This window comes from Lobosporangium transversale (assembly GCF_002105155.1).
Source record: "Lobosporangium transversale strain NRRL 3116 chromosome Unknown BCR41scaffold_2, whole genome shotgun sequence".
NCBI lineage: Eukaryota > Fungi > Mortierellomycota > Mortierellomycetes > Mortierellales > Mortierellaceae > Lobosporangium > Lobosporangium transversale.
The window spans coordinates 774,931-1,306,532 of record NW_019028980.1 but is presented as its reverse complement, the minus strand read 5'-3'; the positions used below and the strand labels follow the sequence as shown (position 1 = coordinate 1,306,532).

The following is a 531,602-nucleotide window of genomic DNA, read 5'->3' as shown; positions in this document are numbered from 1 at the left end:
CATAGCCCAACCTTGAAATAAAGGAACAGATTTATCAATTGTCGCTCCTTTCTTTAACTTGCTTCACTTCATTTTTGCACTCTCCTCTTCCTTTTCTTCCTTTATCCTCTTTTCACTTTTTTCTTATTTCCCCCCAGTTTTGCTCCCATCAATTTTGCTCTTTTATTTATTCCAAGCCTTCATTCATTGCCTTTCCTTTCCTTTCCTTTCCTTTCCTTTCCTTTTTTTTTTCTTTTTTTCTTTTCCTCCCTCAACTTCATCTCTAGACAATTTTGAACCATCCTGCTACTGAATTATCATCCTTTGGCATTTTTATCAACCTTTCCCTATTTTCTGTCCTCCGTCCATTTACACCCTTGTTTTTGAAATCACAATGGGAAGCGACAGAACATCACCACGATGCCTATCACCTCGAACTAAACCGTATGAAAGGAAAGAAGAAAGAAAAGGGGAAGCGAAGGAAGAGTCTTCAAGCACCAATGACCCTAAAATCCCCGAACCAACCAGCCTACAGATTTATTGTATTGTTGATGGAGAAGCAACTTCTTTTTCTGTAAAGATTCTTTCCAATTGTTCAGTCGATGAACTCAAGCAAATCATCTATTCGCCTGCTAGGTTTGGTGATATCCCACCAGAGAAGCTAACTCTCTACAGGGTCTCCATCCCTGACAAAGGCAAGATCGTCGTTGAGTCAGAAATCGAGTCAAAAGAGGCTCTTACAGTCGCGTCAAGGAAGCTTGGGGACATATTTATTTCCGAACTTCCAGAGGAAACTATCCATGTTTTTGTCAAGCCACCACAGCGAGGTATATCTTTGGCTCTTGATGGACTGATTGTTGATATTTCCAGTTGATGAAGCTTGGTTTATATCTTAAACGGCCATGTGCATGATATCACCATTTGGTTTGTGTCTTGATAACTCAACGTTCTTTCTCATTATTCGCTTTTGATACTTAGCTCAGAAAAGAAAACAAGATGAAGATTCTGGTGAGTGCTTTTGGCCGAGAAGCTGGTTATTGATCAATTTTAGAGTGATGTGCAGTGCAATAAATCAAAAATATTGACTTTGATCACTCTATCTCCTTTATCAGAGTCACCCTCTAAAAAAGCTCGTCCAAGTATAAGTAGCAGAGGTGCTCTTAGGGATGCGATTACAGAAGCGGGGCTTGTAACGAAAGGGATAGTGAATGGTAGCCCTGTCCTCTCGCCTCTCAACTCGAAAGAGAGGGTCAAGGTGCTTTCGTACATGGGGGAGGAGTTATCAGGAGATAGTATTTACTACAGCATTGTTAGCGTGGCTTGCGAGCTCCGAAATTCTGGTGGTATCAAGGGTTCCAAAATATTGACTGCCCCTGAGGGTCGTGTCTTCCCTATTGCTAAAACAAGGCATCTTTATATCAGAGAAGAATATGAAAAGCTTTATGACCATATTACATCCAGGTTAAGTACCCCTCATGAAACTGGTTTGAACCGACTCTTTGTCACTGGAACACCTGGAATTGGGAAGTCAGCCTTTTTGGTCTATTTTGCCATCCGCCTCCTTGCCGAACACGATGAGGAAAATCCACCGATTATTATTTTCCAAGATAAGCAGCATGACAGATGTTATGTTTATGGAGGAACAACTTGCCAACGTAAAGGGAATACAACGATGTTCGAAGATTTCCTTGCTCGACCTGAAACGTGGTACTTAGTTGATAGTAGTGAGAACCCTCTACCAGATCAAGCCAGGACGATATTTGCGGCATCACCAAAAACTCTCAATGAGCAGTACGGTGAATTCGCCAAGGAAACTGCACGCTTTAGCTACTATCACATGTCACTCTGGAGTTTGGACGAGCTTAAAGAATGTAGAGCCAATGTAGAGTATTATCATCTAGTGGATGAAGAATTTTTGGAGGAGCTTTTTTACAAGTTGGGGGGAGTACCAAGACAGGTCCTACAGGCCCCAGCCTTTTCACTATCCATGGATCAAGAAAATATTAAGGAAGCTAGAAAAAGTGCGTTTTCCCGCGTCAAGGCGGCCATTGACACACTCGAGAAGCCAGCAGATCTTGTAAGCCTCTTTGCACAAGGAAAAGATGCGAGTGCATTTAGTGGTCGTTTACTCCATAGAGTCCCCACTTCTGACCATCTCGACTTCTACCTGGTGTGGGCATCTCGTTGGGTCGAATCACAGATTATGGACAAAATAAAAGATAACACTTGGGTCGATGTATTGGCGAAACTTGTCAAAGGCGGAGAGGATATAGCTAAAGGCCCGGTGTTTGAAATCTATGCTCATCACTTATTTCGACGTGGTGATATTAGATTTCCCTTTAGGGATCTCCAGTCAGGCGAAACAGGATTTCTTGATTTTCCAGCAAATCCAGAAGTGGTGTTTTTCCGGACTCCAGAGGAATTATCAGGGCTCACTCAAGCAGCTGACAAGTTGTTTGTACCAGCACATTCTAAATTTCCGTGCATTGATTTTGCATTGGGACCCAACAAGCTATTTCAAGTCACAGTAGCAGGGAAGCATTCAATCAAGCAAGCACCATTCAAGGAGATAATTGATTGTATTACTGGACCCTGCTTGAAGGGACACCGATCAAAGTCGAAGGGAGACCAATCAATGTCGAAGGGAAGTGACGATACCATTTTCCTCTATTTTGCGGTGCCAGGAAACGTATATGACGATTTTAAAGTTCAGAAGTTTCGTACCCTCGAAGGTTGGATTGCCGAGAAAACACCTGAATGCGTAAAAGATGTGAGACAGCGTGTTATAAAAATCGACACCGAAGCTGCATATTCAGGAGGATCAGCCGGTACGAATCTGAAGAATTAAATCGAATACCAATCAAGTGGATGAAATTTTGTCTTTTTTAAAAAAAGCATTATACCCGTTCCTTGAGAATTTTTTTACAATGGCTCATTCTTTATGAATGAAGCCATCATCATCCACTTACCTTTTAGACGAATAGATAGAGCGGTTTAATCCGTCCTGCCTTCTACTGGGGCATTTAGAACTTTATAAAGCTGTGTCATTATGCGATCTTGTGTGCAGGATTTTGTGATACTATTATCAAAGAGTTTTGTAAAAACGGATAGAGATGAAGAATCCTGTGGAGAACCCAGTGAGAGTCTGATGATGAGACCCAAAACCATATTATTATCACCAGGACAGCTGGCATAGGAAATTATCCTTTCTCATATGCTTTGTCATCTGGATGCTTGCCACTTGCGGAAGGCCTATCAATTATCATCATCCAGGGCGCCAGAACGTTTAACCAGGAGCTAGGATGACAGCTCCGCTCTAAAGACATAAATGTCGTTTTAGCCCCATGGTGCGTGCACGGGATGGCAACCTGTGATCAATGAGATCATATTTGTTGTATGTTCGGCCAATTCAGTGTCAGTATGTGAAGACGGTGCGTCTGAATCTCTAGGCGTCCAGGGACATGGAATAAAAAAACATCAAGAATGTGGCCAAGGCTGCCACGCGCTTGACCGGTAAAATGTGATACAATATTAGATTGTGTCGTCAATATATTCATAGTTCTCGGTATATTAATGCTACATGCTGTTGAGGGCATCAATCTCGCCAGAATCATCCCTCTCACATCAATTACCTTGGGAGCCATGCTAGACGGATGGGAGATTAGGAGGAAAAGGTCCTTGATGTCTGGGATATCCACGCTTGTTTATAATCTCACCAAATGTTCTGTGTCTTGCGTTCATAGGCGGTTAATCGCAGTTTGGTTTTCGTATACCCCTTGAAGAACGTAAGCAAAAGTGCCTTTATGTTTTATATTTGATGCTCATCAATTTACCCTTTTTACTTGTCCGAAGGTAGAATGACGCCTAGCCAATGGATGCTATTGCAAGTGTGTCCACAGGTCCTTGGAGAAGTTCATTGAGGAAACTCGGTTCCATCCAGGACAGATTTATTCCTAGCGCTCTTCACAAAAGTAGCAGAATTACTTGGTGGAGTTGGCTTTAATTGCCTTGACAAGCTCCTGCAAGATTGGTTCGACAATCTAATCAGGGTCCTTTCGGAGCGGCATCAAGGCAACTCTATGTTTTTGGTTATTTTGAACGAGACGCAGGATATGGGGAGGGGAGGCTAAATACCAGTTTATTAATAACGACAACACTAAGCGACCAATATTATCAGCATTCTTTCATGGATTGGAGGGTTTATCAGAGAATTTACTACAAATCTGCATAGTTCCTTGCGGGATAGGCTTTTGTATTTATGATCCTGCTTGGATTAAGAGAACTGGCAAAGCTTCAAGGAATATCGAGAAGTTCTCGATGACTCGAGGTTCAAGAGTGCAGTATCGTTTCCTAGATGGGATAATCAAGCAAAAGTCCGGACATACTTCAAGACACTTGTACGATATTTGGAGAAACAAGGTTCCTCAAGCTCTGCATCAAAGCTGAGAGGCCATTTTAATGATCAAGCAATCGGGATGCTATATACTTGGTCCTGTGGTCGTCTCCGTCCAATGATCACTATAATAGAAAACCTCATTGGACGTGCCGACGCAGGCCTTTGGAAGCAAGAAATCAAGGGCCTGGTGTGGTCGCTCACTGATCCAGGATATAAAGAATCTGGTAACCTATGCCATGAGTAATCTAGGATTCTGAAGCGTATTAACAAAGGGGATGCAGGAATTAAAACCAGTGTCGACATCAGGGAAACCTTCGGTCGAGCCGTAAAGAATAGGTTACTATATAGTAAAGACTTGATATTGGAGTACAATGAGCCTGTTCCGGTCGAGGCTTCGTTTGCTCGAACTGTCGTTAATCAAAGGAAGAAGGAATTTACGATTGTCGTTGAGCCAATGGCATTTAACATATTTGAAGTGGATGACCCTGGATTGGTTAAATTGGTTAACAGTGTGTTACTAGATGCCCACTACGTCTGGCACAAAGGGCACACATTTTGAGTATTTCAGTCCCGCTTTGTTTAATTTCAATCTTCCAGAATTATAACAATGAACGAATTCTTGGATACTCACTGTAACAAAGACTCAATACATGAATCCAAGTTAATCTCGCTTTTTTTTTTTTTGTTTCCAAAAGAGAACCTGTCTGGACCAGATATCGTCTTTGTATTAGAATCGGAGGGTAAATATTATCCTGTTTCCGTACAGTCAAAAATCGGCGATAAGGTCAAGAATTAAGGATGCCCATAATACAACTTGCCATAATTGCATCAAAGAACACCTCTCATCACCGTCTTCTCTCGGCTTTTGCTCGAATGACATATCCTTGTTGCTGTTGTTTAGGCCTTACTTATCACGTTGGCTTATCATATTGCCTTATCACGAACAGGGTGGTTATTCAGTAGCTAAAGTCAAAGAAGCCCCTGTCATCAAAGACAAACGAATAGAAACGACGTATTCAATATTAGCTTGTTGAACAGCGGATCAAATAAAGGAAAAAGTGAGTCGACTCAAGCGGAGGACGACAAGCCCAGTAGGCCAAGCAGGGATAAGGGACCAAGGAAAAAGTAGCGATCGTTTCTTTTACTTCTTTTTACTCGCCATTGTTTATGACAATGGCACAGACACAATTTTATAATGTGGCACTAATAGATAAACTAAAATATCACTATTTAGAGAACCTGAGCAAGGAGAAGTGAGCACACCAAGCGAATTGCCGCAGCTGCATCATCGGAATTTTCTCAAGCAAGTGGCAAGTTGTTTCTATTGTCTATTCCTATCTTTCCACCCATAAGTTTTGTGTTGGGACCCGACAAGCCATTCCAGGTCACATCAGAGGAGCATCCGATCAAGCAAGCATCATCCAAGGAGATGATTGATAATATTTACTGGATCATGCTTGAAGAGAAACCGATCAAACCTCGGAGAAAAGTGACAATGTCACATTCCTCCGTTCCATGGTCCCAGGCGACATACACGTCAAGCTTAAAGCTTAGGAGCTCGTTATCAACAACGATCAGAGTGTTAAGGCAACACCTAGATATTTAAAACATGCGGGACAGTGTGTCATAAAAACTCATATCAATATCGCATATGCAGGAGGACCGCCGAGGCTCAAGCATGAAGAAAAGAGTCGAATGTCAATCAAGTGAAAGGAATTTTGTCTTGTAATGAAAATACCATATCTATTGAGTATCCTTTTACAATCGTTCATCCTTTATGAACGGAGCCATCACTATCCACTTGCCCTTTTGACAAACGGGATGGCACTTTTTAATCGGTCCTACACACACACCCAAATCACTAGCCTCATTTTTACCAATCATCTCTTGTTTCCATCATCTGCGTTGCCATCTATTATTCTAACATTTTATTACTCTAACATTTGAATCTACTCCACAGTTCTCGTTTCCATCTCTCTGACCTTATTAAGCACACTATCTTAATTAAAGGTAATTAGTTGATTAATTAGAGCATGATGACTCTTTTTACGCGAAATATACCATTCTTTTTTCTCATTCCTCGTTCGTTCTCAATCAAATCAATATCCTAGTCTGGACTTTGAAAAAAAAAAAAAAAAAAAAAAAAAGAGCCATTTTCTGCGGCGAGAATGGCAGAAAAAAAAGAGCCTTTCCTGCGGCGTGTTTTCGACTTTGAAACTTTTTCAAATTTAAAAAAGAGACCTCCAGCCAAAATGTCAAGTTTGGGTCCCAGCCTGAGAGAGAAGTGTCTGCAAGAGCAAGCCAGATTTGCCTTTCGGTACGTGCATGTGCACATGAACTTCGTCCTCAGGCTGGTGACGAGCCAAAGATATTTGGCCACTTTGATAAATATACCCCAAAATGGTTACACCAACAAGACACAGAGAAATGACAGCCACTGCCAAAGACACAGAGCACTCCCTGTCCTAACATTGATTCAGATTCGCTCCAAGGCCTTGAATACACTTCCGAAGAAGGATAACGAAGGCTATCTTTTCTTCTATAATGGATGGCTATCACCATGATGCTGAAAAAAAAAAAAGAAAAAAAAAAAAAAAGAGATAAAAGTTCCTTGCGCAATAAGGCCAAAGCAAGATCTGGTCCCATCTTCTGAACAAAAGCGAAAGAGTTTGGTCTTCTTTTAACTTATTATTATTATTATTATTATTCTGTAATGTGTTTGTGTGTGTTTTTTTAAACCAAAAGGAACAACTAATGTCAATTAACAAGCTATTAAATGGAGAAAACTTTTTTTTTTATTTTTATTTTTTTTAAATTCTAATATAAAACATGAGAGGAACATTGATTTTTTTTTTTTTTTATTTTTTTTGTAGATCCCCATCTTCCTTGTCTTTAAACATGCCCACTGCCTCCAATCAGGGACCAACTGGCGTTCACACTGTTATAACGAACCTCCTGATCAGGGTGCGACATCAGCTCCATAATCTTTTGCTTGACTCCAATCTCTTGTAAAAACCTGAATAATCGCCACACAAACAATCATAAAATCCCTTGGTTAGTTGCACCTCTAATAGCCAAAAAAAAAAAAAAAAAAAAATTCAAGTTGTGCATTTGTTTATAAGTTACTTTTTACTAGCAGGATCCCGTTTAACGTATTGTCCAATGTCATTGGCAGCAACAGCAAGTACGACTGTATCCGTTGCTGTACTGAGCAATCGCGCAAGCACCCTGCAAGGGAGTTAAAAGGAAGAAAAAAAAAAAAAAAAAAAAAAAAAAAAGGAAAAAAAATCCGTTTCATTAGCATGATACATTTTAAGGATTAAAGAAAGAATAAATAAGTATATAAATAAACAACATTAAAAAGCTGCCTGCTGAATAAAAGAAACGTAGTAAAAGGCTAACCTCAAGAGGGCATAGTTATCGTTCTTTAGTTCACGCCAGTTCTTTGTCCAGAAAAGATCTGATTGATGTGGTGGTGACCAAGTCAATCTTCCCGACAACAACTCTGCTTGATAAACCTCAAATGTACTTTTGAGCATGTCCCGGAAAAAAAAAAAAGAATATTCAGTTTGTTAATTATGTATAGAAATGAACCCAAACTACAATTAACAGTTAACAAGATCCTTTTTTTTTTTTTTTTTTTTTTTTTTTGCTACTTACGTCAATGTCTGGAAATTCTCTTCCAATTCCGCCTTGAGATAGTTGACATCCTCTAGGATTTCACCATCGGTCCACTTTCGAGTCGATAGATTCTCTGTAAAAGTCAGCAACTTGACAGCAGCCATGGCAGCCAAATTTGCCTCTGGTGCTTTTTCAACCAAGTTCTATGTTTGTGTACAAATACAAATATAGATTGGACAAGAATTAATACCTGTAATTGCAAAGTCGTTATTCATACTTCTCCTTAATAAAGTGTTCTCTAGAAAAAGTATGGACTTACACGCAAGGTGGAGATGATAACACGAATTACTTTCTCCTTGATGGCTGATTTTGCAATCTCTACAAGTGTTGGGATAATATCGTATTTCCTATAGGTAAATAAATAAAGAGAAAAAAAAAAAAAAAAAAAAAAAAAAAAAAAAAAGGTTTTCATATCAGTCAACGCAATATTCATATATACATGTATATATATTAGTTGACTCGGGCTTTTTCTTTTCATTTTGTGAATCATTACTGATTGAGCTCCTCTGCGATTTGGGTATCAAAGGATAAGATCCAGAAGCAATAAATGACTTGGTATTGCATTTGAGGCGTTGGAGAGTCCCTCTTTATGATCCGGACCAATGCATCCATGGCCTGAGGTGTGTTCCAATAAATGAGTCTCAAACTTCTCTGGCGAAGGGCAGACTCCAATACCTGGACAGCCAGATCGACTACTGAATGATTGTTACTCTGTAGCTGAGCTGTTGTCCATCGGAACAATTCCTGTGCAGCATCTTCGTTCGGTTTAGGACTCGCACACAGAAGCATCGTCAAGATCTTGCTGGCCTTTAAAGGTACAAATTCATCATCACTTCGTAGGCATCTTTTATATATGTGTGTATGAATATACAGGTAAGGGTATTGATATGATCACGCAATGAAAAAAAAAAAAAAAAAAAAAAGAAGGGTCAGATGTTATCACAGGTTCTGCACTCTTTTACATACATATATACATAACATATTAACCTTACTTTAAGAGAGGGGCATAAGGAAGAGTGGGGTCACCCTTTGCAAGTCCTAGGAAATAAGATGCTCGTTCTTCATGATCTATTTATTTTTAAAAATAAAGAAGAAAGAAGGAAATCAACATGAGAATATTGAGATTTTTTAATATCTCAATTGCAAGTAGGCAAGTAGAAAGAAAAAATCTTATTTTTTACCCATAAGTAGATCATCAACCAATATGAGAATCGATTGAATCGTATCGACACGGACAAGTTTTTGTAAGAGACTGATGAACAACTCAGCATATACTTTTCCCTCCTTTAATAAATAAAAGAAAAGAAAAGAAAAAACCCCAGTCAAAAGAAATTGTCGGTTTTGCTTCAAATGGATTTGACTCTGCTAACTGCTATTCTCAAAGGCGTACCTGGTCAACCACCCGAGACAGGTCCTCGCCTGTCTTCTTGTCTACAGCTTTAATGTATTCCAATTCCTTTTGTGTAATAAGTGTAGCTCTTTGGTAACCCTAAGAAGATAAGGAATAAATTAGTGATTGGGCAAATGCCTCTACTGGTGCTGTTGTTGTTGCTTTGGTTATTGAGGTTCTACATGGTGCAGTCTGCTCTGGAGCAGTAAGACTAAAGTCGAAGTGAATGAAGTGAATAGTTTTTTTTTTTTTTTTTTTTGCTTTGCATGTAAGAGTAATGTACCTCCCACGGGATAGGACGTGCTCTCAAACCAGCGGTCAACTCGTCCAGGTACGCGTTTGAGACGAGTGCGAGTGGCACTTCTGGTACGTTACTGTTGCCGTTGTTATTGTTGTGAATGACCATACTTTTGTAGGTTTGTAAGGTTTAGTTTTATGGCAAGTGAATGAGTATGAGGTTATATGGAAAGTAAAATGACGAGAACAGCAAAAAAAAAAAAAAGTAAAAATGCAGATAAAGTGGAAAGAGGGGGGAAAGCAGCAGGTGCGCGTGAACAATTCTGTCGCGCCTACTACGAATAAATGGATAAATTGCTTCCAAAAGAACGTCACAACCACCTTATGGACAGAGCCCTCCTATCGAAAAGACCTTTCACATCTTCACCAAATCGTATAGTATGTATAGTATGGTACTAACATGTATTGATGTATTGTAAATATTTCAAAAGTTGCCAAAGCTATTCCGTAAATTGTTCTAATGGTTGCCAAATGCCCCTCCTCCCCTCTCCTCCTCTCTCTCTTCTTCCTATAATCCTCCTCCTGCTCATTGATGGAGCTATGCCTTGTCTGTTGCTGCCTTCTTGGCCTGAGCTTGAGCCTGAGTGATCTTATCCTGCTTAGCCAAGCCCTCCAAACGGAAAGCACGTCCTGGATTGTCTCTCAAGTAGAAAAGTTTTGCTCTCCTGAAAACCTTCTCCTCGCTTCATGATGCGGACAGATTTGATCAGGGGTGAATATAGCATGTATTTCATCTCGACGCCAACTTTGAGGACCACGTTCCTGGACTGTGAATTACTGTGGAGACCACGGCGGTCCATTGCGATCAAGACTCCGATGAAGGTGCTGGTCTTGTCAGAGGACATTGAGTTGAGTGTCTCTACAAGAACCACATCTCCAGGACGGAGACAATCCGGATGGGATTTGTTGAAGAGATTAGAACGACCGTCTGCTCCCATCCGTTTGATCTCTTCCTTTGAAATCAATTCCATTAATCCCTGTCCACGAGTGTTGGGTTTGAATTGCTTTGGTATTGATACAGAAGCTGGAGCAGTGTATACGGGCTTGATAGCAGCTATTTTATATAGATATATGAAGTATATAAAATGTATGTGTATATATAGGCAGGACAAGAAGGGAAGAAGGGTTGTTAATAGTTAATCATTGTTCCTGATCAATCATGTTTTTTTTTTTTTTTTTTTTTTTACTAATATTGCTTCGGAAGAAGTTTAAAAAAAAAAAAAAAAAAAGTAAATGCTGATCAAGATCTATAAGTGAAGCAATGTGGCAATGTGTCAAAGAAGGGATTACCATTGGCGGCTGTGGATGCATATCTGGCAGTGATACCGGATAGACGAGTACCAAGTGACCTTGTGAATGAGAACATGCTGGTTGAAAAAGAGATTAATGAATTAATTAAGAGTTACGGAAAGGCTGCCTTTGCTTTGTCAACTGGATATTTTACTTTGACTTTATTAAAGAAAAAGCAACAATGTGGCTTGTGAACCTGTGACCTGGAACAGGATGTAAACGCGTAGTAACTGAGTCGTTGAGTTTCTTTTTTGTTCATTCCACTTTAAATCTTGTCCGTTCCTGAAATTCCACAACACTTTCTCTCCACTCTCTCCAACGCATACTCTTTCTTTCTTTTACTTTTCCTCTTTACTTTCCCACACTCCCTCACTTTGCCCTCTCTTTTTTTATTCTTGTTATTTTGTTATTTTGTTATTTTGTTTTTATAATATCTGTCTCAATGAACGCATCTCCACAGCTGATCTCTCGAGGTTGGTATATGAACAACCTGGGAGCACATTCATCACATTCATCACATTCATCACATTCATCACATTCATCACATTCATCACATTCATCACATTCATCACATTCATATCACATTCATATCACATTCATATCACATTCATATCACATCATGTTTAGCAATGCTAATGTCTTTTTCTTCTTCTTCTCTTTTTAGGGTCAACAGGTCTTGTCACAAAGTCATTGCATGGCCAAAAGTGCCTGTCCATTTCAAATGCTGTCCTTGCTCGTTCAAAATACACGACTGCTACTACAAATAGTTACAAAAGTAGGAGTGACAGCAGCGTTCATCCTTCTTTAGGATGCACAGGACAGGAAGATTCAACCATGATCCATCTCAGGAACCAATCTCATTCACAGCGTCAAAATTCATCCCTCTTCTCCTGCTTATCCTTATCCTCGTCCTCATCCGCGTCCTTGTCCTCTATGGGAAACAGTCCATTTCTCTCTACTCAAAAACATCAGTATACCCAGCTGTTCAGGAAGCCCAATGGTCTGTTATCGCCACCGCAGTTATCATCATCATTAATCTTTCGTCGCTCAATCATTACGAACCATCACTTTAATACGAACAAGATTGTTTCCAAACTTGAATCAAATGGATTCCAACGTGGACAAGCTGAGGGTATCATGCGGGTCATCAAAGCATTCATTGGACAACAGTATGTCTAAATATTATTATTTTCTATAAAAAAAAAAAAAAAAAAAAAAAAAAATCGAAATATTGTAATTATTATCTGCGTAATATTAATACTTGTTGATTGACTATGCAGTACAAACAAGGTCAGGAAAAACATGTTGACGAGGAGTGATCTGGAGAATGAGACGTACTTGTTCAAGGCAGCGTTGACAGAACTCCGGACAGAGCTCCAGATTTTGCGAAAGAACGATGCAGCGGCCTTGGCAATCCGGAGTGAAATCATTTCTCGAGAGATCGATTCCTTGAATCAAAAGTTGAGGGAGGACATTGCGAATGTGAAGAACGATATTGCGATCGATATGAACTCTCGGAAGAGTGATGTGCGTGAAGAACAGAAGCAACTCGAGATTCGGATCCAGTCAATGAGTAATCATTATATGGCCCAATTGGGGGATATGAGGACTCGAATGGAGGCAGCCAAATGGGAAGCGACCCGTAAAGGCATGGGTAAGTACAACAAGTGGGGAAAAAAAAAAAAAAAAAAAAAAAAAAAAAATTGTTGATAAAAGAGGACAGTTTTGTGGCAAAGAAAATGAAAGAAAAAAAGAAAGAAAGAGAGACACTAATGATATCTTTTATGTGTATATATATGAATAGTGACTATTTTCATATCAGCTTCGTTTGTGCTGTTGATGAGCAGGATGTTTATGAAGGATGAAAAGGTGCCGGATGATTATATTGATCCGTATGTGAACCACTCGAATGCTCAGAACAGCACGGATGGCATGGTCCCTGATTCGTTTGTAGTTTCTCACAGGACATGAGACATGGACATTTGTTAAAGATAATTCATGGAGATAGACAGACAAGTGCACAAGAAAAGGAGCAAACCAAAATAAATGCGAACGGACCACTTGAAAAGACAGACTTGCATGAATTATAAAAGTGCTCTTGTGACATTTTCAATGGGACATGTGGGGATATACATATAAAATATCAAGACACATCAGCCATTGTTCAATTGGGAATAAAAAAAGGAGGGGGGTCAAAGGGTCAAAGGGAAAAGGAAAGGGATTGTGCCTTCTCTTTCTCTTTCTCTCTTTTTTTTTTTTTCCCATCGCATGAGCAAGTGAGACTCGGGTTTAATTATTATTATTATTATTATTATTATTATTATTATTATTATTATTATTATTATTATTATTATTATTATTATTATTATTATTATTATTATTATTATTATTTCTCTCATTTACTTTTCACACGCCTATCATAACAAAGTATCTCTTTTTTCTTCTTTTCTTCATTTCTTTTGCTACTCTTCACCTCTTCCTTTCCTTTCCTTTCCTTTCCTTTCCTTTCCTTCCTATACCACACATACACTACGTTCTTTTTATCCTAGGTTTTTTCTTTTTCTTTTTTCTTTTCTTCTTGCTATTCCTATTCACTATGCTCCGACATGCATTCAAACAACGCGTTCCAACCATTGGAATGGCACGACCTCTTCTGGTCCAGCGCCAGGTATATATCTCCTCAACTTGATTATTTTATTTTGCTGTTGTTGTTATTGTTATTGCTATTTCCCTTTTACTAAACACTCCTTTGCTCCAACAGCTACCGACCCTAGCAGCCAAGGCATTTGTAGCCAGTCAAGTCCGGTTCCTAAACTTGCACGAGTATCAATCGAAACAGTTGATGGCTAAACATAATGTGAACGTCCAACGGTTTGCAGTCGTCGAAACACCTGAACAAGCACATAATGCAGCACTAAGTCTTAGTAAGCAAAGGGGAAAAAAATAAAAAAAAAAAAAGAAGAGAGAGAGATGTCATTATTTCAAAATGTGTGTGGGGAAGCAAACTAAAAACTAATTTTTTCCGGACACAAGCATTTTTTATTAACTAAATATTTCTTTCTTTCTTTCTCTCTTCTCTATCCCTCGTATACCCACACCACACAGAGGCAAATGAACTGGTGATCAAGGCTCAGATCCATGCAGGTGGACGAGGCAAGGGTGAGTTTTCTAGTGGACTCAAAGGTGGTGTACATCTGACAAAAGAGTAAGTTGAAAAATATATATATCAAGTGTGTATATCCAAAGACCTATTGCATCTGTATCGTTATATCCAATATCCAATATCCAATATCCAATATCTATATCTATGCCCACACTTATTCAATGGTTTTTATTTCTTCTTTAAATAAATAAATAAATAAAAAAAATAAAAAAAAAAGCCCTGCAAAAGTCCCAGACTTGGTCACGGAAATGTTGGGCTACAAGCTCAAGACAAAGCAAACAGGCGAGGACGGTGTTCTTGTCAGCAAGGTAAGAACAAAAAATAGATAAATAAAAAAGATAATAATGTTAATCTGTTTTTAATGTGTTATAAAAAATAAAAATAAAAATAAAAATTGCTTATCACCAACTACGTTTTCTTTTCTGTTTCTTGATTTTATGCATACATGTCTAGGTCATGGTCGCAGAAGCATTGGACATTGATAAAGAAACCTATTTTGCAATCTTGATGGACCGTGAGAGTGGTGGTCCTGTCTTGGTCGGAAGCCCTGATGGAGGCGTAGAGATTGAACAAGTTGCTGAAACTCATCCTGATCGCATCTTTAAGGCAAGGGCTTGAGCAAATTATTATTATATTATTATTTTTTTTTTTGTTCCACCTCTTATTCAATCATAAAGACTGTCGCTCAACAAGTTTTTATTTTATTTTTTTTTCTTTCTTCATATTCATCTAGACTCCGGTTGATATCGAGACAGGTCCCACAGAACAGCAGACGCTCGATATGGCAATGAAACTCGGATTTAAAGGAAAGACCGTGGCAGAGGCTTCTGATCAAATGCAGAGACTATATGAGCTCTTCTTGGAGGTAGACGCCACCCAGATCGAGATCAATCCCTTTGGTTTAACTCCTGATAATCGAGGTATTATATTATATCCATTGATATCACTATACAAAATAGTATGACAAGATTAAGTTACAGCATTCTTTTGGGAACTAACCAGACTTCTTTCTCTCTCTCTTTCACTTTATAACATTCCTTTCCCAAAGTGGTATGCTTCGATGCCAAGATTGCATTTGATGACAATGCAGCGTTCAAGCATCCAGAACTTCAGATGATGCGTGATACGACAGAAGAAAACCCACGAGAGGTAGAGGCACAAGACTGTGGACTCAATTACGTGGGTATGGATGGCAACATTGGCTGTCTGGGTAAGTGTCTGCCTCTTTTTTAGTTTCCTTTACAACTATATTCATTGCTCTTGATATTTTTTTTTGCTTGTATGTTTATAGACATTATTTATTTATTTATTTATTTATTATTATTATTATTATTATTATTATTTTTTTTAAAAAAAAAAAAAAAAAAAAAAAAAAAAGTAAACGGCGCTGGACTGGCATTAGCAACAATGGATATTATAAAACTACATGGAGCCAAGCCAGCCAATTTCTTGGATGTTGGAGGGGGTGTGACAACAAAACAGGTCAGTCAAGCATTCAAGATCCTGACAGAGGATCAGAATGTCAAGACCATCTTGGTCAATATCTTTGGAGGCATTGCTAGTTGTCTGACCATTGCAGAAGGCATGGTCACCGCTCTGAAAGAGGCCAGTCCAAAGATCAATATCCCTATCGTGGTCAGGCTACAGGGCAACCAAGTGGAAGAAGGCAAAGAGTGCTTGCGCCGATCTGGCTTGAATATCACATTGAAGGATGATCTGGACGAAGCAGCTATTGCGAGTGTCCATCTCGCAGGAGGAGAATCTCATTGAAAAAAAAATCTTCCTCAAGGACCACGCTTTGGGCATTTGTAAATACTCTTTATTGATCTAATCATTTCGGTTAGTTTACCCTTTGCTTTGTTTCCTAATGGCTTTTTTTTTTTCAAAAGATTTGGTCAATAGAATAAAGCAACTCTGCTTTAAAAGAAAGCAAATATGTTTTTATTTTATAGGAGAAATATAAAGATGATAAAAGCCAGAAAGCAAGTCTTTTGACTAGCTGCACTGATGGTGTTATATCTCTATTTTATTTGTTATATTTATTTCTCTCGGCATCTTCGATCCTAAATGGTGTAGAAGCGAAAGAAATGGCATGTTCTGGATTCATTCACTGCAGCTTCCTTCCAAGTCTTTCCTTTTTTTTTGGGTATCAGGAGTGACGAGGACATTTGCCCTTTCGGCCATGCCTTTGCTTAGAACCTGTATGACACATGTATCCTTCCATAACTGTGAATAATAACCAGTTGTACATGAACGTAGGTCGAGCTATGTAAAAGCGTCGTTCCTCTCACTTTAAAACACCTTTTATTTGCAGAGTCCATGCTGGAGTTCAGAGAAGCTTACAAAATGTCTGTGTCATTGAAGGCTTGATATTGAGGAGATAGTAACTTGGCAAGCAGGCCATTTGACCACCTTATTGTAGAAATGAAATATATAACTAACTAGCTAAGGAGGTGTGGGAGCACAGAGTGCCTTTACTTTATTAGGTTGGCATGCATGCTCCCTTCCTCACAATACTGATCAGTTACTATCAGATTTGTCGTATGAACCACTTAGAATGAAATGTGCATCTCCACACTCGTCGCATTCACTACATTTGCTACAAATGAATTGATATCCCTTGCTTCCTTCACTTTTAGCGAGCAATGGCCTTGCTCTGGTCATGTCTCTCTTTGATGACGTATCCAACACATTACTTTCCACTTCACTGATCCTAGGTAGCGTAGATATCGCTGTATTGGCCTCATAGCTTGCTTCGCTGGAAGTCGGGCGCTGCACTGGGTCGCCAACAGCGTCATGTTGTTCCAAAAGCTTTCTGTTTGCTTCACTCAAGCCAGATACATCTTGAATGTTTACTTTATGGGCGTTAAAAGGCTGTTGCTCCGAGCTCCACTTCAGTCGGACATGGCATTGGCCATACTCATCCTTAACAATCTGCCACATCCGGGTAGAGCCATTACTATATGCTGTTACTAGAAAGTGACCTTCTCCAGTAACATTCCATGCAAGATTTGTAATACATTTGTATATATTCGGGACAGCCAAGCACTGGCCTGACTCTGCATCCCATAGCTTTACATCGTTTATGTCATGTGAGGCGAGGTACTGGCCATCGCTAGAATAAGAAAGGTCCATTATATACTCGGTATGTCCTTCAAGTATATGTAACACCGTCCCTGATTCTGTATCCACCACGCTAATTGATCCCCTATAAGCCCCAACAGCCACCAGCTGACTAGATGGTGAAAATGCAATGGGTAGTGGTCTACAATCGAAATTCGTTTCGGAACAGAGCTCGCCTGTTTCTGCATTCAGTAGCTGGAGGATATTGTCGTTCTGAATCAGTGCTATCTTCTGGCCGTCAGGCGAGTAAACCATTGAATCACTGCCGCTAAACTCATAAAGATAGTCCCCTGAATGCGCTACCCAGACTTTGACTATATCACCTTGACCGCGACAAGTAATCTGGCGACCACAAGGTGAGAATAATATATCCCACAAATCGCCCCCATACTGCAAAGTACACACGAGCTTTTCAGCTTGTGTGTCCCATACATCTACTTGTCCACTTTTATAGCCAAAAGCAATTTGGTGGCCAACAGGTGAAATATCAAAGGTTTTGATCTCATCGCTTTTGGTTTGTGATTCCAAGATAAGGGCAGGCTGGCCTGTTCCAGTATCCAGAAGGTGAACACGATGATCACTGTAGTCATAAAATGCAAGCAGCTGACCATCAGATGAATACTTGACGTCAGTTGGCTTGTATTGTAAGACGTAAACACATTGTCCTGTTCGACTGTCCCATACACGCACTATATCGTCAGTGCGACTGAATGCGGCCATGTACTTCCCATCCGGTGAAAGCCTTGGTGTGCCGATATCAGATGTATGACCATAGGACACATGCCTAGATTGGCCTGATTGTGTGTCCCACAGTCGTATCGTTCCATCTTCGCTGAATGATGCAAGCTGATGGCTGTTTGGTGAATATGCCACATCATATATCATGTCAGGGTGATAATAAACTGCGTTTAGTTGTCCTGATCGAGTATCCCAAATCCGTACTATACAGTCCCAATAACCAATAGCTATCTGTTCTCCATTTGGTGAATATTTCAAGCATTTGATCTGACCGTCATGGTCTTCAAAAGTATGGATGACTTCTCTTGTTTGCATATTCCACTGATATACTGCGTACTGGGAAAACGTAGCGGCATATTTCCCATCAGGTGAATACTGAATACCCTCAACGGAACCTTCTTTATGCTCCCAAGTCCACTTCTTCTGACCAGACCTAGCATCCCATACATCTAGTAACCTACTGCCACCACAGCAAGTGATGATTTCCTGACTGTTAGGTGAATATACAATTTGCAAGAGTTGATATTCCCACCCTTGGAGTATCAGAATGAGCTCTCCTGACACCGCATCCCATAGCCGCACTATCTTGTCTTCGCCTCCAGTTGCAATCTGCTTCCCATCCGGTGAATACACCACATTCCCCACCATACCAGTGTGGCCCTCTAATGTGTATTGGATCACGCCTGACTTGGTATCCCACACATATACTGGTCCATCCTTGCTTCCTGAGACGAGATGATTTCCATCAGGTGAGTATACTACACATTCGACGGTGCCTGCATGGCCTTCCAACTTATGGACTTCTACCCCTGATACTGTATCAAACACATAAACCACACTACTGTCACTTCTGTACCATATGGCAATGCGTCCACTGTCTGGAGAGTATGTAAAATTAATGAAGCCGCCAATAATGATCTCTGAAGTCATGCGCTTCTCCCATGTCAGAGTATCATATATGCTGACATGGCTCTCCTTGGTGTCACGATTATACACAACCGCAGCTAGTGTCTTGCCATCAGGCGAGTATGATCCTTTCATTGCAATCCCCTCTTCTTGAAGGAATGCCCACTCTCCAAACTGTACACCTGACATCTCTGCTCCACTCAGGTCTGCCTTCTGAAGCCAACAGCCGCGAAGATTGACTTTCCTCAAGTCTGCTCCTTGTAGTTGAGCACTATCAAATATACCATGGCTAAGATCAGCTCCTGGGATCTGGATGCCTCGTAAGTCTGCTTCGCTGAACGACTCTCTTGCTCGGACCAGTATCGTCATTGCATTTGCTGCTGCTATCCGCCATCTCTTGTCGCTCTTCGATAGCTCAACATACTCATACAACTGCTGCTTGAACTTTGGTTCAATCTCAACACGCTCTTTCAGGAACTCAAGGATCGATGGCTCATTCACAAAGCTTCTCCACACCAAAGGCGATGTCTCATCTGCTATGGCTGAATCTAGCTCACCTCCATCCGCTTTACTCCCTTCCACTTCAAAGCTGAATACAGAGCTGACACTCTGTCGGCGACATTTCAGTGCTGTTGCTGCTACTGTATCACCTGCAGCCGTATTCATCTCTTTCCGTGGTTCGAACATCGCTCGTACCACACAGTACTCCAGAATAGACCGATGCACAAACCGATACTGATCGCCTGTACGGCTCAGAGGTGATGCTTCTCGAAGGAGGTACTTCTTGCTTCCTCGGCTAAAGTACTCTCTTTTCCATGCTTCTTTGCGCTTGCATGGATACTCCACCACTGGGTTGCCATCTTGATGCTCGTAGATTGCTACTGCCAGTTCTGTCAGGTACCTAATCCCATTCTTTGCGAACCCTTCCTCACACAGTATCTGGAGCATCTCTCTATCTGTGCTATCTGTTGTCGATATCTCGCTTAGTCGCTTCTTGCCTCGTTCGATCCACGACTCAATGAACTGATCATACAGTGTGATGCGCTTGACCTGTGTTGTGGAGATGCCTTGATGTGGGTCTATCATTCGTGGCAGCACTTGTAGTGCCATCGATAGTATGAATGGGTTCTTTACAAGCTCTTGTAGACTAGGGACCATCTTGAGTGCACACTGATAGTCCTCCACACTCCACAATATGTCTATGCTTGCGACATACTGTTTGATGTACTCATCGATCTGATCCTCAGAGAATGGCACAATCGCAGCTTCTTGGAACAATCCAGCATCTGCTTGATGGTTGCGGTCCATAGGCTGGAAGCGACTTCGATAGTCTACTCCAAGATACTCACTGCGACAGCTGATCACCATCTGACACATCCATTCACCAGCATGGTTGAGGTTGTTGGTAACATACAGGTTCTTGGTCTGCATGGTCTCATCATATCCATCACACACCAAGATCAATGACCGACTCCTCTTCAGTTCCTTGATCTGCTCACTCGTGAAGCCATACATCCGCAGTTGCTTTGCAACCATATCCTTTGTTGGGTCATCGATGGCTGGCAGGTTAATGAACAGTGGGATGCGGCCATGGTTCTTTTGATACGCTTCCCACAGAGTGGACTCTAGATTACAGTTAAATGTCGACTTGCCTGCTCCTGAATCACCTTGGATAAGCAGCACTTTCTGCTTGCTCTTCAAGAACTCGTTCACTTTGTCCATCAATAGGAATGATTCGTCATCACTAGCTTGAGGATTCGCTTTGGCATATTGGTCAACGTAGAAGAACCTGTCGCCTCTTGTCTCCATCCGCTGTTGCTTGAGTAAACGTATGCTCTTCTCCACATCAGGCTTATTCTGTGCACGATCGAGCAGTGATGGAGATGCAGGTGAAGGCAAGGTGGCAGTGAAAAGATACTGTGTTGTTGACTCATTGATATCTCTATCCGCAGCAAGGTCATGGAGGAGTGTCTCTGCAGCTACAGAGGAATACATGTGGAACATAATGTACTATGCTTATTAGTATCGCTGCTTCTTGTTACCGAACCAACGACCTAATATTGAGGTAGCATGACTACTCACCTTGCAGGCCATCCTTCGTCGACAAGGCCAGTCTCTTGAGGATAAATATAATCCATTGCTTGATCTCAGGATGGTGACCCCAATCATTGTCATTCTTGTATATCTCTCCAAGGAGAGCGACTGCATCTTCTCGAATTTCAAGGGTTGACTCTGTGTTGGCTGCAAGCTGTCCTAAGCGCTGACATAGACCCCATTGGAACTCTAGCCTTTGTCGACAAGGTGACTTATACACAAGGGTCTTGACCTTGGTGATCTCGCCTGAATGAAGAAATACATCAACTCCACGGAGTGCAGGGTACCATGCACTCTTGTGACTAAAGCTGAACCCCTCTTCTATAGACTGTTTGAATGTAACCCCACTCTCATACAGTGAAACTGCGTTGTTGTACATACTCAAACTCTTGTCAATAGCTCTTGTCACAGATGGAAGCTGCTTTTGAATGTTGGTTAGCTCGTCCATAAAGGCATTTAGATCCAGGTCTTTGATTGCACTCACTACTCCAAACACTCCTCGAGCCACTGCTGATGTACGCCGAAGCATAGCTTGCATTGGTGTCTCATCATTTGGGATATATAGCAAAGCTTGAGAAGCATAGGCTGCATGGTATACCAGGTGAGGATCAGAGCTCTCTTGTAGTTCTTTCAAGTAGGCTGCTAGTGGTTCATGGAGTTGTTCTCGCTTCAGACCCTTGACTTGGTTGTCGACCATGGCATCCAGCACATGTGAGACTGTCACACACAGTTGATAGATGTGACTGCCACACTGTGAATGCGTGCTTTGTAAGCGAGAACTGAGGATATTGAGGATGTTGACCAGATCATCAGAATCGAGGTATCCAGGAGAAGTATGCTGCATCAGCTGAGCCAGTCCTTCGAGCAAATGAGTATCCAGCATGATATTCTGACTGATTCTGTTGATCAAGGCCATGAGCACTGCCCTGTATTGATCATAGTCAAGGACTGGAGCCAGCATCACAACCTCAGCAACAGCAGGCCCATTCTTGACACTCTCCTGGATGAAGATTGCAATGACATCTGAAGCCAGGTTGTAAAGTCGGAGTTGCTCATCTTGATCATTCGATGTGACTAAGAACCACTGTTGCTCCTGGACTGTGAGAGCAGTCAGTGATTGATGTGCAGTATGAAGCAGACTAAGGCAGTAGACGAGTTGATGGGTACCATCCAGATGAGCACCTAGATCAGGCAGACTGTACTTGTGCACCACTGGAGGTATATCATGGTCAAATATGTCTTTTGAGGAAGTTGGAGGATTGTGGGTTGTAGAGGCCTCTGGTGCCTTGATAGTATCGTCCACTCCATTGGTATAGGTGCCGGTATCCTGTTGAGAACTTTTGTTGTCGCTGTTATTGTCCCTGTTGTTACACTGGTTATTATTGCTGTTACTATTGCTGCTGTTGTTGTTGTTGTCACCATATTCATTATTGCTATCACTGTAGCCATCTTTGCTTGTGTTGGTGGCTTGATGAAGTGTGCCTGAACTATCTGAAGTTGGATTGACCTGTCGTACATGACCCCATTCGGCTGCGTACTTGTGGCCTCTTTTCGAATGATCTGGATGACCAAGATTGTCGAATAGCTCACCGATATCATTCAGAGCAGCACTGATTGCCTTACACAATGTTTTATCTGTTGAGGCTGAGAGAAGAGACTTTCGATCAGACCGGTGTATTCGAGAAAGAACACTCTCAGCATCCAAGCAGATCTCTAAAGTGAGTACAGGGTCGTTTGTCTTGTGTGCATGTTCCAAGTAGATGGTAGCAAGGTCCAAGGCTTTTTGAGGCGGGAGTTGTCCTCGTTTGGGCATGCTTTGCATCCATCCCATTTTTCTTTGTTTTTTTCTTTCACAGCCTGTAATTGATAAAGGCAATAGCGGTTCGTTAGATTGGTGATGTTTCATCAGCAAAGCGACCAACAAGTTAATGACGGCGGAGGAAGCCTTACAGTGGAGAACTTGAGAACGTGAATGTGTATAAGATAGTCTATAATACGACAGAGAAGTCGAGCAATATAAAAGGGAGATGGAAGAATGGATGATGTGCTGAAAGAATAGTGGAAGGAAAAGAAAAAAAAATGGGAGTGGTTCGACTCTTCAATGATGGGGAACAAGGCGGCGAAGGCAGTCAAAAAAAAAAAAGATGGGGGCGCAATATTTTCTTTGTGTAAACCATCAAGATTTTTTTTTTTTTTTTTTACTTTGCATATTCCTTTTTTTTTATCTCCCTCCTCCTTGGTGGCCAAAGCAGCTACACTTTTCCAGCTGTCTATTTACATGTGGCAGAGAGAAGGAGAAGAGGGGAACAAAGTCAGCTTTCATCTTGCCATAATTATGACTGACCCGTACTTTCTCAAGGTTCCTGAACCGTGTGCCAACTATTGCTCTGCTGGATGAGAAGGAGAATCAGATGTCAAGACTGGTGCCACAAATCTGAAGGAGCAACAAAAAGTGATTCATTCTCTAATCTCCTTTGATGCCATTGCATTGGCTTTTACTACTTTTATATATATATATACTTTTAATAAAGTGAATGGGTTGTGGTGGACTAATGTTTTCTAATGTCTTTATTTTGCAAAGACATCAGACAGGACAATCACACATTTCCCTTTTGAGGGAAAATGCACTTCAATTTTGGAGGGAAAAAAAGGCTCTTCGGGTATATGTGTGGAGTAAAATTTGTTGGAACTTTCTGTTCAGCTTCATTCGTTCATTCGCTCGTTCATTCATTTAATCCATTCATTTGTATTCATCCAACTTTGCTTTACCTCTCTTTTGTTTCCTTTTTCTCAAACAACACAATACCCTTTATCGATTGTAAAAAAAAGTCTTCACCCAATGGCACACCTTCAACAGCACACAGCAAGACCCCCTACGATACAAGATATCGACCAAAAGTATTCACAACTCCCACCACAATACCGTCAAGCAGTTTTCGAGAAACAGCAACGAGAGTATCAAATGCGGGTGTTGGAGCAACAACAACATCTACCACCGCTACCCCAACCCCAATCACAGCCACGACAACAACTTCAGCAACAACGAAGGGCCAGATATCCCTCGGCCTCTGTAGATTCCTCGCCTACCAATCATCATAACAACAGTCATCATAACTATAGTAATATTAGTAGTAATAATAGCAATACCAGCAGTGCCGGCAGTGGTAACAAAGGAGGAGATGGAGCAAGAGGGTCCAAATTGATGAGTGACATTAGCGGAGTTTGGAGTTCAACACGTCGACGCATAGCCTCTGCGCCGCTGATGTCTTATAACAGCAGCAGTAACAGCAACAGTAGCGGCTATAATCAAAGTCAAAGTCAAAGTCATAGTCATAGCCAGAGCTATATCAGCGGTGATCGGTTTGATCGAGATAATGATTCGTTGAGAAGCAATGCCTCCTTAGGCATAACTGGACCTAGCCGTGCACACTGGAAGGTAAGAAAATAATAGCGTCTCCTCTATTCGAAACTTTTCTTTTTTTATTTTTTTACTCAAAGAGATACGCAGTTTATTTATTTTATTTCTTTTCTTTTTTTCCTCTCTTGTAGCCCGATAGTAGCACGAATGTTTGCACTTGGCCAGGATGCCGAGTTGAATTCGGACTCTTTGACCGACGACACCACTGTAGAAAGTATGGAATTTACTTTTTTTCGATTTTTTTTTTTTTTTTCTTTGTCATACAAATGAACAAATGATGCCAACATGACAAATTAGTCCGTGGGAAAGAAAGACATTTAAATGTTTCTCTTTATTTATTTTTAATTCTTAATTCTTAATTCTTATTTCTTATTTCTAATTTCTAATTTTTATTTTTATTTTTATTTTCTAATTTAATGTAACAGATGTGGAGACATCTTTTGCAGCACACATTGTTCAAAAGAAGTTCCGCTCGATCAAGCATTGGATTTCAACCCGATAGAAGGAAGGAAGAGTCGAGCATGTGTCGGATGTTTTGAACAGTTTGAACGTTGGCAAGGAAAAACCCCGACCAGCAGCAATAGCGACTATATCTTCAATAATAGCTACGGCAATTCCAACAATAACAGCAACAGCAACAACAACAACAGTAGTTCTAGTTACAACAGTGTATACCATAGCGCAAATAGTGGAGGCAATAGTAGTGCCAATTCTACAGATCCCTTTTCTGCGCCAAAGATCTCGTTATCACCCATTATTTCAGCAGCGACTCAAAGGCCGAATATAGGACGTATCCCAGATGGATTCTTGGGTGGACAATCCACACGGGAAGCCATTGGACGAGATGGTAAAAACACATACAATCCATGTTTATATTTTTCATCTTGTATACGCACTTGACTAATATTTAAGCCGTCGCGTCATTTTGAAAGCACAGCACTTTTTTTTTTTTTTTTTTTAACACTTTTTTTGTTTTCCATTCTCCTTTCTTCTTCTTTTTTTTTAAAAAAAAAAATCACTAGATATTGTCAGGAGGAAAAGCCCTTCATCAAGGACAATCCCCATCAAAAGACGACCATCGACAGGTAAACAAAAATGCTCCGGGTGACATATTGTTATTTCTTACTACTATTATTATTCTCATAGCTATTTATAGTCTCCAAAAAGAACAGAAGCCGAGTGTCTAAAAACTTGTTTTTACTTTATGTTAGATCCGACAGTGATGCCAATGCCAAGTGTCCCACACGACTGGTCCTGGAGCACTTTCTAATTGGATCTGCTCATTATAAAATATCCAGATTACAAATAAATTGTTTTCAAGAAATAAAAAGAGTTAAAAAAAACAAAAAACAAAAAAGCATTTGATGAAGGGGGCTGCATGTTGTTTATTTATACATTTGCTGCATGTGCTTGACATGGACATGGTTGAGATGAGGGGTGGATGAAATGACGATTTGTTTGTAAAAAAAAAAAATTTGCTGTACATGTACACGACACACAGCACAACAAAGTCATGCAAAAGACGTCATGTCATCATCACAAGAAGCTTAAAAATATAAAATGGTGTAAATTCCCCACATTCTTAGCTTAGTTTTGACCAATTCTTACTACTTTCTTTCCCAATCCTCTTTCCATTCAGCTATTTCCAACCATTGAAACAACTATAACCATGTGTATGTTCTCATCTGGGCAAGCAAATGAAGGACTTTAGGAAAAACAGGAGGGAATCGAAAACGAAAACTAATTTCTATTTTCTTTTTTCTTTTATTTTATTATTCATTCTTTCCATTCATCATCGACAGCTGAGAATATCGATCCCGCTACTGCACATGCTGAACATGTCAAGGCTGCAGAAGGACTCGACAAGTTCTTGAAAGAACGTCCCGCGCCTGAGGAACTTGTTGAGAGGAACATCCTTAAAGGTGATAATAACAGCATTAGCAATGAAGCTATAATGCATGTGTGCGTGGGAAGAATATAATTGAATAGGATGCGAGGACTGACAAATGCTTTTTTTTTTTTCTTTTCTTTATTTTTCCAAATTAGATCCCAAGGTTGCGCCAGCACTCCAACAACAGGCGGAGGAACTCAAGAAGGCTCAACTTGAGAACACCCTTAACCACAAGTTGGAACACCGTCCTCCAGTCTCAGAGTTGGTGAACCACCATATCCTTCAGGGTGAGTAAAAAAATAATAATAATAAAGAAACCTGATAGAGTGGCCGAGGAAGAAAAAAAAAAGGGAAAGCTTTTCTTTTTTTTTTTTTTTTTTTTTTTTTACATTATCTTAATCGACAAATGACTTTTTTTCTATTTTCCCCTTTTTAATTCTTTCCTTCTTCTTTCCTATTTCCTAATGAATGATTTAGAGTCCGATGCCGTACCCAATGCTCAGCAACAGACAGGAAGTGGCCTCCACGCAACCGTTGACGAGCCTCTCGGTGCTGAGACACGCCTCCAAAAGAATGTCCTCATCTAAAGTAAAGAAGTGATCTTGTATATAACATTCAACTAAGGAGCAATAAACAATAATAATGAGAAAAATATCTGGTTGTCTGTCTGTTTAAATGGATGTCTAACATTATTTGTTTATTAGAGTGATTGATGACTTTTCAGAGTAAGGAAAAGAAAAGAATTGGTTGAATTAGGAATTGGTCTGCAAGAAGATTTTTTTTTTTTTTTTTTTTACTTGGGTGCATCGACCAAGATGGGAGCCTATACAGATTAAAAGCCAGGAAAGAAAGAAAAAGAAAAAAGAGAGAGAGAAAAAGCGTTAACGAGAAAATCATTCCCCTCCTCTCCTCACCCCTTTATTCCGGAAGCGCTTTTTGAAAAAGGAAAAAAAAAAAAAAAAGAAAAAAAAAAAAAGAAAAGAAAACCTACAGGTGGGTTCTGAGCACCATAGATGGACGCGATTTTAGGGATGATTGTGAAATAATGCATCATTTCTCCCCAGGGACAAGCAGTTTTGGGGTCTAGACAAGCACCCCAGAGCTTTGCCTTGTAATGAACGATATCCCACATCAAAGCGACCAAGCAGTCAAACCCTTTGGGATCCTCACGATGGTAGACACCAATGTTCTCATGAACTTTGGCTCCATGGATTAACTTGTCCAGGGTTTGATATTGAGCGGGCGTCAGAGCAGAACAGTTGTCGACAAGAGGGACTGTACGTTTGATACAACTGTGGCAATTCTGGGATTGAGCAGAGACGAAATAGATTGAGGAGGAAGAAGAAAAAGAAGATGATGATAATAGGAGGACCAACCCAGTACTGAGACACGCAAGGAACAGACTCCTTGCAAAGGAAAGAGGATTAAACATGAATGGAAAATAGCGAATAGGGGAGCAGAATGAGAGCAGAATGTAAATTACAAAATGTTTAATTAATGTCTAATGTCTAATGTCTAATGTCAATTGTTCTTGGGAAAGGAATAAAGAGTTCAATTGTACGCCAATAATCTAAAACCCAGTTTAATGTGATGTGACACAAAGAAGCATACCAAAGGAAAGACGTTTCCAATGTGTTCATAGACTAATCAGCGTCTGGTGGCTTGAAGTGTGGCCTTGGAAGCCCTGGTTGTCTTGGTGGTAGTGGATGCTAAAGATATGGTGGTGTAGATAAATGAATGTGCGTGTGTGATGTGTTTCTTTATTTTATATTCCTATGTGAGGATGAGTTTTCTGGCAAGGATGGGTGTATGGAAAAGGAGTGTGATATTTCATAGTTTTTTTTTTTTTTTTTTTTTTTTCACATGGTGTCGGGGCAGGGTGACCGCAAATACTATAGATCTTTCATGCGTCTTGTTTATTCTTTTTCTCCAAAATGCATGAAAACAGACACTTGTATGCAAAAAAAGCCATGGTGTTCGTAAAGATGTCGCTTCAAAGAAATATTATACCATTGTGTATATTTATTTCTTTATTTATTTTAACCGCCTTCGCCACCTTGTTCCCCATCGTTGAGGTGTCGAACTGCTCTCTTTTTTTTTTTTTCTCCTTTCACTGTTCTTTCCCATTCTCCCCTCTCCCTTTTATATTACTCGACTTCTCCGTCGTATTGTAGACTATCTTATACACCATTCATGTTCTCAAGTCCTTCATTGTAAGGCTTCCTTCACTACGATTAACTAGTTGGTTGGTTGCTTTGCTAATGAAACGTCATCAATCTAACAAATCACTATTGCTTTAACCGACTTCTGGCTGGGAAAGAAAAGAAGAAGAAATGAGATGGATGCAAAGCATGCCCAAACGGAGTCAGCTCCTACCTCAAAAAGCCTTAGACCTTGCTACCATCTACTTGGAACATGCACACAAGACAAACGACCCTGTGCTCGCTTTGGAGATCTGTTTGGATGCTGAGAGTGCTCTTTCTCGAATACACCGGTCTGAACGAAAGTCTCTTCTCTCAGCCTCAACAGATAAAACATTGTGTAAAACAATCGGTGCTGCTCTGAATGATATCGGTGAGCTATTCGACAATCTTGGTCATCCAGATCATTCGAAAAGAGGCCACAAGTACGCAGCCGAATGGGGTCATGTACGACAAGCCAATCTAGCTTCAGACAGTTCTCATACGCTTCACCAACCTGCCAACATAAGCAAAGATGATCACGATTGTAACAATAATGAAAGCAGCAACAGCAATGGTACTCAAAGTGACAACAGCGTCAATAGCAACAGTAACAAAAGTGCTCAACAAAGTACCAATGCCCATACCAATGGAGCGGACAATGTTATCAAAGCACCAGAGGCCTCTACAACCCATAAGCCTCCAACTTCCTCAAAAGAAATATTTGACCACGATGTCCCTCCAGTGGTGCACAAGTACAGTCTGCCTGACCTAGGTGCTCATCTGGATAGTACCCATCAGCTTGTCTACTGCCTTAGTCTGCTTCACACCGCACATCGATCACTGACTGCTCTCACAGACCAGGAGCAACAGTGGTTCCTAGCCATATCGAATGATCAAGATGAGCAACTCCGACTTTACAACCTGGCTTCAGATGTCATTGCAATCTTCATCCAGGAGAGTGTCAAGAATGGGCCTGCTGTTGCTGAGGTTGTGATGCTGGCTCCAGTCCTTGACTATGATCAATACAGGGCAGTGCTCATGGCCTTGATCAACAGAATCAGTCAGAATATCATGCTGGATACTCATTTGCTCGAAGGACTGGCTCAGCTGATGCAGCATGCTTCTCCTGGATACCTCGATTCTGATGATCTGGTCAACATCCTCAATATCCTCAGTTCTCGCTTACAAAGCACGCATTCACAGTGTGGCAGTCACATCTATCAACTGTGTGTGACAGTCTCACATGTGCTGGATGCCATGGTCGACAACCAAGTCAAGGGTCTGAAGCGAGAACAACTCCATGAACCACTAGCAGCCTACTTGAAAGAACTACAAGAGAGCTCTGATCCTCACCTGGCATACCATGCAGCCTATGCTTCTCAAGCTTTGCTATATATCCCAAATGATGAGACGCTAATGCAAGCTATGCTTCGGCGTACATCAGCAGTGGCTCGAGGAGTGTTTGGAGTAGTGAGTGCAATCAAAGACCTGGATCTAAATGTCTTTATGGACGAGCTAACCAACATTCAAAAGCAGCTTCCATCTGTGACAAGAGCTATTGACAAGAGTTTGAGTATGTACAACAACGCAGTTTCACTGTATGAGAGTGGGGTTACATTCAAGCAGTGTATGGAAGAAGGACTCAGCTTTAGTCACAAGAGTGCATGGTATCCTGCACTCCGTGGAATTGATGCATTCCTCCAGACAGGCGAGATCGTCAAGTTCAAGGCCCTTGTGTATAAGTCACCTTGTCGACAAAGGCTAGAGTTCCAATGGGGTCTATGTCAGCGCTTAGGACAGCTTGCAGCCAACACAGAGTCGACCCTTGAAATTCGAGAAGATGCAGTCGCTCTCCTTGGAGAGATATACAAGAATGACAATGATTGGGGTCACCATCCTGAGATCAAGTAATGGATTATATTTATCCTCAAGAGGCTGGCCTTGTCGACGAAGGATGGCCTGCAAGGTGAGTAGTCATGCTACCTCAATATTAGGTCGTTGGTTCAGTTGCAAAAAGCAGCGATACTAATAAGCATAGTACACTATGTTCCACATGTATTCCTCTGTAGCTGCAGAGACACTCCTCCATGACCTTGCTGCGGATAGAGATATCAATGAGCCAACAACACAGCATCTTTTCACTGCCACCTTGCCTTCACCTGCATCTCCATCACTGCTCGATCGTGCACAGAATAAGCCTGATGTGGAGAAGAGCATACGTTTACTCAAGCAACAGCGGATGGAGACAAGAGGCGACAGGTTCTTCTACATTGACCAATATGCCAAAGCGAATCCTCAAGCTAGTGATGACGAATCGTTCCTATTGATGGACAAAGTGAACGAGTTCTTGAAGAGCGAGCAGAAAGTGCTGCTCATCCAAGGTGATTCAGGAGCAGGCAAGTCGACATTCAACCGCAATCTAGAGTCCACTCTGTGGGAAGCGTATCAAAAGAACCATGGCCGCATCCCACTGTTCATTAACCTGCCAGCCATCGATGACCCAACAAAAGATATGGTTGCAAAGCAATTGCGGATGTATGACTTCACGAGTGAGCAGATCAAGGAACTGAAGAGGAGTCGGTCATTGATCTTGGTGTGTGATGGATATGATGAGACCATGCAGACCAAGAACCTGTATGTTACCAACAACCTCAACCATGCTGGCGAATGGATGTGTCAGATGGTGATCAGCTGTCGCAGTGAGTATCTTGGAGTAGACTATCGAAGTCGCTTCCAGCCTATGGACCGCAACCACCAAGCAGATGCTGGATTGTTCCAAGAAGCTGTGATTGTACCATTCTCTGGGAGGCAGATCGATGAGTACATCAAACAGTATGTCGCAAGTATAGGCATATTGTGGAGTGTGGAGGACTATCAGTGTGCACTCAAGATGGTCCCTAGTCTACAAGAGCTTGTAAAGAACCCATTCATACTATCGATGGCACTACAAGTGCTGCCACGAATGATAGACCCACATCAAGGCATCTCCACAACACAGGTCAAGCGCATCACACTGTATGATCAGTTCATTGAGTCGTGGATCGAACGAGGCAAGAAGCGACTAAGTGAGATATCGACAACAGATAGCACAGATAGAGAGATGCTCCAGATACTGTGTGAGGAAGGGTTCGCAAAGAATGGGATTAGGTACTTGACAGAACTGGCAGTAGCAATCTACGAGCATCAAGATGGCAACCCAGTGGTGGAGTACCCATGCAAGCGCAAAGAAGCATGGAAGAGAGAGTACTTTAGCCGAGGAAGCAAGAAACACCTCCTTCGAGAAGCATCACCTCTGAGCCGTACAGGCAATCAGTATCGGTTTGTGCATCGGTCTATTCTGGAGTACTGTGTGGTACGAGCGATGTTCGAACCACGGAAAGAGATGAATACGGCTGCAGGTGATACAGTAGCAGCAACAGCACTGAAATGTCGCCGACAGAGTGTCAGCTCTGTATTCAGCTTTGAAGTGGAAGGGATTAAAGCATATGGGGATGAACTTGACTCAACAAAAGCAGATGAGACATCACCTTTGGTGTGGAGAAGCTTTGTGGATGAGCCATCGATCCTTGAGTTCCTGAAAGAGCGTGTTGAGATTGAACCAAAGTTCAAGCAGCAGCTGTATGAGTATGTTGAGCTATCGAAGAGCGACAAGAGATGGCGGATAGCAGCAGCAAATGCAATGACGATACTGGTCCGAGCAAGAGAGTCGTTCAGCGAAGCAGACTTGCGAGGTATCCAGATCCCAGGAGCCGACCTTAGCCATGGTATATTTGATAGTGCTCAACTACAAGGAGCAGACTTGAGAAAAGTCGATCTTCGAGGCTGTTGGCTTCAGAAGGCAGATCTGAGTGGAGCAAAGATGTCAGGTGTACAGTTTGGAGAATGGGCATTCCTGAAAGAAGAGGGGAATGCAGAGAAAGGGTCATACTCGCCTGATGGCAAGACATTAGCTGCAGCTGTGTATAATCGTGACATCGAAAAGAGCCATGTCAGCATATATGATACTCTGACATGGGAGAAGTGTATGACTTTGGGGATCAATAAGTACGAAAGCCGCTCCATCAATTTTACATACTCCCCAGACAGTAGACACATTGCCATATGGTACAGAGGCGACAGTGTGGTTTATGTGTTTGATATAATATCAGGGGTAGAAGTTCATAAGTTAGAAGGCCATGCAGGCACTGTCGAATGTGTAGTATACTCACCTGATGGAAATCATCTCGTCTCAGGAAGCAAGGATGGACCAGTACATCTGTGGGATACCAAGTCAGGCACAATCAAATACACATTAGAGGGCCATACTGGTGCGGTGAAAAGCGTGGTGTATTCGCCAGATGGGAAGCAGATTGCAACTGGAGGCGAAGACAAGATAGTGCGGCTATGGGATGCGGTATCAGGAGAGCTCATTCTGATACTCCAAGATATGGAATCTCAACTCTTGCAAATTGTATATTCACCTAACAGCCAGGAGATCATCACTCGCTATGACGACAGTAGGTCACTAGATGTATGGGATGCTAGGTCTGGTCAGAAGAAGTGGACTTTGTGGCATAAAGGACAATCCGTTAAGGGTATTCAGTATTCACCTGATGGGAAATATGCCACTACGTTTTCCATGGATGCAGCATATCAGTGGAATATGCAAACAAGAGAAGTCATCTATACTTTTAAAGGCCATACCACTTACATCAAATGCTTGAAATATTCACCAAATGGAGAACAGATAGCTATAGCTTATTACCATAGAGTACGCATTTTTGATGCTCGATCAGGACAACTAAACGCACTTTATGCTCACCCTAACATGATATGTGATGTGACATATTCGCCAAACAACCATCAGCTTGCATCATTCAGCGAAGATGGAACGATACGACTGTGGGACACACAATCAGGCCAATCTAGACATGTGTCCTATGGTCATATATCTGATATCGACACACCAAGGCTTTCACCGGATGGGAAGTACATGGCCACATGCAGTTACGATGACGGTACAGTGCGTGTATGGGATAGTCGAACAGGACAATGTGTTCGCGCCTTGAAAAACAAAGCATTTGGCATCAAGTATTCATCTGATGGTCAGCTGCTTGCATTTTATGACTACAGTGATCATCGTGTTCACCTTCTGGATACTGGAACAGGCCAGCCTGCCCTTGTCTTGGAATCACAAGCCAAAAGCGATGAGATCAATGCCTTTGATATTTCACCAGTTGGCCACCAAATTGCAATTGGCTATAAAAGTGGACAAGTAGATGTATGGGACACACAAGCTGAAAAGCTCGTGTGTACTTTGCAGTATGGGGGCGATTTGTGGGATATATTATTCTCACCTTGTGGTCGCCAGATTACTTGTCGCGGTCAAGGTGATATAGTCAAAGTCTGGGTAGCGCATTCAGGGAACTATCTTTATGAGTTTAGGGGCAGTCATTCAATGGTTTACTCGCCTGACAGCCAGAAGATAGCACTGATTCAGAACGACAATATCCTCCAGCTACTGAATGCAGAAACAGGCGAGCTTTGTTCCGAAACGAATTTCGATTGTCAACAACGATTCATTGCATTCTCACCATCCAGCCAGCTGGTGGCTGTTGGGGCTTATAGTGGATCAATTAGCGTGGTGGATACAGAATCAGGGGTGGTGTTACATATACTTGAAGGACATGCCGGACGTATAAGCTTTTCTTATTCTAGCGATGGCCAGTACTTCGCCTCACTTGGTGAATATACAGTTGTACAACTATGGGACGCAAAGTTAGCCCAGTGCTTGGCTGTTCTCCCGAATATATACAAAGGTATTACAAGCCTTGCATGGAATGTTACCGGAGAAGGTCACTTTCTAGTAACAGCATATGAAGGTGGCTCTATCCGGATGTGGCGGATTGTTAAGGATGAGTATGGCCAGTGCCATATCCGACTGAAGTGGAGCACGGAGCAACAGCCTTTTAACGCTCACAAAGTAAACATTCGAGATGTATCTGGGTTGAGTGAAGCTAACAGAAAGCTTTTGGAACAACATGAAGCTGTTGGTGACCCAGTGCAGTGCCCGACTTCTAAAAAAGCAAGCTATGAGACCAATACAGCGACATCTACGCTACCTAGGACCGGAGAAGTGGAAAGCAATGTGTTGGATACGACCTCAAAGAGGGACAGGGTCAGAGCAAGGCCTAAAAGTGGAGAAAGTAAGGGATATTAATTCATTTGTAGCAAATGTAGCGAATGCGACAAGTGTGGAGATGCACATTTCATCCTAAGTGGTTTAAACATCAAATCTGATAGTAACTGATCAGCACCATGAGAGGAGTATACATGTCGGACTAGTAGAGTGAGGTTTCCATGCTTTCACAGTTTTTAGTTATTTAGTTATTTATCTCATTTCTACAATAAGATAGCTATATGGTTTACTTGCCAGGCTGCTATTCCCTCAGTACCAGGCCTTCAATGATACAAACGTTCTGTAAAAAGTTTCTCTGAACTCCAGCATGAACTCTGTAAACAAAAGATATTTAAGGTGAGAAGTAATGATGTTATGCACAAACCTCGACCTTTGCGCCTCTAGAAATATTTTCTACACCATCTAAACAAAGTGCCCCAGACACGAATCCTTTCACGTCATACAGTCTTTCAAGTAGATCGTGTTCCGGGGTAGCTTTCTTTCAAGATCCTGCAGTAAAAGTCGTAAGCGATACTGCTTCATTATCAAAAAAAAGTTTTTTTTAAACTTTACTCACGCCGCTATTTGATTCACCAATTCTCACGTTCTCACAGTCAGCATTGACTAATGTAAATGTAGACACCAATGGTATACGAAAGAATATCTCTTTGTTATATATTTAGTTGAGATGGGTAAGGTAAATATATAATAAATAAAGAAATAAAAATAAAAAGTCTAGTGTTACAAAGATGGGAGACAATTGAAAAGCTGTTTACATGGAGCATACAAAAAAAAAAAAAAAAAAAAAAAAAGGCTACCTATGTACAATACAAAGAATGAGAAAGCAAATATAATGATAAAAAAAAAAATCAGAGCTCCATATCATCGTCATGCTCGGACAGATTACCGAGCATGTTGGCTCCTGCGAGGTGAGAAAACGAAATGCTCAAAGGTCGAGTAACTGTCTGAGCCATTGATAAACATGGCGCCGGGGATGATGACCGCGAGGGCATCGTGGACCGTAAACTTGCTTCTTCTCCCATTGATACATCTTCTTGGTGGCTTTGATGATGATAGCCATAGTATTGATGTTGCTGCTGTTGCTGTTGTCCGTAATGCGTATACATGTTTACTGGACTACTTCGTCCATAATTTCCATTTCTTACCGTCACGCTGTTGCTATAGCTCTCGTGGTATAAGTTCTGTGACCTAGGCAGTTGCTGATTCCATGACGGCGTGCCCGTCTCTTCTGCTCTTACGCCTTGAGAAGATGATGATGGCGAAGGCGATGACAACATCGACATTGACTGAGGACCAGCATGCACTGGCGATAACGATGCCACAGGCGATGCTGATGCTGACCCCGATGCAGATACAGATGCAGAGGCTGATGAATTGGATGTCAGCCTCGAAAAACGATCACTAGGAATGTTCATGGTTCCGTCCATAGATGTCATAGACAGACCCATCAAAGCGTGTTGATGATGAATATTGCTTGATGGCCCAGGCCGCATGCGATCTGTTTGTTGTTGGTGCCCATTCGATGATTGTCCAGAGGCTTGGTCCACTCTTTGATGTATTAGTGATTGATAATATGAGGAAGTTGGCTGTGAATGCTGTGGTAAAATGTACGGATTATGTTGCTCTTGTTGCTGTTGCTGTTGCTGCTCGCCTTGGGTTTGATGCTGCAATTGAGGATACGGATAAATATTGGTCTCGCTGAACGATCTTGCCCTAGCACCAAATGAGCTTCGTGAGTCGGTAGTTTGATCTCCATGGGAATCCGGTTTAGGTTTTTCTTCCGCTCCATGGAATGATCGTTGACGACCAAGACTACCTCCAGATGACGAAAAACAAGGCATCGTTGGTGGACTTTCATACGAGCGTTCCTTGCCAGTCCATTGTTCAGACATACTCTGATCCGTTGTGAGTTTGGTTCGAACGCCTTTAAATAAAAATAAAGACATCCTTCTTCATTAGCCAGTGCATATGCAGTTGTTCATTCCCATATTATTACGACCACTGCTTATGGACTTACCATCAGAGGCCGATGCTTGCAAATGTGCGGTGATAGATGAAGAGTCTGGAGTATGGGTCGCCTGGACTTCGTGCCACTCCTGCCATTCTTTTCTGACACTGTTCCATTTCCTCTGTCTCAAATTTAGGACTTTGACCTCTGATGATGATAATGAAGATGGTGGAGACGGTACACTTACAACCTCTGTCATCGGATCATCGCTACCATTTCTTTGTCTTTGAGATTGCTCCTGACTCGCCATATCAAGCTTACTATCGTCCATCATCATTATCATCATCGTATCAAGTGAGGTCGGAGGTACAGGGATTGATGGAGAATTCGGCGATGACAATGGTGGAGACGGAACACCGGTCGGATTTATGACTGTGGTATCTATATGATGATGTTGATGCTGAGACTGATGCTGATGTTGTTGAGATGGATACGCCGCTGATATTACAGATCCTTGACCTCTTGTTGAGAGGGGTCCAGCTGGACTGCTTTTAGCACGACCACGCTGCTGCTGCTGTTGCTGTTGCTGTTGTTGTTGCTGCTGCTGCTGTTGTTGCTGAAAGAAGTTGACTCTACGATAATCTTCTAACTGCTGTTGCTGTTGCTGTTGCTGTTGCTGCTGCTGTGACTGTAGCGGTTGTATCTGAGGACTTTGTTGTTGAACTGGAGGACATATCTGAAGATATGATCCCGTACCATGAATGTTATTTTGTATTGCCGATCCATCAGGATTGCTTAATGAAAGCGACTGAAAACTAGTAAAAGTGAAAACAATAAAAAAAGATGGATAATATTTTAAAGTGTTAGTGCTTCTTTCCTTCCTTTTTTAATTTTGCAATCGCCATTCATGAATTGATGAGAGAATCTTGGACCAAAGACGAGAATTGGTAATTATAATTCAACTGTGAGGCTCAAGGCAAGACTTGGTTCAGTCTAGTTCAGCCCAGCCCAGACCAGCGCAGTCCAGCGCAGTCCAGCCCAGCTCAGCTCAGTGTTGTTCTGTCATGCTTTGCCTTGTTCTTCCCTTGCCCTGTTCATTCAAGGGCTGGGAAAGAACTCTGCTCCCCTATTATTCTCTATTCTGCGCCCTCCCCCCTATTTCCTCGCCCCTTACATTTACCATTCACCCATTAATGTTTTTTTTTTTTTTTGTAAAAAAAAAAAAAACTTACTCAAAGGTGATGAGTTCCCCTGCGACTTTTTTACGCGCCTGTTGTGCAAACTCTTCCTGAGGCCGTGAACGTTTTTTGACTGTTCCTGTAGCTCTAGTCATTAAAGAGGCTATGGTCGCAGTAGCGGTGGCAGTGGCAGTAGCATTTGTGGTCGTAGAGGCCATGTTCATGTTGGTAGGAGAAGATGGGGGAGAGATTTGGTTGAGGCAACTCAAGGGTCCAGGAGAAGGAGTTGGGGTAGGAGGAGGGCTGAATGTTGAAGTAGAGTTGGTATGAACATGAGGTGACATTTGACTTCTATAGACAAACACAGCACAATGCAACACAGCATACACACACAGGAAGGAAGGAAGAATGGAGGAGAAGAAAAAGGAAAGGAAAAGGGCTCAGAGGGTGCGAGAGAGGGGCTCAGAGAGAAGGAAGGTTGCGCATGTACATGGGACTTTTGGAATACAAAAAAAAAAAAAAAGTGATCGTGAAAAAAGAACAATCAATTGTAGTACGCGTAATTGTTTTTTTTTTAAAAAAAAAAAAAAAAAAAAAAAAAAAATGTGGAAAGGAAAGAAGGAATGGAGAAGAGAATGCTTTGTTGAATGTAAAATGAACAACTCTTTCCCCGCATGAACTTTTTGGTTAATCGGGGCTGAATAAAAAAGAAAAAAGAAAAAAGAAAAAAAAATGGTGGCGAAAAGAAAGAATTGCCGCGTGGCAGGAGATGAGAGCACATTTGATCCTTTTACGCCATAACGGGCTGGAGGATGAGATGAGATGAGCCCCTTCTTTCTCTTACAGAATCCACATGTACCACAGTGGGTAGCCACATTGACATTGGCATTGGCATTGGCATTGGCATTGGTATTGGTATTGGTATTGGCAGCAGGAGGGAGTGCTATCTCTTATCAGTAGATCATCATTGTAAGATCAGCTTTTTAATCCGAATAGGACCCTGGATGATTTACTGACTGCGGCACTCTTCTTGTGTCACATGCTTTGCCAATACCTATTGTAAACTCAATATTGGCAACATTCACGGTTGTTCAATTACATGTTACTTCCCTTTCTTCTTTTTCTTTTCTTAAATGCAAGTTGCAAAATGCCTGCAACATTGTGTTTCCTGAGACTTTATCTCTTTCTGTTTCCATCTGTGAAGACATCATGGTTGTTGTCATGTATGGACTACGATTTATCACCTCTAAAGGCTATATATTTCAATGCCATAGTTATCGACCATTCATTTCAGTGGGCACGTGGATCACTCCTTTTATCCGATTAAAAAAAATAAAATCACTCATTAAAGCAAGCAGCATACGGAAAAATAAGAGTAAAAATAAAACGCATCAATGTACAGCTCTACACATTCCCCCTACACACGTGTTACGAGACAGAAACAAAATGGCTGCTGAACTTGTAAGGAGGACATCCTCAGTAGCATAGAAAAGCTAAAATAAAGAACAAGGGGGGAGAAGTCTGACAACTGAAGATTGGAGGACTTGAGGCTGGAGAGTGAACGCGTTCGTCATTTTGTCTGACCCTGCATTGGATGACAAGAACAAAACGTTGTTCATCGATTTATATTTCTCCACCTCTGCCCCTTTTCCCAATCCCCCTTCATTCTTATCTTTTTGCTCACTTTTCTTTTTCCTTCTAGAGAAGCATAGTAGGCTAGTAGGTTAGCAAGTAATAGGTTACCGTTTTTTTTTTTTTTTTTTTTTTTTTTTTTTTTTAGTTGCATATTGTATATATAAAACAAAAAGAGGGAAAAAAGTGTTGTTTGTTATATAGAAATGATGGATATCAGACTAAAGCAAAAGATAAAGATAGACACTGTACACGAAATAGTTATAATTACACAGACTAGGCTTGGGCATTGACATGGACATGTTTAACGTGCACAAAGACTTCTACAGCTCCTTTGCATGGGGTCACACAAAAAAGAAGCTTGTGCCTGCGACCTCCAAAGTTCCTTTTTTAGTTTGAATCCATCACCCCTTTTTTCGATCAAAATAGTGCCTACTAGTGCCAAAGTACAAATAATCCATCCCAAAAAAAAAAGCCTCTAGGATGGAACATTGATAATTGAACGAAGGCAGTGTCAAGCAGAAAGGAGCCGCTCATTATTTTTCAACAAAAGCATCTTCCATCTCTCGTGGTTAATCATGAAAAAGAAGAAGAAGAATAAAATGACCTTGAGAATGGAGATCTAGAAAAAACAAAGACCAACGAACACCATGCTCTTTTTTTTTTTTTTTTTTTTTTACAGGCTACAATGTCTGTAATGAGCTATTTTTTTTTTTTTTTTTTTTTTTGAAAAAGAGAGCATGAGGTCAAAGATGATGTTAAATGGTCGAATGATGAAGGAATCAATCATCATTTTTTTCATTTTGTAGACAGCTACGGTCATCAGGGGGAATGGAATCATAGCCAACAATCTTTCTGATTCATACATATTGCAATCATCTCTAGCATAGAAGAGAGACAGATAGAGAGAGCAAAATAAAATAAAATAAAAGGGTGGAGTACAACTGGCTTGATGAAGGATGAGATTGAACATGTAGCTGATAATACAGAACCATACCAGATAAGTTATTTACAATGTTGTATATATATATGTATATTTTTGTCTGGACCCTGTCTTTTTCTTTTTTTTTTTTTATTCCACGCCATTGACGCCCGTTCTGACCGTTCACGCCGATTCGTTGTTGGCTTATTTTAATTGTTTAATCGTTTATGGTTCGAGAATTGCTTAATTGTAATGGTAAAAATATCCCATGTTTACATGTTTATATGTTTACATCCATTTAATTTACATCTTTCTTGTGTATGGGACAAGCATCTGGACACTTTGACTTTTGACCTGGACCCCCCACTGTCTCCTTTTTGCTTTTTTCTTTTTCATTCCAATGGTTTTTCTCCGTCTATTCTTGGCCTTAATTTTTTCTTTTGCTCAAATAAAAACATGTTTAATTTGTTTGCATGCATACATGAGGTAAGGTCTCCAGTGTAACCCATCCATCCATCCCCAATAAAATATCTCGCAGATAAAATAAAATAGAATAAACATTTTTAAAAAAACCTTGATGCTATAAAAGAACGTTAGACCGAACAAACATCTCTCTCTCTTTTTTTTTTTTTTTTTTTTTCTTTTCTCTTTTCTTTTCTTCACTCATCTCATCCATCAACCCATTCCTGCCTTCTCGGCGTCTCTTTTTCTTTTTCTTTTCTTTTTTCCCTTGACTTTCTAACGACCACTCACTTTCATACTTTGAATAAGGTCCCATTCACACATCCCTCATCAACATCATCAACATCCGACAACCCGTACCTTTCCCCCTCTACCCATCACCATAGTCAATTCATCATCAATAATACCGCAACAACATAAACAAATGGCGGCATTCGCATCATTCCATACATCTTGGCTCTTGTGCCTAGCCCTTCTGTTGTTGGGGGCCTCCATCCTTCCTGAAAACACTGCAGAGGCCCACATGGCCTTGCTCTATCCTCCTCCCCGTGGTGGATATGGCACCAAGCACTTCAATTGGAGAATTCACGAGTTCATCGGCTCCCGTGGATTCAAGTATCCTTGCGGTGGATACCCAAGGGGCCCTGTTACCCGTAAGGAAACAAACAATTACAAAAATACACAAAAAAAAAAAAAAAAGGCGCATAAACAACTTCTTTTTTGCTGTGCTCTTTGTATCACATTCCATTTACCCAAATGGTTAGCAAATGTCTTACCAAAAACAACACTTTTTTTATTTTTAAACAAAAACAGCTCTTAAGGCTGGTCAACTCGTCCCTGTCCGTTTCTGGACCTCAGCGATCCGTGATGCCAGCCGCTTGCCCAAGAAGTCAATCCCTCAGGCTCGTCATGGTGGTGGCTTGTGCGAGTTCTCTCTCTCGTACAACAACGGCAGAACCTACCATCTCATTGCAACCTACTCCAAGACCTGCCCCGATGCTGTCTATGAATGGCCCGTCAGAATCCCCGATAACGTTCCTTCCTGCAACAAGCCCGGTCAATGCTTGTTCGTCTGGAGCTGGACTGCTGCCTTGATTCCTCAGTTCTACCACAAGTAAGTCTCTCTCCTCCTTTTTCTTTTTCCTTTCTTTTTTGCGTGTGGAGTAATTATTTTGATTCCTATTGGTTCAATGAATTTCTGTTTCTAATTAATTTTATTTTATTTTATTTTATTTTTTTCATCTCAGCTGCGCTGATGTAACCATCCAGGGCGTCAAGAACGGCAAATTGCCCGAGAAGGGCATTCAGCTTTATGACTTCAAGGGCCACAGGATGAATGTTGTCTTCCCTGGTGATCGCAACTCCAAGAGAGCCGGTCCTGGACCATTGAAGAAGGAAGTCGCAGAAGCAAGCCGTAGAAAGCGCGTGTAAAAAAAAAAAAATCTTTTTTTTTTTTTCTCTTTCTCCCTCTCTTTTTTTTTTCTTTAAAAAAGAAAATAAAAAAAAAACCCCCATTACTCGTATATTTATTTAAACCATTGTTTTCTGCTATAGAGAAAGATAAATAAAAGAAAAAAATACCTTCATCTCCATATTCTCTCTCTCCTTGTCATCATAATATGAATGAGACCAGACTTTCTCTCAGCTGCTTCATTGACTAAAACCTTATTAAAGAGATAAAAAAAAAAAAAAATAGTATAGATCTCAATAGTCTGTAATACTGTAGTCGTCTTCTGTAAGGGGTTATCTTCCTCCTCTGCTCACTCATCATAATCCAGAAACAAAAAAAAAATGAAAAATGAAAAAACGCGTCATTTCGCCTTTTTCATCTGTCGCTGAATGAGTAGAATAGGCGTCTTTTTTTAGTTATTTATTTATCGCAAAAGAGTTCATGTACATGTTCATGATTAGTTTGCACTACTTGCCGATCGATTACTTTTTTTTTTTTTTTTTTTTAGTCCCTAGAATAGAGGTGCAAAGGTCCGGGATATTCAATAATGTCAGGGATGAGAAACAGGGAAAGAATCAGATTCAGAACCAAAGTAAAACAAGACAAATCAGGAGGCAGGGTAATTAAACAGTGAAAAGAGCACAGCGCCCTTCAATTAACTGATCGCCATGTAGATATTTGATGCTCTCTTCTCGGTTCTGTAAGACTTGGATACACTGTCCTATCCGACTATCCCATACACGCACTATATTGTCGCTGCTGCATGAGGCTAAAAGTTGTTCTTCCGATAAAAGTCTTACTCGGGTGCCTGAACACATGAATCACAACTAGAATACGATGATCATATGTCCCACAAGCGTATTGTCCCATCCTTGCTGAATGATGCAACTTGACGACTGTTTGGCGAATACGCCACGCCCCATATCATAGAAGAGTGGCCATAGAATGTGTGGACCAGTTGTCCTGATCGAGCATCCCACAGCCCCACTGTATTGTCCCAAGCACAGGTAGCTATCTGTTCCCCTTTTGGTGAATATTTCAAGTCAGCGATGATGCTGAAGGGACTGGAGCCTCTAAGAGCGTAAATGACTTTCCCTGTTTGCATATTCCACTGGAATACTATATTCCTGAAAAAAGAAGCGGCGTATTCCCCATCAGGAGAATACTGAACACCTCTGACACTATCTTCATGCTCCAAGACCCACTTCTTCTGACCAGACCTGACATCCCATACATCTAGTAAAATGCAGTCGAAATAACGAGTGATAATTTCTTGACCGTTAGGCGAATATATGATTTGCATAACTGGGGATTCGCAGCCTTGGAGCATCAGCACCAGCTCCCCTGTTGTGGTATCCCATAGTCGTACCGTCTCGTCTTCACCTCCAGTTGCGATTTGCTTCCCATCAAATGGATATGCTATGCTTGTTACTCCGCCATCGTGACCCTCTAATGTGTATTGGATCATGCCAGATCTGGCATTCCACACATGCACTGATCCATCTCTGTTGCCCGAGGCGAGATAATCACCATTTGGCGAGTATACCGCATGGATAGTAATGTCTGTATGGCTCTCTAGCCTATGAACCACTGTGCCGGATGTGATGTCAACTACAGAAACTGTACTATCGTCATACCATATAGCAATATGTTGATTGTCTGGAGAGAAGATAAAGCTGTCTCCAAAGACATTGACTTCCAAAGTCACACGCTCCTGCCATGTCAATGTATCGTAGATGCTGACATAGTCCTCTTTGGTATCATCATTACGCACAGCTGCAGCAAAGGCCTTGCCATCAGGAGAATATAATCCCCGGTGTATTTGCCCCTCTTTGCAGAGAGCAGTTCGTTCTCCATACTGTACGCCTTCCATCTTTGTCCCACTAAGGTTTGTTTCCTGAGGCCAACAGGAACGAAGGCTGCTATCCTCCGTATCTTCCTCTTGTAGCTGAGCGCAATCAGATACATCGCGACTTAGGTCGGCTTCTGGAGTCTGTCTGCCTCGCAAGCCTACTTCGGCGGACGGCTCTCCTGTCCGGGCAAAGATAGACATTGCGTTCGCCGCTGCTATCGCCCATTTCTTATCGCTCTGCGACAGTTCAACGTATTTATGCAGTTGTTGCTTGAACTTCGATTCGGTTTCGACACGCTCCTTCAGGAACTCAAGGATAGATGGCTCGTTCACAAAGCTTCTCCACACCAAAGGTGAGGCCTTATCTGCCTTGGCCGACTCTGCTTCCTGCTCACCTACTTTGTTATCTTCAGTTCCAAAGGTGGTCACAGAGCTGACACTATGGCAGGGGTAATTCAGTGTCAATGATCCCTCTCTGTCGCTTGCGCTCATACTCTCCGCTTCTTGTGGCTCAAAAATCGCTCGCACAACACAGTATTCCAAAATAGACCGGTGGACAAATCGATACTGATCGCCTGTACGGCGCAGAGGCAATGTTTCTCGTAGAAGGCGCTTCTTGCTCTCTCTGCTAAAGTACTCCTCCTTCCATGTACCCCCGTGCTTGGATGAAGAGTAACTCACCACTGGGTTACCATCTTGGTGCTTGTAGATTGCCACAGCCAGTTCTGTCATATACTTGATCCCATTTTGCGTATACTCCCCCTCACATAATATTTGGAGCATCTTCCTATCTTCAGGCTTCAAAATCGCGCCTAGTCGCTTTTTGCTTCGTTCGAACCATAGCTCAATAAACTGGTCATATAATGTAATGCGTTTGATTGCCATTTTAGAGATACTTTGGCATGAGCCCATTATCCGTGGTAGTACCTCTAGCGACAGTGACAGTAAGAATGGATTCTTCACAAGCTCTAGTAGGTTAGGGATCATTTTGAGTGCGCGCTGATAGTCTTCTACACCCCACTCCGGGCCCACGGTTGCTACTGTTGTGACATACTGCTTGATGTAGTCATCGATCTGATCCTCAGAGAAGGGTACAATCATAGCCTCTTGAAACAATCCAGCAAAGGCTTGGTGGTTGCGGTCCATAGGCTGGAAGTGGTCTCGGTAATCTGCCCCAAGATACTCACTGCGACAGCTGATCACCATCTGGCACTTCCACTCGCCAGGCTGATTGAGCTGGTTGGTGGAGTAGAGATTGTCGGTTTGTGTGATCTCATCGTATCCATCACAGATCAAGATGAATGATCGAGTCCTCTTCAGCTCCTTGATCTGCTCCTCAGTGAAACTATAAATCCGTAGCTGTTTTGCGACCATATCCTTTGTTGGGTCATCGATGGCTGATATATCGATGAACAATGGGATCTGACCGTGGTTCTTTTGGTAGGACTTCCACAGAGTGGACTCTAGATTACGGTTGAATGTCGACTTGCCTGCCCCTGGATCGCCTTGAATAAGTAACACTTTCTGGTCGCTGCCCAGGAATTCCTTCGCCCTGTCCATCAACAAAAACGACTCATCATCGCTCGCATGAGTGCTCGCTTTAGCATATTGCTGAATATAAAAGTGTCTGTCTTCTCTAGTCCCTATCCGCTGTCGCTTGAGTATACGCAAACTGTTCTCGGCATCAGGTTTATTCTGCACACGTTCAAGTAATGATGGAGACCCATGTTGAAATGATGTGGCAATAAAGGGGTATTTCTTGTAGAGCTGTTGCTTGCTGACATCTCTATCTGCGGCAAGGCTCCTCAGGAGTGTCTCTGCAGCTACTAGAAAACACATGTGGAGCGCAGTGCATTACTGGTATTAGTGCCGATGATGGCGAGCTAGCAATGAGATACGATATCAACTCACCCCTTAGGCCATCCTTTGACGACAGAATCAGTTTCTCCAATATGGCGACAATCCATCGTTTGATCTCCACATGATGACCCCAATCCTTATCATTCTTGTACATCTCTCCAAGAAATGCGATCGCATTTTGGCGAGTCTTCATAGCCCATTGTGTATTGGCTGCAATCTGTCCTAACCTCTGACATAGTCCCCATTGGAATGCAGGGTCTCGTCGGCAGGGCACCTCACACACAAGTGCCTTGAACTTGATGACCGCGCCTCGCTGGAGCAACATGTCAGCTCCACGAAGTGCTGGGTACCATGCACACATACGACTAAAGCTGAGCCCTTCTTCCACACATTGCTTGAATGTCTCCCCACCCCTCCACAGCGAAGCAACTCTATTGAAGAAACGGCGGCACATGTTTGAAGCGTTTGTCGCAGGCGGAAGCTCTTTCTGGATATTGATCAGTTCATTCATAAAGGTATTTTGATCAAGTTCTTTTATTGCACTCTGCCCTCCAGGAAACCCTCGAATCACTGCCGGTGTACGCCAAAGCATAGCTTGCATTGGTGTTTCATCATTTGAAATATGCAACAGGGCTTGGTAAGCATATGCTGCATAGTATACTAGATGAGGATCTGAACTGTCTTTCAGTCCCTTTAAGTAGGCTGCTAATGGCTCATGGAGCTGCACTCGCTTCAGGCCCTCGACTTGGCTGTTGACCATAGCATCGAGTACACTTGAGATTGTCATGCATAGCCGATAGATGTGATCGCCGGTTTGTGCATGCATGCTTTGTAAGTGAGAACTGAGAGCATTGAGGATGTTTTCCAGATCATCAGACTCAAGATAGCCAGGAGAAGTATGTTGCATCAGTCGAGCCAATCCTTGCAGCAAATGAGCCTCCAGCATGGCGCTCTCATTGATTCTATTAATCAAAGCCATGAGTGAGCACTTTCCTGTATTGCCTACTGTCGAGAGCTGGAGCTAGCATTACAACCTCAGCAACAGCACTCTCGGTCTTAATATCATCCCGAATAAACGTCGTAACCACGTCTGAAGCTAGGTTGTGAAGTCGATCTAGCTCATCTTGATCATTTAATGTAGCTAAGGACCATTCTTGCTCCTGAACTGTAATTTCATTTTGCGGTTGGTTTGCAGTACGAAGCAGGCAGAGACAGTAGGCAAGGTGGTAGATATCATCCAGAGAGGCATCTGGAAGGGGCAGGCTGTACTTGACTACCCGAGCTTCGTCCTGGCCAAATATGTCTGTGGAAACAACTGCGATACTCTGTGTTGCTCCGATTCTCGCTGCTCTAATCATCCTCTTCAATGCTAGGGCGGTGTTATCATTGTTGCTATTGTTATTGATGTTGATAATGCTGTTGCTTATATTGCTGTTGCCGTTGGTGCTGCTAATGCTGCTACTGCTATCCTTAATGGAGTTGTCAGGTTGTGATGGCTCCTGGCGGATAATGTTGTTCCCTTGGACATATCCCCACTTTTTTGCTTTTCTGGCGCTTTTCTTAGCATCAAATGAGCGATCTAAACGATCGAATAGGCGAGCTACTTCAGAATGGGCCGAACCAATACTTTGGCAAAGCGTTTTATCTTCAATAGAATGTGAAGAGGCTAGATACTTTCTCTCTGACCGTTCTATTCGAGATAGTGCGAAGTCTGCATCGAGACACAGCTCTGTGAGGGCGCCATCGTCATTGTCTATTCTTTGGACGTCCTCCATGTAAAGGTTGAAGAGCTCTAGAGCCATTGTTGGCGAGAGGACCCCTCCAGATGAAGCCAGCGGAATACAAAACATTAGCTATTGTCTTTTTTTTCCACTTCTATAGTTTGTGCTCTACTGATTTCAATGAATTAAGAGCCATTATTAGATAATACTATAGATAGATACGGTTGTAGGGATGATCGATGTTTTTTTATACTTACAAATATTCCTAAGCATGTAATTATGTAAATGGTGCTTTCTGATAAGGGATGGGTTTAGTGTGATGTAAGAGAGAAAAGAGAAGGAAAACAAAAGGGAAAATAGATGTGAAAAAGTAAATATGGCTTTGACATGTGTGGTTTTTTTGCTCAATTCAAGGAAAATTTTCCCGCTCAAGATCTTGCAGCATACTTCGGAGGGGATAAGTATGTAATCCAAGTGGTACAAATATCTAAGCAGGGGTCTTCCCCCGCATCTGATTCTCACTTTTCATTACGTTGTTTCACACAATTTGAATATTACAGTAATGTATCGACTGAGTAAAGGCAAAGGTTGTCCCATAATCATAATTCAGGAATCAAGATCTGTGCCACAAGGAAAGAGAGTTGGCCACAAACATTATAGTTGTTGCCTTTTCTTTTGTTTTCATGCATATAAATAGAAAATAGAAACAGTGGCTGTACTTCGCCCATATAGGAAATCATCTATAGTGACAAAGACAATTCTTCCTATTGTCAGAGCATTGTGCATCGTCTCTTATTTCGGAGATTGATCTGTGGAAATGTCGAGCTAGCCCCCTTTTTTTTCCTTGCTCTTCTATTCAAACATCCATCTTTGGTATTCCCCTATTCTTTTGATTCACCTATCTTCATTGTCTTATTTTAGATTACTCATTATCTAAACCTCATTCGCGTTCTCAAGTGGTTTTCCTGAAGGTCTCTCTTTACCAATGTTACCCGTTAATTTGCTTTACACCTTTTTTTTTTCTTCACGGCCTCATTTTGAAAGTTCTTCAGAAATGACCAATTGACTTCGTCCTTTGACTGTCTCTATGCCAAGTAAATATGCTACCTTTCATAAGCATGAACGTGAACACAAACCCACGTTTGCTCTAGAACACTATATCCTCGTCTTAAAATACACTTCAAATACTGCTTCCATACTATAATATATGGAGCTTATTGCAGGATGCTAGAGTGGTTGAGTAGCATAAGGAACTAAGGAGATATCAATCCAGCAAGTACATGTAGTCTATGTGGCTTAATATTGTAAAGTAAAATAATGAAAAAACGGTGTGAGAGTAAGACATTTCCCTGCATCGACATGTATGTTCTTCTCATGACGCTGGTCAACTATCGATACTGTCTTACGACCCACTTAGAAAAGATACGCAAATTCATAATCGTTACTCTTGCTATATTTACCACAAATAAATAGCTACTTCACTCTCCAAAGTTGCCTCTTTGCAATTTCGTATCCAAAGCATCGCTTTCTACTCCAGCGAGCCCGGATGGCATAGATTGCGCTGTCTTGGTTACATGGCTTGCTTTTTTGGAAGCTGCAAAAGGCCTGGCCAGAAGGCATAGGATTAAGGGTAGATTGAGTGTCGTTTATATTATGGGAAAAGGGTATAATGCTATTTATGCTTGAATCATATTAGAAGCTGGACGAACTGTGCAGCGACTGGCGAGGATGGCATCGGTCATGCTCATCCTTAGCAATCTTCCACATTCGAATACAACCCCCATCATGCCCTGTCGCCAGTAAGTGCCCTCCTTCGGCATTACTCCATGCAAGGCTTTGAACATATCCATCTGCAAATGGGATGACAGCCAAGCACTTGCTTGACTCTGAATCCCACAGCCGTACAGTACCGTCATAGCTGCTTGAGGCGATGTACTGACCGTCACAAGGATAAGATATGGCGGTTATAGTGTTGGTATGCCCTGTAAACTTATGCAACAAAGCTCCTGACTCAGTGCCTACCATGACAATTGACCCATTTTTACTTCCAACAAGCAGCTGTCGACTGCACGGTGAAAATGCGATGTGTTGTTGGAAATCATCGAGGACTCTTTTGTAGCACAGCTTGCCTGTTTCTGCATTCCATAATTGGAGTGTTTTGTAGTCATGGATAAATGCTATCCTCTGACTATTAGGTGAATAAACTAAAAAACCCTCAAATAGTTCATCGGCTTTCAACCCACGCAGGACATACAGGAGCTTCCCTGAGCGCGCTGCCCAGACTATGATCCTCCCACTTGAGTCATAAGAAGCAATCTGATGACCATTGGGGGAGAATAACACACGCTTCACAGTACTGCCCTCCCCCTTCAGGGTACGTATGCATTGTCCTGTTTGCATGTCCCACACACCCACGTTTCTGCTGTAATCACCACAGGCAATTTGGGGGTCAATTGGTGAAATATCAAAGGCGTAGCCGCTATGGCTCTGTTTCTGCGGGTCCATGGTGTGAACAGCTTGGCCCGATACAGTATCCCAAAGGTGAACGCGCTCATCATTGTAGTTGTGAAAGGCAAGCAGTTGGCCGTCTGGCGAATACTTTACATCGAACGTATCGGATTGTAAAATATGAATACATTGTCCCGTTTGAGTATTCCACACTCGTACTGTATCCCGGGGGCTGCATGAGGCTATTTGCTGCCCACCCGGCGAAAACTTTACTCGGTGAACTGATTTTGTGTGACCATATGAATCATGGCTTGATTGTCGTGATTGCGTGTCCCACAGGCGTATAGTTTCACCTTCACTGAATGATGCAACCTGAGAGTTGTTTGGCGAATATGCCACACCATTTATGTCATTATATGTACGGGAGTGGCCATAAAATGTGCTGATCAACTGCCCCGATCGAGCATCCCAAAGTCGCACTGTACTGTCCGAAGCACAAGTGGCTAGCTGCTCTCCATTCGGTGAGTATTTCAAGTCTCTGATCCGATCGTAATGGCCTGAAAGGGCATGAGTGACTTCTCCTGTTTGCAAATTCCACTGGAATGCTGTATTCTCGGAGAACGAAGCAACATATTTCCCATCGGGCGAATATTGAACACCGCTGACATGGCCGTTATGTTTCAAGGCCCAAATCCTCTGGCCAGATTTAGCATCCCACACATTCAGTGTATCGTAAGAACGAACAATGATTTTCTGACTGTTAGGCGAACATAAAATTTGCTCAACTCGAGATTCACAGCCCTGGAGCACCACTATTGGCTTCCCTGATGCTGCATCCCATAGCCGTACCGCCTTGTCTTCGCCTCCCGTCACAACGCATTTCCCATTAGGCGAATATGCCATGCTTGTCACCTCACCATTGTGTCCCTTTAATCTGTACTGAACCACCCCAGACCTAGTATCCCACACGTACGCTGATCCATCTCCGCCACCTGATGCGAGATGGCTGCCATCTGGTGAGTATGCTGCACAACAGACAACGGCTGCATGACCCTCCAGCTTATGGATTTCTCTGCCTGTTGCTATATCGAACACAAAAATCATACTCCTGTCATGTCTGTACCATATGGCAATGTGTAGCCTGTCTGGAGAGTAGATAAAGTCGGTAGAGGAGCAGTTGTCCCTCACATCGGCACCCAAAGTCATACGTTTCTCCCATGTCGATGTATCGTAGATGCTGACATAGCTTTCCTTGGTATAAAAGCTGTATACAGCTGCAGCAAATGTTCTACCATCAGGTGAATATGACCCTTGGATTATCGCTCCCCTTTCACGAAGAAGTGCCCATTCTCCGAACTGTACGCCTCCCACCTTTGCCCCGCTCAGGTCTGCTCCGCGAAGCCAGCAGCTACGAAGGTTGGCGCCACTTAGATCCGCTCCTTGTAGCTGAGCACAATCGAATATCCCATGGCTAAGGTCGGCTCCTGGGATCCGGATGCCCTGCAAGTTCGCCCCAGTGAACGACTTCCCTGCTCGGACTAAGATTGTCATTGCATTTGCTGCCGCTATCCGCCATCTTTTGTCGCTCTTCGACAGTTCAACATACTTATACAGCTGTTCTTTGAACTCTGATTCTATTTCGACACGCTCTTTCAGGAATTCAAGGATAGATGGCTCGTCCACAAAGCTTCTCCATACCAGAGGTGAAGTCTCACCGTATTCCGCTGCTGTTCCCTGATCATTTACAGTCGCATTCGTCACTTCCTTTTGCTCAAAGGTCGCTAACGCCATAGAGTACTCTAGGATAGACCGATGGACAAACCGATACTGGTTGCCTGTGCGTTTTAGAGGTGATTCCCCTCGCAGGAGGTAGTTCCTACTCTCTCTGCTAAAGTATTGGTCTTTCCATGTGCCCCCGTGTTTGAACGGGCGATATTCTACGACTGGATTGCCTCCTTGATGCTTATAGATTGCAACAGCCAGCTCTTTCAAGTATCTGGCTCCATTCTGTGCGAACCCTTCATCACATAATGCTTGAAACATATCCCTGTCTGCACTGTTTGCCGCTGATCTCTCGCCTAGTCGCTTCTTGCCACGCTCAAACCACAACTCAATGAACTGGTCATATAGTGTGATGCGCTTGATCTGAGCTTTAGAAATGTCTTGACGTGGATCAACCATACGTGGCAATACTTCCAAGGACATTGAAAGTATGAATGGGTTCTTCACAAGCGCTTGTAGACTAGGAACCGTCTTGAGCACACGCTGATAGTCCTCTACACTCCACAATATGTCTTTGCTTACGACATACTGTTTGATGTACTCATCAATCTGATCCTCAGAGAATGGTATAATCACAGCCTCTTGGAACAAACCAGTATCTGCTTGGTGGTTGCGGCCCATAGGCTGGAACCGATCTCGATAGTCTATCCCAAGGTACTCGCTGCGACAACTAATCACCATCTGACACTTCCATTCGCCAGACTGGTTGAGGCGGTTGGTGAAATAAAGGTTGCCGGGCAGCGTAATCTCATCATATCCATCACAGATCAAGATGAATGCCCGATTCTTCTTCAACTCTTTGATCTGTTTCTTGGTGAAACCATGTATTTGCAGCTGTTTTGCGACCATATCGTTGGCTGGGTTGTCGATGGCTGGCAGGTTAATGAGTAATGGGATCCCGTCATCTCCCTCTCGAAATGATTCCCATAGAGTACGCTCCAAAGCAAGGTTGAATGTCGATTTGCCTGCTCCTGAATCACCTTGGATAAGCAGCACTTTCTGCTCGCTCTTCAAGAACTCGTTCACTTTGTCCATCAATAGAAACGATTTGTCATCACTAGCTTGAGGACTCGCCTTGGCATATTGGTCAATGTAGAAGAACTTGTCGCCTCTTGCCTTCTTCCGCTGTTGCTTGAGTATACGCAAACTCCCCCCGACATCAGGTCTGTCCTGCACACGATCAACCAATGACGGAGATTCAAGTGGCGACGGTATGTAAATGAAGGGGTGTGGCTCTGGCTCCTGGAAACAATCCTTGTAGAGCTGTTGTTTTTTAGTATCTCCATCCATAGCAAGGTTACACAGAAGCAGTCTTGCCGCTACAAAGAAATTTATGTAGAGCACGATAAATATATCAATGTCAGTTCCTCTGATCCTCACAAGTGAACCAATGATGGTGAACTAAGGATGAGACTTATTGTCTACTCACTTTGTATGTCATCCTTTGACAGTGAGGTCAGTCTCTTCAGTATACCAATGATACATCGCTTGATCCCCACATAGTCGCCCCAATCCTTGTCATTTTTGTACATCTCTCCAAGAAAAGTGACCGCATATTGACGAACTTTCATGTTCCATCGTGTATCGGCTGCAATCTGACCTAAGCGTTGACATAATCCCCATTGGAATGCTGGTTCTCGTCGACAGGGTGCTTCACATACGAGAGTCCTGAAATTGGTGAGCTCACCTAATTGGAGGAATGCATCAACTCTACGGAGTGCTGGATACCATGCGGCCTTGCGACTGAAGCTAAAGCCTTCTTCCATACACTGCTTGAATGCCTCCCCGCTCTTGGCTAGTGAGACTACATTGTTGTACACATGCAGGAAGTCACTTAGATTTATATCTTTGACCGCACTTACTAATCCAAATACACCTTGTACAACCGCTGATGTACGCCGAAGCATAGCTTGCATTAGTGTTTCATCATTTGGAATATACAGTAGAGCTTGAGAAGCATATGCTACATGATATACCAAATAAGGGTCTGAACTGTCTCGCAGCCTCTTGAAGGAAGCTGTTAGTGCCTCATGCTGTTTTCGTTCCAGACCCTCGACTTGATTGTTGACCATGGCATCAAGTACATGTGAGGCTGCTACACACAGTTGATAAATGTGGCTGCTAGACTGCTCGTGAATGCCTTGTAGACGAGAACTGAGGGGAATGAGGATATTGACCAGATCATCAGAGTTGAGGCATCCTGGAGAAGCATACTGTATCAGCTGAGCTAACCCTTCTAGCAAAGTAGTCTCTAGCATAATACCTTTACTGATTAGGTCGATCAAAGTGCTGATCACTTTCGTATAATGATAATCGTCGAGGACCGGAGCCAGCATTACGACCTCAGCAACAGTAGCTTTGGTCTTGTTGTTATCACGAATAAACATTTTAGCCACATCCGGAGCCATTTTGCGAAGTCGCTTTTTTTCATCTTTATCATCCGATATGACCGAAACCCAATCTTTCTCCTCGTCTGTGAGATCTTTTGGTGCAGTCGAGAGCACTCTGAGGCAGTAAACGAGGTGGTGAATATCATCTAGAGAAGCGTTTGGAGGGGGTAAGCTATATTTGGTCCCTCTAGCTATATCATATCCAAATATTTCTTTCGGGATAGTTGCAAAGTCGCGGGAGCTGTCTGAAGCTGAAATGTTTTTCGTGTACGACCCCATTTGATTGCGCACTTGAAGTCTCTTCTTGAATGGGGTTTGCTTTGCTGCGATCCCATTTTTTTTTTTTTTTTTGACAGTCTATAGCCTTTTACTGTAACTGATAAAACAATGGTTGCTGTTAAATGATGAATGTTCCGTTAGCAAGATAATCAGTTAGAAATATTGGTGAAGGAAACCTTACAGTGGAGCAGTCGGATACGATTATAGAGATTATAGGGTATAGATGGTCTAAAAGATACGACAGAAAAGTTGAAGGATATAGAAGGAAAGAAAAGAGGAGGAGGATGTTGAAAATGGGTGGTGTGTGAAAAGGAGAGTGGAAGGAGAAGAAAAAAAGACACTTCAAAGATGGAGAACAAAGGTGGCGAAGACGAAGTGGGCGAGGACGAAGTGGCGAAGACAAAATTTCACAGGGCCAATCTCCAAAAAAAAAAAAAAAAAAAAAAAAAAAAAAGACATGTTGCACAAATTTTTGGTATCATTAACGCTACAGAAGTCATGAAATCTTGTGGCTGTCAGAGCAAAAAAAAAAAAAAAAAAGACTTACACATAATCCCAGCCCATCTGTTAGGGGGTCCCATGGCATCATCTGATGTTGGAACATGACTATTGTTCGGTGTTGTACCGGAGCTCATGGTCCCGCTCTACATTGGTAGTCGACACGGCTTCGAGACGCTGCCGCATCTCTTCAGGAAGGGCCGGCGTTTAGCAAGCAATTCCTTAGTGTTGTCGCTTTAACGGAATTCCATGTATATGGATGTATATGGGATTATCGGCTACGCGCATTCACTAAAAATAAGCTTCGCCATATTGTTGCAAAATTTAGGGGCAGATGTGGTAGGAGATTTAGGTCGTTTTGGTGGATTATGAAGCCGGTCACTTCCAGCTGCAGATAGATAAATAATTCTAACACAATAAAAGAACACACACACTACTCAAAGACTGGACGAGAACAGTCAGTACTCAAATGGCTCTTGTGTAAAAATAAGGAACAAGGAGCCAGATTTTCCTGAGCTGTTGCTCGTTAAATAGTTGGTGGCGAACCCTCTACACGTGACTAAAACTAAAACCAACAATATCAAACGTTTGGATGAGATGCGACTCATGGGTAAGCATCTCAAGAATGCTTGCTTGAACACACTAATAATACCTGCGCCAAGAGGCTGCGTAACAGGTGTTGAATTCACCGGGAGTCGTTGGATGCGGCGGTGCTTCCAAGATTGATTGGTGGAAGGGTCACGCATATCGATGTTGTTGTGTTGTGGAGCTGAACCTAGGAGAAGTAGGCTTGGCTCCGTGAGCTGGCCATCGAGTTCATTCAACCATTTCACAAAGATATGATTCGTCATCCACTCGACTCGGGCTTCTTTACAGCGATCTTACTTGCCGGCTCCTCGCCAATGCCCTGGGCGATGGTTTTGCCTAGTATATAATATATAACATGCCAACCTAATGTTTAATATTTACCAGGGTTTCCAGTAGTTGCTTCTCCTTACCAATGTCTAGTGGCTTCAATGCACACATAGGTTCTGCCTTGAGGAGCGATGCGCCCGAAGCGTTGATACAAAACAGGATGGAGCACGGCAGTCCCTATTTACCTTGACTCCGGCTTCCGAGCCCTGCGTTGTATCCCTTCGTCTGTTTCCAGAACAAATTTGTTCCAGATTTTCCTCGATTTGCAAATAAAGAGGTTTTCCTCAAAAACTAGCTTAGGAGACCCTCCCCCCATTCTCTAAGGGATCTCGATTCGCGTTCCAATTTCACACTGAATGGGAGTTCATGAGGTTCACGTTGAGCATTACGCATTACATGATTCATCGGTTTCTTTAATTCCTTCATTCCATACTCCTCCATTTCACGCACTTCACTCACTGGACCCTACTATTCATAAATGCTCATGAAATCAAAGAACTTTATCCCTCCATATCACACCAGCCGCCTAGCTCACCCCCCCCCCACAAAAAAAAAACAAGATAAAGTAATAAATGAAGAATAAATATCTCGAATCCCAAGTCTCCAGGGCCAGCACCGGCTTCCTGGGGCCAGCTCGATTCCAACCTCCTTTACTGACACTTATCATATGGTGTGACATGCATTTAGTGCCCATAAAAATCTAGAACAAATTCGTTCTAGATTTTGTGACGGACGAAGGGATAACGCGCCATACACATTGACGCGATAAATCTTTGATATGGGGTTTTAGAATGAACTCATGTCACCTTATAGATGGATACGTAGTTACCTGGTACAAGCTCCTCCACCAGAAAATGAATAAATACCTCGTAGTTGTAATATGTGGGCCCACATCTGATTCTCACTTTTTCTACTGCTCATGATCTATCTCCAAAATATTTTTCACGTTGTCTTGAGCGGCAAAAAAAGACTGAATTTTTTTTTTTTTTTTTTTTTTCCTACTTTACAAACCACCTCCCCACCCAGGATGCAGTAAGGCGGTATTGGAGAGTCCAAGTAATAAAATTGAGGCGACAGTATCTAAAATAAATATAAAAGAAGAGAACCTGCCCCACTCACATATAACCAGCGTAGAGTGTAAAGGTGAAATGACGCATTTATGTTATTATTCTATACAGAAGCCTGTCATTGCTTGTTACGAGTCTATTGCGGATGGAGGCCTTTTATATTATTAGCAAGCGAGTTAATGTGATGATAACCCGCAACAGATTATTGAGATCCATAACACTGTTCATCTCTTAAGTATCATTTTGGTTAACAGAGTAGATAGGTATGTCATGTAGCGGTGGTAAGGGGATATATGGAATAAAGGCGTTTCCCTTATATATTTAACGGCCTTAAACAGTGGAATACAAAGAAAGGATGGTAAAAAATAAATAAATAAATAAATTAGGTTCAAAGATGACGGACAAAGCGCGACGGTGAGAAAAAGAGATGATGCACAATGCTTTGGTAATAAGAAAAATCCCCTTTTACCTGAAAAACATTTCCCCAAGTGAGCCGGCTCTCCTTGCAGCAATCGGCCTCTTGCCAGACAAAGTGTTGCACCTTTAAAGCTCCTGTACATGTCTATACTATAAATGACGTGAGGAGAAGAAGGGATAAAGAAGGACCAGGAACAGATGCTTTTTTTTGTGGTCAAACCCCCTTAGTTAAGAGAACAAGGCACCGAAAAAGTGGAAACTAGATTCAGGATCGCAACGCCTACACCCCTTGGGTGATATTCGTTATATTAGTTGTACTATTTACATCTCTCTTTGCGCTTTGCCGCGGAACGTTGAACGGGAAGTTTCCCTGGAAAAGATCATTTGAAATACCCACGTTGAGAGCCACATTTGCTTTTTCACATCTACTTTTACTCTTGTTTTTTTTTCATTTCTTCCCTTTCCTCTCTTGCATCGCATTAAGATTGTATCCCCTCAGAGAGCGCTTACTGAACAATCCATTTACCCTAGACATTGCTGTAAGTAAAAAAAAAAAAAAAAAAAAAGCTTATCATTTTTGCAAAGGCATTTTTATCTAAATAGGAGTTGCTTTCTCATAATGTAAATCAGTAGATCACAATCAATAGAAAAAGAAAAAAAGAGGACAATATTCGATGTTCAGCTGCTTTTCGTCACGAGGCGTTCTCTCACCATCTGAGGCTCTAAGGGAATTCAATAGTAGTATGGAAGACTCTGGAATAGAAAGTAATGGCAGTGCCGCCCTCAAGAAGTTGTGTCTTAATGCACATGCTGCACTGTCTCGAATCCAGCGGTCGGAGAGAAAGAGGCTTGTCTCCTCAAGCTCCGCTGAAGACCAGAAGCTCTGCCAAAGCATTGGTTTAGCCCACTACAAAGTCGCTTGCTTATTCCAAAGTCTGGGCCACACATGCAAAGCTAAGAAGAACGACAAAAAAGCAGAGAAGTGGGGATATATTCCAACCCGCCAAGAGTCATTACAGCCAGATAGCTCTGCTAGCAACAACAACAACAACAGCAATAGAAGTAGCAACAGCAACGGCAACAGCAACGGCAACGGCAACAACAACAGCAACAGCGGCAGCAACAGCAACAGCAACAGCAACAACAACAGCAACGGCAACAGCAGCAATAAAAGCATTATTAGCGGTAGCACAAGTAACAACAGCAGTATTAGCAACAGCATTAGCAACAGCAATAGTATCACCAGTAGCATTAGCAGTGTTAGCAACGGTAGAGGCAGCAATAATAGCGTCAGCCAAGGATCCAGTAGTACCAGCATCAGCCAGCTGAGGGTGAATAGAGCAGTAACAGCCAAAACACCGCACAGTAATTCAGTTATCCCTGTAGACATATTTGCTTGTGATGTAGCTCGAGTGCCCAAGTACAGTTTGCCCCCTCCAGATGCTTCTCTGGTCGATATCCACCATCTCGTCTACTGCCTCAGCCTGCTTGGTACTGCAAACCAACCGCAAAATGAAATTACAGTTCAGGAGCAAGAGTGGTCTTTGATCACAGCGAAGAATCAAGATGAGCAAGATCGACTTCACAGCCTGGCCTCAGCCGTTATTACAATATTCATTCATGACGATATCAGGACCAAGGCTACTGTCGCTGAAGTGGTGATGCTGGCTCCAGTCCTCAACGAAGATCAGTATAAGGCAGTACTTGAGTTCTTAGTCTCTAGAATCAATGGGAGCACCATGCTAGAGACTAATTTGCTGGGAGGATTAGCTCAGCTGATCCAGCATGCCTCTTCCGGATACCTTGACTCTGATGACCTAGTCAATATCCTCAATATCCTCGGTTCCCGCTTGCAGAGCACACATGATCAGTCTAGCAACCACATATATCGGCTATGTGTGTCAGTCTCACATGTACTGGATGCCATGCTTAACAATCAAGTCAAGGGCCTGAAGCGAGAGCAACTTCACGAGCCATTATCAGTCTACTTGGGGGAACTACGAAGGAGGTCAGAGCCACATCTAGCATTCCATGCAGCCTATGCTTTCCAAGCACTGTTATATATTCCAAATGATGAAACACTAATGCAAGCCACGCTTCGACGCACATCAGTAGTGGCTCGAGGAGTGTTTGGAATAGTGAGTGCAGTCAAAGACCTAAATATAAATGCCTTCATGGATGAGCTGATCAATATTCAGGAAGGGCTTCCAACTGTGGCGGAAATTGCCGGCATGAGCTTGCGTGTGTACAACGGTGTAGCCTCATTAGCTAAGAGTGGAGAGGCCTTCAAACAGTGCTTGGAAGCAGGATTTAAATATAATCATAGGAGTGCATGGTATCCAGCGCTCCGTGGAGTTGATACATTCCTTCAGTTGGGCGAGCTCACCAAGTTCAAGGCTTTTGTGCGTGAGGTGCCCTGTCGACGAGAGCCAGCATTCCAATGGGGGCTATGTCAGCGGTTAGGACAGATTGCAGCCAATACACAGTGGGACATGGAAACTCGTCAAGACGCGATCACTTTTCTTGAAGTGATATACAGGAATGACAAGGATTGGGGTGATCATGTGGAGATCAAGCGATGTATTATTGGTATACTGAGGAGACTGGACTCTTTGCCAAGTGATGGCCTACAAGGTGGGCATGGTATCTCATCTTTAATTCGTCATCATTGACTCAGTTACGGGAAGTAGGGATACTGATATCGATAGTATATAATACTCTGCATTTGTCTCTTTATAGCTGCAAAGCTACTCCTGGATAGCCTTGCTAAGGATGGAGATGTCAAAAAACAGCAACTCTTCAAGGATTGTATCCAGGAGCCAGAGCCACAGTACCACTTCATTGTCAACCCGCCTCCACCTGCATCCCCGTCATTACTCGATCGTGCGCAGAAAAAGCCTGATGTCGAGAAGAGTTTACGTATGCTCAAGCAACAGCGGATGGAGGACAGGGAAGTTAGACCCTTCTACATTCAGCAGTATGCCAAGGCAAGTCCCCAAGCAAGTGACGACGATTCGTTCTTGATAATGGACAAGGTGAGGGAGTTCCTAAACAGTGACCAGAAAGTGCTACTCGTCCAAGGTGATTCAGGAGCAGGCAAATCGACATTCAACCTCACTTTGGAGCACAAGCTGTGGAAAGAGTATTCAAAGGACCATCGGATTCCATTATTTATCTACCTGCCAGCTATCAATGACCCATCCAAAGATATGGTCACAAAACAGCTGCAAATACATGGTTTCACCAAGAAACAGATCAAAGAGTTGAAGAAGAATCGGGCATTCATCTTGATCTGTGATGGATATGATGAGATTACGCTGCCCGGCAACCTTTATTTCACCAACCGCCTCAACCAGTCTGGCGAATGGAAGTGTCAGATGGTGATTAGTTGTCGCAGCGAGTACCTTGGGATAGACTATCGAGATCGGTTCCAGCCTATGGGCTGCAACCACCAAGCAGATACTGGTTTGTTCCAAGAGGCTGTGATTATACCATTCTCTGAGGATCAGATTGATGAGTACATCAAACAGAATGTCCCAAGCGAAGGCATATTGTGGAGTGTAGAGGACTATCAGTTTGCACTCAAGATGGTCCCTAGTCTACAAGAGCTTGTGAAGAATCCATTCATACTATCGATGGCACTAGAAGTGCTGCCTCAAATGATAAACCCACATCAAGACATCTCTGCAACAAAGTTCAAGCGCATCACACTGTATGACCAGTTCATTGAGTCGTGGCTCAAACGAGGAGAGAAACGACTAATCGAGGCACCGCCAAGCGATAGCTCAGATAAGGAGATGTTCCAAATACTGTGCGATGAGGGGTTTTCACGAAATGGGATTAAGTACTTGACAGAACTGGCCGTGGCAATCTACAAGCATCAAAATGGCAACCCAGTGGTAGAGTATCCATGTAAGCGCAAAGAAGCATGGAAGAGAGAGTACTTTAGCCGAGGAAGCAAGAAACACCTCCTTCGAGAAGCATCACCTCTGAGCCGTACAGGCAATCAGTATCGGTTTGTGCATCGGTCTATTCTGGAGTACTGTGTGGTACGAGCGATGTTCGAGCCACAGAAAAAGGCAAATGCAGTTGCAAGTGATACAGTAGCAGCAACAGCACTGAAATGTCGCCGACAAAGTGTCAGCTCTGTATTCAGCTTTGAAGTGGAAGGGAGTAAAGCGGATGGAGGTGAGCTAGATCCAGCCAAGGCAGATGAGACCTCACCTTTAGTGTGGAGGAGCTTTGTGGATGAGCCATCGATCCTTGAGTTCCTGAAAGAGCGTGTTGAGATTGAACCAAAGTTCAAGCAGCAGCTGTATGAGTATGTTGAGCTATCGAAGAGCGACAAGAGATGGCGGATAGCAGCAGCGAATGCAATGACGATACTGGTACGAGCAAGAGAGTCATTCAGCGAAGCAGACTTGCAAGGCATCCAGATCCCCGGAGCTGACATTAGTCATGGTATATTCGATAGTGCTCAACTACAAGGGGCAGATTTGAGGAATGTCAATCTTCGCGGCTGTTATCTTCGAGGAGCAGGCTTGGAGGGAGCAAAGATGGCAGGTGTACAATTTGGAGGATGGCCATCCCTTAAAGAAGAGGGAGAAATATATAAGGGAATATATTCGCCTAATGGCAAGGCTTTTGCTGCAGCTACGTACAATCGTGATTCCAAAAAGATGCATGTCAGCATCTATGATACGTTCACGTGGGCGAAGCGTATGACTTTGAGGGACGTGCACACATACAACTTCACCTACTCTCCAGACAGTCGCCATATTGCCATTGGGGATAACAATACAGTTTCTGTATTTGATGCAACATCAGGGGCAGTGGTCCGTACATTGAATGGTCCTGCAGTTGATGTTTATCATGTGGTATACTCGCCAAATGGCAACTATCTCGCCTCAGGTAGCAAGGATGGGTCAGTGCATATATGGAGCACCGACTCTGGCGCACTCCAGCATTCATTAAAGGATTACGTTGGCAAAGTGGCAAGCATGGCCTATTCACCTGATGGGAAGCAGCTTGCTGCTGCTGGAAACTCAATTGATGAAAAATGGACGATGCGGCTGTGGGATGCGGCATCAGGGGGGCTGGTGTCGACGGCCCAGGGCGATGGTTACAAAATCAACCAGATCGTATATTCACCTAACAGTCAGGAGATCATAACTTGTTTTAGCATCGGCCCCTTGAATGTATGGGATGCTGGGTCTGGTCAGCGAAAGGGGAGCTTGAAAGATGGGAGCCATATTTTCGATCCCGACGGTGTTCAATATTCCCCTGACGGAAAGCATGCCGCTTCGTTCTCTAATACGATAGCATATCAGTGGGATATGCAAACAAGAAAAGTCATCCATACTTTTGCAGGCCATACCGCCGTGATCCAAGATCTGCAATATTCACCAAAAGGAAAACAGATAGTCACTAGTTCTCTCGACCGTACATTGCGACTTTGGGATGCTAGGTCAGGACAATTGGTCAACATATTCCATGGTCACTCTTGCGATATAATTGATGTAGCGTATTCGCCAAACTCCCATCAGGTTGCGTCATTCGGCAATGATGGGATGATACATCTGTGGGACACACAAGCGAGGCAAACTAGCCACGATTCGTATGGCCACAGGGGCCCCACCAAAGAGTTAAGATTGTCGCCAGATGGAAAACGCATCTCCTCATGCGGCCTTGGTGATGAAGCGCGTGTGTGGGATAGTCAATCAGGGCAATGTATCTATGTTCTACGAAGGCAAACATACGATGTCAAGTACCACCCTGGTGGTCAATTGTTAGCCTCGTCTGACCCTTACCTTGGCCATTGTATTTACTTATGGAACACTGAATCAGGCCAAATTACTGACACTTTGCGTCCGATCTATCGAGGCCCGGCTATCCTGGTCTTTGATACTATCCTGGTCTTTGATATTTCACCAATTGGCCTCCATATTGCCTGTGGCCATGAAAATGGCAATGTGAGTGTGTGGGACTTGATAACAAAAAAACCCACTACTCTGCCGGGGCACGATAAAGACCCCGAACGTGTGTTATTCTCGCCTGATGGTGCCCAGGTTGCTTCTTACTATAGCGATGGAAGAATCATAGTCTGGAAAATGCACACCTGGGGGATTCTGTATGACTTTGAGGGCACCTCCTTTATGGCATATTCACCTGACAGTCGGAAGATAGCATTTATCCAGGACAAAAATAAGCTGCAAGTACGGAGCGCAGAAACGGGCGAGCTACTGCACGAAACAAACTTCGATGGTTCTCAAGAGCACATAACATTTTCACCATCCAGCGAACTGACAGTTGTTGGAAGTGGAAATGGGTCAATTAGTATAGTGGACACTGAATCAGGAGCCGTATTGCGTACGCTTAAAGAACACACCGGGGGTATAAACACCATATCCTATTCATGCGATGGGCAGTACATTGCCTCAAGCAGTAAAGACATGACTGTGCGGCTGTGGGATCCAGATTCAGGTCAGTGCTTGGCTGTTATCCCATTCGCTAGCGATCCTAGGGCCCTTGCATGGGCTATTTCTGAAGAACACTGCTCCTTGGTGACCGGACATTTTGATGGTGGTATTCGGATGTGGAGGATTGTCAAGAGTGGGAATAGCCAATGTCGTGTCCGCTTGAAGTGGACCACGAGACACTCGCCTCTTAATGCCGTTGGTGCAAGAATTCGAGGCGTGATCGGCTTGAGTGAAGCCAACAGGAAGTTTTTGGATCAACATGGATCTGTCAGTGATCCAGAACAGTGTCGGACTCCCTAGGGAGCAAGCCATGAGGCCAAGGCGGTGGTATCTACGCTATCCAAGCTCAAATTAGCGAGGAGCGATGCTTTGGATACGAAACCGAAGAGGGATGATTTCAGGGAGTGAAGTAATCAAAGGATATTGATTTACTTGTAGCAGATGTAGTAAATGCAACGAGTTCATTATGAGGTCGCGCACTTTATTCTAAGTGATTCTTATGCACGATAGTATCAATAGAACTGAGCAGCACCATAATGGGGAAGAGTATACATGTCGATCCGATCCAGCGGAGAGCGAGAGAACCTCTTATCCTTCCATTGTACTATATTTCATTTCATTTTTTATAATAAAAACCATCATAAGTATCCAGTAATAAGCTCTGTGTTCCCTCTGGCATAATCAAGGATATAGTTTCTGGTTCAGCGTTTTATAACTACTATACATTTATATATACGTGCCAGGCTATATCAGAGAGCATTTCTAATCAGTTCCTGAATTTCTGGCGTCCTATTTTATCCTGCGCTATTTAATATTTCACCAATCCAAAACGCGTGTCAATAATTTTATAGATCTTTTTTGTTGCATCAATTCCTTTCAAATTACTTTCCATTCCACTCATTACAAATGATGCAGCACACAGGATTCCTTGCAAGGACAGTTGTAGCCTCGGCCCGTCGTCATGTCATACAAAAACAACAGAAACAGATTTGGCAATGGACCGGGATCAACTTGACTCGCCCAGACTTGATTTGGCCTCGTTCATTTAGCTCCTCAACCGCTGCAGTAACACCAACACCCGTCACCATATCCAAGCACGAAACCTCTCCAGAAGTCGCAATTGTTACCTTGCACCAGAGTGCTTTTAATCATGATACTGCCAGACAATTGATCAAGGTAAGATTATAGTAGGCGTACCACTTCATAAAACACACATTGTATCGTTTTTTTTTTTTTTTTTTTTTTTTTTTTAATGTGTATATTTTATTTATTTCCCGTCTCTCTGCGGAGCAAAAATACTGAATGTCCTTTATCTTTTTTTTACGATTACAATTTAGGAATGGGAAACTATGGAGCAAGATCCATCAATTCGTGCAGCGATGCTTAAGAGCGATCTCAAATCAATTTTCTGTGCTGGTATTGACTTCAAAGAGTTCTTGAAAGGGCCTGAGAGGTATGCAGTACATTAACTCATTCATATATGCCTTTTGACGACGATGTGAAAGAGATTCTAATATCAAATCTCTTGATTTGTTACATATTCTATAATGGATAATAATAATAATAATAATAATAATAATAATAGTTTCAGTAACTACTGGCGTACAGTCCGGAAAGTGTTTGAGGTGATCTACAGCTCCAGACTCAATACTGCAGCCTCGATGCATGGTCACAGTTTAGGGCTCGGTTGTGTCTTGGCGATGGCCTGTCAAGATCGGTTCATGATGGGTTCGGTCCCTAAACCAGGCACCATCGGTTTGAATGAGGTCTCTGTCGGTGTTCCAGTACCCTATTGGTTAGTCGAGCTCTTCGGTGCCATCACAAGTCGTCGTCATGCAGAACGATTGTTACCATTAGGTCGGATCCTCTCTGTTCAAGAGGCTCATTCCATTGGATTGCTAGACAAGATTGATTTCAAAAGTCAGGAAGAGATGGATGATTTCGTAGTTCGGTATTTGGTAGGACGATCCAAGGCCCCTCCAAGGGCTCAGGCTGAAACCATGAGGGTGATTCGATTGGATTTCTTGAAACTCTTTAGAGCATCGGAAGAAGAGGATGTGAAGACAATCACTCGGTATGTGATTGAAGAAGAGGCACAGGCAATCTTGAAAGAACAACTTGCAAGGTTGGCTAACAAAAAGAAATAAAATATATATTATATATATTTATGGACAACATCAATATGTACACAACTATTTCATTGTATATATACATAAAATATACTGTATTTTGGTGCCTTGTCTGATTAAAAAGTCGTGTAACAAGTGCTGTTTGAAGAATGTTGCTCCATTGGGAACAATGCACAAGATTTGACAGTTGATCCAAGTGAGTGAGCACAAAAACTAAAATGAGTCACAAACAAATGCATCCTGCACGATTATGAACCGGGACAATCAGAACCGGAAATTTTATATTACAAAAAAAAAAAAACAATCATGATCGACACAGCGAAAAAAATGGGAGGGAGATGAGTAAAAAAAAAAAAAAAATGGGCAGGTCTCCCTTGTTTAATCTACAACTTTGATCCTCCCAATTCCTTGGCGAGGGTACGACTTCTGGCATCGGCAGCAGTGACACCCTTTTGGACCAAATCCCGGAATCCACCGGCCTCAAAAGCCTTGATGGCTGCATCGGTTGTACCCTGAGGCGATGTGACCTTGACCCGCAAGGTCTTGAGATCGTCCTCACTGAGCTGAGCCATCTTTGCAGCACCCAAACAAGTTTGAATCGTCAAAGCCTTGGCAGTCTCACGATCCATTCCCAGAGCTACACCGGCTTCCTCCATGGCCTCCATCATCAAAAAGAAATATGCGGGTCCAGATCCAGAGATCCCGGTCACGGTGTCGATCAAGGATTCGGATTCGACCCAGGAAACTTGCTTCGACACAGCTCCCATCAACGATTCCGCAACCCGACGATGTTCTACAGTCGCATCAGCCGTTGCATACATCCCTGCTGCACCCTCGAGGACCAATGCGGGGGTATTGGGCATGACTCTAATGACTGGAGGAAGCTGTTTCTTTGTATTTTTGTATCCTGATTCTTCTGTTACGGTTGCGTCTGAAGTTGCTCCAGATGATGATGAGCCCTCAGCCATGAATCGTGCGATCGCACTTGTCTCGATACCAGCAGCGATTGAGATGACCAAAGGCTGACGAGCCAACAATGCGGGGGCGATGTCCACGACTACTGATCGAAGGATCTGGGGCTTCACTGCCAAGATGACGACCTCTGCAGGAGCGAAATCGGCAGAAGCGGTTGTAGGGTTGACCTGAATGGATCCTTCCTTGATCAGATCAGCAGTTGCTTTAGTTGATTGAGAACCGGTGACAGCCAATCTGTTGGCTTGAGGACCTGAAAGGGTTTGGAGACCAGGGTATTTGGTCTGGAGGAATTCACACCGAGCTTGGATTGGCTCTGTGACCACACATTGAGAGAGAGGGTATCCACAGGCGAGAAGACCGCCCAAGATGGCTTCAGCCATGTTGCCTCCTCCGATGAAAGCGAGTCTTGCTTGATGTTGTTCTTGTTGAGTCATTGTTGGATATATAAGATGTCGCTGTCGTTCTAGTAATTGATTGATTTGCTGCTCAAGCTGTTTATCACCTCTATAATATTGTTTTATATGGGTATCTCTATGTGCTTATATCTGTGGTGGATGTGTGATCGATTGTTGAGAAGAAGAAGGATAAGGAAAGAAGAAGGAAAAGAAGAAAGAAAAAAGAAAGAAAACAAGAGAAGAGTTGTTTTATTCTTCACTGGCATGTACTGTACATGTTACATGTACATGTACATGAACATGAACATGTAATGTCTGAGGGATATGAAGCGAACGTTTAGATAAAACAGATAAAAAAAATCAATCTCTTTGCCTGTTGGCCTCTTTTTTTTGGTTGGTGCAGACAAATGGCTCATTTTTTTTTTTTTTTTTTTTTTCTAGGGATATGACTCGACTCATCTTTCAGTCATCTACAGACAACTGATATACAGCAGGGTACATGGATGTATATCGCAAGAAAAAGGTAAAGAACGAAGAACGCTTCCTGTCAGCTATTTGACAAAGCTAGGCATCGTTTCTGACAAACAATATGATATTCCTATATCCTTTTTATTTTTTTTTTTCGATGTATTGGGACCAAGCTGGGCTGGATCAAACAGCAAATAATCAATTGTCGTTATATCCATCCGTTATAACCCTGCAACATGACGTTTTTTTTTCAACCCCTTGTTGGTATTCGCCATGTACTATTTCAACCTCTTTTAATCCCACAAAAAAAACACTCATTTCCTTCATTTCCTCTCTACATCTCTCGGATAATAGACCAATGCAATGGTAATATAACGCTTACCTGCAAAAACTTTTAGCTCTTGCAACCTTAATACATAGACTAAACAAGGAACATGATTCAAATAAAGCATGGACAAACAACATGATCTCTCTTTTTTTTTAATGAACATGGAAAAAAGCAAGACTAATGTCCTCATTCTCATTAATGTCTTCTTTTTCTTTTTAGTTGCCTTTATCCCTGTTGAACACCTCTCAGACCCATCCTATAGTAAGCAGAGACAATATACAAGAACGCTGGAAGCTGTTTTATTTTTTTATTTTTTTCACCTGGAACGAAAAAAAAAAAAAAAAAAAAAAAAAAAAAAAACAACAATGGAAGAGATCTTGACGCGATCTATATATCTTTTTTTTTTTTTTTTTTTCCTTCTCTAGTTGGTGGAACTGAAGAATGGCGAAACTTTCAATGGCCATTTAGTCAACTGTGATAACTGGATGAACCTGACATTAAGAGAAGTTATCCAGACATCCTCGGTAAGCCGAAGCTGAAATTAAAAAAAAAAAAAAAAAAAGGATAACATATTCTTTACCCAAGGATCAAAGGCGAAAGGAGACACCGACAATTTAAAAGGATTCAGAATATCATCTAAAAGGCAAAATATCAGGATCGAAATAGGAAAAAAAAAAAAAAAAAAAAATACTGGACATTGAACTCATCTGTATGGAAAGAATAAGAATATATATATATGTACATGTATATATCCTCCAAAGGATCAAAGTCAATGCAGAACGACCATCTGGGAAAACGCGAGAAAAAAAAAATAAAAATAAAAAAAAAAAAAAAAAGGCGCTGTAGTTGAGGGCTTGACAAACTCGTCTCGTTGGGATCAGGAGTATTTTTTCTCATCTGCGCTGACAAACGTTTATGAACACTTTTTTTTTTTCTTTGTTTAATAACGTCCCATCTTTATTCCAATTCCTTATGTTTAGGACGGCGATCGCTTTTGGCGTTTGACTGAATGTTATATCAGAGGAAGCACTGTAAGGATTCATCATTTCAGGAAAAAAGGAAAAAAGGGAAAAAAGAATTATATCGCATGGGAGATTTTAAAAAGAATTAAGGATATTGAAATCATATTTTATACATTTTATGATTCTAGATCAAATATCTTCGTGTTCCCGATGAGATCATTGACATGGTCAAGGAAGAAGCCAACAGACAACGTCTGGCCAGTGGACGCAACAGCAATCGTGGAGGTGCAGGACACGCTGGAGGCGATAACCAGCGTGGAGGTCATCATCATGGAGGCAGTGACCGTGGTGGTCGTGGAGGCGGTCGTGGGGGACGTGGCGATTACAAATCTGGTGGTGGACGGGGTGGTTACAACAACGACCGTGGTGGACGTGGAGGTGGTATGAGAGGGCGGGGAAGAGGAGGTGGTCAGGCATAAGGGAAAGGAAGAACAAAGATGAGAAAGAAGAAAAAGAAAAAAGAAAAAAAAGAAAAAGGGAAAAAGAAAAAGAAGAAAAAGAAAAAAAAAATCGCCCATTATTTTTCCCATGTCTTTTGACAAGGGAATATCATTTTTGTTTTTTTTTGTTTTTTTTTTTTTTTAGATGATTGCTATTATTTTTTTTGCAAACGTTCATCAGGATGTTTGGGCAGAGTGTCGTGATATTTGTTTAAGCACACTCTTTATATCTTTTCTTTTCTTTTCTTTTCTTTTCTTTTTCTTTTCTTTTTCTTTTTCTTTCTTTTCTCTTCTTTCTTTTCTTTCCTTTTCTTTCCTTTTCTTTATTCCCTTTGATTGTACTTTACTGTACATGTACAAATAAAAAAAAAAAAAAATAAAAAAAATAAAAAATAAAAAAACTATAAATACAAACAGTCAATCAAGGACAAACGCCTTTCTTGTCCATTCGTCTATTCAACAATTCGTTTATTCTTTTTTAATCTTTCCAAATCTTCCAGATGGCAAGATTAGGTCGTTGGAACTTTGGATCCAAATAAACAGCATCTGGGTCCTCAACAGAGGATGAAGATGATACATCTAGACAAAGTTTCTTTCGTTGTAGCCCCAATCGATCGATCGAATCAAATAAAAGCTTGTCACTCCTTGTCGATCGGAACTGATATGCTAGCAGCACAACTGTAGATGAAGATTCATGGCTCCATGATGTTTGTTGCTGGTGATGTTGCTTTTGTGTATAGTCCATGTTCCCATCAACCATATTACTATCGTCTCTCCTATCTCTAGATGCCTGCAACAAATCACTCAATGTTTCCACTAATGCTGGAATCAAGTAATCAACCCATATCACATCGGATGCTAAAATATAGTCTAATCGTGGTCGTGATTGTTTCTGCAGCGTTTTCTCTTCATTCTCTGTTCCTTGTCTTTGTTCTGGTCCTGGTTCAGCAGGCGTTGTTCTCGTTGTCGTTGCTGTAGTTGGTACGAGTAAAGCATTCCAGATGTAATCCAGAGCCTGTGTACGATTCGTCCAATCAAGTGCCGTGACTTGAACTTGTGAAGGTGAGAACCCATTCAGTTGAACATTCTTTTGAAGGTCTGGAAGGGCTGAATCCACATCAGTAATAACCACTTGCTCTGTACCCAATGCCGCAGCACTAAATGATACAATGCCCTGTCCTGCGCCCTAAAAAGGAAACAATAAAAACGCGTGATCGTTAGTGTCCTATTACCTTCGCTTTCAATTAAAAAAATAAAATAAAATAAAATAAAATAAAATCCAATTCTGCAGATCAATTTTATAAAGAAATACCAGTTCCAACACTCGTTTGCCGGACCAGAACCCTGGATACCGATCTGAAAGAGCTTCCAGATACTTGCTAAGAATAATACTCTATTAATTTTTTTTTTTATTATTTTTTTTATTAGTAGATACAGGCTTCACTAATTGACAAGATTAAAATATAAAAAAAATAAAAAAATAACACTTTACTTACACAATCCCAAACTGATTTTGCAGTGCCAGCAGTATGTGACAGTATCTCCTCTTGTTTATTTAATTGTTCTTTTTGGTCTTGGGCTTGGGCTTGATCTTGAGCTTGGGAATTCTTTAGAGAGGCCAGAGTATCACGCTCTTGTTCAACTTGGTGAACCCGGTCAATATACTCACAGATGAGGGCAAGCTCTTCTGGTGATTCTTCGTATGGCGGACCGGATGGGTCGTGGACACGGTCAATATAAGCAACAATAGAAGCGATCTCATTGTCTGTTTCTTCTTGCTTATCTTGTTTATCCTGCTTATCCTGCTTATCATGCTTATCCTGCTTATCTTGCTTATCTTGCTTATCAAGGAGCACTATACGTCGTCCATGAATTATGAACGGCTCCCCTGTAGTTACAGTTGCTGACGTCGATGATGGTGGTAATGAAGATGTCCACACAGCCTGTGGCATATCTGCTGCCATCACTCTGGATGGCGAAAAGTCATAACCGGAGAACTTGGGCCCTTCAATCATCAACAACGGACGGTTTATCTCCATTTTATATATCAATATATAACTTTGTATCCTCCTCAATCTTATTAAAAATAGTTTCTACTATTGTCCAAAGAAAAAGGAAAGTGAGAGGAAAAGTTTGTTTGGCAAAGAAGGAATGAGAAAAAAAAAAAAGAATGGTAGAATGGGCAACGCTTATTCTTTTCCCACACGTTTGTGAACGTGACTTGGAATTTGGGTGTTGGCAAGTTGGCAAAGCGCGTCAAGGCGTCCAGTGACATTTTTCTCTTTTTTTTTACAAATACATGTTTTTTGTTTTAATTTTTTTTTTTTTTTGTATCTTTGGAGAAAGATATTTACAAAAAAAAAAAGAAAGAAAGAGAGAGATATAAAAGAAAAAAGGCGAGTTATTAAACACAACGCGATAATCTATGAAAAAAACTATTTACAAAAACTAATAATATTATAAGAAGAACCAAAAATAAAAGAACCAAGGTGTTCAACTGGCCCTAGTGCTGACCAAACGTGTCTTGTGGAGCATAGTGGTTCATGAGGCCGGCTGCTGAACCTGTTGGCACCCCAGAAGTCCCTGTTACAGATTGAACAGTTGATATATTAGAGCTAGATTGATCCTCTCCATCAAACAAGTTCTGAACCCAGACAAAATCCTCACCCAAAGCATCCCGCATATTAAAGTCCTGGAAAAGGTCCGACTCGCTGGCTCCAGGGTTCAGATTGACCTTGGGAATGGCATAGTAAAGCCCCACTTCGCGACCCTCCTCTTTCACAGTCGTGACCACCAATGGTGCTGGATCACGGCCCTCAGTCGCGAGTGGGGATTCCTCGTTTCCCTGGTTGATCTGGTTGAGATTGGTCAGAGCAGGGGAGGCTCCCGACACTGAGATAGAACTCCCTGTGTTATTGGAGAGCTCCTGGTGATGAAAGGAAGGCTGCTGAAGCTGTTGTTGTTGCTGTTGTTGAGATGGTTGGCCCATCGTCAAAGTCTGATCAAATAAACTAGGAAGATTCTGTGCACTTAAATTGTTGCTAAGCATCCCAAAGTTGGTGTTCAGAGAGAGAGACAACTCCAGCGGGCTGGGAGGTTGAGGACTACCTTGGCTTTGGATAGGGCTTGGAGCTAAAGGACTTGGGATTGGGCTTGGGTTGCGGTAACTACCCATTTGTTGTTGCTGATGCTGCTGCTGTTGCTGAGGTAGCTGAGCTTGGGGCTGATGAAAAAAAGCTGCCTGGGGATAAGGCGATTGCTGAGCATAAGGATGATACTGGGATGCCTGCTGGTAAGGATTCGAGACCTGCTGTTGCTGCTGCTGCTGAACCTGTGGCTGTTGTGGCTGGTAAATGCTACTATAGGGATCCATAGCAGAGATTAATGCAGCTGTAGGTGCAGAAGTCATATTTCCAGACAGGCGTCTCTGATCAAAATTCATAGAATTAATGACGTTGACGCCTACAGCCGAAGAAGGATCGATGGGCGAGAGCGCATTAGGGCTAGGTAAGGGGCTTACACGGCCCACGGGCGAGTGAGATTGCCGACCAGTAGGGGCACGAGGACTGTGTGACCGAGGTGAGGGGCGACCACGATCTTCAGAGTTGTTTCTTTGGTGACTGGCATAAGGATGAGCACGATATGACTGCTGCTGTTGCTGATGGACGGATGGCTGCACGGCCTGGTATGATTGCTGAGGATCGTATGGCGACATGATGTTGTAGTTGGTCGAGACTTGGATAGGTGCTGTCATAGGGCTGGTAAAGCTGCTACTACTGTATGGCGATACCGGTTGTGCTGGTGACTATTAGACATGAATCCGTAAAAGAGTAGAGGAGAGGAGAGTTAGCACAGGTATTGATATTTCCAATGGCATTCATAGCATACTAGGACTTGAAGGTAACTTACATAGACTGGAAGCCCTTGTGAAAATGGATCTGTAGGGTTAATGGCATCGTGATCACGAGGGATGCCTAAAATCTATTTTACGTTCAAAATGAATGAAGCGTTAAAAAAAATTTTTTTTTAAAGCATATTCACATTAGCTTTTTTTTTTTTTTTTTCAATACATACCTCTTCTGCAAGCATAGATTTGATCCTATTGTTGTAGACCAACAGATTTGGCTGCTTCTGGATAAATTCAAACAATGCTTGGTCCACAAGGTTGTCCATATCACAGACAATTGGGATCTCGATTGTCTTGAACTGAACTTCCTTCTTGCGGCCTCCCATGGCCTGGATGACCTTGGCTCTACATTGGTGACGTCCGACGCAATCTGCAATATGGTAAAGATGGACCGTAGGCGTAAAAGTGCAGGGACGGTTGTCCTTTGCACAGCGCTTGCATTTTTCGCCCAAGTCGGCATCTTGACGAACCTTGTCGCATGTCTTTCTGTTTAGGAAGCAGTGGTCGCAACTCTTTCGGTTTATGGCAGCTGGACTGGCTAAACTGACGGTGCTGTCGGCATGGAACTCAAAGACCTGCAATGGCATGGCTTGAGAGTTGAATTATATATATATATTCTTTAACAAAATTGAAGAAGCAAAAAAGAAATAGGGAATAAACTGACGCCAGACAAATGTGGCTACAGCAGGTGGGAAGAAGTTATGAAGAAGAGGAAAGAGAAATTTTTTTAAAAAAAAAAAAAAAAAAAAAAAAAAAAAAGATGTGGTGGCAAAAAAAAAAAAAAAAAGCGGGCGGTGCTTCTCCTTTTAATCAAAAAAGAAAAATGGTGTTGGGGAGCAAAAGAAACCGGGTATGTGTGAGAGCAATTAGAGGAGAGAGGATGGCTGAGCCTGAAATTGGACTTTTGGAAATCTAAAAAGAAGAAAAGAAAGAGAGCATGCACACCCCCGGATGTGTGGTTGCACAGAGTCAAGGGAGACGGGATAAAAAAAAGAGCAAAGGAAAGAGAAAAAGGGAAACCGGAAGAGAGAAAAAGAAAAACAAATGTACAACAAACAGAGGTATGTGGATGACAATACAAAATACACAATGATCACAATCAAAGAAGGAGGTCAAAGAAACAGCCCTCACTGGAATATGTCTCGGGTGACGTGTTTCTTTTGCAAAAGTGCAAATGATGCTTTAAAGGGTTTAAAGGTTAAGGAATAATAAAGGAAATACACAGGGCCGTTCCAATAGAGAGGAACCGGTTTCACACGCAACAAAAAAAAAAAAAAAAAAAGAGCGTGATATCCGAGAGAAGGAGAGCACACGGTGGTAACCGACGGATAGGTCCAGGCACGGCACCTGTGAGTTGGCAGTAAATAGCGTGTCAATGAAGCGTGTCTAGTTGGTGGCGTAATAGGCTTTCTTTTCTTTGTGAAAAAGTAAAGAGACTGCGAGAAGAATAAATAAATAAAAAACAAACAGAGGTGCGATCAGGTGAAAATAACAGGGAATGCAAATCAAACAAAAAAGAAAAAGAGAAGAGAAGAGAAGAGAAGAGAAAGGGATTAGAAAAAGGAAAGGAGGAATGGATGGAGGAAGCGAATGGACAGATGGAGGGAATGAGGAAAGAGAGGGAGAGGGAGAGAGAGAGAGAGAAAGAATGAGGAGGAAGAAGAAAAAGAAAAGAAAAAAGACTGATAGTTTAACAATGGATACAAAGAGTGGTTGTTAGTGCTGTAATGAAACAAGAAAAGAAAAGAAAAAAGAGTGTGAAAAAAGAGTGCGGAGTTGAGGTATTTAAGCATTTTGGAGGGTATTCTGTCCAATTCAATCTTTAAGAACTAAAGTCAATTGGCATTACAATTCATCAACTGACAACTTAATTTATTTAACTTATCTGTCGTTCTATCCGTCTCTCTCTCTCTTCTCCCCACGAGGCATTTATCCATTACAGCCTGCGGTGCTCACGGTCGACAGACTGACATGCATGCATACACACAACCAGACAAGCAGACAGATAGATAGGAGAAGGAGAAGGACAGGTAGGTAGACAGAGAATTGAAAATACTTTTTCCATTCATTCATCTCATACTCCATTGTTAAAGTAAAAAGATGCAGACTGTTGGGATCATGAATAGAAGAAATGCGTAGAATGATAATTGATCGAGCGTACCTCCTTCTTATGATCCTCCGTATTCCTCATTCACCCCGAGTTCTCTCCAATATCGATTCACTACTTTATTCTCTTTGTCAATAAGAATCACCTACATAGTCTTTCTCCTTCCTCTTTTTTTATTTTTTGCTTCTTCATGAAACGGATGGCACAACAACTGCACAGCTCCTCTCCCATAAATGGACTGTGATCCGAAGGTGGATGTAACCGAGTTCATGTGTATATACACAGTGTATTCATATTTAAAGTATGACTCTGCCGCAGCTCTTCTTCCGCGGCTTGTAAATAAATACATGTTAATGGACTTTTTTTTTTTTTTTTTTTTTTTCTTTTGTTCAATAAAGTTGAATGTTACTGCGTCATTTTGAACTTAGCCCCCCCTCCACCGAAATGAATCTTGGTGTGCCACATGTATTCTCAATTTTTATTTTTCCATTAATACATCTATACCTCGTCTCATATCTGTCAGAAGAGTCTTGGATCGCAGGAAAGCTGTGGCGACTGAGCAAGTGTTTTCATCTCAAGCATCGCTTCGCCATTTTCTATTAAACACGACAACTATACACCCTTTGTCAAAAAAGGGGTTTTTTTTTTTTTTTTTTTTTTTTTTTTTTTTTTAAAGCAGATAATAATATAAAAGAAGGACCAAGGTAAAAAAAAAATAAAAAAAACTCAATATAGATTCAACACGCCGCGCTATTGTGTCGCGTTTCATAGAGTCGATCTGGTGAAGATCCAGTTTTAAAAAAAGAATCTGACAAAAAAAAAGAGAATAAAATAGAATTATAGATTACACAAATAACGATTTTTTGGCTACACAAAAAAAAAAAAAAAAAAAGGCCTTGTACATGGACAGAAAGTAAAGAAAAAAAAAAAAAAGACTCAAATAAGGTCAAATAGATTCGTACGTGTCCCTGCATCATGACTGGCTCGGGGAGGTAGCGATAGAGGCCAATTGGCAGTTCGGCGATGAGCACAGGGACCAGCTGTATACCAACATCTGGTCCATCGATCTAAAATAAAGATGCGAAAGGATCACATCCTTAATGTTCTTGATACGTTAGCGTGTTAGATAAAAAAAAAAAAAAAAAAAAAAAAAAAAAAAAAAAAAATATTACAGAGCTTCCCTTGCTCGCATGGTATGGGCACAAACCAACAGAGAATGAACGATTGTGCATGAATAGAACTGCAAGAGACGAGCAACGGCAGTGAATGAACGGGATAGGATGCATCATTTGTGGGCGGTGCAAAATTTAAAAATCGATTTTCGTTTTGAGTTTGGGTCATGCTTGAATTTATTTATTTATTTTTTTTTTTTTTTTAGCAATTTGTCACTCTCAATGCTTAATGTTTGTTGGATGCGTGGGATGTGTGTGGGATGTGTTTGTGGGATGCTCCCGATGAGAAAAAGAAAAAAAGAAATTCGTTATTTTGTGCAACTCATTAAAATGGCCAAATGGAGAATTAAAGCTCGATCATGTCCATTGGATCTGGCATGCTTCCTTTCAAAGGAAATCCATTTGCCCAAACAAACTCCTCTTTTCAACTTTGTTGGCGAATCAAATCGCCATGGCCATGACCCTGGAATTTTTTTTATTTTTTATTTTTTTTTTTTTTTTTGCTGTTGCGTTATTGCTGTTGTGGTCAATGGACCAGAAATTATAGCCATTCAAACCGTTTTTCTTTTGTCACAAGCCCTTGCATCCGCTCTCTTGCTCATTCACCATCGCCACCACATTCAGAAAAAAAGAAATGACATATCCTTTTCTCATCCTTCTTCTTTTGTTTCTATTGAGGCATTTGATAACAATCCGTCATTTGGTCATGAGAACTTACATTCCATCATTTTATTGTTCCTTTTTTTTCTTTCTTGTCATCGTTACTCATTACTAATCTTCATTCGTATCCTTCTAGGTTCATAAACTTGGTCGAACAGGTCGATTCTTGACTGTAGAAGCCCTCCTCCCCCCCCCCCCCCCTTTCCAATTGTTGTTGCAAATCTGCATGCACACTCAACATTTATTTTTTTAATGTTATTTGTTTTAATGTTCCCTGCTTTTTTTTTTTTTTTTTTATCAATCTTGGATCCTTCCGGTTATCCTATTCTTTGCCCTTTTTCTTTGAATGTCGGTTTACAATTCCCCGTGATAATAACATTAACAAGAAAAATAAAAGGTTTATTTTTTTTTACTTTTTTATTTTTATTTTTATTTTTTTTTTGTGGCCACGTTCAATCTATTCTACTCTTGTGTAATCCTCAAGTTTATTTTTGTCCGCATTTTCATTCTCTAACCCTTTCACTCCTTCTATTTCATCGATTTGTTCAAGGGCCGACAGCCAGCTTTCTTTTCTTTTCTTTTCTTTATTTTTTTTTTTTTCTATCTGTCTGCAGATCGCTTCAAGTGTGGTCCTCTGCATCATTAATGCTAGTTAGCTTCGCCTCTCCCCTTCCCTCCCCACTCGCGCCTCCTCCTTCTTTTCTCATGTTTTCGCCGCCACTATTTCTAGTTTGATTGAATCGCTAATAATGTGTCAGATATTTTCACCATGACAAATAAAAAAAAAAAAGAGAAACAGCAAAGCAAAGAGAGAGAGAGAGAGGGGAGGGATAAAACAAGGTGGGAAGAGAGAGCCCTATAGAACATGAAACCAATGGACCCTAGATGACGCGACAAAGCATACTAAAATGTATAAATGTCAAGCTTAATTTACAATAGGAATATTCCATACTTTCAGGTCGCATAAAGATATATTTTTATATACATTTCATAAAAACCATTGGCTCGTAAAAAACTGCGCAAAACGCATTGAGTCTCAAATTGATTGTGCACGTTTCTTGACAAAGATTTTTATATGTTTTGTTCTGCTCATTGGTAAAGAAAAAGAAAAATAAGAATTGAATAAGACATTGCCATTCTTTTTTACGAATGACTTGTAGTTCCTAGGCCGTAGACTTGCTTTGACTTTTTTTTTTTTTTTTTTTTTTTTTTTGATGAGATGATGGATAACATCTCCACAAAATAGAAAGATTCCTTTGTTCCTTGAAGAAAAAAAAAAAAAAAAAAAAAAAAAATCCCTCAATTCCTGAGCAATGCATTCTAATTTGCTGGTTGCATTCTCCAATAGAATATGGCGAAGAGCAAGGATTGGTTGGCTATCCATCCATTAACCTTTTTAACTTTCTCCGTATCCCTGTCCTTTTGTCCATGCCTTTGTGTTTCTTTCAGGGGGGATCATGGTACCTTCTCTTTACTTGAATAAGATACACAAACGCGTCAATTTTTTTTTTTTTTTTTTTTTTTTTTTTTTTTTCTCAATAGAATTCAAAGAATCTTGGTGGACAGCAGGGGCATGCAAAAAAAAAAAAAAAAAAAAAAAAAAAAAAAAACAAAGTTAATGCAGTATACCACGTTGTTGATTTTGTTTTTTTTTTTTTGTCTTCGCCAAAGGAGACAGTTGTTCACTAAATGCAAATGCAACATAAATGAGCAGAAAAGAACAAGGAATGAAAGAAAGGACCCTAAAAAATAGGTAAATGTATGCAGCATGTATGCATGTGCATGTTTGCATGCTCATTAGAGAAAAGTGAATACAAACAAATGTGTCTGCTGACCATCATCTGTTTAGAATAACACATTTATAACTGACACGCCAAATCCCTCGCCTCTCTCCTGACTGGTGGCGTAGTAGGATCATTGGCCAAAACCCCCCCATTCAGCCAGTCCTTGTCATGTTCAGTCCAGTTGTACAAAGCTGTGGTAAATGATATAGAGAAGAAATACAAGTCCATTCTGCAATCAAAAGTGTCCCCATCGGCGGGTTGAACGAACAAATTAGGTGAATCAATCTTTGTATACGATGGATTTCAGAAGAAGGACAGCTGCAAAAAAAAAAAAAAAAAAAAAAAAAAGAACAACTACAATCAACAAAGATACTGTCACTATACAAATAAGTAAGCTTCAATATCAATACCATCACCATAACCACATTATATGTACGTACGCATGTCAAAGAAAAAAAAAATAAAAAAAAAAAAGAATCTAGGTTGCCATATGGCCGTTTTTTGAATCTTTCATGCAACAATCAGCAATGTATTTGACCCAAGGGGAGTCTCCTTTTTCTTTTTGATAACGGTATTTTCCTCTGTAGATCCCTTAATTTTCCGAAGATTAGCTGGTTTTTTTTTTTTTTTTAAAAAAAAAAAAAAAAAATATCCCCCTTGGTAGACAGAGACTTCATGACCTATTAAGTCGACACAAAGACAAATGAAATCAGAAAGAAGGAGAAGAAGAAGAAGAAGAAGAAGAAAAAGAAGAAAAAGACTATTCTATTTGTAGAATACACTTGCAATCTTTGTGTGTCATGATCTACCGATAGTCTATACTATGGATAAACCTTCCTGCATTTTGTGCAGTTGTTGTACATGTACATGTTACAAGAATGTGATTGTGTGGAGCAACGTGTAACATGCACATTGCATCGCATGTGTGTGTGTCCCCTGGCTAGAATCCGAAATCGACAAAAAAAAAACATTGAGGTGCACCTCAACGATCCTAAAGATGGAACCCCCCCTCCTCCTCCTCCTCCTCCTCCTCCTCCTCCTCCTCCTCTTCCTTTTTCCTTACTCTTATTCTCTAGTTCCCTTAGTCTAAACACATATGTACAGTACAACAAATGTATTATATTTATATGCAGATGGTCCATCGACTATAGTTTTTACATTGAACGCGTCCGAAATAGGCCAAACGGCAACACTCTTTAACCTTTGATCACCCCTCACTACATTGTGCTTGTTTCTCCTTATCTAACAGATTATATGTCAGATATTCATAGAAGAATCGACTCCATCTCGTATACAGAATACATCCAATCCATGAGTTCAAGGAGGATAAATTTAGTTTTAGTCATGGCTTTTTATCATGTATTCTGTAGAAATAATGCAAGAAACGGGATATTTGCCAAAAGCTCGTAAGATCTACAAAAAATATTACTTTTTTTTTTTTTTTTTTTTTTTTTTTTTTGTTCATTCTTGAACTGGATACATTGCCGTCATTCTTTATTGGTGATCATAGGGGTTGCTTATTCACCAAGTTCGTTACTCTATATCATGTTGTTCATTTTTGACTCGTCAAGGCCGATGCGGGGCAAAGTCCGAGCCGGCAGAAAAAAAATAATTATCCATGCATAATGACGGAATAATAAAGATCGCCGGATTTTGTCAATCATTTCTTTTCATGTTTCGAGAAAGGAACTCAAAGGATGCGCGTGATTATGCTTCCAATTTCTTTTTTTTTTTTTTAAAAAAAAAATAAAAAAAATAAAAAAAAATAAAAAACTACATTTCTGATCAAAGAGAGATATCAATCTCATGATATAGCCGTTTGAGGCTACTAAGCACTTGAGTTGCTCAAAGGCCGCCGAGGAGGGGAAAATAAGACGAAGGGAGAGTACATGTACATGCATATTCCTGAATGATGGGGTAAAAGATTTTTTTTTTTTTTTTTTTTCATTTTTATATTTTACTTAACCTCTGTGCATGAGTAAGTGAAAGAGAAGTGACGATGATTTTAAGGTTTAAAGTTACAGCTGTCATTAGAGACAAGGGGGAGAAGAGAGAAATTAAGTAAAACTATGATCTTGCGCCATCGATTTTTTTTTTTTTTTCCCTTCTCCTTCATTACCATTCCTAGATGACTCCGATCAACGGAATCTCTATCAAGCCGAAAGGACGATCAAAGGAAGAAGAAGAAGAAGAAGAAGAAGAAAACAAAAAAGGCGAAGAAGAGAAAGAGAACAAGGAATGAACTCATGATGCATCCGAAGGTGCAGCACAAAGGTACGATCATTCATTACTCATAGAACTTAGAACTCATCAACTTTGGATTCGCATCGCCCAAGAAACACAAAATCCTCGATCATTTCAGGGGGGAGGGGTGAAGAGGAAGGAAGATCGAAAAACAACAATTGCTGCGGCATTAAATAAGGAATGCCCATCCTCCTCTCATGGCTCTAGCAAGAAAGATGATATAAAGCCTCTTCTTATACACTCATACACTCTCTTTCTTTCTTTCTTTTTTCTTTTTTTTTTTTTTTTTTTTTTTTTTTCCTCGGAGGCTGCTTTTTTTTTTTTTTTTTTTTTTCCTCGGGAGACTGTTTAAACAGTGTGTGATGAAAGATGATACAGTACTTTGCCACCACTTCTTGTTCGTTTTGTTTGATTTTCATTTTCGCGTTTCTTTATTTGTATTCAACTGCACATACTCAAGATAGATGTTTCAATTGCTCTATTGCCAAAGAGAGAAGTAAAAAAAAAAAAAAGGCTCCTGGGAGAGAACGGTTAAGAAAAAAGTGGGCCTTCCGAATAGATTTTTGGTTGATGGGAAAAATAGATAATCTTTTCCATCCTATCCCTGTTTAAGCTTTGTTGCGCCAATGGCCAATGATAATGACAATGATGGTGACAATGACAAATGACAGTGACAATGACATTGATAATGACACAGCCCAGGGCTTTTCATTTCTCCCAAATTTACATTCTTTATTCAGGATATGAACATGATGGCATCAATTTTACTTTCTTTTTTCTCTGATATTGGCAGTGATATTGGTAAACGACATTAACAGCGGTGCTCATTGTCAATACTAGGACTAAGGATCTTTTTTTTTTTTTTTTTTTTTTTTTGCCCCACTTTGTCAAACATGTCAAACATGTCAAACATAGTACAGAAATAGAAAAAAAAAAAAAAAAAAAAACATGTCTGACCAGATGACTTTTTCTAATGTTGACCCCTACTTTTCAACATAAAGTGAGATTCTTTATTTCCTTTCCTTTGCATTACAATCACATCAGAACATCAATAGTAATAATAGCAATGGTAGTAGTAAACGTGCTTTATTTTCATTTAATTTCATTACAAGAGTGAAGAGTAATCAAGGGAGTGGTCATAGAACATATTTTTTTTAAAAAAAAAAAAAAAAAAAAAAAAACATAAAGAAAAAGACTAAGGGTAGCAGAGGGTAAATTGAATCAATAGATTACAAAAAGTCTTTTTTTTTTTCCTTTTGTTCCTTTTTTCCATTTTTTTTTTTTTTTTTTTTTTTGAAATGATGGCATAATGTAATGTAGCAAATATACAAGGACAAGAGTAAAAGGATGAGGTAATGTAAAGGAGGAAGAAGAGAGGATGGAGGATTTACAAAAGGAATTATTCTTGTCATATAAAAAAAAGAAGGGTGATGAAATCATAGGTGTCTCTTTTTATGGGGTCGTTTCAACAGCAATGCCTACAGGACCACGCTTGTAAAGCCGAAGCTCGGTAGAGTACTGACTCTGGTTAACGAGCAATGTGGCAAAACAGGTCAATACAGCCGCACAAGTTGCCACTGCAGCAACTGTACAACGAGATCCTGAGCGGATAATCGCTACACTAGTGGCAAGGATCGACAAGATGACCAAAGGACTATAGGATGACAAGGTATCATGCCTAAAATAGAGTATAGTAAAATATATAAATAAATAAATAAATAAATAAAATCAGTCTCTAATGCATGAATGATAATTAACAAAGTGGCCAGAGCGTATCGCGCGTCTTGCATTTTTTTTTTTTTTTATTTGTTTTTGTTTTTGTTACCTCCAAAAGCTGTTGGTCTTGGCAGTCGTTTGCTGCAGCATTAGAAATCCAAGAAGGCAGCCAAGCCACAGACCCATAATAAAGCCCCGAAGCTGTTGTTTAGAGCGAGCTATTTTAATTTCAAAAGAGACAAAGAGAACAGGATGGATTAGATTTGGTTAGTGCCTGTTTCACGGGTTGTGTGGCATGGCCTGAAAATAGCATGTTCATGTGGTGTATGTGTACATGTGTAAATGCGTATGTGTTGTTGATTATGTGTAGAAAAAGGCAGCTCTTAGTGCACATGATATGTAATACACAAAATATTACGCAGGCATGAAAAAAATAGCAATTTGACTAGCATCAAGATTTAGCACGGATAATGAATTATGGATGATGGAAAAATATGTGATGAAATGGATTGGGTCACTGTTTTTGAATAATGCAACTGCAAGATCTGCAAGGGCCCCCTTTTTTAGTCCATTGAGTAATATTCAATGAGAGTGAAAAAGTCAAGCAAGATCCAAATGTGCATCATTTAGAATCAGAGAGCAATGGCCCCACATGGCATGTCACATCTCACAGACTGTGCAGACAAGTGCACGGAAGTACAGATGTCTGTGGATGTGGTCCATGTCCCATCTCCCTTTTGAACATCTAAGACAAAAGGCTCTGATAAAAATAACGAAAAATAGCAAAGAGACCATGTTCAAGAATACTATAAAAAAAATAAAGGAGAAAGGAAGAACCGAGAAGAAGAAGGTTGGAACATTGGAAGGGGGGTGGGTGACAATGCTGGCATGTTTGGATGTAATACAATCGTCCGCGATGGATCAATCCCGTGAGTTCTGTAACGCCCATTTCATTTTTGTCTTTTTTGTTTTTGTTTTTGTTTTTGTTTTTTTTCTTTTTGGTGTGTGAGAATTGTTTTTTACCTTTGTATGCTTCCCGTCTCTCGTTCTCGAGTTGCTTTTGGAAGGCTTCATTTGGGCCGTTCTCCCACAGCTTCTTGTCTTCGATCAACTGCTTTTGATTCAAATAACTAACAGGTGATTCTACAAGGCTTGGCGAGAATAATTTGAGGTACTGTTTGTTATTGTAGTGAAAGACCTTGATGTTCTGAAGACGCTCTTCAGATGTATCAAGGCTGAGGCTAGGACGAGATCCTGTAGGCCGTCCAACTGGCTTTTCCTGAGCCTGTGGTTGTTGCTGCAGTTGAGGGGGTGGAGTAAACTGCGGTTGCTGCGGTTGTTGCGGTTGTTGCGGCTGTGGCAGGTCTTGTTGTTGTTGTTGTGGAAGGAGTGAGATACGATTGGGGTTAAAAGTAGACAGCTGTTGTTGTCGTTGTCGCTTTTGCTGCAAATGTTTCTGGAACTGAGTCTGTGCCTGAGACTCAAATGGAGAGTCGACAGTGACCAGGTGTGACATGGTTGCGCAGGCGGTGTTCATAATGCGCTCGCTCAAAAGAAGGGGGCAGAAAGAGACACTCTGTTTGTGTGTAAATGTATATGAAAAGACCGAAAGGAAAGACGAAAGAAGAATGTACAGACCAAGAATCAAAGAGTGAGAATGAATGAAGGGTTGAATTAACGAATTAATGAATTAACGAATTAACGAATTAATGACTTAAAGTGTGTATATATATATATATAAAGGAATGAATTAATGAGAATATGAGAATGAGAGGAAAAGAGAAGAGTCTGGTCAGAGTGTAAAGAAGAAAAGAAAAAATCTGTAGAAACTTGTAATCGAATATGGAAAGAAAAAAGATACGACGAAAAGAATGATGCGATGCGACATTAACACAGACCAGGGGGCAAAGGGGCAAGAGGGTCCTTTTTTGCTATGACTATTATGGGCATTTCTTTGTAAATATTACACATGTCCGTATCTTTTTTATTTTTAAAACAAGACACAAGGAGAAAGTATGCAATCATTTTGAGATCAAGGAAGACAGGGTCCAATGTAAAAAACACCGATGCATACAGACTAAGAGTGTTAATCCCTAATAGTGTTAATACAAATTCAAAGGGGGTTCTTCCGCAAGGCACCACACATCTAGACCATACAAGACATGGCCTATTGAGTTTCTTGATACCGACCACCCTGAGTAAATAAAATATAAAAAAATTGACATCAAAATGTCCATAGAGTACTGACGATGATGTACATGAACATGAACAATTCATCCGCACCAACCAGCAACAACCTGCAATTCCAACAACAAATACTTTGTTTTTTACCCGCTGACGAAAGTCATAGCAGGATGATCACCATGTGGTATTCTCTAAGTTTTGTCAAAGAACAAAGCAAAAAAATAAAAAATAAAAAATAAAAAATACGAAAGAGTGTCCGAGGAAAACTTTCGTCTCGGTCTTTTATTTTTGCATATCCTGTACGATAGACACGTTCCTCTAGGCAAAACTAAAAGCGATATAGATTCCGACGCACACCAGGAAAAGAGCAACGGCCGCAGTTAGCAATAAGGATGTCAAACGAGAATCCAACAGACAATCGTCATACTGTCCCATCAGGACGAGGGTGAACAAGAACATTTCGTAGTCACTGGCGCCGAAGAAGAAAGCTCCTACCCTTCCTTTACCAGTTGTTCAATCCTATTCTACCGCCCTTTTGGTTGTTTTCATTTCCTTTTTTTTTTTTTTTTTTTTTATTTTATTTTATTTTTTTTTTCTTTTTTCTAGATCAAATAATTCCAATCATCAAAAAAGCTACACAAAAAACTCATAACACGTAACACATTTACAAAGAAAGTATTCTAATTCTAATGGCACTTGGGTTTTTGGCACGTCCACGCTCCAGAAGGCGATGCGTGGTCCTGGCCACCACTGCTGTGATACTTTGGATGTATTCATCGGCAGAAATGCATACATCCGTCATGGAGTATTTTACACGTCCATCCATATACTCTCAAAGCCTAGATCATCTTCAAAAACCACTCTGTCCTCGGTTCTACAAATACGATCGTCAAAAACTTTTGATGTTGGAGCCTCACGAATGTATTCCACTTGAATCAGAGCACCCTGATTTCTCTGCAGATATCTGTTTCTCACCCTATACTTGTAATGAAGGCCTCGTTCGCGTGAGACGCCGAGATCGCGTAAGTTTTCGTTCATTTGGGACGACAATACCTCTTTCTTTTTTTTATTTTATTTTTTTATTTTTATTTTTTAAAAACATCGATCAGTTGACATCGGTATTATAGATATTTATATTTATTAAATCTCCATTTCTCTTTCTCAGGGCTTATGTAAAGAGGCCAATTTGCGTTATCCAATTTCTGAAAACACAATCCATGACGCGTTCCATCGTCAATTTTCTGGGCCAGACGCTTTCCATGTGGTCTTCAGTGGGTCTGAAAAGTTATCTCCACCAGATTGGTACCACTCATCTCAATGTCTCTATGTCTTTCCCTTTCATATCTCTAATCCCGGGAAACTCTCCTTGGATATCACACATCTGTACAGTAACTTTGATGCAGTGGCTGAGCAGAACAAGGGATGGCCTCTTATGAAGCCTCGAAAAGTCATCTCGAATTTACCACTTGAAATCTGCCGTGGTTGTCCCTCACGGATCGCCTCTCCAAGGTTCCTAGAGCCGACATCAAGATCAAACACTGAAGACCCTTCTGTAGCGGAAGCAGCAGAATATGAGGCTCTTCAAAGTCAAAATTTGAATCAGCCATATCCCCAGGGAGCAGACGTGGCAGCAACTAGCTCTGGAGTAAAGGGGGAGCTGCCTCTATGCTCGCGCAGTATGGCTGTGCAGGGTGCATGGCTGCCCGCACACCCACTGGATAAGCAGAGCTGGCGAAAGGCCAACTATACCTGGACACCTCTTGGATGTACCTATGGCAAACCGCTCCAGAGGAGTTGTCTACAGAACAAGAAGGGTCCATTAAAGATTCTGTTCCAAGGCGACTCACACCTTCGAGTCGCGATGGAGCAATTGGTTCGACGGCTTGATGGCATCACTGAGATTCAAACATCCAGTAATGTGAATACTATTTTTTTATTTTATTTTATTTTTTTTTCGTTTCTCCTTGGCACATGGTAAGGAACAAATAGATATTCATTCGCTCTTGTTTTGTGCGATATGTAGCTTCGGGCTCTGAAAGACGCATAGACAAGACTTTTGAATCCACGACCTTTGCATTTGTTCATGATCCTCTCTTTTCAGAGACGATCAGCGAACCTTCCGACATCCTCGTTGCCAACGTCGGTCAATGGGCCACAGGGACCAACACCTCAGGCAATCCTATGTCCACGGCCCAATACCATGATATGGTCCAAGACCTTGTCGAATCGATCCAACAGCAAGCTCGGGATAGTCAAGACCTTGATGACGAGGATTTTGATGAATCTAATGGAAATAATAGGAGTCGTAATGGGGATGACAATAATGGTGAGCAGGGCGGGATAATAGAAGGAGATGGAGAGGCCGATTATGGAGATGAGGATGATTATGGCGACGAAGATGATTATGACGACGAGGATGGTTATGACGACGAGGATGATTATGATGGGGAATATGGTTACGATGAGGGGGATGATTACGACAAGGAAAGACAACAAGATAGTCAAGATACTCAACATGGTCGTGGCGACGACACTACAGGCGGAAATGACTTTGAATATATTAAGGTTGCCTGGGACGATGAAACCAAAGAAGAGGAGGAGCTATCAAAGTCCTCCAAGAATGGCCATTTCAATACTGGAAATCGGGAGCAGGAACAATATCAGAACCAACGTAACGGTTACAATAATAAGGGTAATAAGCCTGGCCTCGTTCGACAGGGCAAGCACATCCAACTATCTGATCAGAAGGGTGCCGCACAAATCTCCGAGGAGTCCAAAAGGTTCTCTATGAGCCAGAATGAAAAAGCGATCTTGGGTGACGACAACAATCGCGGTGACAAAAGTAAATCGATAAACCAGCGTGCCAAGGACAGCAATTCCAAAGCCGGAGGAGGCACAGGCGATCGACAGAATAATATAAACTATAGTGTCGCTAAGGCTGAAGCGGGAACTAGTCCAAGTAAATCTGATTTCAACAGCGGTTCAAGCGCTAGCAACGGTAAAGATAGTAGAGGCGACAATCGCAATGAGTATGTCCGATCAGGTGATGACCAGAGCAATAATACTGCCAATCCTTCCAACAATCAGTCTTCCAAACGCACTGTGGGTAAAACTGGTAACTCAAGTAGTGCTACTAGCAACAACAAGAGCAACATCAAAAACACGAAAAGAATCCATAATCATTTGGGTCGTCGTTCCCTTGACCCAGATGTGGGCTCTACCAACAACATCGATTTTGATGACACAGCAGACAGCTTTGACACTATTGTCTTCCCCGTATCCAAGACGGCAAATAACGATTATAACAGTCAGAAGGATCCGACTGTGATGATGGTATGGGCCGGTATGGTTGCTTTCCCAGAGACACAACTTACAGATCCATTATTCCAACACGACTGGCGATCTATCTACCGTCTACGATACTGGAACCAGATTGCGGAGGATGTGATGCTTCTGCACAATGTGCCATTTATGGATTTTTTCAGCATGGTAAGTGATTCAAATAAAACGGTAATTCGTACAATAGGATAAGAAATATTAAAAGGGAGTTATTTAATTGTAAAATTTTTTAGACACTTTCCATGTTGGACACCAGTCTAGATCGAAGCCATTACTTTGGCAATGATGGTAAAGTATATATTTCTTTCACTTTTAAAAAGCTGTAGCATGACATTTACGTGATCATTTTTCATTTTCTATAGGTAACACTAATTGTCTTATTTTTTTTTTCTTTTTTTTTTTTTCTATGTATCTCGTAGCTGCTGAGGCGATGTTGGAAGAACTTGCGTTCAAATTAGACCTTTGTGAGGACACAGATTGAAGAGAACGAGGATGAAATCAAGCAGGAAATACTTTTTAAAATCTGATCAGATGAGTGAAAGATAGCATATGTCTATTATATTTAACAGATAATAAAAATAACAACAAAAAAAAAACATCTGATGTAAATACAAGTAGCACGGCTATCAGACACTAACTGATAAGGAAATGATTGAGGAGATGAGCAGTGATAAAAGTATATATATTTTTTATTAAAGGTTGAACTAAAAAAGATTGTCGATGTTTGTTTTCTGTGGAGTGGACAAGAGATAACGACAATCAATAGAACGATTGACAGTGACAGGCTGAGAGCAAATGGCTTCCAAGGCGATAGCATAAAAAAGTTTGATCCAAAGATCATAATGAAATTACAGCGTAATCTACGTGTTCAGTACATGTACATGTACTAGATAGGGATGAAACAGCTTTTTACATACAATGTTTTTTATAGACATTGATCGATAGTCCAAAACACATCGTCTGGGTATTTAAAACACTAAACATAAGCAGGAAAACGTGGACGAGAGAGACTTTTGCAATGCAAGATAGCAGATAAGAAAAATAGGGAGAGAGGCCATGATGAGCAAAATAAACATGCACCGACCTTACCTTCGGTCTTTTTTTTTTTTTTTTTTTTTTTTCCTCTCTTCTTTTCTTTCATTCCTCATTCCTTCAACTTTTTCTCATTCCCTCATTCTTTTCATTTCTTTACTCTTCGTTATATTACTTGACTCACTTGTCAATAAGAATTAATAATTAACCATGTTCAGGGATTCAATCAAGACCAACCTCGAGTGGACCTCATCCCTTGATATCGATTATACTCCAAAAAATGTCCGCAAGACCTCAATCATTTGCACCATTGGTACGTTGGCTCTCCTCTCTACTTTCTTTTTCTTTTTTCCCTTTACTTCATGAAACCGCGTTGGCATGAATATCAATTGGCTTATTCTTTGTGTTCCATGACGTTGTTATTTTCTTAGGTCCAAAGACTAATAGTGTCGACATGATCACCAAACTTCGCCAGGCCGGCATGAACATTGTTCGTATGGTACGTTGACTCGAAGAAGGCGGATCGTTCTACTGTTTTTTTCATCAGTCTAGGGATATGTGAGAAAAAAAAAAAGGGGGTGTGTGTTCATTTTACATTTTACATTTTGGATCGAGGCTCATGAACGTCAGGCGTGCGATTTTGATTAATGACCGTGAGAAGTGTATCAACTCGAATTTCTTGGTGTCGGTTTATTCCGGGATCACTTTCTATAGTCTCTGGTCTTTTTTTTTTTTTTTTTTTTTTTATACATGAAATACATGGCGTATCACGGAACAAGTCCAATGCTTGCCATTTCGGATTAAATCGACAAATTGAATGAAAGAAAAAGGAAAAGAAAAAAAAAACCACCAGATTTCTCACTGACATGGGATATGACAAGAAAAAAAATCACTATGATTCAAAAACCGGTGACGTCTAGAAACAGCGTGTCTAACTACGTGCGTTTCATTCTTTTTCCACTGTTTAATTATAACGGTTCTATTAGAACTTTAGCCACGGTTCGTATGAATATCACCAGTCTGTTATCGATAATACCCGCAAGAGTGCTGAAGGTACAGTTCATGGATATAAATATGATATATCTGCGTCAGATTCAGATTAGACATGATATGGACATTGGATCGTGTCTTCCCGTGAGACCAATTTTCTTTTCATTTTTGCTTTGCCCGCATTCGGAAATTTTTCTTCCCACATTTTTGTCCTGCTGATCTCAATTGAGCCCTTCTATCCTTATAAGCTTTTTTTAAATTAAAAAAAAAAAAAAAAAAAAAAAAAAGTTTTTGATTGTTCATACCTTGTTTTTCCTCACGATTGTACCCGCTGTACTTACCTATGTGCTTATCAAACAACCCATCTTCTTTTTTTCTTTTTCTTTCCTTTTTTTTTTTTTTTTTTTTTTTTTTTTTTGACTTGTCTGATACGATCTAGAGCATCCTGGCCGCCCCGTTGGAATTGCTCTTGACACTAAGGGACCCGAGATTCGTACTGGGTTGATGAAAGACGATGTCGAAGTTCCTATCACTGCCGGCCACGAGATGATCTTCTCTACAAATGACCAGTACGCAGAAGCATGCACAGGCGAGGTCATGTACTTGGACTACAAGAATATTACCAAGGTCATCTCCCCAGGTAAAATCATCTACGTTGACGATGGCGTGTTGTCATTCCAGGTTCTTGCTGTTGAGGGAGACCAAGTCAAGGTCAGGGCGTTGAACAATGGCAAGCTATGCTCCAGAAAGGGTGTTAACCTGCCCAAGACTGAGGTGGATCTTCCTGCTCTATCAGAAAAGGACAAGAAGGATCTGCAGTTTGGTGTCAAGAACAATGTCGATATCGTCTTTGCTTCATTTATCCGTCGTGCAGATGATGTTCGTGAGATTCGCAGGATTCTGGGCGAGGAGGGAAAGCATATCAGGATTATCAGTAAGATCGAGAACCACCAGGGTGTCAAGAATTTCGACGAGATCCTGGAGGTTACAGATGGCGTCATGGTCGCTCGTGGCGATTTGGGTATTGAGATCCCTTGTGAACAAGTTTTCATTGCTCAAAAGATGATGGTCTCCAAGTGCAACTTGGCAGGCAAGCCCGTTATTTGTGCCACTCAGATGCTGGAGTCCATGACTGTGAGTATTTTTTTTTTTTTTTTTTTTCATAACCTTGCTTAAAAGTAGATATCGTCATTTACGAATAGACTACTAACATACTGTTTGGCGCCGTATACGTTTACTTTTGTTTAGTACAACCCTCGCCCTACTCGTGCCGAAGTGTCAGATGTCGCGAACGCTGTTCTGGATGGCGTCGACTGTGTCATGTTGTCAGGAGAGACCGCAAAGGGATCATATCCACTTGAGGCTGTCCGCACTATGGCTGATACCTGTGTTCTTGCAGAGTCTGCTATCTGTTACCCACCATTGTTCAATGAGCTTCGTATGCTCCAAAAGCGCCCTACTGAAACCACTGAAACTGTAGCCTCATCAGCCGTCTCTGCAGCGCATGAACAGGATGCCGGGGCGATTGTTGTCCTCTCAACTTCTGGAGACACTGCTCGTTTAATCTCAAAGTATCGTCCACAGGCCAACATCATTATTGTGACCCGCAAGGCTTCGACCGCTCGTGCGATTCACTTGTCTCGAGGCTGTTATCCATTTATCTATGAACAACCCAAGGTGGATGATTGGCAGGAGGATGTTGACAACAGATTGCGTTGGGGTATGGATCAGGCTATTCACCACGGTTTGTTGAAATCAGGCCAGCCAGTGATCGTCATCCAGGGATTCCGTGCAGGATACGGAAACACCAATACTATGCGCATTGTCGTCGCTTAATCCCTGTTATCTAAACTGATATATTTTTTGTTAGTAAAAAACACACTCACATACCGGTGAGATCCATGTAGATATGAATTAACGCAATAAACCTCTCTTGAAGAGCAGTGGTTGTACCAAATATTGTGTACCGTAGTAAGCTATTACATGAATGACACGATAAACAGGTTAAAGGAGAGCTGGAGAACAGGCATCGTCACGCCCTTGACGTATCCGTCATCAATAATGCAATCTTCTGACTTAGGGATATAGGGAGTCTATAGAGGATGTCCACTTCCATTGTGTCCACAGTGAAACAAAGCCTGCCCACTTTGTCAAAAAAAAAAAAAAAAACCACAGTGCTATGGTAAATCTGCGGCACAGTACATAAGTCACGTGCTATATTTATAGTAAACTTGATAAAAGCAGCCTTCATGATCTCCTTGTTGATGTAGTTTCCATGACCGATTGAATACATTGGTCATTATTAATCCAGATTAATTTTACACATTTACACATTGAAACCCGGCTTAATACCCTCCTACTGCTGTCTCTCTTAGTACTATTGTGTTATACTTTATTTATTTATTTTTTTTTATAACCTATGGACCGGCCGAGCAACCCCCTGTATTGGAGCACCCGCGAAGTCTGTCAATGGCTTCGCGAGACCTTTCAATTCTCCGAGGAGGTTCTTGAGCGTTTCCAAGGTAGAGAGCTGAATGGAAATAAAAGAATAAAAAGGAAAAAAAGGAAAAAAAGGAAAAAAAGGAAAAAAAGGGAAAGAAGTAAAATAAATGTCTTACGACGACGATCTTTTTCTTTTTTCTTTTTTTTCTTTTAACTTCAAAGAAAATGACGTAGACGGGAGTGTGCTCATTGAAGACCTAGACCACGAAGCACTCAAGACTGAGTTCGGTATCAATTCATTTGGCCAAAGGGCAAAGATCCTCAAAACCATATGGAGATTACGAGGTAGTTATGCATTATTGCGATTAGAAGACATATCTGGTTGATCGCATGAGGTAAAAGCTACTGCAAGTTGCTATAATCTAACGTAAGGAACGTTTAACCTCATTTAATGTCTGTATGGACGTATAGGTAATGCAATTCATAAGACAGCCGAAGAAGCGGGGCAGCAAGGAGTTGACGGACAGAACGCTACAATCAAAGGGACTTTGGGACTGTCAGATACATCAATGCAATCACAGGGCCTTTTCGGATCATCAACCGAGACAACAATGAGCACAGGCACTTCTGTGCTGAATATGCATGATTTGGAAGAGGCATTGCCAACGTACACACACACACTCGCAAAGAATAACCATGACTCAGTTTCGTCAGGCATAAATGACACGGGCATTGCTAAGCGTCGATCAGAACGCGGTGACGCTGAGCTCAATGAAATCCCCTTGCTGAAGGAGCCGCTCAAGGTGTATCTGGACGGAAGTGAGAAATCCCTGAGAGGTCGAGAGAACCGACCACGATCACGATTACAATCTCAAAATATCAAGAAATCCTTTGCAAAAATGGATGATATCTCGCTTGGCGAAACTGACGGAGAAGACGGTGATGAAGAGGACGATGATGCAAATGTAGAGATGGATAATGCATATACAGATGAGGACGACTTACCATTAGCATTGAGGGTCCGGAACTCAAAGAAACTGATCAATAATGGCCTGGTAGGGGACCTTCGCTCTACCGGTATGAATCATGTTGGCATCAAGAGATTCATGCCAACTTTGGTGCCTACGGCATCGCAACACATGTCCATTGGGATCCATTCAGCGCTCTCCTCAACTGTATTTAATCGCTCTTCATCGATTCCAACGCCACAGGACCTTGAGCCTGTTAATTATATCCAACGCCGTCAGAAACCTATCTCGGCACATAGTGACAGCAATACTGTTAGTAAACAAACCAAACAAACCATAAAGAAGGTTTCATTCTTCTCTCGTACAGGAGCGAGTATATCCGATATCTTTTTCAAAAATGATGGAGCACTTGAAAGCGACAGTGATGACAATTGGGCTGTCCGCCCATCCTACTCGCCACAAAACCCAATCCCCGAAGGCTACCGGCTACTCGTTCAGCGGAACATGAAACGCATCTTACGAAGCCCTCCAGTTCTAGAAACCCTTGACCACATTGTATATGCACCAGTGAGACGGAGGCAGAAAGATGTTCCAGTTCTAGTCTTCACCAATAATGGCGGCACTGTCGAAGGTACATTTTGTTTCTTTTGTTTAACTGACAAAAGCTGTTTCTGATAAAGTAATATTGAACATGTCTCTTTCTGTAATGGCGAATTGACTACTGACTTCTACCTGATTCTGGGATGCTCAAATCCCTGCTAATAATTTAGTCCGCCCGTCTACTTGGGATGTTGTATTTAAAAATAAAAGCAAGGAATCATCATCGCTATGGGTAGACTTGAGCCAAGGCGAGCAAGATCTTACCTCTATAGACTTCCGCAAATTCAAGGGAGGAGTAACACATGATTTGCAGTCGCATACAGTAGAAAATGGCGATGACCCTGTGTTGCCATTGTATGGCGAATCAGATGCGTCTGAATATACAACGGACGAGGAGCTATACAAGCAGGTCGCAAGAGAAGAGAAGGAGCGACTAAAACCGCATCCCAAAAAATCTGAAGCATCATCATCCAAAACAGTAACAGCGTTAAGTCCTGCTGATGCTCAGATCCTTATTCAAGAATACAAGGCCACTCACAAAGAAAAATGGGAGATTTCCTCAAAATTAAGATTAGAGTCCCGACGTATGACCATTTATGACAATCTATTGAAGAGAAATGGAAACCCTGCTAGTGCCATCAAGTGGATACAGAGCCGAATTAATGAGCTTGCTGGAAAGCGACTCACGAGCATCGTTGATGCGTTTATGGATACTACTTATAAGAATGCGAATGAAATTCATAAAGCGTGCAAAGCCATGGATCGGACGTTGGATGAATTATGGGCGTGGCAATGGAAACTGGACCTTATTCAGGGGCCATTACCATCTCTGGTAGGAGCAGAAGATGGGACAAAGCACGATATTGAGGTAATATCAAGTAAGGACCCGCCACATCCCAGAGCAGGCTCACCATCCCCAACTATTCAGAGTTCAGACTCAACCGGACATCGAGAGTATATTCAGAATTCCGGAAAGGATGACACCGATGAAGAGATTATGGCTGCAGAGGAACGACGGCAGAAGGAGCTTGATCGACAGTTCATTGACGACTCTGAGCTTAATGTCGATATACAGGATGGTATTGATAATCTGGCAAAAGATTTTCGACGCAAAAAGAATAAGCAGAGGGAAAAAGGAGAACCAAAAGCAAAGCCTGAGAATGGCAAAAAAGCTAAAGAAGACAGAGAGGACATGACGCCCACTACCTCAACATCGTCTTTAAATTCACCCAAGGAGGGTCTAGAAGATCCAAATGATCAGCTCAAGGAAGTAAGACGCCCAACAGGTCAAGGCGCATCGTCACAAACAGAGACAACGCTAAAAGAAGGCCAAACTCTAAACTCTAAGGGAATGGACCAAATCCAGAGCGATGGATCTCTTGATGGACTTAGGATTATAGATGAAGACATCGAGATGCATGATGGGGCTTCAGACACCTTGCCGCAAACGATTTCGGACATATCTGCTGGAGATATCAGTTATCACGATGAAGAAATGGACAACGACCTGGAGTTGAATTCTGATGCGTCATTAAATTCAGAAGAGCCGGAGGAGTCACCTACAGATGAAAAGGAAGAGGACATCCCGAAATCATCAGTATATCGTGAGATGCGTTATCCTACCTGGAGAAATACCTTGAGGGATGACGATGCGCTCATAAGGGAGTTGCGTTTAATTCGAAAGGATGTGAGCCGCGGGTGAGTTATTGAGGATTACTCACTACTATTTTATTTGATGCTTCAGATTATAGATACTGTGAAGAAGATAATTAATTTTTTATTTATTTATTTGATTTTACTTCTTTTGCAGAAAAAGACTCAATCATCGTGGGACTTATTTATCAGCCTGGCAGGAATATACTGAATGGATTGAGTTGGATTGCGGGGATACCATTTCTTTCAAAGACTTCTTGGCTTGGAAGGACGAAGGTAACACCACTAAGGAATATCGTAAGAAGGCAAGAGAAGCGGCATTGCGACAGGCTGAAGAGGAACGACAGAAAAAAGCCGAGCGCCGTGAACAGAGAGCTCGTGAGTGCAAGGAGAAGAGGATGGTCAAGAAACAAGGCTTGCTGCGTGCTAAGATGGAGGCAATTAAAGCTGTTAAAGCTACTAAGGCCACTAAGGTCGCCAAGGCTTCAGTTAATAAATCGATGGCGGAACAGGAAGAAAAGGAAACAAGAATGGAGGAATACCAAAAGGATGAATTGAAGAAGGTCTCGGCTGTGGTTGACAAGGGCACGGCCCAATCTGAAGTAATCACTATTCAGAGCGATTCAAGTGAAGATGACACAGTGGCTGTAGATCGGCAGCCTAGTGTCGCCCCTTCAAAGAACCATTCGATGAGGAATAGATCAGAAGATCAGGATCTCTCATTGTCTGATTCCCATAGTAAGGACCCCAAGTTGGCTCGAAAAGCCCGAGGAGCAACTAATCAATCGAACTCATCCAAAAGAAGCATTGACAGCGGTGAGGATATGGCGACTGAACCGCTAACAATTCCACAACGCCAAACCAAGAAGCGAGGCCGAATCATTCGGAACCGGTTTGGTGATTCATCAGATGATGGTTCGGCTCTTTCTGGTGAGGACGACAAGCAAGTCAAGTCCGTTCCTAAGCGTAGGACTGTTCAGGTGATGCGAGAAGAGGCACCCGACGTCCTAAGGCTCAGGAATGATGCACTTAAAAATGAATCAGAGCTAAAGAAGCGTATTGCAGATCAAGAAATGAGAGCCAAAATTCGTGGAACGAACGGATCGCTTGAGAAAGACGAGGTTCTTATAAATCCTGGGCATAAGAAAACAGAGCATCCCGTGGCTATTCCGGGGTTCCTAGCGCGAAAGCTTAAACCCCACCAGATCGAGGGAGTGAGATTCATGTGGAAGAACGTTGTGATGTTCGATGGCGGATGCATCCTTGCTCATGCCATGGGTCTTGGCAAGACCTTTCAAGTTATTGCTTTCCTTTATGTATTGTTAAGGGAAATCCACCAGGGGAACAAGGATGTTCCTAAGAAACTCGAGGTAATAGGGCGAGCAAGGCGAATTACTTATAGTCTTTTCTATTTAATATGAAGTGAAGGGTGTATATTGTTATTGATGTAATCTAAGCTTGATATGATCATTCATAGGAGGGTCGAATCCTACTATTGATGCCACCTATTTTACTCTCAAATTGGGAGTATGAATTCAAAAAGTGGATCACGGAAGGTGACGAGTCTATTATCAAGATCCATAAGCTGCGTAAGTTTATTAACCCTTTTGAGCAAAGGGACGTGTCAGCAGTACAACTTATTACGGTTTAATCTATAGCATTCTAACTTTTCTAATCTCCTTGGAATGCTGCAGCACTCAAAGTTAGGACCTACACTAGTCGAATTGCATGTCTTGAGGAGTGGCACAAGGAAGGAGGTGTACTCCTTTTAGGTTACCAAAAATTCCGCGACTTGTGTTCTGGAGCTGGAGTAAGCCCTGAAGTCGCCGAACGATACAAGCAGCTAATACTTCAGGGCTCATCACTTATCATTGCAGATGAAGGGCACGCGATCAAAACCTCGACTGTAAGTCAAATTGCTTTAATCTGGAGTGAATCCATTATCGATCAAAGGATGACCTGGCTCTGTGAAAGATTAATCCGTTTTTTTTTTTTTTTTTTTTTTTTTTTAATAAAAAACTAGGCCAAAATCGCTGCCACCATCAAGAATGTAAAGAGCACTTCTAGAATTATCCTTACGGGATACCCGCTTCAAAATCGATTAGAAGAGTACTGGTGTATGGTCGATTTCATTCGACCAAAGTTTTTGGGCGATATTTCGACATTCCGTCATAACTATATCCGGCCAATCAATAATGGTCTATATCCTGACAGTACCTCTGTGGAAAAAAAGGTCAGTCTCTCATTCTCTCTGTCCCTTTTTTTATTACTGTTTTTTTAAAATGGGACCTCATATAACCACCCTAGACTACTGAACACTTCGGCTTTTCTTTTGTTTAATAACGTTAAATCTTGCTAGATCTCTGCGAAAAAACTCAATGTTCTTGCTGAGTTAATCAAACATTTCGTGTTTAGGTATGTTCTTTCTTTCTTTCTTTTTTTTTTTTTTTTTTTTTTTTTTTAACTAAATCAAGGAATTTTACTTTGGACATAATGATTGACATGGTGTGGCAACTATTCTGAATCACGGTATTATAATAATAGGAGAGATCAATCTGTACTGAGAGCGTCGCTTCCTAAGAAAACCGAGTTTGTTGTTTCATGTAAATTGAGCAAGATGCAGTATTTCTTGTATACAGTAAGCAAAAACTTGTCATTTTACTCATATATGATTCGAATTGGTTAGATTCTGATATGTGTATTTCGAATTGACCGATTTGTTTTGTCTAGTCTTTTATCGCAACAATCTTTAAGAATGACCAATGGGATGGTGGTGTCCTCGGAAACGGTCATATTCTTCTCACCATATGCAACCATCCAGCAGCATTCAAGGTAAACGGCGGCGACAACAATTATTAATGAAACACTTCGAGTTAATTTATGTAATTTCTTGGTACGGTTTCATAACGTTAAAAATCCAATTGCTAGGCATCATTGGCTGCTATGAAAAAACAAAAGGACAAGCTTGCCAAGGCCAATGCAAGTGCGAATAGCGGCGCTACTGAATCAAATACTTCTGTGCCATCTACTGGAGTAAAGGGAGTTCCGGTGGTCATTGACGACAGTGAGGATATTGAGGCTGAGAACCAAATGGAGCGTGCCCTAAGGTATGTCCACTCCCATCTCCTCTTTTGTAGAAGACATCCCTACCATTGATTGTTTCTTAACCTTCTTCTTACATTCTTGTCCGTGTACATTAGCCAGAACAAAGAAATTACCTCAAGTGACTGGAGTGGAAATATCATTTGGGAGAGGAGTATGCTATTAGCTGGTTCAGAGAGCAAAAAAAAAAAAAAAAAAAAAAAAAAAAAAAAGAGGAAAAAAACTAACCACTGTTTAATATTTGTAACCAACTAGATGTTACTGATATTTCACATGGATACAAGATCAAGATCCTCATGGACATCTTAACTGAGTGCAAGGTCTTGAAGGAAAAAGTTCTCGTTTTCACGCGTAGCATACCTACACTCGGTATGGTTTCACATATTTTGAAGTATAAATGCTTTATTATAATTTATTCCTTGTTAACAGTGTCGTTCTTCTTTTTGGCTATTGACCGTACTCTCGTCAATCGTCAGACTTCATTGAATATACTGCCTCAGAAATGAATTTCAAATCTCTTAAGCTTGATGGTGATACAAAGCATACGGTAAGCTACTATATACATGTACCGATTTGAGTCCTATCGTGTGTTAGTACTCGGGCAAAATTATGTCCGGTAGCTGATGGTCTCTTTTGTTCTTTATAGGATCGCCAAGATATGATCAATGAATTCAATGATTCAGATGAGCTTGATCTTTTCCTTATTTCGTCTGGGGTAAGACCATTTTTTTTTTTGTAAAAAATATATATAAAAGACATATCGACATGTTAACAAGAACCTGTTGGCATTATTTATTTTATTCGAAATTGGCATCTGTAAGGCTGGTTCTCAAGGAATCAACCTGGTGGCTGCAAGTCGCGTGGTGATATTCGATGTCGGCTGGAATCCAAGTAACGATGAGCAAGCAATTGCTCGCGCGTTCAGATATGGCCAGACACGTAAGGTGTTCGTGTATCGTCTCCAGACATTCGGAACCTGGGAAGAGAAACTGTACAAGACGAATCTCCACAAGTTAGGCTTATCGAATAGAGTGGTGGACAAGAAGAATCCTATTAAAGGCTATACAAAGCTAGAGATGAAGCAGTATTTCCAGCCACCACCCTCTACTACGCCTATCTGGGCTACAGAAGAGAATATTGAAGCATTGTTTGCAAAGCCTGACATGGAGGACCCGGTCATGCGCAAAGTCATTGAAAAGTAAGCAACATTTTTACTAAAGTTCAAATAACCTTGCGTTGCTTTTGAAGCACTGTTAATCTTCAACGGCCCCAACTGACACTGATCAACCACCTTCTTTTATACTAGCAACCGCGACATACTAACGAGGGTCATACCACAGAGTGAACTCGTTCGTGAGGAGGTATCAGACTTGACAGAGGCAGACATGCTTGAGATTGCTAATATGATTGAAGAAGAGAAGCGACGTATCGGAGGGTTCGAGGTACCCACTACGCGCCCAGCCCCGCAGACAAGCGCACAGCAGCAGCAGCAGCAGCAGCAGCAGCAGCCTGCAATGACATCCGTAAGTCAGTCACTGTCACAGCCACAAGCTGCTTCGAACCAACCAGGACACCACTGGCAGCAGCAAGCAGCCCAACCTGTACCAACTAATCCAAACAGCCCAATAGCCCATATGCGAGTGTCTGCATTATTGCAGGCTTCTGAAGCAATATTAGCGCAGCGACAGCGCCAGAGCGCTATGGCCTCTGCTGCTACCCAACCACAGCCTGCAACACAAGCAATAGGTTTAGAGCTAAGACCTCAACAGCGAGAATTTTCAGAACCGTCATCCAAGGAACAATGGGACCAGTTGATCAAGGTCCGGCAAGAAGAGATGGCCAAGATGCAGTCGGAGGCATTTGAAGCTGCACGGATTCGACAGGCGACTTTGGGGTCTACATCAGCTGCAAAAGCAGCAGGGTCTCCACGGGCAGGGACAATTGGTGCTGCTTCACCAATCAGGTCGATCCATATGCCCAAAACAGCATCACCTATAGCAGCAACTACACCCCTTGAAGCAAATCCATGGACCCCTTTTAGAGCCTTGGATCCCACTGGCCCCAACGCCGCCAACCATGAAGGTTTATATACTTCTAGCACCTCTAATACGTATATGCCCAGTCCCAATCCCTCCCAAATGTCTAACGGGTCAAGTCCGATGACCAACAAGGACACAAATAGTCCGAATGTTACAAGTGATCACAACAGTGGCAGTGTGTCAAGACGCATGACCCCTGCAGAATATGAAGCGCTCTCACAGATACGACCCCCACCATCGACGCCTCAGCCTCCTTCGACAAGCTCTCTTACCACATCTTCATCCGGCCCACTGGTTGGTGCTACTTTTAGAAGTGTTTTGGAGCGCCACTATGGACCAAAAAGGGGAGAATAAAAAAGGATGCATATTATTTACCTCAGCCAATAAGATTTCTGCCCACAGGGGGCAATGTTTGAGCCATGTAAACAATAAAGGCGAAGTAAAAGCAGCTCTATTTATTTCAGTGCTGTGTAGGGCAGACTGATTCCTCTCATTCTCTTTCTTACACAGTAGCTTGATTCGCGTTGACTTGATTGCATGGGTATTACCTGGGCATTGCATACTGGACATCACATCATTAAACTTTTCATTTGCGAGCTGGTAAGAATGCAAAAGAAAACCTTTTAACAAATGAATTCTTGTTATTTATTATATTTTATTTTACTCCATATAATTTAATTTTTTATTCAATGCTGTAAATACCGCCATTATTGCTATTTAAATTTATAATCTATAGCAAAAAGAAAAAAAAAGCAATTCAAGGCAGATAGGAGGAAGAAGTGAAGAGCAAAGGGCTTTTTTCTTTTTTTTTTCTTCGATTGTCATTGATTAACCCATCTACCCATTATGAACGAGCCATGGTATCAGGGGCACCGCCCTAGCGGCAGGGAGCAAGAGGAGCGAGGGGATTATAAGTCGCAGGGCAGTTTCCTTGAAGCAATGCAACGAACCAGGAATGATGAGCACTTTTCAGAGTTTCTATTCGAAATATTCCTCTATGAACTTGCAGCTAGACTGGGAACGAGCTCAGGCGCTTCAGCTGTAGTACCTCTTCAACTTCTATTGCGATCAACCTCGCTAGCGGCTTCATTCATGGCAGAGTACAATGCCGGGTCCGAAGCAGAAGCGAGGAAGACGAGGGGCGAAAGGTATCAACCAGAGCCACAGGGACAACCCAAAGACACTCCAGAGTTCTGTCAAATGTTTGTTGCCACCGCTCCGTATGCTTTATCGCCTGAAAATGTCTATCGTTATTTGAAGGACGAGTGGCGAGTGAACCGACTGTTCACTAAAGAGATCAAAGTCAACAATGTTACTTGCACATTGCCTGAACTGACCCCAGAGGATCATAAGCACTTCCAACAACAATATGCAAAGATCAGACCAGAGTTCCAGGATCGATTCTCGGTTATTGTTGATGGCTGTCGCAAGTTTATATGGTACCATCAAGGATCAGGTGGTGGTTCTGTGCTGATGAGCAATGATATGGTGGGAGTTGAGAAGTACACGAGCAAGTATAATGCAGATTTGATCAAGAAGTGGAAACTGGATGAGAAATCTAAATCATCAACTGCAGTTCCGAACACTGTAAAATGTATGACATGCAACCATGTTACTTCAACTCTACCATCATCAACATCAACATCAGCATCAATGCCAGCAGAGACGGCAAAATCAGCAGAAACAGCATCAATCACTTTAAACACTCCATCCGCAATGCAACCTGCTTCCACTTTACCTTCTTCACCATTACCAGTGTCATCATCCAAGCCAGCACAGGAAAAAGGTATCGGTGCATGGCCATATGCTTATAAGAAACACATATCCGTATAAAGCAAGAGATGCAATCTGAACTCACCCAGAGCAAAGATATAATAGGGGTACATGAATGCAATCCCCTTCGTAACCAGTTGTTGTCAATTGCTATAGATACTTTCAATGCACAGGAAGCCGAGCGGCCCCAAAAGCTAGAACAGGCTCGACAGCGATGTATTTCGGAAGCCAGGAAACAAGAAGAGGAAGCAGCATTATTGAATGTTCGGTTGATGATGGTCTGTCGTTTTTCCCAAGATTTCAATAGGAGCCAAGTCGCAATCCGAGAAGCAGTTGAGTATGCGAGGCAGAAAGCTTCTAGAGAAAATGGCAGAAACAACAAAAAGAGCAAGAGCCATATTAATGAATTACCACAGACACCAAAGGAGCAAAAGAAGGCAATGCAAAAGCTAGCTCGTGATAGGGCTCGCATTCAGGATGTAATTGATAAGTACCATGAACTCGACTTTTTCTTGGACATATATGTACGTCTTGTGCATATTAAAAATGTCGGACCAGAGGGTTCGCAAATCGACATAAGGAAGAATAGCAGAGTGTTAGAATATCGCAAGGGTATTCGAAGCTTAATTGGAGCATATTGGAACAGCTCTCAGCCTCTTATGCCTGTGTTGAGTTGGGTTCTAAGGAGGCTTGTTGTAGACTATGACGAATTGAGCGTGGAAGAAGCCAAGAAGCTATTAAGGGTCATGGATGAAACCTCCATCGAGGAAAAGCGGGCTTTCCTCATCCAGCAAGGCCACCGGCTCACACGCGGGATCACAGAAACCATGTACGCTTATAATGACGACTGGAAAGACAAGCTTGATCCTTATGCGGCAAAAGTATTTGGAGTTTATGACGACGATTATGTGAGTTATAGTAGTGATGACGATTATGAGGGATATAGCAGTGATGACAATTATGAGAAGTATAGCAGGGATGACGACAGCAGCGAAAGCGATGATGTATTCTATTCTGCAGATGAGGGGAGCATCTCAAGTAATGACCATGATGAAGATGTGGATCTAAGCTTTCCAGACTTGAAGGAATATAGCACCGAGGATGAAAAGGAAGGAACAAGGCGCATACATCAGCAGAAGCAGGAAGGGTTGGGAATGCTGAAATCGCTGAAGGAGGGGGAAGGAGAAAAAAAGAAAGAGCACGAGCGAACATCTGAGGTTGACAGCATCGTCAGAGAGAAAGCAGGAGCAGAGGGGGCTGCCAAGGGAAAAACAGAAACTGGGCAGACCGTTAGAGAGAAAGCAGTGGCCGAGCGGATTGCCAGAGAGAAAGTAGTGGCTGAATGGATAGCTAGGGAGAGAGCAGAGGCCGAACGGGTCGCGAAGAAGGAAGCAAAAGCCGAACGGCTTGCCAAGATGGAAACCGAAGCTAAACGAATTGCCAGAGAGAGAGCAGTGGCCGAGTGGATTGCTAAGGAGAGAGTAGCTGAGCAGGCCGCCAAGGAGAAAGCAGAAGCTGAGAGAATTGTCAGGGAGAAAGCAGTAGCCGAGCGGATGGCCAAAGAGAAAGCAGAAGCCGAGCGAACCGCCAGGCAGAAAGCAGAAGCAGAGAGGACTGCTAAGGAGGAATTGGAAGCCGAAAGGGCTGCTAAGGCAAAAGCTGAAACCGAGCGAATCGCCAGGCAGAAAGCGGAATCCGAGAAGCTTGCTAGGGAGAAAGCAGAAGCAGAGTGGATCGCCAGGCAGAAAGCAGAAGCTGAGAGGATTGCCAAGGCGAAAGCAGAAGCAGAGAAGATTGCCAAGGCGAAAGCAGAAGCAGAGTGGATTGCTAAGGAGAAATTAGAAGCCGAAAGGGCTGCTAAGGCAAAAGCAGAAGCCGAGCGCATCGCCAAAGAGAAAGCAGAAGCTGAGAGGATTGCCAAGGCGAAAGCAGAAGCAGAGAAGATTGCCAAGGCGAAAGCAGAAGCAGAGAAGATTGCCAAGGCGAAAGCAGAAGCAGAGAGGATTGCTAAAGAGAAAATAGAAGCCGAAAGGGCTGCTAAGGCAAAAGCAGAAGCCGAGCGCATCGCCAAAGAGAAAGCAGAAGCTGAGAGGATTGCCAAGAAGAAGCTGGAAATAAAAGCGCTTACTGAGGAAAAGCAAAAGGCAGAGCGACTTGCCAAAGAGAATAAATATACCGAGTGTGTCGCTAGAGAGAAGGAGGCCAATCAGGCGCGGCAAAAGGCGAAGACGCAATCGGTTATCGGCTCAGAGGAGAGTAATGAAAGAAAGAGGTACATCAAGGACTTGATGGGCTACGAAAAATGCCTTGCAGAGCTGTGGAAACAGCACAAATCTATCATTTCTCAAAAAAAAATCACTGAAGTCACGAAAAACAAAGCGGATATTGCATATAGCGCTGCAAGAGAGACCATGCTCCAGGCGATTAATACAGCAAGGGATCAGTATAATGGAGAGATCACAATGATGCGAGATGAGCAGAACGAGGAGAAGAAAGAACACGCTTTAGGATTCACCTATGTACGGAGTACAACTAAGAAGTCAGTGAAACCCTTTGATCCAACCTGCGTGCCAGCCATCGTTGAAGCCACAAAAGCCCTGGCTACAGCGCAGAGTATGAGGGACAAAGCTATCCAAAAGTACAAGCAAATAATAACTGAAGAAGAGCGAGTAGCGAATCAGATTAAACAGCAGAAGGCAGGTCTTCATGGAGTAGAATTCGCCAAGAAACGATTTGAGGCTAAGATGAAGAAGGAGAAGGAGAAAAAGAAGGAAAAGGAGAAGGAGGAGGAGAAGGAAAAAGAAAGATTGAGGCAACAAGCTGAGCGAGTTCCTGTCCGACTATCCATTCCCAAAGATACACTCTTTTTTGATTGGCAAGGTATCAACCTGACTCTGCCACTATGGATATTTCCCTCCCGCGTGGAGAAGGAAATGGATGCCAGAGTTGATGCGTTACACTCTGTAAGTATTCGTGTAACTGAAAGGAAACCACCAAATAACTTCATGTCCACCCTAATTGTTTTCTTTTACATTTTTTTGACGACGCTTGCTTGAAGGGTCTTTTACCTAGTAAAAAATCCATGAAAAAACGAATAGGGCTACTTAAGCGATTACAGACGATGTTTGATAGCGAATATCCGCACCTAGAGCTTGAACTGCGACCATTCGGGTAAATAATTCATTACAGATTATAACGACTTGATAGGCGATCAAGAAATTATGGTGCTCAAGTGTTTGTCAATCGCGCAAGCCTTCATTCTCATCTTTGTAATCATCTCTCCATAGATCCTACACGACTGACCTTGGAAACGCTTCTAGCGATATTGACATTTGCATCTACTCGAACAACTACTATCCAGACGCTCCACATGCCAATGTCCTCTTCTTTGTTAATTTCCTCCACCGGCAAGGGATGGAAGATGTCAAGGCAATTACAGATGCCAAAGTGCCAATCTTGAAATTTAGGGATCCTTTGACAAACATCTGTTGTGACATGAATATTCAAAGACCACTTGGAGTCCACAACTCCCAACTGATCCGGGCCTATATTTCCATTGATCCAAGACTTGGCAAGTTTTTGTATATACTCAAACACTTTGCTCGATGTCATGGTATCTTGGATGGTGCCTCGGGCTATCTCCCTTCTTATGCTTATATTCTGATGGCCATTGTCTTTTTCCAAGAGCAAAAGAATGCCATCTTACCACGTTTACAGAGCAAGTCATGTCAGCCGCGTATATACGACCAAAAGGGCCAACATCGCGAACCTCCTCCAACATTTGGGAAGTATCAAGCTGCAAACACCGCCAATGGGGTTTGTCCACCAGTTCATGTCGTTGAGGACAGTCAGACTTTTGATTGCTCGTTCGATACTCGAGTAGATTTGTATGAATCATACGGACTCCGCAACAAGAAAACAGTCCCTCAGTTACTTTTTGAGTTCTTTGAATACTTTACGCGCAAGTTCGATTACCGGACCATGGAGGTCTCGGCTGCCGATGGGAAATTCCAAGAACGACGCTCATTAGGTCGCCATAAGTCTCAGGGCCATACACCATTTATTATAGGATCCTCTAGTACCAAGTCTGTGTATGATCTCAAACGAAAAGTATGGCTCAGTCCATCAGAGTCAGCGTATTTTCAAGATCTTGACGCCAATGATGGCAAGCCTTCTGGAGCTGTACCTGTACCTGGTATCTCCTCTTTTGGCACATATTTGGTTGCAGATAACCATAATAGGGTCACTACAACAGTCAGCATCAATGACTTCAATGGTCGTTTACATCCACCAGAGCATTTTGGCACTGAGCCTTTCTTGTGCGTGATGGATCCATTCTTAAACACACACAATGTTGCAGACACTTGCCGAGGCGATCGCTTAGCAAGAGTCTGGAGGTGCTTTGACTATGCCTACAAATGTATGGGTCTTGGTCAATTTGTAGAGATGTTTGAACCATTTGAACCATTTAAAGGCACCAAAACAGCTTCTGCTCGATCTGTCCATACTGGCATTAGCTGATAGCATTAAAGGAACCTCAGTTCAGTCATGCATTGCATTAAATCAATTGAATAAACAAGCCAAGAGCTCCCTTGAAATAGATCTGATTGATTGTCATTGATGTTCATCTATCGGATGAACAAGTGCAGAATAATATATGTCTTAATGTCTGTTTTTGTTAATAGAGTCGTAGTAGTAACGGTGGTATCAGCCCCAACATAAACAATGACAATAACGACAGTAGTAGCAATGAACAGGATAAAAAAAAGTCGATACCTGTCGAAACGAATCCTACAAAGAAACAAAAAGGACAACAGCAGCAGCGACATCGAAATATTGCACGAGAAAAGAACGAGCGAGGAGGATTCAAATCGACTGAGGAGCGTAAACTAGCACAACTGATCCCAGTCCTGGATGAGGATGGGATCATTATCGAAGACCATTTTATATCACCCAGAGATACTGATGGAGATGGTATTCCAGATTCATATGTGCTGTTACGTCCAGCTCCATCCTCAGAGTATATGGCAGACATTGGCCTCTTTGATGATGATATTGCACCTCCAATCCCTGCAGTCCCATCTTTAGCCACTATAACAGCGCCAGCAGCAACCACAACTACAACAGGCACAAATTCGGAGGCAAGCATCATGGGAACTATTTCTGTAGCTGAAGCGAACAGCCTTGCACCTGCCACAGCTTTCGTTCCTCTTTAAGGCCCCACTGCTAGTCCCTATGTCTTTCGTCAAGCTTGCAGAAGTTAATAAGCCGGCACATAGCAGCAGCAATACTGTTAGTAAACAAACCAAACAAACCATAAAGAAGGTTTCATACTTCTCTCGTACAGGAGCGAGTATATCCGATATCTTTTTCAAAAATGATGGAGCACTTGAAAGCGAGACAATTGGGCTGTCCGCCCATCCTACTCGCCACAAAACCCAATCCCCGAAGGCTACCGGCTACTCGTTCAGCGGAACATGAAACGCATCTTACGAAGCCCTCCAGTTCTAGAAACCCTTGACCACATTGTATATGCACCAGTGAGACGGAGGCAGAAAGATGTTCCAGTTCTAGTCTTCACCAATAATGGCGGCACTGTCGAAGGTACATTTTGTTTCTTTTGTTTAACTGACAAAAGCTGTTTCTGATAAAGTAATATTGAACATGTCTCTTTCTGTAATGGCGAATTGACTACTGACTTCTACCTGATTCTGGGATGCTCAAATCCCTGCTAATAATTTAGTCCGCCCGTCTACTTGGGATGTTGTATTTAAAAATAAAAGCAAGAAAACGTCCTTATTATGGGGAGATCTGAGCCAAGGCGAACGAGGTTTTACCTCTGTAGACTTGCCACTATGATTGAAGAAGAGAAGCGACGTATCAGCCCCGCAGACAAGCGCACAGCAGCAGCAGCCTGCAATGACATCCATAAGTCAGTCACTGTCACAGCCACAAGAAGAGATGGCCAAGATGCAGTCGGAGGCATTTGAAGCTGCACGGATTCGACAGGCGACTTTGGGGTCTACATCAGCTGCAAAAGCAGCAGGGTCTCCACGGGCAGGGACAATTGGTGCTGCTTCACCAATCAGGTCGATCCATATGCCCAAAACAGCATCACCTATAGCAGCAACTACACCCCTTGAAGCAAATCCATGGACCCCTTTTAGAGCCTTGGATCCCACTGGCCCCAACGCCGCCAACCATGAAGGTTTATATACTTCTAGCACCTCTAATACGTATATGCCCAGTCCCAATCCCTCCCAAATGTCTAACGGGTCAAGTCCGATGACCAACAAGGACACAAATAGTCCGAATGTTACAAGTGATCACAACAGTGGCAGTGTGTCAAGACGCATGACCCCTGCAGAATATGAAGCGCTCTCACAGATACGACCCCCACCATCGACGCCTCAGCCTCCTTCGACAAGCTCTCTTACCACATCTTCATCCGGCCCACTGGTTGGTGCTACTTTTAGAAGTGTTTTGGAGCGCCACTATGGACCAAAAAGGGGAGAATAAAAAAGGATGCATATTATTTACCTCAGCCAATAAGATTTCTGCCCACAGGGGGCAATGTTTGAGCCATGTAAACAATAAAGGCGAAGTAAAAGCAGCTCTATTTATTTCAGTGCTGTGTAGGGCAGACTGATTCCTCTCATTCTCTTTCTTACACAGTAGCTTGATTCGCGTTGACTTGATTGCATGGCATTTCAAACTGGACATTAAATCATCGGACTTTTTTCATTTGCGAGGGTGAGAATACATTAGAAAACAGTACATCAGCGTATTCATAGATTTAACAACTGACTTTATTTTTTTTTTAAAAAATTATATTTAAATTGGTAATCTGTAAAAAAGAAAATACAAAAAAGTAAAAAGAAGACAGCTCAAGGGGTGTAGGAGGGAAGAGTGGAGAGTAATACACCTTTTTTTCATTGGTTAGTTCATCTATCATGGAGCCATGGTATCGAGCACTCCACCTTAGCAACAAGGCACGAGAGGAGCAGAAACGAGAACGTGAAGAGAGGGAGAAACGAGAGGAGCAGGAGAAGCAGAAGGAGCACAAGGAGCAGAAGGAGCAGAAGGAGCAGAAGGAACAGGGAAAGCAGGAAGTGCAGGAGATACGAGAGAAGCGAGAGGAGCGGGAGGAGCGGGAGGAGCGGGAGAAGCGAAGGAAACTAGAGGAGCAGAAGATGCGAGAGGCGCAAGAGCTAGAGGACAGTTTTATATCACTAGTGCAGGCCGCCAGAAACGATGAGCATTTCTCAGAGTTTCTATTCGAAATATTCCTCTATGAACTTGCAGCTAGACTGGGAACGAGTTCAGGCGCTTCAGCTGTAGTATCTCTTCAACTTCTATTCCAATCAACCTCGCTAGCGGCTTCATTCATGGTGGAGTATAATGTCGGGTCCGAACCAGAAGCATGGAAGTCTAGAAGCGAAGGGCTCCAACTAGACCCTCAAGGGCACCCTAAAAATATTCCAGAGTTCTGTCAAATGTTTGTTGCCACCGCTCCGTATGCTTTATCGCCTGAAAATGTCTATCGTTATTTGAAGGACGAGTGGCGAGTGAACCGACTGTTCACTAAAGAGATCAAAGTCAACAATGTTACTTGCACATTGCCTGAACTGACCCCAGAGGATCATAAGCACTTCCAACAACAATATGCAAAGATCAGACCAGAGTTCCAGGATCGATTCTCGGTTATTGTTGATGGCTGTCGCAAGTTTATATGGTACCATCAAGGATCAGGTGGTGGTTCTGTGTTTATAAGCAATGGCATGGTGGGAGTTGAGAAGTACACGAGCAAGTATAATGCAGATTTGATCAAGAAGTGGAAACTGGATGAGAAATCTAAATCATCAACTGCAGCTCCGAATACTGTAAAATGTATCACATCTAATCATGTTGCTTCAACCACATCATCACCAAGCTTAAGCTCGGGAGCAACCTCAATAGCAGGCAGTATATCCAAAGATAAGGAAGAAGAAGATGGAAAGGGAGGAAGGAAAGAAGAGAAAGATGAAGCAGGGTTGACCAAACCTCTGTCCAAAAATGCAAAGAAAAGGGCCAAGAAGGAGGCGGCGGCAGCAGTGGCAGCTATTGCTAAGAAAAACGCCCCTCTTCCTCACTCTGGGTTAGTTGAGGCCACTCCAACGACATCAGCGTCAACATCAGCATCATCATCAGCACCATCATTAGTATCAGCATCAACATCAGCATCAACATTAGCATCAATGCCAGCAGAGACGGCAAAATCAGCAGAAACAGCATCAATCACTTTAAACACTCCATCCGCAATGCAACCTGCTTCCACTTTACCTTCTTCACCATTACCAGTGTCATCATCCAAGCCAGCACAGGAAAAAGGTATCGGTGCATGGCCATATGCTTATAAGAAACACATATCCGTATAAAGCAAGAGATGCAATCTGAACTCACCCAGAGCAAAGATATAATAGGGGTACATGAATGCAATCCCCTTCGTAACCAGTTGTTGTCAATTGCTATAGATACTTTCAATGCACAGGAAGCCGAGCGGCCCCAAAAGCTAGAACAGGCTCGACAGCGATGTATTTCGGAAGCTAGGAAACGAGAAGAGGAAGCAGCATTGTTAAAAGTTAGGTTGGTGATGGCCTGTCGTTTTTCCCAAGATTTCAATACGAACCAAGCTGCAATCCGAGAAGCAATTGAGTATGCGAGGCAGAGAGCTGCTAAAGATAATGGACGAACAATTATGATCACAGGGCAATTGACCAGCAACGGAGCTGTCAGCACTAGCAGTAACAACAGCACTAACAGTGAAAAGAATAGTAGCCAGATCAAGGGCTCATCGCAGCCAATAAGCAAGAAAAAGACAAAGTCAAGGCAAAAGCCACTTCGTGATGAGACTCGCATTCAGGATGTAATTGATAAGTACCATGAACTCGACTTTTTCTTGGACGAATATATACGCCTTGTGTATATCAAAAATGCCGGATTAGAGCCTTGGCAAGTTGATATGAGGAAGGATTTGACATTGCTGTCGTGTCGCAGAGAAGTCCGAGACCTAATTGGAATATATTGGGATAGCTCTAAGCCTCTTAAGCCCGCATTATGTCGGGCCTTGGAAACCCTTGTTGTAGACTACCGAAGTGTGAATGCGGGAGAGGCCTCAAAGTTACTTAGGACCATGGATGGAACCTCCATCGAAGAGAAACGGGTTCTCCTTATCCAAGAAGGTCACCAGATCACACGCGGGATCACAAAGACCATGTACGCTTCTAATGGTACCCTAGATCCTTATGTAGCGGCTGCATTTGGATTTTATGACGATGGCTATAAAGGCTATAATAGTCATAATGACAGCAGTGAAAGTGATGATTCACTCTACTCTGCAGATGAGGGGAGCGTCCCGAACAAAGACGATGGCGATAATATTCCAGACTTGGTATACTATGAAGACGACAACAACACTAACCGCATGGACAGATTACGTGATGGAAAGGTTTTTAGTGTCCTAAAGCTTTGCGATATCGTCGTCAACTACCAGAGTGCAAACCCTGATTTTTTAGACTGTTCTGAAGTTCCGGACTTGAAGGAATATAACAGTGAAGATGAAAAGGAATCCACAAGATGGAAGCAACAGCAAGAGGAGGAAAAAGTGCGAGCGGAGAGGCTACTGCAGGAGAAGGAAAGAGAAAAAAGGAAAAAGCGCGAGCAGATCGTCGAGGCTGAAAGGATCGCCAGGGAGAAAGCAGAGGCCGAGAGGATTGCCAAGGAGGAGGCTAAGAGGGCTGCCAAAGAGAGAGCAGAGACTGAGCGGATTGCCAAGGAGAAAGCAGAAGCAGGACGGATCGCCAAGGAGAAAGCTGAAGCAGAGCAGATCGCCAGGGACAAAGCTAAAGCTGAGAAGATTGCTAGAGAGAAAGTAGAAGCGGAGAGGATTGCCAAGGAGAAAGCAGAAGCTGAGCGGATCGCCAGGCAGAAAGCGGAAGCTGAGAGGATCGCCAAGGAGAAATTAGAAGCTGAAAAGATTGCCAGAAAGGAGGCGGAAAAAGAAAAACTCGCTAAGGAAAAGGAAATGGTGGAAGGACTTTATAAAGAGAATAAAGAGGCCGAGCGTGCCGCCAGAGAGAAGGAGGGCAATCAAGTGCAGCAAAAAGTGAAAGCGCAATTAATTGTTGGCTCGCAGGAGAGTGACGGAAGAAAGAAGTACCTCTTGGACAAGATGATTCACGAAAACCACCTTACAGACTTGCAGGAGCAATACAACTCGATCATTTCTCTGGAAAGCAATGCAAAAATCAGGAAAAACAAAATGGATATTGCATATAATACTGCAAAAGAGACCGAGCTTCAGGCGATTAATACAGCAAAGGATCAGTATATTAGAGAAATTACGAGGGTGCGAGATGAACAGATTAAGAAGAAGGAAGGACAGCATTCGCGATTCACATATGTCCGGAATACAGCTAAGGAGCCAGAGAAACCCTTCGATCCAACCAGCGCACCATCCGTTGTTGAAGCCATGAAAGCCGTGGCTACAGCACAGCTTATGAAAGATAAAGTTCGCCAGGAGTACAAGCTGATCAAAGAAGAAGAAGAGCGGATAGCGAACCTGATTGTACAAAAGAGAGCAAGTCTCCATGCATTAGATTCAGCGGAGGGTAGGCGACTGAAAGAAGAGAATGCTACCAGGGAACGACTTGAGGCTGAGAAGGAAAAGGAAAAGGAGAGATTGAGACAACAAGCTGAACAAGATCCAGTTGCGCTCGCTATGAGTCGGAAAGAGCCTGTCCGATTGACCATCCCCAAAGATACACTCTTTTTTGATTGGCAAGGCATCAACCTGACGCTTCCACTATGGATATTTCCCTCCCGTCTGGAGAAGGAAATGGATGCCAGAGTTGATGCGTTACACTCTGTAAGTGTCCATGTAACTGAAAGAAGACTATCAAGGAACTCCGGTTGCGCCACTGCTAATATTTTTTTTTACTTTCTTTTTTGATGGCGCTTACTTGAAGGATCTTTTACCTGGTAAAGAGAACCTGGAAAAACGAATAAGTCTACTTCTGCGATTACAGACGATGTTTAAAAGTGAATATCCGCACCTAGAACTTGACCTACGACCATTCGGGTAAATAATTCATTACAGATTATAACGACTTGATAGGCGATCAAGAAATTATGGTGCTCAAGTGTTGGCCAATCGTACAAGCCTTCATTCTCATCTTTGTAATCATCTCTCCATAGATCCTGCACAACTGGCCTTGTAAGCAACTCTAGTGATATTGACATCTGTATCTACTCGAACAACTACTATCCAGGCGCTCCACATGCCAATGTCCTCTTCTTTGTTAATTTCCTCTACCGGCAAGGGATGGAAGATGTCAAGGCAATTACAGATGCCAAAGTGCCAATCTTGAAATTTAGGGATCCTTTGACAAACATCTGTTGTGACATGAATATTCAAAGACCACTTGGAGTCCACAACTCCCAACTGATCCGGGCCTATATTTCCATTGATCCAAGACTTGGCAAGTTTTTGTATATACTCAAACACTTTGCTCGATGTCATGGTATCTTGGATGGTGCCTCGGGCTATCTCCCTTCTTATGCTTATATTCTGATGGCCATTGTCTTTTTCCAAGAGCAAAATGATGCCATCTTGCCACGTTTACAGAGCAAGTCATGTCAGCCGCGCAAATACGACCAAAAGGGCCGACGTCGCAAGGCTCTTCCAACGTTTGGGAAATATCAAGCTGCAAACACCGCCAATGGGGTTTGTCCACCAGTCCATGTCGTTGAGGACAGTCAGACTTTTGATTGCTCGTTCGATACCCGAGAATATGTGTATGAATCATACGGACTGCACAACAAGAAAACAGTCTCTCAGTTACTTTTTGAGTTCTTTGAATACTTTACGCGCAAGTTCGATTACCGGACCATGGAGGTCTCGGCTGCCGATGGGAAATTCCAAGAACGACGCTCATTAGGTCGCCATAAGTCTCAGGGCCATACACCATTCATTATAGGATCCTCTAGTACCAAGTCTGTGTATGATCTCAAACGAAAAGCATGGCTCAGTCCATCAGAGTCAGCGTATTTTCAAGATCTTGACGCCAATGACGGCAAGCCTTCTGGAGCTGTACCTGTACCTGGTATCTCCTCTTTTGGCACATATTTGGTTGCAGATAACCATAATAGGGTCACTACAACAGTCAGCATCAATGACTTCAATGGTCGTTTACATCCACCAGAGCATTTTGGCACTGAGCCTTTCTTGTGCGTGACGGACCCATTCTTGACCAGGCGCAATGTTGCAGGCGCTTGTCGAGGCGATCGCTTGGCAAGAGTCTGGAGGTGCTTTGACTATGCCTACAAATGTATGGGTCTTGGTCAATTTGTAGAGATGTTTGAACCATTTGAACCATTTAAAGGCACCAAAACACCTTCTGCTCGATCTGTCCGTACTGGTATTAGCTGATAGCACTAAAGGAACCTCAGTTCAGTCATGCATTGCATTAAATCAATTGAATAAACAAGCCAAGAGCTCCCTTGAAATAGATCTGATTGTCATTGATGTTCATCTATCGGATGAACATGTGCAGAATAACATATCTGTCTTTGCTTTTGTTAATGAGCTACGGCTGTATTAATAGAAAAAAAGTGCAGAATTGCAGTTGAAACGGTACAATAGATATTGAGATGTATCCACACAAGCTTACATTGGTATAATCCATACTAACCTGACTTACACCAGTAATGCATCATGGAGCATACTTCATTCCATCGAAGTTTCCTCTGTTTTATACGCAACAGATCATAGTGTTAGAGCATCCTTGGGGCTTGCTGTGTCATCGATCCCCTTCCTATCTGTCATCAGTACGGGTCCAGTATACTGGAATGACTGTTTCCTGGGCTGAGTGATCGGATCCTGACTGTGTGTCTTCCTCATGGTTCCTTGATAGCCTTCTATGAAAGTTGGGTAGTCTCTCTTATGCCTAAATGCTTTCTTCTCAGTTGATTATATTCGCATCTCTACTGCATTCCATCCCAAACTGCAGCCAGTACTTCAAGCCTCCTTTACAACTTTGATGTCATGCTTTTGGTATCTTGGAGTCTTCTTCTTGGCTTCAAAGAAAAGAGAAAAAAAGGTCCTCACAGTATCGTCACCATCGCTCCATAACTTCAATAAAGTCTTGTCTGCAGAGGCGATAAATCTTACCTATTTCTCTATCTTGCGTTATAACCTCTGGACTTGAAATCTTGGGTTCTCTCTCTAAAACACGACGACAACAACATCTATTAAAACACCAAGAGAGAAAAACAAAAGATATAAGCTTATGCCACTGATATCCTTAAGTAATCCTAGGAACAAGGCATCGATCATCGTTGCATTACTACTTTTAGAGCTTGTATTAATTCTCTGGTTTCGAGAGACTCTACCTGTAAGTGAAGGGACTAAGAGGCGCGCTTCGGTCCTCCGACCAAGATCCAGTCATGACTGGCTCAATGTTCAGGAGGACCTCGATTATCGACAGCAACAACAGCCTTTGCAGTACGACCACCAAAATGATCGTGTTGGCAGTGAGTCATATGATAGCTCTGTAGGGCTACAAAAAACGAAATATCGGCACCAGCATATGGAAAAGGACACTATCACTACCATCAATCTGCGGGCACGAAGGAAGCATGAGCCAAAGGAAGAGAACAAGGCCCCACATCATCATCATCACCACCAAAGCCACCGTCATCACCGCCAACAGAACCCTATAATTCAAATACTCTCTGCTATGAGAAAGAAATACTCAGTAGTGAATGGATTTTCAGTCAAAAAGACTGAGCCTGCCACATTAGCACCCAGGGCAACTAGCAAGAGCAGCAGTAGCGGCGGTGATAAGAATAGCAGCCGTAGTAATAGCAGCAGTGGTAATAACCCCAACATAAACAATGACAATTACGACAGTAGTAGCAATGAACAGGATAAAAAAAAGTCGATACCTGTCGAAACGAATCCTACAAAGAAACAAAAAGGACAACAGCAGCAGCGACATCGAAATATTGCACGAGAAAAGAACGAGCGAGGAGGATTCAAATCGACTGAGGAGCGTAAACTAGCACAACTGATCCCAGTCCTGGATGAGGATGGGATCATTATCGAAGACCATTTTATATCACCCAGAGATACTGATGGAGATGGTATTCCAGATTCATATGTGCTGTTACGTCCAGCTCCATCCTCAGAGTATATGGCAGACATTGGCCTCTTTGATGATGATATTGCACCTCCAATCCCTGCAGTCCCATCTTTAGCCACTATAACAGCGCCAGCAGCAACCACAACTACAACAGGCACAAATTCGGAGGCAAGCATCATGGGAACTATTTCTGTAGCTGAAGCGAACAGCCTTGCATCTGCCACAGCTTTCGTTCCTCTTTAAGGCCCCACTGCCAGTCCCTATGCCTTTCGTCAAACCTTCAGAAGTTGGTATATCCAGTTTGACTTCATTGTGATGCCTTTGTATTTAAAAAAAATGGATAAATAAATTGCTTTGCCCAACCTTAAAAAAACAAAAAAAATGTTGGCTCCCTTTATCCCTATTGGATTTGGAAGGTGCAATTATATTTTGGTTAAGGGGCAAAGGAATATTTCTTTTTGCCAAAATGGAGTCCGACTTGAAAGAGGCTGATTTTCTTTTACGCGACAAAAGCAAGCAAACAAGACTCAGAGAAGCAGATCAACCCAATCACGGACACAAAGGAGAACAATGGCAAACTGGGTGAATCATACCTCGGTCAACATGCAGCATCCTCAATCATCAGGCCGTCATTCGAGTGTAGGCTCTGACATGGGTTCCATGGCACCAGTCACAGTACCTGGTGCTGTTTTACCTGGTGTATCGGGTGTTCCTGGTGTTCCTGGTGTTCCTAGTGTTCCTGGTGTTCCTGGTGTTCCTGGTGTTCCTGGTGTTCCTGGTGTTCCTGGTGTTCCTGGTGTTCCTGGTGTTCCTGGTGTTCCTGGTGTTCCTGGCATTCCTGGTGTATCTGGTGTTCCTGGTGTATCTGGTGTACCTGGTATAGTCGGCGTACCAGGCATGGCGGGTGTACCTGTTAGTGCTGGTGCTACTGCTATGGGACCTCAGTACCCTACACGTTCTAGTCGCAGCGCCACAGTACAACAGCAACAGCAGCTATTACTACAACAACAGATGCAGCAGCAACAACAACAACAACAACAACAACAACATATGCAGATGCAGATGCAAATGCAATTACAGATGGCACAGCAGCAACACCAACAAATGCAACTTCAACAACATCAACAACAACAGATGCAGATGCAGATGCAACGACAGATGCAAAACCAGTTACATCAGCAACAACCTATGCAGCAACCAATGCAACAATCTATGCAATCACCCATGCAGCAACCGATGCAGCAACCGATGCAACAACCAATCCAACAGCCTATGCAACAATCGATACAGCAACCAATGCAACAATCAATGCAGCAGCAGATACAACAACCAATGCAGCAACCCATGCAGCAACCCATGCAGCAACCCATGCAGCAACCAATGCAACAACCTGTGCCACAACCGATCCAGCAGCCGATCCAGCAGTCAACCCAACAGCCAACTCAACAGTCAAATCAGCAGCCGATGCAGCAACCTATGCAACAACCTATGCAGCAACCTATGCAGCAACCTATGCAGCGTCCATCTCATGGTCAGCAGCTACAATATCAGTCTCAGAGGCCATATCCCATGCACCAGCAGCAGCCGCAACCACAGCAACCACAGCAACAGGCTCACCCAGGACATGGACAACAGATGCATCCTCAACAACATCAGCAGGTGCAGCAGCAACAGCCGCAACCACCACGGCAGCAGCAACAGAGGCAGCAGCAGTCGCAACTTCATCACCACCAACAGCAACAACATCCATATACCCAGCAACAAAGTCAGTTCCGAGTGGCACCTGTTCCACCTCGTCAAAATGGCGGAATGTCGCAGCAGCCACATCCACATGCACAAAGTCAATTTCAGCAACAACATCGATCAGGAGGAAGTGCAGCAGCAGCAGCAGCAGCAGCTAGTTCGCTTTCAGCCATGCCTAATGTCCAGGGAACATATAGTACATATGCATCTCGGATACGCGATACAGCGAATGCATTAGTTTTGCCACCGGCATTGGGACGAAGAGCCAAACGTGCAGCTGTAGCTTCTATGATGGAGTCCGATGAGGACGATTGGGATTTTGAGGAAGGGGGATCCTCACGGAGCACACCCAGTAATCGGATCCAGAGACAGCTGGAAAAGGAGAGAATCGAAAAGGAGAAGAAGGCATGGGTCAAACGACCCCGGAAGACACGCCATGTCTATCAGTAAGTTAATTGGTTTTATTAATCTATTATTATAATTACTATTATTTATTTTTATAAACCAAGAGAAATCTTTTGAATGCTTATTCTTCTATCCCTTCTCTCCCTTTTACTTGTTTGTTATTTTGTTATATCATTATTATTATATCTAGCACGCAGCAAGCTCTTGAAACCAGTGCAGATCAGGACGCAATTCTGGTGCCAATCCGCTTGGACATTGATACAGATGAGATTCGGTTACGAGATTCATTCACCTGGAACGTGAACGAGCAATTATTGACCCCAGAACAATTTGCAGAAATCCTATGCGATGACTTGGACTTGAACATGAATAAATTTGTACCTGAAATTGCGCAAGCTATACGGAATCAAGTCGCGGAATTTGAGCCCGTCGCAGAAGTTCAAGTTCCTAACGAGGGTGCTCGTGTTGTCATTCATGTAAGCGAGCAAATATATATATATATATATATATATATATATATTTCGATCAATAGCGTCTTTTTCTATAAGTTATCTCTGTATCATTACATACTATATCTTTTTTTTTTTATTTTTATTTTTATTTTTTTAAAAACTTTTTAACGTCTTATATTTATTTTATGGATATTATTAGCTTGATCTGCATGTTGGAGGGATCAACTTACGAGATCGGTTTGAATGGGATGTAGGCTCGGATCTGACGCCAGAGGAATTCGCAAAACAATTAACTGCAGACTTGGGACTCGGTGGGGAATTTGTATCCATTATTGCACATGAGATTCATGAACAACTCTATCGTTTCAAACAAGATCGACTCTTGGATCGAGGTGGAATCTTTGAATCCGAACCGTTGTTCTCGGGATTTCGATCTTTGGATGATGCAGAGAGTTGGACCCCGGCACTCGAAGCTTTAACTACAGAGGAACTTGAAAAGATTTTGGAAACCAACGATCGTAGTATCCGGTACGTTCACTTTAATTATCACAGAATGCGTTATTGATATAAGAAAAGAAAAAAAAAAAAATGGCTGGTTCGTATCTCTGGCAAGATGGCTTATATTGATTACTTGCACATACATATATTCCCTAGGCTTAAACGTCGTGAAAACTCTCGGTATCAGGGAGGGAATCGTCGCCGCGCAGGTGGCGGCGGTGGCGGTAGCGGATTTGGTGGTGTTGGTAGTGGTATTGGATTAATATCATATGTTGGTGGTAGCAGAGGAGGCTATGGCTCATACTCATCGCCAGCAAATCGTCGTGGACGTCCCAACAAGGGTGCATTTGTGAATATGGAGCCTTATGAGGGCTGGCAATGTCAACATTGTGGATTAGGCGCAGCCTCGACTGTCATGCTGCGATCTGGCCCTGCAGGTGAAAAGACGCTTTGTAATACTTGTGGTCTCCATTGGATCGTGCACGAAAAATTGCCGGAGGAACGAAAGGATCTGTTTGTTTTCAAGTCAGAGTCAAAGGCTGAGAACCCTATAACAGTAGCATCATCAACTCCAACAACAACCCCTCCAACACCAACTCCAACCGCAACAGTTCCCACAGACACAGGAGTAGAAATTATGGCATCTTGAGTGGACTAAATAAATAACTTTGATCCTGTTCTGTGTATTACATGTATAGTACATACCATGTCGATTTTTTTTTTTTTTTTTGTATTGTTTTATTTTATTTATTTATTTATTTATTTATTACTTTTTATGAATATTCCGCAAGTACATCTACTTCTTTTGAGTGTTGACTCTAATCTTAATGTTGCCATGGTCAGAATTGAGGTTCAGATGTGGGGATGAAGTCTGAGGCTCCTGACCACTTTCGGAGATCCACCCGTTCATCTTAGACCCGTTCTTGGATTCATAGCCGATCCTATCTTTGTTGCTTTCATTGTTGAGTTGTTCAATCGATGTTCGACCAAAGGACGAGGATATGGAGAAGCGGCCTAAGAATCGACGTATCAAGTTCAGGTCAATATGGCCATTGACAGTGCTAATGTCTACCGTTAGCTTTTTTGTACCTGGTGTAGGTATGGCTGGTGGGGTAGTTGGATCCGAGTCGATAGCAAGGTTTACCTCACCATTGACGACCTTTGCGACGAGACTTCCAGAAGTTTTCAGATCTCCAGAGATATGTCCATTCGTGGTCACTGCGTAAAAATTGTCAAGAACCTCAATGCCCTCTAAACGGATATCACCATTTGTGAGCTCTAGCATGATTTCTTTAAAGCTTGGCGTCGGAGCCGTCGAAATTATTGATCCTGAAGAGGAGCTATTGTAAAAGCTACCTTCACCTGCAAGAGGGACGACACGAGAGTAGGGATCCATCTTCATGATAAATTTACCGCTTATACCTCTCAATGCCAACTTTCCAGTGCCCTGATAAGCGCGTGGATAGGCGATCTCGATATCTGCACGGGCACAGTTGCCATGAATGATACGCTTTTTAACTTCCTCGTTCTTAGAGTCCCTAATGCCGACTCTCACATATCCAGTCTCTCGTCTTCCACCATGAACAATAGTCGACTGCAGCTGATTCAAGAATTCGGTTGAAGAGGCACGCAGCACAATTTGCACACGGATATCCTTATCTCTTGTTGAACTGGATTCTTTCACAAGCACATTACCAACCTGTTCATCAATTAGTAAATAAAAAAATAATAATAATGGAAAAAAAAAAAAAAAAAAAAAAAAGTAAGACGATGTGATGATATGCCTGTTTTCCAGAGACTTTACGAAGCAAGGCAGAAGTGAAGCTGAAACTTACAATGTCATCAATTGCCTCAACCCTGAGTGCAAAATCAGGAGTAGCAGTAAAGAGTTGGACATCAGTTAGCGACTCCTCTTTCACCAAGCATGTATCATCCAGATTGACATTATTAAGACTAGCCATGAATATCAATAGCAAGATAATCAAACAGCGCCAGGAACAACAGCTGCACATATTTTTCCTTCGTCTCCTCCCTATAAACAAATGATACACACAGATGAAAAAACAGTTTGTATTCTTCTTTTTTTTTGTCCTCACAATAGTGCGAGGTACAAATGTTTTTTTTTTTTTTTTTTTTTTTTTTTTTTTTTTTTTGGTTTCTTTGCTTGTTTTGGAAATCAAAATTTCTTGGCAAACCTCCAAAACAATCGACTTACTTGCTGGACTGTCGTTGGAAGCACTGATGTTACTGTTGGGATAAGGGTTATTATAAGTCGCGCCATAATTGGCAGGTTCGATAGTACCACCAAGAGATTGATTAAGTAAAGGTTGCCGATACTGCGGTTGCTGATGGCCAGCTTCTATTTCATCATACGGGAGGTTGCTCCGTGGAGGATCAGGCGTAGGAGTGAATTGTTGTGGGTGTCGACCGACAGATGTAGGGCCTGGAGGTGCAGAAGGTACGGTGGGTGAAATGAGTGCTGGCGGTCCTGGGAATGGATCTTTTGAATACATGGGTGGAGCATCCGTTGGGACTTTTCGATCGCCAGACCAAGCCAAAAAAATCAGTCTACAGTTTAAGCATACAAAGGATTTTGACAGGAAAATGACAGGCACATACTCTGATAGGGCACTTGGGGCGCTATGGGCGATGGTTGATGAACATTGCTATCTGGAATAGAGGCTGTGAAAGCATAGGGTGATTGACTCCCAAAAGTTTGTTGTTCGTCTGATGGCGTCTCCCAGTCGACATGCGACGACGAGTTCTTTTTATCTTTACTCATAGCTAGAATGGTTTCCCTTCCTTCTTCTTAGGGAGGAAATAAATTAAAAAAAATAAAAATGAAAAAAATAAAAAATAAAAATAAGTTGATTTACAGATTCAAAGATGGTGTGAGACGAAAAGCAGTGAAGGAAGGAAAGAAGGAAAGAAGGAAAGAAGGAAAGAAGGAAAGAAGGAAAGAAGGAAAGAAGGAAAGGAAAGAAGGAAGAAGGAAAGAGGAACAGGTAAATAATACATAATCGATTTTGATGGTTGCACACACAAAGCAATTCCTTCACATTACGTGTCAAAAATGTGTAGAATAGTCGAAATTCTATGGTGGGCAAGGAAACAAAAAAAGTAGAAACCTGAACAAAAAGTTATTTCGACTTTCCTTAATAGTATCCCTGTAACAGCTGTGGATTGCATCGAGAAGATTACATAAAGTATTTTTTTTTTTTTTTTCACCTTCCAGAAGATTAATGCTCACGAGAGACAGATCGAAAAAAGATAACATGTATAAACTGTACACTCTAAATTATAATTTATTATAGTTATATAGACTTTTTTTTTTTTTTTTTTTTTTATGGAGAGACAAGGACGCTGGTGCTCTTGAAAGGACCGCCCATCACGCGAACAGTTGAGCTATCCATCTGGTGAACGACCTTGCCTTTGCAGCTCTTGTCCTTATAGAACTTGATATTGACATTAGGATCGGACAAGTGGCGAACAGAAGAAACGGCTGGCAACTTGAGGTTGTGGCATCCATAGTTGGACACAGTCTGGACCTTGCCCTTCAGGTTGTTCTTGGAGTAGACAGCAAAGGACGGAACCCGGGGTTTACCAGTGGGGGCAGCCTCAGCAACAGGGACAAGGCAGACAAAGAAAAGAGCAATGAGTGCTAAGCTGAAGAAACTGAGAGTGGAGAAGCGAGACATGTCTGATATGATCTGAATGAGTGAAGGATGAAGAGTATCGGAGTAGAGTAAAGAAGAGAAGGAGGTAAAGGATGTGAGGACGAAAGAGGATGAGAGGATGAGAGAACAAAGGCCTTTTATATTAAAGTGTTTTAAAGTTTGATTACCCTGGTCGGCTAATTTATAAAGTTTGTCCTCCTGGACAAAAAAAAAGAGATGCAGGGACAAAATAAGGCAATTCCCAATTCGTTTCATCTTTTTTCACCCCTGCCACTGCTTTCACCCGCACCCACACACGCATCACATTCATTCTACAGTACAAACGTTCTAACTTCTTATGGGATTAGTCTACGAGGTCGTAGTCCACACGGTGATTCGTTAAGATGAAAAAAAAAAAATTTTGTCTCCGATCAAGTTCAACAAGAACGAAAGCTAAAGGCATTCCTGCAGATGTCATTGAGTAGAAGGAACTGATCCGATGCCACCGCGGGTAAAAACGAAAAGGCATTTAGAATAAGCTGTAACAAGAGGCAAAGAGCATGAATAAGAAGCAAGCTCAACAGGCACTAAAGACACACATGCCTTACCTGCGGTAAATGACACCCTATTGATTGGCAATGTGAGCGCTACGAACGACAATGATGGTCTCTTTATTCCAGTAATCATGCTAATAACTCCAAGCCTCAAAGCTATTCTTGTTGCGGGTATCTCTCTGTATTTGGTTTTTGTCATCGAAGTAGGGCTGATATCCAAACACCTGTCCTTCCGTGTATATAAAGATCCTCATTCTTTTTCACCCGTCACCTTCTTTTTCTGCCTTCTATCTCCACCAAAATATAAAGTCAATACCTCAAGCGAAAAGCCAAGGAAACTATGAATTTGATACTGCAAGGTACTTGAGCTCGTGAAGCCACCAAGAGTCTCAGTATTCCTTAATCAGCTGCATCTAATCTTGTTTTCACAAATAAGAAGAATATGGTAGAAAATAAAGAGACGCTTCCCGAAACAGCAATTAAGCCTAGTGTCCAAGCCGACAAGCTGTTTCCACAACATTTTTGCCTAAATACAACTCGATAGAAGCTACATTCGCTGCGTGTATATCATGGCCTGAACCTGGTGATATCCCGATGATTGATGCACATTCTAGATGTGCAACCCTATATTAAGGCAGCTATAGTATTAAACATGCCCAATAAACTTTAGAGAACTTTGGAAGAGAATATTATTGATATATGACTAGTCAAATTCTGCCATGGTCTCATTAAGAGCTTGCCAAGGTGGCCCAAGCAATTGCCCAGGGGGTTTTTTTTATGCTAACAAAAATTTTCATTGCGAGTCATGCCATGTTGAAGTTCTCGCTCAAGCACACATATATGCCATACACGAACTCTGAAAGTGACAACCATGGTCAGTAAAGCTGATGAAACATCGTTTAAGCCCAATGGCATCCATATTATTATAAATCAGGTCGCTCTTACTCTTAATCTTTTCACTTGGTAGTTGCCTCATAAACGAAGGCGTTATAAGAGAAGAAAAGGAAAGCGTATGACACGTCTCCTTATGTCATACATGTCATCCTTTTATTTGTTATTTGTCCTATGCGCTCTGTTGAGTTTTTTGATTTTTGACTTTCACCCAACAACAACAACACATTATCACGCCACTTCGAAACAACTTTTCCATTGCTTGATAGAATCATGACAAGAATAACTCCATTTGCCCTTGTCCGAAGCCTCATTCCTCGTCAAACATTTTTGCGATCCAGCATTGAGGTAAAAAAAAATAAAAAAAAATAAAATAAAATTAATGATTGAATAAAAAATAATGCATGTATTAAAATGTCGATGTATTCGCCATTTTAAGGAGCATTCAAGCACAAGTATTTTGTGTGCAAAAAAAACAAGATATATAATATATAAATAAACAAAAGCAAAGAGTTCCTCAACGGAGGATGTAATAGGAAATGAGTGGAATCGAGGAATGAGGAAAAGAAGAACAGTAACATGGCCTCCTGGCCTTGAAATAACTGCTCTTTTGGGCCGATCACCAATCGCACGCTGATTGGCCAATACACGAACTGACGATATTTTTTTTTTCCCACTTTTCCTTTAGTCCCGAAGCATTCGGTGGATTGGCGCCAGCTCCGTAAGGAACTTGTTCTCTTATAGCAGTTCACACCAGCATTCTTCACTTCTTTCTTCTTTCTCTTACACTCCTCGTTCTCCCCTTCTTCCCTCCTTTTCACTCTTCTCTACTCACCAATACTTCTCCACTTTCAAAACCTCCAAAATGGGTCAGTCCAAATTTGCCGCACCAACCCCCGCTCCTCTTGATTCGACCATTTCTCTCGATGTCGACCTTTCCAATTACGACGACGAGCAAGTTAAGCTCATGGAGGAAATGTGCATTGTCCTCGATCGTGATGACAAGCGCATTGGAGCCAACACCAAGAAAGCTTGTATGTGTTTTTCTTTTATTTAATACCAATCTTATCTTGATTCAACTGAAGTTTCAGTAACACTTGGCAACCTTAAGGGAATTGCATATAAAAGAAAATAAGAATCCGGAACAACTCTTATCATGCTATCATGTTCAGGGCGCTTCTTTTTTTTTTTTTTTTTTTTTTTTTTCCCTCTTAAAAGGAAACGAACGATTGACCGACTAGGTTTTTGAAGACTTCTCTCAATGAAGTATATTCTGTATGTGGAATGCGATACTTATTTTTGTTTATGTTTATTGCATCCAACTTCTTTACTAGGCCACTTGATGACCAACATCATGGATCACGGTCTCTTGCACCGCGCCTTCTCGGTGTTCCTCTTCTCTGCTGATGGTACCAAACTTTTGATGCAACAGCGCGCCAGCGAAAAAATCACCTTCCCCGATGCATGGACCAACACTTGCTGCTCCCATCCTCTTAATACTGCTGATGAATTGATTGAGAAGGACAATTTGGGTGTCCGTACTGCAGCTCAACGCAAGCTGTTCCACGAGCTTGGTATCGAGGCCAAGGATGTTCCACTGGATGACTTCCACTTCTTGACCCGTATCCATTACTTGGCTCCATCGAACGATATCTGGGGAGAGCATGAGATCGACTACATCTTGTTCATTAGACCACAACACAAGGACTTTATCGACATCAACCCCAGTCCTAACGAAGTCCGTGATGTCTGTTGGGTGAACCAAGCTGAGCTCAAGGCTCTCTTGGAGAAGGGAGTTACTCCCGATAGCGGTATCATTGTCACCCCTTGGTTCAAGCTGATCTGTGAACACTTTTTATTCAGTTGGTGGGATAGAATGTTGGCTGAGGGTAGTGTAGACAAGGTTGTCAGACCCGATGAAGCTGAAAAGATCTATCGTCTCTAAAGAAAAATTAATAGAAATACAAATTATATACATATAACCCCACATTTTGTCTCCCAAGCATTCATTTACAATAATAAAGATTTTTTTTTTTTTTTTTTTTTTTTTCGAACACAGCACCCAAAGGAATCAGCCACCGAATCAAAGTTTGAGTCGTGGCTTATTCATGATTTATCTTTTTCTTTTTTTTTTTGGTGGCACTTTTTTCAATTGTTCATTCTCTCTTTTATTTCTGCATGCGCTAAAGGATCGTGCACTTAACAATGGAGACTGAATCTCAGCGAAAGCGGGCATTCCCATGGAATTCAGAGCAAGAGCAACTAAATGTCGTAACAAATGAGCAACAAGAGGATGGAGTGGCCCGAAATTCAAAACGGCCATCGCGCAGACAGGGACAGGACGAAATTGTCACACAACAAACTCCAAAGAAGCGACAGAGAAAGCCAAAACCGCCTACTACAGAGACTGGCAATGGTAGAAATAAAACCAGTACTACAGCGACAGCAATAGCGACAGCGCCAGTGACAACAGCAGCGGCAGTAACAGCGACATCAACAGCGACAGCAACAGCGGCAGCAACAGCGACATCAACAGCGACATCAACAGCGACATCAACAGCGACAGCAACAGCGGCAGCAACAGCGGCAGCAACAGCGGCAGCAACAGCGGCAGCAACAGCGGCAGCAACAGCGGCAGCAACAGAGGCCGGTGATGGTGAAAACAACAATAATGCTACAGTGAAGAAAAGAAAGAGATATAAACACCATATTTATTATAAAGAGCGCATGTATAATGAAATGTATCTGAGAGGTCTTCGAGAGCGAGTCAAAGCCTTTAGTGGCATCACGCCTGTTCAGCTCTGCACGTGTTGTGATCCTCCTACGGATCATACAGCTACTGACGGCTTTGGCGATGACAGCAACCTTCAGGTTGATGCTGGTGGAGGCAAAGATGATGCTCTTTATCAATACATGATAGCAATGGCGGAAGATTTAGCCCCTATAACAGAGGATGAAGCAGAGAAGGATCCTGATGCATTAACGGACGAAGAGAATGAGGAAGACGCCCATAGCCATTATGATGTCTTGGACAAAAAGATTATTGGGCTGTTTAAGAAGAATAACGAATTTGAGAAGGTCAGGTATGAACGTTGGAAAGATCATATTATTGCTCCTCGACAACTCCTTATCACTAAAAAGATGCAAAAAGTCAAAAAGGAGATCGAACGGCTAGTGTTGAATCAGACCTTTGTGGGTACTGTGGCTCCAATGACCCCTGAAGTCCAAAGTATTCCTGCGGCACGATTTCGGATGGACAAGTCGGGCGATCTTCATGAAATAGATCAAGAAGGACGAAAGGCGCTTGAAGCAAGGATGAGACGGGACAAAAACGACTATCAAAGCGCGAAGGATAATAGCCATGGTGGTATCAATGGTGACAGCAATGTCGACGCGGGCGACGATGGAACAAGCAACTATGTAGGCGGTGCAATGGTTGGACAAGTTCGGTACTCATCAAAATGCACATCTTGTCTTCTGCAGGGATTCGAATGTTCGGGACACAAACCTATTTGCAGTCAATGCTACTACTCTTCTTCCCGGATGACTCTTGCAATGAATAAAGGGGTAGCAGCATCTGTAACAGGCGACTTGGGGCCCAATGTTGAGCCAAAATCATGTTCTTATCCTATTGAGGGTACTTCTCTTGTAACTGAACAAACGTTCCAAGGGTTGAAACAATATGCTATAAACGCTGGAGCCAACAGTATCATCAGCAGCGAGCGAGCGCCCACATGGGTAGTTACCCCTCAGGGAACTCAGCCTCTCATAGACAGGAATCTTGCGACTGGCCTAGACTACGTATACGACGGCTCCGCACCTCGACCTTGGCGTGAAATGAAGATTAACCATCCTGATCAATCTAAAAAGACTATGAATCAGGCCATACCTGAAAAAGAACCAAGGGATCCCCAAGATGGCACAACACATTCAAATAACGTCACAAATGCCGTTGAGCCCGGCTCCCGAAAAGAAAAAAAAGGAGGCACATCCTCAAGTAAGGCTAAGAAGGATACTAAACCCAAGTCCCGACAGGCAAAGGACGAAGTACCAGTTAGTACCACATCTACCTTGCCTATGGATACATCCTCACAAGCCGTAACAGACGAGGCTCGCCAGAATAAACTTTTGAAAACCAAGAAAGCAAGGAGGGAAAGAAGGATGGCTAAATACCAAAAACGGTTAGCGAAAGCCAAAGAAAAGGAGCTAAAGAGACTGGCCAGGGAAAAAGAGCGGCTGAGGAAGGCCAAGTTAAAAGCTAAAGCAAAAGAGCAGTTGGAGAAGATTAGGAAGAGAAGAAAAGAGGCAAAAGCACGGCTAAAACTTATATCGGAACTCGTCGAAAAAATAGAAGCTCGGGAGAAAAGAGAGATACAAAAACAGGAGCGGAAGATTATACTTGAGGACAAAAAGAATGCAAAAATTCAAAAGAAGATGTCAAACTCGTTCTTCTTGGCTCTGAACCAACCAACGATGAGCACATTGGTGGATGAAAGGGCTCGCGAAAACTTTGACCGTCGGAAAAAGATTCCAGCAAAAACTGTGGGCATGGCCAGAGATCCTTTCGGGGAAGAGAAACAGGGATGGACTATAGGATCACAATCAGAAAACATGGCTACGATAACTACTGCTGAAGATGGCAGTCATAACCAAGAGAGAGAAGAACAGAGTTTCGTGTATTCCTCTGATGACGACAATAGTGACAACGATATCGCTGGTGCTGGAAAGAAGGATAATGATGTAGAGGTGGATGTGAATGGTCTTCATGTCAATCGGAAAATTAGAGGAGAAAACATGCGGGAAGAGAGATGGGGTCTGTTCCATGATCGATTCAAGCAAGTTGCGAAGAAGGCTCCGGAACATGCGGAGATCAAGGTTCCAAAGTATAAGAAGCATATGGCGAGGACTTTCCGGCCCTGGGTCGTAAAGAAAAATGAGCAAGTCATCCCTTCAGCCTGTGGTATGTTACGTCTCTCTTGCAGTTCTTTATTTATTTATTTTTATAACCGACGAGTTTTTATACAAACTAATTGTTTTCATCTCTTTTAGATCTGCCTGAAACATCCTTTCTACAGGCTCTACATTTTTATACATCTTACTTCTATACCCATTTCAACCCTTGCCCTGATATGTTTGAAGCAATGGACTTGACTGCCCATATAGCACTTGGAATGGTCATTCAAGAAGTCATATCTGATTTTGCATTTAAATTGGGTAAGGAGTCTCAGCTGGAGGACTTGGAGGTGAAGAGAGAGAAACTAGAGTTTGCAGGGAAATTGGACGAGTGGGAGACAATTATCTACAGTGACACTGAAGACGAGTTCGAAAGCGAAGAACGTGAAGAAGAAAGCGAAAGCGAAGGAAGTGAAGAAGAAAGCGAAGAAGAAAGACGTACCTTGGTTCCAGAAAACGGGGAAGCAGAAGGATTTACGCAAGAAACGCTGGTACAACCGAGCTCGCAGCTGCAGACGCGTCCATCCTTCAAGTTTGACTCGGAGGAGGATGAAGAAATGACCGATGGCAGTGTCTACTAGACATAAAATTGTGTCGCCACAAAACTAAAGAAGCCCTTTCAGCATCTGAACTCTAATTTGTTTAAACTCAAATAACGTTTGCAAAAAAATGCGTCCTGAGATGTGTTTGGATGTATGTGAAGTGAAGACATTTGGTAAAAGCAAGATCGCCTATTTCAACCCCAATTGGAGTCAGTACACCTGATACCGCTAGTGAGCGTCGAAGAGTAATGTCTCCAAGTGATTATAAAAGCTTTTTGGTATCTGCAATAATACAATGAACGCAACAGGACATAGTAAGGTCTGATAAAACTCTATCGCTCCGGATGCTATCAGCCCCATGTAGTGTGTTAAATAACCGGCATTTGTCTTTTTTTTTTTTTCTACCTAAATGTTTTAAACAGTTATGGTTCCATCGACCCCTCTTCAGGATATTTTTAGACTGCAGACAATGGTCTCTTCATTTTTGATGTTCAAGAGGATCCAGTTTTTGCGGCTGTAGGGGCTGTAGAGGCGACTTTGAAAAAGTGCGGCGTGTGTTACCCAATAACCCATGTATTACGTTTTATAGTCGAACATGCTGAAGAATAAGAAAAGAATGATTGCGAACAAAAAGATGAAAAAAGAAAAAAAAAAAAAAAAAAAAAAAGAAAGAGGATGAAGAGGATTGATTCCAAACATTCTCTTCATCCTTGCTCTTGCATTTGTCTCTCACTTTTTTTTTTAAAAAAATTAATATTTGAAAAATCCAACCATTCAAAGAATATCTCTCTTTGACAAAATGGGTAAACTCGATGTTCTTTTGCTTCGCCAAACATCAAACATCAAATACAGTCTACGGATTCGCTGCCGCAAATTATTTGGACAAAAGCACTCGGCCTTTTGCTACGGCGGAAGAAGAAGAGCCAAACATGCTTTTGATTAGATCACCGCTCAATGAGGCTGTTGTGGATAAAAAGTACTACCTTAAGCATTCAAAACTAATAGACGCCTTCCAATGGACCCTTGCCTCTGCGTCTTCAATCCGAGCCTTCAATCTCCAGAGGCTGGAGGCCCCCAAGTCGTTCCTATGTGCTGTGGATGACAAAGGAGTCTTCACTACGTTCACTACATTCTCCGGATTATTCGTCGGTGAGTACGGTAATCGATTTGCGCGTTCTAGCACTGGACTTTGAACAATCCAAAAGGAAGTCCTAGCGAAGCCATGGTAGAGATGTACAACCTCACAGGCCCTGGAGCATGGTCTCTTCAATAATCAGCTTATCATTTATAAAGTTACGCTTGGGCCTGATGACGATGATGCGATCATAATATACCCGATGAGAGAAGTTCCGGGCCATATGCCATCAAATCCCCCGTTTTTGAATTCACCCTCGACGAGGGTTTGTAAATCGTCCTACCATCACTATGCTGACATTGTCAACAATACCTATTATCTTAACTGTACTAACGAGAGGTGGGTAAGTTTTTTTTTTTTTTTTTTTTTTTTTTTTTTTTTTCAATCTCAAAATACTAATTCTTCATGTATTCATACTTTCACTTTCCCAACCTTTGCCAAAAAAAAAAAAAAAAAAAAAAAAAAAAGTGAAAAAGTGAAAAAGTGAAAAAGCAAAGGCGAAACTGTTTGTGATTGATATCATCTCAAATACAATAGAGATCAAACCAGGGCACAATCTTTCAGAACCTTTCCACCGTCTGGATTCTTTCAAAGTCCTACAAACATCGGCTTCAAAGCCATTTGCATTAATTGCTTTCAGTGATGAGATCCAGACTATGAATTTAGATACAGAATTAGCAACAGGACATAGCATTGTCTCGGGTCCTTCCACGGTTAATATCCCTGAAACCTTTGGTGCTGCCCCAAAGACGCCTGATGATTTCGACCCAGTGCAAAACAGTGGTGAGTTTAATAAAGGCAAAGATAAAAACATAGTCCTACTTGCCTGTCTGGTGGGTGCTGGAGTGCTTCTCTGAGTATTGTTACTCTACTGGCGCTCCCGAGCCCGTGGTCAAGCTCCAAAAGTCTCGAGCATCACAAAGGTGTTTGAAACCGCTGAGAATAACCATAATGAGCTTTGCACTATAGACCTATATAGGCAGTAGTTCTAATTAGAATGAGACGACACAACTATTAAAAGTTGGAATTGTGAGAATATGAGCTTGTCGAGACTTTTTTTTTACATGTATATATATTTATACTTTATTTTATTAGGCTTTGTTCAAAATTGCATTCATCTCATCACTACCATTTAATGTCAGGGTGCTGCTTGTATGCCTCATAGAGCTCCCGGTTAAAGATGGATATTTCAGTTTCGTTTTCAATGCCATGATTAATAAGAAGCTCGTCGTCATTAGTCAACATCCAATCCTCGTCATGATCGAGGTTGATGATCAAATTCATTGTCTTTGAACCATGGGCCTTTGTATACAATTTGAGAGTATCTATGTTGAGTAAAATAAAATAATAAAGAAAAAAAGGATGATCAGTTATTGCTATTGCTATTGCTATTGTTATCATCTATCCTTAGCTAACAACAATTAACGAACAAGTTTTTTTTTTTTTTTTTTTTTTTTTGTTTTCTTTTTTTACCAAAGACAACATTTTGATAGGGTTTCCAGCCAGGAGTTGTTTTGATTTCTATATTTTCAAGTAGAAAGAAAGGATGGTAAAGAAAAGAGGCAGAAGCGAATTGTTATTTTCAATACACATCATTATGGTTCATTTAGCGCGTTTTTTTGGATGTAGTTCAAGTAATCAAGCCTTTCTTCCTTTCCACACGAACCATGGTACTAATTATCATCCATGGACATTTAAAACAAACAAATAAACAAAAAAAAAAAGGGTTCGTTATTGTTTTCTATTCAACTTACTCTCAATGACCAGTTCACGAAGCTGTCCAACTGTGGTGGCTGTGAGATCGATGTTGTGCAGAATGAGATTCTTTGAAGTACGGTATTCGAATGATTTGATCACGCGGATTGTTAAAGTGGCTGCTGTGCTAGGAGCCAATGTATTGGACAAAGGCTCATCTGTGATACCAGTGAAGGACATTGCTATGGTTGTAATGTGAGTGTTGAGGTGGTGAATGAGGTAAGAGGCGAGTATTATAATAATAAAAAAATAAAAATAAAAATAAAAATATAATAATAACAATAAAAAGAATGTCAATGGAAAGGATTAGAACAAAAAATGGTGGGCAATTCGGTTGATCACACAAGGTTTTTTTTTTTTTTTTTTTTTTATTGTGGCAAAGCAATCGATACGAAAAAGGAAGTCGGTCGCATCGCCACCAAAAATAAAAAAGAAATTCATTAAAGTAGCCTCCATATCTCTTTTATCTTTTTTATTTTATTTTATTCTATTTTATTTTGGGTGACGCGTTGATTTGCTTCAATTATAAAAACATTCTCCTTATTCTCTTTTACTTCATTCTTTTTCTTTTCTTTATTTCTCTCTTCTCCATCACTCCTTCTCATATCCAGACAAATCTGTAAAAAGAAAAAAGAAAAAGTCATCATGTTGAGTTTACTCTCTTACTGGTTCACAATATTATTCCTCTCTTCATTTCTTTACCAGATCTCTGCGCGGTGTCCACAAGGCGCGTTCCTTCGATGTTAGTAATAAATATATATATATCTAATAAAATAAAGGTGTATCGTGGTTTCAACCCTTTACGTCTAATCCATATTGCTTGATAGGCATCGATGACAGATCATACTTTGTTTGTGGTCCTTACTTAGGTATAACCTCTTTAACGAAACTTGTTATCTTTGCTATATATAAATCTTGGCTTAATTCACACGATTTTTTTTTTTTTTTTTTTTTTTTTTTGAATCTCCATTCGATTTCGGTTATATGGATGGCATCGATTTCGGTTATGTGGACGGCATCAGGGCCCCACTTTTACTTGTGCGCCATTGTCCCGGTCAAATGGTTTGAAATCGATTCAACTTTTTTTTTATACCTATGGCATTCTCAAGATAAAAAAAAAAAAAAAAGTGCTTCAACTCCTTTGTCGTGTTTTTTTTTTTTTTTTTTTTTTTAATTGCTTTTATATAGGTCTGCAATAGTAATACTAGACGCATGTCTACCACCTCACCTTGTCAGCATTTTGGTTCCTGTCAAGGAGATTCTTGCTAAAATAGCCTCATGTTTTTACCACAATTTCATTCCTTCCAGAGATAAACAACATGTAGCTTGTGGAAAAATAGGACGTGGAATAAATGCGCATACATTCTGCATCTATAAAAAAAAAATGTGTGCACACACGCCAAGCTGTGTACATGTATTTTTTTTTTTTTTTTTTATTTTTTGAATTTGTCTTTATTTTTATTCTATTAGACCATTTGCTCAGAGAAAGAAAGGGAACAAAGAGGCGACTAGTATCCTCGGAACGGTTGTAAAAAAAAAAAAAAAAAAAAAAAAAAAAAAAAAAGAAAAAAAAAGTGCAACTTGTGGAAGTGCAATAAAAAAAAAGAAAAAGAAAAAAAATAAAAATAAAAAGAAAAAGAAAAAGAAAAAAGAAAAAGGAAAAGGGAAAAGAGGAAAGGGAAAGAAAAAAACGATTAAGAGTAATAAACTAATCAATAATACAAACAATTACTGTTAAAGAGAAATGAGGCGCGTTCTTAGATGATGAAACAAGCATGCTTTGGCTGGTGTCATATTAGGTTTCGTTTTTACGCCTTGCTCCTCATACTCATTTTGGCTAGCTTTGCCATCTTGAATTCTTGATCTCTCTTCTTTGCAGTTATCGGATCATATCGAGGCTGACGCTCCAATTCTTCTAATGCCTGCTGTTGCCGCCTCTCTTGTTTCAATTGTCGTTTGCTCTTCTTGACAGTCGGTGTTGTTTCTGATACTCCCATTGCTGTTGACGTTGCTGCCGTCAATGCTCTTTCAGATGTCGATGTCTCCGTTGTAGACGCTGAAATAGTCTCCGCCTCGGCCTGTGTCCGACGTGCCGATGCAGGGTGCCCCTTGGAAGTGGTTGAGGGCCCTGGCCTGTACAGCGTCATTGACGCCGAAAGTAGATCCAGGTCTGAGACTGAGGATTCCATGAGGTCATTATGGTTCGAAGGTAAGAAGACCCAGTCATCTTGATGCTTTTCAACACTCAAATCCGAATGGGTGGTTGCGGAAGCGGTGACAACATCAGAGGCATCAACTTCAACAGCCGCATTCGAAGCATTGGAAGCCTGAGCGTCCGAACGAATCCAGGAAAGCATGAACATGATGAGATAAGTTGCTTTTTTTTTTTTTTCTTTTTCTTCTTGTTGCTGTTGCTTAAAATGTTTTGTTATAAAGTCGGATCTTTATATTGAAAAGGTTTGGCTCGAGAGATGAACAGGTGTCTTTTTTTATATAAAATGTTGATGGGATATTGCTAGAGTTATGCAAGCGCAGTAAGATTGTTGGTCTTTTGTAATAGAGGTGTGTTGTTTTTGTGAGTATCGGTGCGTGTTAATCAAAGAGTAAGAAAGAGAGAAAAAAAAAAAAAAAAAAAAAAAAAAAAAAGACGGGTCTCCCCATTTAACGAAAGAGCAGGAAGCAAGACTAAGCAATTAGGTCTATTCTTCTGTATGTAATGTACCCAAGTTACCCCGTTTACGTATAAAGAATATTTTAGGCACTCCTTGACACCATCTATTGGTTTTCTGGTTTTCTACGTGCAACTTATTTTATAAATAAACGATTCAATCGTGCATATTTATTTATTTTAGTTGATCACATTGTCATCCTTTTTTTATTTTGTCGTTACGATCAAAAATGAGTGCTCATCAAAGGACTTGGTCTCTGGCAAAGGCAAACATCTCTCGTGTAGCTCACTCCGTTTTTCTTATAAATATACATTGTATACGTATTCGCTTGTGTACAGTCAAACATGTACCTGTTGCTCAAAAGGGTGAAAATCCTCCAAACCTTGAACACTTTGTCACAATGCCTTAATGTGTATTATATGCTTATCTTCGTAATGATGATTCAGCGTGCCTTGATAAGAGGAAATGAATGGCTGGTGAATTGGTTCGCTTTTTTAAACAGCAGATTAGATCATTTCTGTGATACCACGTTCCAACTTCTGGTATTTTTTCAGGAACAACGTGCTCATTCCTCAAACTAGAATTTAAATAATCTCCATATCCGTTTTTGTCAAAAGAGCGCGACTTGCTTAAAAGTTCATTCGAGGACAAAGGCGAGCCAAACAAACGCTTGCTTTTGTGGAGCCCTTCCCCCCTCCCCCCCCCCAACAGCTTGACGAGACAAGCGCAGTGAGCAGAGCACTACTCGTTCAAATAGAGTCATCTGAGGCAACCACTATCGTTTTTTTTTTTTTTTTTTCCTTGATCTTTCTTTTCCTAGTCAGTAAGAGATGCTTTGGTATTTACTGCTTCTAGTCAAACCCCGTCATCGATGACACCTTCGTTACTTGCTTCATCCGCTCTAGCCACTATATAACGGGCCAAAGACACATGGGCACAGCTTTGACAGTGGGCTGGAATGTGCAGGGTCGTAGTTTAAACGTTGAACGCATTGTATTACAAAGTATTTATGCTTTCACACTGACGTTCTTTTTCCTTTTTTTGCTTTTTTGTTGGCGATAATGACATATGATTGTTTTCCAATCTTTATTGACGGCATCCGTTGGTTGGCTGCATACACTCAAGCAAAGGAGTTGACACTGAATTAAACGAACGTCTATTTTTACCCAATGCGAGCCCTTAAAGCCTTGTCTATCTATGTCACCGTAACAAGTTGTGCTGCTTTTGTAACTTTGTAAACATTTAGGACTAGTCAGGTGATAATTGATTGCGTAAAGTCAAGGCATTTGTTTCAGATGGGCCAATGAGGAGTCTCATTTTGTGCATACACTACCAGTCCAATAATGGTGTACGCTTCTACTGAAACTCTGCGCCTCCCCACTTCTTTCTTCTTTCTCTTCCACTCCACCTCAACTTTCCAACCCATCCATCCATTTATCCATCTATCCATCTATCTGTCTATCCATCGATCCGTCTTAACGCCAGTCCATTGATTAAAGAAACTCCTCTTACGCAAGTCCCGTCTGCCACTTTCGCTCTCACATAGTTTGGTATGTCTGTCTCTACAGCCAAGATGGACATCCTCTGCCGCACTTGCCGCATCTGTAGTGGCCTTGCTCCTTCTCTCTTTTCTGGCTGGCGGCCCACTTCGAAGTCTTCATCATATCCCCTTCTATTGCAGTCATGATTCTTTACTTTATGCATCGACAAAAAAAAAAAAAAAAAAAAACGATTCTCGCTGGATCCTGCATCCATTCGGAGGCGATCTGCCTCCGTTTGGTTTGGTTCATCCAGTTTCACCCGCTCGCTTCATCAGTTGACTGCACTGCACGGCAAAGTTAATACGCCTCTGCAATGGGTGATTTGCCTAGTCATCGACCAGGACATCACACACCTGCAAGCGTCATACCGCTCGCACAACTCTGACCGCATCGTTTCAAGAGTAGGATGATCAACATCATCCTCATGAGATGAAGGATCGAGTTTTTTTTTATTATTAAAAAAGAGTCGACTCTTTCGAGCGCACGAGAATCGAGCAGCAGCACAAGCGGCCGCTCGTCTTTATGATTGACCAGGAAGCGTCTTCTACGAGAGAGAAGCGGCGGTGTTTTCTGGCTCAGTCAAAAAGCACGTTTATATAATTTTATACGTACACCCACCCTCTACCACACACACCGTACATCGGACCTGAAGGATAACGACAACATCTATAGATACAGATCAGAGAGAGAGAGAGAGGCTGCTTTCGCCTTCGCCTTACACGCAGTGCAGGAGGATGCTCCACACATGACGCCACGCTCACGTTCCCCTATTGTCTGTGGAGTGAATTGCTTTTTGTTCTTTATTGTTTCGTTCAAGACATGCGACCATTTCCGTTTCGTTCTGCGGCTATCCTTCATACAAAAAAAAAAAAAAAAATCGAATACTAAACGCAAAACACCCTCCATCCCTTTGCCTATTCGCTGCACAATTCGCTGCGCTTCTTTTTCTTTTCTTTTTTTTTATTTTTTATTTTTTTGCCTTGTCCGCCTTGTCTTTGTCACCCATATCTCGGTTGCCTGTTGGATCCAATCTTATCTGCTGCGCTTTACTGTTTTAGTCGTTCCGGAACAAGTTTTTTTTTTAATAACATGGCCGACCACCACGATGATCTCGTTGATTACGATGAGTATGATGATGTTGTTGAGTCTATCAACGCTGTCCCTGCCACTAATGAACCTGAGGCTACCGAGGAGGCTAAGGACAAGAAAGGCTCTTATGTTGGTGTGCATTCGACTGGTTTCCGTGACTTCCTCTTGAAGCCAGAGTTGTTGCGCGCTATCGTTGACTGCGGTTTCGAGCATCCATCTGAGGGTAAGCATCTTTGTCTTTTACGTTTATCTGAATTATGAACGTTAGTATATTTTTTTTATTTCGGTATTCATTCATGCTAATGATTCTTTTCTGTCTATTGTAATACAGTCCAGCAGGAGTGTATTCCTCAATCCATTCTTGGTATGGATATTCTTTGCCAGGCCAAGTCTGGTATGGGTAAGACAGCTGTTTTCGTCCTCGCTACTCTTCAGCAGGTCGAGGCCGTTCCTGGTGAGGTTGCTGTCGTTGTCCTCTGCCACACTCGTGAATTGGCCTTCCAGATCAAGAACGAGTACGCTCGTTTCAGCAAGTACCTTCCTGAGGTTCGCTCCGAAGTCTTTTATGGAGGCACGCCCTTGAAGCGTGATCAGGACATTCTCAAGAACAAGGAGCTTTGCCCTCACATTTTGGTCGGAACTCCCGGTCGTATCCTTGCCCTGATCAAAGATAAGACCCTTAACCTCAAGAACGTTAAGCACTTTGTCCTTGACGAGTGCGACAAGATGCTTGATCAAATTGGTATGTAAAACTTTTACACTTTTGCCATTGGTATTTGTTCATTAGATTGGGTGGTCTCTTCATCTCGTAGTGTTATTTAATTTCGACGAGAGCTTTTTTGTTATGATGATAACTTTATGCTATTAACCCAGCTCGTTAAAGGACAATATAAGTTCCTAATGAGATAAAGATTTATTCTGATCATTGTTGGAAGAGAGGATACAATTAAAGTGCTAAACATAGTCAATACCGTAATGGGCTGACCTGCTTTGAACGGGGAAATTAACAAAAAGCTTTTTGATTGTTTGTAAATGTTTTAGATATGCGCCGTGATGTCCAGGAGATTTTCAGGGCCACTCCTCATCACAAGCAAGTCATGATGTTCTCTGCCACTCTCAGCAAGGATACTCGTGTGACCTGCAAGAAGTTCATGCAGAACCCTCTTGAAATCTATGTTGATGACGAGACTAAACTCACGTTGCATGGTCTGCAGCAGTACTTTGTCGGCATTACTGAGGCCCAAAAGAACCGCAAGCTCAATGATCTTTTGGACTCGCTCGAATTCAATCAAGTCTGCATCTTTGTAAAGTCGGTGGCCCGTGCTGATCAACTAAACAAGTTGCTCACAGACTGCAATTTCCCCAGTATCTGTATTCACGGATCGATGCCTCAGGAGGAGCGCATTGCCCGCTACAAGGCCTTTAAGGAATTTAACAGACGTATTTTGGTTGCAACCGATGTGTTCGCCCGTGGTTTGGATGTTTCGCGTGTGAACGTTGTGATCAACTATGATGTTCCAGATGCTGCTGACACCTACCTTCATCGTGTTGGTCGTGCTGGTCGTTTCGGTACCAAGGGTCTCGCTGTGACCTTTGTTGCCGATGATAAGGATGCTGAGATCTTGAAGCAGATCCAGTCTCGATTTGAGGTCCAGATCCCTGAGCTTCCTGATGAGATTGATGTTTCGACTTACATGACCGCTTAAATGAGTGGAGTGAAGTCTTTGATCGTTGTATAGTTTGAGTCAAACGAGAAAATCCCCTTTTAGCTTTGTAAAATAAAAAAATAAAAAAAAATGATTCGTGTTGTCTGCATATTTTGAATTAACTTGTTTCTGTGTGATCTGTTTGAATGCAAGAGTGTGTGGGGTACATGGCACATGTTCATAAAGGAGCCACCTCCATACGCGCCATTGCCAATAACGGAGGGCATGATGTAATTCTTCTCTTAGAGGGAGGCGAAGCAGGACAAAGTAAAGAAGAGAAGACAAGACTCCGACCCATCCATGTCCATCCGATCTTTTGATGCTCTCGTCCATCTGTCCTGTCAGGGCGTCGTTTGTCTGGTGAGTTTGGATGTCGAAGAGCAAAGGACGGAGCAAAAAAGCCTTTTCCGATCGGAAATGGCAGGAAAAAAATAAAAAATAGAAATAAAAGTAAAGAAGCGTTCTTGGCTTCCTCTCTGTTCCTCTCTCTTTTTATGTTACTCCTTCCTTTTTTTTTTTTTTTTACTCCTTTCTAATACTCCTTCCTTGTTCATTCCATCGATATTGGTTTATTTCTTCCTTACATTATAGTCATTACAAGGACCACTTCCTCATTCTTTTATTCTTTTTTTTTTTTTTTTTTTTTTTTCTTTTTACTTGCTCCTCTCGATTTTACCACTCTCTTTCTTTGCTCGACTGGTGTTACATTGACCTCCTTCCTTCTTTTACTTTCCTCATTCTGTGTTAATTGACCATGCTTGGCCCTAATGCAACCAGGCCTTTGAGCATGACCCGCATCATGTCGCATCGACTGTCTCAGTGGATGCTAAGACCATATGCTTTATTGCATGTGCATCGTTTCCTATTTTTGACCCCTCAGCTATTGCTCACCAACACCCCGAACGGTGCCACTAAGAGCAAAAATGGCAATATTTCCACTCCGACACTTATTCAACTCGATGGGTCTGCATCTACGTCTCAGCTCCATACTAGTGCCACCGCAGCCCCAAGCGTTACTGTTCAACCGCAGCTGGTTGGTCAAGAGATCCTGTTGCCTCCAGATCTGTACTCTACGGGTCAATATCCCGTCAATGGCACCGCTGCAAGTGTTGCAAGTGCTGCTGTTGAGGAAGAAGATAAAACGATAGTGGACACAGCCTCTCCGTCAACGACAACAGCTGCACCGGCATCAACAGCAACGTCCACAAATGGTATGATTGCTTTCAACTATCTATTGGCAGCAAGCTGGCATCCCAAATCGCGGCAGCGCCAACAAATTCTACATCAACAACAATTAGAGAATGCAGCAAATGAGGAGAGGACCCTGCGTTGGAGGGCCAAGCTGCGGGCTGCGCATCCACGTCCACATCCACATCCGGGGAAAGTCGATGCGGGCGAAGATGCTTTTTTCCACGTCTCAACACCAAGTCGCGTTGCACTGGGCGTGGCTGATGGTGTTGGTGGATGGTCAGAGGTGAGTCGTGTTCTACAATATAGTAATGATTGCTACAATCCATTTATTTTTATATGCCTTTATGCCTATATGCCCATATACCCTTTACCAATTTATTTCATTTTCACAAACCTTCGATATTTCGTGCGAAGAATGGAACTTTCAGATATAAATGTCAATCTTTTTTTTTTTTTATTTTTATTTTTATAATAATCTTCATCGCAGAAGGAGTTTATGAGATTCAATGCAGATACAACGGATCAAAAGATAGAAAGCTCGCTTGGTTTTCCCAAAAATGGATTTACCGAACTATGCTCTCCTTGCTGATGATGAGATAGCTTCTACCATTTTATTATATTTTCGGCTTTTATCACATGTCACTTTTTTTGCTCTTAAATACCTCTTTGTTTGATATTAATATGCTCAAAGGACAACCGCCTTGTTGCCTGCTAAACCTTGTCTGCTGTTCTCGTTGTTTCTATACACCATAAGAATGGAAATCTGACACTTTCTTTGTGTCTGAACCGGCTTTTTCATAGATGGGCGTAGATCCAGCATTGTTTTCATGGGCATTGATGAACAATGCAGAGAACATCGCGCGACTCACAGACAACATTCCACCAACCGCGGTTTCAGAGTCAGGAGCATCAGCAGACCCGACTCTCGCCGCAGGCGGTGAGAGGAGAATTTTGGATGCGCAGACGATTCTTGATGGCGCATACAGTGAACTTGTCCAAAGTGGCACGGTCGAAGCAGGTAATTTTTACTGCAGCTCACAGCTAGGCAGGTCAGACAATCTTTGTGAGACATGAATCAAGGACGTGAGGACAGGGCGTGAGAATTCCACAATTCTTTTTTTTTTTTTTTTTTTTTTCCACGATGCATTTATTTGCGGCGTCTCATCTTTTCCAATCTCTACCTTTCCTGCATGATGTCATGGTATCTTTAGGATCAAGTACGGCTTGCATTCTTTCGCTCTGCAAGCTAACAGGCACACTGAAAGCATCAAATCTAGGAGACAGCGCGTTCTTACTAATTCGAGATAACCGGTGTATCTATGAGTCTCCGTCCCAGCAACATTTCTGGAACTGTCCGTATCAACTTACTGTATTGCCACCAAAACTCCGTCAACAGCAGCACAATCGACAAGGTCCTGGAGATAATACTGAACATACCGATAGCGACAATGATGTTCACCACAGTTCAAATGTTCCAAAGGCAAAGGCAGCTGCAAAAAAGAAGGCCTATGTCCAGGATCTACCCAAGGATGCTGTCCAGACAACGCACCAGCTACAGGATGGTGATGTGATTGTATTAGCAACTGATGGCTTCTGGGACAACGTGTTTACGAAAGAAGCTATTGAATTGGTTGACAGAGAACTGGGAGATATCATTCGTGAGCAGCAACGACAACATCAGCGACAGTTTGAACGTGGAGTACACCAGGAGCAACATGAGGTGGTCGAATCTAAGACGGTAGACGAGATCTTGGCGAGAGTGCGGGCACTCTCCAAACGCCTTACAAATACTGCAAGACGTTTCTCGCTGGACTCTAAGCGTATGACACCCTTCAGTCAGGGAGCTCGTCATATCAAACATGGAGGGTAAGTCCAAAGCAAAAAAAAAAAAAAAAAAAATGCAGCCAATATTGATGGTTTCATTAAAGACCATTAATATTTCTGATGGTAGCAGATAAATTAACTGATGAACCTTTATCTTCCTCTGTGTCATTTAGAAAAATTGACGATATCACAGTTATTGTTACTCTTGTGCGGTCAACAAAGCCTCAACCATTGTAAACTTCACTTTTTTTTGCATTGTAGAATAGAAGCATTTCGGTTTTTTTTTTTTTTTTCATATCGTATCGCACGGAATATCCCGCTTATTGGCTTTTTTTTTTATTTTTTTTTATTTTTATTATTTCCTCATGTACTTTTACACGATAACAAGCAATCATAATAAAATTTTTATTATAAATCATGAAGGAAAGTCATCCACTGATTTGATTTACGGCTCTGTCCCTTTACTACTTTCTCAACACAGGAAGCGAATCAAAGAAAGGATACAGTAATGGTAGAAGGCTGAATAGAAATATATGCAGGATTCCAGAAGCGCGGCATGTGGCATGGCCGCGGCAAAACTCGCTTCTGGAAGATGTCCGAGGATCCATCAATGTTCCCTTATCAGTTCTCGGAATACGCGGTGATTTTTTATGATTTTTTTTTATGATTTTTTTATTTATTGCTGCTAATACACACAAGAAAGAAAGACTTCTTTACTTTTATACCAGATATGTAAAGCAACCCGGATAAATATAAATAGGCAATAGTTTTGTTTTTTATGTTGTTGTTGTTCTTCTAAAAGAAAAAAAATAAATATCACTATCAAACTCGTTCAAAAAAAAAAAAAAAAAAAAAAATGAATCTCAAAACTTTCACTTCAATCGCGATGATGATTGCCGCCTTGATGGTATTCGAGGTGTCTGCTGCAGTTGAAGCCGAGACCGCTACTGCAGCTCCTACTCCGTTAGGGTCAGAGGCCATGACTACGTGCGCCAATTATGGCGCGGACCCGGTAGTCCAAGTCGTTGGAGATGTTGGCGAGACCACCAAGTGGAGATATCCTCACGATTACTACAAGTGTTGCTGGCCACACCACCACCATCACCATCATCATAAGTGGTGCTGGCCCTATTACAAGTACTGTCCTTATTACAAGGGCTAATGATACTAAAAAGAAAAAGCCTAAACACCCAATCGTTTAGCATGTTGCAAAAATAAAAAACGGTGGCACGAAATTTTATGTTTGATCCCAATGGTGAACGCGTACTTTTATTTAAAAAAAAAAAAAAAAAAAATCGAATCAATGTTGGCGTTCTCTAGATTCAGTCTGAGCCACGGCTGCCGCTGCTCCGACAGCTCTAAAAAGTCAAGTGCCAAGCCAGGTTTCTCTAATTACCATCGCCACATCTTCCAGTCCGGGGAACCTGCTTCGACCTCCAGTTACAAGCAGCATCAATAGCTCTGACTTTAGATGCACAATAACCATCCTTGGATTGTTGAGGTCAGTTGAGGAGATCAATGATACTGTCAAGCCGAAAATAAAGATTGGTACTTGTTTTTGCGATAACCCTGAAAGCGAACGAAAAGGGGTCTATTACTCCGCAAAGACCAAAAGACGATCAAAATACCGCTGAGACTGCCAAGGGGGAAGCAAGAGGGGAAAGTAAGGGAGAAGGAGGAGACAGGTTCAGAGGGGAAGAGGGGAAGAGGGAAACTCGGAGCAGGTGTAGGCCATGACAGTTTTGTGAAGGGGAGTCCAGTCCAGGCACATCTACCATAACCAAGGGCTGAACCTTACAAATCATCACTAACAAACAAGTAACTGCATCAGGCGAAGAATCTGGCATAGATTGTAATAGTTGCGGAAAGGTAATAAGTGCAACCTTTGTAGTCGCTTTCATCTTCATTCTTTTAGATATTCAACACCTAAGTTTAGTTATAATACAAGCCTCGCATAACTCGAAATAAAACTGATAATGCAAAGCGAAAGAAAGTAAACTGCTAAGAGTATCTTATTTATTAAAAGTGGTAATGAATCATTGTATATAGGATGCGAGGAGTGAGAGACGAATGTCCAAGTAATTATTGCAAGGAGTCAATAGTAAAAAAAAGAGAAAAAGGAGGAATTTAATAATATAAAGAGATATGAATTGATAGAACGGAGGACTTTGTGCATACTTGCATACTATTCTAACCAACATGATGATAAATTAAGCAACTCTCAATCCCTCCTTTTTTCCCCCTTTCTTCTTCCTCTGCAGGCGCCTTTTTTTTTTTTTTTTTTTTTTTTAACTGCGACGAAGCATCCCCAGGGTCTTTCTCCAGAAATTGGACTTTCCCTTATTGCCATTGCTGCTGATGTACATGCCATATCCGGCGCTTTCTGAGTAACCAACGCTGCCAGCATGATCCTTGAGGAAATCTTCTCCCCAGCTTTGATGGCGGAGACAACGGGATTGCTGGATCCTGTAGCAGCTAAAGGCTACGGCTAAAATGACTCCAATCGCGACAATGATCACGAATACAATCAATCCTGAAGACAAAGCTACTTTTATTTGCTGTGATTGATCGTCTGCAGAAGCATCCACATTAGAAACCGTAGTATTCCCAGTCGTCGCGGGGCCCTCATCTGGAGGTGATGATTCGATATTACTGTGATCATAGTTAAGTGTTCCAGAAGACTCAGCATCCACAGGAATGTGTTTGCCAGGAGACAAGGAGGATGAAGGTTTCTCTATGGCGGTAGTGGAAGGAGTATCCGCAACAGCGGAGGTAGAGATGGGAATAGTAGAACTGGTGCTCGGGTCATCTTCACTATCAGGACTATTATCATGACCAAAGAACGGTGGAACTAGAATCCCATCGATTAAACTGGAAGTTGTAGGAGATGGAGATGGTGAGGCAGCAGCAAGTGACGAAGCCGGTAGCTCAGACCCGGAGGAAGATTGAGGTGCCGTGAGTGGCTCTGGTAGTTGCTGTTGACTACCATCACTGGGAAGAAGAGAGATCAAGCTACCGAGAAGATGTCGTCTTTGGTTGTTGTATGTGTCATGGATAAAGGTTGGAGAAAGAGACGTAGAAGAGGGAGGAGTGAGATTATTGATGGTATTGGCCTTGACGATGTGGGGAAAGATAACAATAGAGAGGAAGAAGGCCCCAATGATTTTCTGGGACAAGAGAAGTGAAGAAGGCATCTTGTATATGTGTATATGTGAACGTGTAATGAAAGATGATAATTAAAGAAAAGAAAAGAAAAGAAAAATAAAGAAAAAAAAGTAAAGTTGCTTCAGGAACCAGTGCAATATAAAAGCAAAGCGGAAAGGAGTGTGATCTACATAATAGGTGTAGCCAGTACACCACGCGCAGTGATTTCCTTTTTAGCTCTACACCAACCAGTACGCCAGGTGGTAGTGGAGGAGTAGAATAACAAAGCCTTATCAGGGGGATTATTCTCTATTAGTTTGACAATCCCTTTGATTTTTATTCCACACTCATATCCCCATACTTCTATCGCAACTGCACAGATGATAATCCAGAGTAAAGTTTATGTTTTGAACAGCTTCGTAATAGAATGATTAAATAGTCCAAAAATGCATTGCAAGCATTACAACAGATAGTGCTTTGATGATGAAATAGACCTTCCAAGTCTTAAAAGCACTTTGTTCCCCTATCGTCGCATACAACATACACAACTCTATGAAAAGTATGTCTGAAAGATCTTTAGAATTACGTGCTTTTAAGGGCAAGTGTTACGGCTTGGCAATGTCTTTCCACCCCGATTCCAAGATAACGTAGGCTTTCAAGAAAGCAAGAAGAAATCGATCTGATGTGCACGTCATGGACATCGTTCTAGAACCACACACTCTGGTAATGCTCAAGAGGCTCCGTGAAATTAGGTTAGCTATAGAGAATTCGGTATTCGATGTAACTATGGGCTTAAATCAAGAAAAGAGAAGCAGTAGAGAGAAGCCAAAGAGGTCACGAATGAAGACTAAAGAGTGGAGTCAAAGTGAGGAGCTGATAAAGATACTTGGGCTCATTGGTGCCATGGCTCTCGTTTTTAGTCTTTAGACCAGCGGTTCCTAAGTAGAGGAGTACTAATGTTACAAGCAAGCCCCTCCCGGTCACGGTATTTCACCCATCATTTAATGTCCTTTGGCTCCTAGATGATAAAGATAGAGTCGAACTGATCAAAGATAAGGCCAAAGACGAGTCTAACAAGGCTGCCTTCCTTTCTTCATAATCCTTCAGGTGGGGTCGTGCATCAGCGACAAAACAACAAAGCTAATCTATAGAAGACACTGCGATGCTATGCTTCACAAGCGATCACTCGAAGGAAATAACATTGGCAACAAGATGGCCTTCCGGATCAGTGGGAAGCAAACCATTCTTGAAACCCAAGCATACCAATACTGACCTGTACGTATCGGACATGCCCCAGCAACCTCAATCGCTCCCGACAATATGTTTAAGCATGTCCAGCAATGTGATTACTGACAAGCAAACAAGATTTTCTGACGAAGAGTTTTTTGACCTCATGTACTGCATAGAGTTCATGAATGTGAAACCAAAAAGTGGTTCTCATCAGATACATATTTGCCATCATACACCATTAAATAATTAAATTATTAAAGTATATTTATACCGAGCACACATTAGTAGACGCAAAAAATAAAAAATAGAAAAAAGCCTGCAGATATTGGCAGGCTTTTTGATTGCTCGATCGTAAGCATATCAAAAAAGGCCCCTTTTTCTTAATACACTCGTCGCAAGGAGGTACGGGGATTTAGGATTTAAAGATAAATTAGTCAATGTACGTCTCTTCAGAAACCGTTACTACGATATCCAATGGGGTCAAAAAGAGAGAGACAATATGATCATAGCATGGAGAAGCTTTATTCACAAAAGCTTCCGTTTTACTTTGCCCCGTGTAAAAACAGCCAATGGGACGACGGATCCTCTTTATTCAACTGTTCATGTCGTATAAGTCCTGGGTTGTTGTATAATCCTACAAATGAGTGCTTTGAACAGAAGGTGTCCTTCAACTCTAACAACCATTCTAGAGAAGTGCAGCCTCCACTATATCATTCTCCTTTTTGAAAAAACTCAGCAGTGGAAATGTTGACACTTCAAAGAACAGCAAATATTATTGGAGGGGTTTCGATGTACAACTGGAAGGCGCTCTTGTAGAATACTCTGAAATCTGTGCTCGCCTGGGATTCACATTCTATTAATCCAAGAATATGAGAATAGGAGATAACATAAAACACCGTCATTCGAGATCCTCATGGCGTAACCACTTAAAAAATATCATCGACATCCCGCCGATATGATCATGAGAGAAATATGCAGATCTTGCACAATTTTAAATATGAATGAACATTGTACGTTTGAACCGCGTACGTAGGATCGTTGTACTGTTAAATGAGTCAGAAGCATTACATTTCACTTAAATCATTCCCCTTTACACTCCAGCACACCGCAGCAAGCCATGGTTCCAAACAAAGACGAGGATTCCATTCCTCATGCAGACCATTTGACCGTCTTTTTCGCCTCGCAAACTGGAAACGCAGAATCAATCTCACGCAACATCTATGAGCAGGCACAGGAGCGAGGATTCAAAGCAGCTCACTATGTACTCAATGATTTTGCAAAAGTTGACTGGGACAAAGAAGAGTGCCTTGTTTTTGTTGTATCAACGACTGGCGACGGCGACCCACCTGACAATTCAACAAAGTTTTGGCGTCATCTTCGTAAGCTCAAGGGCGTCGGACTCACTAAAGCCAAATATGCTGTGTTGGGTATGTGTCAAATGCCTCAGCAATTTTTAGTTTATACTCAATGAAAGACAGAGCAGGATATGCAAGCTTCATTTGATCTTGATATTAGAGCGATCTAAACCTCCAACTCAATCTATATCGCAATGACGTCTCTTAGGTCTAGGTGATACCAACTATGACAACTTCTGTCAAACTGCAAAGCGGCTTGATACTCGCTTACAGGAACTTGGAGCAACTCCTTTTTACGCTCGAGGATTGGCGGATGACGCTACAGGGTAAGGCAGCTAATCATTGTCATGCCTGAATATCATAGTGAAACCCTATTTTCTGACACCAGCAATACTTAACTCTTATGTAGACTTGAAGAAACGGTTGATCCGTGGATTAAGAATCTCTGGCCAGCCCTCGCCCATCAGGTGATCTGCACGCCAGCTGTCCATGACCTTCCTCAGCCTCACCTTACCCCGGAAGAGGAGAAGATTGTTAAAAGCCTTATAGGAAAAGGAACCGATCCAGGCCAGCTACCTCCATCGACTTCACTAAAGACTTCATCTGAACTTGAGTTGAACCTTAATGAAAAAGCAGACATTAACACCTTGTCCTCTGGGATGAGTACCCTTTCTGTATCGGTACCCGCTAAAGAGAAGGATTCTATGGCACCCTTTGCGAAATACAGGATTGTAGTAGACTTTTCGAGCATGAGCAATCATAGTAGTCTCACTGGTTTACCCCGAGTTCCTAACGCCAACTTGAAGATCACAGAGGGTGATAGTACTACTGCATCAGGAAGTAAGGCGACGAGTAGGCCAATCCCTTCATTTATTCAGACACCAACCCCGCTGATTAATGCAAAGATTAATAGCGTTCAATGCCTGACAGCAACTGATGCATTAAAGCGTACTTTATCAGTTGAATTTGGGTTCGAGGACGATGTCGATTATTCCCCAGGTGATGCCTTTGGCATCTGGGCGCCCAATAACGAGTCGTTGGTCCGAGGTGTGCTTGAAGCTCTCGCAGTTGATGAGCATGATCAGAATAAAAATATCAAGTTTGAAGGCGAAGGTAACCATGTGATGCATCGTATTGTTCATAAGGCCTCCGATCGCCTCGTCTTTACTTTCGATATATTAATACTCATGCTACGACCTGTTTATACGATGTTGTAGGGATCCCATCTCATTTGCAACCCGTCAAGTCGGCAAGCCTGCTTGAAGTTTTCCGGTACTCAGTAGATTTGACTTCAGTGCCCAAGAAAGCCAATATTCGTCTCTACGCTGATCATGCTACAGATATGACTGAAAAGCAACAGCTGATGTTCCTGGCTTCCAAACAAGGCTCAGATCAATTCAATGCCTTCCGAGCCCAGACACCAACATTCCTAGACATCCTTCACACTTTCCCATCCATCAAAATCCCGGTGGCCCGAGTAATCGAGACATTGCCGCCACTGCAACCTAGATATTACTCTATAACAAGCTCACCTCTAGCTAAGAATGGACATCGTCGTTGGTCGTGTGCATTCAATGTAGTGACATACATTCTTCCTGAAGGCGTCAATCGCCGCGGTGTTTGCACTCCGTGGTTGGATGAGCTGGCTGGTTTGGTGCCATTTGGAAAAGCCATTTCAGAAGGACTTGAAAAAACCGTCATTCCAATATTTTTGAAACCAAATGAGACGAAATTTAACTTGCCAACAGACACCACACGACCGATTATCATGATTGGACCTGGCACTGGTGTAGCGCCGTTCATGGGCTTTTTGGAACACCGTTCCGAACAGCGAAAAATAAAAAAACGGCTGATGAACATTGGGCCACGGTCGCAGCAACAGCTTGATGATCTTTTTGGGGAAATGTGGCTATTCTTTGGATGCAGGCACCGAGAAAAAGACTGGCTTTTCAAGGAACAGATGGAGACTTACAAAGAAGAAGGTATTTTGACAGAGCTCCATGTCGCCGTTAGTCGAGAGGAAAATATACCCAACAGCGGTAAATACGTGCAAGACTTGATCAAAAAGGAGAGTAAGAGACTTTGGGACCTTTTAGACAAAAAAGGAGCATTGATATATGTTTGCGGGTACGTTGCCTTAATTTGATTCGCGCATTTATCTTGAATATATACAGTGGCTGATGGTGGGACACAATTCCTAACGATTTGCTATTTTATCTTTGTTTTTTATTTTATTTTATTTATTTATTTACACATCTATGGGTAACTAGAGATGCCAAGGGCATGGCCAAAGGAGTTCATGACGAGCTAATCGACATACTAGTTACGAATGGAGGTTTCGAGAAAACAGCAGCAATGTTAGAGCTGAACAAATGGGCCCAAGAGAAGCGCTATTTGAGAGACTTGGTAAATATTTACAATATATTTATATAAAGCGTTTAATAATTGGTTATTACTCAAAGCGCTGATTCTAATACTCCTTCATCTTTTGACTTTTTGATCGTGACATTAGTGGGCATAGTACATTAAAAGGCGAAGCGCAGCCAAAGGCATTCAAAACATTTAGATAAAGTTAGCAAATGTATACATGATAAAAAAGTAGATAATGAATGATTTTTTCTGCATTAATGGACATCGTTTTAGCTAAAGTTTTGACAAGTCTTAAGAAAAGTGATTCAGAATTGTCAAATCTTGACAAGTATTCAAATAACCTATTTAGGGATGCTTGACTATATTGTATTTTTATCAAGAAGCCTCTTTAAAGCGCGTCTAATAAACACCTACAGTAGCAAAAAATTATACTTCGGAACCTTTGTCTATGTCTTCAGATGCAACACTTTTAGACGAAAGTTAACTATAACATTTCTTACGCGAGAGCATTAATTCGAACACCTGAATGGTTGCACAGCCATCTCCAAACCTAGTTCGAGATAATCATTTGAAGATTCTTTAATTCTACAATCTTTCTAAGGCTCTTGCTGAGAGGAATGCACTGGAAGTTTCCAAAAAATGATTGATTGGGTTGTACGAAAATATCGATAAGCTATTCCAAACACTACCAGTTTTTCTAGGCGGGAGCGAGATTTACTTGCGCGCGTGACGTATTGGAAAGGAGTCTTCATTTTCATTCAAACATTTTATTGCAGACAAACTCAACAAAAGAATAATTATATAGAGCAACCAACATGTTCAGCTGGAAGAAGCAGAATCCACCGTCCAAGCAGCGCCAAACACAGCAGGGCACAAATGATTACAGTGATCTTATTGCCCAAGGAATGCGGCTCGCTCAAGATGTTGATGGGGATGATGACATGGGTGACATTGGCGACATTGGCGACGATGACCTCGGTGATGCCGATTTAAATGACCCAGAACTCCTAGTACGGCTACAACTTATGTTGTTTATCGGTTGATATGAACTACAACTATGCTTTAAAGTGTTAAATCAGCATTGTTTCTAACTTTGGAAGCTACCACGACCATTTCATTCTCTATTAAAACTATCAAACAAGTAGGCAGAACTACAGGGATTGACGGGCGAAACTTCAATATCAAAACCAATACCTGCGCCAACACCAAGGCAGTCTTCTGCCAAAACGTCTACACCTGCAGCAACGCTCACACAAGCGTCAACAAAACCAGTATCTGCTTCAAACCCTTTATCAACAAAAGTCTCTGCTACTACTGACAAATCTGCCGCTTCACCTACTCCGCCTCCATTGGCTGGACTAGGCGTGGATCTTCAGGGTATCATGGAGGACGATGATGATGATGTTGAACTGACGGAAGACGATTGGAAAGATCCACATCTTTTGGTGAGGCTTTTTATTATTTAATTTCTCTCGTTCGAGCATTAGACTTGCTCCTGTTATTAATCTGAGTTACCAATATTTTTTCAGGCTCAATTGCAGACATTTGGTGGCCATATCGACCATAGTGGACAGGATCAAGCAGGAGCGACCGAAGCAAAGCCGATAATCAAACAAGATGAAAATACGTCTTCTCAAGCACAAGCTGGCATGGATAGTGCAACAATTTCTACGACGACAGCTTTAAATCCCCCAACAAACCTCAGCTCATTGTCATCGAAAATAGGAAATAACTCTATTGAAAACCATAAGCCAAAATCAGCAAGCTCCTCCATGATCGCCATTGCGCCAAAAGACCAGGCGTTTATAGATGGAAGTCTGGATGGAGACACTGACATGAGCGAACAGTCACAACCACCACAGGTGGGAGTTATGATTGCCGAGGGTCCTCAAAAAGCATCTCCCACTTTATCAAAAACATCTAAGCGTCTCGAGCCCATCCCGCAAAAGAATGACAAGGAGCTCTTACAACTGCTAAAGGCTCGGGATGTACAATATAAACGAGCAGCACTCGAGGCCAAACGAGCAGGCGATATGACACTTGCTGCAGAAAGGGTCATGACATTCAAGAAGATCCAAAAATGGATTGCAGTGCTCGAGGCCGGAGGCTTCCTCGACTTGGAGCTCTATCCTATCCCAGATGAACCGCCAACAATTTTGGCCACAGCGCCCACAACAACCTCTGCTAAGACAAGCAAGGGTACCGGCGCAGCACCAATAGCGGCCAGCTCATCCACTTCAACACGAATTCAATCCGGCGCAGAAGGCAGGGCCTTTTCACCACCTATTGCATCATCTGCATCTGAAGCTACAACTCATGTTACCAGTAGCATTGCAGAAGCCTCTGCTGACGATGTCAGGGGCGGATCAACAGCTCGTGGAACACTTGGTGGGATTAAATTCAAACAATTGGCAGCAGACGATGACTTTCAGATTGTATCCAATTCGGACGACGATACGTATGATATGTTACAGTCACAACTGGAGTCTCAAATCAAAATGTGTACTACCACATGCGCCTATTACTATCAGACGGGGGATAAGCAAACAGCACTAGAATTCCACAAACTCAATAAGATCTTTAAAACAGATCTTGCTTCATTACAATCATATCGACAGCATGGCAGAAAGGCACCAGCGTTTCATTTTCAGGACGTCCGTTTTGAAGTCGAAGTCGGGTTTTATCAGGAAATTGGACTCAATGAATTATCTCTTAGCATTGTACGAGCCTGGGATTTGAGCCATAAGGACGTTCAACCTACAGAGATTGAGTCGTATGTATCATGGGATTTAGGATGGCCTACTGAGAATATGGCAGGCTCAGGGGCAGGTAAAGGCACAACCCCTACAGTGAAACGAACAAATAAGCCGGATTACAATTACTCGAAGATTTTGGGAATAGAGCGTACGAGAGCGTTCCATAGATTTGTTGAGCGCAGGAAGGCGACTTTTGAAGTGTGGCATTATCGGGGTATCCTTTGGAAGGGCTACTTGCTTGGGCGTGCTCAAGTTTCGCTCCAGCCACTCATGAACCACTCTGAGATTCATGAAATTGTTCCGGTGAGTTAATGCTTATCAACTATTGGGGCAAAAATGCTGAAGATGTTTGTCATAGTAAATCTTATTTTTAGACGACTTTTTTTTTTTTTTTTTTTTTTTTTGTATTGACTTGATAATGTGCCAGCTTCTGGACCCTACGACACGACGCGCCACCGGGGGAAAGATTGAGATCAAGATCCAACTGCAGCGTCCATTACTTAAGCCTGAGATTGTGACCAAGGAAGAAAAATGGCTGGTTATTGATGAGTTCAACTCTGGTGGACTAGGATTCCCCTCGCCAATCACGGCAACATCCCAAAGCCGTCCTGCCACTAATACAAGTGCTGGTGGAGGAAGAGCAGGAGCTGCTGTTGGTAGGTCTAATAAGGCTGCAGTGGCTTCAACTACACCAGTAAGTCGGGCAACTTCTGGTGCGTCTCCGACTTCAGCGCCAGAGGCACCAAAGCAGACTGCGGCAGCGGTGACAGGCGCTTCGGCCGCTCGTAGTAGCAAACCTGCAGCTCCACCATCGAAAACTACAACGCCTGTTGCCCAAGCATTAGAGCCAGTCAAAACTACACCCGTTGGCCCTTCTGCTCCAGCCGCTACTGGTGACGATTTAGAGGATACCGAAGCTGAGAAAGCACTCAATGAATTCAACAGGTAATTAGCAAGGTTTTTTTTTTTTTTCCTCCTTCTATGATGCTACTTCATTCCACGAAAATATGCACATTTGATTGATTCGTTGTATACCATTCTACATAGTGTCGATCTGATTGTATCCAACATGGTTCTAGAGAGTGAGGTTCAGATAGCACAACAGATGGTGCATGATGCTAAGGCGGCGGGCAAGAATGAGGCAGCGGAGGAGTATCAGGATCGGTTGACGCAGCTGGAAATCAAACTGAAGCTGCTTGTACTTCAGGTCCAGATGGGTCAACTAACCATGGAGGCATATTGCCAAAAGGTCAATGAGCGGATTGTCAAAGATAAAAAGCTTGCGGTCGAATTGAAGCGATTGGGTATGGTGCCGGAGGCGATGCGTGCTTTAGCACGGTCTAAGATCATGGTGCAAGAAATGAAGGAGGTAGAGGAGGCGATGGCAGCACAAGGTGAGGGGGACGAAGAGGAGGAAAATGTGTAGAAAGAAAGCCCTGTAGATAATTACATTCAATAAAGAGCACTTCGTCCTTCCAATTTGATATAATTTTGATTGTACTCCTGGTCTCCTTGAATCTACTTGTGGCCACTGAATGGTTTATCTTGCTGCCTGCTTGTCCCTTCCTCTCCAATTCTTCAATACGTTCAAGCCATCTCTCCTCATCTTTCACGTCCCTACATTTCATCATCCGAAAGGTTTTGCATCTATTTTCCCATTTTAACGTATTACGATCACTCTAAATGCCGCCTGCTCAAGGCACAAGGGGCATAGCACGTTCTGAGCATAACCATCACCTAGAGGATGAACACAGGCGCACTCATACATTTGGACAGGGACACGGACCAGCAGCAGCAGTAGCTCATGAGCCTGTGCAGACGTACACCAGCATGTCACAGAAGGACCGTCCTGGTCAAGAGCGATTGAAACGAAAGATCTCTTCCAAGTTACACATTCCTGCAGCAGGCACGGACACACTTGGTACAACTAGAATAATAGACACAGCTTCCGGCTTCAGGAATCCTTCTCACCTGACATCTCAGCAAAGTGGTAGCAGCAACAGCAACAGCAGCAGCAATAAAGCTGATACCGACTATATGAAGGGCATTCAGACATCTGGCTTGGCGTCAGCGTCAGTTTCTTCTAAACCACAGAGGAATCACCACTATCAAAGTTTTCCACAAAAATCAACCACAATTGTACCAGTTCCAGAGACTTCCCAGAATAATAGCAGCGCCTTTACCTTCAACCGTGGCGGTAGTGAGACTGTGCGCATAGCCAATGACACAACAATTACCCCGAAAGCTACAAAAACAGGAAATCTAAGGGCTGCCCCGGACAAGGATCTAGAAAGAGAGAATAGAGAAAGAGGCAGAGATACAGATGGGGATACAGATAGGGACATAGATGATAACCGTTACTATCGCAAAGCACGGGACCCTATGTCACCTTATTTTCGGCGCGATGATGGCTTCAATCAGGACCTTCAGGCAACTGTGAGACAGCACCACTATCATCGGATCAAGAGGCGACTAACACCAGCGGAGGAGGAAAACAGAGGTATTGATAATGATAGACACCAAGGTCGAGAGCTAGATCACAATCATGCAGGAACAGTCTCCCCATCTTCCCGATTGTCGCATGTCGATAGCAAAAAGGAAGGAATGATGATAAATCACAACCAATCCACCAATCGAGCACAAATACTACACAGCAACAGTAGCAATGGCGTTGGGGTAATTGCTAACATGGGTAATGACAATAAAAGAAAGGAGGGTGAATGTCTAACTATTCGTGATATTCTCGACAGTCAAGAGCTAAGAGATCAATTGTCAGAATTACGACGATCCCAGAACAGCAATTCCGACTCACGGCAACGATTACAGCCACAGCAGCAATATAAGCAGCGTATAGAAGAATCAGCAGTTAACGTAGTAGAAGGAGCAGGAGCAGCAGCAGAAGCAGCATTGACATCACGTATATGTGCTAATAGTGCCACTATAGATGATAATACGGATGAATCTATACTGGAGCGGAAGTCTCGGCCAAGGTTGAGCTCTTTTGGCCAGGTAAAGCCTTTATTCAGTATGGGTCGAGACAGATTTTGTTTATTTTATATTAATTGTTTTTTTATTGTTTGTTTGTTTGTAGGGCTCTTCTCCTTTAACAAGAGCCGACTTTGCAAGACAACCACCTATATCAAATCCGCAAAAGACATTTACTTCAGCCGTCGTTACTGGGAGCCCTGAGAGTCGCATGGAGCATGGAACTGTATTGCCAACAGAAAGGCAGCGACGGGACCTATATCATTCATCATATTCACCATCAGATTTCTCGCCAAATGAAGGCAATGATAATGATGACGATAGTGCGGAGGAGGAGTATGACCAAGACACAGTAGAGCTACAGCCAGGCGCAACAGCTGTTAAAGCGCCTCTAAAAAATGACATGAACTCCGCACATAGCCCTAAGAATATTCTGTCATCTGCGCCAAAGCAACCTCAACTAACTCTTAGTAATTTCAATACTATTAATAACAAGTTGAAAAAGGATGATCGCTTGGGTGGTCTTGAGTATGATAGTGGTGAGCTTTCATTTGAGCGAGAGGTGGCAATTGCGCGTGCGAAGCGAGAATTAGGGATGTCAGCATCAACAGACAATAAACGCGTGGTTGAGCATGTAGCACTGAAGCCAATAACAGAAACAGCTCTTGGTAAGCCGACATCACCCATGGACAACAGCAACAACTATATTGTCACCCCTCGAACCACTGCTAGTCGACTGGATCATGGACGGGATTTAGTATTGGAAGACCTAGTATCACCTACACGGTATGATTTTATATCGCGGCAACGACAACAGCAACAACAGCAACAACAGCAACGGCACCTGAAAATACCAGTGGATTCGACACTGATTGCAAAAGATGGGCCGAAGTGGCGAAGCTCCCCTGGGTTTCCGCCGCTTTCTACAGCAGAGGACCTATCCAAATTGGATATTGCAGAAAATCGATTTATGGAGCTTGCTGGGTCCTTAGGTGAAGGACAAGGTTGGTTAACTTTTTCTTTCTTGAGAGTTGCTATAATGTCATGCAAAGCTTGAATTATTAACTTAACCCTTTTTGCAATCATTTTCCCTCTGCTATTCCTGTTTTTTTTTTTTTTTTTTTTTTTTTTTAAAGCGGTATCCTCTCTCCTCGGAACTCTTAAAGCTATGATTCGGCAACTCAAGAGTGAAAAGAGGTCAATTACAAAAGCGAACAAGAAGCTATTGAAAGAGTTGGAGCGCCAACGGAAGAAAAATGAAAAGCTTTCAAAAGCTACTGCTGTTGCCTCGTCTCCATCAAGACGGGCCAAGGGACAGGCATTCCAGATGGGGACGACTGTCACTCGACCGGAAAAACAGGAAATTAAAAAAACTGCTGGAATTCAACGAGAAAAGGATCAAGTTCAAAAGGAGCTTGAATCTCTTCAAAAGCGGATAGATGCGCTAGAACTGCAAAGAGCTGAAGTACAAAAATGTGAGAGGAGATATGCAGCTGAGGAAGCCGACCTCCTCTTCCTGATGAACTCTAGCGATGATGATAATGAGGAGGAGACTGAATCAGACAGTGATGATGGTAGTGGTAGTAGCAGTGAAGACCAAGAGAGTGAACAAGAAGTTTCTGATGTTGACGCTCAGTCCAGAAGGATTTCTGTGTATCGAAGGCCTGGTCGCGGCTCAGACCGTCGTGGTGCTAGAGACCTACAAGTGTCACCACAGGCACATAGAGCTTCTTCTACCAAGAGACCATCTATGATAAGAGGCTCATCGGATTCGTCTTCCAAAATCAGAAAAGAAAAGAAGTATCGGGTGTTAAGAGAGCATGATCATCTCGACACCTTTGAGCTGTCCGGAGGACAGGAACAGCCATCATCGTTGAGAGGCAGAAGTAGAAGTGTGAGTAGAGGCGCTCGCTCCAAGTCGATGAATCCAGAATCGCGTCGTTTCGTCGAGAAAGTGGAGGAAGTTCATATTCATCACCATGTACATTATGGCCCAGACGGCAAGGAGATGTCAATACCAGCGACGATTTTGCGGTCCAAGACGAATGAACTGGATGGAAACGGAGAGGCTCCGTCTCAGCTACAACAGGAAGATTGTCACCATCATGGCCAGCGGTCATTAGAAGACCTCGAAGAAGGAGTACACCGTCTTCAGATCGGCACACCTTTCAAACCTCATTCGCGTAAACCAGCAGGTCAGAATCATCACTACTTGTTGGATATTCCCATGCCATCTATAAGAGGTGGTACTTTTTTGAGTCAGTCATTGCCTGGACAGGGATCACACCTTGATAAGAACCTAGGCTCTCCACGTCCTAAGCACACCATCGATCGTCTTACGCACACTATCAATGGTTTGGACATTGACTCCCAAACGAATGTCAGAATCAGAGATAGTAACAACAGTAGGAATACTAATTGTATTAAGCATAAGGGTGATGAAAATAATGACGATGATGATAGGAGTGCATACCCCGCTATTCGAATGCGTTCAAAATTTCAACAGCCAAGGTCTATGTCTTTGTCTCGGCGTTTGCAAGACGACATCAAATCCGGCAGAAAACGTGCTCGAGCGCTAGCCGCTGCATTGACAGTAATGCAAATCAACTATATTTACGAGGGATATCAGGCTCGCAATATTGTTCTCAGTTATTAACATTTTTGTCATTTGTATTGCAAATTAATGTGCACATAGGATCCTTCCCCGGGACAAAAGAAAATCTCGATTGATGTACAGCGGATCCTATCATTGCTCAAGACTCACGATCCGAGACGGTGCACTGTGTGCTGCAATGGAGGTAATGGAACTGAGATTGAAAAGCACCATCACCATCAACAGATGCAGTTTGAAGAAGATGATCGCTCGCAACAGTATCAGCGTCAGCAACATTCTCGATCAGCTCTATTGGCGCGATCGGCCCATGATACCAGGAACGTCAAACCATCCACCACTACCACCATCCGACGGGAACAATTGCGCCCGACTGCACCACCAACACTAGTAGTATCAAGCTCAGCCTTAAACCCAAGTTCAAAGCGCGCAAAAAGTAATGGCGACAATAATCAACACACGATCACCTCGGATGATGATGCTGACAATATCGGATCAGAATCAGAGGTAGGAGCATCGCTGTCATCTATTTCAGACGATAATCAGCGCTCTATTGCAGCCAACGGTGGGCATGGCGAGCCTTCGCCAACTTATCAAAGATCGGGATCGCGAGAACATCCGCATAGAGGTCAACTAGAACAGCAGGGACAGCAAGAAGGGCTGGCCCTTGCGTCCATTCGGACCAAAAAGGAGTCGACACGATCAGATGGATTTCAGACCCCAGAGCAAAAGCTTAGTGTTGTCCTTGGACAGCTGGAAAACGAAGTGAAGCATTTGCGGAAATCTTACTTCGAGCTCTCTAAAGACCTTAAGACATTGAGCCAAACCTCTATCAATATGGAGGATGGTATTGCAGGTGATGGTAGCGGTAGCAACAGTCGGAACACCAACGATAGCAAAAAGGACCTAGTTATGGTATCATCATCGTTGTCATCATACCCAAAGCTGGTTGCAAAAACTGAATCACGCTCAGAAGTATTGGAGGAACAATTGCGGCAGAAAAAGAAAATTCGGAAACAACTTGAAGAAGTGGCGGATAGTTTAGCAGAGAAGGCTGATCTGATAATGCGCCTCCAACAACAGTATATTAAGCAACGTGAGAAGGAGCAACAGCGGCAAAATGGTCGACAAGATAGGAGCCAGGGTCGGGGGCAAGATCGGGAAATAAAACCAACTGATTACGAACGCGATGGCGATAGAAATTCTGCCCATATGAAGGGGAAGAGGCAAGCGTCCTTGTCACGGGTTGGTATTCGGCACAAGGATGAAGAAGCTGCTTATCCAATGCAGGATAAAGAGGAGCCTCAGATGATAAAGAAAATGACTGAGGAGGATACTTGTAAGCTGATAGAGGAACAAGGTTCTACCGGTGAATATGGGGACCTGAACGATAACCAGGACCTTGTACGATCGCATCGACATCACCAAAACCGCCAGCGCAAATATCATTTAGAAAAGCATCATCTTCAACTAGGTGAAGTAGAGGTGGGGGAGCAAAGAAGAGATAATGAGCAAGGTCTGGAAGGCCTGGAGAGTGAAGAGCAGAAGAAGCAGAAGCAGCCGGCAAAAAAGTCTGGGCTTAAAGAAGAGCCTGAGGGATATCGCCATCGCCTCGCTAATGGAATTCGCGTTCCTATGCGTAAGATCCACTGAGTCCAATATGGGAAGATGTACTCCACACACTATGGCATTATAATATACATATAATACGCAAAACATTAATTCATCATCATTTACTGGACAACCTTCAAAGTGACAAAGTGAAAAAAAAAAAAAAAAAAAAAAACTTTCCAAAGCCAGCATCAATTATTCATATTCTCATAAATATAACTCATTAATCTCATTATTTAGGTCGATTCATAATGTAAAGTTTTTATGTTGTTTTGTTCTATTTTTCATCTCTCGGAGTGGTTTCCACAGGCATATCAGCCTCGATCACTTTAATTTTTTCTTTCAGACTGTCATTTTCTTTGGGATTACTATCGTAGTTTTCAGACATTTGTAAAACGCTTGAGGCTTTTAGAACTTGGTGACCGCGGAATGCTTGAAAGCAACAGTAGAGTGTCAATAAGAGGTTGAGCATCCTAGCTCTGATGAGGCAGCTAGTTAACACTTACCAAGAGGACTGATCTCCTTTATGGGGGTTAAAATCATCAAGAGCCGTCTGAGAGGCCTCGTTGCCAATGGTTTCAGGAATAGTGATTGAAGAAGGTTCCGAAACAATGTCAAGGCCTGAGCCTGTTGCTGACCCTGCATTCATATTTATAGTCCAAATCGTATCATGGTCGTGCACTAATGTAAATCGCTTTGAATCAGTTTGAGGACCCGGTCTTTGTAAAGCTTGTAGTCGGGCTTGACCTCCGTCACGTCAGCTCTTGAAATGTCATTAACCACAATGAGTTCTGCCTTTACTTTTGAAGTTTTTGACTTTTTGTTTTTGTTGCAAAGGTTAGAAAAGTAAGAAGGTGTGAATATAGCGGTAGTGTATATTTTGAAATCAAAGTGGGAAAGGTCAACAATCCAAAAAATAAAAAAACTAAGTTGCTCACTATTTTCCAAGCCACAGCCTCACTTTTCATTTCTGACCTGCCCATGAGTGATGGAAACTAAATGGACAAATTTGCCCGTTTTACAGTCCAAGGAATAAACAAAGCAATTAAGCCCAAAGAAGTACACAGATCTTGGCCTTTGCGCCACTGACTCTTTTTTTTTTTTTTTTTTTTTTTTTTCTTCTGGAATGCACAAACGGGTATAGGGAACCATCAATTGCATCATGTATCAACATTATTCCTAAAAAAAAGACTAACGCGTATGAAATCTCAAGCATTTCGCAGGGCACAGACCATGCTTCTCAATTAAAATAACTAAGTTTCTCAACACAAGGCACAGGAATATTCTACGACTTTAAGTGTCCGACCTATTATTTCGTACGCATGAACCAATGGTCGAGGAAACCTGCCATTGAGCTCTATTGTATCGTGGAGACCATGGACGACGTTTGAAGAAACTCATGATTGAGGTCTGGTCATTTTTAGAAGGGTATTTGTTTATTTTGTGAAATGCCTCGTGTCCAAAAAGCTACTTAACACACAATCACGAATCTTTTCGACTTTAATGCATAGAAGATACAGTATAAGAAAAAAATACTAGTCAAGGGATCGAGCCTTGAGCCTTGAGCTACTTTAGTCCTGTCTTGGTTGCTGTTCGTTGGCGGGACAAGCTTCGCGCTTGTCTTGCTTGGTACCTTTACCTTAGGGGGAATGGCAGCGTCATATGCCTCTTGATGCTCATTAGAGTAAAACTGCTTCGCTACCCGCGCTTAATACTCGACTTGGGAAACGCCAACTGTCTACGAAAGCGCCGACCGGCTACAGAAGCGCTATCGGCTACAAAAACGTTGGCCAACATTTTAAGAAAATAATTTTCTTACAATTACTCATGCCCGATTAACAATGGCTTAAATAAAAATAATAAAAACAGGGCAGAATGACCTTTCTAATCTGGATGATGGGTATATTAATGTGTGTCAAGGGAAAAGTAGAAGCTTATGTGTTTTTGAAAAGACCATTCTGGTGGGCTATGGCATAAGATACAACGACTTGTCTTCAACATCAGCATTGCTCAACAGATGTCCGTCTCAGTTTTATTAATGATGTAACACAAGACTACTGTAATTTCAAATAACCAAGCCATTCTAAACTCTGATCTTCCCATCTTCTACAGTTCTTTCCGTGACATCAACCTCACGCGTTTCTACCTAACTCTCAAGCTCCACGATAATAAAATCGATGCAAATTATCCCTTGACTTTATAGCTGCCATGTATTGTATACTATTACTAGGGTGATTTTGACTTACTATTATTATTATTACTATTAGTGACTGTTACACCTTTGACGTCAAAAGTGCCACGTATCCAGTTTTTATTCGTGTGAGTCTTCCTCTTGGCCTTTAAAGAATCAAAGACACCACTCGCAATGAGCTGTTGATAAAGAGTATAGAAGATATCAGTGTGAATAGCTCCGCTCCTTCATGTCATCATATATTGCTTCAACGTAAGAATATCATAACTTTGACATACCTTCGCTGATATCAAAGGTGCCAAACTTAGGAGCTGGGAGAACTCATATGGGTTCGAAATTAAACGAAGAGTTCCAAGAGCCTTTGTGTAATACATTGCCTCCCCCTTAAGTTCAAGGGTGTAAATATCTATCAACATCCCTCGGCCGTGTATTAATACAACTGGGACATTGTAACCATCTTTAAATAAAAGATCGACAGCTCGTTTCCCCAATGTCAGCAGCTTCCTGTAGTCAAGTTCGACATCCTGACGTGGCGCAGTTGCAGTCTTAAATTCCCCCAGCACAAATGAGTACTGCCCAAAGGAAACTTGGTAATCTGGTAGCTCCATTCGATTGTCAATATCAGTTGCTGAGCAAAGTGGGTCTCGTGACCTGACATGATCGCAACAGATTTAAATAGATATTAGAAAAAACAACAAAAATAGGTATTAGAAAAAGGAAATAAGGAAGCCAATAAGGATCAAATCAAGAAATCTGAATACATAACTGGAAAGAAGTTACCTACCAACGAAACAAGCAACCAATGAACGTACCAAACGCTCCAGCCACCAAAGGCCTAATAAGATTATGAATGAATGAATCTTCATTATTCCCACTCCGTTTTTCATACCAGTTGGTATTCGCCCACAGTCCCGCCTCGGCGAAGTAATTGGAGACGGCTCGATAGATCACTGATGTTGATATCTTGCTTTCACTATCCCACCACTCTAGGAGCTCTTCATATGGACAAAGTGTTGCTTTCGAACAAAGTCGTGTGATCATGCCAACTTCTTTAGGCTCCAATATCATAGGGTTGTGTCTTGGGAATGCCGCATCGACGAGCTCAATTGAAAAAAGGCTCAGAAGTAAGGGACGTGTAACAATAAAATTCACAAGGCTACGTGAAAATTAATAAATGACTAACCGCGTTTTGGTAACCAACATTACAAGTTTTTGACTTACAGCATTCCATCCGTATTGGTAGGACATTTTCTAATTACGTAATTTCGACGATAATTCATGATCGCTTCATTTATGTCTGTCTCGGCAACTTTAATACGACCATCGACATCGTTTGAGAGCTGGCTTGACATTGTGCCTGGGCCGGACAGTAAATCAATTGCAAATGGTTCGGGGATCTCACCAGTGAGGTCTTCGTCAGAGTACTGAGAATCTGACTTTGAGGATTCTGAGGATGTTCTAGCAATATTGAAACTGTCATCGACAGAGCCCTGAGAAGATTGCTCTGGATCCAATAGGCCTAAATAATATTTCATCTGGTCTCCATTCTCTTCATCCACATTCCACTCTCCCTTATACTGTTTGTCGAAGCCCGGTGGAGCATTTTGTTCTTGGGTGCGCTTTTCAATAAGGGCTTTGTTGATCATCGCACTTTCATATTCAAAAAAACCACTACGGAACCGAGATTCCCTCATATCCTTGAGCTTCTTAACATCTCTTCGAATAGACTCATCAATGCCGGGGTGGTTATATATCGCACGAAGACTTTTGATATAGGTGCTAAATGCTGATTTGCATGCTGTGTTGAAGTGCCGCTCTAATATGAACTTCGAAAAAGCGCTGATGTCTGACCATACTTTGACTAGTTGCTGAAAGAAGAACTCGCATATATCCTCGTCCGAGGTAAATTGAACTCGTTGAAGAAATACATCAGAAGTCGACGCTGAAGACAATGTCGGTGGTGTAGTAGGCTGGTTGATCGGTTTTTGCAGATTTTCAATTATAAAAGCAAGGTATTGAGGTCAGTCACAGCCTCATTAGGAAATGTAAAAAAAAAAATAAAAAAAAAAAAAAAGCAGGACTCACAGTAGTCTTCTTGGGAAGGGCGGCGGCGGCAATATCCGCCTCTGTTTCATTTACTACACCATCACCAAGAAAATTAATATTGCTGACGAGAACCGACTTGCCCTTTAGAAGGCCAGCGACGCGAATCTGTGTCATCTGTTTTGAAACGAAAGCGTCCATCATCTTGCTTTCCTTGTAAGTCTGGAAAAAATGCTTCTCCCAGTTACGAAATTCATCAGTCTAATTTCAGAGTAGAATGTCATTTAAGAGATATTTACTTGGAGAAACACTGCTTAAAAGCGAAAACAAATAACGAACGAGAAGTAGCAACCTTCATCTGCACTAGAAAGCCCTTAAATGAGATATTTCCGGATGACTCCATGTCTTCGAGAGTTCGGGTCAGCGCGTCATTGGCAGCGTTACGTCCGTTAAAATGAAACTCGTTGTAAAATGCCTGAGCACATTTAAAAACGTCTGGAAATGGGGCATTTTCAAGCAAGAACTGCCGCCGAGCAGAGTACATCAGTTGGTTGCTATTCATCTTCTTGTACTTCCTGTGCACTTCTGGTATTTTGTCAATTGAATCATTGGCGCGCTTAGACATTTTCTTTCGATAAGGATGAGTTCGACAAGGAATCTACAGGACTTTTAAGTGTTTGTGGCCATTTTGGTTGGTGGCGTAAATTTATTATTAAAGACTAACAACAGCAGCAAGACACTTTTTTCTTCTTTCAACCATTCTTCCCCTTTCTCATTCTTCCCCTCTTCCCTTTGAGCATTTCCGCAGCAATAAACCTGTAAAAATAATGGAGGGCTGTAGACTGATGAACAATGGGCGTACAGGGCAATCCTGTATAAAACGGTCGTGGATTCATTGCTCATCACTCCATGATTATCGATCATGGAAAGTCTACGACTCGACATTGATGGTTTGCAGTACTTCACATCTTGTGGAGGATCTGCCGTCTTGCGCTTGAATTCGAATCGAGTTAAGTCGCTGACAAGCAAGACGCCGTCCAAGTTTTTTGTCTGCTTGAAATATTTGGGTCTTGTAAAAATGATGAAGGGCCGTAGACTGATGAACAATGGGCGTACAGGGCAATCCTGTATAAAACGGTCGTGGATTCATTGCTCATCACTCCATGATTATCGATCATGGAAAGTCTACGACTCGACATTGATGGTTTGCAGTACTTCACATCTTGTGGAGGATCTGCCGTCTTGCGCTTGAATTCGAATCGAGTTAAGTCGCTGACCAGCAAGGCGCCATCCAATTCCCAAACATCTCCATATTACTGTATTACTCTTTTGTTTTAATCTTATGGAAGTTCTTTGCTTTCACTATCCATTGATTATATGGCTCCGATACTAAAAACTGATGGAGTATTTCCTTTCCCTGCTGCACTCTGTAGAAGTTACGTCACGAGTCGCAGCAACTGATGAATTGTGTATAACAATTTACTTTATTCTCTTGCTAGTCCTCTTATCAGTTCCACATTCATGACTATGCAACGACCGCAAAAAGATCATTCTTTTCATTTATCTGCAACAATTTAATGATAGGGTGTAGCCCACTTTTGTTTCCTCTACTTGTCAAGGGCGGCCACGTCTAAGAGGGCATTCGCATTTGCACATGATAAGCAATTGTGGATCCTGGCACTAGAGAAAAAAGCTTTAGAAAATCTTGTACTGTGTACTTTACTAATAGTCCAACAGTTACCTCCTTACCAGCTGATTCAACTATTAAATCCGAGCGTAAGATTAGGACAAGCAGGCTCATGGTTGACTGTGCTTTAATGGAGACAGAGGCCATCATAATAACTTATCCTGAAGTTCCAATATTTTATCGTAGCTTTTACGGAGTACAATTTGGAAAAGGTGACTAAAATCACTCTGTCTTACAAGTATCTTTAACATAGGAAAAGTACTCACAATGATTCACAGCCAATACTAGCATGGCGCAACAGATGCCTTTTTCAGTTTTATTAATGGCATTTAGAATCAAATACACATGCATCCATGTAATATAAGGCTACTGTAATTTCAAAATAATCAAGTCATTCTAAACTTTGATCTTCTTTTCTGCTTCATCTTCTTTTGCACTGCTTTCAATGACATCTTCAGCCTTACGCTTGAGTCCTGACTCCACCTCAGCGTCCTCTGCTGTTGATATTGCCGTAGAAGGATCTTTGGTTATCATGGGTGTTGAAGACGAAGATGACGGCGATGACTCTGTTATAGTTGCTGTTACAGCTGCGTTTGTGATTGTAGCCGTGGTGATGCTTGTAGTCGTGGTCGTGGTCGTAGTCGTGGTCGTAGCTATGGCTGAAGAGCCTGGAGAAACGGCGGGTTTGTTGGGCTTTGGTTTGATCAAGTTATTGATATCATTCACAGGCTGGACTTGCTGACTCAACATGCTGAGCATCTCAGCAGGCGTCTGACCTTCTATGGATTTCTTGGCTTGATTGTTGAGCAAATCCTGGATCTGTCAAAACATTGAGCAAGATAAAAAATAAAAGCAATGTTAACGACTCTTGCCCTAACTGCTGTCGTTGTTTTTGTAAGAGATGTAAGCAGGCAGCATAACAGCATAACTGCTTTTTTTTTTTTTTTTTTTTTTTTTTTTTTTTTCACTAAAAAAAAAAAAAAAAAAAAAAAAAAAGAAAAATACCTTCTGGTCCATTTCACCAATGAGCTCATGTAGCTCGATCAACTCTTTAGCCATCTTTGACTCGCTTTCATTTTCATCCGTTGCTCGTGCCTTGCCCTTTCCAGAAGCCAACAAGCCGTTCAATTTCTGAATCCTCGCCTTCAACACTGTAATAGCCTTATGGATATGTTCTTGAGTCTTGTCAGATTCTGTAGGTGAATATTCCAGTGCCAACGCGAGTTTGTAATGTGCCTCTGCCAGCTGTCGATCATCAGGCTCTAATCTTGCCTCCTTGATCAAAATCGCCTCCCGAAAGTCAGCCACTGCTTGATCAAAGTTTTCGGATTCTAATGAGACATCACCAAGTGAAATGTGAACGTCACCGAGCTTCAAAAGCGCTTCCTCTGTGCCTTGACGATGATAAAGGACGCGAGCCAGGTCTAGAACGTCCCAGGCTACAGCGAAATCATCCTGTCCTTCCTCTCCTTCATTTTCACCGCCCTCTTCCTCTTCTTCTTCCTCTTCATCATCATCGCCTTCAAACACAAATCGTGGGTTACTTGGTGCAGAAGATGCTAAAAAAAAAAAAAAAAAAAAAAAAAAAACGCTGTTAGCTATTATAATCTTTTGTCCGCTACTTGCTATAACTGTTATCTCAATACTTCGCATCTTTTTACTTCATCCATAAAAAAAAACAATTACAGGATGCAGCTGCGGATGAGCCACTCTCGACAGCAGCCTTCTCTTCTTTAGCCTTCTTCTCAGTTGCTCCTCCAAGTACAGAGCTTTGTTGAATTGCATGTTCTAAGAGTGCTTTTCCATATATAAATAAGGTATCTGCACACTTGGGGTTGGTCTCGCCATAAACTTGACCTCTGAGTAGGAAAAAAAAAAAGAAAAAAAAAAAAAAAAAAAAAGAGTGCTTTACATGTTAAGATCCTGGATTCCTGAATTAAAAACAGAATATTCATGGAATAAATAAAAAAAAAGCCGCGCGTCTCATTTGAAGTACTCACAGCATTTCTGACGCGAGACCAAACTTTTCGACAGCGAGTTCATAATCCTGAAGAGCGAATGCCTTTGCACCAACATCCTTTAGTTCCTGAATGGCCTGTTCAGTAGCCGGATCAATAGGACCATCATAGAAGAAGGGTGTCTCTTCCTGTTGCTCCTGTTCCTGTTGTTGTTGAATCTCGTCCTGGTCCTGAGACTGATCACCCATGATAATTGAATTCGCAAAGTTGGTAAAAAAAAGATGGAGGAGCTAAAGATCAGTGGCTGCGTAAAAAATACAAAATCTTTAAATGCTTTGATGCTTTAATGCCTCTACCCCTGAAGTCCTCGAACGAAGCGTCAAGACCGTTATAAGAACATTTTTGTTTGCGCAATGTTCCCATCATGTATCATGAATATTTTTTAAAAAAGATCATTGAATTTATTACTGATTCTTTTTAGTGGTATCATAATGTTAAAAGAATTATATCCTCCTAATGAAAGCCTCTCTCTATCTTTTCACTCAAAACGTAACCAGACTATTTGAATATAAAGAAAAGAAACTGCTGCTGTTGTTTTTTTTTTTTTTTTTTGATGTGGTTGTTCTAAAAAATTGGGGTCGTCTAAGAATCTCGAAAATAAAAAACGCTAGGAGTGAAGCGGGAAAGAAAAATACCGATTTACTTTCCAAGGGCGGTCTGGTTGCGGAAGAGATCGCAGTGGTGAGGGTGTTGCAAGCAGTACTTGGGAGCCAAAGGAGCAGCACCAATGCCACGGGCAATAAGACGCTCACGGAACTCGTAGATACGGGTGCTGAGCTCAGTGGTACGCTTGTATCCAGCCTTGTTGCGGTTGCCGGACCAGGTCAACTCAGCGAGAGCAGCAGCGCGGGGCCAGATCTTGCTGTCAACGACATATTGATCAGCCTGTTCAGACCACAAGGGAGCCTCAGCACCGATGACGTGCTTAGCTTCTTCTTCGGTCAAGCCCTTAGTGAAATCATAGTCATAGATGCGTTGCCAACTCTTGTAGGGAGCGCACCACGAGGCACCGTGACCACCATAGTTGACGGTAGTAGGGCTGTATGCGCTAGGGTTGGCAGCGAAGGCATCAGCGATGGCCTTGGGGAGGACTGGGGGCTCGTTCTCGTTGTAGCGAGGGTCGTTGGTGACCCATCCACCATGACCGCAGTCGAGGTAGAGGAAGTCAGCAGAGGAAACGATGATATCGTAACCCTTAGTGGCCAAGGCCTTAATGTTCTCAGTACCCTTGTTCCAGGATTGCATGATGACGTTGGTGGGGATGTTGTGGGCAGGGAAGTCGGGGGAAAGAACAGAGTCCTCCCACATGACCAATCGGCGGCTGGGCTTGTCATTGAAGATGGGAAGAACCTTATCAACGTACTGCTGAGCAAAGTCCTGGTAAGTGGCGCCAGGATGGTTCTTGAACCAATCGCGAGAGTAAGAAGAGTAGTTGTAGCAGTAGGTGTTGAGCTCATCGAAACCGACGTGGAAGAGGTTATCAGTGAAGACGTTAGCCAACTCGGTGTAAACGTCCTTGATCAGCTTGTAAGTGCCAGGGTAAGCAATATCGAGTTGACCAGGGTTGGGCTCGACAGCAGAGTGGTGAGTCCAGCCATCGTTATCCCACCACGAATCAGCGCAAGTGACGGCCTTCTTGTCAACCTGGAGCCAGCCAGCAGCAGAGTGACCAGGGACATCGAGCTCAGGGTAGACACGGACACCGCGCTCGCGACCATAGCGGATCAGTTCCTTAATGTCCTTCTGAGTGTAGATCTCACGAGGAGAGTAAGCATCCTTGGTCATCTGGGGGTGCTTCTTAATCTCGACAGGCCAGGCCTGGTTGTCAGTGAGATGCCAGTGGAAGACGTTCAACTTGGAGTAGGCAAGACCATCAATTTGCTTCTTGAGGACATTCATGGGGTAGAAGTTACGAGAGGTATCGTACATGACTCCACGGTGGACATACTTGGGAGCATCCTCGATATGAACAGGCTGCTCAATGTGGAGTCCGAGCTTCTTGTCATGGATGATGATCTGGTTGAGGGTCTGGAGAGCGTTGAGGGCACCCCAGACGGTCTTGGCCTTGATGGTACCCTTACCGGAGGCAGAGATATCAAGAGTATAAGACTCATCAACACCATGTTGAAGATCAGCCTTCAAGTCCTTAACATCGACGGTGATGGTTTTGAGGGTTTTGGAGCCGTTGGCTTGAGCAGAGACCTCCTCTTCGGCATCACCACGCTTCTCAAGAGTGGGGAATGGGGGGAACTCGGCAGCAGGGCGCTCCCAGGTCTGGGGAACCCAGCGCTCCTTCTTGATGAGAGCAGCAGTGCGATCAAAGGCCTTGCTGAGAATGTCGTGCTTGGGTCCGACAATGCGGAAGTTGTCAGCGACCTTAACGGGGCCTGACTTTGCCCAGCTGATGTGAACAGGGGCGGGAAGAGGGTTGACCTTAACGGCCTCGGTGACAGTAAGGGCCAAAAGACCGATAGCAGCAGCAATGGAGAGCTTCATGTTGAGAATGATCGAGTTGGTAGTAGAAGTGAAGGGAAGAGAGGGTAAGCGGAGAGGAAAGAGAGAGGAAATGAGGAAGTTATGGGGTCGGTTGAGAGTTGGCTGGTAGACAAGGAAAAAAAAAAAAAAAAAAGGCCTTTGTGGAGAAATTGAGGAGCCTTTTATACTACTTTCGTCTCTCCGATGCCCGTTTATGCTTGAGTACTGGAACAGGCGGATGTTTTCCTCCATTGGGCCATGTAAACAAAAAATATCAACAATAATAAGAAAAACAACCGTTGCAAAAGAACAAACAGAGTGACAAGGTGAGAGCAGAAGTGTCTAAATGGAATTTAATCATTATACAAATTCAATCGATTGAATTGAGTTGGGTTGCTCCTTAAAGGAGCAAAAGTAAAAAAAATGCCATTGTTGTCATCATTGCCTATTGTGGCCTATTGAATCGTCTAATATGTCCAGGGCTCACAAAATCAAACCCTCATTTTCATGTTCAGTCCCATGAATAAATTACATCCGTTCATTTACTGTTCATATCCACTCTTCCTCTTCCTAATCCTTTATCTGTTGATGTTCTCGACACTTCCGCCATTAGCATAAAGGTGATAATATATATATATCTACTACATTCCATTCAGGGTCTTTTTATTTATAGTATAAATATAACAAATCTCAACCTTCAAATTTGACAGCAACAAAGGCGCTGGTTTTATTCAGTTTTGTGTACTGGCCCCTCGAGGATTCATTCATCCGTAATGTCAATACGACATTCTGCAGATGATGTCGTCTTTGATTAGGAGCACCCTTTGGTATATATAGTTAGAGTGGCACTAACGATATGAGGATCAGAAAGAACCCAAAGAAAGGTTAGCCTAATTTGATGAAACGTATGGAAAATAATGAGAAGAGTGAGGATGTCAGCGCCATTGCCATAATGAGAGCCATGGATGTGCGTGTGATACGCCCAAAAAACTGAAAAAGCGAGTGAACAAAGCTTTTTTTTTTTTTTGCAGTTGTCCGTGGAACAAGAATGAGATTAGATGAATGATTTAGATCTTATTGGTCGAGCTTACTTGTGTTACACCAAACCTTATGCAGCTCGTTCTTTCCATTCTCTTCCTACAGAAGACACAGAAGACATGCATGACAACAACAACACAAACGGATGTGGGCAGACGGCGCACTGGAATAGAAAATAGTATTCTAAAACGAGTTTTCTTCCTCTTTCTGTGTTGATATGAGGAAAGACCTGTACACGCACAACAAAACAAATCAATAGGCAATAGGCACCATCTGTGTTCTTGTTTTTATCTTGCCCAATAGATAACCCTTATCCCACATATCATTGGGTGCATCATCTCTATATCCGGAACCACGCCGCAATCCACTGCCGTTATCAACGAACACAGCAAACCGCACCTTACGCATTTCTTTCGTTTGTCCAAGATGTAGATTTATATACCACTTTACAGTATACTCAGACCTGCGCTTAGCCTTTCTTAAGGCTAAGATCATGCTCACATTTACATCCGGATATGTTAGGCCATATCAAATTACCTCTTTGGATTGGCAGTTCTTCCTTATTCAGTCATTCAGTCCAGATGTCATGTCACTTATTCATAATGAGCAGAACTGATAAATGCGATCGCGGATTTGATTGTGACCAAACCTTAAATACAGATGTCACATTATTGACCCAAATAGTTAGACTGACTTTAATGAACAGCCCATTCATTTGATTCAATGAGAGCCCTTTTTATCATTCATTCATTTATCCTCAACTCCATCTCTTGGTTCCTAAACTAGGACATCCAGGCCAAAGGTAACTCCATTCTTTTACTTCTGTGTCTAGTATACATGTACATGTGTACAGCACATGTTCCATGATCGGGCGGAAGCTTTGCTCATTCATCCCAAAGACATGGATCGCTCTACTTTGCTGATCCTTTGGAGAAGTCTATATTAAAGTATACGAAAAAGAATGAATTTTTTTTTTTTTTTTTTTTTTTGCCAACATAACAAAAAGACAAATAAAACAAATGAACTCCCCTCGCGTATACTCATTGTAGCAAAATTTAAAAAAAGCACTATATTGTTGTTGCTACTGTTGATGGCTAATTTTAGCTTCAAAAGATCATTCAATAGAAAGAAGCAAACAACAAGCCAGTAAGCTAGCAAGCATAGGTGTAATCATTGATGCAAGTACAACAAAATAACCCATTTCGATCTTATCTATATTTTAAAACCTTCGTACTCAAGCAATGATTCTCGCTCTTTTATTGTGCCACCATCCTATCCTTGCCATTGCAAAACAACGTTGAAAGATCCTCCGAAAGCATAGAAGTGGTGCTTTCTAGATATAATATAACCAATTGACTTTGAATCAAACTTATATATATAGTCTATGTCACTACAAGCAACCAAATCGGCATATAATGGGGTAGCAGGGGACGCTAGGGAGTTTCTGTTTTAAGCGAACATTGCACGCATTTTTTTTCCCTTGTCCAAGATCATTCAAGGATATAAAAAATAAAGAGTATATTTCATTTCATTTCTTTGATCAAGACTTTGAATTACGCCCGATTAAATCATTTTCAAGCTTAAAGGAAAGGGTATTCCAAGAATTGTTTGCTCTTCCACAGGGGAAACCCTGCAGAGAAATGATTTGAAACGAACAACAAGAGCACTTTGGGAGTTTTATGCTTGAACCAACAAGAAACAGAATTGAGTGACTGTCAGAACTACAATGAGATAAGTAAGCTGACGAGGCCCGTAGACAAAAGAGAGGAAAGGGAAGGGAGAGCCTTCCCCACAACTTTTTTTCTCTCTTTTCCTTGCACCATTTAGAATCCGAAGTGTTTAAAGAATATTAACACATATAATCGGCTGTATCTATTTTGCTTTATTATTTGTGCTCTCCACTGCAAAGCACCAGGGTTCGCTCGTTATAGCCTAAATATTTGACTGGCACAGTTGCATAAGAGCTTATGGCCTCTGCAGGAGATGCCTCTCTAGCGTGCCTTTCATGTTCCCGTCTTTTTTTTTTTTTTTTTTTTTTTTTTTTTCTTGAATAATAGCAAGATAATGGGTAAAGGATAGGGGGGAAAAAATTGACAACTGCATGTAAAGACTAATACACAAATAAAATAGTCGACAACAGAGCAACATACGTATATCTCTCTAAGATTGCAATCATGAGGGCTGTAGTTCCGCCCATCGCCACTACATTTAGAGTCATTCTGCTTCAATGCCCTCTAGCGAAAAGTACGCGTACAATTGACTCGCAGCTTTTTTTTTGTTGTTGTTGTTGTTGCTGTTAATGATGAAAAGATCCTCTAATCCATGCATGGTAAGATATGATGTTGTTCCGCCCATCGCTGGCCCAAGGACAAGATTGTACAAAAACAAATAATGAGACGGCGCCTAGTTCAGAAATATTTCTTGCTTCCGAACCCATGCGCCATGCACGCTTGGGGACGCGATGCCTCTATCCCTTTTAGTCGCGGCGGATGGCGCCATTTTGTAAACGTGAACCGTTTTTTGGACATTACTCTCAAATTATAGGGCGTACTCTAGACTAAGGCCAGCTGTAGCAGATCGAGGCGCCATATTCGCGAATCGCAAATTTAGAGAAAGAATCCAATGAACCAGATCTTGGTGACAAAAAAGTCTTGAATGAAATAGTTTGTTTTCTCCTAAACTATGGACGTATGCACTTATTGATGATGGCTCACTATCTAAAAAAGATCGCCCAGTTCTTTCGGTAAGCTCTCGTAAGTCAACAAAGATGCATGCGCACTGCCCATTCACTTGTGTAGTATTTTATTCCTTCTTATTATTAATGAGTAAACAAATACATATATACATGTATTTACTGTTGTGTCTCCAAAAGTGCTTCCTAACTTCATTTGTGTCTCCCTGGGTATATTTTGAGATAGTAAAGTTGCATGGCAAAGAATCTCATCCTTTTTTTATCTCATGTCGCACACGCATTCCTCGATTCCAATGATCGCTTGTCACTTCCTTTTTATCTTTTACGTTTGCTCATCTGGGCTAATAACAAAAAGGAAACAAGCCTCCAATTGGATCGCTGTTATTGTTTCTATGGCCATTTCAGTTGATGCTCATTTGTTATACTTTTTCTGATCCATGGACCCTCATTTTTTTGGGCTAGACATTTGTCCAAACACATCGATAAACAAACTATATATATATGAACAGACATGGATTTGAGAGCGATCACGTTTTACTGATTGCAGTAAATTAAATGCTCATAACACTCACTTGGTCTCTTCCATCATTGCTTGTTTCATTCGTTCATTTCCAATAGTGCTAATAGCTCTGTGTGCCTCTTTCTCTCCTGGTAATGGACCAGATTGGCTTCGGAATATTTCAAATGTAAACTTTGCTAAAAAAGAACACATGCTCGTGCGCCGTGAAGAAGGTTGATACCAACTAAACTAACTACATTGGGACCAATGGTTCGCGGTTAAAAATACAGGTTGTGTAACAGTTGAAACTTCAAAAGTTTTCTTCTGTGCCCCCTATTGATACAGGAAAGGCGAAAAACAAAACTGAAAGACCTAGTCTGTTTCAAGCTCTGCATTTTTTTTTTTTGTTTTCATAGCGCAGCTTGGCTCTTGGAGTAGTTATCTCTCGCAGGGTCTGATGAATAAATAGAATACCGGGTAAGAGTGGACGATTCTTATCCAGAGACGGGAAAAGATTAAAGAAGATCTGGGGCGGTACACAGTCTGGCCGAAAGACGAGTCGCGCCGACGGCGTAAAAATATATTATTTCTCTTCTCTTCCATGAGTGATCGATTCTGCTTAGCATATAATGTATATTTCTATATGCAATATGGCTCTGGGACTTCCTTCATCATATTATTTACGCCATCGTAGCCCACAGGCATTGCATCCAAACAACTACCTCAAAGCGGCGCCGATGATCCCATGTAGCACAATCGATCCCTCTGGGCGCGTCTACATCATCGCTTCTAGGGACTCGCGCCTCCCTTGCTTTCTGTCAGCATTGATTATGGGTTCGATACAGAAGATTGAACGCAAATCCAAGGTATGAAAGCTAGTGCTTTATCTCGATATCTCTGTCAGCTAGCTTATTTGGCCTGGAAGTGAGGAGCGCATCCTGAGCCTGAACCAAGTCGTATGGGCTTAATGCCTTTTTGCCTTCTCCTAGTTTCAATCCCTATCGATGGCGTATAATCTCACCTATGTCTTAAGCAAAGTAAAAATTACTTCCACAGGAAAGCATTGAACTGTCCTTTTTAGGCTATCATCGTACATTTAAAACATTGAGACAATTCTAGAAGACTGAGCTGTTCGTATAAGCAACAGGCCGAAGTCCTAGATGAGATGATGTATAAACAGCCAAAGTATAATGTACTCATATGGAAATAGTATTAGCACGTGTGACTCTAGAGGGAGGATCGAGCCTAAAGCAAGCGTCTGACGCTTAAGCTCTACGAATCAAGAGCTGGGCTGGTTAAGGACTGAACAATATACAGACTATAATCAATGTTTCTTGAACGTTCTATCGTTTATGTAGACACTTGAGCCTGTTCAATTATAAAGCTGCATGGAGAACAGTGAAAGAAAGATCTTGGTATGTTGATGAGGCGTACTAAGCGTGTGTCGAAGTCATGGTTTTGATTATAAGCCTTTAGTGCTTTACAGTAAAATGACCAAGGCTCAATATCCCTTCTGCAATCCCTGAAATGATCTTTGTATCCGGATAAGAGCCTTAATATTCAGTGGCTAATATATTTTCCTCTACCCTCTTGATGGACTGCTATAAGGACAGAGTTTACAAATGGCTTATTCTGTCCGTATAAACGATCCTCCAGGCTTTTATTCTTTAGCATATTGTCTGGCAATGGTGGCAACGCTAGGACTTGTATTGTAATAGCATTCTATGCATTGGAAAATGTGTGCCAAATTTGCTTAAGAGCCTGCTTGGCCAATTGCAGCCAAATTTGAATAATCTGTTTTTAATTTTCCATAAAGGAGGAAGCTTAGTTTATTTTTAATATTAAGTATTAATATGATTCTACGGGGGAACTTGATCCGTTTTGTGTGGAGTTACAGGAATGTTCAGGTTCGACCATCTCCTTACAGCCTTACAGCAAATCATTCCTAAATTCTACTTGGTCTGAGCGAGCCCTAGGAGTTAAACCATTGCTTTTTAGTTGATTTTCATCCCAGCAGATTCTGGGAGACAGTAGTCGCCCTGCTCTATTCAGGATTACAAGTAATATTCCTTGCAGGCATTGGATTTTTGAGCCACTCTGTATGGGAATAGGTTTCACAACAGGACAGTGCATGGATGGAGGGTTCAGGTCTTCAAATAAAATGTAACAGTATATAAATATATATATATTATACATTATCGAGCAATTTGCTCCTAGAGAACGGATATGACTTAGTTATATATAGGCATTCTGCGGAACTGAGAAATGATAGGAGAAGTTGTACGGCACGCCGCTTTCAAAAGTTATGCAGGTGGGTTTTGTAAAGTGATGCTGTTATTAACGGTGCTCTGTTCAAGGTGGCCCCATTATGTCGCACTACTCCTAAGGCTATTTCTAAAGATCTGTTGGTAAATAGTATTTTTCTATGAGGTGATCAGTCAGCCCCAAGTCGTAATTTTAAAATTAGACATGGAACAAATGCGAACCTTAAAGCTTTAATAATCAAACTTTATTAGTAAACTGAGCGGTTGTGGGGTTGTGTTTCGTTTTATTCGCGAGAGTAGTAAGACTTCCTATTTGGCTGGAATCAAGTGCAGGAGATCAGCCCGCAGCGTTTGTTTGTCAGAATATGTAATCGTGGATAGAACACAACTCCAAGACATAGCCCATGTAGGATTTCCTTTCCATAAAGGAGAGGGCTAGCGAATCCATTTACGCTTGCCCGCACAGACAGGCGCATCGGCGGATAAGAATGACGAAAAGGGGAACGTGAAGCGAAAAAAAAAAGGAGGGAGAGCAAGGGAGGGAAATGCTCATTCCAACCCCGGTTTCGTTATTGAAACCACAATTAAACTCTGGACGTTCACTACAGTTGATCTTCCGTAACACCAGAAGACTTCTCAACTATTTTTTTTATCTTTTAAATTGGGTACTCGGCGGGCTTATCGTTTTTATTCACCCAAAGGAGCTAGCTGCATGCAAAACTACATGTAGTTAACCAGACTTCTATATTTTATGATTTTAATCTCTCACATTCCTTCATCTTTCATCCACTTTCTTTCCATATCAGAATCACTCACTACCCGTCGTTATCTTTTTTTTTTTTTTTTTTTTTTTTTTTTATGGATATGGGGGTTATTGCTTTGGACTGTATTACGGTAAATGGTACAAGGCTATTAGGCATGGCATATGAGTCAATCGGCGACAGTGATGAAATGACAGTCAAAGATTATGTACTCTTGGTTCAATCTAACCCATCACCTGCATCTGTTACCGACATCACCTGGTCACTGGTTTCGGTCTGGCCTCGCCCTACGAGTGATTCACAAGATGCTTCGCCTCGAGCCTGTCATGTTGATCCAACGACAGGCGTCTTCTCCATGTTGTCTTACTTCAACTTGACAAATGAAAGTTCTCCAAACCCAAACCCGAAGCGTCCACCAGGAGGACTACAATACGATCCACGGAACGATCGCTGGTCCAACTTCACAATGGCTCCAGATTACCATTGGGATGATTCTTTAGCGAGATTCATTATTTTTGAGTGGCCAGGGACGTCCAGCCTATTCCAGGCCAACATTGGAGCTGATAATACTATCAACATTGGCATGCTAGTCAGGAATAACCAAGGCTTGGACCAATTTGTCAATGTGATATCCTGGAATTTGGTAAAAAAAAAAAAAAGAAAAAAAAAAAGAAAAAGACGGAGTTATTAGGTTGAGTATCTTACTTCCAGAAAACTTACCACTTTTTATTTTAAAAAAAGGATCCTAATATTTATGGTTACCCCGCACGGCTTTTCTATGGTAACAATATGCTCTATCAAGTCGGTACACACCTCCACAACAACAGGACGGGCGCACTTAAAAATACTATGGCCCAGGTCCCAATCTTCGGTGATCCGTCCATGTTTCAACCACCAACTAATCCACGTATACTAAACTCCAGCAGCTTGGATGATTGCACACCATCATTCATATCTGCAAAATATTACAAAGATACTCTTTATATCTTTTGCCAAGTACGGTACATGCAAAAAAAAAAAAAAAGAAAAAAAAAAAAAAAGAAAAGAAAAGAAAAGAAAAGAAAAAAAGGAAAAATCTTGCCCACAATCATTAACTCTTCTTTTCAACAATGGCACAGGGGCAAGATAGTGACGGGTTCGCAGGATATGGTGAGATTATCTTGTATAAAGATGGAGATGACCATAATGACGCGAGTGCTAAGTTGAATGAGCCTTACGTGGTTGATGTGGAACGATTCACAGGAGCATATGTTCAACCGATCGAAGGAATAGATATCCATGATGATGGGAAACTCAAAAGGTTCGCAGTCATGGTCCACACAACAAGCGGACTCCCCATGATTGGGATCTCACTCGATGAACCGACCTTTGGGAATACGACGGTTATCACCTATGGGATCAACATAACTGATAGCTATGGTGTCCCACTCAATCTCCCTGAGAGCAACACCACAGACACTATCACCGGGGCTTTGATCGGAGGTGGACTGGCTCTATCAGCCCTCACAATATATCTTTTTGTTTGCTGGCAGTGGCCACAATGGCAACGATGGCTGATAAACAGGATTGTAGAAATATTGACCGCAGATGGTGGTGATGCGGATGAACATAATCATAGAAGGAAACAGCGCCTTCCTGAGGCTGGAGAAACCAACAAAGTCGAAGACCCTCTCATTCATAGTTACGATTTTGATGGTGGAGACAAGATCTTAGTTATAGACGACGAGATGTCGACTAATTTGAAAAATAATCCAATTGTATATGTTCAGGATGTGCCGCTGGAACGGCATCCAAGACCTTCATTTGTTACTACATTAAACTCGGACCAAGGTATTTCGGACTACACAAGCCGTACTGCTGTAAACCATACAAATGGCTCTACTTCCAGAGCGATACATGTCCAAGGATCCGAGAAGCACGGTGTACTGAGTAGAGTTAGCATCGTGGGCGAAGCAATAATCGCAACAACGCGTCGATCCGTTGCTACAGCCATCCTACAAACCTCTTCACTATCCTCGGCAGAAGCCAGCAGCAAAAGTAGCGACGACATTGGAAAAAGCGATGGCGTTGGGATGGCATTATCAGCATCAAAACCACGTGCACTTCGATTACCGTTGCTAAGGCACCAACCTTCCGCTCCAGTTTTGAAATTCAGCAATGGCAATAGTAGCAACAGCGACAAGGCTTCTACCATTACCAGTTCAGAGTCAGAAGAAACCCCACTAGCCTCAATAGAAGGAACAACAACAACAATAGTTCGTAGCAACCACTGTAATAGTATTGAGAAAATAGAACTACCGACACCATTCTTGGCAACACCAACTTTATTAATGCCGCCATTACTGCCACCGCCGCAATCATCAATGGGACTGAACCAAAGAAGAACATCCGTATATTCAATATCACCAGCCTATGTTCCAGAGGAAGCAGCCCCTCCTTACTATCTTCATCAATATCCTAGCCAGAGTATCACGCCACAACAGCAAGCATCAAAACAGCTTTCACAATTGTCATCACCGTTACAAACACCAGAGCCAACACAGCTATTTCAATTCCCACAAGAAAAACATCAAAATCTTTCCCAACTATTACTTTCTGTTCCTACACCCTCCTTTCCTACTCCTCCGATACCCTCTGCACCAACACTAGACTTCAGAGGCCACGATCTAGGGCAAGAGTATAGACAATCTCGAGGATATGACCAAGAATCTGAAAAAGGATGCCTTGCATCCTCGCCACAAGCAAAATTACCTTCTGAGATCTTTCAAACCCCAAAGTCCTCCTTTGATCTCCAGATGAACACTTCAAAACCAAATCCTAGCTCTAGCACAATATTAGGAGAGCAGAAGGTATTGAGTCAAGGAGAGGATGATACACAAGTGCTAGGAAGCGAGATGGAGGAATAACACTAGTTATGGTGCGCATTAACAATGGGCTATTTCGTCATGTTAGAACGAGGGTAGACTCATCATCAGGAGTGCCTTTATTTTTACTTTTTAATTTTTTTTCAGGCCCAAAATGTTTAGGCATCCCTGGTTTACTTTTCCCCCTCTCGCCCACCTAGCTACTATCGCTGCTATTGCCGAAGCACTACTCAACAACAACAACAACAACAACAAAGAAAGAAAAAAGTGGCTGTTATAATGAAAATTGAAAATTAACAAACGTAACAACAAGTAGTGCAGGACAACGATCCATTTCTAATGAAAGTCATAATGAGAACAACATAAATATATCTTTTGTATCATAGGCGTTTTTTTTTTTTTTTTTTAATGTCTACGTTAGATAAATCAAATGTAATAAAAATACACTGTAAAATAAAAAAAGGACGTCTATTATCTTTAGTTGAACCCCAAGTGCTCGTCTAAAAAGTCCGCAAAGAGCTTTGCATTTGGTGCTGGGAACGGTACCAATGATTCATATCCTTTATCTCTCAGGGCCTTTCCCAGATCTCTACTCAATCACAGCAACATAATGGTGAATGGTTTACCATAGTCATTGCGAGAAAAAATAAAAATAATTAAAAAATAAAAAATAAAAAATAAAAAATAAAAAACCTACAAGACATTACAGTAGACAAGATATCCTTGTTCATGTAGAGCAGAGCCAAGTTCCTGCTGATGATTGTCCATCAGATCTTCATTGACCACCACAATCAATTTCTTTTGAAGCCGAAGGGCCTCCAAGATCGAGCCAGCACCTATTTTCATGTTAGGAAGTGATTTAATTTTCTTTTTTTTTCTTTCCTGATAATATGCAGAATGATCATGGGAGATTGACAAACCTGCATGGCTGATAATCAGATCTGCATTGATCATGTCGTCATGAAGAGAGGCCTTATATTTGTACACCTCTATTTGCATGCTCTCTACTTTAACTATTGTCGTTACTGTTGCAGTTGTTGTTGCTTCAGAGTTGTCAATAGTAGGCAAAAATAGAGTTGGGACAATGCTGTTGCCGTGTTGCAATGAAAGATGAGTGAAACCCAGGTCATGCATCAACTGTAGTAAATCTGGCGAAGAGATCGCATTGACAAGCTTGTCAAAACGTGTCGTTCCAACTGTGACAAAGATGCTTCGATGGGTAGACATGAAGAAGAATGTATAATGATTTATTTTTTGTTCGCATTTCACTCACTTTACTCATTTCATGTCGACGCGTTTATTTGTACGACCACTTGCTGATTTATTAATTCTGATCGTTTTATGTTAAATGGCTTATTAGTATTGACAAGGCAAAGGCATCCCCAACCAAGGATGGAGATTTGCACACAATAGCCCCTCTAAATAATGTTTACAAGGGAAATCATTATCCATCTGCTTCACTGGTCAGAAGACCCTTGACACCCGTGCCTATACTGAGGTGGAGTTGCACAGTCCACTCGCGTCTAGTATATTTACAAGTACATGTATTGTACTTGTTTCGTAAGCCATAATGGTGTCCTAAGAACTAGTGTAAGTATGCTAACTCCTTACACGGTGACATCGACTCGGCTTAAAAAACGATTCCAAAGATGAAGCTATCAGAGCATAAATCTAAGCTAGACTTCCTTGACTAAAAGACAAGGCAGCTCTCAGAAGGCTGACGAATAGCCAACAAAACTACATAACTACACAAAGCACTTCTCTGAATTTCAGAAGACACCAAGCGAATCAACCACGGCGACTGTTCGGGCTTCAAATGATACTGTATAAACACTTGAACACTGCCACATGTCTTTGGCTTCTCTACGTCCCTTAAACAATACCCTTAGCATACACCAGAACTTTTGCAAGGGATGTGTCAATGCTTCGACAAACATGTAGCATTTGATGGCTACGTCACAGCCCTTGAATTGTGGAAGCGCTGAAAGTATGCAGAAAATGGGAATCATTTGTGTTTTTACTAGCAACAGGTGTAGCTTCAAAAAGTTCGCACCAAGGAACAAATCCTATATCCTTCGTTGCTCAAAAGAGACAATGTTGTCTTTCTGCTCCCCAAAAGCACACCACAATCCTATTGAAGCGTTCAGAGGCATTACTTGCCTCATGGTTTGAGGATTAACAGACTTTCAACCAAGTTTTATTGTTTTGAACAACACAGTGATTCCTGTTCATTCCAAGTATCCCCTCTGGATGGTAGCTATTCAGGGGGTGCTAACCAATACCGCTAAATACGGTTAAATCAAGGCAGATTTGGAAAACCAACAAACATCGCACCCAGGTTAGTAAAGGAATCAGCGAGTGTTATGCCTTATCCGTATTGTCGCTCCGCTCATATCTACTTAGTAACCTAGTAACCAAATGGCATTTCTCCAATAATTTACTGCGTAGAATGTGGTAATCTTTAGAGCCGAATAAATAAATAAAAAACTGAAAGGTTGGACGCTCTTTGTAACTGCAAAAGCCAATGATAGAAAATAAAGGAGTCGAGGAGTATGGAAATCTGAAGTGCAACTGAGAGCTAAATGATAATAAATTCAGAGCGCTTTCATTCAAGTAAATAGGGGGACTAGGGACCAAATTTATATAAATGATTCAAGAAATTAGGCTTTTATCATTCTTCTCGGAAACACTTACACCCAACAGACTCTATTAGACTGAAATATTCACAAAAGGGAGGAAGAAAAAGTTATACAATTGGGCCGTTATAGCCTATTGTGAATATTTCCTTAGTCAAAAAAGCTCGGACACCAAGGATATAAGGAGGAGTATGTTTAAAAAAAGAGATCTAGTCTCTGATTACGAATGGGTACAGACCGAAATACCTTACTTGAAGTAGCATTATGCGTTATTCTACCATTTTTTTCCGCAAATAGGTAAAATCGTGGCGTCGTAATCATTGGGAAAACAAGCTATGCTATTAATTGTTGTATAGTATATACTACAAGGACCTTGGGAGTGCTAGCAGCAAGGCCCCTGATTAGAGAGAAGCTCATGAAAAAAGCAACAGATATCGTCTCTCTTTTTTTCTTTTTAAAAAAAAAAAAAAATGAAGAACCAGGGTGCCGTAATATCATGAATGGTGGTTAGCATAACCACGTGCCAGCTTCCGTGAATGCGTAGCAAACGGGAGCAAATACATTCACACATCTGCGATAAGGAGAGGGCTTGAAGTTCCAAAGGTTAGAGACGGCTAGTTATTGACGCGACATGCTGCCGTCGTACTTGGCTTGTTTGTTATTACCCGCAGCTACAGCACAATCTTAGCCCGATGACGTATTTTGAGAGCCACATATACTATACCTCGTTTACGGTTAAATTTGGTGGCGGATGATAGATCTTTCCGGATCTGAATAGCATTGACTATCTCATTTCTTTTCAAAAAAAAAAAAACTTCAATCAGAAGAATCACCATAATGACAACCCCTGCAATCAGAATCTCCTTCATGATTGGCCGCACTGCAGGCATAAGGGCTCCTTGTGCGGCCAGGCCAGCTTGTAATAACGCTACATCCTTCGCACCTCGCCGTTTCCTGACCACTCAGCAAACCAGCAGCAACACCGCCAAGGTAGCAGAAACATCAAAAGCAGCGACACCGGCAGCAGAACCAGTAGAAGAGATCATGGACTGGAACACATATTTCAAGCTTCGAGGAACACGTCGCAACTATGAGCGCGTGTTTATGGCCCCCTGTGCCCTTTTGGGTCTTGGTGGTGCTGGTTATTACTTTGCTCAACAGGATTTTGATCCAACTCCAATTTTCGGCATGGACCAGATTATTGTCTATGCTGTTGGCACAATCGCTGCAGGAATTGTTGGATTGGCGGTGGGACCTGTTGTCGGAAACATGGTCTTCCGTGCTACCAACTCAAAAACTAAGACTTTTATCGATCGAGTATGTATAAAAAAAGAAGAAAAAACTGGAGGACAATCATGGAGGGGAGTTTTTATATATATTCAAGAGTTAATATTGAAAAGAAGCTTTCTAACGTCTATGCTTCCTTACTTATATGCACTGCAATGACCTGTAGATGGACAAAGAGTTTTATAAGCATATTGTTAAGAATCGTGCTGACCCCACTGCAAACAGTGCTAGAAACCCTCTCCCGGATCACTTTGGAGAGAAGATCAAGTCTGTGAGTGATTACCGCAAGTGGCTCCGGAAGCAGCGTGAATTCCGTCGCAAGTCCCAGTTCTACATTGGAATGGATTAAGCGAGAAAAACAATATATCAAAAATATCAAATAGACAATAAAGTGCAACCATAGACAACATTTAAAGGCAGTGATTAGTGTTTATTGGCAATAGAACAATAAATCACATAACGCGGCATGATACAAAGCCTCTCAGGACGATCCCGGGGACCGTGTTTGATGAAGCTGAAACGCATTTGGAGACACCTCAAATCCTCAGTTAAGGGCTCCTCTGATACAAATCAAGGAGTAAAGTTCCCTCTCTCTTTCTCTCACTTCAATATCCACCAACTCTTCCTCACATCCTTCCATCATCAGTTTAATTTGTAGAAAGGTCCATAAAAGAGCATTTGACTCACCAAGACTAGCTGCACTGCCCGCCTTCTTTCGTCATCGACGAACTTTCATCTGAACGGGGCATCTCCAGTGGCCGACTTTCATCATTCCAATCTTTTTTTTTTTTTTTTTTTTTTTTTTTTCCTGGAGTTCTCAAATAAGCAGCTACGATGGATCCATTCTTCAGCCTCATCCTACTCTGTATTGCTATGCTGGTGGCATCGTTCCTTGCAGGCAACGTCCCGCTCTCATTTCATCTTTCGGAGGATCGCCTCAAGCTCATCTCTAATTTTGGTGTGGGTCTTCTTGTCGGAACCGCCTTGGTTGTCATCATTCCGGAAGGAGTTGAAACCCTCTACAGTACCCCACACACAGACTCAGCAGGAGTTGCACTTAATACCAATAATCAGCCCATCACCAAACGCTTTTATAGACGCTCAGAAGTAGCCGCTCCTAGATCGAGCAACTCTGATCTTCACAAACGGGAGAACAATATTGTGGTTTTGAATGCTGAACATCCTTATTTGATTCAAGACCAGTTCAAGAGGGATGATAAACAGGCTGCTTCTTTCGAAGATAACATGCTGTTGACACGTCAGGACGATACATTTATCAGTTCTCATCTTGATGTTAAGCATTCATCAGCTCTAGATCAATTGGATGCCCCCACCTTCGCATTCGATAGGACAGCCGAGCAGGATCACTTGCCTCTTGTCAAACGCCAGCAGATAGGAGACGGCACACCCGATGCTGCTGCGCCGCCCGGTGAGGATAGCAGTGGTGATAATAAGCAGCAGCCTAACAGCGATCAGAAAGAATCCGGACACGACCACGACGAAGAAGAGGAAGACAATGATGCCCACAAGTACATTGGCCTAGCTCTACTCGCTGGCTTTATCCTCATGTTTTTGATTGACCAGATGGGCCCTACTCATGCTCACAGCCACAACAGCCACGTGTCCGTTGCAGATTTCACAGAGTTGCACAACCTTCAATTGGACGATAACAATATCCGTATGCCCTCAGCGGTTGGAATGAATGGTGGAGGTGGCAAGAAACGAGGCAACCCCATCACAGTTGGATTGGTTGTTCATGCAGCGGCTGATGGTATTGCGCTAGGAGCATCTGCTTCAAGACCAGAGCTCCGCTTTATTGTTTTCTTGGCGATCATGTTACACAAAGCGCCTGCAGCGTTTGGGCTTGCGACAGTTTTGTTGCAACATGGATTTTCGCGTCGTCAAACGCGTCAGCAGGTCGCAATATTTGCATTAGCAGCACCTATCGGAGCAATTCTAACCTATATCTTTATTCAAATGGGTGGACAACATGATGAGGCACTATTGCATTGGTGGACAGGCATGCTTTTGCTCTTTTCAGGTGGCACGTTCCTCTATGTAGCTATGCATGTCATGAGTGAGATGAATAACTTTGAAAAGTCAGGGTCGTCAGGATATATGGGTGGCCCAGGAGGAGAAAAGGGGTTGTCTATAGTTGAAGTGTTGTGTGTTGTTGGAGGCATGGTTGTACCTTTGATCCTCTCTGTAGATCATGAGCACTAGAACAAAGAGTAATTTACTACAAAAAAATTACTTTGAAGTAATATCTTTACGTTTCATGCCATATAATCCATGTAATCTTTTTCTTTTTTTTTTTTTGCTTGAAGATCAGCTATACCCCATTTTTCATCATTTACACTCTTCTGAAAATGTCGCTTGTTGTTCGCTTCATGTTACAAATTCTGTCTGTCATATCAGTGTGTATCAATAAAATATAAAAAAGAAAACATTTCCATTTCATAATTCATATTTATTTGTCCACAAAATAAAGTAAGCTTGTAAATGTCTATGGTTTGTTGTGTATTATTTTGCTCCTAGGAGGCCCGGCTCGCACTCATAGAAGCCAATGGTTTTTTTTTTTTACGCATATGGCATCAAGCGACGTAAGTGCTTCGATTGACGAGGGGTAGCATAGGCAGCAAGGCCTGCTTTGTTGAGACGACCACGATCCATCCCTGTGTTGATATGGCGCTTTCCTGATCTCCAGTGCTTGAATTTCCCTGATGGAAGAGCAACAAATCTTTTTTGTCCACAAGAAGAAAAGAGATTAATTGATCACTTGTGAATATCATAATCTAGCACTCTGAAGTTGTTTAATGCTACAGATAGACTCATTGTTTCCACGGTTCGTGTAGCTTGAAAACAAACCTCTTTTTAGCGGCAGAGTTAGTCTTTAGTTTGTAGCTCATATGGCGGACAGCGTTGCAAAGGATAGATGTGCCAGTCGAAGGAACAGCAGCAACATTGGACGATAATGCAGGCCCTGATACTGAAGCAAAGGCTTTAGATTTCATTGGGCTCCAGACGAGGGCTATAACAAAAGAAGAGGTTGGGTAAGGTCTGGTGCCATTTAGTATTCCATTGTTAAATCTAGCATGGTGATTATTTCCTGTAAGTTGCTTTCATATCTGTCTCCTGATTCGTACCCATTGTTGATCTGATGAAAGAAGCCATGGTGAATTATAGAGTTGATGCAGTGTGTGATCTGGAGAGGGGAAGGTTATATTTTTCAGAAGTTTTTATTCTCTCCGAGGAACAGTTACTGGATTTAAACCGATCCTTTCCCCATTGTGTATTGGAAATAGTGAATTACAAATGAGACCTTGGACTTCAAGGAATGTGAATATTCTGCTTTGTCACACTCAAAAAAGTAGGTTCTTAAAATTTTCAATCCACTCTTTTGTTCTTCTAAATCCTATCCATCGATCCCCATTCCCCTGGCTTTTGTATATTATTAACACGCCGTCTTCGCTTACGGCTGCGTCGCGTCTTACTTATTACCTTCATTTCTCAATTGAATTTTGTCTCATTTTTATTATTAACTTGACGAGTGTCGCCTCTTTTTTTTTTTTTTTTTTTTTTTTGGCGGGAAGTGTGTGTGTACGAAAAAGAACAACGGCTGAAGAGAATTCTTGAAGTTTTTTTTTAATCTATCCATTTTTTCTCATTGTCTGGGGTATTTACTGCTGGGCCTCAGATAGCCATTATGTCACAAGGTCATTCTTCGGGACAAGTCAACATTAATGATAATGATCGTTTCAACGGTGCTCACAAGGCAGAAAACAATGCAGAGCAGCAACGTAACTATCCAACCTCTTCAAAGTCATACCTAATGTCACCATCATCAAGCATAAATCCGGAGCCATCGATCCAAAAAGGATATCATCATAATGACAGCTCCAGGTTTGCTACCAATTACCATCACAAAGCGGCTGATATACCTCCAAATTGTAAAGTCGACAGTAAGTATCATGATGCCGTCTGCTGATAATTCTGCTGCTTCTGCCGTATCAACAACAATTTACGTTCCCATATTCATTGTATTCACTTTAGATGATGATAGGAAACAAGAATCAAGAAATGATACAGAGCCAACAGCAATACAGAATATTGATTCCTCACAGCAACAGATATGTATGACTCGTATCATCATCCCAGAAAGCCATCGTGACCAGTTCGTGAAAGCATTGTCCAATTCGCCTGATCTAGCCTTGCGGATCAAAAAGAAATCTGTCCGGTTTAACAGTCTTTCCAAAGACTTGGATTCATCATCGTCTAGCCCTGCAAAGATGATACGGAGGTACCTTTCCTTTTCTTTCATTTCTTCCATTTCTTTCTTCGACGCCGCGTGGAACGATCTTATCAAGCTCACATCTGACTATTATTAAAAAAAAAAAAAAAAAAAAAAAAAAAAAAAAAAACTTAGGGATGATTGTCCAGTAGCGTATTCAAAAATTAACAAGAACGATCCTCCCTCATCAACACCTTCATCCACACCTTCCAATTCTTCTCATATTTCGTCCACTTTGAAAACATCATTTCGTGCCTTGTACAATAGCCTTCCTATCAGCAGCACGGTCCAGTCTCTACCTCTACCATGTGCACAGGACAAGGACCCAGACGAGAAGGTAGCCGAGTTGATGGAGCTCAAACAAATGAAGTAATGTCACTTACAGTCCCCCACTTAACCTCGATTTTTGTTCGGTTGTTCTTGGTAAACCTACACTTATAATTTTCAGTGTATTAATTGTCTTCATATTCTTTTTCATTGATAAAAATAACAAAAAAAAAAAAAAAAAAAAAAAAAGAATCCGTCAGGAAGATTTTTTACATGTTAAAAGTCAAATTTCACAGACCGCCCAGGACTTGGAAGATAAAGAAAGTCTTCTAGATGAAGTCCGTAGTGAACGAAAAGTACTCCAGACAGAATTAGCACGGTATATCGCCATGGTGAAACAGATCCAAAAAGACTTTGCACTTGTAAGCTTTTTTTCTTTTCTTTTTTTTCTATTGTTTAAGCACCATTGGTAAAACAAGTGTGACAATAACAAATATACTCCATGATTTTTTTTCTTTTAAAATAAATAAATAAATAAAAAGGCACAACAAGCAGAAGCAGATTTAATCAAAGAACGCGACCAACTCTCTCAGCACTTGACACAGCTTAAGCAACATGATTTCATAATCCTGAAGGAGGAAGTAGATCAACTGCGGATAAAAAAGGGTCTTCAACCACTACCTAGTCTAGAACAGGAAGAGGCAGAATACATGGGCCGATATTTGGAACAGCGACGAGGACAATGGCGAGAAGATGGCGTACTACACGATAGTCATGCCCATTCACAGAATATATTTTATAATAACATTAACGACGGCGTTGGAGGTAGTAGCAGTAGTGATAACTTTACCGGTGTTAATACCAATAGCGGTCGTAATCAGAATGAGGCAAGTAGCTCAAGATCAAACTCTAGATCCAGAAGTATCGCTGTCTCTTCCCAACTGTCACATCCATCCGCTTCAACTTCAACAGGACACTCGCGTAGAAAGGAAAAAGAGCGAGAACGAGAACGAGAACGGGATTGTGATAGAGACAACAGCAGAGGTAAAGACAAGGATAAAGATGATCGTCGTTCAAAAACTTCTAACAGCAATACTAGCAGCATTGGTTCTCGTCGAGGTCGCCCATCACTATCAACTCCAGCTACGGCAAAAGAATCTCAAAAGAACCAAAGCAAGAGCCAGAGCCAGAGCCGTAGTCAAAGTCCTAAATCTTCATCTTCATTTGTCAGCGCACGAGAAGAAAGATCCAAGAAACGATCACGTTATTAAAAAAAAAAAAAAAAAAAAAAAACTTTCACTGATAGATCTAATCTAATGAAAGCCATGTATCAAACATTGTTCAGGAAAGACATATTTAAGCACTTTTCATGGTTAACCCCATTTTATTCACAATCATTTTCCCCTTTAACAACACTATCTGTGATAGAAGAAAAAGAGAGATCAGAAGCAAACAAAAAAGGTATTTTGGTCCTTCCCTTATTTAAAAGGATTTAAGCCTCAGACTTGGCAATGATGTCCGAGTCACCAGCATCAGTGATGGAAAGGACACCAACACTATTTATATAGAATAAATGGATATAAAATCAGATTTGGTTTGCTATGATGATAAAAAAGGAAAAAATAAACTAGAAGCCATATGCAGCAGGCCATAAGAACTTACCGGAAGTACTTTCCGCAGGCGGTACCGAGCTCGACGTTGGTGCCGGTGTAGTGGTGGACACCGGTCTTGGACAACATGGCGTAGTACTCAATCTCGGACTTGCGAAGAGGAGGGCAGTTACCGGAGATGATGACCAACTTGGCTATATTGTCATCAAATCATCCGTTCAAGGTTCAAGACAATAATCATTGAAGTCCCCACCGCCCAACAATTCGTATAACCATATCGAGAAAGAAATACGTGGCAAACACGTTTTTGTCGTATATGAACCAAAGTGAGACGCAAACAGAGGTCATAAAATATAAGAATGAGAAGTAAAATATAAGAAAAGAAAAAAAGAAAAGAAAAAAAGGTGAGAAAAAAGTTTTTGGGACGTTCTCAGCTCTTACGAGCTCCGGTCACCAAAAGAAAAACATCGGCTTGTGTGAAAGCCAATACACGTGCAACACAAATAATAATAATAATAATAAAATAATAGCTAGTAGCCAGCTTGAAACGCAGCACAGATGAGAAATAGAAGCAGCCATGACAACGAAAACGACAATCATTGGAAAAATTCATCTTTGAATGCGCAATTGAGACATTCAAAAACTTCAATCTTTCCTGCATCATTGCCATCATCGAATCAAATCTTCTAATTATCTCATAATTCCGGCCAAGAAAATAAAAAAAAGAATTGGGAATGTCCATTCTGCTTCGTCCTCCAAACAAGTCAAGCCAGAATCCTCCTGGTCAATCTAATCCTGAAAAAAAAAAATGTAACTTACACTTTCCCTGGCGGAGAGTCTTGAGGGTGGACTTGTAGCCGAGCTGGTACTTGCCAGACTTCATGACAAGGGCCAAGCGGGAGTTGATACCCTCACCAGCCTTAACCTTCTTCTTGTTGATAGGGGCCATTGTGATATTTAATTCTAAGGTGGAAATGTTGCAATTGGGATGATCCAAGAATCGAAAATTAGAAAAAAGAATTGCTGTTTCCTCTGTACATCATGCTTCTGCAAGTGATTATAGACACGCCATCCTTCTGAACAAGAATGATCCAGCTCTGAAGCCTCCAATAATGATGTTTCATACCAAGTCTGTTGGAATTGAGAGAGAGAAGGATCAAGAGACCATTGGCAAGAGCTTCTTTTTTTTAAAAGCAATCAAAACAGAAAAATTATCATGACCCTTAATATACTCACGTGACGAGAAACCCAAAAAGACAGAGTGCTTTGTTCCACTTTCTAATTGCGCGTTTGGGACGAGTTGTGTCTGTTCCATTTTTTGTAATATTGCCCACAAGCATTGTATAATTTTTTATTACGAGCGCGGAAACGCCGGATTGCTGTTCAGTTAAGGCAAAATAAAAAAGTATCAGAATGGATGACACGAATATAATACATGAGATTGTAAAATGAAGCCCTACAGGAGCATGTACTTTCGTAAGACAGGTATACCGCAAATGGTACAAGTGACCTGGGAACCATCCCGTCTCTAATGCGCAGACACTCCGCCCGATAAAGTTACAGCTGTACGGAAGCATCTCCTGAAAGTGACATCGCCATTCAGGCTTACTTGTAGAGGGACTGGGGCCTTTGATGGGTGGGTTGCTGAGGGATGGCATAAGCATGATGTTAATTTGATTACGTATATTCTGGTTGCATTCAGTAGAAGCCCTCGCGAGCTATATTCGTGGGGGACGCAAACGGCCTTAAGAAAACAGCTTCATGTAAGGAATTTGCTTCATGGCATCTTCACTCCCCTGTGTGACTGTAAAGCTGCACGTTGTGCTGTCCTCGAAGAGCTTACTTCTTCCACATCCCATGGAGGGCATGGTGAGTGAAATTTTGTAAGGACCTCCTGAGGAAGATGCATCACATAAGAAGGGGCTTTGAAAATACCTGGCCCTGCATAATTTTAATCGTACAAGCATCTCATTCAAATCATGTCTCTATTTTGTGATACGCCTCGTGGTTGCACTTTTTCGCGTCAACAAACTTCAACTGGTTTTGCTATGATGAAGTTTGGGTCATGACCATCTAAAAAAAACAATGAAGATAAAAAAATATCTCAGTTTTGGGGTCCACATGTAATGTCGTCTTTATTACTGATGAGGCACATACTTTTCAACATATCATGTGTGTACATACATATTTTCACCCTTTGCTTCCCTCATATTAATAAGATATGGCTCCATGCGTTCAAAATTTGTTCCAAGGTAAATAATCTGTTACATCTTTTGTTCTAGACACAGAAGACACTGCCATTGCTGCCATTAATCTTATTTCTTTATGATTATTTTTGTAAAGTCTGCTGAGGGCAAAAAAGGGGATGGGTGAAAAGTTTTGAAATAGATATTTGATTATGCCATTAATAAATCAGTAAGTGTGGGAGAGAGACAAAGAGAAACAACACGCTTTGATAAGAAATCATGTCGCGATATTTGCTCAGAATCCCCGCATTCGTAAATGGTAGGATCGAAAGCAGCTTTCTTAGCCTAACCTCTGGACAGAAGGAAGCCCGTTTGGTTCAAAGTGAAAAAAAAAAAAAAAAAAAAAAAAGTGTAATGCAAAAAGGGATATTCACCAATGAAGTGATATTAGACTTCAAGTCTGATTAGTTTGCCATGTTTTTTTCTTCTAATTGCCATTCGTTGTGTAAGAGCATGTGTTTGGTGTGCTTATGTGTTTTATCGGGCGTAAGCGTGTATGTGTGTAAAATGGCACCATTTTGAGCATGGTTGACTGCAGAGAACAGCGATCATTGAGCTGCCAGGCGTCACCATACAAAGCGGAGATTCATCTATCAGCCAACCAAGAAAGAACTCTTTCATATTCCCAAAATACTAAAGAGACATGTATTGATAATTCAGGCCAAAAGGAGGAAGAAAAAAATGAGAGCAACCATTGCTCAACCATCTCTTTTGTGTTGCCTTCTTTACCCTGTCATTTCTCGATTTCTGAACTTATCCTTTCCGTTTTAGAACAACAAATGCTCTGGCCTTTTGACACCTTGTTTCCATTGCCTTCAGAGCCCTTTCCTTCTCTTTCTTTCTCCAGCTAGGATCAAGTCATTTGCATCCAAGGTGGAGGCAAGTGCATGCTCTTTTAAGAAGATCGAAGGCTGTCTTATTTTGTGTCAATGTGCATGCGAGCACGCACAATCACACCATTCAATATCAGATACTTCGCCCGTTGTTTATCCTCGGTGGCAATATAAAAACTAGCGCCAAAACACATTCTTTGCCCATGCTTCTCTCTTTCTCTCTCTCGTTACTTTAAGGTCCATTATTTCATTGCTTTTAGCTTTCTTGCATCTCATCCCTCCTTTGCATGTTCTTTTGTTAGCACCGCCTTCACGATAGGGCTCCTGTTTTTCTCTTTTTTTTTGTTGAAGCACACTCTATCCTACACTTGAATATTCACTCCAAAGCCACGCTGCCGCTTTTTGCGCATTTTTCAAACCATGGGCGCCTCATTGATCGCCACATCCATTACCTTTGATGTCCTCCTTGGAGCTCTACTAGTAGGAGCATCAATGGTCCTTACACTTCACTCCCTCGCCCGTATGATGTTTTTGAAACGCACCGCCTCAAAATACCATCTCTTCCCCATCATCAACATCGCACAGCTTGTCAACGAGTTTTGTGTCTTCTTCTTAATCACCACAGCTTTCGAAGTCGTATCCTTCCGCACCGCCCTTTGGCTCAATGTTATCAATAATATCGCCTACTTCATCACCAAGCCCATCACCATGTATCTCGCCTACCTTCGATGTTCAACTGTCTTCCCTGCTTTTCGCAAGCTCGATTTGTTGCATTTCTTCTTGATTGGCTTCCGGGCTATTGAGTTATTTGCCATTATCATTGTCAACATCATTCAAAACGAACTCTGCGATGGTTCTGTGGAAAAAGGAACCAGATGTGAGGGCTTGACTATCGCCTGGACCTTTCGTGATGCTGGTGCGCCTGTGTTCCGATTTTATTACATTCTCTGTGAAGCCATCTTCTATTATAAGCTATTTACCACGCTAACGGGGATGAGTTTGGGCAAGAACGTCGAGTTAATGCAGTATCGCCGACTTCAGACGTCCCTGTTCACAGTCGATTTGATTCTATTGATCGCTATGTCTATCTACCGCATCATCGGGATCTTTAACACAAGCCTACCCACCTATGTCTACTATGAACTCTTCTCATCTACCTTGACCATCTTCACGCTTACTGAGTTCGGCCTCAATATTCGAATGCTATTCAACACAGTTCATGTGGAGGGTCGCGGCCCTTCCGATATCAACAGCAATGATGGTTTTAGCCCTGATGGCTCGAGCCCAAATAAGCTCGAGATGGGATCCATTCCCTCGAATCGGCCTCGTCCTTTAACTAATAACTCGACCTCACCATTAGCAACCAATGCTGCTGACTTTAGTAATAGCAGTGGTATTGATATCTCTAGCTCCCCACATCATGCCGGTTTCACGCCATATCCTGTTACTCAGTCAAGCGCGCCATTACAGGACGATTGGCTCCGTGATCCTTATCCCTCAAATGATCTAACACCGTGGCCCAAAGTCTCAGATCCATATCACGAGAAGCAAGAGACTGTGCTTAGACCAAACCCTACCTACACTTCATTTGACCGCGAGTACCGTGGATCTACTGCTACTCATGATCGCCCAATTGTAATGCCCACAAGACCTGCTGCACGCCGCAATTTCGATGATTAGATGAATTAGGACTATTTTGTGTTTACTCACTTAAAAAAGACACACATACATAGCATTAATGGCAGTCTTGGAGCTGTCCTTTTTAACCTCCTTCCTCTTCTTGATACCCGCTATCTCCCATCCACCCACCTCCTTTCCTTGATGATAGTTAGCAAGATGCATGACAAAAACCACATATTATGTATAAAAGTATTGTATGATATTTCAGTCCTTAAAGAACACTGCTCCCTCTTTACAGATAACGCAATTCATATTATTGAAAAGTGATGATTGAGAAAAGTAACAGGTATAATAGACTTGGCGAACCATATAGTCAAATGGGGTTCATTAATGCAGAAGGGCCCTAATCCAGCTTTTATTTCCCACAAGTTGGCATAGCAAATGAGCGAAGCACGAGGAACAAATGGATGGTGATGTGTTGTGTGAACACACATGTTCATATTTAGTAGATTAGGGGAGTTTCGTGATGCCTGCTGCATCTTGTGTATCATTTGTTTAACCGCTTCAACGATCCATCTTTTTTCTTTTTTTGCTGTTGTTGATGCTGTTGACACGTTTCAATCCGTCATTCATGCTAACTATGGCGAATTTTGAGCATCGCAAAACTAAGAATGTCTCAAATGCATATAAACACACACACATTGCTCGATTTGGACATGACCAACGGTCTGTTTATATGTTTATCCCACCAAAATGCAGGCTCTTACAAGATAAAAAAAAAACCGCCAACAAAGGGATGAAAATCGCCTTAATCTTAACTCTCAAGTCTAATTTACAAAGATTGCCAATAGCCTTTCTACTTAAAACTAACTTAAGTCAAATGATCTTCAACCTAGATGAAGGTATCCTTTTTTTTTGTTCCTTTGTTTACTCTGGTAGTCTGACTTGTTTGCCCTGGATATAAATTCTTTCGTTATTCCGATCATCGCCCACAAAGAGATACTTCTTAAATTTTGACTCGATCGAATCATGAGGGAAAATGTCGATCGGAGATCTTGACGCTGTGGTGTTGACGATGATGGCATCAAACTCTTTGCCTACCTCAAAATTTCCGATTGTGCTTCCTAATTCCATTACTCTTGCTCCACCTAATGTAGCCAGATAAAACAGTTCAGGAATTGATAGTGATCTCTGAGGATCTCTGGCGATCGAGCACGTCCTTGAGCAACGTATGGCTTCTAAGATTGAAGGGGAGTATCCAGCCGCAATATCAGTCCCTAAACCAATCTTTTTCAGACCCAAATCATCAATCATCTTGCGGACATTGGCCATCCCAGACCGAATATTGAAATTGGAGTTGGCACAGTGAGACACTCCAGCATTAGTTTCCTTGATTAAATCCCATTCTTCGTCCTGCATATGGACACAATGTGCCATGATTGAACGGCTGTTTAGCAGTCCATGACCCTTATATACAGCAGTGTAGCTGGTAAATGTTGGGAACAGGGATATTGTGGACTCAATTTCTTGAGATGTCTCGCACAGATGAGTTTGGATAGGGATATCATATTCCTGCGCTAATTTCCCCAACTCTGTTAATAGCTCGGATGTGCAAGAGATAGCAAATCGAGGTGTGATAGCCGGCATCACCAGCGGTGTTCTTGTTGGAGCGGTATTGGTATCATTCTTTTTATCAGAATCAATTATATTCTCATTGCTTCTGGTGCTGTTAATGACAGCCTGACGAACATAGTCAATGAACGATCGAGTGTCCCTAACCGAGGCCTCGGTCGTTTCAGTCAAGAAGTCGGGGCTATTCCTATCCATGTTGACTTTGCCCACATAGGCGCGCTGTCCTTGTTTCAGAATAACATCAACCAATTCTTTTGTGGCATCGAGATGGACCGTCGAAAACCAACATGCAGAAGTGGTGCCATTGCGAAGTGAACGTGTTACGGCTTTGGTATAAATCTGACGCGCATAATCAGCATCCTTGAACTTGGTTTCATGTGGGAAGGTGAGGGTATTTAGCCATTCTAGCAGTGGAGTGTCTTGTCCGTCCCCACAATATGAATATTGAGAGGCATGCTAACTCAATGGGGAAGTAAAACAGCATATCAGAGGTAACTATTACACCATTAAAGCGGATACTTTTACTTGAAATCTATAGTTTCTTTTTAAGATCCGTACGATATGAGTGTCGACAAACCCCGGGATAATAAATTGATCGTTATTTAAAAGAATGACCTAGCAAAAAAAAAAAAAAAAAAAAAAAAAAAAACTCAATATTATATGTATATATAGTTGCTTATTGCTTTTGTGCGACTCTCCTTAATACATTTTTACCTTATCCTCTCCCACTCCATCTAATGCTTCTTGAAGCTGTGATTGATTTAGATCCTTTATTATCTTAACAATTACTCCATGGTTATCCACAAATAACAGTGCATGTTTGACGAACTCGAGTTCTCTGATGGAAATAGAATGAACAAAAGTGCCATAAAAGGCCTTTGAAATGGTCGAAGCAAAGGAGTTCATTAGTGGAAATATAAATGTTCAAGTGTAGCGCAATGAGAGGATGTTCAGTTAAATGAAGCTTGATGTTTGCAATGCAATGCAGCCGACGAAAACGCGTGACTGCGCGCACTTGGGATGTAACGCCTTTTCCAAGGAATACATTCACGCAATGTTGAACTAAGAGCGCTGGGCTCTTATGCACTCGCAAATGTTCTTTGGTTTCCACGAATAGGACGCGTTTAAGACAACTAGTCTACGTGGCATTATGTAAATGTGGCTCAATATGTGTCATCTTATGCCTATCACTTGGTTACAGACGTTGGTTGTCACTCATTACTAAAAGCTGGATGTGAAGACAAGAAGCTATAGAGATCGCAGTGATTCATCGTTTCAACATCCGCTGTGGTGAGGATTGCGAGTCCTGGATTGTTGATAAAATAGACTCGATCTCCATAAGTGCTTTTATGTTTATAAAAGGTGCAACTCCATCCAGATGTTGGTCATGGTCGGACAAATTTTCCCGCGCAAGAAATAGAGGGGTTTCACCAAAAGACCAGAAAGACGAAGGAGAGAAAGCAGGGTTGTTGAGGTTTAATGCATGGATTACCCAATCATTCATCGGCCCTTGTTGCCTTTTCTCGTGCTATTTGTCGCATCTGCATCAGAGAAATGTATCGCATTTTTCTTTTTTTATTTCTTCTCAGTTTTATTGAGACTTCTTTCTTCTCTCCTATTTTTCTACACCTCTCCTCCTTCCTCTCATTAATATTCTTTTTCAATCCAGCCTCAAAGCCGTTTCAAGAAAAAAAAAAAGAAAAGACATGCCTGCTACCCTCCATCACTGGCCATCCAAGGTTGCCAACATCATCGTCTACTTGACGCTGCTGTCTGGCAACCTGTACTCAACCTTCGGAGGTGATAAGAACACGGACTCACCCTATGATTCCAAATATAAGTCATATATTACTCCCGCTCAATATACTTTCTTCGCCTGGACTGTGGTATACTTCTTGTTTGGTGGTATGATGGTCTACCAGTGGTTCACTGACAAAGTCCACGAAGCTGTTGGCTGGCAGTTTGTCACTGTATCGATCTTGAACGCCATCTGGCTTGCTCTCTGGGTAAGTAAAAAAAAAAAAAAAAAAAAAAAAAAAAGAGGCTTTCCACATTTCCACATTGCTTTCTGAGCGCGGAAGTGACGTTATAAAGAAGTGATGAGTTCATTTCAAGGAAAAAAATTGGCGCGCTTTTTTATTTTTTTTTTTTTTTGAAATGGCGTGAGAAATCAGCGCAAATCATTTCACTGTCTGCATATGATCATTTTTCTTTTGTCTGTGGTGGTAATGGAAGGAAAACTGTTACCTATTTCCTTATTTATCTTGAGTGAAACCAAACAGTGCCCATAAGAGGTTCATGACAGACGCGTTTACAATAAAAGGGATTCCGCAGAGGAGGGATGGAAGTGACGAAGATTTGTGCTTCTTTGAATTTGGACTGACACCAAGGCGGTCCTCCATATTTATGCAACTATTGCCATTACACAATCCACAAACATGGCTTCTGTCGTGTATAACACATTGCAAATTCATGCATCTCTCATCCTAAATGACATCTAGACTATGTCGTCTCACGTTTGGTCGCTTGACAGTTCAATATTAACATGAAATTCAAAATCTTCTCAAAAATAGTCTTCCGGTCACACTATCCTTGCATTCGTGTCTTTGCTCTTTACTGCCTCGGCTGTCTCGTACATCTACTACAGACTCGTGAGACTGCATGATGCCGACACTATGGGTGAAATTCTTTTTCTACACCTTCCCTTTTCGCTCTACCATGCTTGGATTTTTGTTCTTATGGTCATCAATGCCTTCGCTGTCCTCTCGCCTGTCAAGGAGGATGGTCCTTCTACTTTCCAGGTAGTCCTTGCTGTTATCGGCCTTGTCTTTATTGCCTCGACTGTCGTTGGTTACATTGAGTACAAGAAGGGTGATGTTGGTAGGTTTTTTCATTGGTCTAGTGTTAAACATCAACACCTTTATTAAGCTTTCTTAAAGGGCAGAACAATGATCTATTCTGCTCAGCTTTACTACAAGGCCATCAGCTGATATGCGCTTTATACTATTGAACCATTTTTCTAGCTGGCGCCTTAGTTTTGGCCTGGTATCTCATTGGTGTCTTCGTCCAGCAGGACCATCCTGTCATCCACTGGACCGCCCTTGGTCTCGGTATTGCTGTTGCTATTTACACTCTCAAACCCTTCGTTGCTCGCTCGCTTGGCCGCCGTAATGGCGGCGAAACTGCTCCGCTCTTGGGTTAAAGAGATAAACAGGCTTGCTGTCATGCATCCAACGTACTTCTTGCTCATGTATATTTGTTCATAGTCTAGTCACCTTATTACCAGCAAGATGAGAAATCTTTTAGGAGAGAGAATACGTTGTCCTCCTTCTTTCTTTTTTCTATGGTTCAATAAAACACCCATTTCGCATAAATTCATCAATATCGTGCACCGCCTTTGAACCTTGCGCAATCTGTGCGTTTTGTTCATCGGTTTCGCCCAAATGGGGAGAACAACATGGGCGATGATGGTGGGACAAGCTTACAAGATTTACATTCTCAGTCTATTTTTGGTATACGTACGACAACAAATGTCCGTACAGAGTACCCCCCACACTGCCATCCAATTTTGGCCTCGATCTTCTTCCTCTGGACGGATCTAGTACGAAAATTGAAAGGTCGTTCCTGGGTTTTTCATTCATTTGCTATTTTTGAAACGGCTGTCCAGCAGCACACTTTATTTATTGGTCCTTCTGTTCTTTTACCAATAAATAGGGGTGCTTTTTTTTTTTTTTTAATTTCATCATCCTCATCATCTTCATTTTCTCATCCTCTCATCCTCATACTCCTCACATCCATTCAAATACTTTCCACAGGTGTGAACCCAGTTTCGAAAACTTTTTAATCACATCAGACACCTTACTTTAATATATACACACGTATATCTCACTTCAACATGAGATTCTCGATTGCTGCTTTTGTTGGAGCCTTTTCTATGGCCCTATTCGTGCCCTCAGTTCTCGCTTGTGAACGAGAGTGCCAAGTGAATGTCTCACATGCATTCGCAGACAAGTACCAACTCCTCTCAGATAACTACTTTACTCGTCTGAACTTTGAGGTGGAGAAGTCGCTCTTCTACGGCATTCCTGCAGATGCTCTCACTCTCACAGAAAAGCAGGCTGTCACCAAGACTGTTGCGGACTCGGTACTGGCGGCCCAGACGTCCTGGAGCAACACAATTTTCCAGACTGTCTTCGATACGATTTTCAAGGACGAGCCAAAATTCAAAGGAGATTGTAACCATCCTCACCGAGTGAACCAACCACCTCGAGGTGTGAATTGGACGATGCCTGATTGCCACAACATGGATTACATTTGTGGAAACCCACCTTCGATCTGCCATTTCATGCCGATGATCAAGACTCGAATTGTCAAGAAGCTGATTGGTCAACTTCAAGCTCGTGTAGATGGAGATGATTCAGAAGTGTACCTCAACTTTGTGGGACCAGCATTGCAAGATGTTTTGACTACTCAAGTAAAACTTGCAAACTATGCGGCAACTCTTCATGGAAACTTGAATCAGATCTTGGAGAGCATCAAGGCCAGCTTGATTAATTTTGCAAATGAGAACGAATGGAAGCCTGAATGGGATATGGAGATCAAGATCCTTCTTTTGACTTTCCCTTAAAAAGGTGATTTGGTTGCTCTTTCTCTCTCTCACACACACACGGAGGCAGGACCTTCGACCCTCTTCTCCTTAGCATAGCTATTTATATATAAAATAGCACATATATCTATAGAAATATACATAAAGATTTATTTATTTAATTTATCAGAAAATGACGCTAAACTTGTTTGATAACATTTGCTCCCTCCCGTTTACTCTCCCTGTGTGTTCACTCCGAACGGCTTGTGCAATTGGCGGAACATTTTATACAGTTTGGATTCTGTTTCACTAGTTAAATTTTTCGTCCTGCATGGCATCTTTCCAGGAGATCACCCCGAAAACTTTCTTTAGTCAATTTCCACAAACTAGGGCATTGATTAAATGAGAATCCACAGTTCGGAGAAAAATTCCAGGGTTTCCAAGTGAAGTTGAAGTAAAAAAAAAGAAAAAAAAAAAAGGCAGCGACGAAACGAACAGTATCCACAAAGGGTGTTGGCATTAAGCCTGCTTGTAGTTTATTATTGCATGTGAGAAAGAGAGAAAAATATCCTCTACGGCCATAAAAACAAGTCAAGAGACCACTTGCAGACATTAGCAGCTCTTTTTTTTTTTTAACTGGTCTTACCATCGCTCAGTATCAATATCCTTCTCTCTTTTTGTCTCTCTCTTGCTCTATTCTTTTGCCTGCCACTTTATTCCATTGCTCTGAAGGTATTCTTATCTTTCGATTCATCAAAACTTCCAAACATCAACAAAAACAAATCATACATCTCCAGCGGATACTGCTCAGACGCGACTGACTTTACTTTAGTTACTCGTTAACTCGTTAACTAGAGAACGTTTTTTTTTTTTTTTTTTTTTTGTTTGTTTTCTGAAAATAATGAAAAAAGTCATACAGTCTTTTCTTGGAAAGAAGAAACCTAAGGATAAGAATCGACATCCTGGCAAAAACAATAACAATCCTGAAGCTGTAGAACATGAAAATGAGTATGATCGAGATTATGACTATGACTATGATGGTCTTTCTCTGCACACAGTCGCAATGAGCGACACAAGTATGAATAGTAGACGACGTTCACTTTACTCACTGAACAAGAAGTCTAGTGCTAGTGCCCTTGATCGTCATCTGGTGGGGCTCAACCATAGAGGCAGTACTCAGGACTTCCGCAATGATTTGCATGGGAACCAGGCAAAGGTACTGAAGAAGACGCAAACATGTGTGCCACAGCCGATCGAGGAGATTATTGAGGATCGACGGCGTTCCATTGCTGCATCTGCTGCTGCTGATACTTATTTTCAGGCATTTGATGATGTAGGTATATATTAACAATGGTATAAATAGCGCAAGTATTTGCTGAAACGTCCCTGCCATCATATTATACCACGGTTTATTGAATGTGAAAGATTGATAGCAGTTAACAGAGTAATTTTAACTAGTTTTTAGTGACTACTTCCTTGAAGCCGCGACCTCAATCAGATGCGGTAGTGACCAGAAGCAGAAGCAGATCCCTTGCGATTAGTTTACCAAGTAGTTCAATTCATCATGTTGCTGGAAAAGGGACCTGTAATCCACATGACAATCATCATGACTTCGTGGCAAGCGATTGTGGTTCTTGTATTGTTCAGAACGACTCAAAAACAAGTATTTGCCATCATATATACAACAACAGTAATGATAAGAACAACCGAAAAAGCCCTAGAGCGCTCCCATTGTACATGCCTCCATCTACCTCAGTCTCATCGTCCACACCCGTTCCTGGTGCAGTAGAGCCACTATCGCCATCCTTCACACGACGCCCTTCAATGCCCTTGGCTGAGAACAAAAGCCAGGAACGATATGACAGTGAACACAACTTTTCTGCAAGTCTTGCCAGACCTATTTTTGATAAACCACAGCAGAATAGCAAACAGCATAAGCATATCGGATACTGCGCTCCAGCCAGAAGAGGTACAGAGTCAGACGCTAGGCTTAGCAACTCCAGCAAGGGCGTAACTAGCCCTGATCAAGTTCAGAAAGCTGGGTACAATGAAGAAAATAACAATGAAAGACTTAATGAAGGACCAGGCCCTGAACTGACTCCAAAAGGGAAGACTAAGTTTCAATATTGCCAAGGTTACACTAGTACTCAAGCTCAGAGTAAGAAAGGGCTAAAGAACAGACTGCGTGATAGCCAGCTCACCATCGATACATCATGCTGCAAACCGGTAAACGCGAGACGTCATGAACAGGATAAGGAGTCAGACTTATTATTGCATGAGCTTCGTAGCTCGGCCCAGGAGCCTCTTCCGGGAGCGGATTTCGGTCAGATCAAGACTGCTCCTCTCTTGAAGCCAACCGCAAACACACACACATACACGCCCCCCTCCATTAGTGGTATCCAGCCTGCGATAATGAGCATCGGCGACAATAGTGGTCATTACAGTATGGCAAAAAGGCAAAATATTCCAAAATCAGCCCCTATTCCCGGTTCGAGCGCTACTATTGCTGTTTCTTCCGCAACCAATAGTACTGAAATCTATATCCAAGATTTCAATTACTACATGGAGAGTCATGCGAGTTACTATAAAGATCACCCCGATGCGGATAAAAGGTATAAAGACCTTAAAATCAAAGCAGCCAAATATGCAGAAGCTATGGCGCAGGCACGTGAGATTGCAGAAGCTAAAGCAGCTGCTACCGAGTCGGATGATGATGGTGATGATGACAATGTCAAAAATGCAAAAGAACCCAATGTCTCTAGGCTCAATAAGGCAAGGTCGACACCAGCAATGATGCCATCACAGTCCTCTGGGGTAAATAAAGAGCAAATGCAGCCTCAGCAACAGCAGCAGCAGCACCCTCCAAGGTCTTCAGGTTCACGCCTACCGATCCCAGTATCGGGGCCAGCGCCTTTATCGGGGCCAGATGGGTCAGGCACGCCTGTAGCTGGCTCAGTTGCAACTACCACAGCCGCATCGGCTTCTTTGACCACATCGGGATCATTAGTTAAAGTTGAAGTGGCTGAGAATACATTCATGAGAAAGCATTCTTCAATGCCAGTTAAGAATCCACAAGCATGCATAGCATCGACGTCTACTTCAGCCTCGACAATGCTTGTGGGCTCGAAACGTCTGTCCAATAACACGGGGTCTCGTGGCACTGCTCACAGGATCATCTATAAAGGACCAACAACGGCGGTCGATGCTGGTCAAGAACCATCGTCCCCTCAGCCATCATCACCACAAAATAGCTATATTATTACGGACCGGGGAGTGCCGTTTGAAATGGTATCTGCTGCTGATACCTTCAAGAAGCAGATTCAAAAGAAATCTCGCAACAGCAATAACTCCTCAGGAGTAATGACCCATTCTTCATCCACGACTACCACTGGTTCTCGCTATACTGTTCCTGACGAGTTTGTAGAAATTATTGAGGGGGGCCATGAAGCGCTTGTAGTCTTGCCGGACGGGTCAGTTGCTTCAAACAAGAAACGAGCATGTGCTCCTCAATACAATGAGCAAGCCCAAAGCCATAGCAGCCTCATTGCCACCACCTTCAATAACAACAACACCAATAGCGATAGCAGTAATAGAAGCAACCATAGCAGCGACACTGCTGAGGGCAATCCATCTAAATCTGAAGCAGGTCCGTTAAGGTTGAATATCGAAGATGAAACTGACCTTTCTTTGACTTCATCGAATTTAATGCTTGCTGACTCAAACTTCCATCATCGATGTATTCGCAGTAGCCTCCCTAGGCCAACCTGCTCGCGCAAACAAGGACATGGAGAAGGAAAAGGAGAAGGAGAAGGACAAAGATTCAACAAGGAGAAGCCGCATAGCCACATCCAGCCGTCATCCGCAGGCGCTGATCGAAGAGAAATGAATGAGGACACTAAGGAGATGGTGGAGTCGAAAGTAAATATGAAGTTTGCAGCAGGAATTTCATTCAGGGGCAATGACAAGGACTAGAATAAAACTAAGTGGGAAGAGAAAAAATGTGATGGGCAGTGTATGGAACTAGATCGTGAGAAAGCAGTTATGGTATCGTTACCGGCTTTAGGATGTATCGAAACAGTGATATCCAGATCATCTTTGCTATTATCTACAGTCGACAGCACAGGGATGAATAATAAAAAACTGGGCCCTTCGTTTTTGAAGAAGAGTCAAGAGACGATGCTGGTAAATGAAACCATGCTAAAAAAAAGAGAGAAGGTCGTTTCTAGCCTTTGCCGCTCAAAATAAGTGCTGAAAAATCTTCAAATAAATAACGTCAATCCTCATCCTTCTCTCTTTATCCACACTCGCACTCTAACTGCAATTATCCTTTTGACCATTACAAGGCTTCCGCTCGAGAGTGCCGTCGCCATTGTCATTGCCATTGTCATTGCCATTGTCATTATGTTCCTCTTCATCTTCGGCCGTTTTCTACTTCATATACTCCTCGTGGCCTTCTCCTTCCTCTTCGACGACCCCTTTCTGCAGAAGCAGCAATAAAAGCAAGATTAGCTATGATGCTGCCTTGTCGCGCCCTACGGGCCGCTATAGCGCCAGCGGCCGACCCAAGGGCAACAAGAGAAGAAGAGTTGTTTTTTCTTCTTCCCTTTTACCTCCTAGAGTATCCCCTGCTGCTGGCTCTTCACCTGCTGCAGTGCCAATATGCACTGGGAAGCCCAGAATTAGTATAAAGTCCCTGTCGAGAAAGTTCAGAAACGTAGCTAAATTGGCCAAGAGGCCTTGTTCAAGGGTTACAAAGCTCAGTGCCCCTATGGCCGCCAAAATCGAACATGACAATAGCATGGAAGAAAGCGATGATATGGGACTATTAGGGCTTCAAAAGGATTCTCCTTTGTCACTAGGTTTGAGGTGCAATAAAACCATCAATAACAGCTAGGACCGAATCTCCCTTTCAGAAGAGTTGCACTGGCACTGCAATTATCTTTACCATTGCAATCGTCACTATCACTGTCAGCATCAACGACATTACAGACAGGGATGTCATTGCGATTCCACCAGTTAGGATGTACTCTTACTCTCGGCGGTAAAAAGAATTGTCAGTTTGTCTATAACGCAAAACCCATAAGTTGATCAAGAAAGCTACACTATCGAAGACAAGGCTACGGCTACAACTGCCGCTGCAGCTAGTTCTGAACAAGAAATGATCACCTTGGAAGGTGGTAACCAAAATGAGGAAGAGCTACAAATACATAATCAAATACACACGGATGAGAGAGAAATGTATCGTAGACATGCAATAGCAGAGGCAGTAGAACGATAGTTTAAACGCCTCCCGGGCCTTCGAAACAGAAGAGCTGCAAGCGGCATCTGATGATAATCCCATAGGGTCAAGCTGCGTTGCTACAATCGTTGCTGTTCATGCTATCAACGCCACAGCCACCTCAGGTATTATTAATTCTAAGCACGTATTGAACGCAGAGTCTGTGCTGACTAATGGATTAGCATCTGAAGAGCTTATTAGAAGCATTCGGTTTGAATACGACCGGGAGAGTTCGTCTGGCTATTACACCTCGAGGATATGAATGTGATCAAGGGAAAAGGCGCCTTGCGCCATTGGCTGAAAAGGAAAAAGAACAACAGCAACGTCAGAAGCAACGGCAGATGCAAAGGGCAGTCGACAGTCATATCAGATCAGATTTACCGGAGACAGTGTCCAAAGCGACCTTGACTATGTGGACAAAAGTTGTAACTACGATGTCCAGTACAATCTCCCCTTCATTTCCAAGCAGCGGAAAGAAAAACAATGTATCGATCACAGTTCCAAAACCCCCAATACTGCACATAGTCAAATGGATGAGTGCGGCTTGACTACAACATAGATAATCAACCCTGTAAAAAGGAAAAACGGACTGTAATCTGATAAATGCGTGATAGATGGGCATTCAATGTAATTATCACATATTCATTACTATTTACTGTATAAAATCTCAAGGCTTCGATCCATGTCCAAAATCACTGATGGCTGTAAATTCTGTAAAATATACAACACGGAGAACAACTTTATTTTATGTCTGTCCTTTTTGTTCCTTCTCCTTCTCTCTCTCTCTTTTTTCTTTCTTCTTTTTCCTTGGTTATTTACGTGTTTTTGAGCTTCTGAAGCAATTTTCAATCCTTTCTTCTCTCCTCATTACCACGCAAATAATGCAACCAACAGAACCCACTTCCAATTGCTTGCGGACGGGCCACGCGCCGAAAGCCGTGCGCCTTAGTGAGCGAACGAACAATGTTTCAAGGACCACTCGCTCCAGAAGCGATAGTGTTGAGAGTGGAGTGGCTAATAATAGCGCCGCATGTAACAAAAGCAACATCAGTAATGACAGCAGTGATGATACTTGCATCCTCCGACGTGTCCACAGTGATAGCGCGTTACACCCTTTACTGCTTGTACATCCAAAACAAAGTGATAATGCCATGCTTGATCAGCCTCTGAGTGACATTAATATCCCAGATCCACTATCGTCATTACCGCTGTCATCATTACCATCATCAACATCGCTATTGACTTTGCCGCTCATGACAACAGCAGCATCAACAACTTCAACAACATCAACAACAACTAGGTTCAGCCTAACACAGCTTTGGAATCGCCACAGACCCAGGTTATCAACGCTACTGGTCATTGCCGGCTCATCTTCTAGTGCTGCTAGCAGCAGTAAGAGTAGCAACAGTAGCAACAATAGTGTTAATGGCAGTAGCAATAGAATAACCAATAACGGCAACGTCATAAGAGACAATAACGATGTGAACTTTAATATTCCTTTTTTGCCAACGAGACGCTCGATCTCTGCACAACCCCTCAAATACAAACAAACAAGGGTTCTTGGCTGTATGTCACCATTAGTAGAAAGTCCCGAAGAAGTAAATGACGATCCAGGGTCTTTTAATGCAGCTCTTCAGCCTCCTTCTTCGCCCCTTCCTCCTTCCTCTCGTGTTAAAAGCTTCACCACTGTTGCTCCACCTTCTATTACACTATCAAATCGAATCAAGGTAGTGAAGCTGCCCCTGCCTACACGGTCGTTACGCCACACGGGCCTGATCACGACACTTGCGCCACCATTAGTACCGATTTTCTCACACGACCCATTCATGTCGACACCTGACTCTACTAGTTCAAAGTCTACTGGAACGGTGGTGAATCCAAAATCCACTCTATTATCATCGAGTAGGAGCCATAGTAACGAAAGTATCTGTGACTCATTAGCAGGTAAAGTCACTTGTAGTGAGCTAGATCCCGGATCAAGACGTGGGCCATTATCATTGGCGTCATCGCCATCCCCCTCGACACAGGTTTCCACTACAGATAAGTCCCTATTATTGCTGCGTCATGGAGGAGAAAACAAAGAAGAGGAGGACGAGGAGGACGAGGAGGACATGGAAGAAGGATCCATCATCAAGAAGGAGATTCAGAAGAGAATCGATGAAAGCCAAGAGCAATTGGAATACTTCGTCTCACACATCCGGGCGTTGGATTCTACAAGAGATCAATTACTTGAATCACAAATCCAAAGAAAGAAAGCGCGTGATGCTTTGGATGAGAAGGTTGAAATTCTAGAGAGGATGATTCGGAAACAAGATAGTGGCCATCAGGACTTTTTCTTTGATCCAAAGCTGCACAGATTATATTGTTGTGGATTGGATGCATCTGTTAGAGAATCGACAAAAGAGGCTATGACAGGGGAGGCTGTGTCAACATCAAGGGAAAAAGATGGGGCTTACTCATTATCCCCATTCTCATCTCTATCGGCAAGGATAAAAAATATGCCAGCAAAATTAGCGGAACCGGCAGTGCTAGTAGTACCAGCAGTACCAGCAGCAATAATGTCTCCTATGAACAGTTTTCATACAACTGTTTCTGCAACATACTTGTCATCATCCCTCCTTCAGCAACAGCAGCAAGAACAGCAAGAGCAGCAACACCAGCAACAGAATTTGAATTCTTTACCAATGTGCACTCGGTGTCATCAACGAGCAATGTTGACGACAATATGTTCATGTCTAAGAGAGGTACAAGACGAAATCGAGCGCGTCCAACAAAAAGTCAATTTGATAGGATCACAGATTAAGCATATACAAAGAACTTTTGTAGAATCGATTGGGAAGAGTCTTGAGGAGGATCGAGAAGAATGGAATAGACTCTTTAGTAGTAGGGGATTGAAGGATAGCAACAGTAACGGAAGCAATGGATCATGTTCAAAAAAGACATAATAAAAATAACAAAAACTATGCGACTCCAAATGCGCAGAATCCTAAAAAGAGAACGAAAGGAACAACTTTTTTTTTGTCTTTGTGTTTGTTGTGTCACAAAAAAGGTCTGCGCTCAATTAAATGAGAACGAGTATAGGACGATTACCATGCTCCTATTGGACGATTATTGTTGTTGAAAAAGGGAGATCCTTCCATCTCGTACAATCCTTCTCCACTTTCCAAAACCCGATTTTTTTTTTTTTTTTTTTTTTTGCTTGGTTATTATGGTTATCGGGATGTTACATGAACTAGCCAACTGCAACAGGCAAACAACCCTTATCGGCACTGGGACAGGACTAGTCTATTCCCAAAACGGGAAAGCAACATGCTTTGCAAAAAAAAACGAAATGGTCACGGAGCACACACATCCAAACAAAAAGGAAGGCGTGAGAGAAGGGGTCGCAAGAGATAAGCCCAAACCGTTTAGCTCTCTATCTTTCACTCTCTCTCTCTCTTTTTTTTTTTTTTTTTTTCTTTTTTTTTTTTCTCCCCCTTCATTACATCATCCATCAAAGTTCATTTTGTCTCATTCAAGTAAATGGATCTCCCCCTTCATTCCTCTTCACAAACAGCGGAGCCTAGTTTCCACAGGCATCATACCCACTCTGTTCATGATAGACATCATGCTGCTCAACCAGCAACATCTTCATCTGTCCATATACCTATGACACCTTTACAGATCGACACTACCGGCCATGGGTCTGGGCCAGCAGATATCATCAACGGTAGCCTCCCTTCTCCTGACGCTTCATCAGAGGATGATTTCTATGAAGCCCGTGATCCGATGTTGTTGGCATCAAAACGCATGTCTGAAGAACAGCTCCGTGCGATTCGCTCATCCAAGAAAGTCAAAGAGTTTTATCGTGAACAGAATGAGTTGATTGAGGACTTGCTCGAACCTCCAGGGGGACGAGAGGGGGCACAAGAGGAAGAAGAGAAGAACCAACTCAAAGTATGCAACTCTTCTCTCTCTCTCTATCTCTCCTTATTTCTCAACTCTCAGAAAAATCTTTTAACAGTTTTTTAATTTATTCTCATTTTAGCTCAAAATTGCGGTGTATGGATCATTTGGAGTCAACGTGTTGCTGTTTATGCTGCAACTCTATGCTGCTATTTCTTCAAAATCATTAGCATTGTTTGCAACCATGGCAGATTCATTCATGGACTTGCTTTCGGGTGTCATTCTCACGTACGCTGCTAGAGCTTCTACTAAGAGTAACTGGAAATATCCTTCGGTATGTCCTTTTTAAATTGTTATTATTAATTATAAGTATCCACGTGTTGATCGTAAAAAAATGCAAAAATAAGCTTACGAGTTAATATTTTTTTTTTTTTTTTTTTTTTTTCTTTTTCTTAAAGGGCAAGTCGCGTATGGAGACTGCAGGAACAATTGTCTTTGCTTCCTTGATGGCAACTGTTTCACTTCAATTGATCGTAAGTGGAGAAGTAGAAAGAACTAAAACTATGGGCTTGTCTTTTTTTTTTTTTTTTTTTTTTTGATCTTTGTTGACATCAAGACACTTTTTATTCCTGATCAAAAAAATTTTGATTGTAAAGATTGAGTCTGTCAGAACATTGCTCGAGAACAACCAGACACCTCCTATGCCTAGTGCTATCGCTATTGCATTCGTTGGATTCGCACTCAGTAATGTATACCTTTTCTTTTCTTTTCTTGCCTCGTCTTTTTTTTTGCACTTTTAACATCTTCTAATCTTTTTTTTTTTCTTTTTTCTTTTTTTTGTCTTTCACAGTCAGCAAATTTCTTCTCTTTCTTTATTGCAAGGCGATTAGACAGTATAACGCAGCCAACATTTTAGCAACGGATCACAGGAATGATTTGTCAGTGAATGGATTTGGTCTGTTTGCGTCCTTGATGAGCAGATACTGCTGGTGGCTTGATCCAGCTGGTGCTATCGTGGTTTCTCTGATTATCTTGCGTTCCTGGGTGTGGACTGCCTATGGTAAAGTCCTTTTTATATATATATGTATTTCTTTATTTCTTTATTTATTTCTTAGAAGATAAGAGAAAAAAAATTGATGTTCAAACATGCCTTGCTTTATAGAACAAATCCAGCTCATTGTAGGCAAGTCTGCAGACCCAGCTTTCCTCAAAAAATTGACTTATATCGGTAAGAAAAAAAAAAAAAAAAACCAAGAATATAGAAATGATAAAAGAATAGAAGCCCACTAGGTTTGTCGATTTGTCATCTAAAATATTCCTTGATGTATATATATATAATATTTAGCCTTGACCCATCACCGTAAGATTCTGCAAGTAGATACATGCACAGCGTATCACGCCGGCAATAACTTCTTTGTGGAGGTGGATGTTGTCATGGCACCAGAGACACCGTTGTGGGAAAGTCACGATATCAGTGAAGGCCTTCAGGTGAGTCTATCTGTTGTTTATTCAATATTGAAGTATTCTTAGTTTGCGTTCAAAAAGCGATTGCTAATTGTTTTTTTTTTCTACAAACCTCACTAGATCAAATTGGAGTCTCTCCCAAATGTTGAGCGTGCGTTTGTACATGTTGACTATGAGACTTCTCACGCTCCAGAGCACCGCAAGTTGAAGTAGAGATAGAGATGTAAAATTTAATTAAATAAAAAATATAAAAAAAGCGATATTACACGTGAGCGAGACTGTTTGTTCCCTTGACAATAAAAACTTGTATTCATGATCCCATTAAACCCTTCTTTGTCCATTCTAGAAATCATGGCCGCAAACAGGGAGAAGCGCGCGAATGCGGGAAATCGGTATGAGCTCCAAAAAGAGGAAGGAGAATGGCAAGGATAGGAAGGGAACTGTGTTATAGCTTAGATAGTTTGTCAAGAATTCATTAACATAACCTCTGCCCGCTGTTTAAAAAAAAAAAAAAAATGTAGACTTCTTGCATTGTTGAATGAAGAGGAGGAGATGGAGGAGTTGTTCGATGATGAGGGGGTAGACGAAGAATTTGAGGTTGAAGGATATGGTAAAGAATAAAATATATCATGTTTGAACATAATATTTGTTAAGACCACTTTTTTTTTTTGACTCATTGGCCAACATTCTTCCTGTAATTCTATCTCAATACTTTAGAGGAGGAGGATATAGTCGATTCAGACTTTGATCAGTCTAGTGCAGATGAAGAGCCTGAAGAGGATGAGGAAGCAAACCTAGGCGAGGACCCTGAGGAAGCTAAAGCGCGGAAAAAGCAGCAATCAATGCTGCAACACCTCAAAACAGGAAAGTCGGCGTTTTCTCTACCCGGTGCAACAACAACACCATCAGCAAAAGGTGGACGCGTAAAAGAAAGAGGTCAGGCAACGTCAAGCTCTAAAAAGGATACTACGCCTATCCTTGCATCGGAATCTTCTAAAAGAGCAACATCTACAGCATCGTCGAATACATCTGCTGCTGCGTCCCCTGCACCATCAGGGTCAACAACAGCATCAACCATGAATATCAAAATTCCCGCGGAGATTCGGAAATCATCGCGTCGAACGACTGTGCTAAATAATCAGGAGACAGAGCTGAAGCTACTCGAGTATGAGACGCGGAAAGCAATGCAGCCGAAGCGTGAAAAGGCTGTTGTGCATAAAATGACTCAGGAAGAACTTTTGGAGGAGGCTAAAAAAACTGAGGCCATCAACCTGGCTTCGCTTAGGGCATTCAAAGCACAGGAGCTGGAAAAGAAAAAAGTGGTCAAGAAAAAGGAAGTGGTGATGCAGTCATTTGTTAGATATCATTCGTTTGCAGAATGGATTGGACATGGGCCCTTGATTAAGGCACTAGCAGAAATAGGCGCCGCTACTCCAGGAGGCGGTACTACGAGGGTTGGCTCGAGAGCAGGATCGAGGGCAGGCAGTGTCGCACCAGAAGCTCTGCCGACACAATATGGTTCTACAGGAGGCATTCCTCCACATAATCTCGCCCAATCACTAGCACAATCACTATTACTACAGCAGCAAATCCAGGCTCAGCAGGAACAGCAAGCACCAACATCAACATCAACATCAACATCAGTAAAGTCAAGGCCTATATCGAGGCATCCCAGTCCGGGACCAGAAGGGCGACAGCTGAAAATTGACCTCAATACGGTTGATAATAGTGAGCACAAAGCGCCTAGTTCACCTATGAACGTCGACATATCACGATCGACAGTCGGTGATGTAGAGATGAGCTCACCAGCTGAAGACCAGGATCGGAGAGGAGCTGGTGCAAGTGGAGGTACTCTAGGTGAAAGTATACCCACTGGAGCCATGACACCGGCACATTGGGCTACGATGAACATGTCTGTTGGATCAATAGCTCGTAAACGAAAGAAGCTGCATCCGTCACAGATGTGTGGACGGAACTGGATCACATTTGTGGGTTATGAGGATGAAGATTCCCCCATTAACGAGTGGTCCTATGTGGAGAGCTGTATGTTGCGATCACAAGCCTGTCTCTTATTTATTTATTTTAATTCCGCTCTTTGGCATTGGTTGTGTTGCAATTTGAAACGTTTGATGACTGAAAACAGATCTTTATATTCATTAGATCCAGAGCGAAAGCCGATATGTCAAATCACTGGATTACCAGCCAAGTACAGAGATCCTAAAACAGGGATCCCTTATGCCAACAAAGAGGCTTACAAGATTCTACAGAATGTGATCCACCATGGATATGTTTGGTCAAATGGATTGAACGCTTACTGTCATGATGTAGCGCAGCCTTTGCCAAAGGGTGTTCCTGCGGGATTGGCAGAGGCACTGATCGGTGGTCAGCAAGTTGGGGAGGGGATCGTTCTCAAGGATGGTGATTTGGTTTCCGCAGGGATTCCGGGAGGTGGTGGCGGAGGGTATACATACAGACGACGACAACAGATGCAGAAGCAGGCACAGGATTGAGGCATTTTTTTTATTATTATTATAATTTTGTTTTTCATTTTGAACCAACAATCTGGTTATAAAAAAGTAAAAACCAATTTTCCCGGTAAAAATACACTGTACTTTTAGGATTTAAAATAAAGCTTTATACTACATGTAATTGTTTATCCCTATTAAGCAGTGGTCTTTCTTTTTTTCTTCCGCTACATTGTTGCTTACTACCTACAACAACTGTCTATAGAAGACATGGAGCAAACGAATGATGAAATGGATTCTTTTATAATCTTTTTCGGACCAAAGGTCTAGCCTAGTGAATATGGGGGGAGGCTAAATGTTGTAATTGAGCCGTGACAACACGCTACATGTAACATGTACATGTTACGCACTTGTATCATGGTGCACACTTCAAGAGGCGATAAATAAACAAAAAAAAAAAAAAAATGAGAGCAGTTTTTGTTTGGTACATGTAGGTCCCAACACCAGTTGTAGACAAAGAGCAAAGTTCGGGTGATTCAAAACGGAAGAAAAGCCAGGTCATGTCTGTCTGATTTTTCCTTTTTCTTACTTTCACTTGTCCAACTGCCCATTGCTCTCAAATCTTTTTGCTCTCTTCGTAATCTCACTTATTCCCTCTCCCTTCTCCCTTTTCCTCTTTTCCTCTCTTTCTTCTTTTTCCTCTTCTTCTCTTCTCTTCTCTTCTCTTCTCCTCTCTTCTTCTTTTTTTTCCCTCTTCTTTAGCCATTTCATCTTGAAATTCTCTAATCCTTTCCCTCTCTCCTGCTCCTTCATCCATTCTCATTCCTCTCTCTCTATCTAACGTCCATATTGCATACACATCTTATTTGTCAACACCAGCAGCGTAGCACTGATTGACTAGAACTGTTGTCGCTATCTTTATAATTCCATCATGAGAATATTTGAGAAATTCTTTGGGGTAATCAACCCAGCCTCATTTGCTCCTATCCTCGCTGCTTTCTATGCTGTCGTTGGTCTAGTCTTCATGATCCTCTGCTTCGGTCGATGTAAGTAATTTTTTTTTTTTGGTGGTGGTTATTGTTGCTGCTGTTGTTGTTGTTGTCCTAGAAGAAATACATCGTTCTTTGTTTTTAGTATGTCATAAGACAGGAAAAAAAAAAAAAATAGAATGGGAAAAATTTAGAGTGGGTTATAGTCCTTTTTGGTTAGATTGTAGTCAACTATGAGTTTATTACTTTACAAAATTCCTGTAGTTGACTGGGTATAACCAAAAAAAAAAAAAAAAAAGAAAAAAATTAGCGTGCGTTTATGCGATCCAAATCATAACTGCCTATTCAGCCCCATCCAAGGCTCTTTGCGATTTTCCCTATGGATCTTTATACATATGACAATTCTGTGTTGTCCCGAGAGGTTTTTCTTCTTTTTCTTTTTCTAATGGTTTTTGTTTCATCTTCATATAGGGATCATGCCACATGCGGAAACAGACCTTGCTATCCCATGGGCAGTCATTTGCATTCTTCTCCTCTTTACAGGTCTTTATGGTATTTGGGCTACTACAAAGGTATGTTCTTGCGCTAAAAAAAATCTTACGCTATGTTTACGTATATGCTCTTTTTTTTTTTTTTTTTTTTTTTTTTTTTTTTTTAATTATTATAAACATGATCTAATTGTTTTTGTTGATGCTTTAAACTTAGGGTAACACATGGCATCACCGTCAATTCGTTTCAGCCTCCTGGGGATTCATCTTGATGTTCTTGTGCTGGGGTATTGTTTACATCGCTGTGGAGGAGCATCATATTGAAAAGGTCAATCGCGGATGCTTGGAGCGTAACCAAAGCAAGGGCTGGGATGAAGCCAGATGTGATAGTCGCCGCCGAACAGCTGCAACCATTGCCACCGTCATGGTCACAATCGGTATGATCTTGGGTATCTACTTTACCTTGGTCTTGAGCAAGTGGGTCTCCGCTTTGGAATGGGAGGAGCACTTGGAGCGAGAGAAGCGTCTGGCTGCTTGGCGCGATGGCAAGGGTGATAACCCACATGTCGAGAATGAGTACCAAATTGAACACCCATCAGGAGATCAGGCTGTGTAAATAATATTTAATAATTTATCTTTTTTAAAAAAAAAAAAAATACAGCAGTAGCCATACAAAAAAGTAGATAGGAAGGAGAAAGCATGCAAGCCCATTGCTGCAATATATACAATCACGTTTTTTTATATAATAATAATGGCAGTTTTCATTTAACCTTTTCAAAGACAGTAACTGTTGTAGAAATGCTCTAAAAGATTATCAAATTTGTTCATCAACGTCTTTTGGGTGTGCAATTGACCCGTTGATCAGATTGAGGCCTCCTGATGATTTTGACTATTAAATCATGTCCTTGATTCCGCTTGTCATTCCTCCTTTTTCATTTCATTTTTTTTTAAAAAAAAAAAAAAAAAAAAAAAAAAAAAAGGAGGAGGGATTGCAGGGCTCTTGACCCGAGTACAGATGCTATCCATTACATGTCGCATTTCTGATCAATTTCACATTTATAATGTGAACAGTTTTAATTACCCCATTACTCTAGTATGCCCCAAGTATGGATAACTCTGCGAGGACTTTAGCTTCCATAAATACGCTAAATGAGGACGAGCCACACATCTTTTGTCAGGTTAAACTTAATACCTCATATGAAAACGAAATGCATGCAGATCCCAAAAACTTTGGCAAAGGCAGTTTTTTTTTTTTTTTTTTTTTTCGTGACTTAATCGCATAGCATAATCGTATAGATGTATAGATGAATATTGATATTAAAAACAGGGGTCCAAACTGCGACACCATACACAAAACGCACCTTGATGTAACTCAAACAATCTGTGTTACAATCAGACTCTTTGGATGCTTCGCCCTTTCGGTTTACTGTACTCTAATTAATAAAGTGGAGAAAAAAAAACCAGCTTTATAGGTAATAAACTAATAAGGGGCATTTTTTGAGTTACATGCATGATACCTCTTCAGGTCGTTTGTTCATTCAAGAAAGACTATCAAGATTATCAATACTATTATGGCTCAATGAATGACTTCAGATGTAATAGTCCGTTGGGCAATCTTAAAATTAAACCAAGATTACAGATTCAAACATTCCGCCTTTCAAGAAGAGCACGTTCGAAACTAAAACAAACAATTGCCACCATTACTCTCTCTCACAATCAATCATTCCACTCTTTTTTTCTCATCGTCATCATCATTCATGCATTTCATCCATTCCATCCATTCGCTTTACTTTGTTTCCTTGATCTTTTTTTGATACCTCACTTATATATTCAAGCATATCCTTTGTTTTTATTAGTCTAAAAAAAAAAAAAAAAAAAAAAAAAAAAAGAAATGGGTCTACTCTCTCCTGATTGCCTTGTCAATAATGGGACTCGGATAATAGGGATGACTCATACGACTTACTATGGTGATAAGTTTCCAAAGGGGGCCCACGTCATTCTATTTGAATCTGAAGAGTTTCCCACCACAGTCGGGAACCTAACTTGGAGCCTCAAAGCAGCATGGCATGATCTGGACTTTCCGTCTCGGCAGAGCCAATCACCCAAGTTCTGCCATGTGGATCCATCAACAGGTGTTTTCACTCAGATGACGTCCTATAATGTTACTTTTCCTAATACTGACGGAACTATCACCAAGCGACCTCCCGGAGGGTTCCAATATGACCCCCGATCAAACAAATGGTCAGAGTTTGCAGTCTCTTCCGATTATCGATGGTCGGATTATTCACCTACTTTTACATTATTCTCCTGGCCTGGAACATCCACATTATTCCAAGCGAACATCGGAGAGAATAACACAGTGAATTTGGGCAAATTGACCATTAATGATCAGGGCCAAAATCAATTCATGAATGTGATGTCTTGGGAATTGGTAAATATAAAGAGGAAAAAAAAAAAAAAAAAAGGGGGGCAAGGGTGTGAATTCATTTCATTCTAACCGAGATGGTCTTAATAGGATCCTACTGTGTATGGCCTTCCCACTCGTCTTGTTTATGGCAACAATACCTTATATCAGTTTGGAACGCAGGTAGTCAATAGCAAAACAGGAGAGCTCAAAAACCTAATGACAAAGATACCAATCTCAGGCGACTCTGCAAAGTTCACGCTCCCTGCTAACCTTACTGTATATCATGCTCAAGCTCTGGACCGTTGCGGCCCATTCAAAGCCGGTATCTACTACAGATACGTTGTCTATGTCTTCTGTCAGGTAAATTACAACGGAAAAACCTCTGAAAAAATGGATTGTAAATAAACAAAAGAATGGTTTCCTTTATTTTTAAACTCCGCATGAAATGAATGAAATTTAGGCTCCTGAAGGACATGGGTTGATCTGGATGTATGACGCGCGCCCAAATGCAATCAATGATCTGAATGCTGCCTATCCCTCAGACGGCCCACGTTTTGCTGGCGCGATGATCCATCCTTTTGGAGGCTTTGATGAAGACGGTGTTGGTAGAAATGCACTCCTGACGGGGATTTGGTGGGACGGAGATCCAACCGTGGAGATCTCGCTTGATCCAGCTTATATAGGACATATGGACTCGGTCCCATGGCATATCAACATTACAGAGCCATATGGTATGCCATTCGACTCAATGCCACAAAATGAAACTGATAGTAGCAACAATAGCGACAGTGATAGTGACGGTGGTACCAATACTGGAGCCATCATCGGGGGGTCTATTGTAGGCGCATTACTGATTCTAGTCTTCTTGATCTTCCGTCGACGCTGGCCACATTTGCGCAAACGGTTGAGGAGCAAGATTGCCAAGTCAATGTCTGCTGAGAGCAAGAACAGTGATACTGACAAGAGTAAGGGACATGGCGTTGCTGGTATTACTGTTGAGACGGACAAGATTGAGGCATCTTCCATCCAAAGCTATGACCTGGATGGCAGAGACAAGATTCCGGTCGAAGAAGAGGATTTAGGACAATATCGGAGTCAAGATGCGAGTCGTAATATGACTAGGTCTCTTTCCTGAAACGGCTCTTTGCCTGGTAACGGGGTCGAATAATTGATGCATGCCCCGATCGTGGTTACTGACTCAAGATTTGATTTGATCACGACCATATTATTTGTTACACAGATGGAGACTTTCTGTTGTCTTTCTATCTTTCTGTAGTACCATTTCATTGTTAAACAAGAAAACAAGCAAAATTGACCGCTTCTATTCTTTGTTATTCTTCTATTCCGTCACAATGCATTGCCATTTGTAATTGACCTGTTTTCAAAAAACAAAAAAAGAAAGAAAGAAAGAGAGAGAGAGAAAGAGAGCACGTTGTAATATCTTGAAGACATTTATGCTCTCGCCTGGCTTTTTATTATTTTTTTTTTTTATTGACATTGCCTTTTTTTCATTTCATGAAATCATTTAATCTTTCATTTCTGTCCTGTTGAATGTACATTATAATTATAATATAACAACGATAATACCATCCTCTATTTTCTAGAAGCTCCTTTCTCTCTCTCTCTCTCTCTCTCTCTCTCTCTCTCTCTCTCTCTCTCTCTCTCTCTCTCTCTATTTATCTATATATATATATATGTATTTTTTGTGGCCATGGGCATTATTAACCATCTGAGTTGTATTACACTAAATGGAACAAGGCTACTTGGGATGGCATACGAGTCGTTAGGCGGTAGTAATGGGCCAGACCATGACAGTGTAATTTTAGTTCAATCCAATCCATCTCCTGGATCTGTGACTGATATCACTTGGTCACTGGTCTCGGCCTGGCCTCGTCCTACGAGCGATCCACAAGATCGTTCACCTAACGTCTGTCATGTTGACCCAACGACAGGTGTCTTCTCCATGATGTCCTATTTCAACCTGACGCTGACAGATGAGTCCTATCCAAGGTCACGCCCAACGCGTGCACCCGGAGGTTTACAATATGACCCACGGAGTAATCGTTGGTCCAATTTCAGTATAGCTCCGGATTATCGATGGGATGATGCCACAGCAAACTTCATCCTTTTCAATTGGCCGGGAACCTCCACGCTTTTTCAGGCCACTATTGGTACTGCTAATACTATCAACATTGGCAAGCTGTATTCAAATGGCGAAGACTTTAATATGTTTTCCAATATTGCAAACTGGACTTTGGTAAAAAAAAAAAAAAAAAAAAAAAAAACAGTTGAATATTGTATTTCATGAAAAACTTAACGGCTTTTTTTTTTTTTTTTCTTTTTTTTTTAAAAAAAAGGATCCTCTCATTTACGGAGACCCAAAGTGGTTGTTTTATGGCAACAACATGCTTTATCAAGTCGGGACATACCTTTACAACAACAAAACAGGTGCACTTAAAACTATTATGACCCAGATCCCGATTTCTGGTAATCCCTTGGTATTTCAGCCACCAACTAATCCACGTGTGTTAAAATCTGACAGCTTGGACACATGCGATCTATCATTCCTGTATGGCAGCTATTACAAGGATACTCTTTATATCTTTTGCCAAGTACGATACATGCAAAAATGCAAAGGGGCTGAGGGGGCAAAAAATCATGATTATGATCATTCTTTTTTTTTTTTTTTTTTTTTTTTTTAATACTTTTCCTTCTCATAATAATGAATAATTACATAGGGTCAGGATGGCGATAGCTTTGCGGGATTTGGCGGGGTGAGCTTATACGAAGATATTAAGGATAATAATGGCTCTGATGCATCATTAGACGGGCCATATCGGTATAATTTGGATCAAGTTAAAGGAGCGTCATTTCAACCGATCGAAGGATATTATAACGAAGAGCTCAAACGGTTCGCACTCATGATCAACTCGGCGGATGGATTTCCCATGGTTGGACTCCCACTCCATCAGCCGTTCAGTGCAGGGGCGACCAAGGTCACTTATGAAATCAACATCACTGACAACTACGGCACTCCCTTCCACCTTCCTGAGAACAACAATACAGGCGCCATCATCGGAGGCTCGGTCGTAGGTGGGTTGATTTCACTAGCCCTCATGATGTATCTTCTTGTCCGTTGGCGGTGGCCACAATGGCAACGATGGCTGAAAAGCAAGATTTTACAAATATTATCCGCGGACGATAGTGAAGAAGAACTTGGTCCGAGGGGTAAACATAGTCTTAATGGTGACGACAGTAGCGACAACATGGATCGCCCTGGAGCTAGAGAGAACGTCAACAAGATTGAGGACCCACTCCTTCAGAATTATGACTTTGATGGTAGAGATAAGGTTCTAGCCACAGAAAATGGCATGTCAACAAATGCGATAGACACCGCAACAGCATATATGCAGGGTGTACCACTGCAACGACATCCAAGGCCAACATTTTTCACTACACTAAATCCTGATCTAGATGATTCAGATTATAGCACTTCCGACCTTACTGATGACTCCTCTTTGTCAAGAGCACCTGTCCAAAGAATTGAGAATCATCATGTACTAAGTACAGCCAACGTTATGAGCGTTGCTACAGCTGTTTTGCGAACCTTACCAACATCTTTCTCCAGCAGTAGCGGTGTCAGCAGTAGTGTTAGCAGAGCCAGAGATATAGGTAGTGACGGTGACGGTGGTATTAGAAAAAGCAATAGCACAGGAGCTTTGTCATTGACACCAGCACCGCATATACCTCTATTATCGTCTTTGCGGCACCAACCTTCCGCTCCACTTCTAGAACCCAGCAGTAGCAGCTTTACCAATAACGACAAAGACTTTAATATTGCTACCTCACAATCCGAGGAAATTCCCATGACTTCAATAGGAGGGACAGCAATAACGACGGCCCGTAGCAACCACTATAACAGTATTGAAGAACCAGTTATACCGCTATCATCTTTACCGTTGTCGTCTTCATTAATACCACCATTACCGTCGCCATCACCGATGAGCCCGCTCTGTAGAAGGACATCCATATCGTCAACATCATCTACTTGTATTCCAGAGGAAGCAGCCCCTCCTTACTACCAATGTCAACAGCATCAGCATCAGCTCCCTAACCACAATAGCATACTACAGCAGCAATTATCACCGCAGTTATCACAACCATCATCATATTCACAAACATCAGAGCCAACGCAGCTAATGCAACCAAAAGATCAACAAAATCAAAATCTTTCCCAGCTATTACTTTCTATTCCTACATCTCCCTTCTCTACTCTTCCTATACCCTCCGCTCCGATGTTAGACATCAGAGAACAAGAACGAATCGAGCACCAACAACAAGATCGAGGGCAAGATTATAAAGAACAACGTGATTCTGAGCAAACATCGAAACAGGAAAACTCCACATCATCCTCGCAAGTAAATTTACCGTCTGAGGTCGTTCAGGTTTTCGAACTCTCTTCTAGTTTCGAGCAAAACGCTCCGCAATTGAATCCTAGTTCTGGCACAATATTCGAAGTACAGGAGGTGCTGAGCCAGGAAGAAGACAATGAGCAGACCCTAGAAAGGAATGCAGGCCCGAGAACAAGGATAAGGCGATATACTTGAACAATGGGCTTTTTCTAGTGGAATAATATAAATAAAGGAAATGTTTGTTGCAAGGGATACACACGCTACTCGCAGGACTTCTCGAACTCAAGATATTTTCTTACACGAGTAACTATTGCCTTTTTTTTTTTTTCTCCTCTCGCCTAGCTTAATTATTACTGAAATGCTATTCAAACAATCGCCTTGTCCGGAATAAAAGAAAGAAAGAAGTAGCTGTAATAGCAACAAAATCAATTAGCATCAAGGTCGCTTATTCGTTAAAGCTAAGCAAAAAGACGACTTCATCCCTAATAGAGGCCGTAACGAAAAACTTTTTTTTTGTCCTGTTAATATAAATAATAATAATAATAATAATAAAACGTTTCGTATCACTATCCACTTTTGTTTTTATTCTTGAGATTGCAGGAAAGCACTACCTCTTTGCACAAAAAAGGATGTGCGGAGGAAATTACTCGGACTGAAGTCATACTTTTAAATACATAGCCAGGTGATTTTCATTTGAGACCAATTCGCTGCCAGCTTCATTCCCACGAAGATTGGACTTAAAATATTCTCTGACCAATTTTGGTGGCAAAGATAGTATAAGCTTTTTTCTTCTTTTTTCATCATCCCTTCATACCCTTTTCTTTTAACCCCATCCCGTGTTCCGAGGGCCCCATCTGCCTCCTAATCCAACTTCTCCGTCCTTCTTCCTCAGCCCTCTTCTCTATTCTATCCTCCCATCCACTCCTCCACTCCTTCTTCCCTTCGTCTTCGCTGAATGCTTCTAATTGTGAGGCTATAGCAGCGGTTTACCCTCCCTTAATAGAAAAAGTAGTTTGGAGAACTGTATCACAACCTTTAGGTCTGATAGAAAAGGTGACTCAGATCTTTTCTTGCAAAGTCCTAAGTCCCTTCAGACATCGTCCATAGTCTCCATGATACAACAGGGCTCAATGACAGGTTTCCTCAATCAGTGGTACATGTGTGTGAAATAATTGATTGGACACTCAAAGTCGTGGAATACTCCGGTGCCTTGCGTTGAGGAGCTTAGTTACTTTAATTGAGAAGTATGGCCTGTGCCCTGCGAAATGGGAAAGAGGAGGGCTTGTGGCACCAAGGCTAAGAGCTTGGTACTTCTTTGGGCTTAATCGCTTAATTTATCCTTTAGACCGTAAAACGGGCAAATTTGCCCATTTAGTTTCCATCAACCCATAGGCAGGTCAGATCCAGTTTCCTATGCTTTCTACTAGCAGAAAACAACTATCTATTGCATGCCAAGGAAGAAAAAAAAACAACAGAAAATCATTCAGTAAAAATCAATCAGCAAAAACTATATATCTAGGCTACATAATCACGATGCACGATACACTGTGTCCACCATTCACTTACCTCCAACTTTACCGTTTTCTCACCTTCTTTCCTCAGCCTAAGAAAAAAAAAAAAAAAAAAAAAGCAAAATACTTTTTTTCGCTAGAGGTATGTCGCCGGACCTCCATACTGAGCTAAAATTGGTTGTCATTCGAGCATTTAAAAATCAATTGACTGTAGGCTCAAACCTTTGTCTCTAACAGCAATAGTATCAGACCAAACTGCTAGGCGGCATTCATGGATATTCTACCAGTGCACATTGCCACTATACCAACCGCACCAGTTCCCTGAGGCCAGCCCTACCACGGTTAAAATACCACGGCGGTGTATTTGATCTTGATGCGCTTGGTGTCGGAAATATTGGTAGGATGTGCCTTACGCATATGTCATCTCAAATGCGACTCAAAAAGTTTAAACCCAGCATGGCAACAGCGAGGGCTGGGAGGGGTTTCCTCAAGTGCTTGAGGCAGAAATGGTTAGGAGATCGATTCCTTCACAAATTTGTAAGTGAAATGATCATAGTTTTTAATATGCTCGAGCATTATCATTCTTCTACCCATTAGTATTTGAACTAATTTCGACTTGTTGTGCACTTTTGCTTGCAGAAATCCTCAGACATTCGATTCCGAAGGGTCATCCGAAATTCAGAGAACTGAGCTGTATCCAAGGTATCGAGCAGCATCTGAGGACCTTCTTGAAAGTAAGTTCCTGTTGTGGCAGCTTTAGTTGAAAATGTATTCGTAAATATATAGCTAGGTGCAAACGAAGGACGACTTTGAAGAATTTTGTTTTTGCACATGCATTACTGATGCAAGTAGTTGACACATGAGTTAGATAGACAGGCACTTTCTTGTCTGCAAGGTTTAAAACGTTGCATGTCGATATACATGGAGGCCTTTCTATTAAAGGCCTTCTGCTCACTCCACTGTAGGCTGGTGACAAGGACATTCATCTTTGTCGACTTGCTTTTTAAAAGCACTATTGAATTCCACAGATTTGTTCGGGAGAACAATTTCATTTTGGATTCGGATGTCCTCCTAAATGAATCTGACAAATATGTTGTGAAGACATAACGTAAGAGATAGTATAGGCCCAAGAAAACACCAATGTGAGAGATGCTTTCTGGAAGCTGTAAGGAGCTCAATTTGAGATTCTTCGTCATGTTAAGAGAGATTGTGGAAAGAGGAGTTTAAGATGAAGAATATGGACAGATATGAGATACCGCATCCTTTATAGCTGAAATTTTGGCGATTGACCTCTTGCTACCATTTTATTTTCAGCCAATGAGATTTTCGATGCGCCCAAAGACAAAGGCTGTCATCCACCTAGTGGTATCATTAATGGGAGTTAATGAGATATTGTTATAACTTACCTAGCATCAGTAAAGCTACATATCTTTTTAGATACTAAGCAAGGCTATGGCTTTTTTTTTTTTTTTTTTTTTTTTTTTTTTTTTTCGTATTGGGGGGACATGGGCGAGTTTTCGCAACCTGAAAATTTTAAAAAACTTTTTGGAATCCCAACCCGTCCAAGCTCAGAATTGATTAATTTAGCCAAAAAATATTATAAAAAATTGCCAAATTTATCTTTTTCCCAAAAAAGACGCGGTTTATCAGACTATGGTAGTTATCAACATCCTCAAACCTCTGTTCTATTAGTCATCAATGCTCTAACCTGGGCTTATTTAAAGCAGTAGCTTTCTATGAAGCTTCACTTTCTGCTCTTCCTTTCACCGAAAAAACCATGACATACATCGGAAAACATCCTTCCCCAATGAATACCCCCACAGCACAAAACGAGACATATAATGTAACTTATTTCGAGAGATTATCGATTGAGAATATACCTTAAACGGATTCTGTAGATGATGTAGAAGGGACAGGACCAGATTCTGAACCACCTTCACCGCCTTCCAAGTCACGGAAAAAGCCTTGTCGATTGTTCTTGGTGCCGCAACACAAACTAGTTCTTCTACAAGCAATTATCAGCGCTCCTCCATTTGCTAAGGATGACAGGTCAGTTAATCAACGGTGGCAGAGCGTCGTCGATCGAATTCAAGAGACAGAATTGTCTCCCCTCCGTTTTGGTGCGCCCATCTATAGCGGTGTTACAGTACGCAATGCTAGAAGCGCATGGGAGGCAATGGCACAGGACCACAAAAGATATCTAAGAGAAAAGACTGCGGCAACCGGCATTATTGGAGAAGGAGACAGGCACCGTTGTCTAATCAATATGGCATACAAGCTAGAGCAGGAAGCTCTTCAACAACGGACAAGCAGTCTTAATAGTCGTAAGCGTGCTCATGAAACTCATCTACAGAACAACAGAAATAATGAAGCTTTGCGGGCTGCTGCAATATCGCGGGCTTCTGCACTGTCACGGGCTGCACGAAAGCGTTCTTCAGGTTCTCCCGAGGATTCATCTTCCGAAAATTCATCTTCCTCAGACACAAGTCAACAACGTAAAATCAAACGCACAAGGGATATTAATGAGCTGCGTAAACTATTTCTTGAAAGAAAGGAATACTTGGATCATGCAAAAGCCATGGAAACAGGATATCGTGCTATTATCAAAGAGATACTAAGAATTATGCAACAAGATAGATCAGAGCAGCATGCTGTTAATAGGGCAATTCTTGAGCAGCATACTGTTAATAAGGCAATTCTTGAACTCTTATCCAAGAAATAAAAAATAAATTTATTCGTGATAGAGAGCCTCGCCGTATAGACCGGGTTAGAGATATTCATCAATTGCAAGGGAAGGAGGAGGTGGTCTACTTTGAAATGGGATGATGTATTTGATCCATAGTAACACGTATGGATGTTTGTGAATATCACTGCACATTGATAATATCGAGCAACGGTGAAAGCAACACTTTTTTTTTTTTTTTTTTTTTTTTTTTTTTAAAAAAAAATCAGTAAAGGCGAACATTCTCGCAATTTTACCAAATCCCCCCCCCCCACTCTACAGCTATTCGATCTTTAGGAATTAATGGAACAGGAACTGTAGCGACAAGCCAGGTCTCCATAAATAGCGATAGGCTGACTGTCTTTTGTCTAAGCATGTCCCTCTAAAACCTCCTACAGGTCGGTTGTTCGCATTGTGGTCAGATCAAGTCTTTCCATCATAGGGGCTTCGCAAGTCAATGATTATTCCGCCGGGAGTCAGGACGGATTGATACTTGAACCCATGACTGTGGTAGTGATCATTGTAGATTGAACGCTTGCCAAATCTTGGGCGAACAAAGGCGCGTAATCGACGAAAGCAAAGCAACCAAAATGAAAATGGCCATTTCTTCAAAAACACATGTAAATTTGGTTATTGATGTTATATACGCTCTTATCTTTGTTTTTTCTACATCTATTTAAAAACAGCAAAGAAATTTTCTTTACAAAAGCACAGCGAAACAAGGAGGATATTAAGGAAAAAAATAATACATTGTATACATTTCTTTTTTTTTTTTTTTTTGCAGAAAAAAAAAAAAACAAAACAAAAATAAAAGACTCAATGGCGCAAGTATCTTTCCTCTCAAAAACACAAAAGAAAATAGCACTACCTAGAATACAACTAATTAGTTAACCTTCAATGCCTCCAGCTCCTTGAGTAGAGCAGCCTCAGATGTGATCTTCTGCAACTGTGTGAGCTCAAGTGTCTCTCCTGCTGCCTGCCTTTCTTTGAGCTCGTGAATCTGCTTCAACTTCTTTGTGACATTGCGAATTTTCTTCTCTGTCTCAGTCATTTGGGCACTCGACGAAGATCCTGATGAAGGCGGCAGCAATGCTCCATTCTGAGGTTTCTTATTGTTGTTATTAGGACGGGGAGTATTGGCACGTGCAGGTGAGTTGTTGCCAGATCCAGAGGCTACGGCATTGGGACCTTCTTCCGTAGTGATATCCTTATTCTTCTTGGCATTCTCACGCTTCTTCTTGTTCTTCAATGCGGCCCTGGACAATGCGGCCTCAGCGGCTGCAGCATTTGCTGCAGTAGATGAGGAAGAGCTACTGGTATTGGCATCAGTAAATAAGGAAGGAGCAGGTGTTCCACGGGCCTGAGGAGGTCTGTAAGCGCCGACGCGAACAGGTGCAGGTTTGGCAGCTGCAGCTGATGTACTTGCGGCGGGCTTAGGTGCAGGTGATAGTGATGAACGAATAGGGTAGATCTCAGGTGCAGCAGGTCTCCAGCTGACTTGGTACAACTCATTCACCTCAGCAGTGTGCACTAGAGTGCCGGTATAGTGCCAAACCTTGTAGCCATTATCGACACGGAGACGAGGGCTTAATGTAGCTGTCAAGATGTGGCGACCATCGGGGGACCACTCACAAGCAGTTGTATCACGTGCAGAGACACTGGCAATCTTCTCCAGAGTTTTGCAGTCCCAGAAATCCATAGTGCCAGCCAAGTTTCCGAATCCTGCCAAAACTAAAACTCGTCCCTGAGGATTCCACTTGATAGTGTTGCGAGCATCTCTTCCAAACTCATGGATAGAGTTAGCGCGATGGTCAAAAAGGGTTGTTTTAGGGTTGGGCATCTGTCCGTGGATAACAACAAAGTCCTTGGAAGCAGGGGACCAAGCAACATCATGGATGAGACCATCAATGGGCACTCTGCAGTCGAAGTTTCCGGCCACAGCCAAATAATAGAGGTTGGTCTCACCATAGTATGATTTTCCAGTCTTATCATGGTCGGTAGTGGTCCACACGAGAATATTGGTACCCAATTGGTTCCAGATCATCTGAACGCGATCAGCCTTAAAAAATGACTTGCTGGCAAGAGGCACATTAAAGTTGGTGATCGAATAGATGCGAACCATAGCTGGAGCGCCCTTGCGCTCGCCAAAAAAAACGGCGACCGAAGTACTCTTTCCATGCGAAAGCGAAAATTGGGTCATTCCCTCCTGACGCAGCTTCGTAAACGGGGTCTTGGTCAAGTTTTTGGGCTCCCAAAAGTGAACCTCACTAGAAACCATCCTTGCACAGTATGCCTCATCATCAGTCCACTGTACATTCCTAGTTTACGTAAAAAAAAATCGTCAAATAAGCAAAGGGTAAGCATAAATACTTCGCTCCTATTCGTAATACTCTCCCATTGTGCATCTCCTGAAGACAAACAAACAAAAAATGTTTGTCTCCTTCTCCTGACTGCGCCCTGTCGATTGTAAACAAGAACACAACATCACAACATGACGTGTGAGATACATGCGAAAATTTTACCAGTTGTTCTGCGACTTTTGAGAGAAGGCGGTCAACAGCTGACCACTCTTGACATCGTAGATGGCCATATTCTTGTGCGATCCATCCTCGGTCTTGACTAAGCCGATTTATCCAGTAGAAGGAGAGAAGGAAATAATAACAATAATAATACTTTAGTAACTACATCCAACGTTCAAAATTAAAGGTGCATCTGATCAGAAATGGGAAGAATGTATAAAAAATCACAAAAATAAAAATACATGTAAAGACAAATATAGAATAAACACCCTTCTTTCAATTGACATGCATAGAGTTAGATCTCCTGTTAATAGAAGTAGTAGCAAAGTGGTAGACTTACTCTGTCGCTGCCAAGTCGAGAGGAAGGTTCCCTTTGGAGAAAAATCAATCTCGAGCACATCCTTGACCTCCAAGTCCTGGATGATCTCCAGTGACTGAGCATCCATCACCTTGACACTAAAAAAATAAAAAATATACGTTGAGACCATAATCATTTTTGGTAAGTATGTCTGGTAATGAATGGAATGAATTTCTTGCAAACAAAGAAAGAACCAATAACATTCGCTTAAACACTTGGCTTTACCTTTCGGGGGTCGCCCAAGCAAGATACTGCCCATTCTTGCTGTACTGAAGTACACGAATGTTACCAGTTTGCCTAATAGTAAGTCATTACACCGCCACAATAATGAACAAGAGAATGGAACAAAGAAGATGTTCATATCAATGAATGCCTATAAAGCTAAACTAAACTTTTTTTTTTTTTCATGGGCAATTGACACTTTTCATCATCCCAGTGAGCATTACTTTTCAAAACCTGTGGGAGCACCAAATTCAGGAGCGCCCTCAGAGAGACCGATGCCTGCAGCAGAGCGGACTATTGAAGACAAGAAAAACAAAAAAAGAGCATTGTAGTTGACTCATGTTAATTCATTCTGTCCTGATCAGTTTAATAGCTCATGTCGGACAGGATCAATGTTTACGTAGGGGAAACAGTGCACAAGTATAAACACAAAGATTGACTGAAAAGACATCAAGATAAAGAGGGACGTACATGCAAATTGAGTAGGCGGCAGGGATGCAGCGGACATGATCTTTCGTTCTTCAGGAGGAGTTGGAAGACTACAGAAAAGGAGAAGGGCACAAAAAAAAAAAAAGAAAACCCTGCACCACTGTCCTGCCACAAAAAAATAATATAGTGTATCACGTGCTTTATTTCAAACCAAGGTTATTCATTTTTACAACTTGCTCTTGCTCTCCTCCTCGGCCACCTTCACCAACATCTTGCCTGTGTTGTCGCCCTTGAACAGACGAACGAGTGCATCGGGTGTATTCTCGATACCCTGGATGACAGTCTCACGACTCTTGAGCTTGCCTTCTTTGATCCATTTGGACATATCAGCCGTTGCCTTTCCATACTTTTCAGCATAATCAAAGACAATGAAACCCTCCATTCTTGCGCGCTGTGTGATCAATGCGCTGTAGTAGGCTAGAAAAAAAAAAAAAAAAAAAAAAAGTTAGTTTAAATAACCCAAACCATGACTATGACTATGAAAAGTAAAATAAGGTAAAATAACTAAAAAAAAAAAAAAAAAAAAAAAAAAAAGTATTTTTTTTACCTGGTCCCTTGGGAACGGCTTCATTATAAGTGCTAATGGCGCCGCAGACAATGATACGGCCCTTGAATGCAATTCGTCTCAAACATCCATCCAAAATATCCCCACCTGTATTGTCGAAAAAGATATCAATCAACTTGGGTGTTGCAGCAGTCAACTCCTTGAAGAACGTCTTGGACTTGTAATTCAACGCAACATCCAATCCCAACTCCTTCACCAAATATTCACACTTGTCGTCCGATCCTGCAATACCAATGACTCGGCATCCAAAGACATGCTTAGCAATTTGAGCTGCCACAGAGCCTGTTGCTCCTGCAGCTCCAGAGACTACCACTGTACAATTGGGACCCCCCTTCTTCTCAATCTCTCCAACCTCAAACAATCCGAAATAGGCTGTCAAGCCTGTCAACCCAAGAACTCCCAAATAAGTAGAAGGCGATACTCCTGGGAACGATTGGATCTTCACCAAATCTTCTGAGGGCTTGAGTACCGCATATTCTTGCCAACCACAGGTTGCACGAACCAAGTCTCCTACTTTGTAATCTGGGTTGTTAGACTTGATGACTTGAGCCACATCGGCCGAGCGCATTACCTCATCAATCCTGACAGGGCGGATGTACCTATGTTCATTGGAAATCCATACAATAGAAGGGATAGAGAGAGTAAGTTCTCACGTTATTTTTTTTTCTCTGTTGATTATAAATATCTACTTTTACAGGTGAAAACAGGAAAAAAAAGAAGCTTACGAGCGAACATCACGCATCCAACCGCGCATGGCAGGATCGAGGGAAATGAATAGAACCTTGACCAAGATTTCGTTGGGTCCTAATTCATCTGAGAGCGAGACTTGCTGGAATTTAAATGTCGTTTTGGGATCGATATCCGCAACTGGCCTGTTAGCCAGGACAATCTGTGTGTTCTTGATAGCACCCATAATATCTTTTAACAGGTATTAGTTTTTTTTCGAAAGACTTGTAGTTGGTGCAAAAGAGTTAAAAAGAACAAAGGAGACAGTAAAGAAAGAATGGAGAAAAGGAATGAAATTAAATGAATGAATGAAAAGCTCTGTCATATTTATAAAAAAAAAAAAAAAAAGACGACAGGGTTTGAGCTGATCGGGCCAATGAGTTTTTGAGCCGCGAAAATCTTTCTCACAACCTCTCTCCACACTACCATCATTTTTATGCAATTATCAACCTTCAGATCAACACACAAATATTAAAAAAAGGGTCCTCAACGGATACTCGATCACCGCTTTACATGAAGGCTGGCATCGTGTACTGCTTTCTCGATCTTTCCGTCCGGCCCGTACGGACATAATCTTCCGTGGTTTGCTCTGCTAGATTCAATATTTGACGTGTAAAAAGTATTATATCCACCACGTTCGATAGTTTTACTAATCCGCAAAGCACACGTCAAAGAAGAAACTTTATGTTTCCTATTGACTTAAAAAAAAAAAACTAAGATAATGATAGTTGTTTTACAAGATCCCAGACGTGTGGATTAGTTAGGGAGATAGAATACAAAAACTGTGCAAATGGCAAATGAGAATAGAAAAAAAAAAAAAAAAACTAATTAAGATCCATGTCCATGATCTTCTCCTCCAGATCCATTAAATGTGCATTTTCAGGCGGACTTCCTGCTTCGTTGTCGGGTATAACACCCCCATCATTATCATCATCAATGCCATCATCATCGTCATCGCCATCATAATCAACCTCAGCCACGTCTCCATTGCCTGTGTCTTCATTTAATTCCTCAATGAACGCAGAAGTATGATGATGGTACTGTCGATGAAATTCGTCCGCATCCCACACCCCATCGTAGTTTAATATATTGTCTTCGATGGAATCATTCGTAAGATCTGGGGACCGATAGAGTACCAATTCATGAACTTCAGCTTCATTCTCAGGAATAAAGTGCGCACGTGCCAAGTCTCTCCAATGACTCTGACTAGGCTTTTCAAATCCTTCCGCAAGATAAAACAAGTTGCAAACGTTCTTGGATCGTACCAAATTACCTCCTCCAACTCTTGCTTTCTCTTTATCCTGTACCTCATTCTCATCCTTATCCTCACTGTCATTTGCAAACGGTATCTCGAGTTCATCTTTCGCCTCATCATCTCCTTTATTGATTCTCGAGCCTTCCTGGTCAAAATCAGCCCAAAATCGGGTACCAACCGTAGCCTTGCGGCTCCCCCGCCTCATATTCCTTGATCCTCTCAAGCGTACAGAAGTTCCGGTTCCGTTCCAAAAGGCGCCATAAACTGTGGGTCGATGATATCGACCACCCTCGGTACTTTGATAGAATCCGCCTCGGCCTTTGCTTCCATCTCTGCCATTGTCTCTGTCGACTGATTTTTGGCTCCATTTTTCCTCGCCTGTTAGCCCTCTTTGATGATCGTCAACCGATACTGCTTCACAATCTTCAATGAATTCCAAATGGGGCCCTCTTTGATTAGATCTACTCAACCGCACTTTCTTTGCTGGAGAAGGTTGTGTGAATGGCCGCTCGCGATGATCTAGATCAGGAATTGGCGTCAAAGTTCCATCATCCTTGTATTCATATGCCTTCAGTAAGAAATTCTCCGTTCGTGTACTAGACGACAACAGCGAATCATCCCTTCTTCGCTTAAGCTCATTGTTTCCCAAATGCAACACTACCAGCTCTTCTCCGGATGACAAATCAATAATACTGGGCCCGTTTAAGTTTAGATACCTCATTGATGGGTTCGTTTTTGCTGTTGCTATTTTTGATGACGATGGCGATTTTGCTGTTGTTGCAAAGGTTGATGTTGATGTTGAACAGGTAATATTGTTGCCAGAGGTGGGGCGTAAGGCCGAGATCGTGGAAAAGGAAGGCACTGTACACTGTGATGCCGACAGAGAGGAAGATACATTATTCATCTGATGCGGTGATGCCTCATACTCATAGACAGGATTGAAATTTGGATTAAGCGAGGCCAAATTGGATTTGGATCTCTTGGCTCTTTTCAGAGGCCTTGCCATCCAAGAGAAGCCCGTCCTTTGTGGGGATGTCGAGGTCGTCGACATAGGGTTGTTCTTTTTACCAATAATTTCACCATCACTAGTTGTTTCGTCCAAGGCAGCAAAAAACTCGGGCTCAAAATGGAAAGTGTGTTTCCGCTTGTAGGGGTTACTATCTGCATTCGTGGTTGATGTAGCTGTATCTGTGCCTGTACTCTTTTTGCTTGTATTTGTATTTATATTATTTAGGTCGCAAGTGTTGTTGTTGATATAATTTCTGCTATAATTGTTTCCGTTGTTGCCATCGTTGCCACTGAAATCACTGGGCAGAAAATTAGATGTGCAGAGAATGTTATTATCAATAATATTAACATTGCTATTGATGCTCTGTATATTATGAGGGGAAGGCTGAGCAACAGAGAAGAATGTGCTATCGGAATGTTGGTCGACCATCTCTTGCTGGATCCTATGGTGCTGCTCCGCAACAGAAAGGGACGAGCGAAAGTGCATGAGAGGGTCGACCTGGCGAGCGAACATGGATGGACGCTGGTCGACAAACCGTAGAGTTGTCGGATTCTGCTCTTGTCTGCGAGTGGAATGTATGTACACAACAAGCAGGTTTCCCAGCAGACAGAACAGATAGTTGAGAAAGCAGTATGACGATGTGAAATAATTACAGGATGAGAAACATGAATGAATGCAATAGAAAGTGAATGAAGAAAATAATTTGGAATGTGGAAAAACCTTATTTATATTTGCACAAGCGAATAAAGGTGTGTGTCTGCGCAGTGATTGGATGAATACAATCGATGTGCACTCAAAACAGAGGCATCATTTTCTGTTTACTTTGAGAGGGCACATTTTGATGATATCGATATCCAGTTGATTTGTGATCATTTACTGCATTACATGATGTTCTATCTACATGTACATTCATTCTGCTTTCTCTCTGCACATTTGGCTCCTTTTTACTCTTAGAAACCAAACAGACTCAATCCTCTCTTAATGACGCTGTCGAGAACGCATCTTCATCAAACTCCAATCCCCCAATACCTGACCGACTGCCTGCGAAGCCAGATGAACTTCTGGTCCCAGATACTGCACCAACAGATCCTGCGCCAGTAGAGGAGGCGCTCCCCGCAGCACGGATGCCTACATTTCCCGAATTGACTGGTCTTCTTCCAGGAACACTCACAATATGTGTCGAATTGGTCCATCCCCAACGATATGCCAACTCGTGTGCACAAATCTCGCCAAAGCCCAAAAAGACGCCATTGATAAACGGAAGAATGAAATTAATCGCTGTCGCTTTACATAACGCAATGATGGTCTCTCTGCTCGCAATCGGATAGAAGAGTTTCCAGGGCATGGTCTGGTTCAAATCCACGACAGCTGTCGAGACTTCTGAAGATGTTTTTGGTGCTGCTGATGTGGGGACAGTCGAGGTAACAGGACGCGCAACAGAGGCCGCAGCAGGTTTCTTTTTAGCGGTGGTGGTATTAGTGGGTTGTTTGGCTGCTGACTTGACATCGTCAGGATGATCAAGGATTGTTGACGAGTTAAGTGATGAGACTTCGGGTGACGAATGCTCATAGTCAGCCTTCTCGAGCAGAATACCCGACGATGTACCATCATTATCCTCGAGAGGTGACTCCAAATGAGTCTCTACCGCGGGGTCATTTAGATTCTGTGCGTGATCAGACATATCGTTGTCAAAATGCTGTTTATGTCGAATGAGGGAATTGGTTGCCAAAAGGGAAAAAGTAAAATAGAAAAATAGCGACATGAAACTTATTATTGTAACGTCACATTAAGCACTTTTTGGTGGCAAAATGCTTCATTCTAACCCATGGTCAGCATATCTTATGTTAAGAACCACATCTTGGTCACGTAGACTATGTATGGCACATGTTGCCATTGTCGTACTACTTTAGGTGAACCTAGATACTGCTTTAGGCTCCATGTAAAGAAAGTGATATTAATTCTTGATTATCAAAAGTGTTCGCAAAGGACAAAGGTGATTGAATGGTTCCAATAGCGACAAAGAACTGCAGGCTACTGAAACTAAAGGACATTTCCACTACGGATGGTTCTATCAGTGTTCTGGCTTTAGCATTCTCTATAATCGTGTTTATGTAATAAACTACCTCGCTACCCTGTAGTTATCTTTATTACTGCTCAGCTACTGATTTTTTTATTTATTTATTTTTTTTTTTTTTGAAAAAAAGTCTTTCCATACTATAGCATTTATCCTTTTAGATAACAGGCTTCTCTTTTTCTTTCATCCCAAAGAATGAGGTGCCATCTGTGGCAAAACAAGGCAAGTGTGTACTTCCGTTGGCTTTCAAAATGCTTATTAGAAGCTTACATTGCTTACAATTTAGCAATTGCAAAGATTAAAGACTTGCGAGAAGGACAATAATGGAGCTTCCTTAGCAAAAAAAAAAAAAAAAAACTCACCCCCTTTGCCTCTTTTCTCACATTAATCAGTATTGACACCAAGCAACAGTTAATTCTACGTCAGTTTTTTTTTACAAACACATGGCATGAGGCCCTTTACAAGCTATTTTACTCAATGTCAGCAAAAAAATCATTATTGCTATTATCTTTATTACTCTAATATACATTTACTAAATATGACATTCTTACAGCTACTAGTACTTTAAGAAATAGGGTTTTGGGGTTGGGGAACTGGCATGGAGGGATATACATAGGCAGGTGTAGCTGCCAATGGAACAGTGGAGGCCGGATATGGCAAAGTAGCAGTAGGGTTCGGAATAGCTGCTGAAGGAGAAAGCTCCGGATTTGCACCTGAACTTTCCAGGACTGGGTACGGCGATTGAGAAGGGATACCTTGCGTTGGTAATGCTTCAGAAGCAGATGGCTGATATATTGGAGGTTGAGAAAGCTCCGTATGGATATCTGGATAAGGCATCGATATTGGTAGTGGTGTTGATGGTGGTAACGTTGGTGGTGCTGGTGCTGGAGGAGTATAACGATATGGCTCAAAATGAGGGCGGGGATATAGATGAGCACAAGATTCACTTGCGCCATTAGCCTCAGCGTCTTGCTTTTCACTCTCCTTGCGGCGTATCACTCTGCGTACATACCACCAGTAGAAAACGACGCCCATGATAATTAGGACGAGGACAACGGCGACAATAATTAAGAAAATGATACCGGTAGAATAGCCACCAGAACCGCCACCAGAACCGCCACCAGAACCGCCACCGGTAGCAGTACCAAATCCTCCTCCAAGTCCTCCTCCAAGTCCTCCTCCCCCTCGTGCCATAGTCAAGGTTTATTTAAAAAGATAAAGAGAAGAAAGAAAAATGTCCAAAGAAATTATTGGATGGTTATGTTTTTGAAGTGAATGGAGAGTGTGAAGAAGATGGATGATTGAATTATGTGGATAAAGTAGAAAACACAGCCCGGTTTTCGAGAGGAACAGGGTCATATTTATATGACGACAAATGTTCAATTGCTATTTCCACCAGACCCGACAAAAAGTCGACAAACCTTAAAGGTCGCACATGCGATTGCACATTTGCTAATTCGAAGGTTTCCAAAGAAAAATGGGAAGGTGTAGAAAAGAAACAAAACAAAGGAAAATGAGGCTAAGCGTTCGTCCATGCAAGCACAAAAACTCAAAAATCCAAATCATGGCTGAGAAAAGGGGGGCAGTACATGTACACACAACACAAATAAACCCGCCGCGTGAGAGCGGTAGAACATGACATTTTTTGTGGGCAGAAAAGTGCTCAATCTCCGATTTCCTTTTAATGTTTATTTTTTCAGGAACATGTCTATATAGGAACAGGAACGCACAATGACGACCATTTTCCTTCATCTCATGGTCAATCGACGCGCTTGATAATCGAGATAGGGATAGGACACAATGACTTGGATATGGCTACGGTCAGCGATTGGATTGCCTTTGAGCGCAGCAACAGCTTTAGAAGACTATGTCAAATATATATTACAAATGGATGCATATCCGTGCTTGTAGTTGTGTCAGGCCCTTGAAGTTGAGGTTGAAATCGATGTTAGTGAAAAGATTAAGTAGGTCCACGGGCTGCAACTGATGGTTGTTGTTGATAATGATATATTTCCGTTGTCGTTTTTGAATATGATCCATGATCCATTTTAAACTATTGCCTCTGTGTGACAAATGTGGTGAATGCGAGTTTGAGAAAGAATGTGATTGCTAGTGCAGCAAGTGCAACAGGGATACTAGCTTCCATTATCAAGAGTTTAGAAAGTTCATAGGCGAGGGTGAGGAAGGAACTAGCTTTGCAGACAGGATGGCAACAAAGATAAAAGCATCTAATATCAGACGCGCTTATGTGTGGCAAAATACCAATCTAAATCGATTTAGTCGTAAAAAAGCTTATTTCCACCCAAATAAAAGTTATTTTGATGTAGCATTAGGTTACAAAGTCTCTTTTTATTATCTTTAGTATTCTACATAACATATATTGTTTTATATATACAACTACTTCTACTTCAAGAAGATGGGTTATAGGCTGGGGGAACTGACATGGAAGGATAGGCACTGGCAGGTATAGGTGCTATTGAGCCAGCGGGAGTCGGGTATGGCAAAGTAGTAGTAGGGTTCAGAATGGTGGCTGAAGGAGATATCGCCGGGCTTGCACCTGAAGCTCCTAAAGGGATAGCTTGAGTCGATAGTGCTTCAGCGTTAGATGGTCGATATGGTGGAGGTGGGGAAGACTCCATTTGGATAACTGTATCTGAATAAGACATCGATGTTAGTGGAGGTGTTGTAGGAGCAGCATACGGGGGTGGTTCATACTGAGAACATAAGTCTGGACGAGAATGGGATACGTCTGTGGGTTGTGTCCCAAAGCTATGTTGCTTATCGGCAATCATTTTGCGGCAGAAGAGAAAGGAAGCTACTAAAAAGGCACTGAGAAGACAATAGACAACAGTATCAATAGAAAGAGGCTCTCGAGCCATGGTCAAAGTTTATATAAAAGATGAGAAAGGAAGGGGGGAGGGGAAATCTGAGGAATAACTTGTTGGTGGAATATGTATATTTGATGGATGGTAGGAGATATGCCTGATTTCCGAGAGAATTATGGCCGTATTTATATGATTTATAATTAATGGAAAAGTCGACAGCTTTAAAAATGCACGTACTACATCAGAGCGCTTGACTCGAAGATTCCATAAAAGTAAACGGGAGAATGGGCAAATTATGGTTGAGGAAATGGGGCGAGGTGCCAAAACTGATCCATTCTTTTTTATTTCCAGGAAAAAAGTTTATACTGATTATCTGGCTACACACAACGTTGATGAATCAGTCAACTCTCCAAATGAGAACCGACTTGGGGCCAGCTCGTTTCGAATAGAGAAAGTGTCTAGTCGCGCCGGACAATTGCAAAGCTTTCTCCGTTCTCAAATCAGAGCCAACAAACTGATATTTAAAAAGGGTGGAGTTCTTATGGAGCTTCTTATAAGGAGAGTTAAAATATTAAGCTTTGCCAAAATATTCCTTCACTTCGAGCGCGATAGATAGGTCTGACGATTAGGATGGGATAGAAGGCAATGGCTTGGATACGACAACGGTCAACGGCTGGGTCGCCTCTGGCTGCAGCAACGGCCCTTCGAAAGGCTGCCCCGGATATGTATGCATAGGATACTCTGTTTCAGTAAGACATATTATTGTTGCATGCAAGTCCATGCTTGTGGTTGAGTCAAGCTCTTGCGGTCGAGGTCGAGGATGGTGTCGGGGCCGAAGGGGCTTAAATGGCTCCACAATCTGTGCCTGACAATAGTTATTTGGTAATGATATGCCACCGTCGCCGGCTTGGTTATGATTCACTTTTGATCTTCGCTTCCATAATACACATGTGATGATAGCGAGTTTGAGAAAGAAGAGGATTGCTAGTGCAGCGAGTGCAACGGGGATACTAGCTTTCATTGCCAAGGATTTAAAAAAAGAGCAGAGGTAAGGTAAGCTTCGCAGACAAGATGGCAGCAAAACTAATAGCATCTTATATATCGACGCGATTAATGTGGCAGGGCACTAAATACTTTCATCTAAAAGCTAAAGATCACAATGGTAGGATCATTGACTTTGTTGGTATTGTCTTCCTCCTTAAAAAAACAAAATAAAAAATTCAGCCTTTTGCCTTTACAACACACGTCATGAGCTTGATGCGGTAAGGCTGCAACCTATTTTTTTTTTTGAGCGACAGATGTAGGAGGCTATGCTGCATAGGTCCTTTTTAAGAAATAAGTCAAAAAAAGGCGTTCTTTCGTTTCGTTATCGCATATGGTATGGTATTACTGTAAAAGAGTATCAGATACATTTGGACATCAACAAATACTCAAGTGGCCGGAGATGTCCATCGCCACATGTAAAGTCAGTTGTGTTATCCTTCGGATGGTGTAATTGCCCAGAAAGTAGTAAAACAAAATGGTGCTTGACAGTCTATAGTTTGGAAGGATCTTCCCTTGGTGCGACCGAAAGAAAGGCAGAAACACGCGCTTGAACAAACGTGACACCGATTTCAGTCACAAATTCGTTTTTTTTTTTTTCCTAGAGCTGTTTGCCACTTTCTTGTTTGACAAAGAATCAATTCATTGTAAGTCATTTAACCTTTTTTTCTCTTTATTCACACACTCACACATCACTTCACACGTCGCTTTTTCCTTTTACATTTATAATGGTACGCTCATTCTCATGCACACTCTTCTCTGAACTACTTCAAACAAAGCAACAAGAAAATACATGTCAACATTTAGCATTTCAATTGCTTCTCAACCTGCGTACTTTCAATTCTTTTTTTTCATAAACTCGATCTGGCTATATTCATGACTTTTCGTTTTTTTTTTTTTTTTTTTTTTACAATTCTACTGACCAATATTATTTTCCATATCTCATTTTTGCTTAGACAACATCACCACCGGATCCAGTCTTTGAGGAATTGGCCACTATCCCTGGTCATGTTGCTTCATTCTCTGCTGATCTGGCCTCAGGACAACTCTTGAATGTAATTCATCACTTTGCATTGCGTGAAAGTGCATTGCACTTATGCATTCTGGAATACATGCATTCGATTGGCTCACATGCTACTTATTGACCTTTGACGTTGTAACGCGTCCTCTTTTTTTTGTGCTCTCTTATTTATTCAACTTCTCCACAACTTTTTTTTTTTTTTTACCTTTTTACTGGGCTGCATAGGCAAAAGGCCCTATCAGTCAAGATCAAGCAACAGTAATTCAAAAGATCATGCAGGATGTTGGACAACTTGTATCGCGGTATTCTCAGGGAAACTCTGGACTATTGTCAGTGTCGGCAGAAACAGATGATAACAGTGTGCGGAAGGTTACAGGTAAAAAAAAGAAAGGAAAAAAACCTAAACAACCTAGACAAGGTCGCAAAAAAAAAAAATAGACTCATCCGTTGTATTCCTCTTTCACTTTTTAGTGCTAACAGAAGAATCTACATGGGCACTGACAATGGCTGACAACAAGATTTATGGCATCGAGAAGAATGAATAAACGTTCCTGCGAGAAGAAGGAGAGAGAGCATGTATCCATCTCAAGAAATAAAGACAGGATCAATAAGAATAAAACAAAAAAAAAAAAAAAAAAAAAACTAATGAAGAGAACATCCAATTTGACTAGACGAGCAGAATCACCCCTCTTATGCTGTTTGTATATAATTCATCATTTTATTTATTTATTTTGATTTCAAACATTCCATTCTACTGAAAAATAAAAGCTGGATTTATCCCATCTCAAGGGTAGAAACAGCAAAGACACCATTGACATCATGCTCAGGCCTTTTGCCCCTCCACATCCTCAAGGATGGGAATGTGTCTTTCCAACCAATACCATCAAAGAACTTGACAGCTTCTTGGTTCGAATTGGGCATATCTAATGCAATAAGCAAAGGTGGCCTATCAGGAAGAGTTGACGATTTCTGTTGATCTGCATCTGCCAACTCCACTTCCACAGCCAACTTGACCAACAATTGTTTCGCAGCCTCGATATTGGCAGCATACAAGGGCCCTAGTCTGTAGGAAGTCTCTGCAGGACGTAAACAGGCATATCCCAACACAACAGGCTTTCCATTCTCCTTCTTTTGATCCGTAGACAAAACCGCAGCCCCAAATCGATGTTTGTCTGCATGATTGGTATGAAACTTGACCCAATCCTTCACAAACTGCGGGCGTTTCAATCCTGTGTATTTCTCTTCCAACTCGCAGAGTTGCTCCAAATCGACTTGATCATCCGACAAGTCCACTAAGCCAGGAATTTCGCTTCGACGGATTTGATCGGCCAAGTCGCGTTCATGATTCTCAGTCAAGTCCTTGGCGAATCCTTGACGACGTTCATTCTGCCAACTAATGTGGATAAATCCTGACTTCTTGTAATTTTCCACTTGAGCCATCACACCGTCGAGCCCTACATGCGATCCATGACCTGCATGCTCAAGAGCTTTATGGAATCCTTCGAGTCCTAATCCTTGGCCACGGTATTTAGGTGAGACAATATAGTACCCAATCCAAGCTTGATCGTCTCCATAACGGACAGAGCTCACAATCGAGACGATCTCATCATCACCATCATTGTCGTCAGCTACCGAGGAAGAATGAGATGATGGATCGGTGTTCTGAGAGTCGGAGTCGGATGAAGAATCAGATGAAGAATCCGAGTCTCTTTTTGGTCTTGGTTTCGACGTGAGCTTCCCAAAGAAGAATCCTTGAGGATCTGCACGGTAAAAGACATGCCTGATCTCCTCACCCTTGGCACCGGGGTTCCATTGTTCTTGACGGGACCATCCATAAAAGGTATCGACGGCCTGTTGATGAGTGCATCGATCAAAGACGAAATGACGTCCGTCCTTGGACTTGATCTCGGCTCTTGCAGCCGTGCTATTGGACATTCTTTAAATTTTTTTGAGGGGGTGAAATAAATAAGAGTGGAAGGTAATGCAAATGAAGAATGAAAAAGAATGAGGAAAAAAAAAAAAAAAAAAAAAGTTACCAATATTTGATATATATACATAAACAGACGCCGCATATCCACCTTTATCCAACCCTTGGAATAGGGAGAGAGGGGTGGCGCTAGAAATGTCCCTTATCGTACAACGCAACATGAGCCCAAGCCCAGGTTTGCATGAAAAAAAAAAAAAAAAAAAAAAAAAAGGACGATATGTTTCTACAATATAACATGTGAGTGAGAAGAGGCGTAACGCAGTGTATGGATGATGACAGAAACGAAAGTTAGTCACTCACTTTGTCTGAAGGTCGTGTCAACCCTTCTCCGATCAATTCCTCAGTTCCTCAATTGATTCGGAAAGTGCAGGATAAAATATAGGGCAGAACACGGAACCTTTTTTTATTTTATTTTTTGCAATTTGTGGTGTTTGTAGTGCATTGTCTGCCATTTGTTCAATTGCTCTTCATGGGTACATCCATGTACGAATATATTTATTTTTATATATATATACAATCTTTGTCAATCACATCGAAATTTTTTAACTTCCTGACGCACGCTCGTGGGAATTTTTGTGAAACCTGTCGAATCGCTTACACATCAATGCATTTTCAAATTTCCTTTTTATTTATTGGAATGTTGCTATTTAACGCTAATGATGAAATGATGATTGTCTGAAGAAGTATTTCAAAAAAAAAGCTACCGTATACTGCTCATTGTTCATAAATCATTAACATGAAAGGTTCCTTATTGGCTATTGTGTGTGATCAAATAGTCAACTACGACTTCGATCTCGCCTCCAAAGTTACGCACCACAGTTCGTAACTCCTGATTATCTGCAAAACCCATGCTAACTAAAGTCTGGATCTGCTCTTGAAAATTATTCTGGGGGTCCGCCATCGTAACATCATTATTCAACCCCTCTGACATAGCGGGAGATTCTCCAACCGTTGTGGCTGTAGTAGTTTGCGCCCCTATAGGCCAAATACTAGCTAGATTTCCTCCACCCATTGGTTGTTGCTGTTGCGCGTCCACTGATGAGGAGCCTCCGCCGTTTCGAGAACGATCCAGAATTCCTCCCAGTCTGGCAGCTCTGCTATCCTGTTCCTGAGTTTTTTTCAACTCTTCTTGTGCACTTCGGAGCTCCTCTTGTGCACGACGGTGCCTCATCATTGCTTCCCGGTGTTGCTCTAATGCCTCACGCTGTTGAGAAATCGCTTGACGCTGCTCTTGAAGGTGATCTCTGCGTGCTTGCATCATTGCATGGCGTTGCTCATGGAACGTCTGACGACGCTTCAATCTCTCCTCTCCGTTCGATTCTGCGCCCTCCTCTCCTCCAGATCTACTTCCAGAATGTCGGCGACGATGAGAATGATGGTGATGGGGATGATGGCGATGGGATACAGGGTGCTCATCGTCACCAGCACCTTGGGGCCCTAGATGAATGTGAGGTAGCGCTCCTTCACGGTCATGGCTTCGGAAAGGTCCAAAACCAAAAAATCCTCGTCCTCGTCCTCCTTGTCCTCCTCGTCCTCCAAATGGCCAACCTCCGCGCTCTTCAGAGGGTCCATCTGCTTGGTTGGCATCGGCGTCTGCATCCCATGTCTCAGTCATTTCTTCATCTGAGGCAACATACATTGGTGTGGGTTCTTGATTCTCACCCGAGTCGCCTCCCTTCCAGACCCATCCATACTTGGGTCTACTAGACGAAGATGACTCTCCATTGTTATGGTCACCCTCCGAAAGTCTTGTCCAAGTCCAGCCACTACCGACCTCAGTCATTTGTGGGAAAGAGCCTGGCATGGCAGACGCGGAAGCGGAGGAAGAGGCCCCGCTTGGCTGTTGCTGCTCAGCAGTGGCTGGGGCCTCAGTTTGCTTCATCTTTTCAGATCTAGGTGCAGTAGAGCACGAGGCGTTGCTGTTTTGTGCCTCTGTATCACTTGGATTGGGTCGTCCGCCCTTGAACTTGAAAATGTAATTTTTGCAACCAGGATTGCCATTGTTGAATGGAAACCCATTGGAAAAGGGAGAAGGCCTCGAGTTCGGGACGGTGGTGCTTGCATTATGTGGTTCATCAGAAGCGCCTGCGGTTGGCATGGATGGCATGGATGGCATTGAGGGTACTGAAAACATACCAGGCATTGAATGCATTGGAGGCATAGGGGGCATTGGGGGCATTGGGGGCATTGGGGGCATTGGAGGCGCTGGAGGCATGCTTAGAGCTGTGTTCCCGAAACCCCAGTCTCCGCCGCGGAAAAAGAATCCACGACGGCCTCTGCAACCGCCACGACTACCGCGGCCACCGCCTCGGCCAAAGTGCTCGCCATGGTGAGGGTAGTGATGGTGATAGTGATCTGAATTAGGTGTTCCTGTGATTGGGTCTTCAAAGGGATTCGCGGAAGAAGAAGTCTCAGCTTTAGCTTCAGTCTCCTTGTTCGCAGCAGCAGAAGATGTATTTTCATTGTTATTGTCACTATTGCGATCACAGTGGGGTCTGGAACCCATTCCTATGCCACAGCGACGACCCCTATGGCGACCGGTGAAGAAAGGGTGCGTTCGGAAAGGATTATCACTTCCACTTCCGCCAGAGGTGAAGGGGCAGCTGCGAGTCGCTTGCTCAGCAGCCTCATGAGCGTTGGCAGAAGCTTGGTTGGCGAAATCTTGAAGACAGTTGGCAAATGATTCAACATTGACCTTAACGTTAGTCAAAATCTTGTTCATAATGTTCCCAGCAAGTGCCACTAACTGGGGATTGTTCTGGATGACATGCTGGAACTCTTGAATCAACATTTGGAATTGCTCAATCAAAGCACGGTCATTTAATGGAGCCGAAGTCGAAGGAGATGATGTGTTGGCGGGTCTAGGCTCTTCTTCAGTAGCCAATACCTCTGGCTCAGCTGGGTCAATCTGTGTTGCCTCATGGGCTTCGCTATTGCTCTGGGTTGAATTAGCCATATCCTGGGCGTGTTGTTCTATAGCAGAGGCAATGATTGAGTCCATTACTTCCGGGCCATTCTCCATATGAAGAGCTTCAAATTCGACCACGGGGATGACTGGACTAGAGGGCTTAGAAGAATGCTTGGAGACAGTGACCTCAGCACCCATGTCATTCTCACTAACATGGTCATGGCTCAAAGTAGCAGGAGTGATGTTGGTGTTGATGCTGCTGATGATCGAGCTAGAAAAGACAGGGACATCCAGTTTAAGTGCCTCAGCCATCTCTTGCTCCTGACGAAGAGCTGTCGCCTCCAAGTCCTCGTTAAGGTAGTTAGTATCGTGATTGACGACGGTGACTGCAGCGTGGTGGACGCTAACGGCAGCAGTAGTAGCGTCGTCTTCGAGAGCGTCCTCAAAGTTAATCAGAGAACCATCATCACTAGCGTTATCAGAAGCAGCGAGAGCGTTGTTTTCCTGGGGGTGGTTGAATTGACGTTGCTGCTGAAAAGGAGTGTCCTCACGTTCAGAAACGATGGTGACGGAGCGTTCGGGCTCTACCTCACTAGCGACCGAGCTAGCACGGGTAGTCGAAGCAAAGGTGCTGGGGCGAAGAGAGATATCAAATCTAACAGGAGCCACTTGGCTGAAGAGGTTATGCATCGCAAGCACGTCCTCAAGCTCGCTGTCGGTGTTGAGCAAAATAATATCTCCTTCCTCGTCTGTGTACTGAACATTTAGCAGTGTCTCTGCAGGAAGACTGTAGATATCGCGAAGCTAATGTCATAAGGGAGCATGTGAGGAGAAGTTTTTTTAGTCAATGCGTTAGTACAAGACATTTGAGATGCATATTCATTTTAGCCTGACATTGATTATAGTTGAAGTAACACAAAGGAAGAAGAGTAAAAAATAATTCATCACATGCATAATATTAAAGAAACAATATCATACCTTGTCTTCAAAGTTGGACCATTTGGCAGGACGGGAAATGAGGAATCGGCGAAATGCACCGTTGAAGTTGACCTTGCAGGAGCTAAGATTAGAGGAGTCAGACATGGCTGTATGTTGGATGAGATTTTTTTTTTTGTTTGCACTGTGCAGGGGTGTAATGTTTTATCCTCGGTGTGAAATGTAGCTGAAGTGGCTGTGTGAATAGGGGTGAAAATATGGGAAAGATGACGTTGTAAGAGGGTTGTGTTTGTGTGGAGAAGATGGTGGTGCGTGCGTTTTTAATTTGAAACGAGAGGGAAGAGAGAAAAGAGAAGAGAGAAAAGAGAAAAGAGACAAAGAATAAAAGAAAGCGGGGGGAAGAAGTGAAGTTGGTCTAAAGGTTGAGAGGAACCTTTTTATATTCATCGTTTCTTGGCACTGCGATGCCAAGCATCCAAATGGCCCGTGATTTTCCTTTTTGGGATCGATTTGTTATTCGCAGAAATGATTGGCTGGTGAATATTTCGATTTTTTTTATTAAAATTTTCACCTTGACAAAAAACCAGTCAAATCCCGCTTGGCATGTCAGTCATGATAAAAGATAAGATGCTTGCGCGGCACATAACAGAAACATAATACCAATACCAACGTCATCCTGTGCTGCGATTGTCAACGCTCTTCTTAATAATTCTCTTGGCTCGGAAACTTTTTTTTTTTTTGCCTTGCTTTCATCCTCCAGTCTTGACTACGAAGTATCTTATCTTGGATAACCGTAACTAGATCCATCCAAGTTCCTTAGTAGCAAAAGAGGCATGGAGTGTATTGACTAAATGAAAAAATAGTGGAAACACTATGGTTCTTTTACAGTCATCAAAATATCCTTGTTGTTGATGAGCCAATCCCCTTCATCGTCGATGTGCCAAGGACTGGAATAGCTTGGTTGCTTGGTCAGCCTAGAATATTACAAGGTTTGAATGTTTGTTATATCATAACATTCAGTTTGAAAGAAAAAAATGATTGCTTCGCAAAAAAACATGTGTGTACCCCTCCGGTTGACAGCTGTCAGAAGTGAGGTATTTTTTTTATTCGTCTCCTCTCATGTCATGTCTTGATAATCAGGGCTTAGTTCCCGCAACTTCTGAGTCGGAGCATGTGTTACATTGCGTAACGTGTATTTCCCTTACCTTCAGTTGATGGTACCTCTCGGAATGAGCTCTAGTCGATGTGGAAGCTGATGATGTTGTTGCTATCCCATCTATCTTTGAACCATACCTTCATAAAGTGATTTTCCCAAAATGTTAAAAAAAATAAATAATAATAAAAAAAAAAAAAAAAAGAAAACTTAATCCATGACTTACAGTTCTTCCATCACCTCATCCGTAAGAACATAATCCTGGATTTTCTTTTGTACCATGTTGACACATCGCTGCGAGTATCTTTTACCGCCAGAACGTCGTCCTCCTCCTGAACCTAAGTTAGCGCTTGACTTTGACAATTTGGTATTCAATGGTTGGTCTTCTCCCGATGCTTGACTTTGATCAACAACGCCAGAATCAGTATCATCTGTCGATCCCGTCATATCGGTCTGGTCCCGCATGATGATAGGCGATGCAAAGGAGCCCATACCAAGCGCTTCACAAACGCCTAAGCTCCCTGCCAGCCACTGTTTCAATGTGGGTAACTGTAAGGAAAAAAGGGAGAAGGAGAGCAAATGGGGAGAAAGTTAGCATATGCAAGGCCTGTCTTAGCTAGATATCTTCTCATTGGTCATTGGTAACAGGAAAAACTGGAGAAACGCCAAGACTTTTTTTTTAACATTGTGAAATCAATAACCACAACAGTAACATCATAAAAAAAACAAAACATACATCGACATTTCCAACGTTTCGCTTTCCGACAGCGTTGCCATATCCACCAGTTGTGGAAAGGTTCTTGAGCCATCCATACACGAATTGCTTCAACAACGGTTCTGAATAATCCAAATATAATGAACCTAGTGACACACTCGGTGTTGTTGAAGTAACGACGGCGGTATCTTCTCGACTAGTTCCTGCAGCAAGTGAGTTATCTCTTATATGCACTGCTGCATCATAAACATCTCGTAGTGCTGGTATACCAAACAAGTTAAAGGTATTGTTGAACTGCGTCTTTTTATCAATGGTTGCTTGTGACGATAGCAAAGTCGCTCCTACATGCGCTGTCTTCTCCCGTTGACTATTCCTTGAAAATTGGCCTTTTGAACCTTGACTTCCTCCTCCTCCATGTTTCTTGTTTGGTGCAGACTTAATCTTTTGCCTTAACAGCACTTCTTCCGCCGGATCTAGTACAGCATCTCCACCATTCACGTCGTTGCTACTGTGCATGGAAGTTGTCAATGTTGTTGCTGGTGATGATAGTGCGTAGTCCGTTTGTAGTAGATTTAGTTGTCCTGTAAAGTATGGGATGACATGAACAAATGGCGTGGATGATGGGCCTGGTAGCACAAAAAGCTGTCGACTGGTGCGAAAAAAAAAAAAAAAAAAAAAAAAAAGACTTAGCAATAATAACGATAGCGGTAGCAGTAATAGTCATCATCACTCCTTCTGTTTCCTTCTCTTAGGGATCCCTCACTCACGCGTCAAATACTCCAGCCGGAGCGTCGAGACTCTGGATCAATTTGCATGCTCTGAAGACGTATCTTAATCTTGTCTGCAATGCGTCGACTGATTTTTTGAGTACGTGTTGTCTTAATTGCTATAGTAATATCATAAGAAAAGAGAGAAGCGTGCTGTTAGATTCGTATACAAATAAAGTAACAAAGAGCCATATATATATATTTACCTCAACAATCTGGCTTTCAGTGGCTCCAGAATCAAACCATGGTACCACAACAGGAACTCGCTCGATCACAAACACGAGGACAGGTACACATCTTCCTGGCGTAAATACGCTAGCAACTGAATTTGAGTTGCCACGGTTGGCATTACTACCACTGCTATTGTTGCTACTGCTATGATGATGGTGATGATTGGGCGATTCGTTCTGAGGCTGATCTGTCGAGAGTCGCTGTTGCTCCGGAGATTGAACGCCTAATCGATCCCAACATATCGCCAGAAATTTATCCATTTCCTGCATAATCTGTTTCTTGATCGTCGACAGCGCCAAAAATACAGAGATAATCCGCGGATCAACGTTCAAGTCTGGAGATGTGTACTTTCAAAGCCATAGAAGATTTGTTCCGCACGGTTAGAATTGCATTATACGGACCTTTATTTCTATGACTACTTTTTTTTTAGAATTATAGACTTACTACTACAACATGCGAAACGAGGAATAGGAATAATAGCGCTCGATGACTCTCGAACTCTTGATCGTGTATCCATTTCATTAATGACACGCGCTTTCGAAGGAAATGAAAAGAAGAAAGTAAAACAAAACAAAAAAAAAAAAAAAAAAAAAAAAAAAAATGAGTATTTCTATTTTTTTTTATCCATTATACCAAGTTTTTTTTTTTTTTTTTTTTTTTTTAAAGATAGCTTCTTACATCTTTCTTAACTGCCTCCACGGACTCCATGCAGGCTGAAAGCATCTCCTGTGTATCATAGAGGTAGGAATGTCGTAGCATGAGTGTATTCTTGGATTGATCCAAATAAACATGGATATCACCTGTCTATTCATAAGCATGGAGTGTACACATTTTTTTTTTTTTTTTTTTTGTAAGGGTTATTTTTGAGGACCCTTACTATAGTTGCAACAACACAAATTTTATTATTTTCACTATTTACCGTTTCCTTGTTCCCAATCCCCAATGCCCATCCTTTGCGTGCTGCTCCTTGATGTCTTTGTGAATCATTCTGATCATTATTGAGTCCAGACCACCCACACAACGGTTTGCCTTCTTCAACTCCAACCTCAACTTCATCTTCATCATTAGAGTAATCTTCTTCATTATCATACATGGTTGAACGAGTGTCAGAGCCCTTTGCCGTGGTCGTCGTCGTGGCCGTCGTCGTTGCAGCTAGTGGGAAAGCCCGTTCAAACATCCGTAAATCCTTGCAGTGTCCGAAATATCCAACAATGTTCACAGGCGTGTCTGGATCCAATCCTAAAGCTTCGATCCAATCTAGTTCACAATGTTATCCCAATAAAAAAAAAAAAAAAAAAAAAAAAAATGTATAAAATATAACTGCTTGACATTTATTACGTAAAGGCATTGAGTGCAACCACATTGTCCGCACACAAGCAACAACACTCAACTTTATGTACATATATTTTTTAACACTCACTCTCAAGGTCTTCTTTCATTTTCTGGTTTATAAATCCATCCATTGTACTTCCTGACGTCGCTGACCCTCCGTTCAAAGTGCTTCGTTGCTGTCCTTGTCCTTGTCCTTGTCCTTGACTTTGGCTTTGACTTTGACTCTGACTTTGACTTTGATGTGGTCCTGAAGTACGTCGTCTACCACTAGTCGCGGTGGATTGTATTCCTCTTGCTGTCGAGTTCTCTTTTTCTTTCACATGCTGATACTGGTTAGAGGTGCTGGTTTTTGCTTGAGCCGAATTAGAAGAAGGAACAATTGGCCCTGATGGTCGTGCTGTTCCACTTTGGCCTGTCAAATCCTGATTAGAAGTTGCTTGCATGAATCACCTTATTTTTTTAAACTTTTTTTTTATTTTATTTATTTGCTCCTATCACTTTGCATCGCTTAGTTGTCAAAAGGAATGGCATTCTTGTTGCCCATCAAAAGCTCACAAGAGGTTTAGAAGACAAGTGAATGTGGCTTAAGGGCATTAAATCTCCTTGCCATAAAGTGATATCATGTTTAATTATTCAATGCTTTTTTTTTTATACTTATTTCTACTCATCGTAATATATCTTTTAATCAAGATCCCTTATAAATGATGTGAGTTGCCAATTGCTTTGCTTTTTTTAAGCAGCAACAGTGGCTACCTTCTGGGCAGCCAGTGTAATCTTATCTCCAAGACTCAAAGCAATTCCCTGGGTCTTGGAACGGATACGAACATGACCAGTGATAGGACCATCGCCCTGTCGTTCAATACTCAAATTAGCGAGTGCATCTTCACCAAAGACTGATCGTGCGTACATATTGGCTGATAAGAAACCGCAATCGCCGGACAATGCTGCCTCAGGAGTTAAGCATGACATATTGGTCGACTTCATGATGTGTTGCAAATATTGTTGAAGGTCACTAGTAGAAAGAGAAAGGTTGATACATATTAAACAAAGCATTTCTTTTTGTCACCAACATAAATCTACACAAACACACCCAATTCTAACTTACGTGATGGAAGTATTAACATTAACCTTATTCTCCCATTCAAACTCGAGCCACATGCTCCTGAATTGCGTCTCAGTGCAGTATGCAGGGTTGATATAATCCATAATGTCAATGTGGATATCATTCAAAACGACACAGTTGCTGTCGCCTGTCGTGGGTCCATCGTACACAATGTTGCCAAAGATCACTCCTGTCTCCGTGGATGAAACCTTGATGTTGGCCTTGATCGAATGGAAGGAATGAGGTGCAATTGTGTGTTGTCCAGGACGCTCCACCAATTTAAGATCACCAAGCGTTGCGAATTCAATGGCCAAGTTCTGAAGTGTATCAGCCGTTTGATTGACAATCAGGACATCAAGCATGATATCAAACTGGTGTACATTCACATAGGCCTCAGCATAAACAGGGTCAGAGAAGCCGGTCAACTGAACGACTCTGCTCAATTTCGAGATCAGGTCGTCCTTAGAGTCACCACTGCCAGTTGCCTTTGTCAAATCCAACTCGTATTCATCTACCTCATCTCCATGCTTAGCCTTCGAGAACTGACGGAATGTGATCAGATCATCAGCCTGGACACGAGCATTCTTATTGTCCTTAGCCTTCTTCTCCTCCTTACGTTTCTCCTCTGCCTGAACCATCCTTCCAAAAACTGCCTTGGTATCCTCCAAGAACACACGCTTCATCGATGGATCCTGTGAGAACTTTTCCAACACGTGGAGGCAGGACATAATACGGTCGTAGGAATCTTCATCAATTGGGGAGTTGACGAATTGAGACTGACCAACACGAATGATTGAGGTCATGATCAACATGGCTTCGGCGCGAAGAGAGTTGAGGCGGCGGTGATCCTGGCTCACATCCGAAAAACGGAGGACCAGCTTAGTCAAAGTCGATGCCAATGCGGTGGCGAGATAAAAGTCACCTCCCAAAAGCAGAGCTCTCAACTGAGGCTTGGCAGCAGCCTTAACGGCCTCCAACTTGGATTGTGCTGAAACTGAGGAGGCCAGTGCAGATTCTGTGGCATAGGTACCGTCAGCCAATACACGCTGCTTTGTCGAAGGGGCAGATTTTGCTTCAGCCGCCTTGGCCTCGTTATCCTCGTTCTGAGCTTCATCCAAGAGGCGTTGCTCTGATGCCAGGATAGGAATCTCACCTAATCCTGCGCGGATATGCTTCCATGCGTCCTCAATATCCTGGACCTCCAAACAGTACTCTCCAACAATCCAGAGGGCTCCACGGAAAACCTTGGCCGCTTTCATTTCAGGGAAAGTTTCCATGAGACGCTCCAGAATTGATGAACGAAGACTAGGAAACTTTTCAACAACCTCACTATAATTTAAAAACAAATAAGAGAGTGTCAGTAAAAATAGCCAGCACTAATTCGAACAAACATTCAGAAGATTTAAGACAAAGAGAGCCGAACTCAAGCCATCTACGTACCGAACAAACGCAATGACATCTACAGCGGAAGGATTATTGGAGTCGCCCAAGAACTCCATCAACACATGAACAACACTTGCCGCAACTTCGGAGAATTTGATAGCGCATGAGTGAATGGATTGAATCAAAAGCTGGCGGTATTCGATATTCAAATCATAATCCTGATCCAAAGTCTTTGTGAGCTCCTTCTTCAAAAATCCAACCACCTCGTCAACATTGCGACTCGAAACCATATCTAAAGCGATACCAACAGCACGTTTTCGGACAGCAATATCAGGGCTAATATAATTATGAAAAAGAAGGGGGAAAAGATCAGAAAATGAGACAATCGATGCGAACATCCTATAGTAATAAAAAGCTTTACCTTGAAAGAACACGGAGAATTTCCATGACCAAATCATCCAAGACCTTCTCATGTTTCTCACGCAGTTCATCAAGACGACCCAATACAATCAACTTGACATTATTATCGGCTTCCTTGACAATGAGCTCAATATAGCAGGATGCAGCAGCTGCCAAAAACACAGTATAAAGCATTATATAAATTAGTGATGTGAGGACGAGGCTTTCTACAACCACATTATCTTTTGAAGAAATAAGAACAAAAAAGATATTCCCTGCATTACCTTTAACAGCAGCTGGATTGGAGGTGAGAGCCATCAAGGTCGTGGCAGCCTCATACTTCACAGAGTGCGACGGCGCATTCAGAAGCTCAAAAATGCAGCGAATGTACTTGCCCTAACAAATGATTTTGATTTTGATTTTGATTTTGATTTTTTTTTTTTTTTGGTAAATCGCCTTTTTCACTCCCATTTCACTTCCAATGATGGTGTCCATTCAAAAGCCTTAGGATAGATCAACTGCTTCACACCTTATTAGCGGCATTGTTCCTGCAGTCCTTGCGGATCAAATCGACAATTGCCATTTGCAGGAGCTCATCAAAATTGGGAACCTGGTTGATTACTGACTCTAAATACTCAACAGCCAGCTGAGGAGCACAGTTAACTAGCATGACAAACGCATTGCGTTTGCAAGCCATGTCCGCCTCCTACAAGTTTCGTTTCAAAAAGCAGAAGAAATGAAGAAGGAGTGTTAAAGCCGTCCTTTCTGTACAGGAATACAACTCCTGACAGAGAATGTTACAAGATGAATTCGTTGACAATACCTGGAGCAACAATGCGTGGATTAGCTCTGGGGCATCAGGAATAAGATAGTTAATGTGCTTGTACACGGTGTAGATGGCGAAGATGGCATTCTTCCTGACATATGAATGGCGATGTTCCTAAAAAAAAAGTAAAAGACGACTTATGATAATTAGATGTGGCTCCAAAAATCAATACATGCCCAATTGATCTATCATCAAACAGCTATAACCCCTGCGACATACCAAGCAAGCACGGGCAGAGGGAAGCAAAGGCTCGAGCAACTCAGCTTCACGAAGCTTGCATAGGAAACGAAGGGTTGATCCTCTGATATACTCATTTGGGTGCTGTAAGTCGCCCATCAACGCGTTACTATATTCAGATGTCGCGCATAAGGGGACAAATGTTAACTTTCCTCCTGTTTTTCATTCATCTTGTTGAGATTGAACTAGTTACTTCATTTTGGGATCGGAGACAAAATTATAAAGATTACTCCTTACCAGACAAGAATCATCTCTTGCTTAAGTTTGCCATCAGGGTTGGTTTTGGGACAGATTTCGAGATAAAAATGAACAAGCTTCTTGAGTTGCTTGTTACGAGAGCGCATAACATTCATGATGACTGGCATGAGAAGCGAGTTGAGAGGATCTCCGTTGAGCATAGTGAAGATGATCTTGCGCATGGTCTCAATTTTGACCTCATCCGAGCCCTTCTCGATCCGCTGGCGTAAGGTCTCTGGTCTGATCTCCTCATCTGCATCAGACTGATGGATGATGGTGTAGCAAGCGTCTGATGTGCTCATGTTGTTGTGCTGTGTGTATGTGAGGGACGAGAAGAAAAAGTAAGATGGATACGACGTGACGATGAGTGATGAGAACTAGATGTTGCTACAGGCCGCTCTACGCGTCAAGAGAAAAACTAAAGGGGAGAAGGAAGGAGTAGAAAGGTACGAATCCAAGTTGTGTGGATAATGTGGAGAGAGTGTGAAAATGGACGCGACAATGCCTGCAAATTACCAGACGAATGAGCAAGCGAGCAAGCTGTGAGGGTTTAATAATAATAAAATGGACTGAAAGGAATGCAAATTGAATCAGGATGATGATAACTTACTCAGTGAGCAGTCTACCTATTGGCAATTGTCATAGGCAGGCATATCAGGACTGAATGTTCCTTTCAATAGTCAAATCAAACCCTTGTAGCTGTAATTTGACACGTCACACTTCCTCACACTTTGTGCTGGAGCCAACTGGCTGTGCCACGTCGCAACAAATTGAAAACTAATAAACTCATTTCCTTTTGTATAAAGGAAACTCATTCAACCGTCAAGTCCTTTCACATCACTCTTCTCTCTTTCTCTCTTTTTCTCTCTCTTTCTCCCTTTTTCTCTCTCTTTCTCTCTCTATTCTTCTCTCTCTTCACTCGGTTTTTCTTTTCTTTTGCATTCACATCTTTTCCATATACACATATTCAAGCCATTTATTTCCTCAGTCATGGTTCGATTTACTTCTAAGCTCACACTTGTTCTTGGACTGTGTGCTGCCCTTGCACTAGCCAATACAGCCAACCATGCTGCTGCTGACATCCGATCAGATATCATTTGCAGGAACGGTGCTTGTTACCCCAGAGTCTTCCGACCTACTACAGAGTTCCAAGAAGTTCTTGAGGGCCAGGAGATACCAGGAGGTATGCATGGGGCTATTTGAATAAACAATAACATTAATTTTCGCAGCCAATGTAATTGATCCAATACCGATCCTTTATTTTTTAATAGGTCTTCATGTACAAATGGATTTTGAAACACATCGCAAGTTCGCAAAACTAATGGATCCAGAGATCGAGGCCAGCTCTAAAAAAGATGCTACCAACTCGATCTTGGTCATTGATACAGATTCACCTGGCACAATTCAAAAACATCAAGTTGGGGGCGGTGGCGAAAATAACAATATGCCTCCACCTATTGACCTAAAGCACCCTGATGGAGAATTGACATCGGAAGATTCTGCACAGATGGAGGAAAACAGTCGTATGAACCTCCAGACTGTTTTTGACTCTATTCCCGAACTTGCAAATTTAAAGGATAATGGGAATCAACAACAACAACAACAAAAACAGGAAACGAAACCACCTGTAGTACCACTATTTAAGGGTAACCAGGGTGATCATCAAACATTTACAGAGCAAATGGAAATTCTCAAGACCAATAAGGATCCTGAATCTCTTTTGTCAGCGATGGAAGAACTAGCTGATCTGGCAAGTGATATGGAATTTGGACTCCGTTTAACAAATGGCGAAGACTTGAAGACGCTGGTCGGCTTTCTTGGCTGTAAAAAAGACAACACAGAGGCGGAATGTCATGAAACCCGTCTGTTGAGATCAAAATCTGCGCTTATCATTGGGAATGCTGTGCAGGTAAAAAGCTTTTTTTGTTTTGTTTCCCTTTCTCCTAAGTGTGTAAAAATGATTGTGTGTCTTTAGACATGATCTTTTATTTGATCCTGACTTTTTTTTTCCCTCCTATATTTCCTTTACTTCCTTTACTTCCAATATCATATAGAACCATGAGAAAGCTCAGAGCGCTGGATACAAGAATAGTCTTCACAAGACTCTATTGACACATCTCGAGACTGAAACTGACGCTCAAGTTCTCCGTCGCCTCATCTTCGCCTATGGTAGTCTTGTCCGTGGCTCGAGTAGCGATAAAGATTTCATTCAAGATGAAGACATCTCTAGACTCGCCAAGATCTACAGCAAGAGTACCGACCCTTTGTTTAGACGCAAATGTATTTATGTCATGAGTGACTTTGCAGATCCGGATATGCAGTTTATCAGCCCCAATAACGACACTGATACAGATAATATTCAGTCAGGAGAGAAGCATATAGTAACAAATGTTCAAGATGATAATAGCAAGAACAATCACACCAAGACTATGACAGTCATCGAAAAAGTTGCCCCTAATGTGGGGCCATGGTGTGAGAGTCTTCAGCAGGAGAACCAAAGCAGTGAAGGACGGAGAGAGAATAGTGAGAAGGATGGAGACTGGGAAATTATTGAGCGCGCAGTGGAACTGCTACATGCCTCATATCCTGAAACATGTGTTCTCGTCAATGACAGGATCAAAGACGAGCTGTAGATCTGAAAAAAAAAAAAAAAAAAAAAAAAAAAAAAACGTACACATACACATAGACATTCTTTAGATTCTTTTTAAAATAAACTGTATAAATATAGCCGCTTAGTATCGTCCTACAAGAAGATGTGGTCAATGGAGCGTTTGAATCTATGGACGCAAATATTGTGCTTGAGAACAAAAAAAGACGCGAGCAATAAGCAATAATACGCTTAAAAAAAAAAAAAAAAAAAAAAGTTTATTTTCATAGCACACGCCAATCTTAACGGCGTCCGTTCGCCAAACGCAACCTTTCTCCTTCCAACTAAATAAAACAAATTTAAAAAGAAAAGATAAAAAAGAGAAGGTCAGTCATGGAGATTCTTTTACATATAATACAGTTCGGCCCTTACTTGGATACATGCATAAAAACATACCACTTTCTTAACGCGTGCAAGAATGTATGATGCTGAGGCATTTGCCTTGCAGTTGTCAGGCTCATATGGAGGCTCGATAATGACCTCATCCATTACAATAATAGAATCCTTTGACCAGCGGCATGGTAATCTGTTTAGCATTTAGATATTCAAAAAAGAAGGGGGAGGGAGGGAGCGGAGAGAAATATAAGCAATCAATATGCAAATAGCCTGCTTGCAACTCGAAAAAACTTATACAGCCTTAGAGACAAAGGAAAGGAGGGACATAAAACGTACGTCTTGCTTAAAGCATCGAAAATATCCTGTCCAGCGCTTGATACGCCCACACCAATACGTGCAGCTGCTGCCTGTGCTTCACGAACTGCCTGTTGTTCCCGTTGCTGTATCTTATCCAGGTGTACATAGCCGATTGTTGGTAACGCTGTTGCATAAACATTACTACTGATAGTGCCATTTGTACTGTTGCCGATGTTCTTGCCTGTTTCTTTATCAGAAGATACATCCATAGGTGTTGTGGTATTCGATTCGACACCATTTTTGCTTGCAGGGAGTGGTGTGACGTCCTTGATGTAATTGATCTTCAAGATCCTAAAATCATATTTTGGTCGGGGAGGATTATTTCCAATCGATGGACTGTAATAGGTAGAAGTAGGGGTCGATGTTGTGGTAGTTGACTTGGATAGGCTCTGTGTTCATTTCAACAAAAAAAAAAAAAAAAAAAAAAAAAAAAAAAAAAGCATAGGCATTTCCAAAGTTAAGGATAATATAGGATCCCTTATACTGTTTTTATAAAACAGCTGGGAAATTGTGAAAAAAGGCATTGCCATCCAATTAACAAAAAAACAAAGCAAGCAAATAAGCGACAAACGAGCATATAAACAAACAAATGAAAATGCAGCAGAAACAGAAAAAGTAAAAAGATAAAAAAGGATTGTTGTTTTCGACCACGAGTATGATATGAAGTACAAGGCAGTTCATGATCGTGTCATAGGCGTAGACCTGGCCTTCAAAAGTCTCATCAGCCTGTGTCACGACCTTGACATTCAATCCAATAATCCAGTCCAGACTACCCGAGGAATTAGGATTGGATGCAGCAGAAGAAGCTGATGTAGACACATTCTTGTCTGCTTTTGCTCCTATCCCTGTCCCTGCTCCTGTTCCTGTTCCAGCTGCAGCTGAAGATGAAGACAACTGCGATCCAGGAGCGCCACTATTCTTCGAGGCTCCTGCTCCTGCTCCTGCTCCTTGTTGTCCCTGCCCCTGTCCCTGTCCCTGTCCTTGCCCCTGTGCATGAGTCTGAGCTGCAGATGAGCCTGGAGCTGGCGAGGGTGCCTTGCCAGCAGCAGCAGCAAAGCTGATCGGGGTTGTCTTCTTGTTAAGAGTCTCCATCACAATAAAAAAAAAGTCAGAGAAAAAAAAAAAAAAGAAGAAGAGAGAGGGAGAGAGAAGAAGAAGAGGAAGAGAATGGAGTAGGAAAAGAAGGGTGGATTGGTCTGATGCCAAAGAAAGGATAGGTAAAGTGATGAAAAGAATGTCTTCAGGATGAATGCACTTCAGTCCTTTAGATTCCATATTTGAATGTGCTTTCTACGTCATGTGGTTTATTTCTCGCGAGTATTTGACGCGCTTTTGGACAAACTACGGCAAGGTGTACATGCCATGAACTGTACAGCCACGGGGGGGCTGTATGTTCCCATACGCTATACTGAAGCTGCCCTTATGTTAGATAACTGGCTCGCGCACAGACAAATAGAAATGTGGTCTTCATATTGATGCTCTTATACACTAAAAGTCCCATGCTTCGTTTTTTTTTTCTGTGCAAGCATCGATTTTATTAACTATAACATCATTGTAAGAAGTAAACTGTCTTGATTCTATTTGAGCTCTTCGTCAACTTTGTGAGAAGCATGATTGACAGCATCTTTAGCATGCTTATTGATGGAACGAGCAGCATCTCTGGCGTCCTCCTTGATATGCACGGCTGCATCCTTAATCTCATCCCTGGCATGCTGAACAACATCATTGACATCCTTGCCGAGTTTTCGAGCATGATCGGCAGCGGGACCTTGGGCATTATTGACCCAGGTGTCATAGCTCAATGCGGTTGCATATCCAAGCCAGGCAACATATGGGATCGTCAAGTAACCAGCGTGCTTGTCAACTTTGAAATAATAATATGCCATAGCGACAGAAGACACCTTGAATACAGAATCAAGAATATTTGGAATATCAGCGCGTGTGAATTGGAATGTTGCAGGTATAAAGAAAAAAAAAAAAAAAAAAAAAGTGAATTGAAGTACTCTGGTGAGCTTCGTCATGATGTTTGGAGCGCCAAAAAAATAAATGCCCCTTGACTCTCCAATTCCCGGGCGCGAAATGTGTCTTCCCGTTGTGACAGTTTGACAAAGTCGCAAAAGAAAAGGGAAAGCTGCAGCCTCTTAAATTTCATCATTTGGAAAAGTATAAAAAAAAAGTACATGCAAAAAAATCCACTTACGGTGGCTCCAGTGATAGTGACAAGGGCAGCGCCAAGTTTATTCATACCGAACCTGATGGGTGTGAAGGCAAAATTAAAAGCCAAATTTAATCCATAGAGACCCAATCCAGTTTTTGCAAAATCACGGATCAAAGGCGGTGTGTAGGGTCCGGTACGTAGGGCAACCAAGTGAGATGCATAACCGATAGATATATACAAAGCTGTCCAGACTGGTGCGAAAGCGCGTGCAGGTGGAGCCCAACTTGGCTTCCGTGCTGATTCATAATAAATCTTTGCATTGTCGCGCCATGGTGTAGCGGAGAGGAACCCGCCGACCAAGGGGAGGCCGACGGCCATGATGGGATATCGAGCCAAGTTTGTGTTGAGACTTTGGCAAGCCTGGTGGAGATTATCACCTGACATGTCGAACAAGTTGAGCTTTTGAAAAAGACTGAATGCTAAAAAATGGTGGACTTGGACAACTGAAGAAACGAATTCAGAAAAGAGCAAAAGAAGGAAAGCAATTAGAAAATTGAGAAGATACAGATTGAATTTGAAACAAATGTATCTAATGAATCTCGTTTTGCACCACCTCTAATCTCCACATGTACAAACTTAATTCAGTAAAAAAAAAAAATGACCACAGGGTGACAGGATGAAAAGAGCATTGACCCAAAAGAAGTAAAAGGCGCGTATGATTAAATGTTTATTGAAATGCGTATAAATGTTTATTCGATGTGAATGTGTGTCATTGGAAGGCAAGGCTACATCCCGCCGAAGCTTCTCTTGGACTTGGTCCCCAGGAGGACAGTGATTGACATCATTTATCAAATTGACAAAAAGTTAATCTCTCAGGTGTAATGCGACTAATACAGTGTCTCTCTTCTTTTACTTCTTTCTTCTTTTCCTTTTACTTTCACCTCTTTTTTTTTTCTTTCTTCCTTTTCCCTTTACTCCCAACTAACTCCTCGACCTATTCGATTCCCTCTCCTTTGACTTTGTTTAGCTCTCTTCTTGACAATTCGAAATGTTGTCCACCTCATTACTCCCAAAGCACCATTCCAAATGGAGTGACCGTCAGCGCGAGGTACTCCAAGGTATCGTAAAAGACTTTTCACTCTCCACCCCACAGCTCGAGGCTCTGACTGTCCAGTTCGTGGATCAGATGCGCGTTGGACTGAGTGAACAACAATCCAAGGACTTGGCCATGATTCCCACCTTTGTCACAGGTCGTCCTGATGGTAAGGAGCGTGGTAGTTTCCTTGCCCTGGACCTTGGTGGTACCAACCTTCGGTAAGAAAAAAAGAATGAAAGAAAGAAAGAGAATAAAAGAAGATACTCGAGAAGTGGAAGTGAAAGAGTACATCTCACGGATCGTGAGTCTCTTGAATGAGGTTAAACACGTTGATTTATGGAGGGTTTGCAACGGCTATGAGGAAGGTTTTTTTTTCTCGCAGAAAAATGACGAAATTAGACCACAATTGATCACGGTCCCTTTGTGGATTTGAGCTTGAACAAGTTGCTCCAAGCATAAATTGTGGGGTCGCTTCAGTCAAAAAAAAAAAAAAAAAAAAAAAAAAAGGTTGTTTCTCTTCATCTTTTACTTCCCCGCTTCTCGTATTCGATCATTTGGAAGTACACCGACAATGTAAAAAAAAAAAAAAAAAAAAAATCTACGTTCAGTCGCTGTTATCGTTATCTTGTACTAGATGCAACTTTATTTTCCTACGCTGATAGATTAAATATGGCATGTCAACAAGGAGAAGAGCTTAAAGGCAGACGACCTTACATGCCTGTGGTTATCAATGGTGGTTTACAACAAATGCCCCCAACATCTACACTCAGGTCCTAACACAAATCCATTTTTTGTTTATCTGCATTGCAATGCAATAGTGTGTGCTTGATTTCATTGAAGGGCGACCACAAGCTCGAGTCGCATCACAAGGCTTTTAAAGTGTCTGATCACTTGCAGCAAGCCGATGTCAAGGAGTTGATGGACTTTATCGCAGTCTCAATTAATGAATTCATCACAAGTGAACACATCAACGCAAAGATTTGTGAACATCCCTCCGATTCCGAATCACTGGAGCTTGGCTTCACATTCTCTTTTCCTGTTGCTCAGACAGCCGTTGATGCTGGCAAGTTGCTTCGTTGGACCAAGGGCTTTAGCTGTCCCGGTGCAGTAGGAGCTGACATTGTTCAATTGCTCCAAGAGGCTCTCGACCGCAATAAAGTCAATGTTCATGTTGGTAAGATGAACAGACAATCATACAACTGAGGTTTAAAAATATCGAGGTATTATAGTTGGATTAACAAAATACCTAATTCCATCTTTTTTTTTTTATTGCATCCTATTCCTTAGCTGCCTTGGTTAATGACACTGTTGGTACACTCTTGGCTCACTCGTACATTAATCCTGGTACCTATATTGGTGCAATTTTCGGAACTGGCACCAACGGTGCATATGTTGAAAAGACTCATAACATCAAGACTATGACTAGCGATGCTAGCGAGATGATCATTAATATTGAATGGGGTAATTTTGACAAAGAAAAGGCATTCCTTCCTGTTACTATCTTCGACAACAAATTGGACCGTGAATCGATCGTAAGTATCACCCGAATAGTTTTAAAAATTCGAGTAGATCACATGATCCCATACAAACATCTTAACCTGCTTTCCAAAACTTTCAAATATGGCACTTATGTCATAGAACCCTGGTGTCCATGTATTTGAAAAAATGATCTCAGGAATGTACCTGGGTGAGATCACACGCAACGTTCTATTGCACTTGATTGATCAACGCGTGCTGTTTGAGGGGACCAGCAGTCCAAAACTGAATCAGCACTGGGTTTTTGAGACTAAATTCATGTCAGCAATAGAGGAAGACGACTCTGCTAGTTTGATTCCTACAGCACAGATTTTGGAACAAGAGCTGGATATCAAGATTAATACACAGGCTGATCGTGAGATCGTGAAGTTTGTTTGCCAGTTAGTAGGCATACGGGCCGCCAGGTTGAGTGCTATGGCTACAGCTGCAGTAATTCGACAGGGTGTGGAGGTGGGAGCCCTTCGCGAATATGAATACCCTTTGCAGTTGAGCATTTATGACAAGGGGGATGTTGATCTAAATGGCCAACCGAAGATCGAAAGCCTCAGTATCAGCGGCAATGGTAATGGCAATGGTAATAGTAACCGTGTTGTTGATCCCAACAAGCAAACTATTCATGTCGGCATTGATGGATCGGTCTTTGAGCACTACCCCCACTTTAAGGAGCGCATGGAGCAATGCCTTGTAGAGCTTCTAGGACCGCATGTTATGGACATTGTTAAGCTTGGAATTGCAAGGTAATCCTTCGAAATATATAATTCTCTTTTCAAAGAGGTTTGCGCTGCTTTACTTACTAATTTCTGTATTTGCTCTTATAAACAAATAGGGATGGCTCAGGTGTTGGTGCAGCATTGGCGGCACTGATTGCTACCAAAGCAGCAAATGACTCTCGTTGAACCTTTTACTTCTGAACAACTGTAAGGCGTAAAGTGAGGTGGGAACAGGATCAAACATAGTATATATACTTATATATTTAACAACTAGGGTTGGATACAACGTTCTACAATCGTGTAAAATAACAATAAAAAAAAATTGTATGCCACCAATATCTCTGCAGTCTATGTTCATTTCGCATTATCGCACGACATTCGAGAAAATAAAATTCGGCCGACGAACGAGAATGTAAGAGGAAGCATTATAACGCTCTTCATCAATGCTATCATTCGCTCTAGGGACTGGAGTTAACAATAGAGGCTTTAAGCGGGTAGAAGTTGTCTTTATGGACTTTGGGGCCTTAGTATATACCTTTTTCTCCTCTTCCCAAGACTTCATTCCTTTTTATTTCTAAGGATTCACCTCCTAGGGGTTTATAATACCGTCCAGAATGCATCGACCATGTTTGGTTATTCAGCGAGAAAAAGAGCGGGAAGAAATCAGATGTTAATCTTATTCATTATTCCTCTTGTCAAAAAAAAAAAAAAAGCAAATATTTTTGTTCTCTTCATTAAAATTGGATGATCATAATGTAGGTGTAGTTCGAAGAAAGAAAGAAAGAGAAAGAAAGTCCCTATTCGACATATGCGGGACAAATCATAGCATAAATCAATCAAATGACATTTCACTCTACTGATTACTCAATGAGAAAGTAAAAGAAAGGAAGAAAGAAAAGCCTCGTACATCGTATCAAAGAGGCGCTCTTCGCAAGTGATGACTACATCAAACTCCTTTCTGCTCTTTCCGGGTATATTTTTGGAGAGGTATTGATCTTCTGATTCCTATCGGGTACCAACAACCAACTATAGATTGGTATCTCAAAAAAAGATTATAGATAGTAGCACGTTGTGTACCTCCATGCTTGGACTCTGGTTGGAGGCGCAAATGACTGCAGAGCGAGCCATGCCAGAAAATGCCCAATAAGACCCTTTTAATACTAATATTGTTATTGCTACTAATGCAGGAACTAGAGTCCTCGCCAGAAAGTCATGAACTGGATATATTTTTCAGGCATTTAAATTGAATAGAATACTTCCATTTTTGGACATCAAGAATTTTGAGAATTTTTTTTTTTTTTTTCTATTGTGCTTTTCAAGCTTCGTACGAAAATTGTATTTTTGCAAATAATAATTCAAATTGAGTATTTTAAAATATATCCAGTTCATGACTTTCTGGCGAGGACTCTACTCTAATCAAGGAAGAAAAAAGAAGGACGCAATGCCACCGCAATTTGCTTTGTCTAAGCGTATCTAAGAAAAGTGTAAGCTTTAGGAATAACTACCGCACCTCCACTCCGCTTTCAATAAGATATTGCTGCAGATACCATTGCCCAAAGCGCTGACGTCCCTTCTGAGATGAGCAGCGATTTTGACATATTTTTAACCGGTTATAACAGATTAAAACTGGTTAAAACGGTTAAACTGGTGAAAACCTGTGATAACTGGTTAATCGGTGGCGGTGCGGTTAATTACATTCGTAATAAGATTTAACGTTCTTATTGCTGTCTGCAGACTTTTTCTTTTTTTCCCTTTGCAATAAACCTCACCTACTAAAGAACATTGCAGACAATTATGCATCACACAACTGCCAGTCACTAGTGGTGCGCCATGAAGGACCAAATCTGATAATAAATTTGGAATATACTGAGAAAACAATGGGAGCCTTTCTTTGTGTAAAGAAAAGGATGTGTACTCTATTCAATTTAAAATATAAAATATATCCAGTTTATGACTTTTTGGCAAGGGCCTTAAATTGAAGTGAAAAAAAAAAAAAAAACAACAGAGTTGTTATACATTATATAATATACAAGGCTTTTTTATATTTGTTCACAACTTTTGGCAAGGCGGGATTGAGGGCAGTGTCTTTTCCAGAACTGTAACTCTCTCTACCTCCGAATGGCCTTTGTGACTAAGCATACTCGAATCCTATTTGGGGCTAGTAGATAACCAAGCGTCGAGGGATTTGAATGCAGTTTGAGCCTCGAAGTATAACAAAGACTTTTGCTTCTTCCCTTTCTATTTCACTTCTTTTTTCACCTTCGTCTTCGTTTTCATCATGCCCCGTGTTCCTCGATGCACAAAATTCGATATCGGTCAATGTTCTCTCGAAATCCAGGATGGGACAGAAGCGCACATAAACGAATATCACTCCTTGAGGACAATAAAATTTAGATCGCATTATACGGGTGACCTTCTCACTGTCGACCGTGATCCCAATCGCTTTTTTTATTATGCTTGTCCACATATAAGTTGTAATCACATATCGAACCTCGCATCGGACCCTCCAAAGCACCACAAGAAGTGCAGGAAGTTCATGGAAGACCCCTTCCAAGCTTCTGGCAACACTAATACCAATCCTACCATTACTCGTTCTAGCAGCCCTGTCTTCGCTGACAGCCCCACTGCCTCTGATAGGCCGGCTCCAGAAGAAATTGAGAAAGAGCACCAGAATTCTGCAGTGACTAGCAACGTCCCTAGCAAGCCCATTGGCGCAACTTTGGTCGAAAAACCACAGATAAAAAAAAAATCTAACGTAACATCAGAGCTCATCAAAGCAGCGCGAGTTTTTTTTTGCTGAACTTGACGAAAATCAGGAAGCGGAGAAGGAGCTGGTCCAAGAGGGGCCCTCGCTCTCTGATCTCAAGGCGGAGATCTCCAAGATTCGACCCCTTATAGTCAACATGACATATGAGTTGAGTCGATTGTCCATTTCCTTGGAAGAAAATAATAGAATTGCAAGAAAAAAAGTCCGCGAAGAAGCCAGGACACAAAGATCCATTGCTCTCTTTCATACACTTATGACTGAAGGTAAGATTGAGACGTCAACCCCGAGTAAGCGAGGCTCTCTGGCGTGAACATTTTGGACTTTTAAGAGGCTAATATATTTTTCACTCTAAAATTTATATCTGTCCATTAGGTCATTGTATAAGCCCAAATCAAATGGAATCCCTCAAGGCCAGGGCAGATGCCAATGGTATGCCCCCACCGTCCATAGTAGACACCAGGAGACTTCCGCTGAATACTGTTTATTCCGAGATGCTACAAAAGATGTTTACAAGATTAGCATCGAAGCCTGAGGATGATGAAGATTATGAAGAGGAGGATACTGATGGTAGCGATACTAACGATATGACCGATGATGATCATATAAAGGAGCTGAAAGGAATATTAAAAAAAGAAGGATGGAAGACTGAGGATTTTGTAAAGTATAAAGGGGAGGAGAAAAGAGTCTCTAATAATGATCATCTCTTTGACCCAAAAAAGGTGTTTACTAAAGCAGGACTAAAGCCTGAAGATTATAAGGGAGAAGAAAGAGAAGAGATGGAGGAGGGACATGAAGAAGACCTAGTGGAGGTCAAGGATGAAGAGGAGAGAGATAAAGTGGGGGGAGAAGCGATGAACAGCTATGAGGATAAGACAAAACGTAAATCAGTTGAAGTTGAGGACGTCGACGATGGCGCAAACAGGTTGAAATAAAAAAATCTAGCCCAAATCTCACTGAGGCACTTGCTGTAACCAGAAGGGACCCTTTGGTTGAAAAACGACCAACTAATTTTTTTTTTTTTTTTTTTTTTTTTTTTTTTTTTGGAATGAGTGATGTTAAAAGGACACAGATGCAATCTGCAAGGCTTTTGCTTATAGAATTAATTGTTTCGATCATTTTAATAGAGATTGTACAAAGATACTCAAAGGAAGTCTTTTTTTTTGTCCATCAGCAAAAACCCTTATCCCACTTTTCCTCTAGGTAACTAGTTACTCCGCTTGGTGCGCCTGCGCTTCAAGTGGTTATTAGCTGCTTTGTGCTCAACAAAAACTGTATCGGTGCCAGGCTCATCCTGAGTCTTAGAACTAAGTGGCCCGTTAGATCCAATAAAGGCTATATCGTCATCGGATTCGACAACAATGCACCGTTTTTTTAGTACGGGAACCGCGCTATCTTGAGCCTCGTCCTTCAAAGGCAGTTTCCGAATGTTCCGTTTGCCCTTCCTTGCCGATGCTAGAACCTGATCGAAGACATCCACATCATTCCTGTTATCCAAGTATATTGCTTGTAGCTCCTTCTCAAACAAGGCAATCTGTGTTGGCTCATTTGGGCCTTCAGGAACTTGCTTCTTAAAGGCGTTGGCAATAAAATCCATATTTACCTAATGATCAGAAGTGATTAATGTTCACGTAGATATTGTCTTCCCTAGCTGTTAATGAAATTGACAAGAAGTAGACATTACCTTTAGATTACCAGTCAATAACCGTGAGAATCGGATCCTCTGGTATACGGTATTGACATAGTTTCCCCAGGTGGCGTATGGGTTGACGACCTGTTCGATGGCGATTGCAGCATGGATGCCACAAGAGTCCCGTTTTCGGCACTTTCGGACCTGGAATGAGCCCATATTTTCATGAGCTTGCCTCCACCTTTCTTTGTCCACGCTTAGTGGCGCCAACCATGCCACTAGAGTCTCAGCTACATACTTCTCACTTCGACAGCAGAAATCACCAACATAAGCCCGATATTGAGGGAGATCAAGGTAGGCAGCAGTCCAGTAATCCTCTACATAAAAATAGCGAACACCTTTTCGGTTTTACCCCGTTCAATAAGTTTCCTCTCCACTCGACTCGGCCCATCTTCCAAGCTCAAGGAAGGGTCCAAGAACAAGTAACGACCGTTTTGACCATAGCATTTTCGGAAAAAAGCTAAGATGCCACGGACCGCGTGCACGTTCAGGCATTCATCCGTGCCAAGAGAAACTATACTCTCTATATGCGAATGTGAATTGTCGAACTCCTCTTGATTGAACATCATACAATGGACAGGGGTTCTTTGGTTGATTTCTTGGCTGAGCCAGGTAGCAAAGTCGCGGTGAAGCTTACCAGGTCCGTTGGCAAAAGTTGCGAGCCAATCCAACTCATTTTTGCGGCGTTCTGCAAACCTCCTCGTAAGGTTCGCCTTATAAAATATAGGATATGAAAGGGCTTCAGTTGTGAATATTATAAAGTACATAAAGCAGCAGTTACATCAACCTCAAAGCTTACCTCGTTTATCGCGTAGACGGCTTCGTTTGTGTAACAAAAGTCAAACTCCTTAAAATTGGCCAGACAGCTAGAGTCTTTGTTTTGTAGTTCCCGGATGACTCCGGGCTGCACAGAAGGAACCGCCGGCAATGCAAGGGCTTCATCACGCTGAAGAGCGGCTTTGAGCTCGTCGTCGGAGGGGTTTTCCAGATAAGTTGGTGTTCCTGTTGTAACCGGCTGTGGCATACGGAGCAGAGCCTGAATCAGCTCTTCTCCCGTTCTATTGGCGCTGCGTAGCCATTTTAGAGTCAAAAAGTCAGGAATAATGCTGATATACTTCATTTTGAATTGAAAGTGATGGTTTCTAATGGAAAGTAAGCGGATTGAGTGAGGTAGATTAGTTGCAAAGCGAAAAGTGGGTTCTAGTGCATATTTATACCGGATCGAGCCCTATTTGCCCCCAGGTATAAACGTAAGGGAGCATGCAGCAGGGAAAGCGTACAGTAAGATGTGCCATAGAGTACAGACTGCAGATGCCAAACTCGGTGTGTGACACAGAGTACAGGCGCCGGATGTAAATTTTAGGAACATACGACCGAGAAAGCGTATAGTAAGATGCAACACAGAGTACAGACTGCAGATGCCGGATCCGATGTGCGACACAGAGTACAGGTGCCGGATGTAAATTTTAGGAAAGGTACGGAAGAGAAAACGAATAGTAAATGTAACGCAGAGTACAGACTGCAGATGCCGGATTCGGTATGTGACACAGAGTACAGACGTCGGATGTAAATTTTAGGGAACATGCAACAGGAAAGATATATAATAGGATATAGTACAGAGCACAGGCTGCAAGCGCCGGATCCGACGCAGCAAAGCATGCTGAATTAGTGTTTACAGTGCATCTCTATCATGACGCTGAGTGTCAAAAATTAATGACAAAAATGGTACACGATGTTTTGACCTAATGAGTAAAAGATGGAGGAGATCCTAAACCGGATTAACAGTATTATTTAGGATCCTGTAAAATAGCATTAATAAAAGTACAGGACCAGAGAGGACCAAGCTCCGCGATTTCGAAATTTTGCTTTAAAAGCCATCATTCTTCCCTCACAAAACGTGCTTTACACCTATTTCCAGTAACTATAACTGCCTAAGTACATACTGAAACTTTTTCTTCCGATTTTCGTACCTGTGTAGACAGGCTGATAATGGAAAGTTAATGAAAGTATCGGTACAGCTCATCTAATATCTTAAATTTAGTTTGGGAAGCATGACTTCTGCCAACCAAACTCCTTCTTCCGGACCATCGACCCCCTATAGCCGTGAGTGGAGGGAAGCCTTGACTGGTCGGGACCTGCTTAATTGGGCTTTCCCAAGCGTTACCGAGATCAGTGAGGCCGCGATCGAGGGCATTTTTTGCAAGAAGGATGAGAATTCAATCATTCCTTGTAGTGAAATCGCAACTCTCCAAACAATTCCCTCGGCCAAGAACCTCCTTTACGCTAAACGCCTTATTGGCGAGCTTGATACTGGGGCAAGAACACGCTCCCATACAAATGAAGGCTCCTGGGCCGTGAGGATCGGTAGCTTCGGTAATTTCGATAAAACGACAATCAAGCTTCTCGACCCAATAGTGTTCGAAGCTATGGATATGGCTAGAGGCATCCGTGAAATGCTGAAATGGATTGGGGACAATGCCTCTTCTGCGAGAGACCCATTTGCTGTTTGGTTCCGCGACCAGTTACTCAATGCCCCAAACATTATGCAACTAAGCTTTAGAGCATCTACTCATGTGCCACTCAACTTGAGCAGTGCCTTGTTTTTCAGGAACGAGCAATACATCGATGACGAAGCAATACGTCTTGTCCTGGACCTTTTTTCGGAGCACTATACAGCCAATAATCAGTATATTTTCATCCCACCATTAAGAATCCAGCAATGGACGAGCAGCACTAAATACAACAAGTCATTTCTCTGGAAAAAAGAAGAGCTTGAAAGTGGGCGAGTCGAAAAGGCCTTCGCTGTAGTCCACATGCAGCATTTAGATCATTGGGGAGCCGTACAGATCGACTTCATCAACCAGGAGTTGTCATTTGGTGACTCTCTTGCGATGAATTGCCCAATTACTGTAGAGTCTGGGATCAGGAAATGGCTGGTGGCCTGCAAAATTGGAGAAAATAAATGGAAGAGAGGAATGGGGTTGTTTCGTATCGCCCGGCAACCATCAACAAGCGGTTCATGTGGAATAATTGCTCTCAATGCAATTGAGCATGCTGTTAACCCAAGCATAAGCCTCTGGGAGCCCCAGAGTGCTGTAGAACATCGCATGCGCATGCTTGAGTTAGTAACCGCCTACTCCACAGTAAGTAGTCTAAATAACTATTCCATTTTGGATATGTTAAGTCCTTTCGGCGCTGAGGGCCTAAATGCCGTTCACTGAAGCCATCGACATATTACGGCCTTCATTATAGCTTTCTCCCCCCGAGGTCCCCGAGGTCCCCAAGGAAGGTTCAAGCGACAGCAGTGAAGTCGGGCAAGATGAGGAAAGTGGCCAACAAAAGGACGTCGAGGGTGAGAGTCAAAGTGGTAGTTGTGATGGCAGCCAGAGTGATAGCGAAACTGGGGGCTACTATGACAGAGAAGGCTATCGCCTAAGCGATACCGATGAGGATAGTCAAAGGAATACTAACGGGGAGGAGACAGAGGATGATGAAGAGCGTCAATGCTCTAATTTAGCTAGTGAGGCTGGCTCAAAGGACATTGCTCATTGGGAGCCTCGTTTCCACTATGTGTTTGACAGCTTTCCTGAAGCAGAGGCCGCAATCAAAACGTGGGCTAGACGCAGTGGGTTCAGAGCGCGTATTGGACAGGCTAATTATAGTGAACGGCCCCGTGGTAAAAGACACGTCTTTTTTTTGTTTTTTTTTGTTACTTGTTAGATTTATAGCTCTAACTTCCTTCTTATTACAAATAGTGGTCTTTTTATGCAAGCACTCAGGGAAAAGTAAATCTTCCAAGACTTCTGATCCATCTATGCAACGGAGGTCAAAGTCAGGACGTAAGCAATGCCCTTTCAAGCTTACCATTAGGTCCCCTAATATAATTGCTCCGCTCTGGCATATCACCACGCTAGAGCGCGAACATAATCATGCTTGCGAAGTAGAAGCCGGCGTACACATCGACCCCTTGAGTCAGGAAGTCCTAGGAAAGATAGGCCACTATGCTGCAGGGGGCCTCAGCTTAGATAATATAATGTACCTCCTCCAGACGGATTTCGTTGGAGGGATGTTCCATCGTCGACAAGTATCCAATGCCATCCAAAAAGTTAAGGCGCTCAAGAAGTGTGCCTGCGACTATTCAGAAGCTAGTGCGCTGGTTAAAGTGCTGGAGGACAGAATTCGCCAAGACAATGGTTGGTTCTTCAAAATAGAGCGAGATCAAAAAAATAGACTCAGCAAGGTTTTCTGGATGTCGCCTTCTCAACGATCCTGTTACGGTCGCTACCGAGATGTTGTGTTGAATGACAACACATCAAACACCAACCGATTCAACATGTACCTGAACGTCTTTGTTGTGGTGGATAGCGCTGGCAGAAGCCGCCTTGTGGCAAGCTCTTTAGTTTTGAACGAGACAACCGAGGACTATGCATGGATATTGAGTGCTTTACTAGAAGCATGCGACGGAAAGGCTCCCGGTGTGATAATTGTGGATGATGACCCAGCCATGGAGGCAGCCTGCCGTGACATACTTGCCGATACGATCCTTCTCAACTGTATCTGGCACATGAGCGAGAACCTTAAGAAGAAGCTTCGGAGCCCTCTGCGTGACGAATGGGAGCTCTTCTACTCTTCTTTCTGGAGGGTCAGAAATTCCATCACTGTACACGAATTCGAAACAAGGTGGGAAGAAGAGGTCGCTGTATACGGTGAGGAGGACGAGAAGGTGCGGTCCTACCTGAATAGGCTTTACCAAAAGCGTGCGAAGTGGGCGTGGGCTTGGATTGGCGTGAAGTTTACAGCAGGAATGGCGTCGACACAGAGAGTCAAAGGGATCCACGCAGTCTTGAAGAAAAACCTCTCCAGGAAGACAGAGCTTGTATCTCTATTCGATAAAATCGAGGAGGTACTTGCATCACAAGAGCGGACTTCAGAGTACCTTTTATACAGAATGGATCAGAACGATGGACCCACCGTCTCTACTGTTGCAAGGCAAATATTTAATTCGGTTTACGAAAGGAACAATCACTTCCTTGGTGTTGCGGCTAGGAACCAAATGGCTATGGAGATGATCCGGTCCTTCTATTATCGTTCGAAGCTCTGCGAGCCTGCCGAATTCCTTGCTCCACTCTCCAGAAATGGAAGCCATGAGCCCAATGAGGTGAGATGATTTCTTTATTTTTTATTTTGTTTTAAAAAATAAAAATAAAATATATATAGAAATATAATATATACATATTTATTTATTATTTTTCATCTCACGATTAGCGCATTGAGCTGAGCGCAAGGCAGGACCGCCGGAAGTTCTCACTAGATTCCTTTGTTTCCAGAATCGGGACACAACAGATCACATTTGCATACGAGGTCACCTACATGTTGGACCACACAGGAGCGGAACGGCAACAGCTTGTAGTCCTCAATGACGGTTCCTACGTCTGCTCTTGTCTTCTCTTGCAAAATTCCGGAATTGTGTGCCGCCATTTTTTCCATTTGACGACAGTTACCCCGAGATGTAGGTATCATATTAGCCTGATCCCAAGGCGATGGTTTAGAGACACATTGCAAGACGATCCTGAACTTGATGTTTCAACAGAGGCATTCCAATATGCCATGTCACATTATCAAGTGGAAAGCGAGACACCACCGATCACTTACATGGACGATTTGAGAAGAGTTTTCGTACCTCCAATCGCTGTCCCCTCAGAAGACCAGGCTCTAATATCCAGAAAACGGAAGTATGCAGCTCTAACAGCGCTGACAAAGCGCCCAGTCAATTCTGTGGAAAATGATCCTGATGTCTATGATGCAGTCTTAAGCAAACTAGAAGAGGCCATCATCGAAGGAAGAGACAGCACTTACATAGAGAACCCTGTCAAGGGCAATCAAAAGGGCAGACCACGCTCTAAGCGGCACAAAAGCTTTTTGGAGAAGTTGAGGAAGGAGTCCCACCAAAAAAAGACTTCCCGTATATTAGCTATTCAAACTTAGCCCTTCATTTTCCTATCTTTTCATTATTTTCTTCTTGAAAGTCCTTGTTATCGAAAAAAAAAAAAAAAAAAAAAAAAAAGTCTTTTCGTTGTCTAGGTAGCGGGCAACAATTCAAGTCATACATGTATATCTTTACAGCTGGTTTACAAATATTTAGAGAAAAGAGAAGCAAAACAAAAAAAGGCCAAGAACAGCTCTAAACTGCGATGTTTTTGGGACCAACCTTTTTTATTCTGTGATCACAGATTTTTCTATTGAGAAAAGTGAGCTTTTTTTTTTTGTTGGATTGAGTCGAAAGTTGGAGCTAGAGGATTTCGTCAAGGTATTTTTTAATGGTTATTCGCTTGGTAAAATACAAACAGAACACAAATGGGCTCTTCGACTTCGCAAAGCCCTGTTTGCAATTGTCGATCCTCTTCCTCTCTTTCTTTCACATCTACCTTCCCTTTGCTTTTCTTCTCCTTCCTTTCTTGAATCGCACTAAATACCCCTTTCATAAAGAAGCATTTCCCTAGCCAACCATTTACATATCGACGTTTTCGGAAATAGCTGTATGCAGCAAACACTCACGATCCGTATAAACGCATTTATCCATTTAAATATAAGCTACTCTCTAATATTGCCATTCAAAATGGTTGTTCTTTCATTAAAATCAATAGAGTACTGGCGAAAAAATAAAAACAATAATAATAAAAAAAAATGCTTGGCACTAGGTTTACTTCGTCACGAGGTGTCCTCTCGCCATCAAAGGCGCTGAAACTCTTCAACCTTTACATGGAGGACACTCAGAGAATGAATGATGACCCCGATATCCTCACGGAGCTGTGCCTCGATGCAAACTTTGCATTGTCTCGAATCCAGCGGTCGGAGAGGAGGGACCTTGTCTCTTCAGGTTCCCTTGAAGATATGGTGCTATATCAAAGTATCGCTTCGGCCCACTTTGAAATTGCTCGCTTGTTCGAACGCCTAGGTCGCTCAAGTGATGCACAAAAAAGTGATAGAAAGGCAGAGAAGTGGGGTTATGTCCAAGGGAGCAACATCACCTGCCAAGAGCTATCATGCAACAGCAACACCAATACTAACCAAGAATGCAGTGGCACCAGTATCAATAGACCGAAGGAGATAATTAAAGCAGAGAGAACCAATACAACATACAGTGTTGCAATCATTCCAAGAGAAATATTCCGCCATGATGTAGCGCGAGTGATCTTCAAGTACAACCTGCCTCGTCCAGATACTCATCTTATCGATATCCACCAGCTCGTCTACTGTCTCAGCCTACTTTCTTTTGCACATCAACCACTAAATGACCTCACAGCCCAGGAACAGGAATGGTGTTTGGCCAGGTTGGATGACCAAGATGAACAAGATCGACTTCACAACTTGGTTTCAGATGTGATTACACTGTTTATCCACGATGATATTAAGTCTGAGGCTACTGTTGCTGAGGTTGTGGCTCTGGCTCCAGTTCTCGATTATGACCAATATAGGACAATACTCATGACCTTGGTCAATGGAATCGGTCAGAATATCATGCTGGAGACCCACTTGCTGGAAGGATTAGTTCAGCTGATGCAGCATGCTTCTCCCAAGTACCTCGACTCTGATGATCTGGTTAACATCCTCAGTGCCCTCAGTTCTCGCTTACAGGGAACGCATGAGCAATCTAGCGGCCACGTCTATCGGCTGTGTGTGGCAGTTTCGCACGTGCTCGATGCCATGGTTAACAATCAAGTCAAGGGTCTGAAGCGAGAACAGCTTCATGAGCCACTAGCAGCCTATTTGGAGGGACTAAAAGATAGTTCAGATCCTCATCTGGTATACCATGCAGCCTACGCCTTCCAAGCTCTGTTGTATATTCCAGATGATGAAACGCCTATGCAAGCCATGCTTCGGCGTACGTCAGCAGTGGTACGAGGGATATTTGGAGTAGTGAGTGCGGTCAAAGACTGGGACCTCAATACCTTCGTGGATGAACTAAGCGATATCCAGGAACAACTTCCATCTGCGGCAGATATTGTTGACGTGGGGTCAGATTTGTATGAGAATGCAATCCCATTATACGAGAGCGGAGCGGCATTTAAGCAGATTATGGAAGAAGCACTTGGCTTTAGTCGCAAGACTGCATGGTATCCAGCACTCCGTGGAGCTGATGCATTTCTCCAGACAGGCGAACTCACCAAGTTCAAGATTCTTGTGTGTGAGGCACCTTGCCGACAGGAGCTTGCATTCCAGTGGGGATTGTGTCAGCGGCTGGGACGGGTTGCTGCTAACACACAATGGACTATGGAGACTCGACAAGATGCGGTTGCTTTCCTTGGGGAGATGTACAAAAATGACAAGGATTGGAGGCATCATGTGGAGATCAAGCAATGTATTGTTAGTATACTGAAGGGACTAGCTTCGCTGTCAACGGATGGCCTACAAGGTGAGTAAATATGCGGCCTCGGCATCAACTCAATTGTGAAGTGAGGATACTGAGACTAATAGTACACTATGTTCTACATGCATTTATTTGTAGCTGCAAATTCACTCCTGAGAGATCTTGCTATAGATGGAGACGCTAACAAACAACAGCTCTACAAGGATTGTTCTGATGAGCCAGTAAGCCAGTACCCCTTCATTGGCGCGCAGACCCCACCTTTATCCTCATCACTACTTGACCGTGTGCAGAATAAGCCTGATGTCGAGAAGAGTCTGCGCTTACTCAAGCGGCAGCGAATGGAGACCAGAGATGACAAGTATTTCTACATCCAACAATATGCCAAAGCGAACCCTCAAGCAAGTAATGACAAACTATTCTTGCTGATGGATAAGGTGAAGCAGTTCCTGGATAGTGACCAGAAGGTGATGCTTGTCCAAGGCGACTCAGGAGTAGGCAAATCGACATTCAACCGAACTCTAGAGTGCACTCTTTGGGAGGCGTATCGGAAAAATCATGGTCAAATCCCATTGTTTATCAACCTGCCATCCATCGATAATCCAACCAAGGATATGGTCGCTAAACAACTGCGAATGCATGATTTCACCGAGGAACAGATCAAGGAGCTGAAAATGGCTCGGTCATTCATCCTGATCTGTGATGGGTACGATGAGACCATGCAGACCAACAATCTGTACGTCACCAACCGTCTCAACCAGCCTGGCGAGTGGATGTGTCAGATGGTGGTTAGTTGTCGCAGCGAGTATCTTGGGACAGATTATCGAGACCGTTTCCAGCCTATGGACCGCAACCGCCAAGCAGAGGTAGGGTTATTCCAAGAGGCTGTAATTGTACCATTCTCTGAGGCTCAGATCGATGACTATATTGAACAGTATGTTGCAACTATGGATCTACTGTGGGGTGTGGAGGACTACCGGCGTGCACTTAAGATGGTTCCTAGCCTACAAGAGCTTGTAAGGAACCCATTCTTACTATCGATGTCACTGGAAGTACTGCCACGGATGGTAGACCCGCATCAGAATATATCCCGAAAGCAGATTAAACGCATCACTCTGTATGACCAGTTCGTTGAGCTGTGGTTCGAACGAGGCAAGAAGCGGCTAGGCGAGATATCAGCATCAGATAAGAGAATGTTCCGAACGCTGTGTGATGAAGGCTTCGCACAGAATGGGGTCAGGTACCTAACAGACTTAGCTGTGGAGATCTACAAGCATCAAGATGGTAACCCAGTGGTGGAATACTCTCCATCTAAACATAAGGACACATGGAAAGAGAAGTATTTTAGCAGAGAGAGCAGGAAGGATCTCTTACGAGAAGCATCGCCTCTGAGTCGCACAGGCAATCAGTATCGATTTGTTCACCACTCCATTCTAGAGTATTGTGTGGTGCGAGCGATATTTGAACCACAGGAAGTGACGAATGCGTTAGCGATCAGTAGAGAAGTAGCAGCGACACAGACTTGCCGCCGGCACAGTGTTGGCTCCATATACAGCTTTGAGGCTGAAGAGACTAAAATGGTTGAGCAGGAAGTAAATTTAGTCAAGGTAGATGAGAACTCGCCCTTAGTCTGGAGAAGCTTTGTCAACGAGCCATCTATCCTTGAGTTCCTGAAAGATCGTGTTCGAATGGAAGTCGAGTTCAAGCGCCAGCTGTACGAGTATGTTGAGCTATCGAGGAGTGATAAAAAATGGCGGACAGCAGCAGCGAATGCAATGACGATCTTAGTCCGAGCAGGCGAATCGTTCATCGAGGCGGACTTACGAGATATCCAGATCCCAGGAGCAGATCTTAGTCATGGAGTATTTGACTGTGCTCAGCTACAAAGAGCAGATTTGAGGAACGTCAACCTTAGCAGGTGTTGGCTTCAAGAAGCAGACCTGAGTGGAGCAAAGATGGCAGGCGTACGGTTCGGAGAATGGGCACTACTTCGTGAAGGAGGATATGTATTCAGAGGATCGTATTCGACTGATGGCAAGACATTCGTTGCAGCTATCAACAAAAGGCAAAGTAGCGATGGTTACATCAGCATCTATGATACGTTGACATGGGAGAAGCGAATGACTTTGGAGATCAATGTGCGCAACTACAGCTTTATCTACTCTCCAGACAGTCGACACATTGCCGTTTGGTATGGGAAGGGCGCAATTCATGTGCTGGATACAACATCGGGTGCATTAATTCAAACCTTAAAGGGCCATACAGACATTGTTAACTATGCAGTGTACTCGCCAGATGGCGGCCGCCTCGCTTCAGCCAGTAAAAATGGATCAGTGCATGTATGGGACACCAGGACTGGCGTGGTCCAATACATATTAGAGGGTCATACTGGTGAGGTGACAAACGTGGTGTATTCATCTGACGGGAAGCAGATTGCAACTGGAGGCGTAGACGAGACGGTACGGCTTTGGGATACGTCATCAGGGAAGTTGGTACTGATGCTCCGGGACTCTGGGTCTCAGGTCAGACAAATCGTATATTCACCTAACAGCCAAGAAATCATCACTCGTGACTACTACGGTTACTCGCTGGATGTGTGGGATGCAAGCTCTGGTCAGAAGAAATGGGCATTAGAGCATAGCTTCCCTCCTAATGATGTCCAATATTCTCCCGATGGGAAGCATGCCGCATCATTCTCCTGGAAGACGGCATTTCAGTGGAATATGCAAACAGGAGAAATGATTCATACTCTTTTGGATCACTTCTATTCTATCATCGACTTGAAATATTTGCCAAATGGAGAACAGATAGTCATTTGTGCATGGGACAATACAGTGCGGCTTTGGGATGCCCGTTCAGGACAACTGACCAACACACTATATGGTCACTCCAGTATTATATATGGTGTGGCGTGTTCGCCAAACAGTCATCAGATTGCATCATTCAGCAAAGATGGAACGATACGCCTGTGGGACGCACATTCACGGCAGTCTAGCCACCATTCATATGGTCATACAAAGCTAATTTCCTTAGTAAGGTTTTCACCAGATGGACAACACATAGCCTCATGCAGTCATGACAATACAGTGCGCGTGTGGGATAGTCGAACAGGACAATGTATTCATGTTTTGCAGTGCCGATCGAACGATGTCAAGTATACACCTGATGGTCGACTGCTTGCCTTTTGCACCCTCAATGGTGATCAGCACCTTTATCTTTGGGATGCTGAATCGGGTCAAGTTGTTTACGCCCTAGATTCACCAAATCAGGACGGCGACATCGTGACCTCTGATATTTCACCCATTGGCCACCTAATTGCCTGTGGTCATCAAAGCGGAAACGTGAGTGTGTGGAACACTCAAACAGGACTACTTGTACGCACTCTACAGGGACATGATAGTCGTGTGGAAGGCGTGCTGTTCTCGCCTAGTGGCCACCAGATTGCTTCCTATGACGAAGCTAATAGGATCAGAATATGGACAGCACACTCAGAAGATCTCCTGCACGAGTTAGAAGGCGTGGGATATAGTACCTCTTATTTGGTTTATACTCCTAACAGCCTAAAGCTAGCATTTATCCAGGACTCTATGAAACTGCAACTATGGAGCGCAGAGACAGGCCAGTTCTGTCATGAAACAAAATTCTATAAGCCTCAAAGGAAGATCTCATTTTCACCATCCAGCCAACTGATGGTAGTTGGAAGTGCAAAAGGGGCAATTAGTATGGTAGATCTTGAATCAGGCAACATATTGCATGTACTTGAAGGGCATACCGGACGTATAACTGCCATTTCTTATTCATGTGATGGCCAATATGTTGCCTCAAGTAGTGTTGACACGACTGTACGACTATGGGACCCAGAGTCAGCCCAGTGCTTGGCTATTATTCCATATGTAGGAGGCTACGTTGAAGCTCTTGTCTGGAATGTTTCCGAGGAAGGCTGTTTTCTGGTTACAGGCCATGATGACGGCTCTATTCGGATGTGGCAGATTGCCAAGAGTGAGGATGGCCAATGCCATACCCGCTTGAAGTGGAGCACAAAGCAATCAATTCTTAATGCCTCCGAAGCAAGCATTCGAGACGTAGCTGGCTTAAGTGAAGCCAACAGAAAGCTTTTGAAACAATATGGAGCTGTTGATGATCCAACAGAGTGTCCAACTTCCCCTGAAGTAAGCCACGATATCAACACAACAATGCCTATGCCATTAGAGGCTAAAGAGCTGGGAGGAGATGTTTCGAATACGAACTCAAAGAAGGACGGTTCCAGAGCAAGATTATTGATCGCTAAAAGTGAGGTGACTAAGGGATATCGATTCATATGCAGCAAATGTAGCGAATGTGATGAGTGTGAAGTTGCACATTTTATCCTAAGCGGCACATACGACAGCATCGACAATAATGACCAGCATCATAAGGAGGAGAACATGCATGTCGATCTAATGGAGTGAAGATGTCCCGCCCTCATCGTTCTTCGTTATTCATCTCACTTTTACAATAAAAGCCGCATGGTCTACTTGTCGAGGCATGAAGGGCTGATATCTTCTAGATATCTAACCTGTATCCAACAATACAAACATATTCTTTGTGTTCTAGTATGGATGCAATAATTAAAGTGCACTTTAAGCTCTTTCAGAGCAAACGTTACTTTGTGTTCTTGAGTATTATATATATATTTGCTTGACAGTATATATTGTCCTCGTCATTTGGTCATGCACATATTCTAAAAACATATAATTATTGAATTGATTTGGTCGGCTCAGAATTTTGAATAATCTTAAATGAGTTGGTGGCCAAAATCAGCCACCGATTCAATACACAAATCCCATTCAATGTGACGCGCTTTTTCTGGGGCCAATTCAATCAATATATTTTTACAATATGTGCATGACCAAATGACGAGGACAATACATGTAGACATTGTCAAAGAGCAAAATGTCACAATCGCTCAATCGACAGTAACTTCTGAGTGGTTTTCCAAAAAGAAACACAAAAAGTTTAAAGAGGAATGCCGTATATGAATTTACAGAAGATCTTGTTGGTGCCAGATCATCTCCGAACCACGCTGAATCGAAAAAGGTCAAAGGAAAAGGGAGGGAAAGTAAAAAAGAGATACAAAATCATCACTGCCAGACCATATTTTTATTCTACGAGGCATTTCTCTATTTGAAAGGTGATATGAGGCTACGGAACAGCATCCGATGTCAGAGAAGTCAAGCATGAAAACAAAGACCAATGGTGTACATGTACATTCAAGCCAATGCTCTTCTTTGTTGTATGCACATAAATTTCTGTGTTTGGTTTGACTAAACCTTATTGAGGAAAGAAACACCAGAAATTTTCCCATCATTAAAATTAAAAAATTAGCTCTACCTCACCTCATTTCTCATCCTCTTTAACCTCGACTAAAACGAAATGTTCATTCGCAGCATTCTCTGCGCAACCGTGGCCATCACGCTTTGCACATCCGGCACACACGCCTCTGCCGCCTCAAAGAGCTTGACAAGCTCCGATTTTGCAGCTGCCATCGCTGACGGTGCAACGTAAATGAATATCTTTTATTGTGATCACCTTAATGTATGAGTGAATGCGCTTCAAAGGGATATAAGAAATATATGTTGGTCTATTAACATTTCCCCCATACCTCGGCAACTACTTTAGCTTCGTCAAGTTCTACTCACCAGAATGCCCTCATAGTCAGAATCTCGGTAAGGGACTACGGAGGACCATATGGAGACGATTACAAATTGTGAATCCAAAACTCATCTATTCTTTTTAATTTTCTTGGGGATTATGAAGCACCGACGTGGGAGCAGTTGGCAATGGATCATAAGGACTGGAGCCGCGCTAGAGGGTTCAAATTTGCTGAGGTCGACTGTTTGGCTCAAGGAGATCTTTGTGAGGACAACGACGTTGTTTCCTACCCAACTATGCAACTGTAAGTGGATGCACATGGGATGATAATTATTTGAACAGTTGAAATCAAGTCGCTTCATTTTTATCTTTTTCTGCTCATTACTCATATAGGTATTATAAAGGAAAGCCCGTAGCAAAATACAACAAGAGGAGAACGAGCGAGTTGCTGAATGAGTATGTAGCATCAATGTCGGCTGAATACATCAATGTGCCTTCGAATATCAGCACCAAAGAAGTAGGGGAAGTTAAGGTTAATCCTTTTGGAAAAGTAATTGTACTGGATAAGGAGAGCTATGACAGGCGTACCAGGTTTGGCCCCTGGTTGATTGAATACTATGCTCCTTGGTGTGGACACTGCAAGAACCTGGCTCCTATCTATGAAGAGCTTGCGGGAGCCCTCAAGGATAAGGTTAACGTTGCCAAGGTTGATTGCACACAGAATCAAGCAATCTGCATGAGTGAAGAGGTCAGGGGATATCCTACGATCAAGCTCCGTCAATATGGCCAGTCGATTGAATATATGAAGCATCGCACCCTCCAACATTTGTCCGACTTTGCTCTCGGGGCCATCGTGTAGGTGAATATTGGCATGAAGTCTTTTTTTTTTTTTTTTTTTTTTTTTTTTTGCCTTAGTATATTTCATCGGCTAAATCGTCACTTACTTCTGTTACTTGATCATAATAGGCCCTCTGTCAAATCTATCACAGCAAAAGACCTCAATGACATAAAAAATAATAACGACGTTGCTTATGTTTTCGTCCATGACTCTAAAGTTAATCCCGATATCAAAGCCTTGATTGACAGGACTTCTCAGACCTTTTACGAACAGATTGCATTGCATGGAGCAGATGATACTGAGCTTGCCCATCAGCTGTCTGTTTCTAGCCCTGCTCTTGTAGCCTTAAAAGACAATCGCCAGTACCAATATCAAGGATCTTTGACGGATGAGGCAGCAGTGAAGGCTTGGATCAAAGAGACTAAAAACCCTTTAGTGACCACCCTCACAAACGAGAACACAGGGACGGTTCTATCCAAACACGGCTGGACTGTCATTGGTCTCTTTGACCCATCGAACCCCGCTACAGAGAACGCCCGTCGTGAATTGATTGAGACTGCATACCAGTATTATGCAACAATCGCAGACCGTACTACCTTGGATGGCCAGCCTTTACGCTTTGTGATCTTGGATGCACCCAAATGGGAGGGCTATGTCCGTGGTGCTTTAAAACTAGACTTAGCAAGCTTGCCTGCCGTCTTGGTGATCAACAGTCGTGAGGAGATTTACTACCCGTATGGCTTGGATGGTCGCCGTGTACCTGTTGAGCAAAGCTCATTGTTGAACTACATTTCCGAGGTTGAGTCTGGACTGCTAACGCCCAAGTCAATGCTGAGCCTACCTCAAAAGGGCTTCAGATACCTGAATGGACGGGCCCGCGAATTGATTCGGTTCTCAGGCGAGCATCCCATGATTGCCATGGCTGTAGGATCGGCTTTCCTCTTGGCGATTATGAGAAAATTCCCTGCGAAATCACCTGAAGCACAGAAGGAAGAAGCTGATGGCAAAGATATCAAACAAGATTAGAAATACCTTTTTTTTTTGACTTTATTTATTTTTATCAACGTTGACGAGGATATTGCTGCTCTACTCAAGAGTGTCTTTGGCGTAACATAATGAAATATAGAAAAATATCCTTGTAGTCTCTATGTCTGGCAATCAACGAAATAAACCATTACATATTTCTTATTGGTTGCTGGTGAATTCACCGTTGCTCGTGGCGCTCACTTGTGGTATCTACCCACAGTGCGATAATGTAGGGTCGTAAAGCTACCTGCATTAACCACACCTGTAGCATTGCTATCCATCCGCAATCCTTGCGGCGCCCACAGCGTAGCCCAAATTGCCAAAATCTACGTTCTGTCTAGATAAAGACAACTCTACGACGGTTTCACTCCCGCAAACCGTGCTTGTTACCTGACCCATCTATGAAAGATATCAGCAGTGAATTTAGTTGCTTGTTATACCAAATAAAATCTTTGGCTGTACCCGACCGAAATGGATAACTGTCAAGTACCTAGGGAATCCATGTATCTCCAACAAAGGCATATTCCTTTATATCCTATACTCTCATGCTCTCTCCTACCGGAAAATCTATAGCTTTCCTAATCGAATTGTCCCTCGTCGTGTCCTCAGAAAAACGTTTGAGAGCTTCAAAGTAAAAAAAAAAAAAAAGGGATCTGGACCTCCCAAATGAGCTGTGGCGTCTACTTTGCTCTCTATATTTAGTCTAGCGTTCCAGCATCTGCCGTAATCAAGTCGCATTCGTATTACACAGATGTTATATATTCTGCCTTATTGTACTGTAGTAAAATGGGGTCCCATTAATTGCCCTTCAATTTATTTCTTTTATCAATAATATTTAAGGCAAAGCCGACAAACAGAGTTGATCTCTAATTCATCAGACTTGGCCAGCAAGGTCCTTTGCTTTTTGTCAATCGTCCAACTTTTGGAAGCAAATATAAGGAAACCTGGAATTTGCACAAAATATATATCTACTTCTTTTTTTTCTTTCTCGAAAGCATGCAAATAGCTCTCTACAATGATATTAAAGTAGATGAAGAGAATCACGTTAGCAATGATGGAATTAGAATTTGATTAAAAGAGAAAAAGAAAAAAAAGAAAGGTGAGGCTGTGAGATTAGATGCATTTACCCGAGAGCGAGGAAGTAGGATGCATGTAATCAATCAAGGTTCTTACCACAACGGTTAATAAAAAAAAAAAAAAGGCACGCCACTTAATCTTTTTTTTTTTTTTTTACGTTTGTTTATGTGTTTATGGTATGCTCAACATCTGCCTAGACTTCAAAAATGCCTTTTTTGCATTATGAAGGATTCCAGAAGGAATTACAATCCTCTCAAAGCAAAAAAAAAAAAAAAAAAAAAAAAGTTCTTTTTTGTTTTCTTTTGAGGACCAACCAAGTACATGTAGAAAACTACATCAACAATATATACACACCATACATGACATGTTATGCCAAATGAATACCATGATTAAAAATAGTCGATGTTGTTCATGTTCACAATAGTTCAGGGTTGACCAATAACAAAAATTCGACTTGGCCTCCTTCTCTTAATGTTGTGTTACCCAATGATTTTGTAACGGAGAAATATTTGTCACCTTCGATCTGAGCCAGACCTGTCCATTGAAGACCCATTATAGCCTTTTACCCATCTTCATCTCCTCATTCCTTCTCAACAGTTTGAGATATATACATGGTTTATATACAGCTTGAGCTTGTGGATACTGTATTTCAATATGTAAAAAGACTATAAATACATATTAAAATGTAATGTATATACTTTCTATGACCAAAACAAATATATTTATTGGATGTAACATATTAACGTTAATTTTTACGAGAGTGGTGTACAACTTAATCCAAAACCATACCCATCAGGAAGAGTGATGATAAAGGGCGTCTTTCTGGAGGCGGGATCATCTTTATGCCTTTGAGAAAAGGAGTTGCGAACAATGATCTATGTAAATCTCCCTCTCTGTAAACTCTTTCCCATGGGAAAGAAAGCATGTCTTTGAGCCGACTAATATGGCAACGATGGCATTGTTCTACGATTTAAATTGATTTTTTTTTTTTAGCAACTTCGTAAAAACCATCGTATCGATCGGGCTTATTTTTCTATTTTAATTTTTAATGCAAGACATGTTGTATTCCCCCTGGATGTTGGATTTTAAAATATGCTATTAACAGTCTCCGTTTCTATTTCTGATGTGGAATAAACAAACATGGATGAAATCCGTTCCGGCTATTACTTCATGGCTTAAAAAGGATGATTGACAATGTCACGAACACGTCAGGAAAGAGATTGGGTGCGATAGCGCCGATGGGGCTTTTTTTTTTTTTTTTTTTCATTATTACTTTTTAATATACCAAGACCGAGGGACCACTTGATGGAATCTTTCACTGGTGGGTAGCAATAAAACTCATATTCCTACTCGTCCAGTAAAGAAATTCTTGGTTCTTTTTCGTCATTTTAATTTTTATTTTTATGTTCACAAACAGGCCAATGGGCAAGCTTGGTTCGTCAAAATCGAACAACAAATCTTTTCGATTCGCTGTCTCTTACGCTGAGGATGTAGCAAGTTCAAAAGGCTACCTTTGATGCGCTTTTTGGCTCACAAACTGCACGTTGGAACGGACCTCTTATTATTGTCGCCCTTTTATTTTTCCTGCTCACGGCTCTTTGTCAAAAAAAAAAGGAACAAAACTATATTGTATTATAGTGTTTTGAACCTCTCCATTTCATATAAAAAGCTGCTTCAATCCTCAAAACAAATCAGTAAATCATCACCTCTCTCCCTTCTTCCCTCAGTACCCTAGGACTCAGTTCTCCCTTCCATCCTTTCAGGAACAACATATCACTTCTATTATAATGGCCCCTATCACCCGTTTGGCTCTTGTGGCAACCCTCGTTTGCTCCGCATTCGTCAATGCCGCTCCTGTTTTTGCACCTGCTCCAGCTGATGCCCCAGCACCCGCTTTGATGGGAGCTCCTGTTGCTGTTGGAGGTGAGGAAGGTCACGCCCTCTTCAAACGCGCCCCCGCTGCGACCGTCATCACCCGCTGCACTCTCCCTGGCACCGTTGCCATCACTTTTGACGACGGTCCACACATCTACACCAAGGGTCTCTTGGACAATCTGCGCAAGAAGAATGCCAAGGTCACCTTCTTCATTAACGGAGAGAACTTTGGTCCCCTTACCCAACACTCATCAGTCCTTAAGCAGATGTTGGCTGATGGACACCAGATTGCCTCCCACACCTGGTCCCATCAGGACTTGGCTACGCTCAAGGGCGCTGCTATCATTCAAGAAATGACTAAGCGTAAGTTTTCCTTTCATTGATCATAAAATAGAGCCATATTGTTATATGTGAGACTCGTGTATGGGACCATGTGTTTTTTTAATCTGTACTGACTCTGGTTAATAATCACTTAAAAAATCGTTCAATAAATTAGTCGAGGTTGCCCTCAGAGCTATCATTGGCAAGGCTCCTACATTCATGCGTCCTCCCTACGGTAGCACCAACGCTTTGGCCTTGACTACCTTGGGTAACCTCGGTTACAAGGTCATCAACTGGGATCAGGATACCAACGACTGGCAACGTAAGTAACATACAGAAAAAAAAAAAAAAAAAAAAAAAAACATGATCGACTATTATTATGTTTGATCCATGATCACCACTTTATTACCAATGTTAACAGTATCATTCATTACTATGGTTTAAAAAAAAATAGACACCAAGGACTATAAGAAGAGTCTCGATCTTTACAAGACTGTCTTGAAAAAGTCTAGTGAGCTTAAGAAGCCTGGTCATATTTTCCTTCAGCACGATGTCCACGAGCTCACCGCCAAGAAGGTGGGACCCCTGGCTGTCGACTATGCCCTTAGCAAGGGCTACAAGGTCGTCACCGTTGGTACTTGCTTGGGAATCCCCGAGAGCGCATGGTACAAGAACTAAACAAAAAAAATACCATCTTTCTGTATACTTATATTACATACTATATCATGTACTTCCTAGCATCCTTCATCTATTCTCTTAATAAAAAAATGTAAAAAAAAAAAAAAAAAAAAAATGGATTCGAATGCTCATAAATCTTTTTTTATTTTTAAAGGTAAAAGCATGAGACTATATTTGGATTAGTTGTCAGTCAGAATATAATCAAAATATGTACTCGCTTTCACTTTTTCTCCTCCCCTTGTTGCCCCCTTTGTTGACATGCATGTAGCAATTGTGAATGGTCAGGTTTGATTTGGCACGTTGTCGCAGCAGTTACGCACAGGACACATTTTTGAATTTGCAGGTTTCTGGAGACATAAAAAGCTGGTTTTTTTTTTTTTTTTTAGTATCAAAACACAACTTTCAAATGTCAATGATTTATCGCATTTATGACAGTATCAAATGTTAATTTATTAATCTATTTTTCTTTCCCCCTCTTTTCTCCTAAACGTATTCGATACGCTCCAAGATACTGCACTCCAATTTCTTGTTTTTATCGCCAAAACACTTTTTGCAAAACTTGGTAACATCCTGTTTGACATCAGCCTTCCATCTGAAGAACTGCGATCTGTCAACATTCCTCATATACTTGACCAACTCGTTTGTATCCTTGAAATCAGCCGCATTGATGTAACTTCCTTCAGGTACATAATCATTAATGTCGTCTGCACCCAAATAGATGGGCACAGCACCAATTGCTAAAGCGTCGTAGATCTTTTCTGAAACATATCCAAGACAGTTAGAATTCTCAGCTGCCAGTACAAAAGGGTACTCCTTCAACTTCTCCTTTTTGTTTTGCTCCCAGTTCGGATTCTTGCCAGATGGTTCGCTATTAAGGTCCTTATTATGCAAGCAGTTTCCAAACGAATGAGCACCGATTCCATCAATGAGGCCCTGCATAAGCCTTTCGCGGCTGTTCTTTGACCAACAATTAGAAACAAAGAATGCGATATAATCCCTTGGTTTCCTGTCAAAAGGGTAAGATGGCTCCACGTTCGCTAGATCCAGTGCCATCTCATGTGAAATTGGGTACATTGGCATGGGAACATCCATCATACTGGGCGGACTTCCTACTGTTAGATCAAACAATTGATTGTACTCTGGCAAGGCCACGAATGGATAGTAGGCTACGGACTCTGAGTGGAAGTTGGACACCCATTTGTGATCCGCAAGCCTTGGGGGCAACAATTTTGCATCAAACCATGGCGCCTCAGAAGTATAAAATGGAAAGAGACTGTTCATCCAGATGATATCAGCGGTCCTGAATTGCGTGTAATTATGTGTGATGGTGTATTCGATTTTGCCATGCTGCTCGGTTTCACAGCTGCCAGCATCATCATAGTCAATTTCCCAGAGATAGCATGGCGCATATCCTTTGCCCCAGGAGAGTGACATGTCTTTGACAGTGGTTTCCTTGTATCGATCAATGGCTATTTGAAGCTCATGTGGGAAAGGACACAGTTTCAGGGACTCCTTCTTCCAATCGATCTCGCGCCAGTATGGAAGGAAACTCCAGCGTAAAATTCTGATGGGTTGGCCCTTGTCTTTGTGCGAAATCAACAATTTACGAGGATGGCGAGGCTCAGGCAGGTTATTGCAGATACCGTTCCCTCCGATCTTTTCTGGTGGGGTATTGTAAAGATCTTCTTCTTCATTTTTGGATAGGTAATCTGGCGTCTGATGTGGTCCTTGTTCTGAATCTACTGGATCCTCGTTTGTATATTTCAGATCTTGTCGGCCTTGGTTAAGAGCATAAAGTTCGAGGAGCAATAGCCCTGCTGCGAGAGCAACCGCCAGGCCAACAAGGATTTTCTGCCTTGATTTAAAAAGTGGATGACTACGAGGCGTCATGTCAGTCAATATTAAACAGGGCTCTCCAGGAGTGAAGCTGAAATATCAGATGTAGTCTGGATGATGGTGGATGGCGGATGGAGGATGTAAAAAGATTTTGAATGATGACAAGGGCGGAGATGAAAAAGAAAGTAGTTCGTGAACACCTAAAAAAAAAAATTCCTGATGCAGAAAGGCCTTTGTCTTCGCCCCACAACCAATGTGTTGGTGGCTTGTACACGATGGCATTGTCTGAGCAACGGCCAAGAAGATGTGTAGTATCTCATTCTCATGCACAATGAAAAAGGGAGAAAGAGAAAGATCCTTTGGACCCTCAGTCACCCGCAAAGAACTCATTAAGTAAACCATACATTAGAATTCCACCATGATTTTGATCCCGACTTGTGTTACAAGACACAAGCTCACGCGTGCCACAACTGCGATCGAGCCATAGTTAATCTTTTACGCTCTTTCGTGAACATCATTGGGTCAAGTTCAACGTTTTTTCCAGACATTCAATCCCCACACCTATACACAACACTCCATCTTTTTACATTCACGAGTTGAACTATCCTGAAGTACATCCCTATTTGTCTTTTTTTTTTTTTTTTTTTTTTCTACAAAAAATGCTTATAAAAGTGACAAATGACCCAAGCATGTATGAAACGGATACATGAGTCGTAGCATGAATTTTCGAAGAAGCCCTTGCTTCTTAAGAGGTACAAAGGGACCTACAGACTCAATATTGGTGCAAAGCATTATCCACATCAGTGTCTTACTTACTTAGCGCTAAAGCATCGTTTTACCGCTACGATCAAGATGCGATCGCAAAGCCTGTAGTAGCTATCAATAATGATTACACTCATAGTGCGGAAGAACATACTTTTGCCTTAAGCAGCAAGAGAATCAGGGTCCTATATCGAGCCAAAGGTATACAGAATTTAGCGACATCTCCATGGGCTACTATAAAGAAGTTTTGAAAGATGGTTTTGAGACTACTTACATAACAGTAATAGCTAGCAAATAGTCATCTTATGATAGATGATCAGTCATAAAATGTCCTTCGATATCCTCTCGCTATAAGGCAATGCCCACTCAAAGCAGTTGTAGATATGAGGCGTAGTCTATACGATTTAAGATGCATTGATTCGTCCGTGCTACCATGTGCCGCGGTGGAATAGAAAATCGAAAACAGAAAGTATAGATGTTCACCAATAATATTTTTTACACATCATTCTCTCGGAAACTACATACAGATGGTGTGGCAACCAAATGATCTTCAGCTGCTCTCTTAGAGACCGCTTTGGTACATTGTCATCCGAAGTGGCAGATAAGCATGCCGCAGATTATCCAAGGTGAGTTTTTTCTTTTTTTTGAGAAATAAGCTTGCGTAGACTAAACACACAGTCCCTATTGTGATTCGATTTGCTTTAAGCGAAATACCCCACAGACTGTATTCTACTTCACTATTAGACCCAGCTAAAAGGATATCTGTAGACCCCGAGTCTACGCTGATGAAAGTTCTTACATCTTTTACGTGCTACCGGTGCAAGGACGAACAATTAATGCACAAGTTACTGGTCTAAATAAAGGGACCATGTCATCAAAATGGGGTGGTATACATGACCATAGGCACTATGTCTGGTGCCTTAAAGAGGACAACATTGGTTATTACCACATTTGAAGGATTATAACCTGAGAAGGTTTCGCGTGGAGTGTGGATCGCAGTTGATTATTAGCCACATTATTATATATTTTATTAGTTTGACTCCTTGTAACATTTTTATTATTTGAGTTGAGCCAATAGACCAAGACCAGGTTGCTCTGTTTTATTCATAGCATACTTTATTCTGAGAGCAGCTTTATATGTACAGTACAAGGATAAGGCAACTAGGCCCCGGGTGTAGCACATAGATTAATTGTCTTATAGTTTACAACGACGTTCCTGTGTATTAGTAGGCAGGACAGTTCTTATTGTAGCTGTCTTGTTTTGAGAACAGATGTTATTGGTAGTAAACTTTGCTGATGGAAGGGAAGGAGGTTTTTTCAAGAATGGGCTAAAAAAAAAAAAAAGTTTGTCCAGAAAAAGCCAAAAGAGATACTCTATTCATATTGATATGCTTGATGTGTCTATGTTTTTGCATGGGCTCGAAAGTTTAAAGGTTTCTTGCTACGGTTCCCCTACCATACCCCCCAACCAACCCCTAACCGATCCATGCATTTTGAACATGTTCAAAGATGAAGACAAGATCCAAAGGCAAAATAGATAACAATCTGGGAGATGCATTGTCTTTTTTTTTTTAGAAAAACAAACTACAAACCTTCTGAAGGTTATGCATGCTCCATTGCTACATGCGACATATAGACCATTAATGACAAACATGTACAAACATGTGCGAATGGACTGAGCACGCAAAGCTGAAAAAAGCAATTCGTTAAACACCTGTCATGTACGATTAGGAGAAACGGAGATTTATTTATTTTTTATGACCAAGCCAGGCTGTGGTTTTTAGGATCTTCTGACGCGTTGCAAAAGCTCGCGTGTATTTTTATATAATCAATCATAAAACAACAAACTGGCAACCCTGTTTCCATCATTCGCGCAAATATTGAAGGCGAATGAAGAAGGAAGGATCATCATTAGGTTTGGATGATAACCCTTCAGGTATGAGATCCAACTTCTCAAGGGCTAAATCTAGCTTCTGTTGGATAACGATGAAAAGGTTTCTGTTCAACAATCCAACAATCGTGCAGTTCTATTTTAATCATCCTACATTAATCCTACACAGAACTCAATATGCTCACGCTTCTTGAATATACATTGTACATGTAAGGCGAGCTTGCCTTTTTCCTTTGCGAATACTATCCACCCCAACATTGCTAAAATAAACATAACATCGATGATAATAAAAGACGGAGCCATCATATGAGGATGATGGAGACAAGAGTTTGCTCATCGGTTCCGGGCATGAACCTGGCGTGGCCTGACATCTTTTTTTTTTAAATGGGGTCATGTGATGGAATGGAGCTCAGTTTTTCTCATTCAGCTCATTAAGCTCTCAATAATAATAATAATAAAAAACACGCAACAAAGAAAAACCAATACATCCTCGAGCCGCACCTGTCCGAGACAGATAGAGAGGTAAGTAAAAAAAAAAAAAATAATAATAAAGGAGTAGAAAGGATGTACCTGGCAGTGTTCTTTTTGTTATTCGTTATCCTTCTATTGGGTTCACATCTCCTTTCTCCCTTCCTCTTTCCTCTTTCTGTCTCTCTCTCTCTCCCTCTCTTTCCATTCTTCTTTCCATCCCAATCACTCGTTCATCTTTCTCATTCAGCTCAACTTTGTTTGTGGTCTGCAGCCTCATTGTAGGACAAACAAGTTTTTGACATTCAGGAACCGCACCTCACCTATCTCCAAATCAATATTCATACACAATCCACATACACATCCATCTCCTCTCCCTTTCTCTTCCCTTTTCACTTTTTCGTCAAACTACATTTATAAATAACACATCATGGGAAAGAAAGCAAAACAGGAAGTCCCTTTGCACAAGGTGATCATGGTCGGATCTGGAGGCGTTGGAAAGTCTGCTCTGACATTGCAATACATGTATGGCGACTTTGTAGAAGAATATGACCCAACCAAAGCGGATTCTTACAGGAAGAAGATCAATCTTGACAACCAACCCTGTCAAATCGACATTTTGGATACAGCTGGTCAGGAAGAATACGCTGCTGTAAGTGAAATATAGTGCCAACTCCTCTTCTTCCTCTCTCTCTCTTTCTCTCTCTCCATTCGCTGCACCTTCTTCATCTTTTTCTATATCCACATCCATCCTACTTTTCTTGTATTTTTTTCTTTTTTTTTATCCTCTCATTAATGGCTGGGAGCCTACTACATCACTACATGCGCGTAATCATCATCATAATTATTATATTATGCGTGTAGATTATGTAGGTACATACAGCCATGTATTTCTTCATATTTCGCCCAAGATAAAAAAAACATTACCTGAACCTTCCCCTCACTAAAGCGCGTCGTGACTGCGTCTTTGGCACAATTGCTCAAAAATTTCCACGCTAATACAAATAAAACAAAATATGCTGATATCTTTTTTTTTTTTTTTTTTTTTTTTTTTTACCTTTCACTCTACCAGATCCGTGATAATTACTATCGATCCGGCGAAGGTTTTCTCTGCGTGTTTTCGATATGTGAATATGAATCCTTCTTACATACACAAGAATTCAAGGATCAAATCATTCGCGTCCTAGATGATGACAAGGTAAAAAAAAAAAAAACAAAAGCAAAAATAAGGGTTGGCAAGGGGATGGGGGAGTGAAGAGTCTGAAATATAAATAGACATCTAAAGAGGGGTGCGAAAAAAAAAAAAAAAAAAAAAAAAAGGGACCTTGAAAAAGTAACCTGATTTTTTTTTTTTTCGTATTTGCTATTAGATCCCTATTATCTTAGTTGGCAACAAGGCTGATTTGGGTCAGCTTCGAAAAGTCGATCCACAGGAAGCAGCCGCTAGAGCTGCAGAGTGGAACTGTCGGTATATTGAGACATCAGCCAAGACGAGGCAAAATGTGGATGAAGTTTACACGCTTTTGATGAGGCAGATTCAACAACGGAAGCAAGGGGTTAAAGATCGTGATCGAAAGAGAAAAAAGGCAAAGTGCGTGATTCTCTGAAAAAGAGACCGGACTGATCCAATAAAAAAAAAAATGGATAGAGAATCCGTGATAGAAAATTGAAGGACCACAACCCATATCAGCGTAAACAGTTTGCATGGGGCGTGCGAACTTTCAGAGACAAAAAAAAAAAGAAAACACAAAAAAAGCCTTTCTTATCAAATATCAATAATATAGATATATACTATTAGTCCCTAATCTAATTCTAATAATCAATAGGAGGTGTTAATGTAGCAGACAAAGAGAAGAATAAAAAGTATATATTATACAACAGTAACGAGCGAGCGGCGATAGAAAGATGGAACAATTATACCCAATAAGAAAGAGATGGAAGAGTAAAAATCTGAGAGACTATTTGACAATTGTTTGATGAAATATCGTAACACAACGCTCTAAAGGATGGAGTCAATTTCAACTTCATTTTGATAGACAAAATGTATCATAAACTGTCTTACTTCAAGGGTCCCTTCCCCTAAGGAAGCAACCCACATGTAAAACAATAGCGCACTAAGGGTAAGTTACCGAGGTTGGAGGAAAAAAAAAAGGTTTGGGGAAGACAAAAAAAGCAGCAACAACAACAACAGATGGACAGACAAACAGACGTCCATTTCTTTCGGTAACGAAGTCATATTTAAATATATAATATTAAAAAACAAAGACGATTGGATTGCTTTAATAGGTAGCGGGATTTACCTTTATACGTGTACTTCGCCGTCCTTGACAATACATTTGAAAGATTATACAAAAAAAAAAAAAAAAAAAAAAAATAGAAAAGAAAAGAAAGAAAAATATCCGATCGTGACCAAATAAGAAAAAAAAAAAAAAAAAAAAAACATCTTGATATATTTTGAAGATTGAAGACCACGGATTTTGAGTATCAACGACGGCAACCAGGGTTTATGAAATCCATGGATACAGCTTAGCTGTTTGCGCAGAAATAGCTGCTTATCAGATATGTGTCTGGGGCGTTTTGCCCACAGTCCAAAGAGTATAGAAAATATGCTCCATACCCCGAAGGGTCCTCTTCATATCAAAAAAAGAAAAACATATACTCCGGGTTGAAGGTCATGAGTGTGGAAAGGCTATAAATTTTGATCCGCAGACCTAAATTACCAAGTGAATGTTTAACGCTTTGGGGCCCACAAGCCTGAGTATGTAAGCACGGATTGCGGTCAAACAATGGGCCGAAAACATACATGTATAATGCAGTTTTTTTTTTTTTTTTTTTTTTTTTTGTAATGGAACTGAATAGATATATTTCGATGAATAAACGTATTCATATATATCTATCCTCATCCCCTCAAAGGCTTGTGTTAGCCTCACCAGCTGCTTCCCTGTATGCATTGACATGCACTATCCTGCAGACATTTGGATATAATAATGGATCTATAATTCTTATTTTCTTACTCTTTCAGAAAATGTCGATATAAAAAAAAAAAAAAAAAAAAAAAGGGTGAAATGGAAAAAACCGATAGAATTTTTTGGATGTGAGATTGGGAGATTGGAAGGAAGGAGAAAAACTTGTGAATAGCCCTCCCTCTTCTTTTATTCCCATTGATCACTGTTCAAAGAACGACATGTTTGTATTACAAAAAAATATAATAAGATTTGTGCCCTTGGTGGCGAAGGAAAAAAAATAATAATAAAAAGTAGAAAGCAAATTGCTCAATTAAAGTATAGGCCTAGACTTTTTTTTTTTTATATATTCGTAGATCTGTATTTTCATGTCTTTGACATTATTTTACAATGTCTCTCCTTCATCCATGTTGTTTGCTGCCGTGAATCGTATATGTATTTTGTATAAAGGTGAAGATGTAAAACACAAAAAAAAAAAAAAAAAAAAAGTGTACAGCTAAGGAGTGAAGCATAAAGGAGAACTCAATGATAAAAAAAAAGTTACCCTGATCCTAGTGGAAGCGGGAATAGAACCAAATGAAGTTGCGAACACGGAAAACAACAAAAGGAAAAGACCATGCGAGTGCAACAGGCAAAAAAAAAAAAAAAAAAAAAAAAAAATTGCACATGTCTGAATATGGCAAGTTGACATGCAAAAAGCCGCATATTCAGATTAAGTATAATTGGAAAAGAAAAAAATCTGATTCAAACCATGGTACGACAGCTTGTTTAACCTTTGGGCCGTGGCAAGGCGTAGAACAATCAGCTCCGGATAAAATTATTAAGTGTGTTTATTCAGAAAAAAAAAAAAAAAAAAAAAAAGCGTGGTTGATAGTCAAACTAGTTCGAACCACTCAAAGGCATTCATTCATTTGGTGCAATTCAACTGGTTATTGCTCTGCCTGCCTGGGTCATGTCATATAAATAGCGTCATGGGCCATATAAAGAAGGGCCCGGTTCTCAGTGTCGTTAGTTTGCTGTGGAAAAAAAAATAAAAAAAATAAAAAAAAATAAAGTAAACAAGTAATTATATATACATGTATATATATTGATGTCTATTGTATATATATAATTTGATTGACAAGGAAAAGGTTGGCTTTCTCGTGTCTACCGTCCAAATGACCCCACGTTATGTAAATCTGGACCGCAACCTGAAGAGAAAATGTTGCGCTCAGCAAGCATCAGAGCGGGATGACCGAGAGCATTAAGAGTGATCGGCGTCGAGCAACCTTTTTTTTTAGCTTCCTCATACAAGCTTTAACTCTCTTTTTTTCTTATTCAAGACGCCACCATTTTTTCTTGATCCAGAAACAAACCTTGGAGCATATGATCATATGGCCAGCCCTAATGACAAATGGCAAACGAGTCCACAACTTTGAATACTGACATGATTGGTAACAATTGATAGTTCTCCTATTAAAATATAAATATATATGTATATATATATATATTCTTATACTCTATATTAGGCTTTTGGGAGTTTTTTCTTTTTCTTTTTTTTTTTTTTTTTTTTTTTGCTTGACTCAAAGCTGTTCTCAAGAACCACAATTGAATAAAAATAATAAAATAAAAAACAAACATGCAAGTTGAGATGGTCAAAAGAAAGGTTTAACCAAACAATTACGACAACGATAAGCTTCGTTCTGTTTCTTATTCAAGCATACTTTCTTCTTTTTTATTTTGCTTTTTTCTTTGTGTACGTCGATGGATAGACGTTTGTTAGGTATAAAGAGAGATAGAGAGAAAGTGATTCCATGTCATTGTCATTTTCATGGAGAAAAAATTGCAGTATGGATCCTTTCACTAATATACCGGAGAGACTCGGAAAATAGAATAAAGAGTTATATACGAATGAATCAAATACATATATATATATAAATATATATATTTGTTTTTACAATATCTATTCATTTATATATAATAGGCTACATGAATATATATAATTAAAATTAAAAGAATTAAAGGGCCACAAAAAAAAAAAACGCGCGGCGGCCAACAGTGCTGAAGAGACCCCCTTGTTCTCCAATAAAGTACGCATACGTGAATGTTTGCATGTTTACACTGGATATATTAATTCAGGTTAGTGAATAGGGGGGAAAAAAAAAATCATTTCCACATTTCAAATTAACATCTCATTAGCCCCACTGTAAACGACCTTATCTTTTTTCTCAAATTGGATAACAAGAACAAGTCGTTCTGGAACGATTATGTCCGCTTTTCATCACTGCAGGTTACTGCCTGAGATCAGATTGTAAAAACGAAATAAGGAATACTCTGGTGATACAACAAGTGAACATGTATTTTTTGTAAATGTCTTTGCAAACGTCAAGTATATATCTGCGATTGTACTTTAATATTTGCGTTTGTCTGTTAATTACTGATATGCAGCATAGCCCAAAATCATATCGCACCAAAAACTTTGACCACCATTAGTTCGTAAAAAAAAAAAAGACGAGTCTGTCCATGTAATGTTGGCATTAGCTTGCTATCGATTTCAAAATGACTCGATGGGAAGATCGGCAAATCAAACAATAAAATTTGTACAAAATATATTACACCAAAGTATATAAATATATAATATACATATTTTAGTCCTATCCTTTGTTGCAGTCGAGATCGGTATTGCATACATGTCAATTTCCCTGCTCCGAGCAAATATTTCACCACGTTATTGATGACGATATTCATTTGAACTTTTTTTTTTTACCAATCGAGACATCCAGAGCCTGATACATATGGATACCACCAAACTTTTGCTTTCTATTTCTCCCCAGCTTTTTTCTTTGCATTCAACTTTAAAATAAAAATAAATGATGAGGTGATCGGCGGAAGTCCTTGCTGTTGGCGTTTTGTTTCGGCAACTAGTTTCAAATGGTTTCGAAAGAGGGTTATCTTCTCTACCTTTTTTTTTTCTTTTTTTCTTCTTAAGCATGGTGTTCTAATCATATGAGGTACATTAAGAGAAAGGAAAATGCATGCAAGATCTTAGTGCATGCCCATGCGCGAAGTTGCCTTTGCAAGAGCTCATAAAACTGTTCTTTTTTTTTTATTTTTTTTTATTTTATTTTATTTTATTTTATTTTATTTTAGTTAACATCGGCAGTCTAGTATTTAGTAAAGAAATAAAAAAAATGAACTTCACATCAGCAAAAAAAAAAAAAAAAAAAAAAAAAATTGGAAAATCCTTTGGTCCTGAATGAGGGTGAGCGTCATTCGGGATTTTCTCATACTGGAAATGATCGTAACAATCATTGACCAATCACACTTTCAAAAGAACTTTATTTATTTGACTTGGATTCAACCTTGATGAAATGGTATACAAATACAGACACACTTTGAAGACAAAGGTCAAGACTAGACACAGAAGAGAAAAAAAGCCCATCTTTTTTTGTTGTTTTTTTGACGCCAACTTCGCCACAAGGGGTCTTTCTCCTATTTTATAAATCCTCCTCATCTGCGCAACCAATCGCGAATCATTTTTAAACGTAATTTTTAACTTTAACAATGCAAGTTACCAATTAGCTATTCCTTTTTGTTCTACCTTGTTCATTTATATATATATATACTCTATCGTATTCACTGGTGACTAAATCGACTGCTTACCAGTCAAATAGGGACATGTACTCATCCAGAATGTATATATTTCCCATCCCATCCAACCTTATAGACATTGATAAACGTTGTACACCGTAAAGTAAAGAATTTCAATACATTATGTATTCAACAAAGGACTTAACTGTATATTTATATAAATGCCAACCTAAGGGTCGGGACAAAAAGGAAAAACTGAGAGGTCAGCAATACACATTTTTTCATGACTGTATCCTCCAACTCGTTTGGTCAGTGATTCATATATTTTCTATTCAAAAAACGATGATTGAATTGATTTGGTGGCTGATTTTGACATTTCACCCTCCGTGACGAACTGGTGCCAAGGAATATAATTGGCTCCCACTTCAATCAAGATTATTCAAAAAATATATGAATTACTGACCAAATGGGACGGAGTACTTTGTTGTCTCTGTTTTCATGCTATTCCTCTTTTAGTCGTCAAAAGATCGACTGAAATACTCTTCGGCTTTCAATTCTCTCCTTTTTTTTTTTTTTTTTTTTTTTTTTTTCCCTTCTGCAACTACAAGACACAAAAGGGATAAACCAAATGACCCGTATCACTCCATCCATTTCGGACTCACTGACCGCCTGCTTGCCTGTCTGAAGTAGGAGGGGAGAAGGATGCGACAAAGCAAAGCGGACAATTAGAAAATGCGAAAGCTTTACTCCTTGTTCACTGGACTATTCTGTAACATGGTTGTATATACTAAGCTGCATGCAACTCTATTCAAACTCCCAGAGCGTGATCTACCAAATGAATGTTTGGAGCTTTTTTTTTTTTACGTTCTTGTGAATAAAACGGAAAATGTATATTTACAGTATATATATATATATATATATATCATACATAAAGGTGTATGAAGAAGAAAAAAAAAAAAAAAAAAGTACATACCGCACAAGAAGAGAACCAAAAAGGAAACGAATAGAGAATAAAGACATAACACAATATGAACGCTCGGAGTTTTTACTCCAGATGTGCGTGTCGCTCTCAACATCTTATGGGTCTAGTCCCTTCTCTTCACTTACTCCAATCATCGAGTGGCCGTTGCATTAGGGCGAAGCATTGGTGTAAACAAATCATGTCGTGATAAACGTCGAAGAAAAAACCTGTTATGTGTTTGTGTGTGTATTTATGAGTATGCGATGTGAGTATGTGAGTATGCAAGTATACATCTCTGTGTGCCTGTCCTCAACCTTCCCCTAATTTTTTCTTTTTCTTTCACATCCCCATTCATTTTGAAGATTGAATGATAAAGATGGGAAACATGGGAGCGCAATGAACGATAATAACGAGCTCTTCATCCTATCTTCTCTCCTACTCCTAACAAAAAAAAAAAAAAAAGAAAAAAAAAGAAACAGTATCCAGACCATTCATTAAAACGCATGGATGCGAGGTCTGGAATGCCATTGTGAATACTACAGAATACAGAAAGCTTTAATTATAAAATTGGCTGAGAAGAGGTTTTTAAATTTGCCTATCATTAGTGATCTCTCGCTTATGAGTCCGGAAGTACGTCCAAATAGAGCTCATGTCAGAATATAAAGAGAGCAAAGGACGAACTAACTTTTTTAGAGTAAAGACTATTTGACAAAGCGATATGACTGTTGGCATCAATGTCCATTTGTTCACACCGGAGCATTATCATAGACGCGGGGAACCCCTCCCCTGGTGATCGTAAAATAACTTTACCTCTTTGGCCGGATCTGACACCATTCCCTCTCATTCTCTCATAGTCATACATTTTTGTTTTATTTTTACTCCGTCATTTCTAAAATAAAAGAGAGTATAAACCATTAAACGAGATCCAATTAAAGTGAATAAGCAATGTCATGATGCATGGGCAATTACATATATTTTTATTCTCTGTGGTATGGAGTCTACAGTACGTTATCGATGTTGTCCCCAGACGGTTTCATTTAGCTCACCATTTCACTAGAGTGGTAAGACAAAACAGGGGGACCTCTACCCAGGCAATACAAATAATAGGTTTACAACATACAAATGGACTGACTGCATCTCCACGCCTACCAAGAACACGGTAAAGGCTCTGACTTGTTACCTTTTTTATTTTTCCGAATGAATGATTGAATGATCTGTTTGCGCATGTCATGCGTGTATTTCATATTGTACTCAGTATAGTTATAAATATACATGTTCAATTAACATTGATGCAGGAAACGATTCTGATTGACGAGATACGCCGATGTCGACGCTAAGAAAGAAAGAACGAAAAACCATCTAATTAATGTCGTAAACAAGATGTGGTGGAAGAATTATGACTTAACGATATATATCATCTGGTGGACAAACCATCGTAATAAACAAAGGTTTCAATACATCTAAACTTGGAGGCCATGAATCAATCGGATGTGTAGACAAAAAATATATATTTATATATATAAATCACTGTATTGAATGAACTCTAATAGCTTTTCCACAGGATGGGGTAAGAAACATGTCGTATAAAAAGATGAAAATGTTTAGTCGTACATATTCACAAAGATTCAGTAGATGTGTTTATTTTTTTTTTTTTTTTTTTCTTTTGGTTTGATGCTCAGGGCAGATGCTTCGATCCGAAATATATTCATGTTCCAAGGCAGCCTGCATAACATGCTTTAAAAAACACATTCACATCATGTCGTTCGTCCGCTCATTTGTTTGTTCGTTCATTTGCTCCAACTTTTTTTTTTTTTTTTTTTTTTTTTTTTTTCAGATCCTTCCAAGTGTCAGCTGCTATTTTCATCACACATAAATAGTACATACCAGCAATTTGTTATAACGACAACAACATCAATCATTTGTCTATCGAATGCTTCAAAGAAAAACGAGTACAATAGCGTCGTCCCTTGAGGACTATTCTTTATTTGTTTAGTGTAAACAATCGCGCAGATCGCCCATCATGTTTGTTCATTTGTAAGGTTTTTTTATAACGATATTAATTTTATTTATTCTTTATTTACAATTGATTTTGCAATTCATTCATTCATACTTTCATTTATTATTATATAAATGTATATATAATTTATATGTCCATTGTTTTGCATTCAGTTGTGTATTCATGATTTGCTCAAATACCAATTGTATTATATATATATATACACGAGGTCTACAGCGCCGTTTAGATCGGCACCCGCGGGGAAAAGCGAGAAGAGCGAGAAGCCCAGTTCCCTCTTCATCTAAAAAAGAGTAAAAAGATTCAAAGTGAACTGTAATGAATGCACAATGGTTTTGGAGATTCCTTTTGCCTGTGTTCGCTTTTTGTCGATTGTGGTCGCCAATGGAAGAGAAGAAATGTCTTGCTTTAGATACAAATGGTTTAGATCTGCTTCTGGCTCCTGGCCGATTATCTCTCCTTGCCCCTCACAGCATCCCACTTCCTCATGCTTTTAATATGTTGAGTCTTTATTGGAAAATCACATTCTCATACTATTTTCACTTCAAAGCTGTTCATCGCAAGCAAAGCAAACGCGAGAGAATTCAATGTGAAGGCAAAGCGGACTAGGCTCCAGCCTTTTTTCCCTCTCTTTCTCAGCTTTAATTATTGAGTTTATTTGAAATATTTTTTTCTGCGGTGTCGACTGTTGTAGAAGCGTACAGCAGCTTTATTTTTTCATTCTTCTCCCCACCCCAACTTCCTCTCTTTCCTCTGTCTTCTTCCGTCAAACACACGGCCTTTTCCCCTTTCTTCTCTTCTTCTTTTTTCCTTATACAAACATTCTTCCTCTTCTCACTCACATTCTTTTCTTCTCCATTACGTCTTTCTCTCTCTCTCTCTCTCTCTCTCTCTCTCTCTCTGACATCAACGACTGTTTCTCAATACCTTGTATGCACCATCGAAAGTAGTAACGTCCTAATCACTCTGCTCACTCACATTTACATGTAAGATTTCCCTTATTCATCCACATTCAATAAACGACTCTTTCACTCCCTGTTATTCTTATTCCTTCTTCACTCTACCCTCTTTGTCTACTCTATCCTTCGTCCCTTCTTTCCTTTCTGAATCAACATGAGTTGATAGCCATCATATTACCAAAAGAAAAAAAAAAAGCGATCGGCTTTTTTATTTTTTATTTTTTATTTTATTAAATCATTCACGTTATTCACATGCTAGTCTAAATACTTAGTATCACCATCCCTACTACAACTTTACATATATTTCTTATCAGTAAGATATCCATACTTTCTCTCTCTCGAGATATGCTCTCGACGTCTATCGATCTTTTTTTTTTTTTTTTTTTTTTGCAGAGAGCCAGATGATGCTATGTGTTATGATACCAAATTTGTATGGTATATTTACATTTGTTACTTTGTTTGGAGCATACATTTCCTTTTTTTTGTCCGTTGCAGATTTCCCTGTGACGACGTCAAAAGAAAAAAAAACTGAATGATCTGCACGACAGATTTGACTGCAGCAAAAAAAAAAAAAAAAAAAAAAAAAAAGGCAAAAAGGAAAAGGAAAAGGAAAAATAAAAGAGACGAAAGGGGTAAGGAATGGGATGGACAAGCAGATCTACAATTTTTGATTTAAGGATTGAATTCTTTAATAACAATAAAACAGACAGCAAGCAAAAGATTGATGTAGTCATTGAAGAGATTGCTCTGGCTGGGGAGATCGGGAACGCCGTGACGATTGGTCGCCGCTTAGTCAATCGCCGCCCTATGTTTGATTGGACAAGAACCAGTGCAATTGCAAAAAGTGGATCATTTCCACTCTCACCTTCCCTTCTCCTCAAAAGTGGCGACAAACAAACAGTAACATTGCGTATACTCCCTTTCTTTTTGTGATTGTTTGGACCAGGCTCCTTCAATACGTCCAATTTTTTTATTTTTTTTTTTATTTTTTTTTTTTTTGAGACAACGTCAGTCAATTTTTATTTATTTGTTATTATTTTACTTATCGTTGTTTGACAATTAGTTCATAATCTCAGGGCCAATCACGCTTTTCCCTTCATTTCACACCTTTTCATATCTTTCACACCTTTCTTTCACTCAGCTCATTGCTAAGCCTTTTGTGGTTTCTCTTTCACTCTCTCTTTCCCAAATGTCCATACAATACTCTTAAAGATGAAAGTTTATTTATCGTCATTCCTCGTTCATTGACTTCCTTCTAAGGTTGAAAGCTAAACTTATCACCCCTATTATTATTGTTGTATTATTCATCTCTTTTTGTGATCTCCCGATATTTCACGGGAAACAAAGATTAATCGCTGATTCATAGAGGTACATAGTGAGCAACTGAACAAAGTGTTCAGGGCACATACATGGTCTTCCCTGGCGAGCTTGGACGGATAAATAGCTCTTACTCAATGGTTTTCCAAAAAGAAGAATATTGAAACAATCCCCTCTTGGGATTTCGGATAGAACTCCTCTTTTTGCGCTAACGCCTGATTAAACAAACCATTTATGCAATCGGACCGGATCTGGGCCCAACTCAACTTCTTTCCCCTGGCAGATGTAGTGTGTACTGTGTTCTGTGCGAGGGAACGTTGGCCGATCTGACTAGTTGTTGTCTTTATCCTTCTTCCTCTTTCCCTTCCTTCCCTTTCTTTCTTTCTTTTTTTTATTTTTATTTTTATTTTTTTTTTACGTGGTTGCCAAGAAAAAGTCCAAGAGGGAGGGAGGGAGGAGAGGCCATCTTCATTTATGAAAACAACCCATAATTGATCATACCCGATATGACCCACACTAACCCATAATTTTTGGTTTCTTTTTTGTTTCTTCCTGCGCCTCGTGGTTAGCGTTAAATTGACGTCGCACTTCCTTTGGACGCAGCTCCGATAACTGATACCACTTGCCACGGCTTCATTTGAAGTTGACAGTTATCACTGCCACTCTTTTTTTTTTTTTAATTTTTTTTTCTTTTTCTTTGACGTAACCTTCAACTCCCCACTCTTTACTCCTGTCTAACTTTCTATCAGAGAAATTCTTACCCTCTCTCTTTTTCTTATATGCTCTCTCCCTAACACCTTGTTGAAAAAGTCCTGGTCGTTCATCTTCCTCCAATCCTCAACCGCATGCCTTCTAATTCGACTATCGCTACACGTCCACATACGCCACCGGATCAAGTCGACATGACGCATTCCGGTCAGGCGCATACGCCTTCGCCAGCCATGTCCCCCAATAAAACTATGGGTCCAACTAGTCCCTCACCTGCTCCATCACACACTTCCGCTCCAGCTGGACCTACATCCAAGGATCTTGACCAGGATAAGACATATGGTCTTGGTCATCGACGGGCTCTTTCAAATAATGACGGTCAACAGCATCCTCCATCATCTCCAGTATCTCATCACTCTCCCTCTGGCAGGTCAAATACTCAGCCGCCATATGGCGATTCTCATCAACCACGCATGGATGAACATCGTGGATACAATGGTACATCCGGGCATGAGCATCGTGCCCCGTGGCCACAGTCGCAAGCCAAGGATAATGTGTACATGGACACTCGTGAGCACGAGCGTCATCCGCCTTCAAGGTAACGATTTATATCCCACCAGCTTGTTTATGATCACAGATGTTGCCTGGACAATTGAGCAATCAGCGCCAGAGCTTATTCGTAATACACATAGTCCATTTTGTCTTTTGTCTTTTTTTTTTTTTTGTTTTGTTTCTTTTGTCGACATTTTTGTTTCTACCGATATGATCAATTAAAACGCTACCCATGACGGAAGTATAAAATTATACATGTTCTAATATTATTCATATTTTCCCACATCAATTCAACAGCTCGTATCACAACGAAGCTTATTACAATAATTCCTCTACGGCTTGGTCACGCCCCGCATCGCCTTCTGCCAGCAATAGACATTTATCGTTTACCCGTCATGCACCCGTTATGCGACCTCGCTCGCCTCCACATTATCCAATGCGCCCACCACACCCAGATATGTCACTACAGAGAAATTACTCCGAATCTACATATCCAACCATGACTCCGTCCCATGACTCGTCAGAATCATATCAAGGCAAACGTCATCGACACAATTCAGACTCCGATGGATATTCAGACCATGAGAGTCGGTATCGGTATGGCCAGATCAGCGATCCGAAATCGCATCACATGCCACACCGTGAACGTGAACCATATCATGGTACACCTTATCAATACACAGATCCGAATGTTGTAAAACCTCACCATCAAGCCTATGCCGATTATTCGAGAGATTACCACGCATATTCAGGTTCTGCTCCTGTTGATGGGCTACCACCACTTGCCCCCCGACCTCCTCGATATCCCGGTTCTGAAGATTCAGGGCTTGGCAGAGCTAATCATTCTCAACAGCAACACTATAACTCAGGACAGCATCAACAAAAGAAGGATGAGCCTTTCAAGATCCAATCTGCTCGCGGTACCCCTAAAGGACCTCTTCCTATTGATATTCAGATTAGCTTATTGACCAGTGTCCTTCAACATGATCCGTTTAATTGCGCTATCCGAAAGACCACCCAAGCATGGGAGATGATTTCTAGAGAGCAGGGTATCAGAGCGAGAACTTGCTCTCGACGATTCGATAATATCATCCAGGCAAGCATTGCTGGACGTGACCGACCAGTAGGGACGGAGGAGCAACAAGCAACAAAGAAGAAACTGTTGGAGCAGCTCTTTGATATGATGAACCAGCCTCAGGCACTCAAAAGGATGCAGAAAAAGCGCCGATATCGTTCTGAAGATACAGATAGACGCCTTCTTCTTGAGACCATCCGACTAAATCCTTTTGCGCAGAAAGTGGGCCAGGTTGCAAAGGCCTGGGAAGATGTGCGTGATGCTCTTGGAATGAAGGTCCACGCCCGTCAGTGTATTCGAAGAGTGAACAGGATGGTTAAGCCCTATCAACTACGAGAGCGAATGTACAAGGGCAACATTCCAGATGACATGAAAGAAGCCAATGATGATCTTGTCAAGCAAGTTATCAATCTTATGAAAATGTCAGGTCAAGGAGGATCTCTGGATGAGGGTAACTCGGGTGATGACGATAGTGGATCAGGCATGTCAGATTCTGATGAACAGGAGGATACCTTCATGGAATCCAAAGATCAGAGCCAGCCTCAGGAAGACGATGAGCTTGAGGAAGATGAGGATCAAGACATGAAGTCCCGTAGTGATACAGAGCAACAAAAAACGTCAAAAAACCAGGAAGAAGGCACTCAACCCGCAACTATTACGCCCGTCTCCCCCTCTGCTCCAGCACTTCCTTCCCCGTCTACGCAACCAACAACGCCTTCGAACTTAACTTCAGCACCCCCTATCCCCTCTGGATCCTCATCTACTCCGGTCACACCTGCTAAGAGAGGCCGTCCTCGCAACCCGGTTCCCTCTGCTCCCTCCAACAGACCTTCTAGCCGCAATTCTTCGGACAGAACACGAAGTCTACCAGTACAAAACGCAGATGGGAATATTAAAGATGGACAGCATCCAAATCGCACTTGGGAAGTTGAAGGAACTGAGCCAAAAACATATCAATCTCCAACAAACGGTTCTCCTGAAAATCCTAAGCAAGGATTAGCAATGCAATCTACACCGCTATCATCCCCACTTCCAGTTCATACACCTCCCAGCGCGGAGCCGCATGCTCCCAGCCACTCGCGTCACTACTCCCAGGGCGACTTTGCTGAGCCTACAGAGGGTAGAAGACCCATAAAGCATGCACGAACTGGTAGCAGGAGTATGCATGACGCTATGGATATCTCACGTTCAGATAGGACAAGACCTGCATCACCCACTAGTGGTCGGCAGATCCCTGTCCACGGTCAGCATAACCGCGAAAGAGAAGAGCCTAACTATCGATATAGCAGCGGATACTCTAGCAGAGGACCCACAGTTGACTCTCATGGTCGCCCTATTCAACCTTCCCCACCTTCTCGCGACATGGCTGTACCCGATGCTATGACGTCTGCCCCTTCCTTCCAGCAGTATAGGGATGTTCTCACTGAACTACACATCATGCGAGAGTACCTGTCACAATTGGACGTGTACAGACGATCGGATTTGGAGAAGCAAGACTCCATGATGTATATGGTTGAGAAACTCCAGCATCAGATGCAGCAACAGCAACAGCAGATATCTCATTTGCAGCATCAACTTCGGTATGGCGGCTATGCACCACAGCAGCAACAGCAAGGTGGTCCTCCTCCACCCCACTCACCACATCAATCTCAAGCGGTAGGTTCGTCAGGATCTGCTTCAAGTGGACCATCCTCGAATAATGGTCGATATACGCCACATCATTCCGGTATGGACGGGAGACCTGTGGACCGTCACGGACAGGAAATGCCACATCATGTGTCGTATTCGCGCTCTGATGCTCATTACTCAGCTTCTCGGGATCGCGACCCCCGTTAATTCTTCGGTCATGTCACTTTCCTGTATACACACCTGTCGCTTTTTTTTTTTATGCTTTCTGTATCCACTTATAGATTCCATTCGTTGCTATCGCGCATATACCGCAATTTTTTTTTTTTTTTTTTTTTTTTTCCTTTTATGCTCGACTCTTCACAAAACAAAAAGGAAGCGAAAAAAAAAAAAAAAAAAAAAAAAAAAGGGTCGTTCCTGTTAACTTTTTGCTTTTTTCTTTGTATTCATTTTACTCATTTCATCAAGAGGCTATCTGACGAGGAAGCCTTTTTTATACAACTATAGCATATACATATATATATTTTTGTTACATAATCGTTTTTTCCGTGCTAATGCACATGTATAATAATAACGAGCGAGATCAATCCGTTTGCAGTATAGCCATCCTGTATGTCTTTTTTCAAAAACGTTTTGTTAGAGACAAGAGTCCATATGAAAATGTGCCTTGATGACTTGAGGAACGAGAAATGGATAACTTCATATACTTCCCCATCGCACATGCTCGTGTTCTTATTCTCCTTTATATTTTTTTATTGACAGAGGAAAGTCTATGTGAGAAAGAGACTTGTGGTTGCTAGACCAGACTCCTCTTTATTTTTTTTTTTTTTTTTTTATTTATTATAGTGTGAGGCGGCGAAATGTAAAACATTGCTACTTTTAAACGCGCCCCCTCCTTATTGCGCGGAAACCATGTCTGCTGATCAAAAACCCATACGCTGCTAATGTTTGGTTTAGTTTCTCTTCTTTCCTGCAAACACTATGTGCAAACTCTTTTTTTTTTTTTTTTTTTTTTTTGTGATAATGTCCCACGAGGTCATGTAGGATTTATTTTCCTACTCGACCTGTTGTGTGCAAGAAAAAACAACCTCCATTTTGTTGATCAAAGCGACCGCTTTAAGCCACTTTTTCTTTTTTTTATTACAATCTGTTTCTCTAAACGAACAACGCTATAAACTCAAAAAAATATCTAGTCTAGAATGTACTTGATGCTCCAACGTCCGGAGAGAATCGCTTTTACAGTCGCCATAAGTCTTGTCACCTTCCCTCGGTAAGCCCCTTCAAATGTCGCGTAACCATCGCCACAGCTCACCACCATGTTTAACGTCGATAACATCCTGTTACAGGAAAGGATTCGCCCCCATCCTTTCCGCGGTTGACCACCGCCGCTATCCTAACAAGCTCTGCAACAGAACCTTATCTGCGATGGGTCAAGCGTAGGTCCTAATTTTTTTTTTTTTTTTTTTTCCTGTTAACAAGAACCCACAGAGGTGAGGAATTTTATTTCATAATCTCGCTCTAAAGTAATGATATCGCCCTCAACTATGAAACAAGCGAAACTCTCAAAGTTCGCACGGCATGGCTGTGAAGAGCCAATTCGTATCCATGTTTTTCTCTACCAATGTACACCGTGATCGGTACTCGAAGTCCATCCTTCCGATGTGGCCTGTTGCGCCCGTGAAAAGCCGCGGAGGCTGGCGTGCCGACTCTAGCTAAGGACGACTTTTAATTTTTTTTCTATTCGATCAAATCCACTGGCATGTGGACCCAAATCTTGCGGGATTGGTCTGAAATTTCTACTTTGGACTCCGTCAAACTTTGTGATCATCGCTGTCCTAGTCAAGTGGGTGGATGGGGGGGATGTGCTGCCAGATGTACCGCTGGTTCGGCTGGGGGGTGGAATATAAACCTAAGACATGTGGCCAGCCAGGCGACTTAGGGTAGTGCACCCACGATCTTAGCCTTAGCGGAGAACACTAGGCTGTCTCGGAGAGAAAGTATAAAAACTCAAGCAAATCCCTGACCTGGCACATGTTTGCTTCACTTTATGTGCCTTAACCAGGACTCGAACCCGGCCCCTGGGCTAGACAGGGGGGTGCCCTGACGAGTATACTACTCAGCCATTGGGCTGGGTCAAGCGTAGGTCCTAAGCAACAGCTTTAAGTCGCTATTGTAAATAAGTTCACGTGATGTTAATCGGTAGACTTGTCATTTAACATAATCACGATAAGCAACGTATATCAAGTTCAAAAACGGTCTACTGGCCCAATGGAAAGGCGTCTGACTACGAATCAGGAGATTGCAGGTTCGACCCCTGCGTAGATCATTTACTTTTGTTTCGCTTTTTTTTTCCTCTTTTCTTCTTGTGAGATTTCTGAAAAAGGGAAAAAAAGGAAGAGCATGCTGCTCTTGTTGTACTTAAAGAAAAGAAGCTGTAGACCTTTTTTTCTTTAAGGTTCTTGCTTCCTTCCTTCTCTCCTCTCCTATTTACCTCCATCAAGGGAGATTAACTCATTAATGATCTAAGCTTTCTTCTACTTCTTCTTAAAACAAGAGTTATATATCATCCTCGCCATTGTCTTATGAATGGAGAGTAAGATCATCTAAAATATAAGTTTGGGATAAACTGTCATTCCACTTTCTTCATTAAATAAAATAAAGTAGGGTAGAATGGATGTATTCACAGAAGAGTGATGAATAGAGCCGGGTACATATCTTATTCACATATGGCATAAGCAAAATCTTTTTGATTGGTCGAGACCTTTAATTATCATGTTACACCAAATAAAAAACTTTTTATGTATGTCAATTCCCTCCCTCTATGATCGAGCTGTCATCATAGCGACTTGTTCTAGCCCTATAATCTGTTGTGGTTGTTCATGTTGATGTTGGTATCCGACTTCACTTCCCGGTAATAAAGCTGATTCAGGCAAATGTGGTTGTCCAGTTGTCAGGTATCCGCCTTTACCCTGCAGATCTAACGTGTTCAAGACTGCATGATACAAAAACTTGTAGGCCCAAAGATTACCCTTCATACGACGAATATCGACCGAGTAAAGGCCATGAAGGTTCTTGATACGACACAACTCGATTGAGAATCGAATTTCTTCACCTGAATCAATCGAATCTTCACCATAGAGCGGCTCTGAAGGTAACACAAAGCGGTTCTGCTGCTGTTGTTGCTCTGATAATATGACATTGCTGGTAATGGTGTCTCCTCCATCCGAGGCTTCGCGGTGGCGGCGGTAGTGATGATGGTTCATGCTACTTCCTTCAATCTTGCTGTATGAATTCTGTGCAATCTCTGTCACTGAACCTCTAGCGACATCCAGGATCGCTTCATCACCTGATTTTGAGGTATTCATTTGCGCATATGTTGCACATTCCTGGATATTCCGATGATCATATCCGGTGAATCCTCCGCTTGAGTTGGGTGGAGAGCTTAATCCCGTAGTGTATCCATTTAAGACTTGGGGCAGCTGTCTTGCTGAAGGAGACCTTGAACTGGTAGCTTGTGCAGAGCCTGAGGCAGATGATACATGCATGGCACTAGCCGGGTTGGAAATCAGGGTTGTCGAGGGTAATGGTGATAGTGTTGACAGGAATTGCTGTTGTTGTAATGGCGGTGAGCCAGAAGCCAAGCTGATGGAAGTGCTATTTCTTAATAATAAGCTTTTGATCCCCTGTCTCCTTTTACTAGCAGCTGTCGAACCTGCGACGGATCCCGGGCCAGGTACAGATACAGACCCAGCGTGATTATTACCCTCTCCAGCGTGAACAGTACGAAGGTTAGCATTACCATTAGCAACAGTGGCGCCCAAAATAGGTAATAAAGGGCCTGGCCCGAAGGTGCTCCTTGTTGAAATCCATTCACGATCTATAGAAATGTTGCTCGACATGACGCTCACATTGTCATCCAATGGGCCTGCAGCTCCAGCATTATGTGTATGTCGATGGACTCCATAGCCTTGAAGGATCCCCTTGACTGAAAGGTTACCACTAATACCACCTGCATTCGTTCCTGAAGGACTCATGTCACCAACAACAGTGGCAGTGCAAGCACCACCTGATATAGCAATAGAATGGCTTGCTACTGCATCACCGTTATTAGTGACATTGTTGTTGGGAGAAGTCTTCCGCTTTCTGCGGACGCATTTGATCTTGAAGTCAGAATCAGATTTGATTTCCATTCCGAGCCTTAAGATGGTTTTCTTGATGTCAAACATAATCTCCGCTGGATGACGGGATGAAAGTGAGGACAATTCAACAGCTCCAGAATGGACCTTAAGTTTCATATCAGTCCAATTAGGTGGTAGAGCCTGAATCAATGCTGGAAGAGTAGGGTCCCTGCCTTCCTCCAATGCTTGCAAAGGTGTAATTAGAATTGGGCTTGATACGGCAATGCTTCTATTAGCGATTGCCGAGATATTACTAGGGTTTGTGGCGTCCATCGGGTTGTGCTTTCCAGGGTTCTTCGAGGCTTGGACGGCGCTATGCATGTGCCTTGTGGCACTACCACGTTCTATTCTGGATTCTGTGTCATCCGTCGATATATGGCTGTCGCCCCTGTTCTTATTCGTAGATTCATGAGCGGGAACCGAGGGGACTGAAGAACCATTCGATGGACGGACCTCCTCCATCGGATCAAAAACTGGGCGCTCAGAAGCGGATTTGACTAATAAAGTAAAATAGTCCAAATCACATTAAAATAAAATAAAAAAAAAACCTTCCTTCTTCATAGTATATAAAAATCTTCAGCTAGAGATATCTTACCAACAGACTTTCGTCTTAGCCACTCTATAATCTTCTGAGCTGTCCCCACGGATGGCGGGGTAACTGATGATAGTGGCCGATTAGACTGTTGTGAGTCTGACCCGTCTGTTACGGGAGAACGAATTGTCAAAGGATGCTGGAGGTTCTGTTGCTGCATCTGCTGTTGTAAATGATAGGGTGGTTTCTCACTAGAAGCCGCCACTAGGCTCAGGGTCTTTCTCCTCTTTCCACGTTGGGTCTGACTTGATTTATAAGTATCATACGAATCTAACATGCTCTGTAGGTTGTATTGCTCTTGTTGTTGTTGCTTCAGGACATTAGTCTTCTCTGCATCCGACCTGAAAGTTGAAGCTGAAGATTCAATCTCCGCCAGAGTTTGGTCGCATGAAGTCTTGGGCGAAGTTGGACTTGGTCCGTGACTATTGGTATGATCACCATGTTTCTTAGATAGCCCGCCTAAGAAGCCGAGTAGACGGCCAGAAGAAGGTCCCTTGTGGTGCATTTTTGTATGGCTAGTATGGCTACGACGAGCAGGCTGCAGATCGCTTTCATGTGGGGATAATGGTTGCGCCTGCGAGGATAACTGTGTCTGTGGAGATAAAGTTGGATCATGCTGTGTTTGCGAAATACGACGATTACTGAGGGAGTCACTTCGGATGGGTATTATGGGCGATACGCTGACACTCGATTGATAAGGGGTTGTAGGATGCTCGTCACCTTGAGACCTTTGTACAGAGCAAGCGTGATTAACTTCAGATTCAGGAAGTTCTTGTGATGTCGAGGGCGTTTGCTGAGAAGATTGCGAGGAAGTAGCGCTGTCTCTTAATGTATGGCCTTTAGAATCTGTTGTTCCTCCAAGGCCTTGTGGTAGCGATGCATCCTGGACAGAGTGCATAGGAGGTGTAGGTAGTGACTCTGCTTGGGTATTGTGAGGCATAGGCCCTCCATGGATGGTGGTTGGACGGATTTTGCTATAATACGAGCTAGTTCTCCTGAAAAATAATGGCGGAGACTCGTTTTTTGGTTCCCTAGGAAGCTTTTCATCATCCCTAGGGCTCACTAGATCCTCAGTCATTAGAGGCCGATATCTATCCCTGTCCTCAATCTCTTTCTGCGCTTCTGAATTGAGCACCATATCCTGCATTTCTCGTATGGAGGACGGTGTTATCGGTGAGTGGTTTTGTGGTACTTCTATAAATGAGGCTTCTTGAAAATCCTGTGTTCTATGACTTAAACCCATATCCTGTGTACTAGGGAAGGCAGAGTGTGAGAGCCGTCTACTCTCTTCCCCAGCTGTTGGCTGTTGTACTTCTAGTGCCTTCGTCTCAGACTCCGACTCTGAGCTTGGCTCGATTGTCATCATTTCTCCCTGATCGGAATCTATATGCGTACCCTTATGGTGCTGCTGGTGATGTTGTTGTTGCTGCTCATGGACATAGGCATGTTCATGACTGTATACAATGTCCATGCTATCTGTATAGTCTTCTTCATAGGCTTCCATGGGTGCATCCGCAATTGGTACTAGACCATCCCCACCATGCCTAGATGAAGAACGATGGTGCTGCCATGCCGATGCTGTATCAGGCACGGAATCAGCCCAGATGGTGTGCCTTCGTTGTACAACTTCGACTGCTGAAGGACGTGGAGGGCTAAGTCGGTTATGAAAACTATCCATTTGCTGAGAATTATGAAAGCCTTGCTCCATTTCAACAGGGACAGGACGCTTCGAAGGTATCCATGTCCTTCCGTTCAGCCTCGCTATAGCTTGTTCCTAATATTGTTCCATTACAAAAAAAGAAAAAACAACGCGAATGGATCAATGAGTTGCCATGGAAGAAGGCCATGTTCTTAAAGGTATCTAGTGTTTATAGGCAATATACCTCAAGCTCTTCGATCGTAAATTGAAGCATATAAGAATATGGATGGAGCCATCGGTGCGCCATAATTCGCTTCATATCACAACGCTTGGTAGGGTCTGGTACGAGCATCATTTGTAAAAGGTCTCTCGCATCTGATGAAATGTGCTTGGGAAACACAAGAGTTGTCGCTAGGATGTAATTATAAAGCTGATTGATATTGTCACCATCGGGATTTAAAGGGTCATCATCAAATGGTAGGTACCCTGCGAGCATTGCATACTATTGTATTACACGAGCCATTATTAATGTTTGTGGTTAATTCGAAGCTTTGGCATTAAACTTTTCAGCAATAGATAACGACCCTTACTTACCAAAATGACACCGCAGCTCCAAATATCAACGCCAGTTCCCACGTATAAGCCATCACAGATGACGAGTTCAGGAGCGGCATAGCATGGTGAGCCACATGAGGTTGACATAAGATCAGATGATGAGCTATCAAATTGATTTGCAAAGCCAAAGTCTGTGATAATGATGTTCCGATTCTTATCCAACAGTAGATTTTCCTAGCATATCATCAAACGAAAAAAAACTATTAGGCACAGTGACAACAAAGAGAGACTACCGTGGTACTTCTCATGATTGGTTTTTGTCCGTGGGACATACTAGCTTCAGGTCTCGATGGACAATGTGCTTTGAATGTAGGTAATGTACACCACTCATCAGCTGAGCAAACAGTCGACATGCATCCCTTTCTCTTAGATACCGATGGGCGAGAATGTGATCAAAAAGCTCGCCTCCTAATGGTTCATAAGCGTAAGGAGGTAAAAGGAGTGCAATGAGGTCAGTTTTGGCGTCCGTGTGTCAACATTTGATGAAGTCTTTTCTAAGAAGCGATTGTAAACAAATAAATTTTAATAAAAAAAGAGCGATCCTCACCTGATGCATATTCAATCACGATACCAAAATAACGCTCTGTCTCAATAACATCGAAAAGTGTAATGATATTCGGGTGTCGGATTGTCTAGGTGATGTAAATCATATGATGAAGTAAAGAGATTAGCTTTTACTTTGCTTTTATTGATGGTCACTATAACCATTCCAATATGAGCTTGCCAGGTACAATGTTCGTTACGATACAATACCCTCAAAACAGATATTTCTCGTCCGATCTTGCTTATCCGTTGCGTATTATCCATGGATTGACGTCTGATTAGTTTGATAGCAACCTAAGTCGCAGTAGAGCGAGAGAAATAGTGAGTCTTGAATTCGTGTTTTTCTCGCGATTTGTTTTGTTTTTTTTAGTAAAGCTGAAATTGAAAAAATTAACACACAACTCAAAACCCCCACATTTGAGACTCTACAAATCTATAAACAAAAGATGAAGGTGCCACAAAAAAAAAAGTTCAAGACAAAGAGAATCTAAACCTCTAGGAGACTAGTCTGCCATACACAAGTATTTCAATTAAATTAAAATGCTGATGACGCCTGCCCTGCAGGAGGGCAAAAGTGTATAATGGATGTGGCTGGTGAATGGCCGACAAAACAATGAGAAGAAAAAAAAAGACAGATTGTCAGACCTGAGTTCATGTGAGTGCTGATCAAATGAACAAATAAAGTGAGCGTGCCTTTCACATCTAGTTAATTGGGTCAGCAAATGGTAAGGTTTTGAGCTTTGATCAACTCATCGAGCGCAAATTATGATTTATATTCATTCTGTTAAATCAAAAGAAGGCTCGATCGGGACGATAAAACTGAAAAGAGGAAGGAATAGTGTTGTTTGTGTGCATGTGTCTTTAGGCAACAGTCAAGGCGACATAAAACATGGCAGTATGCTAAATGCACCATGTACACATTAAATGAATGTGTATTTCTACTTGTTGCGTTGATGGAAAGAGGATTGCAGCATGTTATGCGCAATGATGCGGTACGTGGCCATGCGCGGGAAGGATGCATTGCAGTAAAAACAACCCTTTTGGTTCAACCGCTGGATGGAGGGATTCACAACAATGGCTGGATGGATGATAGTGGAAACCTCCAGATTTTTTTTCTTTTTTTTTTCCAAGTATTCCCGAAAAATAGGACTTTTTAGAAGTAATGTTGAACGCGTCATAATTAGAAGTAAATGAATATCCCGCATAACATAATGAAGATTCAAAGGAGACAAGGAGTTCAGATAGTACTTTGTCGTACACCATCACCATCACCAGTGCTCCGTGCACATCAACTTTTTTTTTTTTTTTGCATTTTAATTACCTCTTCACCAGTGTCAGCATGTACGCCCAACTTGACTTTGGCAAATTCGCCTTCTCCTAAGGTCTGTACGAGGACATATGGTCCAAACATATTTCCGCGTCTGGTTGACGGTGACATCGCGGCGGATTGCGGGTCGATTGAGGCTGGGAAGGAGAAGGAGAAGACAGGAAACTGCGGACTTGAAAATAAAAAGTGGACGATTAAGTGTTCTGAAACCCTTTTATTTCTGTATTTTTATTTCTTTGAGGCTTCAGTAGAATAACCTGTAGGCACCGTAGAAACAGTGTTTAAAGTAAATGTGAATTAGTGAATGAAATACAAAAAGGAATTCCAATGGGTCGTAGCAGAAGGAAGACGTAATGAGTAAAAAGAGTGAAGAAGAAAAGGAGAGGAGGAAGGAGAAATAAAGAGTGTGTGAGTGAGGGAAAGCAAAGACGGACGGACGGATTTGAAAATAATTATTATTATAATAAGGATAGTAAGGACAGATAGAAAGGGAAGGAGAGGGACGAGTGAGCCGTTCTTTTCTGAATGGAATGGAATGAGCGTAGGGACAGAAGGAGGAATGGATTCCTCAAGGTTCTGGGAACCAGTGAGTAGCTTGACAGGACGTTTATTCTCTCCCTGCTCTTTTTTTTTTTTTTTTTTTTTTTTTTTTCCTTTGTTTAGTATTTACAAAAGAAAAGGAAAAAAATGCAGTGCCGTATTGTGGTGAAATGGAAGATAAAAATGGTGGAAATAGGGTATAAATTAATAACACCCGTGGTGGTAAATGATGATCTTTGAGAGGCAAAGTCGTAATATCAAGGAAAGTACAGGTGTTGAGTAGTAGAATAAAGTAAAGCTTTGAAGAGTAAGGAGAAAAGAAAAGAAAAAAAAAAGCACAGCAACAACGCCAGCAGAGTTCAGAGGCATACATCTGAAAGAGCTTATTGTTTAGACTGATCATCCATCCAGCGTCACCAATTGGGTCAGGCAGTGCTGGGCGTAATATGAGACGTTATGGCAAACAGCCGAATTACTAAAAGGTCAAAAGTGATGAACAACAACAGCCGTTTTTCCATCGTTATTGTTCTCTCCCTCTCTCTTTTTTTTTTTTTTTTTCTTTCCCCCTTTTCTTCATTTGGGACGTGGTTGTTTTCTTTTGAAGAAACAAGGAGAAATGATAACTAAACAACAGCAACGACAGCAGTTGCAACAGGAACAGAGTCAATACACACATTACAGAAGAAGTGAAATTGAAATTGGGGGAGACAGAATAGGAGGCATGGCATTGCGCGGGGATTGGAGGAGCGAACAGAGCAGAGAGCTTTCTCTCCTTTTCCTCTCGCATACACAATTGCTCACACGCACATTCAACGACGCGACACGCACAAGATTTGCTTGCTCTAGTCTCTTGATCGAGACAACAGTGAGAAGCAGCCAATATGGAGAAAAGGAAGACAGAGCACTGCTCTGTGAGCTTGAGTTGGACTGTGCGCGTTTGCAAAGTCAAGCCAAAGACTGCATGCCAAGAATGGGGCATTCAGAAATGGAGCCATGGCGAAAAAGAGAAAAAAGGGGGGGAAATAAAGAGGTGTAAATGTTAGCATTACCGACACAATGACGAATACTTGTGGGTACAAAATAACATTTGTGGTTGCACACACTTGTGTTTTGGAGAGAATGAGACTTTCTTACTACAATCCTATCCCATCTCAATGGGACATGGATTGCAGATATAGTTATTTGTCGCAACCATTCACTTCATATATTAGTTGTGAATTGTTTTACATTTTTGCTTTGAATAGCAGACCTCCCTTGCTTTATTCACATCATGGCAATACACAAAAGAGTATAAGAATAAAATAAGGAAGAAAAAACAGGGTCCATGCATGTCAAGCCCGTGTTTGAGCAATGGGGTGACAGAGCATTCCTTTCCAGTGGGACAGTTTGGCGTCCACACATTGTCACAAAAAGTAATTGACCCTCAAACAGTAATACAGCCTTCTGAGCCATTTTTCCTTATTCATTCTGCATCCATGGAACATGAGATGATAGACTATTTTCGTTGAAGTTGGCTCTATCTATTAATGGGGGTAATAAATATAACAGATATCTAACATAGAATGTTTCGGGACTGTTAAAGTGAGAGGAAGAGCGAATGAATGAAAGCAAATGAGACTTCATCATATTCGCATGCGTTCCAAAAGATGAAGGGGTGAGCAAAATAGGAAAGATGACTGTGTTATGTGTGAAAAGAAAAAAAGGAAAGAAAAAGTAAAAGTGACATGGCATGGCTTAGGCTAGTGGGACATTGTTTTAATGTGTAAATCATTAACATCACACACATGCAAAAAAAAAAAACTTTGTTCTTGTCTATTTTTTATTCTGTAATAAATAAAAAATGTTTATATTTCTCAATGGTCCTGTCTCTTCAGTCAGTCCATCTTGGTTTTATCGTGGCGGACATTGGTCTCATCAAAATGGACTATCTTTCACACACACTTTTTTTCTCTTTCTCCTTTCTCTTTCTCTTTCTTTTCTTATTTCGTCTTCATTCTGTACTGTCCATCACGAACTTTTTTGGATCCGGATGTCAGCTCAATTCCTTCTTCCTCTCTCCTCTCTCCTCTCTTCTCTCTCTCTTCTTGCTTAATTTTTGTTTACTTTGTTTTGTTTGATTCTTTTGTTTTTTACTCCATTCGTTTTGTCCTTGTCCTTGTCCTTGTTCTTTTTTGTAATTCTTCTTACTTATTCACGCTACTGCAAGCCAAATACTCTGCATTCAACTCTTTGCCTTGATCATTTTTCTTCAACTGTAAATACCTTATCGAAACTATACAATCCAATTAACATCATGGCAAAGAAAAAGGCAGCTGCCCGTAAGACCAAACAGCCTGCACATACAACATACTCACAGCGAAGCAGTAGTACCTACAGCAATAACAACAGTAAGGCTCCGTCGAATGCTTCCTCGCCATCTCCCCAGCCGCTTGATCTCGCCCAAAGTGGTCGCAAAAAAAGCACACCCAGAAGATCGCCATCTCAGGACGATCCGTCCAAGGGAATTGTCTTCTCTTTCCGAATCCAGAATGACCCTTCTTTGACTATGGCTGTTGACATTCGAAAATATGACCAACAGTTTAGTCCTTCAGACAATGAGGAGCAAGCAAAGTCTTCTCAGGAGGACTCCTCAGGGGTCAACACTCTTGCTCCGTTGGCCTTGTCACAGACCGGTTCACATCTGGAATTCAGCAGCTCCCCTTCCAGTCTATCCGTATCTTCTCCTGTGTCGTCATCCACAGTTAGGGTAGCAGGGGAGCGATGGTCTCGCGACCTCACGTCCTTCAGAAGCAGTAATGTCTATGACCAGAGTCGCAACCTTCTCATTCTCCACACTCGCAAGCCATCGTCATCTCCAGTATCGGCCTCAGAGCTTACCTCCGTACCCTCTGAAACCCGTCCTCATGGTTTTCATCCTTATCGTCCCCAGCGTGCACAGTCAAGGTCTTTTTCGTCTTTATCCACGTCCTCGTCCTCCTCATTCTCCTCTTCGTCATCGTTGTCATCATCGGCACCATCGACCCCGGCCTTGACGGACTCTGGCTCATTATCTTCCTCCGTCTCGTCCTCGCCCACAAGCTCACCAAGTTCCCCAACATCACTCCACTCTAGTAGTGACACTGGTTGTGTTAAGGACGACCTGTGTAGTATGGACCCACTACCATTGTCACTTGATGCTATTAGTACCCAGTCAACCCGATTCCTGAATGTCCGTGGGATGGGAGGAAATGCCAAAAGCCGCAGAATGCAAGTCATTGTTGTATGAATAATAATAATAAAAAATTCCAACCTTTCTTCTCTTTTGAACCATTTTGGCCTTTTTCTTTTACTATTTTTTTTTTTTTTTTCCTGATGGGTTTATGATAATGAGAAAAGTCTGAAATGGAAAAAAAGCAATGGAGATGATGAGAATGATGATGATGGAAATCAGCATGCTCCAATAGTAACAATATTAAATAAAGAGAGAGCATCCTTATTAGTATGTGGTTCACTGCGAGTTGGGTAGTGATGGGAGTTTGGAAACGGTTGTCACCTGATATTGCACTATTGCACGCCACCAATCTCGGACTGTTGGCCAATTGAACAAAATGCACTCATGGCACTCCATGGTTCTTGGTTTTGTGTCAGGAAAAGAATGTTTGACACAAACAATTGATACCACTGAGGCTAAATTCAAAATCTCTAATAAGTGGCTGTGATTTTCCACACAGAAGGGAATGTGTTCAAGGCTCTGAACTGTAACCTCTATTCATGTATGTACATTTACCGTACCTCTTAAACTCTGTTCTTTTTTTTTTTTGTCTCAACATCCTAAATACAAACACATTTCATCTCAAACAAGTGAAGCAAAAACAAGATGACAATGGCACATCAGTCCACGCAGCAGTGGGAGGCTGAAATCCTTGGTCAATTTGCCATCCGTGACAAACATGAGAAGGCATTCACCAACATGGTCGAATCCTGTAAGCAGATACTCATAATCTCAGTATAAACTTTTATTCTGTTGAAAAAAGATAAAAGAATAGGCTCCACAAATGATAAAAAACTCTGCTTTTCCATTAATAACCGTATGCCCTATTTTTTTTTTTTTTTTTTTTGGGTTGTCTGCGCCTCATAACCACTCCATAGACAACGAGCTTGTGCAGAAACTGACTTTCTTTGTTGAGCAGAACAAACATTTAGAGACTTCTGCGCAAAGCTCTAAAGAACAACATGATAAAATGGCTCGCCAAGTCACTGTTCTACGAGAACAAGGGTAAAGTTGATTATAAATTCTTGGACATTTTGAAACCCTTCCTTCCGTTCAATCCCTACTTTTCTCCTTATCTCATTTTGGAGGTATTTGTGTAGTAAAAAAGTTGAACAGTTAATTTTTGGTTACCTTTCTTCCTTCCTTCCTTCCTTTTTTTTTTTTTTTTTTTGAAAATAAGGGATGAAGTTATCCTAATGCATTTTATCCTTTTCTGTTTAAAAAATGTAACATACAGGAGTCCGATAAATCAGAAGCGATGCGCGGAGCTTGAGGCGCAAGTGGCGAGCTTAAAAGACGAACGAGCTGAGCTTTACAAAACCCAGGGAACGAACGCCCAGCGACTGGTTGATCTAAATGATATTTTGCGGAACAAGGATACAACACTTACGCAAAATAAAGAAGAGTAATGTAGATCGTTTCTTGTTATATGATGTACTTCACAATGGCATTTTTGACCACAAGCGGCCGCAGAACAAAAGGTCAAATTGTGTAGTGCCTACTTGATGTAGTAGAAGTATAATTTCATTTTCGGGCTTAACTAATAAGATTAAATTCTTGACTTGATATACTATGATCTACAATTCCATAGAATCCGACGGTTGACGGAATCGAACCATATCTTGGCACACAAAAATCAGGAACTGCTGGACCTAGTAAATGAAAAGAACGTTACGATTCAAGTGATTCAGGATGAACTCACGACCTTACAGTTGGAAATGGGCAAGTTGGATGAACGACAACGCGATCTTGAGCGAGAGAATGCACAGTTATTGCAGCGCTGGCTCAAAATGAAGAACGAGGAAGCTGATAGAATGAATGCACAAAATATGTTTGTGGAAAAGTAAGATGTGTACTCAGTAGCATGATTATGTAAGAACTGTCATAATAGAGCAGTCATTGACTTTTTTTATCCACCTTAGTGAAAAGCAAGAGGCTGCATCTCTTTCACCACCAGTACAATCTCCTCCGAGCACGCGTTCACTACGAAGCATGGGGCCTGACTCACCCACACAATCCAACTGGAGAGGGCAATCTTCCATTTTTTCGAGTATACCCCAAATTTCATCAAGAAAGATTGTAAGTTTAACCTTATTTTCACTTTTAGTGTTCCGTATTGTGGCTCTAAAAAAAAAAAAAAAAAAAAAAAAAACTGTTGATTAATCCTCAATCAATATTTAACTTTTTTTTATTCTTCGCTGCAGACAAGCCATGATTCGGAAGTTAATACTATCTCCATGTCCACGAGTGGAAGCGTTTTTGCAACAGGTTCCAACGATAAAAAGATCAAGATTTGGGATGTGAAGACGGGTGCACTTAAGTCGACCTTAACAGGCTGTCTCCAGGCAGTGATGTGTGTATCTTTCAATGCAACGGATGATTTACTTCTAGGTGCATCTAATGATAATGCTGCACGACTGTGGCATCTTGGCACAGGCCGACCAAGGGTATATATACTTTTTTTTTTTTTTTTTTTTTTTTTTTTTAATTTTCTTTAGTGGCGCGCAACAGTCGTTGGTCATGCTTCAGTTTACCAAGGTTATTTTTTTTGTTTTTTGTTTTTGTTTTATAACAATCATGTAGCATACGTTGACTGGCCATATCGGCAAAGTTTTTTCTGCTCGGTTCAATCCAGACTCGAGTAAAGTTGTGTCAGGAAGTCACGACAGGACCATCAAAGTTTGGGACCTTCAAAAAGGATACTGTAAGTCCGACTAAATCGCGGAGATCATGGCGGCCATATTGTATTTATATGTATATATTTTCGCCCTTGATATCGGTGCTTCTTCTCACTTTTAATTCGTATATATTAGGCATACGTACAATGTTCACATTTGCAAGTGTAAACGATGTTTGCCTACTAGATTTTGATGGAGCAACAATTGCTAGTGGTCATTTGGACAACAACTTACGTGTTTGGGACTCACGGTCCGGAAACTGCGTGAAAGAGGTAACAGGCATTCATTTGGGCCAAATCACATCAGTCTGCCCTTCATCAGACGGTACACAAATTTTGACCAATTCACGAGATAATACGCTCAGGATTTTGGATGTAAGAACATATGAAACGTTGTCAGTATTGCATGCGGATGGCTACAAGACCGGAACAAATTGGTCCAAAGCCTGCTTCAGCCCTGATGGTCAATACGTGGTCTCAGGATCTGCTGATGGAACCATCTTCTATTGGTCGACGCGTGACGGTTTAGTGGAGAAGACGGCCAAGGATCAAACGGGGCCTATTGTTGGTGTCTCATGGGTCAACAGCACGGTAGTGAGTGCAGAGAAGGATAAGACGGTGGTCATCTGGGGAACGACAGCTCGCCGTCCAACTGTCTATGAAAAATAATCTAGCATGTAAAAACCAAGATTGGAAGTGTTTTATAATGGCAATAAATTATAACTAAATCCGTAATGACAAATTTGCCTAATAAAGTCTTTTTTTTTTTTTTTTTTTTTTTTTTGGCCTTTCTCATCAATTCATTAGGCCATTTCCACTATCTTTGCTAGAGATATACTGATGCCGGGACCCTGGCGCAGCTAGTAATGTAGCCTAGCTCTCGCTTATATTTGATTCCTGCTAATAATTGCTTCTCCTCGATTACTCAATAAAGGCACCTTTGCTGCTCAACCCCTTCATCCCTACCACTTCACCTTGCTCTCCCATCTGTCTCACTCAACACCATCATCCCAATTGGTCAAATGTCCCTTGGAGCGAGATAGTTTTTGACACCTTCCACCACTCTTTGACAGATATCCTCCCAAGTACTAATAATGGCACGCTACAAGTTCAAATCCATTTTCTATGCTCCACAATGGGCACAATTTGGTCTTGAGGGAGATGAGCATCATATAGTCATCCCGGGGTAGTTGAATATCACTTAAATACTAACAAAAAGGTTTCTTTATTTCACATCTTTCTACTTTGATAGGAATCTTGACGTCGCGATTGAACAACATCCACCACGTTCTAACAAATTGACTAGGATTACGTCAAAGGAATGGAGCAAGACGATTAACAAGGTGTAAGTGTGCCACATTATTTTTATTTTTTTTTTTTTTAAAAAAAAAAAAAAAAAAAAAAAAAAAAAAAGATGAAATAGACACCTACACAAACAGTCAACAGGATATTCAACCCTCAACAACTTGAGCATATGCATTACTTCATACTCCAAGCCCATTACATAAATCTCCATTCGTCCCATCTATAGGCTGTAATGTTATTGAATTATTAGTATTGATGCTACTTGTAAAAAAAAAAAAAAAAAAAAAAAAAAACAGGGACAAGCAAATCGAAACACCTTTGGTTTTGCATTCCATTGATAACACGGAGATCCAGTGCCGGCTTCATCATGAAGAACAGCTTCCGCCGATATAGAATGCTATTGACCTCCACCATTATAAATGGGAGACCTTTGTAAAAGTTGAATAAAAAAAAAAAAAAAAAGTAGCAATTTTTTTAATACAACGTTCGAAATATCGTATGACTTTGTACAGTCACTGTGCTATCGACAGAGCTAACTATTCACTTTGCTCATTCGCCAGTGGTTTACCTGGACGAAGAGTTGTTCCCCAAGTTCAACCCTTGGGGCTCATGAACAAGATGTTCTCAGAGGGAAAATGAATTTAACGATCTTTTAGGAATTCATAAAGTCTTGAACGCATTGGAGGCCAAATATTTTAAAATCAGCCACCGAATCAATGCAACCATGGACTTTGCTTCCTTGGTTAAGGTGATAAAACTCAGAGGAAAGATGGGGTTTCTTCTGGTGAAATTTTTAACCTGAGTGACTCTTGTCCTTCCTTGGTGATTCTTGCAGAGACAGGCATGTTGGCTAAGAGTTCATGAAATGTTGTTTGATTCACAAGGTCGGGAGAGGTGAAGATTATGATAAACTGCTCCTCCTACTACATAGTGATCTGCAGATAGTCTGACAAACCCACCCATTTTTTTTTCTCCATTTATTTTTCTGAGCTTCCGTTCCTGTCACTTCACACACTGTTCCAACTGCGTCCTTCTATTTCCATTAATACCTTTAGTGGGGTCAACGCCCACGTCGCCGTGTTGAATCGTACCTTATCTCCTGCCCCTCGATCTGGTGTTATTCTGGCTTCCTTTGTAAAGCTCCTAAGACCCGGATATTTTGATATTCGATCCGGTGCCTTAAGTCCAGCTAACACAAAGTCACAATGAGAAGCGTACCTTAGCATTAGGTTCGTCACCAGCCGCAGCAGTATTGCACATAAAATATAAATACATGGTGTATTTGCTGATTGAGATTCAGATGGTCCAACAACAGGTCACTTCACACTCCCAATGGACCACTCTCAATGCTGCTTGGTTAATCGGGCACTGCTCGATTTATGGGGGTTTGTATCACTGCTTGGATTCGCGCCTTGTAATTGCTGAGATAGAGTTCTTACTTATTACCTAAACTCTGCCTATCCTCAACCCAGCCTTTGTCCATTCTCCAGCGCACGCGGTGCTTGGATGACATACTCTTTCTATAGTATAGTTGTCGTTTCTAGCATCTGGCTAAACTGTCTACCAGTGACGTCAACGAATCCAAGGCCAAAACGGTTAAAGTTATAGTAAATATAATCCCACGGAGCTAGGCGACATCTATATCTTTAGAGCAAAGATGTCATATATACTAGCTCTCAGTATAAATATTTTGCGTTCAAAAGCATGTAAAAGAGTAAAGTGAGACAGGAAGTAGTTCTATTTATAAATACTGGGATCATCTAATTGTGTCAGAGATTCTATCTCTGAAAGAATAACATCATTGACAAGGTTGCATTTCGCCCACACTTTCTAGACAATTTTCACATATAATTCTAACGCACACACCTAAATCACTGGCCTCCTAAAGTGGTCCCCAGCCTGTCTGCAGGCAGGAGCAAGCCACATTTGCCTTTCAGCACGGTGTAAGTGCACATGATGAGCCTACCTTAGCATATATATAAATGTATTGGCAAATTTGCCAGGATAAATTGCGTGCTAGAGCCACTTAAAAAATTAGCATGAACTTTATTTTGAAGGACTTGAACATCAGGGATAATCTGCTCAAGCTCGAAGTAGACGAGTACCAGTGTGAAGTGCCCATGAAGACCAGTCACGAAGACTGATACTTAACGGACCTAGGTGTTACCGACGAGATAGGTTCCGACGCCACTGATTATAACGACCTGACGATGGCGATTAGGACGACTTTGAAGAGGCTGAGAGGATTTGCTACATCGCTATCGCTAATATGGATGAGGTTAACTCCGTCGCGGCTGAAGTAACAAGGCACTCTCAAAAGAAGATGAATATCCGCTAGCACCACATGAAAGCGAAGACTTTCAGAGCATGATGACAACCAATGAAGACAGTTTCGCTGTCGATATCGTAGAACTACAAGACAAAATCCAATCGAGCGTGACGCATGCCAACGACTTTAGTGATCGCCCACGGTCCATTTCAAGTCATACAGGGTACTTAAGGTCCATAGAGACGCCTCACTCGAGGAAATGAAACAAATGCGAGAAGCCGCCATTGTTGCGCCTAGTCAGAGCCCAGGGCGTGCATCTGTTCTTCCAATTCAGAAGAAGGATGGAGGGTTACACATTTGCGTGGACTACAGGGCTCTGAATAAAGTCAGCAGGAAGGACACCTATCCTCTCCTTCGTATTGATGTATTGATGATCTTTTGGACCACCTCCCTTGTATTTTTGTGCTCTCTGCCTCGGATGCGCTAAAAGAATACTGGCAAATTCCAATGGACAGGAGAGACCAGAAGAAAAGAGTTTTTGGAATACTAGCGCAGGGACTATACGGATTCGAGGTGATGCCCCTTGGGTTAGTCAACGCGCCAAAAGCCTTTCAACAAGCAAACAAGCAATGGATAACATGTCCCTGTTTTGACTATACATTGGTTTACTTCTGTATAAAATAAATAAATAAAAAAAAAAAAAAAAAAAAAAAAAAAAAAAAAGAATAACGACTTAGACTTTAAAGTCTCTATTTATCGAAAGAGTGAGGCGTTGTTCTGTCGTTGCATGCACATTTTGGTTTACGAAGACGACAAAAGACGTCTTTTGTTCATTATCCGAACCAGCAACCTTTTACTACCCCACTCTTTTCTATCTTCTCTCGTAGTTTTTGTTTCCTTTTCACATGGAAAAGAAAGATGTAGATCGGAGACAACCGTAATTGGGGTTTTTTTTTTTTTTTTTTTTTTTTTTGATTCTCGAACGGGAAATAAAGCGATATTACAGTAAAGGCCACTGTTTTGAGAACGCATCTTTGAATGATCGATGCTGATTGGCTGATTGGCTACCAAGCCAACAACATCAAGTCAAGTAAAACTTAATGTCGCAAAGGTCTGCGACTTTAGTTGGAACTTCTTCTTCCTTCAAACGCATTATGGCTCCCCCACTCAAAAAAAAAAGAGGATAATCACGTAGAATTGATCCCGCTAGCGCAGTTACTATGCAAAATAACCTAAGGACAAGAGAAATTGCCCTTTATTTATATATAATACAAGTGTATTCTGTGTGTGTGTGTGTGTGTTTTTTTTTACTCTATTACTCTCTATGTGAATTCTTTTATTTTTTGAAAAATGAACGAAATATGGAGAATGAGATACATTTGTTCTTCTTCTGGCTATCGTGGTCCCCCTCCCCCTCCGCTTTCTTATCCTTTTTCTTATCCTTCTTCGAGATCTTTTCCTTCTGCTGCTTTTTGCCTTTGTTTGCTTTTTTAGTCGCTTTAGGTCCTTCATTACTACTCTGTAGGTCATCCGTTGTCTGTGCTCGCATCTTACTACTACTGCAGCTGCTATTGCTACTGCTACTGCTACTGTTATTGCTGCTACCATTGTTAACGCTAATGTTGTTGTTGTTGTTGTTATAGAATGTTTGGCTCACTAGACTTGATGGTTGATTTTCTGGTTGTAATGAAGAGATGATTAATGGCTCCTGAGATGGTCGCGAAGCACTGCTTTGACTTCCGGTATAAAATCCTGAACCTGAAGCAGCCACAGTTGCATTTGAAACGCCAGATAGGGAAGTGGGTGTTGGGCCAGTAGACGAGGAAGAAGAAGAAAAAGAAGTGGGTATATGCTGCTGAGGCTGGTATTGATGCGACAAGCCGTATTGGTGAGGAGGAGGAACGCGATCACTGGGATTATCCATGAGTAGGGGTGGCTGGGTTTGAAGCGGGTTTGTTTGGAGTAATCCCGTAGATTGAGGTTCCGATGCTGGCACCAGTATTGATGTTGGCACTGGTGTCGGTGCCGATGCCACTGCCGGCGCCGGTGCGGGGGTTGGCGTCGCTGTTGGCTTTGATACTGATCCTCTATTTGTGGACATACTGATCAAATCCTTCAAGCGGAGAGACTTGGAACGCTTTATTGGTGGTATAGGGATCGGCGATTTAGAGACACTGTTGTTATCGCTGTTACTGGTAATAATGGTGCTGTCATTATGGTTACCATGATCGTTATTATTATCGCTGTTGCTGCTATTGCTTTTGTTGGTTTGAGTGATAGTCAAAGAAAACGGTTGTCGTTTTTTGCTGCCCGTGCCTGACGTGGTGGTAGGAGCAGTGTAGGGACCAGAGCCAAGAGCAGCTAACATAGACGAATCCATTGCCTGATATGTAGAAACAATAGCAGGTGACGTGAGCTTGGTCACGTCCGTAAGGGCTATCGGTGCCGTTTGAGGCGAATATGACGAGGAAGAAAAAGAGATGGGGACAGGTGGAAGAGGTTTCTGAGATAATTGGGTGGCAGTAGTGGTAGGAGCAGCGGAAGCAGCAGCAGAAGCAGCAGTGGTAGTAGCAGTGGTAGCAGTTATGGGTGGCAATGTTATTGACGACGACGAAGGGATTGTGGGGAGAAGCATGTTCATGAACAGTGACAAACGCCTTCTTGTTCGTGAACGACTCCGCTGTGGCGATAGCACTTCTATTATTGGTGTACTTGGATTGAAAGTTGAATCTTTGGCTCCAAAAACTGTTGATGAGCTTCCTTGGCCATCGCCGCCTACGGTTTGTCTGCGAGGATGGTGACGTGACTGATTACTTCGACTTCCACTACCTTCGCTACTACTGCCAGATTGGATGCCTCCAAAGGCTGGTGATACACCTTCACTTGTACTTGCATTTGCACTTGCTTTTACTTCTGCTTTTGCACCAACATTCGTATCTAAGTTTCCAGTGATGGCTGTGGTGAATGAATCTGGTGCTGTAAATGATTGACGTTTCCAGGGCATGATATGAGGAGGGAAGAAGTGATGGTGATGCCCAGTATCAGCCGTGGTGGCAGAAACAGGGTGCTTGGAGAATGTGGAATGGATGCGTGGCGTATGAACTGGGGATGAAAGAGGTAATGGTGATAATGGCATGTCTGTATGGTATCGATTGTCAGTTGATTTGATAATAACGCCACTGCTACTGCAGCTACGATTGCGATTACGGCTATGACTAAGGTTGTGGCTATGGCTATGGCTAAGGCTATGACTATGGCTACGGGTACGGTTACGGCTATAGCCATGGCTAAGGCTATAGCTATGGCTACCGATACCGCTACCACTGATGTCCCTGTGATTATTGCTATCGTTATTATCACTGTCGTCCTTGTCGATCGCATCAACCACATTAAGGGCGCTTTCATCATTTTCATGTGCAATTGCAGGCGAATGGGATGGAAGGAGCTTTAGAGCATCCTGGACCATTGAATCATCGTAGCCAAATGTAAATCGAGTTCTATGGCTTGGGGAAGCTGTGGATGGATTATTGTTGTTGTTGTTGTAAGCTGGAGAAGGCAAGGTAGCTGTTTCTTCAGACGATAATGGCGCCGACTCTTGCTGCTCATGTTGGCTATTTCGGACGGTTGAGGGCATTGGGAGGGGGTATATGCCGAATGTGCCGCTTTCTAGAGGACTAGGAGTGGAAAGTGGGCTGTCGGCCGATAATGCTAAAGAAGTATTTTGTAGATTGGTTTCCACATGTTGTTTTTGTTGTTGTTGTTGTTGTTGTTGTTGTTGTTGTTGCCGCTGCTGCTGCTGCTGCTGCGGTCGAGGTGCGCGTGAAGACAATGAATCAGAGTTAAGTGGATGAAGGTCAAAGGGATGTTGAGAAGGGAGTTGATCATTAGGAGACTCAGGTGATAATGGCAGTGGCGATTGTATTAAAGTCTCGAATAAAGGTGTTAATGGTGAAGACGGTGAAGTGAGTGTGAATGTTGAATCTGAAGACCCAGATCCGGAGGTTGATCCAGAGACTGATCCTGGGCCTCCAAATGTGGCAGAAATACGCTTTTTCCGTCTATAAGGACGTTCATTTGTAGGCGGCGAGGATGGATGGGCGAGGTCATCTGCAGAATGAATGTCTGAGTGGTATTGACGTTGTTGATGATGGGTATGGTAGGGAGCATAATCATGAACTTGATTAGGAGAGCCAGTTGAACTGGTCTCGATAGTGGTAATGGCTCTTCTGCGCGATGTAGTAGATGTGGCTGTGGGTTTGTTTTCAGACATTATAAAGAGAAAGTGAGCGAAGGAATAAAAGAATGACAACGACAGCCGAAAAGGTTACGCTTTAAACAAACACAAAAAAGAAGGTAGATTGAAGAGGAAAGAGCAAATTAAGATCATGAAAAAGAGTGAATATACAAAAAATGACAAGTAACTTATTTACAATGGTGAGGCAAAAGATGAAAAAAAAGAAATTAAATACAAGAATGGAAGAAATGAAAGAACAAAAAAAAAAAAAAAAAAAAACCCTCCTTCTAGGAAATTGAAAAGGGGAAAAAGAAGGAAAAAAGAAAAGAAGAGGTCATGACAACATGGTAACGAGTTATTAACGGTTCAATTTAAACACTTTTATATCTTGGTTTATGCAAAAAAAAAAAAAAAAAAAAAAAAAAAGAAAAAAAAAAAAACAAATAAATAAATAAAATAAAATAAAATAAAATATAATAAAAAGATAAAATATAGTAGAATATGGTAAAATAAAGATGTTCGATCGTGAATTGGAGGAAAGAGGATCGAGCATGTTTACCTTGCTGGTCAATAGAAATGCAGGGATGAATAAAATTAGGGAGGAGGATGAGGGGGATAAAAAAGCGCAGGCGTGTTGTATGTGCATGTGTGTAGGCCTGTTTGTGGTGGCGATGATGCATTATGTTTCTACTCACCTTTTTTTTCTTTCCTCGGGACACATGTCCATTCTTTTCTTTGTACACATTTACACATTTGTTTTTCGCTCGATCAACCTCTCCTCCCTCCCCCCATTCCTTTGCCGTCATGAGTAAGGTAAGACTAAAAGCAAGCAGAAGGACACAACTGTTGTAATATTTATTTTGTGTCCCCATAGTTCATAAATATATATAACAAATATAAAGGTGTGTGATCCTGCTCAATTATGGGCCTGGAGCGAACAACTCAAGTTATCCTTCCTTGGCCACTGGATTCATCTACCGATAATTACAAAGAATAAAAATTTCTATCTTGTGGCATATTATATAACATGGAGAAGGAAAAGGTAAAAAAAGAAAGGCGGAACAAATGAATGCTCACATGTTTCCTTTGCTTTTTTTTTTTTTTTCTTTTCAAAAAAAAAAAAAAGCCAAGCACATGCACTGATGTTTGTTACGTCTAGTATACACAATCATTGTCCTTTTCTACATAACTAAAAAAAAAAAAAGGTCGACGTTAGAAAGCTAAACATCATTTTTTTGCAAGAAAGAAGAAAAAAGAAACTAAAAAAGAGTGTAATGCATGCACCCACGCGTAAAAAAAAAAAAAAAAAAAAAAAGAATAAGATCCTAGCGTGAAGATGCATTGGAAGTGGGTTCCCATGCAACGCCAAAGATTCTCTTCTGGGAGATAATGACATTGCGCACGGTATATTTTAATTGTTTGGGGGGAGAAATAAAAAGAGTTGTGCAATTTGGTCTCATTGTGTCCCTCACTTGCAATTGGATGCATACATACTACATATAGCCATTACAATAAAAAAAATTAAATAAATAAAGTGGAAATAATAAAAATAATAATGAAAACCAAAGTCCGGGGTTGAGTTTTCAAAAATGGTCTGCGGCATGCTAGCTAGACCAAGATTGCATCGGAAGGATCGTTTTAAACCATGAGGGAATGAATATTAAACATGGAGCATAATGGTCTAAGAAAGAAAGAAAAAAAAAAAAAAAAAAAAAGCGCCGCGTTTTTTCTGGGTTGACATAGCATCAAGATTTAAGAAAAAGTCGCAGCAGAAAAGGTGCTTTGAAGGCTGAAGTTTTTTTTTTTTTTTTTATCGGCACGAGAAGAGAACATATTAGCTTACCTAAAACATAATAAATTAAATAAATTTTTCTTTTTCAAAAAAAAAAAAAAAAAAAAAAAAAAAAAAGCATTAATTGGAATGTTTTTTATAAACATTATAAAGTCCCTTAATTAGGCGTTAAAGCGATAAATGTACCATAAATGAATGAAAAGGTGCGCATCAGAATAAAACACATGTATCAACTTTGTGATCGGCACTCAGTAACACATTTCAATTGAGTTTGGTTTTTTTTTTTTTTTTTCCTTTTTGAAGCAAACTTTGGGGTAGCAACGTGAAGATGCCAATCTCATTGTGGAATTCCGAGGAAAGGATGAAATGAGCAGAGAGAGAGAGTGAGAGTGAGGGGAGAGAAGGAAAGGTTTCAGGAATGAATATGAATGTAGGCTGCAGGAGGAGGAGGCAACGAAAAGGAAAGCTTCTGAGAGAATTTTCCTGGCAGGAACAGTAAGAGCTGTCATGTTTGCGCCGCAGCGGGTTGTGACAGTTTTAGAGGAGCCCTCGATCGATTGTTTGGAATACTGAAAAAGGTCTAGAATAAAATGATTGCATTTGCCACCATTTTTTCCCATATTTTATTTTTTTTTGCCAAGATTACAAAAAACTGCTGTGGACTGCTGTGGGCCACTAATTGTGGCAGTGTTGTGCGTCGCAGTAGAGTTAGTACTCCTGTCTTAATTATTTGGATTGCCTGCTGTCTGTATATGGATCATATATATTTATATGTATTTGTAATACTTATAAAGTATTGTTGCTATTTTTCATTAATGATAGAATTTATTGGAAATATTCAGAAGTCAAGATGATAAGCAGTTGGTTTGTCAACTTTACATTCAATTGCCGATGATAGAGTCCAAGAAGAGTTCAATGATTGCGGAACTACAAATTCTCCTTGCGTTTGAGGACGAAGATGGACCCTGCCACCCTGTCCTGATAAGACCTTTGCTCTAAAAATCCGCTACCTCGGAACTTTAAGCTTGTTTTATTGGACCACATTATGGTCATTGGCCATTATGACGGTCTAGAAATAAAAAACCATACAGCCCTTTCTCCCCCCTTACGGTCCTTAAAAACGAAAGTAAGCCGGATCAATGGGTGCCATGAGAAAGAGAAGGATGAGATAGGGAATAAAGAAAAAGAAAAAGAAAAAAAAAAAAAAAAGTCCATATCTGTATAAATACAAGGAGGGGTGAACAAACCATCAATCCTTTTCACATTCTCATTATCAGCTCTATACCATCAACTTTTTAATTTTTTTAATACCTCTGATTCATTGCCAAGGACAACATCAAAATGCCAGGCCAGGCTGCAATCTATATCTCGGCTCTTGTGGCTCTACTGGGACTCTTTGGAACCTTTGGATATTTCTTCATTTATCGAAAGATCCGCAAGGAGATGAAAGTATGGCACGAATACGAGCATGAAGCACACCAAAGAAGACAGGAGGCTATTGGTAATTTACAAGAATCCTTTGTGGTTATTTCTCACATGTCTCATTAAAATAATTGAAACAAAAAAAAAGAAAAAAAAAAAATCTGACTGTCATACTTGATTCTTTTTTTTTTTTTTAGAGAAAAACTTGCCTCCCATTTATATCGACCATCAACATGATCCTCGATGTGTCTATGAGGATGAGATACCATCTCAATATGAGGATACTCAAGGGGAAGAAGGATCACAGGCAATACCACGCAGAGCAGTATCTCCTACAGGCTCGGTCATTGTTGTAGTTCCTAATCCAACCATTGATGAGTTGGAGATAGCTATGCCACAGCAACCACCACCATCATACCACGCAGATACACATAGGCAAAGCCACTATTGGGCTTATCAATCACCAGAACAAACACCTACCTCAATAGCAACAATAGCAACTGCAGGAGTGATCTCTTCCAGCGAAACGCCACACTACTCTGTTGGGTCTCCTTCGTCATTAACCAACACAACCAGCACTTGAATGAACCCATCTTAAAAAGGGAAAAAAAAAAAAAAAAAAGGATTCGGAACATCTCAGCGGAACTGAAATGTCCTTTTTGGCAGGTTCATGGACAAAATCAATATTCTCTATACCCAAGGAAACAAATTTTGGATGGCATTGTTCTACTCATGTTGGAAAAAAATATAAAAAAAAAAGCACCAGCATTGTTATCTTTGTTTTTCAATGAATTTTGAATGACCATATCCACCACCCACACAAGACCCTTCAAACGATAACCAATTTATCATATTCCTTGGGAAAGATAAAAAAAAACCATGTAATAAAGGATAAGACTGACAAGTCGTCTGGACTCGTATTGTCGTTATCTCTTTTTAGCGACCTGTATGATATCCGAATGGTCGTTATGTCATGAAGGATTATCTTGCTAAATTTAAACACGATATTATCACTTAACACATGGTGGCTAGTTCAACATTCTCCACACACATGTCTTTGCTGATACGCCAATATCAATAATAAAAAATAAAATACCCATTTAAGCTGAGATAAGACAGGCTTTAAAATATGTGTAGAGCAGATGTAGTTTATTCATGTTGTTCCAAACATCCATTGGAGTTTCAAATGGAGATGTAAAAATATATATAAATCCATTTTACTAATTTGTTAATCTTATTTGATGACGAGCTCTATAAACATGACCGATATCTGTACGTTCTGAAGAAGATAACGACGGAGATTTCACTAGGCTAAAAAAAAAAAAAGACGCGATCATGATGAAAGTGAGCATCTTTTTATTTGATGGTGTGACGAGTACACAAGGAAGACATTCGTGTACTTGAGCATGTGCACGTACATATACATATTCATGGACAAACGCTGCTCATATTCATGCTATTCATGTATAAATATGTGTATCACTAGGCGTGACAAATCAACCGTTTTTTTTTTTTTTTTTTTCTTTCCATCTCCTTCTGTCAATTAGAGTTCAGCAGCCAATAGGAATTGGTTTGGCGTAAAGATTTTTCCTAAACCTTTGAATTTACCCAAGTATAAATAATAAATAGACCATCACCTTTTTCTTCCTTTCCATTCGCTTTTTCTTTTCATATTCTGTCATTCGCCTTTTGTACATATTCATTTTTCTCTTGATCCATACTTTCATAACAGAACTACATATTTACATTATACATCATGTCTCTTGGAAGAACTGCAAAGTTGAACACCGGCGCTACTATCCCTTTGGTTGGGTAAGTTCTTGCACAGACCAATGCAAAAAAAAAAAAGATCATGCTACTTTTGTCACTGCATGGATCGCATATACCCAAAGGAAAGTGGGAGAGGAAGAGAGAACCTGGGCCCGGACAAAGAGAAAATGAAAAATATTTCCCACACATCACAATAATAATAATCAACATTTTAGCAACTCTTGTCTGTCGACTCTTGAAACAACGTGCGTGCCACGGATCAATTGATCATGTCATGCATGCCATGCATTGACGATCCCCCTTCCTCTCCTCTCTCTCTCTCCCCCCCCCCCCCTTGCTTGCTTTTTGGCAGAGCTGCATGCTGTTTTGTTTTTAAAGAAACGAAAACATATTTACAAAGCGAAGGAATGCTGATTATTTTATTTTATTTTATTTTTTTATTCTTAAATTCGATTATTTCAGTTTGGGAACTTGGCAGAGCAAGGCCAATGAAGTCAAGAAGGCTGTAAAGAAGGCTCTGGAAGTTGGATACCGTCATATCGATACCGCTTCTATCTATGGTAACGAGAAGGAGATTGGAGAGGCCATCAAGGAATCTGGCATCCCTCGCGAGCAGCTCTTTATTACCACCAAGTTATGGAACACCTCCCATCGTCCTGAGGATGTCTTGCCTGCGCTTGAAACTTCCCTTAAGAACCTCGGTTTGGATTACGTCGATTTGTACTTGATGGTAAGATTCTGACACAATCATTTCAAAGAAAAAAAAAAAAAAAAAAAAAAGAGAAAAGCTTCTAAGCAAAACTGACGTTGTTATGTAATAATTATTTTTTGATCTTTTTATTAGCACTGGCCCATTGATTTCAAGTCTGGTCATTCTGGAATTCCGAGGGATGAAAATGGCAAGGCTATCAGAGAGGGTGTTGATTTTACCGAGACCTATAAGGCTATGGAGGACCTTATTGCCACTGGCAAGACCAAAGCTATTGGTGTCTCCAATTTCACAGTGGCGAACCTTAGCAAGCTGTTGAGCTCAGCAAAGATCATCCCTGCAGTTAACCAGGTTGAGCTCCATCCCGAGAACCCACAGTGGGAGCTCCTAGAGTTCTGCCAATCCAAGGGTATCCACAACACAGCCTACTCTCCTCTTGGATCCACCGATTCTCCTTTGATCAAGCGTGATGAGGTAATTTTTTTTTTTTTTTTTTTTTTTTTAAAAAAAAAAAAAAAAAAAAAGCTGTGGGTGCGAGCTTGTTCCATTATGAATTCCTCAATGATTATGATTTTGATATTCTGACAACCTATTTCTGTATTCAACCAACAACTAATTAGATCACCAAGATTGCTGAGAAGCACAACTCTTCGAATGCTAATGTCCTCATTGCCTGGGCTCAGCAGCGTGGCACGAGTGTTATCCCCAAGTCTGTGACCGAGTCTCGTATTGCTTCCAACTTCCAGGATATTGAGCTGGACGCGGAGGACCTTAAGACTCTTAAGGAACTCTCCCAGGCCAGCCCCCCTCACCGCTATTGTGATCCTCAGGAGTCCTGGGGAGGTATTAAGGTCTTTGATGACTAAAAGTGCTTGATCACACCCCGTATAGAAAATATTTATGTAATAAACCTAGTACATTAGATCATAAAGTGTAACTTCTCTCGTAGCCTGATAAGAGGAACTTGGATGATGATGACGAATCGCTTTCTTTTATATTATATATATATATAAATATATCGCGTAAAGAAAGGACAGGGCAACTTAGTTCACACCAAGTTGCTGTGCGGCAATGGACTAGTTCCATATTTAAGACACATGTATATATAACACCCAGCAAGGGTGTAACACAAAAATGACAGTAGGCTGCATGTAAGCTAAGCGAGACTAGCTGGGAAAAAGTAGAGGAAATAGTGAGTTTTACTTGGCTTCGTAAAGAGTCACTTCAACTGAGAAGAAAGGTATAAAAAAGAAGGCCATGGGAAAGTGTCAATGACCAATTTTTTCCTTTTTTCCTCCCCCTCACCTTATCACTCTCATTCCACTCATTTGAAAGACTATCTTTATACACACACAAAAAAAGAGCAAGAAATCGCCATGTCTCTTCGAAGGACTGCAAAACTCAATACCGGTGCCACCATTCCATTGCTTGGGTAAGAAATAAATAATAACAATAATAAAAAGTCGCGTCCTAGATTTGGCCGAGTAAACATTATTTATTTATTTATTTATTTTGGATATCATTATTTATTTTGGATATCATTATTTATTTTGGATATCATTATTATTACTGTCAATCAGTTTTGGAACCGCGGAGCTCAAGGGTCAGGAGGCAGTAAACGCCGTTAAGAAGGCACTTGAGACTGGATACCGCCACATTGACACTGCTTGGTTCTACGGCAACGAGAAAGAGGTTGGGGAGGCCATTAGACAATCGAATGTTCCCCGTGAAGAAATCCATGTAACCACAAAGTTATGGAATAACTCACATCGTCCTGAGGATGTTTTGCCTGCCTTCGAGACCTCCCTCAAAAACCTTGGCTTGGATTACGTTGACTTGTACTTGATGGTATGATAACCAAAAAGAAAAAAAAAAAAAAAAAAAAAAAAAAGTTGACCTGATAATTGTAGTAATTGAGGAATGATGTCATCATGGTGTGTGAGGTGAACGAAGATCAATGAAAGAGGTTTTGTCTAATACCTTGAAAATATTACATATATATATATATTTTTTTTTTAAAAAAAAAAAAAAAAAAAAAAAAAAAAAAAACTATAGCATTGGCCTATTGCTTTCAAGCCTGGTCCTGATCCCAAGCCAAAGGATGAGAATGGCAAGGCTTTGATTGTGGATATCGACATCGTAGACACATACAAGGCTATGGAGGAGTTGATGTCGACTGGCAAGGTGAAAGCCCTTGGTGTCTCAAACTTTTCCATTAACAGCCTTGAGAAATTGTTAAAATCCGCCAAAATCGTCCCTGCAGTCAATCAGGTCGAACTTCATCCTGAGAATCCACAATGGGATCTCTTGGAATATTGTCAAGGCAAAGGGATCCACCTGACAGGCTATGCACCCCTTGGATACGCTGAATCTCCTTTGATGAAAGGAGGAGAGGTAAAAATAAAAATAAATAAATAAATAAAAAAAAAAAAAAAAAAAGCTTCTTTGCTGTTATTTCTTTTCCTTGTTGCACCTACTTTATATACAATCATTGACTCTTTATTCCTTTCTTTTTTTTCTTCGATTTATTATGTAATAGATTTCTGACATTGCAAAGAAGCATAATTCATCCAATGCCAATGTCCTTCTCGCTTGGGCACAGCAGCGTGGCACTAGTGTCGTTCCCAAGGCTGGAAGTGAAGAACATATAAAGTCGAATTTCCAGGATATTGAGCTGGATGAAGAGGATCTCAAGGTCCTCAGAAAGATTGCCCAAGACGATGTTGTTAAACGTTACAGGAGTTCCGAGGCATTGTATGGAACTGACGTCTTTGGCGATCAAACAAATTAAAAAAGACTTGAGGGCTTTGAGTCTGTGTAACGTGACATTCATGTTATTAAAAATTAAAAAATAAAAAAGATTTGTAAATAACCAATACACAAATAAACAAACAAACAAAAAAGAGTAAAATGTATTTCTAGGCCTTTTTTTTTTTTTATTGAAATGTGGGGTTTAGTTATGAAAATGTGGAAAAGTCAAGTGTCCAATAAGTGTCCGCATGCTGGGAAGAAAGAGCATTTGTGATTTGGTAATGAAGGGTTTCTTTTATTTTTTATTTTTTTTGCAATCGACTGACTAAGAATTAAAAAACAAAAAGCATACATGTACCCTGGATTTCTAAATAAAATATGAGCCGAGGGGTCCCAACTAGTTTAAATACTAATAAGCAACCAAGCACTCATATATCATTAATACAAGTGCACAAGTGAGCCAAAGAAAAAGGAAAAGGAAAAGAAAAAGCGTGCTGTACAGAGACTGTGTGTGAATATGTTTGACTTGTAGACTATACAAATATAGATGCAAGAGAGCAAGAAATGTTGAGAGCAAAGTAGCATGGGCATCTTTTCAACGGAATTGTCCCCTAGTCCCGAACCCATCAAGGTGAAGTTGGGTTGTATGGGAAGTAGATATTTATACATATTTATGGATAGACTATACCGTGTGTACGAGACATTGGATAAAATACGCTATTCACCATCTTTTTTTTTTTTTTTTGTTAGTCTAAGATTGAAAATGAGAGCGATATTCTTTTTTTTTTTTTTTTTTTTTTTTCTTTATTACGTGGTCTGAGAGGAAGGTAAGGAAGAGCAAGGAGGATGTCAAAGCTCGACATTTTATGGCATGTAGATAGATGTAATACATTATATTATATATATACATATGTATATACATATGTATATATTATACATGTTCCAATGGCAGGTTATCAGTCATCGGACATGGGTCAAGTCAGGGCCAGCCAGGCTGGGTGCCCAGAGCTTTGACAATTGAGACGGATTAAACATGATAAACATTTAATGAAGATACAGATACACAAAGGCATGCAAAATACACATTCGAGTGATAGCGAATGTTTAACCCAAAATACAAACCTTATTTAATGTTCAATCAACATGTGTTACCGTCGATACAACAGCTTCAGGCACACATACTCAGGCACACTTCCACTCACTTTTTTTTTCATCATCATCCTTCTCATTCTTTTTTTTTTTTTTTTTTTTTTTTTGCTCATCATCATCTCTTTCCTCTCTCTTTCTTTCTTTCTTTCTTTCTTCCTTTTCTTTTTTTTCTTTCTTCTTCTTTTTCTCTTCGTTCTTTCGTTCCTTTTTCCTCTTCGTCATCTTGCTTACCCTTTTCCCCTTCTCTTTCCCTTTCCCTTACTCTGCCTTGAACAGTAGGCAGCCCTGTTCCAGAATCCAATTCAACTGGATCAAGTACATATCCTCTCATCCGTTGTATACTCACTCACCCACTCTTCTCTTCATCTTGACGACCCCGATCCTTCTACTCCTTCTGCTCTTTCAACTCCTTCTGGCTCCTGCTCCTTCTACTCCTTCACCTTTCTTACTCCTTTATTCTCACATCCTTTTGGCTCTCCCCTTTTTTTTCCTCACTACTATTCACACGATTAAGCTTTTAAAAAAAAAAAGAAAAGAAAGTAAAAAAGATTGTTACCCGAGTAAGACATCTTTTTTTATCCTTCTTTCTTTCTTTCTTTCTTCTACTGTTCGTGGCAAGAAGAGAATCAACCTCTTTCATCCTTTTTTTTTTTTTTTTTTTTTTTTTTTCTTTCATTCATTCCTTAAAGTCGACTCATTCCATCCTCCTTTTGATCTTTAACATCAACCCATCTCGTGCTAAGCCCAATTTAGCATATTAATTCTTCTCAACCACATCAACTACTAGCCATCAGTAATTGATACTTTATAATACGGATCTTTAGCCATGAACCACTCATCACAAAAAGGACGGATTAGCTCGATTGCACGGACACTCATCTCCACAGCTTTGTTGGCAGTGAGTGCACAGGCTGCTTGCGTGTCCCTGACAGGATCCAAGGCCTGTCCTGAATATGCTTCGTTCAGCGTCGATACCAACGTGCCTCGAAATATCGCTGTCTATGATGAAGGTGTCAACATGACCGCGTTCACAGATGTGGCCAGTTTTGATGCTGCGATCTTGAGCGCCACAGGCTTTATGACCACATCTTCCTGTACCGGATACTCTGCAACTGAAAAGATCCGATACCAGACATCGCTTCTCTGCACCTTGGCTGTCCTCGATAGGGAATCACAAGAATGCAAGTCTAACCCTCCGACCTTGTGTGCTTCCTCATGCACACTCTATGCTAATTCCCTCACAGAGATGGTGAACAGGGTCTGCCCTACTGTACAGGATGCAAAGGAAAAGGCCGCTGCTATGACCGCTCTCTGTGTCGGCGGTCCTGAGACCTGGGGTGGTCTTCATGATACAGACGGAACCTGTGTGAATGCCACGACGAATGAGGCAGCTACCTGTGGTAAGTCCCCCATTTTTATTTTATTATATCTTTTTATTTTATTTTTAATACTCTCTTTCCATCTCCTCCGTTGCCCTATTATCTCCTTTTCTTTTTTTTTTTTTTTTTTTTTTTTTGTCTTTTGTATTTTTGTTCTTTTGGAAAGTGGTTATAATAGACAATATTGATTGCTACAAACATGCATCTAAAAAAACGGCCAAGCAGCAAAACATCATTAAAAAAAAAAAAAAAAAAAAAGCAGGGATGAATTTTTTTAGGGTCAACATTCATGATTATGTTGCATAGCGACCCCATTCTTTTTCAGTTCCCTCCCCCCTCTTCTTCTCCCTCCTTTTTCTTTAATGATGCTAGTCTATACAGATTTATTAATCTGGACTTGGAGAGAGAGAGAAGGTCCTTTTTTTTATGTGTTTGTGGTGCGTTTTTTTGAGTTAGGCGCCAGATTGACCAATGGTGTTGAGAGCAGGGTTATTTAGTTTAATTGATTTCGTGTCTCCAGTAGCCCCATCTGCGGTTATTTTTGTCCAACCCAAAACAAACAAAAACAAAAACAAAAACAAAAAAATATAAAAAAAAAGTATTTTCTTTTTTTTTTTTTTTTTTTTTTTTTTTTGATCGTTCATCCGTTGAGTCGGTTATTGTTATTTATTGCAGTTATGTGCGTGTTTGTGCATTGAGATCTGTTTGGTATAGAGAGCAAAAGAGGAAAAAGACTATTCGTGTCAGTTAGTCAATGATGCTTTTTTTTTTTTTTTTTTTTTTTTATTTATCACTCTCTCGCTATTTATTTATCTGTTTTTTCCTTCGTTTAAATATTGCACAAATTTCAATGGTCTGGAATTCTCACTAAAATTTTTTATCTTATATTCTTTATATTTACACATTCCTGGATTGGATGGTGGCGCGTAACAGGATTCGGTACTCAGGCAGCCATGTGCTCTTTCTGCACAGCAAACTCAGCAGATCCTTGCTGCTCGACTGCAGCTGCGTCGAGCTGTGCTATCACCACAACAACCACAACATTGCTGCCCACCTCGGCTAGACCAACCACCAATGCTTCACCCTCCACCACACAGGAATCCAAGCCTAGTAGCTCTACTGGACTTTCCACTCCAGTTCTTGCAGGCATCATTGGTGGCGGTGTAGCAGCCTTATTGGTTCTGTTTGCATTGATCGTCTGCTGTATTCGTCGAAAGAAATCAGCCGGCCCTACTCCTGCTCGTTCTAATGGAGATAAATTGTCTCGTCATGCCTCTAATGCAAGCACTAGCAAATACAATATCTCTGCACCCAAGATTCAGGAAGAAGGATTCTCGACCGCTTTGGCTCCATCAGCTCCTATTCCTATGACAGCTTTGCCTTCAGTTTCAGTTTCGGACACGGATAATGCTGCTGCTGCTGCTGCTGCTGCTGCCGCTGCTGCCGCGGCCAACCGTATCTCGAAATTAAGCACCATGAGCGGTACTGGTGGAAAACAATCGTACTGCCAAGCAATCTTCCCATACCAGGCCTCCATGGCGGATGAACTGGATTTGACTGTTGGAGATATCATTAATGTCCACAGAGTCTTTGATGATGGTTGGGCTGTCGGTGTCAACATGAACACATCGAACGAGGGTGCTTTCCCCGTGGTCTGTGTTGTCTTTGTGGACGAGGGGGCGTTGGAGGATGGATTTGAGGACGTGAATATGCATTCGATGACTCCTATGGGAACACGTGAAGAGGACATGGGCGGCCGAGGATCTCCTCGATCCTCCTTGCCCTCTAGAGCTTCCAGCCCTGTGAATCTGCCAAGGCGTCATTCGTCCATGCTCTTGACAGGCGTCATCAGTTCTCCCTTGACAAGCTCTCCGCTGGCCGGAGGAAATATCAACAGCAACACTAGCAGCGTCAGCAGTAATGGACCTCCACGTCTTCAGCCTCCTGTCAGAGATACCATGATGAGCGATGCTAGCTCCATTAACCGCTGGTGGGAGGGTGAAAATTCCAGCAAGTAAAAAAAAAAAAAAACAAAAAAAAAAAACAATAATTATAATAATAATATATACATATATAAATATAAATATAAAAGACAAAAAGGGAGAAAAGAAATATATCAATTTAGTTTTTTTAAAAGATAGACCTGTAATAAGTAGTGATATGAACAAAATCCACCTTGTGAGGCTACTTTTCTTTTTTCATTTTTCATTATTTTCATTTTTTTTTTTTTTTTTTTTTTTCTTCGCGTGGAAGATGGGGTAAAATCATAGGTTTAGGTGTTGAATACCAAGTAAATAATATATTTATTAATGAATAAAAAGAAAAAAGGAAATATGTTATCGGAAAAAAGCTTTTTTTTTTTTTTTTTTAATTCGAGACAAATAAAGTATTTTCATTTGCCTGACATCTCACAAGACTTTCCCACAAGGGATCTGAAAACAGGCGAAGGGATCGATACTCACGCTGGATCCTCTCCATCTCCCGTATGAGTTTGCTACGCTGGGCTATCTCGGACTCATCCACCTCCTCTTGTGAACTCGCGCGTTGTAAATCAAGTTTTTGTTGTGTTCTCGATATGGATTTCATATTCTTCCAAGGACTATTGTTACTATGGGTATGAGTATGAGTTTGATGAGTATGACCATAACCATTGCCACTGCTGTAGTAATAGTCGTTGCTGTTGTTGTTGTTGTTGTTTATGCCACTTCTGCTACTCATGCTACTGTTGCTATTGGTGCTATTGTTACTGTTTCTCCTTAAAGGGGGAATTGGTTGCTGCTGCTGCTGCTGCTGCTGCTGCTGATCAGAAGAAATGGTTCCTTCAACAGGAGATCCTACATTGGAGGCATTAGTCGGTAGCTGTTGTATAGTCGAATCCTGTTGTACATTGCTGTCGTTGCTACTGTTGCTGTTGATGTTGATATTGCTGCTGCTGTTGATATCAGAATCTGATCTAAATGCAGCGGTCGTGGCCGTCATTCTTAGACTTGCAGGCAACCGTCGACGCATCGGAGCAGCAGTGGGAGCAGTAGTAGGACCAGCAGCAGCAGCAGTAGCAGTAGCAGTAGCAAAAGCACTAGTAGGGCCGCTACCGCCACCAATACTGAATCCTGACACATATCCGGAACATTGTTCAAAATAACCAGCAGAGTTCAAAAGCAGGGGTGTGTTATTCGTGTTCTTGGAAACGGGTGAGCCACAATGATAACAGTGAGAATGTAGAGATGGCGAGGAGATGGATGGTAAGAACCTTGATATGAAACAATTGGGTGATTCGTTGGTAGGACGTAATAATGATGATGTTGTCGATGATGTTGATGATGCTGTCATGAACCCACTGCCAGCACTATTCGGTCGCCTTGGCGGTGCCAACTGTTGTTGTTGTTGTATTCGGCGTCGTGGTCGATCTGGATAAATAGGGATTATCGAAGAGGAGGATCCATGGCGTTTATGGTTCCCTTTTTGTGCCCTATTCCCCTTCGGAATATTTGGCACTGATCCTTGGTTTGGATCTACTAAGGATGAAAGGCTGGACTGTGATTGGGAACGTTTGTGACTCGTGGTGGTGTAAGGGCCAAGGAATTTCGATACGAGCCCTGCGACAGGTGAAACCAATGAAGCATGTTGTTGTTGTTGTTGCTCTCCTAGTGTAGCTAATAATTCTGTAGACGTTCTTCCTTGATTGCCCACATGATTACCATCTTTACCATCATCTACCCCACTGGCTTGATCTGTGCTAAGGACAGTGAGGACGGGTTGCGAAATGGTCCTAGTGATTGAAGGCAAGGACGCGGTAGACGGACTTGGATGAAGAAGACGAGAGAGTCGTTTAGATGGCGGCAGATGTTGTCGATTCCTTTGTTCTTGTTCTTGTAATTGTTTATCTGTTGATGATGATGATGATGTTGATGTTGATGATGATGATGATGATGGTGATAATGGTGATGGCGATCTTGATATCTCTGTCACTGCTACTGTTGCTGTATCGGCGTTCCCATTGTCATTACTATTGCTATTGCTATTGCTATTGCTATTGCTATTGCTATTGCTATTGCTATTGATATGACCATCGCTATCGTTGCTATCGTGACTATTGTTATTTTTAGTATTATTCAATGACTTGTTCTGAATGGACTTTTTCCCAAAAGGATAAAGAGGTTCGGGCAAGGAGATAGCTGGGTTGGAGGTTGTTATTGAGTGGATTGAGGAGGAGGATGATGATAAGGACGAAGTCTCTGCAGGATTTGAAACATTAATCATGTCATACTGTGGAGTTTGATTTTGTCGAAGATCATGCACCCGTGGTGGTGTTAATCTCGTCGATTGTAATAAATTGTCATCTGTCTCTACCTCTACCTCTGCCTCTGTCTCTGTCTCTGCCTTTGTCTTTGTCTTTTGTGATTTGGCAGAGACTGATTTAACTGTTCTGTCAGTTATGTTTGTGGTGGTAGTAGCATCAGATTTGACTGACGGAGTTTGTTGAATAATAACTGCTTCTGCTGCTTCATCCTTATCACGCTGAATCGAGCCTTGCTCAACATGTCGTGATGGATGGTTATCTTTGCTGTTATTGGGAATGCTTTCTGACATTAGACTGTGGTCAGTGTCTTTATTCTCCTTTGGGATTTGATCTTTAAACGTGGAGGTGGAAGCGTTGGAATGTTGTTGTTGTTGTTGTTGTTCATGGTGATTATGTTGATGGTGCAATTTCTGTTGTGGATATGGATCATGTCGATGTCGGTGATTGTCATGGTGAATTGGGTGATACAAATGTTGTCCTCCTGGAGCTGTTGTTGTAACTGCTGCGGTTGCTGTTACTGCGATATTCTTATCATCATGTAATAATCCCTCATTATTGCCATTGTCAGCAAAATCCTTGCGTTCCTGTTGGTCATTCTGGTGGTCCTTCTCTTCACCTTCTTTTACGTGTTCTTCTTTTGATTCCAGATCCCCACCAAAGACAAATTTTGCCCTTCGTCTCCTTTGTTTATGTACACCTGTTTTGTTACCAGGATTGATGTTATTGCTATTGCTATTGCTATTGCTACTATGATGATGATGATGATGATGATGATGTTGGTGAGGGTGAGGGTGAGGGTGATGGTGGTGGTGATGGTGTGTGAGTAGACCGGAGGCTGTGCGCATCATAGGTCTAATCTTTGAATGAGCTGCAGTGTGGCTATGTTTCCGGATGCTTGGGCGTAGCAAATGCTCCCCAGCAACAGCAGCAACAACAGAAGCATTTGCATTGTGAGATGGCTGAGCACCCTTTTGTTTATCGGAGTTGTGATTTTCAGTCATTCTACAAGTGCTTTCCTGTAAGGTATTGTCAAGAGATTCATTCATTGTTTTTTTTTTTTTTTAAAAAAAAGTAATGAGGAAAAGAAAAGAAAAGAAAAGAAAAAAAAGGGAGACAGAAAGAGAGAAAAAGAGAGTAGGGCTAGGAGAAGGAAGCAACCAAGACAAGCATTTTAGCATAAAAGACTTGTGTGGTGTGAGAGAGCGAGAGAGAGAGACTCACATGTTTTGCATATTATATATTTCTCCACATTTTTATTATTATTTATTTTGCATGACTATTATATACGACTGAATCCGTTGTAAAGGTTCCTTTTTTTCTTCTCATGCTCTCTCTGTTCTGTTTGCCTTGATGATTTTATCCCGATCCATACCAAGTCATAATTTGATCCTTGTCATTGGTTCCATCACCAAAGAAGGAACAAATGCAACAATGTGTCCTTTTTTTTTGGAGTGGAATAAAACAAACATCAAAGTAAAGTCCATCAAGTCCATCAAGGTTGTTTGTTGTTATGGCTCTGAATCTTTGGAGGCTGATTGGACAATTGGCCGCAGTCGATGACTTTTTCTCTATTCTCTATCTCTATCTCTATCTCTTCTTTATCTCTATTTCTCTTTTTTTTTGTCTACAGTCCAATTGATCGCTCATTTATTTCACTTGTTCATTCCCTTCATTCCCTTCATTCTTGACATGATCGAAAGTTCATTCAACACCACCGACATTCAAACCGGAAACTTGAATGCAGTTGACTCGAGGTATTTATTATTGTTATTGTTATCATTATCATTACTAGTTTTTTTTTTTTTTTTTTTTTTTTTTATTTTTTTTATACATGTTAAAAACTTTTGTAACACGTGGTAAAGATCCATAGATTAAATGTTTGAACCCCTTTTTTTTTTTTTTTTTTTTTTTTTTTAGCGACGAACCTCTTTCCTCTTCTTATCCCTCACTCGATTATGAGATCCCAAATGCTGAGGAGCATCAAGACCTTGTTAGAGCCATGAGGAAAGCCTGTGGTTGGGGTGCTGGCCTTGTAAAGTATTATTATTATTATCTTTTTTGTTTCTTGATCGAACTTGAACTATCTTGTCACAAAGTTCTTATGCTTCAACTTTTTAATATTAACATAATTCATATTTTTTTAAAAAAAAAAAAAAAAAAAAAAAAAAAAAAAAAAAAAAAAAAGGTGCCCTCTTGGTTCATCCAACAGAACGAAGGGACTCGCATCATGGCTATATTCTACCTCCCAGAGACAAAGACCCCTGTCGGAATGGGTGGCATAGAGCTAAAGGATTTTGAATTTGGTGATAAAGATGTCGCAGATCCAGAGAATCTACGTGGTTGTATCGTCTCCTTATTCCTGTACAAGAAATTCCGTCGTCAAGGCTATCTAGGTCGGATGATCCAAATCTGTGAAGAACTGGGCCGTCAAAGAGGTCTCAAGGCCTTGACCCTTTATGGTCTTAGCAAGGCCCAGGGCTTTGAGAAATTCGGTTACAAGACCTTCAAGATCGAACCTCGGAATTATGGAGGCGATACCTTTCGGGAAACCAGGTTCTTGCTAAAGGAAATTGTAGATTAACTATGTAGATTAATAATAATTAAAAAGTAATAGATTCATATATATATCTGTCATCTATATCATATGCCACCCGATGCATGTAAAAACATTGGTTATCATCATCTAAATTATAAACTCTGATCAACCTTGACGCGTTCTGAAATCAAAGAGGTAAATGGAGTGGGCACTTGAGATTTTATTATTATACAAGGAAGGACAAAAAATGAAAATGGTCTCGCTGGGCATTGTTCCTTTTCAGAAATAATTCGATGATATATTTTGAATATAGGCCTTGCTTGCTCTTCATTCTAAACATCTATGCAAAGCAAACCCTGGGCGCTCCAAAAGAATGAAAAAAAGAAAAAAAAAAAAAAAAAAAAAAAAGTATTTGGACGCCTGTGAAGACAGAGCCATCCAATGTAGCGGAACCCCTTCTCACTCCTCCTCCTGCCCTTTCTCCATCCCTTTAAAGGTTGTCATCCGATATCTGGCGTTGCAAGATTTCATGTCGCAGGTTGAAAGCTTCATTAATGATCTAGAATCATTGAGGGGAAAAAAAAAAAAAAAAAAAAAAAATGTATGTTAGCACCGCTGTCAGAAAAAAACAACTTTTCTTTTTTTTTTTTTTGTTGTTGTTGTTTTTGCCAGTTAACTTACTCGATCCATATCCATTTGTGGCAACCTCATCAACATGGTCCTAATCTCTGACTGTTCCAGTTCCTCAAATCCTTCTCTCAGTTGCTTCAAAATGGCCAGACAAGCATATGGATGCAATTCAAGCCATCCATCATCAGGGAGCGCAAAATAAGTGTCCCACAATCGCATCGTACTCTCCAATGGTAATTCTCTTGACAAAACAAACTGAAGGGCTGATGCTGCCCATTCCTTGATATCGACTTCTTCTTCTTCAAAGTAACTGTAAAGGTCCGGCAAAGACGTATGAAACAACGTCATGAATTTCGCGACTGCCTCATTGATGCTTTCTTCATTAAAATGGTCACCTATTCATAAGCAAAAAAAAAAAAAAAAAAAAAAAAAAAGCGCAGCAAAATAACGCCATTCAAACCAAGAAAAAAGTCAATAAATTGCCTCACTGTCATAATCGTCATGTTTACTCATCTTGGTAACAAGTGGCATAGCCCTCTCTTCCGCTTGTAAAAAAAACAATAAAAAAAAAAAAAAAAAAAAAAAAAAACTTACTCAGCGTATTAATCATCTTTTCAAAACAAAGATAGGCATCCCACTCCCGTTTGATCGAATACACAAAGGGAGCACAGAGATTCACCATCGCTGGATAATATTCAACCTGATGATTCTGGTTACAGTACGCACCAATGACTTGTTCAAATAATTGAGAAATGTCCCGACTGGACTCAATCTTGGTCTTGCGTAGATACCGTGAGATCTCACTTCGAACTCGTTTTGAAGACTCATTCGGCTCTTTATCCAGTTGTTCATATTCCTGCATCCGCTGCTTTTGTGTCGACACTTCCTTTGAACGATCTGCATCTTGAATCCCAAGTAGATAGAGCCAAACCTCCTACAAGATCAATAAATGATAACAATAATAATAATAATAATAAAAAGAGTATAAGAGACCAATCATTTAATTTGCAAGCTAACACCTTTCATGTACATTTATACATGTATAAACATATAATGTATCATGCTATCTTGGCAAGTGCGAGTCATCGCAGATAATTGTTTGCGCGCATTGGGCATTGGGCATTGGGGCATCGGGGCATTGGGCATTAAACTTTGGACTTTGTACTGCATAGATGCTCCTTCCTCCCTTAAAACTCCGCGAAGACGCAAAACGGCTATTTTTGTCTCTTACGGTCGAACACACGTAATAGGACGCCAAGATATAAAAAAAAAAAAAAAAAAAAAAAAAAAAAGCAGGCACAAGTTTTGCAATAGTCTGACTCAAGTAAGAGGAAAAGAAAAAAAAAAAAAAAAAAAAAAGTGGGGATCATGTTGAAAAGAAAGGAGAGGGAGAAAGAGAAACCTGCAAGAGGATTGAAACTTTGTCCAAATTCCAATGTTCTTTTTTAGAAGGGAGCAAAGCAATTGGGGGTTTCTTTCCACAATCAATGGCAGATAAGCGAAAGAAAGAACCCTGAAAAAGAGTGTGAAGTTCACATATATTTCACACACACACACATACACACACACACACACAAAAAAAAAAGAAAGACTTACACCTCGAACTTCACGAGAAATACCATGGCGCGCATACTCTCGCAACTTTGGGACCTCAACCCAGACTTCTGCATTCAACAACTCCTCGTACTCTTCAACAGTGATTCCGGCACCATCATCTTGGCGTGGAGTATATCGTCTTGGACTACTGCCGTTGGAGGACATTGAGCTAGAAGAGGATGTTCCGTCTCCACCTCCAATTGGGCTGTGATGGTGATTATGGCTATGGCTGTAATTATGGTTATGATTATTATTATAGCTGTGGTTGTGGCTCATATAATTATGACGGTGAGAAGATGATGGGGATGAAGAAGTGGAAGATAAAATATGATAGTGAGATTGGAATGGGGATTGGGGTTGAGTGAGGGGTTGAGGCTGGGAGTACGGACGTGAGTAAGTTGGTTGCATCACTGATGAGCTCTGACGGGTGTACTGCTGCTGCTACCGCTGTTCTTGTTGTTATTGTTAGATAGCAGGCTATGAATGTGAGGAAACGAGCATTAATGCCAACGTTTTTTTTTTTTTTTTGTATCTTGAAGAAAAGGAATGTTTTTTTAAGGAGTGAACTAAAATCAGAGGAGATAAGAAATAAAAGAAAGATAGGGAGAACTAATGAACAGAGAAGGAAGAAAAAGGAAGAAACAAAGAGAAAGAGAAAGAGAAAGAGAATGAATGAGTGGAGAATGAGAACGTGAATGAGTGAGAATGAGAGCAAGCTAAATGACTTGAGAGTGAAGCCGGGGTATGAAAAAAACGGACCAGCAAATCGGACCAGCCAAAGCGAGGCAGGAGCGAAGTTGTAAGCATCATTCGCCCAATGAATTTCATTATTCTCTGCATCATTGTTTGTTTTTGTTTGTCAACGACGAGTTACATTTGTAATAGGCAAACAGCATTAAACAGCACCGACCCAGCTCACCAGCTGGAGCAAATTGTAAAAAAAAAGTATTTGTTCGCTATTACATGTTGAAGGACAGACAAAAGCTCACCTTGGCTGTGTGGGGTAGTGTCAAGCAGGAAGAATTAGAAGCTCATGGAAATCATGGAAGCACATCGTTTATGCTCAATTGATCAGGAAGGAGAACTATAAGAGAGAGACATGCATGCATAAGCTACAAGCAATATCAGCTTAATTGTTCTATGAATTTCTGCACATTGCTTGTTGCAGTTCCGTGTTGCATATTGAATTTTTTTCCCTCTTCCCCTAGTAAGTAATGCCACTACTTCAAACGGCGAGGAGATGCATTACAAGGCCTTGCAAAGCCTAATCATCAAGGACAATGCTGATGTACTTGAACTATGATTGAGTTTCTTCAAACTATGAAGAACAAGTATATACTGAAAGAGGAGAGGATGAAGCATTCCTCCAGCTACATCTCACAATTTACATCCTTGCATCTTTCAAGCTCAAGAAATATGCTCATCTCACCAGCCTTTTGAGGATGCGATATATAATCAATTTCACATTTTTCTCCCCAACCTGATTCTCTGAACTTCATCAACAAGGTTGTCTGGTGTAACGAGAATGTGTGTAGTAGCAAAGTAGCAAGTTGACAGTAGCAGGAAAAGAGTATGACACATTACTTTATTCAATAAAAAACTTAAAAGGGGTTTAGGATGTCTGAAGAGGGAGATGATGAGAAGTGCCGAGGCCAATCAATTCAAACATGACGGGGATGGTATCTACTGCCAGCCATCCAATGCCTAGGAGAAAAGGAGTTAATATTGTTTAGTTACAAGATGAATAGACATGCCAACTATGTATGTAAATGATTCAAGTCTTTTTTTTTTTTTTTTTTTTTTTTTTTTTTTTACCTGCGTAGACTACAGTCTTAATAACAATATCCACATCAAAACGTGCCCAGCTGGGATGCTCCTGTTCAAACTTTTCCATTGCAATCCTTTCATATTCATCCAGTTCTCTATCTGATTTGACGCCATCATCATCCAATTCTTTGACCTCTGCTACTGCTGTCGTTGTTGCTTCTTTTGCTAACGTATTATCTTCAGCAGATGGAGTGGATATAATTGCCTGCAAATCTTTGTCATCACCCTGGCGAGTCTTGTTAATGTGACTAGGGCGTAATCCAAAATGTTCCTTAGTCACGATATTACAATCGTCAAAATTCTGTGCACTGAGTCGTTTGGAGGATCGAGTCTGTGAAAATTGTTCGTGAATATCCATTGTTGATTGAGGGCCCACAATCTCAATAGAGGAGTCTGCCAAGGCCGAAAGATCCATGACTGATGGGACACGACCAATAGGTTGGCTGCGAAGGTTTCCATAAGTCCTGCGGATTAAAAAAAAAAAAGTTAGGAGGAGGAGGAGGAGGAGAAGGAGGAGGATTAGATATACACACATGGACGATTTTCTTTAAATGACTGCAGGGTTTTGGTGAACTTACTTTGCAGGAACAAAATGTGTCCTTGAAGGTAGATTAAAATAGCGATAAAGCGGTGGGAGCAAAATGTACAAAAGCTTTTTGGCAGCCATACGCCAAGTGAAAATAACTGCTAGCCCAAACACAAAGCGTAAGGTGGATTTGAAAAGACTAAGTTCTGTTGGATCGTAATGAACAATACCATGATGTCCATTCTCACTGACGGCATATTTCGAAAGCGCGAAATGCTGACTGGCAGGGAAGATGCCCATGATCACCGCCATTGTTGTAACGCTATAAATACATGTATAAAGTATATTTGTTAGGAAAATGAAGGATAAAAAAAAAAAGAAAGAAAAAAAAGGTGCCTTACCCATCGTCAATGCAAGGACAGCTATCCATGGTCTCTGGAATACTCTGGATCAGCAAGATACCTCCAAGCACCACGACAAGCACAACTAAGCCAAAAAAAAAAAAAAAAAAAAAAAAAAAAGGTTAAAAGAAATCGACAGTTGTAAGCTCATCTAACAGATGAGAACAAACCCTTTTTATTACAGTGCTATTCAATCAAATGTTGTATTACCTTTCCAGCTTGAATCAGTCATCAGCGCGTCAATTGTATCATGGAAACCCCATTGAACAGCCCATACGACCACGCCAATGGCAAAACCACCAAGGATATCAGTCTTTGTATGCATTCCACAATAAAGTCGTCCAAAGACTACACTGAACAGGTAGATGGCTAAGCCAGCCACTGACAGCAATTTTGTAGTAATAGACCAGTCTGAGATGAGCAAGCATGAGAGGAGATAAAGCGCAATTGATACGGCATTACTCGTATGCGTTGAAGGAAAACCATACTCAAGATGGACTAGAAAGACAGTTAAGATGAAGATTGTAAACAAGTCAATATATAGGTACAAAGTTCGCGTTTAGCAAAAACACGATGTTTGATAAAGGTAAAATGTAAGAGTCGAGGTTAGCTCACCTCGCTTGGATCGGGAGAGGCGAACGAGAGGAGGAGATAGGGGCCGAGGCAAACAAAGATAGTCTTTGACCCAGGAGGTGACGAACACACCAACGCAGGCGACATTAACGAAACCTCTCGCAAAGACCGAATGGCCATACCAAAACATGATTGGTAGAATACAGACAAAGAACAGTGGATGGCCTGCAAACGCTGTTAATGTAAAGTAGCTGTCTAGAAACGGGGACCTCCAACATTGCTGGTCAAAATAAAAAAAAAATAAAAAATTGACGCGTTTAGTGCTAAATGTCAGTCAGTGTATGGACGTTGCTTTTGCATTTGCCATTTGATCGATCGATCTTTTTTTTAAATTTTAAATTCTTTATTTTGTTTTATTTTATTTTATTTTTTACCTGGAGGGCAGCAAGGTCTTTAGTTTCACTTCTAACCCATGGAAGCATGCTTCGACGCAATGCACTTCGCATAGGACTCATTCGTTGAGAATAAAAGTTGTCCGAGTAGATGCCTGCATCTCTGTCATCTGCACCATTGACAACAATGAAGGAATCTACCTTCGGAGGTAGAGCAGAAGGATTATTCATGGACTTTAGGAACTCAAAGTGAAGGAAGAGAAAGAGAAACAAAGAGAGAGAGAGAGAGAGAGAGAGACAGAGAGGGAAGGAGAGGGAGAGGGAGGGAGGTGATGAACTATTGTAATGAAGATCAAATCAAGATGAATGAGTGAAAAGAGTTACTACTGCATACAAACACCCAATGCCAATAAAGACAAGCTTCAGGAAAAAATATTACTACAACTTCCTTTTTTTTTTTTTTTTTTTTTCTTTTCCTCGCTTCTTTTCTTTCTACTCACACACACAGCCATCTGTCCACAGACTCTTTCCACTTCTGAAACAGTCCTTCTTTCGTAATAGTCTCCTTACTTCTTTCTGGCATCCCGATTCATTGGGTTGAGCAAGGGCCTTACATTTTTATACTAGTCAAGTATCGATACAAGCATTTAAAACATTGTTGTTCAAACACATACAAACATTTATGTATAAAAGATCTGCTATTCGCTCCAGATGGATCGCTGCTATCTCAGGGGTTGTTCTCCTCGGCGCAGCTGCTTATCGCCACCAACACCTTGCCATTCCTCCACAGCGTCCAGCTCTTGAAGGTTAGATAATCAATCCCCTGTACTATTTAATGTCAATGCGTAAACGTTTTACCGACGTTTTTATCAATGGCATAAATCACATGCTTTTTGCATAAAACAGAACTCCTGTTATAAACTTTTTTTTTTTTTTTTTTTCTCACATTCATTCTACATTCATTTCCTTCTTTCCGACAACCCTTACTCAACTATGGCTACTACGAACAAAGACGACAAGAAGAAAGAACTGCCTGCTCACCACAAGCCCAATGGCAAAGGATTTATCAACCCATGGCCAAGTTTTCATCAGCATGGATTCTTAAAATTGCTCAGGATGTTCTGGTTATTTGACCATAGGCAAGCCAAAGTGACCAATGACACTAAGCGACCCAACGTTATTCCCCTCGACAAGACTCTCCTTGAAACCTTTAGTTACCCTCCAAAGGTCGAAAGCGCACAGACAAAGCATGGCAAAGCGGTCACCACCTGGCTGGGACAGTACGTTGTTTTAAACGCCTTTTTTTTTAAACTTTTTTTTTTTTTTTTTATTTTTTTTATCTCTCCTTTTTTAGCTTTTTAAATTAAAATACTATCTTTTTTTTTTTTTTTTTTTTTTTTTTAGTGCTTGTTTTCTAGTTCAGCTTGAAGGCGTCAACATCCTGTTTGATCCAGTCTTCTCAGATTGTTGCAGTCCCATTCAAGCTGTTGGTTATCTTGGCTTGAAGAGATACACACCACCTCCCTGTAAACTGGATGAACTACCCCGGATTGATATTGTCGTGATCAGTCATAATCATTATGATCATTTGGACACAACCACAGTCAAGAAGCTTCACAAGGATCATCAACCTTACTTTTATGTCCCTCTCGGTAATAAATCTTGGTTCCATTCGATCGGCATCAATGAGAAAGTGAATGAATGCGACTGGTAAGTAAGAAAAAGAAAAAGAATGAAGGAAACAAAAAAAAAAAAAAAAAAAAAAAAGTACCTTTGTTTGATTGTATCGTATTGCATCAATTAGTTGAACTAAATGTGGGTTTTGAATTCTTTTTTTTTTTTTTTTTTTTTTTATCTACAAAAAAAAAAAAAAAAAAAAAAAAAAAAAAATTAGGTGGGATGAACATGAGCACTCTTTCCATGACAACAAGTCAAGAATCAAGGTGATATGTACTCCCTGCCAACATTTCACCGGCAGAACTTTGACCGATAACTTCAAGACCCTGTGGGCATCCTGGGTTGTAGAGACAATTCCTGAAAACGCTACAGAAAAGGCCACAAAGGTGTTCTTTGGCGGGTAAGAAAAAGAAGAAGAAGAAAAAAAAGTTTTCTTGTAGTCATCTTTTCTTTCTCACGCACACATTGATAAAGGATTATTAAACTTATACGTATATTGCTTTTTTTTTTTTTTTTTTTTTTTTCTCTTTCATTTAACATATATATAACGTTGACAGCGACACTGGGTACAGATATGTTCCTGAAGGTGCTAACGAGGATGAAATGCCTCATTGCCCAGCATTCAAAGAGATTGGAGAGCGTATTGGACCCTTTGACCTATCCATGATTCCAATTGGCGCATATAGTCCAAGATGGTTTATGTCGCCCATCCATTGTTCCCCTGAAGACGCTGTCAGACTTCATGAAGACATCCGATCGAAACGCAGTGTGGGCATGCACTGGGGCACTGTAAAGTCGAAAGAGTTGGTTATCATTCATAGCTTGCTATACTCGCTGCACAAACAGTCTTATTCACTAATTTCCTTTCTTTTTTTCTTCCCTTCAAATATAAATATTAGTGGGTATTAACGGATGAAGATGTCACGGAGCCTCCAAGACGTCTTGAAGCCGCGATGAAGAACCGCGGACATGACCTTAATACCTTCAATGTGATCCAAATTGGAGAAACTCTTGTTGTAGACGCTTAAACATAACAAACAACATCAGCGGTAACAGCAACAACAACAGCAGCAGCAGCAACAACAGCAGCAACAACAGTGGGTTAACAGTGATAATTCAGGTAACTTTCCCAGTCAGCACAATATGTTCTCCCTCAAGAAAAAAATCGTCAGAAAGGGCGGAGCAAATTATAAAGCATTCATCATATCAAGTCCAAAGTAAAAAAAAAAAAAAAAAAAAAAAAAAAAAAAGTTAAAAAAATTAAAAATAAAATGGAAAAAAAAATAAAAATAAAAAAATCGATGTTTATTTTCAAGATGATTTCTAGTCAATAAACTGAAGACTACGCGGTAAACGAGCCGAACACAATGTGGATGAGACCTTTGGGTTTGTAGCTCTTGAAGCAAAAGATGTGTCCTTTATCTCAGAGTTTGCTGCTTGTCCTGTGATGGAACTGGTGGCGGTGATTTCAGTAGCAGTAGCAGCAGCAGCAGCAGCAGCAGCTCTTGCTTGCTTTTTCGCCTTTTTGGATTTTGCCCTTAAGTTTGTGGCTGGCTGAGCAGCAGTGGCCTTCTCAAGCGCTTGTGCCTGTAATTCCTGTTCGTATTGTTGCATTGCTTTGATGAGTGAAGGCGGTAAGGGCTCCACTTGATACCAACCTGGGCCCCAGATGGAGGCTGACAATGCCAAGTGCTTACAATGGTAAGGTGTCGTTAATAGGTCGTCGCTGTGGCAGTGAAGCCATGTATCTGAAAGGGCATCATCGTAATCACTTTCACTGCCGCTGTAGGCACTAATGTTGCTACAATTATCGTCTGCAATAGACCAACAGCTTTCTGCTTTCTGCTGTTGTTTTTGATGTTGCAGCTGCACCTGTTGTTGTTGTTGTTGTTGTTGTGATGACACAGCAGTTATAGTGGGGACAACGAGAGCCGGGGACAGTGTTGGTGGAGGCAGCTTCTTATTTTTGCGAATCGTTGAACATTCTCCTGCTTGTCGATTTTGGAGGCCGCTATCCCATCTTACTGCCGCGTCTAGATCCATTTCGGATGGTGCTGAAGACCACGAGGACCATGAAGAGGTTGAAGTGGATATAGAAATAGCGGATGACGCGGATGCGGAGGAAGATATCGAAAGAGACCTTTCATTCATACGGCGAGTAAGACTTCGCGGATCTAGGTTCAGTGATGGCGTCGATAATGTCGCTACGTCCTGGCCGGATGTTATAGCAGCACCTTCAGTAAAGGTAGTGGTATAGAGTTGGGCACGGGGTTCTGTGCCTTGAGATCCATCAGCCAGATATGAGAGGGTTAGTGGCGACTTCGTTCTCCGTGCTTGAAGTGGCCCATTCTCCAACAGGGCGGATGCTCCATACGGAGGAGGACCAAAAGAGTCCAGTGTAGTTGCTGCTGTCGTCATGGTCGCTGTGCCCAAATCATGAGAGATATTCTGAGATTCATAAGGTCTATCAAGATTGTACTGGTCTTGTGGGAATGGAAGCCATTCATAAGTATTGATCAATTGATGATCATGGCTCTGTTCGACATTCACAACAGACGTTTCAGATATAGATAAAGGTGTTGATGTATAATTAGGCACGGTGTTTGCTAGTGGGGATGGATGATAGCTGTATTCATGATAGCTAGAGAGGTGATCATGAGAGGTTGAATTGTCAAGAGGTGTGTAGCCATGAAGTTGGCAGCAAGCAACTGCTTTGCTCCTTTGGTAGCCCTTGGAGTAATAACGACTTGCCTAGGTTTGAAGGGAAAAATAAAATGAAATTGTGAGATGTAAGAAAAAACTCAAAAGATTAGGCTTGAGGAATGTCTGATAGAGGGAATGTGATGGAGTGAGTACTTACATGGTTAAGGTGTAGTAATTGTGAGCATACATCGTCGTATTGATGGTAGTCCATGGTGGTATAGTGTGATAGTGTGTAATGTGTTTGAAATTAATTCGTTAAGGATTAGTTGATGTTAATGATAGCAAAGAGTAATGACGTTTTTGAAAGGATATGTCAAGTTGAAGAGCAAGTAGTTATAAACGATATCGCTGTATGTATGTTGCCACAAAGAGAGAGTGGAGAGGGGATGAGGAAGCAAAGAGAAGAAAGGGGAGGGAAAAACGTCTTTTTTACAGACAGTGGGCACACGAGAGTACCTCTGTGGTGACATTTCATGTTCCCGAGTCAACTTCAATCAAAATTTGACTTTATTTTTTTTTAGTAGTTCGCCCGATTCTGTTTTGACAGGTCGGTAGGGTACTTTAATAATCAAAAGTAAGTATTGCAAAAAAAAAAGACAAAAGACAAAAGGCGACCATTCAAAAACAATTGCAATTATTGCAAAACAATGGTCCAATAGGATCAGACTATAGTTTTATTTTTTGACAACCTCTTGAATGCATGCGATGACAATAAAAAGGAAGGCCCAGCCCAGACTCAAAAAAAAAAAAAAAAACATATTTGTCCAACTTTTGTTTGACAGGTTTAACTCTTTGATTGCCTAAACTTGTAACAGAAAAAAAAATAAAATCGCGCAATGTTGAAAAGAAAGCCGCGCGGCGTAATTCAATTCTGACAGCTCATCCTGACATCTGACATTTGACATTTGACAGCTCACAAAATCCTCCTCATAAATCGCCCTGAGATCTATCCTTCTTGTTTCTTTTTGACTAATTATCGTAAACAAAATGCAATGGACAGCTTATAACTAGAGCAATAACAATGACAATAATAATAATAATAATAATAATATTAATAATGATAATAAAATGATAGTAATGAAGAGAAAACCAAAGTAAATAAGAGTTTTATACAAATCAAGAACAATAGACTAAGGATATTAAACAACTAAAGTTTTTTTTTTATTTATGTGCTACTGTTTGACCAAACGTTTCTATCAATCTAACACACTCGATAATGAATTAACAATAACACACATATGCGCTGCCAAGGGACTAATTTTGCGATGGGAGCTATTTCAATCTCGAATATAGCGCTCTGTTTCATCTATAGGGCATGGGGACCTGGGAGGATCTGATGATATGCACCAGTCGCGCTTTAGACTGCAAGAGAAGTGGCAAGCATGTATGGATATGTATGTGCCATAGGATTGAGCTATGTTATATACTAGACGACGCGATTGGCAACCTTATCCTAATTATTGTGGGTGCTGATATGGCAAAAGCACATGTATCTATACTGATTTGCTACATTCAAGTCGGTAACTCCCCAGATAAATCATCGATAAAGCATCGGCAATGCAATTGGATTACGACTATGGGAAATGAATGTTTATTGACTAGAAGGACATACTCAGTTATATCCCTGATGTCCTCACGTGATCCACGGTCTCAGCGGCACAGTTCATAAACTTTTTTTTTTTTTGAAGATTGACGCCAAGTAGCTGAATGTGATTTTTATCGTGGATATTCCCCCCATACCAGAGGGCGAAGTAAGAATTCCGGATTATTAGACTTCCGTAACAACATCTAATGGGTATACTACTATTCACCCTTCCGCTCTATCAGTCCCGAATCTCTCTTATTTGGATGTGTGTGTTAAAAGTGAGTCAGATGCAAGTGCAAATTCATGGTGGAAAGAGTGCGCCAATTTTTATTTTCAGGGCAAGTCAGAGTCCCTAGCGAACTTACAGTAATGAAAAATAAATTATATTATTTTTGGTTTCGTGTGTGCCATGTTGGGGGGATACAAAAGAAACATTTATGAATATGCAAATGCAAACATTCACACACTGCATAATGGAAATATAAAAAAAGAAAGAAAAGATAAAAAACGCCCCTTCGGTGGTTGCATGGGAGAATGAATTAAAAAAGAAAATGACTCAATTCATCCCACGGACAATTAAAAAAAAAAAAAAAAAAAAAGAAACAAACCGATGGATGGATGGAATGACCCAACCTTTTTTTTTTTTTTTTTTTTTTTTGTTTTAGTTATTCGCCTTTAAAAAGACGTCTCAAGTGATCGCTTCACTTTCACTTCTTTGCTCATTCCTTTTCTTTCCCCTTTCTTTACTCTCCTTTTCCTTCTTCCTATCCTCGTCATATTCTATCTTCCCACATCCATACATCTTTAATACCATGGGTAAGCGTGAATTTATTTTTATTATTTTTAAAAAAAAAAAAAAACAAAAAATACGCGACAATAAGGCTGACCTTATGCTTTGGAAAACGTAGCTTCTATCTTTGAAACTGTCTCAAAGGCACCTGCGGACATCATCTTCGCTCTTACAGCCGATTACAAGGCAGACCCCCATCCTGACAAGGTCAACCTCGGTGTTGGTGCTTACCGTACCGAGGAAGGCAAGCCTTGGGTCCTCCCTGTAGTTCACAAGGTAATTTTTTTTTTTCTTTTTTTTAAAAAAAAACAAATGTCGGGAAATCATCCTTTTGTATATACAAGAACACGGTTAAAATATCATCGAGTTTGAGATGATGGTCATCGACAAGGGGAAATCAGGACAGAAAATCCAACAATCAAGTGAGCGGGATGGGCTTCCGAAAGGACAATGTCTACGATCACCCAAATCAATTCCAACAGCAAAAAAAAAAAAAAAAAAAAAAAAACCGCAGCGAAGAGATCTTTTCGTTTTTACCCATGTGTTTGTTAAATAAATATATAAATATATATATTTTGTTTCCTCACATACCAATGGTCATGGACACATGCCATGCAACTTTTTGGGTTCTCTTTATTATTAATTTTAGGCTGACAAGATCTTGGTTGAGGATGAACATCTAGACCACGAATACTTGCCCATCCTTGGTCTTGAGTCTTTCCGCAAGGCTTCAGCAAAACTGATCTTGGGTGCTGATTCCAAGGCCATTGCCGAGGGCCGTGTCGGTGCAGCCCAATGCATTTCTGGAACCGGTGCTGTTTATGCTGGAGCAAGCTTCCTTGCTAAACACTACCCTTTCAAGCAGGCAGCCTGCTACATCTCCAAACCCACCTGGGGTAAGTTGATTTTTTATTTTTATTTTTTTTTTTGACCAAGTAAACCCTTACTTCATCATGTGCAAAAGGACCTTTTTTTTTTTTTTTTTTTTTTTTTTATTTTATACTTTGAGTAGAATGGGATGGCTCTCAGGGAAAAGGGAAAAATGGATGCGTTGGTCTTCTTACCCCGCATTTTTTTTTTTTTTTATTTGTTTACTTCATTTGTATTAATAACCAACAGCAATTGACCTTTTCTTTCTGTACTCATCCTATCCATTCTCCGATCGATTTTTTGGATTCTTTTCTTTCTTTTGACTTTTTGACCCGTAATAGCTAACCACCGCGCCATCTTCGAAGGCGTCGGTATCTCCGTCCTTGAATACCCTTATTGGGATCCCGAGACCAGAGGCCTCGACCTCAAGGGCATGCTCGCCACTATGGAGGGCGCACCCAGCGGATCAATCTTCTTGCTCCATCCCTGTGCCCATAACCCCACAGGAGTGGACCCTACTCCTGACCAGTGGAAACAGATCGCTGACGTCATGGAGGCCAAAGGCCACTTCACTTTCTTTGACACTGCTTACCAAGGTTTCGCCTCCGGCAGCTTAGACAAGGACGCATACTCGATCCGTTACTTTGTCGAGCGTGGCTTTGAGATGTTCATCGCCCAATCCTTCTCCAAGAACTTTGGTCTGTACTCCGAGCGTGCAGGAAACTTGACCATCGTCACCAAAACTCCCGAAATCAAGGACAGGATTGAGTCTCAGATCGCAAAGGCTCAGCGTGCCGTCATCTCAAACCCACCGGCCTATGGTGCAAGAGTCGTCAGCCAGGTCTTGAACGACGAGAAACTCTATAGTGAGTGGGAGGAGAACCTGTCCACAATGGCCAACCGTATCATCTCTATGCGTCAAGCTCTGTTTGATGAACTGAAGGCATTGGGCACCCCCGGTACTTGGAATCACATTGTGGATCAGATCGGTATGTTCTCCTTCACAGGCTTGACCACTCCTCAGGTCAAGGTCTTGAAGGAGAAGTACCATGTCTACTTGACTGACAACGGACGTATCTCCATGGCTGGACTCAACACCAAGAATGTCAAGTACTTTGCTCAGGCCGTCGATGATGTCGTTCGTAACCACTAAAAAAAAAAAAAAAAAAAAAAAAAAGCATCTGATCTTTTCCTTTTACATTTACATATTGTACCCATTTGATCTACGTATACATAAAAACAACAAAACAAAATAAATAAAGAACAAAGCATAAAAGCATAGAAATGAATAGTTTACATTTATTCTCTAAGCTATACAATGAACTTTTTTTTTTTTTTTTTTTTTTTTTTTTAAAAAAAAAAAAAAAAAAAAATCCGGTTATCAGTTAGCCTCTTTCATCAGATAGTGAATGAATGTGTTTTTTTTTTTCTGAATCCTGTATGACTAGTTCACCTCATTTCTGTAAATCATGATATATGCTAAAAAGAACAATGACCAACTTGTGGTTGTTACTATGCTTGGCGCTGCTCTTGTTTTAACTGTTGCTGGAGTTGTTGCCTTTGCTGAAGTTGCTGCTGTTGCAATTGTTGCTTTTGTTGGAGATGTTGTTTCTGCTTTTGCTGCATTAGTTGTGCCTGCTGTATTTGTAACTGTTGCTTTTGTTGCTGCTGGTGCTGCTGCTGCTGCTGCTGTTGTTGTTGTTGTCGATTAACATCTCCTGCTCCGTTTTCTTGCTTTACCTTTGGTGCATTTTCCTCCTTTTGTTTCTTCTTCTCCTCTTCCTCTAGTTTCTTCTTCTCTGCTTCCTCTAGTTTCTTCTTCTCCGCTTCCTCTTTTTCCTTTTCTGCAGCTTCTCGTCGCAATCTATCTCCCAATTCACGCGTTCTCCTGAATAAAAGCACGTGTGGCTCTGGATCATGACGCATGAAATTAACCCAGCCCACTGACATTTGGATCCCAATCTCACGCCATTCCGATTCTAAAAGGAAAAAAAAAAAAAAAAAAAAGTAATGCATAATTTTTTAGATATTAGTTAAAAAGCCATAATATTCAGCACAGTCGAAGAATGTGTATGCTTATGTTTGGCAATGGGAAATAAATGATAAGAAATAAAAAAAAGAAAAAAGAAAAAAGAGCTTTTTACCAGTTAAAAGTCTCAGATGAGTATGGTCTGGCTTCACTCTAAACTCTGGAGGAACGCAATGATGAAGGAGTTGTTTGGGCAGAGTCACATGGCGATACTCATGAACATCATCCGTGTAAAGGTCACCATAATTGATATTGTTGATCAGCTCTTGACGATATGCCTCAAATCTTTTGGCATGTAATTCTTCTTCTTCTTCTTTTGTTAAAGGTCGATGTTGCTGCTGCTGCTGCCGTTGCTGCCGTTGCTGTTGTTGCTGCTGCTGCTGCTGCTGCTGTTGTTGTTGTTGTTGCTGTTGTTGCTGCTGCTGCTGTCGTACGCGATGAGCATGACGCAGCTTCTCATACTCTGCCTTCGATACACTTTGAATATGTGTTCCAGTCACATGTGCCGTCTCTCGGGGTCTCTTTTGCGTGGGCTGCATAGCCTCAGTGTCGTTCTGAATGACTTGCTGCTGTTGCTGCTGCTGCTGCTGCTGCTGCTGTTGTTGTTGTTGTTGCTGCTGCTGCTGCTGCTGTTGCTGTTGTTGTATTTGATCTTGTGGTAGGTGATGCCGCTGTGGTAGTAGTTGCTGCTGTCGTACGCGATGAGCATGACGCAGCTTCTCATACTCCGCCTTCGATATACTTTGAATATGTGTTCCAGTCACATGTGCCGTCTCTCGGGGTCTCTTTTGCGTGGGCTGCATAGCCTCAGTGTCGTTCTGAATGACTTGCTGCTGTTGTTGTTGTTGTTGTTGTATTTGATCTTGTGGTAGGTGATGCCGCTGTGGTAGTAGTTGCTGCTGCCGTACACGATGAGCATGACGCAGCTTCTCATACTCCGCCTTCGATATACTTTGAATATATGTTCCAGTCACATGCGCCGTCTCTCGGGGCCTCTTTAGCGTAGGTTGCATAACCCCAGTGTCGTTCTGAATGGATTGCTGCTGCTGCTGCTGCTGTTGTTGTTGTTGTTGTTGTCTCTGTTGATGATGTTTATCACGATTCAATAGCTGTTGTCGTGCATCAATATCTGCTGGATAACCTGCACCGCGCGTCATTGTTGTGGTATTCGCCATTACTGTAGCTGTGGTAGTGGTAGTGGCAGTAGTAAATGCAGTCCCTGAAGTAGTCGCGTGAGCGCTATTAGTATCAGCACCAACAGCAGTCAACGCTCGTTTTTTAGCCCGATGTGATGGTTGAACATTCTCCTGATCACTATCTTGCTCATATTCATGTTCCTCTGGTTGTCGTCGTCGTTGCTGTTGCCGCTGTTGTCCATCTCCTTGTTCAGTAGCGTCTTGCCAAATATCCAGACCAGACATGGTTTTTAAACTTAATGAGATAAAAAATAAAAAAAAAAAAATAGACCTTATATATATATATATATATATATACAAGAGACCAGCTCTTCTTTCAATCGGACTCTGGGCAATGGACTAGTATTGAAATTAAAAGAATTAGCTTTGACCTTGATTGTTGGTTCAAAGTTTATGATGCAATAAAACGATGAGGTAATATAAAATCCCCAGTGATTGAGGAGCAGAGTTTAGGCAGAGTAACTTAGAAGAGGGAAGAAGAAGAAGAAGAAGAGAGAGGAAAAAAAAAAAAAAAAAAAAGCGATGGAGTGAAGAATGATGCCGTGAGTATGTAAGAAAGAAAGGCAAAAAGAAAGAGCTAAAGTTGTTAATCTGTTTACTTGTTTAATTTTGACAGTCGCAAGGGGAACAAAACCACACACACTGCCATGCGCATGTGCATGTACATGTACACAGGACCTTGAACCGTTAATTTTTGCAGGCGCCATTTTGCTTGACTCTACTCCTTCTCCACTAAACATGTGGGGGCAATAGTGGTTATATGGAATGGACAATACATTAAAGAGACCATCGAGATCGATAAGTATGAGATAACAACGAACAAGGGAGTCGCTTGTATTTTTATATCATCCATGTCAATGAACACAATGGGAGCCGGGGATTAACACCCCTTAACAATACAACTTCCCGAGATACGGCTCTGTCTGGCTCCTATTATTTCCTGCCAGCTCATCAGGTTCGCAAGTTGTTGTATATATATTATCGTCCTGGAGAAAAAGGAATATAAAGGATATGATCACCACAAACATAAACACATGACCTGTATCTCGATCTGGTTTTTGATTCTAGTCGTTGTACTATATCCGTGATAGAGCCATCCAAGGTTTCACGTATTCGTTCACCTGGCGTTTATTGACTTACGAAAAGTTGATTTTATTCTGACGAGTTATGGTGCAAGGTCTTGAAGGAAAGACATGAAAGCAGAAAGTAGGGATATGTCCAAGGGAACAGTATTTTCCGTCAAGAGTCACCACGACTCGTTAGGTCTTCAACAATAACAACAGCAGTAGTGGCAACAGCATTAAAAAAAGTAAAAATAAATAAAAAAAATAAAAAAAAAAAATAAAACAGCCAGGGGATGCAATGGACACCAGTATATCATTCTATTCACGCTTGTCAGCATCTTTTTTTATTTATTTCACAAAATAGAGATATTGTCCAAATCATGCTATATCCTTGTTGGTCAACCAATCTGCACTGACATTCTCCAGATGGTTATCAAAGTCTGCCAATTTGCTGCTGAGGCCATCCTGAATTGCTTTAACAACCAAGCTTGGACTGGCTGGGTTCTCAAGTGAGAATTGTTCATTCTTCTCTGTGAACGCCCCTTTGCTTACACGCCATTGTCCTTCCTTGAACTGATAGGGCTATATTTTTCATTTAAATGAAGAGATTTTTTTTTTTTTTTTTTTTTTTTTTCAATGGAGGCCTCAATAATAGTGATAATGATAATAATAACAACATGACTTTGCATAAGGGGTATCAATAGAGTTCGTTCTTACCAAGAAAGCAACATTATCTGTCGAGATATTGTCATTCTTGATCTAAAATAGTATCAATGTAAAATGAAGGAACAAAGAGCGGTTAATTTTCATTAACATTGTTTGCTTATGAATTTGTTTCCCCCCCCCTCTCTTCGTCTTTCCCTTGAAGAAGAGGAGATGACAGACTATAGATATTTACCACAATAGCAAATGCATCTGGAGTAATCTGAAGGATTTGAGATGCGATCTTCTGGCCAACCAAAGACAATGCTTCATCATCTACTCTCTCATTTGCTTCATAATATCCGACTATCCTGAGTCCATTAGCCTGGCAGTAAAGATCAACCTAAAGTAAAAAAAAAAAAAAAAAAGAGAAGAGAGGGGTAGGAAATCATCGTTAGAAGGGAAAGGAGGAGCAAGAAAGGGGGAAAGGGAAGGTAAGAAGAAAGGACACATAGTTTTGCTTCCAGAATATTTTTTTTCTTAAAAAAAAAAAAAAAAAAAAAAAAAAAAAGATGGCAACATGCCCCTTTTGAACGATTCATCATCAGGACACTTGGCTTCATCATGTCATCCTGTAACATCTGCCAACTATAGATTGTTGTCCGTTCTCTACCTGAGTCATGGCGATTTCAAGCATGGGCGTCAAGGTGTGCCAAAAGTGGAAGAATGGAACCGCATCCCGAATAGTCTCAGAGTTCTTATCCGCCAAGAAGACACCATTCACAGTTGCTGTTGGGTATTTGGCAGCATGAAGCAATGGTTTGAGGTATGAACTATGCGTGAACTTCATCTTGTCGTTTTTTTTTTTTTTTTTCTTTCTTTCCGTCCTGTCCTGGGTCTCGTCTTTCTTTTTTTTTTTTTTTTTTACAATGAAGGTAAAAAGAATTTGATGGGCACACGCTCTTCCCAATTAAGAAAAGACGCGACGCCACCGATCTATGAAATAGGCGAAGCTCCTTAATAAGATCTACATTGGTCCTACTTCATCTTACAATGAATACATTGTACATTACTCACTGATATCAGTGAGAACCAGTCATTCACGACTAGTCATCGTTATGATGGACCACGATACCATGATAAAATACAAAAAAGATTTTTTACGTGAAAAACTGTTTCCTAGGATTTTATCGGACAAAATTGCTCTGTTTTGAATTCGGGTCTTTCCATGCTTTCTGTAGCTATGCGTACCCTAGACTCTTTATCCGACACAGAGGTACAAAGCATCGTCCGACCCTTATTGTCTGAGGTAAGTCGTAATGGTCTTAGTAAGGTCATGGCATCTCAAAAAGCTGCTTGTCATAGACTGCCTTAAACAATGGTTTCTCTATTGAATCTATCCTTTGGCGGCTGCCTTCGGACTCGAAATCAAACGAAACATCAAGCCCAAATGATGAAGCGTTCTCGGCAGTAAAATTGGAACAGTTTGGAAAGTCAAAGACGCAAACATTGTTCATCTGGGGGTTGAACTACTGGAAGTGAACCGCGCAAATGGCTTGGATGGTACCGACACCGAGGGTGGAAATCAACAAGAGGGTCCTGATGGCTGTCTTGATTTTATGCGTGTGTCTTCTATAAAGGTACGTATATGAAGGGCTGACTAGCTGGCTTGACTTTGTAAGGATGGCTGTAGTAATTTAGACAGGAATCGGTTGTGTGGATCAGGCCTTACAGCTGTTGCACTTTTAACGAGAATTTTTTTTAAAGATGTTCTATTGCAGGCGCCAGTGCAGAGCTGCATAAGGACACGTTAATATTGATAGAGGGATTTCAATGTGTGTGTGAAAAGAGAACATCGATGGCTCACAACAGTAACTAGGATTAGAGGTACCGTAGCTAGTGGCAACATGTATATAAAACATACTGTAATAGAATAAATATACATATACCAATGTGAATGATCGTTCTCGAAAAATAATTTTATGTTTACACGTGTTTTATAAATAACAAATAAAAAAACAACGAAATATTTATGCTATTAAACTATTATTGGGTAGACTAGAAATTATACAAAGAGAAGGAAGAAAATGAAGAGATGAATAGAAGGAAAATGAAGGAAGGAAGGGAATGGGGCATTATACACATTATACGCATTATAAGTGATGATTTGGAGGAGCATTCGCGCGCCGCGCGTTTCGCATTGAGGGTGAGCCATGATAATCATTAGTTGTTGTTGTTGTTGTTGTTGTTGTTGTTGTTGTTGATGGTTATTTTTTTTTGTAAGGTCGCCTTAATTTGTACAGGATTGTTTTCTTTCTTTCTTTTTTTACATGGCTGCTACAACACGTTGATGGTGGTGTTGAAGCCCTGCACCCTCAATGTTGATAATTGATTGCTCCTGCCCCATTTGAGTGGCAGCCGTATTTTGCTGAGACGAATAAGGTTGATGATGCACATAGTCCAAGCCAAAAGCGGACAACTCGCGAATCAATGCAGCGATAGGCATCAGATCTTGTCCTTCTGGCTTGCCAGACTTTCCCTTCTTCTCTGTATCCTCTCCCTCATCATCATCGCTTTCTTCTTCAAAACCATATTTATACAATCGATCAAAAGATCCCGATGGCCTCAAAGTAGTAGACGAAGGCGTTGGCTCAGGGCTCTGAACTGTTGTGTGAGGAGAGTAATCACTGCTCAAAGAGTCCAGAGAATCTTCGATATCAACAGCATGCTGTTGGTTAGGTGACCATAAACTGAACCTTTGGTTCTCAGGTTCAGCGTCAGGGGAAGAAGCGCCTTGAGGAGCCTTGCTCGATTTCTTGAATACATCCATGAACAGCTGCTTGACAGTGCCTCGAGGCTTGATATCTTCGGACTGTGTCTCGGATGAATCAGTTCCGGCACCAGCACCAGCTGCCATGGCTGCCATAGCCATAGCTGCCTTCACAGCGCGACCAGACCTATAGGTCAAGGACTGGAGTCGGCTCTGACTCTGGCTCTGGCTTTGATCCTTGCTCGCTTCTGAATCCGAGCGATTATCGTATTCATGCTTGATGGCAGGGCCACCATTCTCTTCTTTTACACCCTCGCTGGATTTACGTCGCAGCTGAGGAAGTTTGCTCTTGCTCAAGAACGCAAAGCTGTTACCAAGACGGCCTAACTTCTTGGCCCTTTCCATTGATTCAGAAGAGTCCTGACGGACGAGTGGGCTTCGGTTGTACATAGGGCGGAGACGGGGATCTTGTCGCCAGTCTTGGGCAGGGCTGTTGAGGCTTTGGGCATCATACTCATCCACATTCTGGAAATGTGAATCTACAGGGGAGTAGAGACTGCTCAAGTCATAGCTATGGGTAGGTAATTTTCGGGGGAGGGCACGAGGCAGAGCCATACTTGGGTCCATTGCGCCAGCAGACGCATCACGATAGGGGCTACGCAGTTGCAGTTGATTCTGCTGTTGCTGATATGCAAAGATCCCCATAGGCGATACAATGGGTTCTGACATTCGCTTTTCAGGGGTTTTCTTGATGGACAACTGTTGTGAGTGTTGGTGAGTTGTGGGCTTGATTTGCTGGGACCTCATGCGCATCGCAATGGGCAGTTGTGCATGTATGTTTGTGGACGTAAGCATGGGGGTTATGGTCCCCGAAGGAGTGATATCATCATAGATGACACTGTTCATCTCGTCGTCGCCCCCACGGACAGTTGCAGGAGCAGAAGCGCCAGCGCCTCTAGCAGCAACAAGACGACTACTCTTGGTCGCCGAAGCCTTCATCGCTTGATGAACGGGTTCTTCTGATGAGACGAGCTCTCGTTGCCGATCGACATAGCCTATGATATGAACCAGTTTTGCTTGGCGCGACACAGGGCTCATCTGTTGCGCAAACAACAACAACAACAAAAAGGATTGTGTTTAATATAGAGGGTAAAATGTTAAAGATGTACAGGAGAGAGTAGTCAAATGATCAACAGTGTTGCATGAATAGTCATCGAAACAATAAAAAATAAAAAAATAAAAAAAATAAAAAAACAAGTGACCAAAAAAAAAAAAGACAACCCAAAAAGGGCACATGAAGGAATGCTATAGTAACAAAATTCGGGGTGCGTAGAACGGGGGACCAAGGAAACACAAAGTTTTGATTGAAAAAAAAGAGGCAGTGAACAGGGGTTACATGGACAATTTTTTTTGTTTAATAGTTTCCTTCTCTGGATGAATTTCATAACCAAATGTCGATCCGATGAAGGAATGAAAATTTTATTACGAGCCTTAAATCCAAGTCTTCCTTATCTCTATGTCTGGTTCATCGAGATCCATAGAAAAGAATAAATGAAAGAATCATGGTAAAAGAGAAGGAGAATGGGTTCTTTACCTGCATAGTGTGCTTGCACAAGTTCGCCTCAGACAAAGGCATGACCGTATTTTGGTGGAAATATTTGGGTGTGATCATATTTGGATAGTCAGACACTGTCATTGGAGGCATGCTGAGTAGAACACAATATTACAAAGAGTATGTAGTTAAAAAAAAAAAAAAAAAAAAAAAAGGTTTAAAAAACAAAAAGTTGTAGTTGATGATTCAAAGTTGGAATGAGAATTGTTGAAAGAGTGAATGAACCAAGAATGAGCGAAGAGTGAAAGCTGCTAAAAAAGAGGATAGACGAAACGAAACGGATATTAGAGTACACAATATATCTTTTTTCTGTAGGGAGAGTGTATGTTTATTATGTATAAGTATATAAGGTGAAGCGATTGTCCCAGAGTGCAAATAACAAGTGGAAGAGGTAACAAAAGGAGGGGTATATCCGCGCTTGGAGAGGAATGGACGTTTCAAGGAAACAGGAGGAAAGATGGAGGTTCAAAGGTGTATTTATATGTTTAAAAAGAATTCTTCATTTCACTATCAGTCATCGTTTTACCACTACCGTGGAGTAAGTAAGCGACAGGTAGTGTGCGAAGATGTGCATTGTTTATGTCTTTGTTGCAGCACACAGACGCAGGGCATAGAGATGTGAGACAAAGACCTGTCTTAGAAAAACACGCGTGCGCACGGGGGGGAAGAGGAAAGTAAATTCGATGACCATCAAACGGATTGGACTGTTCATGAAGACTGAATACAAGGAACACAAGTAGACTATTTGATTTGAGCTGATAGGTAATATAAACATCAAGTCTTCGATGAGAGACAGAAAAAGGGTGCGAGCGCAAAAAAGAAATTGAGAGCCCTCTTTTTTTTGGTTGTCGTACCAAAGCAAAAAAGCAAAAGAGGGGAGTGTCTGTGCAGAAAAAAAATTTTTTTAAGGGCTTGTTCCTGTACAGTGAGAACCCGCCGAGTGGTCGAAGCGTGTGTGTGTGTTGCAGACAGGGGCCAAAGCGTAAATTTTTGTCTTAAAAAGTCTCATCTGTTCCTTTTTTTCCCTCCGACATGTTCTATAACGTTGGGTAAAAGTGAAGAAGGATCTGAACTATACACAAACATACCTTGATGTCTTCCATGTGTTTATTTGTCTATTGACTTTATCCAGAATGATACAGTGCATTCTGAACGGAACCATAAACTATAATAAAAAACTCACCGACGACCCGCAGGGATCGCTTCGCCCGTCCTAGGTGACACCGACCAAACTGACACCAACAATCCAAAATCCGACACAGAAGACAAAGGAGCTGTCTCTATCTAATCAACAAAGCAAGTAGCCCTTTTTGTGGTTGGACAAGCTGCGGTCATCCAAACAAAGCAATAAAAACAGCATACTTTCTACACTCGGTATCGTGCCGGTTCAATGTGTTGTGAGGGAGTATTGTAGTTTCTATTCAATAGCTGTAGCCTATTAGCTCTCACTCTCGTTGACACACGTACGCTGTTCGCGAAGGATGCCCTCTTTTGACATAATTGCTAAAGGGAGTTTTGGCCTATTTTATTTGACCCGTATACCACCAATACTTCAAAAGAGAATTTTATTGAAGAGGATACGGACTTCATTATTTATACATGCAAGATGCGCTAACTGTTCATTCCAAGTCCAAAATGAAAAGCGTTTTTTCATTCTGTCTGTTACCGCTCAAAGACCAAACGTCCCGTTGCATGAGTATCTCCCCGGTGGCTTACGAGCCAAATGAATAGGCGGCAAAATTTTCCTTTTAGACAAGTATGTCAAAAGAGTGTGCCCTTCACCGGCACACGAACGTTGTTGGCGGAGAACTGCAAGAAAGCACATGTATAAAGATTTCAATTGAAAAGCACTCTAAGCCAATCATAATCTCAGAATGTAAGCCCTCATGGATAATCAGACAAACAAGACAACCTGGTTCATCTTTGTTGATTATTCTATCTGAGACCAGCTTGCTCCATGCACAGGCATGGTTTTATAGGGGATGGTGCGTTCTAGGCAGAAACGTAGAAGGAAAAAAAACGACAAAGAGAAGGATAGGACAGCAAGCAACCTTCCTTCCCCTTCCAGTCTCTGTTACATATGTATATATATATATATATACATGTACCAGTAACAATCTGTAACTGTGCTACCTTGGGAGAGACACTGAGGCATGTTGAATGGTTTCAGTTCTATATTTTCCTTCCACACAATCGTGGATAGGATACCTTTTTTCAAAAAATAGATTAATTATCCTTTCAATTGCTTTACACAGTGATCCTTTTCTGATTGAATGAAACAAAGCCATCTTCAATAATCCTTAATCTGACCTACATAGATAAAAGGGCCTTCTCCATCTCTTTTCGCTTGGATATGTATGCAAAACTGCGATATCATATCTGAGGAAAGTCACTAATTGGTATACTCTTCTCGTGTCCTGATCTTAATCCTTTAGTATAAAATAAATGAATAAATAAAATGCTCCGAAGACTGAGATAGAGTAAAAGAAAGATCTGAAAACGACGATTCGAATAGGAGGTGAGGTAGAGTGAATTTTGATAGACTCTAATTAGATTGAGAAATGTCATGTCATAACGACAGTTGACTGCTCCTAAAACATCGATGTGATCTGCCTTTGCAAAGTGCGTTTCTGGCGATGTAAACTTTGAATAAGCTCAATGCAAAAATAGGATCCAGAATCAATCTATAGTCATTAGTTCAATAGTTGTATTGAGGTATTTAAAAAGGAAAAGTTAGAAAGTGAGACGCGACCATGATTCATATTCCCTTTTTGCTTTCGCGCTTTGTTTGCTTTGTTCCGATTGAGGTGTATAGACATGATAGACTGAAGATATGGCGTTAAGCTCTGATTTGTCCACCAACCCCTTATAGGAACAATCAATACAACTTTTTGTAAACAATGGACATCCTAGACTAAATAAGATCTCTAGATCTCATGCAACGTCATGCCGAAAAAAAAAAAAAAAAAGAAAAAAAAAAAAGGTTTATTTCACAACGGCATCCTTCTAAGCGGCCTAGGCCAACCATTCTACGTAGAAACCATTCAAAAGCTTTTCGTCTATAGAACACGATATGATTCGGGCAAAGTAAAGCCCTACCAGAGAGAGGTGTTTGTGAACAAGCAAGCAGAACACCTCTTAACTCAATGTAGAGCTTTTAAATACATGTTTACAACAGTCCTGTTTATAAAAGTCTCTTTTTTTTTTTTTTTTTTTTTTGAGCCTGATTCTGTAATCGATCCTCGTGATAATATTTTTTTTCTGGATATTCACTTGCTGCTGTTGCGACTGTTACTGCTGCTACTGTTACTGCTGCTTTATCTATTGCTGCTTAGATTTATAAACATGTTTTATATTATTGAATTTCTGCCAAGTCGAGCCTTACTTGCCAAGAGTAAAGGAATACAACAAATCTAAAGAAATGATGATTCAGAAAGAGCTTTCCGCATGTCCAGATTCATGAAAGGGAGTAATATCCTTCACACGTGCTGAATCCATGACAACAATCTCGCCAATAATATATCCAGTACAAGATCGTAGTATGGCAAGACGGGAAGCACGGCGGGAGAACAAAGAAATCAACAAACAAGGATTGTATGGGTGAGTGTGAATGTAAGTGTGCGAGAGATTTCAACATAGATAACAACATCTTTTGTGTGTGTAACTGAATGCATCATTGATCCATTGATCACAGACATTCCAGCTGTTTTGTTATGACAACGTGCATTCGAATAAAGATCCAAGAGCATCAATGCTTATGTTAATGCAAATACATGTGCACAACATTGATCTAACTCCAATGTTTAAAACGTTCAAAATAAATCCTAGTCGTCTTCAATAGAGGACTTGTAGACTTTCTTGCTTGCCTTCAAGGATACTTTGCTGCCTTTGTCTTTTGCTCGGAAGGATTTGTCATGTGTGTATGAGGGGTGTGAACGGCATTAATATATATATTGTCAATAATAAAAATGTTCGCTGTACGTGTCATTTTTTTTTTTCTTTCCTTTTCCCCTGGCTGGGCGTATATTCTGGCGACATACTTACCCAATCTTTTTTTTTTTTTTTTTTGCCTCCTTCACCGTTCAACCTTTTTTTTTTTTTCCTCCTTCATTGGAATCAATTCTTTGTTCATTTAGTTCCATCACTTTTTTAGTTTTTAGCTTTGACTTCCTTCCATTTCCAACCTTCCCCCTTTCCCCCTCTCCTTCTGGTTCAAAATTTCTTCTTTTGAACATTTACTGCACAATGACACAGGCCTCTAGGATGACTTCTCCGTCACAAGAACATTCCTCTCATTCCCCTCGACCACACACATCCCAACCTTCTTCTACACATCATGCAGAGGCCAGATCAGCTCCATCGGGACATCGCTTCGAACCCATTCCTGGCCCATACCCAAGTGTTATTGTTGTAGACCCTGTATGCTACAACCTGCACTTTTTTTTTTTTTTTTTAAAAAACCTATTTCAACAACTGAAACTAATAACCTTTTTTTTTTATTTTTTTTATTTTTTTTATTTGTACTTTTGTATTTCGCCTATTTCAGAGTATGATGCCACCTGGGTATATGATCGGACAGGTTGCTTCTCCAAGAATCGAAGAACCCGAAGAACCTTTATATGTTAATGCTAAACAGGTGAGCAAGAGATAAGGAAATGATGATGAACGAAAAGGACAGTCTAGTAGACTAGTAAATCGGATCTCTCTCTTTTTTTTTCTGATTGATTGTATGCATAGCTTGAGTGCTCCCTTCTCTTTCTTTATTAACGCGAATCCAATAGTCCAAATTATTGGTCTACATTCATTGCGACAGAAAAATTCATTGGCGAGCAAACGCCCAACAGGGGCTCTAGCTAATTCAATCTAACTTTTATTCTATTTTATTTTTTTTATAAAAATATATATTTTTATGATGTCGATGATGATAATGCCCATATAACCAGTACCATCGAATCCTCAAAAGGAGAGCTGCTCGTGCAAACCTCGAGGCCCAGAACCGTTTAATGCAGCGTGGTCGCAAGGTAAAAATTAAAAAAAAAAAAAAAAAAAAAAAAAAAAAGCTGAAAACGTTGAATAGAATGGGATCCAGACAAGCAAAGGACGGGGAGAGAGATTGGGGTTATGAACATGCATGGGAAAAAAAGAAAAAAAAAAAAAAAAGACATCAGCTCTCCATGTGTTTGTGAGCGGCCCCCTTTCCGTTGTCTTTTTTTTTACCTTGCTCCCTATCCATAGTCCGCTTTCTGGGTTGGGGACATGTCCATCTGTTTTCTTCCCTTCTTTTCTGTCTTTTTTTTTTCTTACAGATATTAACTTTGTATTTTTATAGTTTATGCACGAGTCGCGCCACTTGCACGCAATGAGACGCCCACGTGGACCGGGTGGACGATTTTTGACGGCCGCTGAGATCGCAGCTCTGGAAGGGCGAGACACAAAGTCCAATAGTTCAGGAAAAGGATCAGGAGCTGCTCAAGACAATAACAATAACGCAATTGACGACAATAACAACACAGCCAACACCAAAAACAATAATAGCAACAGCTCTAATCATACCAGAAGTCTTAACAACAGTCACAATAGTAATAGTAATGAGCCAGGCAATCATCAAACATATAATAATAATAACAGTAGCGAGAGTGGTCATGGAAACAGTGATATACGTTATGCTACCGGACCGACTTCCTCTAATAGGCAAACAGGCTCATCCGAACCAGCAGGTGAGGGACATCGACCAGCCATGAGGCAAGATGGCATTCAGATCACACACTCATTTCACCCTTAAAAAAAGGCGGAAAAGAAGAGTGAAGCGTTGGGCAGTTGATTTATGCTCTACAGTATATTTTTCGAATAAGAAATATAATAATATATATAATGATAGCAATAGCGATGATAATAATAATGATAGTAGTTTACATAGATAGGAGTTTTTTTTTTTTTATTTTTTATTTTTTTTTTATCTTTTACTTGTTTAATCCATTAATGCATTTAACATATCGAAACCCCATTTAAGACCCTCCCTTCTCCTCATCATGCTGTTGATGTTGTTGGTTGTGAAGTGACTCCAATGGTTGATCATGATTGACTTTGGCACATCGTCCTGCCAAGCACTTGTTCCGGTAGTTATGCAAGACCAACAGGACGAAATAGATGATAAATAGAGCTACGGCAACGCCCAGATAGTATGCTGCAGCAATGGGGCCTTGGTCCCAATCTAAGAATGGATAGACCCATATTCCTTCTGTCGCATGCACAACAAACGTCAAGAGCATGTAAAGAATCATGATACCTGCAACGAAAAGCGAATGCATGGGTTTCAGGAAATGACGGTTGAATACAAGTTCAAAGATCGCAGAGGCGCCATCAACGGCGTGAACAGAAGCATTCGTCCATGAATGAAGCGTCGACATGTTTTCTAGGTCTTCATTTGATTTGTTGAGCATTGTCCAAAAGACAATGGGGACGATGATGTGGAAAGTGACAACAGTGGCGTATAACAACCAATGGGTCCAGCCCCACCATGGTGATCCACTCTTGAGCCACTGCGCGCGCTCATGAACTGGTCGCCTCAAGTATCCAAATGACCATAAAGTGGTGCTCTTTTTATCCGGAACATGAAATGAAGGAAAAAAAAAAAAAAAAAAAAAAAAAAAAAAAAGAGGGACAGGGAATGTTAGAATAATAACATAATGCGTTTGTAATCAATCTTTTTTTTTTTCGGGGTTTGAGTGAAGTGATGCTAAATCGGATATTTGCAATTCCGCTCGCGTGATGTCTTCGCAATAACAAGAAAAAATAATCCTTTCAAGGTTTATTATTGGGCTCCGAGGAACATTCGAGGCATGGGAAAACCACTCATGGCTCTTCTGCATACAAAATAATAATAATAACAATAACAATAATAATAAAAATAAAAATAATGATCGAAGCTTTGCGTATGTGCTGCACACATTACGCGATCAAAAATTGAAACAATGAAAAGGGGAAGAACTTACAACTAGGTAGGCTGTGAGTCCAAAATAGGACAGGTTAGTGAAGTACATCAGGTATTTGACCGCAGATTTGGATGTAGCCCAAACAGTGATGATCACGATCAAATTGTAGAGCGTAAAGATGCCTCGCAAGATAGCAAGAGTCAATGGACGGACCAGGTTAGAGGTCACAATCCTATCGGGTTCGAATTGATCGAGCCTTAAGGCTCTTGCAACGGCCCCTGCCATGTATTTAATAAAAGAAAAAAGAATGGAATGAAATGGAATGCAATACAATGAAATGCAATGAAATGGAATGAATTGGAATGGACGTTAAATATAAATGCGTTAAATGAAATAAGGGTTACACATAATCGAGACAGAGAAGGAAGAGAGGATAAGGATCTAGGTAAGGAATGGAGGATATGTGAAGATCCAACAATGACACAGCCGATAGTGACGGGAGAACGGAAGAGGAAGGAATGAAGGAAGGAAGGAATGAAGGAAGGAAGGAATGAAGGAAGGAAGGAAGGAAAGAATGAAGGGAGAGAAGCGAAGGGAAAGACTTGTGGAGAACTAATCCGTTGCACACGATCATTCCAAAGGCGAATGTTTAACCGTCCTTTGGTTACGCATTGACATGTGTATTAATTCATTTAGTGTAACACACATGAATGTCTATTGCTCTTATAGAATGAGCGGGTTATTCCTGAATAACCAAACCCAGCAATGACTGTTCACGCTAAGTTTATCCAGCAATGGCAGATCATCCAGCAATGTCTCCACAGTCAAACTCCTCTCATCTGATACAGCGTACCTGACCCAATCGTATCGATGACAGAACAGAGTTTTTTTATTAGGTTTACTTTCCTACGTCAGTTTGGGAAAGTTATCAACTAATAATGGATAGGCTTGACTGAGTTCATTAAGACTCACTATATCCTATTTTTTGATTTGTAACAAGTCAAATGTCTGTAGGTTGAAGAATGGGCACCGCCATATCTCGAGAACAGAATAACTGTGGTTATTTCGCTTATGAATCTATGAAGGAAGGGTCGATTATCCAGTCATTGTTGTCTCGAGCTCTTCATTGCTGCCATAGTCTACCAAAGGTGTAACAGGGTATTTTTGTGTTGGAATATATCATACCGCTGGTTGTAGACCAGTAGTGCATCGCACCAGTAAAGTCTGCCGGTAAACGGAATATCTGAGCTTCGGTACACTGCTAAAAAAAAAACGCGCTGGCGAAGATCACTGACTCGCATCTACAGCATTATCTTGGCCTTGGTAGGACTGATTCCAAGAAACTGGTGCAGTTGGCACAGAGGCAACGTGCGCTAATGAGATACTCGTGGGGCCCAATAGCTTCATATCCTAGCGGTTTAATATGATACCGTTGTCCTTAGAGACTAGAACTTGGGTCTGTAGTCGATGAAAAAAAAAAAAAAAAAAAAAAAAAAAGCTTATCTCGATTAAACAACTATCTTTGGAAACTCAGCAACACGCCTCTATTAAAAAGAAGAAATTAGGAAGGAAGTAGAAAATAAAAGAGGTAGACACTTGGTGTTTTTGCTTATCTATAGGCTGAAGGGAGGGGATGGGAGCAGAAGTAGATGCATAGAGTGGAGGCAAGTGAAAGGTGAGCGTAGTGCATCGTGGTGATTTAGCTCGATAAATGATTTTATATGTTATATGATTATGATTATTATTGTTATTATTTTTATTAATTCTATTATATTTTCTATTGGTTTTTACTTCCTTGGCATGTATCCAGGAAGCTGAACTCTCTAAAAGGACATCATAGATGCCCGTTTTACTATCCAAGGGATACCTTTACAGCCGCGGTATGGACGCCGCCGCTGACCAGAGCTACTTGATGGAGTGGCAGCAGTTACTGCGCCTCCTACAAGGCCTGAATTTTGCAGTGACCCACCTGCAACTTGGTTTTGTGGCTGCTGTTGCTGTTGTTGCTGTTGTTGCTGTTGTTGTTCCTCTTGTGAACAACGCCTTACCATGCCCAGCCACTCCCGTCGGACCTCCTCGAGCTCACGCTCCTAGAGTTCAGAATTAATGAAAATATAATATATATAATAATGAAATGAAGTAAAATAAAATAATATTACATCATCATTACTTAATTTGGCCGCCACGATTTTGATGTGCTGCGCCATCAATTTTTATTAAGAAAATACCTTCTCACGCCTTTCTTTTGCTCTGAAGCCACCAAAGTCTATCGTCGGCATGATGCCCGACATCTCCATGGTGTCTTCATCCTCGTCCTCACTAGTATCCATGAAATTTTGGATATTTCGCCTCCGCATCACCGCTTCCTCGCGCCCATCACGCAAAAGTCGGCGGATCTCACGTTGATGCCTTTCATTCCGTAAGATCTCGGGCTTGATTTTCATCACCGGCATATGTAATGCATGCCGGGGTGGGGCAATCATCCAAGAGGAGCTCGAGCCAAGTGAGTGGCGACGATAGCGATTACGGTGACTAGTCTGTGATGGTGAAGGTCCAAAGGATGATGGTGATAATGGTGGCGTTGACGAGGGTGATGGTGATCCAGATACCATACCTGGATATTGCGATGCTGGGGAGGGGTTACTGTTATTGCTGGTTGTGTAATAAAAGTAACTATCATTATTATGGTTTTTAATATTCCCATCCCCACCAAGATAGATATATTTTTGCGTCCACGTCCTTTCTTCTGCTGGCCAGTACGAGTGGCAAGAGCCATCCTTTTGACTGCGGCAGTGATTAGGAAGAGAAAATCGTCGTGGGAGGATCAAAGGGACCGAAACCGGTTGAGGGAATACTAACGTGTGCATGTTTATTAATAAAAAGAGATGAAGAGGTTCTCAAATGTGCTTGGGAAAGTTTAAAGGCAAACTGTAAAGAGAAGTGTGGTGTGTAAAAAAGAAAGAAAAAGAAAAGGATGGAAAAAAATCGCTTGTGAATTTGTCCGAGAAATTTTTCGCCTGGCTGCTGTGGGACCCGTTCCAACTCTTCCTAACAGAGCATATTCCAAATGATCACCTGCTGGCGGCTTTTTTGCATTGTCTCCTCTTAAAGCCTTGTTCGGCTTATTTGCCCACGAGTAAAAGACTACGCACAGTCCACCGATTTCAACTCTGTTTTTCTTTCCTCCAATCACAGGCAACGCATTTTTTTTTGACCTATAAGCATCATGTACAGGCACGTCATTTCTCTCTATTTCACACATTGTTGAAAATTTAAAAAAAAACTGTATCTTAGTAACCTTGTAATTCCTGTCAATAAATATTTTCTTTTTTTCTTGTCTGTAATAGACACTAGAAGAAGCGCTTCACCGCAATATTGAGTCGAGCATTGAGGCAGTGCGTCCTACAAGCCGAGTTTGGAAGGATATCATAGTTATTTTTAGGCTCATTTCACCTTTTTCTTTTTTATTAATAAAGTCAACATGACTAATACCATGACAGGGGAAGATAAAGGCGCAGGCAGGGGGAATCATCTCTGATCGGGAAAGGATACACCAGCAGGGTAAAGGCATCCGGAATGAGCAAGCAATTTGGCATTGAAAAAAAAAGTGTAGAACCTTGTCATGCCTAACACTGGAGTAATTCTAAGAGGCCCAGGAAGCAATGGCCTTTTTTTTTTCCTCAAGTAAGAGAATCATCAGCCCTAGCCCAGGCTCAAGACCAAGACCGTAACAGAAATGCTGATATTGTGATTAGTGCGCTTTCATTCATTATCCACTGCAAGCCAATGGGAAAATAAAAGATGTCAGAGTTTTTCTTTTTTTTTTTTTTTTTTTTCCCTTGCGCAAGCATCGTTTCAGTAGTTGGATGTATTTAAAAGTAGGAGCCCGTTATTAACAAGCTTAGTCGACCTACAAAAAGTAAGCAAGAAAGCAAAGCAAAGGTGAGGGATAACTATATAATTACTACGCGCCAGCCAGCAGATAGGGTCTTTTTATTTTTAAACACTCTTCGACGCCTCTTCAGTTGATTTTGCCTTTCTTTCTTGAAAGTCTTTTCTCTCCTTTCGACAGTTTGTCACCGCCTACACATCCTTCTTTTGAATAACTCTCTCCTCTCTTTCTCTTCCTTTCTCTCCCTTCTCCCTTTTTTCTTTTCCCGCTACCCTCCCTTCCTTCATCTCCTCATCTTTTCTTCTTCTTTCTGTTTGAGCAGATCCTTCTCAAATTGTCCTTCTTTGTTTGTGATCTTTCTCTTTCCTCTTTTGGAATTTGGAATATCCTCGCTCTTCATTTATGCCTCGCTCCACGCCTTAATGTTGTTCTTTGGTTTCTTTGACACTACCCAAGCTAATATACTTCATTGTCATTACGTTAATCCAAGCAAATTGTTTTACACGTCTACAAAATTCATATTGTGCTTTTATTATAGACAAAAAAAAAAAAAAATCCTGACAAGTGATACAAACTTTGGTTGCAACCCGTGGACATTATTGCTTGGATATTGTAAACTACCATCCAGACATCAACAACAAACAACAATTCTTTCTCCCTTTTTTTTTTTAATATTTTTCACAAAAACACACATCATGCATGTCATGCAGCGTTTAAAACAGTCATTTTTCGCCATTTTCTCAGCTTGCTGCTTCTTATTTTTTGCTCAAGGCCAGCCACAGCCTTGTGGCGGTGCTGCTTTTGCAAGGGTTGGAAATACCTTTTACATTCAAGGCGGAGCCACGTCAGGCGATAACTTACTTCAGCAGTTTTGGGCACTAGACCTAACCACTTCATGGTCAACCAGTCAGCCAGCTTGGGCAAATCTTCCCATTGGGGATGCAAATGCATACCATTCCGCAGGTTATTCTGCTGACAACAAGAGTTTTATCACATTTGGGCGCGATACTGGCGCAGATTCAAATGCAGTTCCTTCATCATGGATCTACATTTTCGATATCGCTTCCAATAGATGGGCATTCAAGTCTAACCCTACTGAACTGAAAGATAACTCTCGCCGTGATTTCTCGGTCGTAACGAACCCGAAAGCAAACAAGAACTATATTTTAGGTGGTGATGCTGGACCGGGCGGTGAAACCTATTCAAATGACTTTGATATCTATGACCCTTCGACAAGAGTGTTGAAAGAGACTACGACACCATTATCTGGACCACAATATATTGCCACCTATTCAGCAGTGTGGGTTCCAGGATTGGATGCCATGATGGTTATTGGAGGAACAAACCTGAATAAGACAATCGTTCGTGGTGTGTATTTATACCATCCGGAGACAGAAGTATGGGCTTTTCAGGTAAGGACGGGCTCATTGCTGGCTGACAGTAGGATTAATATTTAACAATGGAAAACTACTAACATTGAAGGTGAGGTTCTGTCCACCATATCAACAGGCAACTACTGGGTCATTTCCTTACATCCTGTTCTCCGCTTGTGCTGCAAGTAGTAAGCGCTTTTTTTTTTTTCTCTTCTTCTTTAAATAATTCTAGTGTTGAAGTAAACAAGTCATTGATTTTTTTTTTTTTTTTTTTTTTTTTTTTTTTCCTTCTTCCTAGATGCTAATGGGTCATTGGTAGCAGTCTTTGGAGGTTTCACGGGGGATGGCGATGCCGATCCAAATGTATATATGCTGGATACCAAATCATGGGCATGGACAGCCACACAGTATTCAGGGCGCAGCCGAGGTAACACAGCTTGCACTATTGTCGACGACTCGCTCATCATTTGGGGAGGTTTTTACATGAACCCCAATACTCTCAACGGTGTACCTACGGCGGCTGAGGCGCTATTATTATTTTCGCTCTCCAGTAAGACGTGGCTATCGAAGTACACACCCTCGGATGCTCTCGCTGGAGCCTCAAAAGAAGGAACTAATGTGCCTAGAAAATCAGGGTTATCGACAGGAGCTATTGTTGGAATCGTTGTTGGTTGTGTTGTATTGATATTGTTGTTGGCTTTTATACAAATGAAAAGACGCAGAAGGAACAAGAAGAAGCATGAAAATGCATCAGGAGATATGGGGGATGTATCAGGTACTGGCCATTTTAGTGGAGATATGGTGGAGCATGGACATTATAATAATCAAGGGGGACCGCCATCCGTTTCGAATCTTCATACGATGAAGCACAGCCCTGAGGCTCTGCTGAACCATAGACGAAGCACTGATGGGAGCCCTGCTGGCAGCACAGGTAATCCAGAGCTCACCACGCCTACAAGTCTACAATTCTTGATGACGGGCTCAGAATACGGAGGAAACGGGCATGATGGATCATTCAGCACTAATGGGGATTACTACAACCTGGCTCGGCAATCCTATCTAAGCGATACAACTTCGGGATCTGCCGTACCCTATTACCCTCCTCCACCCCGGCAACATGGGGTGATATTAGAAGAAGAGCCCTCTGTATACTCCAAGGACATAATAGTTGATTCTGAACACCGTCCTAATGACCCTCAGACCATCACTAATTTCAGAGGATACTATTCGCCTAACAGTTATGGAGAAGAAGGAGACCAATATCATGATTCTTATGGTATGAAGCATGCCTCCATGATATCCTCAGGGTCTGATTACCTTAATGCAGTCCCATCGTCACCGACCTACCCACAAGGATTTAATAACAACTATAGCCCCGGGCTACCTTTACCAGGACCACTTAAGCCAAAGAGACCTGTAAGTGCACCACAGGGTGGAGAGGGGTTTGGATCAATGCTCGAGGTCACACCAGGAGCGCCACAGGCTATTTTAGAGTATCAGTCATCTATTTCCCAGGACCAACAGGGGGAAAAAGAGTATCAACACGAGGAGGAGGAGGAGGAGGAAGAGGAAGAGAAGCAGCAGCAAATGCAGCAACCACAGGAAGTATATTAGAGTTTTTGAGCATTGAGAAAAATACATTTACGATATAAACAAGAATTCATATTTGTATTCATTGGCGCATTGAACATTTGTCTTTTTATTTTTTTGACAAAACAACTGGAGTCTTTTTTTTTTTTTTTTTTTTTTTTTTTTAAAAAAAAAAAAAAAAAAAAAGTCAATTTTGTGTGTTTATTAAGGTATATATTGTGTTCTATGCTTGATGGAATTTTGGCTGTAGTGATATAAGATTTGAGATTGTGATAGTATTAAAAAAAAAAAAAAAAAAAAAAAAAAAACAGCTTGCTTATTAGTCCGCATCTTTGATCTCGCCAGCCTGTTGCGCAAGCTTATAGAACAGAGAGCTGGGACGCTGGAGCAAAGTTCTTGGCGACTCGTACTCCTCGACACGACCCTTTTCGAGCACCAAGATCTTGTCGGAATCCATAATAGTTTTGATACGATGCGCAATTGTCAGGATGGTGCGGTCCTTGAACTCTTTACGAATAGTCTTCTGGATCAATTCATCTGTCTCTACATCTACCGCAGCAGTAGCCTCATCAAGGATCAAGATCTTGCTCTTGCGCAAAAGTGCACGAGCAAGACAGATCAATGAACGTTGACCCACCGAGAAATTATCCCCGTTCTGTGAAACTTTGAAAGACAATCCACCAGCAAGAGACGAAATATGATCCTTCAAGTGAGCACGCTCTAAAGCCTCCCACAAGTCAGCATCTTGAAGCTCTCCGAAAGGATCCAGGTTTTCACGAATAGTTCCGACGAAGAGAGTGGGATCCTGAGGAATAATTGCCAGGTGTTGACGCAAGTATGTAAGCCCTACAGTTGAAATATCCACGCCATCAATCCAGATAGATCCACCATCTTCCTCCACTTCGACCTTCTCGAGATCTTTGATCTCATTTTCCCCCTCTTGTTCTCTTTTCTCCTTCTGCTTCTCTTTTCCCTTAGATGAGTCTAAATCCTTATCGACTCCATTGTGGCTAGCCTTAGCCCAATGGCTATTAGCAGCTTCAATGATACGGAATAAAGCCAAGGTAAGAGATGATTTACCTGCGCCTGTGCGACCACAGATACCCACTTTTTCAGCAGGCTCCACAGTGAATGAAATGTTCTTGATTACCAGATCTAATCCTTCACGGTAACGAGCAGAGTAATTACGGAACTCAACACGGCCATGTTGTGGCCAATTCTCGGGCAGAGGAGCATCGGTCTCATCTGGAGCCTCTGGGTTCTTATTGGCGTACTCGTCGACACGTTCAACAGCAACAAGTTGACTATAAGTGTTTTTTTTTTATCACAATATAAAAAAAAAGAGACAAAAAAGATTTGTAAGTTTGAAATAAAGAAAAGGATATCGTTGAGGACTAAATTAATAATTCTTACTTTTGAAGATCGCAATAGCTGCGAACAAGCCAAGTAATATCCTGCGTGACAGCTAAGGCATATGACAAAGCCAATCCCACACTTCCTGAACCCAATGTGTTTCTGCTCAGGCAAGCAAAGAGAGCTGAAGCCAACACAATTGTTGCACCCAAGAGCTCCAGACGGATCTGTAGCCAGCGATTGGCAACCACCCAAGAGAAAAAAGCATTAGCAGCCTGGTCGGCTTTACTGGCATTCTCCTTGATGAAGCGCTCGTTAGCGCGCAAGGCACGGATTGTTGTCACTCCAGAGAGGGTCTCACTGAAATGTTGATAAATTGGTGACTTTGAAACAGAGTCAATTCTCTTGAGCTATTTATCAAATTAGGAATTAGGAAAAGTTTTTTTTTTTTTTGTTAGTAAGATTAAGAGAGCAAAGGAAACAGATATTATCTTGTGTAATGGACATCATAAATAGGATCAAGGTTGTTTACCTGTCGACTGGTCCTGAGGTAATAATTCTGCGTGAGGATGTAAACAATGACCAAAGGAGGGACTAGAGCCAAGAAGACGGGAGTTGTAGTTGCGATAACAATAATTGTAGCAAGAACAGAGCAGGCGCAAAGAAGGACGTTGATAAAGTTCCATGGAGTCAACTCATCAATTGAGAAGATATCACCGCTGAATCGATTGACTACACGGCCAAGAGGCGTAGTGTCAAAGAAAGACATGGGCAAACGCAGCATCTTGGTCAAAAGACGATCATGTAGGCGAGTCGATGCGCGGATAGCAGCCAAAACCATAGTGGTATAGCCTGAGGCAACATTAGCGATCATATAGGCGAAGATGAGAGCAGCATAAACACCGAGAAATTCGCCAACGGTATGGTTTCCTTGACCTGCAACACTGGACCAATACTTCAACCAAAGGTTGGTGCCAATCTATACATGAAAAAGCCCAACATATCGGAAATGGGATGCAAGGTAAGTATACGTTTAAGCTATTGATATAGTATATGTATAAAAAATATGAAAAGGTCTCTGGTAAAAGACAAATGTACCTGAAAAGCTTGGCCAAGAACAAACATAGTAACGACTGCCAAAGACCATTTATACGACGCTGCTTTGCAATAAATCTTATACACGTTGAACGAGACACTTCCAAAGACCATCTTCTCCTCTGAGACAAGTTCAGCCTTGTCATCTTTCTTTACATTGACTTCGTCTTCCTTTTCATTGCCATCGCGTGTTGAGCAGTCTTCGTCATCTTGCGCTACAGAATCCTCACCCCCTTTTTTCTCATTTCGCTTCTTGGCCTGGTTAACTGAATAATCCGTGATCAGTTGATACAACGACGCTTTGGCATCCATTAGAGTGCTGTATTCGCCTGTCTCTGCAATCCTTCCATCCCTCATCACAACAATTCTATCCACATGCTCCAAATGGTGAATGGCGTGGGTAACAAGGATACGTGTCTTGTCCTTGAGCAGGCCTGTAGGCCCAATGAGGTTTTGCCAAAGGTGTTGATCGACATGGGCGTCAACAGCGCTCAGAGGGTCGTCAAGTAGATACACATCTGCATTCTCATATGCAGCGCGAGCCAAAGAAACACGCTGCTTCTGACCTCCAGACAAGTTAATACCACGTTCTCCTATTTCAGTCTGATCACCGCCTGGCAACATTGCAATATCTGGCAAGAGGCCGCAGGACATCACAACATGGTCATACCGAGCCTGATCGAACTCGTTTCCGAAAAGGATGTTGTCCTTTAAAGTTGCATTCACAATCCAAGCTTGTTGAGGTACATAAGCCAGTCGTCCATACACCTTAACAGATCCCTGGCGTTTATACATCTGAAGGCATAGGAGATTAACAGACAAGAGAGCAGTCAGTTGCCAACATTCTGAAAAAAAAAAGTCCCTCCTATGATTGATATGGAGACAACGGTACACACAATATTTTTAACACAAAGGAATACTTACATCGCCGATAATAGCATTCAGAAGTGAGCTCTTTCCTTGACCAACTCTTCCAACAACAGCAGTCAAATCACCACGAGAAATTTCCAAATTGATGTCAACGAGTGTGGGTCCATAATTCTTTTCAAAGGGGGCGATCTTTTCAGGGAGAGGCTTTCCGGCCTTTTTGACTTCTTTTTCAAGCTCCTTCTGTTTCTTTGCCTCAAGTTTTTCACGAGCCTTACGTTCCTTCTCTGTCTCGATCACAGGTCCTTCCAGATCCCAGGCAAAGACACCATCCTTGACCTGGATCAGTGGTACACTGGGGTCATCAGGCAAGGACTTAATCGATTCCACGGTGCTTTCAGAAATTTCTTCCGCTAACAAGAACTTTTGGATACGAGCAGCGGCAACCCTTACACCAATGGCCTCGGCCAAGACATGCGAGAGCATTCCAATTGGGCGGTTCAACAATCCAAACAAGGTAATGGAAACAAACACACGCTGTGGATTGATATCTCCGGGACCAAAGTCAGGGCCACCATGTGTTGCAAAAACTGCAAACGAGACAAGAGCCACCAAAAGGGGGACGGACTGGAACATGATGGACATAAAAGAGAAAACCACACCGATCTTTCGGAGTGTGGCTACTTCACGGTTACGATAATAGGTAACACGTTCTCGGAATGAGTCGCTCCATCCGTACAACTTGATCACCTTGATAGAGGTCAACAACTCGTTCATAAGGCGGACACGCTCATCCATAGCCTCCAGTTTGCGTTCCTTGGCCTAAAATGGTATGGTTCCAGAGAGGAGCAAAAGAAGACGATATTTAGCTTATTCTGATATTCTTCGGTTGTATATGAACAAAAAATATATATAGAAAAAAAAAAAAAAAAAAAAACTTTACCTTCATATAGAACTTGGCAATCATCCCTTGGATTGGGGTTAAGGCGAGAACCGTTGCAAGACCGACAAATACGGACCATGAAATTTGTAAGTAAAGCATCCAGATAGCTATTGCCAACTCAAAGGGAGTGCTACGACATATATAAAAAGTCATTAGTTTAGTCAACTAAAAAGTAGTATGTATAGTATGTTCCGATCTACGATAGAAAAAAAAAAAGAAAAAAACACTTACGAGAGGAGCATAGGTAAGAAGACGCTTGCGTCTGCCCATTTCTCTGCATCAACCGACATGTGGTTAGTGATTTCACCCGCAGTGGATTTTTGCTTGGCAGCGCTCGAAAGTTTAAGTGACTTTCGATAGACCATGGCAATAAGCCCAGTTCTGGCCTGGATACCGACATTGATGCCCCATTGGAAGTACTGAGCCATGAAGAACGAGCTCAATATGGAGGTAAAGAACATTCCAAAGGACAGAATGATACCAAGCGGAAGCGGCTGTGGATTCGGGGTCTGGTAAGAGTTGATGAATGCAAGCAACTCTTTAAGGAGCTGAGGCAGAATATAAATAAAGGTGGAGGCCAAGAGACGAAAAACCATGACGGGTATCCAATCCCGCCCAGAAGCCTTCAAAATAGCACGAAATAAACTTGGTTTTCTTCCGTGAGTTCTCTGTTTCTCCAGCTCATACTCCCATGTTCGGTTCAGACGACTGTGGCTAGCTGCAGTTTGAATACGATCAGGCATCATCCCAGCAATGTCCTTGATAGAGAGCGGGTTCCTGTACCCCAACGAAACAATTGGCTGTAGATAGTGGAACGTGGCACGACTGCACAAATTAGCCTTGCTGAACCGACTGACGTTGCTCTTGCGCTGAGCTTGAGTCCGCCCTCGAGGCCAGGCTTCAACAATGAAGCCAAGAGTGTTGAGGGCAAAGTATGCAGCAAAAGCTATGAACTGGTGCTGACTGGTTTGTTCAAGTAGCACCATTGTGCGGATGTTGATCGCTGATGCAATAAGGGAGACAAAGTAGAGCGAGAAAATGAGGTCATTTGAACGGATTTCCTGTTCATGCTGGAAATGGTTCAATATGATCGCTGATAGCTAAATTTACAAACATTTTAAACATAAGAATAACGCTAATTAGCTCAACTAGAATGAGGAACAAAAAAAAAAAAAAAAAAAAAAAAAAAGAAAGAAAAAAGGTCTTCTCTTATATCATACCCATGCAATGGTCAAGCATATTGTACTGAGCATGGTTGCGGGTGCATATGTATTGCTTGTTAGGACGGTCGCCCTAGCAATTAAGGCTATTGCGCTAGCAAACATTAGCACTTGTGATGGCCAATAGATGAGGTTGGTACGGCCCAGGTTGTGGGACTTCCCTGACCTCCACATGTAATATGATTGGTAAACAAAGCCTAGTATTGCAATAAGTGCAGGAAGTGTCACAAGGATGGTGTTCTCGAAACAAAGCGTGAGATCAGGACGGGTATCACTAGTTGGGCCCTATGAGTAGATAAAACAGATAATGGACAGTATGTGAGATAATGTGACGAAATAGGTGAATTAAGAATGATCACCCAACATTCCCGTGCATGTTTGCATGGGAAGCCAAGCATATGTTTATGCTTACCCAGCCCTCGATATCGTTGCAGAACGCATTAATATCCATGGTTACTGTGGGGTCCACAAAAGAGGAAGGGAGAATAACTGAGTATGATAAATGATTGGGTGCAGAAAATACAGTGTCAGGTTATGGACGCGCGTGGTAATGAATGCTAACTCCTTTCACAGTGGATATAAGGTAGGTAAAATAAATAAATAATTAAAATAAAACAAAATGAATTAAAAAATCAATCAAGAGAGGGATCTATACAACGATTGTTGCCCGACTGACTAAAGGACAGGCGGAGAGGAACAAGAGTAGGAGCGAGGGACTGAAGGATAAAGCGCGGGCAGAGGAGTAGCAAAGGGAGAAGAAAGAGAGAAAGGAGAAATGCTTGAGTTGAAGTGGAGCATTGTTTATATAAAAAGTATAAGATGTCAGAGCTACACAGAGTAGAGAATGAACTCCATTTTTGGATCGCAACACCCAACTGATCAAAGAAACTGCGGGCTGGGTAACACGAATCGGACCTTGCGCTTGGCCTCACAGGAAGGCCACCCTGCACTAAACTATAATCAACTTTTACTATCCTCCCCTAATCTTTATTAGAACTGTCGAGGAATGATGCTTTTCAACTCTTGATAGATGTTTTATATTCATTCCATGTCATGGACTTGTCCTTGACTTTCTTCTCATTCGTAGATCTTTTTCTTTTGCAAATATCTATGGTTTTATTTTCTGAAGATGAAGAAGCTGCGGGAAGGAAAAAAAAAGAGCAAGGATTCAAAACAAATAAGGTATCCTTTCCAATCCTTTAATGTGCCCATTTTTGTGAAAGATCTATTGCCTACTTCCTTGTTCCTGTACATCATGGTTTGATACAGACACAGGAACAGGCTTTTCCATTTATTCTTTTATTATCGATATTTGCTTCTGTCTGACAAACAAGGGTAAAATATTTATATTCTACAGATTAAAGTTTTTTTTTTTTTTTTTGTTTTCATTCCTTTTTTGATACTTTTTGCATCAAAAGGATTAAGAGATCAGCAAGTTTCTTGGCAAACCCCAATTTGTTAGTTACAAAATGGTCCATGAAGCTGATTTGATGATTTGATGTTTTGTGCATGTTTATTATTTTCAAGGGGGTGAACACAATGGCTTCCATTCTCGGGCTCGTTGTCAAAATCTCAAAAAATTCCCCTTGAGCGTGAGAGTGGGAAGTCAGAGCCCATTTGTTCGTTGTGCCCTCAAAAAGGGAAACAATTGCACCCTAAAATGGGCTTTGACTTTTACCACATTCCCATTCTCCTTCCTGCTCTGGCTAGGACATGTCGTAAGAGTTCGGTTTCTGTGGAATCCATGTCACCTCAATTGAGTATATGTCCGGATGGACATTTACCCATTTACTTGATGCTTACTTACTTTCTCCATAGTGAGTACTTGTAATAACAGAAAAAAAAAAAAAAGAAAAGGATATTCACATGCGTTGTATCATCAGCTGTGGATGTATTGCATAAGTGTACGCTTTGATATTTTTCTATTTACTGTTTACGAAAAAAATTACGATATTAGCCTTTGAGCAGGCCGTCTAAACTCTCTTGAACTTGAACTTGAACTGATTTTTTTATTTTTATTTTTTGTACGTCTTCACAACATCGTCAAAATGGAATTTCGTGATCCGTCCCACATAGCTAGACTGGCAGATCCAGAGAATGCAACCAAAATCCAATAACGATACAGCTAAAAAAACTTTTTATATGAAGGCCTTTTGCTGTGCATCTGCGGGCGCGTATAGTTCGAGTCCTTCAATGGCTTTCTCTTGATTGATCTGATTGTGGACGCGACGCATTTGGATGCTAGATACTGAAGATTCTCTCTCTTGACGCATGGTACATTTGCTTCTCTTTGATATGACACTCTTTCCGTGCACTAAATATGAGATCCTGTTATGATCTCCCAATTGGGGTGTTTTATCTGTCATACTGCTCATCTTAGTACTTCTTTGTTTATTGTCTCTGAGTTGAATCTGTGATTGCTCGAACATCAACATGCATGCCAAGAAACATATTCATTTTTTCTATTCTATTCAGCTCTAGTGCCCCAAGCTTCCTGTATCTTCTTCACTATGACTACATGTGTGGAAGTAGGAAACACAAGCCATTTAGTCAATTCGCTAAACAAGTCCGACCTCTTAACTCTAACAATCCCATCCTTACCAATATATGCCTGGTCAAAAAAAAAAAAAAAAAAAAAAACTATTGGCATTCTAGTATATTCATTCGAAAGATTTAGAATCAACACCTCTGCTTTCTTTTTTAATCAGCAAGGCAAATATACAACTTGTTATTGCAAATGGATAGCCTCTCAAACCGCATTAAATATAGCACTCGGCATTAAATTAAGCCAGATATTTGTTGTCAAGCACTAGGATTCAAAAGAGCGAAAAGAAGATCAACATTGTGAGCTTTGCATGCCTCAGACCGTCCTTGGACTAGTGGATACTATCGGTGTTTGTCTTGTCGAAGGCTTATTGGTGTAAGTGGTAAGTGAGCCTCTGATTTTGACGAAAGGCAAGAAGACAAGTTGAGGACGGTATACGTGGAAGCTGTCTGTAACCCTCTTGATCACCCATCGTGGCATCCAGTTGAGGAATAGGTACCGCCACAAATCTCCAATCACGCCCTAAAGAAAGCACACATCACAACAATAATTTTCATGTTATGGTTTTAGTATTAAGGAATAAAACACCAAGAACTCAAAATATAATAAAACAAGAGAGAGAAGATCACTAGCCTTCTTATGAAGCATGGCCCCGTGCTGGTTCGCACTGCTAACACACCACTTAGCGAGCGAGTGGCGGTTTTTGTAATACACCTTAAAAATACGTGTAATTTCAGTTTGTGTATCTGATTTCATGTCATATAAAAGGTTGGTCAATTCTAGTGCTGACAGAATCGCCATATTGGCGCCTTGTCCTGCAAATGGCAACATCTTGCAACAAAAAAAAAAATATCAGGACAGAGTTTATGATGAGTTCAATTGGAAGCATTGTCTGCCACTGAGAGTTTGATGCTTTTACTGCACATAATTTGAATGTACCTTGTGGCAAGCTAGAGGTTGGAGATTAGCAGTTTAAATAAAAAATAGTGCATGGTAAAAGGTCACGACAAAGATTATTTCAATCTGTGTACTTCCTGTAGCAGGGTTATTTCATAAGGTTGTAAATATGTATCAGCTTTTACCATCTCCAAGTATGACTGTTCTGCCAGAGTACCAAGTGTTGAAGAACTACGAATGACATAGATGATGAGGTAAATTAGCTTTGCTTCTCTCTTTCTCATTTTTGCCTCCATTTTAAAAAGTGGAAAAAATAATAAATGAATACCTTATCCTCAAGATTGACCTTCGAGATCAATTCCTTAGGAGTGTTGTCAATAATATCGGCAAGCGTACCTCCGTAAGGGCAGCGGAAGCGGCGTACATCATTAAGTACATTGTTAGCAGCATCATATCCCCATTCAGAACACCTTTGGGTCCTCTGTTCATGTGTACCTTGACTACGCACATCATGAGTGATAAGAAACCCAATTCTGTTATTTTGCATTGGTAGGTACCATACCTTTTTGATCGGTAAAAAAAAAAAAAAAAAAAAAAAAAGAATTGGCAATCAGAATATTATTATCCACACACAACTAAAAAAATCCACAAAAAAAAAAAAAAGAAAAAGAAAAAGAAATGAAGTACAGTGTACGGAGCTTCTTTTCCGAGGATAATCTCAAATTCACTAAAGTCTTGTTTTAGAACTGGGTAATCATCTGGACTGACAGGGTTCGAGATGCCCACCACGCATTCAAAGCTACAACCCATAGGCGAAGCGTCCGTTTTAGGTAACAGGCCGGTTTTTTCAAGCTCTCGGTACATGTTCTGACGAACACTACTATAGGCACCATCCGCGCCAACAAGCACACTTCCTGTAAATGTGGTTTCATCTGCACATTTCACAATCACTTGATGTTCATCCTGAGTTGTTGAGAGAACACGTTTCCCAAAATGGATACGATTAGCAGGAATACGTGACATTAGCAATTTAATAAGATCAGGACGTCCAATAACGCGGGGATAGTCGCCATAGCTATTTTTTTTAGCAGTAACAATGATGAAAACAAGCATAAGAGAGAGAGAAAAAAGACGGAGCCAAGAATTTAAAGGCAATTATTATCATATCAGATGGGGTGGCATATACATAATTGTCCTTCTGCATGTACAGTTTATGATGTGTTCACCTTACAGGCCTTCGATATCGTCCCCTGGAGGGCGGGACCAGAAAGTGCCCTTATAGCTCAAATCCTCATCGCGGACATGAAGAGCACCAAAAGGCCTTGAGAGTGAAAAGAGCTCCTCATACATGTCCAATTGCTCAAAGATTTGCATGATGCAGCTCAATGTGATAGCAGTACCGAGCTGCCTAACTTCTGTTGACTTTTCAAGGAGCTATTGAGAGAGGAAAAAAAAAAAAGAAAGCGACGAGCAAAGCTATCAGAACTTTTCTCTTCCTTTCCATCATTCCCCTTATATAACTCTTTCCGCTGCTTGTCGATTGGCACGCTTACTTCGTAAGAAATTGATGCACGCTCGAGCATCAGGGCCAATGCCAATCCTCCAACACCTGCACCAACAATCAAGACATGGATATCAGTAGCCATCTTTTTTTTTTTTTTATTTTTTGGATCTATGTAAGAAGTTTTGAAAGGAAAAGGGGAATGAAGAGCTTTATGTTTAGGAAACGGAGCGCCTTTATATTTATAACATTAATGCTGAGCAGTTTTCAAAAAAGAAAAGAGTTGGAGTGTGAAGAGGCATTTGGCTGCGTTACACGGGCCACAAATTGATGCAACTCCATCAATCCATCGATGGTGAGAAAAAAACAAAAAGAAGGTTGTAGGAAACATGTGGGCTCAATGAATAATTTCATCGTGATTAATATCATATCAAATCATGGTTAGCTCTTATTTACATGGTCTTGGCGTGGGGTCACTCAATATCAATAAAGCTTATCCATCAAGAGGCTGTTTCCAGGTTATGCTTATGATGGGCAAAAAGCATTTCTCGGGTTTGCATTAGCATTTCACTGCTGTGCAACTGAGACACATGCTAATTCGATCCTTTTCTTTATTCAAGTAAAGTATAAACCTTGAACTATTGCACAGCACCAACACACAACACAGTTCCATCAGAGGCGTATTAATTATTAGATATTTTATTTTCATTTTCGTGAGGTCTTTTGTACAATAATATGACAGGGAGTTTTGTTTCTCTTTTCCTTCTAGTTAAGGAGCAAATGGAAAGCTAATGAAGGGACTCCATTGTTCAAGACATGGATGTAATGAGGACCTGGAGGCATCAGGTTGGCGTTGGGCGGCATAGCCACTTCATAAGTTATCTTAGTGCCCTCAACACGGGTCTGGGTCGACACGAGCTTGATCATTCTCTGTGACATGTGTGTACTATGTGTCACGAATCCTTTCTTGCCCAGCATAAAGGTCACATCAGGCTCATACTTGCTCTTATCCTTCACATCAATAATCACTTGAATCTTTTGAGCGTAGGTAACCTTTTCTGGGATCTTGCTTAATATTTCGGGTCTCGCTAGATCAGTGGTCAAATAGGGAGGCGTAAATGACTCAACGCGATACTCAGTAGGGAATGGTACATCCTTCAAACGCACTTCAGAGTTCTCGTTGGATCCAGCGACGAAAACAGTACCATCCGGTAGCAACAATGCAACCGAATGGTACATCCTTGCGATGTTGCTTGGCTCCCACTCTGTAAATCTGGATCCTAATGGTGCAGCGGGATCATAGACTACAGGCGTAAAAACAGGGTCGTTACCGTGACGGAATCCAGCATAACCGGTCATGCATCCATTCAACAGCATGATCTTGCCGTCTGCAAGGATGACTGCATCGCCCATAAGCCGAGGGGTGGGCATCTCTTCCATTTCCCATTGAGGATCAGGGTCGTTGAGGTTGATACGACCACAACTTTGAAGGGCCTTGGCACGCTGCAGTTGAGCCTCAGATCCGCCGCAGACCAAGATCTCATGAGCATAATTCTTAGCTGGGTCCAACGGCAACAGAACATGCGATCCAGTGAGTGGGTACGAACGAGGACCACCAGGAATGTCAGGTAAACGTTTGATTACTTCATTGCGCTCCACGTTAAAGATGATGGATTTTTGGTTCGCAAAAATGTAGATATTGCCATCAGGGAGGGAATAGACGTTCGGGTATAGGTTGTTGGGGAGAGCATCGACCATGAATTGCATAAATGTAGGCTTATAATCCGCGGCCTTAACTCCAGCGGGCTTGGGGTAAATCTCCCATGTTGGATTGTTGGTGGCCATCCGATTGATCGCTAGGGATTCGTTACTGCCACCAAGAACAAACAGTTCACCTGATGGCAGTGTGGTAATAGAGACATACCAGCGGTTCCCTGTCATGGTCCAAGCAGGATCAGCAGGATTCTCAATCCAGCCGCACGATCCATCATTACAAGGGTTCCACATGCGAAGGGACTGGAAGCCAGATTCAGTTGCGAAAGCTCGAGATCGCTATAAAGAAAGTATTCAAGATAACTGGTTTAGCTTTTTTTTTTTTTTTTTTTTTTTTTTTTTTTTAATGGAGAAAGATGACAGGACATATTCAAAAGTACTTACACGTAACTCTGCACCGCCAGCACTGATCATGGTGCCATTCGGCAAGAAGCCACCGCCGGAGCAGAAGGTATTGGTCTTTACTTCAAGTACACGATATTGATTCTTGACAAGATCATATTCGACATTGTATGCTGAAGTACCACTGGGTAACTTGGCAGGATTAGCTTCTGCCTTGTCGATAATCAGCATCTTTGTGGGCGTAACCAGAGCGATGTGTTGTGCTGCAACACCGGTTTCACCCACAACCTTGAATGAACCTTTAGGTTGACTTGGTATAGGTTTGGGTTTGCCATTGTCTGTAGTGAGCGCTCCTGCAGCCATGTAGCGTACACAGCGACCGTTGAAGCTTGCACTCGGATTACAACCAGAACCACATGCTAATGGTGAATTGCTACAGTGACCGTGCTAAAGATTAAAGGTAAACAAATGAAATTTCTGTCAGCTTTTGCCAAGAGGAAAGAGTAATCTACTATGCATTTGCTGCTACTGCTGCTGTTGAAAGCTATGAGTATCAGGGATGCTGGAATATACTAGCGAGAACAACAGTGCAAATAATCCTTTGATACAGCTGATATAGTCGAGGTAATAACAGTAGGCAGCGGTGTTTACCTGACTACAACATGGTGTTTGTTGTGGACAAGGGCGGCCATTATTATATCGACAGGCTGCAGCATCAGAGGATTGAGCTACAAGACTTAGAGAGAGGATTGAGGTTGCAGCAAACAGGAAACCCAGCTTGCGGACAAGCGCCATTGTGAAGGATCAGGGGTGATAGAGTAATCCGGAAAAGGGTTGTAGGGTGCGGGAACAATAGTTTCGGGGTGTTTGCTCAAGAGAGAAAGTGTGTGAAGAGCAAAAAATTGGGGGCTGTGCGTTGGTGAAATGAAGAAGGGAAGCAGACGTGGGAGAAAAAAGTGAGGCAAACTATCAGCTAATAAAATAGTGGAAGGAAGAAGGAAACGCGGATAAGCAGGACGAGAGAGCGGTGGTGGGAGAGGAAAGACGGCAGGTTGCTGTAGGAGCGAGATGATCGTCAAACGCGCAGAAGATGGATTCGACAGCGCGAGGGAAGGAAGAGACTGAAGGGATGGAATGGTGATAAAGAAAAGAGAGGGAAAGCTGGGAAATGGATGAAAGGTTTTATTAAAAAGAAAATGAAAAAACAAAGAATGTGAAGGACTCTGTTGAACTAATAAAAAGGCGAAATTTTATGTATTTGAACAAATGATTTGTAATTGATAATTTGTCGTTTGGTCCGCTTTTTATACGCCTTCATCTCTAAAAATAGCATCTCCTCAGTAATCACCCTCAGTGCCACGCCAACGGCGTTTGTGTGTCCCTGAGCAAAAAATGATATGCACTTTTTGGTATTCCGGCTCAGCCAATGCCTTCTCTCTTACAGCCAACTTTTTTATTATCACAACCACCTCCCAATGAGGGCCAACCGGACTGTTCAATTCACTTGAATTACAGCATTTCGAACAGTGCTGCTCTCATTTTTGCAAAGGAGACTGTGCGTAAAATATATAATATCGGTTAAAGGAGAAATCTCGGAGATTGCATTCCTTGTTAGAAAAATAAAAATATTGGCGCGTGCATTCTATCCGTCCTAATCTAGTACATACTTTTGTATATATTTCTTTGCAGATGGTGCATTTCGATTCGTAAAGATAAAAGACAAGGTATAGTCATTGTCATTCAACTTGTCTCTGTCAACGTGTAATGTTCCTATGTTTCATTACGAGCAACAATAAAGATGTGTAATCAGGTCATTTTTAGCCATGTAATGTCTCGCCTTCTCCTTTCCACCTGACACAAGAATAACAATGCATATTTAAAGGAATGAGCCGAAAGGGATCAGCTGACAAAGCCGAAGCTTGAACAGTCGGAGTGTCATGTCTCACAGATCCGAAGAAAAAAGTGGATCCAAATATCCTGGGGAGACCCAAGCCCAATTACTCCCGATTTCTTTCGCATTTCCATAATTGAATGTGCTATTAATTTTTTGTTTGAACCCCTCGTATGATATGCATCATTTTATTCACACTTCATGATTGAGCCTTCGCCCTTTTTATTTTATTTTTACTTAAAAAAAACAAATCAAATCAATGACAATATTTTGCAAATACTACAAAAGGAAATCTCCAGGAAAGAACGAAGTTTTAAAAAAAAAAAAAAAAAAAAAAAAGAAAGAAAGAGAGCGTTGATTGTGTAAAATAAAGGACATATGAAAGTGTCAATGGATACTAGACAAGATGTCAGTGTTTTTGAGTGTCCTGAATATTCGATATCTAATGTCCAAATCCGTTTGTTAGATAATGTACTCGCTTTCGTTCGTTTTCCTTCCTTTGTTACTTTGTTATAGTGATTTGTCTGATCTTCAAGCGACGGAGAGTATTGCGGAGAAAAGATTCGCATCGCCGTAATCCAATAGGCTTCAAAGCGCTTGTCTATACATCCTGCCTCATTGACTTATTCCAATCTCAAATAGATGCATCAGCTGAGGTGTCAATTTAATCACCTTGCCTGCTTGTTCAGAGTGAAAGAAAAAAAAAAAGAAAAAAAGAAATAATACTCGCATTGGTCGCTACGATATGTCGTTGTGCGAAGCGAAGAGATTGTAATGATAAAAAAATGGCGAATTTGTGGCTTTAACTCGACTATAATTTCTCATCGCCAGTCGCTGCCCCTCATGTTTTGAGTGGTGCCGTGTTCTCCGCGGATAAACGATCTATCCTGCTGATGTTGGGGTAAAGCATGGGTCTGATATTGATTTCTTGGTCGAGCATATGGTCCTGGTCTGAAGTACTGCTGCTGATGTTGGTAGAACGATTCCTCATCAAAAAAGCCAGATGGGTTGATTGAGGGCGGACATGTCGGGAACGACGCAACACCAGGAGGCCCTCTCGAGGGAATGGAGGTGAAGCCTGTAATAATATTCGCGTCTTTGGGTTCATAAACAGTAGGAGAGATCATGCCATTGCCCAATGAATTGATTGATAGACCACCCCAAGTACTGCTACTCATATTGCTGGTGGGAGATGAACGGAGTGAGCTAATAGAGTGTCGCCAGTCATCAGCCATGTCAAATTCAAATCCGCCAAACGGACTATCGATAGTAGGTGACGGGCGGACTGAGGAGAACTTGGATGGCCCATTCACATCCATACCAGGCGAAGACTGATTTGATCGCGTAGGGGAAATTGACCCCCGTCGTCCCGCACCAATGACACCAGTTGCAGTCTTCAAATGTGCTGGTCTGGGCGTTGGTTTCCCAATTGCAGCGTTACTACGACCTTTGAACAGTACAACCTCTTCTTCTTCGTCGTCATCATCGTCGTCATCATCGTCGTCATTGCCAACAATTAATGAAAGATCATTGTCGTCATCAGAGAGCAAAGCGGCGACGGTTTGTCTCTGACTAGCATATTGGTCACGATGGATATCTTGCTTGACTACGTTAGTTGATACAGGAGGAGTTGAAATATGATCATTGCGCTTTACTTTACTAACATGAAAAGGATTCAGATCCTCATCCTCTGCGTTACGCTCATAGTCTGTGACATCACCATCATCTTGCTCCTCAAGCGATTGCGACTGTGATACTGACTTCAACGATCCCTCCTCCTGTGCCAAGTACATTGCGCTCACAGACGAGTCGACATCCTCTTCACACTCAGATGAGAAACGTAGGCCTTGCTTTCCGCCCTCCATTTCAGTAAGTCTGGCATAAAAACCAAGCCAATCAATTTTGGAAAGCGAAAGAGCATCCTGAAACATATCGGCGATGCGTATCTGCATCTCCGCTTTGGGACTTATTCTGCTTGGAGGAATGATCGAAAGAGGTCGTTCGTCGATTGCTCTCTTGAGGGCTGCGAATCCTTGAAGTTCTGCATCCTCTTTGAGCACATCTCGACAGAAAATAGTGTCCTCGGTATAAGGATGGACTTGACCGAGCAGAGTCAAAAATCTTGCCAAATGATTCAAGATGATGTCAAGTTGAAAACGCCTCTTATTCTCGTCCGAATTACCATCCGATAAACGCTTGACATGATGAATGTTGACTTGCATCCACTTGAGAGTGAGCCTCAGTGTAGGCATAGAGCGATGGACATTTGATGGCAAAAAATCGGCTGGACGTCCAATGTTCTTTTGATCACCGTTCCTATGATGCCCTAATTCCTTAACCGAGTATCGAAGGATTGTCGCAAACATTCCAAGAATGAGCTCAAGTGCCTGTCTCTCAGACTCAATCTGCTGCTGAGGGGTCGCTGTTTGACTCTCATCAGGAATATAGCACTTAGTGTATAGGCTCGACATATTAATGATTTGAATCTTGAGCATTAGGTCAGGGTCGATGTGTCGATCGAGGATTAATTGCTCAAGAGTGTCGCCCATTAGTCCACTGTCGAATTTATCTAAGGAATTCATGAACAAGGCTCCATGCAAAAGAATAAACTTTGAAAGAAAATCGTCCAGCTGGCTCGAATCCTTGGTATTAGCTGCCTGGCGGTCATTGGGCTTCTCCTCTCTGACAAACTTCCTGCCGTTATCAGGATCCATTGTCATCTTCTGGATCAGCACTTTGATGTTGTTGCGAGCAGTGTTGAAAGGAAGACGAACAGCCAGACTGCGGTAGTAAAAATAGAGCGCCAGGAAATTATTTGGCGCAAAAGTAGCAATGACAGCTAGTTGATTGTATGGATTACCACTGGAAGGAAGCATATTTCTAGCTTCATTGTAGTAATCACGAGCAGCAGACCAGTTCTTCTTAGGAGACTCGCTATACGTTTGTCGATATCGAGCTAAAATGAGTAAAAAAGGAAAAGTCCAATAAGTCCAATGAGTACGGCTGCGGAGACAGCCTAGAAACAAGGAATATCGCTTTTTTATATATTTCTAAGCAATTTCTGGTACTTACCAAGATCGCCCAAAAAAATATAACATTTGTGGCAGCTACTAATAGCACACTGACGGGCTGTATCCGTGACTTCCAACAAAGGACGCTTATCTATTTTAGATTCAAAAAGAAAAACGAACAAAATAAGTTTGAGACCCAAATGTCTCCCACGTCAACTACTTCTGTATAGTTGTGTACTTACCACTAATTGGGAATGACTGGGTACTTGAACCAGATTCGTTCAGATCGTAGCAAGATGCCAAATTCTGAATAAGCCGATGGTAGAATCCTGTTGCCTCCTGAAGGAAGGCTCTGAACTTCGTCGAAACCTTTCTGTATTCAATAGAAGGTACAGGTGTCTTATTGCCCTTGGTTCCATGTGGACGTGATCTCCCGCTATCTCTGTTCCTGCGATTATCCACCTTACTTCCCTGCTGTTCATTGCTATTGATTTCAGGGCGTCCAAGGGTGGCAAGCTTACGTCGATAACCATCGATCACAATGTAAAAGACATTTTTCCACAATGCAGACTCAATTTCTTTGGATTGCGCCAGAACAACGTTGCTCAGGATCAGTCGCTCATATTCTTCACGCAATCTAAAAGATATCATCAAATAAACCGATTTACATTGTAAATGAGTACAGGTGGGCATTCATTTCTGCGTCCTCTCCCACCATCGGCATAAATTGGAAGCTGGATGAGATAACAATGACAGTATAGAGAAGTGAGATCTTTACCTATCCCTAGCAAGGGTGACCCCGGTGGCACCCTTCTGGTGCAGCAGCTCCTTCAAGTTTCGTTCCTGCTCCTGCGTTGACCTAGAGACAAGTTATATTCAGAAAGACGATCAGTGATCGTAACATGAGCAAATTCATAAGATACAACCACCTGGATTAATTCATTCCCAAGGCGTCCGAGCGTAAACATACTTGTAACATTCAAGCCAGATAGTTTGAGGATCTTCCGTCATCTTGGCGTCGTTCCTGAATGCAAATGCACTGTCTTTCCTGTCTTCTATTTGGGATTTCTGTGTCAATAATTTGTATGTTATGAAGGTAATTTCAGCGCCTTCTTAATGATGAAATGAAATAAGAGAGAAAGCCTTACTGGCTGCTGACAGTGTGTTTGTGTGTTTGCGATGGAGTGGGCGTATGGATGATTAGAGAATGTATGAGAAGAGGAAGAGTGAAGCAAGAAAAGTTGCCAGAAGGGTGTGTAGTAGGGGAAAAGTGTAAAAAAGAAGAAAGTAGAGATGCCTCTTTCTTGGATCCTCTGAGGCTTTTTGCACCGAACCTGTCTCTCTCTCTCTCGTGCTGATGGCGAGAGCAAGAGAGGGTAAAGAACAGGAGGAGAGTAGCAAGGAAGAAAATGGGACGAGCGATGATCGCTAGCTACAACAGAGTTGTTTTGTTTATTTTTTGACTGATTTTTTTTTTTTTTTTTGAGAGCCTTGCATGTGCTGCGGTCCAAGGTAACGTGATTTATTCGATATAAAAACCCCACTTTGACAATTCTTCTAATTTTAATTCTTCACAAAACGAACTTTTCTCTCAACTTCGCAACCACAACTCTTTACCACAAGCATTACCACATCAGAAAACCGCCATCACATACACATAAAACAAGACCATCATGTTCCAAAAGCCTCGTTTGACCTATTACCGTACCTTCTTCCCAAGAAGCACACGCAACAACTACAACATCCCCACGGCTAACCATCGCCACAGGGTTCCTGTCGTCCGTCCCAATGCACAGGAGAATGCTATGGCTAAAATTATGGCAATCATCGGCAAGTCTAACCCACTTGCACCTGCTATCGCCAAGCCCGTCATTCCCGAAGTCCGTCCACGCGCTATGTAAAAGCCTATTTTTTTTAATGCAAATGCTTCAAGAGCTAGCAGTTACAACCACACTGTTCCTTGTCTCTTTTGTCATTTCGAGCTTGGTGCTCGGCGTGCTCACTGACTGGGCTCGCTTACGTCAATGTCACAAAAAAAAAAAGAATTATTATGAGTGTGTTATAGTAACGATATTTATGACGCTTTTCAAATCTCCCCACTCTTACTTGTACTTAACAAATTGTAAAAAAGAAACAATAAAGTCCCTTTGAGCTTTCCAGAATAAACATCTTTGTTCGTCCTCATAGCAACGTAAGGATATTTTTTACAAAAATGGTGCAATTGATAATTTTAGGTTTATGCATCACAAGGACATAATTTTGTCATAGACTTTTCTAGCTTCTGTGGCTCTTTTTTAATTTTTTTCTGCGAAGTCATTTGACCAAACCTGAAAATCGTATTTCCTCAAGTCCTCTGAATAATGGATGCAGAACTCGGCTACTCATTCTATGGTTCATAGTTTAACCCTGAATGGTTCGCCTTTGGAACAAAGCTTTTTGGATATTCCTATCTTGAAGTGACTTCTCCGTGGTGTCTCGCGTCAGTCTACAATATCACTGCCCTAAAATCAACATTTCTTTTGTTTTTTATTTTTTTTATTACAGTAATAAAAAATTCGCTTCTCTAGGATCATGATTGTAACGGTGTTCATGTTTTGCATATGTGTGATAAAGTGATTGTACTTTGGGTGTTGTAATTGTCAACAAGATTATATTGTAGTCTTTTTTCTTCCTTTTCTTTTTAGCGATAAAGATGATCAGCCTCGATGTTACGTGCCAACTCAACCTCCCATTTATCACCATTGGCCAATAGCTTCTCCTTGTTATACAAAAGTTCCTCGTGCGTTTCAGTAGCGTACTCATAGTTGGGTCCCTCAACAATAGCATCGACAGGACAAGCTTCCTGACAGAATCCGCAATAAATACATTTGGTCATGTCAATATCGTAGCGAGTCGTGCGACGCGATCCATCCTCGCGAGGCTCTGCCTCAATAGTAATGGCCTGTGCGGGACAGATAGCCTCACAAAGTTTACAAGCAATGCAACGCTCCTCTCCTGTAAGACAGAGCGTGGAAAGGAAAGAAAAGATTTCAAGTCAGCTGATTGTCTTAGCTAGTTTCGTATTACTCAGATCATTATGCTGGTTTTAATTTTGGTGGTCATTGGACTGCTTGGTGATGGTCCATCCAGCGTCGTCAACTAAAGTCTTGAAGTCACCTCCGTTTATGCTGAGTTGATATTCCGATGTCCCTTATTATTATATCCTTGCCGACTAAAATGCTCTAGCAAGCCCTTTCCAAAATCCTTTTTTTTTTTTTTGTTGGCAGGCATGCCTAGTTTGCCCTACTGTCTATATTCATGACACCCTCACTCTAGAAACGATTGCCGTAAATAGATAGCTTACCTGATGGATAGCGTCGAAGAGCGTGCTCTCCTCGGAAACGGGGTGAAAGAGCACCCTTCTCATAGGGATACATAAGCGTATAGGGGGGTCTGAACATGGACTCGAGAACAACCCACATGCCACGAACTAACTCAGTCAAAAGCAGGGACTTGGATGCCTTGTCCAAGATCGTAGGGCCCTGTCCAGGGATGAAGCGAGTCGAATCCTCATCCTCTGGGAACTTCTCGCGATTAGCACGGTAATCGTTTGTATTCTTACCAAGAGTACTAGAAGAGATATGGATTGAGCGGGCCAAGGCAGGAAGGGCGATACGTGTTTGTACTAATAAGGTAAATAATGATAAGATAAAACAAATCCATAACAAATTGTCAGTATGGTTTTCATAGCACCATTCTCACTACGTTTGCGATAAATAAGGCAAAAGACAGGTTGACTACTAAGTTCGGTATTCCGAATTGAAGCACAAATGTATGTATAGCCAAGATAAACTGTAACAATAAATTGGGGTGTGCTCACTATGATTTCGTGTATATTCCAATATCCAGTTGATGAAACATTACATTTGCTGATGGCATTAATGTTGTGTGTTGATGTTCCCTTCGGATCCGAGCAGATCCATGACCTTCGGGTAGTGAGTGAAAGTCGTGTATTTCCCGATGCAGAAAGAATGGAGCTAATAAGTAGACATGGCCTTACCCCTTGGCACAGCAGTAGCTCTAATAACGTTGCGGAGCATGGTGTAAGTATGTGAGAGAGGAGTGGAGAGGAGGAGCGATGGGAAAATTGATTCGACGTGATGAGATTGATGCCGATAGGGGAAAAAACCGATTTTTGCTTCGGATCCGAAAACAGGATGGACAAAATCCGCTAAAATTACGACACTAGTGACGTAATCTTTCTTTAAATCCAGACTCTTCTTGTTGGATATTGTCCTGTCTGAAAATGAAGCAGGCTTATGAATAATCTTGTAGATATCATGTCGATCTTTAAAGGACGGACTGGATTTCGAGACGTTTTCCATAAAATATGCATCTCTTTGACAACAGAATCATCAAAACAAGGTGTATACTATGATCCTTAGTACACATGCTAGCGTTCACCGGAATGTCGGCATCACTTAGGATGGCTCCCTTATCAGCTGAAGATTTGAAACACCGTAATAAATAAAAAAGATGTCAAGGGCCTTTGAGGATGTAGCCTTGTTGAGAGATAGTCCCTAATCCCCTTAGATCTTTTAGCTTGGTCGCATGTTTACTAACCGACTCTCGGGTGTTGACGCTGACTACAGCGGTAGAAGAGCAGACGCCCTGGACGTTGCCAGCGGTGAAGATCCTCGAAGAAAATTTTTCCCGACTTAATCACTTATGCTTGAATGTTAGTAGTTGTGGGTGGAAACCACACGATTGGATAGGCTTTCGAAGTATATATTCGCGTTCCGTATAGTTTCAAGGATCAATATCGTTGTGTCGAAACGCCTTGAGATGACTTTCCATTTCGTTCAAATTCATTCAGATAGTTTTGTACTGTTCGCATTTGCTACTTGTCTGATAGTGTACATATTCTACTCAATAGCTCTTACTAAAGATATACTTTTACTTTTTTTCCCCTTATTTTCCCAGGGTCACTACATTCAAATGGACTGTTATATTTGCTACATGATATACGGCTCTGCCTTTAGGCATTCAAGGATGAACTATATATGGAAAAACTTTGCACAGTCAGCGCTGTGTAAAACGGATTTCCCTAACGAACTAACAGTCGCCTCTTTATCAAGTGGCTCAATTTGATCAAGACTGGATATAGGATCAGAAATACGACATCGGAGGATGAGTTTTTCAAATAAGTGGAGCTAGTCCAAACCTGACACTACTTCCAATAGAGCGAGCTAGGTTAGCTGTGTCAGGCTGCCGAAATGGGCCAATTACTTCGAGAATAGCTAATAAACCCTTCGAGAAATAAGAGCACAGACCACAACTTTAAAAGTCTAAAATGGCATCTGTAGTATCACATAATCTATTCATGCACTTTAGAATCATCGGGAAGGACGAGCAAAAGTATCTTACGCACTCGATGCTAGGAGTTATGAATAAAAAGATCCAGGGCACCTACTTGGAAATCAAAAATGATGCTCTTATTCATTCCATTACAAACACATGCGACAAAAAAAAATCTGAAAGACGATTAACTCAATACTGTTGCTGCTAAAATCTAACTTATTAAAGCTCTAAACTAGAGTAAGATGTGATAATGCTTGGTTACAGTCTGTTTAATTTTAATATTCTAAACAAGCTTACTAGTCTATAGGAACACATTCAATAGAGATAAGAGAGGAAACTTTACTTTTATGACAGAATGCATATAAGAGATAGTCTGATGACACGCGAATGGCAATCTTTAAGTGAAGTTGGTAGCTGGCGTTGATGAGCAAAGAGACTTACCTTGCTCGTAGATTTTGCATTGATTCCAGACCCACTATGGCTAGACTGTTCCTGATAATCTGTTTGTTCCTTGCCTTGAAGGTATAAAATATTCGCAGTCGTCCCTGCTGCAGGATCAAGAGATCGAAGTCGAGGGCTTTTTGGTTGAATATATCACGTGAATTTACGGTAGCCGTGACTGCCCAGGAAAAAAAAGAAAAAAAAAGGTGGAGAAAAGCAAAACAAAAACAGAAAAAAAAATGCCTTCTAAAGCAAGTTGTCTTCTGCCAGGCCCCCATAGTGCTTCATTGATCGCCCTGCTCCTCATCAACTTCAGTTACTCCGAACCCATACGGTCCTTACTATAACTACACCATGTTGGACATTAAGCAGGTACAAACAGCATTGCATCTCGCGACTCCGTATAAAAAGTTAGCACAGCTAGTGTGCCTTGTACAAGTGTATTTTTTATTTGGGTTTAGTAAAAAACACAATAGCACAACAGTTCCCACCTATTCAACAAGTGGAAACCGGCATAACTATATCCTATTGAGCTATTTATTCAGTATTTTTATTAGAAATCCAAAGATAACACCCATGTCCCCATCACAACTATGGCTTCTTGCTTAACCTTTATTAATTTTTTTTTTTTTTTTTTTTTTTTTAAAAAAAAGGAAAAAAAAAAGTGACAGCCACTTATTAAGTGTTTATTAATCAAAATACTCTTCTCTATCTCTGACTTTGTTGCTACAAACATGTGGGTTTTTTCTAGGCTGATAAGGCTGTCAAGGCTCTTCTCGGACACATTGAAAAGGTTGGACAAAGCAAGAATCAGCTCATGGAGGAGGATCAGTTTGTTTGGCTAATCATTGCTACAAAGAAGTTCTCAGATGTCAACAAAGCAAAGCCTCAGCGCATGTACGTCTTTTTTTTTTTTTTTTTTTTTTTTTTTGGGCCTGGGAAGTCGGATTCTTTTTATTTGATTTTTTTTTTATTTTTATTTTTATTTTTTTTTTTTTAATGCTTAATTAATATGTAGTTCGAGGAGATTGACAAGTTGCGGATATAAATGATCATCAGCCCTAGCAAAGCATCCTTCTCCTAACCATCTTTTCCTTCTCTATTGGCTAGTCCTCTAAAGTACCCGATCACTCCATCAGATGCAGAGGTCTGTTTGTTTGTCAAGGATCCTCAGAAAGATTATAAAAAATTGTTGGAAGATAAGAATGTCAAATCGATCAACAAAGTCATTGGAGTGTCAAAATTGCGTGCCAAATATAAACCCTATGAAGCAAAGCGTCAATTGTGTGCATCCTATGGTATGTTTTTGGCGGATGCTCGCGTGGTGGCTGTCTTACCCAAATTACTCGGCAAAACGTTTTACCTCAAAAAGAAACAACCCGTTCCTGTCGATATGACCAAAACCGATCTCAAGAAAGAAATATCGCGCGCTATTGGATCAACATATATGCATCTTACCTCTGGAACTTGCACGTAAGTTTTCTTTCACCCACCATATGCAAACTTACCTTTAACATTTTTGATTTGCTCTGTATTGCTCATTCCTCTTATTCATAAGCGCTATTTTTATTTTATTTTATTTTATTTTATTTTACTTTATTTTTATGTTGTTATTTTATTTTTATTTTTATATCTTGGAAACATATGGCGGACGGGCTATTTATGTCGTTCTAAAAACAAACCGTTTCCATGTCTTACTTTAGTGCTGTCAGGATCGGATTGACGAGTCAAACTCCTGCTGAGATCACTGCCAATATCGAGACTGCGATCCCCCATATTGTTGCAAAGATTCCCCGCCAATGGAAAAATATTCAGGCTATTAATTTGAAGACGAGTAGCTCAATTGCCTTGCCTATCTTCAATTCTCTTCCTAACGATGGTACCACTAGAATCACTGTCCAGAAAAAGCCAAAGTCAGTGAGCATGGATCAAGATGAAGAAGAAGAGGACGAGGATGATGAAAACGGTGAAGATGAGGACGAGAACGAGGAGGAAGATGAGGAATAGGAGACAAAAAAAAATGGCATTAGAAAAAAGAAATATACGCACCACCATTCAGCACATCGCGTTCCTTAACTTCTCTCCCCCATTCTTTTACTTTAAACTATGTATTGTACGTCTATGAGAACGAAAGATCCAAATGCTTTTTTTTTTTTTTTTTTTTTTTGAATTAATAAACTTACTGTATTGTCTGGCGCACAGGGAATATGGGCGAGATAAACAAAATGTTATACTCACTGAATGTTTAACAATTTCAGGGACATCTATTTTTTATTTTTTATTTCTGTATTGTATTTAATGTATTTGTCGCTCTAATGTGTTGGATGATTTTTGGTTGTTACCATATTCCAAATAATGATTTCGTCCTTAAATGAACTTTTCCGTGTGGGACTCGTGGGTTCAGATGCAGAGGCCGACGGTGAAAACCTTCCATTCTTGTACGACCGTGTTAATTCAAACATGGGCTGACGAGAAGATTGATGGCGGTGATTCAATGGAGACGTCAGTGATCGAACAACATTGCTGAGGGAAATACGTCTATTTAATTTGATAGATGACAAAGGATCAGAGTTATCTCGTCGCCGCTGATAAAGATTTCCTCGTTTTGCCATTGTAGCAGGAGCAGAGTGTTCCTCTAGACTCGGTTCTTCGCCCTCGGCAACTTTAATAGACCCATAGTCAGAAGCCATTTTCCCTTTATTTGAATCAGACTCGGAACCAGATGGACTGAGTGCGGTGGGTGAAGATGTGAACGTAGAGTCATGAAGATCAAGGTCGTGAGTACTTCCCTGATCGATCTTAAGTATGGCCGGCGATATAGACGCAGAAGTAGCAGACGAAGCGGAAGAGGATGAAGAGGTCGAGGAGCGGGATGATCTTGACGATATTGACGACGGCCGTTCAGAACTCGATTCTACATGTCTAAGATCGTCTGATATTACTGATAGCTGTGATTGCTTTGCCTCTCTCTTTTTGCTTAGTTCCTGCTCCTGACTCTTTTTCTTACGCATCGATGACATCGATCCTTGCGGTAGTAGGATTTGTGGTTGTTCCTTCTTCTTCTCTTGCTCTGATCGTTCCCTCATCTGACGTCCATCTTGATGAACGCTCTGGGGTAAAGGCTTGAGCCACTGCATAATTTCCTGTTGCTCTATCGAAAGATCGAGTTGCGGGGGAGTATTCTCCGGCAAGAGCCAATACCATACCTTTTCAAGGTATTCATTCAATTCCAAGATCCTTTCGAATGCTCCCTCTTCATCAAAGCCATGTGTTGTAGAAGAAGCATCAAATGCGCGTTGATTGGCTTTCACATTTGAAATTTGCTTCAATAACATCTGATAGAGCCCTGGATGAGGGTGATGGACATGAAGTGCTGTCAAGGATGGAGCAGCCTCTATGAGTCCTGCATTCTCGCTTTCAGACACCTCATCTTTTTGATGATGGGAATGAAGATGATGGTAATGGTGATGAGTTTGCAACTTGTGTTCCAAACGGAGTACTGTCTCTGATAATCGTTCAAAGTCCTCGAATGTTCTGTGGATCACATAAGATGTCGTCTCGGCTTTATTTAAGCAAGCAGGCACGGTCTTTGTGGGCTCTATATCATTCTCCATTTTTGACTCTGCTGGAGAGGAGGACGTAGTAGGTGATGTTGGAGATACAACTACTTTCCCCAGAACTGTCACTTGGATCGAAAACAATGTCACTGCCCGATCTCCCTTCTTGATAGCAGCATCCGTCTTACGTCTACGTTTACTTAGGAATGGAAAGATATGTTGTAACTTTGCAGGACTACTCTGGCTGCGATGGCGACCAGACTGATGTGTTGAAACAGGTGTTGGCCGCTTTGGCTTGTCGGATTTCATCCATGAGATAACTTTAGGCGGTTGACATTGGCGAGAAACTTGGAACGGAAGATGGACGATAGTTATGGTGGTCGTGGTTTCTTTGTGGGGGTCAATATTAGTCTTGATAGTAACATCTGTTGGTTCCATTGTAAAATTGCCATCTTCAACAAACATAGGTGATATTGACTCGTGCTGTGGGTGCTCTTGCAGATGCATATGGTTAAGAGGCAAAATGGGTGAAGCATGACTCGTCACTGTGGTGGTAGTTTGTGTAGAAGCCATAGTATGTAGTAGTGTGTCAAGAAGGGTGGTGAATTAAAGACTGTGCGCAAAAGCAGCAAATGGCGTGCGAGCAAGGGAAAAATGATAGAATGAGAATGAAGAAAAGAAGAAAAGAACAAGTAGAACAAAATGTTTATCCCCATAAAACAGGTATACATTTACCGCACCCACAACCATCCATCCTCCATAAACAACCTCTACGCAATTAAAAGGACAAATGCAGCTAAACCTTGAGAGCGGAGTTTTTTACCTGTATTTGTAATGAGTGACTAATTACCAGTCGTAATTTCCTTCCCCTCTCACCGGAAAAATATTCTTTCCTGGATTGTTAACCTGGCCCGAGCATCCGAAGCCATAGACAGACATGATCATTAAAATGAGTCCATGCAAATGCACAATTGCATTCGTCGCTTTGAGATTCTAGATCCGGCGTGTGCAAACAAACACATTAGTTTTAGTCTCGTGGACAATGTCACAATATCATTAGGACGTTTCTCCAGAAATAAAATATGAGATAATTATATGTGTGTGTGTATATATTTTAAACAGCTATTTACAATAACGATTGCATGTCTTACATAAACCTTTTTCATTACAATCGTTTGCTATTATAACAACGACAATAGCGACTTGACATGCCCTATGTGCACTGTGCATGTGCGAATTTGTTCATTGTTAATCCGATTCATCTAGCCGCACCCGCTTGTTGGTATCGTACAAACTAACTGTGGCCTCATGAAGCCTCGAATCCTTCTCTACAATTAAGCCACGCAACCAACGCACCTCCATTTCCAACTCCCGAACATGAGCTTCCAGCTTCTCTGCACGAGTTGTCTGTTCAAGCGCTGTTTGTTCCAAAACTTGTTCACGAAGCTTCTTTTTTAGTCGGAAGCGTGCGGATGCGACTGTGTTACGTCGTCTTTTATCCTCTTCTGGTGTCAGTTTGGACATGTTTGAGAGGGCTTCATCCTTTGATATTTCTTGGACAGAAGTGTCTAAGACTGAGGTTGAAACAGAGGAAGTGTTATCACTCCGCAATGGTTTTTGGTCTGTTGTTTCTGTGATACTAATGTTGCTGTTGCTGTTGCTGTTGCTGTTGCTGTTGCTGTTGCTATCTTTAATCGCCAATTGCCTTGCCCCTGGTTCTGATGCCTGCTTTTCTTCTCCTTCCTTCTGCTGCTGCTGGCAATCAGACCTATCCCCATTTACTGGATTACGTTGACGACTACGCTCCAAGAGTGATAGTGGTCTAAACTCTATAGACATTCATATTCCATAACCATGACCAGGAAAAAAGAAAGTGTATTATCAGATGTCTGTTCAATGTTCGCTTTGAATCATTCTGCATCCATCTCGCAACCTCTTTGTTTTTCCAGCCTTTTTTCAACTAAATTTACCTTGCGATGTTGTGAGATTGAAAATGTCTAAAGTTGATGGCGATGTAGTCTGGATCTGTCGAGATTGGTCATTATGCATGTGTCCTAGCATAGGATCATGCTGTTGCTGCTGCTGCTGTGATTGTTGATGTTGGAGTAGTAACTGGTCCTGGCCACCAAAATAAGAGACAGTATTGATTACAGCGGGATCTTCAAAACCAGAATCAGTCTCGAAGACACCTAACCCAGGTGGGATGTCAAATGTGAATTCTGCATTGGTCCAGAGCGATAATTCCGCAGCATAGTCTTCAGGTGTAGTAGTGGCAACTGTTGAGTCATCAGTATTGAGGCCCTCGATAAGAGCAAGAAAAGGATTATCAGACATTTTATGTATATGTAAAGATCGCTAAAAGGTCGATGATTGTCAATGTTGAGAGACTGAATAATCGAGAAAGGAGAACCAGAGCGGATAGTCCTAATTTGCTTTGGATGCTCTGCTCTTAACTGCCAAAGTGAGACCACGTGCTCATTCAACCATACTTGCTCTGGATTCAACGTTTTTTTTTTTTTTTTTCTTTTTTTTTTTTTTTTTTGAAAGCTTGACTCTAAACAGCTCATGAACATTAAGGATGAATGAGTAATTATCATGGGGTAGCTAAATCCATCCTAAAGAAAGAAAGTTTTGACATGAAAGGCAGCTGGATGTAGAATAACTTATTTATGTGAGATGGAGCCTATATTATTGACAATATCGCAGATGCCAGTAAAGAAATCGCGCGTCTTTGTCGAAGCATGACTCAATCCACGCACTTGGAAACATAAAAAAAACGCGTCTATGCTCACTCATATTACCATTTCTCAGCACCAAATACTTCTTTGGTCAAAGTCATTCAATGATTCAAATGATGCTCCAAAGTCGGTTCTTTCTCCCTTGGATCTAACCCCCAAAGCACAAAAGCTAGTGCTGTGTTACATCCGTAGTGTGTTTAAGATTCCTTAAATTTTCCATGTTGAAATAGTCATCTACTGGCACACTGTCTTCTCAAAAATAGTGAAGCAAACAAACAGAAAGAACTTTTGATTCCATTGCCAACTAGAGAAATAAAAGAAAAGGAGCAAAAGGATGACTACACTGTAAATGAGGAAGAGACTGCAGAGTGGTGAAGAATTCTTTCTAATGTCAAAAAAAACCCTTGTGTTATGATAATTATGATGATGTGGAGGATCGGAAAAGTCGCACAGATCAAAAAAACAATCCATCTTTTCACTGTGAAGCGCCAGAAGCAAAAATCGGCTGGTATCGCTGAAGAAAGAGCCTCGTAGCTTATACCAGCCATGGAAAGACAGGTTTCTCGGCTCAATACCATTAAACAGGCATGCTCACGGGCCCTTAGTAGCAGATGAAGTATTCAGCTAAAGTGAACAGATTTTCTTGTGACCCCATGGAAATTTGGCAAGTATATAAATTTCATGCCTTTTCTCCACACTTTCTATATTGCAAAACATCTCTTCTTAATTCTCTATTTCTTTTTCATTTCATTCCATTTCTTTTTCTCATTCAATATAGCATCATAATGGCGCCAGAGAAGGTTGTAAGATTGGGTTCTTGGTCAGCATTCTGGGGTGACTCGGTTAGCAGTGCCGCTCAGTTGGTTGAACTGGAGGGCAAAAATCTTGATTATCTCGTTGCAGATTATTTGGCTGGTAAGGAGAGCGGATATGATAGCGCTTTTCTTTTCAGATCCCATGTGTGCATTCTTAAAATAATATTGATTTTTTTTTTTTTTTTTTTTTTTTTTTTTCATCGGCTAAAAAAAGAGGTAACTATGGGCTTGCTCGCGCGCCACCGCAGCTCGGGTGGCAAGTCCAAGAAGGAGAGCCGTGCTGGCCCAGGAGGATATGTTGGAGATTTTATCACGTTTGTTTGGAAGAGATTAGTTGAAGACATCGTCGCGAATGGTACTAAGGTCATCACCAATGCTGGTGGACTTGCCCCACTAGCACTCAAGGAAGCGATTGAGACTATTGCCAAGGAAAACGGTATTGAGGGCCTGGTTGTTGCAGCTGTCACTGGAGATGATCTTCACGAGCGATCCGAAGAAATGAGCGCAAAGGGAGAGCTTTTACCATTCAACTATATCACTGGTAATAAGGATGAAGTGGATCGATATCCAGGATCCGACAAGAAGAAATTGTCGTTGAATGCTTATTTGGGCGCTATACCTATTGCGGAGGCGCTCGACGCTGGTGCATCGATCGTGGTCACGGGACGCGTTGTCGACAGTGCACTGGTACTGGGGCCCTTACTTCACGAGTTCAAATGGGATCCGCTCAAGGACTGGGACCAAATGGCGGCTGCCTCTTTGGCTGGACATATCATCGAGTGCGGATGCCATACCACTGGTGGTAACTTTACGGACTGGGAGCTCAGCGCCAATTCTCCTCATGGAGGATGGGCTAACATGGGATTCCCTATCGCTGAGTGTCATGCTAATGGCGACTTTGTGATCACGAAGCCAGCTGAGACAGGAGGACTGGTAACCGTGGCCACAGTGGCGGAGCAATTGGTCTATGAGGTTTTGGATCCTGGATCATACATCCTTCCCGACGTCATTCTCGACCTCCGGGACGTCAAGCTCAGCCAAGTCGGTAAGGACCGTGTCTTGGTCACTGGAGCTAAGGGTAGGCCCCCGACTCCCTATCTTAAGTGCTCTGGAGTCTATGTTGATGGCTACAAGATCACAGCAGATCTTTGGATTGGTGGTATTGATGCAAGACGCAAGGTGAGTTATCCAACACCACATCACTATCACGCACTGCGCAGGGTATGAAAGCATAAAGAACTTAACCAATCCACTCACTACTGGATATATATTCTTAGGCGCTCGCTGTAGGAGATGCTGTCGTGAAGCGTGGCAAAAAGAATCTTGAGCGATTTGGTATTGAGGACTTTACTGCGGTACGCGTTGAGGCTCTTGGTGCAGAGTCAACTTATGGGTAAATAGCAGGAGTTCAATATGTTTGTGTTTTCATATGCAGCTTCTGTTCAGGACTGTGTGTACTAAAATAGACCTCTTCCTGGGTTCTAGACCCCACTCGACTGCACAAGATGCTCGCGAGGTATGCTGCAGAATCACAGCCGTCCACCCTGAAAAGCACGGATTACTCCTCCTTGCAGTTGAACTCGCACCAAGCGCAACTGGTAATGCTCCTGGTATAACAGGTGGTGGAGCCGGTCGTCCTCATCCAAGCCCCAACATGACCCACTATTCGGTCTTGGCTCCCAAAGAAGCTGTTCCAGCACTGTTGACTATCGGCAGCGGTGACAAGCAGATCACAAAGACAGTCAAATTTACTGCGCCTACGAATGCCAAGAACGAGTACCCTCCCGCTCTCCCTGTTGCGCCTTTGCCACCAACGAATTCAAGCGAGGAAACCGTAATTGTCCCGCTTATCCGTATTGCTTATGCACGAAGTGGTGATAAGGGTGATACTGCCAATATTGGTGTCATTGCTCGTGACCCCAAGTTCTTCCCATATATCAATCAACAATTGACAGCCGAGTCTGTCAAGGAGTACATGGCACACCTTGCACAAGGCAAAGTAGCACGTTATGAGCTCCCGGGTATCCATGCTTTGAATTTTGTCTTGACGCGTAGCTTGGGAGGAGGAGGCTTGAGTTCACTGAACTTGGATCGTCAAGGCAAGTCATATGGTCAGATGCTTCTTAGTTACAAGGTCAAGGTTCCTAAAGGTCTTTTATCAAGCTTGTAAGAAAGGAAAAACTCAGATGTATTCAAGTACTGTGAAGCGTTGTAATAAATGTACCATGAAATAAAGCCCAAGGGTCTTTATATTCGTGATATGCCATTAATGTTGTTGCAGAAAAATGTATGAAAGCAATGTTCGATTTGACGAAAATGTTCAAATTAAGTCAAAATAACATGTCCCCGAACCAAGGGGTTGAGAGAAAGGGGAGACGAGAAATCGCGTAAAAAAAATACATGGGTCACTAATTTCAGACATGACCCCTCCATTTCGCTTTTCTTTACTTTGGCAAAAGGGTTATGAAGTATAAAGGCATTCAACGCATTGCGGTGATATGCATAATGAATCAAAGATGAAGGATGTAAAAAAAAAAAAAAAAAAAAAAAAATGCGGTAGCAAGGTCCATGGTCGAGAGATGCCAATACAGAACCCTTATACGTCTGCTTTTGCCCAAGCTTATTTTCTTTTGTGAAAAAAGTGTTTACTTAAAAAGTAAAGCTGGATATGTTTATATATATATATATATATATATATATGCACATCAAACCAAAACAAAAGGATCGACTGCATGCTGTGCCCCGTTAAACAATGGAGTTGTCAAGTGAGACGACTTAGCCTTGGTGTATCTGGGTGTGTATCACATTGCCGATCCCTTCTCTTGCTGTGGATTGGCCACTTGCAACAACAAAAAAAAAAAAAAAAAAAAAAAAAAAAACATAAGAGTCTGAGCACTAGACGGTCCTCGTCTTGATAGTTACTGCTTGTTGTTGTACGAAAAGATATTGTTATCCTCCCGAAGCATACTAGCTTCATAAGGCTTCATAAGAATGGCTAGACAGGTTTTGCGATCGACCATGAGAATACGAAAGCCTATTTTTGTCCTGTGCATGTCGCATGTTTTCGTCCTGTGCATGTCGCATGTTTTCGTCCTGTGCATGTCGCATGTTTTCGTCCACATAAGCAAACATCATGCAGGCTTGCATGGATAGGTGATAGCATGTAAGCAACACGCATCGTTATTCGTGTTTTGGCACCAGATTTTTTTTTCTCCTTCCCGCCTTGGTGATCCCATCTGTTTTCTATTCTCCCGCTTTTTCTTGGGAGTCATGCAAAAGTTGGATGTGCAAGGACCATGTTCGTTTCGCTTGTTTTTTTTTTTTTTCTTTTGGTATCTACCTGATAGTTGCGGTATATTGTAAGAAATGGAACACGTTTTTTGTGATATGTTTGTTTGTTGAGTGCTGCGTGATGTACTTTTATTGTTCCCGCTCGGTTTACCATGCCACTCTTTAGTGATATTAAGTAATGGTGAGCGTTATTGTCATTACCTTTTATACTTTTTTCTTTTTTTTAGAGAAAAGTAGAAAAAATATGCATAGAGATAAACTAGGGAGGTGCGCCAAGCCTTTTGCTCATCCGTGAATCTACAGAATGTGAAGTAGGAAGCGGACAAAAACAACTTCAACAAAAAAGGTAACATCCGATGTCGTTCCTTTTGTCGAGCCTTTCGTACTTCCTTCCTATACTTTGCTTCGTTACAAATGTGCCCAAAGCACAAAGCTCAAGCTGCATAACAGAGAAGGAAGGGAAGCATAAAAAAAAGAAAAAAAAGGGTTTTGCATTAAACAGTTGCACAAACTCAAAAAAAGCAGAGATAAAAGAACAAAGGGGAATGATACCACCAAAAGCGTGTGCATCCTTTGCATCCTTTGCACAGTTCATGTGGGAATCAGCCTCGTCCTTCCCTTTTCCTTCAGTGTCAGTCATTGCTTCTGGGTCTTGTTGCGGGGTTTTTATCTTGTGCAAGAGAAGTGTGTTTCTCACACTATCTTACTCTATGCCCTTTTTTTTTTTTTTTTTTTTTTTTTGAGTAGCACAGCATTTCTAATGTGATGTCGTGTTTTTGAAAGAACCATCGGAGTGACGCGGGAAAAGACTCAAGTTTAGTGAGGGGAGCATGCGGACCAAGGACCAACAGGATTTTAGACTCACAAAAGCGGAAACATAGTCCTTTTGTAAACGTAAACAAGGACATAAAAAGGCTGAAGGACTGAAGGGCTGACTGGCCCAGGCGGAACAGCTCGTTCAATCTACAAATTCCCATTTGAGGCTCAAAATGTTACTAAGATGGTTCTAGGACATTTTATTCAATCCTTTATTGAGTACAATAGATTCTTTTTCTCTCTTTCTTTTTTTTTTTTTATTTAAATACACCATGCCGCTGAAGCTATAAGTATTATTTCAGGTAAAAAAGACCTGCAATGCAGTCCAATGCTCAAGTATTTTTTTTTAAGATAGCCTACATTCAAAATCTATATTTCTACATGACTGAATATATCCCTACACCATTGCTATGAATAAAAAGAGCTTGCATTTTTTTTTTTTCTGCTTTGCTTCTCAAGGAGAGAGTGAAAGACAAGTTTGGAAGGTTAAGGTTTGGCTTCAGTCTAACAACAGCAGTGACAACAGCGACATCAAGGCTTTGCTGGCAAGGGTGGAAAGCTTCTTTTTTCCTCTTTTTCTGTTTCTTTCTTTCCTTCTTCTTTCCTTTTTTCTTTTCTTTCTTTTTTTTTTTTACTTCCATCCTTTATTCTCTTCCTGTGTATTACTCGCATCGTGCAAATTATAATATTAAGCAACCAACAACTTATTCACTGCATCTAGCTTCATCAAGTCCTTCCTCCTCCCCCTTTGTTTCCTTCGCATATTTTTTTCTTTTTCAAGTTGCAAATACACCTTCTCTCTCTACCTTCCTGTATCGAACAAAAGTAAAAATTTAAAATAGTAATCTCGACGCCATTTCTTTTACAGAAATCAGGGAAAAAAAAAATAAAAAATAATAAATAAATAATCAGGATGATGCTCTACAAGCTTGTCGTTCTCGGAGTAAGTCATTGTCAATTCGTTTGACGCATTGTAATGAATGAAATGGTCTTTTGGTAAACAATCCTAACATTGTTATGTATCGCTGGATACTTTCTTTTTTAACGTCTATAGGACGGAGGTGTTGGCAAGGTATGACATTCGAGGCAACTATGATGGATATCAGCCACTCCTGTTTGTTCCTCCCGTTCTATTCCATGGCGTTCATTTGTGTGTCTGTGTGAAAAGAACTAAGGATTATTTTATCCTATTCAACTACAATTCCGCATCCATCAACCCTTTCGATTTCCTATTCCTCTTCATCTTCGCCGCCACCTTGCCACCCCTCTTTAGGTGTTTGGAAAGCGATTGGATAAACAGATCCTTCTGTTTTTTTTAGATCCATAGTAGGAATAAGGACCCCTTCCAACCCTGCACATGCACCTTTCCTCACACGCACAAACATTCACGCATCTGCCTGTTTAGTCTCTGAGTTTCAATGCAAAAGTGAATCTGAAGAAAAAAGATAAACCTTCTTTTTTTTTGACACATGGCATGAGGAACATGGGGAAGGGATGTTAATCAGCTGCTTCATTGTAAATGACATGAAGAACTGAAAATACCCTGCCTGCAAGGCATTTTAAGAGGAGGAGGAACAGTTGGACTTTAGTGTTACATTATTTGGCCATACAAATGTGAAGGAAACACTCGATACCATTTGTTGTCTGAACGGAGCTAACCGCGCATGCTGATTCTAACTATACGTTCTACTGTCCTTCCACTTCTCGAACATTATAGACTGCTTTGACTATTCAGGTAGGTGTGCTGAACGGGCCCCTTGGATCACTATTCTATGCAATTCTTAAAGTCTTGTACGTCAGACATGCAAAAGAAGCTTCGGTTCTTTAGTGTGCTCGATGACTTGACTTTAATCAAAAGGATAAAAGGACGCGTTTCAGGAAGATCAATCACATCTCCATTCTCTATGCAATGCAAAATAGTCTTGAGCTAACGTTCCCTATTTTCTCCATTGACTTTCTATTTTGTTTTTATTACTATCAGCTATGCTTAAATCATTTTGTGGGTAAGCCATTGTTTGTCTCTTAGTTATTGTAGTGGACCCATTTGATTATGCCTGAATAATTGAATAATGTCAGCTCATTATTCTTTTATTTTATTTTATTTTATTTCTTCTTCCTCTCCTGATATCAACAACAATGATGAATCTCTCGCATTTCAAATTAATCATCTCGACTGTTTGATATCGAATGAAATGCTTCTTGATGTACGGCTAATTATTGACATGGATATATGTGTCATTCCATATAACAGAGGTAAGCCTATCTTCGGAAGATCTCTTATTTATCATGTATTGTTTATTTGATTTGTGTGGCCTTGGAATTCATATTTGGATAAGATATTGCAGACATGTGGGAAGCATGAGCGATTTCAGATCTAGGAAGGTCTTCTTTTTTTTTTTTTTTTTTTTTTTTTTCTCGTCTCACCTTCATTATTCATAGTTAATTGCATTTACATTGTTTCACGGCTACTCTCTATGTTAAATGGAATATGAGAGCAGATGCTTGCGTTATTATCCTCTTCCTTTCTCAATCTGTCCGTTGACATCGTACATCGACACATGGCTATATCTATTTTTTGGTGAAAAAAAAAAAAAAAAAAAAAAAAAAAAAGCTCGCATGCGTGTTTGTTATTGATGGGTGAGCGACATCATAAAAATGATGTGAGTAACCAACCTTTAGGTTATCAACGTGAGCTTGGCATCAACTAATAAGCCATTGTCCTACATTTGACTCTTTATTAGACATATGATCCCACTATTGAAGATTCTTACAGAAAGCAAGTTGTAATTGACGACCAAACATGCGTTCTGGAAGTTTTGGATACTGCTGGACAGGAAGAATATACTGCATTGAGAGACCAATGGATTCGGTAGGTTACCTTTTCTTGTTTCTGGCGAGAGATTGGCCCAAGTTCGAGGGAAATGCTCTTTAGTTTGCTCTTTTCTTTTTAACTACAAATGTTGTCTTTAGCTGTATGATGCTCTCATGCATTTGAGTAGCTAGTTGAGCACAGGAGAAAGCTGGCTGATTGAACTGTAGTGCATCCTGAGTAGCTCAAATGAGTTTTAACCTTTTTTTAATGTATTATTTATTTATGTTTTTTTTAAAAAAAATAGTGACGGAGAGGGATTCCTGCTGGTTTACTCAATTGCAGCCCGTTCAACATTTGAGAGGATAAAACGTTTCCGGGACCAAATCACTCGTGTCAAAGATACAGAGAACGTTCCTTTGATGCTCGTGGGCAACAAATGTGACAAATTGACAGAGCGCGAGGTTTCACGCGACGAGGGCTATCAGATGTCTAAGGCACTTCGATGTGATTTTACGGAGACTTCAGCCAAGACCTGTGTGAACGTTGAACGCTCATTCTACAATGTGGTCAGGATGATCCGTCAAGCGCGTGATGGCGGTGTACCTCAGAAGAAGCCCACCAAGAAGAAGTCAAAGTGCACGATTCTATAAAAGGAGATTAAACAATAAGGAAAAAACAACAAGACCTTAGAAAAGGGATTGTTAGTCATGATCTTCTCCTGTCTTCGCTACCACATTTCAATTTCTTTCTCTCAATCTTTTTTTTTTTTTCTCTTTCATTCTCATCGATCAAGAAAGGGCTTGTTAGTTTATGGAATCAGCTTCAAGTGGATACTATTAAAAAAAAAAAAAAAAAAAAAATAGCATAACATTTTAGTAAAGGTATAAACAAATTGAGGCCAAAGAACAATCAAAACACTCAAGAACGTGCATTTCAATGTATTCAAACACAATAATTAATTAAACATTTGGGATTCTCTCAAATAAAACAGAATTATTTCATGCACCTAATATTTTACAAAACGAAGGCTTTTTTCTTTTTTTTATTATATCCCATAAAAAGTGGGCACTGATTTGAAACAAAAAAGTAGATGTTTGAAAGTGAAAGGGAAGGAGACCTCAACTATTTACAAGAGATGAGCCTTGCGGAAGTCCTTTCCGGCATAGATGGAATCGCCATTGAGTTCCTCCTCGATACGGAGCAGCTGGTTGTACTTGGCCAAACGCTCAGAGCTGATGAATAAAAAAAAAATAAAAAAAAATAAAATAAAAAAGACATTGTTAGAGAAATTGCCCTACTCCAAAGAAAACATGCGTAAAAGTAGGCTACAAAAATAAAGTTTAGGGTGTCTTACCGGCAAGGAGCACCAGTCTTGATCTGACCAGTGCGGAGACCAACAACAATGTCAGCAATGGTATAGTCTTCAGTCTCACCTGAGCGATGCGAAACCATGACACCCCATCCAGATTGCTGGGAGAGGACAGCAGCCTATAAAAAAAAAAGTGTGAGCAAATCAATGAGACATGAGCTCTTTTTACCCACTTTGTCCGTATAAGAGGCAAGTGTCCATAGAGGCAACCCTATATAAAGGCCTTTCTTTTCTTTTTTATAAATGCTCTTTTTTTTTTTTTTTTTTTTTTTTTTCGTGAGGAACACCCTTGCGACTTTGTGTACCTTGATAGACTCGGTGATGGTACCGATCTGGTTAACCTTGAGCAAAAGGGCATTGCAAGCCTTCTTCTCGATGGCAGTTGCAATACGTGAAGGGTTGGTGACAGTTAAATCATCACCAACGATTTGGATGGCAGTCTGGTCAGTAACGTGAGACCAGGCGGCCCAATCATCCTGGTCAAAGGGATCCTCAATGGAGACGATAGGGTAATGAGCAATGAAGTCCTTGTAGAGCGAGGCGAGCTGCTCACCGGTGAGGCGCTTGGAGGCGTCCGAGTTGGGGGTCTTGAAATCCAAGTCATACTTGCCATCCTTGTAGAACTCAGAAGCAGCGACATCCATACCAATCTGAACCTTGTCAGTGTACCCGGCCAAAGCAATGGCCTCTTTCAATAATTCGAGACCCTCAGCATTGTCTTGAATGTTGGGAGCAAATCCACCCTCATCACCAACATTAGTGGCATCCTGGCCATACTTCTTCTTAATGACGGACTTGAGAGTGTGATAGACCTCAGAGCCGATCTTCATAGCTTCAGCAAAAGTGGAAGCACCGGTTGGGAGGATCATGAATTCTTGCATAGCAAGCTTGTTACCAGCGTGGGAACCTCCGTTGATGACGTTGAATGCAGGAACAGGCATGACAATCTTCTTGCCACTATGACCGGCCAAATCAGCAATGTGGCGGTAGAGAGGAATACCCTTCTCAGCAGCTCCGGCTTTCAAGACTGCCATGGAAACACCAAGGATGGCGTTGGCACCATACTTGGACTTGTTGGGTGTGCCATCCAACTGGATGAGGAACTCATCAACAGCAGTCTGGTTCATGACATCAAGGTTGGCCTTGATAAGTTCGGGTCCGAGGACAGTGTTGACATTCTTGATGGCAGTCAAAACACCTGAGAAAAAAGAAATCGGAGACGCCATGCCATGTATTAAAAAAAAAAAAAAAAAAAAAAAGGGCAAGCAGATCATTGCATTAAGTTTTGTTTGTATGCATGGTGATGCTGACTGTGGGAAGATTTTCTTTGTATTTCTGTTCCATGCAATATTGAGACTTTTTCATTTCTTTTTTTAGTATCTGTTCCATTGGGTATTGACTTTGATGTCCTTGCGCCTAATTCTTCCGATGGATGTGAAAGTCGGGACTTCCACAATGCAAAACCCAAAAGATCGAGGAAAAAAAGGTCTAATCCATAGATCTGTGCTGGAAGCTTTTTCTTTTTTTCTTTTCTTTTCTTCTTTTTTTTTTTTTTTTTTTTTTTTTTTTGCATAAAACGCGACCCTTTAAGTGCTCAAGAAATTTCTCACACCAAAGACGATTCCAATACATACCCTTTCCGACATAGGCGTTCTTGTCACCATCACGGAGCTCAAGAGCCTCGTGAATACCGGTGGAGGCACCAGAAGGAACATCGGCGCGGAAAACACCTAGATTTTGTTGCATCGTTTATGTGTTTTTTTTTTTTTTTTTTTTTTTTTTCGTGTTAGAATTGTATGTATACGAAAGGTCGCCTAACGATCGTGAGGTGTCTGATCAACGTGTTTCTTTAGGAACATGTTTATATTGCGAAATAAAAGAAAAACTACGTTACCTTTGGAGGTAGTGACCTCGACCTCGACGGTAGGGTTGCCGCGAGAGTCGAAGATTTGTCTAGCGTGAACTTTGGTGATGGCCATTGTTGAAAATGAAATTCGAATGAATGAGTTGTTAAGGTTGAAGAAAAAAAGAAAGAAGAAAGAAGAAGCTGAGAGAAGATTCACACAAAAATGAATTCATGGGTAAAACTTTGTTTAAGTGACGTGTTTTTTTTTGTAACTGTAATGGCCGCGCGTAATATTGAAGAGTTGAAGCATTTGCCCAGCAATCTTATCTCTTATCTCTTTACAAAAAATAAAAAAGAGTTTGGCGCGTCCATTGTGGGGGCCACTATCTATTCTGTATGGCCTATCAAAATAAGGACTGTTCGATTAGGACAGCTTGTCAACATGTTCACAACTGATACAATTCAATAGTTAATGACGCATAGTCTTGATTTGGACGATCAAAGATCAATTTATTTTATCATGGCGTACACATGTTATATATAATATTTATTAATATATACATCACAAAAATACAGCGTATCCTATTCAAGATCTAGCTGTAGGTTACAATTATGAGAACCATTTAGCCGATATCATCTCAAGTTTCCAATGCTTACACCATCTTCACTGTCTTCTTCTCTCTTATCCTTACCTCACTCTTCATTCAAGTGTATGAAATCCTCTATTTATCAGCTCATAAACAGAACACAGGGTTTGTGGTGTACCAAGCCGCTTTACTGTAAGCATAGACAATAGTCATTTTTATCTATGTTGCTCTATTTACAGCCCACTTCCTATATCCAGATGAGCGTTTGGCTATGGACAGAAGGAAGCCAGAAACTCCAGCGCTTTTCAGTCAAAGTACCTTCCCCCTTCTCCAAAAATTTGGATCCAATAAATACAAAATGTCATTGGTCGCAGCACAATAATTAAGCAACTCAGCCGTGCACCGCCCTGCTTTTTTTTTAGCTGTTTAAAAATGTTCTGTACTCGAGACCCGACTGCATCCCACGGAAAAAATTGTTACTTTTTGTTACAGCGAATAATAAAGATCGACTCGAAAAAGCTTTCGACTGATACAACAATATGTGAAAGGTATTCACAATACCCGATCTCGATCAAGTAAGACTGGTGCCTACTGAACTTTAGCATACCAATAAACGGAGGAAAAGAAAGTAACAAGGATCCTACAAGTAACGGAAGGTGAAACAGGTGTGCTCGAATTTATAACCTGGTTGGTTTACTGATCCGTATTGTATTTTCGATGACGACCCGAGTACAAATCCTTTGCAATAGGTGAGAATCCAATCTTTGGTTCAGTACATGCTAAAGCTAAATATTGGCGAGGGTGACAGCGAGTTTGGCCAGCCTGTTTTTTGGAAAGACGGACCTTTTCATTTGCAGGTCAGCGTCAGTTTTATTTGCATGCGAGCTCAAAAAGAGTCTGTGTGTGAAGACAGGTGAACTAGCTAGCTAGGTAATCATGTGATGATAATGGCACGAAGAGCTTCCCATTCACATTGCTAAGGAGGCCAGTGATTTTAGGTGTGTGCGTAAGTTATAAGCATACCCAGCAGTCACATAGAGAACACACCCAGCCTCAATATAATATTTTGGCATACCTTTGATTTGTTACATGTACAAGTCGAAATTAGTCCAAATTTTCATGGGCATGGTATTGCTCGAGCATATGAAAACTAAGACACTTTCACTTACAAACTTATGAAGGTGTGAAGGGAGAGTCGATCTCCCCAATAATTGCTTTCTCGAGCGCTTCGAGGGGCTAACGCGGAAACTCCTCATAGTTCTCGCTGCCGCCATGATGGGTTTAAACCAGTGACCTGTACTGATGTACTGAACATTCGTACTTGAAGTTTTTTTCAGTAAATTTTTACTTAAACATTGGTAAAAAAAAAGTATATTTCGAGTAAAAATCAGTAAGTACTTACTGAAAATATACTTTTTACTTACTTTTGTTTTGCTGATATTTACTGAAAATATACTTTTGTTTTACTGATATTTACTAGAAATATACTGGAAATATACTTTTGTTTTACTGATATTTACTGGAAATATACTTATTATTTACTTTTCTTTTACTCATTCTTTTACTTTTCTTACTTTTCTTTCAGGGGGGCCTGCACTCAGAGATCTGAGCCTGAAGAGAAAGGGCGTGATGTTTTGGTTTCCAGCACGTGCTGGAAGAAAACGAGCACAAGCTGATTGCCCATACAGCACAAGCTGATTGCCCATACAGCACAAGCTGATTGCCCAAACAGCGCGAACCTGTTCTGAAACAGCATGAACCTGTTCTGAAACAGCACAAACCTTTTCTAAAACAGCGCGAACCTGTTCTGAAAACAGCACAAACCTATTGCACAAACAGCGCTAACCTGAAGAAAAAGCATACAGGCTTAAAAAAATCCACAATCATTTGCATGCATAACAGGCTTCTTCTCTTTTCGCACTACCATTACCATTGCCATTACCATTACCATTGCCATTACCATTACCATTGCCATTGTCATTCTCATTCTCATTCAATTCTCAGAGAACCTTCTGCATCATCCCTATAAACACGCTTAATACCACGAACAGTTGACAGATTAACTTTATTTGTCTGATCTTGTCTCACAAAGCGGCCATGTACTTTAATAATTCAGTAAATGCTCGGCATCTCTGCCTCTGCTTTCTCTTTATTACTAATGTTGACTATATATAGTCAAAGCCAACTTCTACTTCCATAGCTAGGCTTCTATATCTCTATATCTCAAAGATCTTAAAGACCAATAATCATCGTCTGTGACGCCAAGTAACACTGATACGATTGTACTAGATTCTTCTCTTGCCACTCTTTTTGGGCTTAGTAAAAGAAGTCTTGCCCTGGCTTAGCAATGCTGAAGTCCCTATCCCTCAGGCACCATGGTTGTCACTCCGTGGAATATATACTTTATTCTTGAGGCAGATGTTAAGTGTAAGTCATTAAAAATGGTATGAGAAAAAGCTTTTTATCATTTATTTCTTCAACCGGCATGGCGATACAGCATATTCTCATCGGGATATCAAAGTAAAATTTAAACATAATGCCATGTTAAAGTTGCTCTCTGGCCTATCCAATGTCCTATTAGTTGACTTGTCTTCTCTCAAGAACGCTCTCATAAAGAAAGGGGTGAAACGCGCCCGACATCTGCTTGATCAATACATTCTTTGAAATTGATGAGTGGTTTGTAAATCCTCTAGATATTAGCTTCGAGAATTAATAGATGAAGAATTACCACATTACGATGAGTAATCAGAAAAAAAGCTGCAAAGTCAAAGGAAGATGTCCTTATGTCATCACAACGGCCTGGGCCTCCGTCTGAGCATTAAAATATAGCGAGTTTCATTGATGGAGTCCAAAATATAGACGCATCTTTCAGAATAAAGCTAAAACTTAATATTGCCAATCACTTTATACTACTTTCACAAGTAGTGGACAAAATACAACACTGTTGACGCGCAGTGTAGATAAAAACGCTTAATTTATTTCATTGTAAGTCTAACAAAGTCCGAATCTTCTCAAAGCTGTGACTAAAAATGATGTTGCGCACATTTCGATCACTGAGGTTGGTCCTAAGTGGAGAGAGGACTAGCCCTGCCTTACTGAACAAACGCTCAGACTCAGTTGATGTGGACTGGATACAGAGGTACGAGCGCGCGAAGTGGGCAAGTTCCTCAACTGAGATATTTTCATCGATGCCATATGGCCTCCAATAGTCCTGAGGCTTATCTTTAAAGCGATCGTGATTGTAGTCCGGCAAGCGTACCGATGAAGTGTAGAGCTCTACCGCAAAATTCGAAGAGAAGTAGAGTATCTGATAATCACTCGTTTGCAATGGATTTTTTGTCACTGTATTATTCTCTTTGAATATCTTAAAGGCTTCGCTGCAGAGTTTTTTTGCTTTTATAAACAGACTTTCCCCACTAGCATGCATCGTATCCTTTAAGATATCGAGTGCTGCGCAAGCAGGGTTCAGGAATATAGAAATGAGCACGGTATCTGGAATGTCCTGGAGAGGCCACGATTTTTTGATCTGTTCGTCCAGGCTTTGCCATAACTCTCTCGTCTCTTCCGTTCGGAATGTTGTAAGCGCCGGGAGCATGGTGTAGACCCTCAAATAGATTTGCGAAATGGTCGGGTTATCATGTGCGCCTGCCCAGTGTGTAAGCTTGGCAGCCGGCTCCAAGAGCGTGATAATCTCCTGCAGGGTCTCGATCTCTCCCTCGACAAGGAGGTGCCGCCCGAGCTCCGCAGCCTTGAGCTTTTCGTCTTTGGATCCTGCCCTCATTAATTGATAGACCGCTGTAATTGCTTCTGAAACTTCAAGCACCCTTGCTGCCATGTTGAATTTTGAGTTCCATCGCGTGACATTCGTTGTAAGCAGTTTTGCTACGCTGATTGTTAAGCAGATCCATAGCAAGACTGGAGCTTCTGAAGAAGGTTGAGATCTTTTGGCATTTTTCCATCACCGCCTTAGCTCCAGAACTTCGTTCCAATGCCTTATTGATACACAGCTGTATTACATGGGAAAAACAGGGAAGCCAGGTAATACTCTTCTTTAGATTATAAAGCTGTATGGCTCTTTTTATGTTCGACCCTTGATCCGTTGTTGCACAGATCAAATGCCCTTCCAAATTCCATCTTGCGACTACACGTTCTATAGAACAAATTCCAGGATTAAAAGTGTTATTTACATAGGTCTCAAACAGGCAGTAAACCGACAGAGCTAAAGCTATGATATTCTTACCAAGCTTTTCCAATAGGACTTCTGCCGATTGAGGGCCTTGGACTCGTTCCATGCCAATCACAACTGAAGCCGGCTGAAAGTCATGTGTTAGAAAGTGAAATGTTACTCCAAAGAACTTCCTTTGATCACCGCTTGTCCAACTATCCGCTGTGATTGCGCCTTGAATTTTACGATCAGTGATGTATCTCGATTTGCCTCCACATATGCATTACACTTAAATCCATGTTTGATTGGATAGCGTCTGTGCTTGGAATTACGTATAATGCATTAAGTTGCAAACATATTGCCTTGAAAGAATCCGAGCCAATTATTTTGAAGGTCGCTCCGTTGTCGGCGATAAGCCTTAAAAGTAATTTCTCGAAGAACTGTTGTTCATACGGAAGTGGCCTCTTCATAGTCGTAAGAACAAATCCCTCTCTAGCCACTTCGAAGTTCCCCTGTGGTCTAGGGGGCTCATCATCATCATCATCTTGATCTTTCGACGACTTGACATTCTGGACCATGCCTTGATAGAGGCGAAATTCCTGCACAGCTTCATATATTGTGGAGTGGTTTTTGAGGAGATGGTTTTTTCGTGATCTGCCGCCCCTAACTTCTTGTACTTTATGCCACACTTTACCCCGAGACTGTTCTTAACCTGGCATTCGAAGAAGCCAGATGCATCTGTATTATAGAAATGTCCAAGGATACTAGACTTGCGTATGGACTTATGTATTGGGACTTGTGCCAAAGGCTTTTGTGAGGCGGGCGCGTCGTCGCACCGTTCGGGCGAAGGTAAAACGCCAAGTTCAAGCGATTCATATAGCGTGTACCATGTCTCCGATGCTCCATGACTGGTACGTAGGTTAGGTCGACGCTGCTCCAAAGCTTCAGCTTCAGCTGCAAGCAGGGTTGCTTATGGGTTGTCAAAAGATAAAGGATAGGCTAAATCTCGTGAGATCTGAGGAAGTCCACGAAAAGAGGAGGACGATGAAGATGCCCGAGAGGTCTGGTGCAGGGAGATGGGCGACTTGGGCTGAACGCCATGCATATCTCTATGCCGTCCAGAGTACGATGAAGTAACTGAGGAGATAAGACCTAGGCTGTGGACTGCGATAATAATGAAAGCTCTCGGCCCTTTGTAGCGGTGGTAGTGGGGATTGTCGCGGAGCGCATAATGTGGATGTAGAGGGTGAGCCAAGAACATGGGATGCTGAGATTGAACGTAGGAATGACCTAGGTCTGGCAGGTTGAATAGGCAGTCCCTGATTTGTTGGAGGAGAAGGAGTCTTAGGATATCCTCGTTTGGCTTGGGCAGACCTGATGCTACTGGCGGCGACGCTGGCTTCGCTTCTTGAAGTCACTTGGGGCAACTGGCGTGTTTGCACTTCCTCGAACATAGACCTTGAACGCCCTTCGCGCGTCTTCACGCCCAAGACATTGTATTCTCCGCCAGAATGGTCAATATCGTTGCTTTGGTAAACATCAACTTGCTCTTGTTCGTGTCTGTCCTGACCACGACGCCATATATCACACTTCGCCTGCGCTTGCCGCTGGGCGCGTCGGTCGATGAGGCTCTCTGACTACAGAAGCATTGACGCGTACGGAAGAAGTCAGTAAAAAGGCTCGAAGCAAGGGATATCAAGTATTAACTAGCAACTAAGAGTCAAAGGTATAGACTTACAGGCGATCGCCTTCCAGAAAACCCGCTGTAATCATCGTCAGTCTCGAATTCGCACCTACTCTCGTTGAAAGTAGGGTCTTCGTCTAGATTTTCTGACTTCCTGGTTGAATGAGTGATATTCATCAAAGTCGTCGTTATTTTCTTCGCCATACTCTTCGTCATACTCTTCGTCATACTCTTCGCCATACTCTTCGCCATGCTCTTTGTCAAACAAGAAATTCTCACTCTTATCATTCATCGTTGAATAAAAAAAAGGAATTGCGTTTCAAGGTCAGGCAGACTGATTCAGGAAGAGGAATGGAAAGTGGGAGCATGAGAACAGAAAAAACTTTATTAAACAAAACAGGAATATGGACAAAAAAAGTTTTATCGTATATCGAGGGTTCTCTCCTCCACGAGGGGAACAAACTGTTTTATGTGGATTGAGTAAATGGGCTCAACATATTTAAAGTTGTTCCCTTTGTCTCTTTGCGAAGGCTGTTGCAAGAGAAGAATCTAGTACAATTGTATCAGTGTTACTTGGCGTCACAGACGATGATTATTGGTCTTTAAGATCTTTGAGATATAGAGATATAGAAGCCTAGCTATGGAAGTAGAAGTTGGCTTTGACTATATATAGTCAACATTAGTAATAAAGAGAAAGCAGAGGCAGAGATGCCGAGCATTTACTGAATTATTAAAGTACATGGCCGCTTTGTGAGACAAGATCAGACAAATAAAGTTAATCTGTCAACTGTTCGTGGTATTAAGCGTGTTTATAGGGATGATGCAGAAGGTTCTCTGAGAATTGAATGAGAATGAGAATGACAATGGCAATGGTAATGGTAATGGCAATGGTAATGGTAATGGCAATGGTAATGGTAGTGCGAAAAGAGAAGAAGCCTGTTATGCATGCAAATGATTGTGGATTTTTTTAAGCCTGTATGCTTTTTCTTCAGGTTAGCGCTGTTTGTGCAATAGGTTTGTGCTGTTTTCAGAACAGGTTCGCGCTGTTTTAGAAAAGGTTTGTGCTGTTTCAGAACAGGTTCATGCTGTTTCAGAACAGGTTCGCGCTGTTTGGGCAATCAGCTTGTGCTGTATGGGCAATCAGCTTGTGCTGTATGGGCAATCAGCTTGTGCTGTATGGGCAATAGGTTTGTGCTCGTTTTCTTCCAGCACGTGCTGGAAACCAAAACATCACGCCCTTTCTCTTCAGGCTCAGATCTCTGGATTCAGGATCAACTTTATAGTGCTTTGCGGCTTGAACAACAACAATATTATTAAGTCCATTCTCAATACGCGCGTCTTCAAAGACTAGAGTTAACGTACAAATGTCCAGCTTTTTCTTTATTATATGCTCTCAAGCAATGAACTAGACTTTATAATATAAATGCAACACTTACCTCGAATTCAAATTCATGGCCAGCCAGGATATCTACTTGATCATTATCCTTCTCTTTCTTCACTGTCATCCTCTCTATCCTTCCCAGAGTTTGACGCGTCAAGGGCTTTTCTCTAAAGCATAATTATTGCTTTGATATCATCAAGGAAAGCATTGATACAGAAAATTATTATTATATATATATTATTCGTGTTTGAACACTTAGAATATCTTCAAATCCACCGATCAATATCTTTTCAATTTGATTGATGGCGAGAACATCATTGATAGGAGCATCAGTAACAGCTTCTTGTTCTTGGAATGAGGTATTAGACATGTTCATAGTGGGATGAATGTAAGGTGAAGAGTGGATGTGCACACTTTCGATTGTGTGGTGAAAACAAGAGAGTTAAAGAGACGAATAGTGTTTGTGTATTTAAATAATACATGTTACGTCACACTTGGGGGCCAATTCAATCTTTAATCGCATGGCGTCTTGTGCAACAAGAAAAAAATTTTTCTCACACACACAGCATAGCCCAACCTTGAAATAAAGGAACAGATTTATCAATTGTCGCTCCTTTCTTTAACTTGCTTCACTTCATTTTTGCACTCTCCTCTTCCTTTTCTTCCTTTATCCTCTTTTCACTTTTTCTTATTTCCCCCCAGTTTTGCTCCCATCAATTTTGCTCTTTTATTTATTCCAAGCCTTCATTCATTGCCTTTCCTTTCCTTTCCTTTCCTTTTTTTTTTTCTTTTTTTCTTTTTTTCTTTTCCTCCCTCAACTTCATCTCTAGACAATTTTGAACCATCCTGCTACTGAACTATCATCCTTTAACATTTTTATCAACCTTTCCCTATTTTCTGTCCTCCGTCCATTTACGCCCTTGTTTTTGAAATCACAATGGGAAGCGACAGAACATCACCACGATGCCTATCACCTCGAACTAAACCGTATGAAAGGAAAGAAGAAAGAAAAGGGGAAGCGAAGGAAGAGTCTTCAATCACCAATGACCCTAAAATCCCCGAACCAACCAGCCTACAGATTTATTGTATTGTTGATGGAGAAGCTTCATGTTTTCCTGTAAATATTCCTTCTGATCGTTCAGTCGGCGAACTCAAGCAAGCCATCTATTCGCCTGCCAGGTTTGGTGATATCCCACCAGAGAAGCTAACTCTCTACAGGGTCTCCATCCCTGACAAAGGCAAGATCGTCGTTGAGTCAGAAATCGAGTCAAAAGAGGCTCTTACAGTCGCGTCAAGGAAGCTTAGGGACATATTTATTTCCGAACTTCCAGAGGAAACTATCCATGTTTTTGTCAAGCCACCACAGCGAGGTATGTATTTGGCTCTTGATGGACTGATTGTTGATATTTTCAGCTGATGAAGCTTGGTTTATATCTTAAACGGCCATGTGCATAATATCACCATTTGGTTTGTGTCTTGATAACTCAACGTTCTTTCTAATTATTCGCCTTTGATACTTAGCTCAGAAAAGAAAACAGGATGGAGATGCTGGTGAGTGCTTTTGGCCGAGAACCTGGTTATTGATCAATTTTAGAGTGATATGCAATAAATCAAAAATATTGACTTTGATCACTCTATCTCCTTTATCAGAGTCACCCTCTAAAAAAGCTCGTCCAAGTATAAGTAGCAGAAGTGCTCTTAGGGATGCGATTACAGAAGCAGGGCTTGTAACGAAAGGGATAGTGGATGGTGACCCTGACATCTCGCCTCTCAACTCGAAAGAGAGGGTCAAGGTGCTTTCGTACATGGGGGAGCCATCAAGAGGTAGTATTTACTACAGCATTATTAGCGTGGCTCGCGAGCTCCGAAATTCTGGTGGTATCAAGGATTCCAAAATATTGACTGCCCCTGAGGGTCGTGTCTTCCCTATTGCTAAAACAAGGCATCTTTATATCAGAGAAGAATATGAAAAGCTTTATGACCATATTACATCCAGGTTAAGTACCCCTCATGAAACTGGTTTGAACCGACTCTTTGTCACTGGAACACCTGGAATTGGGAAGTCAGCCTTTTTGGTCTATTTTGCCATCCGCCTCCTTGCCGAACACGATGAGGAAAATCCACCGATTATTATTTTCCAAGATAAGCAGCATGACAGATGTTATGTTTATGGAGGAACAACTTGCCAACGTAAAGGGAATACAACGATGTTCGAAGATTTCCTTGCTCGACCTGAAACGTGGTACTTAGTTGATAGTAGTGAGAACCCTCTACCAGATCAAGCCAGGACGATATTTGCGGCATCACCAAAAACTCTCAATGAGCAGTACGGTGAATTCGCCAAGGAAACTGCACGCTTTAGCTACTATCACATGTCACTCTGGAGTTTGGACGAGCTTAAAGAATGTAGAGCCAATGTAGAGTATTATCATCTAGTGGATGAAGAATTTTTGGAGGAGCTTTTTTACAAGTTGGGGGGAGTACCAAGACAGGTCCTACAGGCCCCAGCCTTTTCACTATCCATGGATCAAGAAAATATTAAGGAAGCTAGAAAAAGTGCGTTTTCCCGCGTCAAGGCGGCCATTGACACACTCGAGAAGCCAGCAGATCTTGTAAGCCTCTTTGCACAAGGAAAAGATGCGAGTGCATTTAGTGGTCGTTTACTCCATAGAGTCCCCACTTCTGACCATCTCGACTTCTACCTGGTGTGGGCATCTCGTTGGGTCGAATCACAGATTATGGACAAAATAAAAGATAACACTTGGGTCGATGTATTGGCGAAACTTGTCAAAGGCGGAGAGGATATAGCTAAAGGCCCGGTGTTTGAAATCTATGCTCATCACTTATTTCGACGTGGTGATATTAGATTTCCCTTTAGGGATCTCCAGTCAGGCGAAACAGGATTTCTTGATTTTCCAGCAAATCCAGAAGTGGTGTTTTTCCGGACTCCAGAGGAATTATCAGGGCTCACTCAAGCAGCTGACAAGTTGTTTGTACCAGCACATTCTAAATTTCCGTGCATTGATTTTGCATTGGGACCCAACAAGCTATTTCAAGTCACAGTAGCAGGGAAGCATTCAATCAAGCAAGCACCATTCAAGGAGATAATTGATTGTATTACTGGACCCTGCTTGAAGGGAGACCAATCAAAGTTGAAGGGAGACCAATCAAAGTCGAAGGGAAGTGACGATACCATTTTCCTCTATTTTGCGGTGCCAGGAAACGTATATGACGATTTTAAAGTTCAGAAGTTTCGTACCCTCGAAGGTTGGATTGCCGAGAAAACACCTGAATGCGTAAAAGATGTGAGACAGCGTGTTATAAAAATCGACACCGAAGCTGCATATTCAGGAGGATCAGCCGGTACGAATCTGAAGAATTAAATCGAATACCAATCAAGTGGATGAAATTTTGTCTTTTTTAAAAAAGCATTATACCCGTTCCTTGAGAATTTTTTTACAATGGCTCATTCTTTATGAATGAAGCCATCATCATCCACTTACCTTTTAGACGAATAGATAGAGCGGTTTAATCCGTCCTGCCTTCTACTGGGGCATATAGAACTTTATAAAGCTTCCTGTGATCATCATGCGATCTTGTGTGCAAGAAAGGGCAGATTTTTGTGATACTATTATCAAAGAGTTTTGTAAAAACGGATAGAGATGAAGAATCCTGTGGAGAACCCAGTGAGAGTCTGATGATGAGACCCAAAACCATATTATTATCACCAGGACAGCTGGCATAGGAAATTATCCTTTCTCATATGCTTTGTCATCTGGATGCTTGCCACTTGCGGAAGGCCTATCAATTATCATCATCCAGGGCGCCAGAACGTTTAACCAGGAGCTAGGATGACAGCTCCGCTCTAAAGACATAAATGTCGTTTTAGCCCCATGGTGCGTGCACGGGATGGCAACCTGTGATCAATGAGATCATATTTGTTGTATGTTCGGCCAATTCAGTGTCAGTATGTGAAGACGGTGCGTCTGAATCTCTAGGCGTCCAGGGACATGGAATAAAAAAACATCAAGAATGTGGCCAAGGCTGCCACGCGCTTGACCGGTAAAATGTGATACAATATTAGATTGTGTCGTCAATATATTCATAGTTCTCGGTATATTAATGCTACATGCTGTTGAGGGCATCAATCTCGCCAGAATCATCCCCTCTCACATCAATTACCTTGGGAGCCATGCTAGACGGATGGGAGATTAGGAGGAAAAGGTCCTTGATGTCTGGGATATCCACGCTTGTTTATAATCTCACCAAATGTTCTGTGTCTTGCGTTCATAGGCGGTTAATCGCAGTTTGGTTTTCGTATACCCCTTGAAGAACGTAAGCAAAAATGCCTTTATGTTTTATATTTGATGCTCATCAATTTACCCTTTTTACTTGTCCGAAGGTAGAATGACGCCTAGCCAATGGATGCTATTGCAAGTGTGTCCACAGGTCCTTGGAGAAGTTCATTGAGGAAACTCGGTTCCATCCAGGACAGATTTATTCCTAGCGCTCTTCACAAAAGTAGCAGAATTACTTGGTGGAGTTGGCTTTAATTGCCTTGACAAGCTCCTGCAAGATTGGTTCGACAATCTAATCAGGGTCCTTTCGGAGCGGCATCAAGGCAACTCTATGTTTTTGGTTATTTTGAACGAGACGCAGGATATGGGGAGGGGAGGCTAAATACCAGTTTATTAATAACGACAACACTAAGCGACCAATATTATCAGCATTCTTTCATGGATTGGAGGGTTTATCAGAGATTTACTACAAATCTGCATAGTTCCTTGCGGGATAGGCTTTTGTATTTATGATCCTGCTTGGTTAAGAGAACTGGCAAAGCTTCAAGGAATATCGAGAAGTTCTCGATGACTCGAGGTTCAAGAGTGCAGTATCGTTTCCTAGATGGGATAATCAAGCAAAAGTCCGGACATACTTCAAAACACTTGTACGATATTTGGAGAAACAAGGTTCCTCAAGCTCTGCATCAAAGCTGAGAGGCCATTTTAATGATCAAGCAATCGAGATGCTATATACTTGGTCCTGTGGTCGTCTCCGTCCAATGATCACTATAATAGAAAACCTCATTGGACGTGCCGACGCAGGCCTTTGGAAGCAAGAAATCAAGGGCCTGGTGTGGTCGCTCACTGATCCAGGATATAAAGAATCTGGTAACCTATGCCATGAGTAATCTAGGATTCTGAAGCGTATTAACAAAGGGGATGCAGGAATTAAAACCAGTGTCGACATCAGGGAAACCTTCGGTCGAGCCGTAAAGAATAGATTACTATATAGTAAAGACTTGATATTGGAGTACAATGAGCCTGTTCCGGTCGAGGCTTCGTTTGCTCGAACTGTCGTTAATCAAAGGAAGAAGGAATTTACGATTGTCGTTGAGCCAATGGCATTTAACATATTTGAAGTGGATGACCCTGGATTGGTTAAATTGGTTAACAGTGTGTTACTAGATGCCCACTACGTCTGGCACAAAGGGCACACATTTTGAGTATTTCAGTCCCGCTTTGTTTAATTTCAATCTTCCAGAATTATAACAATGAACGAATTCTTGGATACTCACTGTAACAAAGACTCAATACATGAATCCAAGTTAATCTCGCTTTTTTTTTTTTGTTTCCAAAAGAGAACCTGTCTGGACCAGATATCGTCTTTGTATTAGAATCGGAGGGTAAATATTATCCTGTTTCCGTACAGTCAAAAATCGGCGATAAGGTCAAGAATTAAGGATGCCCATAATACAACTTGCCATAATTGCATCAAAGAACACCTCTCATCACCGTCTTCTCTCGGCTTTTGCTCGAATGACATATCCTTGTTGCTGTTGTTTAGGCCTTACTTATCACGTTGGCTTATCATATTGCCTTATCACGAACAGGGTGGTTATTCAGTAGCTAAAGTCAAAGAAGCCCCTGTCATCAAAGACAAACGAATAGAAACGACGTATTCAATATTAGCTTGTTGAACAGCGGATCAAATAAAGGAAAAAGTGAGTCGACTCAAGCGGAGGACGACAAGCCCAGTAGGCCAAGCAGGGATAAGGGACCAAGGAAAAAGTAGCGATCGTTTCTTTTACTTCTTTTTACTCGCCATTGTTTATGACAATGGCACAGACACAATTTTATAATGTGGCACTAATAGATAAACTAAAATATCACTATTTAGAGAACCTGAGCAAGGAGAAGTGAGCACACCAAGCGAATTGCCGCAGCTGCATCATCGGAATTTTCTCAAGCAAGTGGCAAGTTGTTTCTATTGTCTATTCCTATCTTTCCACCCATAAGTTTTGTGTTGGGACCCGACAAGCCATTCCAGGTCACATCAGAGGAGCATCCGATCAAGCAAGCATCATCCAAGGAGATGATTGATAATATTTACTGGATCATGCTTGAAGAGAAACCGATCAAACCTCGGAGAAAAGTGACAATGTCACATTCCTCCGTTCCATGGTCCCAGGCGACATACACGTCAAGCTTAAAGCTTAGGAGCTCGTTATCAACAACGATCAGAGTGTTAAGGCAACACCTAGATATTTAAAACATGCGGGACAGTGTGTCATAAAAACTCACATCAATACCGCATATGCAGGAGGACCGCCGAGGTTCAAGCATGAAGAAAAGAGTCGCTGGCTATGAATTTGAATTCGAGGTAAGTGTTGCATTTATATTATAAAGTCTAGTTCATTGCTTGAGAGCATATAATAAAGAAAAAGCTGGACATTTGTACGTTAACTCTAGTCTTTGAAGACGCGCGTATTGAGAATGGACTTAATAATATTGTTGTTGTTCAAGCCGCAAAGCACTATAAAGTTGATCCTGAATCCAGAGATCTGAGCCTGAAGAGAAAGGGCGTGATGTTTTGGTTTCCAGCACGTGCTGGAAGAAAACGAGCACAAACCTATTGCCCATACAGCACAAGCTGATTGCCCATACAGCACAAGCTGATTGCCCATACAGCACAAGCTGATTGCCCAAACAGCGCGAACCTGTTCTGAAACAGCATGAACCTGTTCTGAAACAGCACAAACCTTTTCTAAAACAGCGCGAACCTGTTCTGAAAACAGCACAAACCTATTGCACAAACAGCGCTAACCTGAAGAAAAAGCATACAGGCTTAAAAAAATCCACAATCATTTGCATGCATAACAGGCTTCTTCTCTTTTCGCACTACCATTACCATTGCCATTACCATTACCATTGCCATTACCATTACCATTGCCATTGTCATTCTCATTCTCATTCAATTCTCAGAGAACCTTCTGCATCATCCCTATAAACACGCTTAATACCACGAACAGTTGACAGATTAACTTTATTTGTCTGATCTTGTCTCACAAAGCGGCCATGTACTTTAATAATTCAGTAAATGCTCGGCATCTCTGCCTCTGCTTTCTCTTTATTACTAATGTTGACTATATATAGTCAAAGCCAACTTCTACTTCCATAGCTAGGCTTCTATATCTCTATATCTCAAAGATCTTAAAGACCAATAATCATCGTCTGTGACGCCAAGTAACACTGATACAATTGTACTAGATTCTTCTCTTGCAACAGCCTTCGCAAAGAGACAAAGGGAACAATCTTTAAATATGTTGAGCCCATTTACTCAATCCACATAAAACAGTTTGTTCCCCTCGTGGAGGAGAGAACCCTCGATATACGATAAAACTTTTTTTGTCCATATTCCTGTTTTGTTTAATAAAGTTTTTTCTGTTCTCATGCTCCCACTTTCCATTCCTCTTCCTGAATCAGTCTGCCTGACCTTGAAACGCAATTCCTTTTTTTTATTCAACGATGAATGATAAGAGTGAGAATTTCTTGTTTGACAAAGAGCATGGCGAAGAGTATGGCGAAGAGTATGACGAAGAGTATGACGAAGAGTATGGCGAAGAAAATAACGACGACTTTGATGAATATCACTCATTCAACCAGGAAGTCAGAAAATCTAGACGAAGACCCTACTTTCAACGAGAATAGGTGCGAATTCGAGACTGACGATGATTACAGCGGGTTTTCTGGAAGGCGATCGCCTGTAAGTCTATACCTTTGACTCTTAGTTGCTAGTTAATACTTGATATCCCTTGCTTCGAGCCTTTTTACTGACTTCTTCCGTACGCGTCAATGCTTCTGTAGTCAGAGAGCCTCATCGACCGACGCGCCCAGCGGCAAGCGCAGGCGAAGTGTGATATATGGCGTCGTGGTCAGGACAGACACGAACAAGAGCAAGTTGATGTTTACCAAAGCAACGATATTGACCATTCTGGCGGAGAATACAATGTCTTGGGCGTGAAGACGCGCGAAGGGCGTTCAAGGTCTATGTTCGAGGAAGTGCAAACACGCCAGTTGCCCCAAGTGACTTCAAGAAGCGAAGCCAGCGTCGCCGCCAGTAGCATCAGGTCTGCCCAAGCCAAACGAGGATATCCTAAGACTCCTTCTCCTCCAACAAATCAGGGACTGCCTATTCAACCTGCCAGACCTAGGTCATTCCTACGTTCAATCTCAGCATCCCATGTTCTTGGCTCACCCTCTACATCCACATTATGCGCTCCGCGACAATCCCCACTACCACCGCTACAAAGGGCCGAGAGCTTTCATTATTATCGCAGTCCACAGCCTAGGTCTTATCTCCTCAGTTACTTCATCGTACTCTGGACGGCATAGAGATATGCATGGCGTTCAGCCCAAGTCGCCCATCTCCCTGCACCAGACCTCTCGGGCATCTTCATCGTCCTCCTCTTTTCGTGGACTTCCTCAGATCTCACGAGATTTAGCCTATCCTTTATCTTTTGACAACCCATAAGCAACCCTGCTTGCAGCTGAAGCTGAAGCTTTGGAGCAGCGTCGACCTAACCTACGTACCAGTCATGGAGCATCGGAGACATGGTACACGCTATATGAATCGCTTGAACTTGGCGTTTTACCTTCGCCCGAACGGTGCGACGACGCGCCCGCCTCACAAAAGCCTTTGGCACAAGTCCCAATACATAAGTCCATACGCAAGTCTAGTATCCTTGGACATTTCTATAATACAGATGCATCTGGCTTCTTCGAATGCCAGGTTAAGAACAGTCTCGGGGTAAAGTGTGGCATAAAGTACAAGAAGTTAGGGGCGGCAGATCACGAAAAAACCATCTCCTCAAAAACCACTCCACAATATATGAAGCTGTGCAGGAATTTCGCCTCTATCAAGGCATGGTCCAGAATGTCAAGTCGTCGAAAGATCAAGATGATGATGATGATGAGCCCCCTAGACCACAGGGGAACTTCGAAGTGGCTAGAGAGGGATTTGTTCTTACGACTATGAAGAGGCCACTTCCGTATGAACAACAGTTCTTCGAGAAATTACTTTTAAGGCTTATCGCCGACAACGGAGCGACCTTCAAAATAATTGGCTCGGATTCTTTCAAGGCAATATGTTTGCAACTTAATGCATTATACGTAATTCCAAGCACAGACGCTATCCAATCAAACATGGATTTAAGTGTAATGCATATGTGGAGGCAAATCGAGATACATCACTGATCGTAAAATTCAAGGCGCAATCACAGCGGATAGTTGGACAAGCGGTGATCAAAGGAAGTTCTTTGGAGTAACATTTCACTTTCTAACACATGACTTTCAGCCGGCTTCAGTTGTGATTGGCATGGAACGAGTCCAAGGCCCTCAATCGGCAGAAGTCCTATTGGAAAAGCTTGGTAAGAATATCATAGCTTTAGCTCTGTCGGTTTACTGCCTGTTTGAGACCTATGTAAATAACACTTTTAATCCTGGAATTTGTTCTATAGAACGTGTAGTCGCAAGATGGAATTTGGAAGGGCATTTGATCTGTGCAACAACGGATCAAGGGTCGAACATAAAAAGAGCCATACAGCTTTATAATCTAAAGAAGAGTATTACCTGGCTTCCCTGTTTTTCCCATGTAATACAGCTGTGTATCAATAAGGCATTGGAACGAAGTTCTGGAGCTAAGGCGGTGATGGAAAAATGCCAAAAGATCTCAACCTTCTTCAGAAGCTCCAGTCTTGCTATGGATCTGCTTAACAATCAGCGTAGCAAAAACATTGGTCAACTGCTTACAACGAATGTCACGCGATGGAACTCAAAATTCAACATGGCAGCAAGGGTGCTTGAAGTTTCAGAAGCAATTACAGCGGTCTATCAATTAATGAGGGCAGGATCCAAAGACGAAAAGCTCAAGGCTGCGGAGCTCGGGCGGCACCTCCTTGTCGAGGGAGAGATCGAGACCCTGCAGGAGATTATCACGCTCTTGGAGCCGGCTGCCAAGCTTACACACTGGGCAGGCGCACATGATAACCCGACCATTTCGCAAATCTATTTGAGGGTCTACACCATGCTCCCGGCGCTTACAACATTCCGAACGGAAGAGACGAGAGAGTTATGGCAAAGCCTGGACGAACAGATCAAAAAATCGTGGCCTCTCCAGGACATTCCAGATACCGTGCTCATTTCTATATTCCTGAACCCTGCTTGCGCAGCACTCGATATCTTAAAGGATACGATGCATGCTAGTGGGGAAAGTCTGTTTATAAAAGCAAAAAAACTCTGCAGCGAAGCCTTTAAGATATTCAAAGAGAATAATACAGTGACAAAAAATCCATTGCAAACGAGTGATTATCAGATACTCTACTTCTCTTCGAATTTTGCGGTAGAGCTCTACGCTTCATCGGTACGCTTGCCGGACTACAATCACGATCGCTTTAAAGATAAGCCTCAGGACTATTGGAGGCCATATGGCATCGATGAAAATATCTCAGTTGAGGAACTTGCCCACTTCGCGCGCTCGTACCTCTGTATCCAGTCCACATCAACTGAGTCTGAGCGTTTGTTCAGTAAGGCAGGGCTAGTCCTCTCTCCACTTAGGACCAACCTCAGTGATCGAAATGTGCGCAACATCATTTTTAGTCACAGCTTTGAGAAGATTCGGACTTTGTTAGACTTACAATGAAATAAATTAAGCGTTTTTATCTACACTGCGCGTCAACAGTGTTGTATTTTGTCCACTACTTGTGAAAGTAGTATAAAGTGATTGGCAATATTAAGTTTTAGCTTTATTCTGAAAGATGCGTCTATATTTTGGACTCCATCAATGAAACTCGCTATATTTTAATGCTCAGACGGAGGCCCAGGCCGTTGTGATGACATAAGGACATCTTCCTTTGACTTTGCAGCTTTTTTTCTGATTACTCATCGTAATGTGGTAATTCTTCATCTATTAATTCTCGAAGCTAATATCTAGAGGATTTACAAACCACTCATCAATTTCAAAGAATGTATTGATCAAGCAGATGTCGGGCGCGTTTCACCCCTTTCTTTATGAGAGCGTTCTTGAGAGAAGACAAGTCAACTAATAGGACATTGGATAGGCCAGAGAGCAACTTTAACATGGCATTATGTTTAAATTTTACTTTGATATCCCGATGAGAATATGCTGTATCGCCATGCCGGTTGAAGAAATAAATGATAAAAAGCTTTTTCTCATACCATTTTTAATGACTTACACTTAACATCTGCCTCAAGAATAAAGTATATATTCCACGGAGTGACAACCATGGCGCCTGAGGGATAGGGACTTCAGCATTGCTAAGCCAGGGCAAGACTTCTTTTACTAAGCCCAAAAAGAGTGGCAAGAGAAGAATCTAGTACAATCGTATCAGTGTTACTTGGCGTCACAGACGATGATTATTGGTCTTTAAGATCTTTGAGATATAGAGATATAGAAGCCTAGCTATGGAAGTAGAAGTTGGCTTTGACTATATATAGTCAACATTAGTAATAAAGAGAAAGCAGAGGCAGAGATGCCGAGCATTTACTGAATTATTAAAGTACATGGCCGCTTTGTGAGACAAGATCAGACAAATAAAGTTAATCTGTCAACTGTTCGTGGTATTAAGCGTGTTTATAGGGATGATGCAGAAGGTTCTCTGAGAATTGAATGAGAATGAGAATGACAATGGCAATGGTAATGGTAATGGCAATGGTAATGGTAATGGCAATGGTAATGGTAGTGCGAAAAGAGAAGAAGCCTGTTATGCATGCAAATGATTGTGGATTTTTTTAAGCCTGTATGCTTTTTCTTCAGGTTGGCGCTGTTTGTGCAATAGGTTTGTGCTGTTTTCAGAACAGGTTCGCGCTGTTTTAGAAAAGGTTTGTGCTGTTTCAGAACAGGTTCATGCTGTTTCACAACAGGTTCATGCTGTTTCAGAACAGGTTCGCGCTGTTTGGGCAATCAGCTTGTGCTGTATGGGCAATCAGCTTGTGCTGTATGGGCAATCAGCTTGTGCTGTATGGGCAATCAGCTTGTGCTGTATGGGCAATAGGTTTGTGCTCGTTTTCTTCCAGCACGTGCTGGAAACCAAAACATCACGCCCTTTCTCTTCAGGCTCAGATCTCTGGGTTAAGTTACGCCACATGGACATTTCGGAGGTGTGTCCCAAAAGAGGAAATAGGATGAACAGTCACTTGTGCTAATCTTGTAAACAACACTAGGCACAGTCACTAGATATCATGTACTACTTTGTAGGAAGCAGATCTCCTGAAAAAGCCCATTCTTCTCTCACGGCTCCAACTATTTTTTTTTTTTTTTTTTTTTTCTTTCTCTCTTCTCCTCTTTGGTACTTTTCTATTATAACACAACAATGAGTGCCTCGACTGCTGCTGCTGCTTCCAGGACTAACTCTCTTCTTCCTGCTATGCTCCCCTCTACCTCTGCAACCACTAACACCATCAGTCAACAGTTACAGCAAAAGAACCCTTTCGGTCGTAACAACAACAGCTCTTCAGAAAATGATAACAACAACACCAAGGTGCCTGAGCCAACCTTGGTCTCAACTCCCGTTGCTACTGCCACATCAGCTCAAAAGAAAATCGCTGGTGCTCAGTTCTCATGGGTCCACTTTTTGGCCGGAGGGTAAGTGTGGATCATCAAAAACCACGGATATATATATATATATTTTTTTTTTTTTCGTGTATACGCAGGAAGCATTTGTTAAAAAAAAAAAAAAAAAAAAAAAAAAAAAAGAAGAAGACAAAAGAAAAGAAAAGAAAAGAACCACCACCACCACCTCGAAGAAAACAGAGCTGACTTTCTGTATTTTCTTTTTAACTTTCTATTTTAGAACGGGCGGCATGGCTGGAGCGCTAGTAACCTCGCCTCTCGATGTGGTCAAGACTAGACTCCAGGTATGGTTAACAAAAGCAAAAAAAGGAAGACGTCATAATGCGGTCTCTCTCATTACGTCCAAAAGATCCACAGACCAGCTTCCCTTTATTATTACGCAATTACCATTTGTTTTGATATGCACGGATACAGAGAAGTTATAGCGATCACTGATTCCTTTTCTTCCTTTATCCCTTAGTCCTCCTTATACCAGTCATCAAAGAGCATGTCCTCTACGACAGTAGCCAGGTCGGGAGTTTATTCTGTCCTTGGACATATCAAAGATACTTGTCTTTTGCTTGGGTAAATTTTTTTTTTTTTTTTTTTTTTTTTTTTAGTGTGGGGCCTTGATGACATCAGGATCTAGAGATTTGTTGATCGCGAGAGTCTAATTTTATGTTTGATGAATTATATGTTAAAATAGACATATCTATTCCAAAGAGGGTCCCCGTGCGCTCTACAAGGGGTTAGGACCCAATCTCGTCGGAGTTATCCCAGCAAGGTAGCTACTACTAACTTCATTTAGCTTGATGCTCGTATGATTGGTGTCCTAAAGACTAATATCTCCTCCTCCTGCTATATTTTTCTATAGGGCTATCAACTTTGCGGCGTATGGTAACGGCAAAAAGTTCTACACTGATTTGAACAACGGCAAGGAGACGACATTTGTTCACCTCTCATCAGCGATCTCAGCTGGTATCATTACAGCAACTGCCACCAATCCCATTTGGCTTGTCAAAACTAGGATGCAACTTCAGGTCGAGGGAGTACGGCAATACAAAAACAGCGTGGATTGTATCTACCAAATTCTCAAGAACGAAGGTATCCGTGGTATGTACCGTGGGTTGAGCGCATCATACCTGGGTGTCGCCGAAGGAACGATCCAGTGGATGATCTATGAGCAGCTGAAGAAGACTCTGGCAGAAAGACGCAAAGTCACTAGCTTAAGCAGCACTACTGGTACAAGATTTGTCATTGGTGGCAAGGATATTGAAGAATGGATCGACTATTTGGGCGCTGCTGGAGCAGCAAAGTTTGTTGCTTCGGCTATGACATACCCACACGAAGTTCTCCGTACACGACTGCGGCAGGTTCCGGTGGGAAATGAGCCACCCAAATACACTGGACTGAAACAGACATTCCAGCTGGTACTCAAAGAGGAAGGCGTTGCAGCCTTATATGGCGGTCTTACTGCGCACATGATGCGTGTTGTCCCTAATGCAGCAATCATGTTCTTCTGTTACGAGGCTATCATGCATCGCTTTGGATAAGTGTTGTCGCCGATTAACTATCAACAAGATGGTCCTGCTTCTTTGTTAGTTTATGCATCATATTTCCCTCCCCCTTTTTCTTGCATTGTTGTTTATAGGATTAGAAGGACGCGCACATCTCATGCCTTTTCAGTTTTCATTTTTTTTTTTTTTTTTTTTTTTTATAGTTCATTCATATTCTTGTATACTAAATCTAGTCAGCCTTCCTTCATTAACGTCCTCATGGTCCATTGATATATTATCTCCATTAAAAGCATCTTGTTATTTGTTTCACATACCTCAATTATGTCGATTCGTCTGGTAAACTGTTCGACTTTTCTATTCGAGATATTAACATGAATGGGGCTTCCCTTGGGGAGAGCCTATGTCAATTGCTCTTGCACTGTTTGTATAAAACAATGCCATGGCTACTCAAACTTTAATTCTATCTCACATTAGGGGAGCTGTGCATTTAGATATTATAAAGTTGGATCTGAATGTATACGTTAGCCTTTTTTTTTATCTATTTATTTATTTATTTTATGTTTTAATACATTCATTATGGCGTCGAGAAGGCCGATTATGGATGAGGTTTCTTTCGAGGGTATAGTCTCAATCCATCTCGTACAATTTCCAGAACTTCATTTTTTGAAACACGCCTCTGATCACCCGTATCACGATCTCGGATGGTCACAGTTTGGTCATTGAGCGTATCAAAATCCACGGTGATACACCAAGGGGTTCCGATTTCATCCATACGGTAGTATCGCTTGCCAATCGTTGTATTCTGGGTCTCCATTGCTACGTTCACCTGGAGCTCTTGGCGAAGCTGGCCACTGATATCAGAACAAATATCCACCAGATCTTTGTTATTGGAAACCAAAGGCATTACTGCTACCTTGATGGGTGCTAGACGAGGATGCAGTTTCATGATAGTTCGGATCCCTTTACTACTATTGTTGAGATCAATGCTCTTCTTTGTATTATTGTTGCTATCACTGTTGGCCTCATCCTCATTTCCCAGCACCACTGCTCGCCCGTGCTCATCTACAACCTCCATTGCATCCAACATCAATGCCAACATAGCTCTATTCAATCCACATGACGACTCGACGACATGTGGTGTAAATCTCTCGCGCTCCAATATCTCTACGCTTGTCTCTTTGATCCCTGTGGCCTTCTCACGTGCCTGTCTTTCTTGCATCAGGACAGCATCTGTGTATTGTAGCTTAATACCAGTAGCTTCTGTATGTTTACTCAAATCAAAATCGCCTCGATTCGCAATACCTTCGACCTCTCCCCAACCCCATGGGAACCGATACTCAACATCAATGCATCCTCTTGAATAATGAGCCAGCTCATCTTGTGAATGCGCTCTTTCCCGGATACGGTCATGGTGACGTGCGTAGGTCCTCCACCAATCCATCCTGAATTTCCTCCAGGCTGTAAATTGCTCCTGAGCCTGCCAAGGAGCCACAAAATACTCTAGCTCCATCTGTTCAAATTCAGGTGTCCTGAAAATAGCATGCTCCAAACGGATTTCGTTCCTAAAGGATTTCCCGATCTGAGCAATCCCAAAAGGGATCTTGAGATGTGGATGGGATCGTTGAACAGTCATATAATTAATGAAGACACCCTGTGCCGTTTCTGGGCGAAGATAGGTCAGAGAAGGGTACAGGGTTTTATCTACGAGTTGACGGGTAGTCGACAAATCCGCTGATGATGGAGTTTTTTGGGCGTCAAGAGTAGTAGTGATAACCTTGTCAATGGGGTCGATAGGATCGAGATATGTCTTGAACATGAGGTTAAATGGACGTGATTCAGTAAGGAAAGGGGAATTAGAGTTGGGATCAACATATCCATGATAGGGGATCTGGAGTGAAGTATCCTGCTCTGGTGAAGGTGATGGTAGTGAATTAGAATCGAAGGCAACAGTAGTAACAGCTGTATCCCTTTTGAGGACGATTGTATTCTTCTCCATGCGCTCTACTTCTAGAAGGATTTCCTTGTCCTTCCGAGTAACCATGGCGCCTTTTGCAAACTGGGACCTAATGTCATGTTCCCACAATTTAGCTGTCTTCTTGTCAGGTGCTGTGATAGGGATCCTACCCTGGTCATCTAATTTGATCTGTGGCGCCTTATCAGGACGAAACCGCTCCTTGGATAACTTTGAATCAACCATCTCGTCTGTGAACTGATCGACGTGTCCTGATGTCTTGAGGACCGCCGGAGGAGTAATGATGGCAGTATCGATCCCGACGACATCAGATCGCTGATAAACCATTGAATTCCACCATTCCTGTGAGACGCTCCGTTTTAGCTCGACACCGAGGGGGCCATAGTCATATGCACCCCGAAGTCCACCGTGAATTTCTGCAGACTGGAAGAGAAACCCTCTGCGTTTGCAGAGGTCGAGCAAATGGCGCATAGCCGACATTGGTCTTCAAAAGGGAATGGGACTGACAGAAAAACGAAGAATGAGTAAGAAAAGGAAAAAAGGAAGAATTCAACCTCATGTCAACGCACCCGTTCCTGACCTGGAGCTTTCACGACAAACTGTTCGAAAAAACAAGAAAAAAAGCCACATTGCTATTGTTCTTCAGAATAGACTTTTCTCTCTCCATTATTACGTTTCATTCTTCTCGTTCTTGAAACCATCACAACTGACCCCCAGCGGAAGTATAAAAACGCAACTCAGTGTTATATATACCCTTATTCCCTTACCTCTTTCTCCCTTCCTCTCTCTCTCTCTCTTTCGACCATGTCCGGACTCCAGTTTGGATTGAACATCAAGAAGAAAGGAACTATCCTTGCTAAACCAAAACCTGCTGCAAGTCGACCAGTAGGAGGGCGTAGTGCTTTCGACAGTGGCAGTTCTGATGAAGATAATCTGGATAAGGATAATGACGATAATGACAATACTGATCAGAAGCAAAATTTAAAAAGAGGTCCTATATCCTCTACATCTTCAGTCAACAAAACTCTTCGTCCCTATGCTACTGCCACGCTTCAGTCAACAGCTGTAATTGAACAGCAAAACGCAGCGCTAGCTGAGGATGCGACTGTGTTTGACTATGATGGCGTCTATGATCAACTCAAGGCTGGTGAGCGTGCACGAGAGCTCGCTCGCAAAAAAGATTCTGCAGAACGAAAACCCAAATATGTTGCTGCACTGCTACAAGCGGCCGAGACTCGCAAACGGGATCGACAAATCGCAGAAGAGAAACGATTGGAACGTGAAAGAGAAAAAGAAGGAGAGAAATTTAAGGACAAGGAGATGTTTATCACGCCAGCCTATAAGGCTCAGAAGGAAGCCATGAGGCTTGCAGAAGAAGAAGATCGAAAGAGGGAGGAGATGTTGGCCAAGGATAAAGATGGATCATTGATGCAAGGATTTTACCGTGCGTTGTTGAACGAACGTACAAGGGCTCGACCGACTGAAACTGACATTACGATTGAAGGTGTTTCGTCAGAAGATATTAAAGCATTAGAAGAAGAGAAGCGACTTAAAGAAAAGGAAGACCGCGAGCGTGCAAGGGAAGCTCAAGAGCAAGGTCTGAATGTAACCCTGAATGAAGATGGACAGATTGTTGACAAACGTGAGTTGCTTAAAGGTGGGCTCAACATTATCAAGAAAAGTCAGCCCTCAGCTTCACAAAACGACTTACGTCTCAACAAACCCTCTTCAAGCTATGACCGTGATCGTGCATATGCTGCCTACAAAGACGCTAAATATGGCTCATCATCATTCTCACTTCAAGGGAAAGGTGAGCATGGGAATATATCCAAAGATCAGCGCACGAGGATGACAGAAAAGATCGAGCAACAGCTTTTGGAACAGCAGAAACAACAAGAAGAAGAAGAGAAGAAGAGACAAGAATCTATTCGTGAAGCACTCAAGCGGAAAAACCAAGATGATCAGGTCATGGATGCCAAAGCTCGTTACCTGGCAAGAAAGGCAGCAGCAGCCGCAGGAAAAGCAGGTTCATAGTAAAAGATTAAAAATTAATAAACTGTATAATATCATCTTTCATAAAAGATCTAAAGTGAAAGGTAAATGTACTCATTACGGTGACTAGGAAGAATGTAAATGCCAGAATTTCTGCTTCTTTTTGTTGTTGCTGTTGCCATACTCAGACCTTTAACTCGCAATCTGGCAATAATGCGTGTACTTGGGCTACAAATCCAGTCAACACAGGAGCAGTGACCAGAGATCCCTCGATCTTCAGTGTTTTGAGCGCTACCGATTTCATTTTTTCATCGCCACTATAAGATGTAGGTTGAACGCTTGCACAGTATGAAAGACATTCAAGCAAAAGTTCTGCTTGCCGATCTGAAAAATTGGTTCCCTCAAGAATAAGTGTCTCCACTGTGTTGAAACGAAGGTTCCGTATGAGCACAATCCAGTCATCTTTAAGAATATCGAGGTATCCAAGCTTAATAGACTTCAAATGAGGTGATGATAACGGGATTTGGAGCCATTGCACATGTGGAGGGTTGATTTGGCAATGTAGTATCTTGCCATATGTGTCTGCTTCGGGCTGTATCTCTAGCTCCTCAAGCATTGGCATGGTCACTCCGTTCAAAAGGGAGGATTTTGCAGCCACTGGAAAAGCCGCCGTATTGTTGCCATAACTTCTGCCAGCCACTGTGTAAGTCCTAGTTAGCGACACTGTGGCTGCCTGTTGAGCAATTGACGCAGCAGATGAAAGACTAAACAAAAGCTGTGGCAATCCATACATGCGCAACTGCAGTCGTGTAATCTGAGGGCTAATTCGGATAATAAACCGAGCAAGAGCTTCCATTGCCACTACACGATATTGATCCTGAGTGACCCAAATGATGATATCCAGCCAGGAAAGCGTCGCTAATGAATGCTCTATCACTCTGGCAAACAATTCTAACGTTTCCTTGTCGAGCGTCGAGACATTGGCATGGATTTTCTGTAACGCCGATCCTCTAATCCTCAATGCCTCCTCAAGCCCCTTCACTAGCCCATGTGTAAGCTTTGTTCCAGGTGGGATCCTCTTTAACGCCCAACCAAACGCTCGCATAAGCTCTTCTCTCCCCTTCGGTTCATTCGCTAGTAAACTGAGAAGAGTTGCCTTGGGGTCATGAGGATCTGCTGTCGTGAGTTTGTTACGTCGTTCTGTATCTTGTATTTCTACAAGACGTAACGACAAGTGGTTTTCACAGACTGAAAGGATAGCCTGAAAGGTCGGAGCCATGAATTGTACTGAACATCGCAATCCAATTTCATGAAGACATTTGTTCGTATGAATGATTCTCTCGAGACTAGATCTCTCTTCGTTCAGATTAAACTCATGATATAACACTAGCTTGTGTACATGACCAGAGAAAAGTAATTGCGTATAGGGCCGCTTGTTGGTCGTGATCGCCATAGACAAAATTTGTGCCTGGGGTTGGGCAATCTTGATGTCAACTTGCTCCTGTACATCTGCCTGACTTACACTCAACTCTAGGTATTGGAGATGTCGAAACTTTACTGTCGCATTTTTGACCAGTTCATACATCGCATCCACGTCTGTACACTGTAACCTTAAATCCGTTAGGCGAGGGCTATGTCGCAAAAAGTCTTCTATCTGATGTTGTTCTGCTTTCCAATTCTCTATTGCACCTTGGATAGACAAAACGCGGAGCTGAATGGTAGACGACATGGCTTTTGCAACTATGGAGGCATTCTTGGATATCCTGCTCCAGAAACTGTCGCACCGTGCTAAATGAAAAATTTGCAACTTTGTGTTGGCCATCATCTGGATGACGGGATCGTATCTCCTATTCCGGTTGAAAAGATCCCGGGCGGGCCCTTGTGTACCGCAGAAGTCGAGTCTGAGGCTAACGATATTGGTCTTTCGAACAGTGTCCTTCAAGTGTCTTAAATCTTCAAGTGACGATTCCCAATCCAGAACAAGATTGAGTTCCTGAATAAACTTTGCTCTTTCCAGCGCTTCATAAAATTGTTTCGCAACTGTGCTCGAGGTCAGGCGAATAGAAACTTTACCAGCTATCTCTTCAAACGTTCCATTGTTTAGAGCAACGGCCCCTCGAAATTGCTCAATGGCTGATTCACGATAATTTTCACGATAATGATCCAGACATACCCATTTGGCATGACCCTCACTCGTAACAACCCTGTATAGGTTTCCTAACACCTTGCCTTCGTCCTTGATTTTCAAAAACGTGCTAAGGTGCCGCAAGTCCGCGCCTTCCAGAGCTTCGAGATCTTGGATCGGATCCTGACCTGAATCCCATGAGCTATTGGGTTTAGGATCTGGATCGAACTCCCTGATAGTTTTGTCAATGTCATCAAGGCTGGCAGCAACTGCGCCGCAGTTTTGCGCAAGAGATTCGAGGTACTTGATAGCATAGTCTACTTTTGGTTCCAAGTTTTGCTGCGTATATTCTAGTCCACCTTGAAGCCTATCAATACTCTCTGCTAATCTCATGCTGGCTAGTGGTGGAACAACAATTCCTGCTGCTACAACTCCATATTTGAGCATTTGTAATAATGTGAGGATGTGGGTGCCATATCTAAGAAAAAACTCGCTGGGACGGTCAAGGTCATATCCTTCGTGCATTGCCACATGTATATGATGTATTGGGGTTCTCGATCCACCATTTCCTGTAAAGGAGTCTAAGCTCTTGTCACTGCTATTGCTATTACTATCCCGAGTCGATGCTCCGTATGGGGTGGAGTTAGGCGACGGCTTTGAAGATACAGTATGTTGTTGTGATGGCATTGTGTGCTCTCCACATTCACATAAGAAGTAGAGCCTGAATTGACTAGTGAAAGGGCTCAACAGGGCATCTCTTCGTCGAGTCTCCTTGGGGAGGACGATGAATAGCCTTGGGATTGAGAACTCATGTAATTCGTACGTTTGTGTCAAGACAGCCTGTACTCGACTCTGGATAACAGAGAGTCGATCTAGTGCCTGTTGCTGCATTGATATCATCTTCTGCTGCATTTCGGCTGCAGTTCGTTGCAATTCTATCATTTGTAGCTGGAGTTCTTGGTTTCGAGCCATCTCTGCTTGTAAGTTGAGAAATGCATCCCGGATCTCCTGCTTGATCGATTCTGCCTGATGCATCTGTCCTGATTTAATAGATTGCTCAAAGTGGCCAAAGAGTTGCGTGGATGTCTGGAGAGTGAACTGGATGCGAGGAACGAGTTGACTGGTGGTAGGAGTAGTTGGTCTAGCAGATGCTAGGTGCTCTGGGCCATCAGGTGCTCTGGAAGCACTAGGATACCTTGAGAGGCTACTAGGTACTTTCACGAGCGAGCTGGTGAGTTCTGGTTGAGCATCTATGTTTCCTGACTCTATCGCTGCGTATGGGCTAGGGTGATCAGTAGAAAGAGCACTAAACCCTTGTGCAAGTGACGTATCCAGATAGATACCAGGACTTGGGAGGCTACCCTCCTTGGATCCATATGGTGAATGTGTGGATAGAGAACTGATTGTGCTACTGACGTTCTGTTGTAATGGTGATTCCTGTCTAGTCTGTCCAACTTGTCCATCATCATTAGGGAGGATAACATCCAGGACAATACCCGGGTGATACCTAATACACCAGGGCTCAATTCTTGAAGATTGTAGAGAGTGAAAATCGGATTAGTACATGTACATGATGATAAAAGAAAAAAAGGGGTATCAAAGCGCACTGCCTCATACCCATTTACCTCTTCCGTTTGGAATTCCTGGCAAAGGAAATGGCAATATCCCCATTTTTAATGCTTTGGACGCCAGGAAATTGATCCTGAATGTCTTCCCAGAACACAAGCTTGAGCCCTGTCTCCTCATCTTGTGAAGCCTCGATCCGTATAATTGGACCATCCGGTAGAGCTCTGAAGGACTGGTACTCCACCTGATCCATTACCCTACTCTTCTCTCTTTTGTGTTTTTCACTCTTATTTGATTAGGTTTATATCTTAAATCAGCGAAATGTTGTTTTACCGACAAGTCCTTATTTCGATGGAAAGTTGGTTTATAATTAAAAGTGAAGGCAAGAAGGTAAAAGATACCGGAGAAAGAATGGGGTCAAGTGAGGGTTTTAAAGGAAAGTTATGAGGGGAGAGAAAGATGGAAATTTTTATTGACAGTCTATTGGGAAAGTAAGATGGACCTGCACATGACTTTATTGATTTAGATATTTTATTTACATAGAAATAAGCTAAGAATCACTTAAGGGCTGTGTACTCAAAGACCGTAGCAGACGCCTTGTCCTTCTCTTCCGCTGAAAAACAATGACAGCGTCTTGTTGAGCTATGCTGAGTACTACTAGATTTTTAACCCTTGCAGGAGTTGTGGTAGCAGTGGCAGTAGTGGTAATCACGGCGGCTGTAGCAGAATTGTTAAGCTTTTTTTCTTCTTGTTCTAGTCTTTGACGATGGCTGGTTGTCATTTCTGTTGCAGAATTATCATCGTCCCTTGAAGATCCGCTATCGATCCTTCTACAACACCTACTGTTGCAAGGCTGAACTATCGTAAACCTCCCGATTTTGGTACCCGGAACAAATCTAGGATTAATGTTGCTTGGCCGTGCAAGGCTGATGGAAGGAGATGATCGCTGCTGGGGAATCGTTGATGGCTCCATAGATAATGTAAAGAAGACGGGGCGGTTTAGAAAAGCTTATAAGAAGGGTGATTGAGAATGAATTAAACGTGTTTGAAACCGAGAAAAAGCGGAGTGGAGAGCAATGATAGATGCTTTTATACTTGAATCGGTGGCGTCAAATAGGCCAATGAATTTGCCGCTTTTGGACCAGGGGCTCTCAGTTGACCAGAAGTGACCGCAGTTAAAAAATCCTGTGGCAAAAGGATAGACATACCATAAGCTGCCCTTAAATCTTTAAATATAGAAAGTGATCGATTGTGCATGGCCTTCACCCACTCTATTTTGTCGTAATATGATTAGGTGTGGTTGGATAATATTTTTGTAGTTACTTTTTAAATTGTAAAGCAGTGAACTAAAATAGGATACGAGGTTGCTCGCGAAGATCAAATGACCATTGCCAGCTGGATGCTTTGTCAATATCTCCGGTCTATGAGAACCTCAATAGATTGGTTCTGTAGGGATCAGAGCTTCACTTGAGTGCAGCTATCGCTGGGCAGAGCCTTATTATGAAGATATACCGTTTCGAGAATCAGAGATGAGATTAAAGTAGGTATTATTACATTAAATATGTCAAGACTAAATTAATACATGACGCTACTAATGATGAAGCTATATCGTCAATAGTTCCAATGTCAGATGGATGATGAGTATCATGGCCTTACTGAAGACGCTGACTGGGTCGTACTTGATCCTTCTAATACACCCCCATCTGCCTGCGGTGCCTCACCATATGTTCCTGGCGATTGATATTGAGGCTGTGGTTGTTGTTGTTGTCGTTGACGAGCCTCCATTTGCTGATTATAATCTCGCCATTGCCTAGCCACCACTTTCTCGTTGTATACTGGCCCCTCAAGTCTAGAGAGCCTAGTCGGTATCATACATTTCCAACCCTTCCCCATCGCCTGTTCCCAGTTTCCTTTAAACCCAATATCGTACAGTCGTTCATTGCCTTGGTTAACCTCGCCTTCGCTGTCTGTCCATCCTTTACGTAGGCAAGGGAAAACTCCTTCGTCACGAGGGGTGCTGTGATCTTCAATGGTTGTCCTGTTTAGGAGGATAAGGCGGACGTGAGTGAGGGTGAAGACAATAAGAGTGAATCCAAATATCCCAGCAACGATCATTCCGGCAATTTGGATCTGATGTGTCCATTCCTATTAGGTCGAAAAAATAAAAATAAAAATGAACGAATTAATTATCACTTGTCTATGCTTTTTTTTTTTAAAAAAAAAAAAAAAAAAAAAAAAGCCTACCTCTGTAGGGTATTGTTGATGGAGTGACGCTATAGCAACCAAAATGTAAATACAATGGATAGCTGTATATGCAATGAATAAGACAAAGAATTTATAGTTATCTTGACCAACACAATTCAGGACCCAGGGACAATGGCTGATAAAAAAAAACAATATATATCTAGGTCAGACATTTGCTTGATGGTACCTTCATTAATAGAACAAAAAAGCCAATAGAGCGTACTTACTGATCCATTCTCAACACACATCGTTTGCAGACTCGGCAATGGTGTGCTCGTTCAGGCTTGACTATTTAATATTTAATTTCCAATAAAAAAGAATTGAGCATGTTACGAAGTTTGAGTTGAAATCTCGTGTTCACATAGAGTCTATCTCTTACCATGCTGACATTTGCTACACCAGAGAGGATGGCCTTGTACAGAAGGATCTTCCGAAATGTGGATATATCCGGACTTATTCGCACTCTGTGCTCCAGGAATTAGCGCTCCAGATGACCTCAATGATTTGGATGATGATGCTGTTGCCATTGCTGTTGATGACGATGTGAGATCATCTCCAACCTTCATATGTGCTTCCTGTACTCGTTGAATGTGCGACTCTCCTTGATGCTGTGGTCCCTGTTCTACCTCTCTACGTATTTGCGTCTCTTCCTGTTCAGTATGTGTTTGTTGCTGAGACTGCTGAGGTTCTGTTTGAATAAACGTTTGTGGATGTTGAGTTCCTGGCTATTGGTGTTGCATTGGAAAATGCTGCCATTAGCTCATGTTTAAAATAAATTTGGTGGCACGGTCCGTACATTATGATATCATGTAATTTTATTTTAGTAAAGCACAGCTGTCGACTTTTACATACCTCTGCTGTGACTCGCCCAGGGTCAGTTAGAATGACCATAGCATAGGCCCAAAGCATCATTATAAATGTTATGTGGTAGATGACGAGGAGAACCGCTAAGCAGCAAAAGGTGAATAGATATACTTAGTTCCTTGTACATACTGCTATTATAATCTGAAGATACTAGCAGGTTTGAAAGTCAAGTAAGCAGTTCTGTTCATACCTCCAAGGACAGCCTTGTCAATTCGTATTAGCTTCACTTTTACATTAAAAATAAAACTTATTAATGCTTCTCCCTAACTGTTTAGGCCGAATTTTCTCCATACAAGTAGACTGTACATACCACATGTTATTATAACAAAAACATAGTAGCCAAATCCAATAAGTAGAAAATAAAAGAAAATGGGGAAAATGGTCACGACAAAGGGAAGGGGTTTCCCTGTGCGCGTGTGAGCCACTCGCATGGCGAAAGAGGGTTCGGAAAGAAGAGTGGGAGTAATGAGGTGAATAGGGTGTGGATGAATGGACGAGTAGAAATGAAGAGTGGAGGAAATGATGGGGGATGAAAGAGATGAATGAAGAGAGAAGGGGAGAGTAGGCGGTATCAACGAACCTATACAGCCCAATTATCATGTGGAGTGTTGTTTCAATTGATCGTCATTAATTCCAAAAAAAGAAAAGGGCAGATTTACATGGGAAAATTATATTTCTGTCTATCAAAGCTACAAATCGTCAAAGAATCCAGGATTGTTCTTGGCTGGCGGCTGTCTCTTCGGTCGCCTGTTATTGCTCTTCTTCTTGGGCGCATCTGAATCATCAGAATCAACATCCATATCACCATTAGGACCAGCCTCATCATCGTTATCACCATCCCTCTTATCTGAACTTTTACTTTCTTCGTTTTCATTCTCTTCCTCATCGTCATCCTCATCCATATCACTTGTCAGGTAACGCACATCCCAGAACCGGACCGTGTCATCATGAGAACTGCTTGCAAGATAAGTCTTATCGCTTGAAAGACGAATGCACTCAATTGGGAAGTCCTCATGTTCACCAACAATCCCTTGGAACTTGTTGGGTAGAATATCAATAATTCTAATAATAGTAAAAGAATGTCAAAAAATGTTAGTCTCGCTTCGGAGTCACTCGCATAAAAAACAAAAAAAGGAAAAATTCACATACCTAATGATTCCATCACTTGATCCTGTTGCTACTGTGTCTTCATCAATCTTACAAATTGTATCAATCGAATTTGGGTGTCCAAGGAATCGATCGGTACAATCACCCCATTCACCCCATGAATAAATATTTAGGACACCTTCCTGCGATCCAACTACAACTTTACGTCGATCCTTGACGATGCAGATCGAGAGTAATTCGTCATCCTGATTTGCAGACATGTCCAACATATTAGGTTTGCGAATATCGTAAATTGAAATGGTCCCTTGTCCACTAGACGCAACTAGAGTCTTAGAAGTTGAATCAAAATCAAAATCAGAAATAAAATCATCGTGTTCACTATATTGCATAGCTTCGGATCCTGTCCTGACGTCCCAAAGCTTGATGGTACCGGAGTCGTCTCCTGTTGCCAAGATATATTCTGTCAACAACTTGACCGTATTGATTGGGTGACTATAGTTTTTTATATTGATAAAAAAAAGTGAGCCAAAATTATTATATTTGCAATTAAATGCTTTCAAATAAACAAAACTTCAGTAAACATACTCGTGTGCTTCAGGCTTCTTGATTAATACATTGCCAGTATTGACATCCAATGCACCAATAGATCCATCCTTAGAAACTGTAAAAAGACCTATATCAAAGAGATCAATATAGTCTTTTCCGTGTTAGCTGGTGGAGAGCTGGAGCTTTTTTTGTTGTTGTTGTTTGCCTTTGAAAGGGAGTTAAAATTTGATACATGCCTGTGCCGTCATGATTAAATGCAAGGCCTCGACAAGACTTTTTTGAGGGACGAACATTCCAGAGCGACTCATTATTACCAGCACCAGGGATATATTTAACACTATACGAATAGTAAAACATAGACTATCAATCCTCTACTCTACTCTTAAGGCTATACATATATCTTTTTAACTTGATCATCCTGTCATTCTTTACCAGTTGATGTGCCCGGTGATGAGTGCAGTGGCAATGATATTCTCTGTGGGATGGAATGCAAAATCAAAAACTGTGCTTTTGTAAGAGAGAGTATCAGGCTGAAGTGTTGAGGGCTACAGGAAATAAAATTTAAATGTTACACCATTGAATTTTGAGTTGTTCAAGTTAAGTAATTAGCAAGAGTATTTTTATTCTCCATTGCTTTAATGAGGTTGTGGATGTTTTACCATTTTGCTGTTAATGAAAGCGGCGATGAGGCAAAGTGATTGACAAGTAGAAGTATGGGCAATGTACTCCAAAAAAAACAATAGTGACTGCTTCAATAGACATTGTCTATATTCCAGGGTCTGAAACATCCTTTAACCTTCTGTTGAGTGAACATGCACACAAGCAATGCAATAAAGACCCAATCAAGAAGGATTGCCCTGTAGACCTGAAGGGATATTGCCAATCGAGGCAAAGGCCCATAGCAAACACTAGGACGAGCCTTTACAATGCTGTAATATCTCAGTTGTGTGTTTGTGTGGAGCAGCGAATGCCGGACCCCTTTCTAGTCACACACACGTGGGGCAGGAATAATAACACTAGATATAAGGAAGAGTCAGCAAACCATTTGTTTCAATTGCATGTCGCCATGCAGTAGAGCACACACAGAGATGAGCATGTCAGATGCGTTAACATGAATTGTAGACATGGCATCATTCATGCTGATTCAATGTCTGTCATCAAGCCACGTCCGACCTTAACCTTTTAAGCTTATTAGCTCAGCTAATAAGAATGAACTGACTGAATTAATATCATCTATTTCTTTTTATTTCCTTCTCATTCTTCATCTCCACAGACTTCATTTCCTTCTCATTCTTCATCTCCATAGACTTCATTTCCTTCTCACTCTTCATCTTTACATTGACTTCATCACCATTTTGTAATGCACAGCTACCATCAATATTTTTCCTTATGTCCAGCCCACTGAATACCATCCCCCAGACTCAGGCCACCACAATGAGCGACCCCGTCCAGAATAACACAGCACCTACTGATCACTATAAACCCAAACCTGTTGCCTACAAAGACTCGATCTCACACCCGATCAATGTTAGCTGGATCATCCCACCCTGGATTAGTGCTCTTCTACAACAGGATATGTCCGTTCCCGATAACCTGTTTATGATTCCATTTGCTCAGCGCGAAGCAGAAGCGATACACAAAATGGGGGCTTCAGAAGATGCCGTTGTACGAGCCAAGAAAATATACCCACATTGGCGGCCTAGAGGAAACTTGGGGCTTTCCTCCTGTCCTGGAAAGAAAGTCCGACTTGATGGCCCTGTTAATGGGCGAGCCAAGATTGTACGTGATTTAGACTTGGATTTTGATCGTCTACAGTCTCTGGGCTTCACGCGCGTTATCTGGTAAGCTAGGAGTGTAACAAGAGATCCGAAGGAATGATAGAGATAAAATATAGACAGTGAAGACTATTTCTATTCAATTTGTTGGGCCTGATCGTCTGTAGATAGTTGAGCAATGTATGATGCCAATCAAAGAAGCGTAGATGCACTGCTCGTGTGGGATAGGGGAAGGAGGTTACTATTAATGAGCACACGTCAACTATCCAAAAAAAAAAAAAAAAAAAAAAAAAAAAGGCCTCTTTGCACAGGAGATTAAGCGAGAATGAGGAGTGTTGGAAGGCCATGATCAGAGTTGATATGGGCTGCATTGTTTCCCGTTCTTCCTTATTTCTCTCCCTTATTTTAAGACCAATACCATGCTTTCTTTCTTAACCCTTTTTTGTCTGGGCAACTGGTTAGTTGCTTATTTGATGAAGAGCTTGAACTTCTTGGTTCGCCCTTTCCAAAGTATGTGGAAGCAGCGAATAGTCATGGTATCGATGTCATTAGGTAAGTAATTCATTATTTAAACTAGCCTAGTTATTCATAGCTTCAAAAACATATGCGCTACTTCTAAAGACTTTGATTGACTTGTTAGCGTGCGACTATGAGCATTTAACTTATTCTGTTGTATTGTACGAGTAGAATTCCGATGGTAGAAGGAAGTACACCTTACTCATTTGAAGAGATAGACCGCGTTCTTGACAAGATGGATGAAACCACACGAAATGGCCAAAATGTCCTTGCCCATTGTCGAGGTGGTAAGTTGCTGTCTCAATATAAAAGCGATGACGGAAATGACCTACCTCACTAGACTGTAATTTTTAAAGTTTGAATCTTGAATGTTCCCGTATGGAATAGCGGTTTTAATTAATCACTTTCAACTTCATGTCTATTATACTCTATGGTGGTATGGACAGGTGTTGGCCGAGCTGCTGTAGTTGCCTGCTGCTGGTTACTGAGGCTACGGTACTTTAGGGACCATCGTGAAGTCATTGAGTGGGTGAGAGCTCAACGATCACCAAAAGCCATCGAAACCAAGGAGCAAGCCCAATTTGTAGCTGGTTACCATCTTTGGACTTTAGGAGGCGAAAATCGTGCGTCAAGCCAGATATATGAGACTCAGATCAAGAGGCGGATAGATTGGAGTGAACCCAACATGGCCCAAGCAAGAAAGGAGGCGGTCCTCATGAATAACCTAGGTCAGCAGTCTATTTTGCCACAGGAGCAACGAACCGATCATCCACGTCAATATCAGCATCAACAGGAACAGCAGCAGCCAGCACAACTTCAACCGCATCATTCGCAGCATCAGCAGCAACAGCAGATACACGAACCATTATCTGATCATTTAAGGCCGACAGTAGAGCGTTCGCAGCCTTCCGCTGCGTCAATTTCCTCCACAGCAACAGTTTCGTCGCAGCAAGCAAGTCCAGTCTGCCCATCTTCATCACCAAACACAAACTCAATGCAAGGTGTGAATGGGATCAGCCAATTGGGCCGGTGACAGTTGGAAACTAAAAGAATGGGGGTGAATGCGTCCCGCCATGTCAATAAATGAGCAATATGTTAATAGAGCAAAAAACTTAAACAGGGGTTATTTTAGGACTGTTTACATGAACTTCATTTAACAAAAACAACACTCGCGTTCTCTTTTTCACAAAGCACTCCATCTCACCTTGACACAACTTTTCGCCTTTCTTAATGACTCGCGCATATCTACAACCAAAGGATGCGCTAGTGCTAAGCACTGTTACTCTCTTGTTTATCTATTTTGGTGTTGTGTTGTGGACAAACTATGCAATGTATGCAAGTCAAACAACATTTTATGAACAGATGCTGAAGAGAAACTGTAAAACAATTAACAATTCTGAAATCCTTTCTCGTAATTTCATGTTACTAGAATCATTCCTTACTGGACACCACTCTTCTGGGCAGCCGCACTTTCAGTCCCTCTGGTACCTTTTTTTTTTTTTTTTTTTTTTTTTTTTTAATTCCAGGAACTTTTTTTATGGTCGGTCGACAATTATTTCTCCTTTTTTTCTGACATTCCTTTCCATTATTGGTGGTTAGCATGGACTCAAAACGCGCTTACTTCCAACGCTCTACAACGTGCTCGAAAATGATATTATGGACATCGTTGCATCCGCAATTGGCACTGTTACTATATCCATCATCCAGGTAGATTTTCTTGGGCATTTTTGTTTTGTTTTGTTTTTTGTTGTTCTGTTTACCCCAACTAACATTAAAAAAAATAATACCTATTAGTTTTTCTTAGGGAGCTATATCGCTAGTGCCATCCAAACTGTTTTCCATAGTTACTGCTACATCGTTTATATGATTTGTGATGGGCGGCCACGTGGCTTGAACAAGGAGCAAGTTAAAAGATCATCTGGAGAAAACAACTCAGTCAAGGAAAAAGGGAATACTTGGGAGCAAGAAGGCATTCCCAATGTATACTATAAACGTACGCCTGCAAACGATATCGAGGAATCGCGATTAGACAGAGTAGATCCAGATGATTATGAACTTCGCCCTTCCTATCAAATTCTTGTAGATCAGGAGCCCGATAGATATATGCGTCCTGTCAATGGACCATCTTATACCAACCTTCTCAGGGCTGCACTTATTTATACGGTTCTGCAATTCACAACGCCCATGGAGCTATGGGAGCTTATAAAACTAAAATGGAGCGAGATACAGTTCGGTACGACAACACAATTGACGTGCCTGATCATGACGGTCATTGTGCATATGCAGTTTGTCTGCATGAAGCAGTTAGTACCCATAATTGAGCGCGTTTTCTACCCAAATTTATCGCTCGAAGAACGGCAGGAACGCTCTCTCCTTAATACTATTCCTAAGATGGTCAGGAAGACATTGCAGGAGAGTCTTAACTCCGTGCTTGCAACCATTATCGTTCTATCAACGTTATCAATATTGGGGATCCTAAGTACCATCCTGTCCATTGGCGTCGTACATGATGTCCAAGGGCTGTTGGTGCAGACACATCAAAGAGTTGCAATTATTAAAGAAGGCCAGCTACGACATGGATTCCACGACATGGGATATGAGTCAGTCGCGAAGAATTCTCTCACGAAACAACTGGATGGAGCCTTAGAACAGGCATATGAAGCTGCTATTAACCGGTTTGATCCGATCTTGAAAGAAGCATTCCCTGATCTCGCTTGGGGTGCTAATGACTGGGCCTATAACGTGGCAAATGTCGTGGTAAATCCGGACCAGGATTATCATTACTATTACATTCCTCGTCACAAGCAAAAACAGCACCAAATGGAGACACAGCAGGAGGAGCAACAGCATCAGCAGGAACAGCATCAGTCTGCTCCTGTAGACTCATGCAACGCTGAGGCCAAGCAAGAAATCAATTTGAATGGGTTAATACGAGACACTAATCAATCACCGCTTAACGACAACGTTGTATCTACATCGTTAAGCGCTGCCAAAGATAGCAATGTCGAAAAGGAGGACAAAAAGAAAGCGGATGAAGGATTTCAGACCAACTCAGAAGAAACAAAGGAAGGAAAAGAAGATGAAGCTGAGGTAGTCCGGGAAACCCCAGAGTTGTGGATCATCCCCTCATTGGATTCTCTTGGTTTTTCAGGAAGCGATGCCGACGTTTCCATAACAGGACTTCTACATTCGAATCAAAGAAAGAAGGCAATCAATATTTCGCAAGTCAAGTCTTTGCTGACTATTGTATCTGGATTCAGAGGATTCGATACTGAAAATATGCTCTGGGGATTCAATGCATTTAATGATCTTCTTTTCCGTTGCATTCTGTTTTTACTGGGCTTGTTAACGCTCACTGGCCTCAAAGTCTCGCCTTTACAGAGAATTGGATGGATGATTGATCAAGCTTTCGTCTCTCAAGTACCGAATTTTGATTCAACACGACTCCCCTCCTCTGCTTCGCCCGGACGTGCGATTGCTAAGAGCTTGGAGTTTGCCATTTCTGGAACATTTGTTGCAATGCTCAAGCTCTCGATTTATCATACTTTATTCACGCTCATATGGACCCGTTCTTTGGCCAACCAGGTCTTTCCTCTTATCGCGGTGGGCGCTGCATCGTCAGACTTTGTTGCTGTAAAATATGCTTGGTTGACATCTCTCTTCGGTATCATTTTAGTCCTGTTCCCGATCGCACCTAATTGGCTGGTTGCATTGCCTGGTGGTATCGTTCACTTTTATATCTATGGTCAAAGACCTATAGAAGCGATCGCTATGGTACTGGGTCATGTAGTCATGTCTTCTTTGGTGGATGGCGCCGTTTGGGACTCTCATGTTGTCCGAACTGCTCGTCCAAGTGTATCAACGGCGTTCTGGCTTGGGTTATGGACGTTTTTGGGAGGTATGAAATGGGGTCCAAAAGGCCTATTGCTTGGGCCTGTATTCTTTGCAGCCATTCCCACGATTTGGTCTGCAATATTGGAGCTACGAGGCAAGCCAGGGCCACATAGCATAACAGATTACGATCACAAGGCTTCAATGTTTCCGAATGCATCAGATGAAATTGAAGAGGAGACTTGGCCCCGAAATAACAAGCAGCGCTGCCGCGACAGAAGAGGAGACCAAGAAACTGATGAGGAAGTAGAGTATCATATCCGTCAACGAACGAGTGGCACTGGCAAGAATCGGAACCGAAGTACAAGAAGGGCAAATGGAAACCGTCATTAAAAGATAGTTTAGATAGTCTTCAAAAAGCTATTCAAAGTAGTACAATCTTGGCCCAAAGACAAAGAGGTCAGCTGAATAATTACTTTTTACATTCATTTTGTTCAGGCGCTTGTACACCTCTCGCTGTCATTGTATGGATTGCACTCCTTGGATCTGCTACTAAGTTTTGCATATCCTCCAATGCACACTTTCTTTTTTGTCTGCTATATGTCATACGGCCCAGCTCCTTCCACAGGGCCATAAGCTCTTCGTCACACTCTTCAAACGCTTGGGCAGTGGCTTTTTCCCTCTCTCACTTCTTTTTTTCCGCATATTGAACATCAAAGTCGTCGTACACCCTTGAAACCAAATATATATGCTTGCAAGAGATTCTCCCCTGGACATAGCCGGGCATGGACATCACTGAAGAAGGCCTCGCTATACGTCCGCGGCGAGCTGTGAGGAATGAAAGAATGATTAGAATCTATCCATACTGAGGTGTTTTTCAGACTTGAGACCAAGGAGAACAAAAGTTGTCTTTTAACATTGTTGCCAGGCGGAAGACTTTATTAAGACCCCGCCATGATCACCACACAACGTTCTGATCTTATGAATAAAAATGGGGGTGAGTCCTGTTCGATATGCTTGATGTGAAGATTGTGAGAGTCAATCACCATAGTGCGAAAAATGAACTGAGACACTACTCTAAAGTGGCTTTACTTGGAGATATGTCCTTTGATACCTACATTTGAAGGCTTTAAAAAGCTGTAGAGGCACTGGCTGGCTCCGCCAAAAAAATTCTCTGGTGGATAGACCTGCACTTTGTTTCGAATAAAAATGGAACCCTATCGCAAGTGCTGCTGGAGTCGTATTTTCTTTTGCCTTCATTTTAAACAAACTTGGTGCCAGCGGCTTTCTATAGAAGGTTGGAATCAACACAGCGAGGCTGAAATACTCCAAACATGTTCCCTTTGAGCCAAGCGTATCGGCGTCACGGCAAAAGAAAAAATATATTTATATACGTCAGTGTAATGCACGGGGTATTACAGAAATTACCAGTAATTAAATTTAATATTACGTTCACTAATCCCTAATATATTGCACTAATACTTACCGTATCATGCGGTCAACACCCAAAAACGCGGTAAATACCAAAGGATATTTTTATTTAATGTTCAAGGCACTCACTCGGGCACCTTTTTTTACCTTTAATGCTGACGAGGCAAGAGTCGGCCGTGGCGAAGCCGCCGGCTCGTTTATTTTGACGATGTGACGCGGCCCTTATTTTGAAACTTTAAAAAAAGTTGCGTCTACGATGCACTACAGATTTAAAATGTGAACCTAATTGAGTACTAACGCTTGAAGGCACTCGATCCTTGTTACTCACTTACGACCTTGGGCGAAGCCACCCTTTAGGCAACTATGTAAGAAAATACAATAACAATAATATTAATATTAATAATGGCAATAATGACGACGAACGTGTGGAACGTGTAGCGACGATGACAATATAAAAAACATATATATAGATATAATAAATAAAAGCAACGAAAGCAAAGGTCCTAAAGAAAATGGAAGCGAGATCGGGGATTTAGGGTGTGCTGCGAAGAGATCAGGTTCACAATTTAAATCTAAGTGCTATCGTAGACGCGACATTTTTATTTTTATTTTTTTTGGCAAATTAGAAATAAGGTCCATGTCACATGGCCACATGGTAAATTCATGGAGGCGAATTACACTTGGCATCTGTTGTAGGTCATAATATTAGACAGGTGCAAATGAAGATCACGCAAGAAAAAATTGATTTGTAATGTTGGCAATAGGAAAAGCAATGAGAACAATTAATTGAAGTTCATTTTGCTTCTCATTCTTTCATTCCTTCATTCCTATTCAACTTGTCTTTATCACAAAACCACGTTCTTAGATCTACTCGCTTTTCACATTACTTCCAATAGTGTCTTCCACTAATAATACTGTTTCTTCCTCTTCCTCAACCGGTACCGGCAAGAAACGCGCTCGTGAGGATCCCGGTATCAGGATCTTCACATACTCTTTCACCTGGAGTTTTGCCGGCCAAAGTACCTAAGGTCGGGTCATCAAGTAAACCCTCAGGAGGATACGTGAAAAGAACGTGGATAAGCTGCTTGACATAGCTAAGCTGCAAGCAGAAGCTGCAGCCAAGAACGCCGAGACTTTTATAAGGTTTAAGAAGGCACCTTTTGGCTTGAAACCATTGTCTAGCCTATTCCAACGAGGAATGTCCCGCATACTCGGCGACCTTCCTTTTGTCTACAAATTCATCTTATTCTCACTTACTTCTGTTCCTAATCACTACTTGTCTGTCTAAAATTATTGATGACATTGTTCTTTTTTCAAAGAACAGAGTTGAACATGCATGATCAATGTATCACCGTTGAATTAGAATCTACGCCGGTCATTGTACCCTATCATATCACAATTTCATCCTATTCTCACTTACTTTTCCTACTGCTACTATCTATCTGCAGAATATTTTTCAACGGTAAAGCGTTCTTCAGAAAGCACGCAGAAGATTACGAACTTCTGCAGGAATTCGCGCGTGAACCATCGTACTTTATCCTATAATAAAGATTCGTTCGTTTGTACTACTATTACTTATTTATTTATTGCAGCTATTTCATATATACAATTGATGTAGACGAATCATGAGTATAAAAAATTCGTACGGCGGCGTCGTACTATGGAAGAGCACACCAAAACCATTAATACAGCGTTTTTAATTGTTTTATCCATTTTAAAATAAACTTTATCGGTTTTTTTTAAAATTGTTCCAATGAATAAAAAAATTTATCCAAAGGTTAGTTAAAAAGTTGGCCGAAAAGGGCTGAGAAATTTATCCAAGTGTTTGCAAATTTTGTCCAAGTGGTCATGCGGAATTAACCATGACTTTTGTGGGACATGGAAAAGGACATGGTGTTTGGATATTTGTTACAGTCGGTTCGGTTATTATGTTTGAAAAAATGGATAATATTTCAGACACATTCGGATAACTTATAGGATAATTTTATTAGCTTAAATGGATAAAGCTTATTTCCCATCGGAGCAATGCAAATTGAAAATGGATAAATGTTTTTTTAAAATGGATAAAACAATTAAAAACGCTGTAACATGCATCAGTATGCAAGGTCTGGTTATTATATCCGTAGTAAAAGTAAAGATATTATAGGGAAAAATAAAGCCGAAGATTAGTGAGTTGTTTACAACCTTTTAATATCAAATGTTGAAAGACCTAGCTTTATTTGCCCTTCTTCTTTTGGATAGACTTAAAGTACGCGTTTGAGGTCCCAGCTTGCCTGATTGCAGTATCCATTGTCGTTTTTGCCTTTATAACTCTGTCGCTCAGTATTGATCCTTCAGCCTTTAGGATCTCAGCCAGAGTAGTAAAGATAATTCCTCGCTTGAGCATATATTGGTTCCTAAGATTAGGATTCCGCCCTTTGCGCCAGTCCTTTTGGAACCTGTTCAAACTCCAGATCGATGGCTTTGCCCCCTGCGCCGTAAACCATTCATCCCAGAGTGGGAAAAGAGGGGTGACCCTTGGCAACATAGAGAAATTTGGGACTGCAGCTCTGACTTGGTCAATTGGGAGCTGCAAGTAAGTCTCTATTTATCCTTGGTCTAGATGGCGTATTTAATGGAAATATATTTTTAATCTAAAAACTATGGTTGAATTGGTTTGGTGGCGTTTCGCCAACGTGACGACTTGCGGTGGCGAGTGAGCCAATTGGCTGCTAATACACTCAAGAATATTCAAAAAATATAGGGGATCGCGACCAAATGAAACGGACTACAGTCTCAAGCAAAAAGACACACTTTTATTAGCATATATATGATAGCAGTTACCAACTTAAAAAATAAGATAAAATAAAATAAATAAGAAATCGTACGCGATTGTCAATATTTATTTGATAACATTTGTAAACACATAGCCAGTTTATTAAAAAGAAGCTTGGCGGAAGGGAATGATCTGGTAGTGTTCCCAAACCTTTTCCGTAACATAGGGATCCCTAATGAAAAAAAAAAAAAAAAAAAAAAAAAAAAAAGAAACTAAAGTTAGAGACTGACCCTCCGATATGGGATGCAAAAAAAAAAAAAAAAAATCATCCCTGGTGCGTTTTCATTAAGTCAAATTTAGTTTCTTTTTTTTCCCTGTTTTTAAATACTTTTTAAGGATTTCTTCCACCTCCTTCTCAGAGTCAGCATTAAAGACCATGATGGATCCAATCATCTTTGCAGATTCCGAATGATCTGATAAGAGTGCACCGCCCAGTTGAAGAGCACCAGTCTTCTTGAGTGAAGTGGCACCTACTAGATGTGTTGGACGGACGGAAAGGCGGCGATTAAAAGCTTCAGGGTCCTGATAGTCACGAGCAATTACAAAAAATTGTTTCTTGTTATTGAGAATGACAGCTATTTTTTTTTTTATAAATAAGTCCAGACCAATGTTAGATGGAAAGCCATTAAAGAGAGGAGAGAGGAAAGGAAAAAAATAAATACAATATATATTTATGTGTGTATGAGTTATATAGCTATACAACGCCTGTGTGCTTAAAAATGAGAGTACCGGAAGAGAAGGCACGACAACCTGCTCGAGCAGATTGTAAACTGCGAACTGTAATAGGCGCGATGGATTTCAGAAACATTTTTTTTTTCTTTAATGACTAAAGGAACATGATGAAACTGAATGCGCGATGCTGTAAAGTAGAGATCAGACCGTGGGAAAATTAAAATGATTGATGATCATGTGAGCTTCAAATGAGACGCGTGTCGCGTCCCCCGCACTGAATAAATGCCCTCCAAAAATGATCAGACCTCAATCATGGGTCTCTTCAAGCGCCGTCCATGGTCTCCATGGTATAATGGCTCAATGGCGGGCTACCTCAATCATTAGTACTTGTGCATGAAATAACTGGTTGGACATCTAAAGTTGATTCCTGCGCCTTGCGTCGGGAAACTTGACTATTATAGTTAGGCATGGTCTGTGCTATGCGTCATACGCGTTTGTGTGTGTGTTTTTTTTTAGTAGCAGTGTTGATACATGTTGCAATTGGTGGTTTCCTTCCAATATTGTTCATGAACCCAATCTGTCTATGCAATCCAAAAAAAGAAAGGTAAGGAACACGAGCCAGTGGCGCAAAGGTCAAGTTCTTGGTACCTCTCTGGGCTTAATCACTTAGTTTATTCCCTGGACCGGGAACCGGGCAAATTTACCCATTTAGCTTTCATCAACATCAACCCATGAGCAGATCAGATCCAGTTCTCTGTGCTTTCTACTGGCAGAAAACAACCGTCAACTGCATGTCAAGGAAGAAAAGAATCAGTAAAATCAATCAGCAAAAAAATCAGCAGAAACTATATAACTAGCTATATCATCACAATGCACTCTGTCCACCATTAATTTGCCTCCACTCCTTTGCGCATCTAGCAACTTTTACCAATTTCATTCCTTCTTCCCTCAGCTTAAAGAAAAACAAAACACCTTTTCGGTTCCTTTTTCGCTAGAGGTATGTGACCAAATCTCCTTATTGATCTAGAAATGGTTGCCATTCGAGACTTTAAAAAATCAATTGATTGTAGGCCCAAGCTCTTGCCTCTAACAGCAATAGTATCAGGTCAAACTGCTAGGCGGCATTCATAGATATTCCGCCAGTGTACGCTGCCACAACGGTAAGATTGCCCTCAAGGCTTTCTGGATCAATTTTTTCAGTCTATCCCAAGTTCAGATACTTATGCATTACAAAAGATTGTCTTACAAAAAAGTGCGGGATCCCTCTTCCTTCAAGATACTCCATTTCCTACCCAAGGATCCTCCGAGAGAAACGCTGTTTTGAAGAAGCAAAAATGCTTTAAGTCGGTGTAAGAAAAATAGTATTGGCGTTTATCTCTTTCTTTTTCTGCATTTTCTTCTTTTCTCCCTGTCCCTCTACTATAGGAGACTAAACAAAGGAACATGAAATTTCCCATCACCTTTACAATAGCAGCCGAAGGTAGGAAAAAAGCAACAAACCTGAGTTATGGAGCTCCAAAACGTGGTTGCATATTCGGCTCGCTGGATATCTCTCGCTTGCATTTGAGGAGTGTAAAAGCGTACAAGGACATCTCTTCGAATGGCGACGACATCGTTCTTGTCTAATCCGATATGAGTCCTATTTATGTGCAGGATCCCTGTCAGCTACCTAATCAGTGAGCCAGCTCTAAAATGTGTAGCAATACTTTGTTGGCATTTGTATCAATTGAGGCTACATATAAGGACTCGTCTATCGACAGTTCGGACACCGCCATGTCAAAATGGATCACAAATCCCATCACCCACTCTATCCCCTCCAGAACGCCCTTGGTTCCAAGAAGTAGCATCTAACGAGAGAGATGAATACGAAGATAAGCACGAAGATGATGAAGCTGAACATGATCAGAACAGGATATCAATCTCTCATACATCTGGTATATTTCAAGACGATACTACAGCAGGAACCTCTCTGAGCACGACCTGGATTCAAGAGAGGTCTGCATTTACATTCAAACTTCAACTTCAAAGTGACTGGGGTCCAAAAGTAACAGAGCTATACAATACAGTAAAGGCCAGAACGTCTCTCACTCACAAGAATCTTGATGAGCTCTCGTATTAATCAGCTTGTGTCAGCACAATCAAAATATATTTCTGAAGCAACAACATCAGTTCTTTGGTAAAGAGAAATACGCGGATGTTTACGGCCAGCTACATTGAGAACAATAAAGCGTAAGCGAGAGGCGCAAGTAATTCCGCATAATTTGGAGTACAACAGCTTTATACCTGTGCTCGAGATGTGGAAAGGGTCTTTCTCCACCTTGGAATTCAATCGAACTAATTATATAGAATAAACATATATGATTAATATCATTGGTCCAATAATCACACATAACTCGATGGACAGCTTCTCCTGCTGTTTTAAAAGTGCTTCGAGCCGCACTTTACTGACACTAATATGACTTCGTAGTTTAGTGTAGATTACATAGCAGGAGGGGATGCCAGATACGATAGGCAATTGAGGTTACATAGTAGTTGATCTCTTCCTCTTCCTTACATCTGATAGAAAAAGCTGTAAAGCCGCCCAGTACCAAGGGGATCAAATGATAATTTTGTCCAGAATCAACACCTCTTCCCCTCTCCCTCTCATTCTGAGATAAGTGCTGCCAGAGCAGGTCGCATCCTCTTGATAAAAGGAAAAATTAGGATATAGTAATATCATAATTAGTGTTTTTTATGGTTGTGGCTGCGCTAAAAAATGATTCATCAGAATGAATTTTTTTTGGAGATCATTTTTTTTCTTTAAGTGCAAACGTAACAAACGCGACTACAAAAATGATGGATTTTTGGATGTTAAATATATAAATAAGAAACATGTTCCTGTTCACACTTCATTTCGCTCTACCATCTATGATGAGCAATCCCAATTTGAGTCCTATGGACATTCCAGAAATTATTTCGCGTGTTGGTGACTTCCTAGAACAAGATGATCTCTTACGTTGTATTCTTGTCTCCAGGACTTTCCACAATACACTTGCCGGCTCTAAATCCATTTGCAAAAGGATTGAGATCGGAGACGCCTATTCAAAATGTAGAAAGTATCCTACTGGCACAGCACTGCAGAGCTACAAAGAAAATATTGAGGAGCTTCTATTTTTATCCGAGTTTCCAAAGGAGTACATGTCGTTACAAGGCTGTGTTCGCCTCCAATCCGTCAAATGTCACGGCAGGCGTTTGTTCAATCTGAGTGAGCTTTCTAGCTTGATCATATCCCACAGTTCCACAATCACCAAATTTGAGCTCAGTACACAGGATAATCCAACTTTACGAGAGATATGGACAGCATTACTGGAATGCACGCCTCTAGAAGCGTTAACCATTTCTTATACTAAGATGTGTAATGACGGGATCGATCTATTCTTTCGAGTCTGCAAGAGAGTTAGGTGCTTGAAAATGTCTCTTGTAGACATCAATCGACTACCCCCAACTTCTTGGACGACGGCACGGATGAATTCATTTTTCCAAATATGACCACATTAGATCTTTATCATGTCCGGATATCTTCCCCTGCAGTCCTTTGACACATCAGGCTGTATAGAGAGAAACTAAGGAGAGTCCTTTTTATCTCTATGCGACTTCACACCCGCCCTACCATGAGTACATACCTTTGTTTTGACAGCAACTTGAGAAGGTCGAATGGCGTATGGATTTTTTTTTTTTTTGATTTTTTTTTTTTTTTTTTTTTTTTTGATAACAAAGAAATGGAACGCGAGAGGAGAAATCAGGCGCAGAGCGGAAAGGAAAAAAGTGCTATGGGTTGTAAATAATACATTTAAGGGGTGTATTAGTGGCTTATCAATCAAAGTTCATTTATACATATATTAAGGTTATACAATGGATATTGTCGTAAATGACGCCTATTCATTTACCTAAATATGTATTTCCTTTCAATTTATTTATTTCCTATCATCCTATTTTCTACCATTTTTAAATAGTATTTTTTTCCTGTTAACAAGAACCCACAGAGGTGAGGAATTTTATTTCATAATCTCGCTCTAAAGTAATGATATCGCCCTCAACTATGAAACAAGCGAAACTCTCAAAGTTCGCACGGCATGGCTGTGAAGAGCCAATTCGTATCCATGTTTTTCTCTACCAATGTACACCGTGATCGGTACTCGAAGTCCATCCTTCCGATGTGGCCTGTTGCGCCCGTGAAAAGCCGCGGAGGCTGGCGTGCCGACTCTAGCTAAGGACGACTTTTAATTTTTTTTCTATTCGATCAAATCCACTGGCATGTGGACCCAAATCTTGCGGGATTGGTCTGAAATTTCTACTTTGGACTCCGTCAAACTTTGTGATCGCTGTCCTAGTCAAGTGGGTGGATGGGGGATGTGCTGCCAGATGTACCGCTGGTTCGGCTGGGGGGTGGAATATATACCTAAGACATGTGGCCAGCCAGGCGACTTAGGGTAGTGCACCCACGATCTTAGCCTTAGCGGAGAACACTAGGCTGTCTCGGAGAGAAAGTATAAAAACTCAAGCAAATCCCTGACCTGGCACATGTTTGCTTCACTTTATGTGCCTTAACCAGGACTCGAACCCGGCCCCTGGGCTAGACAGGAGGGTGCCCTGACGAGTATACTACTCAGCCATTGGGCTAGCATCTCTAGAGTTTTCCAAATGCAGTCCTCCTCTGCCGCAGTAAAAGTTGGCTCTTTTGTCCTTGGTGGGTCTACACCTCTCTCTCTGGCCCTTTGTGCTTGCTCCTGCACTGCTTTCAACTCTTTCCTCCATGTCCTCTCCCCTATCACATTCTGGGCATCTTAGGATCACTATCGTATCCCAAAACCACGAGGCTCTTGCCCAATTCTTCATTTTTCATCATTGCCTACTAGTTTCCAGAGATCACTAGTAGATGCTCTACGACAATATTACCAAGTCATATCCTTGTCGTCACTTTGGCCGAGTGGTTAAGGCGTATGCCTGCTAAGTGTATGGGATTTCCCGCGCAGGTTCGAACCCTGCAGGTGACGCGATAATATTTTATCCTTTTTATTATTAATCTCATTGGTAGCTAGGTTGCCAAGGGAAAACACGCTCATGATTTGACTGGCAACCTACCTAGCATTACTTGGCGGATTAATCTATTTGGCAGCCCATACCAAATATAGTAATTTTTGCCTCTATTTGGCAGCCTACTTCTGGGGGCTGCCACTTAACTTCGCACTCTTGGGTGGCAGCTGGGCTGCCAAATACAGTCTTTTTCTTTTTTTTCTTTTTTTTCTTTTTTTTCTTTTTTTTTTTTTTTTTGATAACAGGGTCATAACATCAGTGGTAAAACAAGCAGCGTTCTGTGGATACATTGCCTTGCACAGCTAATGCCGCCGGAGGTACTAAGGGCAGCGGCGATGACATCTTCACAAAACAACCTTCAATGTACACGGTCAGGGAATGATTTATTGAAGACGTCTAGGTAGTAGGTGAGACGCGTTTGCTCCGAGCGAAAACCTCTCATAGGCATTGATCTCCAAATGGCACCTCCAAAACTGTATGAGCGACCTACTTGAAGACAATGTCACTACACATAACTATGACGTAGAAGACGGGAGCTTTATTAATTTGAAGTATGAGCGTTATAAACATATACGGTTCCTAGGAATGAAAAAAAAAAAAAAAAAAAAAATAGTTAGAGGCCAAATAACGCTGGGTAGGCTGTCAAGTAAATAATGAATGTTATTTGGCGACTGGGCTGCCAAAGAGAGTCTTGAAAGTTGACTATATTTGGCAATGGGCTGCCAAATAGATTAATCCTAGGCTCCTTCCCAGAATTAAGGAAAAATGCACCCCCCCGTCAGAATAAAATTTTGACCCCCCCGTCAACATTTCTCTTTCCGGAATTCTCATCCCCCCGTCAACCGCGCAATTCTTACCCCCCCCGTCAACATTCTGGAGCTGATTTTCAAAAAAAAAAAAAAAAAAAAAAAAAAAAAAAAGAGTACTACATCCTATGATTTCCACACAACTAGTACAGTATTTTAATCTTAACCTCTATTAATTGTAAAGATGGTTTAGGATCGCCAAGCGTTGACGCTGAATAATAATGCAATGTTTTTTTGTCTTTTTCTTTTAAGACTATGTTGGACGCATGTGGTGTATGTTAAGTTGCCGAGGGTTCTGAACCTGATGAATACGAATCTAGGAAGAGATCATTCATCAAGGAACTGATCCACTGATCTACTGTCATGCAAGATACAAAGTAAGAGAGGATCAATGGTGTCGAACTAAATAGCTAGTTAGATCTAGGTATAACCAAGAACAGAAAATCTTCTCTTAAAAACAGCTTCAAAATGTTGACGGGGGGGTAAGGATTCCCACAATTAAGATGGTTGACGGGGGGGTAAAGATTTACATTTTGAAAATCTTTACGGGGGGTGTACCGGAATTCTGACGGGGGGACAGGGGTAAGAATTCCGAAAAAATGAATGTTGACGGGGGGGGTCAAGGGAATTCTCAACCGGGGCTCAGAATTTTATTCTGACGGGGGGGTGCATTTTTCCTTAGTCCCTCGTTCCCAGCCCCTTCACTTTAGGTGACTCAAAAAGGAAATGGAATTTCCTGTCACCTTTATAAAGTGAAGAGGGATGGGTACGAGCCTAGATTAATCCTTACTTGGCCTCTATTTCTTGTTTGGAAAAAGATATTTGCACTGCCCCGTACACACCTTATTTGCACGGGGGTCTTTTTTTTTATTTGTACGGGGTCTTTATTTCAGCCCTAAATACCATAACCAGGAAGCCTTCCACGACACAGGCTTAGATCTAGAGCCTCTGCCAAAGCATCAAATACTGACCAGAATATTTATCTTATCAAGGTCGTATGTAGCTCAGAGTAGATGTTGGTATTCTTTATGCGAATCTGGGACTAAATACAGAATTACAAATACTATGCTACTCTACTTTGAACTTTTGTTGGCCGTGTTACTATAGATTGTGGATGGTTCCCCGATACTTTCTTTCATTTAGCGCGTGCATACATCTCTAGTATTTCCGTACACTATTAAGCACACAACGATGAGTTCAGTTATTAGGAACCTCTAATGTGTAATTTGTTTCGGTAGATATACAAACAATCATACTACCATACCCATTGCTATGATGAATAGTGTGCCATGTTACTACTCTCTTTCTTTTTCTCTTATATGTCCTTATCTCTGTCCTTCTTTATTAAGAGCTCAAGCGTCCTTGGTACTATTTTTTGTTTATCAAATTCATCAAAATGCAATGGGTAGACCGCAGTTTGTTTTGTGGAATATCTATCCTTTCACCCGTTTGTAATCCGAGAGATTATTTTTCTTTTAATAGGTGGCGCAATTCGCACTCAAAGCCGATCGTGCCACAATTACCTTTATCCCTATATCTAAATAGCTAGAATACTTTAATAGCATAACCGTGACTTATAGTGATAGAAAAAGAGGCATAAATACTCTTTTCTGTTACATTGATAAAGATCCTTATTTTTGTCCCATTGCATTTCAAGTTTGTTACCATGTTCAATCAGGGTTTATTTTTCACCAATAATAGCCAGAACTTACCTCGAGCCGTCTTTAGCACGCAGTGCCGCATACTCAGCAGCGTATGTAGATGCTCACTGCGTCTAGGGACTAGCTTCATATTGTACAACCACCTGAAAGAAAGTTAGATCAAAAAAATAAAATTTTCAAATGGTTATGAAGAGAAGCACTGTCTTCAATCCTATTTCTTGCTGTTTTCCGTCAGCATGTACTGTCTAAAAACTTCAGTGATTATCCACATTGGTCTCATTAATAAAAACGTATATTTCCATCTTAGTTGATGAAGTATTTTTGTATGTCACAAATGAGCTGTTTGTTAGAGATTCAAAATAAAAAAATAATAAATAGCTCACTTTGACCAGACTTTCTTTTGGGTGATTGTAGAGCGGAATAGAGCGTGAAAAGTATTTTGTAGATAGATAGTAAGCAGTAGAAAAGTAAGTGAGAGTAAGATATGGGCCCACACCACATCCATAGGGTATTTGTTCATTTTCTACTAGAGGGACATACCAGGTAACTACGTACCTATCTGTAGGATGACACAGGTTCGTTTTAATACTTCATATCAAAGATTTATCGCGTCTATGTGTGGCGCGTTATTGCCACTATTAGCACACTAGTGTTTTTTACTCCAGCTAGGCCATCATAATATTGCATACTGTAGAATATGCAATAGGGCGCGATGAGTATCACAGCTCCCACGGCGCTGCAACTCCCAAAAGTAATAATTCCAGACTCCCCTCTACTCTAGACTGACCTTCGCTTATGAAATAGAGACCCCGTGCAAATAATTTTTTTTATAAGTTAAAATTTATTTGCACGGGGGCCGTACAAATAAGAGGTATACGGACCCGTGCAAATAACTTCATCCTTCTGTAAAAACTCTACTGAGGACAATCTTGTGTTGATGAGAAGCATAGGAACTCCTGTTGAATATGTGACCCGAATGCTTCCTGTTTATTGACATTTTTATTTAGATGAAGCCCACCAATTAAAGGCGGGTTTTAATTGAAAGACTGAAACAATAACCCCGTGCAAATAACCTCATTATTTGGCAGCCCAGTTGCTTCCCAAGTGTGTGAAGTTAAGTGGCAGCCACAAAGAGTACCAGGATTAATCTATTTGGCAGCCCATACCAAATATGTATAGTAAATTTTGCCATTATTTGGCAGCCTATTTTTTGGGGCTGCCAAATAATGTTTTGCAAAACTAATTTGAAAAGGTTGATTGGCCACACACTACGCCTTGTTGCACTCATCATGTAATTACAAATATTAGTGTTTGTCAGAAAGAGTAAAACCCATATGAATAAATTACACTTCGATGCCTGTTAGCGGCTTCGGATGGAGCGAATACAATTGGATTTGAAATGAGTGACTTTGCTTACAGCACCAAGGTATCAACATGTCCATAAAGAAACACCCGTTATAATTTTTTTTTTTTATTTCCACGGGAGGAGCAGTGTAAGTAAGGTGTGTACGGGACCGTGCAAATACTTTTTTTTATGAGGGTGCTATTTGGCAGCTGGACTGCCAAAGAGAGTTTTCAAAACTGATCATATTTGGTAATGGGCTGCCAAATAGATTAATCCAAGTACCATATTTAGTATGGGCTGTCAAATAGTATGGGCTGTCAAATAGTATATGGCACCTGTAAGCTCGTTCCCAACTCTCTCTACTGCTGATTTTAATATTAACATCGCTTTTTTTCTAATGGACGAATAGAAATGGAAGTCGTTAAAATTTCAACATGATCTTGCAAACATGTCTGGGGCTCCTAATCCAATGGCCCTTTCTACTGAACCAGTCTTGGATATGATTATTAAGGCATATAGTGCATGCAAAAGCCAAGATATCCTTCCAATCCATTCGATTGCACAGTATGTGTATCGTCATCTAGATGACTGGGGGACGCTCGAAGGCAAACTGAACGCCATGACCTTTATCATCGCCCCAATTCTCCAAGAGATCTTAAGAGTACCAGATCGAAACAAGTTCAAATGGTAAACTAATCATCTATACTGTCAATCACTGGATAGCTGTTAGTAAATGAGATTACCTTAACAAACCAACTGCCTTTGTAATTGTATAGCCTTAATGCCTCTTATCCGGTTGGAAGAACCAGGAAGGTAGCACTTGAGTAAGATGGGCAGGCGCGTAAACCAGATGTTGTTGGTCGAACAACAGATATGCGAGAGGTATTTTTTTGGTGAGCTCAAAGGTTCTCATCCAAGAACAAAATCCAAGGGCGCAGATCTGTTACGACTGGCTGTATTCACAAAGGACGCGCTTGATCTCTTGTCTAATGAGCTTGAGCAGGACTCACCAATCTTATCCTTCCAGTCCATTAGCCATGTTGTCACCTTTTATTTAGGCGCAAAAATTGATAACACTATTGTCCATACTCGTCTCTCCGAGGTTAACCTGCCATCCCTAATTACAGAAGTGAACCTTGATCAAGGTGATTTCTACCATTTATTCCAGGCAGAAACATTGGTGCAAGTAACCAGTGATCGACTACAGCGAAAGAGGAACAAGCCCTTAGTCGACACTCCATTTCCAACACTTGCCACTCTACAGCGTGATGTTGCCTTGGGAATAAAGCGCAAAGTTAAGTAAAGGCAGCTGATCGTAGTAACTTGACTACTCTACTGCTTACAATACCATGTTCAAAAAAAGTCGCTTTTTTTTTTTTTTTTTTTTGATAACAAGGACCCACGAGGTCATGTAGGATTTATTTAGATGTTAGCTCTATAAATGCACAAACGGCAGGAGCCGCTGCATCCATGATTTCATAAAACCTGACCACCGTGGTTGGTACTCAAAGTCCACCTTTCCGACGTGGCCTGTTGCGCAACGCGACAAATTATCCGCTATCCATAGTCATCAAAAACTTCATTCCACCTAGCCGCTCCATCACGTCCAGCTTGATTTTCCCAAGGTAACTGTCCCGGACTCGGTCATCCGCGATCTTGCAGATCTCTTTTACATTCAGCTTCTGTCTTTGTCTGAGGGAAGGGACAAGGAGATCATTGCTACTACGTCTGTGCTCCCCAACACAGTTGCGTCCTCTAGCGCGTTTGCTCATAGCAGTGATTCCACGAGTCTTTTCCCATTCAACGGTGACTTTACACCGTTTGTTCCAGATTTCTGTACGACCGAATTCTTCTATGGCCTTGACGAAGCGCCCTGCCATATATGTAGCTATCCTTGTTGTTGTCTTGAAGCCAACTTTCCAACTCTGAGCAATGGACTTGGGCGTAAGTCCATGGTAAATGTCCTACACAGACCAATCTGGTGTGTGCTCTACCTCTTCCGCATCCTCATCATCGCCGTTCCTATCACCATGGCGTCGTACTTCTCGCACACCATCGATATGCATCTCTAGAGTTTCTCAAATGTAGTCCTCCTCTGCCGCAGTAAAAGTTGGTTCTTTTGTCCTTGGTGGGTCTACACCTCTCTCTCTGCCCCTTGCCTTACGTTCAAAAAAAAAAAAAAAAAAAAAAAAAAGTCGTCTGCAAAAGCCAAATAACTTCCTCTGGCGCTCTCTTCTTCCTGTTATCTGAATTATAATTTTAATTACCCAAACTGAGACAGAGTAAAGAGAAGAGTTCATTGCTGTCACTTTGGCCGAGTGGTTAAGGCGTATGCCTGCTAAGTGTATGGGATTTCCCGCGCAGGTTCGAACCCTGCAGGTGACGCAATATTATTATTATTATTTTTTTTTTTTTTGAATATTTGCATGGGGTTTGTTACAAGGATGGAGTTATTTGCACTGCCCCGTACACACCTTATTTACACTGCTCCCCCCCGTGCAAATAAAAAAAAAAAAATTATTTGCACGGGGTCTTTATTTTTTATTTCGAAAGAAATAAGAGTAGGGAGGAGTCTGGAGTTGTTACTGCTGGAAGTTGCAGTGCCCTAAGGTAATGTGGCATTGTATTAGTTCACTCTCACCCTCTTTTGTTTTGTTTTGTTTTGTTCAGTTTTGAACATCAATCCCCTCTTGAGATATCAGGAATATATAGAAATAAAAACTGCCTCCAGCATGCTCCTTGACCTTGACCTTGACCTTGAGCTTGACCTTGGTCTTGACATTGATCTTGATTTCGATCTCTTGATGGACGCGTCCGTCTATGAAAAGATCATAGCAAGGTCAAATAAATAACGCATTTTGGGATGAACTTTTAAAGAGATCCGCTTAATGACAAACGAGTGATGATTTATCCAACACTTTTAGACAACAGCCTTGGGATGAAAAGGTTTTTTTTTTTTTTTTTTTTCTTCTTTTTTTCAGCTTCTATCTAAATGCACGTGATACTGACATTCATGCTGATGTTTTGTCAAAGGTTATAATGCTAGGGAATGCGTCTGGAGGGAACTAAGCGTCGTAAGTTGACTTTATAATACACTTATATTATGGAAGCAAATGGAAGGGAAAAAAAAAAAAAAAAAAAAAAAGTGTTTATTTGCGCGCAAGGGTGATAATGTGAATAGGATATGTAAGTAAATCATCATTCGAGAAGGAAGGGGGAGTGAAAAAAAAAAAAATATATGCAGTACAAACCGTTAAAGAAAAAATGTTTGCGCAGCAATAGATTTTTGGGAGGTTGCGCAGATTGATTCCTGATGTTATTTGTTTATTCGACTGGAGATTGGATGGTTGGGAGGAATGCAATGTATTAAAAAAAACAAAAAAAAGAAAAAAAAAAAAGGATCATGAGCCCTCTGGCTGGACCAAGTTGCCAGAAGAACCTCCTCCAAGCTTGAAGTGAGGAGGAAGGGGAAATGTGGAACAGAGGTGTGAGTTTTTTTTTGTAGCGTTGGAAGGAACCCGATGATCACCACAAGGTGGCATCAACTTATTGGGCTTTGATAGACAACAAGTGCTAGTGCTAATGCTAATAGATAAAAGAAATCACGGCACAGCTTCTCTTATACCTCTGTGAAATTGTATACTTACTAAGGCCTATTCTTCTTCAATTATGAAGGACGAAATACACAAATCGTGATTCATTTGCACGCTTTCCACGTCTCTAATTCTTTTAAGATTGATAAATATATTAAAATTATGAGATATTAAATATTCACATGCTTTGTTGGCTATTAATGAGGGCAAATATATAACATTTCTGTACGCCGTGGGGACGTTGTTTCAGAGCGTCATGTCATATCCAGCTCCATCCTATCTTTGACTCTGACAAAACAGGTTTTTTTTGACAGACGATCGGAACTTGATCCTAGGCCGCTTTTTTCTGTGCTTTTATGAGTTTAGTGTTCCTCTCATTTTTAACGCGCAACAGAGATAGAAGAAAACTTGTTTCAAGTATATGTATAAAAATACACATATGGATGTGATGTCAGCTGGTGGTTCATTCGCATACATTGAAGGATATACATTCTATTTTCTTTGTCATCGTTCAGATTTCTTTTCTTTTTTTTTTTTTTTTTTTTTTTACTTCCTACGCTTGACTAAAACGGGGTCAATTCCATTTATCCATTGCTATTGCCTCCCACTTCAGGTCTAGTTTTATGAGAGCCTAACTACCACAACTTTTAAAAGCATAAATTTTCGATGGGAATAAGGAAAATCCTCACCGCTTCTTTTCTTTCTTTCTTTCTTTCTTTGTCCGTCGGAAAAAAAATAAAATAAATAAATTACCTAAACATCTGTAAAAAAAAAAAAAAAAAAAAAAAAAAAGAGGAACTAGGAGAATACCGATTGTCTTTCTCCCCCCTTTTTTACGGTTGCGCAAAAAAAAAAAAAAAAAAAAAAAAAAAAAACAATGGAAGAAAAGAAAGAAGGAAATAGAATGGCGTAGAAAAAGGAAGATGTCTTGGAAGATGCAAAGAGAAAATGTAGAAGAAATGGAAGGATGATGTGATGAACACATTCCATCCATCCCACTTTATCCACATAATCTTTTTTTTTTTTTTTTTTTTTTTTTTAACGATTTAAGATTAGCCGATTAACCGATTAAAACCCAGGCTGTTTTGGTCTGTTAAAATTAGCAAGCCAACCCCCCAACGATTTCTCACTGAAACGTCAACAACAGCCATTATTCTTTTCTATTGAAGTATTGAAATGGAGTTGGAAGGGCTGGTTAGGATAACGCCGTTTGTGTAATCGCCCCACGAGATCAAATGGATTGCCAAGAATGTATTCCTCCATCCGTTCTATCTATCGCTCGTTCGTATTATAAATATATATACATGTATATATATATATACCATGAGGGCAATTTCTTTTTGTGTAATGCGTTTACAACACTCAGAGAATAACGCAATGCATACAACTCCAAAAAAAGCATTGTCAAACAGGAAGGTGGAGACAGAAAGGGGAGGAACACAAGTTCCACAAATCCCTGTTTACGTTAATGATATTTTTATTTTCATGGATGATTGCTGGTTGGCCAACAGTTGTCATGAAATGATGACAACAATGTTCCTTTTTTTTTTTTTCCCTCTGGGGCAAAAAAAAATACACATGTATGCAAGGGGAAATGGACGCCAAAAAAAAACCAAGAAAGTAGTTTTGCTCTTTTTTTTTTTTTTTTTTTTTTTTTTATGCAGCACGGAACACGTTTTTTAGTGAGTATGCTCCTGCTTCCGTTCTCTTTGCATATGTATAAAAAAAAAAAAAAAAAAAAAAAAAAAAAGAGTTACTGCCCCTTCGCGATGACCTTCTTACATCACAAGTAGCAAATGGTTTATAATACTTTTTTTTTTTTTTTTTTTTTTGGTTTTTCCCAGATGGCTTTTATTGTAAATTAAAATGAATGTATATGTAAAAAAATAAAAAGCGGGATTATTGGTACTAAAAACTAAAATACTATGTAAAGGATCGCCAAGAAGGATGAGGTGTTTTTTTTTTTTTTTTTTTTTTATCGGATGTCACAATGGTTCAACAACAACAACAGTAATAATAATAATAAAAGAAAAAGAAGAACAAGTTAAAGAAACGAGAGCCTTCTCCATCAAGAAAGAGAGCCTCCTTTTCCTTTTTTCCCTCCCTTTTGGAGATCTATCTCATCTTCGTGGCTTGCTCCTGTCTGTTTTGTTTTTTTATATCTTGTTGGTTGGGTTAAACCTTCTGAATACATCCAATGATTAGTAAACAAATACTTTAAAGAAGGAATTGGAATGCAGCGGCAACGGTACCGACCAGGGCAACGATGGAACCAGCAGCCAATGAGCTTGCAGAGCTAGGCTTGTTGTCAGTGGGCAGGGGTTGTTGACCGCCAGTGGTTGTGGGACCACCGGTGGGAACGGCAGGAGAGGCAGGGTTGTTGAGTTGGAACTGGCTGCTATAAGAGTTGTCAGGGGTGGTCAAGACACGGAGAGAGTAGACTCCAGAAGTGACGTTGCTGGGAATAGGGATGGTAGTGGAGGAGATGGCTCCAGAGCAATCGAGTGAGCCTAAGGTGGTGACATAACGAACTGCATTCGAGGGACCGTTGACGAGGTGGATATCGACAGCGTGGGAAGCGTTGCCCATGCTAGCACAGTTGCCGGTCCAAGCAATGTAGCCAGTCTGACCCGAAGTCCATACGGTTCCATCGATGGGGTTGCTATTGAGGTCAAACAGAAGAGATTGCAAAAGGTAAGAAAACAGGACCTTGTAAGGTAGGAATATGTTTTAGATCCGAACGAGACCAGACATCAGTCTTGGAAAAGGTATTTATCTTACTTGATGGCAATCTTTTGAGCACTAACGGCAGCCAAGGAAGCAGCAGCAGCGGCGACAGCAATGAATTTCATGTTGAGTATTATGTATAGGGGAAGGAAGTAAGTTGCTGAAAAGAGTGGTTGGGGTTGATGAGGATGAATGAAGAGAATGAGAGAAAGAAGAATGAGAAGAAGAAGAGAAGAGAAGAGAGAAGAGAAGAGAAGTGTTGAACCGAGTAGAAAAGCACATTCGTTTATATAGTTCATGACATCGTCTAAAGGTACAGGGGATGAATACATTTGTTATTCAAACCTGATTCAATCCAGATGAGTTGATACATGTATATATATTTTATATACGTCCAATACATTAGAGTGATTCATTCATTTTACATTTTTACATTTTTACATCTTTACATTTTTACACATATCTGATGTGATTTGTGTGATAGCGTAAGTCATTGACTGTCATGTCATACAGAAGACAGCCATCTTTTTATTCATGATGACAATTTTGAGCATTTACGACTTTTTTTTTTTTTTTTTTTTTTTAAAACATTCCAGTCCTTTCAGCAGACTCGTAAAAGAACCCCTAGTTCATCTGGGCATTTACTTGTACCGAAGGAACCAAAAGAAGAAGAAGAAGAAAAAAATAAAAATAAAAAGTGGGTGCCTGGTCTCTCTATCATTGTGGACACAGCAAATAAAAAAAAGGTCTTTCCCAACCGTTGGACCATTCATAGTTTACTGTTTACTACATGTATATATATATATATATATATATATACAGTACCGGATAAAAAGACTGTTTGACAAACAACAACAGGTACAGTTCAATGTTATTGACTATATTAAATAAACATTATTGAGTCCTACTTGGGCCAGTCAGCTTTGAGCGATGGAGCAAAAAAGAGAGAGAGAAGAGAGAAAGAACATTGTTGACATTACACCAAATTAATATTTTTGTTATTTGTTTAATCAAACCTCATAATCCTCAATCCATAATCCATAATCTTTTTTTTCTTTTCTTCAATTCCCAACGGATATAACGGGAACCCACAGCCGCGTGCAGCGAAGGGGGAGAGGGCAAAAGGAAAAAGGAGAAGGAAGGACACAGGGGAGACTAGAACTAAACCAATTTCCGTTCCTTACCTGTCTAGATGCATCTGCATGTGTCTGTGAAAATGGTCTCTCTCTTCTTTCTCTTCTTTTTCTTATTTTCCCTTGATGACATGACATACCGTTCAGACTGCTCAATGCAACAATGTGCATGTACACATTGCATTCATATCCATCCAACTATCTTTCCAATGATACCACATCCTCATCTTTTTATTTTTGTACACTCTCTATCTGGTTATCTGTAAATCGATTATCCAATTATTCCCATGCCCTTCCAGTTTTTTTTTTTTTTTTTTTTTTTTGCCGCCCATCACTACCATCATCATCATCATCATCATCATCTTGTATAAATATACATCTGTATTTTATATTCTTTTACATGTACATCTTTTTACTTTCTTTTTTTTTTTTTTTTTTTTCACTTTCTTCTCCCTCCTCTGTTTCGTTTTTCTTTCGGTTCGATAGATAGTGAGCACGTATTTAATAAAGCATGGCGAAAGTGCTCTGAAAAAAAGCTTTTTGACTTTATATTTCCATGCAATGGTTGGTAACCCTTTTCTACTCCGCCGCTTGCGAGATTTGGTAGAGATTGGAGATGCAGAAAGAGGGTAGGGTTGAAGAAGAGGCGAGAGCCAAATAAATAAATAAAAAAAAAACATGAGCCATCGGAATCAAATAAAAAAATAAAAAAAAACAAGCGAGACCTGCTTATTACATGAATATAATGCCTTTCCTTGAGTAACTTCACTTTTTTTTTTTTTTTTTTTTTTTGCATAAATACAGAACCCCTATACACGCCCTATACACGAAAATATTTCCAAATGCACGTCTTCCCATCGCCCCCTTTTTCCCCTCACTATTCGTGTTGTTCATCCAATATGAACACACGGCATTAAGACATCGGTTTCAATCCACGGTGAATCAGTTCATAGGAGAAAGAAAAAAAGGGTCATTTATTTCATTTATTTGCATGTGCTTTGGAAGGAGATCCAGGTTGGTGCTCTATTCTAATATTTATTTATTTATCCGTCCTTCGCTTCGTCCTTGTCTATAAAGCCAATATTACCTTTTAGTGTAACAGTAAAGATAAAAATAAGAAAAAGAGTAAACATCAGGTTAGAAAATTAGATAATTGCTCGCTCTCTTTTTTATTCTTTTTCTTTCTCTCTTTTTTAAACGACGTTCAAACTCGGAGAGAAAAAAAAAAAAAAAAAAAAAAAAAAGTTACGAGATTGAAGTAGGGGACGAGGTCAGGATATGAAAATTTGACACCATTGTTTATTTTTTTTTGTCTGAATTAGCATGATAAAATGCATCATTCCTCTTCCTCTCTCTGTATACTCGATTCTAGTTTTTTATTTATTTTCGTTTTTTTTTTTTTTTTTTTTTTTTTTTACCTTTTAGTATCCCGTTGACCACATCAACACGAGTTCAAAAGTCTAAGAGATGCTATTAAACTGAATAATAGGTAAAAAAATAATAAGGATAATTAATATCACATAGTCTTTTTATGATTATTATTGTTTTCCTTTGCTTCCTTTTACTGTCGCGTACATTTCTTGATCCTTTTCTTTCAAAAGGATCCAAGAAGGGGAAAAATGTACTTGACAAAATAAATTAATATTTTTTTTTTTTTTCTTTAAAAAAAAAAAAAAAAAAAAAAAAGAGAAGCGAGTTCAGAACCAGAAATATGTGCTAAGCTACTCAACATTATGTTATCTGCCTGGGGCGGCATGAGCGATCATCCTTTAGGCAACTCTTTTTTTTTTTTTTTTTTTTTTTTCCCTTCTTTTGCTATTTTTTCCATTTTTCAAAACAGAAAAAAGAATATTGAAGAGAATAATAAATAATACAAAGAAATAAAAAAAAAAAAAGGATAACTTACCAAAACAAGAACGTGAAGAAAGCTAATGAATCAAGATGCAAAGGGATGTGGGAATGAATAACAAATGGTAAGAGGAGGAAGAGAACGATCTTTTTTACAGTGTTTACTTTTCCTAAAAAAAAGTAAACAATAAAAAGTCAAGTCCAGCAAGGAAGCCACAGTAGAGTTTTCAATCGCACGAGTTAACACAGTTATTTAAATCTCTGAAAATTTTGCAATTTTCACTTTTTTCGCTTTGGGCCCTTTTCATGCTTTCTCTCCTTCACGTTATTTTTTCTGTGTTGGAAAACAAGCACCTCCAGAAGGAACTTGTAATATGAGAGCTTGTTTGCGCTTTCCTTTGACCATATCGTCTCTGTGTCAGCACACTCTTCAATTTTTGGAAGAGTCTTTTCCCCCATCCTTGGGGAGGCTCTTTTTCTTTATTATTATTATTGTTATTATTATTTTTTTTTCTCAACGAGTAAAAGAAAAAACTGTGTTGCACATGAATGAATAATTTGCTTAATTAGCAAAGCCCATTCCATGAAGAACAAAGTCATGCTCCTGCATCACTCTACAGAAAAAGAAAAAATAAAATAAAATAAAATAAAAAGAGTTTAAATTTACCAGCTACGAATCTTGCAGGATGAACTTTGATGTTCAAGATGTTTGCTCAAGATTAAAAAGAATGACACCCACTGGTCAGCTGGTCAGTCGCGCTATCATTGGTCAGTATTAGCCGCATTCCTTTCTCGATTATGGTGTTCGCTTTTGGATTTCTATTGGTTGGTATTCGTGCGATTATGTGAATGTTGCCTACAAAAAGCGCAAGTTTATCGATTATACGCATAATCACAAGCGAGAAAGGAACACGGCCATTATATTCACAGAGCACCAATTCAATAAACAATCTTCCAACAACACACAACGAAATAGTCAAGTATCTTTGCACCCAAGAGGTTCAAATCAAGGGATGCGCTCTGGATACGAATGGCCTGAGGGTAAGGCGAGGTCCTGGAGTGAAGCATGATGTTGGCGATATTTACTACATAATATTCATCAATGCACTGATAAAGAAGCATCTATCAATGAATGATTTTCTTCAGCGTTTCATTGCTCAAATGGTTCAGGCTGGCTGCAGAGTTGTTGGACTACCTAATCAGCCCAAGGACCTTAAGGTTTCTGAATCTCTGAAACAGAGGACAGCCGCCCTACTTCAAGCCAAGTATACAGGGATATCGGAGGCCAAGGTAATTGATTACGAAGAATCACTACGACTGGAGACAAGGTCAGACCTTTCTAATGAAGAGTATTACGCAGTACAAAAATTCAGGATTATGGACGCCTACGGCATTGAGGACCCATCTATCCTTACGCCTGAATGGGTGAAGACCTACAGTAACCCAAAAGAGATGAAGGTCTTTCAGAATCTGCGAGCCTTGAAGAACGACCCAGAGTTGAAGATGACAAAGCAGAGCGACTCGTATCCTCTCGGGAAAGATCAAGAAAGGAGGGACACTGGCGCCATACTACATAGACTACACCAATCAAAGTATACCAAACTAAAGTATGCAAAAGACATCCTCTTTGCCTGTGGCTATGACTCTCCATTTGATCCCAAATGTAGAGCATCCACTGCTCTCAAATCAAGCCTGGATGAGCAATGGGAATCGCTATCGTCAAACATGCGGAATATTTGCACACAACTTCCATTCCCGTACCCATCTCATAGCAACTGGAACTTCAGAAACCGGCAGAACTTTGTTAACTCTGTCTTGAATGAGGTTCTCCAATAGTCTTGGATGCACTGTTTGTAGTTGGAATGCTGTAGAGCCACCCATGTTGCCTCAGAGATATCGAAGCCTTCCCATTGAACCAGAAACTCCATGTCCTCACCTTCTCCGCGATGGTCTAAAATCCTAGCAACCTCGTATTCCTCCTGCGCTGTCTCTGCCATAGTCTCATCTGCAGTGTCTAGTATGTTAGGCTGCGAACTAGCTACAGATAGGAACGCGCTTCTTGTAGTTCTAAAAGACTCCGACCATGATTTAGTTTGACTTTGATGCTGGGGAGCTTCTCATAAGCAACCTGATACTCATTATTGTCTGGAAAGTCAAACGCATCTTGCATCCAGAATGTGTGGTGCGTCTGAGTGGGGATATTATGGATTGACACGACTCTCTTGATATTCATAAGCAGGCAACAAAGCTTGAATTGGAGATCAAACGTCTTTGCGTTTGAGAAACGGATAGGAGCGTCGTGTGTGAACTTGGAGAACGTGGATTGCATGTTTCTCAACACCCTACGATGCTTGACCGAAATCCACCAAACGCTTTATTGTAATGTAACTCTTGGTCTGTCATGGCGATCCCTCTAAGCTTGCGCGCAGGATAAGAGAAATTCTCGTAGGACAGTACATCTGATGGTTCGACAAATTGTCTAACGAACGCACTGTAGCACCGCCAAGAGCAACACAGTCCAGCTTGTGTATGTGCGATGCAATGTTCATCACTAGCATAGTCCTATCATTGAAATCTCGACAAGGAGCTGGCTTGGATGCAAACAGTATGATATTGTTCATGTCTGAACACACTTGAATACGAAAACCCGACTTCTTGAGTTTATAAGAGTAGAGACTTGGCTTGTCAGCACCGATGTAGCTGACTCCTGTGTCATGTCCGTCTAGATTCAATGTCACATGCTTGAATGGCTCAGGGTTGTTCTTGGCAAGTAGCAATCGTAGCTTCAAGCTCGAGCACATATCTCTCATCATTGAGGTTATGTCATCATGTAGTTTCACAGGGTCTCGAAGATAAAATTCCTTGTGCAAGTCGTAAAAGGACGTCTTTGGTATGAACCTTGACATTGTAGACAATGAATCTCCTGTGATCAGCGCAAAAAAAGAACGTAGGGATGAATCCTAGACGGTCAAGCACCATTGACTTGACGTGTGTTACGTCAGAGATCTCTTTCATCTCTGTGCGATGAAACTTGGCTTTCTTTATAGCTGGCCACTCCTCCTGCATAAACCTCCACTGAGCCTCAACAAGGCGTACATATTCCTCAGAAACAGCACTCATACATATATACTCTTTGCAAGCTATTAGATATAAAGCGCTTTATTTACAACTCCTCTATATTATTCCATGTGTTCACTTTATTTTCATCTTACCTATTCATGTAAGTGCCAAATATTCACTTCAATTGCAATTCATCCTAATATGGCGACTGTTCGGACTCCATATAATACTGTATAAACACCTGAACACTGCCAGACTACTCTACGTCCCTTAAACAATATTCCTAGCATACATCTGAACTTTTGCAAGGGATGTGCCAATGCTTCGACAAACATGTAACATTTAATGGCTACATCACAGCCCTTGGGTTGTGGAAGCGCTGAAAGTATGCGGAAAACGGGAACCATTTGTGTTTTTACTAGCAACAAGCGTGGTTTCAAAAAAGTGTGCCTAAGGAACAAATCCTATATCCTTCATTGCTCAAAAGAGACAATGTTATCTTTTCTGCACCCCAAAAGCTCGCCATAATCCTATTGAAGCGTTCAGAGGCATTATTTGCCTCATGGTTTGAGGATTAGCAGACTTTCAGTCAAGTTTTATTGTTTTGAACAACACAGTAAATCCTGTCCATTCGAAGTTAGTCCCTTTGGATGGCAGCTATTCAGGGGATGCTAATCATTTCCGCTAGATTGCGGTGAAATCAGAGCAGATTTGGATAACCAACAAGCACCAAACAGTCGCCTTAACAAGTGAGCGAGGATCTCTATGGCGCGCACGGACCATGGGGCGACTTTTCAAATTCTTTTTATAAAGAAGAAATCCAAAGTCGCCCCCGGCTATACTCCTGGTCGGGTAATCTTTGTATTCAGACCATAATACCAAGGCTCCCAAAAATGTAGAGACTTGGCTCTCTCGGTTGCTAAATCTAACAAATAATCTAGTCTTCTTCTCTCTGGTATGGTTTCAGAGACAAGGAAACGCAAACCTGACCATGGATAAGCAGTACCTGAATCCCTTCTTTATAGAATTCGTAAGCTCTATCTGCTTTATCCTAATGCCCATTATCTTGTCGCAGTGACGGAATTCTCTCATGTAGTCTGGAAGTGGGCCGCTACACAATTCGCGCTCAGTTCCTTGCTGGGTAAACTAAGATCCTCCACTGTGAATAGGACAATTTGAATATATGGCTGACCGGACGCCTGGGTGGACCGACGGTGCCTGGGTCCCCTTTTCTCATCCAGACTCTGACAGACTGAAGACAAAGTCATTCCATTCATCATATGGTTTTTAAAATTAAATTTCACGCATAAAATCTTCTCTCTGACCTGAACTTGACAGAGGCTGAAGTGCACACTACGCGAGAGTGAATCCAAGAAAGGAGAAGAGTAATTGATCACCCACGAGCGATTCTTCAAGATTTTATCGTATGCTTCTTATGACGAAGACTCTAAAAAAAAGTTATCGGCATTGTATTTGAATAATCTGGGAAAGCAGCTCGTATGTTACATGCATGGATTTTATCAACTAACATGGAACTTTGACAAAGAGCTTGATGCATTAATTTATTGAAATGTTTAGTCGTCGTGTTTTTACTAAAATATTAAGGTGGATCAGCTGGAGCTATCAAACAAGCTCTTTTTAACTTCGTCCCAACAAACATGTCTTATCTGGGGATACTCCAGGACTTTACCCGTGTGATTGGGCGGCCCATGTATTTCTTTACCTTCGCAAAAGTCATTCTTCCCGCGAATATACACAATCCTAAAGTCCGGACACATCACACCGTTTCTCGTTACTTTAAAGTTCCTTTTATACAATTTGGGCTTGCCGACAAGCTCTGTTTCCTCCATTTCTGCTTTGTGAGTTCCGCCGTATGTGTGGTCTAGGAAATACTCGATTTGATTTCTTTCACCAGCATGTTCCCGACTTGTAAATGCCAAATCAACGTTTGCAGAGCCATTGTTGTGTTTTTGAAAATTAGAGATCGAAATTTGAATAAAAGTGTAGCCAAGTATAAAATCGAATCGAGCTAGTTCGCATCCATGTATCAGGATATTCTTGCCCTCGTCGCCGAGTTTTCTAGGTGGCTTTTGAAGATACTGATAGCCATTGACTCTCAGCTCTAAAATTTGTTCCTCCTTTCCAGCAAGATTAGTTGACTTGAAAACTATGTTGGTACTTTTGATAAGCGACTGGAAGAAAGCATCGGAAAATTGGGCAGGATTTAAGGTACCCCCCTTTATAGCATCTTTGTATACGTCGGGGAGTGGGCATGACTTGTATAGTTCGAAAAGCGCCGCCTCGGATGCTGGTGTAATTGGGCGCTTTAAAATTAAAAGACTGGCCTTGTCCGGATCCTCATACTGATATACTATTCCAAAATCGAGGAATTGCCAATCAAGTACCGCGTCTGGGTGCTGGTTGTCTCGCAGAAACACATCGGCTAGGGCTCTACGGATATCTGTTTTAGACATCGGATCAAGTCTTAAGTAATAGCCCTTCAAGATCCAAGAGAGCTCTGCCTGACGAGTTTCCTCATAGGTCTTTAGTCTTCGCTCGATTTCATCAGCTGTGAACTCAATCTCTCGAAAGTCTTTGCCAAAAAATTTATTAAGCTCCCGTGGTATACGTCCGGTGGCTCTTTGAATCTCGTCTCGTAGCTTGTCCAAATGTTGGCGGACTGTTGGCCTGAACGTACCTATGATCACACTCAGTAGCTTATCGAAAGTAATGGGTGACAGTGGACCAACAAACTCGAAATAATGTGATGCGTCTCTGAGAATAGTCCTCTCAAACCTCCCATGCGCAGTCCCTGTGAATACTACACGCGCTCCAGCATAGTGTGACCCCCATGAATTAAAGGAGTTCAAACAATGTAACAAATCAAACTTCATTGTTGCTGACTCTGTACCATGTGGAAACAAGGCTCCATGCTCATCAATAACAAAAAGAGTTTTCTGTTGTCTTTGTTGGAGTAGATTGCGTAAAATGTATCTAGCAGTTGAAACCACAAGAGGTTTTGTTGTATCCTGAAAATTAACCATGTTTACAAGCTCTTCCACTGTTAGAATGTCTTTGTTGAAAGCTATAAAGATCCGACATATAATGGTCGCTGCTTCTTCCTCTGATACAGACGACTGGAGATCCATAGCGTCGGGGATATAGAGGACTGGCCACCCATGAGCATATGCCTTAGCAGCTAGAAACCAAGCGATATATGATTTCCCGACTCCCATGGGGCCAGACAGGCATCTTTTAATCGACCATTCAAAATCCCCACCAAGTAACTCCCATAGCTCCATCATCTGCTCAGTCACAATAAGCTCGTGACCTTGATAGTCCTCCGCAAAGAACTTGGGTGACTGGCCGAGACTTTTTACCCTGATTTGATCTCCCACTTTTACGTTTGTGAACTGCGAGAAAGCAGAGCGTGGTTCTACACCTTTGCTATCGTCCCCAAGCATGCCTATTAGGAAGTTGGGCAACGGCACTCGGTTGCCGTCAAGGTGAGTATAGTATGACCAAAATTCTGACGAACGACGACGTTTTGTACGACTTTCTCCTGTGTATTTTAAAAGTAAGACGAGTGAGCGATACGAAAAACAATAATGCTTCAAGGTTCGTGAGATCAATGGTCATCGATGCAGCATAGCAAACTTACCGTCTAAATCAACATCATCTTCTCGATTTCTTTTTGAAATTGCTAAATATTCACATGGACAACAAACAGTCAGACGATTATTATATGACCACGTTGAGAATGAAAATAAGCTACATCAGTGGAAAATATCAACAACCAGCCCGTCGAGAACCAAATAAGAATAGAATAGCGCTGAAAAAAGTCCTATTATCATTTAATCAAATCAGCACCTGTAGCTGATGGATGTAAATGAACCTAAACCACAAACAAAAAAAAAAAAAACAACAGCGTTGTGAAAGGACAAAAATAACAGTGGGAGTCTGAGGATGTGCACGGAGCATGGAGGGGCGACTTTTCAAATTCTTTTATAGAGATGAAATCCAAAGTCGCCCCCAGTTAAATAGTGTTGCCGAGATTCCAACTTAGAATTTTCGTCACAGTATACAGTAATAATATAGTTCTTAATCCTATAAAAAGGCTTGTCATAGAAATTTAATAACACGGTTCTTTATTTTTGAGATGGATATTTCTAAAAAGTTTCTCTTTGAGCTCGTCGAAGCTGACATGAAGAAGATCTTTGTACTTTCTGATTAATCCAGTGTGGTTTGGTGTACCAGGGGAACCACGCATGTAAACTATTTTAAATCCAGTTACTGGCTCTCCATCCTTTTTGACAACAAAATGCCCATCGTCAATTATGGCGGAATGATTACCTCCAAATACTTCGTCCAAATATCCTTCAATCTGATTTTTGCCGTTGGAATCTCTCTTATCAAAAGCGTTCTGGATCTGCTTAGTTTGTTTCTGCTCGTGGTCGCAGAAATCACTTATGGACACCTGGATAAACATTGTGTCGAGTATGAAATCAAAGCGAGGATAACTCGAATGACAATGGCTCAGTACATGTCCATAGCCACGTCCAAGAGAAGTCATGTTTTGATGGATTGTCCCATGATCCTTAAAGTCCATTATAATCTGCGTTGGATCCTCGCCGACAAGGTTTGTTGCTTCGAGAACGATTGGCTTGGTTAAAGTCAAAAACCGGACCAGCAGTGCCAACTCGAAATCATCTCCACTCATCTCTCCAAGAACAACTCCCCTCAGGATATGCTCATGATGAGGCATACTTGTAAACGCCTTAAAGAGTGCTTTCTGCACTGGGGGGCACAAGACATAGTTTATGGCTCCGCGGTTCTTGTTGAGACGATAGATAAGCCCTAGGTCACGGAAATCCCATTCAAAATCACCACTCTCCGAGTTGTTGCCAAGGAAGACTGTTGCAAGGCTTTTAGCGAACTCCTCCTTCGATATCTCGCTGAGAGCTTTGTAGTAATTCTGAACTACAGGGCGAAGCTCGCTTGTTCTCTGAGCTACATACCCATCAATGCTATCTCTTGTGAGTGGTCTTTCCTTAATTGATCGAATGAGGCGCATAAACTCTCGCGGCACACGGTTTGTAATCCTCATTACATCCTGGACAATATCGGGTTGGTTCAGGTGGACCTCCAACCATTTTGAAAACACTGTCTCGGATAGTGGGCCAACAAAGTACAATAAGATAGCTCGAGCACTGTCTTCCATAATCTGCAATTCATATTTGGCATGGGCTGTTCCTGTAAATATCACTCTAGATCCTTTGTAATGAGACTGCCATAGATTAAGGTTCATTAGATGCTTCAGGAACGGGTATTTATCCGGCACATACGGCTCTTTTCGGAATAACTCTCCATGTTCGTCGATAATGAACAGTGTTTTGCGCTCCTTCTGTTTGAATAGGTCGAATACTGCGCGAGCAGCCACAATTGAGCAATCTATAACTTCAGAAAAGTCGAGGAGACTTTCCAGATCAGATGCCGTCAAGATATCCCTGTTGAAAGCGAAGAAGCGCCTTAACAGTGCCTTTGCCGATTTTGTATCCGAACTTTCATTTAATATCGCGGCATCTGGTATATAAAGGGTAAGCCACCCTTCCGCATATCCTTTTGCAGCAAGGAAATAGGATAGATATGACTTGCCAACCCCCATAGGACCAGAAAGGACTCGCCGAAATGAAAACCTTTGTTCAGCACTAATCTCCTTCCACAATTCTAGCATCTGATCCGTAATTATAAATCCCGAATTATATTCCTCAAATTCTTTCGGTGTGAGGCCCAAGGATGGAATGTGAACTTGATCACCAAGCTGATTATCGCTTTTCAGATGATTAAACTTATTACGTGCATCGGGCGGGTCTTCAGGATTCTCCAGCATTGCGATCCAAGAGGGTGGTAACGTGACCATTTTACCATCAGAAGCCCTGTATTCTCTCCACCCTTCCTCAATGCGCATCTTCTTTGAAGGTGAAATATACCGTGGATCTAATTATGATCATCATACACATACACAGTTGGTTAGTACCATAACATAGTCAGTCACCAAGTCGATCTATCTAAACAGCAAAAAACAAATTATTACCTTCATCCATTTTTCTCTTGAGAATCTGTTCCGATGACTCTAGAAAGATAAGAGAGCGCGGCAATGGCAGAAATGTTAGCATTTTGATCAGATCAAAGAATATATTGCTGTCAATGAGATATGAACGCCAGCTAATGGAGAGTCAGAGCATGTGTGCGAAACGCGAAACAGATTCAATCAGAAAAACTAACAAATGCATCAATGTAAACAGGTCAAATAAAAATAAAAATAAAAATGAAAACTGTGTTCTCAGACAACAGTGAGAGTCAGAGCATGCGCATGGACCATGGGGGCGACTTTTCAATTTTTTTTATAGAGATGAAATCCAAAGTCGCCCCCGGTTAAATAGTGTTGCCGAGATTCATCTCAACAACATAAAAAAGGGATAGATACACGTGACCGTGATGAGATAGCTTCATCAATTGAACAATCGAAATATCATCAGTCCATCAAGAGCTAATACATACCTCGCTGCGGTGGCTTGACAAAAACATGGATCGTTTTCCTTGGAAGTTCAGAATTAAATATCTCCCAAAGCTATTGACGCGGGTGCGAGAGCCTCTTTTGACTCGATTTCTGGCTCGACGACGGTCTTGTCTTCGTCAGGGATGGAGACCTTGTAGAGGGTGAGCCGGTAAGCGTCAATATCCTTAAATGCATTGGCATTCTTTGCTTTGATGACCTCCTTGAGTATTCCGACCGATTTATCGGAGGAAATCCCTACTGGGAACGACGTTGCTTCTCCCTCAACAACGCAGTTCAGCTCCAGCAGCAGTGGTTCATTGAGTGTGGAGGCATCCTCAGGCTTATTTGCAGTCATTGTTCTTTGTGCTTGGCTCCTTGTGGAATCATTTGCAGCCATGTTTTTTTGTGTTGAGCTCCTTGTGGTGGCCATTGAAAATTAAGATGAGTGGGACTGAGTGTGGTTGAAATGCAGGGAGAATGATGGTTAAATAGCCAAAGGTATATTCTATACTCTTTCACCCGTGGTCGCTGTATGAAAACAAAAATGAAAAATGTGTAAGGCAAAAAAAAAAAAAAAGGAAAGGAAAGGAAAGGAAAGGAAAGGAAAGGAAAGGAAAGGGAAGGCAATAGATGAAGGCTTGGAATAAATAAAAGAGCAAAATTGATGGGAGCAAAACTGGGGTGAAATATGAAAAAAGTGAAAAAAAAGAGTAAAGGAAGAGGGAGAGAGTGCAAAAATGAAGTGAAGCAAAGGAAAGGAGCGACAATTGCCTTTATTTTAAGGTTAGGCGATGTGTGAGAGAATATTTTTTTCAAATCAGCCACGTGCCATTTTCTTGGTCATTGTGGCGTGACAATTCTTAGTGCTCAGATAGACTAAACGTTTGTTCACACTCTACTTGCTCATTCCTCTGCTTACAACTGCTCCCCAGGAGGACTGAAATGATCATTGAAGGGGACATTTGGAAAGGATTATAAATTTGAATTTGCCAGATGTCAACTGATCACTTTTTCCGCTTTTACTTTAATACAACTTTGATTACAGTTTATGATAGCCTTAAAAGCTTCTATTGTAATTGAGCCCCGGAGAACGGTGCAGGACTGTTGTTAGAATGTCCACTGAAAGTTAAGTGGACTACATGTACTAGGACAGCAAGGACAAGATTGCCTGCGACAAAGTTGTGGTCCAAGCTGAGTCATTGCAAAGGCTTGACATGAAGTTCTATGGAGAGAACGTCGACTTGATTCTTGATGAGTTCAGCTCACTTTGCGAACAAATGACCAGCACAATGACCATGGACGACATGTACGGTGTAGGCAACCAAATCCTACGTGAGCTCATCAAGAGTGCATCCAGGGTAGTTTGCCTTGATGCCAACCTCACCAGTGATATGTGCAGGTTGTGGAAAGCCTGTGCGATGACGTATACGTTGTTCACAACACATTCAAGGTACAGAATGGTGATCAGGTAATGATGTACGAGACAGAAGAATTGTTAAAGCTTAAAGTGTTAGACTTGTTGTGGGATGCCAGGCGTATCTGGATATCGAGCATTCATAGCGCTGAAGATACTGAGGCATACATCAAATACTCCAGGAAAAAGGTTTCCATGGAATGTGTATGACCAAGAATACGTCGGAGGCTAGCAAGCGCGACATAGTCAAGAATATCAGCCCTCACATAGCTAACTTCAATTATTCTATCCATACTCCCACTATCTCGATGGGTATCGATAACAATGTTATCAAAGTCTAGACTGTGTCGTAGGATTCTTCAACACTCGTAGTGAGGTCAATGTGGAGACATGTAGACAGATGATGCGGTGTGCCAAGCATGTCAAGTCCAAAACATGTCTGATTCACGTCGATAGAGCCACAAACAATTTACCAACATCAGTTCAAGGCATCCGCAACTGCGGTATACTTATTCTATGTCTCTAGCGCGGCCTAAATAACAACTATACCAATGGGGTCAGTGTCGAGAACCTTATCAGATCAGCAATCCATGGAATGACGAAATTCAGTACGGAAATGATAAGGCGCGGAGTCCATGGCGGCGTTCAGACACATGAACACTGTCATGTTCGGACATCCATCTTTAATGCTTGAATTGAATATCAGTTCGCGGCACAAAAAGTTTAAATATATTGCAGCGGACATGGACTCGTATTCCCTGGTTCTTGTGAAAAGGCTCTACACTGGAGCTGAAAGCAAAACAAGCGATGCCCGGGACTCAAGCGTAGCATCGTTCAAACATGCTATGGGTAAAAAAATGGGAGAAATTGCGAGAACGGATTAAAGACTATGTGCAAGGCGGTCCCAGCCCGTTTCCTTGGACAGACTGCTTAGACCTTTGCAGATATGGTCAGATGTCATATGCGGGCATTTGTTTTCGAACTGAAGATAAGGGTTTATGTTCTAAGTGAAGTCATTGCATAGCTTATTATTTTCCTTGCAAAAACTATTATCATACTATTATACAAATCTCTTAGGTTTCAATATGGAGCTCAGAATGAGCTGTGAGTAAAGGTGGGTTATATCTCATAAATACAATTGATGAAAGTGGCACATCATCAACCCATGATGCAGTATCGGTATTTTGGATCCCTAATACAAAGTTATCTCCATCAAAGCGCCTCATCTACCTTCCAATGCTATTGTATAAAGACAGTTTCTGCACGGTCAGTGGAGACTACTTCCTGAAGATAATCTTAAGGAGGGACGTAAAATGTCTTTGTGGGGATTAAAGTCGCGCTTCGGCATCAATCTCTTGCTGTATTTATCATAAAAGAGCGAAGGTAAAAGGCTGATCCTTTATTTGCCTGAGCTGCACAAGTCCATGACATGGCAAGGAGGGCTTTCAGCGCGATCGTGACCATAATGCTGGCCAGAACATGGCCAATGCAGCCCTTCATTGGGTAAAAGGATTTCTGTGGCCGATCGCGCTGGACCGGGAGCTTGCGAAGCGCGAGAAGTGCTATGTGGAATAGCGCAAATAAATATGGCCCTGAGGTGAGAACTCTCATTTTTGTCCCGATTCGAAGTACATGCATGTGTTTTATTATATATTATATAATATTTTGTTTTAAATATTAATTGGTGTATAAATATTTCAATAAACCTTGATTTAAAGCCAACGTGTTATGGCCATTTTTAGTGGCGTGATCAAGTGGACCAAAATGAGCGATCGAATAAAATTCCTGTTTCACCATTTTAGCTCAATAACCTCTCAATAACCAATAGCCACGAATCAGGTAAGGGCGCAGTCCTTTTTGATTTTTTAAAATTAAGATTTTGGGTGGCTGTCCGTGCCTTGGATGAATTAGCTTTATGAATTCTATAAACAGCCAACCAAAAAAAAAAAAAAAAAAAAAAAAAAATTGCAAACAGGATACACAGAGCAAAAGGGTTAAAAAAAAAAAAAAAAAATAAAGTGTACATGTATAATACTGTAGATACATGTGTTATATGTAGATAATGTCAGCGAATATCGTCGTATACTTCATGATGAAGGGAAGCATTTGAGCAAATCAGGATCATCAAGATCAAGAGGATGTTTTCTTTTTTTTTGTTTTCAATCGATACTTTCTCTTTGCATGCATATAGTATACTACTCGACGCCATGGGGCCATTCACAAAATGGATTGGGTGTTGTTGATTGTAAGCTTGAACAACTTGGTCTCTTGGTCCATATAGTTACACACACAGGAAAGCAAATTAAAAAAAAGAGCTTGCATCCAAACATCCATCATTAACTATATCGTATATACCGTATCACGTTGCAGATATGCTTTTCTCTCTTTTATTTTTTTTTGTTTTTTTTTTTTCTGAAGGCATTTGTTTCCTCTCCTGTTTGTCCCAGAGAGGGTGTTGTCCCTTTTTCGTTTCATCCAAGAGAGCCTCCATTTACCTTGTTTAAATGCATGCCTCATGAGGTGTACATTCACGAAAAATGTACCTTTCCGGACATAAAAAGGACAGAGGTCCAGTGCAATTGTGTATAATAATAATGATAATATATTTATGTATTGATCATGATTATGATAATGATTATGATCGTCTACAATAGGCTTTTGTTGTGGACACTAGCCATTCAATCCATCCAAGCCCAGTATATGAATATTTTTCTTCTTTTCTTTTTGTTACGCTTTATTTCAGAAGAGAGTTGATCATTTCCCCCTCTCCCTGCCTTTTCCTCCTTGTCATTTTTCTTTTTTTTTTTTTTTTTTTTTTTTTTTTTAAAAAAAAAGTTAGTCCCTGAATGTCTGAGGAATGACCTGCAGACCCCGAGCAAAGGGCGAACAAAACTTCCCTTTTTTTAGATTGTTAATTAGAGCCCTTTTTGTTCAACTTGATCCATCATCTACTATATACATGCTTTATACATGTATCTGTGTAGATTGAATGCATTCTACTCTTTGGAAGAAAGAAGAATTTTCTCGAGCCTCTTTTTTATTTTTTTTTATTTTTTTTGTTTTCTAATGTATTAAAGACTTTCATGATTTCATGATTTTCATGGTTTTAATGCCAACTGTTGTGTTAAAGAAACTTTCGGGCTCATAGCCGTTAATGGCATACATCTATATAATAAACAAACATAAACATGTACATTTATATTCTGTGATAGGGTAGAAAGACTGGAGCTTTTTTTTTTTATTTTTTTTTTTAGGGACATCATAAACCTAAATAGTCTTTTTTTTTTTTTTTTTTTTTTTTTTTTCAGGAACAATCATGAATAACGGAGAATTCATAAAAAAAAAAAAAAAAAAAAAAGATTAGACGGAAAGAGGTGGTTACATGCGCATGCAGGCAATACAGATGATCATGACGAGATCCAAAGGAGACATTCTCTTTATCTCTTTTGATGAGAATGTCTAAACTTGTTCATCATCTGTTACGGACACAGCATAGAGATTGCGCCGCAATCCAATCTATTTGAAATAGTTCCTCTTCCCCCTTTTTCTCTTTTCCCTTTGCTCATGTCAGCAATTCAAATAATTCCCTGCCCTGCAGGACATCTTTTCTGATCCTCTTTTTTGCCTTTTCCCCTTCTCCCCCTATCTCTTCTTTTATTTCTTTTATTTCTTTTTATTTTATTTTATTTTTATTTTTTTTTATTATTATTTTTTTTATTTTTTTACTGAAGAATGTAGATTTAGTTGAGGGTATTGGTGTGTGATTTTCTTCATACCGATCGATGTGGTTGACCTTTTTAAAGACATGGCCAATAGAAAAGAGCCTAAGAAAAAAGTGTGCCTGCGAACCTGCGTAAAATGTAAAAAAGTAAAAAAGTAAAAAAAAAAAAAAAAAAAAAAAAAAGTAAAACCATAAGAAAACAATAGAAAAGGCTTTTGTATTGCAACTAGGACATTATTAATAAGGGCGACAGAGGGAACCACCTCCCTTAGAAAAGACGCATAATGAAGTACGAAAAAAAAAAAAAAAAAAAAAAAAAAAAGGAGAAAATGCGTCTTTGAACAGATCCACCGGAGATCAGGGATAGATTGATTGATATATTTGTATAATTGAATAGAATCTTATTAATAATAAAGCAACCAACCCTTTGTCACACATCCCTTACTCTTTAAAGCGAAGGACGAGGGGAATACCGTTGTTTTTCCATTCAACTTCAAGTTGCCTCTTCAATGGAGATGTGCGGAGGTGACTCTCTCTTTTCTTTTTTCTTTTGCCAAGATTGATTATTAAACTCAAAGGCATGGCACAAAAAAGAAGAAAAAAAAAAAAAAAAAAAAAAAAAAAAAGTTTCCCGATTTCCGTTTAATCATTGCAATCCTGTTTTTATCATTGACCAAGGGCTGTGGTGCATATGAATGGTGAACAGCATGAAAAGGAACAAAAGGAAAATTCATATAAATATATATATATTTATATAATATTTATATAAAAACATGAATGATGCGCGCCGCACCAAGCTGTGCATCCTGACTGTAAAGACGTGCTCCATTCAGGGTAAAATCGGATTTTTTTTATGACGAGTATCAAAAATAAAAAATAAAAAATAAAAAAAAAAAAAAAAAGATGCGCGGTTGCACAGTACACTCTGACCATTTACCATGTGGGTTGAAAAGCGAAGCTCAGAGGGGATGAGCCAAGGGTTGACTAATCCGATTGAACCAAGAATAATCGGGAGGAAATAAAATCGTCCGCACATCTTCCTCCCAATCTTTACCGCTTCATTTTTTTTTTTTTTTTTTGAAAAGGACAGAGTGAGGCATCGCTGTAGAGGACATGTAGGAGCGATAGAGATGGCATAGGCCAGCATTGATGTCAATGTTGATGTACAAGGAGGTCAAGTGCCCTGACAATGTAAGCAAAAGTATATAACTTGCTTGAATATGGATGGATGAATGAATCATTTTCCCCTTTATTATATTTCTATTTTATTTCATTCTATTATGTTATAGACATCAATATATATATATATATTCTACTGTAGTCAAGCCAAGCTTTTTGTTCTCCATCGCCACCTTTTTCTTTATTTATTTGCCCACCGATATTGAAGTGAAGTCGACAGTGTTTCTAAGCATGAAAAGCAAGGCAAAGCAATCGATTTAATGAGATATTCTAAAATAGAAATAAAATTAAAAAGAATAATTGACTGAATTAAATTAGATTGAATTGAATTAAAGTATAGTATAGTATACATTTAACCTCAAATATACTTTCTGTTTCTTTTTCTTGCTTCACACTCACACTCACACTCACACTCACACTCACACTCACACTCATACTCACACTGACACTCACACTTTTTTTTCCCCCCTCATTTCTCTCATTCACTTTTTTTTTTTTTTTTTTTTTTTTTTTTTTTGTTTTTCACTCATTCAGACCATTGACCCAACAGTGATCACCTCCATTCCTCCCAATTGAGCCCTTTTCTCTTTTTCTTGCTTCTTGCTCATCTCTACCCAACGTGGTTCCTCCACAACACCTTTCTTTCCTTTCTATTTCTTTTTCTGTCCAAATCCACGTTCGACCCTTCTTCCAACCTCCAATGGACTTTACATTCACCTTCTTTCAATCGTCTGCAACGATACCACCACTCACCTTCCTCGCATCCCTCGCATAACTCTCAAGCTTTTTTTTTTTTTTTTTTTTTTAACTACAGTTACTACTCTTACCTTTTCTACACCAACAACGAATTGCAGTAACCACAACGACACTATCGCAACAACAAGAACAAGGCCCTTTTTATCTTCTTTTCTTTTTCTTTTTCTTTATTGTAGCAATCAATTTCACTAGTTCTTATACCACCAACTAAAATACCATCCGTTTACTATTAAGGAACAACGCAGACACGCTCAATAACTTTTTTTTTCTTCTTTTTCTCTCAACACTCTTCGATCCCCATACTGACCAATTATCCGAGCATTTCCCTTTTATTCCCTTTTGATTTCGAGTTACCGCATAATACATTCATCTGTTACTCTTTACCTTTCTACAAGAACTTTTTTTTTTTTTTTTTTTTTTTTTTTTTCCTTTTTTCTTTTTTCTTTCTTCTTTCTTCTTTCTTCTTTATTCTTTTTTCTCAAGGAAAAAATACGAAAACAAAAAAAAAAAAAAAAAAAAAGAAAAAAAAAAAACAACAACAATCTAAAAAGCACGACCTTTAGCATTTGACGAATACCATTAGCCCGCAACGTCCAATTGAATCGAATCGAATTAATCAATCCAACCTTACGAGAAACGAAAACGAAAAGGTAACAAAGGAAAAAAAAAAAAAAAAAAAACGCTTTTTTTTTTACATGTCCCCCCTTTCATTATCTATTCTTATTCTGGTGGATCACCATTTTACCCTGGTACACACATGCATACATTTTATTATGGTCACAACCAGCCGGTTTATCGGTCAGGTAATGAGCGACTGGGCATAGGTGGAGATGCAGGTTTCTTTCTCCTTTTTTTTTTTTCTTATCTCCAACCTCTTTCTTTCTCTCAAATATGATATGGTGATGATGATGATGATGATGATGATGATGATGATTGCTTTTGAACAATTTGTCCAAGGCCATGTGTGGTGTGAGTACGAGGATGCATGTATGTCCTGGTCCAACCCTGTTGAGCCTATGTTTTTCAATTTATTTTATTTTTTGATCCCCCTTCTTTAAAGACATGAACTATTTGTAGTAAGGAAAAAAAAAAAAAAAAAGAATCCTGAAGGGTTAATATCAATGTGCATGTGCATGTGTATGTCCTTGTCTCTGTCATCGATTCTCAAGTGAAATGTTGTGTACCAATCTATCAATTATACATTTTACAGGCAAATCCTTAAAGGGATCATATCCACGTCCTGTGGACCTGTTTTAAGATCGAGCTAACGACTAGAGTGAAGAGAGAGAATGTGGAGAGAGTAAGAGTAAGAGTAAGAGAAAAAAGAGCTTATTAGAGAAGGAACACTCCTGGATGCATTTCACTACACATACAAGCTAATGTCTTGTTGCTCTGAAGCATCTTCTCCTTTCCTTGGCAACCTGTGTTATCTACACCATAGTCATGTCTTTTTTTTTTTTTTTTTTTTTTTTTTTTTGTTCAATTATAAACTCGTTATATGTCTTGACATTTTGCTACGCCTTCGATTCTTTGGATTGACAGCAATAATGAACAAGTGGAGCAAATTGATCTTGCCGCTTCTCTCTTTCTTTGTCTCTCTTTACTCCTTCAACTCCTTCCCCTGTCCAAACTCACTGGTGTCTTTTACAAGAGTATCATTTGCTATTCCTTGGTTTTGACCCAGCCCATCCATTGTAAATCAACCTTTTAAATCTTTTTTATTTTTTATTTTTTATTTGTTGTATTGTTATTTGACGTTGTAAGATATACATGTACTTTATGTTATTGCAATCTGGCTTTCTTTTTTGTCGTAATCATTCATTGTCGTCTCGTCTCGTCTTGTCTTGTTTGTGTGTGGTTTTGTTGATTTGCTTCCTGTGTCCCAGCTTGTCCTAAAAAATGAAATGAGCAACACAAGACTTTTGTTGACCGTACCATGCATTTGGTTGGGCATCACCTGTGCCTCTTTTTATTTATTTATTATTTCTTTTATACATAATTTCTATTTTCTTGAAGTACACATTTTATACAAAGCATGTAATACATACTGTCCAAGCAAGCAATCGCACGGCTTTTTTTTTCTTTTCTTATGCTGTTCATTTGCGCTTCATGCTTTGCTTTTTCTTTTACTTTATGCTTCAGGCTTGGTTTGATTGTTTTGAACTGTTTGGACGTTTTTTTTATTTTTTATTTTGTATTTTATATACATTTATATTCTATTATTATTATTATTATTATTATTATTATTATTATTATTATTGTTATTATTATTTTGTATTGCTTTGTCAAGAAGTCATTTTGAGTTGTGTTGTTCATCATCATTGATCATTGTCATGATCATACAGCTTGTATTGAATACCCATCTCATTTACATCCTTTTTTCATATATTTATATATTTAAATATTTTAAATTTTAAATTATGCTGAAGCTTCTTTGCCTTGAACCGCAGACACACTTACATGAACTGCGGTATCTGCTCTCATACAGTTCTTTCTACGTGCCAGTCAGTGCGAGCTGTGTGTGTGTACTCGTCCTTTACTTCTCCAACGCCGCTTTATGCTTTTTACTTTTTGCTTTTTGCTTTCTCCTTTCCTCTCACTCTCTCTCACACTCTCTCACACTCTCTCTTCTTTTTCTCTTCTCTCTTCTCTCTTATTATTATTATTATTAAAATTATTAAAATTATTATTATAATTTTTATTACACATGAATATATAAATACTGTCATCGTTCCCCTTTCTCTCTTCATCGTTTCTTCTTTTCCTAATCCCACCTAAATAGCCTTTGCACCCCTTCCTTTCGCTCTTCTGCCTGGTTTATTCCACCCTTGTATCTCTTTCTCTCATTACTCCTACGCGGAGCCGATCACCTTTTTTCTTCTCCTGACCGTGGTCCTGCATCACAACCACACATTCACTCACGTTCTGCTCTTTTTTTTTTTTTTTTTTTTTTTTTTTTTTTTCCTTTTTTTCTTTCAGTCACAACAACGAAATAGTAACAGTCAAGGAAGGATCTTCATATTAACTATCTTCATCATCACCGATTCTCCTTTCTTTTTTTTTCCCTTCTCCAACCGTCCTTCGATCTTAATCCTTCTCCAGAATATTTCCGCAATGGCCGCCCGAATTCAACAGCACCGCAATATCATTGTCATCCCACGAGACATTTATCAAAAATGTACGGAAGATCTACCTCTTCCCCGACCGAGGCCACTAAGAGTTACCGACGTTACAAGAAACCGCCTCCTGAACAATCCTGGCCATAGTGCACCAACAGAGGACTACGCCACGACTTCGAGGGAAGCCTCCGACGGATCCACGACAGATGTCATGCCCACATCCCCCAATCACACTCACATCTCCTACCCCTCTTCCCCTTCACTCACCTCCTCATTATCGTCCTATTCCTCCTCAACGTCCTCTTCATCCTCTTCATCCTCCTCCCTCTCCTCCGACACTTCCTCCTCTGCACCTTCAGTGAGTGGCTCATCATCCAGATATCAAGGAAACAATGCTGTTACCATTGGTGGGAGCATTGCCACCATCCATTTACGAAACCTCGCTTTGATTCCACCCAAGAAGAGGAAACTCTCTGTTGCCCCTGCTTCTCACACATCCAGGGAGGATGAAACATCTTTTCCACCAACTAATAAGAAGCTCAAAATCGATCCAAAGAATATCAAGAATAACAGTCATCGTCATCAACAACACAACAAGGGTCACCCTTCATCATCCTCCAAGCAGGTGCCTGTGCGAGAAGTCATTGTCATTTCATCCGATGACGACGATGATGAAGAGATGGATCAAGTCCAGAAAGATAAACATCCCAAGCAGGGAGTGCCAACAGCTGTTTCACCAACAACAGACAGCCATCATAAATATGAGCTTGACCCTGTTTTCCGACGAGTTGTGGATTCTATCTTCCCCGTCTTTGAGGCACACAACAAGGCCACACTTGAACGAGCCTTTGCGACGAGTAGAATCCTCCGAGAGGACTACATTGTCACCCGTTATTTGGGAAGTGGAGCCAGTGGTTTTGTACTCGCTGCCAAGCGTGTTTTTGATGGACGCGAGGTAATTTGAGTTTTTTTTTTTTTTTTTTTTTTTTTTTTCACATGGTTGTACGGAAATCTTCATTGTACTAATTCACTCTTGGTTTATTGTCTGTGCACTTTACATATATATACTATACTTTATAAAGGTCGCAATCAAGGTCATTCCCCACACTGGGGATCATGTGGAGCAGAAAGTGCAGCGAGAGCTGGACATCTTGTTGCGTCTGAAGGAGCATGAGAACATCCTTGAGTTCTATGAACATTTCACCTCCTCCCTCTATGGTGATATCGATCCAAACGACCAGTCCAACAAGGACATCTCGTACATTGTAGCAGAGATGGGAGGGTTTTCACTCTTTGATTTTATTGAGCTACACAAGCCTGTCCAAGATGAGGATGCATCCACGCGATCCAAGAATCTTCAGGAACTACCACGGTCCACGTCCGAGCCACCATCCATTTATACCTCAACCATTCAAGAGAGTGCACTCCGGTCCATTTTCACTCAGCTTGCACGTGCGCTTCATTACCTGCATTCGCAGAATATTGTCCACGGTGACATCAAGGACGAGAACGTGCTGATCAGCATTGACAGAGCCACGAACACATACCGCGCCAAGCTCTGTGACTTTGGTCACTCAAAATACTTGACGCCAGGAAGCTCTCCTTGCTTCTCGTTCTACGGAACCACCATCTTGGCTCCGCCCGAGATGGACAATAACGTAGCAGCACGTCAGAAATCGAAGCAGCCCAGTAGCAGTGGCAGACGCCATGGTGGCAACAACAGTAGCCACGCCACGAACTGGGATTTATACCATGGCTACGAAGCTGACGTGTGGGCACTGGGCTTGACACTATATACCATGATCCATGGTGACTTGCCCAAGGAGCTGTACGAGACCGACAAGAAGAAGGTTGCAGCGTACAAGCGTAAGAGGGCATCCCATCGGATGTTCCCTTTTACGCTGCAAGAGGACATTGACCCAGGTATGGTTCAAAAAAAAAACTTGCACAGATCTTTTCTTAACAAGACTTTTTACATTATGAGCATGTCTTTCTAACTGAATGATTGGAATATATATTTATTTATTTATTTTAATATAGATCTTAAGGATCTGGTCAAGAATATGCTGGCTGTGGACCCAGCACGGCGTCTGACGATGGCCCAGGTGATCAACCACCGTTGGGTCATCGGAGAGTCGCAATAGAGTCGCGTCGTGTCGTGTCGCGACGCGACTCTATTTTTCTTTTATTATTTTTCTTTTATTTTATTATTTTATTTTCTTAATTTTTCTGTGGATGTCTTCCATTCATCATATCCATCACATCCACAATCTCCATTTTTTTTTTTTTTTTTTTATGTCTTTTTATGTTTAATTTCATTTTATGGTTTTTTTTTTTATTGCATTTGCGCATTTATTGTTGTCATTGCTGCTAATGTTATCACTGTATCTATTATTCTTGAAACATTTGTTTTTATGCTTTTTTTTTTTTTTTTTTTGCTTTTTCTCTATCTAAATGAATTAGTCTGATGTTGCTGACTTGCCGAGAAAAAAAGAAAAAAAAAAGTCATTTTATAATCACTCCCCTCTCTACCTTAACGCCGTGTACTTTGTACTTTTTATATCCTTATTTTTTTTATTTTTTATTTTTTTCTGTTAATAATATCCTATACCAGCAGCAACTCTTTTTTAGTCTATTTTATTTTACTCATGATACAATCGTAATAAATAAAAAACTAGAGCATTATTAGCTTTTACCTGGAATTGTAAAAAAAAAAAAAAAAAAAGTAGTAATTTGTTCTCGATCTCTGTCTCCTTTATCGATGACGCCAAGAAGAAAAAAGCGCATTGCAAACGTCAATAAACGTACTGATTTATATTCATGTTTATATTCGCAATCGCATTCATTAATATATACATTCATATGTCTTTCTATAATAGTTATATGGATTCCCATTTAATCGGTCAAAAGAGGAAGAGAGATAGATAGACAGAGAGAGAGAGAGAGAGAGAGAGAGAGAGAGAGAGAGTCTTCTTTTTCGGTTGTGTTTCGGAGATTTGTGGATCCTAACATTCTGCTTCGATGGTAGAAACATATTTTACATTATTTGGGTAAATGCAAAATAAATAAGTAAAATAAAATAGAATAAAATAAAATAGAATAAAATAAAATAAATCAATAAACACCTGGTGATCATCTTGAGGGTCCTGATCACCCCTCTCCCCCTTTTTTTTCATCTCTCTCTCTCTCTCTCTATCTTTCTCTTCATCCTCATCCTGCCATTTCTGTTATTGGCTTTTATTTTTGAGGGGTGGGTAGCTAAAGGCGACTGTTCGGACTCCATATGATACTATGATACTGTATAAACACTTGAACACTGCTACACGACATTGACCTCTACGTCCCTTAAACAATATTCCTAGCATACATCCGAACTTTTGCAAGGGATGTGTCAATGCTTCGACAAACATTTAACATTTAATGGCTACATCACAGCCCTTGGGATGTGGAAGCACTGAAAGTATACGGAAAACGGGAACCCATTTGTGTTTTTACTAGCAACAAGCGTGGCTTCAAAAAGTTTGCCCTAAGGAACAAATCCTTTATCCTTCATTGCTCAAAAGAGACAATGCTGTCTTTTCTGTTTTATTGTTTTGAACAACACAGTATATCCTGTCCATTCGAAGTAGTCCCCTCTGGATGATGACAGCTATTCAGGGGATGCTTATCAGTTCCGCTAAATTACGGTGAAATCAGAGCAGATTTGGAAAATCAACAAGCATCGAACAGTCGCCAAAGCATTTCCCCATTAACGCAAACCTGCATGAACGAAATGACAAATCTGCCCTGCTTTTATTCTTTTTTTATTTATTTCATAGTTATTTTTATATCTAAAAGTAAAAAAGAAGTAAAACAAGATACCTTCTCCAAAACTAAGCTTTTTCTTTTTCTTGATCACCCTGACTGACTCGGAAATGCGATCATCAGGAGGAAAGGAGGAGAGGGAGGAGGGGGGGAGGGAGGGGGAGAGAAGTTGGCCTAGGATATACTCCTCCTTCTTTTCCTTTAAGTGGGTGAATGATGACCGGGGAGAACCAATCCCAGATCGGATTCAAGTCCTTAGTTTCTTGAAGATTCAAAGCCATATATATATTTATAACAGAACTATATGGATCAACACAAAAAAAAAAAAAAATAAAAAAAAAAAAATAAAAAAAACGCGGATTGGAAGATTGAGAAGAGCGTTGATTGCGTGGTTATAACTATTCACTGAAAGAGCTCTAACAGAATGTGCTTAAGGAAGGTGGTTCTATCAGAGTAACAGATAGAGTTATGTACATTTGTATTGATTAAATACTTACCAGTTAAATTGATTTTCTATGAATTAAACAATGTGTCCTATCTAAAAACCATAGAAGGCAGTCCAACCGAGGACTCCTCCACTGTGGTTCTAGTAGTTACGTGCTAAAAAAAAAAAAAAAAAAAAAAAAAAAAAAGCGTCATGCAATTTTTTTTTTTTTTGTTCATGTCGAAATTCCCACAAGGCATTCCTTTTTTTTTTTATTTAAAAAAACTCTGCTCATTCTCACTCGCTTCAGCAAAAAGGGACATTAATATTATACGTTATGCACCACTACGGTCCTATGAAGCCAAAGGCTCGGCTGTTGCTCTGCTTGGTAACAACGCTTGCGTTCTTGACAGGCCAAGGGAACTTTGGCTATAACGCAGGCAGGAAGACTATAGCCATTGTAGATGCACAACTAGTGGTACCATTCCTACAGGACACACCATTATCGCCATCATCACCACCACCTATGCATCTTCGAGGCCCACACACCAATAAAGGGCTCAACATTCAGGAGGTATTTTCTCAGGATTACAACATGGATGATAGATATAAGAAAACAGAAGGGGAGAAGAAATTCAAAGATGAGGATGACAACTCCAATAGTCTTGCAGACCTGCGCACAGAGGCAGAAGTTAGGAGCGCATTGGAGGAGGAGTGCAGGCAATTCTTATCGGAACCCACGTCATCAACATTCATTGAAGCAGAAATAAAGAGAGACGCGTTCCCTTCATCGGAACCCCCTCCTTCTCGCTGGAGGCTCTGGTATCGGAACCCTGCAAAGAATATTAAGGAAGAAGGGCTTCTGATGAGTAATGGTGGACGGGTACGAGTGTTGGTCGGTGGAGGGATTAACCAAGAGCGACTTGTGTTGAATGAAGAGAGCTGCTGGTCAGGAGGACCTGGATACCCTGAACAGGGACCGCAATCTCAACCGCAATCTCAACAACAACAACAACAACAGCAGCAGCAGCAGCAGCAAGAGTCCATGGATACTAATGTTGGGTACAATTACAAAAACAACAGCGGTAAAATCAACAACAACAACAATAATAATAATAATAATAATAACAGCTACTACTACGATCGTGAAAGCGAAGGAGATAATGTGTACAGAGGCGGAAATGTAGCAGAGAGTGAAGCAGAGGCAAGGCAAAAGGCGCTGGGGGGATTTCGAAAGGCATTGGATGAGAGGCAAGTGATTAAAACATCCATGCCGATCGTCAAAACATTACAAGGGGATGAACGTGGGTTTGGACGGCCCGAGGCATTTGGTGAGATCTTGATCAGCGAGTTACGCCCGTTCGCAATAGTAGAGCAATATAAACGTGAATTAGATCTGGAAACTGGAGTCATTAGGGTGACCTTCTCGGCACAAGGTGTGGACTACAGCAGGTAATAGGCAAGCCCGGGAAAAAAAAAAAAAAAAAAAAAAAAAAGGAAAGTTAATCACCCTCATGTGGTGAGGACCTTCAAGCTTCTGCATGGTCTTTTTACTTTTTACTAATATACTCATTTTTTTTTTATTTTATTTTTTTTTTTTTACTTTCTTTCTTTTTAGAGAGTATTTTTGCAGCTACTCAGAGTCAACCTGTGTGATGCGTATGCAAGCCTCTGAACCAAAGTCTATGAACCTCAAAGTTTCGCTCAAATCACATCAAGAAAACAATCTCGAGTACACCAATATTCATAACCGGCTAGGATTCCGAGCACAGCTGCAATCCAATAACATGATAGTTGAAGCACAAGTCGCAGTCAAGGCTGAGGGGGCCACGGGGGTGTCCATGTCCAACAGTCGAGAAGTGATAGTGTTAGGATTTGACACGGTGACTCTATACTACAGTTTGGGCACGAACTGGGATACAAATGAGTATCCAACTTTTCGGGGCAAGGATCCACACGTTCGCTTGCTCAATGTGATCGATAAGGCGCTTTCCATGTTTTATAACGATCAGCTCCAAAAGTATCTTCAAGAATACCAAGCTTTATTCCGGAGATTTGAACTGGATCTGGGCCAACCAGCGACTACTCAACTGGCAACAGACGAATTAGTGGAGGCGAGCCGGCATGGGAAAGCAAAAGATGAGGATGAGAGCTACTTGGATGGGTTGATTACACAGTATGGCCGGTATTTGCTCATCTCCTCTTCCCACATCGGATCTTTACCAGTGAGTGGGCGTCATGTCTGGGGTGCTGATGAAGAGGATGGAAAGTTAGTTGAGGACTCGCCAAGGTAAAAATGGTTTTTTCGCTTTGTCCTTTTCTTTTTCCTTATGTATATTTTAAGCTCTCACTTACTCAAAAGCTTTTTAAAACATTTAAACTCTGCTTTTTATTTTCTCTTTCGACCTCCTAGCCTTGGCTACAAAATGAATATTGATCTGCAGATGAACTATTGGCTGGCAGAGGGGACAGGGCTTGGCGAGACAGTGATACCGCTGCTCGACTATATCGAGAAACTGCTCGTCCCTCGTGGCCAAGAGACAGCTAGTCTTCATCATGGAGTCCGCGGATGGATGACACATACATTCTCCAATATCTGGGCACATACGGGTCCTACAGCTCAACCAAATTCATTCTATTTCCCGGCTGCAAATGCTTGGCTCTCTCAACATGCATGGGAGAGGTATCTCTATAGTCAAGACTATAATTTCTTGAGGGATCGTGTGTACAAGGTGATGAAGGGAGCAGCACAGTTTTGGATTGATTCTTTAGCGCAACAGTATCCGCAACAGCAGCAGCAGCAGCAGCAGCAGCAGCAACAGCAACAACCATCTCATTGCAATGGCTCGCGTGTGATATCCCCATCATATTCTCCAGAGCATGGTCCCTTCACAGTTGGCTCTGCATTGGACCAACAATTGGTCTGGAATCTATTGAACTCGACATTACAGGCGACTACAATTATTGGTGAACGGGACAAGGACTTTATTCAAAACCTAACAGAGACTTTGAGCAATTTATCACCGGGATTCAAGATCGGACAGTGGGGTCAGTTACAGGAATGGGATTTGGATTTGGATGATCCTAACAACGCTCATCGACACTTAGCGCCGTTCTGGGCCGTTTATCCAGGACAGGCCATCTTTGTCCAACCAAAAGGGCCCACAGGCGGCGAGGGAGGATGTGAAGCTAATCCGGGCCGGGAAGAGCTATTGGAGGCTGCCAAGATGACGCTTGAACGGCGACGTATGGGAACAACGGAGGAGGACTTGGGATGGCCTAAGAGCTGGCGTGCAGCTGCATGGGCTCGGCTTGGCAATGGGACAATGGCTAATAAAGCACTGAAGCTGTTCAAGGAACATAATCTCAAACATACGAACTTGTTGGATTTTGATGAGGGGTACTCTGGACTGTTAGGGATGGCTGCAGCGATAGTGGAGATGGTGATACAAAGCCAATCACCGGGTTCTGTGGATGTCTTGACTTGTGCAGAGACAGGGTTGCCAGATCGATGGTTGAATCAGGGATCTGTTCAAGGGTTTAGGACGAAAGAGGGACATACTGTAGCCGTGAGCTGGCAAGGACGAAAAGTCAAGGTTGTAGAGACTGAGGCAACCTTAAAGGGCTCAGTGTTGACAGTGAGGATTGGAACAATGAAAGGAGAAGATGTGACGCCAAATGACAAGATCCATGTGTCCATCAAGGGCTCAACAAAGACACCTGTATATTCCCGTGAAGAGGACACGATTGTGTTAACTATGGCTAAAGGCCAGATATATGTCATCGAGATTGATACTTGAATGAAATAAAATAATAAAAAATAAAGTCCTAAACAAGTGTCTCCGCTTTGACGAGGAAAGCGTCTGTAAGGGCTCTATCCTTGAACAGCACATGAGGCAGGAGGAAAACAGGTTTTTATGGATGCCTGTTAACTTAAAAAAAGAAAAATGTATTATTGGTGAGTAGCCCGATAATGAGTCGAACTTTGGGATTTTTTGAGTGCGCCATGGGCCTAGTTCAACGCGTAAGGTTATTATTATTATTATTATTATTTGCAAGTGATATGGTAAAGGCTTCCAAGTGTAAATAAACAGCAACTAACATGCGACATAAGATGGCACAAAAAGACTCACCAGTGAAATCAAATGGGAGTCAACTGAGGGCAAACACAGCGAGCTTTTTTTTTTTTTTTTTTTTTTTTTTTTTGTACACACCTTGGTAATGGGGATATAAATGTATAGCCAATGACACCAAAATATTGGCAATGTAGTATAAGCTGTGAAGTACGTGATGGCTCACTAGCCAATTAGGCCAGATCACGGGCTTCAGGCACAGAGCGAGTGCGAATTTTTCTAGGCGAATCCAAGATCTGGTGTCTCAGCTAGCACAAAATCTGGGCGAATACATATATATAACGTGTTGTACACAAAAGAACAACATCTGAGCGCGTGAGAGAAAAATTTTATTTTGTGAGTCTAACTAGGTTTGACCTTGCTTGCTAGTAGTTCGTTTGTAGATCATTCTTCCTTTTGTAGCCAAGACTAAAAAAAGACAAAGCGAAAAAACCATTTTTACCTTGGCGAGTCCTCAACTAACTTTCCATCCTCTTCATCAGCACCTCAGACATGACGCCCATTCACTGGTAAAGATCCGATGTGGGATGAGCAGATGAGCAAATACCGGCCATACGTACTGTGTAATCAACCTATCCAAGTAGCTCTCATCCTCATCTTTAGCTTTCCTATATTGTAAGCAATATCTCCATCACCCCCCTGATTCTATACTATTTAAGCTGAGGATTTCTCTTCAACCGTACAATCCATTATCAGAAAGATATTCAATGAAACGAGAAATAGAATAAATTTATTGGAACGTATTGAATGTTTTCTTATGTACGGCGCTCCCTGGGATGACCAATGCACCACACAACTGGACTGAGCAGTGGCAAAATGTTTCACAGGCCTCCCATGATTAATCCCGCTCGGTCCTTGATGTTTCCAGTCAGTGACCTGTACTGATGTACTGAACATTCGTACTGAAGTTTTTTTCAGTAAATTTTTACTTATTATTTACTTATTATTTACTTACACATCGGTAAAAAAAAAAAAAAAAAAAGTAAATTTTGAGTAAAACAAAAGTATATTTCGAGTAAAAATCAGTAAGTACTTACTGAAAATATACTTTTTACTTACTTTTGTTTTACTGATATTTACTGAAAATATACTTTTGTTTTACTGATATTTACTGGAAATATACTTATTATTTACTTTTGTTTTACTCAAAATTTACTTTTCTTACTTTTCTTTCAGGGGGCCTGCACTTGAATTCCCCGTATATGCACGAGCAAACCAAAGCCACTTACTGATGGGTCTCCACATATGCATGTGGATAGGCTGTCATGGACACACGTTGTTCAGAACATGAGATCAACTTCTATCAAGTATTCAGCGTGCTACCATGATTAAAAGCGACCACCTTCATTTCATGTTGATAGACATGCTTTTCAGGACTTTTTACTTTTTTTTTTTTTTTTTTTTTTTTTTTGCAGACATAGTATATATAGCCCCGTTTCATTTGGTCATGATACCTTATATTTTTTAAATTGATTGAATAGGCTCCAGCGAAAATTGAATTGTATTGAATAGCAACTCTAATTCTGATGTCGTTCGCTACTTGCAAGCTTGGCTCGCTGTCCTCTATTTGCACGCCTAGCGGCGGAAGAGGTCAGTGGCTTTGACGTTGAATAACTGTTATGCGTCATCATGTTTTGCTTCCGCTTCCTTGCCTTCACTCTTAGCTCTCACGCAACGCAATCAAACATGATGATCGTCAAATTCACAGAGTTCCATCAAGTAAGTAGTAAACATTATCTTTTTTTATCATTTAGCTGCGCTTCCTAATTATCTGTAAGTAATCTCTGGTTTCTTACAATGAATAGACGCGGACTTTTTCGATCCAATGAGAACATCGCAGCTTCCTTCTCCCTTTTCTTTTCTTTGACCTTGAAGGTCGTTACAAGGAGACACCAGATGTTCTGCTGATTCGAACCGGCCACTGTACTAGTGGGGAAGCTTTTGAACAGATCTTTGGTCTTGTGCAAAAGCTTCAGCCCCCCGGTAATTAAGAGTCTGTCAAGCATCTGAATCTTTCTTTTTCTTTTTTTTTTTATTCTTTTCTTTGACCTTGAAGGTCGTTACAAGGAGACACCAGATGTTCTGCTGATTCGAACCGGCCACTGTACTAGTGGGGAAGCTTTTGAACAGATCTTTGGTCTTGTGCAAAAGCTTCAGCCCCCCGGTAATTAAGAGTCTGTCAAACATCCGAGTCTTTTATTTTCTTTTTCTTTTATTTTCTTTTTCTTTTATTTTCTTTTTCTTTTCTTTTTCTTTTCTTTTTCTTTTTCTTTTCTTTTTCTTTTTCTTTTCTTTTTCTTTTTCTTTTTTTTCCTCCGAAATATGGCTCTGCCTTGGTTCCTACTATCTCCTGTCGGCTCCTTAGGTTCGACCACAAGTTGCCGTATGCTCTCCGTCTCGGAAAAATGGATAAGGATGTGATCCTTTGCATGGTACTACAAACGCATGGCCTTTATTCAAACCTGCAACCTGCAACTCGATATCAAAACCGATTTTAACTTACTATCATATACTCTGTATTAATATTAGATCAATCAAGATTTCATTCGTTTGCACACTCAGATGATTAGCAGTTATCGGTCTGCGGTTTTTGTTGAGGGGCATGGATGAGGGTATCGTGGGCAAGACTCTTGACGGATTTGTTTATAATTCGTTGGAATAGCAAGAAGCATCAGGCATTAAAGATGAATAGTACAATAAACAATCCTTAATGAAGCAATTTATTCTGATCTCTTGCGCTTTCTATCCTTGAGCTTGCAGAGGTGAAAAGATGGCCTCACCCATGTATGGGCATGTTTCACCGCGCCTGTAACGCTCGCGGGTCGCCCCTCGACAGCTTCCTTGGCTTTCAAGTAAGGTGCCTTTGTAGCCTCCAGAATTGGCACTGCTTCTGCAATTACTCCAAGGCTCTTCTTATCCTTGGGCAGTGTGACCTTGCCCAATAGTCTGGGGATATAAATGGCTTCGCAATCTAGGGTCATTACGAAGATCTCCATTTGATCCTCTAAAAGCGTGAATTAGCACCACTGTCTCCGTTTAGGTTTCATGGATTATAAAAATATACAAGAGTATAACATACTTTGAACAAGCAGACCCAGGACCGTTGGGTCTACCACACCCTCAGCGAACAAGAGATCTAGTGCCAGCTTCATCTCAGAAAGTAATTTCCTGAAATCTCTACGAAGGAACACGTTAGAAGTGCCTGGGAGTTTCACCTCCACTATGAGTAGAGGCAGACCGTTGGCCGTAACCAAGTGATCTGGTCTAAAGCGCTCCTCATAGTATTCCTCCGTTGGGAATTCGTAATCGCTGAAAGCGGAGGCGTGTTATACCAAGAGTGAAGAAATAACATGTGAATATCCTGCAGAAGTGAATGAAGAACAAAGAACTGACAGGTCCACTACTCACCAAAGTCCTATAGTTTCTGCGATGGCATAGAGGTAGGGCCTGAGGTAGAGCATGCTGTATGTCATCTCGTTTATTTTGGGTGGCTCCCAAAAGAACGTATCGCTGCCAACCGTGGTGAAAATACTCTTGAGCATTTCACTTGCTCCTTCCCAACCCTGTTCAAGACAGGCGCGATACTCGGAAGCAGAGTTTGACGCCTCTGCTTTCTCCATGCAGAATTTGGAAAAAGCCAAATCCTGCTCACTCAAGGCTACGGTCGTTGTAGCCTTGAAAAAGTGGCTAAGGATCATACCATGCCTGTCTTTTGGACAATACTTTTCCATAAATTCCTTTGTAAAAATGAAGTTTATGGAGCTTGAAATCACAGTAAGAACTGTATTAGTGTCACGACCTTCGGTGTATTCTCAAGCAATGAAATAAATGGTTGTAAAAAGCACTCACAGAATATCAGGTGAAGAGAGGAGCGTTCCCTGGCGCTGTTCCTCAAGTTTAACGAGCTCTTCTCGTGCCTCCATGAGGAGAGAAGACACGTCGAAACGTCCTTTCAAGACCAATCTATCCGTGACCTGGCTACTCCTCTCGCCTTCCCCAGTGAGGCGGTTGACAGGCTCAGACTTTTTAGTCTTGTCAGACTCGTTAGACTAGTTGTTATTATTTTATTAATATTGGAATCATAATGGAAGTAAATATTAGTCAAATCGGATCAATTCGTTGGTTCAACGTTAATTTATTCGATACATACCCCCTCCAGGTAACCTCTGATTTTTCTTGTTTTTATGTCTACAAGTAGGGCACGTAAGCTCTCCTTGTAAATCATATTCACGACCGAATCGTTATTTTTTGGTCGCGTCATGTTCTTGATCCTTGTAATAATGTTGTTGAAGCTTTTAACACTACGGCCCATACAGTTTTCTTTGGCGATCAATTCGACGAAATGGAAAATGGTAAGATCCTTTGGGCTTGGCCATTCGCCAATTGGAAATTGGCATACCATGTTTTCGAAAATGAATGAGTTGACGGCCATTTTGTCTGAAGAGGTTTAATAAAGTGGTGCGGAAGTTTTTTTAAAAGTGTTACGAAGATGAGAGTGACAAAACTTGGCTTGTTGCTTAAGACAATGTGAGATGTTTTTCAGATATTAGAAGTCAAGGAGATCAAAAGTTGTTTTTATTATTGTCAAACGAGAGCCTTTTATCAAAGACTCTCTATGACCGTCACATGATATTCTGACCTTATGAATAAAAATGGAAGTGCACCTGAGGTGCACTCCCAAGCCTCGGTACGTAACAACTCCCCCCTAGGCTCGTCACCAGCCTGAGGACGAAGCGCACGTGTGTTTACACGTGCTGCAAGGCAAGCGTGCCTAAAAAGGCAACTGGTGGCTTGCTCTTGCAGATGCTTCTCTCTCAGGCTGGTGACGAGCCTATCTCTCAGGCTGGAATCAAAAGTCGACTATTAGCTGGCGACTTAAATTTTTTGAATTTTTTTTTTTTTCAAAGTCAAAAATCATATGGAAGAGCGTACAAAACACATGCAACTCACATTCATGCTTATATGGAGTCAATCTGGCATATATAGATCGGATACACATATACTTTTCAACATTAACTTTTATCTTTCTTTCTCTCTCTTACCTTTCTTCTCCCTCTCCCTCTCCTTCTCCCTCTCCCTCTCCCTCTTCCTCTCTCTCTCCCTCACCACCTCACTCTTCCCCTCGCCTTCACCCCTTCTCTCACTCTCATTGCGCTCCCATTGCAATCTCATTACACACCTGCTACACACTCATTACCGACCTGTAGTTTTCTCTAACATTTGCAAAAAAAAAATTAATAAAATATTTTGCAACATGCCAAAAAGCAAGAAACAGACGAAACGTGCCACTTCTTTGAGAGCCGTTTATAACGTGATGGCAAAGCATAGGCTTTCGCTGAGGGCTTTCTTGAAAGCCTCGTTAGTGTCGCAAGACTCTAATATTAAGCGTAAGGTTAATTTTTTCTATGCAAATGATGGTCCTGCAGAAATTATCGACCTGTGGCAGCGAGGCATTACGGACCCGGAGCATATGAAGAGTGCTCTTTCTGGTGCTATTGAATTTGTTCTCCATTCTGCAAAGGATGAGCTCAGGGAGGTTACAGCAGATAACACGTTGCGACTTCCATCTAATGGTGTTTGTAAGGAGAGAACCGATAAGTTTTCACTTCAAAATATTGCCAACAGATTTCAATCCATTGCTCCTACCGTTTATTCGCTCCTGAATGGCCTTACCAGAGCGAATAAATCAAGTTCCAGGGATGCTACAACAGTAGTTCCTGTCATTGCAAGTATCTTGGGCTTCTTATACAGCAACAGATGCAATTATCTTCAAATGATGACTGGATTATATATGTTTGGTAAAGGTGCGCCTGTCAAGCTTGTCAATCTTTTCTCAAAGGCAGGACTTTCAGTTTCTCATCCCACAATCATGAGGGGTCTAAAGGCATTAAGTACGGACTCACGCGATCGTATCCAGGCTACAGTAAGAGAAGTGCCTTGGTATATCGTATACGATAATATAAATATGGCGTCTCACAAGCACCATCAACGACTTGGAAACAGGGACATATTTGTAAGTGGAACTACAGCAACTGCAATCGTCTCAAATGTTGCAGCCGAGGAGGAGATAAACTTCAAGCCCACACAATCCCTTCGCCTACAGGACTTGATGCCTACTGATGACAATGAAGCTCATCTTCGAAAAGTTTTTCAATACCACTTGGTCGGAGTTCTACTCCGAAATTTTAAAAGATTTGATGGGCAATCAATGCCAGCACCTACAAAGCACTTACTGACGCTCGAAAAGACGAAAACTTTTCCGCTTCCATCAATGCGTATTGACCAAGGAACGATTCGCGGTAACTTGGAAGTCTTGGAATTTATAACGGAAGCTGCGCTGGAACTCCCGCATGAATGGTTTGAGGGACGAAGAATACTCATTGCTGGTGACCAGCTGACGGTCAGTAGGCTCCGTTCATTGAAGGAATTACGTGCAGACGATATCTCATCATACCACCGCCTTGACTGGGTCATACCTGTCATTCAGTTATTCCATCTTCAAATGCTTCTGGCCTCAACAATTTTGCGTACCCATTATGGCACTGCTTCAACACCTGGTTCAATTGCGTTCAATGTATCGTTGCTTGAACGAAAGAGGGTTTCCCTAGAGAAGCCTGATTTTCATGCCACAAATGAGCTTCTCCGCGAGTCATTTGATGCACTAGTACAACGGGCATGGGAGCTTACTCTACTAAGTACAAACTTGGAAGAATTTGCGGAAGGTGTCTCCGATGAAGTACTTAAAATTGAACTCATGGCGAAAGTGGACACATTAATTGATAGATTTCTTCTGACTGGCTCCTTAGAAATCCTCGATGGGACCACATCTAGGAATTCCGCCTTGTTTCTCCGTGACATGCTTTTTTACTTGGAGCTATCGTCTGCGATCAAAGCAGGTGATCATGGGCGCATTGAAGAGATTCTAAAATGGATCACAATAATGTTTCAAGCCGGATCAACAAAAAACTATGCAAATGAACTTCTGCATCTACATTGCGGCTTTGCTTACTCCTGGTCCAAGCAAACAAAGGATGCCGTTAGATCTTCATGGCTAGTCAATACCACTGGCCAACCAAACCGTTGGATACCAGCAGACCTTTACCAAGAGCACAACAATTTATTGATCAAGAATTTATTTAAAGCGAAACGAACCTGTGACCACTGGGAAATGGAGGAAGAGACACTTTCTGTCAATGTTCAGACTCTCGGTGATCTATCGGACCAAATGGAGATTGATTTTAATATTCCATACACAGGCACTAAACATGAAAATATGTCGATGAGCGATGACATCTCAGCAATCCACAAGTCATTAGTAGAGTATTATATCTTTGACAACATACCTCAGGAGAAGAGGAATCATCCAAACTTTGGAAACGCCACATCAGTGGCTAATCTCCTCATAGAAGGCATAATAAAAATGAATGAAGGCAAGCGCATCCAATCATTCGTCAATTCAGTCTGTGTCCGGAAGCAGGGTGGGGATTTGAGCGTTGACAATGATATGAATGTAGATAATGAGACGGAGATTGAAGACGAGGAGGAAGATATGCAGGACGATATTGTTGGTTTTGATATTACTGATTACGTCCATGCGACCTGTGAACAATAAACCAAAGAGATTCTGTTTGCTTAATTTGTTTATTGAATGATAAAAATCTTCATGGTTCCCAAGATATAAATTTTATATTATTTTGTGATGTTGTTGGACTACTTAGCTCTTTGCGCTTTCGTGAAGACCGAGATGTCAGTTTCTCTTTTCTAGGGTGCTCCTGCGGTTGTTCCTGCGGTGGCTCGTGCTCTTGTAGTCCTTCTTGCAATGGTTGTTGACATTGCAGTGGTTGTCTGAGCAGCAACTGATTCAGTGGCGGCTGTAACAGCAGTTGCCGCGTTGGTGGATTACTCAAAATTGCTTGCAATATCTGTTGCAAAAGTAGTTGCTGTTGTTCCAGTGGTTGTTGCAACTCTGATAGCTTGCAACAATGGCATTCTTGGTGCTGTAGAGGCCCTAATGCATCCCATGGTATTAACTGCTTCAGCGGTGGTTGTCGTATTAGATGATGGACTTTTTGCGACTTGAGTAGCGCCTCCAGTCCTTGAATTGTGCTAAATTGCCCATATTGTCTTTCCTGCTGATGCTCAAGCAAATGATGCACTTGCTGTATTGGCTTTGCCTCCGCATCTTGTACTGATGGACGACTCGCTGATCTTGATTGTGTTCTCCTTGCCATGATGTCCGTCTTCAGATCAACAATCATGTCATCCAGAGTTTTTATATGATCCTGCTTAATGGAGAGCCATGGAATGACAGATTGAACTGACTCAGACGGTTTTATCCTCGCGACTTTTCCAGCAAGTGTTTTGATCATTTTGTTTGACATGATACATTCGAGGCTTACAAAGAGAGAACGACCTTCGTATTGCTCCTTGAAAATGTTATACCGCCATGTTTCAATTGCCTTTACTATCACCTTCCGCTCCGCTTCAGTGAATGATACTTTCGGAAGTATACTACCAGAGTCGCTTGTATCTGCCGCAACTAATCCATGTAAAGATTCCTCTGTTGATGGAAGAGAAGGATTACAGATGTCACAACACCTTGAAATAACTTTATGTTGGTTCCCGAAAAAGTTATTAAGGAGCTCGCGGCGACAACCTGTAGTTTTGACATATTCAACAATATCTTTATCCACATTACCTATAGATTTACTATTGGATGCCGGGACAAGAAGGATGCCATCCCCTTCTAGATCAGGGTTGCGTGCTGCACGACCAAGTCTCTGAATCAGGGTTGACAGATTTTTAGGATATCCGTACTGAATGACTCTGATAACATCATTCATGTCGCAACCCATGCCAGCGGCCTCTGTGGACATGAGGACTTGTATTTCGTTGTTTTTAAAATCAGACATTCTTATCTTCTTTAGGGGATCTGACTTCATCGAGTGATATACTGCGACTTGACGACAGCCTATGAGCTCACCAACGTGTCGAGCTGCTGCTTCCGCCTGTCGAATTTCATCAAAATAGACAATTGTCTTGATGCCATCTTTCAGAAATTCGAGATCTTGGTAGGAGGACGCTTTGTATCGTAGTTGCTTTACATGAAGCTGGATATTAGTCCGATCGTTACCATAGTTAAATATAACAGGATTACTAAAATGAAGCGTCTTCAAAACTTCAGAGAGAAGCACTGGGGGCAATATGGCGGAGACGGCCACAAAGCAGGTTGAAGGAGATACTTTTGCGCGTAAGTGCCCGAGCTTCGCATAGTCAGTTCTAAATTGTCCTCCCCAAGTCCCAATACAATGGGCCTCATCCACCACCACCGCTCTTAATCGGTTCTTCCATTCAGGGATGCTCCAAAGTGAGCTCACACGAGGGTTCTGAAAAATTATCTCAGGCGACATAAACACAGCGCGGTACTTTCCCTTAACCAGATCACTGACTGAAAACTCTGTTCCTTTCTTCAGATGGATGTTTGGGATACCAGATAAGTCGAGTTTTTCCGACTGTTCATCTCCTAGCGCTCTCAGCGGCGTGATAATGACTATAATTTCTTTCGGCCACAGAACTAGTGGAAGAAAATACACCAACGTCTTGCCCCACCCTGTACCAGCAATCAAAATACAATCTTGATGGCGTCCAATTGTCTCCACAACTTCAAGTTGCTCCTTTCTTGGGTAAAACTTGAAGGTATCATAGCATCTCTGACCAACATCATCAGGTAGGATGGAATATTCGCTTGCTGGGTTTGCTGGAGTACCAGTAGCTGACATTTGTTAATGTTGCAAAATATTTTATTAATTTTT

At 41.4% G+C, this 531,602-nt stretch overlaps 140 protein-coding genes and 3 non-coding genes across 143 annotated transcripts; 77 read left to right on the top strand and 66 right to left on the bottom strand.

Moving 5' to 3' along the window:
* Window positions 1–4,083: 4,083 nt before the first annotated feature.
* On the top strand, window positions 4,084–4,653 carry BCR41DRAFT_345296 (hypothetical protein; the record flags this gene model as incomplete). The annotated part of the gene is made up of 3 exons (XM_022022688.1): window positions 4,084–4,177; window positions 4,211–4,376; window positions 4,399–4,653. Coding segments are annotated over 3 exons (300 nt in total), but the record flags the coding sequence as incomplete, so codon positions are not given.
* A 2,597-nt stretch (window positions 4,654–7,250) lies between these two features.
* On the bottom strand, window positions 7,251–9,976 carry BCR41DRAFT_317023 (armadillo-type protein). The gene is made up of 10 exons (XM_022021262.1): window positions 9,730–9,976; window positions 9,447–9,545; window positions 9,238–9,340; window positions 9,049–9,124; window positions 8,550–8,900; window positions 8,316–8,403; window positions 8,036–8,199; window positions 7,778–7,903; window positions 7,502–7,603; window positions 7,251–7,391 (listed from the first exon to the last, which is right to left on the bottom strand). The coding sequence occupies exons 1-10, from the start codon at window positions 9,850–9,852 to the stop codon at window positions 7,268–7,270; spliced, it is 1,356 nt and encodes a 451-aa protein (XP_021886120.1). The 5' UTR covers window positions 9,853–9,976; the 3' UTR covers window positions 7,251–7,267.
* A 162-nt stretch (window positions 9,977–10,138) lies between these two features.
* Window positions 10,139–11,161, bottom strand: BCR41DRAFT_345286 (hypothetical protein). The gene is made up of 3 exons (XM_022022687.1): window positions 11,034–11,161; window positions 10,417–10,797; window positions 10,139–10,382 (listed from the first exon to the last, which is right to left on the bottom strand). The coding sequence occupies exons 1-3, from the start codon at window positions 11,107–11,109 to the stop codon at window positions 10,282–10,284; spliced, it is 558 nt and encodes a 185-aa protein (XP_021886119.1). The 5' UTR covers window positions 11,110–11,161; the 3' UTR covers window positions 10,139–10,281.
* Window positions 11,162–11,383: 222 nt separating this feature from the next.
* BCR41DRAFT_331038 (hypothetical protein) lies at window positions 11,384–13,102 on the top strand. Its single transcript, XM_022021780.1, has 3 exons — window positions 11,384–12,202; window positions 12,314–12,687; window positions 12,838–13,102. The coding sequence occupies exons 1-3, from the start codon at window positions 11,868–11,870 to the stop codon at window positions 13,002–13,004; spliced, it is 876 nt and encodes a 291-aa protein (XP_021886118.1). The 5' UTR covers window positions 11,384–11,867; the 3' UTR covers window positions 13,005–13,102.
* Window positions 13,103–13,522: 420 nt separating this feature from the next.
* Window positions 13,523–16,068, top strand: BCR41DRAFT_418512 (ATP-grasp domain-domain-containing protein). The gene is made up of 8 exons (XM_022029632.1): window positions 13,523–13,701; window positions 13,795–13,957; window positions 14,139–14,238; window positions 14,414–14,504; window positions 14,650–14,802; window positions 14,930–15,116; window positions 15,245–15,406; window positions 15,575–16,068. The coding sequence occupies exons 1-8, from the start codon at window positions 13,630–13,632 to the stop codon at window positions 15,964–15,966; spliced, it is 1,320 nt and encodes a 439-aa protein (XP_021886117.1). The 5' UTR covers window positions 13,523–13,629; the 3' UTR covers window positions 15,967–16,068.
* Window positions 16,069–24,167: 8,099 nt separating this feature from the next.
* BCR41DRAFT_73848 (hypothetical protein) lies at window positions 24,168–25,806 on the top strand. Its single transcript, XM_022031004.1, has 5 exons — window positions 24,168–24,493; window positions 24,607–24,689; window positions 24,901–25,322; window positions 25,498–25,560; window positions 25,687–25,806. Exons 1-5 carry the CDS (start codon window positions 24,260–24,262, stop codon window positions 25,743–25,745), a joined length of 861 nt encoding a protein of 286 aa, XP_021886116.1. The 5' UTR covers window positions 24,168–24,259; the 3' UTR covers window positions 25,746–25,806.
* A 266-nt stretch (window positions 25,807–26,072) lies between these two features.
* BCR41DRAFT_345274 (hypothetical protein) lies at window positions 26,073–27,054 on the top strand. Its single transcript, XM_022022686.1, has 4 exons — window positions 26,073–26,148; window positions 26,278–26,397; window positions 26,522–26,653; window positions 26,844–27,054. Exons 1-4 carry the CDS (start codon window positions 26,145–26,147, stop codon window positions 26,951–26,953), a joined length of 366 nt encoding a protein of 121 aa, XP_021886115.1. The 5' UTR covers window positions 26,073–26,144; the 3' UTR covers window positions 26,954–27,054.
* An 88-nt stretch (window positions 27,055–27,142) lies between these two features.
* BCR41DRAFT_345273 (hypothetical protein) lies at window positions 27,143–27,902 on the bottom strand. Its single transcript, XM_022022685.1, has 2 exons — window positions 27,358–27,902; window positions 27,143–27,189 (listed from the first exon to the last, which is right to left on the bottom strand). The coding sequence occupies exons 1-2, from the start codon at window positions 27,796–27,798 to the stop codon at window positions 27,160–27,162; spliced, it is 471 nt and encodes a 156-aa protein (XP_021886114.1). The 5' UTR covers window positions 27,799–27,902; the 3' UTR covers window positions 27,143–27,159.
* Window positions 27,903–35,523: 7,621 nt separating this feature from the next.
* Window positions 35,524–38,346, bottom strand: BCR41DRAFT_418506 (hypothetical protein). Its single transcript, XM_022029631.1, has 3 exons — window positions 37,908–38,346; window positions 36,745–37,490; window positions 35,524–36,651 (listed from the first exon to the last, which is right to left on the bottom strand). Exons 1-3 carry the CDS (start codon window positions 38,195–38,197, stop codon window positions 35,576–35,578), a joined length of 2,112 nt encoding a protein of 703 aa, XP_021886113.1. The 5' UTR covers window positions 38,198–38,346; the 3' UTR covers window positions 35,524–35,575.
* A 2,696-nt stretch (window positions 38,347–41,042) lies between these two features.
* BCR41DRAFT_345264 (hypothetical protein) lies at window positions 41,043–42,338 on the top strand. The gene is made up of 3 exons (XM_022022684.1): window positions 41,043–41,522; window positions 41,683–41,983; window positions 42,117–42,338. Exons 1-3 carry the CDS (start codon window positions 41,294–41,296, stop codon window positions 42,298–42,300), a joined length of 714 nt encoding a protein of 237 aa, XP_021886112.1. The 5' UTR covers window positions 41,043–41,293; the 3' UTR covers window positions 42,301–42,338.
* A 14,017-nt stretch (window positions 42,339–56,355) lies between these two features.
* BCR41DRAFT_367061 (hypothetical protein) lies at window positions 56,356–58,443 on the bottom strand (the record flags this gene model as incomplete). The annotated part of the gene is made up of 5 exons (XM_022026268.1): window positions 56,356–56,529; window positions 57,067–57,144; window positions 57,601–57,693; window positions 58,075–58,085; window positions 58,260–58,443. The coding sequence occupies 5 exons, from the start codon at window positions 58,441–58,443 to the stop codon at window positions 56,356–56,358; spliced, it is 540 nt and encodes a 179-aa protein (XP_021886111.1).
* A 6,414-nt stretch (window positions 58,444–64,857) lies between these two features.
* On the top strand, window positions 64,858–66,215 carry BCR41DRAFT_383243 (ClpP/crotonase-like domain-containing protein). The gene is made up of 3 exons (XM_022027441.1): window positions 64,858–65,203; window positions 65,365–65,480; window positions 65,613–66,215. Exons 1-3 carry the CDS (start codon window positions 64,934–64,936, stop codon window positions 66,172–66,174), a joined length of 948 nt encoding a protein of 315 aa, XP_021886110.1. The 5' UTR covers window positions 64,858–64,933; the 3' UTR covers window positions 66,175–66,215.
* A 273-nt stretch (window positions 66,216–66,488) lies between these two features.
* On the bottom strand, window positions 66,489–67,759 carry BCR41DRAFT_345260 (pyrroline-5-carboxylate reductase dimerization-domain-containing protein). The gene has a single exon (XM_022022683.1). The coding sequence runs from the start codon at window positions 67,563–67,565 to the stop codon at window positions 66,540–66,542; it is 1,026 nt and encodes a 341-aa protein (XP_021886109.1). The 5' UTR covers window positions 67,566–67,759; the 3' UTR covers window positions 66,489–66,539.
* A 533-nt stretch (window positions 67,760–68,292) lies between these two features.
* BCR41DRAFT_345259 (hypothetical protein) lies at window positions 68,293–69,787 on the top strand. The gene is made up of 5 exons (XM_022022682.1): window positions 68,293–68,360; window positions 68,542–68,583; window positions 68,748–68,846; window positions 69,303–69,353; window positions 69,473–69,787. Exons 1-5 carry the CDS (start codon window positions 68,358–68,360, stop codon window positions 69,761–69,763), a joined length of 486 nt encoding a protein of 161 aa, XP_021886108.1. The 5' UTR covers window positions 68,293–68,357; the 3' UTR covers window positions 69,764–69,787.
* A 440-nt stretch (window positions 69,788–70,227) lies between these two features.
* BCR41DRAFT_345258 (putative methyltransferase-domain-containing protein) lies at window positions 70,228–71,924 on the bottom strand. Its single transcript, XM_022022681.1, has 3 exons — window positions 71,281–71,924; window positions 71,097–71,177; window positions 70,228–70,970 (listed from the first exon to the last, which is right to left on the bottom strand). Exons 1-3 carry the CDS (start codon window positions 71,821–71,823, stop codon window positions 70,263–70,265), a joined length of 1,332 nt encoding a protein of 443 aa, XP_021886107.1. The 5' UTR covers window positions 71,824–71,924; the 3' UTR covers window positions 70,228–70,262.
* A 330-nt stretch (window positions 71,925–72,254) lies between these two features.
* Window positions 72,255–74,418, bottom strand: BCR41DRAFT_418498 (hypothetical protein). Its single transcript, XM_022029630.1, has 4 exons — window positions 73,859–74,418; window positions 73,694–73,765; window positions 72,452–73,589; window positions 72,255–72,367 (listed from the first exon to the last, which is right to left on the bottom strand). The coding sequence occupies exons 1-4, from the start codon at window positions 74,276–74,278 to the stop codon at window positions 72,288–72,290; spliced, it is 1,710 nt and encodes a 569-aa protein (XP_021886106.1). The 5' UTR covers window positions 74,279–74,418; the 3' UTR covers window positions 72,255–72,287.
* Window positions 74,419–80,411: 5,993 nt separating this feature from the next.
* On the top strand, window positions 80,412–81,656 carry BCR41DRAFT_367055 (hypothetical protein; the record flags this gene model as incomplete). The annotated part of the gene is made up of 3 exons (XM_022026267.1): window positions 80,412–80,498; window positions 81,230–81,331; window positions 81,543–81,656. The coding sequence occupies 3 exons, from the start codon at window positions 80,412–80,414 to the stop codon at window positions 81,654–81,656; spliced, it is 303 nt and encodes a 100-aa protein (XP_021886105.1).
* Window positions 81,657–82,950: 1,294 nt separating this feature from the next.
* On the bottom strand, window positions 82,951–85,270 carry BCR41DRAFT_345254 (hypothetical protein). The gene is made up of 3 exons (XM_022022680.1): window positions 84,398–85,270; window positions 83,484–83,592; window positions 82,951–83,336 (listed from the first exon to the last, which is right to left on the bottom strand). The coding sequence occupies exons 1-3, from the start codon at window positions 84,909–84,911 to the stop codon at window positions 83,111–83,113; spliced, it is 849 nt and encodes a 282-aa protein (XP_021886104.1). The 5' UTR covers window positions 84,912–85,270; the 3' UTR covers window positions 82,951–83,110.
* A 3,281-nt stretch (window positions 85,271–88,551) lies between these two features.
* On the top strand, window positions 88,552–89,024 carry BCR41DRAFT_345252 (hypothetical protein). The gene has a single exon (XM_022022679.1). The coding sequence runs from the start codon at window positions 88,584–88,586 to the stop codon at window positions 88,884–88,886; it is 303 nt and encodes a 100-aa protein (XP_021886103.1). The 5' UTR covers window positions 88,552–88,583; the 3' UTR covers window positions 88,887–89,024.
* A 997-nt stretch (window positions 89,025–90,021) lies between these two features.
* BCR41DRAFT_345250 (pyruvate kinase) lies at window positions 90,022–92,872 on the top strand. The gene is made up of 5 exons (XM_022022678.1): window positions 90,022–90,242; window positions 90,361–90,428; window positions 90,916–90,982; window positions 91,359–92,053; window positions 92,168–92,872. Exons 1-5 carry the CDS (start codon window positions 90,140–90,142, stop codon window positions 92,753–92,755), a joined length of 1,521 nt encoding a protein of 506 aa, XP_021886102.1. The 5' UTR covers window positions 90,022–90,139; the 3' UTR covers window positions 92,756–92,872.
* Window positions 92,873–93,199: 327 nt separating this feature from the next.
* BCR41DRAFT_383236 (hypothetical protein) lies at window positions 93,200–102,157 on the top strand. The gene is made up of 18 exons (XM_022027440.1): window positions 93,200–93,441; window positions 93,584–93,706; window positions 93,833–94,960; window positions 95,100–96,627; window positions 96,740–97,952; window positions 98,060–98,171; window positions 98,277–98,488; window positions 98,606–98,815; window positions 98,942–98,997; window positions 99,127–99,220; window positions 99,313–99,414; window positions 99,511–99,689; window positions 99,783–99,838; window positions 99,940–100,053; window positions 100,161–100,231; window positions 100,331–100,399; window positions 100,506–100,882; window positions 100,991–102,157. The coding sequence occupies exons 1-18, from the start codon at window positions 93,339–93,341 to the stop codon at window positions 102,075–102,077; spliced, it is 6,834 nt and encodes a 2,277-aa protein (XP_021886101.1). The 5' UTR covers window positions 93,200–93,338; the 3' UTR covers window positions 102,078–102,157.
* Window positions 102,158–102,201: 44 nt separating this feature from the next.
* Window positions 102,202–108,089, top strand: BCR41DRAFT_73598 (hypothetical protein). The gene is made up of 6 exons (XM_022031003.1): window positions 102,202–102,323; window positions 102,460–103,509; window positions 103,653–105,268; window positions 105,419–106,459; window positions 106,555–106,667; window positions 106,784–108,089. Exons 2-6 carry the CDS (start codon window positions 102,570–102,572, stop codon window positions 108,015–108,017), a joined length of 4,944 nt encoding a protein of 1,647 aa, XP_021886100.1. The 5' UTR covers window positions 102,202–102,323; window positions 102,460–102,569; the 3' UTR covers window positions 108,018–108,089.
* Window positions 108,090–108,973: 884 nt separating this feature from the next.
* BCR41DRAFT_367049 (hypothetical protein) lies at window positions 108,974–110,015 on the top strand (the record flags this gene model as incomplete). Its single annotated transcript, XM_022026266.1, has 3 exons — window positions 108,974–109,100; window positions 109,135–109,148; window positions 109,362–110,015. The coding sequence occupies 3 exons, from the start codon at window positions 108,974–108,976 to the stop codon at window positions 110,013–110,015; spliced, it is 795 nt and encodes a 264-aa protein (XP_021886099.1).
* Window positions 110,016–110,231: 216 nt separating this feature from the next.
* On the top strand, window positions 110,232–112,053 carry BCR41DRAFT_345244 (hypothetical protein). Its single transcript, XM_022022677.1, has 2 exons — window positions 110,232–110,249; window positions 110,355–112,053. The coding sequence occupies exon 2, from the start codon at window positions 110,450–110,452 to the stop codon at window positions 111,911–111,913; it is 1,464 nt and encodes a 487-aa protein (XP_021886098.1). The 5' UTR covers window positions 110,232–110,249; window positions 110,355–110,449; the 3' UTR covers window positions 111,914–112,053.
* Window positions 111,873–114,667, top strand: BCR41DRAFT_73548 (hypothetical protein). Its single transcript, XM_022031002.1, has one exon. It carries the CDS (start codon window positions 111,922–111,924, stop codon window positions 114,484–114,486), a length of 2,565 nt encoding a protein of 854 aa, XP_021886097.1. The 5' UTR covers window positions 111,873–111,921; the 3' UTR covers window positions 114,487–114,667.
* Window positions 114,668–117,274: 2,607 nt separating this feature from the next.
* Window positions 117,275–117,922, top strand: BCR41DRAFT_367047 (hypothetical protein; the record flags this gene model as incomplete). The annotated part of the gene is made up of 1 exon (XM_022026265.1): window positions 117,275–117,922. The coding sequence occupies one exon, from the start codon at window positions 117,275–117,277 to the stop codon at window positions 117,920–117,922; it is 648 nt and encodes a 215-aa protein (XP_021886096.1).
* Window positions 117,923–118,249: 327 nt separating this feature from the next.
* On the top strand, window positions 118,250–121,455 carry BCR41DRAFT_383233 (hypothetical protein; the record flags this gene model as incomplete). The annotated part of the gene is made up of 6 exons (XM_022027439.1): window positions 118,250–118,634; window positions 118,970–119,210; window positions 119,521–119,868; window positions 120,018–120,303; window positions 120,479–120,807; window positions 120,934–121,455. 6 exons carry the CDS (start codon window positions 118,250–118,252, stop codon window positions 121,424–121,426), a joined length of 2,082 nt encoding a protein of 693 aa, XP_021886095.1. The 3' UTR covers window positions 121,427–121,455.
* A 118-nt stretch (window positions 121,456–121,573) lies between these two features.
* BCR41DRAFT_391885 (hypothetical protein) lies at window positions 121,574–123,559 on the bottom strand (the record flags this gene model as incomplete). The annotated part of the gene is made up of 4 exons (XM_022028396.1): window positions 121,574–122,476; window positions 122,613–122,689; window positions 122,993–123,310; window positions 123,397–123,559. 4 exons carry the CDS (start codon window positions 123,557–123,559, stop codon window positions 121,574–121,576), a joined length of 1,461 nt encoding a protein of 486 aa, XP_021886094.1.
* Window positions 123,560–123,843: 284 nt separating this feature from the next.
* Window positions 123,844–124,805, bottom strand: BCR41DRAFT_73472 (hypothetical protein). Its single transcript, XM_022031001.1, has 3 exons — window positions 124,622–124,805; window positions 124,006–124,487; window positions 123,844–123,871 (listed from the first exon to the last, which is right to left on the bottom strand). Exon 2 carries the CDS (start codon window positions 124,473–124,475, stop codon window positions 124,122–124,124), a length of 354 nt encoding a protein of 117 aa, XP_021886093.1. The 5' UTR covers window positions 124,476–124,487; window positions 124,622–124,805; the 3' UTR covers window positions 123,844–123,871; window positions 124,006–124,121.
* A 1,938-nt stretch (window positions 124,806–126,743) lies between these two features.
* On the top strand, window positions 126,744–127,823 carry BCR41DRAFT_299015 (Isopentenyldiphosphate isomerase; the record flags this gene model as incomplete). The annotated part of the gene is made up of 2 exons (XM_022020505.1): window positions 126,744–126,912; window positions 127,213–127,823. 2 exons carry the CDS (start codon window positions 126,744–126,746, stop codon window positions 127,821–127,823), a joined length of 780 nt encoding a protein of 259 aa, XP_021886092.1.
* A 220-nt stretch (window positions 127,824–128,043) lies between these two features.
* On the top strand, window positions 128,044–131,460 carry BCR41DRAFT_383229 (hypothetical protein). Its single transcript, XM_022027438.1, has 2 exons — window positions 128,044–130,838; window positions 130,928–131,460. The coding sequence occupies exons 1-2, from the start codon at window positions 128,084–128,086 to the stop codon at window positions 131,410–131,412; spliced, it is 3,240 nt and encodes a 1,079-aa protein (XP_021886091.1). The 5' UTR covers window positions 128,044–128,083; the 3' UTR covers window positions 131,413–131,460.
* Window positions 131,461–132,160: 700 nt separating this feature from the next.
* BCR41DRAFT_418486 (hypothetical protein) lies at window positions 132,161–133,365 on the top strand (the record flags this gene model as incomplete). The annotated part of the gene is made up of 3 exons (XM_022029629.1): window positions 132,161–132,531; window positions 132,667–132,851; window positions 133,048–133,365. Exons 1-3 carry the CDS (start codon window positions 132,186–132,188, stop codon window positions 133,363–133,365), a joined length of 849 nt encoding a protein of 282 aa, XP_021886090.1. The 5' UTR covers window positions 132,161–132,185.
* Window positions 133,366–133,601: 236 nt separating this feature from the next.
* On the bottom strand, window positions 133,602–134,589 carry BCR41DRAFT_316995 (hypothetical protein). The gene is made up of 3 exons (XM_022021261.1): window positions 134,263–134,589; window positions 133,982–134,029; window positions 133,602–133,833 (listed from the first exon to the last, which is right to left on the bottom strand). The coding sequence occupies exons 1-3, from the start codon at window positions 134,441–134,443 to the stop codon at window positions 133,634–133,636; spliced, it is 429 nt and encodes a 142-aa protein (XP_021886089.1). The 5' UTR covers window positions 134,444–134,589; the 3' UTR covers window positions 133,602–133,633.
* Window positions 134,590–135,935: 1,346 nt separating this feature from the next.
* Window positions 135,936–136,855, bottom strand: BCR41DRAFT_73430 (hypothetical protein). Its single transcript, XM_022031000.1, has one exon. It carries the CDS (start codon window positions 136,624–136,626, stop codon window positions 136,072–136,074), a length of 555 nt encoding a protein of 184 aa, XP_021886088.1. The 5' UTR covers window positions 136,627–136,855; the 3' UTR covers window positions 135,936–136,071.
* Window positions 136,856–139,562: 2,707 nt separating this feature from the next.
* BCR41DRAFT_367040 (ATP-dependent RNA helicase uap56) lies at window positions 139,563–141,268 on the top strand (the record flags this gene model as incomplete). The annotated part of the gene is made up of 3 exons (XM_022026264.1): window positions 139,563–139,785; window positions 139,894–140,304; window positions 140,604–141,268. 3 exons carry the CDS (start codon window positions 139,563–139,565, stop codon window positions 141,266–141,268), a joined length of 1,299 nt encoding a protein of 432 aa, XP_021886087.1.
* Window positions 141,269–141,917: 649 nt separating this feature from the next.
* Window positions 141,918–144,554, top strand: BCR41DRAFT_345226 (phosphatase 2C-like domain-containing protein). Its single transcript, XM_022022676.1, has 4 exons — window positions 141,918–142,742; window positions 143,261–143,477; window positions 143,671–144,325; window positions 144,457–144,554. The coding sequence occupies exons 1-4, from the start codon at window positions 142,023–142,025 to the stop codon at window positions 144,518–144,520; spliced, it is 1,656 nt and encodes a 551-aa protein (XP_021886086.1). The 5' UTR covers window positions 141,918–142,022; the 3' UTR covers window positions 144,521–144,554.
* A 615-nt stretch (window positions 144,555–145,169) lies between these two features.
* On the top strand, window positions 145,170–145,742 carry BCR41DRAFT_391876 (hypothetical protein; the record flags this gene model as incomplete). The annotated part of the gene is made up of 2 exons (XM_022028395.1): window positions 145,170–145,420; window positions 145,604–145,742. The coding sequence occupies 2 exons, from the start codon at window positions 145,170–145,172 to the stop codon at window positions 145,740–145,742; spliced, it is 390 nt and encodes a 129-aa protein (XP_021886085.1).
* Window positions 145,743–146,571: 829 nt separating this feature from the next.
* Window positions 146,572–147,477, bottom strand: BCR41DRAFT_367038 (hypothetical protein; the record flags this gene model as incomplete). Its single annotated transcript, XM_022026263.1, has 1 exon — window positions 146,572–147,477. One exon carries the CDS (start codon window positions 147,475–147,477, stop codon window positions 146,572–146,574), a length of 906 nt encoding a protein of 301 aa, XP_021886084.1.
* A 2,267-nt stretch (window positions 147,478–149,744) lies between these two features.
* BCR41DRAFT_316986 (hypothetical protein) lies at window positions 149,745–152,645 on the top strand. Its single transcript, XM_022021260.1, has 6 exons — window positions 149,745–150,084; window positions 150,221–150,338; window positions 150,422–151,125; window positions 151,230–152,139; window positions 152,283–152,418; window positions 152,525–152,645. The coding sequence occupies exons 1-6, from the start codon at window positions 149,775–149,777 to the stop codon at window positions 152,531–152,533; spliced, it is 2,187 nt and encodes a 728-aa protein (XP_021886083.1). The 5' UTR covers window positions 149,745–149,774; the 3' UTR covers window positions 152,534–152,645.
* A 418-nt stretch (window positions 152,646–153,063) lies between these two features.
* BCR41DRAFT_383224 (hypothetical protein) lies at window positions 153,064–156,599 on the top strand. Its single transcript, XM_022027437.1, has 5 exons — window positions 153,064–153,392; window positions 153,528–153,827; window positions 153,912–155,441; window positions 155,566–156,083; window positions 156,186–156,599. The coding sequence occupies exons 1-5, from the start codon at window positions 153,198–153,200 to the stop codon at window positions 156,562–156,564; spliced, it is 2,922 nt and encodes a 973-aa protein (XP_021886082.1). The 5' UTR covers window positions 153,064–153,197; the 3' UTR covers window positions 156,565–156,599.
* Window positions 156,600–156,648: 49 nt separating this feature from the next.
* BCR41DRAFT_383223 (hypothetical protein) lies at window positions 156,649–162,491 on the top strand. Its single transcript, XM_022027436.1, has 4 exons — window positions 156,649–158,147; window positions 158,230–159,127; window positions 159,260–160,716; window positions 160,819–162,491. The coding sequence occupies exons 1-4, from the start codon at window positions 156,822–156,824 to the stop codon at window positions 162,385–162,387; spliced, it is 5,250 nt and encodes a 1,749-aa protein (XP_021886081.1). The 5' UTR covers window positions 156,649–156,821; the 3' UTR covers window positions 162,388–162,491.
* Window positions 162,492–166,688: 4,197 nt separating this feature from the next.
* On the bottom strand, window positions 166,689–167,046 carry BCR41DRAFT_345221 (hypothetical protein). The gene is made up of 2 exons (XM_022022675.1): window positions 166,928–167,046; window positions 166,689–166,795 (listed from the first exon to the last, which is right to left on the bottom strand). Exons 1-2 carry the CDS (start codon window positions 166,980–166,982, stop codon window positions 166,695–166,697), a joined length of 156 nt encoding a protein of 51 aa, XP_021886080.1. The 5' UTR covers window positions 166,983–167,046; the 3' UTR covers window positions 166,689–166,694.
* Window positions 167,047–168,560: 1,514 nt separating this feature from the next.
* BCR41DRAFT_316985 (hypothetical protein) lies at window positions 168,561–170,533 on the bottom strand. The gene is made up of 4 exons (XM_022021259.1): window positions 170,267–170,533; window positions 169,953–170,125; window positions 169,272–169,825; window positions 168,561–169,085 (listed from the first exon to the last, which is right to left on the bottom strand). Exons 1-4 carry the CDS (start codon window positions 170,470–170,472, stop codon window positions 168,663–168,665), a joined length of 1,356 nt encoding a protein of 451 aa, XP_021886079.1. The 5' UTR covers window positions 170,473–170,533; the 3' UTR covers window positions 168,561–168,662.
* Window positions 170,534–170,923: 390 nt separating this feature from the next.
* Window positions 170,924–172,780, bottom strand: BCR41DRAFT_391869 (beta-N-acetylhexosaminidase; the record flags this gene model as incomplete). The annotated part of the gene is made up of 1 exon (XM_022028394.1): window positions 170,924–172,780. One exon carries the CDS (start codon window positions 172,778–172,780, stop codon window positions 170,924–170,926), a length of 1,857 nt encoding a protein of 618 aa, XP_021886078.1.
* Window positions 172,781–180,170: 7,390 nt separating this feature from the next.
* BCR41DRAFT_391868 (hypothetical protein) lies at window positions 180,171–182,919 on the top strand (the record flags this gene model as incomplete). Its single annotated transcript, XM_022028393.1, has 3 exons — window positions 180,171–180,656; window positions 180,755–181,009; window positions 181,132–182,919. 3 exons carry the CDS (start codon window positions 180,171–180,173, stop codon window positions 182,917–182,919), a joined length of 2,529 nt encoding a protein of 842 aa, XP_021886077.1.
* A 435-nt stretch (window positions 182,920–183,354) lies between these two features.
* Window positions 183,355–184,124, bottom strand: BCR41DRAFT_330998 (glycosyltransferase family 1 protein; the record flags this gene model as incomplete). The annotated part of the gene is made up of 3 exons (XM_022021779.1): window positions 183,798–184,124; window positions 183,575–183,713; window positions 183,355–183,469 (listed from the first exon to the last, which is right to left on the bottom strand). The coding sequence occupies exons 1-3, from the start codon at window positions 184,102–184,104 to the stop codon at window positions 183,355–183,357; spliced, it is 561 nt and encodes a 186-aa protein (XP_021886076.1). The 5' UTR covers window positions 184,105–184,124.
* A 2,256-nt stretch (window positions 184,125–186,380) lies between these two features.
* BCR41DRAFT_298546 (mitochondrial import protein Pam17-domain-containing protein) lies at window positions 186,381–187,149 on the top strand (the record flags this gene model as incomplete). The annotated part of the gene is made up of 2 exons (XM_022020495.1): window positions 186,381–186,830; window positions 186,967–187,149. The coding sequence occupies 2 exons, from the start codon at window positions 186,381–186,383 to the stop codon at window positions 187,147–187,149; spliced, it is 633 nt and encodes a 210-aa protein (XP_021886075.1).
* Window positions 187,150–187,600: 451 nt separating this feature from the next.
* On the top strand, window positions 187,601–189,040 carry BCR41DRAFT_345212 (ZIP zinc transporter-domain-containing protein). The gene has a single exon (XM_022022674.1). It carries the CDS (start codon window positions 187,635–187,637, stop codon window positions 189,021–189,023), a length of 1,389 nt encoding a protein of 462 aa, XP_021886074.1. The 5' UTR covers window positions 187,601–187,634; the 3' UTR covers window positions 189,024–189,040.
* Window positions 189,041–189,278: 238 nt separating this feature from the next.
* Window positions 189,279–189,850, bottom strand: BCR41DRAFT_345210 (hypothetical protein). The gene is made up of 2 exons (XM_022022673.1): window positions 189,669–189,850; window positions 189,279–189,540 (listed from the first exon to the last, which is right to left on the bottom strand). Exons 1-2 carry the CDS (start codon window positions 189,812–189,814, stop codon window positions 189,381–189,383), a joined length of 306 nt encoding a protein of 101 aa, XP_021886073.1. The 5' UTR covers window positions 189,815–189,850; the 3' UTR covers window positions 189,279–189,380.
* A 2,867-nt stretch (window positions 189,851–192,717) lies between these two features.
* On the bottom strand, window positions 192,718–194,129 carry BCR41DRAFT_345206 (component of cytosolic 80S ribosome and 60S large subunit). The gene is made up of 4 exons (XM_022022672.1): window positions 194,095–194,129; window positions 193,788–193,931; window positions 193,021–193,162; window positions 192,718–192,914 (listed from the first exon to the last, which is right to left on the bottom strand). Exons 2-4 carry the CDS (start codon window positions 193,915–193,917, stop codon window positions 192,851–192,853), a joined length of 336 nt encoding a protein of 111 aa, XP_021886072.1. The 5' UTR covers window positions 193,918–193,931; window positions 194,095–194,129; the 3' UTR covers window positions 192,718–192,850.
* A 1,949-nt stretch (window positions 194,130–196,078) lies between these two features.
* Window positions 196,079–197,926, top strand: BCR41DRAFT_345205 (hypothetical protein; the record flags this gene model as incomplete). The annotated part of the gene is made up of 1 exon (XM_022022671.1): window positions 196,079–197,926. A coding segment is annotated over exon 1 (1,256 nt), but the record flags the coding sequence as incomplete, so codon positions are not given.
* Window positions 197,927–198,588: 662 nt separating this feature from the next.
* BCR41DRAFT_418469 (guanine deaminase) lies at window positions 198,589–200,579 on the bottom strand. The gene is made up of 3 exons (XM_022029628.1): window positions 200,014–200,579; window positions 199,858–199,914; window positions 198,589–199,755 (listed from the first exon to the last, which is right to left on the bottom strand). Exons 1-3 carry the CDS (start codon window positions 200,203–200,205, stop codon window positions 198,595–198,597), a joined length of 1,410 nt encoding a protein of 469 aa, XP_021886070.1. The 5' UTR covers window positions 200,206–200,579; the 3' UTR covers window positions 198,589–198,594.
* A 389-nt stretch (window positions 200,580–200,968) lies between these two features.
* Window positions 200,969–202,673, top strand: BCR41DRAFT_345201 (hypothetical protein). Its single transcript, XM_022022670.1, has 3 exons — window positions 200,969–201,305; window positions 201,873–202,179; window positions 202,323–202,673. Exons 1-3 carry the CDS (start codon window positions 201,006–201,008, stop codon window positions 202,499–202,501), a joined length of 786 nt encoding a protein of 261 aa, XP_021886069.1. The 5' UTR covers window positions 200,969–201,005; the 3' UTR covers window positions 202,502–202,673.
* A 351-nt stretch (window positions 202,674–203,024) lies between these two features.
* On the top strand, window positions 203,025–204,076 carry BCR41DRAFT_345200 (hypothetical protein). The gene has a single exon (XM_022022669.1). The coding sequence runs from the start codon at window positions 203,195–203,197 to the stop codon at window positions 203,924–203,926; it is 732 nt and encodes a 243-aa protein (XP_021886068.1). The 5' UTR covers window positions 203,025–203,194; the 3' UTR covers window positions 203,927–204,076.
* A 709-nt stretch (window positions 204,077–204,785) lies between these two features.
* BCR41DRAFT_391857 (hypothetical protein) lies at window positions 204,786–209,721 on the top strand (the record flags this gene model as incomplete). Its single annotated transcript, XM_022028392.1, has 8 exons — window positions 204,786–205,221; window positions 205,350–207,802; window positions 207,896–208,066; window positions 208,228–208,241; window positions 208,370–208,743; window positions 208,969–209,061; window positions 209,192–209,392; window positions 209,468–209,721. 8 exons carry the CDS (start codon window positions 204,786–204,788, stop codon window positions 209,719–209,721), a joined length of 3,996 nt encoding a protein of 1,331 aa, XP_021886067.1.
* Window positions 209,722–212,810: 3,089 nt separating this feature from the next.
* BCR41DRAFT_330978 (cation efflux family-domain-containing protein) lies at window positions 212,811–214,724 on the top strand (the record flags this gene model as incomplete). The annotated part of the gene is made up of 8 exons (XM_022021778.1): window positions 212,811–213,164; window positions 213,190–213,381; window positions 213,506–213,580; window positions 213,704–213,791; window positions 213,898–214,107; window positions 214,210–214,275; window positions 214,393–214,535; window positions 214,632–214,724. 8 exons carry the CDS (start codon window positions 212,811–212,813, stop codon window positions 214,722–214,724), a joined length of 1,221 nt encoding a protein of 406 aa, XP_021886066.1.
* A 1,964-nt stretch (window positions 214,725–216,688) lies between these two features.
* BCR41DRAFT_287190 (YL1 nuclear protein C-terminal domain-domain-containing protein) lies at window positions 216,689–216,892 on the top strand (the record flags this gene model as incomplete). The annotated part of the gene is made up of 1 exon (XM_022020292.1): window positions 216,689–216,892. A coding segment is annotated over one exon (204 nt), but the record flags the coding sequence as incomplete, so codon positions are not given.
* Window positions 216,893–217,575: 683 nt separating this feature from the next.
* BCR41DRAFT_345196 (hypothetical protein) lies at window positions 217,576–219,186 on the top strand. Its single transcript, XM_022022668.1, has 3 exons — window positions 217,576–218,022; window positions 218,437–218,537; window positions 218,671–219,186. The coding sequence occupies exons 1-3, from the start codon at window positions 217,908–217,910 to the stop codon at window positions 219,067–219,069; spliced, it is 615 nt and encodes a 204-aa protein (XP_021886064.1). The 5' UTR covers window positions 217,576–217,907; the 3' UTR covers window positions 219,070–219,186.
* A 1,212-nt stretch (window positions 219,187–220,398) lies between these two features.
* BCR41DRAFT_383208 (hypothetical protein) lies at window positions 220,399–222,075 on the top strand (the record flags this gene model as incomplete). The annotated part of the gene is made up of 3 exons (XM_022027435.1): window positions 220,399–220,884; window positions 220,969–221,220; window positions 221,321–222,075. 3 exons carry the CDS (start codon window positions 220,399–220,401, stop codon window positions 221,993–221,995), a joined length of 1,413 nt encoding a protein of 470 aa, XP_021886063.1. The 3' UTR covers window positions 221,996–222,075.
* A 553-nt stretch (window positions 222,076–222,628) lies between these two features.
* BCR41DRAFT_418462 (hypothetical protein) lies at window positions 222,629–225,505 on the top strand (the record flags this gene model as incomplete). Its single annotated transcript, XM_022029627.1, has 3 exons — window positions 222,629–223,117; window positions 223,218–223,472; window positions 223,599–225,505. 3 exons carry the CDS (start codon window positions 222,629–222,631, stop codon window positions 225,465–225,467), a joined length of 2,613 nt encoding a protein of 870 aa, XP_021886062.1. The 3' UTR covers window positions 225,468–225,505.
* Window positions 225,506–226,932: 1,427 nt separating this feature from the next.
* BCR41DRAFT_418461 (hypothetical protein) lies at window positions 226,933–229,505 on the top strand (the record flags this gene model as incomplete). The annotated part of the gene is made up of 3 exons (XM_022029626.1): window positions 226,933–227,320; window positions 227,433–227,517; window positions 228,682–229,505. The coding sequence occupies exons 1-3, from the start codon at window positions 227,186–227,188 to the stop codon at window positions 229,503–229,505; spliced, it is 1,044 nt and encodes a 347-aa protein (XP_021886061.1). The 5' UTR covers window positions 226,933–227,185.
* An 813-nt stretch (window positions 229,506–230,318) lies between these two features.
* Window positions 230,319–233,154, bottom strand: BCR41DRAFT_345192 (eukaryotic translation initiation factor eIF2A-domain-containing protein). The gene is made up of 6 exons (XM_022022667.1): window positions 233,076–233,154; window positions 232,829–232,898; window positions 232,608–232,679; window positions 232,365–232,480; window positions 232,028–232,124; window positions 230,319–231,823 (listed from the first exon to the last, which is right to left on the bottom strand). The coding sequence occupies exons 1-6, from the start codon at window positions 233,110–233,112 to the stop codon at window positions 230,389–230,391; spliced, it is 1,827 nt and encodes a 608-aa protein (XP_021886060.1). The 5' UTR covers window positions 233,113–233,154; the 3' UTR covers window positions 230,319–230,388.
* Window positions 233,155–233,219: 65 nt separating this feature from the next.
* On the bottom strand, window positions 233,220–234,687 carry BCR41DRAFT_316956 (hypothetical protein). The gene is made up of 3 exons (XM_022021258.1): window positions 234,384–234,687; window positions 233,641–234,257; window positions 233,220–233,510 (listed from the first exon to the last, which is right to left on the bottom strand). Exons 1-3 carry the CDS (start codon window positions 234,569–234,571, stop codon window positions 233,260–233,262), a joined length of 1,056 nt encoding a protein of 351 aa, XP_021886059.1. The 5' UTR covers window positions 234,572–234,687; the 3' UTR covers window positions 233,220–233,259.
* A 521-nt stretch (window positions 234,688–235,208) lies between these two features.
* BCR41DRAFT_418459 (hypothetical protein) lies at window positions 235,209–237,326 on the bottom strand (the record flags this gene model as incomplete). Its single annotated transcript, XM_022029625.1, has 1 exon — window positions 235,209–237,326. Exon 1 carries the CDS (start codon window positions 237,159–237,161, stop codon window positions 235,209–235,211), a length of 1,953 nt encoding a protein of 650 aa, XP_021886058.1. The 5' UTR covers window positions 237,162–237,326.
* A 174-nt stretch (window positions 237,327–237,500) lies between these two features.
* BCR41DRAFT_345189 (outer membrane protein TOM13-domain-containing protein) lies at window positions 237,501–238,379 on the bottom strand. The gene has a single exon (XM_022022666.1). It carries the CDS (start codon window positions 238,327–238,329, stop codon window positions 237,616–237,618), a length of 714 nt encoding a protein of 237 aa, XP_021886057.1. The 5' UTR covers window positions 238,330–238,379; the 3' UTR covers window positions 237,501–237,615.
* Window positions 238,380–239,240: 861 nt separating this feature from the next.
* On the bottom strand, window positions 239,241–240,030 carry BCR41DRAFT_345188 (hypothetical protein). The gene has a single exon (XM_022022665.1). It carries the CDS (start codon window positions 239,914–239,916, stop codon window positions 239,287–239,289), a length of 630 nt encoding a protein of 209 aa, XP_021886056.1. The 5' UTR covers window positions 239,917–240,030; the 3' UTR covers window positions 239,241–239,286.
* Window positions 240,031–241,122: 1,092 nt separating this feature from the next.
* Window positions 241,123–241,691, bottom strand: BCR41DRAFT_345187 (hypothetical protein). Its single transcript, XM_022022664.1, has one exon. It carries the CDS (start codon window positions 241,599–241,601, stop codon window positions 241,131–241,133), a length of 471 nt encoding a protein of 156 aa, XP_021886055.1. The 5' UTR covers window positions 241,602–241,691; the 3' UTR covers window positions 241,123–241,130.
* Window positions 241,692–244,310: 2,619 nt separating this feature from the next.
* Window positions 244,311–245,598, bottom strand: BCR41DRAFT_345184 (hypothetical protein). Its single transcript, XM_022022663.1, has one exon. It carries the CDS (start codon window positions 245,542–245,544, stop codon window positions 244,384–244,386), a length of 1,161 nt encoding a protein of 386 aa, XP_021886054.1. The 5' UTR covers window positions 245,545–245,598; the 3' UTR covers window positions 244,311–244,383.
* A 604-nt stretch (window positions 245,599–246,202) lies between these two features.
* On the bottom strand, window positions 246,203–249,850 carry BCR41DRAFT_418453 (hypothetical protein). Its single transcript, XM_022029624.1, has 2 exons — window positions 249,483–249,850; window positions 246,203–249,308 (listed from the first exon to the last, which is right to left on the bottom strand). Exons 1-2 carry the CDS (start codon window positions 249,585–249,587, stop codon window positions 246,345–246,347), a joined length of 3,069 nt encoding a protein of 1,022 aa, XP_021886053.1. The 5' UTR covers window positions 249,588–249,850; the 3' UTR covers window positions 246,203–246,344.
* Window positions 249,851–250,316: 466 nt separating this feature from the next.
* BCR41DRAFT_383199 (hypothetical protein) lies at window positions 250,317–254,164 on the bottom strand. Its single transcript, XM_022027434.1, has 9 exons — window positions 253,727–254,164; window positions 253,226–253,563; window positions 252,985–253,110; window positions 252,751–252,840; window positions 252,282–252,653; window positions 252,076–252,194; window positions 251,330–251,957; window positions 250,820–251,142; window positions 250,317–250,733 (listed from the first exon to the last, which is right to left on the bottom strand). Exons 1-9 carry the CDS (start codon window positions 254,079–254,081, stop codon window positions 250,577–250,579), a joined length of 2,508 nt encoding a protein of 835 aa, XP_021886052.1. The 5' UTR covers window positions 254,082–254,164; the 3' UTR covers window positions 250,317–250,576.
* A 55-nt stretch (window positions 254,165–254,219) lies between these two features.
* Window positions 254,220–258,463, bottom strand: BCR41DRAFT_316953 (adaptin N terminal region-domain-containing protein). The gene is made up of 9 exons (XM_022021257.1): window positions 257,823–258,463; window positions 257,568–257,694; window positions 257,346–257,462; window positions 257,052–257,228; window positions 256,807–256,918; window positions 256,545–256,692; window positions 256,181–256,459; window positions 254,744–256,069; window positions 254,220–254,650 (listed from the first exon to the last, which is right to left on the bottom strand). Exons 1-9 carry the CDS (start codon window positions 258,122–258,124, stop codon window positions 254,371–254,373), a joined length of 2,868 nt encoding a protein of 955 aa, XP_021886051.1. The 5' UTR covers window positions 258,125–258,463; the 3' UTR covers window positions 254,220–254,370.
* Window positions 258,464–258,626: 163 nt separating this feature from the next.
* Window positions 258,627–260,455, top strand: BCR41DRAFT_418450 (hypothetical protein; the record flags this gene model as incomplete). Its single annotated transcript, XM_022029623.1, has 3 exons — window positions 258,627–259,005; window positions 259,094–259,731; window positions 259,877–260,455. Exons 1-3 carry the CDS (start codon window positions 258,813–258,815, stop codon window positions 260,453–260,455), a joined length of 1,410 nt encoding a protein of 469 aa, XP_021886050.1. The 5' UTR covers window positions 258,627–258,812.
* Window positions 260,456–260,685: 230 nt separating this feature from the next.
* BCR41DRAFT_345178 (anticodon-binding domain-domain-containing protein) lies at window positions 260,686–262,285 on the bottom strand. The gene is made up of 4 exons (XM_022022662.1): window positions 261,826–262,285; window positions 261,142–261,554; window positions 260,866–260,995; window positions 260,686–260,753 (listed from the first exon to the last, which is right to left on the bottom strand). Exons 1-4 carry the CDS (start codon window positions 262,252–262,254, stop codon window positions 260,712–260,714), a joined length of 1,014 nt encoding a protein of 337 aa, XP_021886049.1. The 5' UTR covers window positions 262,255–262,285; the 3' UTR covers window positions 260,686–260,711.
* A 450-nt stretch (window positions 262,286–262,735) lies between these two features.
* On the bottom strand, window positions 262,736–263,866 carry BCR41DRAFT_345176 (TspO/MBR family-domain-containing protein). Its single transcript, XM_022022661.1, has 2 exons — window positions 263,363–263,866; window positions 262,736–263,063 (listed from the first exon to the last, which is right to left on the bottom strand). Exons 1-2 carry the CDS (start codon window positions 263,762–263,764, stop codon window positions 262,740–262,742), a joined length of 726 nt encoding a protein of 241 aa, XP_021886048.1. The 5' UTR covers window positions 263,765–263,866; the 3' UTR covers window positions 262,736–262,739.
* Window positions 263,867–264,255: 389 nt separating this feature from the next.
* Window positions 264,256–266,995, top strand: BCR41DRAFT_345175 (hypothetical protein). The gene is made up of 5 exons (XM_022022660.1): window positions 264,256–264,634; window positions 265,235–265,590; window positions 265,704–265,948; window positions 266,055–266,689; window positions 266,779–266,995. The coding sequence occupies exons 1-5, from the start codon at window positions 264,369–264,371 to the stop codon at window positions 266,846–266,848; spliced, it is 1,572 nt and encodes a 523-aa protein (XP_021886047.1). The 5' UTR covers window positions 264,256–264,368; the 3' UTR covers window positions 266,849–266,995.
* A 1,769-nt stretch (window positions 266,996–268,764) lies between these two features.
* BCR41DRAFT_72838 (hypothetical protein) lies at window positions 268,765–269,529 on the top strand. Its single transcript, XM_022030998.1, has one exon. It carries the CDS (start codon window positions 268,941–268,943, stop codon window positions 269,460–269,462), a length of 522 nt encoding a protein of 173 aa, XP_021886046.1. The 5' UTR covers window positions 268,765–268,940; the 3' UTR covers window positions 269,463–269,529.
* A 36-nt stretch (window positions 269,530–269,565) lies between these two features.
* Window positions 269,566–270,361, top strand: BCR41DRAFT_383193 (hypothetical protein; the record flags this gene model as incomplete). Its single annotated transcript, XM_022027433.1, has 2 exons — window positions 269,566–269,692; window positions 269,802–270,361. 2 exons carry the CDS (start codon window positions 269,566–269,568, stop codon window positions 270,359–270,361), a joined length of 687 nt encoding a protein of 228 aa, XP_021886045.1.
* Window positions 270,362–270,633: 272 nt separating this feature from the next.
* On the bottom strand, window positions 270,634–272,236 carry BCR41DRAFT_391835 (hypothetical protein; the record flags this gene model as incomplete). Its single annotated transcript, XM_022028391.1, has 4 exons — window positions 270,634–271,029; window positions 271,111–271,433; window positions 271,637–271,829; window positions 271,916–272,236. 4 exons carry the CDS (start codon window positions 272,234–272,236, stop codon window positions 270,634–270,636), a joined length of 1,233 nt encoding a protein of 410 aa, XP_021886044.1.
* Window positions 272,237–272,976: 740 nt separating this feature from the next.
* BCR41DRAFT_72808 (hypothetical protein) lies at window positions 272,977–274,655 on the top strand. The gene has a single exon (XM_022030997.1). It carries the CDS (start codon window positions 273,168–273,170, stop codon window positions 274,335–274,337), a length of 1,170 nt encoding a protein of 389 aa, XP_021886043.1. The 5' UTR covers window positions 272,977–273,167; the 3' UTR covers window positions 274,338–274,655.
* A 10,199-nt stretch (window positions 274,656–284,854) lies between these two features.
* On the top strand, window positions 284,855–287,123 carry BCR41DRAFT_418443 (thioredoxin-like protein). Its single transcript, XM_022029622.1, has 5 exons — window positions 284,855–285,021; window positions 285,140–285,186; window positions 285,278–285,416; window positions 285,506–285,967; window positions 286,079–287,123. Exons 1-5 carry the CDS (start codon window positions 284,894–284,896, stop codon window positions 286,974–286,976), a joined length of 1,674 nt encoding a protein of 557 aa, XP_021886042.1. The 5' UTR covers window positions 284,855–284,893; the 3' UTR covers window positions 286,977–287,123.
* A 2,485-nt stretch (window positions 287,124–289,608) lies between these two features.
* Window positions 289,609–291,026, top strand: BCR41DRAFT_345166 (hypothetical protein). Its single transcript, XM_022022659.1, has 3 exons — window positions 289,609–290,291; window positions 290,425–290,571; window positions 290,704–291,026. The coding sequence occupies exons 1-3, from the start codon at window positions 289,841–289,843 to the stop codon at window positions 290,925–290,927; spliced, it is 822 nt and encodes a 273-aa protein (XP_021886041.1). The 5' UTR covers window positions 289,609–289,840; the 3' UTR covers window positions 290,928–291,026.
* Window positions 291,027–291,357: 331 nt separating this feature from the next.
* BCR41DRAFT_345165 (hypothetical protein) lies at window positions 291,358–292,956 on the bottom strand. The gene has a single exon (XM_022022658.1). It carries the CDS (start codon window positions 292,815–292,817, stop codon window positions 291,411–291,413), a length of 1,407 nt encoding a protein of 468 aa, XP_021886040.1. The 5' UTR covers window positions 292,818–292,956; the 3' UTR covers window positions 291,358–291,410.
* A 3,057-nt stretch (window positions 292,957–296,013) lies between these two features.
* Window positions 296,014–297,745, top strand: BCR41DRAFT_345162 (small GTPase superfamily). The gene is made up of 3 exons (XM_022022657.1): window positions 296,014–296,536; window positions 296,957–297,082; window positions 297,255–297,745. Exons 1-3 carry the CDS (start codon window positions 296,315–296,317, stop codon window positions 297,489–297,491), a joined length of 585 nt encoding a protein of 194 aa, XP_021886039.1. The 5' UTR covers window positions 296,014–296,314; the 3' UTR covers window positions 297,492–297,745.
* Window positions 297,746–308,330: 10,585 nt separating this feature from the next.
* BCR41DRAFT_383186 (hypothetical protein) lies at window positions 308,331–311,942 on the top strand. The gene is made up of 2 exons (XM_022027432.1): window positions 308,331–308,974; window positions 309,226–311,942. The coding sequence occupies exons 1-2, from the start codon at window positions 308,514–308,516 to the stop codon at window positions 311,837–311,839; spliced, it is 3,075 nt and encodes a 1,024-aa protein (XP_021886038.1). The 5' UTR covers window positions 308,331–308,513; the 3' UTR covers window positions 311,840–311,942.
* Window positions 311,943–313,883: 1,941 nt separating this feature from the next.
* BCR41DRAFT_t9 lies at window positions 313,884–313,955 on the top strand. The gene has a single exon. It is a non-coding gene; the product is annotated as a tRNA-Arg (tRNA).
* Window positions 313,956–314,628: 673 nt separating this feature from the next.
* On the bottom strand, window positions 314,629–315,918 carry BCR41DRAFT_292697 (hypothetical protein; the record flags this gene model as incomplete). The annotated part of the gene is made up of 2 exons (XM_022020374.1): window positions 314,629–314,774; window positions 315,693–315,918. Coding segments are annotated over 2 exons (372 nt in total), but the record flags the coding sequence as incomplete, so codon positions are not given.
* A 2,349-nt stretch (window positions 315,919–318,267) lies between these two features.
* Window positions 318,268–320,607, bottom strand: BCR41DRAFT_376403 (kinase-like domain-containing protein; the record flags this gene model as incomplete). Its single annotated transcript, XM_022027046.1, has 6 exons — window positions 318,268–318,540; window positions 318,633–318,827; window positions 318,928–319,061; window positions 319,201–319,285; window positions 319,407–319,490; window positions 320,518–320,607. 6 exons carry the CDS (start codon window positions 320,605–320,607, stop codon window positions 318,268–318,270), a joined length of 861 nt encoding a protein of 286 aa, XP_021886036.1.
* A 239-nt stretch (window positions 320,608–320,846) lies between these two features.
* On the bottom strand, window positions 320,847–322,162 carry BCR41DRAFT_72552 (hypothetical protein). Its single transcript, XM_022030996.1, has 2 exons — window positions 321,603–322,162; window positions 320,847–321,200 (listed from the first exon to the last, which is right to left on the bottom strand). The coding sequence occupies exons 1-2, from the start codon at window positions 322,040–322,042 to the stop codon at window positions 321,131–321,133; spliced, it is 510 nt and encodes a 169-aa protein (XP_021886035.1). The 5' UTR covers window positions 322,043–322,162; the 3' UTR covers window positions 320,847–321,130.
* A 764-nt stretch (window positions 322,163–322,926) lies between these two features.
* BCR41DRAFT_345154 (hypothetical protein) lies at window positions 322,927–324,354 on the top strand. Its single transcript, XM_022022656.1, has one exon. It carries the CDS (start codon window positions 323,357–323,359, stop codon window positions 324,326–324,328), a length of 972 nt encoding a protein of 323 aa, XP_021886034.1. The 5' UTR covers window positions 322,927–323,356; the 3' UTR covers window positions 324,329–324,354.
* Window positions 324,355–324,850: 496 nt separating this feature from the next.
* On the top strand, window positions 324,851–327,720 carry BCR41DRAFT_345153 (WD40-repeat-containing domain protein). The gene is made up of 8 exons (XM_022022655.1): window positions 324,851–325,025; window positions 325,192–325,318; window positions 325,551–325,718; window positions 325,905–326,156; window positions 326,236–326,392; window positions 326,518–326,760; window positions 326,897–327,017; window positions 327,127–327,720. Exons 1-8 carry the CDS (start codon window positions 324,920–324,922, stop codon window positions 327,657–327,659), a joined length of 1,707 nt encoding a protein of 568 aa, XP_021886033.1. The 5' UTR covers window positions 324,851–324,919; the 3' UTR covers window positions 327,660–327,720.
* Window positions 327,721–331,860: 4,140 nt separating this feature from the next.
* On the bottom strand, window positions 331,861–335,043 carry BCR41DRAFT_345151 (hypothetical protein). Its single transcript, XM_022022654.1, has one exon. It carries the CDS (start codon window positions 334,832–334,834, stop codon window positions 331,901–331,903), a length of 2,934 nt encoding a protein of 977 aa, XP_021886032.1. The 5' UTR covers window positions 334,835–335,043; the 3' UTR covers window positions 331,861–331,900.
* A 2,811-nt stretch (window positions 335,044–337,854) lies between these two features.
* Window positions 337,855–338,615, top strand: BCR41DRAFT_383183 (hypothetical protein). The gene is made up of 2 exons (XM_022027431.1): window positions 337,855–338,091; window positions 338,210–338,615. The coding sequence occupies exons 1-2, from the start codon at window positions 337,932–337,934 to the stop codon at window positions 338,593–338,595; spliced, it is 546 nt and encodes a 181-aa protein (XP_021886031.1). The 5' UTR covers window positions 337,855–337,931; the 3' UTR covers window positions 338,596–338,615.
* Window positions 338,616–339,526: 911 nt separating this feature from the next.
* BCR41DRAFT_330947 (NADP-dependent oxidoreductase domain-containing protein) lies at window positions 339,527–341,409 on the top strand. Its single transcript, XM_022021777.1, has 4 exons — window positions 339,527–339,824; window positions 340,245–340,512; window positions 340,627–340,965; window positions 341,112–341,409. The coding sequence occupies exons 1-4, from the start codon at window positions 339,769–339,771 to the stop codon at window positions 341,355–341,357; spliced, it is 909 nt and encodes a 302-aa protein (XP_021886030.1). The 5' UTR covers window positions 339,527–339,768; the 3' UTR covers window positions 341,358–341,409.
* A 368-nt stretch (window positions 341,410–341,777) lies between these two features.
* BCR41DRAFT_383181 (NADP-dependent oxidoreductase domain-containing protein) lies at window positions 341,778–343,384 on the top strand. The gene is made up of 4 exons (XM_022027430.1): window positions 341,778–341,923; window positions 342,072–342,339; window positions 342,547–342,885; window positions 343,031–343,384. Exons 1-4 carry the CDS (start codon window positions 341,868–341,870, stop codon window positions 343,280–343,282), a joined length of 915 nt encoding a protein of 304 aa, XP_021886029.1. The 5' UTR covers window positions 341,778–341,867; the 3' UTR covers window positions 343,283–343,384.
* A 1,494-nt stretch (window positions 343,385–344,878) lies between these two features.
* On the top strand, window positions 344,879–347,604 carry BCR41DRAFT_72460 (hypothetical protein). Its single transcript, XM_022030995.1, has 4 exons — window positions 344,879–344,951; window positions 345,135–345,791; window positions 346,704–347,369; window positions 347,459–347,604. The coding sequence occupies exons 2-4, from the start codon at window positions 345,218–345,220 to the stop codon at window positions 347,467–347,469; spliced, it is 1,251 nt and encodes a 416-aa protein (XP_021886028.1). The 5' UTR covers window positions 344,879–344,951; window positions 345,135–345,217; the 3' UTR covers window positions 347,470–347,604.
* A 493-nt stretch (window positions 347,605–348,097) lies between these two features.
* On the bottom strand, window positions 348,098–351,203 carry BCR41DRAFT_72454 (hypothetical protein). The gene has a single exon (XM_022030994.1). The coding sequence runs from the start codon at window positions 351,114–351,116 to the stop codon at window positions 348,138–348,140; it is 2,979 nt and encodes a 992-aa protein (XP_021886027.1). The 5' UTR covers window positions 351,117–351,203; the 3' UTR covers window positions 348,098–348,137.
* A 471-nt stretch (window positions 351,204–351,674) lies between these two features.
* BCR41DRAFT_383179 (hypothetical protein) lies at window positions 351,675–352,651 on the top strand (the record flags this gene model as incomplete). The annotated part of the gene is made up of 3 exons (XM_022027429.1): window positions 351,675–351,824; window positions 351,988–352,102; window positions 352,256–352,651. The coding sequence occupies exons 1-3, from the start codon at window positions 351,760–351,762 to the stop codon at window positions 352,649–352,651; spliced, it is 576 nt and encodes a 191-aa protein (XP_021886026.1). The 5' UTR covers window positions 351,675–351,759.
* A 377-nt stretch (window positions 352,652–353,028) lies between these two features.
* BCR41DRAFT_345144 (rab-GTPase-TBC domain-domain-containing protein) lies at window positions 353,029–355,388 on the bottom strand. Its single transcript, XM_022022653.1, has 4 exons — window positions 354,833–355,388; window positions 353,831–354,170; window positions 353,288–353,631; window positions 353,029–353,165 (listed from the first exon to the last, which is right to left on the bottom strand). The coding sequence occupies exons 1-4, from the start codon at window positions 355,238–355,240 to the stop codon at window positions 353,097–353,099; spliced, it is 1,161 nt and encodes a 386-aa protein (XP_021886025.1). The 5' UTR covers window positions 355,241–355,388; the 3' UTR covers window positions 353,029–353,096.
* A 1,017-nt stretch (window positions 355,389–356,405) lies between these two features.
* On the bottom strand, window positions 356,406–359,357 carry BCR41DRAFT_72419 (hypothetical protein). The gene is made up of 8 exons (XM_022030993.1): window positions 359,052–359,357; window positions 358,594–358,888; window positions 358,202–358,439; window positions 357,797–358,084; window positions 357,587–357,671; window positions 357,238–357,507; window positions 356,648–357,123; window positions 356,406–356,536 (listed from the first exon to the last, which is right to left on the bottom strand). The coding sequence occupies exons 1-8, from the start codon at window positions 359,132–359,134 to the stop codon at window positions 356,445–356,447; spliced, it is 1,827 nt and encodes a 608-aa protein (XP_021886024.1). The 5' UTR covers window positions 359,135–359,357; the 3' UTR covers window positions 356,406–356,444.
* Window positions 359,358–359,500: 143 nt separating this feature from the next.
* BCR41DRAFT_72416 (beta-lactamase superfamily domain-domain-containing protein) lies at window positions 359,501–361,446 on the top strand. Its single transcript, XM_022030992.1, has 5 exons — window positions 359,501–359,831; window positions 359,956–360,261; window positions 360,446–360,628; window positions 360,801–361,017; window positions 361,128–361,446. Exons 1-5 carry the CDS (start codon window positions 359,545–359,547, stop codon window positions 361,254–361,256), a joined length of 1,122 nt encoding a protein of 373 aa, XP_021886023.1. The 5' UTR covers window positions 359,501–359,544; the 3' UTR covers window positions 361,257–361,446.
* A 68-nt stretch (window positions 361,447–361,514) lies between these two features.
* BCR41DRAFT_418425 (hypothetical protein) lies at window positions 361,515–363,347 on the bottom strand. Its single transcript, XM_022029621.1, has 2 exons — window positions 363,089–363,347; window positions 361,515–362,979 (listed from the first exon to the last, which is right to left on the bottom strand). Exons 1-2 carry the CDS (start codon window positions 363,140–363,142, stop codon window positions 361,552–361,554), a joined length of 1,482 nt encoding a protein of 493 aa, XP_021886022.1. The 5' UTR covers window positions 363,143–363,347; the 3' UTR covers window positions 361,515–361,551.
* A 1,818-nt stretch (window positions 363,348–365,165) lies between these two features.
* BCR41DRAFT_345139 (aspartate aminotransferase) lies at window positions 365,166–367,353 on the top strand. Its single transcript, XM_022022652.1, has 4 exons — window positions 365,166–365,332; window positions 365,425–365,582; window positions 365,956–366,202; window positions 366,518–367,353. Exons 1-4 carry the CDS (start codon window positions 365,329–365,331, stop codon window positions 367,327–367,329), a joined length of 1,221 nt encoding a protein of 406 aa, XP_021886021.1. The 5' UTR covers window positions 365,166–365,328; the 3' UTR covers window positions 367,330–367,353.
* Window positions 367,354–367,688: 335 nt separating this feature from the next.
* On the bottom strand, window positions 367,689–368,744 carry BCR41DRAFT_298578 (regulatory subunit of cyclin-dependent kinase; the record flags this gene model as incomplete). The annotated part of the gene is made up of 2 exons (XM_022020496.1): window positions 367,689–368,155; window positions 368,321–368,744. 2 exons carry the CDS (start codon window positions 368,742–368,744, stop codon window positions 367,689–367,691), a joined length of 891 nt encoding a protein of 296 aa, XP_021886020.1.
* Window positions 368,745–370,785: 2,041 nt separating this feature from the next.
* Window positions 370,786–371,992, bottom strand: BCR41DRAFT_418422 (hypothetical protein). Its single transcript, XM_022029620.1, has 4 exons — window positions 371,781–371,992; window positions 371,364–371,510; window positions 371,183–371,224; window positions 370,786–371,047 (listed from the first exon to the last, which is right to left on the bottom strand). The coding sequence occupies exons 1-4, from the start codon at window positions 371,955–371,957 to the stop codon at window positions 370,844–370,846; spliced, it is 570 nt and encodes a 189-aa protein (XP_021886019.1). The 5' UTR covers window positions 371,958–371,992; the 3' UTR covers window positions 370,786–370,843.
* A 1,104-nt stretch (window positions 371,993–373,096) lies between these two features.
* On the bottom strand, window positions 373,097–375,626 carry BCR41DRAFT_383172 (hypothetical protein). The gene is made up of 2 exons (XM_022027428.1): window positions 375,472–375,626; window positions 373,097–374,975 (listed from the first exon to the last, which is right to left on the bottom strand). Exons 1-2 carry the CDS (start codon window positions 375,580–375,582, stop codon window positions 373,434–373,436), a joined length of 1,653 nt encoding a protein of 550 aa, XP_021886018.1. The 5' UTR covers window positions 375,583–375,626; the 3' UTR covers window positions 373,097–373,433.
* A 4,430-nt stretch (window positions 375,627–380,056) lies between these two features.
* BCR41DRAFT_298579 (CCAAT-binding transcription factor (CBF-B/NF-YA) subunit B-domain-containing protein) lies at window positions 380,057–381,271 on the top strand (the record flags this gene model as incomplete). Its single annotated transcript, XM_022020497.1, has 3 exons — window positions 380,057–380,125; window positions 380,433–380,510; window positions 380,819–381,271. The coding sequence occupies 3 exons, from the start codon at window positions 380,057–380,059 to the stop codon at window positions 381,269–381,271; spliced, it is 600 nt and encodes a 199-aa protein (XP_021886017.1).
* Window positions 381,272–381,446: 175 nt separating this feature from the next.
* BCR41DRAFT_345134 (hypothetical protein) lies at window positions 381,447–383,015 on the bottom strand. Its single transcript, XM_022022651.1, has 2 exons — window positions 382,482–383,015; window positions 381,447–382,085 (listed from the first exon to the last, which is right to left on the bottom strand). The coding sequence occupies exons 1-2, from the start codon at window positions 382,704–382,706 to the stop codon at window positions 381,495–381,497; spliced, it is 816 nt and encodes a 271-aa protein (XP_021886016.1). The 5' UTR covers window positions 382,707–383,015; the 3' UTR covers window positions 381,447–381,494.
* Window positions 383,016–384,649: 1,634 nt separating this feature from the next.
* BCR41DRAFT_345132 (hypothetical protein) lies at window positions 384,650–385,357 on the bottom strand. Its single transcript, XM_022022650.1, has one exon. The coding sequence runs from the start codon at window positions 385,195–385,197 to the stop codon at window positions 384,901–384,903; it is 297 nt and encodes a 98-aa protein (XP_021886015.1). The 5' UTR covers window positions 385,198–385,357; the 3' UTR covers window positions 384,650–384,900.
* A 1,651-nt stretch (window positions 385,358–387,008) lies between these two features.
* Window positions 387,009–389,300, top strand: BCR41DRAFT_418418 (hypothetical protein; the record flags this gene model as incomplete). Its single annotated transcript, XM_022029619.1, has 3 exons — window positions 387,009–387,725; window positions 387,823–387,874; window positions 387,985–389,300. 3 exons carry the CDS (start codon window positions 387,009–387,011, stop codon window positions 389,298–389,300), a joined length of 2,085 nt encoding a protein of 694 aa, XP_021886014.1.
* Window positions 389,301–389,595: 295 nt separating this feature from the next.
* Window positions 389,596–394,520, bottom strand: BCR41DRAFT_376398 (multi drug resistance-associated protein MRP; the record flags this gene model as incomplete). Its single annotated transcript, XM_022027045.1, has 7 exons — window positions 389,596–390,580; window positions 390,690–391,039; window positions 391,162–391,608; window positions 391,728–392,519; window positions 392,649–393,413; window positions 393,535–393,664; window positions 393,766–394,520. 7 exons carry the CDS (start codon window positions 394,518–394,520, stop codon window positions 389,596–389,598), a joined length of 4,224 nt encoding a protein of 1,407 aa, XP_021886013.1.
* Window positions 394,521–397,484: 2,964 nt separating this feature from the next.
* BCR41DRAFT_72293 (hypothetical protein) lies at window positions 397,485–398,327 on the bottom strand. The gene is made up of 3 exons (XM_022030991.1): window positions 398,239–398,327; window positions 397,933–398,130; window positions 397,485–397,821 (listed from the first exon to the last, which is right to left on the bottom strand). The coding sequence occupies exons 2-3, from the start codon at window positions 398,128–398,130 to the stop codon at window positions 397,615–397,617; spliced, it is 405 nt and encodes a 134-aa protein (XP_021886012.1). The 5' UTR covers window positions 398,239–398,327; the 3' UTR covers window positions 397,485–397,614.
* Window positions 398,175–399,842, bottom strand: BCR41DRAFT_383167 (hypothetical protein; the record flags this gene model as incomplete). Its single annotated transcript, XM_022027427.1, has 6 exons — window positions 398,175–398,249; window positions 398,382–398,486; window positions 398,593–398,758; window positions 398,891–399,271; window positions 399,428–399,630; window positions 399,750–399,842. 6 exons carry the CDS (start codon window positions 399,840–399,842, stop codon window positions 398,175–398,177), a joined length of 1,023 nt encoding a protein of 340 aa, XP_021886011.1.
* A 502-nt stretch (window positions 399,843–400,344) lies between these two features.
* BCR41DRAFT_330920 (glyoxal oxidase N-terminus-domain-containing protein) lies at window positions 400,345–402,175 on the bottom strand (the record flags this gene model as incomplete). Its single annotated transcript, XM_022021776.1, has 2 exons — window positions 400,345–401,739; window positions 401,857–402,175. The coding sequence occupies 2 exons, from the start codon at window positions 402,173–402,175 to the stop codon at window positions 400,463–400,465; spliced, it is 1,596 nt and encodes a 531-aa protein (XP_021886010.1). The 3' UTR covers window positions 400,345–400,462.
* Window positions 402,176–404,051: 1,876 nt separating this feature from the next.
* BCR41DRAFT_345126 (hypothetical protein) lies at window positions 404,052–408,157 on the bottom strand. The gene is made up of 6 exons (XM_022022649.1): window positions 407,863–408,157; window positions 407,685–407,782; window positions 407,493–407,573; window positions 406,957–407,351; window positions 406,776–406,865; window positions 404,052–406,659 (listed from the first exon to the last, which is right to left on the bottom strand). The coding sequence occupies exons 2-6, from the start codon at window positions 407,723–407,725 to the stop codon at window positions 404,525–404,527; spliced, it is 2,742 nt and encodes a 913-aa protein (XP_021886009.1). The 5' UTR covers window positions 407,726–407,782; window positions 407,863–408,157; the 3' UTR covers window positions 404,052–404,524.
* Window positions 408,158–409,255: 1,098 nt separating this feature from the next.
* BCR41DRAFT_345122 (hypothetical protein) lies at window positions 409,256–410,868 on the bottom strand. Its single transcript, XM_022022648.1, has 3 exons — window positions 410,754–410,868; window positions 410,058–410,378; window positions 409,256–409,708 (listed from the first exon to the last, which is right to left on the bottom strand). Exons 1-3 carry the CDS (start codon window positions 410,791–410,793, stop codon window positions 409,395–409,397), a joined length of 675 nt encoding a protein of 224 aa, XP_021886008.1. The 5' UTR covers window positions 410,794–410,868; the 3' UTR covers window positions 409,256–409,394.
* Window positions 410,869–412,744: 1,876 nt separating this feature from the next.
* BCR41DRAFT_345120 (ribosomal protein L1p/L10e family-domain-containing protein) lies at window positions 412,745–414,639 on the top strand. Its single transcript, XM_022022647.1, has 4 exons — window positions 412,745–412,867; window positions 413,247–413,392; window positions 413,606–413,968; window positions 414,199–414,639. Exons 1-4 carry the CDS (start codon window positions 412,850–412,852, stop codon window positions 414,500–414,502), a joined length of 831 nt encoding a protein of 276 aa, XP_021886007.1. The 5' UTR covers window positions 412,745–412,849; the 3' UTR covers window positions 414,503–414,639.
* Window positions 414,640–414,753: 114 nt separating this feature from the next.
* Window positions 414,754–416,737, bottom strand: BCR41DRAFT_345119 (hypothetical protein). The gene has a single exon (XM_022022646.1). It carries the CDS (start codon window positions 416,623–416,625, stop codon window positions 414,808–414,810), a length of 1,818 nt encoding a protein of 605 aa, XP_021886006.1. The 5' UTR covers window positions 416,626–416,737; the 3' UTR covers window positions 414,754–414,807.
* A 414-nt stretch (window positions 416,738–417,151) lies between these two features.
* Window positions 417,152–418,462, bottom strand: BCR41DRAFT_345117 (hypothetical protein). Its single transcript, XM_022022645.1, has 2 exons — window positions 418,023–418,462; window positions 417,152–417,881 (listed from the first exon to the last, which is right to left on the bottom strand). The coding sequence occupies exons 1-2, from the start codon at window positions 418,384–418,386 to the stop codon at window positions 417,301–417,303; spliced, it is 945 nt and encodes a 314-aa protein (XP_021886005.1). The 5' UTR covers window positions 418,387–418,462; the 3' UTR covers window positions 417,152–417,300.
* A 1,021-nt stretch (window positions 418,463–419,483) lies between these two features.
* BCR41DRAFT_345116 (hypothetical protein) lies at window positions 419,484–421,834 on the top strand. Its single transcript, XM_022022644.1, has 4 exons — window positions 419,484–419,705; window positions 419,820–420,784; window positions 420,883–420,998; window positions 421,091–421,834. The coding sequence occupies exons 1-4, from the start codon at window positions 419,576–419,578 to the stop codon at window positions 421,773–421,775; spliced, it is 1,896 nt and encodes a 631-aa protein (XP_021886004.1). The 5' UTR covers window positions 419,484–419,575; the 3' UTR covers window positions 421,776–421,834.
* A 2,719-nt stretch (window positions 421,835–424,553) lies between these two features.
* On the top strand, window positions 424,554–427,293 carry BCR41DRAFT_345110 (small GTPase superfamily). Its single transcript, XM_022022643.1, has 6 exons — window positions 424,554–424,655; window positions 424,767–424,784; window positions 425,430–425,447; window positions 425,694–425,715; window positions 426,452–426,581; window positions 426,829–427,293. The coding sequence occupies exons 1-6, from the start codon at window positions 424,626–424,628 to the stop codon at window positions 427,172–427,174; spliced, it is 564 nt and encodes a 187-aa protein (XP_021886003.1). The 5' UTR covers window positions 424,554–424,625; the 3' UTR covers window positions 427,175–427,293.
* A 241-nt stretch (window positions 427,294–427,534) lies between these two features.
* Window positions 427,535–429,950, bottom strand: BCR41DRAFT_345107 (enolase). Its single transcript, XM_022022642.1, has 5 exons — window positions 429,788–429,950; window positions 429,528–429,623; window positions 428,199–429,091; window positions 427,879–428,012; window positions 427,535–427,756 (listed from the first exon to the last, which is right to left on the bottom strand). The coding sequence occupies exons 1-5, from the start codon at window positions 429,870–429,872 to the stop codon at window positions 427,651–427,653; spliced, it is 1,314 nt and encodes a 437-aa protein (XP_021886002.1). The 5' UTR covers window positions 429,873–429,950; the 3' UTR covers window positions 427,535–427,650.
* A 20,327-nt stretch (window positions 429,951–450,277) lies between these two features.
* BCR41DRAFT_298672 (mitochondrial carrier domain-containing protein) lies at window positions 450,278–452,015 on the top strand (the record flags this gene model as incomplete). Its single annotated transcript, XM_022020500.1, has 5 exons — window positions 450,278–450,495; window positions 450,704–450,767; window positions 450,944–451,047; window positions 451,169–451,246; window positions 451,337–452,015. 5 exons carry the CDS (start codon window positions 450,278–450,280, stop codon window positions 452,013–452,015), a joined length of 1,143 nt encoding a protein of 380 aa, XP_021886001.1.
* A 490-nt stretch (window positions 452,016–452,505) lies between these two features.
* Window positions 452,506–454,604, bottom strand: BCR41DRAFT_345047 (hypothetical protein). Its single transcript, XM_022022641.1, has one exon. It carries the CDS (start codon window positions 454,429–454,431, stop codon window positions 452,575–452,577), a length of 1,857 nt encoding a protein of 618 aa, XP_021886000.1. The 5' UTR covers window positions 454,432–454,604; the 3' UTR covers window positions 452,506–452,574.
* An 8-nt stretch (window positions 454,605–454,612) lies between these two features.
* Window positions 454,613–455,985, top strand: BCR41DRAFT_383156 (coiled-coil domain-containing protein 55-domain containing protein; the record flags this gene model as incomplete). The annotated part of the gene is made up of 1 exon (XM_022027426.1): window positions 454,613–455,985. Exon 1 carries the CDS (start codon window positions 454,756–454,758, stop codon window positions 455,983–455,985), a length of 1,230 nt encoding a protein of 409 aa, XP_021885999.1. The 5' UTR covers window positions 454,613–454,755.
* A 142-nt stretch (window positions 455,986–456,127) lies between these two features.
* BCR41DRAFT_366961 (hypothetical protein) lies at window positions 456,128–459,887 on the bottom strand (the record flags this gene model as incomplete). The annotated part of the gene is made up of 2 exons (XM_022026262.1): window positions 456,128–459,596; window positions 459,694–459,887. 2 exons carry the CDS (start codon window positions 459,885–459,887, stop codon window positions 456,128–456,130), a joined length of 3,663 nt encoding a protein of 1,220 aa, XP_021885998.1.
* Window positions 459,888–461,167: 1,280 nt separating this feature from the next.
* BCR41DRAFT_316886 (DHHC palmitoyltransferase-domain-containing protein) lies at window positions 461,168–463,290 on the bottom strand. Its single transcript, XM_022021256.1, has 7 exons — window positions 463,053–463,290; window positions 462,933–462,968; window positions 462,731–462,825; window positions 462,258–462,603; window positions 462,106–462,166; window positions 461,879–462,014; window positions 461,168–461,779 (listed from the first exon to the last, which is right to left on the bottom strand). The coding sequence occupies exons 1-7, from the start codon at window positions 463,171–463,173 to the stop codon at window positions 461,279–461,281; spliced, it is 1,296 nt and encodes a 431-aa protein (XP_021885997.1). The 5' UTR covers window positions 463,174–463,290; the 3' UTR covers window positions 461,168–461,278.
* A 99-nt stretch (window positions 463,291–463,389) lies between these two features.
* BCR41DRAFT_316885 (WD40-repeat-containing domain protein) lies at window positions 463,390–465,268 on the bottom strand. Its single transcript, XM_022021255.1, has 6 exons — window positions 465,055–465,268; window positions 464,828–464,940; window positions 464,632–464,732; window positions 464,435–464,522; window positions 463,892–464,341; window positions 463,390–463,804 (listed from the first exon to the last, which is right to left on the bottom strand). Exons 1-6 carry the CDS (start codon window positions 465,181–465,183, stop codon window positions 463,432–463,434), a joined length of 1,254 nt encoding a protein of 417 aa, XP_021885996.1. The 5' UTR covers window positions 465,184–465,268; the 3' UTR covers window positions 463,390–463,431.
* Window positions 465,269–465,930: 662 nt separating this feature from the next.
* On the top strand, window positions 465,931–467,792 carry BCR41DRAFT_71617 (protein-tyrosine phosphatase-like protein). The gene is made up of 4 exons (XM_022030990.1): window positions 465,931–466,174; window positions 466,633–466,722; window positions 466,858–466,973; window positions 467,133–467,792. Exons 1-4 carry the CDS (start codon window positions 466,053–466,055, stop codon window positions 467,717–467,719), a joined length of 915 nt encoding a protein of 304 aa, XP_021885995.1. The 5' UTR covers window positions 465,931–466,052; the 3' UTR covers window positions 467,720–467,792.
* A 72-nt stretch (window positions 467,793–467,864) lies between these two features.
* BCR41DRAFT_383151 (hypothetical protein) lies at window positions 467,865–471,000 on the top strand. Its single transcript, XM_022027425.1, has 4 exons — window positions 467,865–468,017; window positions 468,116–468,170; window positions 468,286–468,393; window positions 468,481–471,000. Exons 1-4 carry the CDS (start codon window positions 467,917–467,919, stop codon window positions 470,908–470,910), a joined length of 2,694 nt encoding a protein of 897 aa, XP_021885994.1. The 5' UTR covers window positions 467,865–467,916; the 3' UTR covers window positions 470,911–471,000.
* Window positions 471,001–474,794: 3,794 nt separating this feature from the next.
* BCR41DRAFT_383150 (hypothetical protein) lies at window positions 474,795–475,904 on the bottom strand (the record flags this gene model as incomplete). Its single annotated transcript, XM_022027424.1, has 3 exons — window positions 474,795–474,935; window positions 475,092–475,338; window positions 475,823–475,904. The coding sequence occupies 3 exons, from the start codon at window positions 475,902–475,904 to the stop codon at window positions 474,866–474,868; spliced, it is 399 nt and encodes a 132-aa protein (XP_021885993.1). The 3' UTR covers window positions 474,795–474,865.
* A 2,272-nt stretch (window positions 475,905–478,176) lies between these two features.
* BCR41DRAFT_71414 (hypothetical protein) lies at window positions 478,177–479,189 on the top strand. Its single transcript, XM_022030989.1, has one exon. It carries the CDS (start codon window positions 478,307–478,309, stop codon window positions 478,961–478,963), a length of 657 nt encoding a protein of 218 aa, XP_021885992.1. The 5' UTR covers window positions 478,177–478,306; the 3' UTR covers window positions 478,964–479,189.
* A 1,198-nt stretch (window positions 479,190–480,387) lies between these two features.
* BCR41DRAFT_t10 lies at window positions 480,388–480,468 on the top strand. The gene has a single exon. It is a non-coding gene; the product is annotated as a tRNA-Ser (tRNA).
* Window positions 480,469–484,768: 4,300 nt separating this feature from the next.
* Window positions 484,769–485,623, top strand: BCR41DRAFT_391782 (hypothetical protein; the record flags this gene model as incomplete). The annotated part of the gene is made up of 3 exons (XM_022028390.1): window positions 484,769–485,007; window positions 485,097–485,144; window positions 485,239–485,623. 3 exons carry the CDS (start codon window positions 484,769–484,771, stop codon window positions 485,621–485,623), a joined length of 672 nt encoding a protein of 223 aa, XP_021885991.1.
* A 1,001-nt stretch (window positions 485,624–486,624) lies between these two features.
* Window positions 486,625–486,705, top strand: BCR41DRAFT_t11. The gene has a single exon. It is a non-coding gene; the product is annotated as a tRNA-Ser (tRNA).
* Window positions 486,706–489,950: 3,245 nt separating this feature from the next.
* Window positions 489,951–490,874, bottom strand: BCR41DRAFT_345027 (hypothetical protein). Its single transcript, XM_022022640.1, has 2 exons — window positions 490,695–490,874; window positions 489,951–490,575 (listed from the first exon to the last, which is right to left on the bottom strand). The coding sequence occupies exons 1-2, from the start codon at window positions 490,763–490,765 to the stop codon at window positions 490,131–490,133; spliced, it is 516 nt and encodes a 171-aa protein (XP_021885990.1). The 5' UTR covers window positions 490,766–490,874; the 3' UTR covers window positions 489,951–490,130.
* Window positions 490,875–494,349: 3,475 nt separating this feature from the next.
* Window positions 494,350–495,457, top strand: BCR41DRAFT_418395 (hypothetical protein; the record flags this gene model as incomplete). The annotated part of the gene is made up of 3 exons (XM_022029618.1): window positions 494,350–494,389; window positions 494,598–494,662; window positions 494,768–495,457. The coding sequence occupies 3 exons, from the start codon at window positions 494,350–494,352 to the stop codon at window positions 495,455–495,457; spliced, it is 795 nt and encodes a 264-aa protein (XP_021885989.1).
* Window positions 495,458–495,967: 510 nt separating this feature from the next.
* BCR41DRAFT_316883 (hypothetical protein) lies at window positions 495,968–496,702 on the bottom strand. The gene is made up of 2 exons (XM_022021254.1): window positions 496,525–496,702; window positions 495,968–496,346 (listed from the first exon to the last, which is right to left on the bottom strand). Exons 1-2 carry the CDS (start codon window positions 496,685–496,687, stop codon window positions 496,021–496,023), a joined length of 489 nt encoding a protein of 162 aa, XP_021885988.1. The 5' UTR covers window positions 496,688–496,702; the 3' UTR covers window positions 495,968–496,020.
* Window positions 496,703–499,592: 2,890 nt separating this feature from the next.
* On the bottom strand, window positions 499,593–500,386 carry BCR41DRAFT_383148 (hypothetical protein; the record flags this gene model as incomplete). The annotated part of the gene is made up of 2 exons (XM_022027423.1): window positions 500,343–500,386; window positions 499,593–500,243 (listed from the first exon to the last, which is right to left on the bottom strand). A coding segment is annotated over exon 2 (552 nt), but the record flags the coding sequence as incomplete, so codon positions are not given.
* A 427-nt stretch (window positions 500,387–500,813) lies between these two features.
* On the bottom strand, window positions 500,814–503,595 carry BCR41DRAFT_345016 (hypothetical protein; the record flags this gene model as incomplete). The annotated part of the gene is made up of 4 exons (XM_022022639.1): window positions 500,814–502,678; window positions 502,776–502,814; window positions 503,243–503,280; window positions 503,321–503,595. 4 exons carry the CDS (start codon window positions 503,593–503,595, stop codon window positions 500,814–500,816), a joined length of 2,217 nt encoding a protein of 738 aa, XP_021885986.1.
* Window positions 503,596–504,454: 859 nt separating this feature from the next.
* Window positions 504,455–504,995, top strand: BCR41DRAFT_391776 (hypothetical protein; the record flags this gene model as incomplete). Its single annotated transcript, XM_022028389.1, has 3 exons — window positions 504,455–504,598; window positions 504,691–504,708; window positions 504,837–504,995. The coding sequence occupies 3 exons, from the start codon at window positions 504,455–504,457 to the stop codon at window positions 504,993–504,995; spliced, it is 321 nt and encodes a 106-aa protein (XP_021885985.1).
* Window positions 504,996–513,536: 8,541 nt separating this feature from the next.
* On the top strand, window positions 513,537–515,573 carry BCR41DRAFT_383146 (kinase-like domain-containing protein; the record flags this gene model as incomplete). Its single annotated transcript, XM_022027422.1, has 3 exons — window positions 513,537–514,384; window positions 514,512–515,352; window positions 515,470–515,573. The coding sequence occupies exons 1-3, from the start codon at window positions 513,641–513,643 to the stop codon at window positions 515,571–515,573; spliced, it is 1,689 nt and encodes a 562-aa protein (XP_021885984.1). The 5' UTR covers window positions 513,537–513,640.
* A 2,329-nt stretch (window positions 515,574–517,902) lies between these two features.
* On the top strand, window positions 517,903–521,464 carry BCR41DRAFT_383145 (Six-hairpin glycosidase-like protein). Its single transcript, XM_022027421.1, has 3 exons — window positions 517,903–519,109; window positions 519,276–519,947; window positions 520,071–521,464. Exons 1-3 carry the CDS (start codon window positions 517,995–517,997, stop codon window positions 521,455–521,457), a joined length of 3,174 nt encoding a protein of 1,057 aa, XP_021885983.1. The 5' UTR covers window positions 517,903–517,994; the 3' UTR covers window positions 521,458–521,464.
* Window positions 521,465–525,940: 4,476 nt separating this feature from the next.
* On the top strand, window positions 525,941–529,427 carry BCR41DRAFT_71208 (hypothetical protein). Its single transcript, XM_022030987.1, has 2 exons — window positions 525,941–526,142; window positions 526,998–529,427. The coding sequence occupies exons 1-2, from the start codon at window positions 526,133–526,135 to the stop codon at window positions 529,400–529,402; spliced, it is 2,415 nt and encodes an 804-aa protein (XP_021885982.1). The 5' UTR covers window positions 525,941–526,132; the 3' UTR covers window positions 529,403–529,427.
* The last annotated feature ends 2,175 nt before the right edge of the window (window positions 529,428–531,602 follow it).

Excerpts from the sequence above, each read along its gene's own strand:
- BCR41DRAFT_317023 (XM_022021262.1), bottom strand. The coding sequence starts at position 9,852 with ATGGTCATTCACAACAATAACAACGGCAACAGTAACGTACCAGAAGTG. Across the intron at positions 9,341-9,446 it reads TGTCTCGGGTGGTTGACCAG|GAGGGAAAAGTATATGCTGA; the intron begins GTACGCCTTTGA and ends TATTTATTAAAG. Across the intron at positions 7,904-8,035 it reads GAGAATTTCCAGACATTGAC|TACATTTGAGGTTTATCAAG; the intron begins GTAAGTAGCAAA and ends CATGCTCAAAAG.
- BCR41DRAFT_345286 (XM_022022687.1), bottom strand. The coding sequence starts at position 11,109 with ATGTTCTCATTCACAAGGTCACTTGGTACTCGTCTATCCGGTATCACT. Across the intron at positions 10,798-11,033 it reads TGCATCCACAGCCGCCAATG|CTGCTATCAAGCCCGTATAC; the intron begins GTAATCCCTTCT and ends TATATAAAATAG. Across the intron at positions 10,383-10,416 it reads CATCATGAAGCGAGGAGAAG|ACAATCCAGGACGTGCTTTC; the intron begins GTTTTCAGGAGA and ends TCTACTTGAGAG.
- BCR41DRAFT_331038 (XM_022021780.1), top strand. The coding sequence starts at position 11,868 with ATGATCCATCTCAGGAACCAATCTCATTCACAGCGTCAAAATTCATCC. Across the intron at positions 12,203-12,313 it reads AAAGCATTCATTGGACAACA|TACAAACAAGGTCAGGAAAA; the intron begins GTATGTCTAAAT and ends TTGACTATGCAG. Across the intron at positions 12,688-12,837 it reads AGCGACCCGTAAAGGCATGG|TGACTATTTTCATATCAGCT; the intron begins GTAAGTACAACA and ends ATATATGAATAG.
- BCR41DRAFT_418512 (XM_022029632.1), top strand. The coding sequence starts at position 13,630 with ATGCTCCGACATGCATTCAAACAACGCGTTCCAACCATTGGAATGGCA. Across the intron at positions 13,958-14,138 it reads TAATGCAGCACTAAGTCTTA|AGGCAAATGAACTGGTGATC; the intron begins GTAAGCAAAGGG and ends CACACCACACAG. Across the intron at positions 15,407-15,574 it reads TGGCAACATTGGCTGTCTGG|TAAACGGCGCTGGACTGGCA; the intron begins GTAAGTGTCTGC and ends AAAAAAAAAAAG.
- BCR41DRAFT_73848 (XM_022031004.1), top strand. The coding sequence starts at position 24,260 with ATGAGTGACATTAGCGGAGTTTGGAGTTCAACACGTCGACGCATAGCC. Across the intron at positions 25,323-25,497 it reads GGAAGCCATTGGACGAGATG|ATATTGTCAGGAGGAAAAGC; the intron begins GTAAAAACACAT and ends AAAAATCACTAG. Across the intron at positions 25,561-25,686 it reads CAAAAGACGACCATCGACAG|ATCCGACAGTGATGCCAATG; the intron begins GTAAACAAAAAT and ends ACTTTATGTTAG.
- BCR41DRAFT_345274 (XM_022022686.1), top strand. Across the intron at positions 26,398-26,521 it reads TGAGAGGAACATCCTTAAAG|ATCCCAAGGTTGCGCCAGCA; the intron begins GTGATAATAACA and ends TTTCCAAATTAG. Across the intron at positions 26,654-26,843 it reads GAACCACCATATCCTTCAGG|AGTCCGATGCCGTACCCAAT; the intron begins GTGAGTAAAAAA and ends TGAATGATTTAG.
- BCR41DRAFT_345273 (XM_022022685.1), bottom strand. The coding sequence starts at position 27,798 with ATGTTTAATCCTCTTTCCTTTGCAAGGAGTCTGTTCCTTGCGTGTCTC. Across the intron at positions 27,190-27,357 it reads ATGGTGCTCAGAACCCACCT|GCTCCCATCTTGGTCGATGC; the intron begins GTAGGTTTTCTT and ends TAATCTGTATAG.
- BCR41DRAFT_418506 (XM_022029631.1), bottom strand. The coding sequence starts at position 38,197 with ATGTCACCTCATGTTCATACCAACTCTACTTCAACATTCAGCCCTCCT. Across the intron at positions 37,491-37,907 it reads GGGGAACTCATCACCTTTGA|TTTTCAGTCGCTTTCATTAA; the intron begins GTAAGTTTTTTT and ends CACTTTTACTAG. Across the intron at positions 36,652-36,744 it reads GCAAGCATCGGCCTCTGATG|GCGTTCGAACCAAACTCACA; the intron begins GTAAGTCCATAA and ends TTTTATTTAAAG.
- BCR41DRAFT_345264 (XM_022022684.1), top strand. The coding sequence starts at position 41,294 with ATGGCGGCATTCGCATCATTCCATACATCTTGGCTCTTGTGCCTAGCC. Across the intron at positions 41,523-41,682 it reads CCCAAGGGGCCCTGTTACCC|CTCTTAAGGCTGGTCAACTC; the intron begins GTAAGGAAACAA and ends AAACAAAAACAG. Across the intron at positions 41,984-42,116 it reads ATTCCTCAGTTCTACCACAA|CTGCGCTGATGTAACCATCC; the intron begins GTAAGTCTCTCT and ends TTTTCATCTCAG.
- BCR41DRAFT_383243 (XM_022027441.1), top strand. The coding sequence starts at position 64,934 with ATGATGCAGCACACAGGATTCCTTGCAAGGACAGTTGTAGCCTCGGCC. Across the intron at positions 65,204-65,364 it reads CTGCCAGACAATTGATCAAG|GAATGGGAAACTATGGAGCA; the intron begins GTAAGATTATAG and ends ATTACAATTTAG. Across the intron at positions 65,481-65,612 it reads TTCTTGAAAGGGCCTGAGAG|TTTCAGTAACTACTGGCGTA; the intron begins GTATGCAGTACA and ends TAATAATAATAG.
- BCR41DRAFT_345260 (XM_022022683.1), bottom strand. The coding sequence starts at position 67,565 with ATGACTCAACAAGAACAACATCAAGCAAGACTCGCTTTCATCGGAGGA.
- BCR41DRAFT_345259 (XM_022022682.1), top strand. Across the intron at positions 68,584-68,747 it reads CCTCTCAGACCCATCCTATA|TTGGTGGAACTGAAGAATGG; the intron begins GTAAGCAGAGAC and ends TTCCTTCTCTAG. Across the intron at positions 69,354-69,472 it reads GTTATATCAGAGGAAGCACT|ATCAAATATCTTCGTGTTCC; the intron begins GTAAGGATTCAT and ends TTATGATTCTAG.
- BCR41DRAFT_345258 (XM_022022681.1), bottom strand. The coding sequence starts at position 71,823 with ATGGAGATAAACCGTCCGTTGTTGATGATTGAAGGGCCCAAGTTCTCC. Across the intron at positions 71,178-71,280 it reads CAAAATCAGTTTGGGATTGT|AGTATTATTCTTAGCAAGTA; the intron begins GTAAGTAAAGTG and ends AAAAATTAATAG. Across the intron at positions 70,971-71,096 it reads GCAAACGAGTGTTGGAACTG|GGCGCAGGACAGGGCATTGT; the intron begins GTATTTCTTTAT and ends TTTCCTTTTTAG.
- BCR41DRAFT_418498 (XM_022029630.1), bottom strand. The coding sequence starts at position 74,278 with ATGCCATTGCAGGTCTTTGAGTTCCATGCCGACAGCACCGTCAGTTTA. Across the intron at positions 73,766-73,858 it reads AATCTATGCTTGCAGAAGAG|ATTTTAGGCATCCCTCGTGA; the intron begins GTATGTATTGAA and ends AACGTAAAATAG. Across the intron at positions 72,368-72,451 it reads TAATATGCGGGATGCTTTGG|GGACTTCTGGGGTGCCAACA; the intron begins GTGAGGATTTTG and ends AATCTGTAACAG.
- BCR41DRAFT_345254 (XM_022022680.1), bottom strand. The coding sequence starts at position 84,911 with ATGAACACCGCCTGCGCAACCATGTCACACCTGGTCACTGTCGACTCT. Across the intron at positions 83,593-84,397 it reads GAGACGGGAAGCATACAAAG|CTCGCTCTAAACAACAGCTT; the intron begins GTAAAAAACAAT and ends AAATTAAAATAG. Across the intron at positions 83,337-83,483 it reads AAGACCAACAGCTTTTGGAG|GCATGATACCTTGTCATCCT; the intron begins GTAACAAAAACA and ends ACTCTATTTTAG.
- BCR41DRAFT_345252 (XM_022022679.1), top strand. The coding sequence starts at position 88,584 with ATGAGTATGTCCGATCAGGTGATGACCAGAGCAATAATACTGCCAATC.
- BCR41DRAFT_345250 (XM_022022678.1), top strand. The coding sequence starts at position 90,140 with ATGTTCAGGGATTCAATCAAGACCAACCTCGAGTGGACCTCATCCCTT. Across the intron at positions 90,243-90,360 it reads CTCAATCATTTGCACCATTG|GTCCAAAGACTAATAGTGTC; the intron begins GTACGTTGGCTC and ends TTATTTTCTTAG. Across the intron at positions 90,429-90,915 it reads GCATGAACATTGTTCGTATG|AACTTTAGCCACGGTTCGTA; the intron begins GTACGTTGACTC and ends CGGTTCTATTAG.
- BCR41DRAFT_383236 (XM_022027440.1), top strand. The coding sequence starts at position 93,339 with ATGGACCGGCCGAGCAACCCCCTGTATTGGAGCACCCGCGAAGTCTGT. Across the intron at positions 93,442-93,583 it reads GGTTCTTGAGCGTTTCCAAG|AAAATGACGTAGACGGGAGT; the intron begins GTAGAGAGCTGA and ends TTAACTTCAAAG. Across the intron at positions 98,816-98,941 it reads GTACCTCTGTGGAAAAAAAG|ATCTCTGCGAAAAAACTCAA; the intron begins GTCAGTCTCTCA and ends AAATCTTGCTAG.
- BCR41DRAFT_73598 (XM_022031003.1), top strand. The coding sequence starts at position 102,570 with ATGAACGAGCCATGGTATCAGGGGCACCGCCCTAGCGGCAGGGAGCAA. Across the intron at positions 105,269-105,418 it reads AAGCTGAGAGGATTGCCAAG|GCGAAAGCAGAAGCAGAGAA; the intron begins GCGAAAGCAGAA and ends AGGATTGCCAAG. Across the intron at positions 106,668-106,783 it reads CTTGAACTGCGACCATTCGG|ATCCTACACGACTGACCTTG; the intron begins GTAAATAATTCA and ends ATCTCTCCATAG.
- BCR41DRAFT_345244 (XM_022022677.1), top strand. The coding sequence starts at position 110,450 with ATGGAGCCATGGTATCGAGCACTCCACCTTAGCAACAAGGCACGAGAG.
- BCR41DRAFT_73548 (XM_022031002.1), top strand. The coding sequence starts at position 111,922 with ATGCAATCTGAACTCACCCAGAGCAAAGATATAATAGGGGTACATGAA.
- BCR41DRAFT_73472 (XM_022031001.1), bottom strand. The coding sequence starts at position 124,475 with ATGTCTCGCTTCTCCACTCTCAGTTTCTTCAGCTTAGCACTCATTGCT.
- BCR41DRAFT_383229 (XM_022027438.1), top strand. The coding sequence starts at position 128,084 with ATGGAGACTGAATCTCAGCGAAAGCGGGCATTCCCATGGAATTCAGAG. Across the intron at positions 130,839-130,927 it reads AGTCATCCCTTCAGCCTGTG|ATCTGCCTGAAACATCCTTT; the intron begins GTATGTTACGTC and ends CATCTCTTTTAG.
- BCR41DRAFT_316995 (XM_022021261.1), bottom strand. The coding sequence starts at position 134,443 with ATGTCCTTCACTGGTATCACAGATGAGCCTTTGTCCAATACATTGGCT. Across the intron at positions 134,030-134,262 it reads TCGTGAACTGGTCATTGAGA|AAATCAAAACAACTCCTGGC; the intron begins GTAAGTTGAATA and ends TTGAAAATATAG. Across the intron at positions 133,834-133,981 it reads CTATCAAAATGTTGTCTTTG|ATACTCTCAAATTGTATACA; the intron begins GTAAAAAAAGAA and ends TACTCAACATAG.
- BCR41DRAFT_73430 (XM_022031000.1), bottom strand. The coding sequence starts at position 136,626 with ATGTTCATGCTTTCCTGGATTCGTTCGGACGCTCAGGCTTCCAATGCT.
- BCR41DRAFT_345226 (XM_022022676.1), top strand. The coding sequence starts at position 142,023 with ATGCTTGGCCCTAATGCAACCAGGCCTTTGAGCATGACCCGCATCATG. Across the intron at positions 142,743-143,260 it reads GTGTTGGTGGATGGTCAGAG|ATGGGCGTAGATCCAGCATT; the intron begins GTGAGTCGTGTT and ends GCTTTTTCATAG. Across the intron at positions 144,326-144,456 it reads CGTCATATCAAACATGGAGG|AAAAATTGACGATATCACAG; the intron begins GTAAGTCCAAAG and ends TGTGTCATTTAG.
- BCR41DRAFT_316986 (XM_022021260.1), top strand. The coding sequence starts at position 149,775 with ATGGTTCCAAACAAAGACGAGGATTCCATTCCTCATGCAGACCATTTG. Across the intron at positions 150,085-150,220 it reads AGCCAAATATGCTGTGTTGG|GTCTAGGTGATACCAACTAT; the intron begins GTATGTGTCAAA and ends GACGTCTCTTAG. Across the intron at positions 150,339-150,421 it reads TTGGCGGATGACGCTACAGG|ACTTGAAGAAACGGTTGATC; the intron begins GTAAGGCAGCTA and ends ACTCTTATGTAG.
- BCR41DRAFT_383224 (XM_022027437.1), top strand. The coding sequence starts at position 153,198 with ATGTTCAGCTGGAAGAAGCAGAATCCACCGTCCAAGCAGCGCCAAACA. Across the intron at positions 153,828-153,911 it reads GGAAAGATCCACATCTTTTG|GCTCAATTGCAGACATTTGG; the intron begins GTGAGGCTTTTT and ends ATATTTTTTCAG. Across the intron at positions 155,442-155,565 it reads AGATTCATGAAATTGTTCCG|CTTCTGGACCCTACGACACG; the intron begins GTGAGTTAATGC and ends ATAATGTGCCAG.
- BCR41DRAFT_383223 (XM_022027436.1), top strand. The coding sequence starts at position 156,822 with ATGCCGCCTGCTCAAGGCACAAGGGGCATAGCACGTTCTGAGCATAAC. Across the intron at positions 158,148-158,229 it reads GGTTGAGCTCTTTTGGCCAG|GGCTCTTCTCCTTTAACAAG; the intron begins GTAAAGCCTTTA and ends GTTTGTTTGTAG. Across the intron at positions 159,128-159,259 it reads GTCCTTAGGTGAAGGACAAG|CGGTATCCTCTCTCCTCGGA; the intron begins GTTGGTTAACTT and ends TTTTTTTTAAAG.
- BCR41DRAFT_345221 (XM_022022675.1), bottom strand. The coding sequence starts at position 166,982 with ATGGAGTCATCCGGAAATATCTCATTTAAGGGCTTTCTAGTGCAGATG. Across the intron at positions 166,796-166,927 it reads TCTAGTGCAGATGAAGGTTG|AAGGAAAGCAAGATGATGGA; the intron begins CTACTTCTCGTT and ends TTCCAGACTTAC.
- BCR41DRAFT_316985 (XM_022021259.1), bottom strand. The coding sequence starts at position 170,472 with ATGGGTGATCAGTCTCAGGACCAGGACGAGATTCAACAACAACAGGAA. Across the intron at positions 170,126-170,266 it reads GGTCTCGCGTCAGAAATGCT|AGGTCAAGTTTATGGCGAGA; the intron begins GTGAGTACTTCA and ends TTTCCTACTCAG. Across the intron at positions 169,086-169,271 it reads TTGGTGAAATGGACCAGAAG|ATCCAGGATTTGCTCAACAA; the intron begins GTATTTTTCTTT and ends ATGTTTTGACAG.
- BCR41DRAFT_345212 (XM_022022674.1), top strand. The coding sequence starts at position 187,635 with ATGGATCCATTCTTCAGCCTCATCCTACTCTGTATTGCTATGCTGGTG.
- BCR41DRAFT_345210 (XM_022022673.1), bottom strand. The coding sequence starts at position 189,814 with ATGAAATCTAAAGCCTTTGCTTCAGTATCAGGGCCTGCATTATCGTCC. Across the intron at positions 189,541-189,668 it reads AACTCTGCCGCTAAAAAGAG|ATTTGTTGCTCTTCCATCAG; the intron begins GTTTGTTTTCAA and ends TGGACAAAAAAG.
- BCR41DRAFT_345206 (XM_022022672.1), bottom strand. The coding sequence starts at position 193,917 with ATGGCCCCTATCAACAAGAAGAAGGTTAAGGCTGGTGAGGGTATCAAC. Across the intron at positions 193,163-193,787 it reads GACTCTCCGCCAGGGAAAGT|CCAAGTTGGTCATCATCTCC; the intron begins GTAAGTTACATT and ends ATGACAATATAG. Across the intron at positions 192,915-193,020 it reads GCCTGCGGAAAGTACTTCCG|TGTTGGTGTCCTTTCCATCA; the intron begins GTAAGTTCTTAT and ends CTATATAAATAG.
- BCR41DRAFT_418469 (XM_022029628.1), bottom strand. The coding sequence starts at position 200,205 with ATGAACTCCTTTGCTTCGACCATTTCAAAGGCCTTTTATGGCACTTTT. Across the intron at positions 199,915-200,013 it reads ATGGAGTGGGAGAGGATAAG|GTCATTCTTTTAAATAACGA; the intron begins GTAAAAATGTAT and ends TTTTTTTGCTAG. Across the intron at positions 199,756-199,857 it reads GGTTTGTCGACACTCATATC|CATGCCTCTCAATATTCATA; the intron begins GTACGGATCTTA and ends CCATTGAGTTAG.
- BCR41DRAFT_345201 (XM_022022670.1), top strand. The coding sequence starts at position 201,006 with ATGCCTGCTACCCTCCATCACTGGCCATCCAAGGTTGCCAACATCATC. Across the intron at positions 201,306-201,872 it reads CCATCTGGCTTGCTCTCTGG|TCTTCCGGTCACACTATCCT; the intron begins GTAAGTAAAAAA and ends TCTCAAAAATAG. Across the intron at positions 202,180-202,322 it reads GTACAAGAAGGGTGATGTTG|CTGGCGCCTTAGTTTTGGCC; the intron begins GTAGGTTTTTTC and ends CCATTTTTCTAG.
- BCR41DRAFT_345200 (XM_022022669.1), top strand. The coding sequence starts at position 203,195 with ATGAGATTCTCGATTGCTGCTTTTGTTGGAGCCTTTTCTATGGCCCTA.
- BCR41DRAFT_345196 (XM_022022668.1), top strand. The coding sequence starts at position 217,908 with ATGAGAATATTTGAGAAATTCTTTGGGGTAATCAACCCAGCCTCATTT. Across the intron at positions 218,023-218,436 it reads GATCCTCTGCTTCGGTCGAT|GGATCATGCCACATGCGGAA; the intron begins GTAAGTAATTTT and ends ATCTTCATATAG. Across the intron at positions 218,538-218,670 it reads GTATTTGGGCTACTACAAAG|GGTAACACATGGCATCACCG; the intron begins GTATGTTCTTGC and ends CTTTAAACTTAG.
- BCR41DRAFT_345192 (XM_022022667.1), bottom strand. The coding sequence starts at position 233,112 with ATGTCCGCTGCATCCCTGCCGCCTACTCAATTTGCAT. Across the intron at positions 232,680-232,828 it reads GCTCCCACAGGTTTTGAAAA|GCAAACTGGTAACATTCGTG; the intron begins GTAATGCTCACT and ends ACTTACTATTAG. Across the intron at positions 231,824-232,027 it reads CAAAAGTCGCAGAACAACTG|GAATGTACAGTGGACTGATG; the intron begins GTAAAATTTTCG and ends TACGTAAACTAG.
- BCR41DRAFT_316956 (XM_022021258.1), bottom strand. The coding sequence starts at position 234,571 with ATGGGTGCTATCAAGAACACACAGATTGTCCTGGCTAACAGGCCAGTT. Across the intron at positions 234,258-234,383 it reads TGGATGCGTGATGTTCGCTC|GTACATCCGCCCTGTCAGGA; the intron begins GTAAGCTTCTTT and ends CAATGAACATAG. Across the intron at positions 233,511-233,640 it reads AGCCGTTCCCAAGGGACCAG|CCTACTACAGCGCATTGATC; the intron begins GTAAAAAAAATA and ends TTTTTTTTCTAG.
- BCR41DRAFT_345189 (XM_022022666.1), bottom strand. The coding sequence starts at position 238,329 with ATGTCTGATCACGCACAGAATCTAAATGACCCCGCGGTAGAGACTCAT.
- BCR41DRAFT_345188 (XM_022022665.1), bottom strand. The coding sequence starts at position 239,916 with ATGGCACGAGGGGGAGGAGGACTTGGAGGAGGACTTGGAGGAGGATTT.
- BCR41DRAFT_345187 (XM_022022664.1), bottom strand. The coding sequence starts at position 241,601 with ATGGCTCGAGAGCCTCTTTCTATTGATACTGTTGTCTATTGTCTTCTC.
- BCR41DRAFT_345184 (XM_022022663.1), bottom strand. The coding sequence starts at position 245,544 with ATGTCCAATAGCACGGCTGCAAGAGCCGAGATCAAGTCCAAGGACGGA.
- BCR41DRAFT_418453 (XM_022029624.1), bottom strand. The coding sequence starts at position 249,587 with ATGTCTGACTCCTCTAATCTTAGCTCCTGCAAGGTCAACTTCAACGGT. Across the intron at positions 249,309-249,482 it reads GGTCCAACTTTGAAGACAAG|CTTCGCGATATCTACAGTCT; the intron begins GTATGATATTGT and ends TTATGACATTAG.
- BCR41DRAFT_383199 (XM_022027434.1), bottom strand. The coding sequence starts at position 254,081 with ATGCAAGCAACTTCTAATCAGGATTTGACAGGCCAAAGTGGAACAGCA. Across the intron at positions 253,111-253,225 it reads GGATTGGGAACAAGGAAACG|ACAGGTGATATCCATGTTTA; the intron begins GTAAATAGTGAA and ends GCTTATGAATAG. Across the intron at positions 251,143-251,329 it reads GAAACGTTGGAAATGTCGAT|TTACCCACATTGAAACAGTG; the intron begins GTATGTTTTGTT and ends TTTTCCTTACAG.
- BCR41DRAFT_316953 (XM_022021257.1), bottom strand. The coding sequence starts at position 258,124 with ATGAGCACATCAGACGCTTGCTACACCATCATCCATCAGTCTGATGCA. Across the intron at positions 257,229-257,345 it reads TCCACGCATTGTTGCTCCAG|GAGGCGGACATGGCTTGCAA; the intron begins GTATTGTCAACG and ends CGAAACTTGTAG. Across the intron at positions 256,693-256,806 it reads CAATCCAGCTGCTGTTAAAG|CTGCTGCATCCTGCTATATT; the intron begins GTAATGCAGGGA and ends TGTTTTTGGCAG.
- BCR41DRAFT_345178 (XM_022022662.1), bottom strand. The coding sequence starts at position 262,254 with ATGGAGACTCTTAACAAGAAGACAACCCCGATCAGCTTTGCTGCTGCT. Across the intron at positions 261,555-261,825 it reads TCATGAACTGCCTTGTACTT|CAGAGCCTATCCAAGTCAAC; the intron begins CATATCATACTC and ends TTGAAATGAACA. Across the intron at positions 260,996-261,141 it reads TTCGATGCTTTAAGCAAGAC|ATTACCATGCCGCTGGTCAA; the intron begins GTACGTTTTATG and ends AATGCTAAACAG.
- BCR41DRAFT_345176 (XM_022022661.1), bottom strand. The coding sequence starts at position 263,764 with ATGTCAGGTGATAATCTCCACCAGGCTTGCCAAAGTCTCAACACAAAC. Across the intron at positions 263,064-263,362 it reads TCACTATCACTGGAGCCACC|GTGTCTTCTGTCGCTATGGC; the intron begins GTAAGTGGATTT and ends TCTGTATTCAAG.
- BCR41DRAFT_345175 (XM_022022660.1), top strand. The coding sequence starts at position 264,369 with ATGTTGTCCACCTCATTACTCCCAAAGCACCATTCCAAATGGAGTGAC. Across the intron at positions 264,635-265,234 it reads CTTGGTGGTACCAACCTTCG|TGTGTGCTTGATTTCATTGA; the intron begins GTAAGAAAAAAA and ends GCAATGCAATAG. Across the intron at positions 265,591-265,703 it reads TAAAGTCAATGTTCATGTTG|CTGCCTTGGTTAATGACACT; the intron begins GTAAGATGAACA and ends CCTATTCCTTAG.
- BCR41DRAFT_72838 (XM_022030998.1), top strand. The coding sequence starts at position 268,941 with ATGCCCCGTGTTCCTCGATGCACAAAATTCGATATCGGTCAATGTTCT.
- BCR41DRAFT_72808 (XM_022030997.1), top strand. The coding sequence starts at position 273,168 with ATGACTTCTGCCAACCAAACTCCTTCTTCCGGACCATCGACCCCCTAT.
- BCR41DRAFT_418443 (XM_022029622.1), top strand. The coding sequence starts at position 284,894 with ATGTTCATTCGCAGCATTCTCTGCGCAACCGTGGCCATCACGCTTTGC. Across the intron at positions 285,417-285,505 it reads TCCTACCCAACTATGCAACT|GTATTATAAAGGAAAGCCCG; the intron begins GTAAGTGGATGC and ends TTACTCATATAG. Across the intron at positions 285,968-286,078 it reads TTTGCTCTCGGGGCCATCGT|GCCCTCTGTCAAATCTATCA; the intron begins GTAGGTGAATAT and ends TGATCATAATAG.
- BCR41DRAFT_345166 (XM_022022659.1), top strand. The coding sequence starts at position 289,841 with ATGGCCCCTATCACCCGTTTGGCTCTTGTGGCAACCCTCGTTTGCTCC. Across the intron at positions 290,292-290,424 it reads CATTCAAGAAATGACTAAGC|TCGAGGTTGCCCTCAGAGCT; the intron begins GTAAGTTTTCCT and ends TCAATAAATTAG. Across the intron at positions 290,572-290,703 it reads GGATACCAACGACTGGCAAC|ACACCAAGGACTATAAGAAG; the intron begins GTAAGTAACATA and ends AAAAAAAAATAG.
- BCR41DRAFT_345165 (XM_022022658.1), bottom strand. The coding sequence starts at position 292,817 with ATGACGCCTCGTAGTCATCCACTTTTTAAATCAAGGCAGAAAATCCTT.
- BCR41DRAFT_345162 (XM_022022657.1), top strand. The coding sequence starts at position 296,315 with ATGGGAAAGAAAGCAAAACAGGAAGTCCCTTTGCACAAGGTGATCATG. Across the intron at positions 296,537-296,956 it reads GTCAGGAAGAATACGCTGCT|ATCCGTGATAATTACTATCG; the intron begins GTAAGTGAAATA and ends TCACTCTACCAG. Across the intron at positions 297,083-297,254 it reads GCGTCCTAGATGATGACAAG|ATCCCTATTATCTTAGTTGG; the intron begins GTAAAAAAAAAA and ends ATTTGCTATTAG.
- BCR41DRAFT_383186 (XM_022027432.1), top strand. The coding sequence starts at position 308,514 with ATGCCTTCTAATTCGACTATCGCTACACGTCCACATACGCCACCGGAT. Across the intron at positions 308,975-309,225 it reads GAGCGTCATCCGCCTTCAAG|CTCGTATCACAACGAAGCTT; the intron begins GTAACGATTTAT and ends TCAATTCAACAG.
- BCR41DRAFT_72552 (XM_022030996.1), bottom strand. The coding sequence starts at position 322,042 with ATGCCCCATTCTTGGCATGCAGTCTTTGGCTTGACTTTGCAAACGCGC. Across the intron at positions 321,201-321,602 it reads GAAAAAAAAAAAAAAAAAGA|TTCTTTTGTAAATACTAAAC; the intron begins GAGAGGGAGAGA and ends ATTTTTTTCCTT.
- BCR41DRAFT_345154 (XM_022022656.1), top strand. The coding sequence starts at position 323,357 with ATGGCAAAGAAAAAGGCAGCTGCCCGTAAGACCAAACAGCCTGCACAT.
- BCR41DRAFT_345153 (XM_022022655.1), top strand. The coding sequence starts at position 324,920 with ATGACAATGGCACATCAGTCCACGCAGCAGTGGGAGGCTGAAATCCTT. Across the intron at positions 325,026-325,191 it reads CACCAACATGGTCGAATCCT|ACAACGAGCTTGTGCAGAAA; the intron begins GTAAGCAGATAC and ends ACCACTCCATAG. Across the intron at positions 326,761-326,896 it reads TTGGCACAGGCCGACCAAGG|CATACGTTGACTGGCCATAT; the intron begins GTATATATACTT and ends ACAATCATGTAG.
- BCR41DRAFT_345151 (XM_022022654.1), bottom strand. The coding sequence starts at position 334,834 with ATGTCTGAAAACAAACCCACAGCCACATCTACTACATCGCGCAGAAGA.
- BCR41DRAFT_383183 (XM_022027431.1), top strand. The coding sequence starts at position 337,932 with ATGCCAGGCCAGGCTGCAATCTATATCTCGGCTCTTGTGGCTCTACTG. Across the intron at positions 338,092-338,209 it reads AAGAAGACAGGAGGCTATTG|AGAAAAACTTGCCTCCCATT; the intron begins GTAATTTACAAG and ends TTTTTTTTTTAG.
- BCR41DRAFT_330947 (XM_022021777.1), top strand. The coding sequence starts at position 339,769 with ATGTCTCTTGGAAGAACTGCAAAGTTGAACACCGGCGCTACTATCCCT. Across the intron at positions 340,513-340,626 it reads ACGTCGATTTGTACTTGATG|CACTGGCCCATTGATTTCAA; the intron begins GTAAGATTCTGA and ends TCTTTTTATTAG. Across the intron at positions 340,966-341,111 it reads CTTTGATCAAGCGTGATGAG|ATCACCAAGATTGCTGAGAA; the intron begins GTAATTTTTTTT and ends ACAACTAATTAG.
- BCR41DRAFT_383181 (XM_022027430.1), top strand. The coding sequence starts at position 341,868 with ATGTCTCTTCGAAGGACTGCAAAACTCAATACCGGTGCCACCATTCCA. Across the intron at positions 341,924-342,071 it reads GCCACCATTCCATTGCTTGG|TTTTGGAACCGCGGAGCTCA; the intron begins GTAAGAAATAAA and ends ACTGTCAATCAG. Across the intron at positions 342,886-343,030 it reads CTTTGATGAAAGGAGGAGAG|ATTTCTGACATTGCAAAGAA; the intron begins GTAAAAATAAAA and ends ATTATGTAATAG.
- BCR41DRAFT_72460 (XM_022030995.1), top strand. The coding sequence starts at position 345,218 with ATGAACCACTCATCACAAAAAGGACGGATTAGCTCGATTGCACGGACA. Across the intron at positions 345,792-346,703 it reads GAATGAGGCAGCTACCTGTG|GATTCGGTACTCAGGCAGCC; the intron begins GTAAGTCCCCCA and ends GGCGCGTAACAG.
- BCR41DRAFT_72454 (XM_022030994.1), bottom strand. The coding sequence starts at position 351,116 with ATGAATGAATCTCTTGACAATACCTTACAGGAAAGCACTTGTAGAATG.
- BCR41DRAFT_345144 (XM_022022653.1), bottom strand. The coding sequence starts at position 355,240 with ATGCAACCAACTTACTCACGTCCGTACTCCCAGCCTCAACCCCTCACT. Across the intron at positions 354,171-354,832 it reads TTTCTCGTGAAGTTCGAGGT|GAGGTTTGGCTCTATCTACT; the intron begins GTAAGTCTTTCT and ends TTGATCTTGTAG. Across the intron at positions 353,632-353,830 it reads AAAGATGATTAATACGCTGA|GTGACCATTTTAATGAAGAA; the intron begins GTAAGTTTTTTT and ends GCTTATGAATAG.
- BCR41DRAFT_72419 (XM_022030993.1), bottom strand. The coding sequence starts at position 359,134 with ATGCCAGAAAGAAGTAAGGAGACTATTACGAAAGAAGGACTGTTTCAG. Across the intron at positions 358,889-359,051 it reads GTGGACAGATGGCTGTGTGT|TTCATCACCTCCCTCCCTCT; the intron begins GTGAGTAGAAAG and ends TCATTACAATAG. Across the intron at positions 357,124-357,237 it reads ACACATTTTGTTCCTGCAAA|GACTTATGGAAACCTTCGCA; the intron begins GTAAGTTCACCA and ends TTTAATCCGCAG.
- BCR41DRAFT_72416 (XM_022030992.1), top strand. The coding sequence starts at position 359,545 with ATGGCTACTACGAACAAAGACGACAAGAAGAAAGAACTGCCTGCTCAC. Across the intron at positions 359,832-359,955 it reads GTCACCACCTGGCTGGGACA|TGCTTGTTTTCTAGTTCAGC; the intron begins GTACGTTGTTTT and ends TTTTTTTTTTAG. Across the intron at positions 360,629-360,800 it reads ACAAAGGTGTTCTTTGGCGG|ATATGTTCCTGAAGGTGCTA; the intron begins GTAAGAAAAAGA and ends CACTGGGTACAG.
- BCR41DRAFT_418425 (XM_022029621.1), bottom strand. The coding sequence starts at position 363,142 with ATGGACTACCATCAATACGACGATGTATGCTCACAATTACTACACCTT. Across the intron at positions 362,980-363,088 it reads AATTACTACACCTTAACCAT|GCAAGTCGTTATTACTCCAA; the intron begins GTAAGTACTCAC and ends CTTCAAACCTAG.
- BCR41DRAFT_345139 (XM_022022652.1), top strand. Across the intron at positions 365,583-365,955 it reads TCCTCCCTGTAGTTCACAAG|GCTGACAAGATCTTGGTTGA; the intron begins GTAATTTTTTTT and ends TATTAATTTTAG. Across the intron at positions 366,203-366,517 it reads CATCTCCAAACCCACCTGGG|CTAACCACCGCGCCATCTTC; the intron begins GTAAGTTGATTT and ends GACCCGTAATAG.
- BCR41DRAFT_418422 (XM_022029620.1), bottom strand. The coding sequence starts at position 371,957 with ATGAAGTTCACGCATAGTTCATACCTCAAACCATTGCTTCATGCTGCC. Across the intron at positions 371,225-371,363 it reads CAGATGCATTTGCTATTGTG|ATCAAGAATGACAATATCTC; the intron begins GTAAATATCTAT and ends ATACTATTTTAG. Across the intron at positions 371,048-371,182 it reads CAGATAATGTTGCTTTCTTG|CCCTATCAGTTCAAGGAAGG; the intron begins GTAAGAACGAAC and ends TGAAAAATATAG.
- BCR41DRAFT_383172 (XM_022027428.1), bottom strand. The coding sequence starts at position 375,582 with ATGCCTCCAATGACAGTGTCTGACTATCCAAATATGATCACACCCAAA. Across the intron at positions 374,976-375,471 it reads TGTGCAAGCACACTATGCAG|ATGAGCCCTGTGTCGCGCCA; the intron begins GTAAAGAACCCA and ends TTTGCGCAACAG.
- BCR41DRAFT_345134 (XM_022022651.1), bottom strand. The coding sequence starts at position 382,706 with ATGGCAGGGGCCGTTGCAAGAGCCTTAAGGCTCGATCAATTCGAACCC. Across the intron at positions 382,086-382,481 it reads GACTCACAGCCTACCTAGTT|AGCACCACTTTATGGTCATT; the intron begins GTAAGTTCTTCC and ends CCGGATAAAAAG.
- BCR41DRAFT_345132 (XM_022022650.1), bottom strand. The coding sequence starts at position 385,197 with ATGGCTCTTGCCACTCGTACTGGCCAGCAGAAGAAAGGACGTGGACGC.
- BCR41DRAFT_72293 (XM_022030991.1), bottom strand. The coding sequence starts at position 398,130 with ATGTTGCCATTTGCAGGACAAGGCGCCAATATGGCGATTCTGTCAGCA. Across the intron at positions 397,822-397,932 it reads GGGCCATGCTTCATAAGAAG|GGCGTGATTGGAGATTTGTG; the intron begins GCTAGTGATCTT and ends TGCTTTCTTTAG.
- BCR41DRAFT_345126 (XM_022022649.1), bottom strand. The coding sequence starts at position 407,725 with ATGACGGAAGATCCTCAAACTATCTGGCTTGAATGTTACAA. Across the intron at positions 407,352-407,492 it reads GTCACCCTTGCTAGGGATAG|ATTGCGTGAAGAATATGAGC; the intron begins GTAAAGATCTCA and ends GATATCTTTTAG. Across the intron at positions 406,660-406,775 it reads TATTTTTTTGGGCGATCTTG|CTCGATATCGACAAACGTAT; the intron begins GTAAGTACCAGA and ends TACTCATTTTAG.
- BCR41DRAFT_345122 (XM_022022648.1), bottom strand. The coding sequence starts at position 410,793 with ATGCTCCGCAACGTTATTAGAGCTACTGCTGTGCCAAGGG. Across the intron at positions 410,379-410,753 it reads AGCTACTGCTGTGCCAAGGG|TACAAACACGTATCGCCCTT; the intron begins GTAAGGCCATGT and ends TTACCTTATTAG. Across the intron at positions 409,709-410,057 it reads TCTTCGACGCTATCCATCAG|GAGAGGAGCGTTGCATTGCT; the intron begins GTAAGCTATCTA and ends TCTGTCTTACAG.
- BCR41DRAFT_345120 (XM_022022647.1), top strand. Across the intron at positions 413,393-413,605 it reads AAAGCAAAGCCTCAGCGCAT|TCCTCTAAAGTACCCGATCA; the intron begins GTACGTCTTTTT and ends TCTATTGGCTAG. Across the intron at positions 413,969-414,198 it reads CTTACCTCTGGAACTTGCAC|TGCTGTCAGGATCGGATTGA; the intron begins GTAAGTTTTCTT and ends GTCTTACTTTAG.
- BCR41DRAFT_345119 (XM_022022646.1), bottom strand. The coding sequence starts at position 416,625 with ATGGCTTCTACACAAACTACCACCACAGTGACGAGTCATGCTTCACCC.
- BCR41DRAFT_345117 (XM_022022645.1), bottom strand. The coding sequence starts at position 418,386 with ATGTCTGATAATCCTTTTCTTGCTCTTATCGAGGGCCTCAATACTGAT. Across the intron at positions 417,882-418,022 it reads CAATCTCACAACATCGCAAG|AGTTTAGACCACTATCACTC; the intron begins GTAAATTTAGTT and ends GAATGTCTATAG.
- BCR41DRAFT_345116 (XM_022022644.1), top strand. The coding sequence starts at position 419,576 with ATGGCGCCAGAGAAGGTTGTAAGATTGGGTTCTTGGTCAGCATTCTGG. Across the intron at positions 419,706-419,819 it reads CGTTGCAGATTATTTGGCTG|AGGTAACTATGGGCTTGCTC; the intron begins GTAAGGAGAGCG and ends GGCTAAAAAAAG. Across the intron at positions 420,999-421,090 it reads GGTGCAGAGTCAACTTATGG|ACCCCACTCGACTGCACAAG; the intron begins GTAAATAGCAGG and ends CCTGGGTTCTAG.
- BCR41DRAFT_345110 (XM_022022643.1), top strand. The coding sequence starts at position 424,626 with ATGATGCTCTACAAGCTTGTCGTTCTCGGA. Across the intron at positions 425,716-426,451 it reads ATGCTTAAATCATTTTGTGG|AGACATATGATCCCACTATT; the intron begins GTAAGCCATTGT and ends TGACTCTTTATT. Across the intron at positions 426,582-426,828 it reads TTGAGAGACCAATGGATTCG|TGACGGAGAGGGATTCCTGC; the intron begins GTAGGTTACCTT and ends TAAAAAAAATAG.
- BCR41DRAFT_345107 (XM_022022642.1), bottom strand. The coding sequence starts at position 429,872 with ATGGCCATCACCAAAGTTCACGCTAGACAAATCTTCGACTCTCGCGGC. Across the intron at positions 429,092-429,527 it reads GAACGCCTATGTCGGAAAGG|GTGTTTTGACTGCCATCAAG; the intron begins GTATGTATTGGA and ends CTTTTTTCTCAG. Across the intron at positions 427,757-427,878 it reads AAGACTGGTGCTCCTTGCCG|CTCTGAGCGTTTGGCCAAGT; the intron begins GTAAGACACCCT and ends TTTATTCATCAG.
- BCR41DRAFT_345047 (XM_022022641.1), bottom strand. The coding sequence starts at position 454,431 with ATGTCGGCTATGCGCCATTTGCTCGACCTCTGCAAACGCAGAGGGTTT.
- BCR41DRAFT_316886 (XM_022021256.1), bottom strand. The coding sequence starts at position 463,173 with ATGCGAGTGGCTCACACGCGCACAGGGAAACCCCTTCCCTTTGTCGTG. Across the intron at positions 462,604-462,730 it reads CTGGGCGAGTCACAGCAGAG|CCAGGAACTCAACATCCACA; the intron begins GTATGTAAAAGT and ends CAACACCAATAG. Across the intron at positions 462,015-462,105 it reads TGTGTGTTGAGAATGGATCA|CCATTGTCCCTGGGTCCTGA; the intron begins GTAAGTACGCTC and ends TTTTTTTATCAG.
- BCR41DRAFT_316885 (XM_022021255.1), bottom strand. The coding sequence starts at position 465,183 with ATGTTTCAGACCCTGGAATATAGACAATGTCTATTGAAGCAGTCACTA. Across the intron at positions 464,733-464,827 it reads ATCACCGGGCACATCAACTG|TGTTAAATATATCCCTGGTG; the intron begins GTAAAGAATGAC and ends CTATTCGTATAG. Across the intron at positions 463,805-463,891 it reads TCAAGTGATGGAATCATTAG|AATTATTGATATTCTACCCA; the intron begins GTATGTGAATTT and ends TACTATTATTAG.
- BCR41DRAFT_71617 (XM_022030990.1), top strand. The coding sequence starts at position 466,053 with ATGCCGTTGTACGAGCCAAGAAAATATACCCACATTGGCGGCCTAGAG. Across the intron at positions 466,175-466,632 it reads TTAATGGGCGAGCCAAGATT|TTGCTTATTTGATGAAGAGC; the intron begins GTACGTGATTTA and ends GCAACTGGTTAG. Across the intron at positions 466,974-467,132 it reads CCTTGCCCATTGTCGAGGTG|GTGTTGGCCGAGCTGCTGTA; the intron begins GTAAGTTGCTGT and ends TGGTATGGACAG.
- BCR41DRAFT_383151 (XM_022027425.1), top strand. The coding sequence starts at position 467,917 with ATGACTCGCGCATATCTACAACCAAAGGATGCGCTAGTGCTAAGCACT. Across the intron at positions 468,171-468,285 it reads CCGCACTTTCAGTCCCTCTG|CATGGACTCAAAACGCGCTT; the intron begins GTACCTTTTTTT and ends ATTGGTGGTTAG. Across the intron at positions 468,394-468,480 it reads TTACTATATCCATCATCCAG|TTTTTCTTAGGGAGCTATAT; the intron begins GTAGATTTTCTT and ends AATACCTATTAG.
- BCR41DRAFT_71414 (XM_022030989.1), top strand. The coding sequence starts at position 478,307 with ATGTTCCTGTTCACACTTCATTTCGCTCTACCATCTATGATGAGCAAT.
- BCR41DRAFT_345027 (XM_022022640.1), bottom strand. The coding sequence starts at position 490,765 with ATGAAATTCATTGCTGTCGCCGCTGCTGCTGCTTCCTTGGCTGCCGTT. Across the intron at positions 490,576-490,694 it reads GCTCAAAAGATTGCCATCAA|CAACCCCATCGATGGAACCG; the intron begins GTAAGATAAATA and ends TGACCTCAATAG.
- BCR41DRAFT_316883 (XM_022021254.1), bottom strand. The coding sequence starts at position 496,687 with ATGCAGGAGGAGTGGCCAGCTATAAAGAAAGCCAAGTTTCATCGCACA. Across the intron at positions 496,347-496,524 it reads GAGATTCATTGTCTACAATG|TAGACGGACATGACACAGGA; the intron begins TCAAGGTTCATA and ends TGACATTGAATC.
- BCR41DRAFT_383145 (XM_022027421.1), top strand. The coding sequence starts at position 517,995 with ATGCACCACTACGGTCCTATGAAGCCAAAGGCTCGGCTGTTGCTCTGC. Across the intron at positions 519,110-519,275 it reads CAAGGTGTGGACTACAGCAG|AGAGTATTTTTGCAGCTACT; the intron begins GTAATAGGCAAG and ends CTTTCTTTTTAG. Across the intron at positions 519,948-520,070 it reads TTAGTTGAGGACTCGCCAAG|CCTTGGCTACAAAATGAATA; the intron begins GTAAAAATGGTT and ends TCGACCTCCTAG.